Source organism: Corythoichthys intestinalis, chromosome 16, assembly GCF_030265065.1.
Source record: "Corythoichthys intestinalis isolate RoL2023-P3 chromosome 16, ASM3026506v1, whole genome shotgun sequence".
In the NCBI taxonomy this organism is placed as follows: Eukaryota; Metazoa; Chordata; class Actinopteri; order Syngnathiformes; family Syngnathidae; genus Corythoichthys; species Corythoichthys intestinalis.
Genome location: NC_080410.1, coordinates 18,074,697 through 18,623,329, shown reverse-complemented (window position 1 = coordinate 18,623,329; position 548,633 = coordinate 18,074,697). Strand labels below are relative to the sequence as shown.

The 548,633-nt window shown below is 38.6% G+C and overlaps 8 protein-coding genes and 1 long non-coding RNA gene across 35 annotated transcripts; 5 read left to right on the top strand and 4 right to left on the bottom strand.

The window, feature by feature from the left end:
• Window positions 1–7,424: 7,424 nt before the first annotated feature.
• epor (erythropoietin receptor) lies at window positions 7,425–20,183 on the top strand. The gene is made up of 8 exons (XM_057818032.1): window positions 7,425–7,628; window positions 7,771–7,900; window positions 8,660–8,826; window positions 9,126–9,277; window positions 9,338–9,494; window positions 13,531–13,618; window positions 13,707–13,794; window positions 16,232–20,183. Exons 1-8 carry the CDS (start codon window positions 7,526–7,528, stop codon window positions 16,646–16,648), a joined length of 1,302 nt encoding a protein of 433 aa, XP_057674015.1. The 5' UTR covers window positions 7,425–7,525; the 3' UTR covers window positions 16,649–20,183.
• A 3,732-nt stretch (window positions 20,184–23,915) lies between these two features.
• On the bottom strand, window positions 23,916–30,954 carry swsap1 (SWIM-type zinc finger 7 associated protein 1). 3 transcript variants are annotated; one of them, XM_057817206.1, is made up of 3 exons: window positions 30,614–30,954; window positions 26,051–26,192; window positions 23,916–25,960 (listed from the first exon to the last, which is right to left on the bottom strand). In XM_057817206.1, the coding sequence occupies exons 1-3, from the start codon at window positions 30,881–30,883 to the stop codon at window positions 25,635–25,637; spliced, it is 738 nt and encodes a 245-aa protein (XP_057673189.1). In that variant the 5' UTR covers window positions 30,884–30,954; the 3' UTR covers window positions 23,916–25,634. The 3 variants fall into 3 exon arrangements, with proteins under 3 accessions (XP_057673189.1, XP_057673188.1, XP_057673190.1); XM_057817207.1 differs by having other exon boundaries at window positions 25,739–25,946; XM_057817205.1 differs by having other exon boundaries at window positions 23,916–26,192.
• Window positions 30,955–31,224: 270 nt separating this feature from the next.
• znf653 (zinc finger protein 653) lies at window positions 31,225–117,059 on the top strand. Of its 4 annotated transcripts, none has more exons than XM_057817201.1 (10): window positions 31,225–31,537; window positions 34,950–34,999; window positions 38,763–38,987; window positions 39,165–39,664; window positions 42,882–43,059; window positions 43,396–43,480; window positions 43,574–43,685; window positions 43,762–43,876; window positions 111,478–111,577; window positions 113,527–117,059. In XM_057817201.1, exons 1-10 carry the CDS (start codon window positions 31,242–31,244, stop codon window positions 113,702–113,704), a joined length of 1,839 nt encoding a protein of 612 aa, XP_057673184.1. In that variant the 5' UTR covers window positions 31,225–31,241; the 3' UTR covers window positions 113,705–117,059. The 4 variants fall into 4 exon arrangements, with proteins under 4 accessions (XP_057673184.1, XP_057673183.1, XP_057673186.1 ...); XM_057817200.1 differs by having other exon boundaries at window positions 38,763–39,071; window positions 113,527–117,058; XM_057817203.1 differs by lacking the exon at window positions 111,478–111,577 and having other exon boundaries at window positions 38,763–39,071; window positions 113,527–113,707.
• A 3,125-nt stretch (window positions 117,060–120,184) lies between these two features.
• tspan34b (tetraspanin 34b) lies at window positions 120,185–132,016 on the top strand. The gene is made up of 8 exons (XM_057817208.1): window positions 120,185–120,702; window positions 122,182–122,262; window positions 123,998–124,213; window positions 128,332–128,406; window positions 128,499–128,606; window positions 128,682–128,816; window positions 128,904–128,996; window positions 131,576–132,016. The coding sequence occupies exons 2-8, from the start codon at window positions 122,206–122,208 to the stop codon at window positions 131,633–131,635; spliced, it is 744 nt and encodes a 247-aa protein (XP_057673191.1). The 5' UTR covers window positions 120,185–120,702; window positions 122,182–122,205; the 3' UTR covers window positions 131,636–132,016.
• A 4,582-nt stretch (window positions 132,017–136,598) lies between these two features.
• Window positions 136,599–161,874, top strand: zgc:158403 (tetratricopeptide repeat protein 39A). Its single transcript, XM_057817347.1, has 18 exons — window positions 136,599–136,902; window positions 144,778–144,885; window positions 150,429–150,560; window positions 151,083–151,138; window positions 151,394–151,461; window positions 151,567–151,631; window positions 154,029–154,128; window positions 154,210–154,275; window positions 154,362–154,470; window positions 154,574–154,641; window positions 156,895–156,954; window positions 157,450–157,611; window positions 157,698–157,789; window positions 159,733–159,853; window positions 159,930–160,041; window positions 160,131–160,245; window positions 160,488–160,604; window positions 161,395–161,874. Exons 1-18 carry the CDS (start codon window positions 136,868–136,870, stop codon window positions 161,501–161,503), a joined length of 1,695 nt encoding a protein of 564 aa, XP_057673330.1. The 5' UTR covers window positions 136,599–136,867; the 3' UTR covers window positions 161,504–161,874.
• Window positions 159,683–166,822, bottom strand: gadd45gip1 (growth arrest and DNA-damage-inducible, gamma interacting protein 1). Its single transcript, XM_057817348.1, has 2 exons — window positions 166,384–166,822; window positions 159,683–162,870 (listed from the first exon to the last, which is right to left on the bottom strand). The coding sequence occupies exons 1-2, from the start codon at window positions 166,782–166,784 to the stop codon at window positions 162,579–162,581; spliced, it is 693 nt and encodes a 230-aa protein (XP_057673331.1). The 5' UTR covers window positions 166,785–166,822; the 3' UTR covers window positions 159,683–162,578.
• An 84,138-nt stretch (window positions 166,823–250,960) lies between these two features.
• nfixb (nuclear factor I/Xb) lies at window positions 250,961–504,062 on the top strand. Of its 19 annotated transcripts, XM_057861280.1 has the most exons (15): window positions 250,961–251,727; window positions 266,608–266,691; window positions 279,618–279,653; window positions 322,521–323,052; window positions 447,458–447,523; window positions 451,413–451,487; window positions 454,470–454,590; window positions 459,587–459,622; window positions 460,033–460,163; window positions 462,733–462,807; window positions 470,455–470,583; window positions 475,489–475,664; window positions 477,199–477,346; window positions 482,788–482,879; window positions 495,071–504,062. In XM_057861280.1, exons 1-15 carry the CDS (start codon window positions 251,725–251,727, stop codon window positions 495,083–495,085), a joined length of 1,719 nt encoding a protein of 572 aa, XP_057717263.1. In that variant the 5' UTR covers window positions 250,961–251,724; the 3' UTR covers window positions 495,086–504,062. The 19 variants fall into 19 exon arrangements, with proteins under 19 accessions (XP_057717263.1, XP_057717273.1, XP_057717265.1 ...); XM_057861282.1 differs by lacking the exon at window positions 279,618–279,653 and having other exon boundaries at window positions 250,963–251,727; XM_057861283.1 differs by lacking the exons at window positions 250,961–251,727; window positions 266,608–266,691 and adding an exon at window positions 274,579–275,223.
• LOC130931985 (uncharacterized) lies at window positions 421,834–424,703 on the bottom strand. 3 transcript variants are annotated; one of them, XR_009067339.1, is made up of 8 exons: window positions 424,671–424,703; window positions 424,051–424,149; window positions 423,880–423,986; window positions 422,591–422,651; window positions 422,468–422,518; window positions 422,199–422,267; window positions 421,976–422,089; window positions 421,834–421,892 (listed from the first exon to the last, which is right to left on the bottom strand). It is a non-coding gene; the product is annotated as an uncharacterized LOC130931985 (long non-coding RNA). The 3 variants fall into 3 exon arrangements; XR_009067337.1 differs by lacking the exon at window positions 424,671–424,703 and adding an exon at window positions 424,223–424,364; XR_009067338.1 differs by lacking the exons at window positions 422,199–422,267; window positions 424,671–424,703 and adding an exon at window positions 424,223–424,364.
• A 9,694-nt stretch (window positions 504,063–513,756) lies between the features above and the next one.
• On the bottom strand, window positions 513,757–535,789 carry rad23aa (RAD23 homolog A, nucleotide excision repair protein a). Of its 2 annotated transcripts, XM_057861298.1 has the most exons (9): window positions 535,478–535,787; window positions 530,789–530,950; window positions 528,518–528,735; window positions 526,043–526,086; window positions 521,543–521,670; window positions 518,699–518,786; window positions 518,054–518,184; window positions 515,763–515,924; window positions 513,757–513,916 (listed from the first exon to the last, which is right to left on the bottom strand). In XM_057861298.1, the coding sequence occupies exons 1-9, from the start codon at window positions 535,541–535,543 to the stop codon at window positions 513,803–513,805; spliced, it is 1,113 nt and encodes a 370-aa protein (XP_057717281.1). In that variant the 5' UTR covers window positions 535,544–535,787; the 3' UTR covers window positions 513,757–513,802. The 2 variants fall into 2 exon arrangements, with proteins under 2 accessions (XP_057717281.1, XP_057717282.1); XM_057861299.1 differs by lacking the exon at window positions 530,789–530,950 and having other exon boundaries at window positions 535,478–535,789.
• Between the last annotated feature and the right edge of the window lie 12,844 nt (window positions 535,790–548,633).

The following is a 548,633-nucleotide window of genomic DNA, read 5'->3' as shown; positions in this document are numbered from 1 at the left end:
TCCATTCAATCTTTTATTCTGTGTGGTTCTGTTATTTTGTGTGGTTAGCAAGAACTGTAAATTATCTTTACCCTCAAAACATTACACATTTTCATGCTTTATCAAAAGAACCAGCAAACCACACTTGGCATTGTTCTTTGACAATACCGGCGTTTCACACATCTTCCTCTTCCTGCCACCATTTCCCTCCGCTTGCTTGCCAGTTTCAAACACAGCTTGAATTTCATGTCCATCAATTGCCAAGCAAGTAATAAGCATGTTTTCTTGCATCATCAATATAATGCATTGGTCCAAGACCTGGTGATGCAAAAAAGTGTGGGGTTGCACTTTAGGAGATGAGGATAGGTTGACAATTCCCCCTCAGCGACATATCAGAGTGAAGAACCAGCCATGTCTGCTGCTGTGATAAACGAAAACAAAACGGGTGCAGTATGACGATAAGAAAACGTTTATGTCTGCCACTGAAGGTAAACAGTGCACTGTTTCTTGAAAATTGTGAAAGCACATTTGTCTGCAGATCAATAACTCTAGGTGCATTATTATATGTAGAGGTATGTGTGTATTTTAAAGACTGTTCAACCCCAAATCCATTGACGTTTACCTTTATGGACCTCGCTTTGTGCATTGTCTCAGAAAAGAGCCTTCCTGCTAAGATACTAACATTTTATTTATTGAGCACTTTAAAAACCACAGCTTAAAAAACAGTCCTGTGCCTAAAGTTGAAAGCATCCACTTATTTTAACTCAGTAAGGGAAATTTCTAGAAATAAATTTGGGTGCATTATTTCACTTATTCTCAGAAATAAAAAGAAAGCAGTTAACACTTTGAAATATTTTTTGTACCACAAACAGATTATGAAATAATAATTTATTCTTGGTGCCTCAAATTATGTTGAGTGAAAGGTTTACAATTACAGTACACATTTTTAGTCCAAAGTGAAAGGAGAAGCATTCAGTGAGAATAAAAAAATGCAAAATAAATGTCGTTAAGTGTCACATTGAAGTAATTTCACCCCCTTTTTTTTTTTACACTGGGCCAACAAATTTCACCCATGCCTACTAAAACGGAGTTTATATTCACCAATGAATCTTTACTCTTTCTAGGGTGCTCATAGGACTCATTGGCTGCCATAGACAGCACTAGATATCCACCCCATTATTAATGTGAGTGGCGAATGAACAAATTTCCAATCCAAAACAAATGTTCATTCGCCCCTGGCAGTCAAAATGGATTGGACATGAAAAAAAAATGAGTACACCCCTCGCATTTCTGCATATATTTAAGTATATCTTTTCATGGGACAACACTGACAAAAAGACACTTTGACTTTGACAAAAGAAAGCCCGCAAACAGTTTGCTGAAGACATGTCAACAAAGCACATAGATTACTGGAACCATGTCTTATGGTCCGATGAAACGGGCGGGCTTTTTTGTGTACCGTCTTCAGAAGAGATTTCCTCCTGGGGTGACAGCCATGCACACCAATTTGATGTAGAATGTGGCGTATGTTCTGAGCACTAACAGGCTGACCCCCCCACCTCTTCAATCTCTGCAGCAATGCTGACAGCACTCCTGTAAATGACAAGCAGTGCTGAATTTGTACATTTAGGGATGTTTACTAATGGGTGTACTCACTTTTGTTGCCAGGGGTTTAGATATTTATGACTATACTTTAGGGGTGCACGATATCCATTTATGAAACCGATATCGATAACTTCCTGCTCCTCAAGGCTGATACTGATACGATGACCGATAATATATATATATAATTTTTCAATGTATATTCACCTGAGTTTTTAAACACCTGTAGGTCAAAAATACTAGTGGTTGATTCAGCATAGATTTACCTTTGACCGAACCAGAATTTTCATGATGACATGAACATTATTATAATGAACAAAAGAAAGACAGTAACAAAACTTTGCATATTGGAAAATCAGGAGTGGAAACAAACGCACACATCACAATCCGACACCATGCCAAAAATATTAATAGGGCCGATAATATATAATGTTATCGGATTTATTGGGATGACGTCTTAATTCCTATTATCGGACCGATAATTATCGGGACCGATAATTAGCGTGCACCTCTACTATACTTTGAGTTATTTTGAGGAGAAAATAAATGAACTCTTTTATATAAGCTACAAACAGACTACTTTTCATTGTGTCAAAATGTAATTTTGTCAGTGTTGTCCCATGAAACGATATACCTAATGATCTGCAGAAATGCGAGGGGTGTACTCACTTTTGTGATACACTGTATATACAGTAATGGGCAAAAGTATCTGCAATTCTGTTAGATAATGCTCGATTTCTTCCAGAAAATGATTGCAATTACAAATGCATTGGTAGTAATACCTTCATTTATTTTGCCTGTAATGAAAAAAACAAAAAAGAATGAAAAAAAAATCCTTATCATTTTCCACAAAACTCCAAAAATGGGCCGGACAAAAGTATTGGCACCCTCAGCCTAATACTAGGTAGCACAACCTTTAGACGAAATAACTGCGAACAACCACTTCCGGTAACCATCAATGGCTTTCTTACAATGCTCTGCTGGAATTTTAGTCCATTCTTCTTTGGCCAACTGCTCCAGGTCTCTGAGATTTGAAGGGTGCCTTCTCCAAACTGCCATTTTCAGATCTCTCCACAGGTGTTCTATGGGATTCAGGTCATGACAGGTTGGACGCCAGACGGGTGGAGCGGCCACAGCAGCTGGCAATGCCAATCAGCCATCTTTATAAGCCAGCGGACGCCACCACCTCGTCGCCCGATCAACTAGTCTGTTTACCACGTCAGTTGCATCTCGTGTGCTTGTTTAATTATCTGATCCCCAGCTCACGACGTTTATCTTCTCGGCTCAGGTCCTGATTTTGCGCGCCCCTGTCAGATTCCATGCCTGCCTTCCTTCCCCACGTCGGCTCAGCTACCCCGAGCAGAGCGACCTACACCCACCACCTTATTGCTTGTGCTCACCAATAAACTAATACTCGCCAAAACCCCTGTCTGCATTTGGATCCACTCTCGTCGCACACCCTAACATTTGGTAGTCTTCAGACTTCATAATGCCATGCACACGGTCAAGCAGTCCAGTGCCAGAGGCAGCAAAGCAACCCCAAAACATCAGAGAACCTCCGCCATGTTTGACTGTGGGGACCATGTTCTTTTCTTTGAAGGCCTTGGTTTTTTTTTTCCTTTTAAACTCTATGTTGATGCCTTTCCCCAAAAAGCTCTACTTTTGTCTCATCTGACCAGAGAACATTCTTCCAAAACGTTTTCTGCTTTCACGTGTGAGTTTTGGCAAACTCCAGCCCGGCTTTTTTATGTCTCTGGGTCAGATGTGGGGTCCTCCTGGGTATCCTACCATAGAGTCCCTATTCATTCAGACGCCGACGAAGAGTACGGGTTTACACTGTTGTAACATCAGACTGCAGGACAGCTTGAACTTGTTTGGATGTTAGCCGAGGTTCTTTATCCACCATCCGCACAATCTTTCGTTGAAATCTCTCGTCAATTTTTCTTTTCCGCCCACATCTAGGGAGGTTAGCCACAGTGCCATAGGCTTTAGACTTATGGATGACACTGCGTACGGTAGACACAAGAACATTCAGGTCTTTGGAGATGGACTTGAGATTGCCCATGCTTCCTCACAATTTTGCTTCTCAAGTCCTCAGACAGTTCTTGGTCTTCTTTCGTTTCTCCATGCTCAATGTGGTACACACAAGGACACAGGACAGAGGTTGAGTCAACTTTGATCCATTTTAACTGGCTCCAAGTCTGATTTAGTTATTGCCACCACCTGTTATATGCCACAGGTAAGTAACAGAGGCTGAGAAGCATCACAAGATTTTTCAAAGGGCGCCAATACTTTTGTCCGGCCCATTTTTTGAGTTTTGTGTAAAATGATAATGATTTTTTTTTTTTTCCATTCTCTTTTGTGTTTTTTCATTGCATGCAAAATCAATGAAGACATTACTACCAAAGCATTTGTAATTGCAATCATTTTCCGGGGGAAATTGTGTGTCTGACAGAAATGCAGGGGTCCCAATACTTTTGGCCAGCACTATATACAGTATAATATACAAACATACATACATACATATATATATATATATATATATATATATATATATATATATATAAATATATATATATATATATATATATATAAATATATATATATATATATAAAAGGGGGTCCAACTCATTACTAGCATGGCGTACCTAATAAAGTGGCCGATGAGTGTATATATAGTACATATATATATATATATATTAGGGCTGTCAAAATTATCGCGTTAACGGGGGGTAATTAATTTTTTTTATTAATCACGTTAAAATATTTGACGCAATTAACGCACATGTCCTGCTCAGACAGTATTCTGCCTTTTGGTAAGTTTTACAGCAAGGCTTTTTGTGCTGTCTAACAGCGAACTCTTGTGGTCGCTTTGCGACATGGTTTATTGTTTTCTTGCCAGTTCAATATGGCTGCACGACGTCTCTGGCTGACGCCTACGTTGTAATGTTGTGCTTATATGATGCTTGGACAAGATTTGTCCGTAAGTATGGTTGTTGTAAAGAATGCACATATTATGTTAGTAAGCGAAATGTTATATTTTTTGTATGAGAGGCTTTTTGTTTACGTTTAGTGAACCTGTATAGCGTGCTAAGCTAACGTTGCTGCTAATGCAATGCTTGTGTACTTTTTTTTGTAGTTTTACAACGGTCTAAAGAGGACAATGGTTTGTGGCCATTTTATTAATAAATCAGATGAAAAAGGAAGAAGTCAGATTATTAAGGCGTCGTTCACTAGCTGTCTAGCTTTGGAAAAAGTAGACGCTTCGGAGTGAGGACAGCATAGACAGATTTAAATGACAGTAGAGTGAAATGCCTACTACAGTCCTTGTGTACCGTATGTTGAATGTATATATCCATCTTGCGTCTTATCTTTCCATTCCAACTATTTATTTTACAGAATATATATGTAATTTACAGAAAAATATGGCATATTTTATAGATGGTTTGAATTGCGATTAATTACGATTAATTAATTTTTAAGCTGTAATTAACTCGATTAAAAATTTTAATCGTTTGACAGCCCTAATATATATATATATAATTGCGATTAATTACGATTAATGAATTTTTAAGCTGTAATTAACTCGATTAAATTAATTAATTAATCGCAATTAATCGCAATTCAAACCATCTATAAAATATGCCATATTTTTCTGTAAATTATTGTTGGAATGGAAAGATAAGACACAAGATGGATATATACATTCAACATACGGTACATAAGGACTATTTGTTTATTATAACAATAAATCAACAAGATGGCATTAACATTATTAACATTCTGTTAAAGCGATCCATGGATAGAAAGACTTGTAGTTCTTAATAGAAAAATGTTGTACAAGTTAGAGAAATTTTATATTAAAACCCCTCTTAATGTTTTCGTTTTAATAAAATTTGTAAAATTTTCAATCAAAAAATAAACTAGTAGCCCGCCATTGTTGATGTCAATAATTACTTACTCAATGCTCATGGATGCCTATATAATCAGTCACACCCAAGCGCCAGCAGAGGGCGGCAAAACTCCATAAAACACAACAAGTGAGCGTTTCAATGTGTACTGTCATTTAAAACTCTCTGAGCAGGGCATCTGCGTTAATTGCGTCAAATATTTTAACGTGATTAATTTAAAAAATTAATTAACGCCCGTTAACGCGATAATTTTGACAGCCCTAATATATATATATATATATATATATATATATATATATATATATATATATATATATATATATATATATATATATATATATATATATATATATATATATATATATATATATATATATATGTGTGTGTGTGTGTGTACTATATATACACTCATCGGCCACTTTATTAGGTACGCCATGCTAGTAATGAGTTGGACCCCCTTTTGCCTTCAGAACTGCCTCAATTCTTCGAGGCATAGATTCAACAAGGTGCTGAAAGCATTCCTCAGAGAGTTTGGTCCATATTGACATGCTGGCATTACACAGTTGGTGCAGATTTGTCGGCTGCACATCCATGATGCGAATCTCCCGTTCCACCATATCCCAAAGATGCTCTATTTGATTGAGATCTGGTGACTGTGGAGGCCATTTCAGTACAGTGAACTCATTGTCATGTTCAAGAAACCAGTTTGAGATGATTCCAGCTTTATGACATGGCACATTATCCTGCTGGAAGTAGCCATCAGAAGTTGGGTACATTGTGGTCATAAAGGGATGGACATGGTCAGCAACAATACTCAGGTAGGCTGTGGCGTTCCAGCGATGCTAAATTGGTACCAAGGGGCCCAAAGAGTGCCAAGAAAATATTCCCCACACCATTACACCACCACCACCAGCCTGAACCGTTGATACAAGGCAGGATGGAGCCATGCTTTCATGTTGTTGACGCCAAATTCTGACCCTACCATCCGAATGTCGCAGCAGAAATCGAGACTCATCAGACAGGCAACGTTTTTCCAATCTTCTATTGTCCAATTTCAATGAGCTTGTGCAAATTGTAGCCTCAGTTTCCTGTTCTAAGCTGAAAGGAGTGGCACCCGGCGTGGTCTTCTGCTGCTGTAGCCCATCTGCCTCAAAGTTCGACGTACTGTGCGTGCCGTTCAGAGATGCTCTTCTGCCTACCTTGGTTGTAATGGGTGGTTGTTTGAGTCACTGTTTCCTTTCTATCAGCTCGAACCAGTCCGGCCATTCTCCTCTGACCTCTGGCATCAACAAGGCATTTCCGCCCACAGAACTGCCACTCACTGGATATTTTTTCTTTTTCGGACCATTCTCTGTAAACCCTAGAGATGGTTGTGCGTGAAAATCCCAGTAGATCAGCAGTTTCTGAAATACTCAGACCAGCCCTTCTGGCACCAACAACCATGCCACGTTCAAAGTCACTCAAACCACCTTTTTTCCCCATATTGATGCTCGGTTTGAACTGCAGGAGATTGTCTTAAACCATGTCTACATGCCTAAATGCACTGAGTTTCCGCCATGTGATTGGCTGATTAGAAATTAAGTGTTAACGAGCAGTTGGACAGGGGTACCTAATAAAGTGGCCGGTGAGTGTATATATATATATATATCTTGAATACAACTAAATGTAAGCTGGATACTGTACATATCTCTCAAAGGTAAGTGCACAGACTCCTGTAGTCCAAAATAGAAACCGTCATGGGTCTGATCCCGCCTAATGAGAAGAGAGTAAATTCAAAAGAAAAAAAGTGGGTTGGACATGTTCAATTGTCCCTCCCACTTTCTGCTGATTTTATGAGAAAGTAAACAGCTCTCTACACATCTTATCAGTGAGAAGCAGCCTTTTAACCGTGTTGTGCTATCCATGGTATCTAAAGCCAAAACAGCACAAGCCCCCCTTGGGAGAGTAGTGCAGATGCGTGCGTGTGTGCTTCAGCTTGTTCTCATGTGCACAAGACAACACCAGCCCTTTTTGTTCATTGAGAAGAAAGGAGGATGACATGTAATCACCTGAGACGACTGTTGGTACTTTCCACCATAGCGTGCGCTATAAAAGGGACCTACAGCATCCCAGATGCACAAGATTTCCAAACGAAAGGTAGGCTGATTATCAAATAACCAAACTGAATATAAACGTCAATCAAAACTAGAAGCAGATGAATGACCGAACTGAGAGGAATAAAACACAAAACTTTTTTTCCTCCTCAATGCGGCTGCATCAAACCATTACCTTTACGCAGTCTCGATTATGCTGGAAGAGGAGCCAGATAACCCCAAATGCTTTATGGATAGCAAGAAGGAATTCACTTGCTTCTGGGAGGAAGATGAGGATGGCTCTGTGGATCAGTATACCTTCCTATACGCCTATCGGTAAGATCACACCATGTGGTGATCAGCATGGAAAACAGTTGTAACTAACTACTTGTTATGCTTTTAGCAATGGTGTAGGGGTTAGGAAAAGGTATTTGAATACTCTTGTAGTCACGACTCAATTCTCATAACACTTAAAGTAATGCATCCCAAAAGTTACATCATATCAGCAATTTTTTGACCTATTGCTGATTTACAGGATACACGTTTTTTGTACTTGTTCTTCAAACCTGTTTTTAAACACAGCAAGAGGTTCACAGCATTTTAGGTCAGTTCCAAAATTGTTCCACAAATTGACCCCCTTTGCCTAGCTTTGCTTTGTTTTTGTAGTACAGTACTTGTAGCCTTAGGTTATAGAAGCTCTCTAATTTTGAACAGCTTCTGAGTGTTGTGTCAGAGCCAGCTGTTTTGTACTTTGTACATTATTTGTGCTATTTTAACCATTATTTGTGTTTAATTTGATAAATAGTGAGATCTGTTGGTTTTGTATATAATGATCGATTAATAGTTTAAATGCTCTTTTTTATATTTTGAACACATGGTGAGTGTTTGTTTTGTTGGTCAGTTGTATGGTTTCCCTATATTTCCACACATTCAGGACATCATTGTTTTGTGAAGGATCCTTTTGATTTTTTATTTCTCTTCTTCTTTCTCCTCTTCTCTTCTCTTCTCTTTCTTTTTTTATTTATTTCTCCAATTGAAAACGCTTACCACAACTGTTTACTGAACTGTTTTGCTGGGTTTTTGTTTCCCTAAAAGAGACAAGAACAATAGTGAATGCCCACTGACAAACTACACGACACAGGAGGGAAAGAGGCTGTACATCTGTCACTTGGATTATGCTACAATGTTTGACCAAATGCACATTAAAATTCATCAAGAAGGAAGGCTGATCCACAACCGCAGCCTTTTGGTGGAGGATTTGTGTAAGTTTATTTTTTTAATAGTATAACATGAATCATTTCAAAGGGGTAAAAATTAATCAATTAGTTAATTGTAACACTATCACTCATTTAACTCATACGCTGCTATTGACGGTGCTACATGGTGATTTACACATGTAATGGTCTCCAACTCTCATGCAACTCGAATGTCAAGTGAGTAGGATTCACTAGAATCTGTGTATCGAAATCTGATACTTTTATTTCTAATAATGTGTCAGATGATTTGTAGTGAGAGATGCTATTATAATGATTGCCATCCCATTTGTGTGGTTATACAACAGTTTTGCTGGACCCTCCCACAAACGTCACTCTTAGTACTACAGGTCAACATGATGAGCTAAATGTCAGCTGGTTGCCTCCTCCTCCGAAACATATGGATGACAGCTTTATGTACGAGGTCTCCTATGCAATGGCCGGAAGCCATGTGCCGCAGGTATGGCTCAGAGTGTGAGGCTTTGGATATATATCAATGATCTGAAGGCTGGATTTACAGGTAGAGGTGGTACGAGCCAGCTCCAGGACGATCTTAAAAGACCTACAACCAAGCACTAAGCATGAGGTGCGGGTTCGGGTAAAACTGGATGACGTTAGTTATGATGGCTACTGGAGTGTGTGGAGTGACCCAGTGTTCTTGGAGACACCACCTGAAGGTCTGCATTTACTAACAAAATTTGTGTAATTCTTTCAACGATAGATGGTGATGAGCACAGGACTGGTTCATTTCACTTCTACAAAATAACATATTCAGATTGTTAGATAGCCTCCTATTGTTTCCGGCTTTGGGGATTCATCTCCTAAAGTATTTGTAACGCATAACTGTTAGCAGCTGGCTGTTTATTGGCTTTTATGCAAAGCTTCTCTCTGGCATGTTGATTTCTTTAATCAGATGGTTACGCGCTTTTCTTTACAAGGCCCGATCTCCACTTTGATAAGCGATTTCCTTGACCTCGCAAATTCGGCAAATTGTCTGTAGGCCTAAACAATGATGTTTTGTTGTTGAATGTGCAAAACGTCTTTGTCAGGACACACGTATGTATTTGAAAAAGCTAATGTAAGACGACACCATGTCAATATATTCAGTAAAGCTCGAAGCTGAATTTTCAAAGACAATAGTAGTCCAAACAGTCCTGTACTTTCAGGTTTACTGTTTTCAAAGCAGGCTGTGCATTTGCATTTGTGCTTCTACAGTGGGGCAAATAAGTATTTAGTCAACCACTATTTGTGCAAGTTCTCCCACTTGAAAAGATTAGAGAAGCCTGTAATTGTCAACATGGGTAAACCTCAACCATCAGAGACAGAATGTGGGAAAAAAAACAGAAAATCACATTGTTTAATTTTTAAATAATTTATTTGCAAATCATGGTGGAAAATAAGTATTTGGTCGATACCCAAAAGTTCATCTCAATACTTTGTTATGTGCCCTTTGTTGGCAATAACTGAAGCCAAACGTTTTCTGTAACTCGTAACACGATTTTCACACACTGTTGCTGGTATTTTTGCCCATTCCTCCATGCAGATCTCCTCTAGAGCAGTGATGTTTTGGGGCTGTCGTTGGGCAACACGGACTTTCAACTCCCTCCACATATTTTCTATGGGGTTGAGATCTAGAGACTGGCGAGGCCACTCCAGGACCTTGAAATGTTTCTTACGAAGCCACTTCTTTGTTGCCTTGGCTGTGTGTTTGGGATCATTGTCATGCTGAAAGACACAGCCATGTCTCATCTTCAATGCCTTGCTGACGGAAAGAGATTTTCACTCAAAATCACCCGATACATGGCCCCATTCATTCTTTCCTTTACACAGATCAGTCGTCCTGGTCCCTTTGCAGAAAAACAGCCCCAAAGCATGATGTTTCCACCACCATGCTTCACAGTGGGTGTGGTGTTCTTCTGATGCAATTAAGTATTCTTTCTCCTCCAAAAACGAGAACCTGTGTTTCTACCAAAAAGTTCTATTTTGGTTTCATCTGACCTTAACACATTCCTACAGTCCTCTCCTGGATCATCCAAATGCTCTCTAGCAAACTGCAGACGGGCCTGGATATGTACTTTCTTCAACAGGGGACAAGTCTGGCAGTGCAGGATTTGAGTCCCTGGTGGCGCATTGTGTTACTGATAGTAGCCTTTGTTTCCGTGGTCCCAGCTCTCTGTAGGTCATTCACTAGGTCCCCCCGTGTGGTTCTGGGATTTTTGCTTACCGTTCTTCTTATCATTTTGATGCCATGGGGTGAGATCTTGCGTTGAGCCCCAGATCGAGGGAGATTATCAGTGGTCTTGTATGTCTTCCATTTTCTAATAATTGTTCCCACAGTTGATTTCTTTACACCAAGCGTTTTACCTATTGCAGATTCAGTCTTCCCAGCCTGGTGCAGGTCTACAATTTTGTCTCTGCTTTCCTTCGACAGCTCATTGGTCTTGGTCATAGTGGAGTTTGGAGTGTGACTGACTGAGATTGTGGACAGGTGTCTTTTATACCAATAATGAGTTAAAACAGGTGCCATTAATACAGGTAATGAGTGGAGCCTCGTTAGACCTCGTTAGAAGAAGTTAGACCTCTTTGACAGCCAGAAATCTTGCTTGTTTGTAGGTGACCAAATACTTATTTTCCACTCTAATTTGGAAGTAAATTCTTTAAAAATCAAACAATGTGATTTTCTGTTTTTTTTCCCCACATTCTGTCTCTCATTGTTGAGGTTTACCCATGTTGACAATTACAGGCCTCTCTAATCTTTTCAAGTAGGAGAACTTGCACAATTGGTGGTTGACTAAATACTTATTTGCCCCACTGTATGTAGGTTTTAAGTGGATGAAACAGTATTCAGACAACTCCAAATAGGCACGGTCTAGGAGTGCGCTTCATTATTCCATGATTTTGGAGTAGCTGTAGGCAAGAATGTGGATTCCCCTGATAGGACAGATTATGTGCTTTCATTGACATGTCTAGAAGCAACAGAATTCTGTAAAACATTAAAACTGCTTTATATTTCTTATTGATTTAGATGAAATATAGCTGATTGAGTTAAATGCAGAGGTGGGTAGAGTAGCCAAAAATTGTACACAAGTAAGAGAAGTGTTACTTCAAAATAATTTTACTCAAATAAAAGTAAAAGTAATCATCCCAAAAATGTACTCAAAAAGTGTTTGGTAAAAAAAATAATACTCAAGTAATGAGTACTATTGTGAGTATCTGCTTACAAATTTTATTTTTTTTCCCTCAGCAAGTTATCTATATGAACTGTTGTTACAATGATACTGTAAAATAACCCATTACATAACATAATTAAGCCAAAGAAATAAAAACAACAACAACAAATGAATTTTAAAAAATCATTGAATTCCGGCAGGAGAAAAAAAAATGACAGAAAATAAGCATTAGTCGCCCAAAGAGCACGAGTGCCCTCTTGTAGAGAAAATAGTTCTTAGTTTGAATAGTGAATAGTTCCTTCATTGTTACTATTATGAAATTAAAAAGATCATATTTCCAGTTTTCCGTGGTCAATCTGTGCCAAATAAAAACTGGTAGAGAGGTTCAAATCTGCACTCTCGAGTCATGTTGAGGGCAGTGCTCTATGTCAAGTACTTTTTTTTTAATGGCGCTTTAAAGACAGCATGTGATTGAACAGGCTGGTGTGATCATAGAACGGCAAGCTTGCATCTGATTGGTATAATGAAGTCATGTGATTATTGTTGCGACGTCTCATTGGTGAAATTGGTAGGCCTACTCTTGGCATTGCTGGCAAAAAAAATTTAAAAAAAAAAAATATATATATGAGTAGCGTTTTTTTCTTCACAAATCTACTCAAGTAAAAGTAAAAGGTATGGCTTAGTAAAACTACTCTTAGAAGTACATTATACTCAAAAAGTTACTCAAGTAAATGCAACGGAGTACATGTAATGCACTACTACCCACCTCTGGTTAAATGTATACATATATCAAATCGATCAAAGCCGTTGAATCAAATCGTGGCAGACTTTGCAATATGGGCAAATACTGCATTGTTGTCCAAAGAATTGATACTTTAATTAAATTGACGATTTCCACCTCTAGTACAGATTTGTTTTTTACTACAGGCGCATTGTTTCATTTAAAAAAACAAAACATTATTGTGAGTGTAGTTTGCAGTGCTTTAGAACTGCACGACATAATACTGAGCTGTCTTATTTCTACTCTCTTACACATAAGATAACAGAAGTAAACAAACCAGTGTGTTTTGTGCAACGTGCACACAATGTAAAATTTTAGCAGTTTATTGAAAGCAGTGGTAGCCAACTCCGGTCCTCAAGGGTCCCTATCCAGCTTGTTTTCCATGTCTCCCTCCTTTAAAACACCTCAATCAAATGTCAGCTCATCAGTAAGCTCTGCAAGAGCCCGATAACAATTCAGATTATTTGAGTCAGGTGTGTTGGAGGAGGGAGACATGGAAAACAAGCTGGATAGGGGCCCTCGAGGACCGATGTTGGCTACCCCTGATTTAAAGAATATCTTTTGTGTCAATATTTCATTTTTGAGTCATACTGCTACTGTAAGATTTTTTTTTGTTTGTTGGTTATAGTTTTCACCTGCCAATTTTCTTGCACCGTATCTATTATTGTTCAATAACTGTATCATAGTAAAATATTAAAACAGATAAACATACTGCGATTTACTCTTTTTTCCAATAATTAGTTTTCCAATGACTCTTTACAGAATTTAACCCACTAATTCTGTGCCTAATCCTTATCATGGCTTTCATTCTGATGGCACTGTCTTTCACACTGCTCGTATCCAATCGCAGGTGAGAATTTTCCTACCACAAAAATAGGTACAAGCAGTGTCAATTGATGGTTAGGCCGATAACATTTTATCCCTTGTACTCTTAACAGGTTTCTGAGAAAGAAGATTTGGCCAACTATTCCAACTCCTGATGGCAAGTTTAAAGGTCTTTTTACTGATTACGGTGGAGACTTTCAGGTAAGAAATAGGAGGAGGCTGGGAAGATTTGAGGAATGTAAACAAACATGCACTAATTTTTTATTGTTATCTTGGTTTTATTTAGTAATATGTACAAAGTGCATTACCTTGGTTTACTTAGTTTGGTTTACTTGCAGTTATCAGTCAACCCCCAGACATTCACAATATGGTAATTGCAAATTCATCTTTACGCTGATTTTGAAAAAAAGAAGAAGAAGAAAAAAAAAAATAATAATAAAAATTCATTCATATAAACTTGTCATTTGAAAATCCCACCTACTCATGATTTTCTATGACTGAAAGTGAAAATGTCAGAAAATATGCTTCTCTAAAATGTTCCTGCGGTATCTACGAGGGCAAACAAAAATGATCCGCATATTGCTCTATAGCTTACTCTTGCTTCAGTTTTTTCACAATTTTTTAACACGTGTCGACTACTATGCCACGTGATCATGATCAATTGATCTAATTTTTCGATCAGTTTTAACACGTGTTATTTTCAGTTGATAAAAATGGATACTCCACTAGCACAATGCACCAGAGAAGGAGACAGTGCACTATTGAAAAGCAGAGTATATGAGGGGATTGAGAAGTTTATAAGTGGCCGGACAAGCGTGAAACATGCAGAAAGAGCAGGATGTCCATCAACCTCCACCAGTGAAGAGACGACTAAGCAAGCTGAACAAATGATATTGGCAATCCGGTGCAGTATCATTGATAAGTTGGCACAATCTTTGCTGATCAGTCACTGCTCTGCTCAATAAATCATTCATAAAATCCTTGGATACCTTCAAGTTTCTGCAAGGTGGGTGCCAAGACAGCTTCCAGAAGAGCACAAGCGTAGACATGTGGAGATCTGCTAAACGTTACTGAACCGCTATAACAATGAAGGTGAAGAATTTTTTTGTCGAATAGTCACTGGAGATGAATCATGGGTTCATGACTAGAGTCCTTAATCTAAAAGCCTAAGCTTGGAATTGAAACATCTGTACCCCCCAATAAAGAATAAATGCCAGAGTCAAATTTTTGCAGGAAATGTTATGCTTACCATTTTTTGGGATTCCAAAGGGCCTATTTATGAAGATTTCCTGGGAAAAGGGAGTACAATCAACAGTGCAAGGTATTGTGATTTGCTAGCCAACTGCCTGAAGCCTGCAATTTGCACCAAACACCGAAGATTACTGCCACAGAGGTTTTTACTGCAGCATGACATTGCACGCCCACATGTTGCCAAAGCAACCACTGAAACCATTAACAAACTGGGTTTTGAAGTGCTGGAGCATCCTGCATACAGGCTAGATCTTGCTCCTTCCGACTATCATCTCGTTGCTCCACTCAAAAGATGCATTACGGGGTTGTAAATTTTCTTCTGATAAAGCAGTGCAAAACGCGGTGCGTAAATGGTTGTGTGACCAGCCAAAGACTTTCTTCACATATGGCATTATAATGGGTGAAGATAATGAAGAAAAATGTTTTTTTTTTTTTTTTTTTTTACTTGTGTTTTCACAAATAAATAAAAACAATAAAAGTGGGGATAATTTTTTACTTGTCCTTGTACATTTGTAGAACACTTCTAAATTTACACTCGTTAAAATATATTGTTGCCTTGGGTGGTTTCGTGTTAGGTTGAGCCTAAAGACTGCTTGAACAAACTGCTATGTAAAATGCTAGACTAAAAAAACAATACCGTATTGGCCCGAATATAAGACGGCCCTGATTATAAGACGACCCCCTCTTTTTCAAGACTCAAGTTTGAAAAAAAGACTTTTTGAACTCCAAATTAATTTTTATACAGAAAATAATTACAGTACATCCGAAACAAATGATTATAACAATATATTTGAGAGAGAAAGCTTGGTGTTTTGCTTCATTCAAATATTAATATCTGAACATTTAAATATGTAAAGTGCAATCACATTCGTAAATGAATGGCTTCTGGTTTTTGAAATGTAAATAAACCGATCTATTGTGATAAAACAACAAAATTGCAATAACTGCATTAACCATCAAAGTGAAGTCTAACTGTAACTGTAGTCTTGAAACAAATCTGAATAAGGAAAAACATTGCAATGAAATAATGCAAACTGGTTAAACTTGAGAGTAGCTGAAATCTATCATGACAGAACATCGCTTCAATGATATCTGGCGCCATTTAGCGTCGTGAATGAGTATAATGTCTAGACCGCGAATATAAGACGACCCCGTCTTTTTCATTCTTATGTCTATGCAAAAAACACCGTCTTATATTCGGGCCAATACGGTATATAGCACTTCAGCAATTATCTGTTTGTCCATCAGTTTATATGATCTATATTCTGAATAAGATAGTGTACTGCCTATCAGTCTTGTTTCCACGACTCACCATTGCAATGCTATAAATACAGGGAATAGTGCTGAGTCAACAAATTTATCACTCCATTACTTTGTCTTTGCACAGGAGTGGTTGAAGCAGACGAATGAAGGTTTGTGGTTGACGCCAACTTTATTTTACAACGAGGAATACCCAAATTCTCTGGAGGTTCTCTCAGAGCTAAGCCTGAATCACCCGCAACCCCCTCCACCTCTACCACCAAAAATGTCCAGTGCTTTTACACTACAATGTACAGAGGATGTGCAGAAGAGTTTGGATTTAGCACTGAGAAAAATACCTCATAAATATTGGCTGATGGACAACCTAAGGGTGCAGAACCAGCACCCAGTTCCTTGCTCCCAGTCATCTCTACTGGAGTCTCAAGACACTTATGTAACCCTCACCGGGAACAACCACAACCAAGACAACATTCTTGGAGATTCTTTGCCAGTAGAGGTGCTATTGGCCTTGAAAAAGACTACTATATTGGCTGAAGCGCAATGATCTAGGTTTGTACCATAGCGCCAGGATCCAAAGAATGCCTGGAAACCCCAAAGACATCGGGTACAAACGTTAAGTTCTCTACGGAGTAGTCCCAGGAGCAGAGCAAATTTATGCTTGCTCAAGAATGATCGTTCCTGCCAACGTGGTCACTCGTCCGAGATGAATCCTGAGAAGATATAAACCAAGACAGATAGGCATGAGGCATGCAGTTTAGAAGGTTAAAGACCAAGAACTATCTCCATCAGTTCTTAGTTATCAAAGACTCCGGTGATAAGAGCATAGTACCTTGTAATGATAGTCTTTGTGTTGTTCTCACGAAACACTAGCATTAAGAAAACTAAGGGAATGACATCACAATTCAAATTCTTTTCAATGGGATTGTAGCTCAACATCAAGACAATTAGGGTGGCAAAATTAACTAATTGGCTGAGATTGACGGCAAATCCATTTGAACTGCGATGGCTGGCGGCAAATTAGCAAATGTTCATTGGCCGACAGCCCTCTCAGTTCAAATGGATTGGATGTCTACTACTACTAGTGACAAACTCATTGAAATTCACAGAAGGATGAAAAGAGCCATGTGATTGGATGTCCAGATCAGATCAGATTCAACTTTGTTGGTATTGCACACATACAGTACAAGTACAGTGCTACAAGATGCAGTTTGGATCTGACCAGAAGTGCAGAAAAGAGCAGCAAAAAGATACAACAGTGAATAAACAAATTAAAATTAAATTCATTGATAATCGTCTATGGCATTAAAAGAGTTAACTTTCCACAATTTGCTTTTAACGAGAAAATTGGCAGGAAACCGCTTAAGTTGTCATTGATGTTGGCACTTTGAGCAGATTTATTCATCATTTAATACAACTAAATAGTGAACTTCCTAATTACTTCAGGTTTGCTGTGATGTCTATGAAGTGTATTTGAATATACATAATAATTACCAAAAATATACTGTATTTGTAAATAATATATTTTAGTCTTTAGAACTGATATGTTTTGTTGGCATTTCCAAACACAGAAACTAGAAGACACTTCTACCAAGGGCGTAGGTTTGCATAGGGACGGTAGGGACAAAACACTACCAACTTTTCAGGATGCTTGGATTGTCCCTACCAACTTTTAAGCAACTTCATTTGCGTTATATAATGGCTTCAGTTATGTAGGTCATTTAGATTGTCTTTCCATATGTTTTAATTGTTGTAATTGACCCTACCATTATTAGGTGAATTATTTTCAGTATGTTCAGACATGCATGTACCTCTTTTCACTTGCTAAATGTGCCGGTCCAATTTTTTCTTCCTAAAAGCACATTTGATTGGCTTAAGACTTGCCCCCCCCCCCCCCCCACACACACACAGACATTAAATATTAGGGATATTAGACGTTTTCTTTCTTTTTTTTCCCCAGCCAGCAGCAGCCACTGTAAGAAATGTAAAAAGACGTCAATGTTGTGGAAGCGGGGAACACACCACTACTTTTGCCACTGAAAGTCCGACATGCATCAGAGTTAGCATAACATTAGACTGTGTGAACTTGCTTACCTGCAAAACTCGAGTAGTTAGATGCTTAGAGAGAAGTGTCCTCCTGTATGTGTTTTCTACTGTTAACGTTAATTAAACTGTGAGAAATGCAGAGAACTGAGTTTTACCTCCTTCATCCCAATTCTACTATTTATTTTATTTATGTGGTCTTAAAACAGCCCACTAGTGCTTTCATTTTTTTGTTGTTGTTGTTGTTGTTGTTGAGTTTGGCTGTGGTTGTGGACAAAAACAGTAGTATTTTTACCTAAAGGACAGCTCCATTTTTATTTATTTTTTTGTTATCCCCTGTCAAAGAACTTTTTTCAGTTATATTTAATTTCTTTATTTAGACAATGTGGAGTGGTCTTAAGACAAATGCTTACTTTTTGTATTCCTGGATAGTTAAAAGCTTATTAACAAGCTTGTATTTATTCATTGACGTTAGTTTATGTTCAATAATTGCAATTTAAATTTGCTTATAAAATCTGGACATTTTTCCTGGAAGTTTTCAAAATGTTTCTTTCGTAATTTTTTGAAAATAAAGGTTTGAATTAAACGGTGTAGGTTGAACCAATACACATAAAAGTTAGTATAAGTCAATACAGATTTATTTTGCATTGGTCATTAAGAATGTCCCCTCCCCAGCAAAAAGTGTACATGCAGTTTATGCCATATCGTCCCTACCAATGTTCAGACCAAACCTACGCCCTTGACTTCTACTGTAGTCGTTGCAGGAACTGTTGTTGTGGGTGGAGCCTTACAGTAATGTATAGAAGTTGTGTTTACTCACTGCTGCCATGCGTGGCGCAGAAAAGGTAAAGCTGATTATTCTTTTTTTGTTGTTGTATGTTTTTTTGTTTTTTTTACTGAATTTTACACTAATGATGTGTTAGCCTTTGTTTTTATATTTTCTCTCATAAAACTATATCCCACAGAAGCATATTGCTGTCACCACCCCCCAATAAGTCGATTATCGTGATTTTACATGATAATTATTACGTTTTTATGTTTTACATCATAGTATCTCTTAAAAATGTGAGAATCATCATGTAAAAACGTGGTAACTATCATGAAGAAACACGACAATTATAATGTAAATGTGATAATTATGTACAAACATAACCATAACGTAACAACATAATTATGATGTAAAAATGGTATACAATGTAAAAAAATATATACAGTATATATACAACCATGATGTAAAAATGTGATGAATCACCTTTTTACATGATAGTATCATGAAAAAACCTACTATGGTGTAAAAATATGATACTTTTTTTTTTTTGGTGTCGCAGCAATACGCTTCCATAATATCCTGAAAAAAATTGCACTAACATTATATCCATTATTTTTATTTGACTATTTCAACCAGTAACCACTCTGATATAATTTCAATATTAATTGATGTTTTAACTCTAAAACACTCATAGTGTGAAATAACTTTATTGCTATTAACATCAATTAAAATTTGAGAGGCAAAGAGATATTACTTTATTCCAAGAGGAGTGTAAAACATGGTAACAATTTGCATTTGTTGTCTGGGATTCAAAACTACAGTATATTTTCATAATGGCTTTGTATATTTTCCATTATCTGCAGCAGTCTAACACAGAACCCTCCACATGTCTTGGAACAATAAGTTCAATTTACTTACTTTTGCTGTCCAATAAAAACATTGGGTTCAAGCAATAAAATATGAAAATGTGACATGACATCAAATACAAGCTTTTATTTCCTCGTACTAAACTGTATTTGTATACGAATCAAAATCCACAACAGCAGCAAAACGCAATATCAAAGGTTCTCAGTGCGACATTTTGAGCGGTCATACAAAATAAAGAGGTGTGTTGTAAAGTTATTTAAAACTAGGCAATTTCATTTGCCATAATTTTCGCACTATAAGGCGCACCTGACTATAAGCCGCCACACAACAAATGTGACAAGAAAACGACATTTCTTCATAGATAAGCCACACTGGACTATAAACCCCAGCTGTCTGCACTGTATTATGGGGCTATATATATATATATATATATATATATATATATATATATATATATATATATATATATATATATATATATATATATATATATATATATATATATATATATACACACCAAAAGATATTAACCAGTAACACTTTATTAGACAGCAGCATCATATGACTGTCAGAAGACCAAATGAACCACCTTGAAGCTTTGAACTAATTGGCTGCAAGGCTTTATTGCTTCAAGAAGCTTCATTTGCCCATCACTGCTCCCGTCAGGGAGACAGTCAACCTCTTCTGCCTGAAATGCCTACTAGCATGCATTGCACTACTAATGTAAATAAAATTTAAATTCATGTCCTGTGCCAATTATTTCTTCAGTTACTGTTTCAGTTTCATTAATTGCTAGTTATGGTATTTGGTAACACTTTATTTGACAGTGGCGCCATAAGACTGTCATTACACAATCATAATTATGACATGACACTGTCACAAGCATTAATGAATGCTACAGATGTCATTTAGTGTTATCCGGCAAATAATCTCCCTTTTGAATGGATGTAAAAGCCGGACATAAATGGAGTTAGTAACGTAATTTGCCGGACTACACTTCAGTAATGCCCATGATAGTCTTATGTCATAATTATGACGGTCTTATGTAGGGCTGCAGCTATCGAATATTTTAGTAATCGAGTAATCGACTGAAAATTCTATCGATTAATCGAGTAATCGGATAAAACATATTTTTAGTTGAAGAGCAAATATTAATATACATAAGAAAACAAGACATTTTATCTAATATTGAACCATTTTAAGTCAATCAATGTCTTTATTTTCGATGTACATTGTTGATGTTGATTGTTGATGTACATTGAAAACAGCCAACAATTGCATCTCAGATGTAACTAGAAAAGAAAAAAAAAAGACTAATTCACTGCTTTCACTCAAAAAACTTTTAGATCCTATACAGGGTCCCCCCAGAATTTATAAATCTAAATTCAAGACTTTTAAGACCTTTTTTAATGCCATTTCAACTGAAAATTAATACTTTTCTTGCACCCATTATTTAGATCATATTGAATCATATTAAATTAATAAAGCACTGAACATAAAATTTAACCTCAATTACTATGTGTGTTTGACAAAAGAATGCACATATATTGAAGACACAATTTAAACACATTTAAAGTAACATTATAAAGTCTGCTAGAATTTTTTTAAACCCACACGCGCACACAATAATTATGGACAAAAAGAGGAGGAGGACAGGACTCAGACTAGCCATCTTCTGTAACAAGCTAGCCGCTAGTGCACCTGCCAAGACCCCAGTAAACATGGCTAACTCTTGAGTTAAAACGGCGAAATTCACATTCATTCGAAAGGCAAACCGAAATGTTTAAGCAGGTCCACTCCCTTCGCATGACCCATAAACTGCAACCTAAAGTATCTGGATGTACCTTGAGCCCCTATCACATACTCCAAAACAACGGGAATATCGCGGGACTTAACCGTGCAGCAGTTGTGTGTGAAAACAATTTCCCGTGTCGACTGACATGGGAAGCAGTGTGCGTGAAAGCAGGCGTTAAATTCCCGGGTCGCAGCAGATGGCTGATGACTTAAATATCATAGCGGCGGCCGATGTAACTTCCTCCCTCTTCGCAGTAAGAGGAAAAGCGGTAAACAAACATCGCAATTATAAACATAGCAAGCTGGAAACAGCTAAATTAAACTGAAAACATGACCAAAATTAAAATGTCAAATATTACGTCTGGCCGGGCCAGGGTTTTTTCTCGCTAACTTTTTGAAATAACTATATATCAACGATGTATGAATGATAAACTAAGGAATACTTGTTATAAAATAAATAATTTGGATAAAAAAAAGAAGGCGCTGTATGGTCATTGCAGAGCCAGAGCGTGCCAATACGCCCTTTTTAATCTTCCCCTCTGCGAGTCCGCAAAACCGCATCTGTTTATTTATTTTTAACAAACTTTTCCAGCGTTATTTCGTTGTGTAAATAAATTTATAACGATCATAAAAATATGTAGTCTATTTAAACATTAAGAAAATGTGCGTTTTTTTTCTGCTAACTGAGAATTCGTTACAAAAGACAGGGTTTTATGCAGACATCGTCACAAATGTTATCACACAAAACACGGGTCGGGCTTTAATACCCGCGGACCAGTTCGGGTCGGGCTTTTTTAGGCCCGATTTTACCTCTATCTTAAAGTCTTAATGAGCTTAAATTGGCTGCAGTTACGAAGTCGGGAATGCTCCCTCCGGAAAAAAAAAACACGATTTGACCAACATTATGTTTAACAAACTTTTCCAGCGTTATTTCATTCTGTAAAAGCATTTATAATGATATTAAAAATATGTAGACTATTTAAACATTAAGGAAATCTGCGTTTTTTTTTTCTACCAACTGAAAATTCGTTACAAACGACAGTTACGACATCGGGAACGCTCCCTCTGGAACAAAACGCAATATGACCAACATTGTGACAGCTGATGCCAACCAAAAATGACGTAATATCCAAAACAGATCACCAATGGACTCATTTGAAATATATGAATGGTGGTCTGTTTTGGTGTTCAGAATCCACAATACTTCTGCCTGCAGGGTTTTTGTTCCACCAACAAACGGACGCATTCCCGATCCAGAGGTGGGTGGATTCTCCGTTTTGCCTGTTGTGGTGGTTTGGCATGCACGCACGAGTTGCATTTCGATTTGTAGTGCAGTGCATCGTAAAAATTCTATGCGTCATCTTCGTTATGGATTAAAAAGAAAGAAAGAAAAAAAAACTTCGTCACGGATATAATTTAGGTTACACTGAGATGTTCTTGAAAATTAAGACCACGGTGAAAAAAATCCAGATTTACCACAGCTAATTTAATACTTTTAATACCTTTAATCATGGAAAACTAAATTCAATGCTTTTTAAAATACTTTTAATAACCCGCGGGGACCCTGCTATAAAAAAATATATACATATACAGTATATATATTTTAGGGCTGTCAAAATTATCGCGTTAACATGTGGTAATTAATTTTTTAAATTAATCACGTTAAAATATTTGACAATTAACGCACATGCCCCGCTCAAACATTAAAATGACAGCACAGTGAAATGTGCACTTGTTGTGTTTTTCGGAGTTTTGTCGCCTTCTGCTGGCACTTGTGTGCGACTGATTTTATAGGCTTCAGCACCCATGAGCATTGTGTAAGTAATTATTGGCATCAACAATGGCTGGCTACTAGTTTATTTTTTGATTGAAAATTTTACAAATTTTATTAAAACGAAAACAGACGGGTTTTAATATAAAATTTCTATAACTTGTAGTTCTTAAAAGATAAATGTTAGTACAAGTCTTTCTATCCATGGATCGCTTTGACAGAATGTTAATAATGGTAATGCCATCTTGTTGATTTATTGTTATAATAAACAAATACAGTACTTATGTACTGTATGTTGAATGTATGTATCCATTTTGTGTCTCATCTTTCCAGTCCAACAATAATTTACAGAAAAATATGGCATATTTTATAGATGGTTTGAATTGCGATTAATTGTGATTAATTACGATTAATTTTTAAGCTGTAATTAACTCGATTAAAAATTTTAATCGTTTGACACCCCTTATATATATATATATATATATATATATATATATATATATATGTATATATAAAATGCCATTACGCTTGATAACACACATCACTTAAAAGTTAGGATTTTTTCCCACGTGTTGCAATTAAATTTCAATTTGTGTCAAGCTATTTTTAAGTTCTAGTTAAGTTTTAAGTTAGTTTAAACTGTATGTCCTGATAGGATTTTGAGTTTTTGCAGTGTTCAAAATGAATGTATGATACAGGCTGTATTGGAGCACATTAGGGACCAGTGCTACTTGGTGTTTTATCCAGCAATGACTACTGAGCTAAAATTGATAGTTAGCATTATTAAGTTTTTATTTTACACCCTCATTACTCCACAGCGCTATGTTATGCTAAAGCCAGTATGTAATACACGTTAGCCACGCATCGGCAGTGGTCATAATTAATAGAAACCTAGCCCTCCGCAGGGCTAACGTTACGTGAGCGAGTAACAGTAACATTAATCTTATTTATTAGCGCTTAGAAGTTTACTGCTTTGAGATGGCGGCTGTTTACTAACGGCGCTGACTCTGTCATTTCCCATCTAGTTCAACATACATGTGATCTCTATGAGACGCATCAGATGCTACCTGCTACCACCTTAGCATCATGCGGGCTAGTTTTTGCAACGTTGGTGTCGTTTGTAGCGGCTGTCGGCTGCAGTAAGTTTTTTTTTGTTGTTTTTTTTAAATTGCTTCTTCCTCTATGCACGTGACATCAGCGCGTTGTCCTGCATTAAAAGTAGTCCGAGAAAAACGTGATGCTTAGAGCTGTCAAAATGAAACGATTACTCGAGGTGAATAAAATTACTCGGATCAGTTTTTAAACTCGAGTTACTCGGTTATTCGTTTCAGCTCTAGTCTTATGACAGTCTTATGACGCCACTGTATAATAAAGTGTTCCCAAATATCATAACTGGAACAGTAACTAAATAAATAATTAGCACAGAAAATGAATTTTGATTGTTAGTTACATCTGTAGCGCTGTAATGCATGCTAGGAGGTATGTGTTGCCTATTAACCCAAATAAATCAACAAATACGTCACACTGGACTATAAGCCGCAAGATTCAAAATAAAGGAAAAAAGTAGCAGCTTATAGTCCGAAAATTACAATAATTTTGTTTGGAAGCAGACCCTTTCGTCTATAAGTGTTCATTTCGATTATTACAGATTATTACCTAAATAGGAATGTTTTTAAAATTGTGTTGTAAAATTGTATTCTTTTATTTTAAAAAAGGTGTTATGGGTACTGTTTAAAGGGCAACTTCAGAGTTTTGATGGCGATAAAAGTCCCAATCATTTGAAGTGGGAGGACTGTCACCAAATAAACGAATGTTCATCCGCATACACTGCCATCCTCCAGGTTCAAGTGGATTGGACGTCTACTAACAAACTCGATAAATTCAGAGAAGGTTGAAAAGAGCCACATGATTGCTTGTATATGGCATTTTTTTTTGTCTGACTGTTAAAAGGAAGAAATGGTGTAATTAACCTAGAAATACTCAATAGTCAGAAAAGCAGAGAATTTATTAAGGTGTAGAGTTAAAAGTAAAACACTGTCTTCAGGCAGAAACCAACATCTATTAAGGTTTAAGTTTACATCAAAACAAAAAAAGTCCTGGTTTGATAAATTAATGACCTGGAAATAAATGTAACAAGTTTCTGAATTTCAGCAAAATACGATTTTGTGGAATCTGTGTAGTCACACACCTGTTTTGCCGAATTTAGTATGTGATCAATACACTTGGTGCTGAATACAAAATATAATACAAAAAGTGCCTTCAGAACATCCTTATTTGATGCAAATGTGCTCAAACTAAGCGAAACTCCATTAAACCATCAGGATACACGAACAACTCCCACTCTTGGGCTGAACTTGCCATTAACTGGGTCTCTTTGGTGCAGGGTTCAACGGAGATTCCAGTTCCAGAAAAATAAATGTGCCACACCTCCTTTAATCCATTTGCTGCAGCTTTGTTGCTTCTGTCTTGGTCCAGAGTACATCGTACCTGGAAATAGCGATCTAGCGTGTTAAGTACTTGATCTGGGACAGATGATTCTCTACTTTGAGGTTTTGGCTGATAAGAGGCGATGATGCGACAGCTTGTTGGGCTGGAGGTCACCTGCTCAAGGATGCCTGTGAGAAAAGTTGCTGTGTCGCACAACAATGCAGAGAGTTGTGCAACGCAGGATTGCTCCCCAGGTTGACGCCCCCTGTGGTTGTCACCTGCAGGTCCACAAAGAAAGTTCTGAAGTCTGTCGATGATGATCAGTGCTGGAGGAATGGGAAATGTGTTGGTAGACTCATGAAGGCCTGCCACTTGCTGGAGCAACTCTTCCAATGTCCTCGGATAGCAGAATTTGATTTTCTTGCAAAAATAAATGAAGAAATAATGAAAGCATGGAAATGGATTGTTGATTCTTTCCCATATAAATTGTTAGTGAGGCATAGTTCAAATTAAATGTTTAAATCAGTTCTGAACAATCAAAAACTTACAGTATACTGTAGTAGTATTAGAAGACTCAATAAGGTTTTATGAAGAGTGAATTTAATGTATAAATTGTTAAAGTTGGAAAATTGTTTTGGAATTTTACATTATTATTAAAGATGCATGATAATATCGGTTACTGATAATTATTCATTGTAATAATGAAAAAATAATTGTTCACATTTGATATTGAAAAAAAGAGCAATAAATTATATTTTTGCACAGTAATATTTTCTCTTGTGTAAACTTTAAATTTTTACATAAATCTTTTAATACAATTATCGGCTTGACATTATCGGTTATCGATTGGAACGAGGAGGAAATTATCGGTTGAAAAATGTATTATCGTGCATCACTCTTTATTATGTGCCTCATTCATCTACAGATTGTTTATTATTTAATCTACACACCCTGATCAAATGCCGTATTTTTCTGATAAAGAAAATATTTGAATTCTTGCTTTACTCAAAGCAGTAATGTGAAGTAATTTCATAACATGCGAAATAGGGTCACAATTAAAGTAATTAAACATTGTCCAACAAATAAAGCATGAAAAAATCTTTTATATGTTGTATATTTGACAAAATAACCGCGTTTCCAAAGTTCGAGCCTGAAAGGGGACGAACCCGGAAGTGATACGTCACACCGGGAACAGCGATGGCAGCGCCATACATACGGCCGCCATACAAAGCCCTTCAAACAATGATTCAAACAGCGATATATGCGATAGATCGAGCGCAAGGGAGGAGATCCAAGTTTTTGAAGAGTTAGAGGAAGAAGAGGAGCTTGGAATTTTATGTTGGACCTAACATGTATTAGCCAGACGCTAATTAGGATGCAAACAATGTGCCTAGACTACCTGACATGGAATGGAGACAAGGCCCATCGAGATTACAAGATTGGTAAAATATAGGCTGTTATTATTTTAATGATTTGAAGATGCAGGCATTTGCACATAATTTTATGTTTTTGTCTATCTGATGACATTGTTAAAAAAAAATAATAGTCAGACTTCATGTTCATTTTGGCAGATCCGGCAGCTCTCGTGCATATAAAATAATAATATAAAAACGTTGGGGGGAAAGAAGGAGATGAGTCGTTGATGGCTTTCTCCACTTAATTGTAGCAACAATAAGAAAACAAAATAATAGCGGACTGCCGCCACATTCGACCGCAAAGTTTTGCTTCTCGCTCATCTCCCCCTCGCCTCCTACTACTCACAGCTCTCCAGTCCCAGCGTCTCTTAAACGGATCGTGCAGTCTTGTTATGAGCTTTTTGTTTACAAATGTATCGAACACACGACGTGCCGACAACTTTGTTTCTTTTTAAACACATGGAGCTAATCAGTACAACACGGTTCGGGGCTCTCGGGAAGAAGTGGCGTCTAATGGCGTGAGGAAATGTAGTTTTTTCACACAAGCGAACAGATTACAAAGCACCACTTCAGTGTTGTCCCGAGACTACATTTCCCATGATTCACTGCGTGACCTGCGCGCTCGCTGATTCGCTGCCAGCAGACATTAAAAGCAACACTTGTCACCTGTCAGCGGCTCTCGCGAAGCGGCGAAACACAAACTAGAAGGCTATCAAGCGATCACCGTGAAAGAAACGGCGAACCGTACAAATGCAATGCAATGCTTGAAGCATGAATGTGGAAATACATAATACAAATAAATGTGCACGAACTCACCGGCGGTGTGTGTCTCTTACGGCAACGTGACCGTGAATTACCGCGACGCCGACCCGTTTATATGCACATCCACACCCGTTTCCCGATTGACAGTTGATTAACCCTTTTGGACAAGATCGTAGGTGACGCACAATTTAAACATGCTTAACCTAGCGAACGCAACAACAACTATGATCGGGGATAGCCACGAGTTAACTTTCGGCTAACGTCGATAGCTTATACTGTTCATTCCACAACAGTTGGCAGCTCTGCTTTGTCAAAGTCATCAGTCATCTATCCAAAAATCACACTTACTTTTTGGCAAATCCTTGATCATAAGCGGACCGGTTAAGGAAGCAGGCATCTTCGAAGGGTTTGCAGCAGAGAACACTACTTGATGATGGCGTGAAATTCATTCGCTTAGTGCGAACAAAAGATGTCCATTTACGTGCCCTGCTATCCTTTGGCCACTCATACAAACTTTTCGTTTGAGTGAGAACAAAACATCGCCACACACCGCCGTGGCATCTTACCGAGAAGCAATGCAACAAACAATACTGTTCTATGGCGCACTTCCTTCACTTCCCGGTGTGACGTAATTTTCGAAGAGTTCCACAGATTGCCGAAGAAAAGCATTTTTGTTGTCAAGGGCGTTGCTATGGGTTAAACAAAGAATCTGGAAGGGTTGCGTTAAAAAAAATAACGAAAATATGCTTATAACTGTTTAGCCATTGATATTATTCAAAAACATGGTTGGCCAACCTTACTTTTTAAGGACAACAGTTAAATCAGAAATTCATTCAACTTTTAAGTCTTTTTTTTCTTTCTTTTAACACAGGTGCGTGTGCTTCTTGAGAACAGTGTGAGAATCAGTGTGAGAATCCACTTGCTGGAGCAACTCTTCCAATGTCCTCGGATAGCAGAATTTGATTTTCTTGCAAAAATAAATGAAGAAATAATGAAAGAATGGAAATGGATTGTTGATTCTTTCCCATATAAATTGTTAGTAAGCCATAGTTCAAATTAAATGTTTAAATCAGTTCTGAATAATCAAAAACTTATACTGCAGTAGTATTGGGAGACTCAATAAGGTTTTATGAAGAGTGAATTTCATGCATAAATTGTTAAAGTTGGAAATTGTTTTGGAATTTTACATTATTATTAAAGATGCACGATAATATCGGTTACTGATAATTATCGGCCGATAATGGCATTTATGACGTGACACAGATAATCCAGATAAAAAAATTAATTCGACCAATAATGCAATCTGATTTGAATTATATACTTGATTTAGCCTCCAAATGTGCACAACCGAAGCAGTTTTGTCCGCTTCTTCACTGCCGCCTCCTCAACCCCTCTCTCTGAAGCCCCCGAGGGAGATGGGGTTGAGGAGTATGGCGTCATAGAGGAGGCGGCGTTACACAACAGTGTTGAGGCGATATCATAGCAGCTTTGTCACTAGCGTAGGTTGATTTTCCATGTGTGAAACAAACTACATCTGGACAAGTGATGTCAAGTATGTATGCTTATCATGACGGCACAGTGGTTAGATGATAATTTCAACATGCACCAAACCACACTCACAAAGCCAATCAGTAATGCATTCAGTACGCTATAAATTTATGACGTCTTAATAAAATCATTCTTCTTAAATCTAGTCAAATCATTTTGCCCATCTTGTTTTGAATGTTAAAGACTAGCTAACAGATGACTGCGCCATATTAGTCCACTTACTTGAAGTAAATATTGCCATTTGTTCTTATCAAGCCCAAACATCTAAAAAAAAAAAAAGGGTCATTTTTTACCTAAATCAAGAAAAAATTGCTTTCAAATAATGTTTTTAACCATACCTATTCTTGAATAAAGAACATTTCGTTTTTTAGGATTCAGTATAATAATGTATTGCTTAAAATAAGGCTGTTAAGCTTATTTTCAACTAGCTATTTTTCTTCAAGAAATCTGAGTGAAATATACTTGAAGCGCTGGCAGATAATTTCACTTATTTCCAATACATTTACACTGAAAACATGGGAATTTAATTAGTTTTAAGGAGGTGTGTTTTTGCAGTGTAGTGATGTTAAATGTTAAGAATGGCTTACTTTTGAAGGCATTTTTGTGCAACTTAGGTATTTACTCTGTAAGTAATTGTTGCCAAAAGTTTACCTTTACACAATGTCAGACAATCTGTCTTTATTTAGACGTTGGAATTTAATACCTGTTCACATTTGATATTGGAAAAAAAAGAGCAATAAATTATATTTTTGCACAATAATATTTTCTCTTGTGTATACTTTAAAATTTTACATAAATCTTTTAATACAGTTATCGGCTTGACATTGTCGGTTATCGATTGGAACGAGGAGGAAATTATCGGTTGAAAAATGTATTATCGTGCATCACTCTTTATTATGTGCCTCATTCATCTACGGATTGTTTATTATTTAATCTACACACCCTGATCAAATGCCGTATTTTTCTGATAAAGAAAATATTTGAATTCTTGTTTTACTTAAGGACAAAAGTTAAATCAGAAATTCATTCAACTTTTAAGTCTTTTTTTCTTTCTTTTAACACTGGTGCCTGTGCTTCTTGAGAACAGTGTGAGAATCTCCTAATTTTAGATCTTACCTTTAGACTTTCAGGACTCAAACCTGGAACACATTTCTGCAAACACAATGGCAGGTTTTGGATTTGAGTTTGGGTGAAGAACACTACCCTGATGCCCATCTGAGAGGCAGCTGTAATAGCCGCTAGAAGCAACACGGAGCGTCCCATATTGTGTTCTCCAACTAATAGGACACCACATTGTGTTGATGCTGGAGAGGTCACCCCGAGTTCCTTCTTTGAGTCCTTTTGTGACATTAAGTTTACAAATGTATGGGTTAAAACGTCCGTCATGCCTGCCTGCCTGGAAGTCTAACGTAGGATTCCTGCGTCTGTTTACAAGTTGCACGTTTAGTGCAAGTGTCACAGTGGTGTGGTCCGTATGGCAACCATTACTTTATAAGAGTTCCACTATTTTTGTCGTTATTTAAATTAATTATTTTTTAATTAATTTGAAATAGTATGTTGACGAAAAAATATCACAGTCCTTTTTTACTCATTTATATATTTTATAGTCGACAGTGACAGAACAATATATATCATGTAAATAAAGTTAAATGTCCTAATGGCACGTAACGGTTTTTTCCTTAAGTACTTCCGGTTATGCGCTGGATACAACTTCCGGATAACAACATCAGCTGTTGTTGCCAAAATGGCGCATAACCAGACAGAATCGGATGGTACCCAGGTAGTGGAACAAGGAGGGGATCGAGGAAAATGTCTATTAAGGCGATGCAGGGGCCGACCCAGGCTTACAGACTCAGACCGAGCACAGCGACGTCTTGAATCCCGAAAGAAGTACGACATCCGGAGGGTTTACCTTGGGGAGTCGCACAAACTCTGGAGTGATCTCCGAAGGCGCACAAGTCTGAGTGATGCTGGACTGGCAGCGTATTTAATCGTTCTTCATTCCACATTTGGAGAGAAATATCAACAGAAACTCTCAAGGTGAGCCTCCCTGCAGGTTGCAGTTTTGTTTTTTGAATACGTCATAAAGTCCCACTGACACATTTTTTTCCCAAACTAATTTTGTGATTGAATCTTGCCAATAGGTATTCAAAGTCAATTATAAAAACTCACACAAATCTATAACTATTTAAATTGTGTTAAACATTTTTGTGTCAGTTTACCTCGGCATGATTGACACAGGTGGCGTACCAAAAGAGAAAAATTATGAGTCGTCAGTCGATGAAAACATTAGGGGTGTGACAAAATATCAAAATGATGATATATCGTGATACTTTGTATCCCAAAAGGTTATCGATATGCTCCTGTCAAGAATCGATATATCGTTACTAGGGGTGTAACGGTACACAAAAATCTCGGTTCGGTACGTACCTCGGTTTTGAGCACACGGTTAGGTTCATTTTCGGTATAGTAAGAAAACAAAATGTAAAATATAAATGTGCTAGTTTTTTATTACACAGTTTTGTGATGTTTTGGGGCTGCCTTTGGGCAATACGGAAACATCACTGCTCTAGAAGAGATCTGCATGGAAGAATGGGCCAAAATACCAGCAACAGTGTGTGAAAAGCTTGTAAAGAGTTACAGAAAACGTTTGGCCTCCGTTATTGCCAACAAAGGGTACATAACAAAGTATTGAGATTAACTTTTGGTATTGACCAAATACTTATTTTCCACCATGATTTGCAAATAAATTATTTAAAAATCAAACAATGTGATTTTCTGTTTTTTTTTTCCACATTCTGTCTCTCATGGTTGAGGTTTAACCATGTTGACAATTACAGGCCTCTCTAATATTTTCAAGTGGGAGAACTTGCACAGTTAGTGGTTGACTAAATACTTATTTGCCCCACTGTATATCTATAAGAAAACAATGAATAGTACATAATAAGAAAATGCATTAGGGCTGTCAAACGATTAACATTTTTAATCGAGTTAATTAGAGCTTAAAAATTAATTAATCGCAATTAATCGCAATTCAAACCATCTATAAAATATGCCATATTTTTCTGTAAATTATTGTTGGAACGGAAAGATAAGACACAAGATGGATGTATACATTCAACATATGGTACATAGGGACTGTATTTGTTTATTATAACAATAAATCAACAAGATGGCATTAAAGTTATTAACATTCTGTTAAAGCGATCCATGGATCGAGGGACTTGTAGTTCTTAAAAGATAAATGGTAGTACAAGTTATAGAAATTTTATATTAAAACCCCTCTTAATGTTTTCTTTTTAATAAAATTTGTAAAAATTTCAATCAAAAAATAAACTAGTAGCCCGCCATTGTTGATGTCAATAATTACTTACACAATGCTCATGGGTGCTGAAGCCTATAAAATCAGTCTCACCCAAGCACCAGCAGAGGGCGGCAAAACTCCATAAAACACAATTAACATGTGGGCATTTCACTCTACTGTCATTTAAATCTGTCAGAGCGGGGCATGTGCGTTAATTGCGTCAAATATTTTAACTTGATTAATTTAAAAAAATCATTACCGCCCGTTAACGCGATAATTTTGACAGCCCTAATATATATATATATATATATATATATATATATATATATATATATATATATATATATATATATATATATTAGGGCTGTCAAACGATTAAAATTTTTAATCGAGTTAATTATAGCTTAAAAATTCATTAGTCGTAATTAATCGCAATTAATCGCAATTCAAACCATTCATAAAATATGCCATATTTTTCTGTAAATTATACAGTGGGGAGAACAAGTATTTGATACACTGTCAATGGGTTTGCCCATTGGCAAAAATTGTTGGAATGGAAAGATAAGACACAAAATGGAAATATACATTCAACATATGGTACATAAGGACTGTAGTGGGCATTTCACTCTACTGTCATTTAAATCTGTCTATGCTGTCCTCACTCCGAAGCGTCTTCTTTTTCCAAAGCTAGACAGCTAGTGAACGACGCCTTAATAATCAGACTTCTTCCTTTTTCATCTGATTTATTAATAAAATGGCCTCAAACCATTGTCTTCTTTAGACCGTCGTAAAACTACAAAAAAAAAGTACACAAGCATTGCATTAGCAACAACGTTAGCTTAGCACGCTATACAGGTTCACTAAACATAAACAAAAAGCGTCTCATACAAAAAATATAACATTTCGCTTACTAACATAATATGTACATTCTTTACAACAACCATACTTACGGACAAATCTTGTCCAAGGATCATTTAAGCACAACATCACAACGTAGGCGTCAGCCCGAGACATCGGCAGCCATATTGAACTGGCAAGAAAACAATAAACAATGTCGCACAGCGATCACAAGAGTTCGCTGTTAGACAGCACAAAAAGCCTTGCTGTAAAACTTACCAAAAGGCAGAATACTGTCTGAGCGGGACGTGTGCGTTAATTGCGTCAAATATTTTAACGTGATTAATTTAAAAAATTAATTACCGCCCGTCAACGCGATAATTTTGACAGCCCTAATATGCATGCACATATCTTAACTTTTTTTTTTAAATACTGTATTTATTTTTGTTTTTTTTTAATTGAAAAAATGGATTGAGGGCGCAAAGTTTGAAGCGCAAAGTAACAAGAGATCGCTGTATACAGGTTTGAACTAAAGGCAGAATCCCTATCACATGGCCTAAGTGACCAGTCCGACATGGAGGCATTAGCTTTAGATCAATTTCCATCAGAAATGTGGCACCTATACTGAATACTGAACCCTACATTAATGCCTCTAGATTTTACAAAACAGCAAGCATAACGATTGAAAAACAAATAATTTATCATCTGAAAATACGATGCCTTCTTGTTTCGGTTCCATTGTCAACATCCCTTAATTGGAAACACTTCATTTGTCACTTGGTCAAAACAGTCTTCAGTAAAATGTTTTAAACAAACAACAGAATCCTCCCCTGATCTACTCACCTTCATCCTAATCTGCTTGATCTGCGCAATCCATTCGGCTTTTACCGCTTGGAGCAATTTCCTACACAACACTTATTAAACATTGTTCCGATTAAAATGATTAAATTGTTGAGAAAACTGTCACAATAATGAAAAGACTCACTCCCTTATTTGACTTCTTCACTCTGGCATCACTGGCCAACGGCAGGAGATTTCAACTGGGAATAAAATAGTGTGTGGTCCTCTTTTGGTAAATTTTACAAAGAAAAGGAGTAGGTGTTGTGGTTTAGTGAAATCCAATCTATCTAATTCAGTGAACTACCCCCTGAGGTAACAGTGAGACTTTAACACTCTGTCCAGTGCACAAATTTCAATTATGTCCTGGCCAAAATGTTTAGATTTATCTTTCTTCCCTCTAAATTTAGCTCTGTGCTTTTTAAATCTCAAAATCCACTTGAGAAAAAGTAAATGTGGTATTCCATTTTACAGGAAAACTATTAACTCCGCGAGCCCAGAAGATATGGTGAATCAGAGAAAAGGTGAGTTACAATCATGTTAATATTTTCATAATAATATCCATTCAGGACAAATCCTAAAAAGGCTCATGATAACACACTAACCCCTACAAATAAAGACCAAGGGCAAAATCATATGGCATAAAAATGTTTTAATCAGGGGTCAAAGTACAAAGTACATAAAAAAAGGGGAAAAAAATGGCTTGCCGATTGCACACTTCTTGGTTCACTGACCACATATATAAGTACAGTATATAAATACAGTATTTACGTGTATATATGTAACTATATATTAAAGTACAGTATATAAATCAGGGATACATGAATCACCAAGCGTGGAAATACACAGAATCTTGGATATTTACTTTGCAAGTCGATTTGTATTGTGTGTTCCTGAAATTTTAGGTTAGGATTCCAGCTTAAAAAAAAATAGCCCTGCAGTGGAATGACCAGGTGATATAACCATTTTTGTTGTCAATGTTTCAAACTACTGGGATGTAACATGAAATGATATATGAAATATATATAATTTGGGGGTGATGTCAAAGTTCAGTGGTTTGGTACTAGTACAGTGCCTTGCAAAAGTATTCGGCCCCCTTGAACCTTGCAACCTTTCGCCACATTTCAGGCTTCAAACATAAAGATATAAAATTTTAATTTTTTGTCAAGAATCAACAACAAGTGGGACACAATCGTGAAGTGGAACAAAATTTATTGGATAATTTAAACTTTTTTTAACAAATAAAAAACTGAAAAGTGGGGCGTGCAATATTATTCGGCCCTCTTGCGTTAATACTTTGTAGCGCCACCTTTTGCTCCAATTACAGCTGCCAGTCGCTTGGGGTATGTTTCTATCAGTTTTGCACATCGAGAGACTGACATTCTTGCCCATTCTTCCTTGCAAAACAGCTCGAGCTCAGTGAGGTTGGATGGAGAGAGTTTATGAACGGCAGTCTTCAGCTCTTTCCACAGATTCTCGATTGGATTCAGGTCTGGACTTTGACTTGGCCATTCTAACACCTGGATACGTTTATTTTTGAACCATTCCATTGTAGATTTGGCTTTATGGTTTGGATCATTGTCCTGTTGGAAGATAAATCTCCGTCCCAGTCTCAGGTCGTGTGCAGATACCAACAGGTTTTCTTCCAGAATGTTCCTGTATTTGGCTGCATCCATCTTCCCGTCAATTTTAACCATCTTCCCTGTCCCTGCTGAAGAAAAGCAGGCCCAAACCATGATGCTGCCACCACCATGTTTGACAGTGGGGATGGTGTGTTCAGGGTGATGAGCTGTGTTGCTTTTACGCCAAACATATTGTTTTGCATTGTGGCCAAAAAGTTCAATTTTGGTTTCATCTGACCAGAGCACCTTCTTCCACATGTTTGGTGTGTCTCCCAGGTGGCTTGTGGCCAACTTTAAACGAGACTTTTTATGGATATCTTTGAGGAATGGCTTTCTTCTTGCCACTCTTCCATAAAGGCCAGATTTGTGCAGTGTACGACTGATTGTTGTCCTATGGACAGACTCTCCCACCTCAGCTGTAGATCTCTGCAGTTCATCCAGAGTGATCATGGGCCTCTTGGCTGCATCTCTGATCAGTTTTCTCCTTGTTTGAGAAGAAAGTTTGGAAGGATGGCCGGGTCTTGGTAGATTTGCAGTGGTCTGATGCTCCTTCCATTTCAATATGATGGCTTGCACAGTGCTCCTTGAGATGTTTAAAGCTTGGGAAATCTTTTTGTATCCAAATCCGGCTTTAAACTTCTCCACAACAGTATCTCGGACCTGCCTGGTGTGTTCCTTGGTTTTCATAATGCTCTCTGCACTTTAAACAGAACCCTGAGACTATCACAGAGCAGGTGCATTTATATGGAGACTTGATTACACACAGGTGGATTCTATTTATCATCATCGGTCATTTAGGACAACATTGGATCATTCAGAGATCCTCACTGAACTGTTGGAGTGAGTTTGCTGCACTGAAAGTAAAGGGGCCTAATAATATTACACGCCCCACTTTTCAGTTTTTTATTTGTTAAAAAAGTTTAAATTATCCAATAAATGTTGTTCCACTTCACGATTGTGTCCCACTTGTTGTTGATTCTTGACAAAAAAATTAAATTTCATATCTTAATGTTTGAAGCCTGAAATGTGGCGAAAGGTTGCAAGATTCAAGGGGGCCGAATACTTTCGCAAGGCACTGTACCTCCCAAGGGAAATATGTCGTCGAAAGCTTAAAAGGAGATGGGAATATGTCAAATAGTTGTGTCCCGCTTCGTTCAGCTCGGGTTTTAGATAAATGCGGTATTTCCGTGTTGCCATAATGTGTTTATCTGCCGACAGGCGGGTCACCTGCAACATTAGATCAATTGCAGTACTACTGCATGCACAGAGCCCATTGTGTGAGGAGAAATTGTTCTTGTTTCAGCTAAGTTGTATACTTACCATTCTGCATCAGTTGCTTCAAGGCATGATCAATAGCGTACCGCACGTAACACGTCCCCTTTGCACATTAATATTCATGATGTTAGCAACTGTTGCTAGGGGGGGGCTCAAACGTACGTTTGCCCCTAATGCTAGATGCATGTAAATGGTGTACGAACGAGATGTTTACTGAGCTAAACCTACCAATTCTGTCCGAAAATGATGTCGCTGGTGCTAAATTCACTGGTAAAGATGTGGAAGAATATACAAATGTTCAGTTAAAGAGATGGCTTGAGTGTCGAGGGCAGAAAAAGAGCTGACCTGCTCCAGAGGTAGCTTTATCGAAACCTTTTTCTTGTGTGCATTGCCTTACGACAGTGACGATGACATTCTCCTGTTTCAGCAAGCTATGCTTTACCACCATATGCCAATGTCTTTCTAATTTATTATATCCTCTGGTTGTCTTACGTCTCTGACCGTTCTTGGGAGTCATTTATATTGCTATTTTTGTGTCGGGAATTGCAAATGCACCTCAGTGACAGCCAACGAACACTTTTCATTTTTTCATTAATAACAAATCTTAATTTTATGCATGTATTTATTTACACTTCTCCCAACTAAGGTTTTTCTTTACAACAGAAAAGTTAAAGCTGTTAAATCTAGAGCCTACCTGTGGGCATGAACGGGCTTACTACAAAAAGACTAAGGGCTAATTTATTCAAATATCTATTTTTATAAAATTGGCCTACATGACTGTTGTGATATATAAATAAAATTTAAATTTTTTTCAGGTCATTCAATGTCAGAAAGAAGCAGCCACTCTAAAAAATAAGTAAAAATATAAAAATGGCTTACGTCTTCGGGGCAGGCAATGGATCAGGATTGTTGATCTGTAGCACAATGGCCCCCAACAAAATGTTTACTGCTTATGAAGGTGAATGGCTTCACCTTACTGGCATTAAACTGGTCTTTTGGACGTCCGCACGAGTTGATCCATTGTTCACATTTTTTCCCTCCCGAGTTTTTGGCTTCGGGAAACATGAAGAAATCATCCTTCATATATGAACAGTCGTAATGTCTAGAGTCGTTTCTACAAGCTCCATAGGAGCAGTGTTTACTCTGCATGTTCTTTTTAAAAAGATTCCTGGCAGAAAACAAGCAGTACTAGCATTGGTTGTATGTGAGCGCGCTTCTATGTTGACCCCCTTCTGGTTTACGATGGTGATGTCACGCAGCCTTGTGGTCTAAAATAGCATTCGTGCGGTGCGCTATTTCACACGGTGAACAGTTCAACAATTGTTTCATTAATTACCATGACATTGTTTGCAAAGTCCTTTTTTCATGTCTTTTGTATATGTTTTGCCAGTTAAGAGAGACCGTGAGTCAAGTCTTCATAGTTTGATGTGTTGGTACCAGGAGCATTTGCATTCCTGCCCCCATGAGCCCCAACTCCGAGCTCTGGAACCACGACCCAACTTCTCTACTGCTGCCATCTGGCAATGTGTATCCGACCATTCATTTGTGCAACATCTTTTCTCTCCACTGATGGAGGCAAGTGACTCTGAGGGGGAGGAGCGAGAAAATGGAGAAGGTGATGGTGAAAGTGCTGCAAAAACAGATTTATTGAAAAAAAGATTATCAAGCCGGAAGAAAAAAACAATAACTCTGTTAAAAGGTGCATATTGGAAATGTCTTTTTTTTAGTTAGTAAATTCCTGAATTTCTCAACAAATAACTTTTTTTCCCCCTCCCCAATCTGCTTTCTGTAGATTTAGGAGGAAAAGCGCTTGCTTCTGAGGTTCAGCAACCATCCACTAAAGAACTAGAACAGAGAGAAGTTCTAACACAACATGCGAATGTGGACACCTCCTCCAATGACGTCTCCCTGACAGTCCCGCCTGTGTGGGAGATGGAGATGGAACTGGAGCGGCCACAAGGCTCTCCTGAAACAATATTTCATGTCATTACCTCAGAGGAGGAGGTTGAGGATGTAGGAGAGGAAGCTGTAACCGAAAGACTTGTGGAAGAGCAAGAAGAGGGAATTGGACGTGGGTATGAATGTGGTACTGTGGGAGCATCTTTTTCTGATAAACTGGAGAACACTGATGAGGGCATAAGTTATTCGGTTCCACCCTCTCAGCCTGAACTGATGGCCCAATCTCCTGATCGGCCAGAAGAGAAAGGAGAACTTTTTGACCCACAAACTTTGCAGACAGTGGTGACTAGTTGTGAGATTCCTGACCATCAGACTGCTTTAGAAGGTTCACAGGTCAGTGCGTGTGTGTGTGTGTGTGTGTGTGCGTGCAATGATAGACATCCAATCATCTGGCTCTTACAAACTAAATGGAAACTCTTTATATAGGTTTGACACTAGTACACATCCAATTCTCTTGAACTGGGATTTCAAATTGATTGGACTTCTGTCGTCACCAATGCCAGACAATGAGTCGACTGTTTTTTTTTCTAAACACCGAAACTCTACAGTTATTATTTTGCTGTTACTTTGCCCTCATTAAGCCACCCAATAAAGTGAAAAGTTATTTTTGTTAATTTGTTTAAACATAACTTCAGCTACAGCAAGACCGACCGCAGCATAGGGCTGAATGTTATTTGGTAAAACTATCATTGCGATTTTAGGGGGGTTTGCGATATATTGCAGTATTATATTGCGATAGTAAAACTAGAAGTTTCACCAGATAGCTTGAAGAGCCCTATTTGGGCTAGGCCTGAATGATATTGGGAAATAAATACATTGCATTATAGTATATTTCCAAGTCTCCACACTTAGTTTTTGCATTAGGCGCACAAGCGTTTTTCATTGCATCACCTTTAACGCTATAGTTTTAATCACTCTCTATAAAATTCATATAATTCATTCATTCATTCATTCGACGTCCCCACGAGGGTCGCGGGGGGTTGGGAGCTGGAGCCTATGATGGCTAGCTTCAGGCAGAAGGTGGGGGACACCCTGAACTGGTTGCCAACCATTCGCAGGGCACATATAGACACATAACTATTCACGCACACACTCACACCTATGAACAATTTAAAGTGTTCAATCAGCAGAGAAACCCAGAGAAAACCCATGCAGGCACGGGAAGAACATGCAAACTCCACATTCATAACGTGAATTATTTTTAAACAAGAATAACTTAGAAAATATCTTTTTTTAATTAAATGCTTCATTGAGTGAGTCCACTCAAATCCACTCAAGCTGCTGAGAAAGCCTCACTTACACAATGAGTAGCCACAGCACACTACCGCTAGTGTTTAACTAACTCAACAAGCTCATACGTTCACTGCCTTTCAATGGTAGTGTCCCAAGCTTCTCTGGCAAGATCAAAGCTGTCACTCATCGTTAAATTTAACAAGCAGTCGCTTGGTGAGCAAGACAAGCAGGAGGAGGGAGATTTAGAGGCTGTGCGAGCATGATGCAGAGAAACAAATATATTTTTTAAATGAATAAACTAGGGCTGTCAAAATTAAAGCGTTAACGGGCGGTAATTAATTTTTTAAATTAAGCACGTCAAAATATTTAAAGCAATTAACGCATGCGCGGAACAACCCACTCAAGCATTCAAAATCAATCAAAATAGCTATGCAAAATAATACTCTATTCAAATATTAAGTTAAGCTCAACAAATACACTAGATGGCAATATTTAGTCACAATATACAAACTATCAAAATTACTATAACTTGTACTCACATTTATCTTTAAGAATTACAAGTCTTTCTATCCGTGGATCCCTTTCACAGAAAGAATGTTAATGTTAATGCCGTCTTGTAGATTTATTGTTGTAATAAACAAATACAGTACTTATTTACAGTATGTTGAATGTATATATCCGTCGTCTTATCTTTCCATTCCAACAATAATTTACACAAAAATATGGCATATTTTAGAGATGGTTTGAATTAAGATTAATTGCGATTAATTACGATTCATTAAGTTTTAAGCTGTGATTAACTCAATTAAAAATTTTAATCGTTTGACAGCCCTATAATAAACCAAACCTGATCCTTTTCACCCAATTCCGATCCTCTGAAAAATGGCGAGATCAGTCCGATTTCCAATCAGGTGATCGGATCTGGACATCTCTGGTTTGTAGCTTTGATCTAGCCCTAAATTGCTCGGTAGCTCTACGATTAAAGACCTCTCATTTATTGTGTAAGTGAGAGGCTGTTCTCAGCAGCGTGAGCGTGAAAATTTGAGTGAATTTGTGGCGCTGTATGAGCATGAAGCAGTAAAACGAGTTTGCGTATTCCAAAAAAAAAAAAAAATATTGCTCATCCTTGCAATGCGAGTATTGCGCATTCGCACATCGTGATGATGATGTTCAAACGATAGATCATTCAGGCCTACTGCAGCAGCATATCATCAGCAAGGAATGGTGGGAAATACAAGGCCATTGTATTTAAAGGCACAACAAAGAAATGCACTATAGTGTACACTGTCTCACAGGCTTGTGGGTGTGAGAGAAAAACACTTGGTGTAATAAAACAATTTTTCTTAAATTTTTATTTATATCCATGTTTTACAATACTGTGCTCTTTTGCTTTTAAAAACATAACGGCAGTGTTGTTTTCGTCAACGATGACTATAATGAAAACATTTCGTCGACGAACAATTTTTTCATGACGATGACGAGACGATAACGAGCTAAAACATGTCTTGGAAGACTAAAACATAATGACGCGAATGCCAGTTTTTGTCTGACGAGACGAAAACGAGACGAAAATGCACCATATTTTCTGTCACATGTTCGCAATGTGTGACATTTTATGTGTAGTTAGCCTGCATCGAAGCAGTGTCTGGCTGTGTCACTCATGTGACGTGCTGTGCCCCCCAACTAGCTTGATAGTCTCCTTTCCAGTCTCCTCATTGCTTGTTTTGAGACACACTTTAAGATTTGTCTTCTTATCTTGGCAAGAGAGCATAGCATTCGCGTTAGCATCAAGCATTCGCGTTCGCGTTAGCATCAGGATATTGCTAAAGGCAAGCATCCTCTTAAACTCTCAGACAACTTTTTATTACATAGAGCTCGAGGCGTCCAGGTGAGTATAATTTTTTTTTTTTTTTTTTTTTTTTTAAATCAAAACATAGACTAAACTACATGAAATTAGTCTTGAGTTTTCTTCAACAAAAACAAGATGAAGACGAATACATTTTGAGATGACTAAAATATGACTAAGACTAATAAGTGTTAGCGTACAAAGGACTAAGACTAAGACGAAAATGAAAAGGGCCGCTAAAAACAACACTGCGTAACAGAAAAAAATAGTGGTTCCTTGTTGGGCACATGAATGGCATTTCCACTCATTTAAATGAGAAGAGTTGATTTGACATAAAAGTTGCAAATGCAGTCAAGAAACAAATAAAACTCGTACATCAAAACACTTACTGTTATGCCCCTCTTAAGCGCAGATTACCCCCTTATATGAATGAGTCGGTGTCAAGTTGTCATCCTTCATTTCTGTTAACAGCTAATTATCATAACTGGACCAAGCTATGAGGGTTTCACACCAGGTAGCATTCACTTCAACGTAGGTGCTGGTAATGTGGAGGAAGACACATGCACCATCATCAAGGGTGTCACCTCCAACCAAGTTTGTGACCCTGAATCAAAAAGCAAAGCAATGGAGGATGAAGACTGCATTACAGGTGCGTTGCTGAAACGCAAATAAATGAAAAAAAAATGTTGAACAAAAGTAATGTGAATAAAATAAAAAAGATTTTTCTTAAATATATTTTCTCTCCCTCTATTTGTTCTGTCAGCCCCCAAATAGGATTGAACAATCTATTGAATAACTGGTTGCCTTTCTGGCAAAACTGAAAGAATTATTTTTTTCAATCATTCGCAATAAAAAAACTATTTAATTCAATTCAATTCAATTTTATTTGTATTGCCATGAAATTTATTTAGCGCCCAGGCTTAGTTGAAATGCTGGTACAGTATTTGGGTACACTTTGCAACTCAACGTGATTTTACGTGAACAGGGTTAGATGATAAGCAGCTACTACAGCCCACTGTTGACAATCTGGAGCTAAGTAACGACCGTGAATTGAAGAGAAGTCTGAGCAGGTATGTTGACCAGAAAAAAACAAATCCTAGATAATTTTAAAGTTTTGTTGGAAGAATATAAACAAAGTGTTTGTGTCATGTTTGTTATGCTAGGTCAAAGAGAAACAGGCGAGGCCCAGTTATTGAGGCTGATGGAATGCTCAAGATGTTCCACTGTCCTTACGAGGGCTGCAGTCAAGTGTATGTAGCCATTAGTAGTTTCCAGGTGAGAGAACCAATTTCTTTCATATTTAACATTTCAATTTTCATATCATGCGCTTTGTTCCTCTAAACACCTGCAGAATCATGTGAACCTGGTTCACAGGAAAGGCAGGACCAAGGTTTGCCCACATCCGGGCTGTGGAAAAAAATTCTACCTGTCTAATCACCTACATCGCCATATGATCATCCACTCAGGTAAGACTGATTTCAAAAGAGCATAGGTCTGGGCGGTATATCAGTTTTATAAATTAATTCGAGTTTTTGTTGCAATAAACATGGGCATCAAATTTTGGGTCATGTAGCGTTACTTCAAAATAATATACTCAAGTAAGAGAGAAAGTAGTCATCCACAAAATGTACTCAAGTAGCAGAACAGAACAAAACAATAGAGAAAAGAATTATAAATTAACAAGTAATAAACAATAATAGTAAAGTAAAGTAAAAGTAATAAACAAGTAAAAAAGTATTTGGTGAAAAGAATAAGTAATGAGTAACATTTTGAGTAACTGCTTATGATGTTTGATTTTATTATTTTTTTTAAACAATGGTATTTTTTTTTCTAAGCACAAAGTTATCTATATGAACTGTTATTATTGTACTAAACTATAGCCTATTACATAACCGCATTAAGCCAAAGAAATACCCAAAACATATGTATATATTGAATTCCAGCGAGAGAAAAAAAATCTGCAGAACTGAAGCATCATTCGTCCAAAGTGCATGAGTGCACTGAAGTGGAGAAAATAGTTCCTAGTTTGAATAGTGAATAGTTCCTTCATAGTTCCTATTATGAAATTAAAACGATCATATCTTTGTTTGTCCATGGTCAATCAGTGCCAAATAGAAACTGGGAGAGAGGTTAAAATCCGCGCTTTCAAGTCATGTTGAGGGCAGCGCTCTATGTCAAATATTATTTTTACGGTGCTTTAAAGATGTCACGTGATTGAACAGGCCGGCTTGATCATAAAACAGCTTGAGTCTGATATAATGAAGTTATGTGATTATTGTTGCGACGTCTCATTGGTGAAACTGGTGGAGCTACTGTTTGCAGCGTTGGGAAAAAAAGTAAACTTTAATATGTAGAATAAAGTGGAAAAATTTACTGACTAGTGTACTAGCTCAAAGTAGCGGAGTAAGAGTAGTGTTTCTTCTTCTTTACAAATCTACTCAAGTTAAAGTAAAAACTATGGCTTAATAAAACTACTCTTAGAAGTATGTACATTGTTCTCAAAAACTTACTCAAGTAAATGTAATTGAGTAAATGTAGCGCTTTACTACCCACCACTGATTATTAATATATGTATTTTTTATTATTAATAATTATCTATACATATATACTGTACATGTACCGAAATTTTCCGACTATAAGCCGCTACTTTTTTTCCATCATTTTGAATCCTGCGGTTTATAGTCCAGTGTGGCTTATTTGTTGATTTATTTGGGTTAATAGGTAACACTTTATTTGATAGCGGCGTCATTAGACTGCCTTAAGACCGTCATAATTATGACACAACACTATCATGGGCATTAATGAATACTTATGACAGATATCATTAAGTGTTATCCGGCAAATTATGTCACGAACTCCATTTATGTCCAGCTCGGATCTTTCATTACCTTGGTCTTTCCAAAGGAAAGAACAAGGTAATGATATTCTACAACTTTATTGTACTTATTATTACCTTGGTCTTTCCAAGGGAAAGAACAAGGTATTGTTATTGTGCAACTTTATTATTATTACCTTGGTCTTTCTGAAAGAAAGAACAAGGTATTGTTATTGTGCAACTTTATTGTACTTATTACCTTGGTCTTTCCAAGGGAAAGAACAAGGTTATGTTGTTGTACAACTTTATTGTACTTCTTTATTATTATTCTTTATTATTATTATTATTCAATAATTGTTGACGTTTTTTTCGGCGCGCCGCGCAGCCCGAACCGTAACACCGATCGGCACCGTTCAAGTATCGACACGACCGGAATTTTCGTGCGACGATGGGAATTTTTCAAACGACCCCGAAAATTTTTCCGTTCGGCCGTAAACGCCGATTTTCCAATTTTTAAAAAAAATTTCAAAACGCTACTTGTCCTACAATTTTTGAGCAAATCACATAATTTGGACATCAAAAATTCCGGGACGGTGGGGGGCATAAAGATTGTATACAGAATTTGGAAAAAATGTACGCTTCCCCGGATATTTACCAAAAACTATCCCATTCATTTCTAATGCGAAAATTTCCCATTCATTTCAATGGGATTTCCAATGGAATTTACATTGCATTGATGCCATTGACGGCCATGCATGTCGAATCTATTGATGCCAATGTACTTGGCTTCAATTGACTATATGGATGTCGATGCCACTGACGGCCATGGACGTCCAAAATTTTTCCCATTCATTTTCAATGGGGAAAAAACTAAATTTCCCCAAATCAACAGAAAATGACCAGATATCAATAGGACGTGTCCCCCAAACGTCCCCAACTCCATTGACGCTTATAGGGGGTGCTGCCATTGACGTCCATGGACGTCCAAAATTTTCCCCATTCATTTTCAATGGGGAAAAAACTAAATTTCCCCAAATCAACAGAAAATGACCAGATATTAATAGGACGTATACCCCAAACGTCCCCAACTCCATTGACGCTTATGGGGGGTGCTGCCATTGACGTCCATGGACGTCCAAAATTTTTCCCATTCATTTTCAATGGGAATTTTTTTTTTTTCCCCAAATCAACAGAAAATGACGAGATATCAATAGGACGTGTCCCTCAAATGTCCCCGATTGCATTGCCGCTTATGGAGGGTGATGCCATTGATGTCCACGGACGTCCAAACTTCCCATTAATTTCCAATGGCATTTCCATGGACGTCCAATTCTCCCAATCATTTCTAATGGCTTTTACTTTGTTTAGTGCCATTGATTTGCATTATGGTCCATTCTATTGATAGACCTGAGTGGGGCTAAGATCTGTATCTCCACAGAGGAAAGACCAAGGTGTAATTTCTCCCGAAATTGCAGTTTCTAGTTACCTTGGTCTTTCTGAAAGAAAGAACAAGGTATTGTTATTGTGCAACTTTATTATTATTATTATTATTATTCAATAATTCTCCGCGTTTTTTTGAGCCAACGCACAGCCCAAACCGTAGCACCGATCGGCACGGTTGAAGTATCGGCACGACCGGATTTTTCGCGTGACGATGGGAATTTTTCAAACCGCCACGAAAAATTTTCCGTTCGCCCGTAAACAGCAATTTTCCGAAAAATAAAAAAAGTTTCAAAATGTATCTAGTCCTACAATTTTTGACCAAATCACATAATTTGGGCATCAAAAATTCCGGGACGGTGAGGGGCATAAAAGTTGTATACAGAATTTGGCAAAAATATACGGTTCCCCGGAAATTTGCCAAAAACTTTCCTATTCATTTTGAATGGAAAAAAAACGCGCGCTTCACAGCCCGAACCGTTAGACCGATCGGCACCGTTCAAGTATCGGCACGACCGGAATTTTTGCGTGACACAGGAAACTTTACAAATGGCCCCGAAAATTTTTCCGTTCGTCCGTAAACGGCAATTTTCCGTGAAAAAAAAAAAAGTTTCAAAATGTATCTAGTCCTACAATTTTTGATCAAATCAAATAATTTGGGCATCAAAAATTCCGGGACGGTGAGGGGCATAAAAGTTGTATACAGAATTTGGAAAAAAATTACGCTTCCTCAGAAATTTGCCAAAAACTATCCCATTCATTTCGAATGGGAAAAGTCCCATTCACTTCCAATGGGATTTCCAATGGAATTTACATTGCATTGATGCCATTGACGGCCATGCATGTCGAATCTACTGATGCCAATGTACTTGGATTCAACTGACTATATAGATGTCGATGCCATTGACTGCCATGGACGTCCAAAATTTTTCCCATTCATTTTCAATGGGGAAAAAACAAAATTACCCCAAATCAACAGAAAATGACCAGATGTCAATAGGACGTGTCCCCCAAACTTCCCCAATTCCATTGACGCTTATGAAGGGTGCCGCCATTGACTTACATGGACGTCCAAAATTTTTCCCATTCATTTTCAATGGGGAAAAAACTAAATTTCTCCAAATCAACAGAAAATGACCAGATATCAATAGGACGTATATCCCAAACGTCCCCAATTCCATTGACGCTTATGGGGGGTGCTGCCATTGACGTCCATGGACGTCCAAAATTTTACCCATTCATTTTCAATGGGAAAATTTTTTTTTTCCCCAAATCAACAGAAAATGACTAGATATCAATAGGACCTGTCCCCCAAATGTCCCCGATTGCTTTGCTACTTATGGAGGGTGATGCCATTGACGTCCAGGGACGTCCAAACTTCCCATTCATTTCCAATGGCATTTCTTCATGTTTGTTCATTCTTTTGATGCCAATGTACTTGGATTCCATTGACGGTTATGTAAGTTGATACCATTGACGTCCATGGACGTCCAAAATTTTTCCCATTCATTTTCAATGGGAATTTTTTTTTTTTCCCCAAATCAACAGAAAATGACTAGATATCATTAGGACGTGTCCCCCAAATGTCCCCAATTGCATTACCGCTTATGGGGGGTGATGCCATTGACGTCCATGGACGTCCAAACTTCCCAATCATTTCCAAAGCCATTTCTTCATGTTTGTTCATTTTATTGATGCCAATGTACTTGGATTCCATTGACGCTTATGTAAGTTGATACCATTGACGTCCATGGACGTCCAAAATTTTTCCCATTCATTTTCAATGGGATTTTTTTTTTTTTTTCCCAAATCAACAGAAAATGACTAGATATCATTAGGACGTTTCCCCCAAATGTCCCCGATTGCATTGCCGCTTATGGAGGGTGATGCCATTGACGTTCATGGACGTCTAAACTTCCCATTCATTTCCAATGGCATTTCTTCATGTTTGTTCATTTTATTGATGCCAATGTACTTGGATTCCATTGACGCTTATGTAAGTTGATACCATTGACGTCCATGGACGTCCAAAATTTTTCCCATTCATTTTCAATGGGAAATTTTTTTTTTTCCCCAAATCAACAGAAAATGACTAGATATCAATAGGACCTGTCCCCCAAATGTCCCCGATTGCATTGCTACTTATGGAGGGTGATGCCATTGACGTCCAGGGACGTCCAAACTTCCCATTCATTTCCAATGGCATTTCTTCATGTTTGTTCATTCTTTTGATGCCAATGTACTTGGATTCCATTGACGGTTATGTAAGTTGATACCATTGACGTCCATGGACGTCCAAAATTTTTCCCATTCATTTTCAATGGGAATTTTTTTTTTTTCCCCAAATCAACAGAAAATGACTAGATATCATTAGGACGTGTCCCCCAAATGTCCCCGATTGCATTACCGCTTATGGGGGGTGATGCCATTGACGTCCATGGACGTCCAAACTTCCCATTCATTTCCAATGGCATTTCTTCATGTTTGTTCATTTTATTGATGCCAATGTACTTGGATTCCATTGACGCTTATGTAAGTTGATACCATTGACGTCCATGGACGTCCAAAATTTTTCCCATTCATTTTCAATGGGAATTTTTTTTTTTTTCCCAAATCAACAGAAAATGACTAGATATCATTAGGACGTGTCCCCCAAATGTCCCCGATTGCATTGCCGCTTATGGAGGGTGATGCCATTGACGTTCAAGGACGTCCAAACTTCCCATTCATTTCCAATGGCATTTCTTCATGTTTGTTCATTTTATTGATGCCAATGTACTTGGATTCCATTGACGCTTATGTAAGTTGATACCATTGACGTCCATGGACGTCCAAAATTTTTCCCATTCATTTTCAATGGGAATTTTTTTTTTTCCCCAAATCAACAGAAAATGACTAGATATCAATAGGACGTGTCCCCCAAACTTCCCCAATTCCATTAACAATTATGGAGGGTGCTGCCATTGACGGACATGGACGTCCAATTCTCCCAATCTTTTCGAATGCCTTTAACTTTGTTTAGTGCCAATGACTGGCATTATGGTCCATTCTATTGATAGACCTGAGTGGGGCTAAGATTTGTATCTCCACAGAGGAAAGACCAAGGTGTGTAATTTCTCCCGAAATTGCAGTTTCTAGTTATTATTATTATTCATCTTATTCTCCGCGTTTTTTTGAGCCAACGCACAGCCCAAACCGTAGCACCGATCGGCACCGTTCAAGTATCGGCACGACCGGATTTTTCGCGTGACGATGGGAATTTTTCAAACCGCCACGAAAAATTTTCCGTTCGCCCGTAAACGGCAATTTTCCGAAAAATAAAAAAAGTTTCAAAATGTATCTAGTCCTACAATTTTTGACCAAATCACATAATTTGGGCATCAAAAATTCCGGGACGGTGAGGGGCATAAAAGTTGTATACAGAATTTGGCAAAAATTTACGGTTCCCCGGAAATTTGCCAAAAACTTTCCTATTCATTTTGAATGGAAAAAAAACGCGCGCTTCACAGCCCGAACCGTTAGACCGATCGGCACCGTTCAAGTATCGGCACGACCGGAATTTTCGCGTGACACAGGAAACTTTACAAATGGCCCCGAAAATTTTTCCGTTCGTCCGTAAACGGCAATTTTCCGTGAAAAAATAAAAAGTTTCAAAATGTATCTAGTCCTACAATTTTTGACCAAATCACATAATTTGGGCATCAAAAATTCCGGGACGGTGAGGGGCATAAAAGTTGTATACAGAATTTGGAAAAAAATTACGCTTCCTCGGAAATTTGCCAAAAACTATCCCATTCATTTCGAATGGGAAAAGTCCCATTCACTTCCAATGGGATTTCCAATGGAATTTACATTGCATTGATGCCATTGACGGCCATGCATGTCGAATCTACTGATGCCAATGTACTTGGATTCAATTGATTATATGGATGTCGATGCCATTGACTGCCATGGACGTCCAAAATTTTTCCCATTCATTTTCAATGGGGAAAAAACAAAATTACCCCAAATCAACAGAAAATGACCAGATATCAATAGGACGTGTCCCCCAAACTTCCCCAATTCCATTGACGCTTATGAAGGGTACCGCCATTGACTTACATGGACGTCCAAAATTTTTCCCATTCATTTTCAATGGGGAAAAAACGAAATTTCTCCAAATCAACAGAAAATGACCAGATATCAATAGGACGTATATCCCAAACGTCCCCAATTCCATTGACGCTTATGGGGGGTGCTGCCATGGACGTCCATGGACGTCCAAAATTTTACCCATTCATTTTCAATGGGAAATTTTTTTTTTTCCCCAAATCAACAGAAAATGACTAGATATCAATAGGACCTGTCCCCCAAATGTCCCCGATTGCATTGCTGCTTATGGAGGGTGATGCCATTGACGTCCAGGGACGTCCAAACTTCCCATTCATTTCCAATGGCATTTCTTCATGTTTGTTCATTCTTTTGATGCCAATGTACTTGGATTCCATTGACGCTTATGTAAGTTGATACCATTGACGTCCATGGACGTCCAAAATTTTTCCCATTCATTTTCAATGGGAATTTTTTTTTTTTTCCCCAAATCAACAGAAAATGACTAGATATCAATAGGACGTTTCCCCCAAATGTGCCCGATTGCATTGCTGCTTATGGAGGGTGATGCCATTGACGTCCATGGACGTCCAAACTTCCCATTAATTTCCAATGGCATTTCTTCATGTTTGTTCATTCTATTGATGCCAATGTACTTGGATTCCATTGACGCTTATGTAAGTTGATACCATTGACGTCCATGGACGTCCAAAATTTTTCCCATTCATTTTCAATGGGAATTTTTTTTTTTTCCCCAAATCAACAGAAAATGACTAGATATCATTAGGACGTGTCCCCCAAATGTCCCCGATTGCATTGCCGCTTATGGGGGGTGATGCCATTGACGTTCATGGACGTCCAAACTTCCCATTCATTTCCAAAGGCATTTCTTCATGTTTGTTCATTCTATTGATGCCAATGTACTTGGATTCCATTGACGCTTATGTAAGTTGATACCATTGACGTCCATGGACGTCCAAAATTTTTCCCATTCATTTTCAATGGGAATTTTTTTTTTTCCCCAAATCAACAGAAAATGACTAGATATCATTAGGACGTGTCCCCCAAATGTCCCCGATTGCATTGCCGCTTATGGGGGGTGATGCCATTGACGTCCATGGACGTCCATGGACGTCCAAACTTCCCATTCATTTCCAATGGCATTTCTTCATGTTTGTTCATTCTATTGATGCCAATGTACTTGGATTCCATTGACGCTTATGTAAGTTGATACCATTGACGTCCATGGACGTCCAAAATTTTTCCCATTCATTTTCAATGGGATTTTTTTTTTTTTCCCCAAATCAACAGAAAATGACTAGATATCATTAGGACGTGTCCCCCAAATGTCCCCGATTGCATTGCCGCTTATGGAGGGTGATGCCATTGACGTTCATGGACGTCCAAACTTCCCATTCATTTCCAATGGCATTTTTTCATGTTTGTTCATTTTATTGATGCCAATGTACTTGGTATCCATTGACGCTTATGTAAGTTGATACCATTGACGTCCATGGACGTCCAAAATTTTTCCATTCATTTTCAATGGGAATTTTTTTTTTTTTTCCCAAATCAACAGAAAATGACTAGATATCATTAGGACGTGTCCCCCAAACTTCCCCGATTCCATTAACAATTATGAAAGGTGCCGCCATTGACGTCCATGGACGTCCAATTCTCCCATTCATTTCTAACGGCTTTTACTTTGTTTTTTGCCAATGACTGGCATTATGATCCATTCTATTGATAGACCTGAGTGGGGCTAAGATCTGTATCTCCACAGAGGAAAGACCAAGGTGTGTAATTTCTCCCGAAATTGCAGTTTCTAGTTACCTTGGTCTTTCTGAAAGAAAGAACAAGGTATTGTTATTGTGCAACTTTATTGTACTTATTATTTATTCATCTTATTCTCCGCGTTTTTTTGAGCCAACGCACAGCCCAAACCGTAGCACCGATCGGCACAGTTCAAGTATCGGCACGACCGGAATTTTCGCGTGACGATGGGAATTTTTCAAACCGCCACGAAAAATTTTCCGTTCGCCCGTAAACGGCAATTTTCCGAAAAATAAAAAAAGTTTCAAAATGTATCTAGTCCTACAATTTTTGACCAAATCACATAATTTGGGCATCAAAAATTCCGGGACGGTGAGGGGCATAAAAGTTGTATACAGAATTTGGCAAAAATTTACGGTTCCCCGGAAATTTGCCAAAAACTTTCCTATTCATTTTGAATGGAAAAAAAACGCGCGCTTCACAGCCCGAACCGTTAGACCGATCGGCACCGTTCAAGTATCGGCACGACCGGAATTTTCGCGTGACACAGGAAACTTTACAAATGGCCCCGAAAAATTTTCCGTTCGTCCGTAAACGGCAATTTTCCGTGAAAAAAAAAAAAGTTTCAAAATGTATCTAGTCCTACAATTTTTGACCAAATCACATAATTTGGGCATCAAAAATTCCGGGACGGTGAGGGGCATAAAAGTTGTATACAGAATTTGGAAAAAAATTACGCTTCCTCGGAAATTTGCCAAAAACTATCCCATTCATTTCGAATGGGAAAAGTTCCCATTCACTTAATGGGAAAAGTCCCATTCACTTCCAATGGGATTTCCCATGGAATTTACATTGCATTGATGCCATTGACGGACATGCATGTCGAATCTACTGATGCCAATGTACTTGGATTCAATTGACTATATTGATGTCAATGCCATTGACTGCCATGGACGTCCAAAATTTTTCCCATTCATTTTCAATGGGGAAAAAACAAAATTACCCCAAATCAACAGAAAATGACCAGATATCAATAGGACGTGTCCCCCAAACTTCCCCAATTCCATTGACGCTTATGAAGGGTGCCGCCATTGACTTACATGGACGTCCAAAATTTTTCCCATTCATTTTCAATGGGAAAAAACTAAATTTCTCCAAATCAACAGAAAATGACCAGATATCAATAGGACGTATACCCCAGACGTCCCCAACTCCATTGACGCTTATGGGGGGTGCTGCCATTGACGTCCATGGACGTCCAAAATTTTACCCATTCATTTTCAATGGGGAAAAAATACAATTTCCCCTAATCAACAGAAAATGACCAGATATCAATAGGACGTAAACCCCAAACTTCCCGAATTCCATTTACGCTTATGGAGGGTGATGCCATTGATGGCCATGGACGTCCAAATTTCCCATTCTTTTTTAATGGCGTTTTATCATGTTATGTCATTCTTTTGATGCCAATGTACTTGGATTCCATTGACGCCAATGTAGGTTGATACCATTGACGTCCATGAATGTCCACATTTTTTGATTGATTGATTGATGATGAAGTCGGCCCCGTCTGCTCGATGGACGTCAACGGAAACTTTTGACGTCGGCGCCGTTCGCACGTTGGACGTCGGCGACATTTGCTAGTTATTATTACCTTGGTCTTTCTGAAAGAAAGAACAAGGTATTGTTATTGTGCAACTTTATTACCTGGTCTTTCCTTTGGAAAGATCAGGTAGTGAGATTCTACGGCCTCCCCCCTATATGTTATTCTGTTTTTTTTTTTTGAATGGGAATCCTTCGTCCCGCCGTGCAGCCCAAACCGTAGCACCGCTCGGCACCGTTCAAGTATCGGCACGACCGGAATTCTCACGCGACGATGGGAATTTTTCAAACGGCCCCGAAAATTTTTCGGTTCGTCCGTAAACGGCAATTTTCCGGAAAAAACAAGCAATTTTCAAAATGTATCTAGTCCTACAATTTTTTACCAAATTACATAATTTAGGTATCAAAAATTCCGGGACGGTGAGGGGCATAAAAGTTGTATACAGAATTTGGAAAAAATTTACGGTTCCCCAGAAATTTGACAAAAACTTGCCCATTCATTTTTAATGAGAAAAAAAACGTTTCAAAATGTATCTAGTCCTACAATTTTTCACCAAATCACACAATTTGGGCATCAAAAATTCCAGGACGGGGAGGGGAATAAAGGTTTTTAACACAATTTGGAAAAAATATACGGTTCCCCGGAAATTTACCAAAAACCTGCCCATTCATTTTTAATGGGAAAAAAAGACAACTTTCAAACTGTTACTAGTCCGTCAATTTTTGACGAAAACACACAAGATGGGCGTCAAAAATTCCGGGATGGCGAGGGGCATAAAAATGACAGCGGTAAATTTTTTGATAAAATGCACGGTTTCCCGGCAAATTGCCAAAAACTGGCCCATTCATTTTTAATGGGAAACGAAGAAAAGTTTCAAAATGTATCTAGTCCTTCAATTTTTGACCAAATCACACAATTTGGGCATCAAAAAATCCGTGACGGTGAGGGGCATAAAAGTTGTATACAGCATTTGTAAAAAATTTACGGTTTCCCAGAAACTTGCCAAAAACTTTCCCATTCATTTCTAATGAGAACATTTCCCTTTCACTTACAATGGGATTTCCAATTGAATTTTTTTACATTGCAATGATGCCATTGACGGCCACGCATGTCGAATCTATTGATGCCAATGTACTTGGATTCAATTGACTTTTTGGATGTCGATGCCATTGACGGCCATGGACGTCCAAAATGTTTCCCATTCATTTTCAATGGGGAAAAAACTAAATTTCCCCAAATCAACAGATAATGACCAGATATCAATAGGACCTGTCCCCCAAACATCCCTGACTCCATTGACGCTTATAGGGGGTGCTGCCATTGACGTCCATGGACGTCCAAAATTTTTCCCATTCATTTTCAATGGGAATTTTTTTTCCCCCCCAAATCAACAGAAAATGACTAGATATCATTAGGACGTGTCCCCCAAATGTCCCCAACTGCATTGCTGCTTATGGAGGGTGATGCCATTGACGTTCATGGACGTCCAAACTTCCCATTCATTTCCAATGGCATTTCTTCATGTTTGTTCATTTTATTGATGCCAATGTACTTGGATTCCATTGACGCTTATGTAAGTTGATACCATTGACGTCCATGGACGTTCAAAACTTTTCCCATTCATTTTCAATGGGAATTCCCCCCCCCCAAATCAACAGAAAATGACTAGATATCAAAAGGACGTGTACCCCAAATGTCCCCGATTGCATTGCCGCTTATGGAGGGTGATGCCATTGACGTTCATGGACGTCCAAACTTCCCATTCATTTCCAATGGCATTTCTTCATGTTTGTTCATTCTATTGATGCCAATGTACTTGGATTCCATTGATGCTTATGTAAGTTGATACCATTGACATCCATGGACGTCCAAAAATGTTCCCATTCATTTTCAATGGGAAATTTTTTTTCCCCCCAAAATCAACAGAAAATGACTAGATATCAGTAGGACGTGTCTCCCAAATGTCCCCGATTGCATTGCCGCTTATGGAGGGTGATGCCATTGACGTCCATGGACTTCCAAACTTCCCATTCATTTCCAATGGCATTTCTTCATGTTTGTTCATTCTAGTGATGCCAATGTACTTGGATTCCATTGACGCTTATGTAAGTTGATACCATTGACGTCCATGGACGTCCAAAAATTTTCCCATTCATTTTCAATGGGAATTTTTTCCCCCCTAAATCAACAGGAAATGACCAGATATCAATCGGACGTGTACCCCAAATGTCCCCGATTGCATTGACGCTTATGGAGGGTGCTGCCATTGACGGCCATGGACGTCCATGGACGTCCAAATTTCCCATTAATTTCTAATGGCATTTAATTGTTTAATGCCATTGATAGGCATGTTTGTCCATTCTAGTGATAGCCTTGGGCGGGGCTACGATCTGTATAGCCACACAGGAAAGACCAGGTGTAATTTCTCCCGAAATTGCAGTTTCTAGTTGTACTTATTATTTATTCATCTTATTCTCCGCGTTTTTTTGAGCCAACGCACAGCCCAAACCGTAGCACCGATCGGCACCGTTCAAGTATCGGCACGACCGGATTTTTCGTGTGACGATGGGAATTTTTCAAACCGCCACGAAAAATTTTCCGTTCGCCCGTAAACGGCAATTTTCCGAAAAATTAAAAAAGTTTCAAAATGTATCTAGTCCTACAATTTTTGACCAAATCACATAATTTGGGCATCAAAAATTCCGGGACGGTGAGGGGCATAAAAGTTGTATACAGAATTTGGCAAAAATTTACGGTTCCCCGGAAATTTGCCAAAAACTTTCCTATTCATTTTGAATGGAAAAAAAACGCGCGCTTCACAGCCTGAACCGTTAGACCGATCGGCACCGTTCAAGTATCGGCACGACCGGAATTTTCGCGTGACACAGGAAACTTTACAAATGGCCCCGAAAATTTTTCCGTTCGTCCGTAAACGGCAATTTTCCGTGAAAAAAAAAAAAGTTTCAAAATGTATCTAGTCCTACAATTTTTGACCAAATCAAATAATTTGGGCATCAAAAATTCCGGGACGGTGAGGGGCATAAAAGTTGTATACAGAATTTGGAAAAAAATTACGCTTCCTCGGAAATTTGCCAAAAACTATCCCATTCATTTCGAATGGGAAAAGTCCCATTCACTTCCAATGGGATTTCCAATGGAATTTACATTGCATTGATGCCATTGACGGCCATGCATGTCGAATCTACTGATGCCAATGTACTTGGATTCAACTGACTATATAGATGTCGATGCCATTGACTGCCATGGACGTCCAAAAATTTTCCCATTCATTTTCAATGGGGAAAAAACAAAATTACCCCAAATCAACAGAAAATGACCAGATATCAATAGGACGTGTCCCCCAAACTTCCCCAATTCCATTGACGCTTATGAAGGGTGCCGCCATTGACTTACATGGACGTCCAAAATTTTTCCCATTCATTTTCAATGGGGAAAAAACAAAATTTCTCCAAATCAACAGAAAATGACCAGATATCAATAGGACGTATATCCCAAACGTCCCCAATTCCATTGACGCTTATGGGGGGTGCTGCCATTGACGTCCATGGACGTCCAAAATTTTACCCATTCATTTTCAATGGGAATTTTTTTTTTTCCCCAAATCAACAGAAAATGACTAGATATCAATAGGACCTGTCCCCCAAATGTCCCCGATTGCATTGCTGCTTATGGAGGGTGATGCCATTGACGTCCAGGGACGTCCAAACTTCCCATTCATTTCCAATGGCATTTCTTCATGTTTGTTCATTCTTTTGATGCCAATGTACTTGGATTCCATTGACGCTTATGTAAGTTGATACCATTGACGTCCATGGACGTCCAAAATTTTTCCCATTCATTTTCAATGGGAATTTTTTTTTTTTCCCCAAATCAACAGAAAATGACTAGATATCATTAGGACGTGTCCCCCAAATGTCCCCGATTGCATTGCCGCTTATGGGGGGTGATGCCATTGACGTCCATGGACGTCCAAACTTCCCATTCATTTCCAAAGGCATTTCTTCATGTTTGTTCATTCTATTGATGCCAATGTACTTGGATTCCATTGACGCTTATGTAAGTTGATACCATTGACGTCCATGGACGTCCAAAATTTTTCCCATTCATTTTCAATGGGATTTTTTTTTTTTTCCCAAATCAACAGAAAATGACTAGATATCATTAGGACGTGTCCCCCAAATGTCCCCGATTGCATTGCCGCTTATGGAGGGTGATGCCATTGACGTTCATGGACGTCCAAACTTCCCATTCATTTCCAATGGCATTTCTTCATGTTTGTTCATTTTATTGATGCCAATGTACTTGGATTCCATTGACGCTTATGTAAGTTGATACCATTGACGTCCATGGACGTCCAAAATTTTTCCCATTCATTTTCAATGGGAATTTTTTTTTTTTTCCCCAAATCAACAGAAAATGACTAGATATCAATAGGACGTGTCCCCCAAACTTCCCCGATTCCATTAACAATTATGGAGGGTGCTGCCATTGACGGACATGGACGTCCAATTCTCCCAATCTTTTCTAATGCCTTTAACTTTGTTTAGTGCCAATGACTGGCATTATGGTCCATTCTATTGATAGACCTGAGTGGGGCTAAGATTTGTATCTCCACAGAGGAAAGACCAAGGTGTGTAATTTCTCCCGAAATTGCAGTTTCTAGTTATTATTCATCTTATTCTCCGCGTTTTTTTGAGCCAACGCACAGCCCAAACCGTAGCACCGATCGGCACCGTTCAAGTATCGGCACGACCGGATTTTTCGTGTGACGATGGGAATTTTTCAAACCGCCACGAAAAATTTTCCGTTCGCCCGTAAACGGCAATTTTCCGAAAAATAAAAAAAGTTTAAAAATGTATCTAGTCCTACAATTTTTGACCAAATCACATAATTTGGGCATCAAAAATTCCGGGACGGTGAGGGGCATAAAAGTTGTATACAGAATTTGGCAAAAATTTACGGTTCCCCGGAAATTTGCCAAAAACTTTCCTATTCATTTTGAATGGAAAAAAAACGCGCGCTTCACAGCCCGAACCGTTAGACCGATCGGCACCGTTCAAGTATCGGCACGACCGGAATTTTCGCGTGACACAGGAAACTTTACAAATGGCCCCGAAAATTTTTCCGTTCGTCCGTAAACGGCAATTTTCCGTGAAAAAAAAAAAAGTTTCAAAATGTATCTAGTCCTACAATTTTTGACCAAATCACATAATTTGGGCATCAAAAATTCCGGGACGGTGAGGGGCATAAAAGTTGTATACAGAATTTGGAAAAAAATTACGCTTCCTCGGAAATTTGCCAAAAACTATCCCATTCATTTCGAATGGGAAAAGTCCCATTCACTTCCAATGGGATTTCCAATGGAATTTACATTGCATTGATGCCATTGACGGCCATGCATGTCGAATCTACTGATGCCAATGTACTTGGATTCAACTGACTATATAGATGTCGATGCCATTGACTGCCATGGACGTCCAAAATTTTTCCCATTCATTTTCAATGGGGAAAAAACAAAATTACCCCAAATCAACAGAAAATGACCAGATATCAATAGGACGTGTCCCCCAAACTTCCCCAATTCCATTGACGCTTATGAAGGGTGCCGCCATTGACTTACATGGACGTCCAAAATTTTTCCCATTCATTTTCAATGGGGAAAAAACTACATTTCTCCAAATCAACAGAAAATGACCAGATATCAATAGGACGTATATCCCAAACGTCCCCAATTCCATTGACGCTTATGGGGGGTGCTGCCATTGACGTCCATGGACGTCCAAAATTTTACCCATTCATTTTCAATGGGAAATTTTTTTTTTTCCCCAAATCAACAGAAAATGACTAGATATCAATAGGACCTGTCCCCCAAATGTCCCCGATTGCATTGCTACTTATGGAGGGTGATGCCATTGACGTCCAGGGACGTCCAAACTTCCCATTCATTTCCAATGGCATTTCTTCATGTTTGTTCATTCTTTTGATGCCAATGTACTTGGATTCCATTGACGGTTATGTAAGTTGATACCATTGACGTCCATGGACGTCCAAAATTTTTCCCATTCATTTTCAATGGGAATTTTTTTTTTTTCCCCAAATCAACAGAAAATGACTAGATATCATTAGGACGTGTCCCCCAAATGTCCCCGATTGCATTACCGCTTATGGGGGGTGATGCCATTGACGTCCATGGACGTCCAAACTTCCCAATCATTTCCAAAGCCATTTCTTCATGTTTGTTCATTTTATTGATGCCAATGTACTTGGATTCCATTGACGCTTATGTAAGTTGATACCATTGACGTCCATGGACGTCCAAAATTTTTCCCATTCATTTTCAATGGGATTTTTTTTTTTTTTTCCCAAATCAACAGAAAATGACTAGATATCATTAGGACGTTTCCCCCAAATGTCCCCGATTGCATTGCCGCTTATGGAGGGTGATGCCATTGACGTTCATGGACGTCTAAACTTCCCATTCATTTCCAATGGCATTTCTTCATGTTTGTTCATTTTATTGATGCCAATGTACTTGGATTCCATTGACGCTTATGTAAGTTGATACCATTGACGTCCATGGACGTCCAAAATTTTTCCCATTCATTTTCAATGGGAAATTTTTTTTTTTCCCCAAATCAACAGAAAATGACGAGATATCAATAGGACCTGTCCCCCAAATGTCCCCGATTGCATTGCTACTTATGGAGGGTGATGCCATTGACGTCCAGGGACGTCCAAACTTCCCATTCATTTCCAATGGCATTTCTTCATGTTTGTTCATTCTTTTGATGCCAATGTACTTGGATTCCATTGACGGTTATGTAAGTTGATACCATTGACGTCCATGGACGTCCAAAATTTTTCCCATTCATTTTCAATGGGAATTTTTTTTTTTTCCCCAAATCAACAGAAAATGACTAGATATCATTAGGACGTGTCCCCCAAATGTCCCCGATTGCATTACCGCTTATGGGGGGTGATGCCATTGACGTTCATGGACGTCTAAACTTCCCATTCATTTCCAATGGCATTTCTTCATGTTTGTTCATTTTATTGATGCCAATGTACTTGGATTCCATTGACGCTTATGTAAGTTGATACCATTGACGTCCATGGACGTCCAAAATTTTTCCCATTCATTTTCAATGGGAAATTTTTTTTTTTCCCCAAATCAACAGAAAATGACTAGATATCAATAGGACCTGTCCCCCAAATGTCCCCGATTGCATTGCTACTTATGGAGGGTGATGCCATTGACGTCCAGGGACGTCCAAACTTCCCATTCATTTCCAATGGCATTTCTTCATGTTTGTTCATTCTTTTGATGCCAATGTACTTGGATTCCATTGACGATTATGTAAGTTGATACCATTGACGTCCATGGACGTCCAAAATTTTTCCCATTCATTTTCAATGGGAATTTTTTTTTTTTCCCCAAATCAACAGAAAATGACTAGATATCATTAGGACGTGTCCCCCAAATGTCCCCGATTGCATTACCGCTTATGGGGGGTGATGCCATTGACGTCCATGGACGTCCAAACTTCCCAATCATTTCCAAAGCCATTTCTTCATGTTTGTTCATTTTATTGATGCCAATGTACTTGGATTCCATTGACGCTTATGTAAGTTGATACCATTGACGTCCATGGACGTCCAAAATTTTTCCCATTCATTTTCAATGGGATTTTTTTTTTTTTTCCCAAATCAACAGAAAATGACTAGATATCATTAGGACGTGTCCCCCAAATGTCCCCGATTGCATTACCGCTTATGGGGGGTGATGCCATTGACGTCCATGGACGTCCAAACTTCCCAATCATTTCCAAAGCCATTTCTTCATGTTTGTTCATTTTATTGATGCCAATGTACTTGGATTCCATTGACGCTTATGTAAGTTGATACCATTGACGTCCATGGACGTCCAAAATTTTTCCCATTCATTTTCAATGGGATTTTTTTTTTTTTTCCCAAATCAACAGAAAATGACTAGATATCATTAGGACGTTTCCCCCAAATGTCCCCGATTGCATTGCCGCTTATGGAGGGTGATGCCATTGACGTTCATGGACGTCTAAACTTCCCATTCATTTCCAATGGCATTTCTTCATGTTTGTTCATTTTATTGATGCCAATGTACTTGGATTCCATTGACGCTTATGTAAGTTGATACCATTGACGTCCATGGACGTCCAAAATTTTTCCCATTCATTTTCAATGGGAATTTTTTTTTTTTCCCCAAATCAACTGAAAATGACTAGATATCATTAGGACGTGTCCCCCAAACTTCCCCGATTCCATTAACAATTATGAAAGGTGCCGCCATTGACGTCCATGGACGTCCAATTCTCCCATTCATTTCTAACGGCTTTTACTTTGTTTTTTGCCAATGACTGGCATTATGATCCATTCTATTGATAGACCTGAGTGGGGCTAAGATCTGTGTCTCCACAGAGGAAAGACCAAGGTGTGTAATTTCTCCCGAAATTGCAGTTTCTAGTTATTATTATTATTATTCATCTTATTCTCCGCGTTTTTTTGAGCCAACGCACAGCCCAAACCGTAGCACCGATCGGCACCGTTCAAGTATCGGCACGACCGGATTTTTCGTGTGACGATGGGAATTTTTCAAACCGCCACGAAAAATTTTCCGTTCGCCCGTAAACGGCAATTTTCCGAAAAATAAAAAAAGTTTAAAAATGTATCTAGTCCTACAATTTTTGACCAAATCACATAATTTGGGCATCAAAAATTCCGGGACGGTGAGGGGCATAAAAGTTGTATACAGAATTTGGCAAAAATTTACGGTTCCCCGGAAATTTGCCAAAAACTTTCCTATTCATTTTGAGTGGAAAAAAAACGCGCGCTTCACAGCCCGAACCGTTAGACCGATCGGCACCGTTCAAGTATCGGCACGACCGGAATTTTCGCGTGACACAGGAAACTTTACAAATGGCCCCGAAAATTTTTCCGTTCGTCCGTAAACGGCAATTTTCCGTGAAAAAAAAAAAACTTTCAAAATGTATCTAGTCCTACAATTTTTGACCAAATCACATAATTTGGGCATCAAAAATTCCGGGACGGTGAGGGGCATAAAAGTTGTATACAGAATTTGGAAAAAAATTACGCTTCCTCGGAAATTTGCCAAAAACTATCCCATTCATTTCGAATGGGAAAAGTTCCCATTCACTTCCAATGGGATTTCCAATGGAATTTACATTGCATTGATGCCATTGACGGCCATGCATGTCGAATCTACTGATGCCAATGTACTTGGATTCAACTGACTATATAGATGTCGATGCCATTGACTGCCATGGACGTCCAAAATTTTTCCCATTCATTTTCAATGGGGAAAAAACAAAATTACCCCAAATCAACAGAAAATGACCAGATATCAATAGGACGTGTCCCCCAAACTTCCCCAATTCCATTGACGCATATGAAGGGTGCCGCCATTGACTTACATGGACGTCCAAAATTTTTCCCATTCATTTTCAATGGGGAAAAAACTAAATTTCTCCAAATCAACAGAAAATGACCAGATATCAATAGGACGTATATCCCAAAAGTCCCCAATTCCATTGACGCTTATGGGGGGTGCTGCCATTGACGTCCATGGACGTCCAAAATTTTACCCATTCATTTTCAATGGGAAATTTTTTTTTTTCCCCAAATCAACAGAAAATGACTAGATATCAATAGGACCTGTCCCCCAAATGTCCCCGATTGCATTGCAGCTTATGGAGGGTGATGCCATTGACGTCCAGGGACGTCCAAACTTCCCATTCATTTCCAATGGCATTTCTTCATGTTTGTTCATTCTTTTGATGCCAATGTACTTGGATTCCATTGACGGTTATGTAAGTTGATACCATTGACGTCCATGGACGTCCAAAATTTTTCCCATTCATTTTCAATGGGAATTTTTTTTTTTTCCCCAAATCAACAGAAAATGACTAGATATCATTAGGACGTGTCCCCCAAATGTCCCCGATTGCATTACCGCTTATGGGGGGTGATGCCATTGACGTCCATGGACGTCCAAACTTCCCAATCATTTCCAAAGCCATTTCTTCATGTTTGTTCATTTTATTGATGCCAATGTACTTGGATTCCATTGACGCTTATGTAAGTTGATACCATTGACGTCCATGGACGTCCAAAATTTTTCCCATTCATTTTCAATGGGATTTTTTTTTTTTTTTCCCAAATCAACAGAAAATGACTAGATATCATTAGGACGTTTCCCCCAAATGTCCCCGATTGCATTGCCGCTTATGGAGGGTGATGCCATTGACGTTCATGGACGTCTAAACTTCCCATTCATTTCCAATGGCATTTCTTCATGTTTGTTCATTTTATTGATGCCAATGTACTTGGATTCCATTGACGCTTATGTAAGTTGATACCATTGACGTCCATGGACGTCCAAAATTTTTCCCATTCATTTTCAATGGGAATTTTTTTTTTTTCCCCAAATCAACAGAAAATGACTAGATATCAATAGGACCTGTCCCCCAAATGTCCCCGATTGCATTGCTACTTATGGAGGGTGATGCCATTGACGTCCAGGGACGTCCAAACTTCCCATTCATTTCCAATGGCATTTCTTCATGTTTGTTCATTCTTTTGATGCCAATGTACTTGGATTCCATTGACGGTTATGTAAGTTGATACCATTGACGTCCATGGACGTCCAAAATTTTTCCCATTCATTTTCAATGGGAATTTTTTTTTTTTCCCCAAATCAACAGAAAATGACTAGATATCATTAGGACGTGTCCCCCAAATGTCCCCGATTGCATTACCGCTTATGGGGGGTGATGCCATTGACGTCCATGGACGTCCAAACTTCCCAATCATTTCCAAAGCCATTTCTTCATGTTTGTTCATTTTATTGATGCCAATGTACTTGGATTCCATTGACGCTTATGTAAGTTGATACCATTGACGTCCATGGACGTCCAAAATTTTTCCCATTCATTTTCAATGGGATTTTTTTTTTTTTTTCCCAAATCAACAGAAAATGACTAGATATCATTAGGACGTTTCCCCCAAATGTCCCCGATTGCATTGCCGCTTATGGAGGGTGATGCCATTGACGTTCATGGACGTCTAAACTTCCCATTCATTTCCAATGGCATTTCTTCATGTTTGTTCATTTTATTGATGCCAATGTACTTGGATTCCATTGACGCTTATGTAAGTTGATACCATTGACGTCCATGGACGTCCAAAATTTTTCCCATTCATTTTCAATGGGAAATTTTTTTTTTTCCCCAAATCAACAGAAAATGACTAGATATCAATAGGACCTGTCCCCCAAATGTCCCCGATTGCATTGCTACTTATGGAGGGTGATGCCATTGACGTCCAGGGACGTCCAAACTTCCCATTCATTTCCAATGGCATTTCTTCATGTTTGTTCATTCTTTTGATGCCAATGTACTTGGATTCCATTGACGGTTATGTAAGTTGATACCATTGACGTCCATGGACGTCCAAAATTTTTCCCATTCATTTTCAATGGGAATTTTTTTTTTTTCCCCAAATCAACAGAAAATGACTAGATATCATTAGGACGTGTCCCCCAAATGTCCCCGATTGCATTACCGCTTATGGGGGGTGATGCCATTGACGTCCATGGACGTCCAAACTTCCCAATCATTTCCAAAGCCATTTCTTCATGTTTGTTCATTTTATTGATGCCAATGTACTTGGATTCCATTGACGCTTATGTAAGTTGATACCATTGACGTCCATGGACGTCCAAAATTTTCCCATTCATTTTCAATGGGATTTTTTTTTTTTTTCCCCAAATCAACAGAAAATGACTAGATATCATTAGGACGTGTCCCCCAAATGTCCCCGATTGCATTACCGCTTATGGGGGGTGATGCCATTGACGTCCATGGACGTCCAAACTTCCCAATCATTTCCAAAGCCATTTCTTCATGTTTGTTCATTTTATTGATGCCAATGTACTTGGATTCCATTGACGCTTATGTAAGTTGATACCATTGACGTCCATGGACGTCCAAAATTTTTCCCATTCATTTTCAATGGGATTTTTTTTTTTTTTTCCCAAATCAACAGAAAATGACTAGATATCATTAGGACGTTTCCCCCAAATGTCCCCGATTGCATTGCCGCTTATGGAGGGTGATGCCATTGACGTTCATGGACGTCTAAACTTCCCATTCATTTCCAATGGCATTTCTTCATGTTTGTTCATTTTATTGATGCCAATGTACTTGGATTCCATTGACGCTTATGTAAGTTGATACCATTGACGTCCATGGACGTCCAAAATTTTTCCCATTCATTTTCAATGGGAATTTTTTTTTTTTCCCCAAATCAACAGAAAATGACTAGATATCATTAGGACGTGTCCCCCAAACTTCCCCGATTCCATTAACAATTATGAAAGGTGCCGCCATTGACGTCCATGGACGTCCAATTCTCCCATTCATTTCTAACGGCTTTTACTTTGTTTTTTGCCAATGACTGGCATTATGATACATTCTATTGATAGACCTGAGTGGGGCTAAGATCTGTGTCTCCACAGAGGAAAGACCAAGGTGTGTAATTTCTCCCGAAATTGCAGTTTCTAGTTATTATTATTATTATTCATCTTATTCTCCGCGTTTTTTTGAGCCAACGCACAGCCCAAACCGTAGCACCGATCGGCACCGTTCAAGTATCGGCACGACCGGATTTTTCGCGTGACGATGGGAATTTTTCAAACCGCCACGAAAAATTTTCCGTTCGCCCGTAAACGGCAATTTTCCGAAAAATAAAAAAAGTTTCAAAATGTATCTAGTCCTACAATTTTTGACCAAATCACATAATTTGGGCATCAAAAATTCCGGGACGGTGAGGGGCATAAAAGTTTTATACAGAATTTGGCAAAAATTTACGGTTCCCCGGAAATTTGCCAAAAACTTTCCTATTCATTTTGAATGGAAAAAAAACGCGCGCTTCACAGCCCGAACCGTTAGACCGATCGGCACCGTTCAAGTATCGGCACGACCGGAATTTTTGCGTGACACAGGAAACTTTACAAATGGCCCCGAAAATTTTTCCGTTCGTCCGTAAACGGCAATTTTCCGTGAAAAAAAAAAAAGTTTCAAAATGTATCTAGTCCTACAATTTTTGATCAAATCAAATAATTTGAGCATCAAAAATTCCGGGACGGTGAGGGGCATAAAAGTTGTATACAGAATTTGGAAAAAAATTACGCTTCCTCGGAAATTTGCCAAAAACTATCCCATTCATTTCGAATGGGAAAAGTCCCATTCACTTCCAATGGGATTTCCAATGGAATTTACATTGCATTGATGCCATTGACGGCCATGCATGTCGAATCTACTGATGCCAATGTACTTGGATTCAACTGACTATATAGATGTCGATGCCATTGACTGCCATGGACGTCCAAAATTTTTCCCATTCATTTTCAATGGGGAAAAAACAAAATTACCCCAAATCAACAGAAAATGACCAGATATCAATAGGACGTGTCCCCCAAACTTCCCCAATTCCATTGACGCTTATGAAGGGTGCCGCCATTGACTTACATGGACGTCCAAAATTTTTCCCATTCATTTTCAATGGGGAAAAAACTACATTTCTCCAAATCAACAGAAAATGACCAGATATCAATAGGACGTATATCCCAAACGTCCCCAATTCCATTGACGCTTATGGGGGGTGCTGCCATTGACGTCCATGGACGTCCAAAATTTTACCCATTCATTTTCAATGGGAATTTTTTTTTTCTCCCCCAAATCAACAGAAAATGACTAGATATCAATAGGACCTGTCCCCCAAATGTCCCCGATTGCATTGCTACTTATGGAGGGTGATGCCATTGACGTCCAGGGACGTCCAAACTTCCCATTCATTTCCAATGGCATTTCTTCATGTTTGTTCATTCTTTTGATGCCAATGTACTTGGATTCCATTGACGGTTATGTAAGTTGATACCATTGACGTCCAAGGACGTCCAAAATTTTTCCCATTCATTTTCAATGGGAATTTTTTTTTTCCCCCAAAATCAACAGAAAATGACTAGATATCATTAGGACGTGTCCCCCAAATGTCCCCGATTGCATTACCGCTTATGGGGGGTGATGCCATTGACGTCCATGGACGTCCAAACTTCCCAATCATTTCCAAAGCCATTTCTTCATGTTTGTTCATTCTATTGATGCCAATGTACTTGGATTCCATTGACGCTTATGTAAGTTGATACCATTGACGTCCATGGACGTCCAAAATTTTTCCCATTCATTTTCAATGGGATTTTTTTTTTTTTTTCCCAAATCAACAGAAAATGACTAGATATCATTAGGACGTTTCCCCCAAATGTCCCGGATTGCATTGCCGCTTATGGAGGGTGATGCCATTGACGTTCATGGACGTCCAAACTTCCCATTCATTTCCAATGGCATTTCTTCATGTTTGTTCATTTTATTGATGCCAATGTACTTGGATTCCATTGACGCTTATGTAAGTTGATACCATTGACGTCCAAAATTTTTCCCATTCATTTTCAATGGGAATTTTTTTTTTTTTCCCAAATCAACAGAAAATGACTAGATATCATTAGGACGTGTCCCCCAAACTTCCCCGATTCCATTAACAATTATGAAAGGTGCCGCCATTGACGTCCATGGACGTCCAATTCTCCCATTCATTTCTAACGGCTTTTACTTTGTTTTTTGCCAATGACTGGCATTATGATCCATTCTATTGATAGACCTGAGTGGGGCTAAGATCTGTATCTCCACAGAGGAAAGACCAAGGTGTGTAATTTCTCCCGAAATTGCAGTTTCTAGTTATTTATTCATCTTATTCTCCGCGTTTTTTTGAGCCAACGCACAGCCCAAACCGTAGCACCGATCGGCACAGTTCAAGTATCGGCACGACCGGAATTTTCGCGTGACGATGGGAATTTTTCAAACCGCCACGAAAAATTTTCCGTTCGCCCGTAAACGGCAATTTTCCGAAAAACAAAAAAAGTTTCAAAATGTATCTAGTCCTACAATTTTTGACCAAATCACATAATTTGGGCATCAAAAATTCCGGGACGGTGAGGGGCATAAAAGTTGTATACAGAATTTGGCAAAAATTTACGGTTCCCCGGAAATTTGCCAAAAACTTTCCTATTCATTTTGAATGGAAAAAAAACGCGCGCTTCACAGCCCGAACCGTTAGACCGATCGGCACCGTTCAAGTATCGGCACGACCGGAATTTTCGCGTGACACAGGAAACTTTACAAATGGCCCCGAAAATTTTTCCGTTCGTCCGTAAACGGCAATTTTCCGTGAAAAAAAAAAAAGTTTCAAAATGTATCTAGTCCTACAATTTTTGACCAAATCACATAATTTGGGCATCAAAAATTCCGGGACGGTGAGGGGCATAAAAGTTGTATACAGAATTTGGAAAAAAATTACGCTTCCTCGGAAATTTGCCAAAAACTATCCCATTCATTTCGAATGGGAAAAGTCCCATTCACTTCCAATGGGATTTCCAATGGAATTTACATTGCATTGATGCCATTGACGGCCATGCATGTCGAATCTACTGATGCCAATGTACTTGGATTCAATTGACTATATGAATGTCGATGCCATTGACTGCCACGGACGTCCAAAATTTTTCCCATTCATTTTCAATGGGGAAAAAACAAAATTTCCCCAAATAAACAGAAAATGACCAGATATCAATAGGACGTGTCCCCCAAACTTCCCCAATTCCATTGACGCTTATGAAGGGTGCCGCCATTGACTTCCATGGACGTCCAAAATTTTTCCCATTCATTTTCAATGGGGAAAAAACTACATTTCTCCAAATCAACAGAAAATGACCAGATATCAATAGGACGTATATCCCAAACGTCCCCAATTCCATTGACGCTTATGGGGGGTGCTGCCATTGACGTCCATGGACGTCCAAAATTTTACCCATTCATTTTCAATGGGAAATTTTTTTTTTTCCCCAAATCAACAGAAAATGACTAGATATCAATAGGACCTGTCCCCCAAATGTCCCCGATTGCATTGCTGCTTATGGAGGGTGATGCCATTGACGTCCAGGGACGTCCAAACTTCCCATTCATTTCCAATGGCATTTCTTCATGTTTGTTCATTCTATTGATGCCAATGTACTTGGATTCCATTGACGCTTATGTAAGTTGATACCATTGACGTCCATGGACGTCCAAAATTTTTCCCATTCATTTTCAATGGGAAATTTTTTTTTTTCCCCAAATCAACAGAAAATGACTAGATATCATTAGGACGTGTCCCCCAAATGTCCCCGATTGCATTGCCGCTTATGGGGGGTGATGCCATTGACGTCCATGGACGTCCAAACTTCCCATTCATTTCCAAAGGCATTTCTTCATGTTTGTTCATTCTATTGATGCCAATGTACTTGGATTCCATTGACGCTTATGTAAGTTGATACCATTGACGTCCATGGACGTCCAAAATTTTTCCCATTCATTTTCAATGGGATTTTTTTTTTTTTCCCAAATCAACAGAAAATGACTAGATATCATTAGGACGTGTCCCCCAAATGTCCCCGATTGCATTGCCGCTTATGGAGGGTGATGCCATTGACGTTCATGGACGTCCAAACTTCCCATTCATTTCCAATGGCATTTCTTCATGTTTGTTCATTTTATTGATGCCAATGTACTTGGATTCCATTGACGCTTATGTAAGTTGATACCATTGACGTCCATGGACGTCCAAAATTTTTCCCATTCATTTTCAATGGGAAATTTTTTTTTTTTTCCCAAATCAACAGAAAATGACTAGATATCAATAGAACGTGTCCCCCAAACTTCCCCGATTCCATTAACAATTATGGAGGGTGCTGCCATTGACGGACATGGACGTCCAATTCTCCCAATCTTTTCTCATGGCTTTTACTTTGTTTAGTGCCATTGACTGGCATTATGGTCCATTCTATTGATAGACCTGAGTGGGGCTAAGATCTGTATCTCCACAGAGGAAAGACCAAGGTGTGTAATTTCTCCCGAAATTGCAGTTTCTAGTAATAATTATTATTATTACCTTGGTCTTTCCAAAGGAAAGAACAAGGTAATGATATTCTACAACTTTATTGTACTTATTATTATTACCTTGGTCTTTCCAAGGGAAAGAACAAGGTTATGTTGTTGTACAACTTTATTGTACTTCTTTATTTTTTATTTATTACCTTGGTCTTTCTGAAAGAAAGAACAAGGTATTGTTATTGTGCAACTTTATTGTACTTATTATTTATTCATCTTATTCTCCGCGTTTTTTTGAGCCAACGCACAGCCCAAACCGTAGCACCGATCGGCACAGTTCAAGTATCGGCACGACCGGAATTTTCGCGTGACGATGGGAATTTTTCAAACCGCCACGAAAAATTTTCCGTTCGCCCGTAAACGGCAATTTTCCGAAAAACAAAAAAAGTTTCAAAATGTATCTAGTCCTACAATTTTTGACCAAATCACATAATTTGGGCATCAAAAATTCCGGGACGGTGAGGGGCATAAAAGTTGTATACAGAATTTGGCAAAAATTTACGGTTCCCCGGAAATTTGCCAAAAACTTTCCTATTCATTTTGAATGGAAAAAAAACGCGCGCTTCACAGCCCGAACCGTTAGACCGATCGGCACCGTTCAAGTATCGGCACGACCGGAATTTTCGCGTGACACAGGAAACTTTACAAATGGCCCCGAAAATTTTTCCGTTCGTCCGTAAACGGCAATTTTCCGTGAAAAAAAAAAAAGTTTCAAAATGTATCTAGTCCTACAATTTTTGACCAAATCACATAATTTGGGCATCAAAAATTCCGGGACGGTGAGGGGCATAAAAGTTGTATACAGAATTTGGAAAAAAATTACGCTTCCTCGGAAATTTGCCAAAAACTATCCCATTCATTTCGAATGGGAAAAGTCCCATTCACTTCCAATGGGATTTCCAATGGAATTTACATTGCATTGATGCCATTGACGGCCATGCATGTCGAATCTACTGATGCCAATGTACTTGGATTCAATTGACTATATGAATGTCGATGCCATTGACGGCCATGGACGTCCAAAATTTTTCCCATTCATTTTCAATGGGGAAAAAACAAAATTTCCCCAAATCAACAGAAAATGACCAGATATCAATAGGACGTGTCCCCCAAACTTCCCCAATTCCATTGACGCTTATGAAGGGTGCCGCCATTGACTTCCATGGACGTCCAAAATTTTTCCCATTCATTTTCAATGGGGAAAAAACTACATTTCTCCAAATCAACAGAAAATGACCAGATATCAATAGGACGTATATCCCAAACGTCCCCAATTCCATTGACGCTTATGGGGGGTGCTGCCATTGACGTCCATGGACGTCCAAAATTTTACCCATTCATTTTCAATGGGAAATTTTTTTTTTTCCCCAAATCAACAGAAAATGACTAGATATCAATAGGACCTGTCCCCCAAATGTCCCCGATTGCATTGCTGCTTATGGAGGGTGATGCCATTGACGTCCAGGGACGTCCAAACTTCCCATTCATTTCCAATGGCATTTCTTCATGTTTGTTCATTCTATTGATGCCAATGTACTTGGATTCCATTGACGCTTATGTAAGTTGATACCATTGACGTCCATGGACGTCCAAAATTTTTCCCATTCATTTTCAATGGGAAATTTTTTTTTTTCCCCAAATCAACAGAAAATGACTAGATATCATTAGGACGTGTCCCCCAAATGTCCCCGATTGCATTGCCGCTTATGGGGGGTGATGCCATTGACGTCCATGGACGTCCAAACTTCCCATTCATTTCCAAAGGCATTTCTTCATGTTTGTTCATTCTATTGATGCCAATGTACTTGGATTCCATTGACGCTTATGTAAGTTGATACCATTGACGTCCATGGACGTCCAAAATTTTTCCCATTCATTTTCAATGGGATTTTTTTTTTTTTCCCAAATCAACAGAAAATGACTAGATATCATTAGGACGTGTCCCCCAAATGTCCCCGATTGCATTGCCGCTTATGGAGGGTGATGCCATTGACGTTCATGGACGTCCAAACTTCCCATTCATTTCCAATGGCATTTCTTCATGTTTGTTCATTTTATTGATGCCAATGTACTTGGATTCCATTGACGCTTATGTAAGTTGATACCATTGACGTCCATGGACGTCCAAAATTTTTCCCATTCATTTTCAATGGGAAATTTTTTTTTTTTTCCCAAATCAACAGAAAATGACTAGATATCAATAGAACGTGTCCCCCAAACTTCCCCGATTCCATTAACAATTATGGAGGGTGCTGCCATTGACGGACATGGACGTCCAATTCTCCCAATCTTTTCTCATGGCTTTTACTTTGTTTAGTGCCATTGACTGGCATTATGGTCCATTCTATTGATAGACCTGAGTGGGGCTAAGATCTGTATCTCCACAGAGGAAAGACCAAGGTGTGTAATTTCTCCCGAAATTGCAGTTTCTAGTTATTATTATTATTCAATAATTGTTGACGTTTTTTTCGGCGCGCCGCGCAGCCCGAACCATACCTCCGATCGGTACCGTTCAAGTATCGGCACGACCGGAATTTTCGCGCGACAATGGGAATTTTTCAAACGGCCCCGAAAAATTTTCCGTTCGCCCGTAAACGGCAATTTTCCGAAAAATAAAAAAAGTTTAAAAATGTATCTAGTCCTACAATTTTTGACCAAATCACATAATTTGGGCATCAAAAATTCCGGGACGTTGAGGGGCATAAAAGTTGTATACAGAATTTGGCAAAAATTTACGGTTCCCCGGAAATTTGCCAAAAACTTTCCTATTCATTTTGAATGGAAAAAAACGCGCCCTTCACAGCCCGAACCGTTAGACCGATCGGCACCGTTCAAGTATCGGCACGACCGGAATTTTCGCGTGACACAGGAAACTTTACAAATGGCCCCGAAAATTTTTCCGTTCGTCCGTAAACGGCAATTTTCCATGAAAAAAAAAAAAGTTTCAAAATGTATCTAGTCCTACAATTTTTGACCAAATCACATAATTTGGGCATCAAAAATTCCGGGACGGTGAGGGGCATAAAAGTTGTATACAGAATTTGGAAAAAAATTACGCTTCCTCGGAAATTTGCCAAAAACTATCCCATTCATTTCGAATGGGAAAAGTCCCATTCACTTCCAATGGGATTTCCATAGAATTTACATTGCATTGATGCCATTGACGGCCATGCATGTCGAATCTACTGATGCCAATGTACTTGGATTCAATTGACTATATGGATGTCGATGCCATTGACTGCCACGGACGTCCAAAATTTTTCCCATTCATTTTCAATGGGGAAAAAACAAAATTTCCCCAAATAAACAGAAAATGGCCAGATATCAATAGGACGTGTCCCCCAAACTTCCCCAATTCCATTGACGCTTATGGGGGGTGCTGCCATTGACTTCCATGGACGTCCAAAATTTTCCCCATTCATTTTCAATGGGGAAAAAACTAAATTTCTCCAAATCGACAGAAAATGACCAGATATCAATAGGACGTATACCCCAAACGTCCCCAACTCCATTGACGCTTATGGGGGGTGCTGCCATTGACATCCATGGACGTCCAAAATTTTTCCCATTCATTTTCAATGGGGAAAAAACTAAATTTCTCCAAATCGACAGAAAATGACCAGATATCAATAGGACGTATACCCCAAACGTCCCCAACTCCATTGACGCTTATGGGGGGTGCTGCCATTGACATCCATGGACGTCCAAAAATTTTCCCATTCATTTTCAATGGGAATTTTTTTTTTTCCCCCAAATCAACAGAAAATGACTAGATATCAATAGGACGTGTCCCCCAAATGTCCCCGATTGCATTGCTGCTTATGGAGGGTGATGCCATTGACGTCCAGGGACGTCCAAACTTCCCATACATTTCCAATGGCATTTCTTCATGTTTGTTCATTCTATTGATGCCAATGTACTTGGATTCCATTGACGCTTATGTAAGTTGACACCATTGACGTCCATGGACGTCCAAAATTTTTCCCATTCATTTTCAATGGGAAATTTTTTTTCTTCTCCCAAATCAAAAGAAAATGACTAAATATCAATAGGACGTGTCCCCCAAATGTCCCCGATTGTATTGCTGCTTATGGAGGGTGATGCCATTGACGTCCATGGACGTCCAAACTTCCCATTAATTTCTAATGGCATTTCTTCATGTTTGTTCATTCTATTGATGCCAATGTACTTGGTATCCATTGACGCTTATGTAAGTTGATACCATTGACGTCCATGGACGTCCAAAATTTTTCCCATTCATTTTCAATGGGAATTTTTTTTTTTTCCCCAAATCAACAGAAAATGACTAGATATCAATAGGACGTGTCCCCCAAATGTCCCCGATTGTATTGCTGCTTATGGAGGGTGATGCCATTGACGTCCATGGACGTCCAAACTTCCCATTAATTTCTAATGGCATTTCTTCATGTTTGTTCATTCTATTGATGCCAATGTACTTGGTATCCATTGACGCTTATGTAAGTTGATACCATTGACGTCCATGGACGTCCAAAAACTATCCCATTCATTTCGAATGGGAAAAGTCCCATTCACTTCCAATGGGATTTCCAATGGAATTTACATTGCATTGATGCCATTGACGGCCATGCATGTCGAATCTACTGATGCCAATGTACTTGGATTCAATTGACTATATAGATGTCGATGCCATTGACTGCCATGGACGTCCAAAATTTTTCCCATTCATTTTCAATGGGGAAAAAACAAAATTACCCCAAATCAACAGAAAATGACCAGATATCAATAGGACGTGTCCCCCAAACTTCCCCAATTCCATTGACGCTTATGAAGGGTGCCGCCATTGACTTCCATGGACGTCCAAAATTTTTCCCATTCATTTTCAATGGGGAAAAAACTAAATTTCTCCAAATCAACAGAAAATGACCAGATATCAATAGGACGTATATCCCAAACGTCCCCAATTATATTGACGCTTATGGGGGGTGCTGCCATTGACGTCCATGGACGTCCAAAATTTTACCCATTCATTTTCAATGGGAATTTTTTTTTTTTCCCCAAATCAACAGAAAATGACTAGATATCAATAGGACGTGTCCCCCAAATGTCCCCGATTGCATTGCTGCTTATGGAGGGTGATGCCATTGACGTCCAGGGACGTCCAAACTTCCCATTCATTACCAATGGCATTTCTTCATGTTTGTTCATTCTTTTGATGCTAATGTACTTGGATTCCATTGACGCTTATGTAAGTTGATACCATTGACGTCCATGGACGTCCAAAATTTTACCCATTCATTTTCAATGGGATTTTTTTTTTTTTCCCCAAATCAACAGAAAATGACTAGATATCAATAGGACCTGTCCCCCAAATGACCCCGATTGCATTGCTGCTTATGGAGGGGGATGCCATTGACGTCCAGGGACGTCCAAACTTCCCATTCATTTCCAATGGCATTTCTTCATGTTTGTTCATTCTTTTGATGCCAATGTACTTGGATTCCATTGACGCTTATGTAAGTTGATACCATTGACGTCCATGGACGTCCAAAAATTTTCCCATTCATTTTCAATGGGAATTTTTTTTTTTTCCCAAATCAACAGAAAATGACTAGATATCATTAGGACGTGTCCCCCAAATGTCCCCGATTGCATTGCCGCTTATGGGGGGTGATGCCATTGACGTCCATGGACGTCCAAACTTCCCATTCATTTCCAAAGGCATTTCTTCATGTTTGTTCATTCTATTGATGCCAATGTACTTGGATTCCATTGACGCTTATGTAAGTTGATACCATTGACGTCCATGGACGTCCAAAAATTTTCCCATTCATTTTCAATGGGAATTTTTTTTTTTCCCCAAATCAACAGAAAATGACTAGATATCAATAGGACGTGTCCCCCAAATGTCCCCAATTGCATTGCTGCTTATGGAGGGTGATGCCATTGACGTCCAGGGACGTCCAAACTTCCCATTCATTTCCAATGGCATTTCTTCATGTTTGTTCATTCTATTGATGCCAATGTACTTGGATTCCATTGACGCTTATGTAAGTTGATACCAGTGACGTCCATGGACGTCCAAAATTTTTCCCATTCATTTTCAATGGGAAATTTTTTTTTTTCCCCAAATCAACAGAAAATGACTAGATATCAATAGGACGTTTCCCCCAAATGTGCCCGATTGCATTGCTGCTTATGGAGGGTGATGCCATTGACGTCCACGGACGTCCAAACTTCCCATTCATTTCCAATGGCATTTCTTAATGATTGTTCATTCTATTGATGCCAATATACTTGGATTCCATTGACGCTTATGTAAGTTGATACCATTGACGTCCATGGACGTCCAAAATTTTTCCCATTCATTTTCAATGGGAATTTTTTTTTTTTTCCCCGAATCAACAGAAAATGACTAGATATCAATAGGACGTTTCCCCCAAATGTGCCCCATTGCATTGCTGCTTATGGAGGGTGATGCCATTGACGTCCACGGACGTCCAAACTTCCCATTAATTCCAATGGCATTTCTTCATTTTTGTTCATTCTATTGATGCCAATGTACTTGGATTCCATTGACGCTTATGTAAGTTGATACCATTGACGTCCATGGACGTCCAAAATTTTTCCCATTCATTTTCAATGGGAATTTTTTTTTTTTCCCCAAATCAACAGAAAATGACTAGATATCATTAGGACGTGTCCCCCAAATGTCCCCGATTGGATTGCTGCATATGGAGGGTGATGCCATTGACGTCCATGGACGTCCAAACTTCCCATTTATTTCCAATGGCATTTCTTCATGTTTGTTCATTCTATTGATGCCAATGTACTTGGATTCCATTGACGCTTATGTAAGTTGATACCATTGACGTCCATGGACGTCCAATATTTTTCCCATTCATTTTCAATGGGAATTTTTTTTTTTCCCCAAATCAACAGAAAATGACTAGATATCATTAGGACGTGTCCCCCAAATGTCCCCGATTGCATTGCCGCTTATGGAGGGTGATGCCATTGACGTTCATGGACGTCCAAACTTCCCATTAAATCCCAATGGCATTTCTTCATGTTTGTTCATTCTATTGATGCCAATGTACTTGGATTCCATTGACGCTTATGTAAGTTGATACCAGTGACGTCCATGGACGTCCAAAATTTTTCCCATTCATTTTCAATGGGAAATTTTTTTTTTTCCCCAAATCAACAGAAAATGACTAGATATCAATAGGACGTTTCCCCCAAATGTGCCCGATTGCATTGCTGCTTATGGAGGGTGATGCCATTGACGTCCACTGACGTCCAAACTTCCCATTCATTTCCAATGGCATTTCTTAATGATTGTTCATTCTATTGATGCCAATATACTTGGATTCCATTGACGCTTATGTAAGTTGATACCATTGACGTCCATGGACGTCCAAAATTTTTCCCATTCATTTTCAATGGGAATTTTTTTTTTTTCCCCAAATCAACAGAAAATGACTAGATATCAATAGGACGTTTCCCCCAAATGTGCCCCATTGCATTGCTGCTTATGGAGGGTGATGCCATTGACGTCCACGGACGTCCAAACTTCCCATTAATTCCAATGGCATTTCTTCATGTTTGTTCATTCTATTGATGCCAATGTACTTGGATTCCATTGACGCTTATGTAAGTTGATACCATTGACGTCCATGGACGTCCAAAATTTTTCCCATTCATTTTCAATGGGAAATTTTTTTTTTTCCCCAAATCAACAGAAAATGACTAGATATCATTAGGACGTGTCCCCCAAATGTCCCCGATTGGATTGCTGCATATGGAGGGTGATGCCATTGACGTCCATGGACGTCCAAACTTCCCATTTATTTCCAATGGCATTTCTTCATGTTTGTTCATTCTATTGATGCCAATGTACTTGGATTCCATTGACGCTTATGTAAGTTGATACCATTGACGTCCATGGACGTCCAAAATTTTTCCCATTCATTTTCAATGGGAATTTTTTTTTTTTCCCCAAATCAACAGAAAATGACTAGATATCATTAGGACGTGTCCCCCAAATGTCCCCGATTGCATTGCCGCTTATGGAGGGTGATGCCATTGACGTTCATGGACGTCCAAACTTCCCATTAAATCCCAATGGCATTTCTTCATGTTTGTTCATTCTATTGATGCCAATGTACTTGGATTCCATTGACGCTTATGTAAGTTGATACCATTGACGTCCATGGACGTCCAAAAATTTTCCCATTCATTTTCAATGGGAATTTTTTTTTTTCCCCCAAATCAACAGAAAATGACTAGATATCAATAGGACGTGTCCCCCAAATGTCCCCGATTGCATTGCTGCTTATGGAGGGTGATGCCATTGACGTCCACGGACGTCCAAACTTCCCATTTATTTCCAATGGCATTTCTTCATGTTTGTTCATTCTATTGATGCCAATGTACTTGGATTCCATTGACGCTTATGTAAGTTGATACCATTGACGTCCATGGACGTCCAAAATTTTTCCCATTCATTTTCAATGGGAATTTTTTTTTTCTTCCCCAAATCAACAGAAAATGACTAGATATCATTAGGACGTGTCCCCCAAATGTCCCCGATTGCATTGCCGCTTATGGAGGGTGATGCCATTGACGTTCATGGACGTCCAAACTTCCCATTAAATCCCAATGGCATTTTTTCATGTTTGTTCATTCTATTGATGCCAATGTACTTGGATTCCATTGACGCTTATGTAAGTTGATACCATTGACGTCCATGGACGTCCAAATTTTTCCCATTCATTTTCAATGGCAAAAACAAAAAATGTCCCCAAATCAGTAGGAAATCACCAGATATCAATAGGACCTTTACCCCAAATGTCCCCGATAGCATTGATGCTTATGGAGGGTGATGCCATTGACGTCCATGGACGTCCAAATTTTTCCCATTCATTTTCAATGGGGAAAAAAAAAAAAATTCCCAAATCAACAGAAAATGACCAGATATCAATAGGACTTGTCCCCTAAACGTCTCCGACTCTATTGACGCTTATGGAGGGTGCTGCCATTGACGGACATGGACGTCCAATTCTCCCAATCTTTTCTAATGCCTTTAACTTTGTTTAGTGCTAATGACTGGCATTATGGTCCATTCTATTGATAGACCTGAGTGGGGCTAAGATTTGTATCTCCACAGAGGAAAGACCAAGGTGTGTAATTTCTCCTGAAATTGCAGTTTCTAGTTATTATTATTATTTATTCATCTTATTCTCCGCGTTTTTTTGAGCCAACGCACAGCCTAAACCGTAGCCCCGATCGGGACCGTTCAAGTATCGGCATGACCGGAATTTTCGCGTGACGATGGGAATTTTTCAAAACGCCACGAAAAATTTTCCGTTCGCCCGTAAACGGCAATTTTCCGAAAAAAAAAAAAAGTTTAAAAATGTATCTAGTCCTACAATTTTTGACCAAATCACATAATTTGGGTATCAAAAATTCCGGGACGGTGAGGGGCATAAAAGTTGTATACAGAATTTGGAAAAAACTTACGGTTCCCCAGAAATTTGCCAAAAACTCTCCCATTCATTTCTAATGGGAAAAGTTCCCATTCACTTTCAATGGAATTTACATTGCATTGATGCCATTGACGGCCATGCATGTCGAATCTACTGATGCCAATGTACTTGGATCCTATTGACTATATGGATGTCGATGCCATTGACGGCCATGGACGTCCAAAAATTTTCCCATTCATTTTCAATGGGGAAAAAACAAAATTTCACCAAATCAACAGAAAATGACCAGATATCAATAGGACATGTCCCCCAAACTTCCCTGCTTCCATTGACGCTTATGGGGGGTGCTGCCATTGACGTCTATGGACGTCCAAATTTTTTCCCATTCATTTTCAATGGGATTTTTTTTTTTTTCCCCAAAATCAAAAGAAAATGACTACATATCAATAGGACGTGTCCCCCAAACTTCCCCAATTACATTGACGCTTATGGAGGGTGCTGCCATTAACGGACATGGACGTCCAATTCTCCCAATCTTTTCTAATGGCTTTTACTTTGTTTAGTGCCATTGACTGGCATTATGGTCCATTCTATTGATAGACCTGAGTGGGGCTAAGATTTGTATCTCCACAGAGGAAAGACCAAGGTGTAATTACCTTGGTCTTTCTGAAAGAAAGAACAAGGTATTGTTATTGTGCAACTTTATTGTACTTATTATTTATTCATCTTATTCTCCGCGTTTTTTTGAGCCAACGCACAGCCCAAACCGTAGCACCGATCGGCACAGTTCAAGTATCGGCACGACCGGAATTTTCGCGTGACGATGGGAATTTTTCAAACCGCCACGAAAAATTTTCCGTTCGCCCGTAAACGGCAATTTTCCGAAAAACAAAAAAAGTTTCAAAATGTATCTAGTCCTACAATTTTTGACCAAATCACATAATTTGGGCATCAAAAATTCCGGGACGGTGAGGGGCATAAAAGTTGTATACAGAATTTGGCAAAAATTTACGGTTCCCCGGAAATTTGCCAAAAACTTTCCTATTCATTTTGAATGGAAAAAAAACGCGCGCTTCACAGCCCGAACCGTTAGACCGATCGGCACCGTTCAAGTATCGGCACGACCGGAATTTTCGCGTGACACAGGAAACTTTACAAATGGCCCCGAAAATTTTTCCGTTCGTCCGTAAACGGCAATTTTCCGTGAAAAAAAAAAAAGTTTCAAAATGTATCTAGTCCTACAATTTTTGACCAAATCACATAATTTGGGCATCAAAAATTCCGGGACGGTGAGGGGCATAAAAGTTGTATACAGAATTTGGAAAAAAATTACGCTTCCTCGGAAATTTGCCAAAAACTATCCCATTCATTTCGAATGGGAAAAGTCCCATTCACTTCCAATGGGATTTCCAATGGAATTTACATTGCATTGATGCCATTGACGGCCATGCATGTCGAATCTACTGATGCCAATGTACTTGGATTCAATTGACTATATGAATGTCGATGCCATTGACTGCCACGGACGTCCAAAATTTTTCCCATTCATTTTCAATGGGGAAAAAACAAAATTTCCCCAAATAAACAGAAAATGACCAGATATCAATAGGACGTGTCCCCCAAACTTCCCCAATTCCATTGACGCTTATGAAGGGTGCCGCCATTGACTTCCATGGACGTCCAAAATTTTTCCCATTCATTTTCAATGGGGAAAAAACTACATTTCTCCAAATCAACAGAAAATGACCAGATATCAATAGGACGTATATCCCAAACGTCCCCAATTCCATTGACGCTTATGGGGGGTGCTGCCATTGACGTCCATGGACGTCCAAAATTTTACCCATTCATTTTCAATGGGAAATTTTTTTTTTTCCCCAAATCAACAGAAAATGACTAGATATCAATAGGACCTGTCCCCCAAATGTCCCCGATTGCATTGCTGCTTATGGAGGGTGATGCCATTGACGTCCAGGGACGTCCAAACTTCCCATTCATTTCCAATGGCATTTCTTCATGTTTGTTCATTCTATTGATGCCAATGTACTTGGATTCCATTGACGCTTATGTAAGTTGATACCATTGACGTCCATGGACGTCCAAAATTTTTCCCATTCATTTTCAATGGGAAATTTTTTTTTTTCCCCAAATCAACAGAAAATGACTAGATATCATTAGGACGTGTCCCCCAAATGTCCCCGATTGCATTGCCGCTTATGGGGGGTGATGCCATTGACGTCCATGGACGTCCAAACTTCCCATTCATTTCCAAAGGCATTTCTTCATGTTTGTTCATTCTATTGATGCCAATGTACTTGGATTCCATTGACGCTTATGTAAGTTGATACCATTGACGTCCATGGACGTCCAAAATTTTTCCCATTCATTTTCAATGGGATTTTTTTTTTTTTCCCAAATCAACAGAAAATGACTAGATATCATTAGGACGTGTCCCCCAAATGTCCCCGATTGCATTGCCGCTTATGGAGGGTGATGCCATTGACGTTCATGGACGTCCAAACTTCCCATTCATTTCCAATGGCATTTCTTCATGTTTGTTCATTTTATTGATGCCAATGTACTTGGATTCCATTGACGCTTATGTAAGTTGATACCATTGACGTCCATGGACGTCCAAAATTTTTCCCATTCATTTTCAATGGGAAATTTTTTTTTTTTTCCCAAATCAACAGAAAATGACTAGATATCAATAGAACGTGTCCCCCAAACTTCCCCGATTCCATTAACAATTATGGAGGGTGCTGCCATTGACGGACATGGACGTCCAATTCTCCCAATCTTTTCTCATGGCTTTTACTTTGTTTAGTGCCATTGACTGGCATTATGGTCCATTCTATTGATAGACCTGAGTGGGGCTAAGATCTGTATCTCCACAGAGGAAAGACCAAGGTGTGTAATTTCTCCCGAAATTGCAGTTTCTAGTTATTATTATTATTCAATAATTGTTGACGTTTTTTTCGGCGCGCCGCGCAGCCCGAACCATACCTCCGATCGGTACCGTTCAAGTATCGGCACGACCGGAATTTTCGCGCGACAATGGGAATTTTTCAAACGGCCCCGAAAAATTTTCCGTTCGCCCGTAAACGGCAATTTTCCGAAAAATAAAAAAAGTTTAAAAATGTATCTAGTCCTACAATTTTTGACCAAATCACATAATTTGGGCATCAAAAATTCCGGGACGTTGAGGGGCATAAAAGTTGTATACAGAATTTGGCAAAAATTTACGGTTCCCCGGAAATTTGCCAAAAACTTTCCTATTCATTTTGAATGGAAAAAAACGCGCCCTTCACAGCCCGAACCGTTAGACCGATCGGCACCGTTCAAGTATCGGCACGACCGGAATTTTCGCGTGACACAGGAAACTTTACAAATGGCCCCGAAAATTTTTCCGTTCGTCCGTAAACGGCAATTTTCCATGAAAAAAAAAAAAGTTTCAAAATGTATCTAGTCCTACAATTTTTGACCAAATCACATAATTTGGGCATCAAAAATTCCGGGACGGTGAGGGGCATAAAAGTTGTATACAGAATTTGGAAAAAAATTACGCTTCCTCGGAAATTTGCCAAAAACTATCCCATTCATTTCGAATGGGAAAAGTCCCATTCACTTCCAATGGGATTTCCATAGAATTTACATTGCATTGATGCCATTGACGGCCATGCATGTCGAATCTACTGATGCCAATGTACTTGGATTCAATTGACTATATGGATGTCGATGCCATTGACTGCCACGGACGTCCAAAATTTTTCCCATTCATTTTCAATGGGGAAAAAACAAAATTTCCCCAAATAAACAGAAAATGGCCAGATATCAATAGGACGTGTCCCCCAAACTTCCCCAATTCCATTGACGCTTATGGGGGGTGCTGCCATTGACTTCCATGGACGTCCAAAATTTTCCCCATTCATTTTCAATGGGGAAAAAACTAAATTTCTCCAAATCGACAGAAAATGACCAGATATCAATAGGACGTATACCCCAAACGTCCCCAACTCCATTGACGCTTATGGGGGGTGCTGCCATTGACATCCATGGACGTCCAAAATTTTTCCCATTCATTTTCAATGGGGAAAAAACTAAATTTCTCCAAATCGACAGAAAATGACCAGATATCAATAGGACGTATACCCCAAACGTCCCCAACTCCATTGACGCTTATGGGGGGTGCTGCCATTGACATCCATGGACGTCCAAAAATTTTCCCATTCATTTTCAATGGGAATTTTTTTTTTTCCCCCAAATCAACAGAAAATGACTAGATATCAATAGGACGTGTCCCCCAAATGTCCCCGATTGCATTGCTGCTTATGGAGGGTGATGCCATTGACGTCCAGGGACGTCCAAACTTCCCATACATTTCCAATGGCATTTCTTCATGTTTGTTCATTCTATTGATGCCAATGTACTTGGATTCCATTGACGCTTATGTAAGTTGACACCATTGACGTCCATGGACGTCCAAAATTTTTCCCATTCATTTTCAATGGGAAATTTTTTTTCTTCTCCCAAATCAAAAGAAAATGACTAAATATCAATAGGACGTGTCCCCCAAATGTCCCCGATTGTATTGCTGCTTATGGAGGGTGATGCCATTGACGTCCATGGACGTCCAAACTTCCCATTAATTTCTAATGGCATTTCTTCATGTTTGTTCATTCTATTGATGCCAATGTACTTGGTATCCATTGACGCTTATGTAAGTTGATACCATTGACGTCCATGGACGTCCAAAATTTTTCCCATTCATTTTCAATGGGAATTTTTTTTTTTTCCCCAAATCAACAGAAAATGACTAGATATCAATAGGACGTGTCCCCCAAATGTCCCCGATTGTATTGCTGCTTATGGAGGGTGATGCCATTGACGTCCATGGACGTCCAAACTTCCCATTAATTTCTAATGGCATTTCTTCATGTTTGTTCATTCTATTGATGCCAATGTACTTGGTATCCATTGACGCTTATGTAAGTTGATACCATTGACGTCCATGGACGTCCAAAAACTATCCCATTCATTTCGAATGGGAAAAGTCCCATTCACTTCCAATGGGATTTCCAATGGAATTTACATTGCATTGATGCCATTGACGGCCATGCATGTCGAATCTACTGATGCCAATGTACTTGGATTCAATTGACTATATAGATGTCGATGCCATTGACTGCCATGGACGTCCAAAATTTTTCCCATTCATTTTCAATGGGGAAAAAACAAAATTACCCCAAATCAACAGAAAATGACCAGATATCAATAGGACGTGTCCCCCAAACTTCCCCAATTCCATTGACGCTTATGAAGGGTGCCGCCATTGACTTCCATGGACGTCCAAAATTTTTCCCATTCATTTTCAATGGGGAAAAAACTAAATTTCTCCAAATCAACAGAAAATGACCAGATATCAATAGGACGTATATCCCAAACGTCCCCAATTATATTGACGCTTATGGGGGGTGCTGCCATTGACGTCCATGGACGTCCAAAATTTTACCCATTCATTTTCAATGGGAATTTTTTTTTTTTCCCCAAATCAACAGAAAATGACTAGATATCAATAGGACGTGTCCCCCAAATGTCCCCGATTGCATTGCTGCTTATGGAGGGTGATGCCATTGACGTCCAGGGACGTCCAAACTTCCCATTCATTACCAATGGCATTTCTTCATGTTTGTTCATTCTTTTGATGCTAATGTACTTGGATTCCATTGACGCTTATGTAAGTTGATACCATTGACGTCCATGGACGTCCAAAATTTTACCCATTCATTTTCAATGGGATTTTTTTTTTTTTCCCCAAATCAACAGAAAATGACTAGATATCAATAGGACCTGTCCCCCAAATGACCCCGATTGCATTGCTGCTTATGGAGGGGGATGCCATTGACGTCCAGGGACGTCCAAACTTCCCATTCATTTCCAATGGCATTTCTTCATGTTTGTTCATTCTTTTGATGCCAATGTACTTGGATTCCATTGACGCTTATGTAAGTTGATACCATTGACGTCCATGGACGTCCAAAAATTTTCCCATTCATTTTCAATGGGAATTTTTTTTTTTTCCCAAATCAACAGAAAATGACTAGATATCATTAGGACGTGTCCCCCAAATGTCCCCGATTGCATTGCCGCTTATGGGGGGTGATGCCATTGACGTCCATGGACGTCCAAACTTCCCATTCATTTCCAAAGGCATTTCTTCATGTTTGTTCATTCTATTGATGCCAATGTACTTGGATTCCATTGACGCTTATGTAAGTTGATACCATTGACGTCCATGGACGTCCAAAAATTTTCCCATTCATTTTCAATGGGAATTTTTTTTTTTCCCCAAATCAACAGAAAATGACTAGATATCAATAGGACGTGTCCCCCAAATGTCCCCAATTGCATTGCTGCTTATGGAGGGTGATGCCATTGACGTCCAGGGACGTCCAAACTTCCCATTCATTTCCAATGGCATTTCTTCATGTTTGTTCATTCTATTGATGCCAATGTACTTGGATTCCATTGACGCTTATGTAAGTTGATACCAGTGACGTCCATGGACGTCCAAAATTTTTCCCATTCATTTTCAATGGGAAATTTTTTTTTTTCCCCAAATCAACAGAAAATGACTAGATATCAATAGGACGTTTCCCCCAAATGTGCCCGATTGCATTGCTGCTTATGGAGGGTGATGCCATTGACGTCCACGGACGTCCAAACTTCCCATTCATTTCCAATGGCATTTCTTAATGATTGTTCATTCTATTGATGCCAATATACTTGGATTCCATTGACGCTTATGTAAGTTGATACCATTGACGTCCATGGACGTCCAAAATTTTTCCCATTCATTTTCAATGGGAATTTTTTTTTTTTTCCCCGAATCAACAGAAAATGACTAGATATCAATAGGACGTTTCCCCCAAATGTGCCCCATTGCATTGCTGCTTATGGAGGGTGATGCCATTGACGTCCACGGACGTCCAAACTTCCCATTAATTCCAATGGCATTTCTTCATTTTTGTTCATTCTATTGATGCCAATGTACTTGGATTCCATTGACGCTTATGTAAGTTGATACCATTGACGTCCATGGACGTCCAAAATTTTTCCCATTCATTTTCAATGGGAATTTTTTTTTTTTCCCCAAATCAACAGAAAATGACTAGATATCATTAGGACGTGTCCCCCAAATGTCCCCGATTGGATTGCTGCATATGGAGGGTGATGCCATTGACGTCCATGGACGTCCAAACTTCCCATTTATTTCCAATGGCATTTCTTCATGTTTGTTCATTCTATTGATGCCAATGTACTTGGATTCCATTGACGCTTATGTAAGTTGATACCATTGACGTCCATGGACGTCCAATATTTTTCCCATTCATTTTCAATGGGAATTTTTTTTTTTCCCCAAATCAACAGAAAATGACTAGATATCATTAGGACGTGTCCCCCAAATGTCCCCGATTGCATTGCCGCTTATGGAGGGTGATGCCATTGACGTTCATGGACGTCCAAACTTCCCATTAAATCCCAATGGCATTTCTTCATGTTTGTTCATTCTATTGATGCCAATGTACTTGGATTCCATTGACGCTTATGTAAGTTGATACCAGTGACGTCCATGGACGTCCAAAATTTTTCCCATTCATTTTCAATGGGAAATTTTTTTTTTTCCCCAAATCAACAGAAAATGACTAGATATCAATAGGACGTTTCCCCCAAATGTGCCCGATTGCATTGCTGCTTATGGAGGGTGATGCCATTGACGTCCACTGACGTCCAAACTTCCCATTCATTTCCAATGGCATTTCTTAATGATTGTTCATTCTATTGATGCCAATATACTTGGATTCCATTGACGCTTATGTAAGTTGATACCATTGACGTCCATGGACGTCCAAAATTTTTCCCATTCATTTTCAATGGGAATTTTTTTTTTTTCCCCAAATCAACAGAAAATGACTAGATATCAATAGGACGTTTCCCCCAAATGTGCCCCATTGCATTGCTGCTTATGGAGGGTGATGCCATTGACGTCCACGGACGTCCAAACTTCCCATTAATTCCAATGGCATTTCTTCATGTTTGTTCATTCTATTGATGCCAATGTACTTGGATTCCATTGACGCTTATGTAAGTTGATACCATTGACGTCCATGGACGTCCAAAATTTTTCCCATTCATTTTCAATGGGAAATTTTTTTTTTTCCCCAAATCAACAGAAAATGACTAGATATCATTAGGACGTGTCCCCCAAATGTCCCCGATTGGATTGCTGCATATGGAGGGTGATGCCATTGACGTCCATGGACGTCCAAACTTCCCATTTATTTCCAATGGCATTTCTTCATGTTTGTTCATTCTATTGATGCCAATGTACTTGGATTCCATTGACGCTTATGTAAGTTGATACCATTGACGTCCATGGACGTCCAAAATTTTTCCCATTCATTTTCAATGGGAATTTTTTTTTTTTCCCCAAATCAACAGAAAATGACTAGATATCATTAGGACGTGTCCCCCAAATGTCCCCGATTGCATTGCCGCTTATGGAGGGTGATGCCATTGACGTTCATGGACGTCCAAACTTCCCATTAAATCCCAATGGCATTTCTTCATGTTTGTTCATTCTATTGATGCCAATGTACTTGGATTCCATTGACGCTTATGTAAGTTGATACCATTGACGTCCATGGACGTCCAAAAATTTTCCCATTCATTTTCAATGGGAATTTTTTTTTTTCCCCCAAATCAACAGAAAATGACTAGATATCAATAGGACGTGTCCCCCAAATGTCCCCGATTGCATTGCTGCTTATGGAGGGTGATGCCATTGACGTCCACGGACGTCCAAACTTCCCATTTATTTCCAATGGCATTTCTTCATGTTTGTTCATTCTATTGATGCCAATGTACTTGGATTCCATTGACGCTTATGTAAGTTGATACCATTGACGTCCATGGACGTCCAAAATTTTTCCCATTCATTTTCAATGGGAATTTTTTTTTTTTCCCCAAATCAACAGAAAATGACTAGATATCAATAGGACATGTCCCCCAAATGTCCCCGATTGCATTGCCGCTTATGGAGGGTGATGCCATTGACGTCCATGGACGTCCAAACTTCCCATTAATTCCCAATGGCATTTCTTCATGTTTGTTCATTCTATTGATGCCAATGTACTTGGATTCCATTGACGCTTATGTAAGTTGATACCATTGACGTCCATGGACGTCCAAAATTTTTCCCATTCATTTTCAATGGGAATTTTTTTTTTTTCCCCAAATCAACAGAAAATGACTAGATATCAATAGGACATGTCCCCCAAATGTCCCCGATTGCATTGCCGCTTATGGAGGGTGATGCCATTGACGTCCATGGACGTCCAAACTTCCCATTAATTTCCAATGGCATTTCTTCATGTTTGTTCATTCTATTGATGCCAGTGTACTTGGATTCCATTGACGCTTATGTAAGTTGATACCATTGACGTCCATGGACGTCCAAAATTTTTCCCATTCATTTTCAATGGGAATTTTTTTTTTTTTCCACAAATCAACAGAAAATGACTAGATATCAATAGGACGTGTCCCCCAAATGTCTCCGATTGCATTAACAATTATGAAGGGTGCCGCCATTGACGTCCATGGACGTCCAATTCTCCAGTTCATTTCTAATGGCTTTTTGTTTTGTGCCAATGACTGGCATTATCATCCATTCTATTGATAGACCTGAGTGGGGCTAAGATCTGTATCTCCACAGAGGAAAGACCAAGGTGTGTAATTTCTCCCGAAATTGCAGTTTCTAGTTATTATTATTATGCAATGGTTTCTCCGCGTTTTTTCGGCGCGCCGCGCAGCCCGAACCGTACCACCGATCGGCACCGTTCAAGTATCGACATGACCGGAATTTTCGCGCGACGATGGGAATTTTTCAAACGACCCCGAAAAATTTTTCGTTCGCCCGTAAACGGCAATTTTCCGATTTTTTACAACTTTTTCAAAACGCTACTTGTCCTACAATTTTTGAGCAAATCACATAATTTGGACATCAAAAATTCCGGGACGGTGGGGGGCATAAAGATTGTATACAGAATTTGGAAAAAATTTACGGTTCTCCGGATATTTGCCAAAAACTATCCCATTCATTTCCAATGGGAAAAGTTCCCATTCACTTTCAATAGTATTTCCAATGGACTTTACATTGCATTGATGCCATTGACGGCCATGCATGTCGAATCTATTGATGCCAATGTACTTGGATTCATTTGACTATATGGATGTCGATGCCATTGACGGCCATGGACGTCCAAAATTTTTCCCATTCATTTTCAATGGGGAAAAAACTAAATTTCCCCAAATCAACAGAAAATGACCAGATATTAATAGGACGTATACCCCAAACGTCCCCAACTCCATTGACGCTTATGGGGGGTGCTGCCATTGACGTCCATGGACGTCCAAAATTTTTCCCATTCATTTTCAATGGGGAAAAAACTAAATTTCCCCAAATCATCAGAAAATGACCAGTTATCAATAGTACGTCTCCCCCAAACGTTCCGAACTCCATTGACGCTTATAGGGGGTGCTGCCATTGACGTCCATGGACAACAAAATTTCCATTCATTTCCAATGGCATTTCTTCATGTTTGTTCATTCTATTGATGCCAATGTACTTGGATTCCATTGACGCTTATGTAAGTTGATACCATTGACGTCCATGGACGTCCAAAATTTTTCCCATTCATTTTCAATGGGAATTTTTTTTTTTTTCCCCAAATCAACAGAAAATGACTAGATATCAATAGGACGTTTCCCCCAAATGTGCCCGATTGCATTGCTGCTTATGGAGGGTGATGCCATTGACGTCCACGGACGTCCAAACTTCCCATTAATTTCCAATGGCATTTCTTCATGTTTGTTCATTCTATTGATGCCAATGTACTTGGATTCCATTGACGCTTATGTAAGTTGATACCATTGACGTCCATGGACGTCCAAAATTTTTCCCATTCATTTTCAATGGGAAATTTTTTTTTTTCCTCAAATCAACAGAAAATGACTAGATATCATTAGGACGTGTCCCCCAAATGTCCCCGATTGCATTGCCGCTTATGGGGGGTGATGCCATTGACGTCCATGGACGTCCAAACTTCCCATTCATTTCCAAAGGCATTTCTTCATGTTTGTTCATTCTATTGATGCCAATGTACTTGGATTCCATTGACGCTTATGTAAGTTGATACCATTGACGTCCATGGACGTCCAAAATTTTTCCCATTCATTTTCAATGGGATTTTTTTTTTTTTCCCAAATCAACAGAAAATGACTAGATATCATTAGGACGTGTCCCCCAAATGTCCCCGATTGCATTGCCGCTTATGGAGGGTGATGCCATTGACGTTCATGGACGTCCAAACTTCCCATTCATTTCCAATGGCATTTCTTCATGTTTGTTCATTTTATTGATGCCAATGTACTTGGATTCCATTGACGCTTATGTAAGTTGATACCATTGACGTCCATGGACGTCCAAAATTTTTCCCATTCATTTTCAATGGGAAATTTTTTTTTTTTCCCAAATCAACAGAAAATGACTACATATCAATAGGACGTGTCCCCCAAACTTCCCCGATTCCATTAACAATTATGGAGGGTGCTGCCATTGACGGACATGGACGTCCAATTCTCCCAATCTTTTCTAATGGCTTTAACTTTGTTTAGTGCCAATGACTGGCATTATGGTCCATTCTATTGATAGACCTGAGTGGGGCTAAGATTTGTATCTCCACAGAGGAAAGACCAAGGTGTGTAATTTCTCCCGAAATTGCAGTTTCTAGTTATTATTATTATTCAATAATTGTTGACGTTTTTTTCGGCGCGCCGCGCAGCCCGAACCATACCTCCGATCGGTACCGTTCAAGTATCGGCACGACCGGAATTTTCGCGCGACAATGGGAATTTTTCAAACGGCCCCGAAAAATTTTCCGTTCGCCCGTAAACGGCAATTTTCCGAAAAATAAAAAAAGTTTAAAAATGTATCTAGTCCTACAATTTTTGACCAAATCACATAATTTGGGCATCAAAAATTCCGGGACGTTGAGGGGCATAAAAGTTGTATACAGAATTTGGCAAAAATTTACGGTTCCCCGGAAATTTGCCAAAAACTTTCCTATTCATTTTGAATGGAAAAAAACGCGCCCTTCACAGCCCGAACCGTTAGACCGATCGGCACCGTTCAAGTATCGGCACGACCGGAATTTTCGCGTGACACAGGAAACTTTACAAATGGCCCCGAAAATTTTTCCGTTCGTCCGTAAACGGCAATTTTCCATGAAAAAAAAAAAAGTTTCAAAATGTATCTAGTCCTACAATTTTTGACCAAATCACATAATTTGGGCATCAAAAATTCCGGGACGGTGAGGGGCATAAAAGTTGTATACAGAATTTGGAAAAAAATTACGCTTCCTCGGAAATTTGCCAAAAACTATCCCATTCATTTCGAATGGGAAAAGTCCCATTCACTTCCAATGGGATTTCCATAGAATTTACATTGCATTGATGCCATTGACGGCCATGCATGTCGAATCTACTGATGCCAATGTACTTGGATTCAATTGACTATATGGATGTCGATGCCATTGACTGCCACGGACGTCCAAAATTTTTCCCATTCATTTTCAATGGGGAAAAAACAAAATTTCCCCAAATAAACAGAAAATGGCCAGATATCAATAGGACGTGTCCCCCAAACTTCCCCAATTCCATTGACGCTTATGGGGGGTGCTGCCATTGACTTCCATGGACGTCCAAAATTTTCCCCATTCATTTTCAATGGGGAAAAAACTAAATTTCTCCAAATCGACAGAAAATGACCAGATATCAATAGGACGTATACCCCAAACGTCCCCAACTCCATTGACGCTTATGGGGGGTGCTGCCATTGACATCCATGGACGTCCAAAATTTTTCCCATTCATTTTCAATGGGGAAAAAACTAAATTTCTCCAAATCGACAGAAAATGACCAGATATCAATAGGACGTATACCCCAAACGTCCCCAACTCCATTGACGCTTATGGGGGGTGCTGCCATTGACATCCATGGACGTCCAAAAATTTTCCCATTCATTTTCAATGGGAATTTTTTTTTTTCCCCCAAATCAACAGAAAATGACTAGATATCAATAGGACGTGTCCCCCAAATGTCCCCGATTGCATTGCTGCTTATGGAGGGTGATGCCATTGACGTCCAGGGACGTCCAAACTTCCCATACATTTCCAATGGCATTTCTTCATGTTTGTTCATTCTATTGATGCCAATGTACTTGGATTCCATTGACGCTTATGTAAGTTGACACCATTGACGTCCATGGACGTCCAAAATTTTTCCCATTCATTTTCAATGGGAAATTTTTTTTCTTCTCCCAAATCAAAAGAAAATGACTAAATATCAATAGGACGTGTCCCCCAAATGTCCCCGATTGTATTGCTGCTTATGGAGGGTGATGCCATTGACGTCCATGGACGTCCAAACTTCCCATTAATTTCTAATGGCATTTCTTCATGTTTGTTCATTCTATTGATGCCAATGTACTTGGTATCCATTGACGCTTATGTAAGTTGATACCATTGACGTCCATGGACGTCCAAAATTTTTCCCATTCATTTTCAATGGGAATTTTTTTTTTTTCCCCAAATCAACAGAAAATGACTAGATATCAATAGGACGTGTCCCCCAAATGTCCCCGATTGTATTGCTGCTTATGGAGGGTGATGCCATTGACGTCCATGGACGTCCAAACTTCCCATTAATTTCTAATGGCATTTCTTCATGTTTGTTCATTCTATTGATGCCAATGTACTTGGTATCCATTGACGCTTATGTAAGTTGATACCATTGACGTCCATGGACGTCCAAAAACTATCCCATTCATTTCGAATGGGAAAAGTCCCATTCACTTCCAATGGGATTTCCAATGGAATTTACATTGCATTGATGCCATTGACGGCCATGCATGTCGAATCTACTGATGCCAATGTACTTGGATTCAATTGACTATATAGATGTCGATGCCATTGACTGCCATGGACGTCCAAAATTTTTCCCATTCATTTTCAATGGGGAAAAAACAAAATTACCCCAAATCAACAGAAAATGACCAGATATCAATAGGACGTGTCCCCCAAACTTCCCCAATTCCATTGACGCTTATGAAGGGTGCCGCCATTGACTTCCATGGACGTCCAAAATTTTTCCCATTCATTTTCAATGGGGAAAAAACTAAATTTCTCCAAATCAACAGAAAATGACCAGATATCAATAGGACGTATATCCCAAACGTCCCCAATTATATTGACGCTTATGGGGGGTGCTGCCATTGACGTCCATGGACGTCCAAAATTTTACCCATTCATTTTCAATGGGAATTTTTTTTTTTTCCCCAAATCAACAGAAAATGACTAGATATCAATAGGACGTGTCCCCCAAATGTCCCCGATTGCATTGCTGCTTATGGAGGGTGATGCCATTGACGTCCAGGGACGTCCAAACTTCCCATTCATTACCAATGGCATTTCTTCATGTTTGTTCATTCTTTTGATGCTAATGTACTTGGATTCCATTGACGCTTATGTAAGTTGATACCATTGACGTCCATGGACGTCCAAAATTTTACCCATTCATTTTCAATGGGATTTTTTTTTTTTTCCCCAAATCAACAGAAAATGACTAGATATCAATAGGACCTGTCCCCCAAATGACCCCGATTGCATTGCTGCTTATGGAGGGGGATGCCATTGACGTCCAGGGACGTCCAAACTTCCCATTCATTTCCAATGGCATTTCTTCATGTTTGTTCATTCTTTTGATGCCAATGTACTTGGATTCCATTGACGCTTATGTAAGTTGATACCATTGACGTCCATGGACGTCCAAAAATTTTCCCATTCATTTTCAATGGGAATTTTTTTTTTTTCCCAAATCAACAGAAAATGACTAGATATCATTAGGACGTGTCCCCCAAATGTCCCCGATTGCATTGCCGCTTATGGGGGGTGATGCCATTGACGTCCATGGACGTCCAAACTTCCCATTCATTTCCAAAGGCATTTCTTCATGTTTGTTCATTCTATTGATGCCAATGTACTTGGATTCCATTGACGCTTATGTAAGTTGATACCATTGACGTCCATGGACGTCCAAAAATTTTCCCATTCATTTTCAATGGGAATTTTTTTTTTTCCCCAAATCAACAGAAAATGACTAGATATCAATAGGACGTGTCCCCCAAATGTCCCCAATTGCATTGCTGCTTATGGAGGGTGATGCCATTGACGTCCAGGGACGTCCAAACTTCCCATTCATTTCCAATGGCATTTCTTCATGTTTGTTCATTCTATTGATGCCAATGTACTTGGATTCCATTGACGCTTATGTAAGTTGATACCAGTGACGTCCATGGACGTCCAAAATTTTTCCCATTCATTTTCAATGGGAAATTTTTTTTTTTCCCCAAATCAACAGAAAATGACTAGATATCAATAGGACGTTTCCCCCAAATGTGCCCGATTGCATTGCTGCTTATGGAGGGTGATGCCATTGACGTCCACGGACGTCCAAACTTCCCATTCATTTCCAATGGCATTTCTTAATGATTGTTCATTCTATTGATGCCAATATACTTGGATTCCATTGACGCTTATGTAAGTTGATACCATTGACGTCCATGGACGTCCAAAATTTTTCCCATTCATTTTCAATGGGAATTTTTTTTTTTTTCCCCGAATCAACAGAAAATGACTAGATATCAATAGGACGTTTCCCCCAAATGTGCCCCATTGCATTGCTGCTTATGGAGGGTGATGCCATTGACGTCCACGGACGTCCAAACTTCCCATTAATTCCAATGGCATTTCTTCATTTTTGTTCATTCTATTGATGCCAATGTACTTGGATTCCATTGACGCTTATGTAAGTTGATACCATTGACGTCCATGGACGTCCAAAATTTTTCCCATTCATTTTCAATGGGAATTTTTTTTTTTTCCCCAAATCAACAGAAAATGACTAGATATCATTAGGACGTGTCCCCCAAATGTCCCCGATTGGATTGCTGCATATGGAGGGTGATGCCATTGACGTCCATGGACGTCCAAACTTCCCATTTATTTCCAATGGCATTTCTTCATGTTTGTTCATTCTATTGATGCCAATGTACTTGGATTCCATTGACGCTTATGTAAGTTGATACCATTGACGTCCATGGACGTCCAATATTTTTCCCATTCATTTTCAATGGGAATTTTTTTTTTTCCCCAAATCAACAGAAAATGACTAGATATCATTAGGACGTGTCCCCCAAATGTCCCCGATTGCATTGCCGCTTATGGAGGGTGATGCCATTGACGTTCATGGACGTCCAAACTTCCCATTAAATCCCAATGGCATTTCTTCATGTTTGTTCATTCTATTGATGCCAATGTACTTGGATTCCATTGACGCTTATGTAAGTTGATACCAGTGACGTCCATGGACGTCCAAAATTTTTCCCATTCATTTTCAATGGGAAATTTTTTTTTTTCCCCAAATCAACAGAAAATGACTAGATATCAATAGGACGTTTCCCCCAAATGTGCCCGATTGCATTGCTGCTTATGGAGGGTGATGCCATTGACGTCCACTGACGTCCAAACTTCCCATTCATTTCCAATGGCATTTCTTAATGATTGTTCATTCTATTGATGCCAATATACTTGGATTCCATTGACGCTTATGTAAGTTGATACCATTGACGTCCATGGACGTCCAAAATTTTTCCCATTCATTTTCAATGGGAATTTTTTTTTTTTCCCCAAATCAACAGAAAATGACTAGATATCAATAGGACGTTTCCCCCAAATGTGCCCCATTGCATTGCTGCTTATGGAGGGTGATGCCATTGACGTCCACGGACGTCCAAACTTCCCATTAATTCCAATGGCATTTCTTCATGTTTGTTCATTCTATTGATGCCAATGTACTTGGATTCCATTGACGCTTATGTAAGTTGATACCATTGACGTCCATGGACGTCCAAAATTTTTCCCATTCATTTTCAATGGGAAATTTTTTTTTTTCCCCAAATCAACAGAAAATGACTAGATATCATTAGGACGTGTCCCCCAAATGTCCCCGATTGGATTGCTGCATATGGAGGGTGATGCCATTGACGTCCATGGACGTCCAAACTTCCCATTTATTTCCAATGGCATTTCTTCATGTTTGTTCATTCTATTGATGCCAATGTACTTGGATTCCATTGACGCTTATGTAAGTTGATACCATTGACGTCCATGGACGTCCAAAATTTTTCCCATTCATTTTCAATGGGAATTTTTTTTTTTTCCCCAAATCAACAGAAAATGACTAGATATCATTAGGACGTGTCCCCCAAATGTCCCCGATTGCATTGCCGCTTATGGAGGGTGATGCCATTGACGTTCATGGACGTCCAAACTTCCCATTAAATCCCAATGGCATTTCTTCATGTTTGTTCATTCTATTGATGCCAATGTACTTGGATTCCATTGACGCTTATGTAAGTTGATACCATTGACGTCCATGGACGTCCAAAAATTTTCCCATTCATTTTCAATGGGAATTTTTTTTTTTCCCCCAAATCAACAGAAAATGACTAGATATCAATAGGACGTGTCCCCCAAATGTCCCCGATTGCATTGCTGCTTATGGAGGGTGATGCCATTGACGTCCACGGACGTCCAAACTTCCCATTTATTTCCAATGGCATTTCTTCATGTTTGTTCATTCTATTGATGCCAATGTACTTGGATTCCATTGACGCTTATGTAAGTTGATACCATTGACGTCCATGGACGTCCAAAATTTTTCCCATTCATTTTCAATGGGAATTTTTTTTTTCTTCCCCAAATCAACAGAAAATGACTAGATATCATTAGGACGTGTCCCCCAAATGTCCCCGATTGCATTGCCGCTTATGGAGGGTGATGCCATTGACGTTCATGGACGTCCAAACTTCCCATTAAATCCCAATGGCATTTTTTCATGTTTGTTCATTCTATTGATGCCAATGTACTTGGATTCCATTGACGCTTATGTAAGTTGATACCATTGACGTCCATGGACGTCCAAATTTTTCCCATTCATTTTCAATGGCAAAAACAAAAAATGTCCCCAAATCAGTAGGAAATCACCAGATATCAATAGGACCTTTACCCCAAATGTCCCCGATAGCATTGATGCTTATGGAGGGTGATGCCATTGACGTCCATGGACGTCCAAATTTTTCCCATTCATTTTCAATGGGGAAAAAAAAAAAAATTCCCAAATCAACAGAAAATGACCAGATATCAATAGGACTTGTCCCCTAAACGTCTCCGACTCTATTGACGCTTATGGAGGGTGCTGCCATTGACGGACATGGACGTCCAATTCTCCCAATCTTTTCTAATGCCTTTAACTTTGTTTAGTGCTAATGACTGGCATTATGGTCCATTCTATTGATAGACCTGAGTGGGGCTAAGATTTGTATCTCCACAGAGGAAAGACCAAGGTGTGTAATTTCTCCTGAAATTGCAGTTTCTAGTTTCTCCCGAAATTGCAGTTTCTAGTTATTATTATTATTATTCAATAATTCTCCGCGTTTTTTTGAGCCAACGCACAGCCCAAACCGTAGCACCGATCGGCACCGTTGAAGTATCGGCACGACCGGATTTTTCGCGTGACGATGGGAATTTTTCAAACCGCCACGAAAAATTTTCCGTTCGCCCGTAAACGGCAATTTTCCGAAAAATAAAAAAAGTTTCAAAATGTATCTAGTCCTACAATTTTTGACCAAATCACATAATTTGGGCATCAAAAATTCCGGGACGTTGAGGGGCATAAAAGTTGTATACAGAATTTGGCAAAAATTTACGGTTCCCCGGAAATTTGCCAAAAACTTTCCTATTCATTTTGAATGGAAAAAAAACGCGCGCTTCACAGCCCGAACCGTTAGACCGATCGGCACCGTTCAAGTATCGGCACGACCGGAATTTTCGCGTGACACAGGAAACTTTACAAATGGCCCCGAAAATTTTTCCGTTCGTCCGTAAACGGCAATTTTCCATGAAAAAAAAAAAAGTTTCAAAATGTATCTAGTCCTACAATTTTTGACCAAATCACATAATTTGGGCATCAAAAATTCCGGGACGGTGAGGGGCATAAAAGTTGTATACAGAATTTGGAAAAAAATTACGCTTCCTCGGAAATTTGCCAAAAACTATCCCATTCATTTCGAATGGGAAAAGTCCCATTCACTTCCAATGGGATTTCCATAGAATTTACATTGCATTGATGCCATTGACGGCCATGCATGTCGAATCTACTGATGCCAATGTACTTGGATTCAATTGACTATATGGATGTCGATGCCATTGACTGCCACGGACGTCCAAAATTTTTCCCATTCATTTTCAATGGGGAAAAAACAAAATTTCCCCAAATAAACAGAAAATGGCCAGATATCAATAGGACGTGTCCCCCAAACTTCCCCAATTCCATTGACGCTTATGGGGGGTGCTGCCATTGACTTCCATGGACGTCCAAAATTTTCCCCATTCATTTTCAATGGGGAAAAAACTAAATTTCTCCAAATCGACAGAAGATGACCAGATATCAATAGGACGTATACCCCAAACGTCCCCAACTCCATTGACGCTTATGGGGGGTGCTGCCATTGACATCCATGGACGTCCAAAATTTTTCCCATTCATTTTCAATGGGGAAAAAACTAAATTTCTCCAAATCGACAGAAAATGACCAGATATCAATAGGACGTATACCCCAAACGTCCCCAACTCCATTGACGCTTATGGGGGGTGCTGCCATTGACATCCATGGACGTCCAAAAATTTTCCCATTCATTTTCAATGGGAAATTTTTTTTTTCTCCCCCAAATCAACAGAAAATGACTAGATATCAATAGGACGTGTCCCCCAAATGTCCCCGATTGCATTGCTGCTTATGGAGGGTGATGCCATTGACGTCCAGGGACGTCCAAACTTCCCATACATTTCCAATGGCATTTCTTCATGTTTGTTCATTCTATTGATGCCAATGTACTTGGATTCCATTGACGCTTATGTAAGTTGACACCATTGACGTCCATGGACGTCCAAAATTTTTCCCATTCATTTTCAATGGGAAATTTTTTTTCTTCTCCCAAATCAAAAGAAAATGACTAAATATCAATAGGACGTGTCCCCCAAATGTCCCCGATTGTATTGCTGCTTATGGAGGGTGATGCCATTGACGTCCATGGACGTCCAAACTTCCCATTAATTTCTAATGGCATTTCTTCATGTTTGTTCATTCTATTGATGCCAATGTACTTGGTATCCATTGACGCTTATGTAAGTTGATACCATTGACGTCCATGGACGTCCAAAATTTTTCCCATTCATTTTCAATGGGAATTTTTTTTTTTCCCCAAATCAACAGAAAATGACTAGATATCAATAGGACGTGTCCCCCAAATGTCCCCGATTGTATTGCTGCTTATGGAGGGTGATGCCATTGACGTCCATGGACGTCCAAACTTCCCATTAATTTCTAATGGCATTTCTTCATGTTTGTTCATTCTATTGATGCCAATGTACTTGGTATCCATTGACGCTTATGTAAGTTGATACCATTGACGTCCATGGACGTCCAAAATTTTTCCCATTCATTTTCAATGGGAATTTTTTTTTTTTCCCCAAATCAACAAAAAATGACCAGATATCAATAGGACGTGTACCCCAAATGTCCCCGATTGTATTGCTGCTTATGGAGGGTGATGCCATTGACGTCCATGGACGTCCAAACTTCCCATTAATTTCTAATGGCATTTCTTCATGTTTGTTCATTCTATTGATGCCAATGTACTTGGTATCCATTGACGCTTATGTAAGTTGATACCATTGACGTCCATGGACGTCCAAAATTTTTCCCATTCATTTTCAATGGGAATTTTTTTTTTTTGCCCAAATCAACAAAAAATGACCATATATCAATAGGACGTGTACCCCAAATGTCCCCGATTGTATTGCTGCTTATGGAGGGTGATGCCATTGAGGTCTATGGACGTCCAAACTTCCCATTAATTTCTAATGGCATTTCTTCATGTTTGTTCATTCTATTGATGCCAATGTACTTGGTATCCATTGACGCTTATGTAAGTTGATACAATTGACGTCCATGGACGTCCAAAATTTTTCCCATTCATTTTCAATGGGAATTTTTTTTTTTTCCCCAAATCAACAAAAAATGACCAGATATCAATAGGACGTGTCCCCCAAATGTCCCCGATTGTATTGCTGCTTATGGAGGGTGATGCCATTGACGTCCATGGACGTCCAAACTTCCCATTAATTTCTAATGGCATTTCTTCATGTTTGTTCATTCTATTGATGCCAATGTACTTGGTATCCATTGACGCTTATGTAAGTTGATACCATTGACGTCCATGGACGTCCAAAATTTTTCCCATTCATTTTCAATGGGAATTTTTTTTTTTTGCCCAAATCAACAAAAAATGACCAGATATCAATAGGACATGTACCCCAAATGTCCCCAATTACAATGATGCTTATGGAGGGTGCTGCCATTGACGGCCATGGACGTCCAACTCTCCCAATCTTTTCTAATAGCTTTTACTTTGTTTAGTGCCATTGACTGGCATTATGGTCCATTCTATTGATAGACCTGAGTGGGGCTAAGATTTGTATCTCCACAGAGGAAAGACCAAGGTGTAATTTCTCCCGAAATTGCAGTTTCTAGTTATTATTACCTTGGTCTTTCTGAAAGAAAGAACAAGGTATTGTTATTGTGCAACTTTATTGTACTTATTATTTATTCATCTTATTCTCCGCGTTTTTTTGAGCCAACGCACAGCCCAAACCGTAGCACCGATCGGCACAGTTCAAGTATCGGCACGACCGGAATTTTCGCGTGACGATGGGAATTTTTCAAACCGCCACGAAAAATTTTCCGTTCGCCCGTAAACGGCAATTTTCCGAAAAATAAAAAAAGTTTCAAAATGTATCTAGTCCTACAATTTTTGACCAAATCACATAATTTGGGCATCAAAAATTCCGGGACGGTGAGGGGCATAAAAGTTGTATACAGAATTTGGCAAAAATTTACGGTTCCCCGGAAATTTGCCAAAAACTTTCCTATTCATTTTGAATGGAAAAAAAACGCGCGCTTCACAGCCCGAACCGTTAGACCGATCGGCACCGTTCAAGTATCGGCACGACCGGAATTTTCGCGTGACACAGGAAACTTTACAAATGGCCCCGAAAAATTTTCCGTTCGTCCGTAAACGGCAATTTTCCGTGAAAAAAAAAAAAGTTTCAAAATGTATCTAGTCCTACAATTTTTGACCAAATCAAATAATTTGGGCATCAAAAATTCCGGGACGGTGAGGGGCATAAAAGTTGTATACAGAATTTGGAAAAAAATTACGCTTCCTCGGAAATTTGCCAAAAACTATCCCATTCATTTCGAATGGGAAAAGTTCCCATTCACTTCCAATGGGATTTCCAACGGAATTTACATTGCATTGATGCCATTGACAGCCATGCATGTCGAATCTACTGATGCCAATGTACTTGGATTCAATTGACTATATAGATGTCGATGCCATTGACTGCCATGGACGTCCAAAATTTTTCCCATTCATTTTCAATGGGGAAAAAACAAAATTACCCCAAATCAACAGAAAATGACCAGATATCAATAGGACGTGTCCCCCAAACTTCCCCAATTCCATTGACGCTTATGAAGGGTGCCGCCATTGACTTACATGGACGTCCAAAATTTTTCCCATTCATTTTCAATGGGGAAAAAACTAAATTTCTCCAAATCAACAGAAAATGACCAGATATCAATAGGACGTATATCCCAAACGTCCCCAATTCCATTGACGCTTATGGGGGGTGCTGCCATTGACGTCCATGGACGTCCAAAATTTTACCCATTCATTTTCAATGGGAAATTTTTTTTTTTCCCCAAATCAACAGAAAATGACTAGATATCATTAGGACCTGTCCCCCAAATGTCCCCGATTGCATTACCGCTTATGGAGGGTGATGCCATTGACGTCCATGGACGTCCAAACTTCCCATTCTTTTCCAATGGCATTTCTTCATGTTTGTTCATTCTATTGATGCCAATGTACTTGGATTCCATTGACGGTTATGTAAGTTGATACCATTGACGTCCATGGACGTCCAAAATTTTTCCCATTCATTTTCAATGGGAATTTTTTTTTTTTTCCCCAAATCAACAGAAAATGACTAGATATCATTAGGACGTGTCCCCCAAATGTCCCCGATTGCATTGCCGCTTATGGAGGGTGATGCCATTGACTTTCATGGACGTCCAAACTTCCCATTAAATCCCAATGGCATTTCTTCATGTTTGTTCATTCTATTGATGCCAATGTACTTGGATTCCATTGACGCTTATGTAAGTTGATACCATTGACGTCCATGGACGTCCAAAAATTTTCCCATTCATTTTCAATGGGAATTTTTTTTTTGTCCCCAAATCAACAGAAAATGACTAGATATCATTAGGACGTGTCCCCCAAATGTCCCCGATTGCATTGCCGCTTATGGAGGGTGATGCCATTGACGTTCATGGACGTCCAAACTTCCCATTAAATCCCAATGGCATTTCTTCATGTTTGTTCATTCTATTGATGCCAATGTACTTGGATTCCATTGACGCTTATGTAAGTTGATACCATTGACGTCCATGGACGTCCAAAATTTTTCCCATTCATTTTCAATGGGAATTTTTTTTTTCCCCCCAAATCAACAGAAAATGACTAGATATCAATAGGACGTGTCCCCCAAATGTCCCCGATTGCATTGCCGCTTATGGGGGGTGATGCCATTGACGTCCATGGACGTCCAAACTTCCCATTCATTTCCAAAGGCATTTCTTCATGTTTGTTCATTCTATTGATGCCAATGTACTTGGATTCCATTGACGCTTATGTAAGTTGATACCATTGACGTCCATGGACGTCCAAAATTTTTCCCATTCATTTTCAATGGGATTTTTTTTTTTTTTCCCAAATCAACAGAAAATGACTAGATATCATTAGGAAGTGTCCCCCAAATGTCCCCGATTGCATTGCCGCTTATGGAGGGTGATGCCATTGACGTTCATGGACGTCCAAACTTCCCATTCATTTCCAATGGCATTTCTTCATGTTTGTTCATTTTATTGATGCCAATGTACTTGGATTCCATTGACGCTTATGTAAGTTGATACCATTGACGTCCATGGACGTCCAAAATTTTTCCCATTCATTTTCAATGGGAATTTTTTTTTTTTTTCCCAAATCAACAGAAAATGACTAGATATCAATAGGACGTGTCCCCCAAACTTCCCCGATTCCATTAACAATTATGGAGGGTGCTGCCATTGACGGACATGGACGTCCAATTCTCCCAATCTTTTCTTATGCCTTTAACTTTGTTTAGTGCTAATGACTGGCATTATGGTCCATTCTATTGATAGACCTGAGTGGGGCTAAGATTTGTATCTCCACAGAGGAAAGACCAAGGTGTGTAATTTCTCCCGAAATTGCAGTTTCTAGTTATTATTCATCTTATTCTCCGCGTTTTTTTGAGCCAACGCACAGCCCAAACCGTAGCACCGATCGGCACCGTTCAAGTATCGGCACGACCGGATTTTTCGTGTGACGATGGGAATTTTTCAAACCGCCACGAAAAATTTTCCGTTCGCCCGCAAACGGCAATTTTCCGAAAAATAAAAAAAGTTTCAAAATGTATCTAGTCCTACAATTTTTGACCAAATCACATAATTTGGGCATCAAAAATTCCGGGACGGTGAGGGGCATAAAAGTTGTATACAGAATTTGGCAAAAATTTACGGTTCCCCGGAAATTTGCCAAAAACTTTCCTATTCATTTTGAATGGAAAAAAAACGCGCGCTTCACAGCCCGAACCGTTAGACCGATCGGCACCGTTCAAGTATCGGCACGACCGGAATTTTCGCGTGACACAGGAAACTTTACAAATGGCCCCGAAAATTTTTCCGTTCGTCCGTAAACGGCAATTTTCCGTGAAAAAAAAAAAAGTTTCAAAATGTATCTAGTCCTACAATTTTTGACCAAATCACATAATTTGGGCATCAAAAATTCCGGGACGGTGAGGGGCATAAAAGTTGTATACAGAATTTGGAAAAAAATTACGCTTCCTCGGAAATTTGCCAAAAACTATCCCATTCATTTCGAATGGGAAAAGTCCCATTCACTTCCAATGGGATTTCCAATGGAATTTACATTGCATTGATGCCATTGACGGCCATGCATGTCGAATCTACTGATGCCAATGTACTTGGATTCAATTGACTATATGGATGTCGATGCCATTGTCTGCCATGGACGTCCAAAATTTTTCCCATTCATTTTCAATGGGGAAAAAACAAAATTACCCCAAATCAACAGAAAATGACCAGATATCAATAGGACGTGTCCCCCAAACTTCCCCAATTCCATTGACGCTTATGAAGGGTGCCGCCATTGACTTACATGGACGTCAAAAATTTTTCCCATTCATTTTCAATGGGGAAAAAACTAAATTTCTCCAAATCAACAGAAAATGACCAGATATCAATAGGACGTATATCCCAAACGTCCCCAATTCCATTGACGCTTATGGGGGGTGCTGCCATTGACGTCCATGGACGTCCAAAATTTTACCCATTCATTTTCAATGGGAAATTTTTTTTTTTCCCCAAATCAACAGAAAATTACTAGATATCAATAGGACCTGTCCCCCAAATGTCCCCGATTGCATTGCTGCTTATGGAGGGTGATGCCATTGACGTCCAGGGACGTCCAAACTTCCCATTCATTTCCAATGGCATTTCTTCATGTTTGTTCATTCTTTTGATGCCAATGTACTTGGATTCCATTGACGCTTATGTAAGTTTATACCATTGACGTCCATGGACGTCCAAAATTTTTCCCATTCATTTTCAATGGGAATTTTTTTTTTTTTCCCCAAATCAACAGAAAATGACTAGATATCAATAGGACGTTTCCCCCAAATGTGCCCGATTGCATTGCTGCTTATGGAGGGTGATGCCATTGACGTCCACGGACGTCCAAACTTCCCATTCATTTCCAATGGCATTTCTTCATGTTTGTTCATTCTATTGATGCCAATGTACTTGGATTCCATTGACGCTTATGTAAGTTGATACCATTGACGTCCATGGACGTCCAAAATTTTTCCCATTCATTTTCAATGGGAATTTTTTTTTTTTCCCCAAATCAACAGAAAATGACTAGATATCATTAGGACGTGTCCCCCAAATGTCCCCGATTGCATTGCCGCTTATGGGGGGTGATGCCATTGACGTCCATGGACGTCCAAACTTCCCATTAAATACCAATGGCATTTCTTCATGTTTGTTCATTCTTTTGATGCCAATGTACTTGGATTCCATTGACGCTTATGTAAGTTTATACCATTGACGTCCATGGACGTCCAAAATTTTTCCCATTCATTTTCAATGGGAATTTTTTTTTTTTCCCCAAATCAACAGAAAATGACTAGATATCAATAGGACGTTTCCCCCAAATGTGCCCGATTGCATTGCTGCTTATGGAGGGTGATGCCATTGACGTCCACGGACGTCCAAACTTCCCATTCATTTCCAATGGCATTTCTTCATGTTTGTTCATTCTATTGATGCCAATGTACTTGGATTCCATTGACGCTTATGTAAGTTGATACCATTGACGTCCATGGACGTCCAAAATTTTTCCCATTCATTTTCAATGGGAATTTTTTTTTTTTTCCCCAAATCAACAGAAAATGACTAGATATCATTAGGACGTGTCCCCCAAATGTCCCCGATTGCATTGCCGCTTATGGGGGGTGATGCCATTGACGTCCATGGACGTCCAAACTTCCCATTCATTTCCAAAGGCATTTCTTCATGTTTGTTCATTCTATTGATGCCAATGTACTTGGATTCCATTCACGCTTATGTAAGTTGATACCATTGACGTCCATGGACGTCCAAAATTTTTCCCATTCATTTTCAATGGGATTTTTTTTTTTTTCCCCAAATCAACAGAAAATGACTAGATATCATTAGGACGTGTCCCCCAAATGTCCCCGATTGCATTGCCGCTTATGGAGGGTGATGCCATTGACGTTCATGGACGTCCAAACTTCCCATTCATTTCCAATGGCATTTCTTCATGTTTGTTCATTTTATTGATGCCAATGTACTTGGATTCCATTGACGCTTATGTAAGTTGATACCATTGACGTCCATGGACGTCCAAAATTTTTCCCATTCATTTTCAATGGGAATTTTTTTTTTTTCCCAAATCAACAGAAAATGACTAGATATCAATAGGACGTGTCCCCCAAACTTTCCCGATTCCATTAACAATTATGGAGGGTGCTGCCATTGACGGACATGGACGTCCAATTCTCCCAATCTTTTCTAATGGCTTTAACTATGTTTAGTGCCAATGACTGGCATTATGATCCATTCTATTGATAGACCTGAGTGGGGCTAAGATCTGTATCTCCACAGAGGAAAGACCAAGGTGTGTAATTTCTCCCGAAATTGCAGTTTCTAGTTCTTATTATTATTTATTCATCTTATTCTCCGCGTTTTTTTGAGCCAACGCACAGCCCAAACCGTAGCCCCGATCGGCACCGTTCAAGTATCGGCATGACCGGAATTTTCGCGTGACGATGGGAATTTTTCAAAACGCCACGAAAAATTTTCCGTTCACCCGTAAACGGCAATTTTCCGAAAAAAAAAAAAAGTTTAAAAATGTATCTAGTCCTACAATTTTTGACCAAATCACATAATTTGGGTATCAAAAATTCCGGGACGGTGAGGGGCATAAAAGTTGTATACAGAATTTGGCAAAAATTTACGGTTCCCCGGAAATTTGCCAAAAACTTTCCTATTCATTTTGAATGGAAAAAAAACGCGCGCTTCACAGCCCGAACCGTTAGACCGATCGGCACCGTTCAAGTATCGGCACAACCGGAATTTTCGCGTGACACAGGAAACTTTACAAATGGCCCCGAAAATTTTTCCGTTCGTCCGTAAACGGCAATTTTCCGTGAAAAAAAAAAAAGTTTCAAAATGTATCTAGTCCTACAATTTTTGACCAAATCAAATAATTTGGGCATCAAAAATTCCGGGACGGTGAGGGGCATAAAAGTTGTATACAGAATTTGGAAAAAAATTACGCTTCCTCGGAAATTTGCCAAAAACTATCCCATTCATTTCGAATGGGAAAAGTCCCATTCACTTCCAATGGGATTTCCAATGGAATTTACATTGCATTGATGCCATTGACGGCCATGCATGTCGAATCTACTGATGCCAATGTACTTGGATTCAACTGACTATATAGATGTCGATGCCATTGACTGCCATGGACGTCCAAAATTTTTCCCATTCATTTTCAATGGGGAAAAAACAAAATTACCCCAAATCAACAGAAAATGACCAGATATCAATAGGACGTGTCCCCCAAACTTCCCCAATTCCATTGACGCTTATGAAGGGTGCCGCCATTGACTTACATGGACGTCCAAAATTTTTCCCATTCATTTTCAATGGGGAAAAAACTAAATTTCTCCAAATCAACAGAAAATGACCAGATATCAATAGGACGTATATCCCAAACGTCCCCAATTCCATTGACGCTTATGGGGGGTGCTGCCATTGACGTCCATGGACGTCCAAAATTTTACCCATTCATTTTCAATGGGAAATTTTTTTTTTTCCCCAAATCAACAGAAAATGACTAGATATCAATAGGACCTGTCCCCCAAATGTCCCCGATTGCATTGCTTCTTATGGAGGGTGATGCCATTGACGTCCAGGGACGTCCAAACTTCCCATTCATTTCCAATGGCATTTCTTCATGTTTGTTCATTCTTTTGATGCCAATGTACTTGGATTCCATTGACGGTTATGTAAGTTGATACCATTGACGTCCATGGACGTCCAAAATTTTTCCCATTCATTTTCAATGGGAATTTTTTTTTTTTTCCCAAATCAACAGAAAATGACTAGATATCATTAGGACGTGTCCCCCAAATGTCCCCGATTGCATTGCCGCTTATGGGGGGTGATGCCATTGACGTTCATGGACGTCCAAACTTCCCATTCATTTCCAATGGCATTTCTTCATGTTTGTTCATTTTATTGATGCCAATGTACTTGGATTCCATTGACGCTTATGTAAGTTGATACCATTGACGTCCATGGACGTCCAAAATTTTTCCCATTCATTTTCAATGGGAATTTTTTTTTTTTTCCCCAAATCAACAGAAAATGACTAGATATCATTAGGACGTGTCCCCCAAACTTCCCCGATTCCATTAACAATTATGAAAGGTGCCGCCATTGACGTCCATGGACGTCCAATTCTCCCAATCTTTTCTAATGGCTTTAACTTTGTTTAGTGCCAATGACTGGCATTATGGTCCATTCTATTGATAGACCTGAGTGGGGCTAAGATTTGTATCTCCACAGAGGAAAGACCAAGGTGTGTAATTTCTCCCGAAATTGCAGTTTCTAGTATTAATTCAAAAGTGAGATAATTTGACCGATGACACAAAATGACATCCATTATTTACTGTAGCGTAGCAGTGGATGCTAGGAGGCATGTTGGATGACAACAGTGTCGAGAGCATGTGGCACCAGAGGTTGACTGTCTCCCCCAAGGGAGCAGTGATGGCCAAATGAAGGTTCTTGAAGCGGTGGTTCATTTGGTGTTATGACAGTCTTATGATGCCGATGTCAAATAAAGTGTTACCGGTTAATATCTTTTGGTGTAAATATCCCATAATACAGTGTGGACAGCTGCAGCTTATAGTCCGGTGCGGCCTATCTATGAACAAATTCCATTTTCGTGTCAAATTTGGTGGGGGGCGGCTTATAGTCAGGTGCGCCTTATAGTCCGAAAATGACGGTGTATATATTTACCCTCAATAACACGGTCTAGTTGATAGTTGATTTTTCTTCCCATAGTATTTAACTCATTGCCTTTTATTGGCAAGGATAGATGTACAATTCATTTAAACTGAGAGGACTGTTTGTTAATGCAATTTTCAGTCTCATCGATGGCGCTCGATGTCCAATTCATTTTGATGGGAAAGTGCAAATTTCCCCTTCCCAGTCAAAATGGATTAGACCTGTAGTGCCATTAACAGCAGCCAATGAGTTCAATGAGTGCTTTAATTTGGAGCTTTCTCTGTCTTTTGTTCCATTATTTCCTTAAAAAAGTAGGAGGGAGGGAAATAAAAATAGTAAATACATTTTTTTTGGGGGGGGGGGGGCTAATTTATATGCCATTTTGCCCAGCCCTAGTAGAGTCACGCATGGCAGGGCAGGATGCGTGCATAAAAAGTAAAAAAAAAAGGGAGCAGACTTCCACTTATGCACTTTTATTACATAAAAATAAATACATCCAGCACGGCCAATCGTCACCCGGGAGTGCAACGGACCACTCACACGTGGTCACAATTGACTCCGACAAAAAGCGAGTAGCAACAAAAGAAAACCAAGGAACACAGAAATGATTGAGGCATAGTCCTCCCCCCCCCCCGACACCATCTTGGTCTAAAACATTAAATTGCCAAAATTTCAAACGGGAATCTTCTCTCTCTAGGGGTGCGAGATTTCATCTGTGAGACATGTGGCAAATCATTCAAGCGTAAGAATCACCTGGAAGTTCACAGACGGACTCACACTGGAGAAACACCTTTACAGTAAGACGTTGATGTATGATGTGTGCCATGAACATACGTGGACATCAAATTTTAGGCCACAATATTAACATTTGCTAAACAAGTGTGGCCTACATGACCTAAACATCTGCACTTCAATCTCAATTTAGATATTTTTTTTTATGAATGAATAAAAATATAATTTAATACAAATGTTAATTAAAAAATTTAAATGAATAAAAACAAGAATATTCTCAGTTCATGACCCACAATAACACTCTAAAGTTATTTTATGTGTGTGTTAAATTTAATAGTATTCAACTCATTCCCTGCCATTGATAAAAACAACTGGGCGAATTGGCTTTGAATGATCATGTTTCAGGGCCATTGACAACGCTAGTGCTGCTCCTCCCAGTCAAAATGAATGGCGTACCGCACGCATGCTATTTATAGACCGTGACGTTGCATCGTAAAACAGAAGTGGGACATTATAGACCCGCCCTCGCATAGAAACAATGTTAATTCTGCTACCTTTCTCCAGTAGTCTTTCAAAAACGAACATGCCGATCACACATTGCTTTTTTTGGAACTTGTAGAAACGACTCTAGACATTACGACATATGAAGAATGTTTTCTTCATACGTTTCCCGAAACCAAAAACCCGGGAGGAGAAAATGTGAAGATTGAATCAATTTGCGCAGACTTTTAATACCAGCTCGGTGAACCCATTCACATTTCATAAGCAGTAAACATTGTGTCGGGTTGGCATGGTCTTTCAGAGAACAAAGAAATAAGCCATTTTGATATTTTTAACTTATTTTTTAGCGTGACGTTGTGCCGTGCTGCTTCTGTCTGACAATGAATGACCTGAAAAGAATTAAAATGGTATCTGACTGCCACTGTTGCCTTTTCTGTTGTAAAAAACAACTTTATTAAGGGGGAACTGTAAATAAATAAATTATAGAATTAAGATTTGTTATCAATGAAAAAATTCGTTGGCTGTCACTGAGTAGCATTTGCGATCACTACACAAAATATAAATTACCCCCAAGAACGGTCACAGACGTAGGACAACCAGAGGATATAATATATAGGAAAGACAGGGCTGGTGGTAAAGGATAGCTTGTTGAAACAGGAGAATGTCATTGTCAGTCGCGTAAGAAAAAAGGTGTCGATAAAAAAGCTAAGGTCGGCTCGTTTTTTTCGTCTTTTTCAGCCCTTGACACTCAAGCCATCTCTTTAACTGAACATTTTTCCGTACTTCCACATCTTTGCAAGTGAATTTGGCACCAGGGACATCATTTTCGGAGAGAATTGGTAGGTTTAGCTTTGTAAACATCTCCTTCGTACACGATTCCATTAATTTCCTATTGGGGACAAACGGTGGCATGTCCTCCCTTAGCAACTGTAGCTAACGTCATGAATATTAATGAGTGGAAGTGACGTGTTGCTTGCGGTACGCCATTAGCTGTCTAGTGCCGTCAATGGCTGCCAATGTATTCAATGAGTGCACTAGAAAGGGTTTAACTTTTTATCATTATTATTTTCTTACCTCTCCTGTTCAGCTGCTTAGACACATAGAATGGGAGTTTTAAGTGTGTTTATTAGCAGAACAATTTTAATGTGCCACTTGGCAATTTGGTGTACTCCCATTGTGGTTGTTTATATTGTGTATTCAGAAATAGCAGCTGGACAGAAAAATGGTTTTGGAGGGACAGAAAGAAATGAAGAGCAGACAGAAGAAGAGGAGACCAACAACTAATAGATATGCTACCAAATACAAGTGGCGTTGTCTTATGTTTTTATTGTCTCCTGGAAAACATGGCTGAATTTTGTCTTTGCTGAGCATTGTTCTGCATCACAATTAAATACTAATTTAAAAACCAGCAAAAGCAACACTCCATAAATCTTTGTCCTGCTGAATAGATTATATTGTCCGTAATCTGCCTTTTTTCCACCCCTTCCATTTTTCTTCCAACATCATCTCTTAGATGTGAAATATGCGGCTATCAGTGTCGTCAGCGTGCGTCCCTAAACTGGCACATGAAGAAACACACTTCGGAGGCCCATTACAACTACACGTGCGAGTTCTGCAACAAGCGGTTTGAGAAGCTGGACAGTGTTAAATTCCACAAGTTGAAGAGCCACCCCGAGAAACTGACCACCTGAGATATTGACACTCTAGGTTTGCTTAGATGATAAAAATCTTTAAGAAAGATTTTTGTTGTCAAGACAGCAACAAAGTGACAGTCACAGCTCTTAAAACTGACCAAGCTTAATTAAAAAAAATAAAATATATATATATATATACAGTATATATTTTAGTTTAACTCATTGGCTGCCATTGACGGCGATAGATGTCCAATCCATTTGAACTGTGAGGCTTGGAAGAGAATTAAAATTTGTTCATTTGCAGCCAATCCTCTCAGTTCAAATGGATTGCATGTCTGTTAGTGATGAACAAAAATTTAAATTCACAGTGGAAGGCTGAATTAGAGCCACATGATTGGACTGCTATCATCATCAATGGCATTGAAAGAATTAAGGGGCTCCTCCTTTACTGCTACCCCTAGTCTGAAGTAAAATCTTTTTTTACTATTTGTTTGATTACTTATGAATTAAATATGTTTTAGAGCAAATAGCATTTGCATTTTCTGAGCAGAAAATATCAATTCATGTGACTGTCTTAGGTATAGGTTAGGTTTTAGCGCATATTTAAATAAGATTATTTTTCAGGCTTGTATCTTGCACATTGAGTTTGGGTAAGATCATGATGTGATTTTTCATCTCTTAAAAAGTATTCTGGGGGTATTTAGATAACATACAGTGAGGAGCAGAAGTATTTGCAGCCCTTGTGATTTTGCAAGTTCACCCACTTAGAAAATAGGTAGGTTTGAAATTTCATTTCTAGATGCTTTTCCACTCTTGAGACATAATCTTAAATAGAAATCCTGAAATCACATTGTATGATTTTAAAAAAATAATTTAATTGTAATTTACTGGTGTTCAAAAGTATTTGTACCCCTGAGAATCAGCAATAATTATAACACTCAAAGACTTGTCAGTCTACCTGAAAAAAAGTATTTTTACCCCATGAGTAACCACCCACCCACAACCCGTTTTAGCATTAACCATTATTTTCACCTGTGCACCCCACAGTCAGTCATAATCCAACTGCTACAATGGGCAAGACCAGAGAGCTTTCGAAAGACACCAGACAAAAAATTGTTGAACTCCAGAAAGCTGGAAAAGGCTATGGGACAATTAGAAAGGAGCTTGGAGAGAATAAATCGACAGTTGCAGCAATTGTTAGAAAATGGAAAAGGCTAAACATGACTGATAATCTACCTTGGATTGGGGCTCCATGTAAAGAAGGATGAGTACAATCCCAAGAACACCATTCCCACTGTGAAGTATGGGGGTGCAAACCTCATGCTTTGGGTCTGCTTTTCGGCAAAGGGGACAGGACGACTGTACTGTATAAAGCAGAGGATGAATGGTAAATGTATTGTCAGAGTTTGAACCACAACTTCCTTCCCTCAGAGACTTGAGTCGTGGCTGGATCTTCCAACATGACAATGATCCGAAGCACACAGCCAAGCTTACCAATGAGTGGCTGCGTAAAAAGCATATCAAGGTTCTGGAGTGGCCCAGCCAGTCTCTAGACCTCAATCCAATAGAAATTCTTTGGATTCTTTGGATGGGGCTGAAAATTTGTGTTTCTCAATGACAGCCCCAAAACCTGACAGATCTAGAGAAGATTTGAGTGGAGGAATGGCCCAAAATCCCTGTTTCCATATGTGAAAACCTAAATATTAGCACTGATTTCCTCAGGGGTACAAATACTTATGAACCCCAGTAAATTACAAATGAATTATTGAAAAATCATACAACATGAGTTCCGGATTTATTTTAGATGATGTCTCTATAAGTGGAACTGCATCTATGATTGAATTTTCAGACCTCTACCTACACTGCTGGTTAAAAGTATTGGCACCCCTGCAATTTTGTCAGATAATGCTCATTTCTCCCAGAAAATGATTGCAATTACAAATGCTTTGGTAGTAATGTCTTCATTGATTTTGCATGCAATGAAAAAACACAACAGAGAAGAGGGGGAAAAAATGATATCATTATCATTTTACACATAACTCCAAAAATGGGCCAGACAAAAGTATTGGCGCCCTTTGAAAAATCCCGGGATGCTTCTCTAATTTGTGTAATTAACAGTACCTGTTACTTACCTGTGGCACATAACAGGTGGTGGCAATACGTAAATCACACTTGCGGCCAGTAAAATTGATTAAAATTGACACAGCCTCTGTCCTGTGTCCTTGTGTGTACCACATTGAGCATGAAGAAAAGAAGAACAAAGAATTGTCTGAGGACTTGAGAAGCAAAACTGTGCGGAAACATGGGCAATCTTGAGGCTACAAGTCCATCTCCAAAGACCTGAATGTTCCTGTGTCTACCGTGCGCAGTGTCATCAATAAGTGTAAAGCCCATGGCACTGTGGCTAACCTCCTTATATGTGGACGGAAAAGAAAAATTGACGAGAGATTTCAACAAAAGATTGTGCGGATGGTGGATAAAGAACCTCGACTAACATCCAAACAAGTTCAAGCTGTCCTGCAGTCCGAGGGTCCAACAGTGTCAACTCGTACTATCCGTCAGCGTCTGAATGAAAAGGCACTCTATGGTAGGATACCCAGGAAGACCCCACTTGTGACCCAGAGACATTAAAAAGCCAGGCTGGAGTTTGTCAAAACTTACCTGAGAAAGCCAAAAACATTTTGGAAGAATGTTCTCTGGTCAGATGAGACAAATATAGAGCTTTTTGGGAAAATGCATCAACATAGAGTTTAAAGGGAAAAAAGCGAGGCCTTCAAAGAAAAGAACAAGGTCCCCAGAGTCAGGAGGTTCCCTGATGTTTTGGGGTTGCTTTGCCGGACTGGACTGCTTGACCGTGTGCATGGCATTATGAAGTCTGAAGACTACCAACAAATTTTGCAGCATAATGTAGGGCCCTGTGTGAGAAAGCTGGGTCTCCCTCAGAGGTCATGGGTCTTCCAGCAGGACAATGACCCAAAACACACTTCAAAAAGCACTACAAAATGGTTTGAGAGAAAGCACTGGACACTTCTAAAGTGACCAGCAATGAGTCCAGACCTGAATCCCATAGAACACCTGTGGAGAGATCTGAAAATAGCAGTTTGGAGAAAGCACCCTTCAAATCTCAGAGACCTGGAGCACTTGGTCAAAGAAGAAGGTCTAAAATTCCAGCAAAGCATTGTAAGAAACTCATTGAAGGATACTGGAATCGCAGTTATTTCGCCTAAAGGTTGTGCTACCAAGTATTAGGCTGAGGGTTCCAATACTTTTGTCCGGCCCATTTTTGGAGTTTTGTTTAACATGAGAATGATTTCATTTTTTTCTTCATTCTCTTTTGTGTTTATCATTGCAAGCAAAATAAATGAAGATATTATTACCAAAGCATTTTTAATTGCAATCATTTTCTGGGAGAAATTGAGCATTATTTGACAGAATTGCAGGGGTGCCAATACTTTTGACCAGCACTGTATTTTCTAAGTGGCTTAACTTGCAAAATCACAAGGTGGTGCAAACTTCTGCTTCTCACTGTAAATGCTCATTTTAAATACCACAATAGCAAAAGCCTGTGGTAATATTGAAGTACCGTATTGGCCCGAATATAAGACGGCCCTGATTATAAGACAACCTCCTCTTTTTCAAAACTGAAGTTTGAAAAAAGACTTTTTGAACACCAAATGAATTTTTATACAGAAAATAATTACAGTACATCCGAAACATGATTACAACAATATATTTGAGAGAAAAAGCATGTTATTTTGCCTCATTCAAATCTTTTAAAAACTGAACATTTAAATATGTAAACTAAAGTGCAATCACATTTGTAAATGAATGGCTTCTGGTTTTTGAAATGTAAATAAACCAATCTATTGTGATAAAACAACAACATTGCAATAACTGCATTAACCATCAAATTGAAGTCTAACTGTAATTGTAGTCTTGAAACAAATCTGAATAAGGAAAAACATTGCAACAAAATAATGCAAACTGGTTAAACTAAAAAGAGTAGCTGAGCTCTGTCATGACAGAACATCGCTTCAATGATATCTGGCGCCATCTAGCATCGTGAATGGGGAGAGTAGCTGAGATCTGTTATGACAGAACATCGCTTCATTGATATCTGGCGCCATCTAGCGTCGTGAATGGGTATAATGTCTAGACCACGAATATAAGACGACCCCTTTTTTCAGTGTTATTTCAATGCAAAAAACACCGTCTTATATTCTGGCCAATACGGTACTAATTTTGCGTTTAACACTGTGTGAGATAAAATTATTCTGTTATTGAATGGTGCTGTGTGTGCATGTGTGTGTGCAAGCTTGCAGACCTACAACCAGCAAACATTTCAGGGTGTACTAGGCCTGATGCCCTTCTTCAGCTGTTTTAGACCATCGCCTTTGTGAGAATATTTGGTACAGATAATGGATTTATTCACAAGTGAATATTGTATAACTCTCAGGAAAATGTTTTTGTGTGCAATTGTGTCATGTATTTTTGTAAAGTATGTTTTATTTTTTAAGCAAATGCACTTTTTCTTCCCTGTCAGTCCTCGCAACTGATGAATAAATAAATATTTGGCCTCCATTCTCATATAACCCGTTTCTAACCAAATAACATTTGGTTATTATTGTGCAGAATGCCTGTTACGCAAAGTGCTCCATCAAGTGTTCGTGATCAAGTGCGGGTGAGTCCACAAGACACAGCACATACTTATACAGTGACTGATACTGAACCTTTCCTTCGATATGACATTCAGCAGGTCATGATATACTGTACTTATGTTAACAAACATTGGGAAACTTTGCCCACACCATTTTTGATTTATGGTAAATACTCTAGAATGCCAGGATAACTAATGTTTTTCTCGCATAATCATTTGCAGGGAAGTTGGTTCCCATGTGTCATTCCTGTTCTTTTATCACAGTTGTGAACTGTGAAGGGTAAATCAAAGCATTTCTTAAGAGAAAATACGTTAGAGTGTATTATGAAGAAATTTCATTGTCGGAGACCCTGTTTGCATCGATCCTTTTATCTGCCATGTATATTTGAATCCATGACAATAGCTATGTTCAGCATTATTTCAACAAAAATGATGCTCTGTTTTGATTGAGACTAAAAGCTTATTTATTAATTTCATTAATTGTGTTCTTCACATCTAGCTCATTGTTCATACATTCCTAATGTCGTTGCCAAAATTTCTTAGATGCTTGTAAACCCCAAAGCATTTTTGTTTGAATAGTTCAAAATTTTTAAATAGATGCATGAAACAGATTTTCACAATTTTTGTTGCGGTATACTCAGGAAATTCTCTGTAATATACAAATTTAACCAATGAAAAATATTTGTCAAATATTGCATGACTCAATGACTTAAAACAAACCAGGTGATCATCTTTTTAACGTTGAAATACAGGTATGTAATTTGTTCTTTTGCTGCCTACCCTAACAGTTCAAATGGACTGGATGTCTATTGCCATCAATTTTTCCTGGGAGAGTCGAATGAATATTCTCCCAGTCATACTGAATTGGACGGCTATCGTGTTCTCAATGTCACCAAAACATGAGCATTCACACGCAGTCCTCCCACTTCAAACGAATTGGACATCTATTCTCGTCAATGGAAGACAATGAGTTAAATACTAAAAAAATTAACAAATAAAAACAAAAAACTTAATGGAGAGGTCAGCAGAGCCATATTGGACCAGAAAAAACAAATATGTCTGGAGCCGCAAAAAAATAAAAGCCTTATATAAGTTTTATAGGAAAGGCAACACATGAAATATGTATCTATATTAGCTTACTATCAAAATGATCAAGTTGGCTGCAAATACATAATGAGCCTTCATGATTAAATGATTATTTTCCCTGCAGTGCATCCTATAGAGAATCACGCACTATGTGACTACTACGATGCCGCTTCAAGTTTAACTTCATTACAATATTAATGACTTAGAATGTTTGTGTCATGCTTGTCCTCCCACAGAAACAATATTTAAAAATATATATTTCCCTTCCCCATCTTTTTCCGTTTTGAAACATTATTGAGAAATAATTAGGGGAGCACTAAAGAGCCGCATGGGACTCTAGAGCCACGGGTTGCTGACCCTCGACTTAGAGTGTTCCTGAAGGATAACTTCAGAGTGTTTTTTTTTTTTTTTTTCTATTAACGTTTTTATTAATTTCATATTTGTATTTATTCATTAGAATATATTTTAAAATATAGATTAATTTTATACTATGTATGTGTACATATGAGTGTTGGTGGGTGGGTGGTTTGGGTGCCTGTGTGGGTGGGGGTGTGTGAGCAAGTCTTTGGTTAAAAATGACCCCCCCCCCCCAAAAAAAAATAGTCACTTGCCCTACAAAAGGTTAAAAAAGTTCACTGTTTAACAAAAGGAACATAATAAAAGGTACTATACAGTACTTATAGTATGTCTTAAATATCTTTTACTTGCCCCTTATTTTTACAGTCAGCCATCAAATAGAAAGTAATAACTCCACAAAGAAACTAATCTTATGAATAACTTGTTGCTAATTTCCTTTATTGAAAAGCAAAAACTCAAATGAAGTAGGTTGCAATCATTCACAGTTAAAAAAAAATAAAAAACGTTGACCACTCAAACCTAATTCCTCATTTTACAGTATGTCTGCTTGAAAGTAGAAGATGTGCACTGACATAAAAATCTTTTGTCATCAAAATTACAAAAGTAAAGTACCCCCCTGGTGATCCTACAGCCACCTCCCACAGGTAACCAGCACCAGTCCAACTCCATGGTGATGTGTTTCTCAGCTGCTTTGGTCACGCCTCCCTCCCCCTCCCTCTCTAGAAGCCTGCTGTACTTACAAATAAACTGGGCTGCTGCTTTAAAATAGTTACTGAAAGCCATCTAAAGTTCTTACAGATGCAGGCTAGTTGCTGGAAGCACGTTAGAAGTCAATTTTTAAAAAGATAATTTTCATTTCAAAAGCTTCTTCCACGGTTTCCATCACAGGAGTCAAGGGAGAGACTACAGGTGACCCAATCTCAGAGGACTCCCTTGTTTTTTTTTTCTCTCAAAGGTAAGCATAATTCACTGCACATGAATCGAGTTAGTTGTTGTTTCATTATTTTCCTCACCGTCTTTAAAATAATCTTATCCTCAAGCATTTATTTCTCCAAGAAACCTCTTTCAAGACTGCTTATAGTAAAGATGGATGCAACTGAATGAGAGACTAGTTTGAGCTCTTTAGAACAGGAAATGTGATCACATTTGATCATTTGCATGTGTGTACAGCTTTTATTTGCATTGGATTACAAGTTTATGTTGCTAACAGCACGAAAATGAAATCAAAATGGAAAAGGGGGAGTCAAGGCAACAGAAGGCACATCCAGACCACTAACCTCTGACCCCGAAATGTATGATTAACTTAATGTGGAACAGCGGGTTAGGATAACACACTCTTCCTGTTTTTGTCCTATATTTTACTAGTGTGTTTAACAATTGCAATAAGGACCGTGATACACAAAAGAACAGAGGAAGGAATTGTAATAGGATCATACACAAAGAAAGTGGCTGTCTTCACTCATATTAAGCAGGGATGATGCTTCATGCGTTGTCTAACACCACACAAAAGCCCATCTGGGAGGTCACCACAAACTTGATGCCTTTAGAAAGGTCATCTTACAAGCACTTTTGTGATATTGACAAACTGGGATTTCAGGATAAAGGACACAAAGATCATTTCAAGGACATTTTTGTTTATTTATATTTGCCTTTAAAAAAATTAAAGTGACCAAGAAAAAACACACAAACAAGTCAACTCAAACCTAAAGCTGCTATGTAGTGTAAAGTTTATTCTTGAATATAATTATTGTCTGCTTCAGTTGTGAGATTTGAAGACTATTTCATGCAGTTTTACAAAACATTTGGCATTATATCATTGGCTGCCACTGACTTCGACTGACATCCAATTGATTCTATGTGAGGGTTTGCATCGAATGAACGTGCCCTTCCATTTCAGATTGGACATCTACTGGCGACATACTAAGTTAAATTCATAGCAGAAAGGTATATGAACTACAACTGAGCTACTTTGTATTTTTTATACTCTATTTTACATTAGCCAGGGTAGTAATTTCTCTAAAACACTCCCCAAAATTCAGCAGTTATACTTCCTCCTTGGTTTATTTTTAAACCAAACAAAACAAGCTGACAAATGTGTGTAAGATGATATCTGTTTGTTAGATGTCATATGAAAGAATTGAAAAGCATAATGTTTGAGTAGCAAAGGTTATTATGTACATAAAGGTTGGTGGGGAAAGAACAGCAGGTGTATTTTGTATCTTGAGCCACTCCCTTGTTCAACTCCCACTTGAAAGAGCAGTCTTTTAATGTCCCAAATGTGAAGGTGCAATATCAAAATGATTGATATTGAGCACATACCAGCACAATTCTTCTGCTGAAAGAAATAATTGTAGTGGCAACAAAAAACTGAAAGCAAAATACAGTTTATGATGTTTGTCCCACCCACCGTGTTTTATTCCTTTTCTTTCTGCAGGGTGGACACAACAGCAGTTGAAAAATGGGTTGCTTTGGATTCCTCAAGTTTATGATGTTTGCTTTCAATGGTATTATATTTGTAAGTTGATGTTAATGTTATATAATAAGGAATTAGAAATTTATTGTAATGACTGTACAGTATTTAATTCAAACCATATCTTGTGTGTGTAATTTGATTGATGTGTGCAACTGAGCAAATGAATAATTTGATAAATATGTCATATGGGCTATACAAAGAAACTTGAAAGAAAATTCTTAGCACAGTAACAAAGTATTTCTACTTGACACATTGGCTGCCATTAACAATGATAGATGAAATCACTTCAACTTGGAGGACTGGGAGTCGGCAATAAAACATACTGTAATTAAGGGTGTAACGGTAGATGTATTTGTATTGAACCATTTCGGTACGTGGTGCTCGGTTCGGAATGGAGGCGTACCATACGAGTTTCTGACGTAATGTAACCCTTACTTTTCGAGGCTGTGAGTCGATCGGGTTACAGTTTCTTTGTGTAGATTATATTTACTCCCTCTTTTCTGCTATAATGAAGACCAACACGGTAGGACAGTATAACTCAGAAACGTCAACGGTGCGACAACGTGGCCGCCGCGAGAATGCAGTTAAACGCGGGCGTTAAAGTCAATCAGCCAACGCACACCAGTTGCAGTGCAGCCGCGTGTTAGACGCGTCCCAGAAGCGGCTGAACACGACGCAAGTGAAAAGAACGGCAGAGTTTATTATTTGACGCGAGACGCGACCCTCAAGCATCAATACTACTACCGGTAGCTAGGATCGGGCAGACCAGAAGTCACTCGTGTAAAAATACGGTGGATCCGGTTGATATTCAAACTAATATGCAATCGTAACCCACTGTTTGAGTCCATCAGATCTCTTGAGTGGTAGATCGGAGCACAGTTGATTTGTCTTTGTTGATTTACTGCTGTCTTCTCTGCTATCATAATAACCAACACGGCCCCGTGTTCAATACAAAACCTCCTACCACAACAAAACAAGTAGGAACTAATATTCACATAGGAACTAAAGTTATACAACATAAAATATCCAATATGAATGAATACTACATCACATTTGTAAAATATAAAAACATAATAAAATAAATAATAGTCCATTTAAATTAAATAAATTGAAATGAGCTAAAACACTTGTAACTAAATAATAAGAATAATACAGAGATACTGCTTACACAATTAAATTTATTAATTTCTGTGTGGCGCTTTAACTTGAGAAAATCCACCAATAAAGCTTTTGAAAACCGTTCATAAGAAAAAAAAAAATCCATTGAGGCATTTCATTTGTAAAATACATGTTAAAATCTTTGTCATTGGGATTGCTTTTCTCTTTAGCACAGGACTTCTTTTTTCTTTTTGTTTTCAGAAAGAAAGCTGACCAATACGCGGGGTCTGAAAGGCAAATTGTTGTTGGATTATCTTTAAATACCCGCTACTTTTTGAGCAGAATTCTAGCTTTGTATAGGCTAATGTTCCTATTGTTGAAAGCACAAAGGTGTGTAATAAACAACTAGCACATTTATATTTTGCATTTTGTTTTCTTACTGTACCGAAAATGAACCGAACCGTGACCTCAAAACTGAGGTACGTAATGAACCGAGATTTTTGTGTACCGTTACACCCCTAAACATAATCATTCAATGCCAGCCTTCTCAGTTAAAATGTTCGTCTATTAGCATCAATGGCAGTCCATTAATCCATTTGTCACATCATTATGATTCAATTTTATGGTATTGCCGACCAAAAAGGGAAGCGCTAAACTTCTCCCTTTGACTGCCCCACAGTTGGCAGGTGCAGCCATCCTGGGTGTTGGCATCTGGGTGAAGGTGGACAGCGGCTCCATCCTGAGTTTCCTTGGCATGATTGACGATGCCCCCAAGGAGCTTTCCCAAGTGCTCGATGTAGGTTACCTGCTAATTGCAGTAGGAGCGCTGCTGGTCATCATTGGTTTTCTAGGCTGCTGTGGAGCCGTCAAAGAGAGCAAGTGCATGCTGCTGCTGGTAGGTGGTTGATACAGAGACATTGCTGGAGGTTGTTCTATTAGTTTCTAAAAGATGCTACAGGACCTATGTGATCATATACAGTGCTGGCCAAAAGTATTGACACCCCTGCAATTTTGTCAGATAATGCTCAGTTTCTCCCAGAAAATGATTGCTATTACAAATGATTTGGTACAATATCTTCAATTATTTTGTTTGCAATGATAAACACAAAAAATATTTTATTTTATTTTTTAATCTTTATCTTTTACACAAAACTATTGGCAAAAGTATTGGCACCCTCACCCTAATACTTGGTAGCACGACCTTTAGACAGAATAACTGCGAACAACCGCTTCTGGTATCCATCAATGAGTTTCTTACAATGCTCTGCTGGAATTTTAGACCATTCTTCTTTGGCCAACTGCTCCAGGTCTCTGAGATTTGAAGGGTGCCTTTTCCAACCTGACGTTTTCAGATCTCGTCACAGGTGTTCTATGGAATTCAGGTCTGGACTCATTGCTGGCCACTTTAGAAGTCTACGGTGCTTTCTCTCAAACCATTTTCTGGTGCTTTTTGAAGTGTGTTTTGGGTCATTGTCCTGCTGGAAGACCCATGACCTCTGAGGTAGACCCAGCTTTCTCACACTGGGCCCTACATTATGCTGCAAAATTTGTTGGTAGGTAGTCTTCAGACTTCATAATGCCGTGCACACGGTCAAGCAGTCCAGTGCCAGAGGCAGCAAAGTAACCTCAAAACATCAGGGAACCTCTGCCATGTTTGACTGTGGGGACCGTGTTATTTTCTTTGAAGGCCTCATTTTTCTCCTGTATGATGATGCCTTTTCCCAAAAGCTCTACTTTTGTCTCATCTGACCAGAGAACATTCTTTCAAACGTTTTGGCTTTCTCAGGCAAGCTTTGGCAAACTCCAGCCTGGGTTTTTAATGTCTCTGGGTCAGAAGTGAGGTCTTCCTGGGTATCCTACCATAGAGTCCCATTTCATTCAGATGCCGACAGATAGTACGGGTTGACACTGTTGTACCCTCGAACTACAGCACAGCTTAAACTTGTTTGGATGTTAGTCGAGGTTCTTTATCCACCATCCGAACAATCTTTCATTGAAATCTCTCGGCAATTTTTCTTTTCCGTCTACATCTAGGGAGGTTAGCCAAAGTACCATGGGCTTTATAATTATTGATGACACTGCGCACGGTAGAGACAAGAACATTCAGGTCTTTGGAGATGGACTTGTAGCCTTGCCCATGCTTCCTCACAATTTTGCTTCTGTAGTCCTCAGACAGTTCTTTGGTTTTCTGTCTTTTCTTCATGCTCAATGTGGTACACACAAGCACACAGGACAGAGGTTGAGTCAACTTTAATCCATTTTAACTGGCTGCAAGTGTGATTTAGTCATTGCAACCACCTGTTATGTGCCACAGGTAAGTAGCAGGTACTGTTAATTACACAAACGTACAGATTTTGAACGTACGGCGTAAATATTTTAAAAAATCAGTGCTCACTTGTACAAATTACACTGAAACCGTACAACTTGACAGGTATGTATGTGCCACAGGTAAGTAACAGGTGCTGTTAATTACACATATTAAAGAAGCATCACATGCTTTTTCAAAGGGTGCCTATAGACCCTACTCACCAACGTCACAGAATGACGTGTAGCTGTATCCGGCCGCCATATTGTCCATCTTTGTTTATCCGTATTCTCAATGGTTTCAATTTGTCGTGCAATTTATAGTGCAATTCATGGAAGCCCCGGTGCTTTCAGACGCTGTAAACTCATTGGATGCGTTGCATAAAAGGCATTATGTGGAAAAGCTTCAGTCTATCCATTCGCCAGATCCATATTTGATGCCAAAATTGATATTTTTCGACCCGCTGTCTTCGCCCTCTCTGCCTGACATCTGCTACCCTGATATCTAGAACTATCTTGTCCACACAAAATCAGCCTATTCTCACGAAAGTTTGAAAAACTTTAAGAGCAGCACTCTAAGCAACATTACCCCGTGTGACCCTTTACTTCCAATTTTCTAAAATGGCGACAATCAATAAAAAAAAAAGTTGACTGCGATGGCAGACGCTTCAAGGATAGGTGGATATTGGACTATTTCTTCGATAAAACACGCAACAACTGTGTCTACCTCATTTGCAAAGAGACAGTCGCTGTTTTCAAAGAGTTCGATGCGACGCGATAATGATATTACCGAACAGGACACGCTGACATGTACGACAACAGGGAAGATACGCAGCGAGAAATTATAGCAACTTGAAGCTAGTTTAATTTCACAGCAGCAGTATTTCGCAAGAGCCCGAGTGTCGAAAGAGAACGCCACAAAGACGAGACTGTTGAAATTATTAATTTAAAAAAAATAATAAAGCAAATTTGACACTCAGAAGGGCTTGCTAAAATTTGTTTAAATATATTGTTCTATGTAAATCAGCCAAGGTAGCCCCCCGCATTTTTACCACACCAAATCTGGCCCTCTTTGCAAAAGGTTTGGACACACCTGTTTAACTGATGATCCGTAGACGAGGCCAGCTTCTTTCACTTGGTACCAGCTAAATATTATTCAAAATGTAATGATGGTGGAAGAAATAAGCATCTTGAATTTGAAACTCTATGTTGTCAGCGATTAGCCTTGCAATGATCTTAATTGTGGTTGTCAGCCCAAAACCCTCTAAATATATATTAAATGCATCTTACCAGATATAAAATGACTACTACATAATCTGTGGTAATCGTTTGGAGCCCCGTTTTCTCATCGAATTGCAGCAGTCCATCTCGCTCTCCTCTCCGGGTCTCTCGGAATACGGTAGAACTTCAAGTCTCTCCGTCTATCTTCTCTGTTATTGCAACCAACCGCCACACACGCCTTCACCATTTTGATTATTAATGTTAACGAGCAGAAAAACATGCCATAACAGGAGGAATTTACGTAGCGGTAATGCGTCAACACGACGAGTAGACGGACAATATAGCGCGGAGGCGTGGTTGTGATGTCATGTGAGTAGGGTCTATACTTTTGTCCGGCCCATTTTTGGAGTTTTGTGTAAAATGATAATGATTCAATTTTTATTACCATTCTCTTTTGTGTTTTTTCATTGCAAGCATTTAAATGAAGATAATACTGCCGAAACGTTTGTAATTGCAATCATTTTCTGGGAATAAATTGAGCATTATCTGACATAATTAGGCTCGAGCGTTTACGTCACAGCAGCACGGGATCATGCGAGATTTGCGACAACGCAGCCATTTTGGAAGAAAAAGTAAGGAAAACTTGCCAGTTCGATATAGAGACAAACTTGTTACCACGGCGAAGGACAGATATGTGAGCAATTTTAAGGATGTGAACAATGTTGACCCTTACGAGCAAGCCAAACACAAATGGAATAAAGATGTCGACAAGCTTCCACCACTACGCGAAATGGACATCATGCTGTATTTAGTGTTTTGTGTAAGTTACTACACTCATCAGCAATTCCGAAACTACAAATCGCTACAAAGCTATGAACAATAATTTCCAACCATTTTTAAAGAGCGACCTGTGTTGAAATGCCTCACTGTTTATGTTGCCCGGGGTTCTGACACCGAACTTCCCGCTTCCAAAATGGCGATAGCGGCGGAAACCTCGCGAGTGCCACGTCATACGCTCGAGCCTAATTGCTGGGGTTCCAATACTTTTGGCCTGCACTGTATCTACCTGATTACATTTGAAAATGGCACTGATCCAATACATTAGCTATCTCAGCAAGCATTTTGGGGGAAATTTTTTATGTTACATTATTTCATCATGACTTGTTTACCTTGATAGAGCGTTTTTTCAGATTCGGTCATGATCTTTCCATCCAATCCATTCATGATTCATTCCAATCAGCAAAATAACATTGCCTTAACAGTACCATCAGAAGGCACATAATGGCGCCATCTAGTGGAACAGAAAAATTGGTTCTAAAGACTTCTAATTATTTGGTCATGATTATCCCCAAGGTCACGGGGTGCTGAAGCATATTTTATATGGTAATGATATTTTCCTATCGAAGTAAAATTTAAACATACTGTTGCTTTAACCCCATTACATTAAAATTCCAATAAGATCAATGACGTTTTAATATTTTATCCTAGTTCTTCATCATAATCCTGCTGGTTTTCATAGCTGAGGTCGCAGGAGCTGTGATAATCTTGGTATACAGACCTTTGGTAAGTCAACACTGGTACATTTCCACATTGACGCTTAGTTTTGAATGGCCACTGTATCTATATACAGAACTAACTAAATGTTTGTACAACAGGCTGAAAAATTATTTGATAAGTTTGGCACATCAGCAGTCGCGAGCATCAAAAAGGACTATGGGAAGAATTCAGACATCACTGGACTGTGGGATACTACAATGAGCACAGTGTGTAAAATTACTCAATTTGTTTGACATAATCTTTGTATAGCAAAGTACGTAAATGCTGTTTTGTTTCCTCAGTTAAAATGTTGTGGAATCTACAACTCCTCGAACTTCATGGACTCGCCATATTATGTGGAAAACAACAATCAGTACCCACCTCCGTGCTGTCCAGATAATAGGCCGTGCAATCAAACGGTCATTGACAATTTCACGGTATGAGCTCTAAAAGTGTTTTAAAAGCATAGCTAACAACTGCAGTCTGATTCAGTGGTTCTTTTACTTACTCTCTACTCTTCTCAGGCAATCCCAGGTTGCTTTGCAAAGATCACACAATTGATTGATAACAACATGGTGGCGATTATTGCTGTGGCTCTGGGAATTGCGGTACTTGAGGTAAGAACTCTAATCAAGTTCATTCTGTAGTACATTCAAGTGCAACCAACTATAATCTTACATTAAAAGATATCGCGGAAAACCCTAAGGTGACTTGAAGTTCCGCTCTGAGACCCCCAATTTGGCCAAATTTCAAATTTGTCCTATATGCATGTGTGATACATCATTGGAAAGCTTAAAATTTCAATTTTATGGAGGAAGAAAAATTTTGAACAGGAGGTCATTTAAAAAAATTAAAATTAAACAGCAAAACCCTAACTGCAGGTGAGAGCATGAGAGAGCATAATTAAAGACACCATGATTTTAACGAGATATTATCGCGTACTTCCGTCTTTTCGATCCAAAAACTTCAGGTAGCATGTATCACCGAGTGTCAAGACACAGCTGTGAATGGCCACAGCCGGATTTTGGGGGGATTTTATGGGTGAAACATGGTAATATAACAAGGGTCGCGATGCAGAAATCGCAGACATCAAGGATTGGTTGAGATTTTCTTTTTTTATACATTTATACTTGTAAACTTTTTTTTTTTGTTTTCTTTGTTTGGATTGATTATTTATCATCTAAAATATTGGGGAAAATGTGACTAACAAAAAAAAAAAAATACAACTATGCGATAGTTATGAGGTAGATATCAGTGACTTATTTACAGACACTGTTTTTCATTGTGATGTAATTTGTTTAAAAGTTTAAAATATGCTAGTGAATAATTATTTAAAGTCGTTTATAACTAAATAATAGAAATCAATTAATTATTCTAAGGCAAAGATGACAGACATTTCGAATAATAAATATAATTACTTGCCTTCTTTTTATGGCTTGGGTTGAAACAAAAGTAGTTGCGCGACGTCTGTAAACGGGGGTCTCCGGGGTAAAACAGACAAATAAAAAATAGTTTGGGGCTTAATGCACGATGAATCTGCTATGGCAGCATATAGACATATTGTTCCATCAAACACATCAGTTCTTTTGGCTTAAAATACAGCAGTTTATTTTAAAGAGGGGTGCAAGAGCAAGGTGTTTTCCGCCAAATACTGAAACTAAATAAACATAAACGGTACAAGCATATTTGAATTTTGTCAAATATATGTTTGTATTATGTACTAGTATATGAACTGTAAATACTACTGCTGTACAGTAAATAAATGCAAAATAAACAACAATAACACTTGGTTATTCAAAAAAATCATTTCCTATTCCAATAGTTTTTTTTGTTTTTTATTCCATTTGGATGGTTTCTTATGTAATAGTCTAAAATCTTAGGTGGTTAAAATCTGACAAGAAACCGTAGAGTTGAGTTTTTGTTTTAGAGTGTTCATCAACCTAATGCATGAACTGTGAGACAGACATGAATCACCGTGCTGCCTGTATTGAATTATTGTAATAAATTGAAGTCCTAAATTATTCAAAATATTTAGAGCCACCTTTATTTAAATGTGTTATACGTGTGGAAAAAAAATCTATTTGACGTAAAGAAACTCTTACAATTAACGTAATCGGAGTAAACATAAAATTTATCATATGAGTAAAAGATGTGTACCATTTGTGGTACAAATAATTATGTTTCTAAAAATGAAATGTATTGAATTTAAACTTATATCCTTCAAAAATGTACAATTATGCCAAAAGGGAGCCAAATATACTGGTCAGTATAGTTTGACACATACAGGTGAAACTTTTTAGTGTCTTTTTATGTTATTTATTGTACAGTGTATCACAAAAGTGAGTACACCCCTCGCATTTCTGCAGATATTTAAGTATATCTTTTCATGGGACAACACTGACAAAATGACACTTTGACACAATGTAAAGTAGTCTGTGTGCAGCTTATATACTAGTAAAAGAGTAAATTTATTTTCGCCTCAAAATAACTCAAAATATAGCCATTAATATCTAAACCGCTGGCAACAAAAGTGAGTACACCCCATAGTCCGCCAGTCTCATCAGACCGTAGGACATGGTTCCAGTAATCCATGTGCTTTGTTGACATGTCTTCAGCAAACTGTTTGCGGGCTTTCTTGTGTACCGTCTTCAGAAGAGGCTTCCTCCTGGGGTGATAGCCATGCACACCAATTTGATGTAGAGTGCGGCATATGGTCTGAGCACTAACAGGCTGACCCCCCCCCCCCCCCCCCCCTCAATCTCTGCAGTAATGCTGACAGCACTCCTGTAACAAGTCACATGATATTTTGGAGGGAAAATGACAAGCTGTATTCAATTTGGATATTTAGGGATGTACGCGTATAATTTCTAAGAGGTGTACTCACTTTTGTTGCCATGGGTTTCGATAATAATGGCTATATTTTGAGTTGAGGTGAAAATAAATTACTCTTTTATATAAGCTACACACAGACTACTTTTCATTGTGTCAAAGTGTCATTTTGTCATATATATACTTAAAAATCTGCAGAAATACGAGGGGTGTACTCACTGTTGTGATACACTGTATATATTTTTTCTTAATTACTGTATGTAGACATGTAGATTTGGCTAAGGGCCCCTAAAATGAGGCCACACTCAATTGTTTTTGCGATTATTTTTGTTCTTCTTACCAAATGTTGTTTGTTTATTCTCCCCAGTTATGTGCCATGACTGTATCCATGGTCCTTTACTGCAAGATAGATTCAAAGACAGCCTGACAACAAAAGTCAGCAACTCAAGGAGGCTCATTTTAATCATTTGATTAGTTCTACCAACAATACTGCCTGTTTGAAGACTGCTTATATTTGTATAGATATGTCTCATCTGTTCTATCAGAATTACAAGATAGGTGGCACGAAAAAAAACCCAATTTTAAACAGAATAGTGAAATGAGTGAACTTGAATATATTTTATTTATCAATCATACTGCAGATTCATGCCGCTGATGATGTGCCACCTTTATACCTTTGACACACATGACTGAAGATTTACAAAATTACTGTGATCATGGAATACAGTAGTGGTTGCAATGTTAGTTTTAGGTTGCTACTTTGTTAAAACACAAAATCATTATGTGTTGTATTCAACATGATGAAATAAAATAGACATGTATTTAACTAAATTGGTGCGTGTTTGAACTTCTTTTATCAAGTTGATCTATTCAAACTAGAGGAAATTTGTTTACAATTGGAAGGAGAAATGGTAAATGGAACAGAAGAAAACAATTTTAATTTCCATTCTTTAGACGAGAAAGTAGACATGATTGAATGTAAACGGTCGTATTATTAGGTTTTAGGTAATCACTGAATATTATTTACATTTTAATCATCATAATAAGGTGAAATGGATATATGTAATCTATAATAGGACGAGCAATAAGCCAGAGAATTAGATGTGGCTTCCTGTAAAGTTTACAAGAAGGAAAAGAAAGAGGAAAAGAAACTGCAGTTTGTCAACATGCAATTACCTTTGGAAGTGCAGTATGCAGTGGCAGTTGACGGAGGAGAGCTCCTCAGACAATAAGTCTGTACTCCTGTCTGACACCCCCTCCAAACTAAAACTATAAATTAATGTAATTATTAAAATTCCAAAACAGCACTGACGGCTTGGCATTCAGATGTTGTATTTTGTATAAAAGGTTATTTGTGTAAAGGTTTAGAAAGCAAGGTGTATTTTACAGTGCATGTGTATAATGCAGTATATCAAATATAGCAAATGTTTGTACAGTATCTTGGCCTATATGCAGAGGTGTGTAGAGTAGCCAAAAGTTTTACTCAAATAAAAATAGCGTAACTTCAGAATAAATATTACACAAGTAAAAGTAAAAGTAGTCGTCCAAAAAATGAACTCGAGTACAAGTAAAAATGTATTTGGTGAAAAGAATACTCAAGTAATGAATAACATTGTGAGTAACTGCTTATATTTTGTTGGATTTTTTTATTTTATTTTTTTTTTTTTTTTAGCACAAAGTTATCTCTATGGACTATTGTTATAATGATACTGTACAATAACCCATTACATAAACAAATTAAGCCAAAGAAATACAAAAAAAACAAAAAAAAAAATCATTGAATTCCGACAAGAGAGAAAAAAAAAATACATAAATGAAGCATTATTAGTCCAAAGAGCATGACTGCCCTCTGTTGGAGAAAACAGTTCCTAAATTGAATAGTGAAGAGTTCCTTCATAATTGCTATTTTGAAATTAAAAGGATCATATCTCTGGTTTTCTGTGGTCAATCGGTGCTAAACAAAAACTGGGAGAGATGTTAAAATCCGCGCTTTCGAGTCATGTTGAGGGCAGCGCTCTATATAAAATACTTCATTTTTTACGGTGCTTTAAAGACACCACATGATTGAACAGGTTGGCATGAAGATAGAACGGAAAGCTTGCATCTGATTAGTATAATGGAGACATGTGATTATTGTTGTGACGTCTCATTGGTGAAATTGGTAGAGCTACCCCGGTAATACACCAGGCACATCTCTACTCTGGGCATCGCTGGGAAAAACAAAATAAATCTACTGTACTATGTAGAATAAAGAGGAAAAATGTAACGACTCTTGTGTAGCCCAAAGTAGTGGAGTAAAAGTAGCGTTTTTTTTTTTTCTTCACAAATCTACTCAAGTGAAAGTGTAAAAGTATAGCTTAGTAAAACTATTCTTAGAAGTACATTTTTCTCAAAAAGTTACTCAAGTAAATGTAACTGAGTACATGTAACACGTTACTCCTACCCACCTCTGCCAGTATATCAAATTGTATTGCAAATGTTAATACAGTATCTTGGCCTATATGACCAAACATGTGATGTCTACTTTTGTGGACACCAGATCTTTATGAGGTCAAAAACAGTCACTTCCCCTATAGGCAAAAGGGTAAAAAAATGTTAAATGTTGAACAAAATTAATAAGTAAATATGTTTTTCTCTCACCCCATTTATGCTGTCAGCACCCAAATAGAAAGTTATACGTTAACTACACAAAAAATTAATCTCTCATGATTTCCTATTTTATTATTTTTAACCATTCGCAATAAATAAAATAAAATTAAAGAAAAAAACAACAACCTCAAATTAATTCATAAAATTGATTAATCAATTTTCATTCGAAATGGATTGGACATATACTTCAAAGGCATTGAATGAGTTAAATACACACACATTGACAGCCACTGAAACTAATGTGCATGGCTGGGGATTCAGATGTTGTATCTTGTATAAAAGGTTGTTTGTGTAAAAGTTTAGATAGCAAGGTGTATTTTGCAGTGCAAGTGTATAATCCAGTATATCAAATTGTGTAGCAAGTATTACCGTAATATAGTATCTTGGCCTATATAACCCAACATGTGAGGTCTACTTTAAATCACACAAAAGTACCCCGGACATTTCACACGGCGGCGGAGTTGTCGATTGTCCTCGCTGATTGGCAACCCCCCCGGCGGCGAGCAAGTTACAGCTCGTCGTTCCCCAGCTGCGGACAGAAGAGCTAGTTTGCCTGGGAAGCAGCTGGAGAATGACCGCCGGACAAACCGGCTGATGTCGGAGGCGCGCCTAGCTGCCACATGGTCAACACGAATATGGCGTAAATTAATGCTTAACTACATGGCGAAGACGTAAACAGTGAGAGAGCGGTGTGCAGTGATTGTGCAGCTTACATGGCAGGATGTGTCTGAGGAGAACTTTTCTACATGTCTGTCCATGATTAAACATAAGTAAATAGTCCTTTATTTAAAGAAAGTTTGAAATGTTTACTTTTGTAATCGCTGTATTTGCGGCCTATTCTTAACACAAAGTTGCAATTTCTGATGGGATGGAAAATTTGACATAACGCCGGGCACACGAAGAGGGCAATAAACCGAGTTTCGCGCTCTCCCAGCAGATGCGGCGGGTGGGGGGAGGTGCACAAGGTCTTCGGCCGAGTGGCATTCTCGGTGGACAAGGAGCATTGCCAGCCACAAAATGCAAGCCACCTCCGTATTAAAACGTGTGCCATGATCCCAGTATTTGACATAATACAAAATAAGATGTTTACTCACTTCCTCGTAAGTCCAATGGTCCCACAGTTGTCGGACTTGTTTTGGCCATTCTTTGAGGATAAATGGGAACTTTTTGAAACTCAAAAAGGCTCACACGCTCACACTCTGCCTGGTGCAGCAACAAATCCCTGCAGCACATTTGGCTGGCGTGATGCGAAAACTAAACAAATTAATCCGCAAAATCAGCTGAATCCACAATCATCTGCATGCTATAAAGCAATGTTCTATTGTGAGTAGGCATATGCCGGTAACCGGTTTCAAGGTTTTCCGTGGTATGAAAACGTCACGGAAACGTCAAAAACATTAAAATTTTCCGTCATACCGTAGTACAGTAATCGCTACTATACATTTCCGAAAAATGCAGCCAGAAGTGTCTTCGAGCGGCATCGCTCACCCCTCCCTCAGTGACGCTATTCTGCTATGCAGCCAGCGAACCAAAAAAGAAACACTTCAAACACAAGGCGTACTTTTCTTGAATTTATGGTAACTGAAATAAACTAAACAAATACATTTAAAGTGTTGTACAATAGTATTTTTACACATGTGAGTAGCTTCATTAGCACAAAGACAGCAGAATGTGAGGAAGTCATATCCATGAACACCATGAAAAAGTTTGCCAAAAACAAAACACACTTGAGGGCTTGAGGGGGGGCTTGCTCCGCATGCATATCAAAAGCTCCCGTGGCGCGGGACCGCGGCGATAACGTCAGCACTCGTACACGTCACATTGGGCGTACGCAGCGGTGCTACTAAACATTAAAAACTACAAATAAGGTGGAACGTCGGCTTTAATTTACTTTTTTTTTTAAATAATATTTTGAATTTAAATATGTTGAATATTTCCATTTTTGCCATTGCGTGGAGTGGGCGGGCATGTTGTGTTCCGGGCTGAGGAGGTCAAAGTGCATCATTCGCTGTCGCCTTGTAAATCTGCACTGCCCCCCTAGGGCCTGGCATGAATACTACATCGTTTTCATGCAGAATCGAGAAGTTGTTTGAATGGAGATGGAACCATTATAAATGCAAACATGAAATTTTTCGTCTTCTCGGAGAGTCACCATGTAAACGGCCCCTAATTGTGAGATGCTGTCCTGGTTGACGTCACATTCGCATTCGTCCTCCACCCGAGACTGGAGCCGGAACTCACTCATTTTCACGGCGCGGGATTCAAAAATTGAATAAATAAAACGATCGCTTCCACACACATCCAAGCGGTCTATTTCATTCAGGAGCATAAAATACCACGTGAAATATGAAATAAACATGCTTTTTGGTGTCATAGGCACTTGAACTAGACAAAAAAACAATCTCTCATGATTTCTTATTTTATTGTTTTTAACCATTCGCAATTGATGAAATAGAATAAATAAAAAAAACTCTAATTAATTCGTAAAATTGATTAATCAATTTTCATTCGAAATGAATTGGACATCTACTTCAAAGTGACGTTGAATGAGCTAAATGCACACACAATGAAAACTACTATTGGAAAAAATTGTTGAGACAGGAAAAGTTGCCCACCTCAGCACCCAAAGTTGTGCCCACTGCCCTTGTGAGAACTGACCAGCCGGTTGGACCGGACATCCCTGGATCGATGACGTTGTTGTACGAAGTCGACTCTACTAAATTCTTCTCCTCCCACTTGATTTGCCTTCCTCAAAGTGTGCGTGTCAATGGAAGCAGAGGAGGAGTTAAGTGCGCCACTTTAGTCCATTCCATTTTCACACACACTGCTGAATGCCTGTACTCACGAAACGAGGAAACAGAGGAAATGCTGTAAATGCCAACACGAGGAATACATTTGGACTCACTCTGGATCCTGGTCTTGAAGTGCCGAAAAAGCTGTCAATGCGCTTTGGTCGGCTGTAGTGTGAGAACTGCACTGGTCCTAGCAGGTGTAGCAGCTGAGAAAGAACATGTCCAATGGGAAAGACGCGAATGCTGCTCAGAAGTGAGTACGAATCAAAAGAAAACAAAGTTGATATCCGGCAGAACTCGACTTATTTTACTTTTGGGGAGCAGCTCTGGCATTTACACTTGTGCAACCTGCGCAACAAGTAAAAAAAAAACAAAGGTGTTCACAAATAGCCCTTAGCCACATCAGTCTGTTTCCTGCTTATTGTTTAAAGAGCATACGACACCAGAAAAAAAGTCTTAAATGGCATTATTATGTGAATTAGAATCATATTTTGAGACGATTCGACCATATACAACAATTTAGCAAAGCGCAGATGACGAGAAATTAGTCTTTTAATCTGCCGGTTAGCCACGCCTACCATTATAGGGCTTTAGCGTCCCCAACAGGTGGATGACGTCAGCGGTAGACTAGGCTCATCGGTTTTACTATTCAGCCCATTGAGGGGGAATTGTTCAGAACGAGGAAAACGAGACGAAGAGAGCTGCAAAATGTCATTGTTTCAGTCTCTCTACTCCCAATATTTTTACAGGATATTCTTTTTATCCAAGTATTTTCCCCAATAGCTATATAAATGGCTTGAGAAGGACCAGTCAGCCTGTCGAGGGGGAACTATTCACAATGAGGAAAACGTGACGAAGAGAGCGGCAAAATGTCATTGTTTCTGTCTCTTTACTTCAATATTTTTACAGGATATTCTTTTTATCCAAGTATTTTTCCCCAATAGCTATATAAATGGCTTGAGAAGGACCAGTCAGCCCGTCGAGGGGGAACTATTCACAATGAGGAAAACGCGACGAAGAGAGCGGCAAAATGTCATTGTTTCTGTCTCTTTACTTCAATATTTTTACAGGATATTCTTTTTACCCAAGTACTTTCCCCAATTGCTAAATAAATGGCATGGTCATGACAAATAACTTGTGCTAAATGGAATATAAAATAATAAAAATCCATTTATTCAAGACGACATGGCAAAATTACTCCATAATGGTCAAAACAGTCGACTTCACCTTTACTGTCACACCTGCCGAACGATATTTTATGACACCTAAATCGGACATATGTCATTTCCCTTCCCCGGCTTCGGAGAATGTAAACAGACCAGAAGGAGTGACAGCTAGCCGACATGCTAACCCGAACCGAGGGATGTTTCAAAGTCTTCGAAGTGGAAAATCACACATAACTAGCCTGGATTATTTGACATGACGACCCGGTTGTCGAGTTTCTTTGCGGATCGGCAAACCGCCCGGCGGAGAGCAATTTACAGTTCGTTCCCTGGAGGAGGGTGGCTGGAATTGTTGTGTAGCTAACGCGCTAACAGCTAACTGCTAATGAGCGTGAGGATAGCTTTTTACATGCCTATCAATGATCAAACGTAAGTAGTCCTTTATTTAAAGGAATTTTATAGTGTTTACTTTGTAATCACTGTATTCGTATTTGACATAATACAAAACAAGATGTTTACTCACTTCCTTGTAAGTCCAATGGTCCCACAGTAAATATCCACGGTGAATGGGAACCTTTTGAAACTCCAAAAAGGCGCATACGCCTCTCCCGCATACAGAATGATTTTTCTGCAGCCGTTTGGCTGGCGTGATGCAAAAAATAAAAGTATTAATCCGCAAAATCAGCTGAATCCTTCGTCCTCATACACAACAGTACACTGTAGCGTGAAGAGGACGTCTTCTACCGTACACGTCACAGCGCCCTCCTCCTCAATGCGAGACCGAAGCCGGAAGTCACTCATTTTCCTGGCGCGGGATTCAAAAAACTAAATAAATATAGCGATCGCTTCCACACACATCCAAGCGGTCCATATCATTCAGGAGCATAAAATACCGCGTGTATTATGAAATAAACATGCTTTTTCGTGTCACAAGCACTTTAAGTCTGATATGACACGCATGTCTCTTGACAGCTAGTATTCTACCGATAGGCACATTCAAACTATGTTTATGACTCGGGGATTCTGGTGCATTACCATCCGTCATGAAACGTATGATATAGTGACAAGACCCGACCTTATGGATTCTGCACTCTTTGATATTTAAATTAGCAACCTCCCAAACCATAATGGAATCCAATAAGCTACATCCTGTGGGTGGCTTGTGTCCGTAAATGAATTTGATCAATGCTTCTCTCTCACCAAAAATAAATAAATAAATAAATAAATAAAAATAAAAATAAAAATACAATGTTAGTAAAAAAGTCAGTGATGTTGTTAGAGGAAACTTCTCATGACTCTCAAACGCCCCGTCTATTTGCAATGTATAAGTTCCAGACCCGCCCTAATAGGTAAAATTGCACCATACAGGCATAGGGGGAGTTTGACTTTTGGGGTAGGGCGGGCACAACATGTTGATGACCCCGAAAGGCAGTGTCAGCAATAAAATTGACTTACAAGAATATTTAGAATAATAAGTTGACAATGAGCGTTTTTTGTTTACCATCATTCTTGAGGGGAATTCTAAATCAGGCTGCTTAAGCAATACTTTTCGCTAAGATCGTCATCCATTGAATATGGTACGCCCACCGGTGTCTTGCCAATGTAGTTACCCCAGTCAAAAATTGTATCCCCTGGGCGGAGCCATATGGAGGTAGATTTGTGTCTTTATTATTCAATTATATATATATATATATATATATATATATAAAGTTGGTTCAATAAAAAAAAAAGTTTCTTCAATCAAAATATATATTTTCAACCAAAAAAGTCTTCAATCAAAAAAAAAATGAATGCAAAAATAAAATTGAAACTCAAAAAACTACAAGAAAAAAAAAATGCACGTGAAAGCTATTTTTCTTGGATTTTTTAAAAATGTATCTATTTATTTATTTTCATTGAAGCAACTTTTTTGATTGAAGTAATGTTGATTTGTGTTTGGTCCACATTTTGGCTGGGACATTTTTGTCTTTATTATTCAATCAAAAAATAAGTTGCTTCAAAAAAATATAAATTTTCAAAAAGAAAAATCACTTTAATCAAGGAATGAAAAATTAATCAATCATTCATAGAAAAAGTTTTTGAATATGAAAAAATATTTGAGTTTGAAATATTTGCACGTGAACACTTTTCATTGAAAAAGTTGATTGAAGTTTGAAGAAATCCTTTTTGTGTTATAGACATGTACTCTATAACAAAATAAATAATAGCCCATTTAAATAAAATAAATTGAAATGAGCTAAAAAACCTGTAATTAAATAATAAGAATAACATACAGATCCTGCTTACACAATTAAATTTATTAATTTCTGTGTGGCGCTTAACTTGACAAAATCCACCAATAAAGTTTTTGAAAACCGTTCATAAGAAAAAAAAAAATCATTGAGGCATTTCATTTGTAAAATACATGTTACAATCTTTGTCATTGGGATTGCTTTTCTCTTTAGCACAGGACTTCTTTTTTCTTTTTGTTTTCAGAAAGAAAGCTGATCAATACGCGGGGTCTGAAAGGCAAATTGTTGTTGGATTATCTTTAAATACCCGCTACTTTTTGAGCAATATTCTAGCTTTGTATAGGCTACTGTTCCTATTGTTGAAAGCACAAAAGTGTGTAATAAACAACTAGCACATTTATATTTTGCATTTTGTTTTCTTACTGTACCGAAAATGAACCGAACCGTGACCTCAAAACCGAGGTACGTACCGAACCGAGATTTTTGTGTACCGTTACAACCCTTATATATACATATATATATATATATATATATTTTTTTTTTTTTTTTAAATTTTATTTTAACTTAACATTACGTATACTTATGTTCCAATTTGCTAATATCTTCTGAAAAATAAAAATCCTTTTCAATGGAATTTTTTTTTTTTTTTTTTAAACCCAGATATCTCAAAGTAACCCATTTTACAGCTGTAATTGCAATACCGTGATACCGTGAAACTGTGACGTTTTGGCTTAAGGTTATCATACCGTCAGAATATCATATCATATCATATCATATATCATATCACATATCATATCATATCATATCATATCATATCATATCACACATGCCTAGGGGACCACTCCAAATGACCTGTTCTTCTAATCCAGTCAGGAAAAGTGTCATGCCCTATGTACCCAGACACCCAGTTCTGTTTCTTTAAACACTTAAACATACTGTACATAAGCTTATCAAAACACACCTTTAAAGGTATTTATTTGTGCCACTTCCTACACTATCTGTACAATATCTATTTGAGAAAACAAAAATATGACCGTTGCTTGCACTTTTCTTCAAATAAGATGCAAAGCATGCTTGCCTTAAGCATTTGTCACTCCCAATTGAAGTTGACTGAAAAACTCACATGGAGACAATAGAATTCAACAATGTATATTTAAACACCAAAATGTTTAACTAACAATTATTGCACTATGTTTTCAAACAATAATCCTGTAACACAGGGGTCGGCAACCCAAATTGTTCAAAGAGCTATATTGGAAACAAAAAAAAAAAAAAATGTCGGGAGCAGCAAAAAATGAAAAGCCTTAAATAAGCCTAATAATGAAGGCAACACATGCTGTCTGTATCTGTATTAGCTGTATTAGCCTACTATCAAAATAACTAACTTAGCTAAAAATACATAATGAGCATTCATGATATAATGTTTATTCTCCCTGCAGTGCATCCAACGCACCACGTGACTACTGTGTTGTAGTTGCCACCTCAAATTTAACTTCATTACAATATTAATGAATTGTTACTTTGCCTTTATGAAATTAAAGAAATGCCATAAAGAAATCTGATTTTTGTTGTCATTTTTATTTTGAGGTTTCGAAAAACAACAAAATGGAACGTGCATAACATGCCCCTTATCTGGGCATGTCTTTGATTTTCTTTATTATCTCGGTTTTGTTTTTGAGGTCTGCAAATAGGTGTCCTGATGAATGTGTCCTTCATGTACCCACCATCTTTGAATGGTTTTCCACGCTTTATTATCTCCCGGGTTGCAACAAAACTTGCAGCAATAGTGGAGTTTGGAGGTGCAATCCACTTCTTTAATCTATTTTTGCACTCCTCTAGGTTCTTCAGTAGGAATGCAATCACACTTTTTCTCTCACTCCCAACTGGGCACTCTGCTTCAAATGTAGCATGCCTTCCCTGGAAATGACTTTCCACATTACTGTTTTTATTATTTGACAACTTCTCACCACAGAGTAAACATTCAGGCAATCCCAAATTAGTTATTTTAGTTATTTTTTTCTTTTTCCCTTTCGGATCCATGTCCCATCACACATCCCGACCTGCTGATAGAAACGTGTGTCGCAGGCTATGATGCAAATCTTCGTTGACAGAAATGTTGAAATTTTATATTTGTTCTACACATTTTTACAGCATTGGAAAACGTTAAGAATTCGATGTTTTTTTTTCCTCCTACAGAAACCATATAAAAAATATATATATATATTTCCGTCCCTCATCTTTTTCCATTTTCAAACATTTTTGAAAATGCTCCAGGGAGCCACTAGGGTGGTGCTAAAGAGCCGCATGCGGCTCTCAAAATACAGGTTGCCAACCCCCGCTCTACCATTATGCTAACACATAATATAAAACTGCATGCATAGGCTAACATAAATAAGCATTAGCATAACGGTAATTTCAAGCAACTGCTAATTTAACACACGTAGCAGGAACCAATACAAACAGTATGCAACAACACTCACAGACATAGTTTATGCACACATCTCTCTGCTTTGTGTGAATAATGACTTCTGGAGCGTAGTTGGGAGTAGACCTGACACAATTAAAAAAAAAAAAAAATTGGACGTTATATTTTCCCAGGAAGTATCAGGATAAAATATAGTATTGTTGTTGTTTTTTCATGCCAGCATAATACTGAAACAATGAATTAATTATCAAAGAAACCCTTGCAGGTCTCGAAAAATGACATTTTGCAATTCGATGAGACCTTAAAAATTCAATACTAGTATCTATTGACAAAATTGTCCCTTTGGTCTTTTGGACCAGATCGATGGTCTATGATAATGCAAACAGTATTTTGCCATTCTCCAACCCATCTGTGCGTAGGACACCCCTCCAGCAGAGAACTAGTTTGCTTACAGAGGTGGGGAGGGGGACAAGGCAGCACGAATGAATGTTGATGACAACAAGTAATTTATGGCACTCAGACAAACAAAATCATTGGTCATTTTATTTACTGGATGATCGTTCATTCTAGTAAAAACTATCATTGACTATCTTATATATATCAAGTGATCATTCCCAATCCCCAAAGCCACCTAAATTTGAGGTTAGATTCTGTTACAATTTAATGCATACTACCATCCATAATACAGGTAGTCATTGGGTTATGAACGAGTTCCATTCCTACGCTGGCAACTTAACCCAAATTTTCGTGTAAATCAGAATTAATCCTTTAAGTACCCCTAAATCTCAAAATACCTACCCAAAAACATGTATTATATGTCATTGTACTGTCCTCGCCAAGACACTGGAGCTAAGTGCTAGGTAGACAGCAAGCTAAGCTCCAAAATAACGATGTCAGACGTCCGTGGGAATTGCTGACTTTATTCAGCTGCTCCTGACATCAACACTTACTGAATGAAACTAAAATAAAAATGAAATTAAGGCAGTTTCACCTTTAATAACGGCAATTTAAAATTATAACTAGCTACTGATACAGCAATAACGATCCACACAAACCATTAGCATCTATCAGTTAGCGTCCGCACATAATCAAAAGCAATCACATCAACTTGCAAGTATTCGACCACAATTAAAAAACGCGCAATAAACAGTACAAAAGGTGTTATATACAGGTGTTTCCTCTGCAGATGCTTCACAACCATCAAATGTGAGCGCAGGCTTCTGTGAGAGAATTTTATTCATGCTTAAAATACAACCATTGTACATTTCATATTTTGTATGCATTTGTTATGCTTGCATGAGAACATTATAGCATAGAGTATCATTGTTATATTAATCTGTTGTAATCTTTCTGATTGTGCCTTCTCATGGCCTTGACGATCGTAGACGGTATCACCATATGCCCAAATATGGACTCTTATGTTCCGTTGTTTTCCAATGTGCCCTGAATGAATGCAAGGGAGTGATTTCTTATCTTCGTTTTAGCCGGGACCGGTGTTCAAAGTCTCAGCTCAAAGATGTTTTTGTATTGAAAAATACCCAGGTTTTTGAGATGATGAGTTTCGTTTCTTAATAAGTTTCGGTTTTGTTTCTATGATGTCAACCCATAAATAGAGGCATGCCCTGCATTTCTCTTTTGTCCACATGTGGAGAGGCGCTTCGTGCGTGGCTCCGCGTCTGTACCCGAGAGCTCTTGTACATAAAGCCTTCGAAGAAAAGCAATCCATGGTTGAGGTTGTATTCATTTCTCTAATTGAGCTATCGAGGTAACACTTGTCTTGGAGTTCAAAGTTGGATTTCCCTGACAGCTTCCACCTGTAATCTTTTTTCGTGTGTGCGGGTTCGCTCTTCCTCGTGTGTGCGCGCCTCTTCGTGTGCACAAATACGCTCTTCGTGTGTATATGCGCTCCTTTACTTGCATGCGGAAGTACTACTTGCTCTACACTTCCTGCGCCCAAATAAAAGCATGCATCACAAAACAAAAATCAACATTATTTAAAAACAAAAACAAAAAAAACCGACAACTGGAGACAAAATGGCGGACGAGGCTCCAGCGTCGTAAAGTCAAAATTACATAGTTCGGGTACATCGTACTACCTGTATACAACAGGCATTCGTACCTTACAAACGGTAACAATCAAAATTGAGCATGGTTTCAGATCTTGTATAGTATATCCTCAGATTTCGCCGGTGCACCTCATGCTGTAGCCAGTGAGTAAGCAAGACAAAATGTCTTTATCTTGTTGTGTGAACAGTTATAAGTTGAGTTCATTGTATTCATACTCATGTCATACTTTTTCTATATTTTAGCGACTCATCCCAGATGACCCTGGGAGAGAGCCTGGATGAGTGTATGGAGGCCATGGATCTGTTCCTAAACAACCACTTCAATGAAAGTCTGGAAAGGCTGCAGTCAAAGTAAAAGAAAAACTGATTCTGCTGCTTTGTTGTCTGCCCTTGCGTTAGGAATGCAATCCTGCGTTAGAAGGAGGTCCACAATTTTGGTCACGGGTGATGCTGAGAATACAACAGTGTTGTCACGGATTACTTTAAAAAGTAATTTAATTACTGATTACTGATTACACCTAAAAAAAGTAATTTAGATACTTTACTGATTACTTTATTATCAAAGTAATTAAGTTACTTTAAAAGTAACTTATCAGTTACTTTTTACCAATTTTTTTCCCTTTTGCTGCCTCAACATAAAAATAACTGAAAAATGTCATCGCGTGTAATTGAGTTTTTCACATAAGGCTTAATCTTTGAGTTAGCGAGGGGTTTAATTAGTCGACCAGCCATTGACTCGCTCTAGCTTAGCCATTCCGGAGCCCTAAAACTAACAAATAACTGACAAATTCCACAAAATTTGTTTAAATCAACTCCAACGACTAATTAAACCCTGCTAACTCCAAGATTAAGCCTAATGTAAAAAATTCTGAACTTCCCCTTTGAAATAAAGACCTAGCCGTTAAAATGTTGTCTCCAAAAGTTGTAAAGCAATAAAACAAACAATAAAAATTAATGAAATGAACAAAAATCCTACAACGTAAAGTTTTCATAATGGGTCAAAATCATTTTTCGAACAGATCGTGAGACTAGCACCTCGGAGACTATCCTTTGCTTTGCTAAGCCAAAACTACACCAGAGGAGGCAAGATGGATAATTTGAATTTCTTTAAACCTAAGCTTTCAAACGCTGCCAACAACAACTTGAACAGTTGATTGAACTCGAACAGTATCAAGATGTGTATATACATATATATACAGTATGATTCGAGTTTTTTTCGCGTTGTGCTGTAATTCCAAGTGCTTCCTTGTTGAATTGGATGTCGAGTTTTTAGCGGTCGACAGTCTTTCTGAGCCTGCGCAGAGTTTGCAACGCACGGAGATATTTTTGTCATCTTTACTAGACGGATATGTGAAGTAATGGCTGTATCTCCAGTGAGCAAATGCAGCCGTTTGTTGTATCTCTCCGGCTCCTTTACTGTTAGCATCCTGATAGGTAGCCACTAGCCAGGCTATGGTGTTGACCACCGTGGCAGACGGCGCGCGCACAGGCAGGATTGTAATACACGTGACCCGTTTTTTTTCCCCGATGAGAAAACGTGAGATGTGATGTCACTCCCAAACTCAAGCGCAGTATTTTCTTTTCAAATGCTCTTCGTACATGACTACAATATTCTTCATTCTACATATAGTATGGGGCAACAACAAAATAGTAACGCACAGGCACCGAGGAAACTAACTTTAATCAGATTACTGGCTTGGAAAAATGAACGCGTTAGATTGCTCGTTACTGAAAGAAAGTAATCAGATTACAGTAATGCGTTACTTAGTAATGCGTTACTGTCAACACTGGAATACAACACCATGAAGCAATGTGCCCCGTTACATGACTTACAAGTATAGCTCACTTAAGCCTTCATTTTCCAGGATACTACCTGTAAGTGTTTGCTGAAGCTGACGCCTGAGGTCTGACTGTTTCAACAGCCAAAGAATGGTAGCCCTGCTAAATAAATATTAGGCAGCAAGATGGTTGCAGTAGTGCAACACCTTCAAAGACAACTATGCCACTTTTAAAAAGTTTCAAATAAAGTTTCAGTAACCTTTACTTGCCAATCCAAAGTGTATACCACTTTTCCCCGTGAAACCATTTTAAATTGACTCTTGCTTACTGGCAGGCTTGAGCGAGAATTTCATGTTATGGATTAATTAATTTTTTGTTGTTTTTTTTAACCGTGGATAATTAATAAAACTAGATAATAATTTGTGTGTTGTTTTTTTGCCAAGGAAATCTAGCCACCAGTTATTCAATAGACCAGGGTTCACTAAATCCGGACCTCGGTGCCACTTTTCCTGTCGTGTTTTCCATGTCTCCCTCCTATAACACACCTGAATCAAAATAATCAGGATCATTATCAGCAGGGGCGGACTGGTAATCTGTGGGTTCTGGAGGATCACAGAACGGCCGGTGCCCTGGACGGCCGACGGCCGCCGTTCATTATACATCACTGCTTTTATCCCCCCTAGCCTCTAATTATCTACAGTCCGCATCCAATCCGACAGGTGGCAGCAATGCGCCTGGCTGTTCTTCGCCAGTCTGATAGAAGAACGAAGAAAGCACAAAGTAGCCTTCATTGGTTCCTTGTGGAAGCAAAATAGCGACGAGCGTTAATACACAATATGGATGGTGGTGGCAAAAAAATAAAAGGGTGGCGCGGAGAAGGTTAGGGAGAAAAAAATTAAACTGGAGAGCGAAGGACCCCTAGGGGGTCTGTGTTTCCCTTCGTACAGCGATTCTTGTTGGCTGGGCTGAGTCAAAGTCCAGCTTTTTAGTCCCAGTCCGCCCCTGATTATCAGACTTCTGGAGAGGTTGCTGATGACATAATCATTTGATTCAGGTGTGTTAGGGGAGAGAGACGTGGAAAACACGACAGGAAAAGTGGCACCGAGGTCCGGATTTAGTGAACCCTGCAATAGACTATTCCACAAGAATGAGTTTATTTGTGAAAGTACTACTTTGCATTTAGGGGCTAACAGCACAAATAGGGGAGAAACACTAAAGTATTTACCGTGCTGCTTTTGTCAGTCATATTACCAAAATATACAAAGAATCTACTTCTTTTGGCAAATTTAAATGCCTACACAAAAGAACAGTTGAGGCAGTTGCCTCATTACTTTCGGAGATGTGGGAGGAAAACAAAAGTTTTGATAAGTTTGGCCATAAACCATCCTGTCAGCCTGGAGCTACACTGCTGGCCAAAAGTATTGGCACCCATGCAATTCTGTCAGATAATGCTCAATTTCTCCCACAAAATTATTGCAATTACAAATGCTTTAGTCGTAATATCTGGATTTTGCTTGCAATAAAAAAAAAACAAAAGAAAATGGGGAAAAAATTGACTAATTATGATTTTACACCAGACTCCAAAAATGGACCAGACAAAAGTATTGGCACGCTTTGAAAATCATGCGATGCTTGTCTAATTTGTGTAATTAACAGCACCTGTTACTTACCTGTGGCACATAACAGGTGTTGGCAATAACTAAATCACACTTGCAGCCAGTTAAAATGGATGAAAGTTGACTCAACCTCTGCCCTGTGTCCTTGTGTGTACCACATTGAGCATGGAGAAAAGAAAGAAGACCAAAGAACTGTCTGAGGACTTGAGAAGCAAAATTGTGAGGAAGCATGGGCAATCTCAAGCCTACAAGTCCATCTCCATAGACCTGAATGTTCCTGTGTCTACCATAGGCAGTGTCATCAACAGTGTTGGGAGTAACGCCGTTATAAATAACGCCGTTACGTAACGGCGTTATTTTTTCAGTAACAGGGTAATCTAACTAATTACTTTTTCCGCCGTTACAACGCCGTTACCGTTACTGACGGTCAAAAGTGGTGCGTTACTTACTCTGAATAAATTGAAGAAACAACCAGCCGTGTCGAGTCGAGACTCTGCTCTGTTGATTTGTCATCCAAGACTTTGGGTGCGTTCAGGTTCGAGAATAGCGCACGTACTTCTGACTCCAAACGGTTTGTCCCTGCTCATTCAATTAGACAATGCTTTCCAAAGTTTGGTAACGTTTCTGTCTTTGCTACACCTGATGCTAGCCTCGTTCCCATCTCCTACTGTCAGCCAGCAATAATTCTGCTTCCATCTTGAGGACGGCAGACGCTTTGAAGGTGACGTGAATTGTCGGGAAACGGGCCTACCTGAATGCAGCCCCTCGAGAGATGAGATGGAAGTGATTGTGATTGGCTGAGGGTTAGAGTCATGGGTGTTGGTAAGCCAATCAGAGCTGGTGATTTCACAAGCAGCCCGGAACAGCGCATGCGGCAAACACACACACGCAAAACAGATGCACAGGGTCGGGATGGCAGAGCATTCAGAAGAAAAATTGTCCTTTAAGAGGTGGAGATATAGACACTATTTCAAGCTTGTCGAAATTAAAGGAAAGAACCTGCATGTAATGTGTAATTTATGTCCCGGGGCAAAGCTTTTGTCGACATCTGTGGTAAGCAATTCAAATCTGCTGAAGCACCTATCAAGTTAACTACCTGTCTGTTCTTCTCTATTCCACTGACTCGAATACTGCTCAGAAAATTTCAAATTCTTTGACATACAAGTTCTTTTTAAAGTAACGGAAATAGTTACTTTCCCTGGTAACTAGTTACTTTTACTATAGAGTAATTCAGTTACTAACTCAGTTACTTTTTGGAAGAAGTAGTGTGTAATGTAAATAATTACTTTTTTAAAGTAACGTGCCCAACACTGGTCATCAATAAGTGTAAAGCCCATGGCACTGTGGCTAACCTCCCTAGATGTGGACAGAAAAGAAAAATTGACGACAGATTTCAACGGAAGATTGTGCGGATGGTGGATAAAGAACATCGACTAACATCCAAACAAGTTCAATCTGTCCTGCAGTCCGAGGGTACAACAGTGTCAACCCGTACTATCAGTCGACGTCTGAATGAAAAGGGACTCTATGGTAGGATACCCAGGAAGACCCCACTTCTGACCCAGACACATGAAAAAGCCAGGCTGGAGTTTGCCAAAACTTACCTGAGAAAGCCAAAAACATTTTGGAAGAATGTTCTCTGGTCAGATGAGACAAAAGTAGAGCTTTTTGGGAAAAGGCATCAACATAGAGTTTACAGGAAAATAACGAGACCTTCAAAGAAAAGACCACGGTCTCCACGGTCAAACATGGTGGTGGTTCCCTGATGTTTTGGGGGTGCTTTGCTGCCTCTGGCTCTGGACTGCTTGACCGTGTGCATGGCATTACGAAGTCTGAAGACTACCAACCAATTTTGCAGCATAATGTAGGGCCCAGTATGAGAAAGCTGGGTCACTCTCAAAGGACATGGGTCTTCCAGCAGGACAATGACCCAAAACACACTTCAAAAAGCACTAGAAAATGGTTTGAGAGACAGCACTGGAGACTTCTAAAGTGGCCAGCAATGAGTCCAGAGCTGAATCCCATAGAACCTGTGAAGAGATCTGAAAATGGCAATTTGGAGAAGGCACCCTTCAAATCTCAGAGACTTGGAGCAGTTGGCCAAAGAAGAATGGTCTAACATTCCAGCAGAGCATTGTGAGAAACTCATTGATGGATACCGGAAACGGTTGTTCGCAGTTATTTTGTCTAAAGGTTGTGCTACCAAGTATTAGGTTGAGGGTGCCAATACTTTTATCCGGCCCATTTTTGGACTTTTGTGTAAAATTATAATGATTTATTTTTTTTCCCATTCTCTTTTGTAATTTTCATTGCAAGCAAAATAAATGAAGGTATTACTACCGAAGCATTTGTAATTGCAATAATTTTCTGGGAGAAACTGAGCATTATCTGACAGAATTGCAGGGGTGCTAATACTTTTGGCCAGTAGTGTATACCAAAAACACACAATTGAGTTCTACAAGTATGTATGATTTGCCTCTTTTTCTTTTTCCTATGTAGAGTAGGTGAGAGTATGTACCATGCTCTTTTCTACGCCACAGTCCTGGAAATGCAAGCCATGATGACTTTCCAGCATGATGACATTTGCAGTGCTGGAGCTACCATGAAGAATGCTCAGGATCTTTGTCAGAGGTTTGTTTTCCTCAAATTGTATCATTTTTTTTTTCTTGAGCACATTAAACACCTTGACTGCGTGAACACTGTGACAACAATTGTATTCCTTTCATTTTAATGGCTGTAAAAGCAAATTGCACAGTAACATTTATGGCTCCAAGCATGTCACTGCTTGCACAGCTATTTGAACTACTTGGACAGTTACGATCGCCATCTGCATTCTGTGTGAGAAAGGTTTCTTGTTATCAAACATCCTCACATTGGCAATTTGGGATGGTCAGATGCATCTTTTTGTGCATTATTTTTTTCAGTATATATTAGAATTATTTGCACTTTATATTTTCATGAGGTATTACCCTATTGAATACACTTATAAAAGGCTTTTCATTGTTTAATTTTTAAAAATGTAATTACAATGGACATTGATCACTGTTTTTTTAGTACTCGCTGTTCAGCGGGCTCCTAATTCCCTGGTGATTAATGGTGGTTTTTATATGCATTTACATTAAATTAATGTTGATTTTGGTAACATTGTTACAGGTTTCGCCGTAAAACTCCAAATTTAGCAAAGTCGACTGGGGAGCCACTCACTGAAGGTAAGCATTAATTTACATACAGTAATTTTAAAGGGAAACATGCATTTTTTTGTCAAAATAAAACGCATTACACTTTTCAATTAAAAACACTTTCCTCGCGGGTGCACCCCATGCTTAGATTGACCCAATAAAAAGCGACCCATTTCGGGTCCTGACCTTGACATTTCTAAGGGTTGAGTCTTACAATTTAATTACTTTGTTAATTATTATTATCATTATTCTATGACTATATTGTTTTTTTTCTTGCATGTGCAGTGCAACTCCATGCAGAAGTGTGTTTTGCAGAATGCCAGCTTCAAAGAGCTGCTCTCACTTTCCTACAGGTTCAGTGAAGTGATATACTATTATATCTACATTTTTCCTAATTGGCACAGCACAGAATTGGTCAACTTTAGAGTCAAATGACAGCACAAAATATTTCTTTGCAGGATGAGAATATGGTGAGTTTTATCAAAGGTGGGATCAAAGTACGAAACAGTTACCTCATTTACAAGTAAGTAACTCTAAATGCTGTATATACAGCAGGCCTGGGCGATAAATCAATTATAAGTTCGATTGTTTTGTTGTTGTTCGTCTATTGTTTCATGTGAAAGTTTGTCTCTTCGTGAAAGTTATTACTTCACATTTGGGGGCTTACAGGGGAGAGGAAAGGTTCAAAAGTTTGAGGTCTAAGCCACCCCAAACTTTTGAACGGTAGTGTATTTATATAAGTTTTGCGCTTTATTTACATTAATTTTGTTCAATATTTAACTTCTTTTTTTAAACCCATTATAAGTCAAGAAACCATTTCTGTTGATTAAAAAAACTTCATTTAGGCCACAAAATTACATTTGGAATACAAATTTATTGTTAATATTTATTCATGTACCGTATATACAGTGGAGCAAATAAGTATTTAGTCAACCACCAATTGTGCAAGTTCTCCTACTTGAAAAGATTAAGGAGATGCCTGTAATTGTCAACATGGGTAAACCTCAACCACAAGAGACAGAATGTGGAAAAAAAAAAAAAATCACATTGTTTGATTTTTAAAGAATTTATTTCCAAATTAGAGTGGAAAATAAGTATTTGGTCACCTACAAACAAGCAAGATTTCTGGCTGTCAAAAAGGTCTAACTTCTTCCAACGAGGTCTAACGAGGCTCCACTCGTTACCTGTATTAATAGCACCTGTTTTAACTCATTATCGGTGTAAAAGAAACCTGTCCACAACCTCAGTCAGTCACACTCCAAACTCCACTATGGCCAAGACCAAAGAGCTGTCGAAGGACACCAGAGACAAAATTGTAGACCTGCACCAGGCTGGGAAGACTGAATCTGCAGTAGGTAAAACGCTTGGTGTAAAGAAATCAACAGTGCGAGCAATTATTAGAAAATGGAAGACATATAAGACCACTGATAATCTCCCTCGATCTGCGGCTCCATGCAAGATCTCACCCCGTGACTTCAAAATGATAACAAGAACGGTGAGCAACAATCCCAGAACCACACGGGGGGACCTAGTGAATGACCTACAGAGAGCTGGGACCATAGTAACAAAGGCTACTATCAGTAACACAATGCACCGCCAGGGACTCAAATCCTGCAATGCCAGACGTGTCCCCCTGCTGAAGAAAGTACATGTCCAGACCCGTCTGCGGTTCGCAATATAGCATTTGGATGATCCAGAAGAAGACTGGGAGAATGTGTTATGATCAGATGAAACCAAAATAGAACTTTTTGGTAGAAACACAGGTTCTCGTGTTTGGAGGAGAAAGCATATTGAATTGCATCCGAAGAACACCACACCCACTGTGAAGCATGGGGGTGGAAACATCATGCTTTGGGGCTGTTTTTCTGCAAAAGGACCAGGACGACTGATCTGTGTAAAGGAAAGAATGAATGGGGCCATGTATCGAGAGATTTTGAGTGAAAATCTCCTTCCATCAGCAAGGGCATTGAAGATGAGACGTGGCTGGGTCTTTCAGCATGACAATGATCCCAAACACACTGCCAGGGCAACAAAGGAGTGGCATCGTAAGAAGCATTTTAAGGTCCTGGAATGGCCTAGCCAGTCTCCAGATCTCAACCCCATAGAAAATCTGTGGAGGGAGTTGAAAGTCCGTGTTGCCAAACGACAGCCCCAAAACATCACTGCTCTAGAGGAGATCTGCATGGAGGAATGGGCCAAAATACCAGCAACAGTGTGTGAAAAGCTTGTGAAGAGTTACAGAAAACGTTTGGCTTCAGTTATTGCCAACAAAGGGTACAGAACAAAGTATTGAGATGAACTTTTGATGTTGACCAAATACTTATTTTCCACCATGATTTGCAAATAAATTCTTTAAAAATCAAACAATGTGATTTTCTGTTTTTTTTTTCCACATTCTGTCCCTCATGGTTGAGGTTTACCCATGTTGACAATTACAGGCCTCTAATATTTTCAAGTGGGAGAACTTGCACAATTTAAAAAAAAAAAAAAAAAAACATACTCTGGTTATAGTCCCAATAATAACACTCTAGTTGTTGTTTGTTTTTAAACTATATTTTTGTATTGCCTGCCATGGTTTATAATAAATGTCCAATTCATTTAAACTAGGTGTAGCTGTGCTCATGCTTCAATGCCACTGACGGCCCAAGACATTCAATCCATTTTGATTGGGAGGGGTGAACGTATGCATGTTCACTTGCCCTTCCCAGCAAGATGAATCAAATCAAACCTTTGAATTGATTTCGAACTGTGTTCCAAGACTTATTTAGAAGATTTCTTTAATCACTGTTACTCTGTAATGTTACCGTAAATGATTTATTTAACAAACAAAAAAAAAAAAAAACGTGACGGAAAAGAGGTGATTTTTAAATTTTTTGTGTGTGTGTTTTTTTTTTTAAACATTGTGACCTTTTTCTTTCAGAGACTTGCATTCCTATGTAAATTCTCAAACCTGTTTTAAAGGACCAAACCACAATCAATTAGAGGGTGGGATTTCTTTTGGAATAGGAGCATTTAATCTGGTATGATGATTTTACATTAGATCTTGTGTATTATTCATTTTACAGCTCAACTCATATTGTTTTTCTGCATCGTTTTTTTAGTCACTCTCTTTATTCCCACCACGAATATTAAAAGTTTTAGAGTTTGCGGGTTTCTCGGGAGATAAGGTATGTAGCAGGTGTCTTTCTTCATTTGCACAATAATGTATAAACTGCAGATTGCACATTGATTTTAAACTACGTGCCCATTTAAGGATTACGGTTTATCGCTGCTGGATGAGGGGGCAACAGCATTGAATCTGCGCTCCATGCTATGTGCTCTGCTACTGCTTTGTTACTACACTTTTCTAACATTCATACTAGGTATGGCTTTTCCCAAGCACTTTCCATATATCTGTCAGAAAACTCGCTCCTGCTGGCTGATTTCTATGGTATTTCATTCCTCCTCCTCTCTTCTGTCTCACAGGAACAGGTGAGGGACATGTGGTGGAAGCTGAAAGATTGCTGAAAATATTCAGGCTTCGCTACCCCCGGGTGAGTAAATGGCTGGACCCAAAGCATATTGAAAGAGTATAGCTATGATAGCAATGACAGCAGTAAAAGTAACATTGTCTGACTGTTACTTGTAAGTTTGCAGAATTTCAATTTCAAGAATATGTAAAAACTGTTATTTGGGACACATCCATATGCAAAAATTCTGCATTCAAGTGTTACCTTGATTTAAGAGTTAATTTGCAGTGACTATGCTAAATACTATTATATTTCAAGGGACACATAACACATTTATCGTTTACAACCCAGCGAAAAGAATCGTGTTTAAATAAATGTAATTTTTCTGATGTGTAATAGTGGAGTAAAACATCATGAAAGACAGTATTTCCAGGAAGTGGCTGGCTGAAGCGGGGACAGTCATTAAATCAATGCTGGTACTATTTTAGCTAATGAAATGCAAGTATCCCTGTCCGTCCTTCCTCGTGATGTCAGCAATACGCATCTTCCTGTGTACCTGTTCAAGTCAATCATCATTTATGTGCATTGATATAACTGATGTCACAAATAGCTGCAATCAAAAGCAGTGTATTTTTTGTGTTTAAACCTTTTTCTCCTGTTATGAGATTTCTAAGAAATTTACGATTTGCATACTTACGCAATAATTTGAATAACTATGTTTTACATGAAGGTGATTTATAGTCTGTGATTTCTGTTATTTCAGTGCTTTTTTGGCGAAAATTGTTTTTCTTTCTTGTTCACAACTTGACTAATCGAGTTCATGATACTATTTTGTAAAATGGAATTAATGCTGGAATTCAGTCACGCCATGAACAATAAAAAAAAAAAAAAAAAAAAAAAAAAAATATATATATATATATATATATATATATATGTATCCCTATTATTTTTTGTCTTTACCGATTGCATTGTCTAATTCTTTCCCAATGTAGTTGTAGTCGCGATGTGTGTTCTCCCACTTCATAATAATAAAAAAAAAATCATTGTTTGTACATATCATATGTTTGTTTTGTGGTGATATGTAACACCTGTTTAATTGACTAAGAGGCTTTTAAGTGGCTTACTACAAAAAACAATCGCCTTTCGGCTCCATGGGGCATTAAGACCCAACTTCTGATGAACCAAAATGAAATGCTCTTTATTTTAGCTGCTGAGTGCCTAGACATTCATCCCATCATATTACAAGATTAATGAGCAGTTATGGATTAGATAGTGTGATCTTGAATTTGTAGTTCACAGTATCTGTGTCTGCTCCACCTACTGCATACATGCCTGACCATCCCGGAGAACAAACTTCTTACCACATTGTGTACAAACTCACAGGAATGCCATTAAGCACATGAAACAAACAACGGTAGAATAACTGCTAAAGGGTGTGACTACTTTCAGATAGGAATTACCGTAATTCTTGGGACTATAAAACACACCTGACTAAAAGCCGCCACCCACCAAATTTGACACATAAACGGCATTTATTCATAGGTAAGCCACGCTGGACTATACGCAGCAGCTATCCTCACTGTATTATTGGATATTTACACCAAAAGATACTAACTGGCAACACTTTATTTGACAGCAGCACCATAAGACTGTCATTAGACCAAATGTACCACCATGAATCATTGCTTCAAGAAGCTTCATTTGGCCAACACTGCTCACTAGAGGGAGACAGTCAACCTCTGCTGCCACCTGCTGTCAACACTGTTGTTGCCCAACATGCCTCCTAGCATGCATTGCAGCACTAGAGAATAACAATCAAAATTCTGTGCCAATTATTTCTTCACGTAATCTTCCAGTTGTTTCATTAATTGCTAGCTCTGGTATTCTATAACATAAAAAGGTCATAAGACCATCATAATTATGATATGACACTGTCATGAGCATCAATAAATGCTTATGACAGATCTCATTTTGTGTCATTTGGCAAATTATCTCACTTTGAAGGGATGTAAAAAATCCGAGCTGGACATAAATGGAGTTGGTAAAATAGTGTAATTTGCCGGATGACACTTAATTACATCTATCATATGCATTCATTTAATGCTCATGATGGTGTCATGTCATAATTATGAGGGTCTTATGGCAGTCTTATGACACCGCTGTCAAATAAAGTGTTATCTATTAACCCATTAAATCAACAAGTAAGCTGCACTGGACTTTAAGCCGCAGGATTAAAAATGAAGGGGGAAAAGTTACGGTTTATAGTCTGAAAATTTGTTTGTAGTTTGGAGACATGACTAGTAGCTTTAACAAATATGCATCTCTTTTTCTGCACAGGGTGCGATATTCCTTTTCTTTGCTGGCAGGGTAGAGGAGATGAAAGGAAACATCGATGAGGTATGTGCTTTTGTCATAAAAATCCTTTAGGAACAGTTCTTAACTCATTGCCGGTCATTGACAATGGTAGACATCCAATACATTCAAACTGGGAGGACTGGCTGTTAATGTTTATCTTTCAATGCTGTTGACGGCCTTAAGCGTCCGATTCCTTTTGACTGGGAGGGGCGAATGGGCAAATGTCAAAATGGATTGGACGTTTAGCAGCCAATGGGTTAAAAGAAACGTTCTTTACTTTTTGGCAAATAGACTCATTGTGCTTTCCAATTACCAGCGTCAACATTATGTGCGTAAAACCTAATGGTATGCTTTTAACAAAATGTCCAACTTTATAAATGATTATGCTTAGTTTTGATTGAACAATATGGACATCGTGGTGAGCTAGTGATTAGCAAGTCTTACTCACTGTTCTGGTTTAAAACTTTGGCTACTTGTGTTATATGTTCTAATTCGTATTAGGTCAATTTCAATATGGCCTTGTTGTTGTGTCACCAGGCAATTGCTTTATTTGAAGACGGCTGCAAAGCCCAGCAAGCATGGAAGCAGTTCCACCACATGTGCTACTGGGAGCTGATGTGGTGTTTCACCTATAAGCGGGCGTGGAAAATGGCCTATTTCTATGCAGACCTACTAAGCAAGGAAAGCCGCTGGTCCAAGGTACACTTTAGAAAAGCGGGGCAAATTGTTCGTTACAGTCGCGTCTAATTGGATGCATCCGTAAGTATGAATTTTTTTTCTCATAGGCAATGTACATATACATGAAAGCTGCTTATCTCAGCATGCTGCCAAAGGAAGAGGAGCGCCCCTTCGGCGAGAATGAGGTGGATCTCTTCAGGTCAGTGATTCTTTATTCTCGGTGTCTTGGCACTGTACGAAAGTTTATCAAAGGTGATTTAAGAAATCATATAATTTCTCTTACATTCTGCTTAGAATTATTTACTACCGGTAAATACAAATATATCGTTATCAGTCCATGTCAGCAACAGATAGTGACAGGCAGAACAATTAAAGGTCTTCCATTCGTTGGCAGAAGGTAAAATAAATCTGGATATCCACCTGTTGCCATTTATCCAACATAATAAGTCTTGACTTGCTAAAAGTATGTCAGCTTTGTGATCTATTAAACTGCAGGCCCATAATTCACAATTAGTGGATATATTTTTGCGAAATCAGATGGTGCTGTGAGAGGCTGACAATTTTGGGGGGACTCCAGAGAGTCCCATGCAACCTACAGGCTGCTAGTAAATTTCACTATTATTCTCAGGATTGGTAGTGAGAGTTAAGTCATACTCCCCAACACTTTATATTTGTTAGAAATCTGTAAAATCAACATACTCATGTGAGGACTGATCAGCATATCATTTTGGCAAACGAGAAAATGCCATTTCCGGAGAAACTGCATGAGGATGCTTGACTTTTTGGTCCATCAACTCCCATAGGAGCAATTACAAGCCACATTCTGTTACTATTTTTAATATTTCTCGCTATTATATGGAGGGGGGGCTATTTTATATGTGGAGCTCTTTGTTTTGCAAACAATCCCAACTATACCGTAATTTTTGGACTATAGGCCGCTACTTCTGGGAGACGCTATAGGTGTTTAAACGCAAGAACAAACAAACTGAGGAACAGTTTCTTTGCTAAAGCCAGCTCCACCCTGAACAGCCAAATGTAACACCACATCGCCCGATGTCCAATATTCATTTACAAGCAATTTATTATGTGCAATACTTATTACGTATATTATTCAATGCCTCACTGTCAACTGCTGCTACTATTCACACATATTCTATGTGTAATACTTATTTATGTGCAATATTAATGTGCAATATTTATTTACGTGCAATATTAATATGCAACATTCAATGCCTTCACTGTCAACTGTTGCTGCTTCACTTCAATTATTAGCACTGCCAAACATAGGACTACCTCATATACATATTATATTTATTTTGATTTTATATTTGCAAGTCACTTTTGAGATTTTTACTTGTCCTTCACTGTAAGGGAGATGCTCCACAATTTAATTGTACAACTGTATAATGACAATAAAGGGATATTCTATTCTATTCTCCATTTTTCCTCATTTTGAATCCTATGGTTTATAGTCCAGTGCGGTTTATTTGTTCATTTATTTGGATTAATAGGTAACACTTTATTTGACAGCAGTGTCATAAGACTGTCATAAGACCGTCATAATTATTATAATAATTGTCTCACTTTTGAAAGGTTGTAAAAGATCAGAGCTGGTCACAAATGTAGTTAGTGACAAAATTTGCCGGATGACACGTAATGGCATCTGTCATAAGCAATCATTGATGCCCATGACGGTGTCATGTCATAATTATTACTGTCTTATGACAGTCTTATGATGCTGCTGTCAAATAAAGTGTGACCGGTTAATCTCTTTTGGTGTAAATATCCCATAATAAAGTGAGGGCCGCTGTGGCTTCTGTCCGGTGCGGCTTATCTGTGAACAAATGCCGTTTTCATGTCAAATTTGGTGGGTGGCGGTTTATAGTCAGGTGCGCCTTATAGTCTGAAAATTATGGTAATAAGAACTTGCAAGGTTTACCTAATTGGCTGCTGTCGACAGCACAAAACGTCCAATCTATTTGGCGTCGGAAGGGCTAGTGGCAAATGAGCAAATGTTAATTCGCTGCCAGCCCTCACACTTTAAATGGACTGGTCGTCTACTAGTCACAATCTAATTAAAATTCACAGCATGTATGCCTTGGACCAGCTGTGCTTCAACCCATGGTTTCCTCTTTTGTTTAGACAAGTACCTGCCTTTAAGCAAAAGATAGCAGGGAAGTCTCCCCCCACTGAAAAATTTGCTATCCGCAAAGCTCGCCGCTACCAAACCCACTGCCCAGTCAGGCTAGTCGTGCCAGTGCTGGTAAGACTTCAAAAACATACATTCTGTACATAACCCTCCGCAAATACCTTTACATTTATCCAATGCATGCTTCCAGGAGATGATGTACATGTGGAATGGTTATAGTATGATCAAAAAACAACCAGAGCTGACTGAAGGAATGATGCAGACTCTAGTGGACGCTGAGCGCACCCTCTTGGAGTCTCCAGGTCTTCATATTTCCATTTAATCATAAATGTAACACGAACCACAAAATATAATATCTATGTATGCCATTTGTCTTCTCGCACCACCTCAGAGAATGAGTATTCACTAGACGACCGTTGTGTAATCCATCTGCTGAAGGGATTGTGTTTGAAAAATCAAGGACTCCTCCAGGGTGCTGAGGAATGCTTTCATAAAGTTTGTTCTAGGTGAGTGCTTTCTGCATTGCTTTCATATGCAGGTAATAAACATGTTTCAGTACCATTGACGGCACGAGACGTCCAATCCATTTTTGATAGGGAGGTGAGGGGAGTCATGAGCCATTTTGAATAATAGGTTGGGCTTTGAGACCTTTAAATCCATATTTGGCTGTTAGTTGCAGGTTATAATTGGGTTAAAAATTCAAATGAATGTTAAACACAGCTGCTTTTTTTTTTTTAAACTTGTTCAGTGAGAAGAAGCTCCGGTTCGACCACTACCTCATTCCTAACTCCATGGTGGAGCTTAGTCTCCTTTACATTGAACAAGGCCGAAAGGACGAGGCCATCAAACTGCTGCACAAGGCTAAGTAAGTTGCTTCTTTTTCATAGTATTATTAGTTGTGGTTGTACAGGTTGGCCACTGCCCCCCAACACTGTCTGTATAGTTCGGAAATTGAGATTTCATTGCACATTCTAAAATTAAAGGCGTAAAATTAAGTGAGATAGGGACTCTTTTATATATAATATACATACTTGGGAATGCTTCGGGTAAGGAATAAAAACTTCATTTCTAATTAAAACTTGGGCCTTCGACTCAACTATTTTTGTTGTCATAATGGTAGTGTACAAAGTAAATAGTTTAAGAACTATTAGCTCTTGAAAGAGCTTAGTATTTTACACCTAAATCATTATTGGATGATTTTGCTTCTGTTTAGGTCTTTGGAAATATTTGAATCTTTTTTAGTGATTATTCAATTGTCCGCTTTTTAGATTTTCAAGTTTATTTTCTTTTTCTTCATATTATTCACCAATGAGTTCAACCCCATGTATTTCCAGTAGGGAACAATAGAGGGCGGTGTTTGCCTGTTATATATTTAGTTGATTGAATTTTCTGTAGTTCCATTCCACCAGATTCTGATGTTAATCGTTTGCATTATTGCTTTGTCGGTACCTCAAACGCCTCCTGCTATTTAGACGCCTTAAAAAAATCTAAAGGAAAAAATATATTTGGTGCTTGATTTTAAAAAATTTAACTTTTTAATTGTGGTGTATTCTGATTTTATTAGAACTCATAAATGCCATGACCTCTTGCTTAATACTTTAAATAAACTGGTATTAACCTCTTTTTGGCACTCAAATCTTTCATTTGAATTCCAGACACAACTACAAAGAATACTCCATGGAATCACGTACGCAGTTCAGGATCCATGCCGCTCTGGCCAAGCTGAAGGCTGGCTCTGTCGATTTGGCGGAAACTCAACTATAAGGAGACAGTCTTCATCTTCGTGATTGGGATACTCTTTTTAAACAATATCCAGTTTTACATTTCTATCCATTTTCAAACACTAAATGCCTAATAGGTTTCTGTTCAGTTTATCCTTCTTTTGACATTTAATAAAGGTAAGTCCTGATTGGCATCAATCTGGACTATTGTACAACATGGTTTTGATTAGTACTTCTATTTTATATAAGATTACAAATTTGTGCGTAACGACATTTCAATGTATGAACGATGTTTACGTTTTGAGGTCCTATCCCACTGATTAAAACCCCTTTTGGTAACATTCACACATACTGCTTTATACTGATTACTTAATTGACCATCTTGGCATATTGTCATTAACTGAGGTTTTGGTGAGTTCAAAGTGTATCGCAAACAGTAAATACTAAGAAGTTGTGCTGACTATCACAGGGTTCTACTAATAAAATGACATTTGTTCTGATATTGACAGTGCCAGACTGACTCCAATCCATTTCAACTCAAACATCTCAAACGGATTGGGCATCCACTAGCGACAAACTAATTTAAATTCACAACAGAAGAATGAAAAGACACATACAAAGACCTCGACACAAAGATAGACACATGATTGGACATCTATCACTGTCAATGGCTGCCAATTAAAAAAATGAATTCCCCCATGAGGGACTTTAATAATTTAACTCGCTCCAGTTTTTGGTTGCATACCACACATGGTACCAAATCGCAGGCATGCAGGGAAATTTTTTCAAAAATTGAGAAGGGACACCGCTTGTGTGGGGTGGGTGAGGACATTGCCTTGCTCACTTATACCTTCTAAAATGTCTAGTGTCTACCCTTTTTTGTCTTGATTAATGCCACTTCGCAAAATTATCCACATTGCTTTAATAATGTACTAGACAGAAATCTTAATTACAATTACAGTCAAAGAAACAACATACTTTGAAAAGTAATTTTCTATTGGGAAATTTGAGGTTCTGTAATTCCAGATTGTATCAGAAAACAAAATAAGCACTTAACCAGGTTCATCTATACTAATAACATGTATTACTGTAGTTAATTGTCTTTTCTGAATCCAAGTTTATGACGAGGCAACGGGTGGAGTGACAGGAACGGCTGCTTGTTCTTCTCTCAGTCTACGTTTCATTAGTTTTCTCTTTTTCTTCTCTTCTTTTTCAATTTCGGCAACCATTTCCAAGAATTTGGGGCTGCGGGGGTCCAATGCATAGCCAAACCGCTCTCTTGCCTCAGCCAACAACTTCTCGCGACGTGCCTTTTCCTCTTTTAGCTTCTGTTTAGCTTCACGCTTTTCTTTGCGCCAGTCGGCAATCATCTTAGGCATTTTTGCCATGTTGGCTGCAATGAGCTTCTCTCTGCAATGGGAATAAAAACAATCATTACAACAGATGTTTATGAGCTCATCGTTTGATTGTCAGTCAACCAAAATTAGACATGTGCCGATTAATGATTTCAAGGTATATCGTGGTATGAAAACGTCACGGTTTCAAAACCGCAAAAAAAATTCCGTCATACAGGCCCTAGTGGTATTAGCTATTTTTCATGTCCCAAAACTGCAGTAAGAAATCCCTTGCTTGCAGCTGCAAGGCTCAACCCTCACCCACTGGTTGTTGCTCAGTGTAAATCAGTCAGCTGTGCTACATGATGGCTGGAGGAGGTGAAACTCCACCGAAGAAAATAAAATCGCTGGTATGGGAATACTTCGGCTAAAGAAAAGTTAGACGGCCGCGTCTTAGACGAGGAGGGCCAACCAACATGTCTGCGGTGGGTGGCTGCCGAGGAGGCAATACCTCCATTATGATTTCGTATTTACAAAATCAAAGGTTAGTATACACAGTCATGAACGTTTCCCACCAGCTACGAGCAGTATTGTCACAGATTACTTGAAAAAGTAATTACTGATTACGCCTTAAAAAAAGTAATCTGGTTAATTTACCGATTACTCCATTATCAAAGTAAGTTACTTTAAAAGTATCAGTTACTTTTTACCAATTTTTCGCTCTTTGCTGCCTGAACATAGGAATGACAACAGAAAAATGTACATACGTAATTGACTTTCCACGAATTGAATTTAAAAGACAATCAGAATTTTTCACATAAGGCCAAATCTTCGAGTTAGCGGGGGTTTAATTAGTCGATGGGGTTGAGTTCAACCATCATTGACTCGCGCTAGGTTAGCCACTCCGAGTCCTGAAACTAACAAATAACTGACAAACTGCACAGAATTTGTTCAAATCAACTCCTGCTAACTCGAAGATTAAGCCTAATGTAAGAAAATGTACTTCCCCTTTAAAATAACTACATAGCTGTTCAAATTTTGTCTATAAAAGTTTTAAAGCAATAAAACATTAAAAATGAATGGAATAAACAAGAATCCTACAGTAGTATTTCATAACGGGTCAAAATTATTTTTCGAACAGATCATGACATGTGACAAGCACCTTAGAGACTTTGGTTAGACAAAACTACAGCTAAGAATGGATATTTAGAATGTATTTAAACATAAGCTTTCAAAAGATTCAACAACAACTGAGCTTGAACCGAGAATTGAACAAGAACAGTGCCAATATATATATATATATATATATATATATATATATATATATATATATATACTGTATATATATATATACTGTATATATTAGGGCTGTCAAAGGATTAAAATTTTTAATCGAGTTAATCACAGCTTAAAAATTTATCGCAATTCAAACCTTCTCTAAAATATGCCATATTTTTCTGTACATTATTGTTGGAATGGAAAGATAAGACAAGACGGACATAAACATTCAACATACTGTACATAAGTACTGCATTTGTTATAACTATAAATCTACAAGATGGCATTAACATTATTAATATTCTTTCTGTTAAAGGGATCCGCGGATAGAAAGACTTGAAGTTCTTAAAAGATAAATTTGAGTACAAGTTATAGTAATTTTATATTAAAACCCCTCTTAATGTTTTCGTTTTAATAAAATTTGTAAAATTTTCAATCAAAAAATAAACTAATAGCTTGCCATTGTCGACGTCGCCGAGTTGGACGTCACATGGGCTCCCTGCCGTTCTTCCATAGTGTCTTGAACTATGTAAGGTAGTGATTGAAATACACCACAAGGTGTCCATGGAGAGTTTTAAATTAATTACAGATCTAGCCAAGGCAAAGTCTGAGTAAGTTTTATGTGTATTTTGCATAGCTAATTTGATTGGGAATGCCAGTTCTCTTTGCATTGAGCGCTTTTCTTTCTGTGAACATTATTTTTTTGAGAGATAGGAATATTATTTTTGTTGTGCTTTCACTAAATGATACTGTAGTGACTTAACTGTTCTGCACAAATGCATGATGGGAAGTTGGGCAACCATGACTCTCAGTGGTTGCTGCAAATGGTATACAGTATGTTCTGCGTTGTGTTCAATTAAGGGTGTCTAGAAAAAGATAGTCTCCTTTCAATCTTCCCCACGTCGTTCACCACAATACTTATATTTGTTATGAAATTGTGTCTTTTGCCAAAGCTTAAGCCAATAAAAGGCGCGGTCCAATGAACACTTGTGCCCACTCGCATTTCTCTGCCTTTTCGCTCTCAATGTGCTAAAACGGCGTCATTGTAAACTGTTTGAGGCAACGCATGAACGGGTCATTCCGTGCACGCGTTAATTGCGTCAAATATTTTAACGCGATTAATTAAAAAAATTAATTACTGCCCTTTAACGCGATAAATTTGACAGCCCTAATATACACAGTAACGGCCAAAAGTTTACTTATTAGTTACTCACATAGTAAAGCGTTACTGACAACACTGGCTACAAGTCAACTCAAGCGTGTTTATTGTTTCTAGCGGTGGTAAAACATGTTTTTTTTTTCTCTCTAGCAACTGTCTTGAGAAAAAGCATGTGTGTCTAATGTAAACATGACGCGAGTCATACACACGTGCTTTTTATAGAAAATAATTCTATTTTTGTTCTGATGGTAATAATGTTGAGCTGTAGGTTTAGGCTCACTAAAGGACTATGTTTTTTTTTTTTTTTTTTTTTTAATTTTAACATTATAGTTATATTCCAATTTGTCTTTGTTTTGACAATTAATCCTGTTCTATGGATTTTTTTAACCCAGATAATTCAAAGTAACACATTTTAGAGCTGTAATTGCAATACACCGTGAAACCGTGATATTTTGGCTTTCCAGCATATGCCTAACCACAATGCTCAGAATAGTATGTATTTCAGCTTGTGGATGGATATCTGATTGTAGTTGTATGAAGTATGGCATTACCATTTACAACACAGTGGCATAGCATTTTAAATTTGCTAAGGGTATGAACAAAGCTGAAAGATGAAACACATGTTACAAAGGTGATGAATCTTGCAGGTAGACAATTTCCAAAATATTTGTAAGGCAAGTTACATACAGATACCACTGTAAGGTACACCATTTGTCACCTCTTGTGAGTAAACCCATAATCCTTGTAAACAGGTTCAGCTTTTAAAAATAATAATAATAATAATATATGGGAAAAAATATTTTACTTATTTAAACTGTACTTACTTAACCTTTTGTGGTATATTTATGCATGCACCATTGAATAGAATGATTTGAACTTCGATATTCTTGAATGTAAGAATGTCTCAAGCATTTGTATAGTCACTGATCTTGACAAGAAAGTGCGGTACACGGGCTTCATCTCGTGGCACTTGAAATACTGACTAAATGGACTTATTTATTTTTTAAATCAACTACAGTGAATTTATTAAGTACAAATCAATCGCTGTCGAGGGCAGTGAAACATGATCACTCAATGCCAGCCATCCCGGTTGAAATGGATTTGATGTCTATGGCAGTGTAAGAGTTAATTAGCAACGTTAGCATCACTCACTTTGCGAGGCGTTTTTCTGTCTCTTCCTTTTGCTTGGCCGCGATATTGTTCAACATGACCTCTAACGGAGGATGCCACTCATTTTCCTCCGCGACGATCTTGTCCAGTTCTGCGTGGCTGGGCCATAATGACGCAGGGTCAATACCGGACGCCGAGCCATAGCGACCGTACAGTTTCCTATCGTATTTGCTTGTCTTCTGCCATTCCGGCGTCTCTTCGCTACTCTTGTCCGGAATATAAGGATCGCGGAGATTCAGTTTCAGAGGCCTGGGGTTATACGATGCCGTCTGTAGTAGAAGCCCATTCGGATAAGTCGCGGAATGTGGAGTTTTTGGTGTGTAAATCCGCTTAAATGTTCTACAAATCACCAGCGTCCTCCCACGAAGCAAGGAGGCGGCCATTTTGCCGTAAACTCACTAAAGACCCCTGGTAGGTGGCTTTGAATATGCCTGCTTCAGCAGGAGTTTGTCGTCACATATAAATATGAAACGGACTCTTAAAAATAATTTGTCCAAATAAAACAAAGTATTTTTTAAGTTATACCACTGCTCGCCGACATTATTAAACGCATTTCCAAAGTCTTCCGCTGCTTTATTCCAGGTCTAGTCAGTGGCAGCAGCTTTATCATCTTAATAAAGGCCGGGGAAACCGTGCTCTAAAGTTTTTATTTCATTACACAGAATTATCTATGAATAATTATTCTTATATGATTGCCGCTGACGTATTGTGCCTTTAATGGCAGTGAAACCTTAATGCCAACCAAGTTAAAAGAGGAGCCTTAAAAACTCACACAAATCTATAACTATTTAAATTAGGGTGACCAAACGTCTTCTTTTGCCCGAACAAGTCCTACTTTCACGCAGTGTCCTCGTTGTCCGGGCGGGTTTTATAAATTCATAAAAATGTCCGGTTTTTATGATTTTTTTTACGGGACCAACTTGAAGAGAATTCCTCCGGCCGCTAGGGTGCAGCGCTTTCCTGCGTTGACGTTGCTCCTTCTAGTAGGGGCGGGAGAAGGAGTAGATCTTCTTCTTCTTCTTCTTTATTGTTGGCAGTTCACCCTTTGTTTCATGGGGAATTACCACCGTCTACTGACGGTTTGGCGAGAGCTCAGACTACAGTAAGGAGTTCAATAAGAAGTTCTAAAAGACGTGGCTCCATACACCTTTCTGTAAGTTTCTCCTGTTAATGTCGATCACGTGTCTTCTGTTGTACATAGGGTGATATGTGTACAGAGAGATGCAGTATATTGTATGAGTCTTGTAATTGTTCTGCGTTAGTTTGTGGTTGAATGCTAGTATAGCTAAGTAGCTGTGTTGCTTATGAGTTTTTTTTTAACGATAAATACGTATATAATGGCAACTGTTGACTTCTGTCGGAGATTTGTACTGGTGTAATCTGTAAAATCCCGTTTGTTGTCGCATCTTTGCGCTGCCGATGGTAGTAAACTTTTATAGCAAAGTCTGATTTTGCCTCGGCTCCCGTATTCGCTAATAGACCCTACCCACCGACGTCACAAAATCACGTGCTCGCTGTATTGTTCCGCCCCCTTGTCCGTCATTTTGTGTCTGTATTATCAATGGTCTCCATTGATCGAGCAATTTATAATGCATTTCATGGAAGACCCGGTGCTTTCGGATGCCGTAAACTCACTTGATGCGTTGCATAAAAGGCGTTATGTGGAAAAGCTTCAGTTTATCCATTCGCCAGATCCATATTTGATGCCTAAATCGATGTTTTTTGACCCGCTGTCTCCGCCGTATTTGCCTGTCATCTGCTAGCTACCCTGATATGTACAACTATCTTGTCCACACAAAATCAGCCTATTCTCACGAAAGTTTGAAAAACTTTAAGAGCTTGGAGGCTTATAAATACTTCGTTGCTGGTTGGGTGAAACAGGTCCTCGTCCACGAAAATTCGGCAGGAATCTATCTTGTGCTTGGAAAGGTGAGTTACGAAATTTTCAATTCTAAATCTTTTGTTCTTGCTAACATCCACTGTCAAGTCTAATGTATTTCATGTCATTTGTCAATGGAGCTAGGGCTTTTAATGTTTATATGGTTTAGCGATAGCACTCTCACTACATACATACGTGTATGTTGTCGGCGGTTAGCCTAGCAATGATCTTAATTGTGGTTGTCAGCCCAAAACCCTCTAAATATATATTAAATGCATCTTACCAGATATAAAATGACTACTACATAATCTGTGGTAATCGTTCGGAGCCCAGTTTTCTCGTCGAATTGCAGCAGCCCATCTCGCTCTCTCCTCTCCGGGTCTCTCGGAATCCGGTTGAACTTCAAGTCTCTCCGTCTATCTTCTCTGTTATTGCAACCGACCGCCACACACGCCTTCACCATTTTGATTATTAATGTTAACGAGCAGAAAAACACGTCGTAAATAGGAGGAATGTACGTAGCCGTAACAGGTAAACACGATGTGTTGACGGACAATTGGGCGGCACCAGTCAGGAGAGCGGAGTTGTGACGTCACGTGGGTAGGGTCTATAGGGTAGCAATCAGTGAGCTCAGCTGCGCTAGGCATTATGGGCAATGTAGTTTTGAATTTGAACTGCTGCATTTGGAAACATGCTGGTTGAATTGCTTGTCAGTTTATTTCAGTTATTGTTTGCGTACAATTTAGAACATTGTATGAGAATAAAAATTGAGTGGGAATAACATTTTGTCAACGACAATTGTCATGATCGTAATTTTAAAAAATGTTGAGTTGGCACATAGCCAACTGTGTGTGTGTATTAACTGGACTACATTTCCATGAGTCTGCATTATATTATTTTTTTAATAGTTATTCTTTTTTTTCTTTTTTTTAATTGTTTGATTATTTTTTTTAGGAAGAATAAAGCCTGTTGAGTAAAAAAAAAGTGGGAGATATACGCATCTTTGAGTGATTTTCGAGTAAAATTCAAGTTTCTCAAGGCCGGGCCGAGTGTCTTCTTTTTTGGAAATCAAAATATGGTCACCCTAATTTAAATTGTGTTAAACATTTTTGTATGAGTTTGCCATGGCATGATTGACACAGGTGGCATACCAAAAGAGAAAGATTATGAGTCGTCTTAATCCTGAGCTCATCTCATTTAACACTCAAATTTTCCTAGAAGTCTCAGCCGGTTGAGTCGAACACAATGCTATCCCACATACATGAATGCAACAAAATTTTAATGGTATTTATTTTTACATGTCAACATAATAGTCACTTAAAAGGTTTGTTACAAAGTCATGAGTATAAAACAAGATGCTGGGGAAAAGTCTGATGTCTGATGAAAAAGTATCTGAACCTTTTGTAAGTTCTCATATTTCTTCATAAAATCATCATCAAATGTGATCTGATGTTTGTCAAAATCACACAGATGTAAAAACTGTCTGCTCATAGACTTCATAATGTATTGACGGGACACAAGGTGCGGGGCCGATAAATAGGGGGTCTGCATTTTTGACGAGGCCGTCAAAGCTGACCGAATGGAATCACAGACAAAGAGTTTTTTCGTTGAAAATTATTGTGAATAAATGCTTAAATCCCCAAATTTTTATAGATATAAATGTAAAACAATCTCGATTCTTGGTTAAAAACAAACAAAAACAAAAACAAAAAAAAACAAAAAAAACATGCAGTTAGCATTTATTTTATGTAAATATGTCGAAGTACAATGCTAGTCTGTTAGTGAAAATAGCTAGCGGCCGCCTTATGTAAACAGAGCTTTTCCGATGAAAATTCTTGTGAATAAATGCTTAAATCCCAGAATTCTTCATAGATATGGACGTAAAACAGTCTCGATTCTTGGTTAAAAGCAAAAAAGAAAACAAAAAAAAAAACCGTGCAGTTAGTATTTATTTTATGTAAATATATCAAAGTACGATGCTAGTCTGTTAGTGAATGTAGCTAGCGGCCGCCTTATGTAAACAGAGCTTTTCCGGTGAAAATGATTGTGAATAAATACTTAAAACAGTCTCGATTCATGGTTAAAAGCACACACACACACACAAAAAAACCCCGTGAAGTTAGCATTTATTTTACATATATATTGCGAACTATGATGCCAATGCAGTAGCAGCTAATTTTTCCCACTGATTTTTTTCACAACGTTCATAAATGCATGGATGGTACTAAAAATATAATAATTACCTTGAATCCTCAAACAAATCACTCCTGAGACAATTCTCCCTGTTCGTATACGGTACAGCTTTCATAGTTTTTCAACAGAAATCCGGCGTTAGATTGCTGCATGCGTGTGTTTGTGAATAGCTCCTCTTGATGTGGGCGGCCCCCTACTTGAATGCGAGGCGCAGTGTGTGACCGATCTGACCCGTCAATACCATTATAGAGTCTATGGTCTGCTTTAACTAAAACCATCCAAACATTTATAGGTTTTCATATTTTAATGAGGATAGCATGCAAACAGTGACAGAAGGGAAAACAATAAGTAAGTGAACCCACTGCCTATGGAGACTTAAAGAGCAATTGAAACTAATTTTTAACAAACAATTTAAGTCAGGTGTGTGCCCAATCACTGATGAGTGGTTTAAAGCTGCCCTGCCCACAATAAAACACGCACCTGGTAAGAATTGTCTTGATGAGAAGCATTGTCTGATGTGCATCATGGGTCTGTCATAAGAGCTGTCTGAAGACCTGTGATCAAGGATTGTTGATCTGTATGAAGCTGGGAAAGGATACAATTTCATCTCTAAAAGTCTGGATGTTCATCAGTCGACAGTCAGAGAAGTTGTCTAAAAATAGAGAGAGTTTGGCACTGATGCTTCTCCCCCAAGGAGTGGCCGTCCACCAAAGATGATGCCAAGAGTTGAGCGCAGAATACTTAGAGAGGTTAAAAAGAAACCTAGAGGTCGGCTAAAGACTTACAGAAATCACTGGCACAGTCCAATATCTCTGTGCACACATCAACTATATGTAAAACTATGGCCAAGAATGGTGTTCATTGGAGGACTCCATGGAGGAAGCCACTGCTGTCTAAAAAAAATTAAAAAAAAAAAAAAAAACATTGTTGCTCGTTTAATGTTGGCAAAAAGACACTTGGACACTCTACAGAAGTTTTCGCAAAACATTTTGTGGACTGATGAAACCAAAGTTGAATTGTTTGGCGGTAACACACAACGTCATGTGTGGAGGAAAAATGGAACAGCTCACCAAGTTCAGCACCTCATCCCTACTGTGAAGCCTGGTAGAGGGAGCATCATGATTTGGGGCTGTGTTGCTTCTTGCAATCATTAATGGAAGAATGAATTCAATAGTTTATCAGGATGTTTTGCAGGAAAATCTGAGGCTGTCTGTCAGACAGTTGGAGCTAAAAAGAGGATGGATGCTGCAACAAGACAGTGATCCAAAACACAGAAGTAAATCAACTTCATAATGGTTTCAGAAGAACGAAATACACGTTCTGGAGTATCCAAGTCAAATTCCAGACTTCAACCCCATTGAGATGCTGTGGCATTACCTAAAGGCTGTTATTCATGCCAGACATCCCAGGAATCTGACTGAACTACAGCAGTTTTGTTGAGAAGAATGGGCCAAGATTAGTCCTGATCAATAGGCCAGACTGATCTGCAGCTAAAGGAAGCGTCTGGCTGAAGTTATTGCAGCCAAAGGAGGGGGCCACAAAATGTTAAATATGATGGTTCACTTACTTATTTCCCCCCTTCTGTCATTGTTTGCATAATAACCTCATTAAAATATGAAAACCTATAAATGTTTGAGTGGTTTTAGTTAAAGCAGATAGATTTTTTTCATCTGTGTGATTTTGACAAAGATCAGTTCACATTTGGTCGCAGTTCCAGCGTGATGACTGTAATTGACACTATTGCCCCGATTAAGACAAAAACTTTGTCAAGAAAGAAGAGGTCACCCTGGAGAAATGCCACACTAGCTTTAAAACAAAAGCAAGATTGTAGACGAGCAGAACGCAGATGGCGAAAAAACAAACTCCTAGTTTTTAATGATATCTACAAAGAGAGTCATCGCAAATACAACCAGGAACTGAAAAATGCTAGACAGTCATATTTTTCAGAGATCATTAGTAGAAACACCAACAATACTCGCGCACTATTTTCTGTTGTTGACAAACTGACAAACCCACAAGCATCAATACCTCAAGAATTGGCATCTGAGGTGTCCTGTCATGATTTCGCAGCATTCCTTACATACAAAGTACTAAAGATTAGACAGACTGTGTGCAACTCCAGATTAACAATTGATACACTAAATGCCTCCCAAAACGTCCCCTACGTTAATCTTAGACAGTTTAGCCTCTTGGACTATGCCACTTTAAGAGAAATTGTGTCAAAATTCAAACTTTTTCAAAACTGTTTTTCATTGCATAGCCCCAGACATACTTCAGATTATAAATACTTCTCTCCAAACAGGAGAGTTTCCACAGACTTTAAAAACTGCAGTAATAAAACCTCTCCTAAAAAAAACCCTAATCTGGATGCCTCAACCATTAGTAACTACAGGCCAATATCAAATCTGACATTCCTGGGGAAAATTATCGAAAGGGTTGTGTTCGAACAGATCCAGACTTTTATGATGCAAAACAATCTTTTTAACTCATTTCAGTCTGGATTTCGGCCACAACACAGCACCGAGACCGTGCTTATCAAAGTCCTAAATGATATTCGTCGGTATACCGATGCAGGCAAATCATCTGTTCTGCTACTATTGGATCACAGCGCCGCATTCGACACGGTTGATCACAACATACTACTCAGCAGATTAGAACAGTGGGTAGGGCTTACTGACACTATTTTTCAGTGGTTCACATCCTATTTACGTGATAAGGATTTCTTTGTGTCAATCGGAAACCAGGAGGAGTCCCTCAAGGGTCAATTCTTGGACCACTCTTATTTAACATCTATATGCTTCCCTTAGCTCAGATTATGGAACAGTATGACATCTCCAATCACACCTATGCAGATGACACACAACTGTACATTTCTGTATCCCCACATGATTATAGTCCCTTAGTCTCCCTGAGTAAATGCATTCATCAAATCAATGAATGGATGTGCCAGAATTTTCTCCAGTTAAATGTGGAGAAGACAGAAGTGATCATTTTTGGGCCAAAAAAGGAAAGGTCAAAGATAAGCAGGCAACTTAGCACAATGTCACTTACAGCTACAAATCAAGTCAGAAACCTTGGCGTAATTATTGACTCAGACCTAAAATTTGATAGCCATCTAAAATCCGTCACTAAATCTGCTTATTATCACCTAAAAAATATAACCAGAATTAAGGGGCTTCTGACTCAACAAGACATTGAAAAACTTATGCATGCATTAATTTTCAGCAGATTGGACTATTGCAACGGTATATTTACGGGTCTTGATAAAAAAAATCGGTCAGGAAGCTACAGCTAGTACAGAATGTTGCTGCCAGAGTCCTTACATATACAAGGAAACTGGACCATATTACACCAGTTATAAAATTGTTACACTGGCTTCCAGTGAGTCAAAGGATAGACTACAAAATACTACTGCTTGTCTACAAGACACTTATTTGCCTTGGACCAAAATACATGCTAGATTTGTTTGACCCCAATGAAGCATTTAGACCCCTAAGGTCGTCTGGAACCTGTCTCCTGCATGTTCCAAGAACAAGAACCAAGCAGGGTGAGGCAGCATTTAGTTATTATGCTCCTCACCTCTGGAACAAGTTACCTGAACATCTGAAGTATGCTCAAACTGTTAGCTCCTTTAAATCAGGGCTAAAAACGCTTTTGTTTAGCACTGCATATCCATAACTGTCTATATATTTCAATCTACTTGCTTTCTATTCCTCTTGTGCTTATCTCCATTGCGGATTTCAATTATTATTAGTAGTAGTAGTTTTTGTTCTATTTTTATTTATTTATTTTTATTCTATTTGTGATTAAATGCGATTTTAAGGTATAATTTTATTTCCTATTTTGATTGTCTTGGGTTTTACGTTGTATTGATTTAAATGTGATTTTTATGATCTTCATGTGATGTAAAGCACTTTGAATTGGCTTGTGTTGAATTGTGCTATATAAATAAATTTGCCTTGCCTTGCCATTTGATGGTGATTTTATGTAGAAATGTGAGAAATTCCAAAAGGTTCAGGTAATTTTTCATACCACTGTATTTGGCATGGGAACAAAGATCTGTACGAATTTTTAAGTTTCCTGGCTAAATTAATCAGTGAGAGGCAGCTTTTACATTGCATTCATACAATGAATGGGAAGGGTTTGTATAATTATAAAGGTTAAGCGTTCTTCAATTTAGGGGGTTAAATGAATCAACCGCACTATCGATGTTTTAACTAATCAAATGTGTGAAGACCATGAGTCTCATCTGAATCATTTGCTCAATCAATTAATTATCAAATTGTTTTTTGAAACCTTAATTGTCTTTATAATATTTCTGATGTCATCCTGCTGGCTGCAGGACAGACAACAGTTTTGGTGCATGGGGTTGCGGAAGGCCAACCCCAAAACTGGTCTAAAATGTCCCTCACTTGATACAGACTCATACTGGTTGAAATTTCACGAAAAGTCAGAATACGGAATTAAGATCAAAAGTCTTTAATGAAAATAAAGGATCTCAATCCCCCCCTACCCCCCTCCTCCTTTGCTCTACTTTCTACATCCTTGACAAGCCACCACCCTAAAACTTTGATCTGCTCATAGCAATGCAAATGTCATCACTTATGTGTCCCGAGAGCAAAGAAATAAAATAATTTTTAAAACTCCATTAAAGATTTACAGTTCCCAGGGTCTTGGTATAGCAAGAAGCTAGAGGTGGGTGTGTGCATGACACAGGCTTAATTTGTCTTAGGAGCGATTTGGTGCCAAGTTTGGGTCTTAAGGGATCATATCAATGTCAGTCATAAGCAAAAGGCTCGTTAGGAGTTTGTTAGGAGAGGATAGTGGCAACATGACAGATCTATTTCTGGGTGCTTGAGTAAGATTGTATGTGTGTAAAAAAACAGTTTGGGAAGTTATACAGAACAAACTAATTCAGCCGTCCATCTATGAACTATTTTCTATACCACTTGTCCTCATTACGGTTTAAAATCCCAGCAGACTTTAGGGAGAGGTAGGGCTAAATCATACCAAGCGTTACGGCCGAATCCTAATAAACTATCATAAACTACAACATAAACGATAGTCTTCGGTGTCTAGTTAACATGAAATGCAGTTCTGCAACATTCCAAAAAACAAACAAACAAACAAACAAACAAAAACATAGCAACACTTATAGCTTTTTATTATAAATTTTCAAACCTTTCCATCTTTTTTTAATATTATTTTTGTACAAGAATAGACCGCCTCAATCCACACACAGATGGGGAGCCAAGTCAATGAAGAATTTTGCCAAGCCAGCGTTACACTTTGCTGACACAACGACGAAATGATAATAAATCTCGTCTAATTTTTAACTCTTCTTGGCCTGAATCGATGACAAGGTTTTACTCACAATTTGGCCGAGACGATATGATTTTTGACACCCAGTAAAGGGGGTGAAGAAAAATCCAAATAAAAGAGAGCTGAGGCCTAAAATATCACAATTTCCTGGTAATGACAGAACCCTGCCGTCCACACAGCGCTTCTGATGGATTACAGTTTTCTCATCTCACAGAAATCAATATTCCAAATAAATGTTGTCTTTGGCAACAGATACATCAGCTTAATTACCCCACGGACAATGCGAGTTTGTCTTCAAACTAGGGCTGTCAAAATTATCGCGTTAACGCGCGGTAATTAATTTTTTAAATTAATCACGTTAAAATATTTGACGCAATTAACGCACATGTCCCGCTCAGACAGTATTCTGCCTTTTGGTAAGTTTTACAGCAAGGCTTTTTGTGCTGCAGCACAACAGCAAACTCTTGTGGTCGCTTTGCGACATGGTTTATTTTTTTCTTGCCAGTTCAATATGGCTGCACGACGTCTCGGGCTGACGCCTACGTTGTAATGTTGTGCTTATATGATCCTTGGACAAGATTTGTCCGTAAGTATGGTTGTTGTAAAGAATGTACATATTATGTTAGTTAGCGAAATGTTCTATTTTTTGTATGAGACGCTTTTTGTTTATGTTTAGTGAACCTGTATAGCGTGCTAAGCTAACGTTGTTGCTGATGCAATGCTTGTGTACTTTTTTTTTTGTAGTTTTATGACGGTCTAAAGAGGACAATGGTTTGAGGCTATTTTATTAATAAATCAGATGAAAAAGGAAGAAGTCAGATTATTAAGGCGGCGTTCACTAGCTGTCTAGCTTTGGAAAAAGTAGACGCTTCGGAGTGAGGACAGCATAGACAGATTTAAATGACAGTAGAGTGAAATGCCCACTACAGTCCTTATGTACCGTATGTTGAATGTACAGTGGGGAGAACAAGTATTTGATACACTGCCAATGGATTTTCCCATTGGCAGTGTATCAAATACTTGTTCTCCCCACTGTATATATCTATCTTGTGTCTTATATTTCCATTCCAACAATTTATTTTACAGAATATATATAATTTACAGAAAAATATGACATATTTTATAGATGGTTTGAATTGCGATTAATTGCAATTAATTACGATGAATTAATTTTTAAACTGTAATTAACTCAATTAAAATTTTTAATCGTTTGACAGCCCTACTTCAAACATGTAAAAATAGAAGCTCTGTAATGGTTTGCTAAAGCTCCATTTGCCGTCTTCAAAAAAAAAAAAAAAAAAAAAAAACACACACACACACAACAAATCGCTCAGATTCTTTGTGTACGTTTGAGCAAGGGCGTAGGTTTGGTCTCAGCATTGGTAGAAACGATATGGCATAACCTGCATGAACACTTTTTGCTGGGGACGGGACATTCATGATGATCAATGCAATAATAAATCTGTATTGACTTATACTAAATTTAATGTGTATTGGTTCAACTTACATCGTTCAATTCAAACCTCTGTTTTCAAAAAATGCTAAAGAAACATTTTGAAAACTTCCAGAAAAAATGTCCGGATTTTATGAGCAAATTTAAATTGCATTATTTGATCATCATTTACATTATATTAACATACAAAATGAATACAAGCTTATTAATCATCTCTTAACTAATCAGGAATACAAAAAATAAATAAACATTTGTCATAAGACCTCTTAACATTGTCTAAATAAAGAAATATAACTGAAAAACCTCTTTTGTCTGGGAATGACAAAATCTTTTCTAAAAATGGAGCTGTCCTTCAGGTAAAACACTACAGCCTTTGTCAACGAGCACAGCCAAACTAAAAAAAAAAAGGGAAAAAAAAGGGCTGCGTTAAGACCACATAGATAAAATAAGAAATATATTGGGGAGAAGGTGTTGGTGTTGGTGTTATACTAATATAGCGGGTTAAACCTACGGTAGTTTCACTACATTTCTCACAGTTACTTTAACGTTTACAGTAGAAAACACATACAGGAGGACACTTCTCCAAGCAGCTTCCTACTCGAGTTTTGCAGGTCAGCAAGTTCACACAGTTTAATGTTATGCTAACTGATACAGGTCGGACTTTCAGTAGCAAAATTAGAGGTGTGTTCCCCACTTCCACAGCATTGATGTATTTTTACATTTCTTACAGTGGCTTCTGCTTGATGAAAAAAAAAACCCAAACATTCTAAATCCCTAATACCTCTAAAATCTAATGTGTGTGTGTTGGGGGGGAGTGTTGGGGTCAAGTCATCAGCCAATCAAATGTGCGTTTAGAAGTTACTTTTTTTTTTTTTTTTAATGGACCGGCACATTCAGCTAATGAAAAGAGGTGCATGTAAGTCTGAACAATAATGAAAATAATTCACTTAATAATGGTGGGGTCAATTACAACAACTAAAACATATAGGAAGACAATCTAAATACCTATATAACTGAAGTCATTATATAACGCAAATAAGGTTGATTAAAAGTTGGTGGGGACAATTTGAGCATCCCGAAAAGTTGGTAATGTTTAATTTTTTTTTTTTTTTTTAATGGACCGGCACATTCAACTAATGAAAAGAGGTGCATGTAAGTCTGAACAATAATGAAAATAATTCACTTAATAATGGTGGGGTCAATTACAACAACTAAAACATATAGGAAGACAATCTAAATACCTATATAACTGAAGTCATTATATAACGCAAATAAGGTTGATTAAAAGTTGGTGGGGACAATTTGAGCATCCCGAAAAGTTGGTAATGTTTAAATTTATTTATTTTTTTAATGGACCGGCACATTCAACTAATGAAAAGAGGTGCATGTAAGTCTGAACAATAATGAAAATAATTCACTTAATAATGGTGGGGTCAATTACAACAACTAAAACATATAGGAAGACAATCTAAATACCTATATAACTGAAGTCATTATATAACGCAAATAAGGTTGATTAAAAGTTGGTGGGGACAATTTGAGCATCCCGAAAAGTTGGTAATGTTTGTCCCTACTGTCCCTATGCAAATCTACGCCCTTGCGTTTGAGGCCCAAACGAATACCAGCTAATGTTAAATATGGATTTTGCCCAATTCAAAGATGTACAGATACGTGTGAAGGAGGCTGAGGTGAGGGAGAATGGATTTTGGGTGAACAGTATATTAATGGATGTAGTTCCCTGTAATTTGGCAAACGATCCCCCAAATTTGCTCTTTGAAGTGATGGCAATGTGAGTGGAGTTTAGGTACGTGCATGGTTGTGTTAGAGAGCTTTTATTTTGTTTCACTCTGGCAAATAGCGGGACTTTGCAGGTTCCCAAAGGCACCAGATAATAGCGGTACCATTTAAGCATAATTATCTAGCATCACAAATCTTTGTTAGTAAACACCATAAGTGGAAACATTATCATAAAATAGTAGTGTAGGGCTATGGCCTAAAAGTAAAATCACCATAAATTTGATGATGAATGATTTTTTTCAGATTTTTTCACTACTTTTTTAAGGAAATATGAACAAAAAATAAAAAGGTCACAAAAACTTTACCTCTTTCCAGAGCACTTATTTAACTAATTGGCTGACATTGATGGCGGTATACACCCAATTCCTTTTGACTGGGAGGGAGTGAATAAACATTGGTACCTCCTAGTCAAAATCAATTCTAGCACTGTCAATGGCAATGAAACATTATCATTCACAGCCTGTCATCCCAGTTGAAATGAATATGTAACACCAGGTTTTTTTATAGGGGCTGTTTGTTTTTAATTAAGACAAATAGTCACTTTCCCTATAAAGGGTTAAAAAATAATAAATAATGAAGAAAATAAAGTGCAAAACATCTGATTTATTATATTTTTCTTTCCCCCATGTGTGGTGTCAGTGCCCAAATACCAAATAATCACTTTACCCACAAAGACTTTTTCATTCAATAATCTATGTAGTTGGTAGTTTCCTTTTTCGACAAAAATCAAACAAAATAAACTCAAATAAATTCATAACATCAGTTTATTGTCCAATACATATACGTATATATGTGTATGGTGGAAAACACTGACAAGACTGAAAAAGCAGTTTCTGCTCTTGCACCCCTCTTTAAAATAAACTGCTGTATTTTAAGCCAAAAGAACTGTTGTGTTTGATAGAACAATATGTCTATATGCTGCCATAGCAGATTCATGGTGCATTAAGCCCCCGAACTATTTTCAATTTGTCCGTTTTACCCTGGAAAACCCCGTTTACAGACGTCGCGCAACCACTTTTGTTTCAACCCAGCCATAAAAAGAATGTAAGTAATTATATTAATTTTTTTAAATGTCATTTTTAACTTGGAATCATTGATCAATGTCTAATATTTAGTTAAAATATAAAAATAAAAAACTTTTTAAAAATGATTCACTTGCATATTTTAAACTGTTAAACAAAATACTTCACAATGAAAAAATTTGTGTCTGTAAATAAGTCACGGATATCTACCTCATAACAATCACTTAATTTTTTTTGTTACTGTCGCATTTTCTCTGATATGTTAGATGATAAATAGTTGATCCAAATAAAGAAAAATAAAAAATAAAAAGTTTAAAAGGGTAAATATATTAAAAAGAAAATCTCGACCACTCCTTGATGTCTGCGATTTCTGCATTGCGACCCTTGTTATATTACCATGTTTCACCCATAATCTCCCCCAAAAATCCGGCTGTGGCCATTCACAGCTGTGTCGTGACACTCGGTGATACAGTGGTGTTACCAGGATGCCAGGTGTGGTTGGGCATTAGTCTTACCGGGGGGGGGCAAAATATGAATAAATAAATAAAAAAAGCTACAATGCTCAAGTCGGTCGAAATCCAGCGTAGGGCTACTGCACCTTAAAACATGTTTTGTTTTGTCCTTGAGATAACTGTTGTTGTGATTTGGTCCAAACAAATAAAAGTTGATTTGATGTTGTTTGACTTAGAACACATCCATAACTAAACAATTAGGCTCGAGCGTTTACGTCACAGCAGCACGGGGTCGTGCGAGATTTGCGACAACGCAGCCATTGCGGAAGCACGTCTGCATCACGGGACATTTAAACTTAACGGCAAATATAATTGAACTACGAGTGCCAAAGATGGAAAAATGTAGGGAAAACTTGCCAGTTCGATACAGAGACAAACTTGTTACCACGGCGAAGGACAGATATGTGAGCAATTTTAAGGATGTGAACAATGTTGACCCTCACGAGCAAGCCAAACACAAATGGAATAAAGATGTCGACAAGCTTCCCCCACTACGCGAAATGGACATCATGCTGTATTTAGTGTTTGGTGTATGTTACTACACTCATCAGCAATTCCGAAACTACAAATCGCTACAAAGCTACGAACAGTTTTGCTGCGGATGGGTGCAGGATCTTCACATTATGACCATAGCAAACGGCAACACCATCTTTCTAGCAAAGTTAGGCAATGTGTGTTTATATTAGTCTGTAACCACGGATGTACAAATTTTTTGTTGCATAAAATGTAGCCTGTGTACAAATTCTTTGCCACTCTCTCACGTCAAAATATTACAGCTTTTTCATTTAGCAACGACAGGAATTATGTCTTATGAAGACAATGCACATGTATGCATGCTAGTTGTTTAGCTGTAGCTATAGCTAACAACAGGCCGACTTAGGGCGTAAAGTTACTGAAATTTGCGTAAACAAACGAAATTAACTTACCGGAGTGGAAGTGCATAGAGCAAACTCAGTGTGTAACTGGAGAATCAAACGTTATGCCCTTCCTTCTGATCGAGGCCACCCATGCCATTCTTCGACGTTTGGTAAGTTCAGATATGAGCTTTCCCTCGCCTTTTCTCCACGTAGGGATCCGGAAGAAACTCAATGGTGTTCCGTCGAGCTGTACATTCTCCTTTCTATTCGATCGGTTGTTGCAATTCTTTACCGCACGATAATTTCCAACCATTTTTAAAGAGTGACCTGTGTTGAAATGCCTCAGTTTATGTTTCTCGCTTCCACAATGGCGATAGCGGCGGAAACCTCGCGAGTGCCACGTCATACGCTCGAGCCTAATATGGACATGCAGGTGACAATGTTTTTTTTAGGTAACCTATTTTGGTCCCTCGGTATTATCATTATAGTTATTCTTTGTTCCGCAGCCCCTTTGAGCTCAATTTGACCTCCTTTGAATGCTTCAAAATGCACCAAAATCGGCAGGCAGGTCAAGACAGGTGCAATCTTTGATACCGTGTAAAGACAAATTCCAAATACACTATGTAGCGCCACCTAGCAGTCATTCTTTGTCCCGCCAATGCTTTGAGCCTAACTTTGACCCCCCCAGAATGCTTCAAAACTTACCAAACTCAACAGCCAGGTGAACACTGGTGATAACTTTGATAAAATGTAAAATAAAAAAAAATTAAAAATCTAAATATGCGTAAATGTGTGTCGTGCCCTCTAGGAACAAAACCAACATTTAATTTAATTTTTTTTTTTTAAGGTGAAAGAGGAGGTAACAACGCAAAGGTTAATAATTAGAACACATTAGTACTATATGAATGGGATACCATACGCGGTGCCCAGACTGCCGTTAGTACTACATCCAGTTTTGTTTGGGTGGGCAGAGCGGTAACGCCCCTGCGGTGATACATGCTACATGGATTTTTTGGATCGAAATGAGGTAGGTACGTGATAATATCTTGTTAAAATCATGGCGTCTTTAATTATGCTCTCTCATGATCTCACCTCCAGTTAGGCTTTTGCAGTTAAAAAAAACAATTTTTTAAAAAATGCCCTCCTGTTCAGAATTGTTCTTCCCCTAGAAAATTGAGATTTTAAGCTTTTCAATGATGTATCACACATGCATATTGGACAATTTTGAAATTTGGCCAAATTGGGAGAGTCAGAGAGGAACTTCAAGTCACCTGAGTGTTTTCAGCCATATGTATGTATATGTCAGTGGTTCTTAACCAGGGTTCGATCAACCCTAGAGGTTCGGTGAGTAAGTCTAAGGGGTTCGGCGAAGGTAAAGAAACGTAGAGCCCTATTTTTGTACTCTGATTAAATCTCGGCAAAGTGTTTTTTTAGACTAGGTTTTGGACTGATTTGCTCCCAATTTACAGGCTTAATCAATTGCTTTTAACTGCTAGTCCTTGATCTGATGGGAGGAGGAACCGGTTTGCACAGTGGAAGGTTGACTCACTCTTGGTATGAGGGAATACAACATGCTGTCAAAATGAGAAGAATTTTGAATGGGAATTTGCTAAATTATTAGCTTGCTAGCTTAGATACATCGCTTTTGAATTTGAAAAAAAAAAAAAAGTTTTATTACCTAATTCTGAAGTGTTCGGTGAATCCACATGTGAAACTTGTGGGGTTCGGTACCTTTAGCAAGGTAAAGAACCACTGGTATATGTATACGCATACTTTATATATATATATGTACTGTATGTATCCCTATAATGTTTATTATGGACCTAACAGCTTCCTTGGGAGTCCACAGACCCAGGCAGCCCAGTGTTGGGCCTAATGAGATGATGAATGAGAACAAGCAGAATGACGGTGTCGATGGATCCACTGGTGGCCGCAAATTCAAAGGGAAATTCATCAAAGTGGGCCCGTCCTCATATGCACCATCATCAAACAATGCTGGGGTCCAGTGAAGATAAATGGAGGTAATTATCATCTCTACCTGGTCATAACAATTCTCTTCTTCTTTCCAGTTTCGTGAGCATCCGGACTCAAAAGCACAGTCAGCACAAAAATGCAATTTTTTTTTTTTAAAAACTACTAGACCTGAATCATTGATTTAAAAAAAATTTTTTTTTTACCCAAACAAATTCAATACAATCATTTTTTTGTTTGACACAATATCAAATTTGTACGTTTGTTTGTTTAAAATGTATGACATTGATTAAAAACAATATATATATATATATATATATTTTATTTTTTTTTTTTTGTTACCAAAAAGGAGCTCTTACAACAATTTATTCAAAATATTATTCGATGAAAAAGACTTTGTTTCTTTGTGAAGTTATTATTTTTTTATTTGGCGACTCACAGCATTAATACTGTAGGTTAGAGAGAAAAATAAGGTTAATAGTTTTTGTTCAACATTTTGCAAATTTTAATCATTTATAAGGCAGGTGATATCTTTTTTTTTATCATTTAAACAACAATTAACCCTCTAAAGACATGGATTCCACATATGTTGGCATCATATTTTAGGTCACACTACTAACATTTGGTACGGAAATGTGGCCTACATGACCCTAAAATTATTCGTCCTTATTTAAATATATATTTCTATGAATAAATAAAATTACAAATTAATTCGAAAACATTGGTAAAATAAATTGAAATTAAAACAAATACGGAAATATAATTTTGTTATGGCCCCTAATAACTCCCCAAAGTTTTTTTTTTTTTTTTTTTTTTTTGCTGTTGTTGTTATTAAAATTCATAGTATTAAACTAATTGCCTGCTGTTGACAAGGATAGATGTTAGTTCATTTAAACTGGGCAGACTGGCTCTGAATGCTCATGTTTCAGAGTGCCTTTTGTTCTTGTCTCCTTTAAAAAGTATGTGGTGAAAATAAAATGATCAACCGACTCTATATCTTATTCATGTGTTTTTAGTTTTAGTTTTTAGTCACAATACACATACAGTGTATCACAAAAGTGAGTACACCCTTCGCATTTCTGCGGATATTTAAGTATATCTTTTCATGGGACAACTCTGACAAAATGACACTTTGACACAATGAAAAGTAGTCTGTGTGCAGCTTATATATTAGAGTTCATTTATTTTCTCCTCAAAATAACTAAAAAATATAGCCATTAATATTTAAACCCCTGGCAACAAAAGTGAGTACACCGCATGGGAACTACGTACATCCCTAAATGTCCAAATTGAGTACTGCTTGTCATTTTCCCTCCAAAATGTCATCTGAGTTGTTACAGGAGTGCTGTCAGCATTGCTGCACAAATTGGAGAGGTGTGGGGGGGGGCATTCCGACCACCATGCTTGACTGTAGGCATGACACACTTATCTTTGTACTCCTAACGTGATCGCCGCCACACATGCTTGAGACCATCGGAACCAAACAAATTAATCTTCGCCTCATCAGACCATAGGACATGGTTCCAGTAATCCATGTGCTTTGTTGACATGTCTTCAGCAAACTGTTTGCAGGCTTTCTTGCGTACCATCTTCAGAAGAGGCTTCCTCCTGGGGTGACAGCCATGCACACCAATTTGATGTAGAGTGTGGCGTATGGTCTGAGCACTAACAGGCTGACCCCCCACCTTTTCAATCTCTGTAGCAATGCTGACGGCACTCCTGTAACGAGTCACATGACAATTTAGAGGGAAAATGACAAGCAGTACTCAATTTGGACATTTAGGGATGTACGTTTTTTTCAAGGGGTGTACTCACTTTTGCTGCCAGGGGTTTAGATATTAATGGCTATATTTTGAGGGGAAAATAAATTAACTCTATTATATAACCTGCAGAAAGACTACTTTTCATTATGTCAGAGTGTCATTTGGTCAGTGTTGTCCCATGAAAAGATGTACTTAAATATCTGCAGAAATACGAGGGGTGTACTCACTTTTGTGATACACTGTATGTGTAGCGTACTGTTTATGCAGACGTTGTAACATTAGGTTATGTTAACTCATCAATAAAAATAAGTAACATTGCTTTTTTCATGTATCATTTGTTGCGTACATTATCTATGAAACCCATGTAAAATATTGTCACACACATATTCCCGTCATCTGCATAGAATGAGCTTCCTGTCACTGCTACATGATGGGATTTTCTTTTTATTTTTTTGAAAAGATGTCCAGACTTTCATGACCACCGGGTGCTGAGTCAAATGTGTTTACATCATACACATAAAGACATCACACAACCTTCCGTTTTGAGACTTTGTGTTGGGGGGACTGTTCAGTACAATGGGGGAAATAAAGAGGTAGGGGGTGCATGTGGCAACAGCCTGGCGCCACATCCTTCCGTTGCTCCCTTCACCATGCCACTACCATCTGTCATCTGTGTGAACATCTGCACACCCAAGGTGCCCTTGTCACCCAATGTTAGAGCAGTATGTTTGCCTTTTCTATTAAGGAAACCTGGAGTGATTCACCAGAACAAAACCAATTAGACGGATGGTGTTATGGTGAATCAGTAGTATTGCGTAGCCATATTAGATAGGGGCATCCTCCAGCAACATTGTAATCATGTCAAGATATAAATGAGTAATCATTTGCCCTCAGTCGGTCATTACTTGGCTTCTTTAGCTGTTTTGACAGTTGGTAGTCACAGTTGGAAAACAACAATCTTACACAAATCCTGACTTTTACCTCATATGTTGATGCCGTTGACGGTGCTAGATGTCCAATCCATTTGGACTAGGATGGGTGATTGAGCATTTGTTCATTCGCACCTCCCAGTTAAAATGAACTGAACATCAAGCGCTGTCAGAGGCACTGAAACATGAGCACTCACTGCCAGTCCTCCAAGTTTAAATAGATTGGATGTCTATCCTTATCAACGGCAGGAAATTAGTTAAATACTGTGAAGTTTAACCCCCCAAAAAATTACCTTGGCTTATAATGTTATTGTGGGTTCACAATAACCAGAATATATTTTGGTTTTTGTTCATTTTTAATTTAATTTGATTTTATTAACATGTGTCTTTTGTTATTTTTTTTTTTATATTTAGTCCTGAAAAAAGAATACATATAAAAATTATGGTTATTAACAATTGTATATTTATAATTGATATAAAATGTTACATATGGGGATATCACTTTTTGGATCATATAGACTAAAAACACTTGTATTCCAAATGTTAATGCTGTGGCCTTTATAAACCATAATGTTGATATCCACATATGTGGACTGCAGGTCTTTATAGGTGTGAGTTGTTTTACTTTTTTTGTTTTTGTTGTTTGTTTACCAAGAATAATCAATTGCTCTATAAAACATAAAAAAATAAAATTAAAAAATGTTGATTGTTGAACAATAATTTGTCCTTTTAGAACAGAAATAAATGACTTCATAAAGTAACAAATGTTTTCTCACAGAATAGTCTATTGATTAACTGTTTGCTGGATTACGTTTTTGGAAAAACAACAACAGATTGGAATTATTATCTTATTTAATAATTCGAAATGATAATAAGTATTTAGTCAGTATTTAGTCAACCGCTACTTGTGCAAGTTCTCCTATTTGAAAATGTTAGAGAGGCCTGTAATTGTCAACATGGGTAAACCTCAACCAAGAGAGACAGAATGTGGGGGAAAAAAACAGAAAATCACATTGTTTGCTTTTTAAAGAATTTATTTGCAAATTACGGTGGAAAATAAGTAAAATAATTTGGTCGATACCAAAAGTTCATCTCAATACTTTGTTATGTACCCTTTGTTGGCAATAACGGAGGCCAAACTTTTTCTGTAACTCTTCACAAGCTTTTCACACACTGTTGCTGGTATTTTGGCCAATTCATCCATGCAGATCTCCTCTAGAGCAGTGATGTTTTGGGGCTGTCATTGGGCAACACGGACCTTCAACTCCCTCCACAGATTTTCTATGGGGTTGAGATCTGGAGACTGGCTAGGCCACTCCAGGACCTTGAAATGCTTCTTCTGAAGCCACTGCTTTGTTGCCCTGGCTGTGTGTTTGGGATCATTGTCATGCTGAAAGACCCAGCCACGTCTCATCTTCAGTGCCCTTGCTGATGGAAGGAGATTTTCACTCAAAATCTCTCGATACATGGCCCCATTCATTCTTTCCTTTACACAGATCAGTCGTCCTGGTCCCTTTGCAGAAAAACAGCCCCAAAGCATGATGTTTCCACCCCCATACTTCATAGTTGGTATGGTGTTCTTCGGATGCAATTCAGTATTCTTTCTCCTCCAAACATGAGAACCTGTGTTTCTACCAAAAAGTTCTATTTTGGTTTCATCTGACCATAAGCCATTCTCCCAGTCCTCTTCTGGATCATCCAAATGCTCTCTAGCGAACCGCAGACAGTCCTGGACGTGTACTGGCTTTAGCAGGGGGACACGTCTGGCAGTGCAGGATTTGAGTCCCTGGCGGCGCATTGTGTTACTGATAGTAACCTTTGTTACTGTGGTCCCAGCTCTCTGTTGGTCATTCACTAGGTTCCCCCGTGTGGTTCTGGGATTTTTGCTCACCGTTCTTGTTATCATTTTGACGCCACAGGGTGAGATCTTGCATGGAGCCCCAGATCGAGGGAGATTATCAGCGGTCTTGTATGTCTTCCATTTTCTAATAATTGCTCCCACAGTTGATTTCTTTACACCAAGCGTTTTACCTATTGCAGATTCAGTCTTCCCAGCCTGGTGCAGGTCTACAATTTTGTCTCTGGTGTCCTTCGACAGCTCTTTGGTCTTGGCCATAGTGGAGTTTGGAGTGTGACTGACTGAAGTTGTGGACAGGTGTCTTTTATACCGATAATGAGTTAAAACAGGTGCCATTAATACAAGTAACGAGTGGAGCCTCGTTAGACCTCGTTAGAAGAAGTTAGACCTCTTTGACTGCCAGAAATCTTGCTTGTTTGTCGGTGACCAAATACTTATTTTCCACTCTAATTTGGAAATAAAATCTTTAAAAATCAAACAATGTGATTTTTTTGTTGGTTTTTTTCACATTCTGTCTCTCATGGTTGAGGTCTACCCATGTTGACAATTACAGGCCTCTCTAATCTTTTCAAATAGGAGAACTTGCACAATTGGTGGTTGACTAAATACTTATTTGCCCCACTGTAATTGATTTAATTCATCATGTTGATTTATCGCCCAAGCCTACATTTAGCCTCAATGCGTTTATAGCAAGTGAATTGTTGTTCATGGAAAAAATCGGTGTGTATTCACCATTATGGTTCTCTAGAGAATGTTGCTGTGTATTGCGTATGTTGCTGATCTGGATTACTGCAACAAAATCACAATAATATGCTCATTGTCCGTCAGTGCTGTGATATAATCTGAAGGATTATATGATGATGTAACTAACTGCTTCTTTTATGTTTTGTTTTGTTTTTCGTCACAAACTTTGCAACATTCTGATCTCTCACACAGCTACCCTCCAGTAAAGTAGACACACACTCAAACACAAAAACACAAGATCACTACCATCTGCTGTGGCGAATGAGTGAGGATCTTACTAGTTGTGTGTTTGAAACAACGGCTGAGAGGACACACTGTGCAATGACCACACACCACTGTTGCCTGGCACAACTCTTTGACATCCTGATGGATGTGCACACACATACACCGAAAGACTGTAAGCCAAAACAGAAGAAAAGATTTAAATGCTGCATCAGCATGAAAGAAAAATGACGGAGGCACTCATTTAGAGTGTTTGGAAAAGGCAAATAGGTATCAAGCAGCTACGGACAGAGTGCATGCAAAAAAAGAAGGCAAACAAACACCCTGAGAGCATTGAGTTTGGGCCAAGAAGTGCCTGGCAGAGCAGACCCTCCATTGAAAACAGCACCTGCATGCTATAAGAGTCTGAAACTCCAGTCTCAACAACTCTTTATAACCTTTACTGGCTGTCATTGTCAGGATAAAAACAAGTTTCAATAGGTAGACAAGACCCCCATCGCTAGCTATTTGTCGCTGACTTGTTTACCCTCCTTCCGCCCTGTTAAAATTCATCTTTGTCCTAATGGGCTCAAATGAAGTCGGCTCATTCCAGCACCAGCAGGTTAAAAGCCTATGTTTCTAAGGCGAGCAAATGCCACACTCTTTAACACATCTTCTGCCATTGACGGTGATAGAGGTCCAATCCATTTGAGTTCAAATGGATTGGACGTCTACTACTGATACTTTTTTTTCATGCACACTCAGCTCAGCCCTATTTTGTACAATATGCTGCAATTGTGCAGCATTTAGTACCTTATAATACTGTAAATGTTTTTCAGTCACCAGGTGAAAGACACAATCAAGCTTTTCTTAAAATGTCTTAAGTTCTTTTGTTGCAAAGTATTCTGTTAGATGTTAAAGTATAGTATTTCTATAGCTACTATGCAGGGCTCCAGACTGCCCCTTAATGGTGGCAATTCGTCCCTAAAATTATAAGGTGCAATAAGATTTTTCAGCTAATCGCACACACTTGTACGTACACTTATATACTAAACAGGGGTGTTACCAGGGGGGTTGGGGCAGGCAGTGCCCACCCACGGACACGCTCTGCCCACCCAAAGAAAACTGGATGTAGTACTAACGGCAGTTTGGGCACCGCGTATGGTATCCCATTCATGTAGCGCTGATGTGTTCTAAGTTTTAACCTTTGCGATTTTACCTCCTCTTTCACCAAAAAAGGGGGACGCTACACACATTTATGCATATTTTGATTTTTTTTTTTTTTTTTTTTTTTTACATTTTATCAAAGTTTTCACCAGTGTTTACCTGGCTGTTGAGTTTGGTGAGTTTTGAAGCATTCTGAGGGTGTCAGAGTAGGGCTCAAAGCGTCAGCGGGACAAAAAATGACTGCTAGGGGGCGCTACATGGTGTATTTGGAATTTGTCTTTACACGTTATCAAAAATTGCACCTGTCTTGACCTGCCTGCTGATTTTGGTGCATTTTGAAGCATTCTAAGGGGGTCAAATTGAGCGCAAAGGGGCTGCGGAACAAAGAATAACTATAATAATAATAATAATAATAATAATACTAAAACCGAGGAACCACAGTAGGTTACCTAAAAAAACATTGTCACCTGCATGTCCATACTGTTCATTTATGGATGTGTTCTAAGTAAAATAAAACAAAATAAAATCAACTTTTATTTGTTCAGACCAAATCACAACAACAGTAATCTCAAGGATAAAAACAAAACATGTTTTAAGGTGCAGTAGCCTCACGCTGGATTTCAACCTACTAGAGCATTGTAGCTTTTTTTTTTTTTTTTTTAAATTCTTTTTTTTTTTTATTTTGCTCCCCCAGGTAAGAATAATGCCCACCCACACCGGGATCCTGGTAACACCACTGATAATAAATGTTATTAATGTGGCCTACGTGGCGCAAAATGTGATCTAGAGATATGTGGACACCATGTTTGTTTTTATTGTTTTTTTTCGTGTGGAAAAACAGCACTTGAGATGAGTCACTTTCCCTATCAAGAGTTAATAGAAATTAATTTTTTTCACGGACATGGTTAAATACTTTAAAACTGTATCTTTTCTTTGATGATATACAGAGGTAGCTCTACTTACGAACAGTGTTGGGAGTAACACCGTTATAAATAACGCTGTTACGTAACGGCATTATTTTTTTCAGTAACGGGGTAATTTAACTAATTACTTTTTCCGCCGTTACAACGCCGGTACCGTTACTGACGGTCAAAAGCGGTGCGTTACTTACTCTGAATAAATTGAAGAAACTACCAGCTGTGTCGAGTCGATTCTCTGCTCTGTTGATTTGTCATCCAAGACTTGGGGTGCGTTCAGGTTCGAGAATAACGACGTACTTCTGACTCCAATCTGTTTGTCCCTGCTCATTCAATTAGACAATGCTTTCCAAAGTTTGGTAACGTTTCTGCCTTTGCTACACCTGATGCTAGCCTCGTTCCCATCTCCCACTGTCAGCCAGCAATAATTCTGCTTCCATCTTGAGGACGGCAGACGCTTTGAAGGTGACGTGAATTGTCGGGAAACAAGCCTACCTGAACGTGGCCCCTCGAGAGATGCGATGGAAGTGATTGTGATTGGCTGAGGGTTAGAGTCACGTGTCGTGGTAAGCCAATCAGAGCCGGTGATTTCACAAGCAAACCGGAACAGCGTGTGCGGCAAACACACACACGCAAAACAGATGCACAGGGTCGGGATGGCAGAGCGTTCAGAAGAATAATTGTCCTTTAAGAGGTGGAGATATAGTCACTATTTCAAGTTTGTCAAAATTAAAGGAAAGAACCTGGATGTAATGTGTAATTTATGTCCCGGGGCAAAGCTTTTGTCGACATCTGTGGTAAGCAATTTAACAAGTTAACTACCTGTCTGTTCTTCTCTATTCAACTGACTCGAATACTGCTCAGAAAATTTCAAATTCTTTGACATACAACAAGTTCTTTTTAAAGTAACGGAAATAGTTACTTTCCCTGGTAACTAGTTACTTTTACTATAGAGTAATTCAGTTACTCAGTTACTTTTTGGAAGAAGTAGTGAGTAATGTAACTAATTACTTTTTTAAAGTAACGTGCCCAACACTGCTTACGAACATCTCTACATACAGAATTTTCAGGTTAAGACACGCCTCAATGGGAAAATATAGCCCAGGGGTCGGAGCCATGAACACCACATTTTTTTAAATGTAATTCCGTCAGAGCCGTACTATATGTTTAAAACTAAAAATACAACTAATGTGTGCTTTTTATGTCATTTCAACACTTTTAAAGTGCAAGGGTTTGGGTTAGTCCCTGAATTCTTTTTAATGATATTGTTATGCTGTTGCTAATCAATGTTGAGTATTTCTTACCATTAATGCGACTTCTGGTGCTGCATGATTTTGCTGATGGCTTTGTAGTCTGGTTGATACTTGGTGGGGTTAAGCAGGCATCACGAAACTTAGGATACGTCTCTTTTAGGGATGTCAAACGATTAAAATTTTTAATCGAGTTAATTACAGCTTAAAAATTAATTAATCGTAATTAATCGCAATTAATCGCAATTCAAACTGTCTATAAAATATGCCATATTTTTCTGTAAATTATTGTTGGAATGGAAAGATAAGACACAAGATGGATATATACATTCAACATACGGTACATAAGTACTGTATTTCTTTATTATAACAATAAATCAACAAGATGGCATTACCATTATTAACATTCTGTTAAAGCGATCCATGGATAGAAAGACTTGTAGTTCTTAAAAGATAAATGTTAGTACAAGTTATAGAACTTTTATGTTAAAACCCCTCTTAATGTTTTCGTTTTAATAAAATTTGTAAAATTTTCAATCAAAAAATAAACTAGTAGCCCATTATTGTTGAGGTCAATAATTACTTACACAATGCTCATGGGTGCTGAGGCCTATAAAATCAGTCGCACCCAAGCACCAGCAGAGGGCGGCAAAACTCCGGAAAACACAACAAGTACACCTTTCACTGTGCTGTCATTTTAATCTGTTTGAGCGGGACATTTGTGCGTTAATTGCGTCAAATATTTTAACGTGATTAATTTAAAAAATTAATTACCGCCCGTTAACGCGATAATTTTGACAGCCCTAGTCTCTTTTAATGTTCACGAAGCGCCACGAATCCTGTTTTTACCCACCACACACGGAGCACCATCAGTGCACACCAAAACAAGTTTATACATTGGTAGATTTTTTTGTTTAGCGAACTCAGTGAAAGATTTGAATAAATCCTCCCCTCTTGTTGTCCCTTTCATAGTCAAAACCTTGCAATCACGCTCAGTTGGGATAAATTGCTTACGTCTGTTGACTCATCCAAAGCTAGAGATAAAACGGTGCCGCATTTATGTCCTTCACTTGCGTTGCCTCAATTTGATTTGACATCATGATGATAAGATCGTGAACAGTTTTTGCCAACAGAGGCTTGTCTTTTATCCGTTTAATTATCTTGTCTTTGAAAAGTCGTCAAAAACTTTCCACAAAGGCAAATTCCTCTGTCCATTCCTGCTGAAAATTACGAGACTCCTCGTCTTTTTCCTTTTTGCCATCTTCTCAAAAGCATTTCTAAAATTAGCTGACAAACTGTGAAATCAAAACTAAAAACAAAGGAAGTTTACTTCACGTACATGCCCACATCGACCGCTATTTTCGACAGCAAAATACGGCAACCCCACTTGAACAGTGTCTCTGCCTCATCTGCGTTGCCAATGCGATTGATAGAAAAATAAATAAATAGATAGACACAACGACATGTATGTTTGCCACTTTCCAACTCAAATTACTGCAAACCGGCTTTCTAGTCGCCGGTTGTAGTATAAGGACTACGTGTCCCTGATCATCCTGGGCTCACACAGCCAATGGCATGGGACTTGGGGGGATCTAACGTAGCACATCTAGGTTGCTATTTGATGATATCTAGTGCGAATTGCGCGAGTGTTGTCACCGCATTAAAAAAGTTAACATACACCGCAAAAGCCACATCTGCTCATTATTGTACAACACCAGTATATGACCGGTGACTGTCGCCGTTTCGCACAATGTGCAAAGGAGTATAACGAAACTTTTATTTATTTATTTTTTTATTATTTACGAGCCATAGTTTCCTGAACCCTGATATAGCCTATTGTCAAGAAAGAAATTTTGGGATACAAAAGGCATATATACAGCATGGCTGGTACTCACAGCTCCCAGAGTTTACCGAATGTAACATACTGATAGCTGATTTTTGTTTCCCCCCATAAAATGAAACTGTTACTCTCATACTCATCGTCTGAGTATACTGTACACCTACAGATACGGATTTGAAATGACTTTGTAGATGGTTGATAATGGAATGTAATCAAAGGCGACTGGTTGTGTGCGACTTTAATACTGCGCTAAATTATAGTATTGCAAATGTTCCTAAGGTATGTTATCGTATTGGCCCGAATATAAGACGGTGTTTTTTGCATTGAAATAAGACTAGGGCTGCAGCTATCGAATATTTTAGTAATCCTGTAATCAACTGAGAATTCTATCGATTAATCGAGTAATCGGATCAAACATTTTTTTTAGGTAAAGAGCAATTATAAATATACATGACAAAAAAGACATTTAATCCAATATTGAACCATTTTCAGTCAATCAATGTCTTTATTTTCGATGTACATCGTTAAAAACAGCCAACAATTGCATCTCAGATGTGACTAGAAAAAAAAATTCACTGCTTTCACTCAAAAAACTTTTAGATCTTATTAAAAAAAAAAACAACAACATATTTCTTACCTAAAAATGTAATTACGCTTGATAACACACATCACTTGAAAGCTACTGTATGTGGTTTTCCCACGTGTTTCAATTGAATTTCCATTTTTGTTAAGATATTTTTAAGTTCTGGTTAAGTTTTAAGTTAGTCTAAACTGTAAGTACTGATAGGATTTTGAGTTTTTGCAGTGTTCAGATTAAATGTATGATACCTGCTGTATTGGAGCACATTAGGATCCAGTGCTACTTGGTGTTTTATTCAGCAATGACAAATGAGCTAAAACTGACAGTTAGCTTTATTATGTTGTAATTTTACACCTCCATCACTCTACAGCGCTGTGTTTTTAAATAAAGCCTGTATGTAAGACACGTTAGCCACACATCGACAGTGGTCATAATCAATAGAAACCTAGCCCTCTGAAGGGCTAACCTTACGTGAGCAAGTGACAGTAACGTTATATTTATTAGCGCTTATCTTTAAATCTACAACTTAAAGATGGCGGCTGTTTACTAACACTGCCCAGACGCGGTCGAGTCTGTCATTTCGCATCTAGTTCTAAATGCATGCGAAATCTATGAGACGCAATCGGACACTACTTGCTACCACACTAGCATCATGGCGGGCGTAGTTTTTAGCAGCGTCGGCGTAGTTTGTAGCGGCTGTCGGCTGCAGTAAGGTTTTTTTTATTTTTTTTATTGCTTCTTCCTCTGCGTACGTGACGTCAGCGCGTTATCCCGCATTAAAAGTAGTCCAGGCAAAACGTGATGCTTAGAGCTGGCAAAATTAAACGATTCCTCGAGGTGAATAAAATTACTCGGATCACTTTTTAAACTCGAGTTACTCGAGTTGCTTGAGTATTCGTTTCAGCTCTAAATAAGACTGAAAAAGTGGGGTTTGTTTTATATTCGCGGTCTAGACATTATACCCATTCACGGCGCTAGATGGCGCCAGATATCATTGAAGCGATGTTCTGTCATGACAGATCTCAGCTACTCTCAAGTTTAACCAGTTTGCATTATTTTATTGCAATGTTTATCCTTATTCAGATTTGTTTCAAGACTACAGTTACAGTTAGACTTCAGTTTGATGGTTAATGCAGTTATTGCAATTTTATTGTTTAATCACAAAAGATTGGTTTATTTACATTTCAAAAACCAGAAGCCATTCATTTACGAATGTGATTGCACTTTAGTTTACATATTTAAACGTTCAGATATTAAGATTTGAATGAGGCAAAATAACATGCTTTTTCTCTCAAATTTATTGTTATCATCATGTTTCAGATGCACTGTAATTATTTTCTGTAGAATTTTGTGTTCAAAAAGTCTTTTTTCAAACTTGAGTCTTGAAAAAGAGGGGGTCGTCTTATAATCAGGGCCGTCTTACATTCGGGCCAATACGGTAATTAGCTTAGTGAAGTATTGTACTATGACCATATATATAATTTTTAAAATAAATTCATTTCTGTATGTGTCCTAAGCTAGGTTACTGTGGAAAAATATGCTCATAAAGGGCAGGAGGAGTTGATGAGGCCTGAGCAGAGCATGTTGGCAGCCCCTTCAAAGTCCCTCTCTGAAACTCCTTGACCCTTTTCCCTCCTGGGCCTGTACTTTTTTGGCCACTTCATCAATCCATCTGCCATCGTAGTTAATCCCGAATGCTCTATTAAGATGTCAATATCCTTCGTTTTTCTCTATCTAACACTTTTTTTCACTGATAGTTAAAAGGTGCGTGTCAGCAAATGATAGCGTCATACTGGTTTGATTGGTGGAAAGTGGGAAATAAGAGCAGAATAAATTGGTATCATACTAAGATTGGTTGTAAGCAGACAGAGAGGGAGGTAAAACTGAAAGCAGATGGCGGAGCTGGCACCTGTTTTACTTTCAAATCTGTTTGGAGCCATTTTCCACATGTCTTTAGAAAAAAAGCCTATGGTGCAGATGATGCCAAAATAAGACACTCTGGTTTTAACCTTTTGTGACCATTCCTTCTTTGAGCTTTTCAGACATAATAGGATGCGCCCCTCTGAACATGAGGGGATAAAAAAACAACCTATTTAAAATCGGTCCACTTTGACTCACCAGTGCCGTGTAAGCAAACAGAGAGGGCATTCACAACAGAAAAGAGTCTCATTTAAAGTGTTAATCTGTGTGCCACATGCTGTACAAGAGCCCAGAACCAAGGCATCATGTACACTCTCACAGCAGTCGAGCCAGGTCTGGCTAAACATGGCATATACAGTATTTGGCAAGTGAGGGATTCTCACCCAGCTAATGGCACCCGTACAGTAAGATGGTTGACTGGAAACCTTCTGTCTTTAATGTAATCATGCATTTGCTGCTTAGTATGACTACAATATGTGACATTATAGCATTACTATAGCCTACTGTGCAAAGATTTCCATGATTCTAGTTTTTTTCCCACCTACCTCCTTCTCTTTCAGTGAGTTATACAGAAATATCAGGCACAGTTGTCCTCAGATAACATTCTGTGAAGTTTTTTTGTTTCTGTAAGTCACTCTAGTGAATTGTTGACGCCAACTCACATAATTGCATTTTTGTAGTGATTTTTCATGTCAACCAACGGGGAGGTAAAGAGAGGGTCGTGGTATTGTTTACTGTTCAACAAGGCAAGTTATCCAACTGACGCATGCATTTAACTCACGTCCAATCCATTTAAAGTGGGGGGAGGCGGGCTGGCAGTGAATGAAAAAATGTTCATTCGCTGCCACCCTCCCAGTTCTAATGGATTGAAAGTTTTCAAGTGACAAACTCATTTAAAGAGTTTAAAGAAAAAGGGGGAAAAAAGAGTTCAAAAGAAAGAGACAAAGAGTAAAGAAAGAGTTCAATAAAATGTTTTTTTTTAATCAACCCTGGTCTGTTAAAATTATACCAGAGTTGATTTCTCCTAGAAATGCAGCAGAGTTAACAGGAAATGACACAAAAATGGCCCAAAATCTACAGGGAGTGAACAAAATAGTTTTACGACATTTCTTTTGAAAATTTATATATGTTGAATAGGCTGCTCTTTTGACTGCATTGGTTTACGACACAATTAGCAAAACAATTAGGATCACATCCTAAGTATGCAATCCATGTTTTTTTATTTTTATTTTTCTAATGATTATTATTTATTAGGGCTGTCAAAATTATCGCGTTAACGGGCGGTAATTAATTTTCTTAATTAATCACGTCAAAATATTTGACGCAATAAACACACATGCCCCGCTCAAACAGATTAAAATGACAGCACAGTGTCATGTCCACTTGTTACTTGTGTTTTTTGGTGTTTTGTCGCCCTCTTCTGGCGCCTGGGTTCGACTGATTTTATGTATTTAAGCACCATGAGCATTGTGTAATTAGTGACATCAACAATGGCGAGCTACTACATTTTTTGAAAATTGAAAAATTGATTGAAAATTTTACACATTTTATTAAAACGAAAACATTAAGTGGGGTTTTAATATAAAATTTCTATAACTTTTACTAACATTTATCTTTTAAGAACAAGTCTTTCTATTCATGGATCGCTTTAACAGAATGTTAACGTTAATGCCATCTTGTTGATTTATTGTTATAATAAACAACTAGAGTACTTATGTACAGTATGTTGAATGTATATATATATTCGTCTTGTGTCTCATCTTTCCATTCCAACAATAATTTACAGAAAAATATGGCATATTTTATAGATGGTTTGAATCGCGATTAATTACGATTAATTAATTTTTAAGCTGTGATTAACTCGATTAAAAATTTTAATCGTTTGACAGCCCTATTATTAATATTATTCTATACTGGTTGTAGTCATTAGAGCCATAGTTGAGCTGAAGTTTGGCCCAACTGAATTCAGGTGAGAAGCAGGCTACACACTGGGTACTCACAAAATTACAGTCCTACAAATATACTAGTACAGACATAGATATGAGATTTCTTCTGTTTTGTGGTCCCAAAGCTCCTTAAATAACTTATTTTGAAACCTGGTCAAGATCTGCTTACTTTTTCTGTGAACCTACAGTTAATTTTGTGAGAATATTAATGTATCATATAAATCTGCTTTAATTATCATTGATTGATTATTCATTACATGTAAACTAATCATACAGCCACAATGGCTCGATGTCTGTGTAATTAATTTCATGAAGCTCTCATGAATCATCAGAGGTCATTCATTAGTTATCCATCTGTTAAGGCTGTGTTTTGTTCTCTCGTGGCAAGATTAAATTGAGAGAGAAAAAAAAAAAAAAAAAAAATACGTGAGTTTTCTAAAACACACCAGCAGAGTGCACCAGCGCACCCAAATGTTTGGCCTTTGGATGCGCTCCGCAAGATTGCCCACATTAGAGCTAAAACGTCGACACAAAGGTTATGGCAGTCTGAGTGTACACTTGTTTTTTGTTGTCACCCACGCATTTTACCCTTTAGAAAAATATTCCCTGCTTTTTTCTTCTCTGTTTCCCACTAAAATAACCACAGATTGTATTTGCATGGTAGCCAACTTGGTCTTTTGGCCTACAGTATTTGGATTTGAAACAATTGCAAATAAACATGCATGACTCCCTTTCTCAGCTAATGGATTTGACAAGTTAAACAACAGAAAAAAACAAAAGGATTTGTCAGCTTCCCTCAGGTTGTTTTTGATTCTTTGGTGTCCATGTTTATTGCATAAAGGCCTGGAAGATTGATGTTATGAATAAATTCAAATGGTTTCATTGCAAATTTGTTGTTTTTGACGGCCCTTGTAATTTTCGTTTTAGTCTTAAGGCCAAATTACACCAGATGCGCGTGCAGATCCGCTCCACTCCTTGTTGACTGCGTGCTCCGCAGTACGTAAAAAACAGGACAAAACAACTGTGGTTCTGCAGCTCCGTCACCATCATGAGCTCTCAAGTGATTGTGCGCGATATTGTGGCGTTAAAAACGACAAACACACGGAGTCTGTACTCAACAGCAAGAGTGTAGATTTGCATAGGGACAGTAGGGGCTTGACACTAGCAACTTTTCAGGATGCTCAAATTGTCCCCACCAACTTTTAAGCAACCTTATTGACATTATATCATGAGGTCAGTTATATAGGTACAGTGTATCACAAAAGTGAGTACAGCCCTCGCATTTCTGCAGATATTTAAGTATATCTTTTCATGGGACAACACAGACAAAATGAAACTTTGGCACAATATAAAGTATTCTGTGTGCAGCTTATATAATAGAGTTTATTTATTTTCCCCTCAAAATAACTCAAAATATACCCATTAATATTTAAACCCCTGGTGAGTAAAAGTGAGTACACCGAATGGGAACTACGTACATCCCTAAATGTCTAAATTGGGTACTGCTTGTCATTTTCCCTCCAAAATGTCATGTGACTCGTTACAGGAGTGCTGTCAGCATTGCTGCAGAGATTGAAGAGGTGTGTGTGTGTGTGTGGGGGGGGTCATTCCGACCACCAAGCTTGACTGTAGGCATGACATATTTATCTTTGTTCTCCTCACCTGGTCGCCACCACATATGCTTGAGAACCAAACAAATTAATCTTCGTCTCATCGGACCATAGGACATGGTTCCAGTAATCTATGTGCTTTGTTGACATGTCTTCAGCAAACTGTTTGCGGGCTTTCTTTCGTACTGTCTTCAGAAGAGGCTTCCTCCTGGGGTGACAGCCATGCACACCAATTTGATGTAGAGTGTGGTGTATGGTCTGAGCACTAACAGGCTGACCCCCCCACCTCTTCAATATCTGCAGCAATGCTGACAGCACTCCTGTAACGAGTCACATGACATTTAGGAGGAAAAATGACAAGCAGTACTCAATTTGGACATTTAGGGATGTGCATTTTTTTATAGCGGTGTACTCACTTTTGTTGCCAGGGGTTTGGATATTAATGGCTGTGTTTTTAGTTATTTTGAGGGGAAAATAAATGACCTCTATTATATATGCAGCACACAGACTACTTTTCATTGTGTCAAAGTGTCATTTTGTCAGTGTTGTCCCATGAAATGATATACTTAAATATCTGCAGAAATACGTGGGGTGTACTCACTTTTGTGATACACTAGAATAAAGATTGTCTTTCCATATGTTGTATGGATAGAATTGACCCTACTAATATTAAGTGAATTACTTTCATTATGTTCAGGCTGACATTTACCCCTTTTCACTTGCTGAATGTGCCAGTCCATTTTTTCCACTCAAACACACTTTTGATTAGCTGATGACATGAACACACACACACACTCACAGCCCAGACAGAAATACAACATGTCGACAACATGGCATCTCCTCCGCCCCCTTCGAAGATGAAGGATATTAGAATTTTGTTTCGGCCAGCAGCAGCAGCAACCACTGTAATTAATATAAAAAGACGTCAGTGTTGTGGAGGTGGGGAACACACAACTAATTTTGCTACTGAAAGTCCAACCTGCATCAGAGTTAGCATAACATTAAACTGTATAAATTTGCTAACCTGCAAAACTCGAGTATTAAGCTGCTTAGAAAGAAATGTCCATCAGTATGTTTTCTGCTGTTAACCTTAGTTGTGAGAAATGTACTGAACCGAGGTTTAACACCATCTCCCCAATTTTCATTTTTGTTTTATTTATGTGCTCTTAAAGCAGCCGAAAGGAGCTTTCATTTTTTGTTGAGTTTGGTAGTGTTTGTGGACAAAAGCATTAGTGTTTTACCTGAAGAAAGGTCCCATTTTTATTTAATTTTGGTACTGCCTAACAAAGACTTTTTTTTTTCAGTTGTATTTAATTTCTTTATTTAGACAGACAATGTTGAGTGGTCTTTAGACAGTTGTTAATTTTTGCATTCCTGGATGGTTAAGAGATTATTGTGTATGTTAATATAATTTAAATTCTGTTCAAATACTGCAATTTAAATTTTCTAAACAAAAAAAAAAAATCCAGACACTTATTCTGGAAGTTTTCAAAATGTTTCTTTAGTAGTTTTGAAAACAAAGGTTTGAATTGAACAATGTATCACTTTAACTAATACATATGAAAGTTAGTATAACTCAATACAGATTTATTTTGCATTGATCATTTAGCCTATCAATTAATTGGGTTCATATTCGTGACAAATGTATCCCTGACGTATGTTGACTCAATCTCTTTGTTCTTATTAATGTTCCGTCCCCAGCAAAAAGTGTACATGCGGGTTATGCTGTTACTGTATATCTTCCCTACCAATGTTGAGACCAAACCTATGCCCTTGCTCATCAGAGAAGGAGAGCGGTGGACTTGATTTGATTGAATATTTTTTCCATTTTTTTTTTGGTTTTGTTTTTTTGCTAAACCATGGGTTTGTGACACCCAGACCACGTCAACAACCCTTTCTCTACTATTTAATTAGTTTTAAATTACATAACTTACTGTCCATCCTCATAGCTTCTGCTATGGTGTTCCATGCAGATTCCTTTTTAAAGTTGTCCTTATAAAAAGATCTGCTATGTCGTAAATCCCTTTGTGACTTTCCACCTCTGTAAAGAATCTTTCATTGTCCAAGTTTGCCGGCGTTTAACCGTGAATAAACACCTGGCCTGTTGACTCCAGGCCTGGCTCCCCCCATTTGGACAGATGCGTCGCCGACAAAAATAGAAAATACTCCAAACCATTCAGTGGGCTCCGGGACGGTGGAGCTTGTCCGCAGTCAATCCGCAGCACATATGCAGCCGGTATAATTTAGACAATATGATAGAATGGAAACGGACTTGCTCCACCGCTATATCTTGGCAGATCCGCACCGCACAGGCATCAAGTGTAATTTGGCTTTTAGTGTTTTGGACGATAATACTTACCGTAATTTTTGGACTATAAGCCGCTACTTAAAAGTTTTAAATCCTGCGGCTTATAGTCCAGTGCGGCTTATATGTTGATTTATTTGGGTTAATAGTTAACACTTTTTTTTGACAGCAACGTCATAAGACCGTCATAATTATAACATGACACTATCATGAATGCTTATGACAGATGTCATTAAGTGTCATCTGGCAAATTATGTCAGTAACTCCATTTGTGTCCATCTTGGATATTTTACATCCATTCAAAATGTGAGAATTTGCCGGATAACACTAAAAGACATCTACTATAAACATTCATTAATGCTCATGACAGTCTCATGTCATAATTATGATTGTCTAATGACAGTCTTATGGCGCCACTGTCAAATAACGAGTAACCAAATACCATATCTAGCAATTAATGAAACAACTGGAACAGCAACTGAAGAAATAATTAGAACAGTACATGAATTTTGACAGTTATTTATATCTGTAGCGCTGCAATGCATGCTAAGAGGCATGTTGGACGACAACAGTGTTGACAGCAGGTGGTAGCAGAGGTTGACTGTCTCCTCCAAGGGAACAGTGATGGCCAAATGAAGCTTCTTTTATTCATTGTTAATTAATTACGCTTTGCAGCCAAGTGATTCAAAGCTTCATGGTGGTACTGTCACGTTCTGCTCCTGGTCAGATTTTGTGTTGTTGCAGAGCCGGTTGTGGGGGCGTTCCCGACGTCGCACCTGCAGCTCATCAACAACAGTATAAAGACGCAGGCGATCCACTGGAAGGACGCCGAGATATTTATTCTTGCTGGTCGCCATTTGACATCCTTGCATTTCGAGTAACTTGCTATTTTGGTAATTTCGCACCCTCCGTGGGTTTTAGTCGCCAGTCACTTTAGTTTTGTATGCCTCTACCTTGTGCAGGTATGTGAGTGTATTTTAGTTGTTTTATTGGCTCTGCCTAGCACCTTGGTTTACCCTAGCGTTTGTATATTGATCCCCGTCGACCTCCTGTCACGGACCCGTTTTGTTATTTCCCCTTTTTGCCGCGATTGCCTGTTTTTTGTTTTGTATTTAATAAACCTTGTACGCTTCCTTCAGTCGTTTGTTGTCTGTTGTGAGGTCCAACCTTGTTTCCGCGTTCACGGACCCTAACAGGTACATTTGGTCTTAGACAGCCTTATGATCCTGCTGTCAAATAGAGTGTTACCGGTTAATATCTTTTTAAATATCCCATAATACAGTGAGGAAGGCTGCGGCTTATAGTACAGTGCGGCTTATCTATGAACAAATGTCGTTTTGTGTCAAATTTGGTGTGCTGCGTCTTATATTCAGGTGCGCCTTATAGTGCGAAAATTACGGTATTAGTTTTAGTCATATTTCAGTCATCTGAAAATGTATTTGTCTTCGTCTAGTTTTTGTTGACGAAGACTCGAGGCTATTTTCGTCTAGTTTTAGTCGAATTTTACTAAAAATGTTTTCGTCTGTAAAATAAAAATAAATAAATAAATGAATAAATAAATACAGTTTTCCAACTATTTTGAATGAACATTGACAGACGAGCAAATATTGTAGCGTCTACAAGGACAATGCCAACTTGGTGACAATACACACTCAGCGGGAAAACAATACATTCATTTCTATTAGTTATATCCATCTGGACGGCACGAACTGTATGCAAAAAAGGTTGTCCGAGAGTTTAAGAGGACAATGCTAATGCTAATGTTATGCTAACACTACGAGTTACATTTAGTGTGTGATGATCACTTAGCACAGACCTTTAAGGGCTAAAGCAACATTGCATATTCTCTATGGCCAAGATAACAAAACAAATTTTACCGTGTGTGCATGGAGAGTAGAGAGGACACTGCACTGGTGTGTGTGTGTGTGTGTGAGGGGGTGGGGGGTTGGGGGGGGCATGTGACAGAAACTACGGCGCATTTTCGTCTTGTTCTCGTCTCATCAGACGAAAGCTGGCAATAGGCTCGTTATGTTTTAGTCTCCCAAAACACAATTTTAGCTCGTTCTCGTCTGGTCATCGTCATGAAATATTTTCGTTATCGCCATCATTGACGATGATTTAAATTATGAAAACAATAATTAACTAGTTAACAGATAATCCTACGAGAAAGAGTAAGTAGTACTTTCTATTTATCACAGGAAGCCTCTTCTGAAGGCGGTACACAAGAAAGTCCGCAAAACAGTTTGCTGAAGACATGTCAACAAAGCACATGGATTACTGGAACCATGTCATATGGTCTGATGAGACGGGCGGGCTTTCTTGTGTACCGTTTTCAGAAGAGGCTTCCTCCTGGGGTGACAGCCATGCACACCAATTCGATGTAGAGTGTGGCATATGGTCTGAGCACTAACAGGCTGACCCCCCACCACTTTCATCTCTGCAGCAATGCTGACAGCCATCCTGTAACAAGTCACATGACATTTTGGAGGGAAAATGACAAGCAGTACCCAATTTGGACATTTAGGGATGTACGTAGTTCCCATTCGGTGTACTCACTTTTACTCACCAGGGGTTTAAATATTAATGGGTGTATTTTGAGTTATTTTGAGGGGAAAATAAATTAACTCAATTATATAAGCTGCACACAGACTACTTTTCATTGTGTCAAAGTGTCATTTTGTCAGTGTTGTCCCATGAAAAGATATACTTAAATATCTGCAGAAATGCAAGGGGTGTACTCACTTTTGTGATACACTGTATCTGGTCATTTGCTGAGCTATAGTAAAAAATCTCTATGCTTAAATAATTCACAGCATAGAGTCACACAAAGTCATTCCTCATTTGCTAACATCTGATTGTCTGTTTGTTTTGTGTTTCAGATGATATGTCATGATCTGAAAATAGAATGTTTGGGTGGACAGGTTATCCAAACAGAGAGAATCTCATGTGTTGTTGTCTGCTCTGCCCCATGCAGGATTTGGGCTTCTTGCTATTGGTGGTGATGCCCAGAAGTTGTTGCCATGCAACTCTATCTGGCACGCACGCATGCAGGAGAGCCAACAATGGTCTGCTTTATGAGGTGCCCACCGATGCCATGGTAACCTCCTCGTTCTGGGCAAGACAGAGCGAGCTGTGTGCCAACAAAATGCCATGGTGCCTTATTTTCCCTTTCTCCAACCACGTTGCCAAGAAACCTTTTGAAAGTTAATAAGTGAAACCAGTGGGCAGACAAATTACGGCGGGTGTGTGAGGATCACCAGAGAAGTAGGTAAACTTTGCACTTTGGAACCATCCTGCATGGATGAAGTCTTCTCTGGAAACAAGAGGCTGCGTGAGTAGAAATTCTAATGTAATCGAACACTGCAAGGCTGTGTATCAACCAGGGGTGGAAAAAGTACCCCCCAAAAATCTACTCAAGTACTGTTACAATGAGGAAAATTTTACTCAAGTAAAAGTACTAGTGTAAAAATCTACTAGAAGTAAAATTAAAAAGTAGATGATTTTAAATTTACTCAAAGTAAAATTTACTTACGTACTTTTTATGGGGGTAAAACACGTTTCTAGGAAAGGGAAAGCTATTTTTTTGTTTGTTTTGTTTTTGTTTTTTAACAGCTGTACAAAATAGGGAAGACAAACTAAATACTTAACAGACTACTAATAGTACTATATGAGCACAGCAGTAACAGTACCCATGCATTTTTATCATTTAAACTTTTTTTCACAGAAGACAAAAACATACAAACATGTAAGTATACATGTAGACACATTTCAATCAAGAAAACACTTAAAGTGCTCACATGATTATGAATAGATTACGAAATTTGAAGAAAAAATAAGAAAGGTTGAAAAGAACAAATAAACAATCTGGCAAATAACAACAAGAAAATGAGATCATCCACCTCTACCCAAGTTTGCAAGGTATCAGCGGCGCCGCCAGAAATTTTTCATAGGGGTGGGCAAATGGGACCATTTAAATCCACTTATCTTGGGATGCCACACCAAAACTAAAAGTCATAATTTCAGGTTTTATTATGTTGTTGTAGTAAACAGGCCAGTAGAAAACTGTCATAAAGACCTCAGCACATGCCTACTGATATTCTGTACGTTGGTTTATTGTGTTATATTTCAAGTTACTAATGATTTAATGTGCATAGTCCATAACAGTCCGGTGAACATTTTGAGTTCCACAGCTAATACAATCTGACATTATACTGGCGAGTGGAGTGGGCAAAAAAAAAAAAAAAAAAAAACCCGCTGGTGCCGCCATTGTTAGGTATGGGTGTCATTCTAATCTGAATCCAGTTCAATTACCAAGAAGTTTAAATGAAACCCACACATTTTTAGTAAGAGAGTGCTGCTCTCAATGTGATGTAACTAGCGTACCGCACGCAACACGTCACTTTTGCTCATTCATATTCATGAGGTTAGCAACTGTTGCTAGGGGGGTCAAGCTCGCGTTTGTCCCTCATGCTAGATGTATGTAAGTAGTGTACGAACGAGATGTTTATTGAGCTAAACTTACCAAGTCTGTCCGAAAATGATGTCCCTGGTGCAAAATTCACTGGTAAAGATGTGGAAGAACATACAAATGTTCAGTTAAAGAGATGGCTTGAGTGTCGAGGGGTGAAAAGGCGGGAAAAAGAGCCGACCTGATCAAGAGGTAGCTTTTTTATCGACACCTTTTTCTTGTGTGCATTGCACTGACAATGACATTCTCTTGTTTCAACGAGCTATCCTTTATCACCATATACCCTGTCTTTCTGGTATACCAGTATTATACACTCTGTTTGTCTTACGTCTCTGACCGGTCTTCGGGGTCATTTATAAGGCGTGCGAAATTTCCGATTCTTAGATTATTCGCGATTCGGCCGTGGAAGATTTGAGAACGATTCACAAATATCCAAATTCCGATTATTGAATTAAACCAGGTAAAGCGGAAGTACAACACAGTCAGCGCGGTCTTTGGGACGCAATGAGGAACGGACCGCGAGTAAATATCATGTTAAACTCATGCCGCTAGATAAAAAAACAATCATACCTGACTGCGGCTGACAGCCGCTACAAGCTGCTTCAGTTGCTAGTTGTTACAAACATACGGCTACAGTAGATATCATATATATGTAGAACTAGATGCAAATGATAGACGACGTCAGTGTTAGAACATGTATTATTGAACAGAGATACGAAATGACAGACTTTCTGGCGTAAGTAAACAGCCGCCATCTTGAAGCAGTAGACCTCTCTAGAAGGCTCTGTTGTAGCAAACCTAATTAACTTTTTATCTAAAATACTCCTAAATTGGCAGAATCTTGTCTTGAATCTATCTTTAAATGATGAAATAGTTTTAAAACTTTGACAAAAGTAGACACAAGGAAAATTATGGAATAACGGGAGCAATTTTAACAACTGGAACAGTTGATTCACGACATTAAATTAATTGAATGTAGTTTAAAGCTGCTTATACAGAATGGGGACTGGAGTTTTTTATTTACTGTTATTTTTGTATATTTGTTTACGGTTATATGTTAACTTGATACTGAAATACAGTGGGGAGAACAAGTATTTGATACACTGCCGATTTTGCTGGTTTTCCCACTTGCAAAGCATGTAGAGGTCTGTAATTTGTATCATAAGTTCTCTTCAACTGTGAGGGACGGAATCTAATACAAAAAAAACAGAAAAACACGTTGTATGATTTTTAAATAATAAATGTGCATTTAATTGCATGAAATAAGTATTTGATACATCACAAAAATAGAACTTAATATTTGGTACAGAAACCTTTGTTTGCTATTACAGATACCAAACGTTTCCTGTAGTCCTTGACAAGGTTTGCACACACTGCAGCAGGGATTTTGGCCCACTCCTCCATGCAGATCTTCTCCAGAGCCTTCAGGTTTCGGGGCTGCTGCCGGGCAACACGGACTTTCAGCTCCCTCCATAAATTTTCTATCGGGTTCAGATCTGGTGACTGGCTAGGCCACTCCAGGACCTTAAGATGCTTCTTACGGAGCCACTCTTTAGTTGCCTTGGCTGTGTGCTTTGGGTCGTTGTCATGCTGGAAGACACAGCCACGACCCATCTTCAGGGCTCTCACTGAAGGAAGGAGGTTGTCAGCCAAGATCTGGCGATACATAGCCCCATCCATCCTCACCTCAATACGGTGCAGTCGTCCTGTACCCTTGGCAGAGAAGCAGCCCCAAAAAATGATGTTTCCTCCTCCATGTTTCACGGTTGGGATGGTGTTCTTGGGGTTGTACTCATCCTTGTTTTTCCTCCAAACACGATGAGCTGAGTTTAGACCAAAAAGTTCAATTTTGGTCTCATCCGACCACATGACCTTCTCCCATTGCTCCTCTGGATCATCTAGATGGTCAGTGGCAAACTTCAGACGTGTCTGGACATGCACTGGCTTCAGCAGCGGGACCTTGCGTGCGCTGTAAGATTTTAATCCATGACGGCGTGATGTGTTTCCGATGGTTTTCTTCGAGACTGTGGTTCCAGCTCTCTTCAGGTCTTTGACCAGGTCCTGTCGTGTAGTTCTGGGCTGATCCCTCACCTTCCTCATGATCAGTGATGCCCCACGAGGTGAGATCTTGCACGGAGCCCCAGAACGAGGCAGATTGACCGTCAACTTGAACTTCTTCCATTTTCTAATAATTGCTCCAACAGTTGTTACCTTCTCACCAAGCTGCTTGCTTATTTTCCTGTAGCCCATCCCAGCCTTGTGCAGGCCTAAAATGTTATCCCTGATGTCCTTACACAGCTCTTTGGTCTTGGCCATTGTGGAGAGGTTGGAGTTTGTTTGTTTGAGCATGTGAACAGGTGTCTTTTATACAGGTAACAAGTTCAAACAGGTGCAGTTACTTCCCGTAATGAGTGGAGAACAGGAGGGGTTTTAAAAAAGAACTAAGAGCCCAAATATTTACTAGTTGGTAATGTATCAAATACTTATTTCATACAGTTAAATACAAATTTATTATTTAAAAATTATACAATGTGATTTTCTGGATTTTTGTATTAGATTCCGTCCCTCACAGTTGAAGAGAACTTATGATACAAATTACAGACCTCTACATTGCTTGCAAGTGGGAAAACCAGCAAAATTGGCAGTGTGTCAAATACTTGTTCTCCCCACTGAAGTAGTTTGGTTTAGCCTGAGAGGATTTTTGAACAATTTTGGAACTCATGTACAAAACATAAAAAAAAAAAAAAAAAAATTTAAAGGAGGGGGGGTGCATCAATAATCGTTTTATAATCGAATCGGAGCCTCTGAATCGTAATCGTTATCGAATCGTTAGGTGCCGAAAGATTCCCAGCTCTAGTCATTTATATTGTTATTTTTGTGTAGCGATCGCAAATGCTACTCAGTGGCAGTCAACGAACACTTTTAATTTTTTCACTAATAACACAAATCTCAATTCTATTAATTCATCACACTTCCCCTTTCTAAGGTTGTTTCTTTACAACAGAAAAGGTAAAGCTGTTAAATCTAGAGCAGGGGTCGGGAACTTATGGCTCGTGAGCCATATCTGGCTCTTTTGACGGCCGCATGTGGCTCGCAGACAAATCTAATTATACATTAAAAAGAAAAAAAAAGTCATAACAATGTTATTAAAAAGAATTCGGAGACTTATTGTACTTTAAAAATGTTGAAATGACATAAAATGCACACATTACTTGTATTTTTAGTTTTAAACATATTGTATGGCTCTCACGAAGTTACATTTTAAAAAATGTGGTGGCTATGGCTCTCTCAGCCAAAAAGGTTCCCGACCCCTGATCTAGAGCCTACCTGTAGGCATGAACAGGCTTACTATACAAAAAGACCAAAGCCAAACATGGCTAATTTATTTAAACATCCGTATTTTAGAAAAATAAGCCTACATGACTGTTGTGATGTATAAATAAAATTTAAAATATTACAGAAACGGTAACAGTGGCAGTTAGATACCATTGTAATTCTTTTCAGGTCATTAATTGTCAGACAGAAGCAACACAGCAAAATGCCACGCTAAAAAAAGAAGTAAAAATATCAAACTGGTTTACCTCTTCGAGGCAGGATTGTCGATCTGTAGGACCATGGCCCCGAACAAAATGTTTACTGCATATGAAAGTCAATGGCTTCACTTAGCTGGCGTTAAACTGGTCTTTTGGACATCTGCACAAGTTGATACATTGTTCACATTTTTTCCCTCTGAGTTTTTGGCATCAGGAAACGTACGAAGAAAACATCCTTCATATGTGGACGGTCGTAATGTTTGGAGTCGTTTCTACAAGTTCCATAGCAGCAGTGTTTAATCGGCATGTCCTTTTTTGAAAGATTACCGGCAGAAAACAAGCAGTAATAGCATTAGTTGTATGTCAGCGCTCATATATGTTGACCCCCTTCCAGTTTACGATCGTGACGTCACGTAGCCTTGCGGTCTAAAAATAGCATTTGTGCGGTACGCTATTACTGTATGTTAGCCATGCTAATTGGCAAAGTTATGCTGCAAGCTGGAGCATTTGTTTCAGCAACTCGTAGGTGGTTGCAATCACTATTTGAAGAAAGTGTTATATTCTTGTAAAGTACTTTGACTTTTTACGGTGTCTGCGACAGTGAGCCAAATGTGACGTGTTGCAACGGCATTTTTGACATTATCGATGTTCTACTATGTGTATCTCTCTCTATCTCTCATTGATTTAAAAAAAAAGGACAAATAATATTGCAAAGAATGAGATGCATCCTATGAATATAGTACACGGAAAAGGAAAGGGACTACAGTAATTGGGTAAGACATTCACAGAGATGGCAAATTACAAGTGATGAGAATGGGCATTAAAGAGTTACACAATAGTTGGTGATTGAGCTGAAAGAAAGAATGCAGAGCAGACCACATGCATTAAAAAAATATACAAAAAACCTAAAGCAAAAAGTTAAAACACTATTTGGCACCAATGTAAGATAATAGTGATGCACGATAATACATTTTTCAACTGATACTAATAACGGATAATTTCGTCCTCATTCCAACCGATAACCGATAATGTCAAGCCGATAATTATATTAAAAGATTGTTCGCCGGAGGTTCCACCGCCGGGGAACCGGGCTCAGCCCGCCTCGCCGCAACGGCCTGCCGGACCGGCCAGAGCGGCGGGCTCCGTCGGAAGACGGCTACTTGTCGACTATCGGTCTCGAGTCACGCTGGTGTTTAGCCTTGTATGAGAGTTTACCACCCGCCTTGGGCTGCATTTCCAAACAACCTGTAGTTTAGCTTAGTTTGTGTTTACAATAGCTTTAGCATTCCCACTAGCAGCAGCCTCGTATTCGTTCCAAAAATCTTTGTGATGCAGTTTTAAATGGCTGCTGGGTTAGTGGTGTTGAATGAGGACGCTTTCTTTCCACCTTGTGGAACTTCTGCGGTGCATGTTTCGCAGATGGCGAGAGCTCGTTTTTTTTAGTAACAGCCGCCATAATGTAAAACTGCTTCTTGTGGTGTAACTCCGCCTCCTCAGCCCCTCCTCCCTCAGGGGCTTCAGAGAGAGGAGGGGTTGATGAGGCGGCGTGCTGAATTCTTCTGCTCTCGAATTCTTCGGTTGCGCACATTTGGAGGCTAAATTAAGTATATAATTATCGGATTGCATTATCGGTTGAATTTTTTTATTATCTGGATTATCTGTGTGACGTCATAATTGCCATTATCGGCCGATAATTATCAGTGACCGATATTATCGTGTATCTTTAAAGATAACCATTGTGAAACTGGTTTGCCTGCAGAAAACAAAACACTATTTGGCACCAATGCAAGATAACCATTGTGAAACTGGTTTGTCTGCAGAAAATTGCTCTGATTGCAAATGAACTATGACTACGAATGAACTATACTTTGTGCTCATGTGATTTGGTTTGAGTAAGTGAGTCCGTGGGGGGAGTGAGTGGGGTTGCTCCCATCCATTTCCATATTACCGCAGGTCATCCGGGCACTGGGCCAATCCCGGTGCTTTTCGACCCCGCTGAGGCCAAGCAAGATTAAAAACAGCACTGAATCATGGCTGGAAGCTAGAGACTGATGGGAAGTGTGGAAGGAAAAGGCGGTGAAATGGGGTGGGTCACACAATAGTTCATCTAGCGCTTTTAAAAGGGGTAGTCCATGCCAAAAGTAGCACATTGAGCTGGCTATCGGGCCGTAACTGTCCGTTTTAATTGTCGCTCATCACACATTTCATCACCTCCAGTCAACCACCACGGATGTACTATAACACTGAGACGATTGCAACATGTACTCATCACTTGGGAATACATGCAATGATAATAGCCCTCTCTACACAAGCTGTTTGTTAATGAAGCCATACATAAACATACAGCTGTGCATTGAGATAGGCGAAAGGAAACACGCGACTAAATAGTGAAGACGGGGAGTGAGCCACAAACACGGGCAACGTGATCAAATAAATACAATGCATCAGATAAAATCTGCCGATCCACTGGGTTTAGCACATGAACACAAACAAAAGAGCCAACCAATTCAACGCTCAGACGTTTCTTTTTTATTTCCTTTAACAAGCATGACTAAATCAAATCCACAGTAATGGAGTCTGTTTCCCGCTGCCAACTGTTTTCGCCCATGAAGAAAATAACTTAATGTTTGTTTTTGTTATTTTATCAACAACAGATTTCAGAATACACACAAGCAAGACAAAGGAAACTGGATGCTCTCGGGCTGCGTTTCATCAATTTAGGTTGTAAATGTGATCAGTGTATCAATGAATGTCAGAATTTTATATCTAAATAATTGCAGGATAAAAAACAAACAGCCATGTTTAATCAATCAGTTCTTGTCGGTATGAATAATTTGTAATAAACGCTATGAGGATTGTTCGAGTAATGGATCATGATGGTAAAACCCCACCAAAGGAACATCTGGATTTATTTTAATTTAGCACATAAAAGCAAGTTCACAGTTTTTCACTAACATTATATGATGGGAAGGTTACTAAAGGGGATTTCTCTGTCAGCATTTTCCATGTTTTGTAGGATTGTCTTAATTTATTAAGAAACTGTTACTTTGACACAGATATGTGAAATCTAATCTCAGAGTTTTTACAAAAAATGTATTTCCAAATTTTTCAATTACTTCTTCTCCCATGACAATAAAACCAAAGCCATTACTGGGGTATTCACTCACCTATACCAGCTCAGCATCAGTCAGTGTAACAGTTAACTGCTGTTTGTGTGCTGCATTGGCGACATCTTTGGACAGCTTTTTTTTCATGGGGAAAAAGGCCACTTGCTGAGCCAGAAGAGGAGCCTACAGCCAAGTCCAATCTGCATAATATGTGGCTAAAAATTTGCAAACGAGGCAACAAAATCGAGTGCACTGAGAGCATCATACCTCGTGGAGAACCGTATTGCTAAAGCCAAGAAACCTTTCACGATTGGAGAAGATTTTATATTTACTGAAATTTTCTGCCACACATTGCCGGTCCGTGAAAAAAAAGTTTCACATCACACCGGCCCGTATTGCAACAAAAGTTGGGGACCACTAAACTAGGGCCATAGACTTCATAATGATATTGACGGGTCAGATTCGACCTGCACTGCGCCACGCCTTCGAATAGGGGGCCATCCCACAATCCGCTTCAGTTATTCGCAGTCAGTCGCAGCGACACATGCAGCAATCCAACGCCGGATTTATGTTGAAAAAGTGCGAAAGCTGTACCGCATACAAACAGGAAGGATTGTCTCTGGAATTATTTGTTTGAGGATTCAAGGTAATTATTATATTTTTCTTTTTTTCACAAGAATTTTCAACGTAAAAAAGATTTGTTGTAAGGCTGCCGCCATATTGACTGACAGACTAGCTTGACACTTCGACATATTTACGTAAAACAAATGCTAACCAAGAATCGAGACTGTCTTACGTCCATATCTATAAAGAATTCAGGGATTTAAGCATTTATTCACAAGAATTTTCATCGAGTCTTACGTCCATATCTATTAAGAAGTCAGGGATTTAAGCATTTATTCACAAGGTTTACATATGGCGGCTGCCACATTCACTGACAGACTAGCATTGTCCTTCGACATATTTACGTAAAATAAATGCTAACTGCACTTTTTTTTTTTTTTTTTTACTTTTAACCAAGAATGGAGACTGTTTTACTTCCATATCTATAAAGAATTCAGGGATTTAAGCATTTATTCACAATAATTTTCACCGGAAAAGCTCTGTTTACATATGGCGGCCGCCACATTGACTGACAGACTAGCTTTATACTTCAACATATTTACGTAAAATAAATGCTAACTGCACTTTTTTTTTTTTGCTTTTAACCAAGAATCGAGACTGTTTTACGTCCGTATCTATAAAGAATTCAGGGATTTAAGCATTTATTCACAAACATTTTCAATGAAAAAAGCTCTTTGTCTGTGATTCCACTCGGTCAGCTTTGACGGCCATGCCAACAATGCAGGCCCCTAATTAATCAGCCCCGCATCCGTGTCCCGTCAATATCATTATGAAGTCTATGCTAGAGCCCTCATTGAATGACCTCATCGACTACCAATGACAGCGCTCGATATCTAATCCATTTTGACTAGAAGACGCTTGGGTCAGGTATAGACCCCAATTACGTGACATCACAACTCCGCCCCCCTGACTGGTGCCGCCATGTTGTCCGTCAGCTCATCGTGTTTACATATTACCGCTACGTACATTCCTCCTATTACTGCGTATTTTTCTGCTTGTCTAAGGAATCACCGAACGAACAAACCCAAAAACCTTCCTGACAATCGTTTACATTGATTAATCAAAATGGTGAAGGCATGTGTGGCGGTTGGTTGCAGTAACAGAGAAGATAAACGGTCATTTTAGTAGTTGCTGTGTGCCCATTGTTAAAAGGGCAAATCTCAAAAGCAGCACGGTTTGTTATCTCGGTCCATGATGCGTTTGTGTCGACAGCCGTTAGACAGCGGCGAAAACATCAGTATGATGCCAACACGATCGCAGACATCATCAGATGGAGACTACGAAGCTCGTCGCCACGGTTGCGCTGCAAGAAGGTGAGCGCAACAACAGGTGTTGTGCCGAAAAATAGCCGCCCTGCGTGAAATGTCCCCCCTGACGGGAGCGCCCACAAGGAAACGACTTTCTTGTACCGTGAATATGTATTATTTTACTCAGCTTGAACTAATGTCATACCTGTGTGATTGTCATTGGGATATGGTCGTGAAAACCTGTAGACTAATACATTTCTGTTCAAAGATGGTAATGTGGCCCAGTCCACGATTTGTTACTAAAATACAGTACTAATATTTTGTGTAATTTAATTATTTAAAACTGATCTTACAGTCGTAAATCCATTACTATAATGCGTCCATGAAAACGATGTTTTCACGTCAATAAAGCGTTATAAATAAGCGCTCCCGTCAGGGGGGACATTTCATGCGGGGCAGCTATTTTTTTCGATCAAGTTTCATTTTACAATCGTGACAACGGTGACGCTCAGCTGACCAAATGTCGGTTTATATTCGGGCCGGTGCCGATTTTGGGTACCCGACTCCTCATCATGACATAAACTGGAATATGATTGGAAATTTTGTGGTCTCAGGACGAGCTCTGACACACGGGATGGGACCGGACGGGAGGAAACATCGGTTTGGGCATCAAATATGGATCTGGCGACTGGATCGACCGAAGCTTTTCCAAATAACGGCTTTTATGCAACTCATCCAATGAGTTTACAGCGTCTGAAAGCACTGGGGCTTCCATAATTTGCAAGTGAATCCACCTTTAGAAACTATGATCAATGACAATACGGACACACAATGGCAGACAATATGGCGGCACAATACAGCGATCACGGGATTGTGTGAAGTTGGTGATTGGGGTCTATAGGGATAAGGTTTTTTTTTAATGAATAAAAAAATTGTTACTTGCGCTATAAAATGTTAAAAATCATATTAAATGTTAAACAAAAATAAAGTGCAAAACTTCTGTCTTAAAAATCTGTTTTCCCCCTATTAGTGCCCTCAGCCCCCAAACTCAAAGTAATAAGTTTAAAAAGAAACAAACTGTTTCTCATGGAATAATCTATTGGAATACAGTGGTAGCTCTACTTACAAACGTCTTTACAAACGTTATTTTGAAGTTACGACACATCTAAACGGAAAGATATACTATATAGTACTGTAAAAGATACGTATGTACTTCCTGCTTTCTGCTTTTAATTGTCGCGCCACAAGATCCTGCTGCCCTATTGGTCATAATCTTTCCCATCCCATCCCATCCCCTTCAGTTTGTTTCTCTCCTATTGGCCTATTGCTGATGACATTTAAATTTGGGTGTCGCAGTATGATGACGTGCGCAGGCACGGAGGTGTTATTGTTACTATAGCGGGTCGACGACGGAGCCAAATGAGCACAAAGGTTCTCGTGTTTTTGTCACACTAAGTTTTTTTAAGCCCACAGATGGTTCATTACATTAGTAGCAAATTTGAGCATAGGTCTCTTTGCCTTATGTGTCATGAAGAGTGACAAAGTGACACATTAGGGCATTTACATGTAAAACACATCTCTACGAAATTTTCAGGTTTCGAAACTACTTCCAGAACCAATTCATGTCGTAAGTAGAGGTCACACTGCATTTAGTTGGTTGTTAGATTTCCTTGGGCAAGTTAGATTTCCTTTTTTTTTATTAGATTTTTAAAATGCATTTATTCATTTGCAATGATATGATTTGTGTATTTTATTTTATTTTTTTAAATAACCTGCTTGATAATGGAAACATGACTAAAAAGGCAACATTCAGTGAATGAAGGGTCTCCCCATTTTATTGGCGAGCTGACTAAATGACATAACGTAACATGACGTGATACCTGTCATGAACATAAATGAATCCTCATGACAGGTGACCTCAAGTGTCCAAGCCTAGCTTTGGATCAAAACTGGCACAATTCACTGACTTAAAATGATATCCGTGTTAACTTTTTAAGTTCCACTGACAATGCTCGACATTCTATCATGTGGGTCTTTTCATCGTTCTGGTGACAATTTAAATGACTTTATCACTAGTAGATGTCTGTTCTGTCTGTCACTGGCAGGCATTAATTAAGCATTCACTCTTTTTCATGACAGGTGTCTTGTTATGATGACAGTCTTATGACGACGTATTGATAAGCATTCAAATAAAGTGTAACCACTTCCTGGAATTACCGTATAAGCAAAAATAATCAATGGCTCAAAAGTAACTTCTTCCTGTTCATTATTTCCACAACAAGAATCCAGGGGAAGCAGTCTGGTTACCTGGCTATCAAGGGAGTTTAAAGTGCGTATGACACGAGAAAAAAAGTCTTAAATAGGATTATTATGTGAATTAGAATCATATTTTGAGACGATTCGACTATATACAACAATTTAGCAAAGCGCAGATGACGAGAAATTTGTCTTTTAATCCGCCGGTTACAGTTATAGGGCTCTAGCGTCCCCAACAGGTGGATGACGTCAGCGGAGTCCATCTGATTTAGTATGCAGCCCATTGAGTGGGAATTATTCACAACAACAAAAACACGACAAAGAGAGCCGCAAAATGTCATTGTTTCAGTCTCTGTACTCCAATATTTTTACAGGATATTCTTTTTATCCATGTATTTTTTCCCCAATAGCTATATAAATGTCTTGAGAAGGAGCAGTCAGCCCGTTGAGGGGGAATTATTCAGAACGAGGAAAACGTGACGAAGAGAGCCGCAAAATGTCATTGTTTCAGTCTCTCTACTCCAATATTTTTACAGGATGTTATTTTTTTATCCAAGTATTTTTCCCCAATAGCTAAATAAATTGCATGGTCATGACAAATAACAGTCTTGTGTTAAATGGAATATGAAATAATAAAAATGCATTTATTCAAGACAACATGGCAAAATTACACAATAATGGTTAAAACTGTCGACTTCACCTTTACTGTCGCACCTCCCGAATGATATTTTATGCCACCTAAATCGGGTTTATGTCACTTCCCTTCCCCGGCTTCGGAGAATGTAAACAAACCAAGAGGCGTGACAGCTAGCCGACACGCTAACCTGAACTGAGTGATGTTTCAAAGTCTTCGAAGCAGAAAATCACACATGACTAGCCCGGATTATTTCACATGACGACTGGGTTGTTGATTGTCTTTGCCGATGGGCAAACGTCCTGGCGGAGAGCAATTTACAGCTCGTATCCCTGCTAATACGGACAAGAGAGCTCGCCGAGGAAGCAGCTGGACAATGACCGCTAAACATTTACATGCCAATCCATGATCAAATGTAAGTAATCTTTTATTTAAAGAAAGTTTGTAGTGTTTCCTTTGTAATCGCTGTATTCGCGGTTATTTTTAACTCAAAGTTGCAATTTTTGATCGGTTGGAAAATTTGACAGAACACCGGGCACTTGAAGAGGGGAATAAGCCGAGTATACTAGTAGTGCTCTCCCAGCGGGGGATGTGCGACAAGCCGCCGGTCGTCAGCTGAGGGGACAAGGAGCATGTCACAAAATGCAAGCCACCTACATATCAAAATTATCCCAGTATTTGACATCATACAATACACGATGTTTACTCACTTCCTCGTAAGTCCCATGGTCCCACAGTAGTAGGGCTTGTTTTGGACAATATCCACCGTTGAATAGACCCCAATCACCAACGTCACACAATGACGTGTCACTGTATTGTGCCGCCATATTGTCCGTCATTGTGTGTCCGTATTCTCAATGGTCTCAATTTATCGTGCAATTTATAGTGCAATTCATGGAAGCCCCGGTGCATTCAGACGCTGTAAACTCATTGGATGTGTTGCATAAAAGGCGTTATGTGGAAAAGCTTCGGTCGATCCATTCGCCAGATATATATTTGATGCCTAAATTGATATTTTTCGACCCGCTGTCTTCGCCGTCTCTGCCTGACATCTGCTACCCTGATATCTACAACTATCTTGTCCACAGAAACTCAGCCTATTCTCACGAAAGTTTGAAAAACTTTAAGAGCAGCACTCTAAGCAACATTACCCCTTTACTTCCAATTTTCTAAAATGGCGACAATCAATAAAAAAAAAAAAAGTTGACTGCAATGGCCGACACTTCAAGGATAGGTAGATATTGGACTATTTCTTAAATAAAATACGCAACAACTGTGTCTGCCTCATTTGCAAAGACACAGTCGCTGTTTTCAAAGAGTTCCATGTGAGGCAATATTACCAAACAAGACAGGCTGACATGTACGACAAGATTACACGGAAAATACGCAGCGAGAAATGAAATTAACTTGAAGCTAGTTTAATTTCACAGCAGCAGTATTTCGCAAGAGCCCGAGGGTCGAAAGAGAATGCCACAAAGGTGAGATTGTTGAAATTATGAATTAAAAAATAAATAAATAAAGCAAATGTGACACACAGAAGGACTTGCTAAAATTTGTTTAAATATACTGTTCTACGTAAATTAGCCAAGGTAGCCCCCCACATTTTTACCACACCAAATCTGGCCCCCTTTTCAAAAAGTTTGGACACCCCTGTTTAACTGATGATCCGTAGACGAGGCCAGCTTCTTTCACTTGGTACCAGCTAAATATTATTCAAAAAATAATGATGGTGGAAGAAATAAACATCTTGAATTTGAAACTGTATGTTGTCGGCGATTAGCCTCGCAATGATCTTAATCGTTGTTTTCAGCCCAAAACCCTCTAAATATATATTAAATGCATCTTATAAAATGACTACTGCATAGTCTGTGGTGATCGTTTGGTGCCCAGTACTCTCGTCGAATTGCTGCAGTCCATCTCACTCTCCTCTTCGGGTCTCTCGGAATACGGTAGAACTTCAAGTCTCCGTCTTCAAGTCTCAATCTTCCCTGTTACTGCAACCAACCGCCACACACGCCTTCACCATTTTGATTATTAATGTTAACGAGCAGAAAAACACGCCGTAATAAGAGGAATGTACGTAGCGGTAATGTGTAAACACGACGAGCTGACGGACAATATGGCGGATCAAGTCAGGGGGGCGGAGTTGTGACGTCATGTGATTGGGGTCTATTTGAACCTTTTGAAACCCCAAAAAGGCGCACACGCCTCTCCCTCCTACAGCAAGATTTTTCTGCAGCCGTTTGACTGGCATGATGCGAAAAATAAACGTACTAATCTGCAAAATCAGCTGAATCCTTAGTCCTTCTCATACAACCGTACGGCTGTATAGTAAGGAGGACTCCTTCCCCCATACACGTCACAGCGCCCTCTTCTCAACTCGATACTGTTGCCGGAAGTCACTCATTTTCATGGTGCGGGATTAAAAAAACTAAATAAATATAGCGATTGCTTCCACACCATCTGCCTATCTTCACAAACTACACTCCACGCAACCACTGCGTAAATCCGACAAAGACAGTGTACAAAAGAATCAGAACTGATCAAAAAATTGAAAACATGAAAAAAGATCTCTAAACTCAAGACTGGAATGATGTTTACAATGCAAACAATGTGAATGCAGCTTATGGGTGCTTTATGAATACACTTCAGCTATGATAAGCACTGCCTGGTCAAGTTGACTCCCACGAGACAAAGAATGCAAAACAAACCTTGGATGACCAAGACGCTTATCAACGCTTGCAAAAAGAAAACAGCTCTGTATAAGTATTTTATCCCAAAGGACAGGGCCTGCTTAGGAGAAGTTTAAGAAATATAGAAATAAGCAAAACTCCCTACACCAACTTGGACATCAACTGATACAATGGACCCACTCAAATTGACAATATGTGAAATTTCATGGCAATCAATGACTTTTGAATGATATGTGAAAAAAACAAAAAAACAAAACTGATAATAACTGGACTGTAACACAAACATGCTTGACTGTGCGTCCCGGGCTGTTGGGGGACGGGTATCGATAAGCATTTGCTTTTTCCCGTCTTTCCTTTGTCTGTCATCGTCTTTCTTTCGGGCAAATTCCACACTCTGAAACTGTCAATGATTATGATGATGATGACAATGACAATAAAATGACAATAAACACATCCAAGCGGTCCATTTCATTCAGGAGTATAAAATACAACGTGTATTATGAAATAAACATGCTTTTTCCTGTCACAGGCACTTTAACGAGGGCCTCAAACTGTTTATGGTACATCAGCATACAGTGCGGTGAATTAAGAACTCCCACCATTCAGTTACATCATAGTATGTGTTGCTGGATGCATTCATGCATAGACCTCAGTATGTCGGTGCAGAGTTGGTGGCTCGGCGAGAGTGCACATGGCAGAAGGAGCATTTGGACCAGCAAAGCGAGACGCACAGCTGCTTGGAGAGGGCTCTGTGGCATTGCTGTGTCTGTGTCCCCTCTCCCTCTAAACACACATACACACGCACCAGAGGATACATACAGTATATACTCATACAAACACACACTCTCTACCACTCATGCTGTAGCAGCATCCGACTCACACATACAGTAGCTCCTGATCAGTGTTTACCCTCCTCAATGACTTGTTGACATATTCATATATTTATCAGCGGCCCCAGGAAGAGGATTCTGGTGTGGGAGGCAGCGTGGAATGGCGTGGGAAAGGTGGCAGCTGTGTTACGACTTCTCTGCCAGGTCATGGTGCATGGTAGGATGGATGCCTTCTGTCTCTCCTACATTCTGTAATGATGAATCAGTGTGTTTGTCTTTCCTTCATTCTTCTTGGAACCAACTGCAACCCATGTCATTTTATTTGGTGAAAATATGGCGTAATGTTTGATTTCCATGCTTTGCAAGTTGAATGTTTAGCACAAAATCTAAAAAAGGGAGTTGTTGAGTCATTTGCTTTGGGCGTGCGGTGGCTTAAGGCCACAGAAAAGGATGAAGGATGTGGAATATTGGAATATGACACAAACTGAAATAATGGTGGCGTTTTAATGTTTAAAAGTTCATGGGCTGTGAGAACTTTTGATGCTATTAACTTTTGCTTCAATTTCTAGTGACAACTTTGGGCGACACATAAATGATTGACTACATCAAACATAACTGGGTCTTATCCCAAAGGATGTGAGATTTTAATTAAAACCCACTGGAGGAAATTGATTTTAAGGCCACGATACACTCAAGATACATCAATCCATGTTTGGTGTCATCTTAAACATTTTATCACGAATAACCTTACTTGTTGGGACTTCAGATTGAGTGATGTTTCAATGTTATGAGCACATTTTGACTGAAGCATACTGTACAGTTAGGGCTGGGCGATATGGTCTCAAATCAAATCTCATATTTTTTTAACAAAAATTTTACTGCACCCCCCAGACCACAACCCCCCCCCCCCCCCCACACACACACACACACACACCACCACCACCACCACCACACACACACACACACACACACACACGCACACATACAAGTTTGACTCTTCATTGATGCCTTTTGGCATCCAATCCATTTTGACATTCGTTCATTCGCCCCCTCCCAGTAAAAACTGGATGTGACTTGAAAATGAGCATTCACAGCCAATCCTCCCTATTTAAATGAATTGGAAGTTGTCATTGTCAATGGCAGGCAATGAAATTTAAAGAATTTTTTTTTTATAATACTGTATATTTTTTTCAAAAATTACATTAATAATGGTTGATAATGAAAAAAAATGTTCTTTTTCTTTTTTTTAATTATTATTTTTGAGTCATGCATAGCAAATGTTAATATTGCGGCCTACGTGACCCAAAATGGTCATCATGGGGTTTAAAATGACCCCAAAAATTATCAATTGCATTATATAAAGTTGTATTTTGTATGTATACATATATATGAATATATATACAGTATATGTATATGTGTATATACACGTACAGTATATGGTGGAAAACACTCAGGTGACTTGAAGTTCTGCTCTGAGATCCCCAATTTGGCCAAATTTTAAAATTGTCCTATATGCATGTGTGCATTATTGGTAAGCATAAAATCTCAATTTCCTGCGAGAAGAAAAATTTTGAACAGGAGGGCATTTAAAACAAAAAAAAAACAAAAAAAAAATTTTAAACAGCAAAACCCAAACTGGAGGTAAGAGCAGTGTTGTTAATCTTACTTTAAAAAAGTAATTAATTACAGTTACAAGTTACTTCTCCCAAAAAGTAACTGAGTTACCTGAATGGAAGAGTAATTAGTTACCTGGCAAAGTAACTGGTGTTATGTTTCATGTCTTTTTTTTTTTTTTTTTAAACCCCCACCCCCCACTCCCCCCCAAAAAAACATAATAACCTTTGCTATGTTTGGAAGTCATTTAATGTTGTGAATCAACCGTTAAAGTTGTTTAAATTGCTCCCGTTATTGCATTATTTCCCATCTGTCTACTTTCGACATGTAAAAGTTTTAAAACTGTTTTATCATTTAAAGATAGATTCAAGTCAAGATTTTGCCGATTTAGGAGTATTTTAGATCAAAAGTTACTTAGGTCCGCTAGGAAGGTTCTCTACAACAGAGCCTTCGCGAGAAGTCTACAGCTTTTTTTTTAAAACCCCACCCCCCACTCCCCCCCCAAAAAACATAATAACCTTTGCTATGTTTGGAAGTCATTTAATGTTGTGAATCAACCGTTAAAGTTGTTTAAATTGCTCCCGTTATTGCATTATTTTCCTTCTGTCTACTTTCGACATGTAAAAGTTTTAAAACTGTTTCATCATTTAAAGATAGATTCAAGTCAAGATTTTGCCGATTGAGGAGTATTTTAGATCAAAAGTTACTTAGGTCCGCTAGGAAGGTTCTCTACAACAGAGCCTTCGCGAGAAGTCTACAGCTTTAAGATGGCGGGTATTTACTAACGCAGGTGAGTCTATCATTTCGCATCTAGCTCTCTATACATGTGCTAATGCAGCCGTGTCTGTCATTTTGCATCTAGTTCTATATACATGTGATATCTGCTGTAGCAGCATGTGGGCGTAGTTTGTAGGCTATCGGCTACAGTAAGGTATTGGAGCCACCTAGCATCGCGTTTTCAATGGCGTCAGACTCACAACTCCCTTCCCTCTTCCCCCACTCCCGCTCTACTTTCTCGTCTCCGTGAGTCCATGTCTCTGACTTTTCTTGCGTCATTCAGCCAACGTAGTAATGCACAGTAACGCACGCCTTTACATCCTCAGTAACGGTACCGGCGTTGCCAAGATGAGAAAAGTATTTAATTAGATTAGTGACGACTGAAAAAGATAATGCCGTTAGTAACGCCGTTATTAACAACAATGGGTGCGAGCATGAAAGAGCAAAGTTAAAGACACCATGATTTTAACGAGATATTCTCGCATACATACATTGTTTCGATCAAAAAACTCCATGTAGCAAGTATCACCGAATGTCAAGCCAAAGCTGTGAATGGCCAAAGCCGGATTTGGGGGGGATTTTATGGGTGAAACATGGTAATATAACAAGGGACGCGATGCAGAAATCGCAGACATCAGGCATGGTCAAGATTCTCTCTTTCATATATTTACCCTTTTAGACGTTTTTTTTTTCTTCAGTTTTTCTTTGGATCGATTATCATCTAAAATATCGGGGAAAATGCGACAGTAACAAAAAAAAAACACAATTAAGCGATAGTTATGAGATAGATATCAGTGACTCATTTACAGACACTATTTTTTTCATCGTGACATAATATGTTTAAAAGTTTAAAACATGCGAGTGATTAATTTTTTTTAATTCTTTTTTTTTAACTAAGTATTAGACATCAATTAATGATTCTAATCTAAAAATGACAGACATTTCGAACAATAAATATAATTACCTTCTTTTCAGGTCTGGTTTGAAACAATGGCGGTTGCGTGGTGTCTGTAAACGCGGGTCTCCAGGGTAAAACGGAAAAATTAAAAGTAGTTCAGGGGCTTACTGCACCATGAAACTGCTATGGCAGCATATAGACATATTGTTCTATCAAACACAACAGTTGTTTTGGCTTAAAATACAGCAGTTTATTTTAAAGAGGGGTGCAAGAGCAGAAACTGATTTTCAGCCTTTTTTTGTGTTTTTTCTGCCATGTACATATATATATATATATATATATATATATATATATATAATGAAAAAAAATATAAAAATATAACATAGCTATTTAAAAAAAGTTAAATGTTGAACAAAACTATTGTAAATAAAGTGTAAAACATCTGTCCTAAATCTTTTTCCCTCCCTTTATTTGAAATCGTGCTGTCAGCCCCCAAATATAAATATATAATATATAAAGATAAAACATAAAATTAAAAAAGAAACAAACACTTAATCATGAAATATTCTATTGAACAACTAGTTGCAAGATGTCCTTTTTGGCAAAACAGCAACAATAACAACAAAAATAATATTTTTAATCATTAATAAATAATAATAATGATAATAATAATAATACATTTCAAATTAATTCATGAAATCGATTTATCGCCCAGGCCTATGATATAGAGTTGTATTGATTGCACTGTGACTGTCTTCTCTAGGTATGTCGTTCAGGTAATTTATCCCAGATTAACAAATTGACAGCATCAATCATGCCCATCTCTTGGTATTTTTATTTTTTTCATCATTATTTCCTTTCATGAGACACATAGTGTTGATCACAGAGGTGTCTCGAGGCCTGACACAGTTTGAAAACCCGAGGGTTCCTCTCTGTGCCAGCCTGCTGCACTCGCCGCTATATAGGGCAGAAGTAGACCCTCTGCTTGGATGGTGGGAATGTTCAGGGGGGTAGAAAGAGAAATGGGGGGGGGGGGGGCAAAGAGTGGGGAGTCATGGAGGGATGGCAGCCAGAATTGGGGCCCCATGCAGGGATGCAGTAGATGACGAGCAGAGAGGAGGGGTGTAGGGGTTACAGGGTGCTAAGGGGCACAGAGAGGGGCACAGGCTGGGCACTGGCAGCCTGGCAAAAAGAGCAGCCCTCCATCTGTGCTACTCAATGTCACTGCTCCATGACATACACGTGCAAGTTTTGGGCACCTGCCAGTATGTACACTTTATTTTAGAAAGTTTGTGTTTTGGGATGTATGTTTTCTGAATTAGTTTTTTTCTGAGCGGGGGCTACCATTGATGTTGTCAAGGAAGACAGGAGGGCATTAAGACTTGGAGAGAAGGATGCAGAAGATGGAAAAGGGTGATACAGTATGTCGGTTGATGATTCACCTTTTGTTAGCTTTGCCAACCTGTATAATTGCAGCACTTATAGAGGCACTGAGGTCATTTTCCAATATTTTAAACTGTTTCATGCATAAGCTAAGGCAAAATGGATGCGTGCTCTGGTTAAACCGTGTTGTCTGCGTCGTATTTTTTTAAAAAATTTTTATTGCAATCGCATTTGCAAGTGAGACAGTTCTCCAAAAGGTAGGTTTTTGAAAAAGGTCACGGTATCACATCACACTTAACATATTCTGCAAGTACTTATGTAACCGGTGGTTTTTGTATCTGCATTGTGTATTTAAAATGATGACAGGAGTCCAGACTGCTGTGTGATGAGCTTTTATTTGCTCTGATAAAATTCACATAAATGCAATCCTTCATTCAAGGCTGGTAACAAGTAATGTGCCCCTCCCCATCGACAGTGACACAGAAAAAAGGCCCACGACTTACCTGATAAAAGTCACAAAAATACAACCCTCCCGTCAAAGATGGTAACAAATAATTTACCCTTATTCAAATTAAATAAAAAAGAAAGACAATGCAAGTTGCAGTTGTACATAAATACATGCCTGGAAATGAAATTTTAGGACAAAAGTCTCTGCAGGCACATGGCATTTATCTCCCCATCAGGGGTCGCGTTAACCGAATATTTTCCGTCGTTGACCGATTTTTTAAAACGGTGACGGAAAAACCTGAAGTCCATCCGTCATTTTGACCGGTTGCAATTCACACCCCAGACCACAGGGTGGCGAGTGAGCATATTAATTAGCTATTGTCTCCCTTGATGCATGACGTCGTTGGCCTTACTCGGAAAAATGTCAAGGCAACTGAGTGTCCGAAGTTTCTTCAAAAAGCCCCAAAACGACGTGTTGATAAAAGAGGTGAAAAAACAGGGACTGCACAACCGGGCACGCAATTCAAGTCCATGCGCACCAGGAGGAAAGTGTGAGACTACGTTCAGGCCACAGCAGGTGAACTGTTAATTTCATTGTTCCATATGCTACATATGGTAGGCTACCTACTTACTGGGGCCACCGTCAGCTGTTTTTGTCACTGCGGAGAAAAAGTTACATATTCATCTGCTTGATGTGTGATGGCACGGTGTGGATTCTCTGTTAAGCTTGTTCGGACAGAATATTAATTTAAAATGAATGAAAACTAAATACTATTGAATATGTTGAAGCGGTGTGCAATGAAAGAGTCTTGTTAGCTGTAGGCGCACTATCCTATTCCCCTCACTATCCACTCGCGGGGGCCTGCGCTTGTCAGTGACGTTCCTTATTCTCGCTATATGATTATATAACTTTAACATTTGTTAATAATACGCACTGTGTGTAGTATCATCCATCGCTTTTCCTTTTTAAATGGGCACTTATAAGCGAACGCAAGAAGTAACAACGGGAACATTTTTAAACAGGCATTTCACGGGAGAGCATTTCGACTCTTCGGCCAATCATATAGCGAGAGCGAGTGGATAGTGAGGGGACCGCGCGCGGCTCTTAAGTGTCTCTGTCACGTGACTGTCGTAGCCGGTAACGCACTCGGCCAAATGGACACACAAGTACGGAAGGTGAATTATGCCAAACAAAGGGTCACCACAATGTCATTATCATCATTTTAAAAATTTAAGTGACGGGTAAAAATAGATTATGACCGGATTTTTATGACCCTGTCAGTCAAAATGACAGACAACGAAAAAGTCTAGCGCAACCTCTGCTCCCCATCGACATTCGCACAGAAAAAGGGAAGAACTAATAAAGTGCACCCAACTTAAAGGATAAGGTGTGGCGTTAATTACTGACATAGGGTAAACAAACAACTTATAAACAAAATGTTCGTACTTTGAAAGAGAAAGACAGAGGAAACCCACGGTGTTTTGTGTAATTATAAAATTAAATTATAATTATAAATACAAACATACAATTTTTGCATAACGAAAGTACCCCTGGGGCGGCGCAGTGGCTGAGTGGTTAGCACGTCCGCCTCACAGTAGTGAGATCAAGGGTTCAATCGGCCCTTCAGCCTTCTTGTGTGGAGTTTGCATGTTCTCCCCGTGCCTGCGTGGGTTTCCTCCGGGAACTCTGGTTTCCTCCCACATCCCAAAAACATGCATGGTAGGCTGATTGAACACTCTAAATTGTCCGTAGGTATGAGTGTGTGCGTGAATGGTCGCATGTCTCCTTGTGCCCTGCGATTGGCTGGCAACCAGTTCAGGGTGTCCCCTGCCTACTGCCCGTAGTTAGCTGGGATAGGCTCCAGCACCTCCGCGACCCTCGTGAGGAAAAGCGGCATGGAAAATGAATGAATAAAGTACCCCTTTTACTCCTGCCCTCATCGTTCTTCCTTCACGCCCACTAATATCAAGGGGTATGCATGTGCCGATTACCGGTTTCAAGGTATACCGTGTTACAAAAACGTCACGGTTTCAAAACCCTAAACATTTTTTGTCATACCGTCACTAATTTATTACCTATTTTTTATGTACCATAAATGCAGGGAGAAATCCCTTGCTTGCAGCGGCAAGGCTCAACCCACACCCAATGGTTGTTGCTTAGTATCAGTGAGTCAACTGTGCTACACGATGGCTGGAGGAGGTGAAACTCCTGAACTTTCCACCTCCATTGAAGAAAACGAAATCACTGGTATGGGAATACTTTGGCCACAGAAAACTTACAGACGGCCGCGGCTTAGAGGAGGAGGGCCAAACGATATGTAAAACATGTTCGCGGAGGGTGGCTGCTGAGGAGGCAATACCTCCAATATGATTTCGCATTTATACAAAATTAACGGTTCGGAAAAACGATCATCAACATTTCCCACCAGCTATGAGAGTAAACGCTAGGGTGTTTAGTGTGTCTAGCGGAGGTAAAACTTGTTTTTTTTTCCTCTGGCAACTGTCTGTGTTGAGAAAAAAAGTGCGTGTATAAAGTAATCGATACGAGTCATAAGTGCTTTTCGTTGAAAATAATTCAATTATTTTTGTTCTCATGATAATAATGTTAAGCTGTGGCTGGGTGTTTATGCTCATCTAAAGGACTGCATTTATTTCAATTTCATTTGCAATATTTTTTAAAATTTTATTTTAACTTAACATTATACTTATGTTCCAATTTGCTAATATGTTTTGAAAAATAAAAATCCTGTTCAATGGCAAAAAGTTGTTTTTTTTAAACCCAGATATCTCAAAGTAAGACATTTCAGAGCTGTAATTGCAATACCGTTATACCGTGAAACCATAATATTTATGCTTAAGGTTATCATACCATCAGAATCTCATACCGGCACACGCCTAATCTGGAGCGCTGTGCAATAGGAAGAGCTGTTTGGTGTTTGCCACTTCCCCATTGTTAACTGAGCCACACCAAGCAAACAGTATAATAAATAATGTTGTATTTTAAATCTATACATGTAATTTTGATTTGATTTATTACCATGCTGTTTTGTTTTTTACTTTTGTCACATGACTTGTCACATGACCAATTCCTGTTTATGGCACTTTTTTCCCCCATGACCTCCAGTTTGCCGTCTAGCCAGCCGAAAGGCACTTAATTCATCTTGCTCACCGGTATATGTCGGCCTCTTCACCTGGTTCTCGGTCGACTTTTTCCATCTCTTGTGTGAAAAAAGGGAATGTTTAATTTAAATAAAAATAAGGAATATCTACACAATTTGGAAACAGGAATTCCTAGCTTCTCTACGCGCACGTAATCCTGCTGAAGTGGGAGTGTCCAATCAGAAAATATTTTATTTTTGTATTTTTTATGTATAATTTTGGAATAGCAAAGCTTGGTGTTGTTGATGAACGATTGAAGTCCACGTCTCAGGGGTGTGTCAAAGTCTGCACGCATTGCTAATGCCCATGAGCTTCCCACCGTTAACACCCACTCCAAAAACGGCCAATCAGAGCGAAAAGTTACAATTTAAATATTGAATGTTCAAATTGGATCCAGTCAGCTGCATACGCAACAGAATTGGGATGTTGCAGATCAGAAGAACCAACTAAAAGGCCTTTTACATAGTGACACTGCGACACCAAGACACAACGATTGTGTTGTGGAATGGCCTCGCCTTTACACAGTGTCAGCGAAAAAGGAAGTCGAAGATGCAAACTTTTGATTCCGGCTTCCAAAGCTGAAAAATTTGATTGCGGGCTTGCTCCACAATTATATGAATGGAAAGCTCTCGCTCATCAACACTCACACACGTCACTTTGGGCATGCGCAGTCGCAGCTAGTAAACATTCAAAACAGCAAACACGGCAAAAAGTCGGCTTTAAAGTTCTATGTTTATAATATTTTATAATATTTGTTTGAGTTTTTATGCCTTTAGAAGAAAAAACGCGTGAACGCCACTGCTTCGAGTGGGTGGGTATGTTGTCTTCCGGGCTGAGGAGTTTGTTGTCAAGGAAGTGCATCGTTGGCCGTCGCCTTGTAAAACTGCACTGCCCCCTTGGGCCTGGCATGAATATTACATCGTTTTCACGCGGAATTGCGACATCATTCATGGAGACGGTCCATGTACAGTGCCCTCCATAATTATTGGCACCCCTTGTTAAGATGTGTTTTTTAGCTTCTAATGTTTTTTTTAATTCAAATAATATGGGGCCTTAATGGAAAAAAAAGTGAAAAATCCAACCTTCAATACAAGTGCATTTATTCAGTGGAGAAAAAAATCCCACATAAAAAAAACATTATTTGACATCAAATAATGTGTGTCACAATTATTAGCACCCCTGGTGTTAATACTTTGTACAACCCCCTTTTGCCAACAAAACAGCACCCAATCTTCTCCTATAATGGTGAACCATTTCTGTGTAGATTTGGCCATATGTTTAGGGTCATTGTCTTGCTGAAAGATCCAGTGACGACCCATCTTCAGCTTTCGGGCAGAGGGCAACAGATTTTGATTTAAAATGTCCTGGTATTTTAAAGCATTCATGATGACATGCACCCTAACAAAGTTCCCAGGCCCTTTGGAAGTGAAACAGCCTCACAGCATCACTGACCCACCCCCATACTTCACAGTGGGTATGAGGTGCTTTTCAGCATGCACATCTTTCGTGGCACGCTAGACCCACTTAGAGTGTTTGTTGCCAAAAATCTCAATCTTGGTCTCATCTGACCAAAGGACACGGTCCCAGTTGAAGCCTGGGACCGTGGTTCACCAGACACAAAATCAAGCTCCTCCCATGGCCATCTCAGTCCCCAGACCTTGTTTTGTTGGCAAAAGGGGGTTGTACAAAGTATTAACACCAGGGGTGCTAATAATTGTGACACACGTTATTTGATGTCAAATTGTTTCTTTATGTGGGATTTTTTCCCCACTGAATAAATGCACTTGTATTGAAGGTTGGATTTTTCTCTTTTTTTTTTCCATTAAGGTCCCATATTATTTGAATTAAAAAATATATATATATTAGAAGCTAAAAAACACATCTTAACCAGGGGTGCCAATAATTATGGAGGGCACTGTAAATGCCAACATGAAATGTGTCGTATTCTCAGTGGCATGTAGACTGTCCCTAAAATGGCTCGAAAATTTACATTCTGGGCACTTTCAACGCAAATTGTCATGCAAACCTGGTAAAGTTTTATTTAAGGTTTAAAAAATAATGTAAAACAACAACAACAACAAATTTTGTGTCACTTTATAATACTGTTTTAAGGTTGGGTTTGTTGACTCACTATTTTCAACAGCCACGAAGGCTCAACTCAGCACCATTGAACCAGTTCCAAAAATCATGAATTTTTTTCATCTGTCATTTATCAACGTTAGCAATAGATGAGGAAATTTTATCGATCAAATCTTATCTAATTCACAACATGTATACAGGAAAGCTGTTGCAAACAAGTTCCAGCCAAATCTGATCCCAACTGCACATTTGGTAGCAATTTAATGGAAAATCCCATTTAACATGTTGAAGTGCATACTGTATAGCTCTGAATAATCTTATCAGATAAGCTTGTCATTTGTCATGCTATTAAACGAGATCTTATTACATGACACAAGACATTCTGCATCCTGAACAACATAAACCTCCTTTTAATTGCAATTAAATAAATATGGGGTTTTTTTTGTTGTTGTTTTTTTTTTTGGTGGTTAGTTGTTTCTTTCAGTTTTCAGTCTTCACACTTACTAAATTTTGTGACAGACCTTGCTGCGTTTCTATACTTAATGATCGGATGGCTTCTGTTTCACCTCTTTTCATCTCCATAGCTACCTCTATCCCCAGACAGACCCTCCCATCGGTGGCTGTTTTCCATCTGGCTCGCCCCCTTCCTTTCACACAGGTGACTTCACCGTCGCCTCTGTCTCATTCTTTCGGTCCAAATATAGTACATCCCAACCACTTTTCATCCTCAACACCTTATTTAAATAGAAAATGTGGTTTCTGCAGAAATTGTGTGGGGATGCTTTGCTTTCCCATTGCTTTGCTGTAAATTTCCGGACACTTCCTATTATTTTGTGGCATTCTCCGGTCACTTCCTTGTCAACTTATTGGCTGCCATGCTAGAAGTCCAATCTATTTTGACTAGGAGGAATGAACTTTGTCCATTTGTCCTTCCTTGTCAAAATGGATTGGACCGCAATCCATTTTAAAATTTTGTGTGTTGCATGTCGTTCCTGAACGCACTGTGTGACTTACGAAAGAATGAGAGAGGAGCGTTAGAGTGGGAAGTTTTTACTTTCGCTTTTCATGTTCAGTTGTTGTTAGAGTCAGCTACGGCAGACAGTAGTCATGTTGTGTTGCACAAGTTCTGAAATAAATGATTAAAAACCTGACAAACTGGCTACTTCCTTGCCGATGTTATAATAATAATAGTTGTCACCTTAACTTATAAAGACTGACGAACGGAGGTCAGAGGAGGACTGTTAGTTCACTGGTACGCACACCACGCTCATATTTTTTATATCATTTCCATCTTAATTTCATTGGTAAGCATCACCTTTTTTCCTTTTTTCACCACCTGCACTAACCTTCTCAGGACTCATGTTGATTTCTCTCTGAATAAAATCCGCCGTGCTGCCGTCTTGCGGGAAAGCACTGAAACTGCGACACTGTTGTATATTGTCGTATTTCGAGCATGTCGTCATGTGTACAGACAAATTACAAGTCAAATTTTACATCAGATGTTAAAAAGATCGGATGTCATTGCGTTCGTATGTCGAGGTAAATATATACAGTTGTGGTCAAAAGTTTACATGCACTTGTGAAGAACATGATGTCATGGCTGTCTTGAGTTTCCAGTTATTTCTACAACTCTGATATTTCTCTGATAGAGTGATTGGAACAGATACTTCTTTGTCACAAAAAACATTCATGAAGTTTGGTTCTCTTATGGCTTTATTATGGGTTAACAGAAAAAGTGATCAAATCTGCTGGGTCAAAAATATACATACATGGATCTGAAAAAGCGAATCATTAACTTGAACAAGTCAGGAAAGTCACTTGGAGCCATTTCAAAGCAGCTGCAGGTCCCAAGAGCAACAGTGCAAACAATTGTTTGTAAGTATAAAGTGCATGGCACTGTTTTGTCACTGCCACGATCAGGAAGAAAACGCAAGCTATCACCTGCTGCTGAGAGAAAATTGGTCAGGAGGGTGAAGATTCAATCGAGAATCACCAAAAAGCAGATCTGCCAAGAATTAGAAGCTGCTGGAACACAGGTGTCAGTGTCCACAGTCAAGCATGTTTTCCATCTCCATGGACTGAGAGGCTGCCGTGCAAAAAGGAAGCCCTCGCTCCAAAAGCGGCACCTTAAGGTTCGACCGAAGTTTGCTGCTGATCACATGGACAAAGATAAGACCTTCTGGAGGAAAGTTCTGTGGTCAGACAAAACAAAAATCGAGCTGTTTGGCCACAATGCGCAGCAATATGTTTGGAGGAGAAAAGGTGAGGCCTTTAACCCCAAGTACACCATGCCTACCGTCAAGCACGGTGGTGGTAGTATTATGCTGTGGGGCTGTTTTGCTGCCAACGGAACTGGTGCTTTACAGAGAATAAATGGGATAATGAAGAAGGAGGATTACCTTCAAATTCTTCAAGATAACCTAAAGTCATCAGCCCGAAGATTGGGTCTTGGGCGCAGTTGGGTGTTCCAACAGGACAATGACCCCAAACACACATCAAAAGTGGTAATGGAATGGCTAAATCAGGCTAGAATTAAGGTTTTCGAATGGCCTTCCCAAAGTCCTGACTTAAACGGCATTGAGAACTTGTGGACAATGCTGTAGAAACAAGTCCATGTCAGAAAGCCATCAAATTTTACTGAACTGCACCCATTCTGTCAAGAGGAGTGGTCAAAGATTCAACCAGAAGCTTGCCAGAAGCTTGTGGATGGCTACCAAAAGCGCTTAATTGAAGTGAAAATGGCCAAGGGACATGTTACCAAATATTAGCGCTGCTGTATGTATATTTTTGACCCAGCAGATTTGATCACTTTTTTCTGTTCACCCATAATAAAGTCATAAAAGAACCAAACTTTATGAATGTTTTTTGTGACAAAGAAGTATCTGTTCCAATCACTCTATCAGAGAAAAATCTGAGTTGTAGAATCGGTCAAAGTGCGTGGGCTTTACAGCGTGCCGAAAAAGTGGATGGATTTTTTTTCTTTTTTCTTTTTCTTTCATACATGTGGGGAGCTTTGATTTGCAAAGCATTCCCAACAAAGATACAAGTGTCTGGTTATCGCCTCCGCTCTTCTGACTTGGTCTTTGTTCCTAAAAACGCAGATCATTTGCTTTTATTTCCCCTTGATTCTCTTCTTTTCGTGCATTGCTACTGCACAGATGTCTGGCTTGGCCTGCAACACCTGTCTCGCCATGTGTTACTACCAAGTGTTGCCGTCAACTGCGTGTGTGCCAGTGTGTGTGTCTTTCTGTTTGTGTCTTTTTTGCGACAGGGGGAGCAGAAGCCACAGAGTGGATTAGTCATGAATATTCATGTTATCATGGATATACAGTGCCTTGCAAAAGTATCCGGCCCCCTTGAACCTTGCAACCTTTCGCCACATTTCAGGCTTCAAACATAAAGATATAAAATTTTAATTTTTTGTCAAGAATCAACAACAAGTGGGACACAATCGTGAAGTGGAACAAAATTTATTGGATAATTTAAACTTTATTAACAAATAAAAAACTGAAAAGTGGGGCGTGCAATATTATTCGGCCCCCTTGCGTTAATACTTTGTAGCGCCACGTTTGCTCCAATTACAGCTGCAAGTCGCTTGGGGTATGTTTCTATCAGTTTTGCACATCGAGAGACTGACATTCTTGCCCATTCTTCCTTGCAAAACAGCTCGAGCTCAGTGAGGTTGGATGGAGAGTGTTTGTGAACAGCAGTCTTCAGCTCTTTCCACAGATTCTCGATTGGATTCAGGTCTGGACTTTGACTTGGCCATTCTAACACCTGGATACGTTTATTTTTTAACCATTCCATTGTAGATTTGGCTTTATGTTTTGGATCATTGCCCTGTTGGAAGATAAATCTCCGTCCCAGTCTCAGGTCTTGTGCAGATACCAACAGGTTTTCTTCCAGAATGTTCCTGTATTTGGCTGCATCCATCTTCCCGTCAATTTTAACCATCTTCCCTGTCCCTGCTGAAGAAAAGCAGGCCCAAACCATGATGCTGCCACCACCATGTTTGACAGTGGGGATGGTGTGTTCAGGGTGATGAGCTGTGTTGCTTTTACGCCAAACATATCGTTTTGCATTGTGGCCAAAAAGTTCAATTTTGGTTTCATCTGACCAGAGCAACTTCTTCCACATGTTTGGTGTGTCTCCCAGGTGGCTTGTGGCAAACTTTAAACGAGACTTTTTATGGATATCTTTGAGAAATGGCTTTCTTCTTGCCACTCTTCCATAAAGGCCAGATTTGTGCAGTGTACGACTGATTGTTGTCCTATGGACAGACTCTCCCACCTCAGCTGTAAATCTCTGCAGTTCGTCCAGAGTGATCATGGGCCTCTTGGCTGCATCTCTGATCAGTTTTCTCCTTGTTTGAGAAGAAAGTTTGGAAGGACGGCCGGGTCTTGGTAGATTTGCAGTGGTCTGATGCTCCTTCCATTTCAATATGATGGCTTGCACAGTGCTCCTTGAGATGTTTAAAGCTTGGGAAATCTTTTTGTATCCAAATCCGGCTTTAAACTTCTCCACAACAGTATCTCGGACCTGCCTGGTGTGTTCCTTGGTTTTCATAATGCTCTCTGCACTTTAAACAGAACCCTGAGACTATCACAGAGCAGGTGCATTTATACGGAGACTTGATTACACACAGGTGGATTCTATTTATCATCATCGGTCATTTAGGACAACATTGGATCATTCAGAGATCCTCACTGAACTTCTGGAGTGAGTTTGCTGCACTGAAAGTAAAGGGGCCGAATAATATTGCACGCCCCACTTTTCAGTTTTTTATTTGTTAAAAAAGTTTAAATTATCCAATAAATGTTGTTCCACTTCACAATTGTGTCCCACTTGTTGTTGATTCTTGACAAAAAAATTAAATTTCATATCTTTATGTTTGAAGCCTGAAATGTGGCGAAAGGTTGCAAGATTCAAGGGGGCCGAATACTTTTGCAAGGCACTGTACCACCAAATAGAAAATTCTACCGCAGAGAAGACTTCACCCATTGGAAAATACATAGAGCAGAAAAGATTGTGTAAGGAAGTGGAGGCAGAGGAAGATGAAACAGCAGAGATTCTCCTAACCCAGGTGAAAGTGAGTGTGTAAAGGGAAAATGATAATGCAACTTCACTTGCACTGTTGTTCCTTGTTTATCGGTGGGGTTACTTTCATTTGTTGAAATCAGCGAAGTAGTGAGCTTTATTTTCACAGTTATATGTTTTAAAGGTTGTTTTTGTTAACACACATGACACATTTTTCTCTGAAACACATCTGCTCTTTCAGCCACTGGTACTTCTCCACCTTCTCGTGTTCCTTCCTGATGCTGGCGTCAGCTGGTATTGTCACATCTATCACCGTCGCTCTCTTCTTCTGCTTGTCCACCACCATGAAGTCCGGTTGGTTAGCCTGGAGCTGTTTTCCAGTCTGGAAGTTATAGTCCCACAGAACGTTGACCTTGGTGTTCTCAGCCACCCACTGTGGCATAGCCCATTGGGATCTCAGCATTTCTATGGACAAGTTTCCGAGTTACTTCCGCTTTATTCCCCTATGTCTGCCAACAACTTCCGTTTTAGAATTTCACCATTCAAAACAACAGCTGAGCCGGAGTAACATTACTCATCAAAATTCCTTAAAAAAGACCATTTGGAAATACCGCATCCATCTGCCATCATCGCAACAGGGGAGGACAACAATTTCATGAAGGCAGATGTGGAACAAATCTCGTGCCACCACAAAGACCGGGTGTTTTTGTAGCCATGTTACAGCTGGTGTTATGGAATGTGTGTTCTTCCTATCCCGCATTTTCATGTGTCCGGTGCTCAAAAAATACTAAAGCTAAAATCTTGCGTATGAAACGACTTGTTATTACGATAATGATTGTAATTATGATGGTCTTTAATATTATTTACTACAACTGTATCTGCTGATAGCCTGTTGCTAATCAGGACGTGTAGATGGCACAATTATGTCATCGCTAAATGCAAGTGTAAGTTTTTTGTTCGTTTTTTTACACCTGGAAAACGCTGTTTGGCAAGGGAAGACAACTTGACTTGTACGTTGATGGATATATATCGAGACTACGTGCGTTCTACTTTGATGATGGAAGGCTCGTTTCCAGGGACTTGGACAGACAGTGACTCGCCTCGCGGCGGACAGTCCGATCGATCCCGAGATCCAATTACAAGCTTTTTAACTGCAGCAACTTTAAGATACGCTATTAGAGCTTTAATTACCAAGGACAGCAGGAGAAAGCCCGTCAACATGCCGCTGAGGGTCTTGTAATGTCAGGTGAAAGTTTGTCTCCCTTAAGCTCTGCTGTCTGATAGCACATTCCTTGTATGCTCAGCCTTCATTAATATTTTTCTAATCATTTTATAAAATTTGTGATTTATTGACCAGTTTTGCACATGCACCAATCATTTTAAATAAAACATAAAATGGAAACATGTTGTCCAAATGTTTTATTGCGATCAATATCTGCAATAAAAAAGAATGACATACTATCTCATGTTTATATATACAATACATACTTGTAGTATTTCCTTGTAACAACAAAATCCGTGTCAGCCCTTCTGCATTCTGCGAATGTGATATAATTTGTAATTTCACCTCATTTTGGTCACTCAAGTGCCCGGCGTATCAATCTATACCTCACGTCAACACAGGCTGACAGGTTCTTACAATTTTGTTCATGAATGATCAACGAAGTGATAAGAACAATCATACAATCTCATCTATGTCTCATCAACATCGTGCTGAATCCATTTTTGGAGATTCCGTGAGTTCCTCTGCTTAAACTTAGCAGTTTTAACTTTGTCAACACACTGCTTGCTTCAACTGTAATTAATGTTGTTGTTTTTTTTAACCGGAAGTTCGGGGCAGACATTGTCCAAGATGGCGCCGTCCATATTTTGCTCAGGAAAGTTGTCTATTCCATACTGGTTACAGATGTTCCCAGCCACCTGGTAGTTCCTCTCATGTATGCTGATCCAGCTAGCATCTTTCACCCTGCTATGATGTGATGGACTGTCTCCAGAGCATCTTTGCACTGCCTTAACCTCAGGTCTGATCTGCTCTGGTAGATCTTGGCCTCTCTGTGTTATCTGTCCAGCGTACTCCAGCCACTGATAGGATTATATATATATATATATATATATATATATATATATATATATATATATATATATATATATATATATATATATATATATATATATATATATATATATATATATATATATATATATATATATAATATTATTTTATTTTATTTATTTTATTTTTTTTAATTGTAAATGTATATGGCGGAAAACACTCAGGTGAATTGAAGTTCCACTCTGAGACCCCCAATTTGACCAAATTTCAAAATTGTCCTATATGCATATGTGATACATCATTGGAAAGCTTAAAATCTCTATTTTCTGGGGGAAGAACATTTTGAACAGGAGGGAATTTTTGAAAAAAAAAAAAAAAAATTTTAAACAGCAAAACCCTAACTGGAGGCATAGTTAAAGACAACGTGATTTTAACAAAGATATTATCACGTACTTACCTTGTTTCGATCCAAAAACTCCGTGAAGCATCTATCACCGAGTGTCAAGACACAGAGTTGAATGGACACAGCTGGATTTTGGGGGGATTTTATGGCTGAAACATGGTAATATAACAAGGGTCATGACGCAGAAATCGCAGACATCAAGGAGTGGTCAAGATGTTCTTTTTCATATATTTACCCTTTTAAATGTTTTTTTTTCTTTGTTTGGATCATTTATTTATCATCTAACATATTGGGGAAAATGCGACCGTAACAAAAAAATACAATAAATCGATAGTTATGAGGTAGATATCTGTTAATTTTTTACAGACGCCATTTATTTCATGGTGACGTAATTTATTTAAAACTTTAAAATATGTGAGTTTTTTTTTTTTTTACGGAATATTAGACATCAATTAATGATTCTAAGATAAAAATGACAGACCTTTGGATTAATAAATATAATTACCTTCTTTTTATGGCTGGGTTGAAACAAAAGCGGTTGCGCGACGTCTGTAAACGGGGGTTTCCAGGGTAAAAGGGACCAATTAGAAACAGTTCAGGGGCTTAATGCACCAGGAATCTGCTACGGCAGCATATAGACATGTTGTTCTATCAAACACAACAGTTCTTTTGGCTTAAAATACAGCAGTTTATTTTAAAGTGCAGTGCAAGAGCAGAAACTGCTTTTTCAGTCTTGTCTGTGTTTTCTGCCATATGTAAATATTAACAAATCATTATTGCATTTTTTTATATTGTTTTATACCTTTCTTTGATTAAATTCAATTATGAATTAATACAAAATTAATTAAAAAAAACAATTAACTTAAAATGAATAAAATAAGAAATACAGTACACTCTCCCGTCATGGACAACACTAGACGTACTATCGTTGGATGTACCACGGATGTGCCGTTGACGGTATAAGACATCCAATTCATTTTGACTGAGAGGGGCAAAAATTGTCACTCGCCCCTCAGTTAAAATATACCAGACATCTTTTGTTGTCAGTGGATGGTATTGAGTTGGTTGTGGATCGCTTCCTTGTTAGTTTTAGGGTACTTAAAGGTCACTCCCTTTACACTTTGGGGTCACTTCCTGAACATTTTGGATTATTTCCTGTTGATCTTACTTGCTGTTGATTTTGGGTCACTTCTGGGGCACCTATGTGTCACCTTCTGTTGATTTTAATTTCTGATGAGGACATTTCCTGGTCACTTCGTGTACATTTTGGGTCACTTCCTAGCACTGTCAATGGCAGCCAATAAGTTAACTGACAGCCCTTTAAACGGTTAACATAAAACAAATGGCAATCATCACAAAACCTCTCACAATTGCACTTTTTTAAACAACATTGATTACCTCGTTGTAGCAGTAACAATGGAGAGGCTCATCTAGTAACCTAGAGATATATTAACATACTACAGTAAATGAAGAGAATGAATGAAAATAATGTTTGACACTAAGATTGAGAGAAGGATGAAGGGCATAAAATAGTGAGGAAATTCTCGGCAGGAAAAAGGACGGAAAGAGACGATAGTATGGAGACCGCTGGGGTGAGGGGCAGCACATCTAAGTGGACCAAGGCCCTTGTGGCTGTTCCTCTTGCTTTCATGAAGTGCCAAATACGCAGATTATACCAGCTTTGCTTTCTCCTATGGTGTTGGTGGGTGGGTGGATGATATCAGGAGGGTTAGGAGGCTTTTCCCTTCCCCACCTCCCATTCTCTAGTGCTTTTGGCTCGACCCAAAATCAGAGATGATCACATAACTTCATTTTATAAGGCAGAGATACATAACATTGCGAGAAAAAGAAGGGGAACTTTTTAGAATCACCTGGATTTCTGGGTGAACTGGCCTTTAATGTGATCTGATCTTCAGCTACGGTATATCGCAGCAACAGACCACAGATGGAAAAAAACACAACACCTCAGTAAAAGTATTATTACTTTGATGATATTTTACTCAAGCAAAAGAAGTGGTGTAAAAACCTACTCAAAGTAAAAGTGAAAAACATCTCGTTCAAAATGTACTCAAAGTAGAAGTTACTTACCATACATACTTGCGTAAAGGTCACAATTTTTCATCTGAAATTTTCACCCAAAAATGCGGGTGTGACCTTTATGCCTGATATGCTGACCATTGCCCAATTTAGACCGTCGTAAAACTAAAAAAGCATAGAACTATGCATTAGCTACGTACGCTAGCTATACAAACAAGTTACGCTCAAAATAATATAAACACGTCAAATATAAGAATATAACAACAACAAAAATATGCACTCTACTTTAGACAAAATCTTACTTCTTAACAAAACTTGCCTAAGCAAGAAATACAAACTAACATCACGGCCGCAGCTGCAACGGTGTACTGTACGTTGTGTAGCCATCTTGGCTATCACAACATGCAATGTCGCCAAGCAACCTTAGGAGTGTGCTCTTGGAATGCACAAAAAAAAATGCGGTAGTTACCGGAAGTTATTGTTAAATGATCGTGATTTTGAAGAGGAATTTGAGGCCTCAGTACATGATGATGACGAAGAGTTACCGAAAATTAAGACCGCTTAGAAACAAAAACTTGAAACATTTTATATTTACCACATTGACATTGTTTGTGTTGTGTACTTAGGTGTTACTATGTATGTAAGTTATTACTCAATACAAATACAGTCAATTAATAATAAAATGCACAAAGTTTTATTTGTTACATTTAAATTGGTATGTGTTGTTTGTTGTTATAATGACAGCTAACCAAAAAGAGCATATTTAACCACCTACTAACTACTCTTAGAGAAGCGCCTCGCTCTACAATCAATAAACAGACACCATTCAACAACCATGCATATTCACTATCGCAATTACACACTACTTCTCACTATCCTACCCAAAACAAGGCAATGAAACAGTGAGTTAATCAGACCTATAAAATCCTCCTTTGCCAGCCCAAGATAAAGCGGTTAGCTAGTGGTGTTGCCTTGCTTAGAGCAGCACATCTCTAGTGGGTCCTTGTGGCTGTCTGATAAGACATGAGTGTGTGGGATATCCTGAGAGATCCAAGCACGTATATACGCACACTTATGGAAGATCCCTTCAGTGTCAGTTAGCAAAATCCTCAACATAGCCAATCAGCTATCTGTGAGGCCCCAGGCTTAGCCAATCGTTCATCTGCATCAGGAGTTGTTAATTTCACCACATTGCCCTATAGGTGTGCTTGTGTGTTTATGCATATTCAGTCACCAGCAGCATATGTACAAGATAATAGGATTCAAAATAGGGACTATAAATTTGCTTTTCGTTCAGTTTTGATTGAAAATAGGGCTGGGCGATAATAGCCTGAAAAAAAAAATCTCCAGGTTTTTTTTGTTTTTGTTTTTTGTTTTTCAAAAAAAAAAGTTTTACGATTTTTTCAGATTTATTCCCTCTCTGCTACTAAAAAAAACCTTTCTAGGACACGCAATAAACTCATTGGCTGCCATTGACGGCACCAGACGTCCAATCCATTTTGACTGGGATGTTCATTCGCCCCTCCCAGTCAAAAAGAACTGGCCGTCTAGCCTCGTCAATGGCACTGAAAGATAAGCATTAACCCATCATCACCCAGCATCCATCTCAGTTTAAATGAATTGGACGTATATCCTTGTCAATGTCAGGCAATGAGTTCAGTATTGTTAAATGTAAATTTTTTTTTTTTTTTTTACTTTAGTTTATAGTGTTACCATTAACAGAGTATATTTCTGCTTTTATTCATATTAAGGTATTCTATTTTATTAACAATTTATGTATCTATAATTTTATTTATTAATTCAAAAATGTAAAGAAAATAAAAATGTACCTAAAAATAAAGATTAATCATTTAAAAAATGATATACGGTATCTATAATTGAGATCCAGTGTTATTTATGTAGGCCTCATGTACTTGTTTACCGGGTCTTTATAGGGTTAATGATTTCAAATAGTCACATGCCCTATGAAGCATTAAAAAATGTTAATGCTGAACAAACATAAAGTGCAAAACTTCTGTTTTAAATATCTCCCCTTATTTGTGCTGTTAGCGCCGTAGTAAACTTTTAAAACTTTTTCTCAAATCTATTGACTAATAGGTTGTTAGATTCACTTTTTGGCAAAAATAAAAAAACAAAAAACTCATTTTTTTTTTTTTTTAAATCTGCAATATATATATATATATATATACATACAGTATGTACATTGATTTATTGCCCAAGCCTATTATTGAAACTTTCAGAGATGCAATTGTGCATGCATTTCCCACATTGTCCTCATCTACGAGCAACCATCCGATCACTGATAGATTAGGCAAGAGTCCTGGCACACCCTGGACTCATTGCCAGTAAATTGCAAGGCAAATATTATAGACGACTTGTCACACTCACATGAGTCTTCAAATCTTTATTTTACTACAAAACCTCTATTTTAGTGATGCACAAAGAATACATGCAAACTCTTCAATAAGATTTGAACCAAGAAGTCCCGTTTGCAGCTAAACACTATTTCGCTACGATACCAGTAATGCTTAAACGACATGTTTAGTATTGTGATTACAGTGGTTATATCTGCACCACACAAAAGCATCATATAGAGGGGGGAAATATGATATACTTACATACAGTGTATCACAAAAGTGTGTACACTCCTCGCATTTCTGCAGATATTTAAGTATATCTTTTCATGGGACAACACTGACAAAAGGACACTTTGACACAATGAAAAGTAGTCTGTGTGCAGCTTATATAATAGTTAATTTATTTTCCCCTCAAAAAAAGTCAAAATATGGCCAATAATATCTAAACCCCTGGCAACAAAAGTGAGTACACCCCTTAGAAACTACATCCATAAATGTCCAAATTGAGTACTGCTTGTCATTTTCCCTCCAAAATGTCATGTGACTCGTTAGTGTTACTAGGCCCAGGTGTGCATAGGGAGCAGGTGTGTTCAAATGTGTAGTGCAGCTCTCACACTCTGTCATACTGGTCACTAAAAGTTCCAACATGGCACCACATGGCAAAGAACTCTCTGAGGATCTTAAAAGACGTAGTGTTGCGCTACATGAAGTGGCCAAGGCTACAAGAACATTGCCAACACCCTGAAATTGAGCTGCAGCACAGTGGCTAAGATCATCCAGCGTTTTAAAAGAGCAGGGTCCACTCAGAACAGGCCTCGGGTTGGTCGTCCAAAGAAGCTGAGCGTCACATCCAAATGCTTTATTAGAAAGATCGTCGCAGGACTGCTGTCAGCATTGCTGCAGAGATTGAAGAGATGGGGGCTCAGCCTGTTAGTGCTCAGAACATACGCCACATTCTACATCAAATTGGTGTGAATGGCTATCACCCCAGGAGGTAGCCTCTTCTGAAGACGGTACACAAGAAAGCCCACAAACAGTTTGCTGAAGACATGTCAACAAAGCACATGGATGACTGGAACCATGTCCTATGGTCTGATGAGATGGAGATTAATTTGGTTGGTTCCGATGGTCTCAAGCATGTGTGGCGGCGACCAGGTGAGGAGTACAAAGATAAGTGTGTCATGCTTACATCAAGCATGGTGGTGGGAATGTGGGGCTGCATGAGTGCTGCAGGTGTTGGAGTTTCATTCCATTGAGGGAAACATGAACTCCAACATGTACAGCGAAATACTGCACCAGAGCATGATCCCCTCCCTCCAGAAACTGGGTCGAAGGGCAGTGTTCCAGCATGACAATAACCCCAAACACACCTCCAAGATGACCACTGCTTTACTGAAGAGGCTGAGCGTAACGGTGATGGACTAGCCAAGCCTGTCTCCTGACTTGAACCCAATAGAACATCTTTAGGGGATCCTCAAGCGGAAGGTGGAGGTGCGCAAAGTCTCAAATATCCGGCAGCTCTGCAACGTCGTCATGGAGCAGTGGAAGAGCATTCCAGTGGCAACCTGTGAAGCTCTGGTCAACTCCATGCCCAGAAGAATAAAGGCAGTTCTGGATAACAGTGGTGGCCACACAAAATATTGACAGTTGTCATGTTGTATGTTAAAATTGACAACTTTCACTAAGGGGTGTACTCACTTTTGTTGCCAGGGGTTGAGATATTAATGGGTATAATTTGAGTTATTTTGAGGGGAAAATGAAGTAATTCTATTACATGAGCTGCACACTGACTACTTTTCATTGGGTCAAAGTGTTATTTTGTCAGTGTTGTCCCATGAAAAGATACACTTAAATATCTGCAGAAATGCGAGGGGTGTACTCACTTTTGTGATACACTGTAACAGTCACAGGGATATATTCCACCTACCCTTTGAAAAATGAGTTATACTGATGAAGCTCACTTCTTTGGGTACCTTCGACAAATTTACAGTACATACATGCTTTGTCTCGTCACCACAATGCAATGGCTATGGCGATGGCCAAAACGCACACAATAGCAGCTTGCATACTGCATGCATCCTAGGCATATGAAATTGGATTAATCAGTGTCTATAGGATTAATACAAAATTCAAAATAATTATATATTTATAAGGTGCAATGGAGGAAATACAGCTGTACATAAAAATTACTCTATCTGCTTTCATCTCTAATTCTGTTCAGGGTTAGAAAGTGCTGGAGCCTACCGCTGCTACCCGTGGGCACACATGCATAACACATTTTTTCAGCAAAATTGTAAGATACTTTAGTGGTGTAAAATATCAGTACTAGAGATACTCAAAACTAACTATACTATGTGTAGCCATTGCGGTTTATTGAAGTCTACTTATTAAACTGCTAAGTGTTCTGCGAACTGCAAGTTTTAGACACAAATACCGAAATATTACAAAATTATCATGGACATTATTGGAATAAAGAAACCCAAAATAAAACAGAATCTAGTGAACAAAAGTGGAAAATAATTTAATGTAACCATTATTTGCTTTATTTTTTTTTTCTCTTCTTTACATGCAAGTCAGGCTTTGCCTCTCCTGAATGACAGCACATCCTTGAAGCAATAGAAATATTAGAAACATCTCTCACTGTGACGACGTTCCACAGCATGACGTTGAGACACGTTTTAAATATATATAAACAAAAGTCAATATTATCTTAAGGCAGACTTATTTGTGTAATTGTACATGTCCATCAGGTCTGTGTGCATAATGTGAGGAAGATTTAGGATTATGTGGCTGGACAAAACCACAATGCATCCTACCGGACAGCAATCTGATTTATTCAGCTTATAATGACGCAGGGCGCACTCAAAAAAATGAAACATGGTATTTATGCAAGAACCTTATTTCAAGTGGTTTCACGCAACTGCTTTAAGTAACTATTAAGTTATGTAGTTAAATGAAAAATGCCTAAATGATTTAAATAAGTTAAGCAATTGCTATTCAAACGTTTTGCATGTTTTCTTACAATAGGAGTGTTGTTAATATTCTGGATGAGTGGGGGACCCAAGTGCAGATCATGGGCCTAACTGGCAATTGTACCCAACTGTTGCGCTCGCGAGAGGTAACAGAGGGACTTTGCATCCCTTAAGTAAGCACAGAAGTCAGGCTCACTATTATGTATTTTTTCAAACGAACACACTCCAGCTATTTACAGACAACGATACTTAGTCGTGGTTTTACTTCACCCACAAGTCTTTGCGCCTGCTTTGTTTTCTGACATGTGCACTTATACTGGGTGTGGCTGATTAACTCTACTAGTATATTTAATTCTGCCAGGGGTTTCTGTGTTCAACTCACTTAATTAACACTGCAACAAGAGCGATCTTAACACTACTAGTGTGAAAGCAACACTCAAGTCAACACCAATAATATAAGAAATAATTTACACTAAAAAATCAACTCCACAGATTTTGCTGAATGGCAACCTTATATAATCATACAATTTGTGCAATTACCTTTACATATATATTTAGCAATCCATTTTCATAAGTGTTTTAACTCCCTTACATCATAAATACAATTTTGGGTTCAGTGATTTGTAAAAACAGAAAGCTAATATGTATATACAGTAAAAAAAAAAAAAAAAAAAAAAAAATTTATTGTATTTTATTTTATTTAATCACGTTACATATATTTATAGCAATGATTTTTCATAACTGTTTTAATTGAATGTATTACAGAATTAATACAACAATGGATTCAGCAATGTGTAAAAATGCAAAGCTCATGCTTATATACAATGAAAAACACCTATTTAAAAGTTATTATAACGTTACATTAAGCAATACTTATGCATATGTCTTTTAATTGACTCTCTTACATGATAAATACAACAATGGATTTAGTCATGTGTAAAAACACAAAACTAATGTGTATATACAATGAAAAACAAGTATTTAAAAGTGGAAATAATGCATGGGCATTTTTTTGAGTGCGCTAAGGTTACCACGAGAGTTTGTAGTATGAAGAAAAAAGCTTCAAAACTAAAATAAGTACAAAACTTGACCAATGTACTATATGTCAAGATCTCGAGGACAGATTGAATGGATGAAAACATGCTAGTGAGTTTATCAAAAGATTAATACTCAAAATATAGACATACAGTAATCATGTACACACAAACAAAATCATGCTCTTAAATATTTTAATGTGCAAATGGGTCACTTAAGCACGATTTCCTATTCAAACATTTCCATAAAACACTCACACATATACAATCATTCTGTTTAAGCACATTATTATTATTATTATTTTATAAATAGTGTATAAGACAAACGAAATTGACTATAGGCAATTGCGCTATATGAGATAGTCAAGTATGGAGTTGAAGAAAATGTGTATTAAAAACTGTCACATTAGTCTTCAGTCCAACTGGATGTATCTTTTTTAACTTGTAATGAGTGAATGAATGTTTTTTTTTTTTTTTCATCTACTTCTTTTTTGTTTTTATTATTATTTTTATTTTAAACCGTTTGAATACATTTCTGTCACCAGCCTGCCTGCAGCATGCAAGCTGGCCTCCGACTATAATGGCTACTTTACACAAATCAAAAGCGTCCGCTCCTTTTTAAAGAAATGAGAGAATAGACGCAGTTCGGGCGGGTTCGAGTTGCCCTGCCAAGGTCAACATTCCTAAATGGAACGTTGCCCAGAGGATCTTTTGTCTTAAAAGTTGATCTTAAAACCTGCAGCCAAGACGTCACAAATGGGCCTTGCTCGTAACGCAGACTGAAGTTTGTGTGCGCATATAAATCTTTGCTCGTCCAATTCCTATAATGCAGGTACAAAGAAAAACTTCTCAAAATCAATTTAACATTTATATTTTTGATGGGTGGCGTTGCATTTGCTCTATTCCGTAAGTCGAGGGATAGGCCTGTTACATAACCGTGCCAAATGACTGCCCTTAAAACAACGAATGTTCACCTCTTTAGTGTGTAAGAACATAATAAATCCGTTAAAAAGCATTTCGTTGCTAAGCAGATTATTAAAGCGCCGTATTATGTTTTTAGGCCTTATGTTTATTAGAGCAGGAGATAGAGTGTTTTAAATGGGGAAACAGCATTTTAAGTCCAAAATCAGGCTAATTAAGACTTAAGCCTTAATTATTATATTAGTCTAATCAGATGTATTATGTTTTATTTGGCCTTTTTCGTTAATTCTTCATTGAACGTCAATTAGCAGACGTGTTTTTGCGAGTGTGTTAAATTAAAAATACATTATTTTCTTGGCTGGACGCGCAATCACTTAAAACGACATGCTGATATTAAGAACATAATTAATTTTTTAACAGTTACATTCTTCAAAGATATTTGTGGCCTTTAAAAAAATGGATACAACTTCACAGAAATTCGCATGTACAAAGAGACGCCATTTGGTATACACCCATCATTGTGTTATTATTTTAATTTACAAAATACATTAAAAATAAAAACTAACTAAATAAAAAAAAAAAGAAAGGAAATCTCACCTATTTTATCTTAATTTTGTTTGTTATTCATTTAAACCTTACCTCTCAATGGTGCATATAGGGAATCAAAGCAGCATGTTAAATTCAATCGAATCACACTGGCTTTGATAAAAAAAAAAAAATAATAATAATACAATTTAAAAAGCTGCATGCTCGTTGAATCATTTCTTTTATAATATATAATCTATATTATTATAATATATAATGTATAATATATATTTGTATATAAGAAACTAAATCCAGAACGGTCAAACAGTAGGGCAAAAAAAAAAAAAAAAAAAAAAAACAGCATGAAAAAACAACAAACTCTGGAATGCATACCCCTTTCCATAAATTAAGATTGAATGTTAAAAGAAACGGTAAAAACAAGTGCAATCTAAAGAACTAAAAACATACTGATTTTCTGCCTTTGAGATGTGACTCAACAGCCACGCTGTTAAAAACAACAGCTTCCAAAAATATTAATCGAAATTCCATTTACTGTATATCCATAATAGCCTCCTTTATTGCACCTGTGCAAATTTTTTTTGTTTTAAGCATGATGACCTAACCCACGGGGTTCACGTCAGTGTGGAATACATTATATTTTGGCACTCTATCCGTACAATGACAATGTGTTTTATTCTTTCATTCAATGGACACTCATTGAATGCCACTGACGACGCTAGACGTCAAATCCATTTTGACTGGGAGGAGCGAATGAACGAATTGTATACTGAAACATGCGCATTCACAGCCAGTCCTCCTGGTTTAATGAAGTAGACGTCCATAGTTGTCAATGGCTGGCAATGAGTTTTAGAGTGTTATTGGTGCCATAACCAAAGAGTATTTATGTTTTTATTCATTTTACATCTTAGTCATTTGTAATTGTATTTAATAACAAAAGGGCGATTAAAAACAATGTATATATATTTTTCAAATACAATATTTGTGAATATACTGTATGTGTGTGTGTGTGTGTGCGCGCACGCCAGGTCTTTATGAGGTTATGGTTAGGTTTTATAACTAACCAAAAAATATTGTCATTTGCCCTATTAGGGGTTAAGGAAAATCGTCTAAGCGTGTTTGACTTCGGTTTGCGAATTTATCATCGCAAAAACATTTTAGATATGATATGAAATTGTGAATGTAAGGTTTTATGTGAACTGCAGCCGCTTGAGTTTTTATGGCATCCTTGCAGATCACATGGGTTACCTCCTTAGGATTTGGTTATTTTCATCAGCTCCCTATCCTTCTTATATTGCATTAAGCCCCCCCATCCAAAAATAACGTGTTTTGACGAGCGGCATCGTGGCACCCGAACCGCTGCCCGCTCCCTCCCGTCCTCGTGAATGAGCGCGTCGGCCCCGAGCTTCCCCTATAGCTGCATGCGCTGTAGCCGGTGCAGGCTCGCTAATCCCCCTGCGTCCACGCTTTACTCTGAGCCGGTATTTAATTCCTGTAAACCCCCAGCTGCCGCCCTGCTTCCTCACTGAGCACGACAGACTGTGCACCGCTGCGGTTATTAATAATTCAGCCGCCCTCCGCTCGGCTTCCCTGGCCGCGGCCGCAGGAGGACACCGTGCGTCCTCGCCTGGTGCCGCTCGGCTGCGTGAGCGCGTACAGCGACAGCTTCTTTTTCTTCTTCTATTTCGCAATTTGGTTGTTCCTAAAGCAGTTCATCGAAGGGCGTCCGCTTTCGTCGGCTCAACGAGCACTGGAGATTTCATTCGTGGCTCTCGGCAACTTTCCCCGCACGTGGAGCGAGGAGAGGACCGTGGTTTAGTGAAAGCATGCAGCTGGGTCGAATCGCTGAGCGGTTCGGTTGACGAGACTTGCACAAGAGAGGGGGTGAAACCGCAGCCCAAACTCGGGCGAAATTCATGGAAATATGACGCACCTTGCGTGAAGAAATCAGGAAACAGACGACTTGGATTACAGCCTGAAGTTTACATTACAAAAAAAAAAAAAAAAAAGAACAACAACAATGTTTACCAGACCGTGTTTGCTTCCGGTATTATAAAACCGAGCTGAACGAGAAAACGAGCTTTCTTTTCTCCCACAAACTTTTTTTTTTGGAAGACAAACTTTTTTGGGGAGTGGAAAATGGGTCTCTGAGAGGGTCTTGGCATCTTTCCCTACACCACAATGGTACGTGCTGTGTAAACCAATAATTTGCTCATTTGTGCAGTCGGGTTTAAACGTTGCATTTAATAACATGCATTTAGCCAAGTTTGGGATTTATTGCTAATATGTCCAAGGTCCTACCACATCACGTTTACATCTCTTAACCCTTTATTGGGGAAGTGACTGTTCTTGATACTTAAAATAATAAAAGTTGATTTAACCACATGTTTACATTTAACGAATAAATACAAATAAAATAATGCTAACAAATTTAATAAGATTCAAATGAACAAAAACAAAAATGTATTTCAGTTTTGGCCCTCAATAACACTCATTTTTGTCCCATTGGATTTAACTAATTGTCAGCCATACTGTATATCCAATACATTTAAACTGTGAGAACTGACTGTGAATGCTCATCCTTCATTGCCACTGACTGTGCTAGACGTCCAATTCATTTTGACTGGGAGGGGCGACTGAATGAATGTTTATTCACCGCTTCCAGTCAAAAGGAATTGGACATTTAGCACTGTCAATGGCAGTCAATGTGTTTAATGAGTACCTTACAAAGGGTTGCAAAAAATATATAATAATATGAACAAAAAGCATTCTAAATTGTGTCGTTATGTGTCACTAAGAAGTATACTATTTATGTTTCTTGATCTCTGAGCTGTCATGATGAGTCAGGTCTTGATATGCCCCTGCTTTACTATTAATAGTTCCATATATGATATGCACTATCATATCATACGGTGTAAGCAGACAACGAAAAAGCACCCTACAAGTTGTGTAACGGTTGGTGACTTACAAAGTCAAAGTTATCTTTGGAAACTTGACTGAAAGTGCTTCTTAAAATAAGTGACTTTTTGGGTAACTTTGCAAAATGTGTCTTTTATGCAGTTGGCAAAATTCAGTGCTATCCTTAAACACAAAAAAGCAAAAGCTTATGAGATTCCTCCGGGATTTTTTGCTCAATTCATTTTACCAATTCCAGACACAATTCCTTGTTTTCCATTCCATTTACTCAAATTGGCAAATGATGCAAAACCTCGTCACGGACTTTCAGGTACTTTAACAAAAAATAGTGTGCCATTTACAGATGAACTGTTATATATAACTTGCACACCGTTGACCCTCAGATGAGTTCTATTTTCTCTCTTTTCCAGCATTGAATTTGAGCCAGTTGTTACGGGAACCTCCCACATACAACCTTGGCACTTCCAGCAAGCCATCTTATTTGCACATGAATATGGGAGATTATTAGTATGAATAATTATTTGTTTACATGAATCTGAGCTAACGTGGCAGCTGTTCAAAAAAAAAAGCTCCTCGGTAAAAAGGATACAGAATTCAGGACAAGTCTCGTGTGGGATTATCATGACTTGTGATTCTCCCACCCATCTTACTTTTTAAAATAACAAAGTTAACACGAAATAATTTTGCAGTTTGATGAATATATTAGGGTTGAATGATATGGCCTAAAAATAAAATCTTTTTTTTTTTTACAATGATTTTTTTTTCCCCTTCCAACTTCTTTTTTGAATTTATTTGTCCTTCCCAGTCAAAATGAATTGGACGTTTGGCAGCAGCAATGGCACTAAAACGTAAGCATTCACATCCAGTGCCCCCAGATTAAATGAAGTGGATATTTATCCTTGACAATGGCAGGTAATGACGTAAATACTATGCAATTTAACAAAAAACTCAAACAACAACTTTAGATTGCTATTGGGGGCAGAAAAAAACTATACTATGTTATTGTTTTTATGGCATCAGGAGCAGAGCTTAGGAAGGTTCTGGGGATGAGGCCGCACCCAGGTCCGGGCCTTTATGGTGCCCGATTTGCGTGGTTGGGCGAGGGGAGGGTCAAACAGGAAGATAAGATGATGTGTGGAACTGTAATATAGTGTCGAAAGGGCACTTTTACATTAGAACAAGAGGACCAGGGTCCGGTTGGAGAGCTACCTCGCAACAACACTTAGAAATAACTTTTTGAAAAGGTCCAGTATTTACACTGCGCACACTGAACTTTCCGTGTAGAATCACAACGACGCACTCATTGATTGGACACATTTTGAAAAGGAAATGTCTCCCTCCTGGGAGAGGAGTGAGCATGTAGCGTCACAACAGCTACACGTAATGTAGCATAAGCGCACCATGCTCCACTTACATTCACAAGCGAAGTAATGTGCGCTTAAAGCGGACTGAGACCCACGATCTTTGAGCGGACCAGAGTTCGTTTGTTTGGTCCGAACTAGAGTTCAGATGCACTTTCACATTTGCAAAACGAAGCGGACTGTCTGAGAAAAAGAACTCTTGTCTGTTTAAAAAGGACCATATAGTGCTAGTGTAGAAGCGCTTTTTTTTTTGCCTTGTAATTCTAACAATATTTTATTCCTGTCCGCACTGTTTAGGGCGCATTCATAAACTCTTTGCTCTTGCAAGGGACAAATGCATTTGTGCAGAACACGCCTGCACAAAAAGTAGCAGCCTTGTTTGCGACATCATGGTCCGCGTCGTCACCTCTGAACTGGAAGCTTATAATTTTTCGGCGTTGTTCGATGACATATTCAAGCGTAAAATTTACAAGCTCTTTCAGTTGTAAAAAGAGGAGCAGCAAAGCCGCCTATGTACCATTCACTTCCATTGTTTACAATGCCATAATGCGTAATGGCAATGGCATGCACCGTGACGTCACTTCCTTTTCATCCCATTATTATATGGACAGGCTGGCTATACTAGGCAGTTGATGCGCCGTTCAAGAAATTATGTGCTCCTCTAGCCCGTGTAATAGAATCTCAGGACAAGAAGTACATTAGTGTAGCCGACATGCCGCTTAGTCTAACTAATTACATGTTTAGGGCCACCATCCGTCCTAGTTTAGACGAAGCCTAAGTGTTGTCTAAAAGGGCAGACGAAAGTGTGCAGGGCCTCGCGAATAATTGTCCACTTGCACCCTCCCTCCTCCTCGGACGGTCCACTTCGTTTATATGCATCGCACCCGGGCCCTATTCACATTAGTTCCACCACTGTGTGGAGGTATGATTATTGCAGCACACTGTGTGTTTGTGCCACATCATTAAATACTGTATATTAAACACACTGGCAACTTCGCAGTGAAACCGAGAACAGTTAAACCGCAATGTCAAGTAGTAATACCTGAGGCCAAGTAGTTGTCCATTTTTGCCGTTTATTACTTTGACGCACCTTATTTTGCGGCCCAAAACACCCAATGCATTTTTATTCAGGGCTTAAACACTCAATACTCGTGGTAATGTGGCTGAATAAATAGCACACCCGGTTTACAGTTCTGAGATCAAGCGTTCAATCAAGGGTTCCGGCCTTCCTGTGTAAAGTTTGCATGTTCTCTCCGTGCCAGCGTGGGTTTTCTCCAGGTACTGGTTCCTTCCCACATCCCAAAAACACATACACTGTAGGCTTGATTGAACACACCAAATTGTCTTTAGGTATGAGTGTGTTTATGGTTGTTTGTCTGCTGTTGTCCTGCAACTGACTGGCAACCAATTCAGGGTGTAACCCACTTACTGCCTATAGTTAGCTGGCACCATGCGGGACGGAAGACGAATGAATGAACACTCAATACAGTTCCAGATTACTGTAATAACTGTAAAATAGTTACCTCCACCAGTAGGCGTAACCTACGGAAGGCGAATGTTAATTATTTAGTTCTGTAAGTCTTTTTGTATGTTTGTGTCCAAGATAACTCAAGAACAAATAAGGAGATTTTTAACTAACTTGCAGCAAACTTTTAACAAAGTGGACATTCAGTATTGGCGTATTGAGCTCAAACTCCCAGAACTGTCAGAAAAGGAATTTAGCGATAATTTGATAACGAATTAGCCTATTTAACTCACATTTTCTGGGTAGGTGATATGACGAGGAAAAAAAAGGGTCAAAGGTCACAGAGGTAGACAATATGGCGATACTCTGAATTTGGTGCCTAGGCGGAGGTATGCTCTCTCAGTGTGCTGCTCTAGTTGGAAAATCCTTTCACCTTTAATGGCCTAATGCTGCTGTTAAACTCTGATGATAGTGGGACTAAGCAGTATTTAGCCACAGACGAGGCAGACTCCAACTTCTAAGGAAGTTTCAATTTGTCACTGATACTGAGGTTAATATTCTTCATTTTCTGTCTTTCATTAAGTTTGGATGACAAAGTTTGGCATATTAAACATGAGCATTCACAGCCAGTCCGCCTAATTTTAATAAATTGTCTTCTTTCCTTGTCAATGGCAGGCAATGTGTTCAATACTGTGAAGAAAAACAATAACTTTGCAGTGTTATTAGGGGCCATACTCAGAGTATATTTCTGTTCATTCTTGTTCAAAACTATTATTAGTTTTTAATCGCAGAATATATACCGTTTATATATTATATGAGATCTGGCGTTAGATATGTGGGGATCACTTTTTGGGTCATGTAGGCTGCACTACCAAATGCTAATATTGTAGCTTACATAAGAATAAATGTGATGTCCACAGATGTGCCAGGTTTTTATATGGTTAATATTTTTTTATTACCAAAAATAGCCACTTGCCTTATAAAGGGTTAAACATTGTTAAATGTTGACCAAAATAAAGTGCAAAACTTCTGGCTTGAACTTCTGTCTCCCCCTGTTTGTGCTGTCAGCCCCCAAATACAAAGTGATAACTTAACAAAGAAACACAACTCTTCCTCGTGGAGTAGGCTATTGAAATAACAGGTCGCTACATTTCTTTTTTGGCAAAACAAAACAACAACAAAAACTCAAATTATTTTTTTTTAATCATCCACATTAAAAAAAACTCCAATTAATTCATAACATTGATTTATTTAAGTCTTACAATCTTAAGTAGTATTTTTGTTTTTTCACAGCAAGTCTTACAGATAGCACTGTTAACACTCTCACTGCTACCCGTGCTTCAATTACTTTGTCAAGACTTAACTCTTGTACTAATTGGTTTCACAGGACATCCAGGCGGCACACCAGCTGTGTACCAGAGTCATTTGAATCTACTTAATTTGGAAATGAGTTGCTATTACTGTGTCATTTTAATTTGAAATAAAATCACAGCAACAATACATGTATTTTTCCGTTCTCACTCCTCTTTAGGGCCTTAATGAGGAATTAGAGCCAATAGCATTATTCATTACACAGAGCTTGCCAGCTCTTTATCACTGCAACAATATTAGCATATTTGTTTGAATTTCCACCATTTTTTTAAGCATTCATAACCAGGTTTAGCATTTTTAATAATCTGGCATCAAATGTGTCTCACCAAACTGAATGCTGAAACAGAACCAATGGCAAGCCCCAGAAACATACTAAAAATCCTTTTAAACACACACTCTGCTCTAATTACTGCCTCCCTCCCTACGCCCTGCCTTGTATTCCTCACCCCTTAGATGCAGGTGTAAAATATCACATTTTCCCAGCATTTCTCCCTAAGGTGGCGCTGGCTTGGGCTCACACAACACCAATTTCCCCTTTCATTTTTTTCGACAAACAACGTCCTCCTCCCATCCCTCCCGTACTTTGATGTGGTTGCCACATCTGCACAGGTTTGTTAGCTGGTGAAGAATGAGGACACAATTAAGACGGAATGAAGTGGGACAAGGCAAGGTGCATGTTGGAAGGCGAGCCTCTGATGCTCTAGAAAGCGATGAGTTCATCGCCTCAAAACGGCGGCAAAGGGATCAGAAGGCTGTTCACTAATTGTGAGCGTACCTGCCTCTCATGATCGCTTCGAGACTGCTGAGACCCAGGTGGTTTATGAGCGGGTGTGTGAAGACTGAGAGATGGCGAAGGGTGGGCCATATGTATATGTGCTCTGATTAATCCAGCGCCATGAAACCTGGCCAACTTCACCATCCCTATTAAGAGCTGTCATGCTTTATGTGAGGTGGCGATAACTGAGAAGGCAGATGAGGTACTCCACAGAGAGAGATTAATACCACACACTTTACTGTACTTGCTTGACTTCAGTCAAATTGCTGTTTGACATCTCTGTACTGCATACCTAATTATGATTTATTTATTCTTTTGTGTGCGCGAGTCTACATACATACTTTTAAATTACACCACCTGCAATACCAAACTGCAGTGCAGTGAACCTTAGTAAATTTTACCCTTTATAAGGCAAGTGCAATAAATAAACTTAAACATTAGGGCTGAGACTAATGATTATTTTTATAATCGATTAATCAGAGGATTACTTAAACGATTAATCGGATAAATGTCACTATTTCAATTACCTTCACAATTTAACTTAAAGTTGTTTTAGGAATGTTGTATATGAAGACAAAATGGATGACTATTTCCTTCAACAATAATATTTTATTACAGCTTCCTGACTTATGTGTACTGTAGTCTACAACTGTACTGTTTTAAGTTGTTAAAGTGTTTAATGAAGGTTCTGAGTATAAAACATTAAAATAAGTTCTAAGTACACAAATCAGACAAAAGTCCTGTTCATTCAAATTAATAAAAAAGTACTGATGATTGACATTTTTTTCTTGCTACTATTTTCTTCAAACAAACTAAACAACAAAATAGAATGCAGAAGAGGGAGACTGTAATGAATCAGTTTTCTTTATCAAACAGGTGTTGTGATGGCTATCACTACAGTTGTTATAAATACAATCCAAATACAATTTCAAAGCACACTCTCTTGTATGGCAATTTACAGTTTGAGTTTGTGATGAAAGAAGATTCTAAGCTTTTATATGAATGGGTTCATGTGTATGGTTTCTTTATAAAAAGAAATAACACAACTTTACTATCTAGAAATAACTCAATTGCTAATATGCTTGTCCAAAACACAATACAAACGGACACTTAAGACACTGTTTAGCATAATAGCTAACTAGCTTACCGCTCTGTGCTAAGTACCATATTGGCCCGAATATAAGACGGCCCTGATTATAAGACGACCCCCTCTTTTTCAAGACTCAAGTTTGAAAAAAGACTTTTTGAACGCCAAATTAATTTTTATACAGAAAATAATTACAGTACATTTGAAACAAATGATTATAACAATACATTTGAGAGAAAAAGCATGCTATTTTGCCTCACTCAAATCTTAATATCTGAACATTTAAATATGTAAACTAAAGTGCAATCACATTCGTAAATGAATGGCTTCTGGTTTTTGAAATGTATATAAACCAGTCTATTGTGATAAAACAACAAAATTGCAATAACTGCATTAACCATCAAAGTGAGGTCTAACTGTAACTGTAGTCTTGAAACAAATCTGAATAAGGAAAAACATTGCAATAAAATAATGCAAACAGGTTAAACTTGAGAGTAGCTGAGATCTGTCATGACAGAACATTACCCCTCAAGTTCAGCATTCGCTTCAATGATATCTGGCGCCATCTAGCGTCGTGAATGGGTATAATGTCTAGACCACAAATATAAGACGACTCCCACTTTTTCAGTCTTATTTCAATGCAAAAAACACCGTCTTATATTCGGGCCAAAACGTTAGTAACGTCTCAACAAAGAATACAAACAATACAATTGGCTCCATTTACTCACCTCTGACAGAGGCACACAGGATCTAACAACAGACAATCTAACTATCGACACGTCGTAATATTATTGATTCAGCAACCTAGCAGCAGTTGCAGCAGTGAACTCTCTCTCTCTCTTGCTTTAATCACTGGCACGCGCGCAATTTCATATTACACCCAAACAAGGAGCCAAACGGGATTGCTCATAGCTGCTGGCAAAAATCGATTATCAAATTAGTTGGCAACTAATTTATGAATCGATTTTAATAACTCTAATCAATTAGTTGTTGCAGCCTTATCAAACATTTTGGACTATGTGGGGGCCACAACATTAACATTTGCCATACACTTGTGGCTCTTATAATTACCGGTATTGTTTTTAAAAAGTGTTATTATTAATCATTATTGGATTTTTTTTTTTTTACAAATATTGTTTTAATATACCATACATTTTTCAATGAATAAATTGAATTACAAAATGCAATTTCCAAGAAATTGCATGGGGATGCCTTGGTCTGCTGGTCAGTAGACTCCAATTCTTAACTTCCAATAGATTTTGGGTCAGTTCCTAAAAATTTCAGAGCTTTGTCAGGTTACCTCTTTTAGCCTTTTAAACTCAGATTAATTTAATTTCGTTTTTGTATACAAATTAGGGCTGTCAAACGATTAAAATTTTTAATCGAGTTAATTACAGCTTAAAAATTAATTAATCGTAATTAATCGCAATTCAAACCATCTATAAAATATGCCATATTTTTCTGTAAATTATTGTTGGAATGAAAAGATAAGACACAAGACTAATATATACATTCAACATACGGTACATAAGTACTGTATTTGTTTATTATAACAATAAATCAACAAGATGGCATTAACATTATTAACATTTTCTTAAAGCGATCCATGGATAGAAAGACTTCTAGTTCTTAAAAGATAAATGTTAGTACAAGTTATAGAAATTTTATATTAAAACCCCTCTTAATGTTTTTGTTTTATTAAAATTTGTAAAATTTTCAATCAAAAAATAAACTAATAGCTCGCCATTGTTGATGTCATTACACCATGCTCACTCCCCAAAACCATAAAATCATTTGGACCCAAGCGCCAGCAGAGGGCGCCAAACAACAAAAAACAAGTACCAAGCGGACATTACACTGCTGTCATTTTAATCTGAGCGGGGCATGTGCGTTAATTGTGTCAAATATTTTAACGTGATTAATTTAAAAAATTAATTACCGCTCGTTAACACGATAATTTTGACAGCCCTAATACAAATGTAATAAAAAGTGGCACAAGTCATCATAGTTGAATGGGCTGTGAACACATTTGTACAGAAAAAGTTGGGCCCCAAGGTCAAAAAGGTTGAGAACACCTTTCTAGGGCACACGCTCACTTGACACATAGCTTATGGGCTCGCTTGTGACATTTAAGTTCAGATTTGTCGAAAGCATTCTATTCTGTGCTCAAGCATAGTACACTTTGCCTGGCTTCAGCACAACTGGAAGAGTTGCGCGTGAGCATGGCATGACTTTTCATTCGAAGCCGGCCAAATTAGACACATTGTAACAATAACTGCTACATTTGAAAGTAGAAGTAACCAGAACAACTTGATATCCTTGAAACCTACAAAGTCACAGCGCAAGTATGCCTGATCATTCACCGGTCCGTAATGTTGATATTTCGTAAACTATAATTACCTCTATTGTACTTCTTGCCAGTTGTTAATGATTGCCACAACTTTGCTCAACTGAAGTAAACATAGACGAACGACTGTACTAATTCACTAATGTATTATGATGCTGGTGCTGAATCTTCCCGGTAAACAAATAAATCAATACACAAACAAATAAATAAATAAATGTGAATTTCAATAAGTTTGTCACTATTAGACATTCAATCCTTCCTAACATTTGTTTATTCATTGCCAGCCCTCTTGCTTCAAAATTCTAGTGCCGTCGATGGCAGCCAATGAGTTAAGCACTGCATCTACTGGCACTGCCATGGATAAACTGTGAGTCTTATTGTTTTTGAGGCTCCTCTTACAATACTTTTTATTCACTAGTGGGCGGTGCATTTCGAACCTAGACCTGCAGCGACAAGAGACGATCTGTAGAAAGTAGAGGTATAAAATTACTCCTGATGTATGTGCCAGACTAGTAGGCAACTACAAGAAACGTCATACTGCTTAGTTTGCTAAGGGGGCTTTTTCCACTTAGTATTTAGTCATATTTTGTTATGGAGTCAAATCATTATTTCCTTTGATGAGCTCCAATTTAATTTATATTTTTCATTTAACTAAGGAAAGTAAGTTAACATACTGTATAAACACTATCTTATAGCAAGGAATGAAATATAAAGTGTTGTTATTTGAACTGGCATGTCTGATAAACAAAGTTTTATGGCATCATTACAGACATTAAAAAAATTAAGCCTTTATGTATGCAGAAAAACACGCATATGCAAACTATGACACGGGATTGCACTTGAACAAATACATGAACAGACACATACATAAACACAAAACTATAATAAGCCTCAGACTTTGGCCAACCAAGTTGCGGTTTGAAAAAAAGAGACACAGGCTATTCATATCCTGCCGAATGAGAGGTTACAGCTTGAGCCATTTCCCTTTGACTCTTAACGCTAACTCAGGAAGCGCATCTACTTGTGAGATTTTAATCACATTGGTTGGTAGTAGGTCAGACAGGTGGCACGATTAGGGCAACATTGACATTAGGTTTTTGTTTTTGAAGCCAAGCTTCATCATTTCTAATGAGTTAAGCACAAGCCATATGAATTGTTAGCACAATAGGAATTTGAATCATCCAGGGACTAAGAAAACACTGCTCATGGCATTCGGCCTCAGCATCAATCCACTCTTGTCATCATCAATTGGTGGGATAACACCGGAGGAAAACCATTTGAAACCATTTGTCCCACTAAATGGTGCTCTTGTCAACTTCTCTTGGCTTTCTTTTAAGCTCTTAAACTGGCCGGTCCAGCAGAGGGATATATTTTACTCTGTTTATAATCACAGAGTAGCTCAAAAGAAGGCAGATTGGCAATTCTAAGTGCCTGTTTCTGTTAGGAGTTTTTGTGCTGCAAAATGACTTGTGAACAACAAATCAGGTTCAGTCATGCTAAAAAATAAGTACGTGGTAAATGAAAGCATCAGGGAATCATGATGATAGATTGTAAAAACCTTTATCGCCAGCTATCTATCCTTTTTCCTTCTGTTGTCATCTATTATGGAGGAAGCTTTCAATTGAATTCTTAACTTGACCAAGCATATTGGCTTCATTGGTTTTGTAGCAAGAAAAATAAAAGGAGCAGCAAAGTCGAAGTGGTTAACACTATGGTTAAGCCTGTACTACTGTATCCATACTAAATAGGTGCAGTATATTAGGGCTGTAACTGATGGTGTAGTGATACAGTGATGAAAATAAATATCTGAACGCCCTGCGATTTTGCAAGTTCTCCCACTTAGAATTGATGGGCAGATTTGAAATTTTCACGGTAGGTGCTTGTCCACTGTGAGAGACAATCTAAATAAAATAAAAAATCGCAGTGTATGATTTTTTTTTTTTTACTATTTTTTGTATTATAATGCTGCAAATAAGTATTTGAACACCTGAGAATATCAATGTTAATATTTGGTACAGAAGCCTTTTTTTTTTTTTTACAATTACAGAGATCAAACATTCCTGTAACTTTTCACCTGGTTTGCACAGACTGCAGCAGGGATTTTGCAACACTGCTCCACACAGATATCTTCTGGATCAATCAGGTTTCTGGGCTGTCAATGAGAAGCATGGAGTTTGAGCTTCCTCCAAAGATTTTCCATTGGGTTTGGGTCTGGAGACTGGCTAGGCCCCTCCAGAACCTTGATATGCTTTTTACAAGGCCACTGCTTGGTAATGCTGGCCGTCTGCTTCAGGCCATTGTCATGTTGGAAGACCCAGTCACGACCCATTTTCAATGCTCTAACTGAGGGAAGGTTATTCCCCAAAATCTCACAGTACATGGCCCTGGTCATCCTCTACTTAATACAGTGCAGTCGTCCAGTCCCATGTGCAGAAAAACACCCCCAAAGCATGATGCTACCACCCCCATGCTTTACAGTAGGGATGGTCTCTTGGGATGGTACTCATCATTGGTCTTCCACCAAACACTATGAATGGAATTAAGACCAAAAAGTTCCATTTTAATATCATATGAACACATGACTTTCTACCATGACTCCTCTGGATCATCCAAAAAGGTCATTGGTAAACTTAAAACAGGCCAGGACCTGTGCTGGTTTAAGCAGGGGAACCTTCCGTTCCATGCATAATTTTAAACCAATGACGCCTAAGTGTATTACCAACAGTAACCTTCGAAATGGCTGTCCCAACTCCTTTCAGGTCATTGACCAGCTCCTCCTGTGTAGTTCTTGGCTGATTCCTCACCATTCTTAGGATAATTGAGACCCTTTGAGGTACATCTTGCATGGAGCCCAAGTCCAAGGGACATTGTCAGTCATGTTTGGCTTCTTCCATTTTCTAATAAATGCTCCAACGGTGGATCTTATTTCACCAAGCTGCTTGGCAATTGCTCCGCAACCCTTTCCAGCATTTTATAGGTCTACAATTCTGTCTTTGGTGTCTTTGGACAGCTTTTTGGTCAGTAATTAGTGTCTTCCAGATTGCATGGGGTGGACAAGTGCTTATATGCAGCTAACTGCCTCAAACAGGTCAAAAAGTCAGACTCAAAAAGTCTACCTCCACATCACTTATTCATTAGACTTTTAATACAGTGCAGTCGTCCAGTCCTTGCCTGGCACGGCCAGACTGTTATCCCTGTATTTTCCAAACACTGTGAGAATAGTCTGGACCCAGCTCCTTAATGGCCCCTCGAGCCTGAACGAAATCATCCGTGCAATCAGATTCGTTGATGTGACGTGTTCTTAACGAGCAATGTCACTCTTGCGCAACAGAAGTCGTCTCCACAACAACACAGATGGGGAACAAGAGACCCGAGAATATGTTCCAATCCGCGGTAAATTCAGTTTTGAATTACCAAGAACACAGCGACACAAGTCATTGACAACAGTCTGTCTCGCGCTAGCCATGTTGAATAAACTTCTCCATTCTCCGCTCACGCTAGAGTTTCTTGTCGCTTTACCAACGTCACGTCCGCCCGTCGCTGATTGGTTCACTCCACTGTCTGTTTGCTGTGGCTTGCTCCGCCCTGGAAATTTGATCTGCGGGATGGTCGCCGGAGTCTATCGCTGGAACAGCAGTGAGTCTGGAGTTCCAGGCTTGTCCAGTCCCATGTGCAGAAAAACATCCCCAAAGCATGATGCTACCACCCCCATGCTTTACAGTAGGGATGGTGTTTCTGGGGTGGTACTCATCATTTGTCTTCACCAAACACTATGAATGGAATTAAGACCAAAAAGTTCCATTTTAATCTCATATGAACACATGACTTTCTCCCATGACTCCTCTGGATCATCCAAAATGGTCTTTGGCAAACTTAAAATGGGCCAGGACATGTGCTGGTTTAAGCAGGGGAATCTTCCGTTCCATGATTTTAAACCAATGACGCCTTAGTGTATTACCAACAACAACCTTGGATATGGTGGTCTCAAATCCTTTCGGGTCATTGACCAACTCCTCCTGTGTAGTTCTTGGCTGATTCCTCACCATTCTTAGGATAATTAAGACCCTTTGAGGTAGATCTTGCATGGAGCCCCAGTCCAAGGGACATTGTCAGTCATGTTTGGCTTCTTCCATTTTCTAATAATTGCTCCAACGGTGGATCTTATATCACCAAGCTGCTTGGCGATTGGTCTGCAACCCTTTCCAGCCTTTTATAGGTCTACAATTCTGTCTTTGGTGTCTTTGGACAGCGTTTTGGTCTTGACCATGTCAGTAATTAGTGTCTTCCAGATTGCATGGGGTGGACAGGTGCTTATATGCAGCTATGCCTCAAACAGGTCAAAAAGTCAGACTTAAAAATTCTACCCCCACTCCACTTATTCATTAGACTTTTTAAAGGTGACTAGCAGGTCTTAAAGGCTCACAATTCTAGCTAATAGACAGGTTTTCAAATACTTATTTGGAGCAGTATATTACAAATAAATTGTTTAAAAATTTTGATATGATATGATTTCTGGATTATTTTCTTCAGATTTTTTCTCGTAGTGGACAAGCACCTACCACGAAAATTTCCAACCAACCCATCAATTCTAAGTAGAACTCGCAAAATTGCAGGGTGTTCAAATACTTATTTTCCTCATTGTATATCAGTAATCATAATTACAAAAATTACATTATCATTTAGAGCTGGTGTCCATATACTGTATGAGGACAACACGTTAGGCCATGTAGGCCACAATTGTGCTATACCAAATGTTAGTATTGTGCTCTACAATGGACTACTTTTTTAAAAAGTGACTTTTCTTTTTTGTCGGAATAGTGGTTGTCAAATACTTTTGGCATTAAAATGTTGAAATGTGAGCAAATTATTTCTTTCAGTTGACATAAGTTAAACAAAACAAAACAAAAATAGCTCAAATACGTCTGTGTTTGTTTATATACCAGTCCCAAATACTTCTGTTGAATATTCTATTAAAGTGAATTTGGCAGAGACCCTGATGAAGGGCTTTGAGAGCGACCTGTGTCCGTGTAGATTTATGGGTTAGACTTTTGGCCCGTTCATGTGGCAGAAGTGCGTGTGTGCGTGTGTGTTTGTGTGTGTCAATGATTTTTGCTGAATCAGTGAGCAATGCAGGTGAAATGGCAGTGACAGGAAATGCCATTGTGTTGGAGTATTGTGTGCTGCCACCACAGCTAAACACTTTGCTCTCCATTCAAGTTGCAATGAGTGATGGGCTTCAAGCCTGCGCAGCACATGGGCTCAGGCAGGCGACACACATTATTCAGCAGCATACAGAGACACAGAGAGAGAGAGAGAGAGAGAGAGAGAGAGAGAGAGAGAGAGAGAGAGAGAGAGAGAGAGAGAGAGAGAGAGAATTTCAATTTGATTATAGGAATTAGATATGATTGGATGTGGTTGGACCTCTTACAGCATAATATTTGCCACAAAAACAGCTGTTGAACAGTTCTATGCAAAAATATTTGACTATCATTTCCTCAGTTGTCTTAGCAAAGCCATGATGAACTCAGAATTATTCATCATAATTTAAATTCAATCGGAAGTAGCACACCACAAAAAAGACTAGGTTTTGAAACATTTTTAGGTGACAAACATTATACATACCTATAGTGGTACAGTATCACATGCAGTAAAAAGTACCTCTGAACCTCTGTAAAATTAGAATAATATTTCATACCGCGGTTGTCAATTATTGAATAAGTAACTGTTGTGTTATTATTTCAGGCAACTGAAAACTTTCTGTTGAATGAAGAACCCTCCAGAGGTCCTGGGATGCCTGAATGCTTTGTTGTATCAGATTCATACAGGGTATGCATTATTATCATTACTATTGTTCTTGTTGTGAGTCATTTGAGTCATTACTCATTATTACTATGACGGACAGTTGGTGTTCAAACTCATGGTAATTGCCACAATTATAATGTCATTCATGGCACCATAACTCAGCTGCAACCCATTACAATCATTATTTCCACTCACAAATTCAACAAAAAGGGGCTCCGCCAACCCCCGAGGATTGAAAATGATGTACGAACATTTGAAAAGATCAGCAAAGACTTTAAGGAAGACAGCAGTTGCTTTTCTCTGAGTCAATGTGATTTAAAGCGTAAAAATAGAGTGAAGGGTTGACAAAAGAAAGGTGACTGGGAATGTGATTGCTAATGAGGTGAGAGCCCCAGGTTTTCTATTCTGCAAGCCTTCATTTTCCCTGAGTTAAGACTCATGCCAAGTCTTATAGAGAATCTGGTTTGCTACAGAGTATCATATGTCCTAGGGTGCAGAGATGAAGCATGATGGCTGTAATTGAGGTACACGGCTGGTAGGAGCGTTTTTTCAGGGGGTGGGAGAGGAGGAGCGTCAATGTGGTTGGATTGGATTCCAAGGGCAGTGAGTTCAAGAACATCCGCACGAGGGTGTCTACCTCCCACTCGTCATAAGGAGGTCAGGAACAGTCAAAAACGTCAGGGCTTCCCTCTTGTAGGCCCTACTCAAGTAAAGGAATGACTATTATGCTGGTAAATAGACTGTGAGAATTATATGGTATGACAATAAATAAAGGTAGCGAGATGTCATCGAAACATTATTGTCTTCCCTCACCATACACATTGCACCATTAAAATATTCAGCAATTAACACTTTGGACGTCATTAACAGCAAAAGACATCCAATCAATTTGAATTGCGAGGTCTTTCGATCGCTGCCAATCCCTTACCAGTCCAAATGGCTTGGACGTCTATTGCCAATAATATACATATATATAAATATATAAATATATATATATATATATATATATATATATATATATATATATATATATATATATATATATATATATATATATATATATATATATATATATATATATATATATATATATATAAAATATGGCAACTACCACATCATACCCTTTTCGAGCACTATACGTGTAGCTGGGTTGGCAGTGAATGACTTAATATTTTAGTGCTACAAAATTATTTGTGAGTGCTGGGAGATTAAACCAACAATCTTGCGCAACCAAAATGTTGATGCTCCCTCTAGTGACTGATTCTAAATTATATTATTAACGCACTTGGTAAATTGCATGGAAATGCTGCTGCCAGCTTATACAGTGTATCACAAAAGTGAGTGCACCCCTCGCATTTCTTCAGATATTTAAGAATATCTTTTCATGGGACAACACTAACAAAATGACACTTTGACACAATGAAAAGTAGTCTGTGTGCAGCTTATATAATACAGTTAATTTATTTTCCCCTCAAAATAACTAAAAATATAGTCATTAATATCTGAACCACTGGCAACAAAAGTGAATAACCCCTTAGAAAATACGCACATTCCTAAATGTCCAAATTGAGTACTGCTTGTCATTTTCCCTCCAAAATGTTGTGTGAATTGTTATGGGAGTGCTATGCTGCAGAGATTAAAGAGATGGGGGGGTCAGCCTGTTAGTGCTCAGACCATACGCCACACTCTACATCATATGCATGGCTGTCACCCCAGGAGGAAGCAGCTTCTGAAGACAGTACACAAGGAAGCCCGCCCGTCTCATCAGACCATAGGACATGGTTCCAGTAATCCATATGCTTTGTTGACATGTCTTCAGCAAACTGTTTGCGGGCTTTCATGGAAATTGAAATTCAGGGAAAAAAATGAACCCTCCCTCTTGATGTTGCAAACACCAATTGTATCATTTGCCAACAAACAATGTTATGAGTAAAGTAAAAATGTTAGGAATATTCAGCACGCTTTTGCTGAATAAAATTCATTGCAGTGTAAAGTGCATGTGATACCATAAACAAATCTTAAATAGCATAACTATTGGAATTCAAATCATATTTTGAGATGATTCGACTATACACAACAACTTGGCAAACCACAGATAACGAAAAATGAGTCTTTAAATCTGCCGTTTAGCTCGTCCTGTCATTATAACGCTCTGGCGCCTCATTCTGGGTGATCACATCAGTGAAGTGGCGATTTCAGCTGATTAAGAATTCAGCCCAATGGAGGAGGAAGATTCATAATGAGAAAACAGACAGAGAGCAGACTGCAAAATGTCATCATTGTTTTTATCTCTCTACTCCAATATTTTTACAGAATATTTTTTGTATCTAAGTATTTTCATCAATTGCTAAATGAATTGTAAGGTCATTACAAATAACAGTCTTGTGCTAAATGGAATATGAAATATTAAAAATGCGTTTATTCAATACGACAGGGCTAAATTACTGCATAATGGTCAAAACCGAAAACTTCTTTAACCTCTCGAACCGTGTTTTATGCCACTGGAGTTAATGCGGCTCATGTCATTTCCCTGCGGGGACTAAGAGCTAAGCTACATGCTAACCTGCACCGAGTGGCTCTTCCGTGTCTCTTCCTCGCCTTTTAAATCCAAAAAGTCACACAAAACTACCCCGACTCATGTCACACATGGCGGCGGGGGTGATTGTCTTCACCGATCGGCCAGCCCCCAGCGGCAAGCAAGTTTCGGCTGGTCGTTCCCCTGCTGCAGCCACAGCAGGCAGGCATTGGCATACACAGTAGGGAATTGAACGCCGAAAATGGTTCTCGGTGAACCGGCCAACGTCGGAATGCGTGGCTGCCCTAGTCCAAGCAGAGTATAGCACTCTCTTGGCCGGCACGTGAAGAGAGCCGAGGGGAGTGGGAGTCTCGACACAATCGGGAACCGGAGACGAGAGCTGGGGGCTCCTCGGACCCAAGCCGAGGATATCTCTCAATACGCGGGCACGCAAAGAGGGCTGAGAGAAGTGGAAGTCTCGACACAATCAAGAACCGCAGACAACAGTGCGTGGCTGTCCCAGCATGGACGCTCCAGCCTACATCGGCCGGCGACCATGGTGTGTGACAAGCCACCGGTCATCGGCCGAGGGAGACAGCCACTCCCGCCTACCTGGTGGACAGTGAGCATTGTCATCACCACCTCCTTATTAAAACGTGTGCCTTGAGCCCAGTATTTGACATAATATAAAACATGGATCTTAGTCACTTCCTTGTCTGTCCCTCAATTGTCGGACTTGTTTTGCCCATTGTTCGGAGTGAACAGGGTCTTTTGGAAATCCAAAAATGAAACCCAGAAAGGCTCACACCACTCTCCCTGGTGCAGCAACAAAAGCCTGCAGCACTTTGGGCTGGCGTGACGTGAAAAATAAACGAATTAATCCACAGTCCTTTTTCATACAATAGTATGGCTGTATAGTGAAGGGGATGTCTTTCATTAATGTCACATCCGCCTTCTTCCAAATCTGAGACCGTGGCCGGAAGTCTTTCATTTTCGTAGCGCGGGATTAAAAAAATTAAATAACTGTATCAATCACTTCTGCATACATCCAAGTGGTCCATTTCATTCAGGAGGAGCATAAAATACCACATGTAATATTAAATAAACATGTTTTTTTGTGTCACAGGCACTTTAATGCCTGTAAATAACGCTTTAATTTAATTGGCTACATACTGTCTGCTCCCTATGTTTTAATGACACATTAGACACACCGGTCTTTCCTCATCTCCAACCATACTCACAGTGAAGCCAAGAACTACACGTGGTTCATCATATTCCTCGTCTGAGCTTTCTTGTCTCGTTTTCTATGTCTCTACACTTCCCCATTGAGTATTTTATCATATTGCCTTTTAAGGGTTTATTAACTATACTTCAAATCTTCTGTTTGTGCTGTGTTAGTGTGCATTCTTTGTTTGTGAAAAACACACACAGAGTTAATACTACCTGCTCACACCCTGACAGTGAGAGCGCTACTGCCATCTACTGTAGTGGATGTCCAATTACATTTTATTCCAGTACTTCAAGAAAGATCAATCACTATAATTTCTTTTGTAAGTGCTGTAGAGTTGTGTCTAATACGTGATAACCATACCTTGGTTCCTTAACTTTTGAGTTTACCAAGCTCATAAATAAATTTACTCTTTTATCATATAAATTTTCCTGATAAAAATGAACTGAAATGCCTTAATTCAAAAGACAACAATACAAGGAGCCAGTTGGATGAGAATGGAGCTACCTCCACAACGGTGAAGTTCTCAGCCAGAAAGTGTCGAATACTCAAGGCACTGCGAACTCACATGTTGTCATGGTGAAGTAGCCACAGGTCCTGCCACAACTCTTCTTAACAACAAGAAGAAAGCGAACGCCACAGGATCTCTTTGTTGCCGTACTGGTTGATTGTCTGGCCCACATTAAAGTGGCAAATTCATAGTTTATAGTTTAGGTATAAAATACAAATGACTTTTGTCACGGTAGCCCTGGAAACTTTCTGATACAATTTGTGTATATATTTAGAGAAGTTGATTTGCGTCGGTTTTGGACATATTCTCTCTCTGATCCATCGAGAGTCTTAGGCAGGTCAAGGCTCCTATATTTGGAGCCACTTCGAGCAACGCCAGCTAGACCTCGAGCCAGCCACCAAAACCACACGTCGCTTTCTCCCCTCTACACCACAACGACAGCTGGGTGTGGTGTTATTAAAGCCTGTGATAGCAGGCAGTGTGCTCAGGCAAACTTTTTATTTCCATGCTTAACCAACCAGTTTCGACTCTTCTCATCAGACGCTATACTTTGTTTAAATACAATAGTTGAAAGCTTCAGTTCCGTTTGCTAAAATTCGAATCATCCTGTTCTGTAGCAGCCGTAAATATGTATGTTTAAATTGTTTGTAAAGGACTAGCAGTAGAAGACCCAGCAAGTGTAAGCATATGGTTCTAGCATGTGCTCCTTAATGAGAGATTTACTCACATCAACCACTAAATGCGTGGCTCATTTGAGGAGCACTTGCATGTGTTGCTTGCAAGCAGACTCATTTGAAGGATTACGATCTGTGTTCATTGACTGTTTGGAACAATGGTGCTTGTAATTACTTGCATGGAATTCATAAAACCTGAGAAAACTTTCAGATATGGATTGTTCTAAGGGTGATTTGGCAAGACCGAAGGGTTACCTAACCCATGACCACTCCACAAATTTTTTTCCCTTTGTGGTTTTTTTGGCTGTTGTTAGCAGTAATTGGCCACGCAGAGCCAAATCTCTTTGTTTGAACTGCACAGGCTTGCGATTTAAACGCATAACCAGTAGGCCTAATAAATCTGCGGGACTCCAGTATCGGGCCCCAAATTAGCTCCTCTTCTGTTATAATGACTAAACTCCCACCCAAAATTTCCACACTCATTTGGGATATCATCCAAGAATCTTCACTGTTTTTCTTCTTCTTTTTTTTTTTTTTTTTTTTTTTTTTAAACGTGATGAATCAGTGCCACTGTGCGCACGCATGACAAAATGATACACACACATATATTTTTTCTTAACTCTACGGTATTATGATACTGCTTGATTATATGTCTGTCTTCAGTGTTTGGCATTATTTTTCCTTTCAACTCCAGTGAATGCTGACTGTTTGTCTTGGCCTCACATGAAAAGTACAGATGTGGCCTCTGGACGGGGTGAAAAATGGTTCAGTGGATAAATAGTCTTCCCTTCATGAAATAATGCAACTATTCACAAGCCCTCTCCAATGAATGAAGGTGTTAAATCCAGAAAGAAATGGCGCTTGGATGAAATTATTGCATCAGCAGCTGCAACGGAACAGTTTTATAACAACATTTGGCATAATTGTTTAAAGCAAGATTGGACATTAACTCATTGGTCGCCATTGACGTTGATAGATGTCCAATCCGTTTTTACTGGGAGGGTTGGCAGTGAATATTAATAATCTTATTATTACCGTATTTTTCGGACTATAAGTCACAGTTTTTTTTCATAGTTTGGCTGGGGGTGCAACTTATACTCTGGAGCGACTTATGTGTGAAATTCATAACACATTATTATATCATTTCACATGTTATTTTGGAGTGACACTGATGGTTTGGTGAATTTGTTAGCATGTTCTTTTATGCTATAGTTATCTAAATAACTTTTAATAGCTATATTACGTTAACATACCGACCACGTTCGTATTTCGTAGTTCATGCGTCATGTAACATTATCATACTGTACACTTATTCAGCATGTTCTTCTCTATTGTATTTTAATTTTAAATTACCTTTCAAGATGACATATCTGTTCTATGTGTTGGATTTTATCAAGTAAATTTCCCTCAAAAATACGACTTAAACTCCGGTGCGACTTATATGTTTTTTTTCCTCTTCATTGTGCATTTTTGGGCTGGTGTGACTAATATTCAGGTGTGACTTATAGTCTGAAAAATTTGGTGTTTGGAATCATCCCTACATTAACACTGTAATGTAAATTTTATTTAATTTTTGTTGAATTTCATGTTATTTAAATCATTGCCTGCTATTGACAAGGATTGACATCCAATTTAAACTGGGAGGACTGGCTGTAAATTCATGTTTCCATGACATTGATGGCGTTAGACGTGTAATCCATTTTGACTGGGAGGAGCGAAAGAACTCCTCCCAGTTTTAATCAACTGGACGTCTATCGACGTCAATGGCAGCCAATGAGTTAATGTATCACTACTTTGAGTCCATGTTAAGTCTTACCCACCACACGAGCTGTGTTTTGGAGTGACACTGATGGTTTAGTAAACCTGTTAGCATGTTATTTTTGCTACAGTTATCTGAATAACTCTTAATAGAGCTACGTTACGTTAACATAATGACCACGTTCGCATTTCGTTGTTCATGCACCATGTAACATTATCATACTGTACAGTTATTCAGCATGTTGTTCTCTATTGTATTTTTATTTTAAATTACCTTTCAAGATGACATATGTGTTCTATGTGTTGGATTTTATCAAGTAAATTTCCCCCAAAAATGTGACTTAAACTCCGGTGCGACTTATATGTTTTTTTTCCCTCTTCATTGCACATTTTTGGGCTGGTGCGACTTATAGTCCGAAAAATAAGGTATTTGGAATTATTCCTATATTAACACTGTAATGTAATTTTTAGGGCTGTCAAAATTATCGCGTTAGCGGGCGGTAATTAATTTTTTAAATTAATCACGTTAAAATATTTGACGCAATTAACGCACATGCCCCGCTTAAACAGATTAAAATGACAGCACAGTGCAATGCCAACTTGTTACTTGTGTTTTTTGGAGTTTTGTCGCCCTCTGCTGGCACTTGGGTGCGACTGATTTTATGGGCTTAAGCACCCATGAGCATTGTGTAATTATTGACATCAACAATGGCGGGCTACTAGTTTATTTTTTGACTGAAAATTTTACAAATTTTATTAAAACAAAAACATTAAGAGGGGTTTAAATATGAAATTTCTATAACTTGTACTAACATTTATCTTTTAAGAACTAGAAGGCTTTCTACCCATGGATCGCTTTAACAGAATGTTAATAATGTTAATGCCATCTTGATGATTTATTGTTATAATAAACAAATACAGTACTTATGTACCGTATGTTGAATGTATATATTCATCTTGTGTCTTATCTTTCCATTCCAACAATAATTTACAGAAAAATATGGCATATTTTATAGATGGTTTGAATTGCGATTAATTACGATTAATTATGATTAATTAATTTTTAAGCTGTAATTAACTCGATTAAAAAATTTAATCGTTTGACAGCCCTAGTAATTTTTTGTTGTTGTTGTTGAATTTCATGTTATTTAAATCATTGCCTGCTATTGACAAAGATTGACATCCAATTTAAACTGGGAGGACTGGCTGTAAATTCATGTTTCCATGACATTGACGGCGTTAGACGCGCAATCCATTTTGACTGGGAGGAGCAAATGAACTCCTCCCAGCTTTAATTAATTGGACGTCTATCGACGTCAATGGCAGCCAATGAGTTAATGCATCACTACTTTGACTCCATGTTAAGTCTTACCCACAACACGAGCTGTAAACGTTTACTCCGAAAATACACCCAGCACCATTTGCCTTGCAGCTGTTGCATCTATTCATGCGAGTGTCAAATGTGACGATTTGATCATTATTACTTGCAAATCCGAAGGGTCAGTGAACGCAACCAGAGTGCATGTCACTGCCATGTAAGGAAGCAATGACGTAGTCGTAAAAATGAACGAAATTATAATTGTATAAATGTCATATTTCGCACTGATTCTGCGAGTCTGATACAAAATGTACAGCAGCGCGTTGGAAGTCCCGCAAATACGACAAGAGGGTGGGAGGCAAACTTTTTTCCCTGAAAGTTTGTGTAAGCGTTCTAGGCGGGGTTACTGTAAGCTTGCAGCATGGAGTGAGAGAAACAGGACGGCGAGCGATTGCAATGCTGCACCACGCCGAGCTTCCATCCAATTTAAATAAGCTGACCGCTTCTTCTCTGTGAAAAATCGCCATGTACTCCCCGTACTGCTTGACACAGGTAAACTGCCTCCTCTTCTTCCATTGTTTTACGTCGGTTTAGCTGTGGGACGCCGGCTTCGCTTGCGCTTGGCATGTAGGTTACATTTCGGCAAAATCTTTCCTTGTGCTTGAGTCGAACTCCAACAAACTTGCGCTGCAATACTTTTTTTTTTTTTGCCGCGACTACCGCGCCGTATTTCTGGAGAGAAAATGGCGCTTATTCCCAAATGTATTTCATCCCCAAAAAAGAAGGAGGGGATCCTACATCAGTAGGAGGAGAACATTCAGAGCGCATGGTTATACAGACTGCTTTTGGGAGTTTAATATTGGTATTTGTGGTAGTGAAGGCAGCGTGTGGGACTGTGAGCGGGAGAAAGTGCTTGTACAAGTGTGTGCGTACATCCTAAATAGCTTTACTGTCGGCTTGCATTCTCTTACATTGTTGTGTTGACTTTTCGGAGGGATGGGACACTGCTTTTGCCAATTTACATGTTTTGCACTTGAACGCAACACGTGATCTGGCGCGCAGAGAATCAAGTTCATGATTTCGTATCTGCCTCGAGTGCGTGTGTTTTTTCTGTGGTGCGCGCGCGTGTGTGTGTGTGTGTGTGCGTGTGCGCGCGCGCCGGCAGATATCTGTAGGAAGAGGGGCGGGGGGTTGCTCGTGAAAGACTTCATTCAAACTGTCATTTTGTTAACATCTGTGAGGAAGTTTTCACTCCTTGGTTTGCTTGTCAGCCTCCAAGATTACGCAGAAACCACCGAGTTTTATGAACCTTGAAGGAGTGAAGTAGCGTGAGCCGCCCCAAAAAAGTTGCTCGTGGCCGCTCACATCCTTGCATGGCCGTGGCCTCTTTAAATTTAAAATTGTATCAATTCGTGCTCTCATAAATATTGGATTTTTAAAAAAGCAAAACAAAAATAAAACCATCAACTCATGTATCAGAACCCTAATTATTCTGAGGTGCAGATAAACCTGTGTGTGTGGGTTCATACAAATTACTGTACTAAAATTACACAACCTATACTCTAGGCTTGGCCAATAAATTGATTTTATGAATTATGATGATTAAAAAAGTCATTCAAGCTTTTTGGGTTTTTGTTTTTGCCCCAAAAGTCTAGCAATTATTTAATAGATAATTCCATGAAAAAGATTTGATTTCTTTGTGTAGTTTATGACAGCACAAATAGGGGTAGAGAAAAATATATTTAAGGCAGATGTTTTGCACTTTATTTTTGTTCAACATTTAACATTTCATAACCCTACATAGAGAAAGCAACTGTGTTTGGTAATTAAAATAACAAACCCCATACAGACCTGGCATCCACGAGAGAGATCAGCCGATATGGGTTTTTCAGGACCGATAATGATTATTAGTTGTCAGGGTGGCTGATAACCGACTTTTGAAGCCGATATTAATTTAAAGTGTAAAAATAGGCGTAAAAATGGAATAATGCAAACACTGAACTTCATTGAAAGCATGTTTATTGAATCACATAAATAGAAAATAATAGCTCCAAAAGTGCCTGAGTTTGAGTTTTCTGTCCGGAGGTTCTCACACTAGTAAACTTTTCCTTTCACTCTCCAGTGTGTGTGAGGACAGCTCCTTCTTCGGAGGCTCTGCCACCCGGGGGGTGGTGTAGTACAGTGGTAGAGTTGTTGTTCCCCAACCCAGACATTCTTGGTTCAATCCTCACTGATGACCTTGTCTAATTATCCTTGAGCAAGATACTAAACCCCACGTTGCTCCTGGGGCTGCATCACCAGTAGATAGACGAGGAAATAGGGTGAAGCGCTTTGAGGGCCTTAAAAATGTGGAAAGGCACAATACAAGTGTAACTTGACTTACCATTACCATTTAACCAATCAGAGGACGGGTGAATACTGGTACAGGAGCGAGAGGGTGGCTGCATCCGAGCCGAAATAACCCAGTTAAAATGTTTTTTTTTTTATCGGCTGGTCCGATTAAAAAAATAGGCCGATAGTGATAGATGTCCCATTTCCAAATATCGGCGCCGATAATCTGCCCGGCAAATAATCGGTCTATCTCTAATAGATATCATATTTCGGTCATGTAGACCAGGGGTTCCCAACCTATTCCACTAAGGCACACTGTGGGTGCAGGATTTCATTCTTACCAAACAAGATGACAACACTTTTTCCCCAATCTGGTGTTTAACAAGTGCAATCAGTTGATTGCAGTCAGGTGTGGCTTGTTTTAGCAGAAGCCTCATTGGTTCAACTGTCTCTGCTGGATCGGCTGGAACAAAAACCAGGACCCACAGTGTGCCTTGAGGACTGGGTTGAAAACCCCTGATGTAGACCACAATATTAACATTTGGTATAGAAGTATGCAATAACAGTCTAAACTAGTGCTGCAACAATTAATCGATTAACTCGAATATTCGAACGGAAAAAAAATATTTGAATTAAATTTTGTTGCTTCGAGTATTCGTTTAATTAAAGTGACGTTGTAATGGTTTATTTTGAAAGTGTATACATTTTGTTTTATTGATTAGGGTGGATACACTACCCTCTGGTCTGCCTCATTTCAAATGGCTGAATCCAACTGCTCCCTGTTCAGACCAACGTAAGCTAAGTTTTTGTTTGAGCTCATGTTTTTTTTTTAAAGCATTCGTAATGTAGTTTATAGGTATATTTAGCCATTTTCTGTGGGAATATGTGTCTGAACCATTTGTTAAGAGCATTGTAAAAAAAAAAAAAAATTGTCAATTGTTCGGTTGTTGTACATAGATCCTTATTTATCTATTTTTTCATACAGTTTTTGGCTCAGCTCAGGTATTTTTATTTTTCATGTTCGTTATCCGATTACTTGATTACTCGAACTAACTAGTTCATCGATTAATCGACTACTAAAATAATCGATAGCTGCAGCCCTAGTCTAAACATATGATTTTTTTTGTGTTGAATTTCATAGCATTTAACTAATTTCCCTGCCATTGACAGAAATAAATGTCCAATTCATTTTAACTAGGTGGAGTGGGTGTTAATGCTCATGTTTCAGAGCCACTGACGGCGTTAGACGTCCAATTCATGTTGCACCATTCGTTCATTCCTCCCATTCAATGGCAGACGATCAGTTCAATAAGCGACTGAGAAAGAAAGCAAGCAAGCAAGAAAGAAATATTGTTTCAACCTTCTCTGCCTTTTGTTTTTATTGTATCCTGGGGCAGGAAAAAAACCTTGAAACAAATCAAATAAAATTTTTGGTGAAAAATTCGAAGAATTTATTTTTAGGCCATATCGCCCAGCTCTACTACAGTTTGTCAAAAACAGTGATTCTTATCATTGCAAATTAGGGAGAACAACATGACAAATGCAATTATATTTTTTTGCTTTTTTATGTATTGCTGTTCTGTTTCTATTTGTGAAACCTCCTTTTTCAGGTCAATATGGTCGTATGTTGCAAAGATTGCGTCCATTATTTTTTGCTGTAGTCTTTCTTAGATAAAGCAAACCTGTTTTACTTCATTAGCTTTGCCAATGATATGTAATGTATTCCTGATTTTACAGTGGTTTTATTTAACAAGTTAGTATTGACTGCTCTGTTAGAACATCTCTGTGCTGTCTTTTTTATGTCTGGTTTCCACTCAAGAATTTGCTTTAACAAGAACATTTTGTCCTTTTGGTAGGCCAGAAATTAGAAGTGGATTTGTATTTCATTATTATTTTTTTAACCACCTTTAAAATATGAATTTTACACAAGCAGATGAGCCAGGCTGCTAAATATGTGAGTCTCTTCAACCTTGTGATGGGAAGAAAAGATGACAGTAGCCATGCAGTTTTATAGATATTGCCTCTAAGCCTGTTATTATTATAACTTTTTCTGTCTGAAGTCCTTATTAAGTGAATGCATATTTGAGTATAAGGAGCACCTTTCCTCACTGAACTCTTTGCAGACAGACAGCACATTTTGTCTATTTAATATTTGTTAATAATTGAAGAAAAAAATAATGCTCAGACCTCGGCTATTGCAGCAGTCATCAATAAATGAATGATTAACAGTGAGGAATGATTGCCGGACAGTCGGGCACGTGCTGCGGTTACCCTGTGTGTGCGTGTATGTGTGTGTGATTTCTAGTCAAAATCTCCTGCTTTGAGTTCAAACTGCATTTGCATCTTGGACCACACAATGTCCTTGCCCCAAATAATAATAATAATAATAATAATAATAATAAAAGCTATTTATTTTACCTTCTGTCATTTTGGTGCCGCAGAATACTTCGACAATTTGAAATGTGTGTATAATTTGTTAAATATGTGATGTTGTCATGTCACACTGTTTTCACTGGTGCGACACTTTTAACTTATTCCTTCCCTCTGCCCCCTCTGCCCGCCTGGACGCTGACCCCCTGCTCTCCTCGCCTCTTAACACCCTCTCAACACTAAAGTATTATCCTACTCACCTTCTAAACAATGCCTTAGTGGTAAGTCTTGTCCCTATTTATTCAGCATTAGAGTCTTTCCTTATATTCTATCTTAACAAAATGCTTTTTTGTGTGTGTGATAATCTCTAGGGACATGCTGACCTGCAGCAGGAATGATAGGCTCATGCACAAAAGCACAAACGTCTATATTTGCTTTAGCCTGTCATTCGGCCAGTCAGCATTACTGTGTAAGATTTGACCACATTGCTATTTCTGCTTAGGAAAGAGCCAAAAAGAAAAAAAAAAAAAAATTTGACGGTACAGTATTAAATAGTTTTTTAAAGGAAAATATATGTTAGGGCTGCATGATCGCAATTTTGGTAGGGACAATTAAGATAACTGGCTTGGTAGAGATTGTAGTTGAAAACTTGACCCAATATAATCATTCTCAACATCACCTAACCACTAGGGGGCGAGCGCATAGTTAACACTTCATTAACTGCCTAAATAACAAGCGAGTGCGGTTGTTGAGTAATGGTGGAAGAAAAAAGCACCTCTTACGCAAAAATTGTCTTGCACATTTTTTGACTCCAACGGATCAACATTCCATTGTTTAGCTCAGTTTTGGATTCAGGACAAGTAACATTAAACAAGAAAATAGCATGTTATATTTTTTACTATTCAGTTGGCTACATATTTTTTTCAATCATCATGTGTTTGAAAATGACAATCATGGACAAAATGCATTTTCATACTAAAATGAAATACGTTGTATTTTTTTAAAGAATAAAAATACTGATGTTTTTCCAAACAATGAATAATAATAACAAATGACTGTGGTTACTAAATTGATTAGAACAATAATTAGGATTATAATTTTGTGCATATTCATGCATTCTTAATCCTGTATATTAACATTAATATTTAATACTCTAATAAACAATAGAACCTCAATAATCCAAATATTTTCTAATAACCACTTTGTCGATCTGCTAAAACTAAGCATCGTTACCTAAAACTTTGTCAATTGTTTTTTTTTTTAAATGTTTTTTATTTATTATTCCAAATTTTATGTTAAAATACGAGACATAATTCATGCAGATAACTTGAAACTTTTTACTTTGCAACTTTTCATCATACATTTAGAGTGCACTGTAGTGTACACACTCTATATACATACAGTACATATAGTCCGAGGTGGGTAGAGTAGACAAAAATTTTACTCAAGTAAGAGTAGTGTTACTTCTTAATAATATTACTCAAGTAAAATTATAGGTAGTCATCCAAAAAATGTACTCAAATACAAGTAAAAAAGTACTTTGTGAAAAGAATACTCAAGTAATGAGTAACATTGTGAGTAACTGCTTATTGTGTTTGATTTTTTAAACAATGTTTTTTTTTTAAATCTATATGAACTGTTATTATTATACTTTGAAGAAGAAGAAGACTATCACCTATTACATAACCACATTAAGCCAAAGGGGGAAAAAAATCATTGAATTCCGGCGAGAGAGAAAAAAAAAATACAGAAATGAAGCATAATTCATCCAAAGAGCGTGAGTGCCCTCTAGTAGAGACAACATATTTCCTATTGTAAAACTTAAAAGGCTCATATTTTCAGTTTTTGTGGTCAATCGGTGCCATATAAAAACTGGGAGGGAGGTTAAAATCTGTGCTTTTGAGTCATGTTGACGGCAGCGCTCTATGTCAAATACTTCAATTTTATGGTGCTCTAACGACACCACGTGATTGAACAGGCCGGCGTGATCATAGAACGGCAAGCTTGACTCTGATTGGTATAACGGAGTCGTGATTATTGTTGCGACGTCTCATTGGTGAAACTGGTAGCGCCACTGTTTGCGTCTGGAAAAAAAAATAGGTAAAATATAATACCGTATGTAGAATACAGAGGAAAAATCTAACAACTACTGTAGCCCAAGGTAGTGGAGTGACAGTAGCGTTTCTTCATAACAAATCTACTCAAGTAAAAGTAAAAAGTACAGCTTAGTAAAACTACTCTTAGAAGTACATTTTTCTCAAAAAGTTACTCAAGTAAATGTAACGGAGTAAATGTAACGAGAACTACCCACTTCTGCCTATTGTATATATACTGTAGATAAATGAATGGTGGTTTTGTGGTACCAGTCTAGTCCAAACACTCTTATGTTGCTCCAAGAGGATGTATTGTATTTTTGTTCCATCCCCACCAGACATTATCAAACGTTTTGAGAGCAGTGTTGTTAAAGAAAACAGCTAAACGTTATTCCGAGTGGCAAGCGTGAGAAAGCTTTAAAAAACATCATTTACTTTGATTTAAAGCAGTATAATGACCATGGTGACTCTACAAAATATGTTTTTATACAATATGTGTTGAGGTGACCTAAAATACTTAGTTAGACCTTGAAAATAAAATCATTAGAGGATTCAAAATCATAAATTTGAACCCACAAAGTGAAATAAATACTTTTTTAATTTTCTTAGATATTTGTTCATTAGCCCCAACATTGAACCCTTTGTAGGGCACTCATTAAAGTCATTGGCTTCCATTGACGATGCTAGTGCTAGTGCTATGCATATGTTCATTCGCCCTTCCCAGTCAATATTAATTGGGCGTCAAGTGCACTGAAAAATTAGATGAGATATATGTATATATGTACATGGCGGAAAACACTCAGGTGATTTGAAGTTCCGCTCTGAGTCCCCCAATTTGTCCAAATTTCAAAATTGTCCGATATGCATGTGTGATACATCATTGGAAAGCTTAAAATCTCCATTTTCTTGGGGAAGAAAAATTTTGAACAGGAGGGCATTTAAAAAAAAAAAAAAAAAAAAGGTTTTTAAACAACAAAACCCTATCTGGAGGCGAGAGCACGCGAGAACAGAATTACAGACGCCATGACTTTAACGAGATATTGTCGTGTACTTACCTTGTTTCGATCCAAAAACTCCATGTAGCATGTATCACTGAGTGTCAAGACAACAGTTGTGAATGCCCACAACTGGATTTTGGGGGGATTTTATGGGTGAAACATGGTAATATAACAAGGGTCGCGATGCAAAAATCGCAGACATCAGGGAGTGGTTGAGATTTTCTTTTTCATATATTTACCCCTTTAAACATTTTTTTTTCTCAATGTTTCTTTGTTTGGATTGATTATTTATCATCTAACATATCGGAGAAAATGTAGTAACAAAAAAAATACAATTAAGCGATAGTTATGAGGTAGATATCCATGACTTTTTTTCCATTGTGACGTAATTTGTTTAAAAGTTTAAAATATGCGAGTGAATAATTTTTTAAAGTCGTTTTCTTTTTTTAAACGAAATATTAGACATCAATTAATGATTCTAAGCTAAAAATGACAGACATTTTGACTAATAAATAAAGTTAATAACCTTAGTTTTATGCCTGGGTTAAAACAAAAGCGGTTGCGCGACATCTGTAAACGGGGGTTTCCAGGTTAAACGGACAAATTAAAAATAGTTCGGGGGCTTAATGCGCCATGAATCTGCTGTGGCAGCATATAGACATATTGTTCTATCAAACACAACAGTTATTTTGGCTTAAAATACAGCAGTTTATTTTAAAGAGGAGTGCAAGAGCAGAAACTGCTTTTTCAGTCTTGTCTGTATTTTCCGCCATATATACACACACACACGTTTTATACTGTATGTATATATATTTAGAGCTTGATGGAAGCCTTTTTTGAATTACCAAAATTTGTCACTTGCCTATAAAGAGTGAATGTTCTTGCTATAAACGCACAAGGTAGTTTTTGTGTAACATTAAATGTTTTAGAATAAAATAACCCAACACAGACTCCAGAAAATCATATTAAAAACACTCTTAACAACTTTGGCACCAGTTTCCACCCTCATGTAAAAATAGTCCTTACTGGCAGATATAATTGACTTTGATTAATTTTATTTTCAAAAGCATTATTGGCCCCTTGCTGCAGTGGTACCTCCATAGGCACACCAAATATTCTATGTAGACATTTTTGTGGTAGAGTGGTCCAATAGCTCTGAAACTGTTGACACCAAACAGACTCATGAACTCATTGTAATAATTTGGATTGTCATATAGGGCTGAAAGGGTCCCAAGTGCATGCATGGTAAGTTGATTCACCACTCTAAATCGTCCATAGGTGTGAATGTGGATGTTGTCTCCTTGTCCCTGCGACTGGTTGGCAACCAGCTCAGGGTGTAGCCCACCACCTGCCCATACGATAAGTTCCAGTACCCTCACTCATGAGGATGAGTTGTATAGAAGATGAATGTATGAATGAATGAGGAAACAGCTGATCAATTGTGCTCCTCTGTAGCAAAGTTGTGTAAGGCTGGATGGCTGGAATCAGACTCACTGATTGGTTGCGCTCTTCACTGATGTGTATGGTATACTGGTGTATGTTTTCCACCGATCATGGGATACCAGGAGGTCAAATTGCCAGACGGATGGGATGACAAGGTTCCATTTATTCATAAAATACCCTACACTCTGTTAAATGCAGACGTCACCACATTTAAAAGGCACTTTTCCATTGCGCGTCACCTGTATTTTTGGTGGGAGTTTAATATTTCTGCCAATTTAGAATAACCACTGGACAAACCTTTCAATGAAATCATTCACAAACTACTTCAAGCAACAAATGTAACACGTCTGTAGCTTGGAATGATCAAATCAAGCTGCCTGAAGTTCAACTTACCGATTGCACTCGTCTGGGCAGCTTTTACTTAACTGATTTACTGCCATTGACAGCGACATCAATTCATTTCTGCCATTGAGTGATCATGTTTCATTGCCATTGATGGTGATAGATGTCCATTGCAATTTGACTGGAGGGCTGGCCATGGTCGAATGCTTTTTTTGAGTTTTCTGTCTTTTTTTCTTATTGTCGTCTTAAAAATGTGGGTGTGGGGGAAAATATTGAAAAAAATAAAATCGAATATTTGGAGACAATTAATCTGAGATTTAAAATTTGGTCATATTGCCCAGTCCTTTGGTGAGGTGTTCCTGATTAGTCAGAATTTACTGCACTTGCTTGAAAAAAATTAATGTGAACTAGGTACCTTTTGCAGGAGGCAATTTAGATTTGAATTAGGAAGCGTGTAGTTTTTATCTTTAACTGCGCACAGAGTGAGGAAGAACTCACGACTTCTAATTCAATATAAGCACAGCTGTCCCAGCATCCGTGGAGAATGGATTCCTCCTGCTATTGCCACGGGAGTCTCCAGCCAAAATGAATGGGAGGATATCCAGAGTTGTGTGCTTGTGACTGAGCGGAGGTAGTCTCACGCTGGTGTGTGTGTGCAGGCGTGATTTTGCATGTGTGTCCCTTTCTCTTCGCTCCTGTCACCTCTGGCTTGGATTAGTCTTTGGCAAAATCCTGTCGTTGCCCACAGGCCCAGTGAGGTTCTGTGGTCGGCGATATGTTGGGTTGTCACTATGGCAACTGAACACACACACAAGTGCTAAATTACATAATTGAGCTAGCATATACAGGGCAAGACAAAATAGCATACACAATATGGGAACAGTGAAAACAGGGGGCGTCAGCTCACAAGCCGCCTCCAAAAAGCGGCCTAGTACCAGAAAATAGAAATTCTGTGGTGAATATTTGAGCGCTTGGTCATAACTGAGCTACAGCCGCCAGTACAGGATGTTCTTTCCTCAGATTTTGAATCATAAATCTAAATAACAGTGCAGCCATTATGTGCGTATTTGGAGCGCTGAGACGTCCAATCCTACAGGGCGGCTGAGGACAAGGTGCTGGTGGCGACACACACGTGCTGTTTATGAAAGATGGAATCATCCGTGGTTGTGTGAAAGCGGGAGGGGCAGCTTGGGTTTGTGACAAATACAGTTCACCACGAGGTTCACGCTCATATTTCAGTGCAGAACCCGCAACTGCCTGTTGTTGTTTTAGTTTTTTTTTTTTTTTTTTTTTTCTTTAGCTATTTTATCTGTAGGACTAGAGTGGAAGAAATTTGAAACTTTCTCTTGCTCAGTATGTCCAAAGTGAAAGTAAGAGTTTTGAGCAAATCTTACAGAAGAGTTGTGAGAGCTGTTAAAATTACCCTGGATGCAGGGAGACATTGACACCTACCAGAAGATTAGTTTGGGTAGTTTGGATGTTGAAGCAGTTTTATCTGATCAGAAAAGCAAAGATTCCTATTTATTTGCTTTATTCATGCTTGTTGCAATTATGAAAACGGATGTTCAAATTCAAAAGGAAACACTCAAGTTGAACAGAACTAAAGGATATTGGTCAATTCAATGAAAAACACACGTACTAAATTATTTATATAAGGTACATTGCTCGGAAGGATAGGTACAGGAAGCGACTGTCAATAAAATACCCCTTTTGAGATTTTTCATTTGGTGTGTGTTGAGATGAAATTTCAGAGACATGAAAATACGATATAGTACTGTATGATTTACATTTTAAGTTTTATTTCAAAGTATGTCAAAAACACACGCTACATACACATATGTCATCCAGCACAGCAAAATGAGTCACAATGACCCATTTTTCAAAACTGAGGTTTTGCAGTTATCACACATAGAATAGAATAGAATAGAATAGAATAGAATAGAATAGAATAGCATCAGTTGTCAATAGAATAGTCTCTATTGCCATTGTACAAATACAACAAAAGTTGTGTGGTTAGTGTATGTTGGATTTCCAAAATTAGGGGAAAGCAGACTCAGAAATCTATGTGTGACTTCTTACTCATTTTGCTATGCCAATTGACATTTGCAAATTGTAAATCTAAGGTAACTGAAAGACTGGGGATGGAGAAATTCTTGATCCTTTGTGTCTTGCCGATGTTAAATCTAAAGTAGAACCACCTTAAGCATATTATAGTATATACACACACACCATCTTCATCCACATCCTCACATTTATATACAGTATATGTAAAATCAAAGGAATGCATATGAATATGTTTCGACGAGGAAAATTCAAAATCATCTCTTTGTAGTCAGGTTATTGGAGTTTAAATAAAATATTGTCATGGGACCGGAGTCCCTTCTCTCTAATTCAAAGGCGCATGGAAATAATCAGCTTTGAAAAACAAAACAACACAAACCAAGTTATGTCCAAATCCCTAACTGGAAATTCTTCGAAACCATCTCCGTCCAAGAAATTACAGATTGTATCATTGCACATGTTTATATTCATATTTATTATAAATTCACTAGTATATTTTGTATTCTTTAAAAATTTTGCTTAATCATATGAATGCATTTTACCATGGGTTCTTTTGGGGTGTTTCTTTTTCTTCATGGCTAAAGCTGGATTTACATTACAGGTCCACATTCCCAATTTCATATTGGAATTTTACCCACATTTTGAAAATTGGATTTTAATCAAATTCTATGTCTTTTTCCCCCCTCTTCTCACGGTCCTGACCAATACCAAAATTGTTGCACTGGAGAGCACTGAATTATGTCACCTGAACCATGCAGAATGTATCCATCCTCAAATTCAATTTTATGAAATCATTGTGACATCAAAAAATAATATATTGTGTTTAGGACAGCCTGGAAAATGCTGGTGAGCGTGCTTTGTTCTCGCTGTGAGTAGTACATTTGAACAAAAGCCAGTATCAACAAATGGAACAAATGTTGACAGTAATTCACCCTCTGTGCTTTCTTTAATCAGTCACATTTCTGACAAACTGAATAGCATAATTGAATTTTAAAGATCTTTCTTTCCCACTCACAATGAAGACAAAGGTTCGACTGTGCATAACTGGGAGCGTGCTGTATTGGTCTGTCACAGGTCGACAGAAATAGATGGAGTTGTTGTTTCAAATCAATGGCCGCCCATCAAGGTCACTTCAGTGTGGGCATACGGGCCATGTTGTCTGGCCTGGTCTGCCTCTCTGTCTGACCTATATCTCCCTGCAACAGCTAAATATATACAGTAGACCCCCTCATTACAAAGCGTGCAGATTAATCTGGATGAAATCTGAGCTCGATTTGTTTCTGGGAGTCCAACTGCAACTGCCTTCCTGCATTTGCCTAGATCACTTTCGTTTTCCATTCACTCTTGTACACACAATTTAAACACAGAGAAATTGTATATATATTTTTAAATCCCAACCATTTTTAGCCATTGTCTTTTGCAGCACTTGCCTGTTTTTACTTTTTATTTTGTCGTCTTGTTGTAAAATAAACAAATAAAAAGTAGAGTTGTTCGATAATGACTTTTTAACTGATTACCGATATCCTGATATTGTCCTACTCCAAAAATCCGATAACAATATCAAACCAATAGCGATATACGACAGTCGTGGACTTAACATATTATGGTTAATTGTATTGTGATGCCCCACTGATTGCTTTAATAATGATAAATGTAACAACTTTAAGGTTTTCCAAATAAACATTCTGTGACAAATAAGAGAACAACTTCAACTGAAGTTATGGAAAACGTGCCTATATTGCGCCACTATATTTATTGTTGAAATCAAAATAGTGCAAACATCTGTTTTTTTTGTATCAAGGGCAAGTGCAAAGTACCAACAAGGCACTTATTCTGTCCTCAACGTGTGTGTGGGTACACAAATCGACAGATAGCAGACAACTCAGACTCTAAAGAGAAGTCAGACGCTGGAATAAAGTTGAATTGGCTTTACTGTGGTCATCTTTCTCTTGTCAAGAGCACTGATACTTTCTTTTTTTTTTTTTTTTTAACTAAAAACAACAAAACATTTTTTCAATAATGCGAAATAAAGTCACACGCATACACCAAGTGTCAATTTTTATAGCAACTGATTGTACAACTTGCAAGCAATGAAATAATATAACCACATTTTACCACAAATGCAACCAAAACGAAATACTAGTATACACATCTCCAATACACTACTCAACGCTCATGAATATAAAATCAAAGGAACAATATAACTTACTAGCCATGCTTGTATAAGGCACAAACAATGTGGTGAGATGTCAAGAACTGTTATGGTACATCGGCTGCTGACGTTAGCTTGTACATTTAGCTCTCCTATTCGCAATGAGCTTGTGTCGACATATGACGACATCAGCAGAAAGTGCTGAGATTTTTCAAAACTAATTACACCTAGCGCCAGCAGGGGGCGTCACAACATCAGAAACACGCAATAAGTGGACGTGACAGCACTGCCATATGCATATTGGCCCAAAACTGGTAATGAAAAACCGATGTCGATATTATCCGATATTATTTTCAAATGCTTTTATCATTAATAATATCAGACAACTCTAATAAAAAGTTTTTTTTGTTTTTTTTTTTGCAGACAAGAGCGCCGTTAATAGCACTGAAACATGAACATTTAAATTAGATTAGAATTTTTAATCGAGTTAATCACAGCTTAAAAATTAATTAATCATAATTAATCGCAATTCAAACCATCTTTAAAATATGCCATATTTTTCTGTAAATTATTGTTGGAATGGAAAGATAGGACACAAAACGGATATATACATTCAACATATTGTACATAAGTAAGTATTTGAATGTTGTAACAATAAATCAACAAGATGGCATTAACATTATTAACATTCTGTTAAAGGGATCCATGGATAGAAAGACTTGTAGTTCTTAAAAGATAAATATTTGTACAATTTATTGAAATTTTATAATAAAAGCACAATGCTCATGAATATATACAAAGAAAGAATGCAACTCACAAGCGATGCATGTATTAGACCAGGGGTGGGCAATTAATTCCACAAAGGGCCGCAGTGGGTGCGGGTTTTTGTTGCAACCCATTAAGAGGACACCTTTTCACCAATCTGCTGTTTTACAAGTGCAATCAGTCGATTGCAGTCAGGTGCTTCTCATTTCTGCTGAAACCGCATTGGTTAAACTATCTATGCTGGGTCAGTTGGAACAAAGACCAGGACCCACTGCGGCCCTCGAGGACCGGTTTGCCCACCCCTGTATTAGACACAAACACTGTGATGATGGTCTCATCTGACCAAAGCACACAGTCCCAGTTGAAGCCTGGGACGGTGTGTATTTTTGTGTGAGACGAAGATTGAGCTTTTTGGCAACAAACACTCTAAGTGGGTGTGGCGTGCCACGAAAGATGCGCATGCTGAAAAGCACCTCATACCCACTGTGAAGTATGGGGGTGGGTCAGTGATGCTGTGGGGCTGTTTCGCTTCCAAATGCCCTGGGAACCTTGTTAGGGTGCATGGCATCATGAATGCTTTGAAATACCAGGACATTTTAAATCAAAATCTGTTGCCCTCTGCCCGAAAGCTGAAGATGGGTCGTCACTGGGTTTTTCAGCAAGACAATGACCTAAACATATAACCAAATCTACACAGAAATGGTTCACCAGACACAAAATCAAACTCCTCCCATGGCCATCTCAGTCCCCAGACCTCGTTTTGTTGGCAAAAGGGGGTTGTACAAAGTATTAACACCAGGGGTGCTAATAATTGTGACACACATTATTTGATGTCAAATAATTTTTTCTTCATGTGGGATTTTTTTCCCCACTGAATGAATATACTTGTATTGAAGCTTGGATTTTTCTCTTTTTTTCCATTAAGGTCCCATATTATTTGAATATATATTTTTTTTAATTATTAGAAGCTAAAAAACACATCTTTTTCAGGAGTGCCAATAATTATGGAGGGCACTGTAATCACATCAGCAGAGCGTGCTGAAACCCATAAAATCTGTCGCACCCAAGCACCAGCAGAGGGCGACATAACACCAAAAACAAATGCAAGTAATGAGGACATGACACTGTGCTGTCATTAATCTGTTTGAGCGGGTCATTCCGCACATGTGTTAAATTTTAACGTGATTAATTCAAAAAATTAATTACCGCCCATTAACGCGATAATTTTGACAGCCCTAGTTTAAATGAATTTAAAGGCATGCCTGTGACGGTACGAACATGGGTGGATGGACATATTGTACTACAGCACAGCATATTCTGGAAGTGGGATAAAATCCCTCTAAATATACTATTCATTATTATTTAAACTGTTTCAGTGCCCATGACGATGATAGACAGCCCTTCCACTTCAAATGAATTGGGCATCTATTACTTTCAATGGCAGCCAATGAGTTGGTGGAATAAAATCCCCCCAAATATCCTATTCATCATTATTTTAACTGTTTCATTGCCATTGACGATGATAGACAGCCCTCCCACTTCAAATGAATTGGGCATCTATTACTTTCAATGGCAGCCAATGAGTTAAACGAACTGCTCTATAATCTCTCCAGCCCAGAAATTGAAGAGACAATCCCTCGGCCACAAATAGCTTGAGTTGGGATTCATAGAGCTATACATTCTATACTGAAAGACACATTTGTGGTCCTCTTTGGATCCATTGTGTTCCTACTTACTTGGTTGGGCATACACAGAATTTCAAAACTGTTTGATCCTAGTGTGGACTTTTCAGAATGAACTCATTGATTCTCACCTGTATGTAGCTGGGACTGGCTTCTTCACACCTAGTGAAACCTGCAAAGGCAGTTGCAATCATTTTGAGCCTTAGATTGTGAATCATTGCAGGATGACATAACCCTTAGAGGCCACCAATTAATGTCAAAACATTCATCACCACTTCTTTGGCTCAGAGTTGGAGTTGAGGTTGGAGAAAGAAGCATTGATTGGCTTGCTAAATTGCGTTTGAACTTTCCAGAAGTTTTCATCATCATCCTGCATTACCTCACGTGCCCGTTCCAAAACACAGTGTAAAGCCACATGTGCAGGGCTCTAAGTGTGCACTGCAGAAAAACACGTTGACTCGTTATCAGATGACAGTTAGAGCTTATATTTCATGAATCCTAAAGTATTTAGCTTTGTTTTTCTTTCACTGATTAAAGAGCATATGACACGAGAAAAAAAGTCTTAAATGGCATTATTATGTGAATTAGAATCATATTTTGAGACGATTCGACTATATACAACAATTTAGCAAAGCACAGATGACGAGAAATTAGTCTTTTAATCTGTCGGTTAGCCACGCCTACCATTATAGGGCTTTAGTGTCCCCAACAGGTGGATGACGTCAGCGGTAGACTGGGCTCATCGGTTTTACTATTCAGCCTATTGAGGGGGAATTATTCAGAACGAGGAAAACGCGACGAAGAGAGCCGCAAAATGTCATTGTTTCTGTCTCTCTACTCCAATATTTTTACAGGATATTCTTTTTATCCAAGTATTTTTCCCCAGTAGCTATATAAATGGCTTGAGAAGGACCAGTCAGCCCGTCGAGGGGGAACTATTCACAACGAGGAAAACGCGACGAGAGCGGCAAAATGTCATTGTTTCTGTCTCTTTACTTCAATATTTTTACAGGATATTCTTTTTATACAAGTATTTTCCCCAATAGCTATATAAATGGCTTGAGAAGGACCAGTCAGCCCGTCGAGGGGGAACTATTCACAACGAGGAAAACGCGACGAAGAGAACGGCAAAATGTCATTGTTTCTGTCTCTTTACTTCAATATTTTTACAGGATATTCTTTTTATCCAAGTATTTTCCCCAATTGCTAAATAAATGGCATGGTCATGACAAATAACAGTCTTGTGCTGAATGGAATATGAAATAATAAAAATACATTTATTCAGGACGACATGGCAAAATTACTCCATAATGGTCAAAACTGTCGACTTCACCTTTACTGTCGCACCTCCCGAACGATATTTATGACATCGGACATATGTCATTTCCCTTCCCCGGCTTCGGAGAATGTAAACAAACCAGAAGGCGTGACATGCTAACCCGAACTGAGTGATGTTTCAAAGTCTTCGAAGCGGAAAATCACACATAACTATCCTGGATTATTTGACATGACGACCCGGTTGTCGATTGTGTTTGTGGATCGGCAAACCGCCCGGCGGAGAGCAACTTATAGTTCGTTCCCCGGAGGAGGGTGGCTGGAGTTGTTGTGCAGCTAATGTGCTGCTGCTAATTAGCATTAGGAGAGCTTTTTACATGCCTATCAATGATCAAACGTAAGTAGTCCTTCATTTAAAGGAAGTTTGTAGTGTTTACTTTGTAATCGCTGTATTCGTATTTGACATAATACAAAACAAGATGTTTACTCACTTCCTCGTAAGTCCAATGGTCCCACAGTAAATATCCACGGTGAATGGGAACCTTTTGAAACTCCAAAAAGGCGCATACGCCTCTCCCTCATACAGAATGATTTTTCTGCAGCCGTTTGGCTGGCGTGATGCGAAAAATAAACGTATTAATCTGTAAAATCAGCTGAATCCTTCGTCCTCATACACAACAGTACACTGTAGCGTGAAGAGGACGTCTTCTACCGTACACGTCACAGCGCCCTCCTCCTCAATGCAAGACCGAAGCCGGAAGTCACTCATTTTCATGGCGCGGGATTCAAAAAACTAAATAAAAATAGCGATCGCTTCCACACACATCCAAGCGGCCCATATCATTCAGGGGCATAAAATACCGCGTGTATTATGAAATAAACATGCTTTTTTGTGTCACAGGCACTTTAAATATGAGTAAAACAAAGCAAATAATAAAAGGCATTTATTGGGTTAAAGTATGAAGGAAAATCTTTTCCTGTCTTGGGGGTGGGTGGAGGAACGTTGACGCTTGGAGGCTTATGAACCCGCAAGTCAAACAGTAATGAAAACAGTTGTGACCTGATTTTGAGAGCTGGGAAACAAGACGTAAAGTGGATGGGGAAGGGATGTTTTTTTTTGGTTTTTTTTTTTTTTAGGCAGAAGGGAGGACAAAAGAATGACATGCAACACCGTCGTAGCTAACATGCATGCCTTTTGTCTGTTTTTGCTTTCTTCGGCTTGGTTCTTTCCTATTTTCGCCACGTTACCTCCCTTCTCTGTCAGTGTATCTAACAGGGCCACCCCGTCCGGTGAAGACTAGCTGTCACCCCAGGGAACTAAGTGCGAGCGCTGGCTCTTTGGAGCAGGAAGCTGGCATTGGGCCAAGGGTGGAAAATCTATACACCGTTGCATAATATAACATATCTTTACCTCGGTTGAACTCTGGCAGCTTTGAAGAGACCTGGCAGCTTCAAACTGTTAGAGTTAAAACTGTTAAATAACTGTCTGTGGAAGTGTGTTTGTTGGGCATTTTAAGTGTTCGCTTTTATGGTTCATGTGACTTGCCAAATAGACCCTTGTTTTGTTTTTTTAAGGATCAGAGTGAGAGCTCTGTGAGGCAGGCCAAGGAGGGCTCAGGGTTATACTCAAACACAACTGTGGCTTCTCCCTTTGGCTGAGGCATTCAGTAACTACTATCCTCCTCCAGCAACAGCATACTCCGGGCCCGATTTCAGATATAAACTTTCTGCTCTGTTTAGGCCCAAAGAAATATCTTTCATATCTGTGTATAGCTGCATCTTTCAATGGAAATTTAAGTGCTGACTGAGAATTTGGCAGCATTGTTGAGATAACAAACAAAGATTGACCAGATTTATCTCCATCTAGAGAGTCTACGCTTCATACGTTAATAAATTTGCTCCAGTTCCTGCCGTCGGCTACCGACGCTCCTTATTTATATGAAGAGGAACTTCCAAAGTTAAATGCCATAAACGTGGTAGAAGTTCAGTTACATCCAAAATATGCCTCACACATCACTGTAGGTGGAAGAAACATATTTGTAAGTCACCTTATTCATTAGCAGGGTCTCAACTTAGAGAAACCTGCCAACAAATATCAATAGCTGCCAATGAGTTAAACAAACTGCTCGAAATCTCTTCAGACCAGAAAGTGAACAAACAACCCCTCGGCCACAAATAGCTTAGGTTGGGATTCATAGAGCTATACATTCTATACTGAAAGACACATTTGTAGTCCTCTTTGGATCAATTGTGTTCTTACTTAACGTATTGGCCGGAATATAAGATGGTGTTTTTTTGCATTGAAATAAGACTGAAAAAGTGGGGGTTGTCTTATATTCGCGGTCTAGACATTATACCCATTCACGACACTGGATGGCGCCAGATATCATTGAAGCGATGTTCTGTCATGAGCGATCTCAGCTTATTTTATAGCAATGTTTTTCCTTATTCAGATTTGTTTCAAGACTACAGTTACAGTTAGACTTCACTTTGATGGTTAATGCAGTTATTGCAATTTTGTTGTTTAATCACAAAAGATTGGTTTATTTACATTTCAAAAACCAGAAGCAATTCATTTACGAATGTGATTGTACTTTAGTTTACATATTTAAATGTTCAGATATTAAGATTTGAATGAGGCAAAATAACATGCTTTTTCTATGAAATATATTGTTCTAATCATTTGTTTCGGATGTACTGTAATTATTTTCTGTATAAAAATTAATTTGGTGTTCAAAAAGTCTTTTCAAACTTGAGTCTTGAAAAAGAGGGGGGTCGTCTTATAATCAGGGCCGTCATATATTAGGGCCAATACGGTATTTTTTTTTTTTTTTAATTATTACTTTTATTTTATGATGAACTATCTGCTAAGTATCAAACACATGTTCTCATGCAGATAGAAATACAAAGGTACCGTTTCAACATCTGCTAATTTAGAAGGTGGGTGTCTTATGATGGCAAATATTTAATTATGGGATAAACAAATGTATTCACTTAATGTTTTATGTTGTTTAACATTTCATATTTGAAATTACATGAAGTGGGAAGATCACCAGTTGAATTCTGTTGTGTTGTGCTGTTCTTTGGAGGACTCACAGTACATTTTCTCGGAATAATATTCCTGTTAGATGTGGAGATGGAGAAAACCGCGTGGTTGGCGGTTGAACAAACATGTCAAGACGCTGTCAGTCCCTCCGCCGCCACATCTTGAGATAAAATCCTAGTTAACCTCAAACTAGGCTCATTATGTTTATAATCTGGAATAAGTGCAGTCATCCTCCACCAACCACCTGTGGAAAGTGCTTGTACAGTTGTCTGTCACAGTTGCATGCATGGAACCCGCTTATGGCTTCAGGGTTTTGGCTTGTTTTTCTTTTTGAATGTGCACACCTGAATAAAACTATTTCAGAGGAAGGAAAAGTTAAAAGTCATATGGGGACCACAAATTGGTCGTATATTGCAGCCAGGCTGTGGAGATTTACGATGAAAGTGAATAGGGATGTGTGGGCGGGAATTCAAGGGTGCATGTTTTTTCTAATACTTGGAGGAGTTGAAGGCCTTGAGAATGGAGTGGAAATTTAAAAAAAAAAAAAAAAAAAAAAAAAAAAAGGAAAAGAAAGGCTATGTTATTTCTCTCCGTTTCAGCTCAGGAAAAAGACGTTTAAAAAAACGGGGGGATTTGGCCGGCGAGAACGAGGGAGTCTCTGTTTTATAATCACAATAAGACTGGGGTCCAATGCATCTTTTATTGTTTTCTTGCCGCCCAAATTAGTATCACTTTCAATCAATTGGTACATGACATTTAAACACCTATATTAGTATTTAAAACAGAAAATGTAGCTCTTTGCATTCTCCTTCCTTTGAAGTACAGCATAATTAAATTGATGATAGAGGCATATTGTATTTCCCAGGGAATTGGAAGGAATGCAAATGCATCATAACTATATTATACTAGTTTGAAGTTTAGTGTGTTGCCAAACCTCTGAAAATGAGAGAGACTTAAATTTCCGTAACATTTCCACAAAAGACACCTTCATCCTGCAAAGAGGAAGAATCCCACAACTGCAACAACACGAAAAGAGATCTGACACTCTTGGACTATATTTGACATTTTATAGTAAAAACAAATACCTGCTTAGTACTGCATACCTTCTCTCCTTCACAGAGGAAGCAAACATCGCCAGCAACAAAACATTTCTGCCTCTTTGTTATTAGTTTGGGCGATAAATTGGTGTTATGAATCGTTTTTTTTTAGGGCTGTCAAATGATTAAAATTTTTAATCGAGTTAATTACAGCTTAAAAATTAATTAATCGTAATTAATCGCAATTAATCGCAATTCAAACCATCTATAAAATATGCCATATTTTTCTGTAAATTATTGTTGGAATGGAAAGATAAGACAAGATGGATATATACATTCAACATACGGTACATAAGGACTGTATTTGTTTATTATAACAATAAATCAACAAGATGGCATTAACATTATTGACATTCTGTTAAAGTGATCCATGGATAGAAAGACTTGTAGTTCTTAAAAGATGAATATTAGTACAAGTTATAGAAATGTTATATTAAAACGCCTCTTAATGTTTTCGTTTTAATAAAATTTGTAAAATTTTCAATCAAAAAATAAACTAGTAGCCCTATTCTGTCCTCAATGTGTGTGAGTACACAAATTGACAGATAGCGAACATAAGTTCCAAAAAGAAATCAGACGGTGTGGCAAAGTTGCATGGGCTTTACTGAAGTCATCTCTTTTTGACAGGAGCACGTTTCTTGTATTTTTGTAAAACTGAAAATAACAAGGCAATGTGTCAATAACTTGCATGAATCACAAAATAACATAAAATGTACACACACGTGTCCATTTGAGCAGTAGCACTAGCCAATTAGCTCACAAGCATCTAACAATGTAACTGCATTTCACCATATACGTGAACAAATTCAAATACACATCATCAATAACTATCTAATGCTCATGAATATAAACAAAGGAGGAATATAACTCACAAGCGATGCATGTATTAGACACAAACAGTGTGATGGGGCTATGAGAACTGCCACTGAATACTGGACGCGGACGTTAGCTGGTCTGAATAGCACTGTCTATTAGTGTGAGTTCGCGTCGACAACATATAATCACGTCAGAAAAGCGCGCCGAAACCCAAATAATCAGCTGCACTGAATCGCCAGCAGAGGGCGACATTACGCCACATCACATATGCAAGTCACACCCAAGCGCCAGCAGAGGGCGGAAAAACTCCATAAAACACAATTAACAAGTTGGCCTTTCACTGTACTGACATTTAAATCTGTCTGAGCGGGCCTAGTGCGTTAATTGCGTCAAATATTTTAACGTAATTAATTTAAAAAATTAATTAACGCCCGTTAACGCGATAATTTTGACAGCCCTAGTTTTTTTTGTTTTTTTGTTTTCCCAGTATTTTCCGCACTATAAGGCGCACTTAACAGCCTTCAATTTTCTCAAAAGCCGTCAGTGTGCCTTATAGTCCAATGCTCTTTATATATGGCTCAATATTGGGAAATCATGGCATGAAATTCCCTTTAGTGCAGCGCCATCTAGTGGATGCATAATGCAACCCCAACCCCTACTACTACTTGTACTGCACCTTATAATGGAATGTGCCCTAGACATACGATCACTTCGACACACAATCTTTTTGACATCCGACGTAAAATTTGACTCGCCATTTGTTTCTACATTTGACAACATGCTTGAAATGCGGACGCACGGCAGATTTTCTTGTGAGAGTAATCAACACAGGTTCCCAGAAGGTTTTTGCAGTTGGTGAAACAAGGAAAAATGTGACGCTTACCATTGAAATGAAGATGTAAATGATAGAAAAATATGAGCGTGGGACATCCGTGCACATCCGTGAAGAGGCTCAACAATACGGCCATAGAACGTCGACGATCTCCACGGTCCTCCTCGGACCTCCGTTCCCCAGTCTTTATAAGTAAAGTTGACAATTAGTATTGGGTTAACATCGACAAAGAAATCGCCAGCTTGGTCAGCTTCGTTTTTTAATCATTTATTCCATCAAATTGTGCAACAAAACACGCCTACTGTCCGCTGCAGTTAACGCCAGCAAAAAAAAACATTAAAAGAGAAAGTAAAATAGAACCGCACTCTCTAATTCATCGTCACGTCAGTCACGCGGTGCATTCAGGTACAGCAAAAAATGTCCGCCACATTACAACCCGATTCATTACATTATTACAGGAATTATTATTGTTATTATTTAATTTTTGCGATTTTTGTTAATAATTTATTTGTTTTTGCTATGTGTAATTGCCATTTGTTAGAGTACCAACATTATTTGTTAAGGATTTAGTGTAGGTTTTCGGGCTGTGGAAGGAGGTAATGGATTTATAATGTATTCTTATGGAGAAAGCCTGCTCAACATACGACCATTTCGAATTATAAACAAGGTCCTTGAACGAATTAACTTCGTATGTAGAGGTACCACTGCATATGAAAAGCGTTTTAAAATAGGCCATTCATTCAGGGTGCACCTTACTCTCCGATGTGCCTCAGAGTGCGTAAAATTATGTTATTTATTTATTTATTCATTTATTTATTTTATTTTTATTGCAGATATTTTAAAAAAGAAAAATAATTCAAGTGTGTTGTTGTTGTCGTTTTGATAAAAAGGAAATCTAACAACCAGTTATTCAATAGATAATTTCATGGAAAAAAAAAGGTTTGTTTCTTTGTGAAGTTATCACTTTGTATTTAGGGGCTGACAACACAAATGGAGGAGAGAAAGACATATGTAAGACAGATTTTTTGCACTTTATTTTATTCAATCATTTATAGGGCAAGTGAATATTTTTTGATAATTTAACAAATAACTTAACCCTATAGACCTGGCGTCCATATACATGGACATCATATTTTGGAACATGTAGGACTCAATATTAACATTTGGTATACAAGTGAAGTGTACATGACCCAAAAAGCTATGTATCGCGAGATCTCAGTAATAATGAAATGTTTTAATTTATTTACTCTTTATTTTATATTGATTAATTTTATTATAAGGATTATTCTTTTTTTATGATTAAATAAAAATAATAATAATACTAAAAGAAAAGTAAAATGAATATAAGCAGAAATTTCATAGAATTTTACTCATTGCCTGACATTGACAAAGATAGATGTCCAATTCATTTAAACTGGACAGACTGTCTGTGGATTCACATATTTCAGTGCCAATGACATCGTGAGATGTACAATTCATTTTGACTGAAACTCAGTCAAAATGAATTGGATGTCACCCCCAATCAATGGCAGCCAATGAGTTCAATGAGTGCTCTAGAAAGGGTTAAACTTTTTGACTTTCAGTGTCTTTTGTTGTCAATGTCTCCTTAAAAAAATAGCGCACAGAAAGAAAATTGGGGGAAAAAATTGTGGTTTTTATTTGTAGGACATATCGCCCATCCCATCTCTTTGTTAGTATAATGTGGATTTTTATCCGAGCTCTGCAGAACCCGTTCGGCATTTTTGTTGTGAAGGACGTATGTTGCTGGTGGGACTTTGGCCCGCACAATCCCTCCTCTGTTAAAACAATGCGGCAGTTGTCCTCTCTAACCTAATTACTCCCTCCAGGAGGAGAAAGGCAACAGCACCAAATCCCATCGTTAGGAGCTCTGATGTGGGCACACATTTGATATTTTTCACATATATGTGTAATTTAAACGATATGCTAAATATGCTCTTAAGGGTATTACTGATTGCATACAATTTTTGGGTAACATGGTTAAAGTTGTAGCAAGTCGAGTACTATGAACACTTAATGTATACTGTGAGAAGTTTCCATATTCCAATGTCTTTTTCTTATTATCATTATCAAACAATGCTTATTTTGCTCCCCAGTTCTGCTTACTAGCATACCTCTAATCTTTCTTTGCTACATGTTGTCACTTGTTGGCACAAGCATTGCAATTTCAAAATGTTGATACTGTCAAATCCATCAAGGAAGCCCACATTGGAAGGTGACAAGTGGGTGCGCTTATGTGTGTTTGTGTGTTGGTAAACGCACACTAATTTTATTCTTTTCCCGAAAGAAAGGTTTTTAAAGCTACCGGTATATTACAGTTTGTGAAATTAGATTTTTCTTCCAGTTACCTCTTTTTTAGACATTTAAGGTTAAATTAATTGACATGATTTCTCCAAAGCTGTTCCTATTGGAGATGTTTCATTGATTGATTGACTGATTTTATTCGGCGACAGCACAGAAAAGAGCACATCAGCAAAATAACATCACAGAGGATAAAAACACACTAATGCCGGATGTCTTGTTTCCATTGTGCTCCTCAAAACATAAAAACAACATAGAGACATGAAACACGACATACACATTCAACATTAAGACAGTGAAATGTCATCAGAACAATATAATTCAAACAATGAAGCAATGCTAGATTACAATGTTCATTTGAAATAACATACAAATTAAGTAAGAATGTCAGTCATCCACAATACAGCGCATTGCGAAAAAAATGATACTTCGGCATGTTTGATAACATTATTTTCTATTTTTGAATGAATATTTTCTATGGAATACCATACTGAAAAATATTTCCATATATTTAGACAGTTGAATGCAAATAAGGTTTGTCAATGTGCAAACACAAAATTATTATATTTATGACAAATAATTTAATATTTACCGGTTATCTTGAGAAACAACAACATGAGACCCAGTAGAAACCGTGTTCAAAATCTGCAAAATGATGGCAGCTTTTGCTAGAGAGTTATCAGTTTTACCTTGTTTTTTATCATAAAGTTGGTAGCTTTATATTTTTCTAGTTTCTAAATATTTTGTACTATATTATGTAATTAAAAAAAAAATCTCAAAATAGATCCCTCTGTGCCACGTAGGCGTATACAAAGAATCCTATGAGTATAGGTAGACATGATTGCTAGTAATGGAGTGTGTGAGGTGTTAGAATGTTAGGTAGCGATTAGGGGTGCAATGGAAGGCTAATATTTTTTTTTTTACATGTGTTGGATTTTGGTGTCATAATTAAACATTAAACACATTTGTTAATTTATCACCAAACAGAAACAAAATTTCAATATATTTGTAAAGCCCATAAAATGAACATTGATATTAAATATTGTAATTATATCTGTCGGATCTGCCAAATGAATTGCAATTTGTATAGTGAAATGTTTTTTTAATTATCCTCAATTTCCGATATGAAATTAAAAAATTCTGAAGCTGTCAGTACCAGTGTTTCCACTGATTTTACCAATGTTAGGTTTTTGCCATTGTATTGTTTTAGTATTACAGTATTGATATCGATATATTTAATGCAGGTCCATTTACTCCTTATTTGCTCTGATTAATCAATGAAAAATTCAACACATGTGACTAGGGGTGTAACGGTACATAAAAATCTCGGTTCGGTACGTACCTCGGTTTTGAGGTCACGGTTCGGTTCATTTTCGGTACAGTAAGAAAAAAAAATGCAAAATATAAATGTGCTAGTTGTTTATTACACACCTTTCAACAATAGGAACATTAGCCTGTACAAGGCTAGAATTCTGCTCAAAAAGTAGCAGGTATTTAAAGATAATCCAACAACAATTTGCCTTTCAGACGCTGCGTATTGGTCAGCTTTCTGAAAGAAAGAAGAAAAAAGAAGTCATGTGCTAAAGAGAAAAGCAATCCCAATGACAACAATTTTAACATGTATTTTACAAATGAAATGCGTTCTTATGAACGGTTTTCAAAAGCTTAATTGGTGGATTTTCTCAAGTTAAAGAGCCACACAGAAATTAATAAATTTAATTGTGTAAGCAGAATCTGTGTATTATTCTTATTATTTAATTACATTTGTTTTAGCTCATTTCAATTTATTTTATTTGAATGGGTTGTTATTTATTTTATTATGTGTTTATATTTTACAATTGTGATGTATTATTCATTTATATTGTATATTTGATGTTCTATAACTTTAGTTCCTATGTGAATATTAGTTCCTACTTGTTTTGTTGTAGTAGGAGGGTTTTGTATTGAACACGGGGCCGTTTTGGTTATTATTATAGCAGAGAAGACAGCAGTAAATCAGCAAAGACAAGTCATCTGTCTCTGCCTCGATCTACCACTCAAGAGATCTGATGGACTCAAAAAGTGGGTTACGATTGCATATTAGTTTGAAAATCGACCGGATCCACCGTATTTTTACACGAGTGACCTCCGGTCTGCCCGATCCTAGCTACCGGTAGTAGTATTGACGCAGGAGGGTCGCGTCTCGCGTCAAATAATAAACTCTGCCGTTCTTTTCGCATGCGTCGTGTTGAGCCGCTTCTGGGACGCGTCTAACACGGGGCCGCACTGCGACTAGTGTGCATTCGCTGATTGACTTTAACGCCCGCGTTTCACTGTGTTCTCATGGCGGCCACGTTGTCGCGCCGTTGATGTATCTGGGTTATACTGTTCTACCGTGTTGGTCCTCATTATAGTAGAGAAGACGGAGTAAATATTATCTACACAAAGAAACTGTAACCCGATCGACTCACAGCCTCGAAAAGTAAGGGTTACATTACGTCAGAACCTCGTTCGGTACGCCTCCGTTCCGAACCGAGGACCACATACCGAAACGGTTCAAGACAAATACATGTACCGTTACACCCTTACAAGTGACAGAATCCTGAATGATAATTACAAAGCACATCTCTCGTCAGTTTCAAAGTGCTAAGTTGAAATACTTTTGGAGCTAGTACTTTTCCACACATAGTTTTCATTAACATTGACTTCACGATGGTGCAGGAGTCCATCCCAGCATCCAATTTTCAGTGTTATGCTTTATTCTGACAGTGTTTTGGCTGTAAGATTCCTTTTAATTTGACTCTTTCATTGCCATTGACAATAATAGACGTCCAATTATGTGGCTTGTTTCATTTTATTGTGAGTTAAAATCAGTTTGTCACTAGTAGATGTCCAATCCATTTTAGCTGGGAGTGTGGCAGCGAATGAACCTTTATTCATCGCCGCCAATGCCAACCAGTGAGATAATCAATAAAACTGAAGTGAATAGTCATCACAAATTAAAATGAATGAATGCAAATCTATCACAATGAGTAATGGCAGTCTTCTTTTCGATTTCCTTTGCCTCTTTATTTCGTTTTATTTCCCTCTGGCCTTTATCAGGGCTCGTACAGACACATACAACCACACCTCTGTTAAATATTTGCCCCCAGTTGCTGTTTTGTATACCCATGGCGGAAAGGCAGACAAGGTTAAGGCCTACAGGCTTCACATTTAGCTTCCTGCTTTACTCCTACAGGCAAGACCTGAAATACTTACCACGTTTAATTAACAACCACCCAATGATTGAAACCTACCTCAGATAGGAAGGCTATATAATACAGGAGGCCGCGCGACGGCAGTGAGTTGCACAGACGTGAAGGGTTGCAAGTTAGAGAATCATTTGCATAAAGGGGCAGGGCAACATGCCCGATGGTGGAAGAGGTTGGCATCATGCCTTTCAGACTGGCAAAGAGGAAAGACTGGAGAGACAGACAGAAAGAGAGGGGGTGTAGTCTATAGTGCATCCCTTGTTCAGAGAGAGGAGGTCCTTCGTTGTTGGCAGGAGCGCAGGCTAAATCTCTGGTTTGATTGTGTGGTAGATTGTCCCTTTATTTGTCTGATTGCAAAGCGTTCAACGCTGCATTAGTAGTGGGCTTTATTTTCCTGCAGCTTTTATTCAGACGGGAGATTTTCTATCTCTCAGCTTGTTTTGCGATTGTTGCTTTGCATATGTCTCTGCGTTTATGGTCAATCAGCACACCAGGCATTTTTGAGAGAATCTCCTCGAGTCTGCCAGATCCAGTCTGCTCTCAAGCATCCCAATAAGGTTGAGAAAACAATATGATTTCTCTATATTCAAATCTGTTTTGGATCATTTTCAATTTGCATGGGGACAGATAAATACAGGCCTCACGACAACCACAAAGAGGCTGCCGAGTCATGATCAGTCTGTGCGTGTTTGCACGTGTAAGTGTGTGCTGCAGTCTGCTTTTACAAATGTATGGATTGCGCAGATGTTGTGATGGTGGTGGAGAGAAAGGGTCCAGACTACCTCAAATTTTTGCTGATTCTTAATCTTGAAAAATTTGATTTCTGACAAATGTCTGTTTGACACTTAAGCCCGGTTGGCGGCGATCATGCACAAATGAGATGTTAAAGTGTTTATCAGTAAAAGTGAAAATGAGTGGAATTGTTAATATTTACTTTGAGCCTCTTAGTTTTCAACTTTCTTATAAAAATAAGTTTGTCTGGAGTGTTATATTTAGTGTAAGACTCTTTGACTTGAGATTTTCCCAAAGCTTCGTTAGAAATGCTTATTCTGTGCAGATTTGCAATCATGTCGATCCCTCAGTTAGGGATGGGCTATGTGGCGTAACACCAAAATGAATTATTTCACCAAAAATTTGATTTACAATTTTTTCTAGGGTTGTTCCGATCATGTTTTTTTGCTCCCGATCCGATCCCGATCGCTTTAGTTTGAGTATCTGCCGATCCCGATATTTCCCGATCCGATTGCTTTTTTTTGCTTCCGATTCAATTCCAATCATTCCCGATAATTTTTCCCGATCATATTTATTTTGGCAATGCATTAAGAAAAAAATGAATAAAACTCGGACGAATATATACATCCAACATACAGTACATAAATACTGTATTTGTTTATTATGACAGCAAATCCTCAAGATGGCATTTACATTATTAACATTCTTTCTGTGAGAGGGATCCAAGGATAGAAAGACTTGTGACTTTGTATATTATGACTAAATATTGCTATCTAGTGTATTTGTTGAGCTTTCAGTAAATGATACTGTAGCCATGGCCAAATGCATGATGGGAAGTGGAACCATGACTGTGCGCAGTGCTACCAATTGATATATCTTCTCTGTGTTGGGAAATAACATAAGGTGTTAAGTAAAAGATCAATTGCTACCTTGCTTCCCCACATTGCTTCCCATGATATTTCTAATCATAGGGAGAGGGATTGTAAGGCTTTAGCCATTTAAAAAAAGGCTCCAAAGGCTGCCAAAATTCACTCTACTCATTATATGCTGCCTTTTATCTCTCTATATAGGTAAAACGGCGCCATTACAGATTGAGCACGAGAATGCGTGAGTGGGTCATGCAGCGCATGCATTAATTGCGTTAAATATTTTAACGTGATACATTTTTTAAAAAATTAATTACTGCCGTTATCGGGATAAATTTGATAACCCTACCTTAAGCCTAAACTAAAGACTCTGGATGAGTGTAACATATTATGTTTGTAACGTTAAATACAATTAGAAAACGATGTAATTAAAATATATATATATTAAAAAAAGGCATGGCTGATATTTTTTTGCCGATTCCGATACTTTGAAAATGACGTGATCGGACCCGATCGATCGGCATCTCTAATTTTTTCCAATTTTATTTTCTCCCACCTAATCTTTTAAGGACACATTAAGTTGAAAAGATAAAGAAGCTGAAAAAAAATAATTCTCTCTAGCTCACTCATTGAACTCATTGGATGCCATTGACGGCGCTAGATGTACAATCCATTTTGATGGATTAGATGTCTAGTGCCATCAATGGCATAGAAACATAACCATTCCTGCCAGTTTAAATAAATTGTATGTCTATCCTTGTCAATGGCAGGCAACGATTTAAATACTGACATTTAATTAAAAAACCAAACAAAAACAAAACAGTGTTATTGGGGGCCATAACTAGAGCATAGAGCAAAACTTGTGTCTTTAAATACTCCCACCTAGGCATGTGCCGGTTACCGGTTTCAAGGTTGGTATGAAAATGTCACGGTTTCAAAACCACTAAAATTTTCTGTCATACCGTAGTACGGTTTTCACTATTATTCATTTCCCAAAAATGCAGCCAGAAGTGTCTTGGAGCAGCAGCGCTCAGCCCTCCCTCTCCAATTGTTGCTGTGTGTGTCAGTGACGCTATTCTGCTATACAGCTAGCGAACGAAAAAAGAATCACTCCAAACACAAGGCGTACTTTTCTTTAATTTATGGACGTCTCAAATCATGGTAACTGGAATAAAACAAATATATCTAAAACGTTGTACAATAGTATTTTTACACGTGTGAGTAGCTTCATTAGCACAAACACAGCAGAATATGAGGAGGTCATATCCATATCCATATCTATATCCATTTTCCTTTCAAATTCAAAATATAAACTAACTAAAAACTTACAAAGACCAATGTTAGCCTAGTCTTAGCTGCAAGAGCAACTTCGTTGAGGTTATAAATCTAACCACCACTGAGAAACAAGCTTGAACAAAGGAAAAGGGATAACATCAAAGATCGCTAATTGAGACATGATCTTACTCTAAGCACAAATGCACATTCGCTGGACAAGGAGAGGTCTCACTCCCAATGTTTTTTACATGAAACCTTTAGACAACAATATTTACATTTTAACTAACTTATACATTTTTAACTTAATAACTTATGAATTCTGTGTCTTTTTAACACAAAGGCATGAAATCTAGACTAGAGTTGACACAGGGGCTGAAAATAGCGAAACTTCACTTGCGCTTTTTGCCACCTTAAAAAAAAACCTCGTTCTGTAGATATATTTTAATTTCATTAAGAAGTGTTTTTACTTTTTTTATAGAAATTATTTTTGTCCTTGCTCTAATTTTGAGCAACCTGAGCTGTGGCTGTGAGTAGTCTATAAGTTCTATTTATTTTAGTTTTATTTATTTATTTTTTGTTTATTTATTTTAACATTATATTCATCTTCCAATTTGCAAATATATTCAAAAAAAATAAACGGAATTTATTATTTTTTTTAACCCATACATCTCAAAATAACACATTTTGGAGCTATAATTACAAAACCGTGATACCGTGAAACGGCGGTATTTTTTCTCAAGGTTATCATACCATCATAATCTCATACCGGCACATGCCGACTCCCACCATTTGTGCTGTTAGCCCCCAAATACGAAAAAACTCAAAATAATACCTTATATCGATTTATCACCCAAACCTACCCTGAGTGCCAGCAGCGTCAAGAGCTCCTGGCCACAAACACGTGCAACTCCGAATTATAGTTCTGTGGGTGCCTCATTGCAGTAATAAGCAAATTCTTCAAATTACTATATTTAATAAATGCCTTCAAAGTGGCCCAAAATGGTTTGCAATGATTTATGTGGGAGCTCAAAAACAGGATGCAGCAATCATGGGTTTAAGTCCCATTTAGTTTAATATTTCAGATGATCGGCATGCAACAGTAAAAGGCCAGGATAAGAAAAATGCAGAATGCACAGTTACAAACTTTAATGAGGAAAAGCATTTTCCTGTGTCAAAGCTCTACTTAAGAGGGGTGGGGGAGCCCAATAACAACAGCAAGCCCCTTAAGTATCCATCAATGTGATGGGGAAAAAAAGGTGTAATGTCTTTTAGTAGCGCTAACAGGGTGTTAATGCTTGCTCATAAATCAGTCAAACACTGCGCACCTTGAGAGTGGGGAAAAGTACAGACAACGCCATATTACTCATTAAAAAAAAATGCTCAAGTATGCATTTTCCACACATCGCACGATTTCAGAGATTCCGGGAGATGCTTCAGCTGTCATTTAGTGGCAACACTTAGTTTTAGTGGTGCACTTTCCTTTTAAAATGGTGAAGGTGACTGGCATTTTTAAAGGGATCGACAGATAGAAAGGCTTGTGGTTCTTAAAAGATAAAGATATTAAGAGTTAAAATAATTTGATATTAAAACCCCTCTTGATGTTTTCGTTTTTATACTATTTGTAAAATTAGTTTAGCTAGTAGGTCGCCATTGTCGATGACGTCGCAGGGCGGTGACGTCACTTGGTTACGCTTGCCTGAAGCTTACCTACAAAGCCATCAGCAAAACCATGCAGCACCAGAAGTCTCATTAATGGTAAGAAATACTCATCAGTGATTAGCAACAGCTTACATTTGTTACTTTAAAAGTGTTGAAATTACACAAATGCACACATTACTGGTATTTTTAGTTTTAAACATATTGTATGGCTCTCACAGAATTACATTTAAAAATATGTGGTGTTTATGGCTCTCTCAGTCAAAAAGGTTCCCGACCCCTGGTCTAGTGAGTGACAAACTATCTCATCACCTCGAGCGTCCATTGCCCGCATAAAACACGTTGCCCAACGGAAGTCAAAACGTACTAAATATCATAGATTTTTGATTCAATGGCAATATTTTATGTGTTTCTAATAACATATTTTAGTCAAAAAGAACAATTGTGGCTTTTTAGAGCCTTGAAAACGCGCCGCGAGTTTCCCTCAACTCCAAGTTAGTACTTGATTAGCTCTATTAACTTGAAAAATTCAGATTGAACAAAAAACAAGAGGGGTCATGTGAAAACACTTTCTTCCTTTGGGACTGTTGACTAACCAGTATTTCTGTGTAAAGTTAACATCAACCGTGCACTAGTTTGTGATAAATATCAGATTACGTCTTGTACTGTATTTAAAGAGCATACGACACCAGAAAAAAAAGTCTTAAATGGCATTATTATGTGAATTAGAATCATATTTTGAGACGATTCGACCATATACAACAATTTAGCAAAGCGCAGATGACGAGAAATTAGTCTTTTAATCTGCCGGTTAGCCACGCCTACAATTATAGGGCTTTAGCGTCCCCAACAGGTGGATGACGTCAGCGGTAGACTAGGCTCATCGGTTTTACTATTCAGCCCATTGAGGGGGAATTGTTCAGAACGAGGAAAACGAGACGAAGAGAGCTGCAAAATGTCATTGTTTCAGTCTCTCTACTCCCAATATTTTTACAGGATATTCTTTTTATCCAAGTATTTTCCCCAATAGCTATATAAATGGCTTGAGAAGGACCAGTCAGCCCGTCGAGGGGGAACTATTCACAATGAGGAAAACGCGACGAAGAGAGCGGCAAAATGTCATTGTTTCTGTCTCTTTACTTCAATATTTTTACAGGATATTCTTTTTATCCAAGTATTTTTCCCCAATAGCTATATAAATGGCTTGAGAAGGACCAGTCAGCCCGTCGAGGGGGAACTATTCACAATGAGGAAAACGCGACGAAGAGAGCGGCAAAATGTCATTGTTTCTGTCTCTTTACTTCAATATTTTTACAGGATATTCTTTTTACCCAAGTACTTTCCCCAATTGCTAAATAAATGGCATGGTCATGACAAATAACTTGTGCTAAATGGAATATAAAATAATAAAAATCCATTTATTCAAGACGACATGGCAAAATTACTCCATAATGGTCAAAACAGTCGACTTTACCTTTACTGTCACACCTGCCGAACGATATTTTATGACACCTAAATCGGACATATGTCATTTCCCTTCCCCGGCTTCGGAGAATGTAAACAGACCAGAAGGAGTGACAGCTAGCCGACATGCTAACCCGAACCGAGGGATGTTTCAAAGTCTTCGAAGTGGAAAATCACACATAACTAGCCTGGATTATTTGACATGACGACCGGTTGTCGAGTTTCTTTGCGGATCGACAAACCGCCCGGCGGAGAGCAATTTACAGTTCGTTCCCTGGAGGAGGGTGGCTGGAATTGTTGTGTAGCTAACGTGCTAACAGCTAACTGCTAATGAGCGTGAGGATAGCTTTTTACATGCCTATCAATGATCAAACGTAAGTAGTCCTTTATTTAAAGGAATTTTATAGTGTTTACTTTGTAATCACTGTATTCGTATTTGACATAATACAAAACAAGATGTTTACTCACTTCCTTGTAAGTCCAATGGTCCCACAGTAAATATCCACGGTGAATGGGAACCTTTTGAAACTCCAAAAAGGCGCATACGCCTCTCCCGCATACAGAATGATTTTTCTGCAGCCGTTTGGCTGGCGTGATGCAAAAAATAAAAGTATTAATCCGCAAAATCAGCTGAATCCTTCGTCCTCATACACAACAGTACACTGTAGCGTGAAGAGGACGTCTTCTACCGTACACGTCACAGCGCCCTCCTCCTCAATGCGAGACCGAAGCCGGAAGTCACTCATTTTCCTGGCGCGGGATTCAAAAAACTAAATAAATATAGCGATCGCTTCCACACACATCCAAGCGGTCCATATCATTCAGGAGCATAAAATACCGCGTGTATTATGAAATAAACATGCTTTTTCGTGTCACAAGCACTTTAAGCAAGAGTCTCCAAACCGGTCCTCACAGGCCAGCTGTGTGTCCTGATTTTTGTTCCAACCGATCCAGCACAGACTATTTTGAACCAATGAGGTTTCTGCTAAAACAAGCAGGACCTGACTACAATCAATTGATTACACTTGTAAAACACCAGATTGGTGAAAAGGTGTCATCTTGTTTGGTTGGAATGAAATAATGCACCCACAGCTGGCCTTAGTGGAATACGTTGGTGTCCCCTGTATTAACGGATACTACTAAACATAGAGTAGACACAATCTGCTGACCAGGAGAGCTATGGAAGGGCAGTGTTTGCATAATACATGTTAAAACTGTATCACCTTCGACCAGGTCAGAAGTGGACAGTAGAATAAATACTAGAATTTAATAAATGCATTTCTTTGTTGCAGGTCAGCCGCAATGTGTTTACAGATTGCACAGCTGGTTTTCAGCAGAGTAGAAAATGAACGCCTACTGACAGCCAAATGCTACTAAAAGCTGGCTGCGGTTGTACAAGTTTGTCACATCTACCAGCCACTTTGGCAGGATTAGTGTTTGGATCTCTTCTTTCACAGCCAGTAGTATTTTTTTCCCAATTCACCACCGTTATATTTAAATCTAAAATGTTAGCACAACAAATCACATTCCTGACTAGTCGGTATTGGCGGCCGAGAGAGCGTCAGTCAGTTGGCTGGCACAGTGAGAAAACAGTCATGGATATCGTGGTGCTGACTCGGCCTTGCGTGGACAGTGGCACACACTGAAATCATAATGTAAAGGGTGATTCAATTGCGCTAATTTTATTAACTCGTTAAATCTTTTGTATTTAATTAATGATAACTAATGTGTTTAAGTCCCAGCCCTAATTTTTCATTCCATTACAAGAACCTCAGTTTTGATCACTACTATCAAAGAAGCATTTAATTTTGGTTGGCAGTGTTGGAGAGCTAAACTATCATTATCTTTAATTGTAATGTTTTGTCCAATGGTTTTTGTTTGACTGTTGTTTCCAATTCGGTGTGCTCAATGAATGTCTCATGGAGCTATGGGAATACAAAAATACAGTCCTGACAACAACCGGTGTTCGGCCATTCCTTACTACGCGGCGAAACGTCCTACACAATGCTCAGGGCGCTTGCGCATGCATCCACACGCATGCGCACATCGGTTAGAAGCGGCGAGTACTCACTATTTTTGTTTTTATTTAGTTATTTAGAACCTTTTCACTGCCTCAAAGATACTTTTTGCATGTATTACCATCTCATACTTTTAACCATTGTTTTTTTTTGTGTTAGCTTTGAAGCAGTTGACCACATTAGTCACCTAGCGTATTTAAACCGTCCTTATTTGATATAACTACATTTAAGTATTTTCTGCAGGCATTTTTTTTAGTACGTTATTCCTGTATGCATCTAAACAAAACAAGTTTAGAGCACACGGTAGTACTTTAGGTGTCAAATTCGACTAATGTAGGACGTTTCGCCGATGTAGGATATTTTGGCAGAACACCGGCTACCGAATGAATAACCATATTAGTTCACATCATAGGTGTGTGTTCAGTATTTCAGTATGAGTTCACCACCACTACAGAATACCCTTGCAAACCAACTAGTACATTAATACTGCTCTTCTTGTGCATTTAATGGCTGTAAGTCTATACATGCATAAAACTTTCTTAACATAAAAAGAAGTTTAACCCTTTCGAAGGCACTCAATGAACTTATCGGCAGCCATTGATGGCGTTAGACATCCAATACATTTTGACAGGGAAGGGCTAATGAATTTGACGTCTAGCGCAGTCATTGGCACTGAAACATGAGCATTCACAGCCCGTCACCCCCAGTAATTACCATAGTTTTCTTCATAGTTTGGCTGGAGGTCCGACTTATACTCTGGAGTGACTTATGTGTGAAATTATTAACACATTATTATATCATTTCACATGTTATTTTGGTGTTTTGGAGCGACACTGATGGTTTGGTAAATTTGTTTGAATGTTCTTTATGCTATAGTTATCTGACTAACTTAATTGCTATGTTACGTTAACATACCAGCCACGTTCGCATTTTGTTGCTCATGCATCATGTAACATTATCATACTGTACACGTATTCAGCATGTTGTTCTCTATTGTATTTATTTTTATTTTTAGTCTAAATTACCTTTCAAGATGACATATCTGTTCTATGTGTTGGATTTTATCAAGTAAATTTCCTCCAAAAAATGCGACTTATACTCCAGTGGGACTTATATGTTTTTTTCCTCTTCGTTGGGCATTTTATGGCTGGTGCGACTTATAGTCCAAAAAATACGGTAGATGTTTCTCGTTATCAATTGTAGGAAATGGGGTTAAATGAAATTTAACCCAAAAAATTAACTTTGATTTGTTATTGTAGGTCATAACCGGAGTGTTTTTTGTTTGTCGTAATTTTAATTTTCTTTTCTTGTATTAGCATGTTTATTATTTCATTAAATTATTTTATTCTTAATAAATATTAAATAATAATTATTAGTAGTACTATATATTAGTTATAAGTGAGACCTGGTGTTTCATACACGTCACTTTTTTGGGCCATGTAGGCCACACCTGTATACCAAATTTCAATAATGTGGTCTACATGACAAAAAATGTTTTGTCAACATACATATATGTGAACGCCCGGTCTTTATAGGGTTACGTTTTTTCCCTCAAATACAAAATACACACTTGTTGTCTGTAGTGTTAATAAAAACAAGTACAACATTTCTATCTTAAATATCTTTTTCTCTCCCCCTATTGTACTTTCAGCCCCAAAATACAAAGTAATGACTCCATGAAGAAACACTATTTCTAATGATATAATCTATTGGAACGCAAAACACCAGACAACACATCACAACATCGATTTATCGCCCAAGCCTACTAATCACTATTTGAACATACTGTATAGCAATAGTCGTTTTCTATGCAGCACAGTTTTTCAACAGTGAAAATGTATCCTTATCACTTAATTCGCCTGTTGCAGAATGTTAATATTCGAGTTGATTGAGATGTGAATAAGAAGTAGAAATTTTAGATGCTGAGGTTTCAGTGAGGCATCGTTCAGAGCCTCTTTTTCAGTCTGGAATGTACTGTGCGTGCCTCTTCCCCACTTGGTCCAACCGTGGACCACCCTGGGCTAAGTTAGTGGGCAGTCACCGCAAATTGCTTGCAGATTTTTCACACATTGCAAGGTGCGGGTTTTCCGAACTCCGATGAGTACAAGCCATTCAGGATGTTAATGCATAACTTGCTTACCACCGCAACAAAGCGTGTGGGTTGTTCTGGCCTACTTTTTTCTCTCTAATTTAAAATGTACTCATGTGATGACTAACCAAGGTAGTAACTGTGGGTGATACCACTGGCAGGCCTGCGGTCTGAATATGCAAGACTTGACGATCAGGAAACCAGTAAACACACTTCAACCTGTTTCCCCTCAAAAATGCAATTGATTGTTGAAACATGCACCATCAGAGACAGATGAGGACAGGAAACTGCACTAATGAAGAGTCAGGCATTTGGTGGGCCCCCCTCTCATATAGACTGTGTTTTAATTGCTCCAATAAGATGCAGTGCCACCTCAGTGACACATCAGGGCTTAGAGGCAATGTGGCCGGATGAGTTTTTCTTCAGTTTTTAGCAATTGCTAGAAAAAAATTAACCTATGGATGAATGTGAACCAAAAAATTGATTTTTTTTTTCTTTTTGCAGTAAAATGTCAATGCCAGAATAGAAACAGGCACTATCTAAAGGGAACACTTTCTTTAACACATGATTTTAGGCACATTTTAGTATTGCCTTATAATATTTCTAAAAATATTTTATTTTAGGATGACATGCTTTCATTTTTTTTGAGGGGGGGGTCAGTTAACCCTTTATAGGACACTCAGTGAACTCTTTGGCTGCCATTGACAGCACTAGACGTCCAATCCATTTGGACTGGGTTGGGCAAATGAACAAATGTTCCTTTGCCTCCTCCTAATCAATGGCACTGAAACATTCAATCCTTCTAGTTTTAAATTAATTGGACGTCGATTGTTGTCAATGCAGGCAATGAGTTAAACACTTTAAAGTGTTATTCGTGTCTTAACCAGCGTGTATTTCGGTTTTATTAATTTTATTAATTTTTGTTTGTATGAATAATGTATTATTTCATTGTTTTCATTATTCATACTTTAAAAAAAATGTAAAAATAACATTGATGAAACATTATTTTAAAAAATATGAGACCTTTTTAAGACACATTTTTAAGCAACGTATGTGGACACCTTTATTATATTTTTTTAGATACCCAAAAATGTCACTTTATATAGGGATAAGAACACAAAACGCATATATATATATATACACACAAACATGAAAACATACCTAAATATGAATTAGGCGTTAACTAATAAATGATAATTGTTACCTGGAAGATGATTAGAGGTAGAAAATGCATACAGCTAAATATCACAACAATATTTTTATTTATTATTATTAAAATATGATGTGTGAAATATTCGAACTATGCCATTAAACAGACATATACTGCAAGGAGATATACAAGCTCCCTTGGACGGAATCAAGGTCCCACTTGCAGATTTCCCCTCCTCAATAGTGAAAGAGTTAATCTCACTTTGGCACCCGTGCGTGCCGTCTCGGTCAGACGTGCAGCGAATTAAAAAAAAAGGAAAGAAAGAAAGAAAAGAACCCACCTCGTGTTAATCGCATATCTTCACAGATGCTCTCAATACAGCAAATCTGCATTTCCCGACGAATGTAAAAAAATGTGTTTTTGACGTAAAGGACATCACATCAATCAGTGCGCAGTGATGTTTAATTTATATAGGCACAGTGTCATTAGATATTTGGGTTTCTGGTAGGTTGAAGCAAAAGCACCACGGAGCGTACAGCACGCACTGTGACATCCGAGGAAGATGAGACAGACGCGCAATTCAATTTCTCGACACACACGAAACACATCTGCACGTGTGTGCCACGTAAATTGACGGACGCTTGGACGCAGTTGGACAAATGGATCACTGGCAAAAGGACAGGATTTAATTTTTATTTAATTTAATATTTACTAAACGTTATTTCTGGCGTCTAATCAATAGATGACGCGTAGATGGAAGATAGATGGAGAATCTATCATTATTTTATTTATTTATTTATTTTTTTTAATTATCTGAAGTTCAGATTAACTAGAGACTCACGTCCACAGGTGTGATGACTCTTTCAAATATCACTACATTGATTACATGATTTATATTAGGTGTGTGACGATATTGATACGGTGATAATCCACGATACTTTGTAATCAATAGGAAATTGATATGCTTCCGATAAGAATTCATATATTGTTTAAAAAGTGTCACTGTTTAATCAAAGAACTAAAAGGTTGTCAGCATAATTTTTCCACGAGAAAACTATTCATGTTAAGACACTCATTTGTTTACAAGAATGTTGCAATAATATAGTGTTGCTGTATTTACTTACAGAAATGTTGCACGGAAATATTTTCAGTCTGTGAAGACAATATTTTTTGGCAGATTTTATGCCAAAGTGCTAAAAAATAAACATTATTTTTAAATTTAGAAAAAGCTTGTTTTTCTCTTGAACTCGTTAGCCACCTTTGACGGCAATAAATGTCCAATTCATTTGCTCTGAGAAGGGTGGTAGTGAATGAACAAATATTAATTCGCTGCCAACCCTTCTAGTTCGAATGGATTGGACATTTCGGAAGGATGAAAACAGCCACATGATTGGACGTCTATCATCGTCAATGGCACTGAAAGAGTCAATGTTTTTTCTCGCACCCAATCAATAGATGATGTGCTTTTTCAAAAAGTAAACAAGCATTACGTGTCCTCCTGTTGCGATGATTAATCGACTTTTTTTTTTTTTTTTTTTTATTCCTTGAATGATGTGCCCAGGTTAACTATAGATTCACGCCTAGGCAATGTAGACATCACATTTCATGTTGGCCACAATATTAATATTTGGATTGGCCAACATGGCCCACAATTTGATATCAGCATATGGCGGAAAACACAGACAAGACTGAAAAAGCAGTTTTTGCTCTTGCACTCCTCTTTAAAAGAAACTGTTGTATTTTAAGCTAAAACAACTGTTGTGTTTGATAGAACAATATGTCTATATGCTGCCATAGCAGATTCATGGCACATTAAGTCCCCGAACTATTTTTAATTTGTCCGTTTTACTGTGAAAGCCCTCGTTTACAGACGTCACGCAACATCTTTTGTATCAACCCACCCATAAAACAAAGGTAATTAATTATGTTTAAAATGTCTGTCGTTTTTAGCTTAGAATCATTCATTGATGTCTCATATTTTGTTTTAAAAAAAGACTTTAAAATATCATTTACTCACATATTTTAAACTTTTGTACAAATTATGTCACAATGAAAAAAATGGCGTCTGTAAAAAAGTCACGGATATCTACCTCATAACTATCGCTTAATTGTATTTTTTTTTTTGTTACTGTCACATTTTCTCCGATATGTTAGATGATAAATAATTGATCCAAACAAAAAAAAGTTGAAAAAAAAAAAAAACGTTTAAAAGAGTAAATACAGTGGTACCTCTACATACGATCGCTTCGACACACGAACTTTTCGACATCCGACGTAAAATTTGACTCGCCATTTGTTTCTACATCCAACGACATGCTCGAAATACGACGACAATGGCAGCACCGCAGACGAATGCACGGCGGATTTTCTTGTGTGACAAATCAACACTGGTTTCAGAAAAGGTTGGTACAGGTGGTGAAACAAGGAAAAAGTTGACGCTTACCTTCTAAATGAAGATGCAAATGACAGAAAAATATGAGCGTAGGGTGGGCATCCGTGAAATGGCTCAACAATACATCTCCACGGTCCTCCTCCGACTATCGTTCGCCAGTCTTTATAAGTTAAGCTGACAATTCTTATTGTGGTAACATCTCCAGAGAAATCGCCAACTTCGCCACGTTTTTATCATTTATTTCACAACTTATTCAAAACAAAAACACCTTCTGTCTGCCGCAATTGACGGTGTTCTCAAGAAAACATTCAAAGTGAAAGTGAAAGTCAAGCTCACCGTCTCTCTGGCAGTCAGCCCCGCGGTGCGTTCAGGGTCAGCAAAAAACGTCCGCCACATTAGAACCCGATTCGTTACATTAATACAGGAATTATTATTATTATTATTATTATTATTCCGATTTTGATTTATAATTTATTTGTTTTGCTATGTGTAATTGCCATTTGTAATAGTACCAGCAGTATTTTTTAAGGATTTAGTGAAGGTTTTTGGGCTGTGGAACGAATTAATGGAATTATAATGTATTCCTATGGGAAAATCCTGCTCGACATACGACCATTTCGACTTACAAACAAGGTCCTGGAACGGATTAACTTCGTATGTAGAGGTACCACTGTATATGAAAAAGAAAATCTCGACCACTCCTTGATGTCTGCTATTTCTGCATCGCGACCCTTGTTATATTACCATGTTTCACCCATAAAATCCCCCAAAAATCCAGCTGTGGCCATTCACAGCTGTGTCCTGACACTCAGTGATACATGCTACATGGAGTTTTTGGATCGAAACAAAGTAGATACACGATAATATCTTGTTAAAGTCATGGCGTCTGTAATTCTGTTCTCGCGTGCTCTCACCTCCAGATAGGGTTTTGCTGTTTAAAAAATATTTTTTTTCTAAAAAATGCCCTCCTGCTCAAATTTTTTCTTCCCCCAGAAATTTGAGATTTTAAGCTTTCCAATGATGTATCACACATGCATATCGGACAATTATGAAAGTTGGCTAAATTGGGGGTCTCAGAGCGGAACTTCAAGTCACCTGAGTGTTTTCCGCCATATGTTGATGCCAGGTCTCAATTATTATTTCTTTTGAATAAATACAATATGATGAAAACAGAAATACACTCTGGTTATGGTGCCTAATAACTATAAAGTTCCAATCCCACCCCAGCTCCTATGACTAGTATTAACTATTTAGCTAATTGGCTACATTGAGAGCTGACCAATTCATTTAAACAGGGGTGACTGGCAATGAATGCTCATCTTTCAGTACCACTGACGGCATTAGCCCATCCCAGTCAAAATGAATTGGACGTCGAGCGGCATTGATGTGAGACAATATGTTCAATGATTGCCCTATAAAGTGTTAAAAGAATGTGACAAAAATCTGGAAGTCTGTCATGCTTGAGGTTAAATTTGTCATGTTTTTTTTTTTTTTTTGGCATAAATTATAATAGCAGGAAATCAGAGGCTGTTTCGAAGTGGTGTTAAATCCAAATTAAATCCAAGTGCATTTGGCCTAATTTAATTCCCAGGTAAAGGGATTAACCTAAAGTCACCTTCCATGTGTTGTTTATATTGGCTCCAGGACCCCATTGAGTGGATGTATCAATTCAAGCAATGTAGTAGTGGGCCTGCATGTAAAGCAGACAAGGCAGGCAGATCTTTTCCACAATGGTTCCGCAAGATTTGGCAATATAAAGGCTGTAAGAGTTATTCCTAGAATTGGACTTACATGGTGTTTCAGGCAAATGGTATGACTAAGGAGAATGACTGGAACACCCTTGAAGTCAAATTTTTGTGACATTTGAATGGTGGTATATTTGCATTTTGGCAGGGTTTCCCTGTAAGCCGTCGTTTAGTTTGAAAGGCAGATGAAGGAATCGCATTGGAACTGCCAGTTTATCTCTTGCCGTTTAGTTTCCGGATTTTTGTAATGCAGGTGGTGGCCGCAAAAAAAAAGGAAAAAAAGGAGACATAAATATATATTTAACCACGAAGCCACGTTTACTCCACACACGTAGACAGAAACAAGTACAATGAGACTTGTGAATCCCTTTTCCTTTATTGGCTTCTATTGTAGCTTTATCTAATTTGGCATCAGTTATCAGTGAGGATGAATGTGGAGGTGTGAGGAGCGAGAGTCTCCGTCGGGCCCGTGTTGCCTCCGTGGCCTTGTGATGAAGCTCAATTAAGTGTTCTGCCATTTGGAATTGGAAGACGCAAGGTTTTATCAGGAAGACAATGCCGGCTGTGTTTCACATGTGCGTGTTATGAGTGCCTGTATTTGCTTTGGGAAAATTTGCATTGCTTGAATAAGAATGTTAAGATCGATGCAAATCACATATGTGATCTCACTGTTCTTTTATTTTATTTTTTTTCCTTTTGACTTTTTCAAAAGTCAGCAAATTATAATGAAAATGAAACACAGGGGTTTTAAATACTTTCGCTGCACTAGGAAACCATTTGTAATAATGTGAGGCGATATGACCTAAAAATAATAATAGTCCACCAAAAATTTGATTTGTATTTGTAAGAGGGCCTCCTACATTTTGAAGGAGACAGAAAGAGAAAGATTAAAAAAAGGTGTGAGCCTTTCTTGGGAACCGTTTTTAGAACCCTCAATGAACTCATTGGCTGCCTTTGACATCACGTTTCTCCCCCTATTTGTGCTGTCAGCCCCAAATACAAAAACTTCACACTTTTTCATGGAATAATCTGTTTAATGACAGGTTTCTTGGATTCTTTTTTGGCAAGTAAAGAAACACAAAACACAATTATTATTATTATTATATATTGATTTATTGCCCATTTAGTTTTATACATAATTATTGGCTCTTGATTTTTTTTGGGGGGGGGTTTCTTTGCAGTGGACAGGATAGCGTGCCAGCTCTTGAATGATGAAGCGTATTTGTTGTTTTTTGTCATCCAAGATTCGGATTGAACAGTGCACCTCCAGACTAGCTGTTTGCAGTGCAGGTGCAACCCTGAATGACTTGCCTGGTGATGAGGCAACATGGCAGCCGGCATTGCTTGTAGACCGGTTTCCCAAAATTGTCATGGGAGTTTAGGAGAATGTGTGCAATTTTAGGATTCATAGGCGGCACCTCACACTCTGCTGAGCATTTATCTTGTGTTGAAACAGCTGAGGCAATTTCATTTTTCCCTCCCTTGTTGCCTTTCTCTCAAAAATCTGTATCCATATCTGCATTTTCGCGTGTCCCCCCGACTGTATCGGTGCCTAGAAATCATCTCACCATTCATGCATATGTGCCTGGTGTGTGCACAGTCAGAGCCTGGGCTGGCCGGGTTTGTTTCCCCCTCTTTGTTTGCTGTGGTAAACCCACGAGCAGCTGCGGGTGGTGCTGGTCTGGAGGGATTCTGAAGCTGTGCGTCCGTCTCTGTGCCATCCTCTGCCAAGGTGGCATTATGCAAGCAGAGCGCCAGGCAGGGGCGGGGGGACACGATGGCAGCCATACTAAAGATGGAGGCAGGCTGAGGGCGGCGGGGGATTGGTGCAGGGGAAGACTTACTCCCCTGAACTTTGTCTCTGTGTCAGAGTGGAACTTGTCGATTTGGCAAATTGTGCCGCGTTGGACAAGGCTGCACACTCTCTGGCAGCCCCCCCACCTGCACCCTTTCTCCTTCCCCCTCTTATTGCCACCCTCCCTCCTCCTCTCCCACCACCACACTCTCCCTCTGTCTCTCTTCCCTCCCTTTCAGCTCTTGAAGCTAACGCATTGGCTGAGCTACAGGCGTCGTGTTGCCAAATAGGTGGGCCTTACTCACGCTGGCACAGGCTCAAGCAATGGTTGGGGAAAGAGCGCGGCGAGGACGAGAGACAGCGAGCGGGAAAACAGAAAGAGAAAGAGAGAGAGTTGGATAGAAAAGGGGAAAAAAGAAGCGGCACTCGGCTTTGCCAGCGGTCGTATGCGCTCGTCCAACATTGATTCGACTCTCCTTCCCCCCCCATTCTGTGCTCTGCTCTCCCTGCCCCCCCTCGCCTGTGTGTGTGAGGGTGTGTTTGTGTGAGTGTGTGTGAGCCTTGCACCGGGCCCAGGGATCAGAACAGACACCACTACCAATTACCCCTTGCCAAGGATTTTTTTTTTTCAAGGTTCACTTTTTTTTTTTTGGAGGGGGGTGTGGAGGATGCACAACGGACCATTTAATTTTTAAGTGCATCATCTCTGTTGTTCTTTTTTTTTTTTTTTTTTTTTTAACCCCCACAGTCTAATACTGTTAAGAATTCTCTTTTTACTGGACAATTTTTTCCTCTGCATTTTTGCCAAATGACCTGCTGGCCAAGTTCATATTGCAATTAAGCCTGAACTTTTTTCCTTCCTTTTTTTTTTTTTTTTTGTTTGTTTTTGATTTTCAAACCCAAAAAAAAAATCTAATTTAGTGTTTTGAATACGCATCTTCTTCTGCTAATTATTTTTGACATCCCCTATTTTTTCTTTTCTGTTAATTCTCCACTCTTTGCCAAATCAGCACTTGCTGTACATTGGGGAGCGTGAGGAAAAAAACACTGTTGCAAGAATTTTTTTTTTTTTTTTTTCACTTTAAACGCTGTGCCAAATTTATGATGAGAGTGCAAAATGGTAACTACCAGGCCGTCTGTCTTCTTCTAGCTGTGTGGTATTCTGTGACGATTTCTGTCTGCTTTCAGTTTGTTGTGGAAATGTGAGTCTGCTTGGAGCTCTTTTGCATGATAGGAGAGACAGGGAGTGGTATGGCTGATCTTTTAGCAGCACATTTCAACAGTGGTCTTGTGGCAGCAAAACTTGGCGATGCTGAGCGACCGGTGTGTGGCAACCCTGGCACAGGAACGCTATGGCGAGATCTGGGCTTTGTTGCCCAGAGATATGTAGTGAAGGTATTATGGTACAGCAGAATAACTTCTCTTTTACTGCAGAAACTGGCGAGTGTGTGCCGGCTCAGCTTTTCCAGATTTTGAAGTGACTCATTTTGTATATGCATCCTGATTGTATATTTGTATAACAAGTGGCAAGTGATACAGATTTGGTTTGACTTCAAATATAAATTGCGAGTTTTGTTTATTTTTGTTTACATTATATTAGAATATTAATTTGATTTTGAAATAGTCATTTTGAGAATACGCTAACAAAAACTATCTAATTAGCTGCTTTGTGAAATAATAGTCATTTAATTTGAATACACTTATTTTTTAAATTGTATTTAAATTGTGGACATGTTGCTGGTTTATATTAGATAAGCATGCTCTTGTTCAAAAGAAACGCATGTTTGAAATACTGTTGTCTCTCTTTTTCACCAGGATGAATTTCATCCCTTCATTGAGGCCCTCCTACCCCATGTCCGTGCCTTCTCGTACACCTGGTTCAACCTGCAGGCCCGTAAGCGCAAGTACTTTAAGAAGCATGAAAAAAGAATGACCAAGGATGAAGAGCGCGCGGTGAAAGACGAGCTGCTGGGAGAGAAGCCCGAGATCAAGCAGAAATGGGCTTCACGCCTGCTCGCCAAGCTTCGCAAGGACATCCGTCCCGAGTTCCGCGAGGACTTTGTGCTCACCATCACGGGGAAAAAACCGCCCTGCTGTGTGCTGTCCAACCCCGACCAGAAAGGAAAGATTCGCCGCATCGACTGCCTCCGTCAGGCCGACAAGGTTTGGAGACTGGACCTGGTGATGGTCATCCTGTTCAAAGGCAGCCCGCTGGAGAGCACGGACGGTGAGCGGCTGGTCAAGTCGCCCCAGTGCTCCAACCACGGCCTTTGTGTCCAGCCGCACCACATTGGAGTGACGGTCAAAGAGCTGGACCTCTACCTGGCCTACTTTGTCCATACACCAGGTATGTGCTGCTTACAGTGCAAACACATGCTAAAGTATTTTCCCCTTGACCTTCCTATTCCAGTTCAAAGTCACATAATCACATGTCAGCTCAATCACAACATTACTCGTAACCATATCATTACACAAGACAATCTGAGCTGTGTAATCTTAAATGTGTCTGTAAAATTGATATGTATTTCTGGTTTTAAGAGATTCAGAGAATTTGACAGTAAGGATTAAAACCTGTGTTTACCTAGGAGCATGTTTGCATCAGTACATTTGTTCAAGTATTTGCACACATATTTGTCTAAATCCAAATGTGCACGTTTCCCAGCACCATCTGTAAACATAAGCATCTGCAGACCTGTTTATCTGCGTGTGCATGCATGCGCTTGTGTGTATGGCTGAGTTTTTTGTGTGCCTGTGTGCCCGCGTGCAGCAGTATGTCATGTGTCTATAATCCATGTGAATGTTTTTATGAGATTGGTGTGTATCAGTAGCAGTGTGCTGTGCGTGGCTTTCTTTTTTTATTTATCCACGCGTGTGTGCGCGGTGGTTGTGTGGCAGTCGAGAGAACACTGTGACAGCTGGCCTGATCCCAGGTAGTTTAGAAGACAGGGAGAGTCCGCCTGTCTGCATCCTCAGCCTGAATGAATCCAGCTCAGCTTTCTTTCCACTAATATCCAGAACATGCACGTACGCACAGAAACACACGCTTTGTGCACTTCTCTCCTTAAGAACGCCTCCATCATCGATCATTTCATTACGGTCAATCAAGCAAGCTGAGGCTTCATTGTATTGATGCGTTTTCTATGGTACTCAATTGAAAAAAAAAAGTATAAAGTTCTTGGAATTCTACTGCTTAACTAATAATTAATGATTTGGAAATCGAATAAATGTGTTCATGGATTTTGCAGTTTACCTATTACTCATACAGATAAATACCTTAACAAATTTAAAATGAATTATTATTGTTTACCATTATTATTATTTTTTTTTTAATAGCAATTTGTGAAAATATGATGCTCACGTGTAAGATCAAAACAAAACACAACAAAAAAGGCAATATTGTTGACAAATGGTATTCATTGCACTGGTTGTGAGAGACAATTTTTTATTGCTGAATATTTTTTGTCAAACCAAATGGAAACTACCAATGACATAATTAAACTGATTTGAATACCAATGTTTTCATAAGAGACCTATTTGCTAGAATAAATGCAGGAATCTAAATAATGCATGTGCATTAATCAATTTACTCTCATTGTGCCACACACATTTAAATTTGTGACATTTTTAAATAGCTTCATTCTATTTGAAGGTCCACTTATGTGGTAACGGTGATGACACACTCAAGACTACAAACACACACACACTCGCACACAACCTAGCCTTTTATCAATTTTCCAATAGGGGTGGGTGATATGGCCAAAAAACACGACTACAAACACACACACACACACTCGCACACGCACACACCCTAGCCTTTTATCAACATTCCAATAGGGGTGGGTGATATGGCCAAAAAAATAAAATTTTTTGATTTAGGTTTAGATTTTTTCCCCCCTCCCTCCTACATTTTTAAAGAGACAATCCGAACACAAAGACAGCAAAAGCACGAAATAAATGTAACTCTTTATGCATTGAACCCATTGGCTGCCATCGATGGCAGTAGACCTACAATCTATTTTGTTTGGGGGTGGGGGGCGGCAGGTAGTCGCAAATGAACGAATGTTCCCGGTCAAAATTTATAGGATGTACATCACGATCTATGGCATTGAAACATTAGCATTGTCAATGGCGGGCTATGAGTTATATTAAGAAATTAAAAACAAAAGTTGATTTTGTCTTAATGAGGGCCATAACCTGAGTATGTTTCTGTTTGTTTTTCATTTTAATTTGATTATTTTATATAAACATTTTATTAATAAATAATTTTATTTAGGTAAAAAACATTTTGATGTTGAACAAGAGTAGTAAAGTAAACAAAGTGCAACATTTCTGTCCTAAATATCCTATTCTCTCCCCCTATTTGTGCTGTCAGCCCCCAAATAGAAAATGATATATACATTTTTTTGTTTTTGCAAAAAAACGGCATCATAAAAAAACAACTCTAATTAATCATTTCTTTTTTAATTAGCCGCAGTAAAAATAAACAAACAAATACAGTAATGAATCTTTAGATTCATTCATAAAATCGATTTATCGACCAGGCCTATATTCCAGTTTCCTTTACCACAGATTGGCCTACAGTTAGTTACTGGGGCCTTAATTCGTCTATACTTGGCAGGGAGGTGCAGCCTTACTCTGTGACAGAGAACCCCATGCCAGGCTCTTTTCAGCCCAGTGTGTAACACTGCTTGAGTTTGCCGGGCCTCCATGAGCGTCTCTTCCTGTTCCACAATGCGCCGTGGCGAACTGAGGCTCAGATTAGCTCCCAGCGCAGCCTGGTGCCCCTCGGAGTAAAGCCTTTATTTACCCTGTGCCAGAATCCAGCAGCCAGTCGGCCGCTCACTTGCGCTGTAACAGACTTCATCTTTTCTGCTATGTGCTCGAGCGTACCTTGAATTTATTTCACATGCAGTATTCGAGCATTGTTGCTTAAGTCACTTGATTGTATACTTTTGTCTTATTTTTAAGGGCAGTATTTTGGTCTGCCCTTGTTTGAACCAGCTAATACATGTGGGCTTCCTCTCCTGACCTTTGCCACAAACATTTGTTCTGTTGCACCTTGCACCAGCGACATGAAATCATCCTGTACTGTTTTTTCTTGGGGTTAACTAGAGTTTATAGAAGACAAACAAAACGTGTTTCCATGCTACCCTTTGGTGTGGCACTTTTACACTTTTATTCTTAGCCTCTCGTTCCAGGGTGTCCGTGTCTTTGCGGAAGCTATCAGTTGCCAAGCCTGATGATTGGACTGTAGCCTTTTCACCCCCCCCCCCCCCCCCCGCCCCATCCCCCTAGCCCATGCCGCAAGTGTTTTTGCACTCTTGTCCCGCTGATGTCACTGTCGCCAGCTGCAGGGGAGGCTCTGCTTTCAAGTGCTATGATTGACAGAACAGCAGATCCTCCCTCAGTTTTCTGGCTGCTTCTTTGCTGGACACTTTGTGTCTCTGCCTTTTTGCAAATTTGAAAATTTGGCCCTCCAGGCTAGGATATTACACCCTGCGTGACTGGACACATTAAAGTAGCTTCAGCCGCTCAAAACATCATTTGGATCAGCACTTCTGCTGCGCAGCTGCAACCTTACACTAGCGAAAAGGCAACCCCTCCCGCTCACGATGAATACATATATTGTCGAGCACTAATGATTTATTTCCCCCTCATTTATTTCACATCTGAAGACGATAAAAATTAGTTCTGGAAAGTGTGTGAAGTATAGGACATGAGGAGGGAGGGGAAGCTGAGATTTCGCTTTGAACACGTTTATGGAAACCAACGTTTGGCTCACCATTCGGGCTCCGTTTTGGCCCCTCTTGCACCCCAAGACTCAGATCAGGTCATGTTCTCTTAGCGAAGTGTTCCGTATTTGTCATTCTTACTCATCCGCAGAGTTCCAGCATTAGTCATGTTTAGAGTCCGAGCTGTTTCATACGACTTTCATTACTTGTGCCGTTATGATAAAAAGATGTTGCAGGGAGTGTGGTCTGCCTCCAAAGAAAACCAAAGAGGTGCTGACTCTAGATGCCAAAACCCACAGAAAGCGTGTGTATGCGCAATTGTTAGTGTGTGTGTTGACCACAAACCCAACATGCTTCTCTGGTGCTTCTGCAAGCTATCTGTTTCCTCATTAATGTGTCAGGAGGTATTCTCACAACATTACAAATGGTTGTAGTTTAACCCTTTCTAAGGCACTTATTGGCTGACAATGACATCACTAGCCGTCCAATTCATTTGGACTGGGGGAGGCGAATAAACGAATATAAGCTAGGTCATTTTTTTTAAAAATTACTAGTCACTTGCCCTATAAAGGGTTAAAAACACTAAAAGTTCAACAAAAATAAAGTGCAAAATTTTGTCTTACCGTATTTTTCGGGCTACAATTCGCACCTGAGTATAAGTCGCACCAGCCATAAAATGCCCAACGAAGAGAAAAAAAAACATATATAAAGTCGCACCGGAGTATAAGTTGCATTTTTGGGGGAAATTTACTTGATAAAATCCAACACATAGAACAGATATGTCATCTTGAAAGGCAATTTAATATAAAAATTAGGGGTGTAACGGTACACAAAAATCTCGGTTCGGTTCATTTTCGGTACAGTAAGAAAACAAAATGCAAAATATAAATGTGCTAGTTGTTTATTACACACCTTTGTGCTTTCAACAATAGGAACATTAGCCTATACAAAGCTAGAATTCTGTTCAAAAAGTAGCGGGTATTTAAAGGTAATCCAACAACAATTTGCCTTTCAGACCCCGCGTATTGGTCAGCGTTCTTTCTGAAAGAAAGCAGAAAAAAGAAGTCCTGTGCTAAAGAGAAAAGCAATCCCAATGACAAAGATTTTAACATGTATTTTACAAATGAAATGCCTCAATGAATCTTTTTTTTTTTCTTATCAACGGTTTTCAAAAGCTTTATTGGTGGATTTTCTCAAGTTGGAGCGCCACACAGAAATTAATAAATTTAATTGTGTAAGCAGGAGCTGTGTATTATTCTTATTATTTAATTAATAAATTTAATTGTGTAAGCAGGATCTCTGTATTATTCTTATTATTTAATTACAGTTTTTTTTTATAGCTCATTTCAATTTATTTTATTTAAATGGGCTATTATTTATTTTATTATGTGTTTATATTTTACAAATGCGATGTAGTATTCAATTATATTGTATATTTTATGTTGTATAACTTTAGTTCCCATGTGAATATTAGTTCCTACTTGTTTTGTTGTGGTAGGAGGGTTTTGTATTGAACACGGGGCCGTGTTGGTTATTATTATAGCAGAGAAGACAGATTTAAATCAACAAAGACAAGTCAACTGTACCCCGATCTAGCACTCAAGAGATCTGATGGACTCAAAAAGTGGGTTACGATTGCATATTAGTTTGAAAATCAACCGGATCTACCGTATTTTTACACGAGTGACTTCCGGTCTGCCCGATCCTAGCTACCGGTAGTATTATTGACGCCGGAGGGTCGCGTCCTGCGTCAAACAATAAACTCTGCCGTTCTTTTCACGTGCATCGCGCTGAGCTGCTTCTGGGACGCGTTTAACACGCGGCCGCACTGCGACTGGTGTGCATTAGCTGATTGACTTTAACGCCCGCGTTTCATTGTGTTCTCGCGGCGGCCACGTTGTCGCGCCATTGACGTTTCTGGGTTATACTGTCCTACGGTGTTGGTCCTCATTATAGTAGAGAAGACGGAGTAAATATAATCTACACAAAGAAACTGTAACCTGATCGACTCACAGCCTCGAAAAGTAATTTAAAGGGTTACATTACGTCAGAAACTCGTTCGGTACGCCTCCGTTCCGAACCGAGCACCACGTACCGAAACGGTTAAATACTATTACATGTACCGCTACACCTTTAAAAAATAAAATAGAGAACAACATGCTGAATAAGTGCACAGTGTACAGTGCATGAACTACGAAATGCGAATATACTTTCCTCACCAGGACGCTATGGCTCGGTCCTGGCTATACAGCGAGCTGAACTCCCAAATGACGATGCTGGATTTCCGTATAATTTGCTGAATAAATTTTGTCCTCCATACCAAACAGGTTTACATCAACGTAAATAAATGATAATTAGGTGCTGTTACAACAATGACACAAACGGTTAGCATGCGTTCGCTAGCATTAGCACATCGTTCAAACAACCACACAACTGTCCGATCGCGGGTGGAAAACACACAACAACAACAGAAAAGATGATACACACTGGCGTTGCCTCTGTAGAGGTATTTTACAAGCATAAACAATGAACGTAGGTTCGCCGCTGTGTTTCTCTCTCGCTAACTCGCCCACTCACTCCGAGCTGCGTAGCTGTCCGTCTTCTTCTGGTGTGTGAGCGCTCTTCTTCACGTAAACAAGTGCGAGTGCGCCCCCACGTGGGCGTGAAAGCGCCACAAACTAAAAGCATGCATTTCAATATAAAAAAGTCAATAATACAATTGAACACACATTGCCAAAGGCAGAACGTGAACATGGCCATTAAGAGTTATTCAGATAAGTATAGCATATAGAACATGCTGACAAGTTTACCAAATCACCAGTGTCACTCCAAATTTACAAAACACCAAAATAACATGTGAAATTATATCATAATGTGTTAAAAATTTCACACATAAGTCACTCTTGAGTATAGGTCGCACCCCCAGCCAAACTATGAAAAAAACTGCGACTTACAGTCCAAAAAATATGGTAAATATATTTTTCTCTCCCCATATTTGTGCTGTCAGACCCCAAATACAAAGCAATACCTTTACAAAGAAACAAACTCTTCATCATTCTATTGAAAGCTGGTGGCTAGATTTCCTTTTTTTGTTAAAAAATGACAACAACAAACAACTGGAATTATCGTAATTATTTGTTAATCATCTGCACTAAAAAACTCAGATGAATCACACTAATATCGATTGATTGCCTAAGCCTGCATGAAGGGCAGAGGCATGACTAGAGTGAGAGACAAACTTCCACCTCAGCTTGAGCAATCACTTAAAAGTAGATAAGGTTTAGGGCTGCAGCTATCGAATATTTTAGTAATCGAGTAATCGCCTGAAAATTCTATCAATTAATCGAGTAATCGGTTAAAACATTTTTTTAGGTAAAGAGCAATTATAAATATACATGAGAAAAACAGACATATAATCCAATATTGAACCATTTTCAGTCAATCAATGTCTTTATTTTCGATGTACATTGTTGAAAACAGCCAACAATTGCAAAAAACAAAAAAAAACAAAAAAAAAAAACATTTTTCTTACCTAAAAATGTAATTACGCTTGATAACACACATCACTTGAAAGCTATGTGTTTTTCCCACGTGTTTCATTTTAATTTCCATTTGTGTCAAGCTATTTCTAAGTTTTAGTTAAGTTTTAAGTTAGTCTAAACTGTAAGTACTGGTAGGATTTTGAGTTTTTGCAGTTTTCAAAATAAATGTATGATACCTGCTGTATTGGAGCACATTAGGGACCAGTGCTACTTGGTGTTTTATTCAGCAATGACTACTGAGCTAAATCTGACAGTTAGCTTTATTATGTTTTAATTTTACACCCTCATCACTCGACAGCGCTGTGTTTTTACAGATTAAATAAAGCCTGTATGTAAGACACGTTAGCCACGCATCGACAGTGGTCATAATCAATAGAAACCTAGCCCTCCGAAGGGCTAACGTTACGTGAGCGAGTGACAGTAACGTTATATTTGAGATGAGAAGTCTACTGCTTAAAGATGGCGGCTGTTTACTAACGCTGCCCAGACGCGGCCGAGTCTTTCATTTTGCATCTAGTCCTAAATGCATGCGATATCCATGAGACGCTTCGGACACTACCTGCTACCACACTAGCATCATGCGGGCGTAGTTTTTAGCAACGTCGGCGTAGTCTGTAGCGGCTGTCGGCTGCAGTAAGTTATTTTATTATTTTTTTTATTGCTTCTTTCTCTACGCACATGACGTCAGCGCGTTGTCCCGCATTAAAAGTAGTCCGGGCAAAACGTGATACTTAGAGCTGGCAAAATTAAACGATTCCTCGAGGTGAATAAAATTACTCAGATCAGTTTTTAAACTCGAGTTACTCGAGTATTCATTTCATCTCTAATAAGGTTATCCGATACTGATCAAATACACAGTCAGTTGCGGATTTCTCGGGAATGAGGAGAAAGAAAAACAATTCTTTGTTGGATTTTTTTTGTTGTGCGCCAGTATTCTGGCGTGGTAACTGTAGCCAGGGCACATAGAGGGATGTGGAGTGCTGGCACTGTGGGAGCCAACATTCAACTGGTATGGCAAACACTGCTTGTCAGACACTTCTAACGGAAACTTTCTTACAATGTTGTCATTTTGAGTAATGGGACCAATAGAGACTGAGCGTCGGCGACCTCCTCGCATGGCAGGAGAGTGACAGCGACACTTTTAGCCTTTCAGAAGAACTGTGGCATAGGGCCCCTCAAATTTGGCACTTTTTCAGAGCAGTGTGTGTGTGTGTCCATGTAATAGACACACAAGAGTGTATTGTGCAGCGTAAAAGAAGCGCTGGTAAGGACATTTTTAATTATAATAGTCTCCAAAATTATAATTTGTCTGTGTGTTCAAACTGATCTTCACAACATTCCATTACAGTATACGGCAGATCTTACTATTGAACAGCTCAACACACAGTTGTCAGTCCAACCCGCTTCACACGCACAGTAATTATCCAGTTTAATGAATAAAAGAAGACACGATACACATAAAGCCGTGTGTATGATTAAATTAAATTACTTTTAGAAACAAAGGTCAAGTTTTAGTTTTACGAACAGAAAAAAACCCACTGTAGCAGAAAGTGATTATTGGATTACCTTTATTTGCTAATTTCACTGTACAGTAGTTTCTAATTGTTTGTATAATTAAGGTTAATGAATAAATGCTTTGCTCTGCACATCTTATGCTAAGAAGCATTGTTTTTCCATATTCATTTATTAAATGGTAGCTAATGTGTTTTAAAGCAATCTATTTATTACATTCATTAGTATGGTTAACACATTAAATATAAAAAATAGGCTAACCGTATTTTATATTTCTGCTTTATATGACCATGATTTATTTTTCAAGAAAATAAAACAACAAAACAGTGGCAAAAGGGTTTCTTTGTGTGATGTCGCCGCGTTTTAATTTGCATGACTCTGTCCAAGCGCCAGGCCTAAAATCTGTCCGTCCTCTGAAAACATACGTAGACCCGTGCAGGAGGGGCAGTTTGGCTTGTCCACTTCCTGATCTGAGGGGCAGCTAGGAGGCCGCGAGAAGACATGAGGTGCGGACGCTCGATGAGTAGAAAGCAAAGAGGAACGTCTTTTCTGGGCCGTTTCCCAGCAGCCCCGTTATAATCAGGCTCCCTCTCTCCTTGTTCTCGCGGTCCAGTGGAGCAGAGCGTGACGAGACAGCCTGGTATTGTGGAATGAATATTTGCATCCAGTAAACAGAACTGTAACATTAAATAGTGCAGCTCCCACAGCAGTTATAGTAATATTTACTCATTTAGTTTTAAAATAATAAATTCTGGATCATTCTAAAGTTTAATATAGGAAAATAATATATTGAAAAATATACTCATTCAATTAAGCATTATTCATAGGTATTTCTTTTTCATTTCACCATCTTTACGACAATAAAAGTCCGTCACTGGATTTAGGACGATGCCGAGTGGTGATTTAAGGTAAAAAGAAATGCTGAGAGTAAAGCTGATGCAAAATGCCACAGTGAAAACAAAGGGAGAGGGAGGGCAGATATTCAGGCTTGTGGCGCTGCTTGGCAGCATTTGGCACCCGAAGCTGCCGCTCCGTTTAGAAGATGCCAGCTTTTCAAACCGACACACAGTCTCTGCCAACTTTTCTCCTTCTGATCCTTTCTCTCTTTCTCTCGCTCGCTTTCCCTCTCATTTCAACACTTCTCCCTGCCACTGCCTTGTTTACGTTTCACACCTTTCCCCCTCTGCACATCCCACGTGCCCCTTACGAGCTCTCCTATTGATGCTTTGCCACCTCGGGGTTGCAAGAAATTTGAGCAAATGGATCAAATATTTCACTCTATTTCTGTGTGAGGAGAATATGCGGTAATAAAAAAAACAAAACAAACATAAATTGAAGTAACCAGACATATTTCAGTTTCCCTTAGCTTTGTGATTCTTTATCAATCACACGGTCGTGGTGCTCCAATACGTTCAGGTTCAAAACAAAATGATCGAGCTGGGATTAAGCGTTGATACTGTATATGCAACCCTCCAACAAAAAAGTATATGTATACAGTACTTCAAATACAGTATATAAAGATACATATATACCGTATATGAATTCTTCCTAGTATGAAACAAGACAGATGCCTGATGGATTTCCAGGAATTGAGGTATGTTCTTTATTATTGTAGTGCCAATCATTTGAGACCGGAGACTTTGGATCCTTGCAGGATGTGAACAAGGTGCCCGTGAGTGACAGGGGAAAGCAGTAAATGCTGGGTTTGGGGGAGGATGGAATTACTCAATAATGATCATAAAATTAGAGCCATTATTGAGGGAGAGTAAACAGGCCTCTCTAAGTGTGAAAGGCCCCCATTCAGCCAGACCAGGAGCAGTACTCCTTTCTTCTTTTCATGGATCCACCCATGGCCTCAAGAGCCCAGCTTTTGTTTGCTGAAATAACAGAGTGAATATATGGGCTTGCATGGGTGGGGGTTCTTTTCCCAGTGTGAATCACAGTATGGAATAAACCCTCAGTCTGTAAAGTACACCCAATATATATATAAATGTCCCTGTTTGTGTTCTCTTCACAAAGCACTCCGTGGATGCCCTCATCATAAATGTAATCAGACTTGTCTACTTATTTTTTGTGATGCATTTAATGAGTCCCAAAGATATTCTAAGCACATGACCCACTTAGTTTTACATGGTAGAAGGCAATGATGGGCTAAAACCAGACACTTATGGTTCGACTTCAGTCCGCCAGTGTGAATATACAAGTTATTGTAATTGGACATAAAAGCGTTACATTTCTGAGCAACGGAACAGCAAATGTGTCACTCAGGCATTAACAAAAAAATCTGTTCAAAGATTTGAATCTTTTCTTTTGAGCAATATTGCCATAGGCTAATGCTTAACTGTATATTCTGTCCTATCCAGTAGAATGAAAACAATCCAACTACAACATTTGTTTTTTTCCGCCTCTTCCTGTCAAAATGGATTTGATATCTAGCGCCCTCGATGGCACTGAAACATGAACATTCAAAGCAAGTCCTCCCAGTTTAAAGTGATTGGACCGCTATCATTGTGAGTGGCAGACAATGGGTTGGCATGAATAATCAAGCAAAAAATTATCAACTGTCAGATTCACTCTCTGCTCTTGGTTTCATAAGGTGGGCAGTGCTGGGCACGTTACTTTAAAAAAGTAATTAGTTACATTACTTACTACTTCTTCCAAAAAGTAACTGAGTTAGTAACTGAATTACTCTATAGTAAAAGTAACTAGTTACCAGGGAAAGTAACTATTTCCGTTACTTTAAAAAGAACCTGTTGTATGTGAAAGAATTTGAAATTTTCTGAGCAGTATTCGAGTCAGTGGAATAGAGAAGAACAGACAGGTAGTTAACTTGTTAGGTGCTTCAGCAGATTTGAATTGCTTACCACAGATGTCGACAAAAGCTTTGCCCCGGGACATAAATTACACATTACATGCAGGTTCTTTCCTTTAATTTCGACAAACTTGAAATAGTGTCTATATCTCCACCTCTTAAAGGACAATTTTTCTTCTGAATGCTCTGCCATCCCGACCCCGTGCATCTGTTTTGCGTGTGTGTGTTTCCCGCACCCGCTGTTCCGGTTTGCTTGTGAAATCACCCGCTCTGATTGGCTTATCACGACACATGACTCTAACCCTCAGCCAATCACAATCACTTCCATCGCATCTCTCGAGGGGCTGCATTCAGGTAGGCTCGTTTCCCGACAATTCACGTCACCTTCAAAGCGTCTGCCGTCCTCAAGATGGAAGTAGAATTATTGCTGGCTGACAGTGGGAGATGGGAACGTGGCTAGCATCAGGTGTAGCAAACACAGAAACGTTACCAAACTTTGGAAAGCATTGTCTAATTGAATGAGCAGGGACAAACAGCTTGGAGTCAGAAGTACGTGCGCTGTTCTCGAACCTGAACGCACCCCAAGTCTTGGATGACAAATCAACAGAGCAGAGAGTCGACTCGACACGGCTGGTAGTTTCTTCAATTTATTCAGAATAAGTAACGCACCGCTTTTGACCGTTAGTAACGGTAACGGCATTGTAACGGCGGAAAAAGTAATTAGTTAGATTACCCCGTTACTGAAAAAAATAACGCCGTTACGTAACGGCTTTATTTATAACGGCGTTACTCCCAACACTGAAGGTGGGCCAGCTCCATTTCATTGTCGCAATTTTGGAGGGCAGTGTGCTTAATATGCCATAAACCATCGGCGCATCAATCTCATCTTTTATTTCACTCATTTATTAGAAAGCTTATTGGCAGGTTCTTTGCATACATTTTATGAAATATAGAAGACAACATTCAATTTTCTCTCCTTCTAAAATAAATGAAGGACATTAAAAGGAAATAAGTTGATGAATTGTTTTGTTTTACAATCCATTTCATCAATTGTTTTACGTGGCAATTATGTAAAAACCAATAGATGTCCCAGTAAATTTCTGGAAGTTTGATAATGAACGGAACTACATTAGCCACCAGAGCTATTTTTTGCACAGTGGTTTACACTTTCTAGGATTGTCAGCTATCGGCCTGATTGGACTGTTTCCTTGACGCGGTCTAGAGTGTGAGCACTGAACTCAAGACAACAACACAGACCCTTTTTACTCTATAAAAAGCTTCCTCTATTCCCTTGTAAATATTAGAGTTGAATAAAAATATCTGGACACTCAGAATACTGTAGATTCAGTTTAGCTGCTAAATATTACACTTTCAAATAATTATGCATATTTGAAAGATCAATAATGTATGTATATTTCAAAATAAAAATAATGGATTACAGATAAACCATGTATTCATACCAAGTGTCAATCGGTAACTTATTAGCTGCCGTTGACATGATAGACGAGCCAGAGTTGCGCTGAAAATTAGCTGTTTTTACATTGACCACAAATTAACTTCGGCATGTGGTAATTTACAACAATGAAATTAAGGAAACGAATCAACAACGTAATAAATGACAGTAACAGATAGGGGTGTAACGGTACACAAAAATCTCGGTTCGGTACGTACCTCGGTTTTGAGGTCACGGTTCGGTTCATTTTCGGCACAGTAAGAAAACAAAATGCGAAATATAAATGTTCTAGTTGTTTATTACACACCTTTGTGCTTTCAACAATAGGAACATTAGCCTGTACAAAGGTAGAATTCTGCTCAAAAAGTAGCGGGTATTTAAAGATAATCGAACAACAATTTGCCTTTCAGACCACGCATATTGGTCAGCTTTCTTTCTGAAAGAAAGGAGAAAAAAGAGAAAAAAGAAGTCCTGTGCTAAAGAGAAAAGCAATCCCAATGAAAAAGATTTTAACATGTATTTTACAAATGAAATGCCTCAATGAATCTATTTTTTTTTTCTTATGAACGGTTTTCAAAAGCTTTATTGGTGGATTCTCTCAAGGTAAAGCGCCACACAGAAATGAATAAATTGTGTAAGCAGGATCTGTGTATTATGCTTATTATTTAATTACAGGTGTTTTATCTCAATTCAATTTATTTTATCTAAATGTGCTATTATTTATTTTATTATGCGTTTATATTTTACAAATATGATGTAGTATTCATTTATATTGTCTATTTTATGTTGTATAACTTTAGTTCCTATGTGAATATTAGTTCCTACTTGTTTTGTTGTGGTAGGAGGGTTTTGTATTGAACACGGGGCCGTGTTGGTTATTGTTATAGCAGAGAAGACAGCAGTAAATCAACAAAGACAAGTCAACTGTGCCCCGATCTACCACTCAAGTGATCTGATGGACTCAAAAAGTGGGTTACGATTGCATATTAGTTTGAAAATCGACCGGATCCACCGTATTTTTACACGAGTGGTCTGCCCGATCCTAGCTACTGGTAGTAGTATTGACGCAGAAGGGTCGCGTCTCGTGTCAAATAATAAACTCTGCCGTTCTTTTCGCGTGAGTCGTGTTGAGCCGCTTCTGGGATGCGTCTAACACGCGGCCGCACTGCGACTGGTGTGCATTGGCTGATTGACTTTAACGCCCACGTTTCATTGCCTTCTGGCGGCGGCCACGTTGTCGCGCCGTTGACGTTTCTGGGTTATATACTGTCCTACCGTGTTGGTCTTCATTATAGTAGAGAAGACGGAGTAAATATAATCTACACAAAGAAACTGTAACCCGATCGACTCACAGCCTCGAAAGGTAAGGGTTACATTACGTCAGAAAGTCGTTCAGTATGCCTCGGTTCCGAACCGAGCACCACATACCGAAAGGTTCAATACAAATACATGTACCGTTACACCCTTAGTAACAGACCTGTGCAGCTATGTGAAAAACCTCTCAGAGTTCTACCTCATTTGGTAGAGATTAAGATAAAATGATTTTGGCATCTTGTGGCACTCATGGTCACGCTTGGATTTTGTAGTATTAAATTTGACAGGAAAGTTTTCCACCATTATCTCATAGGCTGGCACTGACTGTGATAGACGTCCAGTCCATTTGGACTGGGAGAGGCTGGCAGTGATTATTCAATCCCAGTCCAAATGGATTGGACGTCTATCGGCGTCAATGGCACTGAAATATGATCATTCAGTGATAGTCATCCCACTTAAAAACGGATTTGATGTCTTTCACTTTCAATGACAGTAAACTAATAAACTAAACTAATAAAAAGTGCAATTACTAGAAAATCTTGTAGCAAAAAATGTACAATATTGTAATCTTTACGATAATCTTTACGATAATGATATCCCCCACCCCAACCTTCTGGAAGACTGACAATGTCAGACACACAATACATAAATAATTATATGCAATAATATTTAAAGAATAGTATCTGATCAGATTATTAAGAAGAACGTTAAAAATGTGTTGTAATATGACAAACTGATTGATATGTGTGTATAACTATATGTACAGTATGTCTTTGAAAATTCTTGCACCCCGGCTTTGGGTGCGTTTATTTATCTAAACCTGTAACAACGAAAATGTATCATCCATCGTTGGTCATATTTTTAGTTTTTAAAGAAGCATTGCCAAAGTTTCACTCAGATAGCCACATTAATGGGTCGGACCACCCAAAACCAAAGCCTCTGGTTATGAATCATAAAAGGCAGTCTCAGAGAGCCCAAAGATATTAAAACAATAGTAACATGAAGAGCACTACAGTGCTCAAGGCTCCATATCTGTCCTTAAGCCAAAGTAAAGTTTTTGTTATGTTAAGCAGATTCCGCACAGACATATATACAAGGCCTTCATTGGCGCACAAACTATACCCCCTCTCCAATATGTTTGTCGGTAATTGCATAATAAGTTGGCATGGACAATAGTTTGGGGATAGGTTTATTGGCATGGGAGATAATGACAAAATTACTCAACCTCAAAAACAAATTTATGTCCTATTTTTATCAAGGTTTGTAATTTGGTGATTCATACAGTATCAAAAAAATAATGGAAATGCGCGCTTTTTTGGCCCAGGAGGGGCTGGGGGGCCCCTCCCAGTCAAAATTGATTGGACATCTAGAATTGGCAATGGTACTGAAGCATGAGCATTCACAGCTAATCCTCCAGGTTCGGGTTAACAGGACATCTATACTTGGCAGTGACAGGCAAGGATTTCAGTGTTACGATTTTAAACAAAGAACAAAAAAACTTTTTAAAATTTATCCATAACCAGTGTGAGATGGTGGGGGGGTGGCTTGGAGGACCCAAATTCAGGGAAAGCAACAGGGAAAAATGCAGAGGCAATGCAGGGAGTCGGGGAACTCAAAATACTTTAATAATCAATGACTGAAAAACAAAGTACGAACAAAAGCAGCGGGGATCAAACAAAAAACCAGGAATCAAAAACTTACTTGAGCGAGAATAAACACGAGGGCGCCGACACTGATATTGGCAATGATGCAACAAAGACTGACAATACATGGGGCACTTAAATACAAACATGGTGTAACGAGACAATGAGGCACAGGTGAGTGAGACAAGAGGCAGCGGATTGGTCAACACACAAGGAGCAGGTCACAACAGGTGAAATCAATTGGTAATCACATGACAAGACACACTAGGACAAAGAAGCAAACACAAACCATGACAAACCAGAGTATATTTCTGTTTTTATTCATTTTTAGTTCATTAGATTTTGTATTAATTTTATCATTTTATATATTCAGAAAAAATACATACATAAAAGTAATGATTTCTAATGTTAAAAAATGTATTCATGATTGAATCTGTCGTTATATGTGTGGACATCACTTTTTGATAATATTGTGGTCTACATGACCCAAAATGTGTTGTCCATGTACATGGACATCAGTATTTATAGGATTGTTTTCAAAATTATCCACATATTGTCTTGCCACATAAAGGTTTGAATAAAATATTTACAGTTGAACAAAAATAACATGCAAAACTGTTTTAGGTATATTTTTCACGCCCCCTATTTGTGCTGTGAACCCCCAATTACAAAGTAATAACTTCACAAAGAAGAAAGCTCTTTCATCATATTCCGTTCAATATTTGGTTGTTACGTTTCCTTTTCGGAAACTAAAACAACAACAACTTTGAATGACATTTTTTTAAATTATCCATAACATAAAATTCATATTAAATCATAATATCAATTTATCGTAGTCTCTCCCTTGATATAGAGATAGGAATGATCATTCCCAAACCACTCTATTTTAAGTCGTAAAGAGCTTTTTTCTGTGTGGAGAGCTGAGGTCAGAGCTTTAACACTCGATATTAACTACAGTATTAATACTCAATTGACATATTAATCCAGCCATTGCATGTAAGTTGTAACTGAATTAGCATTCATAGGCATGGGTTTGCATCCCCTCTGCTTTCATTTCTTAAACGCAATCTGCTTTTCCTCTTAAAAGATTAAGCCCAACTCCCCAGTGGCTCTCTGTAAGTCCTCTGGAGTCCAGTGTGTGAAGTATGTTTTTTAGGTGTCGCGCATGTCGGAGAGTCTGTGTGTGTGCGCGCCTCCATGCATAAACTCACGTGTGCTATAGAAGCTGGCCGAGCAACAACAAACACTTTGCATTAAAGCGTGTGATGGTTCTCTCCGGACCGCCCCTCACTCACCCGGCACCTGAACCCACTTTGCACCTGATGCCTGCAGACATGGCCCGTGTGTATACATGAAGAGAAAATACTACATTTGCAAGCAAACATCTACTTACACTCGTATAACCCATCTGGAACTTCACAGGAAATGAATGGAGTATGAATTAGAGCCTCATTAGAAACATGAAAATAATAATTCAAGATAATGAAAATCCTTTTTAGAAATTATCTGTTCAGTGTTTGTAATTGACGAGAAGGTAAATGGCTTTGTTTTTCTGCTCTTGTACCTTTTCGCTCTTCTTAATTCCGCACATCAGCAGCAATAGCACTGATGTACAGCTATTTGCCCTTGAAGTGCGACCATCTGATTGAGTTATTATGAGCATCCTTGAGATTCTATTATTCCGCTTGTCCTTTCTACGACACACTTCTCGAGAAAATATTTACAAACCTAACACGCATTGATGTGCCTCGGTGTTTATTTTTGAAGATGCAGTGAGCTCAAGTATGCCATTAAAAGCAGCGGAAACAATTTAAGTGCAGCCTTTGCAGGTGTTATGGGTGAAAAGAAAGAAAAAAGAGCTTGAAAACCAAGGTAAGGTTTGGAGGGGCTGCCCACAAAAACTGTTTGCAAGGAAGCACTGGCACTTGATTTGGTCAATGGCTGGGGTGGCACACGTGTAACTGACAAGTTAGTAGAGGGCAGATTTCCAATGAGGTTCTATTGTTACAAAATTGCAATGTAAATGAATAAAATGGTGTTACATACAGTGGGGAGAACAAGTATTTGATACACTGCCAGTGTATCAAATACTTGTTCTCCCCACTGTAGCTCACAATTTTCCACCTCTCCAGAAATGTTGGTAATCGGTTTTATAGATTTAGGGCCATCAGACAAAATAATGTAAAACAATGTTTCAATGTCAAGCCATTGTTGATGTAGCATAGTAAGTGATATGCCTTTCAAGCGGCTTCCTCATCAGTGACCCTACTCCAAAACAATTTAAATAGCAGATTATAACTACAGCATAGCAACATGTGTAGATTTGTGGAAAGGGGATATGTGCCCCTCTTCGACCATGTGGATGAAAAAAACACACAAAAAAACTTGTGATCATAATGAATTACAGCAACCTGGCCACCATTGTGGGGGAAGATTTTTATCAGTGGTTTTGGCTCACAAAGCAGTAAGATCCCTAAATGTTTTCTCCAGACTTCGCTTTTTGTTTTTGTTTCTGTCGTTACTCTTTATTTGGTTCTGACTGTAAAGCAAATCCAAACAAGATCATATTCACAGCAAACGCATCAGGAATGGAGTACTTTCCCTCTGTGCCTATGTCTTAAGTGTTTTTCCTCTTGCATGACCTAAACAAACTTGCTAATGTGATTACTATGAAGCCAAGGTTTCTGTTTTGGATACATGCTTAAAAAATCCCTCCATCTTCTGATACACTAAGATTGTTTTAGGCCGTATATTCAAACTACACAATCCTGGCGGTTGTGCAGGGAAATCCCTCTGCTAAAAACCACGTTTATCCCAGAGAACTAAACATGGATTAGTCTAAGAGCTGCTGTTGCAGTCTTTCAGGCAGACACAATCATGAATAACGATATATATTTTATTAATTAATTCCTCGTTCGAATCTTCGCGAGGGTAGTGGAGGTCTGAAGTCTCTCCCCTTTAAAAATGCGAAGTAGGCCTTCAGAGCAGTGGTGTTACCAGGATGCCAGGTGTGGGTGGGCATTAGTCTTACCTGCGGGAGGGGGGTGGGGGAAAAAAAGCTACAATGCTCAAGTAGGTCAAAATCCAGCGTAGGGCTACTGCACCTTAAAACATGTTTTGTTTTCTCCTTGAGATAACTGCTGTTGTAAATTGGTCTAAACAAATAAAAGTTGATTTGATTTTATTTGACTTAGAACACATCTATAACTGAACAGTATGGACATGCAGGTGACAATTTTGTTTTTTAGGTAACCTGTTGTAGTCCCTCGGTTTTATTATTATTATTTTAGTTATTCTTTGTTCTGCAGCCCCTTTGAGCTCAATTTAACCCCCTTAGAATGCTTCAAAATGCACTAATATCGGCAGGCAGGTCAAGACAGGTGCAATCTTTGATACTGTGTAAAGACAAATTCCAAATACACTATGTAGCGCCCCCTAGCAGTCATTCTTTGTCCCGCCGACGCTTTGAGCCCGACTTTGACCCCCTCAGAAATTCTCAGAATGCTTCAAACCTCACCAAACTCAACAGCCAGATGGACACTGGTGAAATCTTTGTAGGGCTGTCAAAATTATCGCGTTAACGGGCGTTAATTAATTTTTTTAATTAATCACGTTAAAATATTTGACGCAATTAACGCAGATGCCCCGCTCAGGGAGTTTTAAATGACAGTACACATTGAAACGCTCACTTGTTGTGTTTTATGGAGTTTTGCCGCCCTCTGCTGGCGCTTGGGTGCAACTGATTTTATAGGCATCCATGAGCATTGAGTAAGTAATTATTTACATCAACAATGGCAGGCTACTAGTTTATTTTTTGATTGAAAATTTTACAAATTTTATTAAAACGAAAACATTAAGAGGGATTTTAATATAAACTTTCTCTAACTTGTACTAACATTTTTCTATTAAGAACTACAAGTCTGTCTATCCATGGATCGCTTTAACAGAATGTTAATAATGTTAATGCCATCTTGTTGATTTATTGTTATAATAAACAAATAGTCCTTATGTACCTTATGTTGAATGTATATATCCATCTTGTGTATTATCTTTCCATTCCAACAATAATTTACAGAAAAATATGGCATATTTTATAGATGGTTTGAATTGCGATTAATTGCGATTAATTACGATTAATTAATTTTCAAGCTGTAATTAACTCGATTAAAAATTTTAATCATTTGACAGCCCTAAATCTTTGATAAAATGTAAAAAAAAAAAAAAAAAAAAAAATGCATAAATGTGTGTTGCCCCCTAGGAACAAAACCAACATTTCATTATTATTATTTATTTATTTATTTTTTTGTAAGGTGAAAGAGGAGGTAACAACGCAAAGGTTAAAACTTAGAACACATTAGTACTATATGAATGGGATACCATACACGGTGCCCAGAGTGCCGTTAGTATTACATCTAGTTTTCTCTGGGTGGGCAGAGCGTGTCGGTAGGTGGGCACTGCCCACCCCTGCTCTCCCCGGTAACACCCCTGATTCAGAGTCAGTTTTAGTACAATGTAACTAAGCTAGGTACGTAAAAATTGAAACCCTTTCCAACCAAACACGGACCAAAGATCCCCTTCACTCTTCTTTAATATTTTTCATACCACCTTGATGTTTTATTGGCCAAAAAAACAATAAAGTTAAGGTTAGGGTGTCAAGATGTGATGCAGTTCCAGATCAGTTTTATATTTGATTGCCTATTCGACCACTTTCGACAATGAAAAAGAGAAATAATCCCCAAAAATGACATACCAAATTAAAACGAGCCAACCGTACTTACATACCGCATACATTCATTGCCTGTTGAGTGTTGCTTTGTCGCATGGAAAATGGACCTAACATGTCTGTACAGATCATAATAGTCCTTGGTTAATTTGGCCAGTAAAAGCTCTTGACAGGACAGCACAAATGCTCACATATGCCACCATTCAGGCCAGCATGTGCTCTGTAAGCTTGTTATTAAGAGGAAGCCTTGATGTGGTCATTGGGTGGCACAGAGTTGTTTAACCATCATTAACTTTCACTCCGTAGGACTACAATGGTCCTCCTTCTTTTTTCTTCATGGAAACTCTTCTCTGATACTCTCTTTTCCGTGTATTTTAATATTTTGCCACGTACCCTACATGTCTTCTTTTTCATAGGCATTGTGGTTTTCCCATGCTTGTCATATGTGCCCAAAATGTGCATTTATTGGGATAAGGTCTGGACATTAGTTTTCTTCACTCCCCTACCTGTGAACCTGCCAAGCTACTATTTTCCATTGAGGATTACAGAATCATAATACGCACAGTTGGTTGTAATTCATTACTCTTTCGGAGTACACGAGGTCGACTGAATAATACTGTATGTATTAAATTAAAACGGTAATTTTAATTTGTGGACGTCAATTTTAGGGCTGCATTGTTAACCCAAGTTTAGAAAGTGTGCAGAACTAGATAAAATACTGCAACAGTAATTAAGAAGGTCTTTGGGTTCCTTGGCCTTGCGGCACTGTTGGATAAATGAGGGAAGAGAGTCAACTCCTGGCAGCAACAGGTAAATCCTGTTTAGATCAGGCCCTAGGCTATACGCGCTTTTTTTGTGTGTGTGTATGAGCACCTCTTCCTTTCTCGTCTTACTTAAATCAACTCTCCATCTCTTCCTAATCTTGTGCAAGCACCCACCACATGCTTATGTCTTGCGGTACCTTGCCAGATTTCCTCTATATTTTGGAACTTACTGCGCACATAAACTATACTGCTTTGCTTTTTTCCCCTTGGTTATCTTGCAGTGCAGCATGCAAGGTCAATTAAGTTGACGAATGTGACGCAGAAGGGCACGGTGACACTGACACTGTTATGCCAACATAAAGTGACACACGTTGCCCTTATAGTCAATGAACTATTTTTCAGCACTCGCTAGAGTGTCATATTTTGTGTGTGTACTGAGTCCTCTGCTTTTCACCCTCTACACCTATTACTGCTCACCGACCCATCTCTCCAATAAAATCGTTAAGTTTGCCAACAACACCACCTTGGTCGGCCTTATCTCTTGAGAGGATGAGGTGGCGTACAAAGAGGAGGTTGAGAAACTGGCAGTATGGTGTTCAGAGAACAACCTCATTCTGAACACAACAAAAACCAAAGAAGTCATACCTGACTTCAGGAAGAAAAGCACAGATCCAGCACCACTCACCATCAATGGGGACTGTGTAGAGAGAGTCAATTCTGATGACCTCTCCTGGTCTGTATGGTTTTGGGGGACTCTTGTCGAATTCCTTTAATTTTCCTCCGGTCATTGACAGCAATTGCAATTGAGATGGAACGTGTGCATTTGCAGCTGGAGCTAATCAATAATAAATAACAAATGTTGTCAGTACAAATGTTGAAGCGTTGGCGACACAGAAGTCGTTTGCGAATGTTTGAAAATGGTGTTGTTTTTGTGCTGAACCGGAAACAACGTTCTGAGCGGACCAATCACAGTCTTTCGACGTTCACGTCACGTGCGTTGACATGATGTGTAGTCAGGACTTTTTGGTGGTGCACGTCAGGCTATGGCGTAGGGTCGTAATCGGGTGTGTGTTAACGGCGTAGGTCCGCCGTCACCGCTACGCAAAAGCATAAATCAGCCTTCAGGGAGATAGAATACTACAATTAGTGGAGAAGGGCCAGTTTAGATCAGAGTGGGGATACAACAAGAAACATATAACATATGATCATAGTGGAATAGAATGGAGGCGATGTCAAATAATATGATAATATAGCCTATAGGCCAACAAAACATCCAGTCTGGTGTTTGGGTCAATGTGATTGTGTTGTAGTCTGAGGTTCAACTCCCATACATCATCCGCTACAGCTAACGCTAATGCATTTAGCTAACATTTGTAAGATCAAAATTTAAAACTACTAACATAATCAAAACATGAACATAATAAATTTATTACATAAATAATAATATAAATAGAGAAATAATTAAAAATACATTTTATCGTATTATAACTCCACTGTTGGATACATATGAGACACTCGGATTTTGCCTTTTTAACCGCTCACCGGCAAACACCTTTTATTTATTTCCCCAAAACATTCACTCAGCAGCGTCTTTTGCAAAGCAATAGAAAACTGCCCTCTACTGGCACTCCAGACAAATAAACATTAATATTATATATAGCTATCCATCCAGCAATCCTCTGAACTTTAGTTTAATATAAAATATTTTAGGTAATATGAGTAAGACTTAATTAACGTACCGTTTATAAATTGATACACATAAATCCCAATATAAGTTAAAGAACAAGCACTGAAGAGCAGCATATGTCATCTAAAGTCATCCTCTGAAGAGTCGCCAACATCCAAAATATTGGTAATTAGGTCCTCCAGGATTTGATGGCAAATTATTTGCGGTGTGTAGTTATTTTAATTTAAATTGGCAAAAAACATAGTCTATATAGCCACAATATAAAAGATGTCAGATTTCTGACCATGCTCTAATTTTCCAGTCAAAACTCAGTTTCCAAAAAATACGGTAGTGTCATGTAATTGAAATATTAACATACTGTTTACAGCATTTGTCTTGTTTCTTTAATGTTGGTAACCCATAATGAATTGCTAACTACTAACAATGCATTGCTAACTACAGTAATAAACTGTTTAACTCAAAAACGGTATTTTAGTCTTCAAAATTGGCTGTAAATTTACAGCAATTTTTTACAGTGTACACTAAATAAACCCAAAAAACCATGAACTCCCCATAAACGCTCTTTAACTTGTGTATGTAACCCGTACTAAACCGTGAACCTGCACATTACTCGGACCACTTTTCTATTTATAGAAAATATTTATTCATATTTTATTCTTGTTGTTGCACAAATGGCGCTGCTAACTGAGGACCGCATTGCACTATATCTGTGTTACACATATTTCAGTCTAAGCAAGATATAATTACTCACTTATAGCCCTAGAGTTTATATTTACCTATTTTTTTTTATTTTATTTTGTTCTATATTAATAAATACATATGGTTATACTGAATTGCCGCGTCAAATTTCCTTGTTCACAATGTTCATTTCGTTGCTGACCAGTGTTGTTAATAGCGGCTTTATTTTTTTCAGTAGTGAGTAGTCAAATTCATTACTTTTCTCATCTTTGCAACGCCGTTACTGTTACTGGGGGGTGCGTTAGTGCGTTACTGCAATTTGGTTGAATATTGCAAACGCGATGCTAGGTGGCAGGGTTTTTTTCGGGGGGGGGGGGGGGGGGGCAGTTCAATTCAATCCGATAATATAAACATATTTCATGTGAAAGACATTAATGAATCGATCATGTAATAATGTGTAAAACATGAAAAGTAAGACCAATTACTTTGCCAAATAACTAATTACTCTTAAATTGAGGTAGCTGCGTTACTAACTCAATTACTTTTTGGGAGAAGTAATATGTAACTGTAATTGATTACTTTTTAAAAGTAAGATTAACAACACTGTAGCTGACAATGACAATAAAGACCTATTCTTCTATTCTATTCTATATTTTGCTAAGGTACTCAAATACAAAATAACAATACAGACAGAACTAGGTTTAGTTCACAAATACTTTAGCAGTTTTTTATTACTTTTTTTGCACATATGCTGTATTATCTGTGCTATTTGTTGTTTACTATTTAGATTTCTTAAATAATATTTTTTATGATACAAGTTACGAAGCTTTTATGTTACCTCCTTCATGATGGTGACAGTTTGACAACTTATTTTAAATGAAAAACCTAAATTAAAAACTACATTTGAAATTACAACAATATGCAAGCTTACTTGCGTCAACTTTCATCTTTCAAGATTCTACTGTTCTTGGTAAAAATATCAAAGGATTATTGTATTACCCTCTACCGTATATCAAACTGACCAATGTTTACAATGTTCCAGCTGCAGTACGTCTTTGTTCTTTTTAATATACAGTATCTTTTTCCCCCAATACATGCATTTGGAGACCAGAAGACAAATAAGATTCCAGTGTCCTCTCTTCCATCTGTTCTCCTGGTGTGAGTATAACTTACAGTAGCGTGGAGGGTCTCCTGAGGTCAGAGAACAAAAATCACAAGGACATGTGGAATGCTGAATATTGGCCAGTACAAACAGCCAGGCCTCGCTCTCCATCCATGCTGAGCTCAGTAACCACCAGCTAGCCCACCGCCAACCAATAGTACATATATATTATTTTTCTTAGTTTATATGCAACTTTTATCCCCAAAGATTCAATGCATAATAAAACCCTAACAATGGGAAAAGCAACCATTCCGCTCATACGGGATTTACAAACATAATGTGATTTGATGAATCTACTCAAGTCATTTTCAAGCCCAGTTCAGTTCTTCTAAAAGTTGTCATTATTTATATTGTGCCAGCTAGTGTTTGCAGGGTTACAGCCGGCAGCATACAAGGATTTGCTGCTTGTGCGGCCTAGTGTGACCTCATGATTGCTTTAGACATGCGAGTGTAACTAATTTATTTGTCATGCTTTGTATGATGAGTTGCTTGAGAATATGACAAATAGCAATGCCCCATTTTTGGTTTCAGTTTACGTCTTAGTGCTCCTATTGTGTATAATCAAACTATTATCAGGCTTACCAACTGAGGGGCAATTTATGAGGCTTGGTTTCTGTCTTTGGCACAAATCCATAACAATGGAAAGCATTTGGGTCCAGCAGGGCTCCAAATCCACACAAAATGAAAGGAGCAGTTATGGTTTCACTTACGTGTTGCCGAGGAGAAAAAAGGGGGAATGTGAGGGCAAAAAGAGAAAACAAACACAGTGGGATTGTTGAATTATGGGTAAAGACAGCTGAAGCTGACCAGGTTTGGGTTCCATAGTGCAGTGGGGGGCTTATTGAAAAACAAGAGGTCCATGACTCAGTCTTGAGGCTGTCAGCTTCCTTAGCCCAGAAATTCTACAAAAAGACACGCAGTTAGATATAAAGTAGAACACCTTTAAAAACATTGAACTCTAGGGTTCAATATGGTCATGCAAATGTTCCACGTATCCGCACTGTTATTGCCAAAAATGGAGGAGGCGGAGAACTGTGGTAAGACTGAAGGGAGCGAAGAGTGAACGAAAGGAGAGATCTCTCCTCACATTTGCTATCAATTTAGGGCACTGAAAATAAGCACCAGGTTTCACTGGAACCGTGTGGAACACCAGGAATGTTTTTCTGTATAAAATTTTAAGGGGGAGGTGTGGAGGGAAGAGGGTTTGGAGGAAAGCGAGAGAAAAGAGTGGGGAAAATAATGTCAAAAATTGAGACAAGGCAAAGTTTAAAAAAAAAAAAAAAACCTTGGGTCCAGATGTGAAGATGTCAGAGCAGCAAGGTTTAAAGTGAGGCAGTTTTTTTGAGATATGGGGACCCATGTGACTTTGTAGAGTTGGCGTGAATGCTTGTGTGATGATCATTAGTTTTTGGAAATGATAAGAAAATTAGCGTTCAAATGACACGTATTCAAGTTAAACGCACATCAATCATGCACTTCGTTTGGCTGTGCAAATACAGCTCCATTTGTGTATGTGATGGTGTCAGTTAGGCCTGGTGGTGCGACTGGAGACTCCCTCAGGGCTCTCCGAGGCGCAGCGGATGAGGAAGGTTCTCTTTTGAGAGAGGAATCAATACTTGAGCAGTGACATTCCAAATTTCGCCTGCATTTAACCTTTTATAGGGTACTCGTTTAACTCAGTGGCTCCCATTAACGGCGCTAGGCGTCCAATTCATTTTGACCGGGAGGGGCAAATGAATATTCGTATATATGAACATTCACAGTTTAAATAAATCAAAATTCTTTCGTTGTCAGGGGCAGTCAATAAATTAATAGTAAGTATTGTCTTATTTATTCATTATTCAAATTTTTAAGCTTGAATTGTTAACATTTTTTAAATTGAAAAACAAAAAGGAAATGCATATTTTAATTCATTTTATTAGTTTTTTTTTTTAAATAAATAAAAAAGATTGCAATTAATCTCTTTATTTATTGAAAAATATCATTAATTTATTATTTTTTAAATGAAAACAATTTATTGAAAAATATCATTAATTTATTATTTTTCAAATGAAAACAAAAATATCTAATTAAAAAAATATTATTTGCTATTTATGCTATTGTATTTATTATTGGTCAACTTTAGAGTATAGATGACCATGAAATATGTATTTCAGGTTTTATTCATTTAAAAGTTTTCATTAACATTTTATTCATTGATACTTTTATGTATTCATGATGTATTTATTCATTATATATACTGTATGTATATTAGGTCTGTCAAACGATTAAAAATTTTAATCGAGTTAATCACAGCTTAAGAATTAATTAATCGTAATTAATTGCAATTCAAACCATTTCTAAAATATACCATATTTTTCTGTAAGTTATTGTTGGAATGGAAAGATATGACACGAGACGGATATATAGATTCAACATTCTGTACATAAGTACTGTATTTGTTTATTATAACAATAAATCCACAAGATGGCATTAACATTATTAACATTCTTACTGTTAAAGGGAACCACAGATAGAAAGACCTGTAGTTCTTAAAAGATAAATGTCAGTACAAATTATAGTAATTTTATATTAAAACCCCTCTTAATGTTTTCTTTTTGATAAAATTTGTTAAATTTTAAATTAAAAAAATGAACTAGTAGCTCGCCATTGTTGACGTCGCCGAGCGGTGACGTCACATAGGCTCCCTGCCGTTCTTCCACAGTGTCTTTAACTACGTAAGTTAGTGATTGAAATACACCACAAGGTGTCAAAGGCGAGTTTAGATTACTTAGAAATCAAGCCAATGAGTGTTTTGTCCCTCGACTGACACCGTAGTTCCCTTTTTACCAGTACTTCATGGTCATTTGAGTGCTGGCTTCACAACGTACGAGACCTCTGATAGTTTGTATATTGTTACTAAATATTGCCATCCAGTGTATTTGTTAAGCTAAACGAAATGTTTGACTAGAGTTTGACCAAAGTCTGAGTAAGTTTTATGTGTATTTTGCATAGCAGTTTCTTTTTGTGAACATTATTTTTTTTTGAGAGATAGGAATATTATTTTTGTTGTGCTTTCACTAAAATGATACTTATGTTTGTTGTGAAGGAGTTGCCGAAACTTATGCCAATGAACGCCTGTGTCCACTCGCCATTCTTTGCCTCTTAGATCTCAATGTGCAAAAAATGGCGTCATTGTAATCTGTTTGAGGCAATGCATGAGCGGGTTATTCCGCGCATCCGTTAAATGCGTCAAATATTTTAACGTGATTAATTATAAAAATTAATTACCACCCGTTAACGCGATAAATTTGACAGCACTAATGTATATATCTATAAATTTATATGGGCTGTCAAACGATTAAAATTTTTAATCGAGTTAATTACAGCTTAAAAATTAATTAATCGTAATTAATCGCAATTCAAGCCATCTATAAAATATGCCATATTTTTCTGTAAATTATTGTTGGAATGGAAAGATAAGACACAAGACGGATATATACATTCAACATGCGGTACATAAGTACTGTATTTGTTTATTATAACAATAAATCAACAAGATGGCGTTAACATTACTAAAATTCTGTTAAAGCGATCCATGGATAGAAAGACTTGTAGTTCTTAAAAGATAAATGTTAGTACAAGTTATAGAAATTTTATATTAAAACCCCTCTTAATGTTTCCGTTTTAATAAAATTTGTAAAATTTTCAATCAAAAAATAAACTAGTAGCTCGCCATTGTTGATGTCAATAATTACACAATGCTCACTCATGGTGCTGAAACCCATAAAATCAGTAAGACCCAAACGCCAGCAGAGGGCGACAAAACGCCAAAAAACACAAGTAACAAGTGGACATTACATTGTGCTGCCATTTGAATCTGTTTGAGCGGGGCATGTGCATTAAATGCGTCAAATATTTTAACGTGATTAATTAAAAAATAAATAAATAAATTACCGCCCGTTAACGTGATAATTTTGACAGCCGTAATATTTATATATGTACACACACACAAAAAAAAAAACAGCCTAATGAAGGCCTGGCATCCACATCCTTGGACACCACATTTTGGGTCACTTAAATCACGGCACACGTACTATCAAATCTTAATATTGTGGCCTAAATGACCTAAAATGTGATGTATTTGGATTCCAGGTTTTATTGAGTAGTCATAACTGTAAATTACCAAAATAGTCACTTGCCCTATAAAGGGTTAAAACTGCTTGGGATATGTGGTGACGCATTACTGCGTCACCACACTAAAGCGCTAGAAAACTGTCATCCACCAGTGTTGAATAAACAAATGGTTTTAGAGGCAGATAAATATACAGTTAGTGAGCAGTTTGTATACATGAGGTTGAGGGATGCAGTAGAGTTGGACTCCGGCAAAAGACTCAAATTGAGCGGTTGACCCTCTAGCAAATGCGCTTCACCCAACTCGTCCCACCAACAAAGTGTTCTTCTTATGCTGATAGAAGCAGTCAAAAAGGAGTAGAAACAAGGAGAGAGTTTAAAGAGCTAGCAGGCGAGAGCGGAGAAGGGGGGCAGGAGACAGACCAGATGTGTCTTTTGTTTAGATTTGAACGGAGCGGAAAGGAGGAGTTAGGAGTTTTTTGAGTGGGGGGGGGGGGGGGGTACTGTAATGAAACCAAGCATTCATAGCTCAGCGCATAAATGTGGGGAGAGGGGCTTTGCCATGCAGTGTGTTATTACCTACTAGTGAAACCACATTCATTATACTAATTGCTACAATGGTCCCGGCGGCTGGGCGCTCGAGGAGGGAGAGGCTGAATTTTGAACAATTGTTTGGCTCATTGACTCCAGAATTCATTACATCTGTCATTATAGGTCACTGGGATGAGCGCCATTCTTTTATTTAAAAAGACACTGATCAGCTAAAGGCCTAGTTTGACCTCGAAATCACCAGCAGGTCAACATCGGCAGGCATCATCCATGCATAACACAGCATAACCTTTACAATTTCATGTTGAGGCCACTTTATATATATAGTGGGTTTGGCGATAAAATCAATGTTATGAACTAAATCGAGTTTATTTTTTATTTATTTTTTCAATTTATTTTTTTAATCATTCAAAGATTTTTTTGTTGTTGCAGTTTTTTTTCTTCTTTTTTTTTGCAAAGAAGGAACCAGATGTTATTCCAAGAATTTTTTTTTTTTTTTTTATGTTTGTGAAGTTGGAACTGACAGCACAAATAGTGGGAGAGAAAAATATATTTAAGACATATTTAAGTTTTGCGCTTTAACATTTTTCTAACCCTTTATTGGGCACGTAACTATTTTTGGTGTTCAAAATTCATCTCATTAAAAAAACGTAAGACGGTGGGAAGGATAAAATCGGGAAAGAATTATGAGTCAAATTTGGGTGAAAAGTCAAGATTTTACCTTACCGCCCAGCCCTAGTATATAATTAGGCATGTGCCGGTATGACATTCTGACAGTATGATGACCTTAAGCCAAAATATCACGGTTTCACGGTATCACGGTATTGTAATTACAGCTCCAAAATGTATTATTTTGAGATATCTGGGTTTAAAAAACAACAACTTTTTTTCCATTTAACAGGATTTTTATTTTTCAAAACATGTTAGCAAATTGGAACATAAGTACAATGTTAAGTTGAAAAAAAAAAAAAAAAAATATATATATATATATATATATATATATAATATATATATATATATTTTTTCAACTTAACATATATATATATATATAATATTTTTTTTTTTCAACTTAACATATATATATATATATATATATATAATATATATATATATATATATATTTTTTTTTTTTTCAACTTAACATTGTACTTATGTTCCAATTTGCTAAGATGTTTTGAAAAATAAAAATCCTGTTAAATGGAAAAAAAGTTGTTGTTTTTTAAACCCAGATATCGCAAAGTAATACATTTTGGAGCTGTAATTACAATACCGTGAGATATATATATATATATATATATATATATATATATCTTCCACATAAAAATAAAATGAATACAGTCCTTTAAGTGAGCCTAAACCAGTGCTTCTCAATAACTTTATGTCCTCCCCCCGGAAGACATAACTGTTTCGCGCCCCCCCAACTCTGCCGCCACTGTAAATAGTATCATTTTTCTATAGAAATATAAGTACACCTCTGCCTAACATTGTGTCCTTTTTTTCTATTAAAAAAAAAAAAAGTAACATAGTAACAAAAGCGCATCAATTTGCCTGAATTAAAATAAATAAATAAATGAATAAAAAGAAAAGTCGCATTCCAAACTGTAAAAATACACTTAAGGTACTTTTTGTGACCATTTCATAAAATAAAATGTAATAATAAATAATAATATATTCAAATTGATAAGCAACATTAACTCATGGGGACAATATGCCAAACAATTTGACCTAAAAAAACAAAAATGAATAGAACAAAAACAAAACAGAGTCATTGGACGGAGGGAGTTTTTATTTTTGCTGCAGGCAGTATGCATTCTAAACAGTGCACGCTGGTTTACTGATGTAACACTGACAAAGCGGGACGATTGTTGCCATTATTCAGCACGTTTTCGCTGAAAAAAAATAAATAGGCTTTTCATTGAGATTGGCGTCTAATGTTTTTTAAGCGACGTTTTAATCGATTTGTCTTCCCCCTGTCCGCTACAAACAATTTTAGACACAGTAAACAAAGTGGTCTTTCCTCGCCTCCCACTGTAATAAAAGTCAAAGCCAAACGGCCCGAAAACGGCGCATTCTCAGCTGCCGGGGGAGAACCGGAGGTGAGGGTGGTCATCGTGATGCTCCTAAGCCGAAAACGGTACTTCTTGGGTGGATATGTGAGAACCACTATGTGAGCCCGGCCCGAAAATGGCGCACAGCTCTTCATATCTCTTTTGCAGTGTGCTCTTGTTAGGTTAAAAAAATACTACACACACTCTGAAAATTCGCGCACCACTGCCACCCACTGAGTGGATGTGCAATTACACTTTATTCTAGTATGGCAAAAAAGTGATGCAAACCTGTTTGTTATTGGGGACGAAATTAATTTGTTTCATTTCTATTTTTAGTTTCACTCTTCAAGTGATGGTTGAATAAAGTCAGCAAATTATACCAACGTCTTCTGTATCGTCATTTAGCTAGCTATATAGCTGTCTCGGTGAGGACAGTGCAGTCTATTCCCTCCCGATGCAGTTATCTCCACCTACCCTCCCGATGCAGTTATCTCCACCTTGCAATGATTGCTAGTCGTTTTGTTGTAATTTTTCCTCGTGAAGTGAAGACACAATTTCGAGCGTTTGAACCTATGTGCTGTCAGTGTTATGTTTACGGCTGCAATGCTCGTGCTTCGTGCTAAACCATCGTAACCTTTCATTTTCACCCTCTTTCCTGGTGAAGTGTAGCCAAACTTTGGAGCGGGTGGTTCTTGGCGCCACGCTAGTTTGATGCGTTTGGACAACAAGAAAGTCACGACGCAATATGCGTCTTCAGGACTCGTTAAAGGGATCGTTAAGGCTTTTTCATTGTGATGTCGAGGCCTCGAAACACTAGGAACCGGTTCCGAAATTGGAATCGGATTTCAATTCCCATCCCTATTCATGACAGTGTTTTTCTGACCTTTAATTTTGTATAAATGCGAAATCATATTGGAGATATTGCCTCCTCGGCAGCCACCTTTCCACAAACATGCTTTACATGTCGGTTGGCCCTCCTCCAAGCCACGGCCCTCTGTAACGTTTCTGTAGCCAAAGTATTCCCCTAAGAGTGATTTTGTTTTCTTCGATAGAGAAAAAAGTTCAGGAGTTTCACCTCCTCCAGCCATCGTGTAGCACAGCCGACTCATTGACACTGAGCAACAACCGGTGGGGGAGGGTTGAGCCCTGCAGCTGCAAGCGAGGGATTTCTCCCTGCATTTTTGGGACATAAAAAATAGCTAATACAGTGATACCTCAGCTCACGAACATAATTGGTTCCCAGAAAGTGTGTGTAAGGCGAAAAGTTCGTCTTCCGAACATTTATTTCCCATAAGAAACCATTAAAATGAGAATAATCCGTTCCCAGGTCCCCATAAAACATAATTTTCTACTAAATAAGCCTTAAAACTACACAAAAATATACCTTATTTTATGTATAATAAACGTGCTATTGTATTATAATTAAAGAAATAAACTGTACTGTATAATAAAGTCGTTTTATTTACCTTTGTGATGGTAGTTGATGGCTTGATGGAATGGAGTGGGAGGAGGAGGGAGGGATGGAGTTACTGTTTGGAAGGAGAGTGTTACTGGCAAAGTGCGCAGTTAGCGTAGACTCCACTGCTGTGCCCCCCACATGCTTTTGGTTGTTAATAAAAGTGCCCACAAAAAGCCATCCGACGCCTCTGGGTGTTTGTATGCACGCCGCCACCTTTCTGGAGAGGAAATCGGGCGAACCGAAGACAACCGACGACAACGAGCCAACGTGACTCGCCGGTCCACTTCTCACTACGGTGGGAAGCTGAAAGCACCGCCAATTACCAGTCGAGGGCGAATTGGTAACACGAGTCACCTTCCATAAGGACTGTAGGTAACTCTTTTTCGGTCCCATAATAGCAAAAGAACACTCAATATGGTCCAAAATGTCTATCAAACACAAACCACGTCCGCACTCAACGAAAGTGAGGGGACGAACTGGGACGCCGTGAGCGTGCGTCAGCTTCTCGTGGCGCTTTTCGACCGCATGAATTGGTTCGTCCGCCGAAAACTAGTTCGTCAGCAGAGACTATATGCTCGCGAATTTAATGTTCTTGAGGCGAAAAGTTCGTGAGCTTAAGCGTTCGTGAGCTGAGGTATCACTGTACGGTAAAGACGGTATGACGGAAAAGTTTTGTGGTTTTGAAACCATGATGCCTTCATACCATGGTATACCTTGTAATCGGCACATGTCTATATATAATGATTAAAATGGTACGTATTTCCTGCATCTAAGCAGCTTGTGTCAATATTTCACTGCGTATGCACGTGTCCAATGTATGCATAGTTCTCTGAGCAGATGAATGCGAAAACAGTTGGAACATGTGCGATGGTGAACACACACACGGACACTATCACAGCTCAATCTGCTGAGTGCGGCAACCACATCAAATTATTCCCCCAAAATTGGGGAATATTGCCAATTGTGATCAGCAATATGGCAAGCTGTTGTTGGTAAAACATTTGCGCCACGTCGCTGAATGCTTAAATATTCTTTCTCAGGACGTGAAGGACTGAATGACTTAAGGTCTTCAATACTGCTTCTGACCACACAGTTATACCTCTTGCACCATTCTGTTCTCGTACTGATCTGTTAAAATTTGCACTATATTTTCTGAAGTGGAATAATTCTGAAGTGGAATAAACAATATGTGTTATTAACTCTAAAAAAAAATCGCATAAAAGGACAAATCATTTTATTAACTTGAATAACACTATATTTAAAAAATGCCACCATCAAAATGTTTTTTTCCACCTCAGATAAAATTATCTGATTTTAATTATTTTTCTGTTTTGTCGAAATACAAACTGTTTTGAACAAGACTAGCAGACAGAAAAATGTCAATCATTGTTAATTTGAACTGAATTTCTTGTGTGATTTATAGTTACACATCTGCTATGTTCGTGGTTGCAGCCTTTTTGTGGGCAAAGCACAGGTCACTGTTTTATTTGGAACATTTATTCATAGTCTGCTCCGCCTATCTTCATGAGGGTCACGGGGGTGCTGGAGCATATTTTAGCTGACTACGAGCAAGGTTGGGGTACACTCCGAACCAGCCAATCACAGGAAAATAAAGAGACAAACAACCAGTCACACTCACAATCACACCTACGGACAATGTGGAATGTTCACTCACCTATCCTGCACGTCTTTGGTATGTGTGAAGTAGGGCTGCAACTATCGAATATTTTAGTAATCGAGTAATCGACTGAAAATTCTATCGATTAATCGAGTAATCGGATAAAACAAATATATTTTTAGGTGAAGAGCAATTATAAATATACATGAGAAAACAAGACATTTCATCTCATCTTGAACCATTTTCAGTCAATCAATGTCTTTATTTTCGATGTATATTGTTGAAAACAGCCAACAATTGCATCTCAGATGTAACTAGAATTAAAAACAAAGACTAATTCACTGCTTTCACTAAAAAAAAAACCTTTAGATCTTATTTAAAAAAAAAAAATATATATATATATATATATATATATATATATATATATATATATACACATAAATGCCGTTATGCTTGATAACACACATCACTTAAAAGATTTTTTCCCCCATGTGTTTCAATTGAATTTCTATTTGTGTCAAGCTATTTTTAAGTTCTAGTTAAGTTTTAAGTTAGTCTAAACTGTAAGTCCTGATAGGATTTTGAGTTTTTGGAGTGTTCAAAATAAATGTATGATACAGGCTGTATTGGAGCGCATTAGGGTGCTACTTGGTGTTTTATCCAGCAATGACTACTGAGCTAAAATTGATAGTTAGCATTATTGAGTTTTTATTTTACACCTTCATCACTCCACAACGCTATGTTATGTTAAACCCTGTATGTAAGACACGTTAGCCACGCATCGACAGTGGTCATAATTAATATAAACCTAGCCCTCCGCAGGGCTAACGTTACGTGAGCTTGTGACAGTAACGTTAATCTTTATCTATTAGCGTTTAGCGCTCTTTATTAGCGCTTAGTGCTCTACTGCTTTAAGATGGCGGCTGTTTACTAACGCTGCCCAGAGCGGCCGAGTCTGTCATTTCGCATCTAGTTCAACATACATGTGATCTCTATGAGACTCATTAGACGCTACCTGCAACCAACGTAGCATTGTGCGGGCTAGTATTTAGCAACGTCGGCGTCGTTTGTAGCGCTGTCGGTTGCAGTAAGTTGTTTTTTTTTTGCTTCTTCCTTGACGCACGTGACATCAGCGCGTTGTCCCGCATTAAAAGTAGTCCAAGTAAAACGTGATGCTTAGAGCTGTCAAAATAAACGATTACTCGAGGTGAATAAAATTACTCGGATCAGTTTTTAAACTCGAGTTACTCGAGTTGCTCGAGTATTCGTTTCAGCTCTAGTGTGAAGAAACTGGAGAACCCCAAGAAAACCCAAGCAGCCATGGGAAGAACATGTAAACTACAATATTTATTTTGTTTGCTCTTAAAATACCTTACATCTCATCCCAAAGTGGTTCGTGTTCTGTTTTTTGAAGTTGTGAAATTTTACCAAGTTAACAGTTATCAGGTTCATTTTACTGAGTGTGGACTTGCAAAACACTATTATTTGATACACCTCAGAAATTATCATCTTTCCCCCGGAATTATTAAAATGATAGTGGGATCCCAATAGAGTAATGCAATATTCCTCTTTTGCACATTTGCCACCTTGTTTCTGTTGCACCGGCCAGAAGAAACCTAGGAAGACTCTGGTCTGGCTATGTTACCCTGCTTAGACAGCCAAAATAAATGTGAAACCCTCCTTCAACCTCAGTCTTGGAAGTGTACGCAAGTGTGGTGGCAGACTAATGTTTGAAGGGAATTCCTGTATGTGGACTGGAGCACTCATGCAACACTTACTGTGCATTATGTTAAACTGTATGTTTACACTGAGTGAATGGGTGCTTCATCATGATGATTGATCACAGATTCCCGTCAACTGTCAGGTAGATTTTATGTTGGTTAGTAATAACGGTGCTGCAGTCATAAGAAGGGGAGTAAAATCAAGTGCTTTGAGATGATGTTGGCCTGGCTACAGCACTCTGACTCTGCTTTGTCACTGAAAGTTGACAGCTCACGAATGATATCGAGTTTCCTCTTGCTGGCGTGCTCCCCACATTTCCACCCCCCTAGCTCGCCACCCGCTCAGCAGCCCATGCTGTCTAGCCTACACCTAGACTTGGGTGATAAGTCATTGTTATGAATTAATTTTTATTGCAGATGATTAAAAATAATAATAATGTGTTTTTTGTTTTTCTTTTTTTGCCAAAAAGGAAATTATTAAACAGTTATTCAATTGATTATTTTATCAGAAAATGTATTTCTTCGGGAAGTTTTTACCTTATTTGGGGGGGCTGACAGCACTAACAAAAGGAGCAAAAAAAGAATATTTAAGACAGAGGTTTTGCACTTTATATTTCAACATTTGCTGTATTTATTTATTTTTTTATTGGACTAGCGACTATTTTTAAAAACAACTTAAACCTATTAAGACCAGGCGTCAACATACATAGACATCACATTTTGGGTCATGTAGGCCATGATATTAACATTTAGTATACAAGTGTGGCTTACACAAAAATTCAACAGAACCTGCCTGGATTTGTTGTCTTTTGGTACTGGTTTTGCTGGTACAGAAATAAGCATATGCTGAATTTCTTAGGAGGGTAATCAGACCACGTGCACCAAGGCATATGTCACTGGTGTAGAGAGACATGGGATTCTGCTATCTGTCATCCGTCTCTCTGGGGGGCAGAAACAAGAAGAGAGGAGCATGCTTGATTGTGCGTCAGCGTGTTTCTGTACTATGTGAAACATTTGTATGTGAATGTGTGGAACTAGTTGACCCACTGTGGTGTGACTCCATCCACGTACAGGAGAGGCAAAACAAAAAAATAATTTTGCCTATTGAAGTAGCAAAAGTACTTGTTGGAAATTAACACACACAATCCTAATAAAGTGCCAGTTTATGTATTAATCATACAAAAGTTATAGAGCTAATGAAAATGTAAGCCAGCCTACCAATTTTAGTCTAATACTTTTGGTGTGAAATTTTTTAAATTTAATACAATAAGCAGAGCCAACATTTCCTTGATGTATGAGTAACTTTTTAGTGTAATGCTGTTTCCTTTCCTCGGTCTTGCTGTGGCACAAGGGAGCTCCCATGCAGGGTGCATTTGAAGTGGCTTTAGGGAGTCCCTGGAGCGTGCCAAAAGGTCAAGGGTTACAACAACCGGGCCTCCCTGGACCCCCGCCCCCCAGGCACACATCCACACACACGTGCTTCATCCCACTCGCCCCCTCTTGTCAGGATCACAGATCACTTCCAGATCTCGCTGACACATTTGACAGCAATAAATGAAACCACTTGCTGTTTTTGGCCTGCACTCAATGCCACCCAATTTCACAATTGCAATGAACATTTTCTGTATATGGTACGCTGACCCTGATACATCTTGCCTTTCTTCTGTAACTTGTCACTGTACACATAAACACTCTCCAGCCACTGCATTTGACCACATACACTGTCTGATGAGATCCATTACAAGAGCACCATCATATTATTTAGGGCCTTAATCATCATTACTCATCTGCAATAAACACCTTAATTTAATTCATAACATTGATTTATCGCCCAAGCCTACTATACACTAAATCTAACAATCTATCAATATCCCCCTACGACCTCACAAGAGGTATGGGAAGTGTTTCAACAATGCTTTTAAACCAATCACCAATGCTCTCTCTCAGATTTGCTCTCTGTAATTCATTGTTCATTGAGTATAAAACCGACTGTGTGGGCCTTCACTGGAGAGCTGCCACACAAGTGCCGACAACTATCAAATAAAGGGTGCAAATGAATAAAAATCTTTATCACTGTCGCTCATGATGTCAGAGGTACATTGTTTTCAATTAAATATACCCACCTGGACGCCACGAAGGCTCGCCACGGTAAATGCTAATGATAATTAGAACGCGAATGCTATGCTAATGCTCTGAGCCATCTAGCCAATCATCATCGCATTTGCAATGGTGTCACCACCAGTGTTGTTAATTTTACTTTAAAAAAGTAATTAATTACAGTTACAAATTACTTCTCCCAAAAAGTAATTGTGTTAGTAACTCAGTTACCTGAATGTAAGAGTAATTAGTTACTTGGCAAAGTAATTAGTGATAATTTTCTTTTCTTTTTTTCTCTCAAAAACAAACAAACAAACAAACAAAAAAACAGGTCACGCAATGTGAAGTTTAAAGGGTTTGGGGGACAATTGGCCCTAGCCCAATTCTTTACCCTCTACTTAACTAGACACAAGGGTATTGCGATAACTAGATAGTAACCTTTGCTATGTGTGGAAGTCATTTAAAGTTGTGAATCAACCATTAAAGTTGTTAAAATTGCTCCCGTTACTGCATTAGTTCCCTTCTGTCTACTTTAAACATGTGTACGTTTTAAAACTGTTTCATCATTTAAATATAGATTTAAGTTAAGATTTTGCTGATTTAGGAGCATTTTAGATTTAAAAAAAAAAAAAAGAAAAAAGAAAAAAAAAAGTTACTTAGGTTCGCTTGGAAGGATCTCTACATCAGAGCCTTCCTGAGAGGTCTACTGCTTTAAGATGGCGGCTGTTTACTAACGCATGTACTGTAGTCCTTAAAACATGTTGCCAAAGCAGCTGTGTCTGTTATTTGCATCTAGTTCTATAATATGATATTTACCTTGTCATGTGGGCGTAGTTTGTCGGCTATGGCTACAGTCAGGTATTATTGGAGGCACCTAGCAACGGCGTCTTAGACACTCCTGCTCTGCTCTCTCGTCTCCGTGAGTACATTTCTCTCAGACTTTTTGTATTCAACCAACTTGGTAACGCATAGTAACACACGCCTTTCCCGCCTCAGTAACGGTAACGGCGTTGCCAAGATGAGAAAAGTAATTAATTAGATTACTCATTACTGAAAAAAATAACGCCGTTAGTAACGCCGTTATATTCTAACGCCGTTATTAGCAAACCTGGTCACCACACCCTTCCTTCCTCCTCCCAGCAGCTGTGACAAAATCAGACAACTCGTGCCTCATTCAACCAAGTTATAGTAACGCCCCCCTTCACATCCTCAGTAACGGTAACGGCATTGCAAAGATGGGAAAATGAATTAATTAGATTACTCATTACTGAAAAAAAAAAAAAACGTTATCTCTAACGCCGTTATTAACAACACTGGTGGTGGCATGCCCCGTTAGGCAATACAGGAGCTGATGAGACCAGACGAAAGGTCATTGACCTCCCGTCCTACTCTAATTGGTCCTGTGATAAACAGTCTACCTCTCTTGGGACTGCAGTATACTGAAGTTTAGTGTAACAAGGAGTGGAGTAACGGGAGTCTAACGAGTCCTCCTTTCACGCGAACATTTGGTAATACGCTAATTAATTTTAAGAGTCCGACATTCCCCTACTGGTCCTTAGTGAAAACAGATGTTAAGATGAAAGGGAGGGGCAAGGGGCAGCAGTGACGTGGGTGCTTGATTCTTCCAAGTGAAACAGACACACATCTTTTAGTGAAGTAGAAAAAAAAGAACGATAAGCAAGGATCAGAGTCATTTTTATGCCTATTTCTCTGTCGGGTGAAATTAATGCCTGTAATTTCACAGATTGTTGCATAGCTGACAAATTTTCTAGGGCTAATGACAATTTTCACAAAACATTTTCTATGAAATCTATGCATAATCGAATAATGAGTGCTGCAAACGTGGACTGCACTGACTATGTAGCCGATTAATGAGATACAAGATCATAGATGAAATGTTGACTTTGTAATTATTATTTTTATTTTTATTTTTTTGCTTATCAAACATTTCTATACTATAAGGTTTTTGTGATGAAATACAATTGATTAGAATGTGATTAATCCTCATTAGCCTGTGCATCATTGAGTGTTCCTTCAATCTAATAACATCAGATAAAAGAAAAATTTTACTTTTTTGATTTGACTGATTCATCACATTTCTAGAATAGTTGTATATAGACTCCACCATCAGATGACAAGACAGCTCCCATAGACATTGCGCCATGCCTTCCCGTAGGGGGCCGACCCAGGCAGAACGTTGAGTTGGTTTCACTGTGATAAACTCAAACACGCTGCGTTCTTAGGTGGAAAATAGGACGAAGGTTTTACTGCATACAAGCAGGCAAGAGTGTCTAATGAGTGATTTGGTCGAGGATTCAAGGTAATTATTATATTAAATAGCACCATGCATGTACTTTGAAACGTTGTGAAAATAATCAATGGATAAAATTAGTTTAACTTTTGTTTGAAATATTTACGTAAAATGAATGATAACTCAGTTTTTTGCTTTTAACCAAGAATCTAGACTGTTTTACGTTCATCTCTATAGAAATACCGCAATTTAAGCATTTATTTACAAGCATTTTCAACTTAAAAAGCTCTTTGGTTTTTTTAACGGCCGCCATGTTAGATTACACAATACCGTAACTTTGGCTTTAAATATTTACATAAAATGAACGATAACTACCTGTTTTTTTTTTTCTTTTAACCAAGAATCTAGACTGTTTTACGTTCATATCTATAGAAATTCTGCAATTTAAGCATTTATTTACAAGAATTTTCAAATTTAAAAGCTTTCTGTTTTATGACGGCCGCCATGTTGGATTTTGTATCGCTACACAATAGCGGAATTCAACCTAAAAAAGTTGTGATTGTATACAGAAAAATGCAATTTTGCTTTTGTTGAGTAAAATCAAGATTATTCTGCATGCTTTTCTCAAGTATTAATTTTGAGATGTGAGAATTAAGTGATTTTTTTTAGCTGCTAATTTTGTGTAAAAACTTATATGATGTTAAATATTGCTGTTGAGCCTGAAAATATAGGTGATTATCTCTGCATTTGGCGATTTTTGTGCATCTAGCGTAAAATTTGAGAATTTTATAACCAGTTAAAGTTTTGTTTTACTTAGGAAAACAAATTTTTGATGTTGCTGCTCATGGAGACTCATATATGCCAAAGGGATGTACCTGTTTTGGTTTTATGTTGGTTTTGAAAATATTTACATTTTAAGTTTTTGAAAATAGGCCCCTATGGATCGGCCCCTGTGTCCCGTCATCTGATAGTGAAGTCTATGAGTTGTTGGCTTTTGCGATAAGTCAATTATGAGTTTTCTTATTTCAGATGATTGAAAAAAAATAATTCAAGTGTTTTGTTGTTGTTCATTTTCTCCCAAAAAGGAACTTTAGCAACCACTTATTCAATAAATTATACCATGAGAAAAGGTTTGTTTATTTCTGAAGTTATTACATTGTATTTGGGAGATGCCAGCAAAAGGTTTTGCACTTTTTTTTTGTTAGACTTTTCACATTTTTTAACCCTTTATAGGAAAAGTGACATTTTTGATAATATTAATAATAATGACCCTATAAAATCCTGGCTTCCACATATGTAGACAGCATACTTTGGGTCATGTAAGCCACAATACCGCTGTTCAGAAAATGTATGCTAATTGAAGCTTTATTTTTTTTCTTTTTCCATGTTTGTACTCCTGACTACGCTGCGGTTGCTCCCAACAGGTAAGAGACAGTACCACAAACTTGACTTTTCTGAACACATTCCTCATCCCTCCCCCTATCCTGAAACACAGCTTTAAAACATTACTACCGCCTTCAATTAAGAGTGTTTTTAATAGCATGTTGGAATAAAGCCCTGCTATTGTATTGTAGGCTCCAATAATGCATGCAGACAAATGTTTAAAGCGCCCACTCCTCCTCTCCTTCTGTCAAGTCTCGATTACAATGCCTTAATTTGTTCACAGACAACATTTGCCACCCTCAGCACCAGCAGTCTTCACCGCCCCATTATCCGTCCCACCTCCTCCTACTCACCCTCCACCGTTCCCTTGTCTTGCTATCTAAACTCTTGCTTTTTCTTCCCCCTACTAGGGGCAAATCTCCTACTCCTCCTCCTTCACTTTTAGCCTAGCCCACCTCATCTCCTTGCTCAACATCCCTGCTTCTTTTCTCCTCCCTCAACAGCCTCCTTTTCCACCCTCCTTTGCTCTCAGCCCAGTTCTGTTTGTGTCTGTTTACCTCCATCGTTTCACCAGATGGTTTGTGTTAAGACTCTACATTTGACAGCTCGGCTGTTATTTTTTCTCCTTTTAATATTTTTTTGACCACCACATGGATTGCTCAGGCCTGCAGACACACACAAGAAAAGCAAGCAAGGGGTACAAGGAAATTATAATGTGAGAAATGCTGCAGTATTAATAATTTTCTCTGCAATTATTCTGTCAACTGAAGGGCAATAGCCATTGCTTGATGCTTAGTACCCCCGTACTTTTTTGGAAGAAGAAAATTACTATATACAGAATAGTTTGATATTGAGTACCGTATTTTTCAGGCGACTTATATATGTTTTTTTTCCCTCTTCGTTGGGCATTTAATGGCTGGTGCGACTTATACTCAGGTGCGACTTATAGTCAAGAAAATGCGGTAGGCCTAAGCGGTAAATCAATGTTATGGGTCATAAAATAATGAATTCCAGTTATTTATTTATTTTATGTTATTTTTTTACATGAAAGAAATGTAGCAGCAAGCCATTCAATTGATTATTCCATGAGAGTTTGTTTCTTTGTGGAGTCATTACATTATTTTGGGGCTGACAGCACAGAGAGGGGGAGAAAAAAAGTTATTTAAGACAGGGTTTTGCACTTCATTTATGTTGTTTTTGTTCAACACTTAACATTTTTTTTCACCCATTATAGGGCAAGTGATTATTTTGGGCAATTAATAAAAAGCCCTACAAAGACCTGGTGGACACACTTCAATACAAGGCAATTCAAAGTGCTTAACATCACATGAAGATCCACAAGCAGAGATAAAATGATTCATAAAAATCACATTAAATCAAAAGACAGTTAAAACAAAGACAATTGAAACAGGAAATAAAATTATACATAAAATGAATAAAAAGCAAATAGCTTGAAATTTGAAATATACAGTGTTACCTCGACTAGGGTTGTTCCGATCATGTTTTTTTGCTGCCGATCCGATCGTTTTAGTTTGAGTATCTGCCGATCCCGATATTTCCCGATCCGATTGCTTTTTTTTGCTCCCCATTCAATTCCAATCATTCCCGATAATTTTTCCCGATCATATACATTTTGGCAATGCATTAAGAAAAAAATGAATAAAACTCGGACGAATATATACATTCAACACACAGTACATAAGTACTGTATTTGTTTATTATGACAATAAATCCTCAAGATGGCATTTACATTATTAACATTCTTTCTGTGAGAGGGATCCACGGATAGAAAGACTTGTGACTTTGTATATTGAGACTAAATATTGCCATCTAGTGTATTTGTTGAGCTTTCAGTAAATGATACTGTAGCCATTGCCAAATGTATGATGGGAAGTGGAACCATGACTGTGCGTAGTGCTACCAATTGATATATCTTCTCTGCGTTGGGAAATAAATTAAGGTGTTAAGAAAAAGATCAATTGCTACCTTGCTTCCCCACATTGCTTCCCATGATATTTCTAGTCTTAGAGAGAGGGATTTTAAGGCTTTAGCCAATTATTAAAAGGCTCCAAAGGTTTCTAAAATTCACTGTACCTCATTTTACGCTGCCTTTTATCTCTCTATATAGGTAAAACGGCGCCATTACAGATTGAGCGCGACAATGCGTGAGTGGGTCGTGCAGCACAAGTATTAATTGCGTTAAATATTTTAACGTGATACATATTTGAAATGATTAATTACCGCAGTTATCGGGATAAATTTGATAACCCTACCTTAAGCCTAAACTAAAGACTCTGGATGAGTGTAACATATTATGTCTGTAATGTTTAATACAATTAGAAAACGTTTTAATTGAAAAAAAAAAAAAAAAAATTTAAAAAAGGCATGGCCGATGTTTTTTTGCCGATTCTGATACTTTGAAAATGACGTGATCGGACCCGATTGATCGGGATGCCGATCAATCGGGACATCCCTAACCTCGACATACGATCACTTCGACAAACGATCCTTTCGACTTCCGATGTAAAAATTTACTAGCAATTTGTTTCTACATCCGACGACTGGACGACATGCTCGAAATACAACGATTTATGACAGCGACGCAGTTTCTTTGTTTTCCCGCAAGACAGAGGCACGGCGGATTTTCTTGTGAGAGAAATCAACATGGGTTCCAAGAATGTTAGACCAGGTGTTGAACAAAGGAAAAAGGTGAGGCTTACCATTGAAATGATAGAAAAATATGACCGTGGTGCGTGCGTCTGTGAACTGGCTCGATGGTCCTCCTCCTACCTCCGTTCGCCAGTCTTTATAAGTTCAGATGACAATTATTATTGTGGTAACATCGCCAAAAAATCGCCACCTTCTTCAGGTTTTTAATCATTAATTTCAGAACTTGTGCAACACAACATGTCTATTGTACGTCGCAGCTGAGCAAAGTGAAACTAAAGAGTCCCTCTGTCAAGTCAGCCACGCAGTGCATTCAGGTACACCACGAAAAATCCGCCATCTTAGAACCCGATTCGTTACATTATTACAGGTTTTATTTTTATTATTATTATTATTACAATTATTATATTATTATTCCCAATTTGTATTAATAATGTATTTGTTTTGCTGTGCGTAACTGCCGTTTGCAATAGTACTAGCAGTATTTATTAAGGATTTAGTGTAGGTTTTTGGGCTGTGGAACAAATTAATGGAATTATAATGTATTCTAATGGGAAAATCCTGCTCGACATACGATCATTTCGACTTACAAACAAGGTCCTGGAACGAATTAACTTTGTATGTAGAGGTACCACTGTATAGACAGTTATGGATATGCTGTGACAAACTAAAGGGTTTTTAGCCCTGATTTAAAGGAGCTAACACTTTGAGCACACTTCAGACCTTATGGGAACTTGTTCAAGGTTTGAGAAGCATAATAACTAAATGCTGCCTCACCCTGCTTGTTTCTTGTTCTTGGAACATACAGGAGACCATTTCCAGATGACTTTAGGGATCCAACAAATCAACCATGTATTTTGGTCCAAGGCCATTAAGTGTTTTGTAAACGAGCAGTAGTATTTTATAGTCTATCTTTTGACTTACTGGAAGCCAGTGTAACTATTTCAAAACCGGTGTAATGTGGTCCAGTTTCGTTGTTTTTGTAAGGACTCTGGCAGCAGCATTCTGTACTAACTGCAGCTTCCTGACTGATTTTTTAATCAAGACCTGTAAATATCAGTGCAATAGTCCAATGTCCTGAAAATTAATGCATGCATAAGTTTTTCCATGACTTGTTTTGTCAGAAGCCCCTTAATTCTGACTATATTTTTTAGGTGGTAATAAGTAGATTTAGTGACGGACTTTTAGATGGCTATCAATTTTTAGGTCTGAGTCAATAATTACACCGAGATTTCTGACTTGATTTGTAGCTGTAAGTGACATTGTGCCAAGGTGCATGGTTATCTATGACCTTTCCTTTTTACCTGTTATCCACAAATAGGCCATAATATTAACATTAGCTGCCCTACATGACCTACACAGCCAATGATTTCAATGAGTGCCCTAAAAAAAAAGAGTTAAACATCTTAGAGCGTTCTTTGTCTTTTGTTCTTATTGTCTGCTTGAAAATGTAGGTGAAAGGGAAAATGTTTAGGCCATACCACATCGACCTAATATTCACTTATTCAATTCTGTGAGGAAGATTTAATGGAAGTGGTGTACCTTCTAGTTTCCATGTCTTTTAGAAGGAAGAAGTGACCACAGTTGCCAAAAAGCAAACCTTTTTATTGGTATTCAAAACTGTCAGAGACCGAAAAGGAAAATGAGTAAATACAGGAGAAATACGGCCCAAACTACATCCTTTGATTTCTATACCACTTATCCTGCTCAGTGCTGCAAGTCACTGATTGCTATTCCACATGTCTTTTGGCAAAAAGGAAAGCACATAGAGAGATAGACAACCATTCAAATCTGACATTTCCCACTGTCACTGAGAAAGAACTGAACTCACACTCAAATTTGTATAGTGTTTCCCGAGTATGTCCTCTGGTAGTTAGTAAACACAGTTGCATATCACAAATTGCCATGTGAAGTACAACAATTAAGAAATAATCACACTTTTCAGTAGTAATAAGAGTTCATCAATGCTCTCAGGAGTAAGAATGCTACGCTCTGCTTTCCTTTTTTCCCTCATCACTTTTTAAAGTAATGGCACAACTTGATTGGTCAAATGTCAACAAGCTGATATGGTTTAACTCATTTCCAACTTCATATCTTTAAACCCATTGTTTTCGACTTCATTGTAGGTTATTAGTTTATTTGTTAATGATTGTTAGTAGTTTGCTGCATTACTGTACAGTCTTTAGTTTGCTGTTAACTCTGACCATTTGACAAATATTTTTGCTGTGGTGTTTGTTGTGTTCAAATGCTCCTTAGGATAACAATCAAGTGCGCCCACACTGCTTTCAGTGACGGAACTGGTCGCATCTCTTCTTGCTGTCTATCGCAACTTTCAGACTGTACGAACATGAGTACGTAGTTACTATAACTATAGGCCTCTCCATTAGTTATTAAAACCATCCTTCGCTAGGCAGTCGTGTTGACACATGGGTACTGCGCATGTGACGTTGTAGTTTGTGCCAGTTATGCCTTATTTACTTGCCACATCCACCTCTAGCAAAGTAAAACCGCGAAAACTGAATGGACGAACGACGAAATGGAGACCGTCGAGGACACAGTGTCGGTTCTAGCATGTTTGAAGATTATAGTTTCCATCAGCTAGCAAATCCAGCGTCTACTCAGAGTAGGAACTAAAATGGTCCTCAGAACTCGAGTTCCCGGTCCCTAGTTCCTACATGTGCGAACATGCAAAATGGCATCATCATCCCCCAAAAGGTTCTAGGAACTGCAGATTGTTCCTACTGTGCTACAAGCACCCACTCAGACACTAGAGCTAACTTGTGGAAGCCGTAGTATTGCTTAGTTCTCAAAATATATTGAGTATGTTTAAAAATATTGATTTTTGAGGACTGAGAATCTATTTTAAATCGACAAAGCTTGTGAGTCAATATTTTCCTTTACCCTTACAGTTTAATATATAAGAGTAGCGTCAGTTCTTAAAACAATAGGATAAATCCAAGCCAGTTCCATGATGGCTGATTTTGGCACAAGAATAACATGTTGGTACTCAAAAAACATGATTTGTTTAACGCTCCCGAACAATACTTAGCATAGCAATGCAGGAGTTGAATCATCCAAATGTTTGCTCACTCATATGGCCCTTCTTGGAGTCGGCCACATTAGCTGCAACAGATGCAGTCTAATTCCTTTGGTTCCCCTTTTCTAGTAAACTACTGTATTGTTGGTCAAAGACTAGACCATTGTTGTGGCTGTAATTACTCCATTGCATTGTAGGTTATATGCTGTCATATTCATGTTTGCATTCTGCATTGGAGAAACTCTGAATGTGCTTGTTTCTTCTCACAGTATGTGGACTTTATTCGGAGAACAATGCCTCACGTACGTAGTTGTCCCATATACAGTTGCCTATCTTGCCATACTAGCATCATGTCATTCTCCTTTTTGCAAACTGGTTGAGGAAGTCCTTGTTGTAAGACGTAAAATGCACGAAAGATGGGAGAGTGGAAAATAAATCAGATTTTTAAAAACTCAATTTGAAAAACAAGAGACACTAATACCGTATTTTCCCGAACCAGCGATGCATAATAATTAGGGCTGTCAAATTTATCTCGTTAACAGGCGGTAATTAATTTTTTCAATTAATCACGTTAAAATATTTGACGCAATTAACGCATACACGGAATGACCCGTTCATGCGTTGCCTCTAACAGTTTAAAATGACGCCGTTTTAGCACATTGGGAGCGAAAAGACAGAGAAATTCGAGTGGATACAGGCGTTCATTGACAATCAGACTATCTTTTTCTTAACATGCTTAATTGAATACAACGCAAAACATATTGTATACCATTTGCAGCCACTACTGACAGGCATGGTTGCACAACTTCCCAGCATGCATTTGGACAGAGAGGGAGCTGATCTTTTTTTTTTTTTTTTTTTTTTTTTTTAACACGCTTAATTGAACATAACGCAGAACATACTGTATACCATTTGCAGCCACCACTGACATTCATGGTTGCCCAACTTCCCATCATGCAGTTGGGCGGAAAAGTTAAGTCGCTACAGTATCATTTAGTGAAAGCACAACAAAAATAACATTCCTATCTCTCAAAAAAATAATGTTCACAAAAAGAAAAGCGCTCAATGCAAAGAGAACTGGCATTCCCAATCAAAATTGCTAAGCAAAATAAACATCAAACTTACTCAGACTTTGCCTTGGCTAGATCTCTAATTAATTATAAACTCGCCATTGACACCTTGTGGTGTATTTTCAATCACTACTTTACTTATCTTTCCATTCCAACAATAATTTACAGAAAAATATGGCATATTTTAGAGATGGTTTGTCTTACGATTAATTACGATTAATTCATTTTTAAGCTTTGATTAACTCGATTAAAAATTTTAATCGTTTGATAGCCCTAATAGTAATCAATCAATATCAGTTGAAAACACATTGACGACAATAGACGTCCAATCCATTTGAACTGGAAAGACCAGCAGCAAATGAACGAATGTATTAAACTAATTTAAATTCACAGGAGAAAAATGAAAAGAGCCACATGATTGACGTCTTTCAGCTTGGATACAATTGAAAGAGTTAAAGCTATTGAAAGAGTTAAAGAAGCACTGAATGTGCTATAAAATTAGTGTTTTTTTTTTCCTCCTTAAATATCATTAGCTCAGGAAATTTTATGAAATGCAGCAGGAAGCGGTCGAGGTGGGTGCATTTTCAAATTATGAACAGGATCAGGATAACCCTCTGCTTCAAGCTAAGCTAATCACCTCTTGGCTCTCGCTTCACTCTTAATGGGCAGCCTCTCTGCAATCACGCCAAAAAGCACATTCCCTCTGAAAAAGTCTGTAAAAGTTGCCAAGAAAATTGCCAGCCATCTGGCTAGTTTGTAGTTTGGAAATCCCTCTCGTAGTGAAGTGTACACACTAATTGTGCGTGTTTCCTCTGTAGTTGATGAATAGCCCATCTTTGTGTGGGTGCTTAATTTCTGTGCCCTGTATGAATTTCATGCCTTTTCCTTAGCAGGACAAAATATTTTCACCTACTTCCCAGAACAGATTGAACATTTTGACATGAATTATGTGACAGCACCCTTAGTATTATTTCTATTTAACATGAAGCCAAAAAAAGAAGATACATGTAAAATTCGCTATCCCGGCTTGTCGAACAACATCCATAGCGATTAAAAAGCTGGGATCTGATAGCCACTCTTCGTTCTCAGAGTAATATGGGTGGACGTTTAAAACTCATTCACTGCCATTGGCAGCTATGGAAGTAACATATCCATGTTAACTGGGAAGAACAAAACAAACAATCAAAAAACAAGAATTGGGTGTAAAATTGTTATTTTATTCAGCTGTACTACAGTTAAGTAAAAAGTACATAACCCCAACTAATTTTGATTCATTTGTCCCTTATCCATAGCAACTTTATAACCATCAACAAGCTTGAGGTCATTTTAACTAGCTATTATACCAATTCGCAGAATTTGTTTGCTGGCAAGTACCCAAATTTTAAATGTTAAGCTTTTGTTTTACTATAGGGTTGAGGTCAGAGCTTTGGGAATGTCCTTCCAGAAGTGTCGCCATTAGGTACAGTGATGTCGCCATTAGGCACAGTGATCTAAAGCCCTTTCACACATGCCGAAACACCGGGAAAATCCTGGAATTTTAACGGGCAGCCCTTGTATGTGAACGCAGTTTTCCAGGTCGACTGACAAGAAAATTACGCGGACATTTCACGGGTCGCGTCTTAGTATAATTCCCGGGAATGTCCTGGAACTAGGCTTACGTGAAAGCAAGTATGAAATTCCCGGGTCACAGCACGATGGCTGATGACGTAAATATCATGGCGGGCCAATCATCAGTTCCTCTTTCTTTGCAGTAAGACGAAAAGTGGTAAACAAACATCACATTTATCAACATAGCCAGCTGAAAATAGCTTCATTTAACTGAAAACATAACAAAATGAAATTGCTCCTGGATCATAGAGCCGAAGAATACCCCTTTCCCACTGGCCAAAAAACCCATGTCAACCCACTAACAATCGACTTTTGGTGGCAGTGAGAAAGGTGCAGCGACCCACCTCGACCCGTGTCAATCAACCCACCAAGCGACCCGAGTTAAAATCACCTCGGCTCTGATCGTCATGCAGTGTGAAAGCAAAACCCCGGGTCAACAGTCTAATCTACGTGGTGACCTAAGCTCTTACGTGATGCGCCATAACAACGTGCCAGTCGCCTCCCATTTAACACGCCCCACAACCGTAGTTACGTCGATGCATATACGTCGATCAAACCATAATTCATGTCGCCTACGTTGCCTCAGAACAAGCAGAGTGTTGATCCTTTGCTGCATTTCGACCATTTTGAGGGCAGTAAAAAACATGAAAACAGAGAACACAAACGGAAAGGAGGCTTCCATGGTGCTCTGCATTGTTTACTTCCTTGAACTGAATGAATTCGGTCGCACTTTTCGAAGCGCATCTTAGCGTGGTGACGTCACGTAACCTTACGCACGGCTGAGGCGGGGTGGGGGGGGGGGGTGGACGGGTGAAAAAAAAAAAAAAAGACACGGCTTTTTTTTTGTCAATGGGAAAGGTGCCAAATGCCAATTGCTAGTGGGTTGCATCGGCTTGGAAAAAACGCACGTTGACCCACTAGTTTCAGTGGGAAAGGCGCAGAAGAGGGTCCATCGTCCATCTTTGGAAATTTTGCCGATGTTCGGGTCCACTACTGCAGAAACAAGGTTGTTCCTCAAAGCAGAAAACAGCGGAGGTATGTATTCAAGGGTTTATTAAATACAAACAATAATACAAGCGATCGCAGAAAAGGGGGAATAACAGAATGGGTCTGTGACAGTAGGTCGATGGGGATCAATAATACGAACCTAAGCGGTAGGCAGAGAGCCGATAAGACAACAAAACAAATACACTCAAATACCACCACAACTGATTTCAACTAGATTTCAAAACAAGGGCAGCAGAGGTGTTGAATGGCACCCAGCAAGTTCTTATCTCGGCACCCTTGTGTTGGATCGCCTGGGCTTAAATACAGTCTTGATGAGCTTGAATTGGCTGCAGTTACGACATCTGGAACGCTCCCAACAAATGGCTCTGTGAAAAAAACACGATTTGACCAACGTTGTGACAGCCGATGCCGACCAAAAACGACATAATGTCCGGGTTTTAAAATCGCGCCAGCAGCCCTCCCCGCACAGAGAGCGCCAGTGGGCAACACGGGACAAGTCTGTGAAAGTGTCCACACCGCCTCATTCCGGGGCATGCTTGAAAGCAATGACGCGAGTTAATCCCACGTCACTTTACACGGGAAATTACCAGGATATGTGTTTGAAAGGGGTTGAACTTCTTAAATGTACCTCTTGTTTTTATTTTTTATCTTGCCTGGCCAGTCAAGAAGGCATTCAGTTTGTCCTTGTCGGTGCTTTTCACTTTAACAACAGAGTTTATTAGGAAGCGTTACATAAGTGATAACACATGTGCGTTATTCACACAGGCCTATGCCTCATTATTAACCCCTACAATAGCTCCAGTGGAAGAACTTGTAAATAGTTTCAGTTCCGGTGTGATGACTGTAATGGACACTATTGCCCCGATTAAGACAAAAACTTTGTCAAGAAAGAAGAGGTCACCCTGGAGAAATGCCATACTAGCTATAAAGCAAAAGCAAGTTTGTAGACGAGCAGAACGCAGATGGCGAAAAAACAAACTCCTAGTTTTTTATGATATCTACAAAGAGAGTCTTCGCAAATACAACCAGGAACTGAAAAATGCTAGACAATCATATTTTTCAGAGATCATTAGTAGAAACACCAACAATACTCGCACACTATTTTCTGTTGTTGACAAACTGACAAACCCACAAGCATCAATACCTCAGGAATTGGCATCTGAGGTGTCCTGTAATAATTTCGCAGCATTTTTTACACACAAAGTACTAATGATTAGACAGACTGTGTGCAACTCCGGATTAACAAATGTTACACTAAATGCCTCCCAACATGTCCCCCACGTCAATCTTAGACAGTTTAGCCTCTTGGACTATGCCACTTTAACAGAAATTGTGTCGAAACTAAAGCCCACAACATGCTGCCTTGACATCCTTCCTTCAAACTTTTTCAAAACTGTTTTTCATTGCATAGCCCCAGACATACTTCAGATTATAAATACTTCCCTCCAAACAGGAGAGTTTCCTCAGACTTTAAAAACTTCAGTAATAAAACCTCTCCTAAAAAAACCTAATCTGGATGCCTCAACCATTAGTAATTACAGGCCAATATCAAATCTGACATTCCTGGGGAAAATTATCGAAAGGGTTGTGTTTGAACAGATCCAGACTTTTATGATCCAAAACAATCTTTTTGACTCATTTCAGTCTGGATTTCGGCCACAACACAGCACCGAGACCGTGCTTATCAAAGTCCTAAATGATATTCGTCAGAATACCGATGCAGGCAAATCATCTGTTCTGCTACTATTGGATCTCAGCGCCGCATTTGACACGGTTGATCACAACATACTACTCAGCAGATTGGAACAGTGGGTAGGGCTTACTGACACTATTCTTCAGTGGTTCACATCCTATTTACATGATAGGGATTTCTTTGTGCCAATCGGAAATTATCAGTCAGAACGAACCAAATTCACGTGTGGAGTCCCTCAAGGGTCAATTCTTGGACCACTCTTATTTAACATCTATATGCTTCCGTTAGCTCAGATAATGGAACAGTATGACATCTCCTATCACGCCTATGCAGATGACACACAACTGTACATTTCTGTGTCCCCACATGATTATAGTCCCTTAGTCTCCCTGAGTAAATGCATTCATCAAATCAATGAATGGATGTGCCAGAATTTTTCTCCAGTTAAATGTGGAGAAAACAGAGGTGATCATTTTTGGGCCAAAAAAGGAAAGGTCAAAGATAAGCAGCCAACTTAGCACAATGTCACTTACAGCTACAAATCAAGTCAGAAACCTTGGCGTAATTATTGACTCAGACCTAAAATTTGATAGCCATCTAAAGTCCGTCACTAAATCCGCTTATTACCACCTAAAAAATATAACCAGAATTAAGGGGCTTCTGACTCAACAAGACATGGAAAAACTTATGCATGCATTCGTTTTCAGCAGATTGGACTACTGCAACGGTATATTTACAGGTCTTGATAAAAAATCAGTCAGGAAGCTGCAGCTAGTACAGAATGCTGCAGCCAGAGTCCTCACAAATACAAGGAAGCTGGACCACATTACACCGGTTTTGAAATCGCTACACTGGCTTCCAGTGAGTCAAAGGATAGACTATAAAATACTACTGCTCGTCTACAAAACACTTAATGGCCTTGGACCAAAATACATGCTTGACTTGTTAGATTCCTATGAGACATCTAGACCCCTAAGGTCGTCTGGAACGGGTCTTCTGCATGTTCCAAGAACCAGAACCAAGCAGGGTGAGGCAGCATTTAGTTATTATGCTCCTCACCTCTGGAACAAGTTACCCGAACGTCTGAAGTATGCTCAAACCGTTAGCTCCTTTAAATCAGGGCTAAAAACGCTTTTGTTTAGCACTGCATATCCATAACTGTCTATATATTTCAATCTACCTGCCTTCTATTCCTCTTGTGTATATCTCCATTGCTGATTTCAATGATTATTATTAGTAGTAGTTTTGGCTTTATTTCTATTTTTGTTTTATTTTCATTTATTTATTTTTATTCTGTGATTAAATGCGATCTTTTGTCTTGGTTTTTACGTTGTGTTGATTTAAATGTGATTTTTATGGTTTTCATGTGATGTAAAGCACTTTGAATTGCCTTGTGTTGAATTGTGCTATATAAATAAATTTGCCTTGCCTTGCCTTGCCTTGCCTTTAATATAGATAGATACTTATTATTCATCAAAATCTTAGTTTTTTGGGGATAATTCCAATCTGCAGATGCACACTAAGCGTAGCTGCCCTCCATTCTGTCCTCCTCCTCTTCTACTCCATTACCTCCTTTCTCCCCCTTCGCCCTCCCTGAAGAACCACAAACAATAAACCTTCTGTTACATCTAACCCCCTCACGTGTTTCCCTTTCTCTCCCCTCTCATTGCATGATAGATGTTTGGTTTCTGTCCTTACTTGCTCACTCATCCCCCTTGACTTGTTTAGGGTTTAGTGTGTAGACCCGACCATACAGTGGGTCAAAGACAACAGAGGCACAGACTTTCGCTGGCCTTTGCTTACTCTCTCACTGTAAGCCAATGACAGCAGAGATTAGCATCTCGTAGCAGCTCGGCTTGTGTGAAAAGTGGTTGTGCGCTTGTTCATTGTACAATACCCTAGTAGTGGCATTACCACTCATCACAGCTACACAGCAGCAGCAGCAGTGGCATTGGGACAGCAAACAGATGTTGGCCTAATCTTCCCCTAATGAGATTGGTCCCTCATTGCTACGTCTTTATGGGAGCAGCAAGCTGGCAGGCAAGCAGACTGACACTCTCTATGGGAGAATGGACACAAGCACCAAGCGCCAGTAGCCGGTCAATGAGACAAGTGGAGTTGAGTCTGTAGGAAAAAGGCTGTGACTTAAAATGTTCGCTAGTTGTGACTGCAGGCAAGTAAGAAGGTGGGCAGACAGTATGTTCAAACTCATACAATCTAATCTGTCAAGCAGCAATCCTTCATTTGGAATTTGATTAATCCAACATAGTGGCTAAATTTACATGCAGCCAATTGGAATATGGCAGAAAACACTGAGGTGACTTGAAGTTCCGCTCTGAGACCCCCAATTTGGCCAAATTTCAAAATTGTCTGATATGCATGAGTGATATATCATTGGAAAGCTTAAAATCGCAATTTTCTGGGGGAAGAAAAATTTTGAGCTGGAGGGCATTTTTTTTTTTTTTTTAATGGTTTTTAAACAGCAAAACCCTATCTGGAGGCGAGAGAACGCGAGAACAGAATTACAGACGCCATGACTTTAACGAGATATTATCACGTACTTACCTTGTTTCGATCCAAAAACTCCATGTAGCATGTATTACCGAGTGTCAAGACACAGTTGTGAATGCCCACAGCTGGATTTTTGGGGGGGATTTTATGGGTGAAACATGGCAATATAACAAGAGTTGCGATGCAGAAATCGCAGACATCAAGGAATGGTCGAGATTTTCTTTTTAATATATTTACCTCTTTAAACGTTTTTTTTGTTTGTTTGTTTTTTTTTTTTTTTTTTTTTTTTCTTTGTATTTGTATTATGTATCATCTAACATATCAGAGAAAATGCGACAGTAACAAGAAAAATACAATTAAACGATAGTTATGAGCTAGATATCCATGACTTGTTTACAGACACCATTTTTTTCATTGTGACGTCATGTGTTTAAAAGTTTGAAATATGCGAGTGAATAATTTTTTTTAAGTCGTTTTTTTTTTTTTTTTTAAACAAAATATCAGACATCAATGAATGATTCTAAGCTAAAAATGACAGACATTTTGAATAATAAATATCATTAATTACCTTAGTTTTATGGCTGGGTTAAAACAAAAGTGGTTGCTCGACATCTGTAAACATGGGTTTTCAGTGTAAAAGGGACAAATTAAAAATAGTTCGGGGGCTTAACGCGCCATAAATCTGCTATGGCAGCATATAGACATATTGTTCTAGCAAACACAAGAGTTGCTTTGGCTTAAAATACAGCAGTTTCTTTTAAAGAGGAGTGCAAGAGCAGAAACTGCTTTTTCAGTCTTGTCTGAGTTTTCCGCCATATACATTTAGAATGGCAGCATCATCACAGACAGAAAATGATGATGCAAATTGCATCATTTTTGCAATCCACAGAACCCTGCAAACTTGAACTTTCATGCTCCTTCTTGTAAATCTCTCTTACTACCAAAAATGTTGTATTCCTTGCATGTAAGTCAAGGCACGCACTTTACATTGAGAAATTCCATGGTGCACAACCAAACAAAAATATTGATATGCTTTCTTATTCAGCACACAACCTGAGGCTCTTGAGCTGAAAACAAAGCTATCATTCTGTTTTATAAATGGTAGCAGATGGATACACGGGTTAATTAACCTCTGGTGAAAATGTTTTAATTGATCTGTCATCGTACATTGCTGGCATAGAAGGAGGAACAAAAATTCATGTTGCATTACAACAATAATAATTTTTGCAACAATTAAATGGAAGAAAGTTCCATTTGATAATTTCCCAGGGCTTATCTGATGAGCTCTCACTGCAAATAAAGGTTCTAACATTACACCAATTTTATCTTGAATCATGCATACATATGGTATGGGAATATAGTACAGTCAGCATTTTGAGCATAGCACTGGGCTCATAATCACCTCACAAGAATAAATAGGTTGGTGTTTAATTTTATTACCATTCGCTCGTGTATTTTAACATCTAGTAGTTTATCTCTGAGTGTCGTATTTCTGCTGCCTTTTATGAGACACATTTTCTATATTTAAATAAGGCAGTCAAAAGCAGTTAGTTTTTTCTCTCCTTTAAATTAATGTAATTGTACAGAGAACACACATACGCATAACCATGACTCAATATACTATCTCGCGATGCGTTGCAATGCATAACTTTGAAAACTTCATTCAAGTTTAGATTTTCCATCTATTGGGCTAAACCTTTTTAATGTGCACAACTCTGAGATTTTGTTGCTTTTGGCTCTTAAAATACAGTGTATTTGGCCTGTACAATACATCGCTTGAACATCACCATCGCAATGTGCTCATGAGCGATAGTCACATCGCAGAATGTGCAATTGTTTTATGTTTTTTTAAATGTAAACTTTTGTTTTACTTCAAAAAAGCAGCAAGTGTGCAGATTCTTGATCTCTTTTATATAGAGCAAGCCTGGATTAAACGGCATTATATAAATTAGGAATGTCCCCGATCCGATCAAGTGATTGGACATCAGGCCGATCAGGCTATTTTTCAGAGGATCGAAATAAGGTGAAAAGGATCGAGTTTGTCATTTAAAAAATATGCAGGTACAGTCCCCGGGTTATGACGTACTCGACTTACGCGAGTTCAACTTCACGACGCTGGAGTCTCGTCCACCTTTTGTCTCCAGTGGTTTTTTTGTTGTTGTTGCATAAACAGTACCTTATTGTACCTCACAGTATCTTATTTTTTACTTTACTTTATAAAGTGTTCTGTTCTCACTAAAAGTGAAGTTGTTCAGCTTTACAGACATCAAATAAGGCAATTGTGCTTCTTGAAGCTTTTTACTTCCTCCACTTTTGACAATTTGTAAAGCTGTAACACATTTTAGTACACTTATGTTCAAAACGACACACATTTTAAAAATAAATGCTTGACACAAAACAATTGGTGTTCAAACATCCATCTAGTCGGCTCAATATGTAAATTTAGTATTTATTTAATTATTTTATTCTTTAACAGCAAAACCCTAACTGGAGGCGAGAGCACGCGAGAGCAGAATTAAAGACGCCATGAGATATTATCGTGTACTTACTTGTTTCGATCCAAAAACTCCATGTAGGAGTACATCATCGAGTGCATCATCGAGTGTCAAGACACAGATGTGAATGGCCACAGCCGGATTTTTGGGGGAAATATTATGGGTGAAACATGGGAATATATCAAAGGTTGTGATTCAGAAATCGCAGACATCAAGGAGTGGTTGAGATTTTCTTTTTCATATTTTACCCTTTTAAATGTTTTTTTTTTTTTTTTTTTTTTTTTTTTTTTCTTTTTTTGGATCAATTATTTATCATCTAACATATTGGGGAAAATGCAACAGTAACAAAAAAAAAAATACAATTAATCGATAGTTATGAGGTAGATATTTATGACTATTTTACAGATGCCATTTTTTTCATTGTGATGTGATTTGTTTTAAAAGTTTAAAATATGCGAGTGAATAATTTTTTTAAAATTGTTTTTTTTTTAAACGAAATATTAGACACCAATTAATGATTCTAAGCTAAAAATGACGAACATTTTGAATAATAAATAGTATTACTTAACTTCTTTTTATGGCTGGGTTGAAACAAAAGCGGTTGCGCGATGTCTGTAAACGGAGGTTTTTAGGGTAAAATGGACAAATTAAAAATAGTTCGGGGGGGTAATGCGCCATGAATCTGCTATGGCAGCATATAAACATATTGTTGTATCAAACATAACAGTTGCTTTTAAAGAGGAGTGCAAGAGCAGAAACTGCTTTTTCAGTCATGTCTGTGTTTTCCGCCATATATATTGAAGAGGTGGGGGGTGTCATTCCCACCACCATGCTTGACTGTAGGCATGACACACTTATCTTTGTACTCCTCACCTGGTCGCCGCCACACATGCTCGAGACCATCGGAACCAAACAAATTAATGTTCGTCTCATCAGACCATGGGACATGGTTCCATTAATCCATGTGCTTTGATGACATATCTTCAGCAAACTGTTTGCGAGCTTTCTAGTGTACAGTCTTCAGAAGAGGCTTCCTCCTGGGGTGTCAGCCATGCACACTAATTTGATGTAGAGTACGGCATATGGTCTGAACACTAACAGGCTGACGCCCCACCTCTTCAATCTCTGCAGCAATGCTGACAGCACTCCTGTTATGAGTCACATGACATTTAGGAGGGAAAATGACAAGCAGTACTGAATTTTGACATTTAGGGATGTAGGTTTTTTCATAGGGGTGTACTCACTTTTGTTGCCAGGGGTTTAGATATTAAAGGCTATATTTTGAGTTATTTTGAGGGGGAAATAAATGAACTCTATTATATAAGCTGCACACAGAGTACTTTTCATTGTGTCAAAGTGTCATTTTGTCATTGTTGCCCCATGAAAAGATATACTTAAATATCTGTAGAAATGCAAGGGGTGTACTCGCTTTTGTGATACACTGTACATATATACGTATAATGTAAAAAATGTATATATAATGTAACAAAATGTTACGCACTCTCTGTATCAGCAAAGCTGTACTTTTACACAAACAGTGATTATGTTAGGAATAAAGCTCTGTGACAACCAATGCGCATTGGCCTGTGCCTAGACCACAGAATGAAAAGTCCCATGCTGTGGGTTAACATTATGTGCGTGGACACATGCACGAAGATGTGTGCATTTACAGTATGTGGCAGATACAGGATATGTATGCACACACACATGCAAAAACCACACTGTTCGGGGTTACTGGGTACATTCTCCTAAAAGAATGACCTCATTTGAGCTGTTAGGAAGCTACAGGCAGAATTGAAAGCAGGCAGAGAAGGGGAGAGGGGTAGGTAAAGGGTGAAAGTGTCACATGAGAAAGTTTATGTCACGCATATTAATTTTCCTGGAAGCTGATAGGTCAGATAGCGATTGGGTTTCTTCGTGTGTTTGCTTGTGTGTGTATACGAGCTAACACACTTAATACACATTGTTAACAAGTTTACACAAGTTCAACGTTGGTGCTTTAATGTGTGCATTTTTGCAAAGCAGTGAGACCTAGCCAGAACATGTGCAGGTCTCGCCATTGGAATTTTATTATTAGCTAACAGGTTAGTGTTATAAGAAGAGGCTACACAGTGTAACTTACTCCCAGGCCTCAGTTTGAAGCAATGTTTAGGCTAGACACAGCACATGAACACGTTTTTGAGTGCATCGTCAGCTATTACTGTAAGCATACAGCACATTCCGCTTGCCCCTCCTTAACCAGATTTATCATCAAACAGTACCAAGTTGACTGCAAAAGACGCCTGCATGCCCGTCTTGTAAGAGTTCTTCTGGGACACCTTATCCGGTATAGTGTCTGCCGTAAAAATACCCCTCTATTATCCTTCAGGGATACACCGAACCCCACTGTGGGTTAAATTAGCTCAAGATAATCATCTCCTTCTGGACTATGGCACACTAGAACTGTTTTACACCCCATTTGCTAGGACGAGGGGAAACGGCTTGCCTCAGTGACCCCTTTGCTTTAAATGTATACAGCCTTCAGCGAGAACATGAGTTTCTTCTGCTATTTATCAAATTAACACCTAAAATTAAGCATATGTGAATAATCGTGTGACCATAAGTACGTGAAAGGGAGAGGATGCAGCTGGAGCTGGCTGGGAATGTCGATTAACAGCAGGATTGCTCCAAGCATAGGACTGTAAGAAGAAACATAGCTGCAATTCTTGTGAAGTGTCTCCCAAGGATGATAGATCACAAAAGACCTTTGTGACCTTTTAATGCAACGTCACCATGACTCTCTGGGCTGTTATGCAAAATGAATGAATGAAACAAGGAAACATGACGCTAGTTATCCTGTAAAAATCCACAAATTAGCCACACCGTTATTAAAGCTGCATGGTTCAAAGGAATAGAAAAAAAGTAATGGCTTATATAAATATGGTAAAACCTTGGAATTTTTTCAAATAGAAGATTAGCATGTGTGTGTGTGTGTGTGTTTCCAAATTGACATGCTCAGAGACAAATTGTAAGTCCAGATTTTCTACATGCACACACAACTCGCAGCAGTGTCCTGAGCCTGTGTGGCCCAGTGCTGGGATGTGGAGTGAAGCAGGAAATGTGTGAGCCATGAAGGCATGTGTTTATGCTGGCTGCAGTCGCCCATCACCAGCCAGAGGGAAAACAGACACCAGCCCCGCTCAGTTTGCCGCCGGACTCCTTACTCCTTCTCCTCCAAGACCTTTAGGCTTCCCAGTATGTCTTGCCTCATGCTAGCGTCTCCTTAATTATTTTCTCTGATTTAATTAGCTTTTTAGCAAATGAACTACAACTCCCAAATATTAGGCATTATGTATATAAGCAGAGACAACAGACCCACGTACTGTTCTTAGAGTTACAGAAAGCCAAATGAGCCTACAGCAGAAGCAGACTTCTGAGTCTCTAATGGATAATAAATATAGAACTCATTCACCAATGTTATATGTAAGATAATAGGTAAAGCTGTATACAATTACCCTTCAAAAAAACCTTCCTTCCTGAAAATGATAGTTTATTTAACTCATTGGCTGCCATTGATGGCGCTAGACGAATATTTATTCACTGCCAGGCCTCCCTCTTCAAATGGATTGGATGTCTACTAGTGAAAATCTCATTTCAGTACACAGCAGAGAATGAAGAAAGCCATATGATTGGTCTATCATTGTCAATGGCACTCAATGAGTTAATAAGGGGTGGCGAACAATTTTTTTTTTTTTTTTTGGATCAATTAGAGGCTATGGAAGTACATTAATCTCACAGCAACATTTGACATTTTAATCGCCTGAAAAGGTGTTGTCTTTTTGTAGGTTGCAGTTCATGGAAAAGGTGTTCCTAATATTTTGCACATTTTCTGTATTTATATATTCAGATATTGGGGGAAAAAATAGTAAAATACTAGGCCTGTTGCTAAAACCCAAAACGTAATAAACCTAGTAATAATATGAAAATAAATCAAAGGCCGACTTTCAAATCCTGGCTCTGCCATTCAATTTGGTTGGCGTGGGACCTGAATCAACAATTCAGTCAAGGTTTTCCTTCAGCATTGGACATTAAGGCATTTGGAAAAGAGAAGGTTCCGTCACACAATTGAATGGATTTCAGAATTTTTGTGTTTGTTAGACGGCTACATGAGCTTAATCATTGCCTGATGTTTCCTGTAGTCTGTGTGTGTGTGCAGTGCATTTACTGTATCTAGAGGCTATGTCAGAAAATGCAATCAACTTTCTGAAAAGGTGGTAGAGCAGGATGGAGTATTGTGGTTGTCGCATGTAAGCCCCCTGTGTATGAATCAAACACCGCTATTGATTTAATATTGGTGATGTGGTCCGATAAAAAAAAATAATAATAATGGTGGAAATTTTTCCCAACATAAGCTTTTACATACCGTATTTTTCGGACTACACGTCACACCTGATTATAAGTCGCACCAACTATAAAATGCCCAACAAAGAGAAACAAAACATGTACAAGTCGCACCGTAATATAAGTCGCATTTTTGGGGGAAATTTATTGATAAAATCACACACACATAGAACAGACATGTCATCTTGAAAGGCAATTTAGTATAAAAATACAATAGAGAACAACATGCTGAATCTACGTTCATACTACAGGTCTTAATGCACGAATCCGATTTTTTCGTGCTTTTACCGACTCGAGTGAGGCATTAACTTGATGGTCTGAACGTGGCAAGTCGCATAGAACTGGACCATTTCAAATCCGATCTGCGTCACTTTCGTATGTGGTTCAAATCCAATCTGGGCCACATTTTTCCAGACTGTCACGGCGTCTGTACTGTCCAGTCTCTCAAATCGGAATTCATGCAGCAATTACGTCATCAAAAAGCGAGAGAGACGCAACGGTAACGGTGCAGCTGTGCGTTATTAGCGCCTAGCTTGCCTTGAACACGGCTTTTTAGGAAGGTCGGACTTGAAAACAGTCATAAAAAAAAATAAAAATGGGTTGAGGATAATCCTGAGAATGATCGTTTTTTTGTCTGCTCCATATAAGCAATATTTCAACATTGCTTACACGGCCGAGAGTCGGGGCAAACTGCCAGTATGTGTGTGTGACATGCACGGACAGTGCGCGCATGCTATCGATCCATATACTTTGACTAAACTGGGATTATTTATGTCTGTTATTTTTGTCCTCTTTTTAAAAAGCAAAATATGATATCCCTGGAATGACGGATGACAGCCAGCATGTGTGGTCATTTGTTTTGATACTTGTGAACATGTCTTGCTCAGCGCGTGCCAGCCTGTGAATTAGTGCGCATGCGTAATACTAGAATGGTATCAATGGACAAAGGCAGTCTGAACGGGCACGCCAAAAAAACAGATATGACAAAAAATCGGATTTGTGCATTAAGACCTGTAGTATGAACCTAGTCTAAGTGTACAGTGTACACACGAAATGCGAATATACTGTCCCCACCAGGACGCTATGGCTCGGTCCTGGCTATTCAGCGGGCTATACTCACAAATGACGATGCTGGACATCCGTATAATTTGCTGAATCACTTTCGTCCTCGATACCAAACAGGTTCGCATTGATGTAAATAAATGATAATTAGGTGCTTTTACAGCAATGACATGACACAAACGGTTAGCATGCGTTCGCTAGCATTAGCGCATCGTTCAAACAACCACACAACTGGCTCTAAGTGTCCGATTGTGGGTGGAAAGCACACAACAACAATAGAAAAGATGATACACACAGGCGTTGCCTCTGCAGAGATATTTTACAAGCATAAACAATGAACGTAGGTTCGCAGCCGTGTTTCTCTCTCGCTATCTCGCCCACTCACTCAGCTACGTAGCTGTCGGTCTTCTTCTGGCATGTGAGCGCTCTTCTTCATGTAAACAAGTGCAAGTGCGCCCCCACGCCACAAACTAAAAGCATGCATTTCAATATAAAAAAGTCAATAATACAATTGAACACACATTGCCAAAGGCAGAACGCGAACGTGGCCATAGCCATTAAGTTATTCAGATAATAATAGCATAAAGAACATGCTAACAAGTTTACCAAACCATCAGTGTCACTCCAAAACACCAAACTAACATGTGAAATGATATCATAATGTGTTAATAATTTCACACATACAGTGGGGAGAACAAGTATTAGATACACTGCCAATGGGAAAACTCATTGGCAGTGTTCTCCCCACTGTAAGCCGCTCCTGAGTATAAGTCGCACCCCCAGCCAAACTATGAAAAAAAAACTGCGATTTATAGTCCGAAAAATACGGTATTAATACCCACGTATGTGGATGCTAGGTCTTTATAGTCATAATAGTTTTTTTTTTCATCACGTGCCCTATAAAGGGTCACAAAAAAAGTGCAAAATGTCTTTATTCTCTCTCCCTGTTTTTGTGTCGTCAGCCCGCAAATAGAAAGTAATAACTTTACAAAGAAACAACTCCTTCTCATGGTAACTAACTGGTTGCTAAATTTCCTGTATAGTAAAAAACAACACAACAAATTTGAATTACATTTATCTCAAATTCATTTATAACATTGATTCATCATCCAAAGACTAACCTACCTGCTACGTCGCTGTCCCACCACCCTCCCGTACCCACCTAATATCATCATTCATTGCAAGCGGCTGATAGGGATAGAATATTGGTCAATGCAGATAGGGATACAGGATCATTAACGGCTTGAGAGGTCAGTTCTAGAGCAAATAGATTTAGCGCTCCTACCACGGTCAATGTCATTGGGATCTGTGAGGCTAAGTCCTTGTGAGCGGGTAGATCCCGGTGATTGAGTGATTGAGTGCTTAGTGTTTGAGCCTGCGGACAGCCCAAACAAGTTAATCCCTACGACTGCTAACGCGCCTCCCTCACGATCCCTTCCCTAACTCTATGGGATGGGAGCAAATTGAAAGCACAGGGTTTTAGTTGGACTCGTCAAAAAATCTCCTTAATGATTTAATCAGTGGAGATATTCATTTGCTGTAATGCAAGGGTGCCCTGTTACACTCTGTACAGAACTTTGAGGGTCAGCCCCGATGTGGACAGAGGAGCATTCGTGATTATGGAGCTGGATTAAAAGCCTAGGTTGTGCTTTTTGATTGGGGGCACAGTCTGAGCCAGAGGTCATGATGGGTTGTTGGGAATTGGATGATCCTTTATGGAACGACAAGACTTTGCTTAGACGAATGCAACATAACTTTATTAATCTTGCTTGTAGGGTGATTAGTTTGAGGCCTGGGCTCTGTATTTTGCAGTGGTTCCCAACCTTTTTTGCACCACGGACCGGTGTGATATGGCCCTTTTTTTCCACTGACAGGCAATGTGTGGCCGAAAATTAATGTAAATACAGGTAGTCCCCGGGTTATGACGGATCAGACTTACGCGATTTCGACTTTACGTTGCCTCAGTCTTGTTGTTGTTGTTTTTTTTTTTAAATGTTGATTTTTGTTTTGTGATGCATGCTGTTATTTTGGCGCAGGAATCATAAATCAGGAAGCGAGCGCATATACATACACACCCACCCCACACACGCACACACAGAGCAGCCGAGTGACAGAAGTGACAGCCTGCGTGCACATTTGTTGCTTGTGAAGCATCCAGAGGCGACGGCTGTATATAACCTCTTTTGTACTGCTTATGGTGCGTTTTCAGTTGTGATCAAATACATGGGGCGAGTTTATGTGATTACTTTCGATGATTTGCGGACGTTAACTGATACATGCTATCGTTTGTTATTGCTGTATGGGCAGCTACTAGTAAACGCAAATATGAATTTCTGTTGTTGAAGATGAGACTGAATTTATTTTATTTTAGTTTAGTTTAGTTTCATTCTGCAAGTGTTGATGTCATGAGCAATTGAATAAAGTCAGCAAACTACACGGACATCTGACATCGTCATTTCGGAGCTTAGCTCACAGTCTAGCTGAGACTTAGCTCCAACGTCTTGGCCAGGACAGTACAATGATGTATAATATGACTTTTTTTTTTTTTTTAAAGAGGGTGTTTGAAGGTATTCAAAGGGTTAATTCCGATTTACGCGGAAATCAGGGTTACATCGCCAGCGCTGGAACAGAACTCGTTCCTAAACCGGGGACTACCTGTATAAAATAATTAGGGCTGAGCTATCGAATATTTTAGTAAGGAAGTAATCGATTGAAAACATATAAAACATGAAACATATATATTTTTTAGGTGAAGAGCAATTATAAATATACATGAGAAAACAAGACATTTCATCTAATATTGAAGCATTTTCAGTCAATCAGTGTCTACATTTTCGATGTACATTGTTGAAAACAGCCAACAATTGCATCTCAGATGTAACTAGATTAAAAAAAAGACATTCACTGATTTCACTCAAAAACTTAGATCTTATAAAAAAAAATATATATATATATATATTTCTCACCTAAAAATGCCATTACGCTTGATAACACACATCACTTAAAAGTTAGGTGTTTTTCCCACGTTTTTCAATTGAATTTCTATTTGTGTCAAGCTATTTTTAAGTTCTAGTTAAGTTTTAAGTTAGTCTAAACTGTAAGTCCTGATAGGACTTTGAGTTTTTGCAGTGTTCAAGATAAATGTATGATACCTGCTGTATTGGAGCACATAAGGGACCAGAGCTACTTGGTGTTTTATCCAGCAATGACTACTGAGCTAAAATTGAGAGTTATCATTATTAAGTTTTTATTTTACACCCTCATCACTCTACAACGCTATGTTTTCACAGATTAAATAAAGCCTGTATGTAACACACGTTAGCCACGCATCGACAGTGGTCATAATTAATAGAAACCTAGCCCTTCGCAGGGCTAACGTTACGTGAGCGAGTGACAGTAACGTTAATCTTATTTATCAGCGCTTATAAGTCTACTGCTTTAAGATGGCGGCTGTTTACTAACGCCGCTGACTCTGTCATTTCGCATCTAGTTCAACATACATGTGATCTCTATGCGACGCATCAGACGCTACTTGCTACCATCATGCGGGCTAGTTTTTAGCAACGTCGGCGTCGTTTGTAGCGGCTGTCGGCTGCAGTAAGTTTTTTTTTTAACTGGTTCTTCCTCTACGCACGTGACATCAGCGCGTTGTCCCGCATTAAAAGTAGTCCGGGCAGAACGTGATACTTAGAGCTGTCAAAATTAAACGATTACTCGAGGTGAATAAAATTACTCAGGTCAGTTTTTAAACTCGAGTTACTCGAGTTGCTTGAGTATTCGTTTCAGCTCTAAAGATAATACGACGGGCTAAAAAAGAACATTAAGTACAGCGAATATGTGACTCACCATACGCTGAATCAACCTTTTTTTACAGCTGCCTCCCCTAAAACTTGACTGCAAATATCCTTGGTCACGGGCATAATGAGTTCTTCTCCAATCGTGAAAAGTTTCATGGCTTTAGCAATAGCCACGAGGTAGGATGCTCTCAGTACATTCGCTTATTTTGCCTTGTTTGCTAGCTTTTGGCCACATATTAGGGAGAATGGACTTGGTTGTTGGCTCCTCTTCTGGTCCAGCAGGTGGCCTTGTCTCCTTAAAAAAGCTGTCCAAAGACGTCGCCGCCTGCGGCACACAACCAACCACCAACAGCAGCTAACGTTACTGTTTACATTGACTGACGCTTGGCTGCTATAGGTGTGCAAGCACCCCAGTAATGACAGCCAACCACTAAAGAGAGACAGACACAAATCTCTACTTGGATGAGTCAAGAGGCACAGGCCAGATTGCGGTCGTTAACAAATTATTTATTATTTCTCTGCGGCCTGGTTGCAAATGCGGCATGGACCGGTACCGATCCCCGGCCCGGTGTTTGGGGATCACTTCTGTGCAGTACTGTCAGTCCATGATTCCAAACTGTTCAGTTTCCCTTTGACTACCCTCAGACATCATCTTACAATGACCCAAATTGGATCTTTTTGACTTTAATTGACTCAAGTGAGGCTCTAGTAAGATCCCTTGATGATGGTCTGACCAAGTCACATGGAATCTGATATTTTTCAAATCTGATCTAGGCTGCTTTCGTACATTGTTTTCAATCTGACATGAGTTTAGATTTGTTTTCATGTGACTGTGTCCTGAACAGTCAATGTGAAATACAGTAGAGGGCATAGACAAAGGGGAGGACATTGAAATATTGCAACAAATAAGTATTAGGGGAAATGAAACAATACAAAGGCAACTTGAAAGATCTTACCATAACTGCGCAGTTTTTGAAAGTATTTGAGATGGACGAGAGGGTATGCCGAAGAAGATGATTTCAATGACAGAGAAACATAAAGAGCCTGTGTTGTATTCTTTCACAGCACACTATCACAGCTGACTCTTGAGTGGCGAGCAAATCACCTAACGACAGTTTGGAGTCTTCACTGCAAAAAACATTTATGATTCTAGAATTTCAAAGGAAAGGTACATGGAGAAAACAAAGAAATGAGCCAACGAAAATGGCAAACCACCATGTAGAAAAGTCAAACCTCTGACCTCAGCACTGAGAGGCAAATTTTCTAACCAACTGTTCATTGTATTGCCACGCTTTAAACACTTTTGCTCCATATAAGCATATATGGTATTGTTTTTGTACAAAAAATGATATCTAGAGCAAAAATGTATTGGTTGGTTCCTCTGTGGAGGAAGTGGTTGCAATAAGGTAAAAAGGTGGCAGGCCTACAACACTAAAATCTAGTTTTAGCCGGTGTGTCTGGGAATAACGTCATCGAAGACCGTAATTATAAGAAAATACCAGAACACTAGTCCAAACACCAGCACAGAGGCAGACAGGTCCAGTTACATTTGAGAGAGGATCCACCGGAGGCGAGTACCAATCAAGACGTCTCCTGTCACTGGGTCACGAAAAGCATATTCTACCCATACTATGGTCTTTGTAGGTGCACACTAGAGCCCACATGCCAAACAAATGAAATATCATGTGATTAAGCTTGTGAAAGGGATAATCAGGGCACAGGCTTCTCAAATTCACTGTCAAGATTTCAGGTTTTTTTCTCTACTGAATGAAGGAGACATATTTGGGGGGGGGGGGGGGGGGGTCATTCCATGCACCAAGTTCCAAGATGAAGTAAATTAGAGTAGAAAGAGCAAGTAAGGCATCAGAAGAAAGAGCAGTGTTGGAAACAATTCTCAGATTGCACCAATGACAACAACACTGGGGCCAGTTTCTACAGAGAGCTTTAGCAGCCGTTTCCTAGATTCTTCCCCTCGTGTACTGCATCCTTCACTTGCAGCAAATCCCCACACACCCCTACCCCAAACCCTTTTTTCCATTTTATCTTACGATCCCTGCGAGCTTAGTGTTAGTGAGCTACTTCCTGCATTAAAATTTCCTTCAGTGTGTAAGTACTCACTGAAATCACCTGGGGAGCGATCAATCAGCATTGGACAATTTTCTGAAAAGCTCAGCATAGCACTTTTCGTGTGCGTGTTTTTTTTGTGTGTGTTTTTTTGTGGGTTTTTTTTTGTCCCGAACCAACTAGGCATGGAGGATAAGCCAAAGTTATTAAGTAATTCAAGTTTTTGATTGTGGGGATTAGAAAAGTAGAAATTCAAGTTTTTTATTTTGTTGTTGTTTTTTGCCCGAAAAATGAAATCTTGCGACTACTTATTTAATAGATTATTCCATGAGTGTTTGCTGTTTGTAAACTTTGTATGCTCTGTTGATCATCCCCTGTAATACTCTAAAGTAATTTTTGTTAAATTTAATAGTTTCTAACCTATTGCCTGCCATTGACAAGGACAGATGCCTACTAATTAATTTAAACTGGGAAAACTAGCTGTGAATGCACATATTTCAATGCTACTGACGCCGCTAAACGTCCAATTCATGACTTGGAGAGGCAAATGTTCCTTCACAGTCAAAATGGATAGGACATATACAGTAGCGCCTCAATAGCAGACACTGTCACTGAACCACTTTACTGTTACTGACATTGATTTACAGCATGAGAACATTTTGTCCTAGAATGCTGACATAAGATTTCATTGTTGAGGGAGTAACTTTAAATATTCAAAATACAACCAGAAACATCCTATAAGCAGTACATTCTCATCTAAAATTTGTTGAAATAACCAAGATATTTTCTTTTGCTTGTCTGTTTCTTCTTTCATGGAATCGTAAAAGGTAAAATCTTCCTTCCAGTTAAGAAATCCTTTCAATTCAATTGAAGTGGAAAAACACTCTTGGTTGAAGGACGGTGTGTGCTCTTTCACGTGAAATTCCATCTCCAGAATAAATGGTATTGCTCTCGTTTTCCAAATCCCACATCACAGCCGGTCATTCTGCCGATTTATTCAAAGGTTCTTGCGATATTTTGACCCCTGACTGAGGAGATGATGTCTGATACAGATGTGGGACTCATAAATGCAGTAAAAGGATGAGCTGGAGGGGAAACAAGATGACAGAGAAATGACAGAGCACAGTGGAACTCTATGGATCGCTTACACAATAACAGCAGACTCTCTTTGGGAGCAATAGAATGCAATCAAGGTTGTGGTTTGGGCTGAGATGACTGATATAAATGTCTATACTTTGCTAGCTCAGCATTAGGCTTGGGCGATAAATCCATTTTATGAATTAATTTGACTTTTTTATTGCAGATGATTAAAATAAAAATAATTTAAGTTTTTTGTTGTTTTTTTTTTGCCCAAAAAGCAACCACTTACTGAATTGATTATAACATTTGAAAATGTTTGTTTCATTGTGAAGTTTTTAACATTTTATTTTGGGCATGAGAGAAAATTAGGGAGCAAAAAAACTTTTTTTTTTTTTTTTTTTGCAATATCTAACATTTTAACCTTTTATATGGCAAGTGGCTATTTTTGGTTATTAAAAAACAAAACAAAACTTCTAAAGAGCTGGAGTTCACATATGTGGACATCAGTAGTTTGGTCATGTAGGCAACACTTTTAAACCAAATGTTAATACTGTGACGTACATGACCCAACTAATGATGTCCACATATGCAATGCCAAACCTAAATTATAATTATGCATTTTTATTTATTTATTTTTCATTCATTTTCCGAGCCGCTTATCCTCACAAGGGTCACGGGAGTGCTGGAGGCGGGGCACACCCTGAATTGCTTGCCAGCCAATCAATCGCAGGGCGAAAGGAGAAGAACAACCATTCGCACACACACTTATACGTAGGGACAATGGCGTACCGCAAGCAACACATCACTTTTGCGCATTAATATTTATGACGTTGGCAATTGTGGATAGGCGAGTCAACCTCCTGTTTTTCCCTAATAGTTAATGAATGGAAATAGTGCATGAATTAGGTGTTTACTGAGCTAAACCTACCAATTATGTCCAAAGGTGATGTCGCTGGTGCCAAATTCACTGGTAAAGCTGTGGAAGAACATACAAATGTTCAGTTAAAGAGATGGCTTGAGTGTCGAGGGCTGAAAAAGACGAGCCGACCTGAACAAGAGTTTTTTATTGACACCTTTTTCTTGTGTGCATTGCCTTACGCCACTGACAATGAGATTCTCCTGTTTCAACAGTCTATCCTTTACCACCATAGGCCCTGTCTTTCTTATATATTATATCCTCTGGTTTTCTTACGTCTTTGACCGTTCTTGGGGGCAATTTACATTGGTATTTATTAAGGGTGTAACGGTACATGTAATAGTATTGAACTGTTTCGCTACGTGGTGATCGGTTCGGAACGGACGCGTACCGAACGAGTTTCTGACGTAATATAACCCTTACTTTTCGAGGCTGTGAGTCGATCGGGTTACAGTTTCATTGCGTAGATAATATTTACTCCGTCTTCTCTAGTATAATGAGGACCAACACAGTAGGACAGTATAACCCAGAAACGTCAACGGCGCGACAACGTGGCCGCCGCAAGAAAGCAGTGAAATGAAGGCGTTAGAGTCAATCAGCCAATGCACACCAGTCGCAGTTCGGCCACGTTTTAGATGCGTCCCAGAAGCGGCTCAACGCGACACACGCGAAAAGAACAGCAGAGTTTATTATTTGACGCAAGACGCGGCCCTCCTGTGTCAATACTATTACCGGTAGCTAGGATCGGGCAAACCGGAAGTCACTCGTGTAAAAATACGGTGAATCCTGTCGATTTTCAAACTAATATGCAATCGTAACCTACATTTTGAGTCCATCAGATCTCCTGAGTGGTAGATCGGGGCACAGTTGACTTGTCTTTGTTGATTTATTGCTGTCTTCTCTGCTATAATAATAACCAACACGGCCCCGTGTTCAATAGAAAACCCTCCTACCACAACAAAACAAGTAGGAACTAATATTCATATAGGAACTAAAGTTATACAACATAAAATATACAATATAAATGAATACTACATCACATTTGTAAAATATAAACACATAATAAAATAAATAATAGCCCATTTAAATAAAATAAATGGAAATGAGCTAAAACACCTGTAATTAAATAATAAGAATAATACACAGATCCTGCTTACACAATTAAATTTATTAATTTCTGTGTGGTGCTTTAACTTGAGAAAATCCACCAATAAAGCTTTTGAAAATGGTTCATAAGAAAAAAAAATGTTTCATTGAGGCATTTCATTTGTAAAATACATGTTAAAATCTTTGTCATTGGGATTGCTTTTCTCTTACACACAGGACTTCTTTTTTCGTCTTTCAGAAAGAAAGCTGACCAATACGCGGGGTCTGAAAGGGAAATTGTTGTAGGATTATTTTTAAATACCAGCTACTTTTTGAGCAGAATTCTAGCTTTGTATAGGCTAATGCTCCTATTGTTGAAGGCACAAAAGTGTGTCATAAACAACTAGCACATTTATATTTTGCATTTTGTTTTCTTACTGTACCGAAAATGAACCGAACAGTGACCTCAAAACCGAGGTACGTTCTGAACAGAGATTTTTGTGTACCGTTACACCCCTAGTATTTATGTGTAGCGATCGCAAATGCTAATCAGTGATAGCCAACGAACACTTTTAATTTTTTCATTAATAACAAATCTTAATTCTGGATTTTTTTTTTTTTTCACTTCCCACTTACCGTATTCTTCAGACTATAAGTCGCACCTGAGTATAAGTCGCACCAGCCATAAAATGCCCAATGAAGAGGAAAAAAAACATTTATAAGTCACACCGGAATATAAGTCGCATTTTTGAGGGAAATTTACTTGATCAAATCGAACACATAGAACAGATATGTCATCTTGAAGGGCAATTTAAAATAAAAATACAATAGAGAACAACATGCCGAATAAGTTTACAGTATGATAATGTTATATGATGCATGAACAACAAAATGCGAACATAGCCGGTATGTTAACGTAACATAGCTATTAAGAGTTTTCCAGATAACTATAGCGTAAAGAACATGCTAACAAGTTTACCAAACCATCAGTGTCACTCCAAAACACCAAAATAACATGTGAAATTATATAATAATGTGTTAATAATTTCACACGTAAGTCGGTCCCAAGTATAAGTCGCACCCCCAGCCAAACTATGAAAAAAACTGCGAGTTATAGTCCGAAAAATGCAGTACTAAAGTTGTTTTTTTACAACAGAAAAGGTAACAGTGGCAGTCAGATACCATTTTAAGTTTTTTCTGGTCATTCATTGTCAGACAGATGCAGCACGGCAAAACGCCACTCTAAAAAATAAGTAAAATTCAAATTTTTTGCTCTGAGGTTTTGTTTCGGGAAACATATGAAGAAAATATCCTTCATATTCCGTCTTATGTTCGATCAGCCTACCATGCATGCTTTTGGGATGTGGGTGGAAACTGGAGTACCCGGGGAAAACCCACATAGGCACAAGGAGAACATGTAAACTCCATACAGGAAAGCCGGCCGGGATTGAACCCTTGATCTCAGAACTGTGAGGCAGACGTGCTTACCACTCTGCCGCCATATACTGGCATTTTTTGGATTAATTATTAGGTTTTTTAAATATATTTCTTTATAAAAAATAAAGATAATAATTTACGGTAACACAAATATTAATTGAAGAATATATAACTGAAATAAATAACAACATAAATATATTCTGGTTATGGCCCCCAATAAAAAAAAAAAAAAAAAAAAAAAAATTGTTAGTTTTTTTTGTGTTTGTTTTTTGTTTTTTAAACGTCAGACTGTCGAGTGTCCTAGAAAGTGCTGAACTTTTTTTAAATACATTTTTATTCAAACCTTTTCACATATGGGCACACAATTTGTGTACATTTTTAAATCTATCAAATTCGGTACAGTCCAGTGTTTGTTTAATTCATGTGCAGAGCTAAATACCCATGGACTTTTCATCCGGAGCAACAGTGAGGACACGTGGTCTGTTTTATTTCACTCTTATTTCACTGGGAGAACATGGAGCGAAACCAGACATTTCGGGGTGATGCACACATAATGATGAAAGGAGCAGATAAAGTCCTTTGTGTAAAAAAGACCACCAAAGTGACACTTTACAGTATATTAGACTTGTGATAATGATAACAGAAAACTGTTAAAATTTGAATGTTTGTTTTGAATCAAATACTGTTTTTCCCCAACAGAAAACATACACTAGTATTTTTTATGTTGAGTGATGTTTGATGGATAAATTTGATTGCTGCGTTTTCAGCATTTTTTTTTTTAATCTTTATTGATAAATTTGTACACAACTTCAAAACTGTGATAGCCCGAGAGCAAAGGTGGGTATTATTGCGTACATTTAATCCGTTCCATTTACTTGAGTATTTCTCTGAGAAAAATGTAATTTGAGAGTAGTTTTACCACGGCATACTTTATACTTTACTTTGACTTGAGTGTATTTGTAAAGAAGAAACGCTACTCTTCCTACACCCCTTTGGGCTACATTAGAGTTGTTACATTTTTCCTCTCTATTCTTCATATTAGATTGTACTTCATTTTTGCCAGAGATACCCATATTGGGTCTACCAATTTCACCAATGAGAAGTCACAACAATAATAACAAGACTCTATTATCCCAGTCGGACGTAACAATAGTCACATTACCACACACAAGCTTGCAGTCGGAAGTCCTATTATCACGCCGGCATGTTCAATTACGCGGCGTCTTTAAAGCACCGTAAAATATAAACAATTTCACAGAGAGCACTGCGTTACTGCATCAATAATACGTGAAATCACAGATTTCAACCTTCCTCCCAGTTTATATTTGGCACCGATAGACCACGGAAAAATAGAGATATACTCAAATTAATGGTAGGAAATATGTTTTCTCCACTAGAGGGCACTCATGCTCTTTGGGCGGGCACAGTTTCATTTCTGTAGATTTTTTTTAGTTGGAATTTGATTATTTTTTTTGTAGTTCTTTGCCTAATGTGGGCATGTAAAAGGTTTTAGTACAATATGATAATAACAGTTCATATAGATGACATTGTGCTGAGGAAAGAAGATTCAATTGTTTTGAAAATAATCAGACATTATAAGCAGCTACTCACAATGTTACACATTATTTGAGTATTCTTTTCACCGAAACTTTTTGACTTGAACTTGAGTATTTTTTGGGGTGACTACTTTTACTTGAGTAATATTATTTTGAAGTACCACTACTCTTAGTTGAGTAAAATCTTTGGCTACTCTACCCACCTTTGCCCTAGACCCCCTAGTTTAACATATCATAAATTAGTCAGAAACCACTCACTTTTTGATGCTGTGCTGTGTTCCCCCTGTTTTATGTCAGTAGAGTAGTCAGAAAGCAAAAAAACAGATTATAAATTGAACAGCATGTCTTTGAAATTCCATGCGTATAAATTTGGTTTAAAGAGCCTGCAAACCTTCATAACTTGATTCTGTCTTTTGTTAGTCTACTCCCATTTGTACCATGCCTGTCTTCTGACACAGTGCTACATTGATCCCCTGACTTCTCCTGACGCCCCAGCAACATATACCAACAGCTCATTTTACCTGATATTACACAGCAAGCACAGCACAGAAAAGCCGCTCTCCTTTTCACAGTCCCTTTGTTGACTGGCCTCCTCTTGGGTGGCAGCCAATGACATGGACAATGTGAGTGATCTACACCATTTAGCCACCCCTCCTTGAACCTAAGCTTCTTCGCTGTGTCCCTCTATCCTTCCTGCCGACAGCACTGTAATCCACAGTGAGATATAATTCAATCTTTGGTGCCTGTGGGAATACAGGCTTGGTTTTATTGTGATGTTTAATGGGCATAGCAACAGAATGGTTTACATGGCTGCAAGGCCATGTGGGTGCCGTTTTGGGGATGGCTCAGTGGGGAATTCGTAGTCTTAAACAATCATGCTTTTCTTTCCTATTCTGTTGTTATTTTATTTTGCATTATCTTTATTTTCTGTTCATTTTATTTTGCTCAATGTAGGCTTGCATGATAAATCAATGTCATTTAGTAATATGAATATTTATTGTGGATGATTGAAAAAAAAAGTGAGTTTTTATTTGTATGGAGCAACCATTTATTCAACAGATAGTTCCTTGAGAAATAGTTTGTTTCTTTGTGAAGTTTTTACTTTGTATTTGGGAGCTGCCAGCACAAATAGTGGGGAAAAAAGTGTGTTTAAGAATGAAGATTTGCACTTTGGCACTGGGAGCACATCCATTGATTCGCCCCATCCCAGTCAAAATGGATTGGATTTCAAGCACTCGTAATGACAACCAATGAGTTGAGTGGGTGGGAGAAAGAAAAAAAAATTGAAATAAAATTGTGAAATTCAAATTTTTGTTTTACAAATCGGGGATTTTATTTTTAGGCCATATCACCCAGCCCTAGTTTAATGTGAAACAATGGTATTTACAGTATTTAACTTACCATGCAAAATGTTAAATACAGTGTTACCTCTATTTAGGAAATTAATTGGTTCTGGAAATAGTTTTGTAATTTGAAATTTCTGTAAGTACACACGCATTTCCCATGTAGATGCCCTGATCCGTTCCAAGCCCCACTAAAATTCAGACATAAATCTTTTATAATGCATAAAAATGCATCAAAACATGTTACAATTAGATTATTCCCCAATAAACATAAAAGTGGTGCACAATGTAAAAAACCAAGAATAGAGTAAAGAATAATAGTTAGTACATGCATGTAAAGCTATCGAAACACAAGGGGCAAATGAAGAGGACGCTGGGATACACACATACACATACAGTAGAGGTCCGTCTTAGTCAATTGGATGCCAGGAATGCCTATGTTACATTCAATAAACTGCAAGTACCAGCCATTCTGTATTTTTTCCTTTCTTATCCGAAATTTGTTTCGTAACGAGGCAATATTTTCCTGTTGAGGCGTGTCATAACCTGAAAATTCGGTATGTAGAGACGTTCGTAAGTAAGGGTAGCAATGTACATGCAAATTTGCCAACAGCCTAAACTTTTTTTTTTCGGTTATTGTCACAATCAGGTGTCTCAGAAACACTTTAGGCATCGTAAGCTGTTTAAAGGCTGCCTTTACAAAAAAAAAAAGGAAAAATGCAAAGCCTGTTTGTATCGTTAGACATGGCCTTGCATCATGCAATGTGATCACAACACACCTTATCCGCCTGCACACACATTTCGGATTCATACATGCAGTCTATGCAGATGAGCTCAGTAAACACGCACGCTCTAAAAAAGGACGTGTACTGACGGGAAAAACAGTGATGAGCTTGTGGTTACGGTTCTCAAGGGGTATGATTTGTATTAACATACGATATGTGGGCCTGTTTCTTTCTTGCTCAGGAAGTTCAGGTTGACAAAGGGTGAATTCGGTGAGCTTTGTACTGTATTTCCACTTAGATCATGTTTTTGGCTAGAGCAAAAACATCCTGCCGTTACCATCCCTATGTTGAAGGAAAGACCATCATGAAGCAGCAGCGGAGAGAGAGAGTGCCTCGAACAGAAATGTAGTGTTGAAGTAGACCTCGTTTCATTCGTTCCCTTCCTTTTTCCACAACTCCATCCATCCGCTCACACCTCCTTCTTTTCATTTCCTCTTCATTCCTCCTTTCACTAGCCCCCAAAGTCAATTTTCTTCAAATGTCTTCACTCCCACCAGTGCCTGTATTTTTTTGTTTTTTTTCCCCCATTTGCAATTACAGTAATATGTAACATCAGGCTTGGTGAGATTTAGGACTTTACCTTACATAACCTCAGGATTTAGCTGCAGGGTTTTAAGGCCTCTCTGAGCCGCTGAGCTGGGGGCAATCGGGCCTCTTAAAAATATTTACAAATGGCCCAATCCCCAAAGGGCCTATGAGCACGTAGGGCTAGGCAGGCTTTGAAGGCCTTGATACAGCGAAAGCATCATTATTTTTGTATTAGTATGGAGCTTGATCCATTTAAAATAGAGCCTTCTCTCGGTTCAGTTGCAGTGTTGTGCGTTATTTGAGGTCAGTCAATACACGTATGCTTGACTGACAGATTGTGCGTATCGCCATATGAGGTTTTTTGTTGCTTTGGTTTCTTGTCAGGTCTACAGCCAGACAAGTTCATATCATTTTAATTATTTATTTCTTTATTCATCTGACGATATATAAATTGGAGTGTCAGACACAAAAAGAAACAGTTCATTAAGATATGCTAAATGGACTTATTTCTCAGAAGGTGAAAAGCTAATTTGTTTGTAGTTTGTACATGTACAGTAAATGTACATTAGGCCTGCACATTACGGCCTAAAAACAAAAATCCCCCCACCTACTTTTTAAGGTGACAATAAGAACAAAAGAGAGAGGAAGCTGAAAAGAGAAGTTTAACCCTTTCTAGGCCACTCATTGAGCTCAGTGGCTGCTATTGACAGCGCTAGAATTTTCCATTTTTACTTGGAGTGGCGAATGAACTGTAATGAACGGCAAGCCGTTTATGTGGATCTCAATCACAGACTAGGAGACCAGGAATAGCGAATAGGCAGGGGTGAAAGTGGGCCGGAACGGTCAGGAACGCAGTTCCGGTGTAAGATTCAGGGCCAGAACGCAGTTCCAGTATAAGATTCAGGGCCGGAATGCTGTTCCGGTGTTCGGCCATTCCTTACTACGCGGCGAAATGTCCTACACAATGCTCAGCGCGCTTGCGCAAGCATCCACACGTATGCACACATCGGTTAAAAGCGGCGAGTACTCACTATTTTTGTTTTTATTTAGTTATTTAGAACCTTTTCACTGCCTCAAAGATACTTTTTGCATGTATTACCCTCTCATACTTTTAACCATTGTGTTTTTTTGTGTTAAGCTTTGAAGCAGTTGACCACATTAGTCACGTAGCGTATTTGAACTGTCCTTATTTGATATAACTACATTTAAGTATTTTCTGCAGGCATTTTTTTAGTGCGTTATTCCTATATGCATCCAAACAAAACAAGTTTAGAGCGCACGGTAGTACTTTGGGTGTCGAATTCGACCAATGTAGGACGTTTCGCCGACATAGGAGATTTTGGCAGGAGATTTTTGATTCTGATTATGACGGCAACTGTCAAAACGCTATATAAAAAAAATAATAATAATAATGCTAAGCTGCCACACAATGCATTTCATTTCCAAGAAGAAAACAATCTACCAAAATCAGATTTACATACACAAGTGTTAAGAACAAGCATAATAAAGTGCTTCTGTAGCGTAATCCGTTTCCACCAATATTTATTATTTATTTTATTCCACGGACGGCATGGAGGTTTCCGCAGCTGCTGCAGTTATCTGAGGCTGACGATGATGAGTCACGTCAATGTGCAAAAGCACGCAGCGAAGCAAAACTCCTGGACTCATTTATCCGTTCAATTGGCTGTCATACTGACATGTGATCAGCAGAGATAGTTAGCTCTGATTGGTTCAAATGTGCATGTTTTGTGGAACAGCAAAAAAAAAAAAAAAAGGTTGTTGAATTGATGCAACAAAAAAAAGCCAATGCAAGATAAAAAGGATCAAATCTTTAAGCGCAACGAAAGACTTGAGGAGGCTTATTTATCATATTTAGTTTTATTTGCTCTGATGGGGAGGTTCAGAACATCTTAGCTGTCAATGTGCACTTTGGACTTATATTTGTTCATTTATGTTAGGCTACTTGTTCATTTCCTTATGATTTAAAAAAAGTCATTGTTTGCGTAATCTTCAAAATATATTCCATTTCACTCTGCATAATATAAGTCATTTGTACTTTTTTTCTGAATGTATGTTACTTATATCTTTATTATTATTAAAAAAAAAAAAAAAATTTTTTTTTAAGTAAATGTTTACATTAACTTCAATTTTGATATACATCCTATGTTCTTAAGTAGATGAAATTAAGATTTGGCATTTAGTATGTGAGGAAATGAGGGAAAATAAAAATTAGGAGATAGAGGTTGGGGTTATTGCTGTTTTTGTTAACTTTTATTTTGCAAATCATTGAAAAAATACAATTTTGAATGAAAATCATTTTTTGTATGTGTTATAGAAATAACTGTGCTAAAACAGTTTTATTTGCAATTCAGTAGTTTAAGAAGTTTGCCCCCCCCCCCACCCTCCCAAAATGAAAATGAATAAATAAATAAATAAATAAATAAAATTTCTGTCTCCGTGGCGACCATCACATCTGGGAGTTCCGGCAAGAAATTCTAGCCACTTTCACCCCTGCGAATAGGTACCAAGAGAGTACGCCAAAAATTATGCGAATATAACAAAGCACAACTAAGGGTGCAGGCCAGAAAACGTGACGACAACAAAGTACAATTAAGTGATCACAAAGTCGAACAGAAAATAGAGCACAAAACAATAGTGCTGCAACGATTACTCGATTAACTCGAGTATTCGATTAGAAAAAAAGATTTGAATAACATTTTTCTGCTTCGAGTATTCGTTTAATTAAAGAGGCAATGTATTGGTTTGTTTTGAAAGTGTTTGCATTTAGTTTTATTGATTTGGGTGGATACACTGCCCTCTAGTCTGCCTCATTTCACGTGGCTGAATCCAGCTGCTCCCTGTTAAGACCAACATAAGCTAAGTTTTTGTTTGGGCTAATGTTTTTTTAATGCATTCATGAAGTAGTTCCTAGGTATATTTAGCAGTTGTTTGTGGGAATATGTGTCTGAACCATTTGTTAAGAGCATTGTTTAAAAAAAAAAAAAAGTTAGTGTTTTATAGCATTTAAGCTAGCGGACTTTTGCGATGTAAGTTAGCAAAAGTTGTTCTTTTGTTGTATACAGAGGTTGCGCTAGACTTTTTCATTGTCTGTCATTTTGACTGACAGTGTCATAAAAATCCGGTCATAATCTATTTTTACCCGTCACTTACATTTTTAAAATGATAATAATGACATATTCAATAGTATTTAGTTTTCATTCATTTTTAATTAATATTCTGTCCGAACAAGCTTAACAAGAGGCAAACAGACAGCAGAGTGCACCAATCAGCAACGGGCAGACGTGCCGTTAGCAAAGCGACGAGGGCAGGATGAGGGACTTGCGCGCGGATGTAAACATACGAGGAGAGCAGAGTTTATTCAACATGGCTAGCGCGAGACAGACTGTTGTCAATGACTCGTGTCGATGTGTTTTAGCTCATTTAAAACTGAATTTACCGCGGATTGGAACATATTCTCGGCTCTCCCGTTCGCCATCCGTGTTGTTGTAGAGACGACTTTCGGCGCGCAAGAGTGACGTTGCTCGTGAAGAACACGTCAAGCAAATAAACAAATCTGATTTGTCGATTAATTTTGTACCTACTCGAGAGGCCGTTAATGGGCTGGGTCCCAGACTTTTCTCTCAGTGTTTGAAAATACAGGGAGAACAGTCTAGCCGTGCCAGGCAAACACTCAGTTGCCTTGACATTTTTCCGAGTAAGGCCAACGACGTCATGCATCAAGAGAGACAATAGCTAATTAATGTGCTCACTCGCCACCCTGTGGTCTGGGGTGTGAATTGCAACCTGTCAAAATGACAGATGGACGTCAATTTTTTCCGTCACCGTTTTAAAAAACCGGTCAACGACGGAAAATATTCGGTTAACTCGACCCCTGGTTGTACATACATCCTCATTTTTTTTTTTTTTTTTTTTTAATACCGTTTCAGGCTCAGTTCAGGTATTTTAATTTTATATGTTCCTTATCCGATTACTCGATTATTCGAACTGACTAGTTCTTCGATTAATCGACTACTAAAATAATCGATAGCTGCGGCCTTACAAAAAAATCAAAACGATCAAACTAGGATACAACCGTAAGAATGTCTGAGCATCACAGTACGCTCCTAATGCGCCACAGGTGCGTAGCATGACCCTGCCCATCCTGCTCAATCAGATGCTGGAATGTAAAAGGAACAACTGAGAACACAAACATGAGCTGAAGCATGAGCATTCACAGCCAGTCCTCCCAAATTAAATGAGTTGGACATCTATCCTTGTCAATGGCAGGATATGACTTAATTACAAGTAGTCCCCGGGTTACAACTGATTTCGACTTTACGATGAGTGTCTCGTCCACTGTTTTTTCTCCAGTGGTTTTTTGTTAGTGTTTTCTTTTTTCAAGTCGCTTAACAGTGTCTCGTCCGCCATCTCTCAGCATTGGTGGTAAGTACAGTATATTATTTGTCATTTAATAGGTCTAATTAATCATATCTAGTATTTCATTATACTACAGTGTATGTGTGGTCTGCTTTCCTTTGTTGTACTCGGACTTGTTTGACGTCACGCCAGCGCTATTTTCTGTTAGTTTCAAGGGTTGATTTCATGTTGGGGAGCGGGGGTGAATGCCAGTTAACATTACAAGAAGGCAGCGAAAGGGTTAATGGCACAGACTCGGCGATGCCCCCCGTTAGCTCGCTATTAGCCAGCTAACTTATTGAGCAACGCTGGACCTTATTTCCCTCGGTTTATTTTGCAGCCATTGAGGTATGTTTTTGTAAGCAAATATGTCTCGATTAATTTACTTTGTGCCTTATTGAACGCTCTTTGTCATTATTGTATTCTATTTTGTAATACTGTTTTCATAATTTGACGGTGAACGAATTATGATGTGATGGGTGTTACCAGAGGGATGTAATATCGATCGATATCTGTCTGTCTATCTATCTTATTTCTTACTTCATTTTATTAATATGACATACAATAAATGTTTTTGGATATTTGGATATTTAGGAGTACGTAAAGGGTTAATTCTGACTTACACGGAAATTCGGGTTACGTCGCCAGTGTAGGAACGAACTCGTTCGTAACCTGGGGACTACTCGTACTATGAAATTTATTAAAAATAAAAATTTACTGTAGAGCAGGGGTCTGATCTATGTCTCGCGAGCCATATATGGCTCTTTTGATGAGCGCATATGGCTCTCTGCCAACACATCATCTTAAATGCGGAACTCGCTGGCTCGCTTGACATGAACCAGCTATGATGAGCTGATGGCGCATTTGCACTTGGACACTTCAAATGTGCGTCGTAATAATATGCTTCAAGTCAAGTCACGCGGAGATGGGCGAGATTGCCTCGTGCGTAAAGTCACCACTCGGCAAGCGGCGGGGTCGGCCCCTTCCGACTTGATGCCGAGCGAACTGGAGTATATAAAAAATATCGTGTTGGCCCGAATATAAGACGGCCCTGATTATAAGACGACCGCCTCTTTTTCAAGACTCAAGTTTGAAAAAAGACTTTTTGAACACCAAATTAATTTTTATACAGAAAATAATTACAGTTCATCCAAAACAAATGATTATAGCAATATAGTTGAGAGAAAAGAATGTTATTTTGCCTCATTCAAATCTTAATATCTGAACATTTAAATATGTAAACTACAGTGTAATCACATTCGTAAATGAATGGCTTCTGGTTTTTGAAATGCAAATAAACCAATCTATTGTGATAAAACAACAAAATTGCAATATCTACATTAACCATCAAAATGAAGTCTAACTGTAACTGTAGTCTTGAAACAAATCTGAATAAGGAAAAACATTGCAATAAAATAATGCAAACTGGTTAAACTAAAACGAGTAGCTGAGATCTGTCACGACAGAACATCGCTTCAATGATATCTGGCGCCATCTAGCGTCGTGAATGGGGAGAATAGCTGAGATCTGTTATGACAGAACATCGCTTCAATGATATCTGGCGCCATGAAGCGTCGTGAATGGGTGTAATGTCTAGACCGCGAATATAAGACGACCCCCTCTTTTTCAGTGTTATTTCAATGCAAAAAAACACTGTCTTATTTTCAGGCCAATACGGTACATAGGGGGAAATTAAACCACCGCGTGGTACCTCAAGTCACTCAGGCGCTTCACTTTCGTGACTTTTTGGACTGTCAAATTGTCGCCACTTCCAGGAGAGCGAAACTCACGAAACGACCGCCCCGAAAGGCTCCGCCTTTGTCGGCCACTGTTACGCACATCCCCCTGGTCGTCCCCGATTGCGGTTTCCTATTCCAGGAAATATACGCGGCACCACACCATGTTTCTATTTGTTGTTTTCCTTGTGGTGAGTGCACAACTGCGCAACAATTGTAACAACCCAAGTAATGATGTTAGACTATCTTTGGCGTTTTCTCAAGATTTATTTCAATCGCAACTTGGCGACCGCTAGTAAAAGCAGAGCCTGACCAATCTCTGCCTCCCGTGTAATGCATGCAAATGTGTTCATGAAAGAAACAGTGCTTACAAAATGGACTCGGACAAGCTGGCAAAAGAACATACAGTGTGTGTTTATATACTGTACATACATACACACACTCACACTGTATGGCCTTTGAGGAATCACATTTTAAAATATTGTTCGGTTTTTCTCTGTCTAAAAGGTTCCCGACTCCTGCTGTAGAGTGTTATTTGGGGCCCATAACCATAACACCTGTCATTTTATGATCTGCAATGAAAATCTCAAATAAATCCATAGCATCAATTTATCGCCCAAGCCTGATGTGCAGTACATACTACACTTATACAGTGGGGCAAATAAGTATTTAGTCAACCACTAATTGTGCATGTGCTCCCACTTAAAAATATTAGAGAGGCCTGTGATTGTCAACATGTGTAAACCTCAACCATGAGAGACAGAATGTGGAAAGAAAGTATTGAGATGAACGTTTGGTATACTTATTTTCCACCATGATTTGCAAATAAATTCTTTAAAAATCAAACAATGTGATTTTCTGTGTTTTTTTCCACATTCTGTCTCTCATGGTTGAGGTTTACCCATGTTGACAATCACAGGCCTCTCTAATATTTTCAAGTGGGAGAACTTGCACAATTAGTGGTTGACTCAATACTTATTTGCCCCACTGTACATCGTACATACTGCACTTGTGTTGATGGTTCTTTGTTTCCTAGCAGACTTCGAATAGCCTTTTTTACTATTTCACTTTTTCACATTAAACCTGAATATGACTTAAAATTAAACTGCAAAAAAGTTGTTGGTGTAATTTGGGTTTGGCCCAAAATTGCATCGCAACCAAAGCACAATATTTTATTTCTCCTTGAGGCAAGCCAAAAAGCACTGAAGTACCTGGCCTAACTTGGTGATTTGATCCAGTGAGGAAAGTGAATTGCTGTGAAGAATTTTAGTCCCACCCAACAGCGTGAACCATAACTTCAAGAGAAATCATTGGAGAAAAAACAGATGGAGGTAACTTTTTTGTTTGACTTTCATACAAGAATGTTAAATGGGTGGAAGCAAACAAGCATTTCTGGGTGGAGTCGATGTTGGCTGTGATGCACTCACAGTTATAGACTGCACCGTGTTAGGAGGGTTAATGTTAGTTTCCAAAGCCGACTTCTTCAGCGTCTTAGGGCACATTTTTAATTTCTCTTTGGGTCTTGTCCTCAGCTAGCGGGGGGAAAGTTTTAAGATGTAAAGCCGCAGGGATTAGGCCTGCATGAGGAGACGACACGGGAGGAGAGGATGGGATGAGCCCCTACGGGGTCGGAGAAACTGCTGCTGACCGGTTTGCTTGTCAATTTCAGACGGTCAACAAGGGGCTTTGCACTTGCCCGGCAATGTCTGTTCTTGCTGCGCACGCAATGGAGGGATGAGTAAGGGATGAGGACAAGATGAAGGGCTGATTAAAATGAGGGATGACTGAAAAAGTGTTGCTGGCAAAGTTTAAGAATAAGAACAAAAGACAGAGAAAGCTCAAAACAAGTTTAACCGCTTATAAGGCACTCATTGAACTCATTATCTGCCATTGAACGGTGCTAGACGTCCAATTCCTTTGACGGGGAGGGGCAAATGTACAAATTTGACAGTCCCTGTCAAAATGGATTGAACATCTAGAGCCGTCAACGGCAATGAAACATCAGCCAGTTCTTCCAGTTTAAAGTGAATTGGACGTCTATCTTTGTCTATGGCAGGCAGTGAGTTAAATACTATCGTGAAAAAAATCTACTTTTGAGTGCTATTGGGGAGTCTTAACTAGAGTAACAAGAGTACAACAGTAACGTAAATTAAGTGCAACATTCTAAAATATTTTTCGCTCCTATCTATAACTGGTTTTCAAGATTTTCTTTTTTGCAAAAAACAACAATTTGAATGATTAAATGAATTATTTTCCAAATCATCTGCATAAAAAAAAAAAAAATCATCCATTTATTGCGCGTGCCTACTTACAGTAATTCAATTGCTTGTAATCTGTAATGTATGCTGCGATTGTACAATGTCACATTACATTGGTCTACAGGCAAAATGCTTACTGGATAAAAGTAGTGAGACTTAAATAAATTTGGGTCTCTAAAAAAGAAAAATGAGGTGAAAAGTGTTAGTTGGCTATAGTTTATGGGATACAGTATCTGTCCGAAATGTTAAAATCGAAGCAATTTAGGCGAAATATATTGAATAAATCCTGCTTTTTTGGAAGTTCACAAAATGCATAAATATAGACACATTTCATAAGCGGTGGCACACACTAATATATCCATCTCATGTCAAATGTAGCATCTTGTAAAACTGACATTAAATATATTGAATACTTGAGCCAACCAGCATTAAAAGTTTTTATTTTCCAATTCATGTCACCAAAGCAAGTACAATTTTGCCATTTTTATCTCTTAAGCAGATATTTTCCAAAATTTTGTAGACCAGTGTTATAACATGGCACACTATCCTACCAGTTTAATATTGTATGTACTGTGACAACCTGACCTGATCTGTATCGCTTCAAATTTCATCTAGCTTTTCACTATGCACTAAATAGTCACACTCTGCCTCAGTCTACCTCTAGTTTCTATTCTTCCAGGACACTTGATTGGCCATCCTATGTTTTAAGACCTTTTTGAGGCAGCTGCAAATAAGAGTATAGAAAAGAAAAAGGGTAGTTAAAAAGTGTGGGTAGTTGAAGTTGTGGGAACTGAATCATGAAATGAGGATCACTGTGCTAAAATCCAATGAGGGTATTTCTCTCTGTTGCCGTGACCTGTGCCCTTGGACTGCTCTGAGCAGCTGTTGGACAGTAGTTATCTGTTTGTTTGTCTCTGTCTCCCCCCACCACCCACCCTGACTCTCTCATTCTGCGTTGAGCTCATGTAAACTTTGCAGTTCGTCATGCTTTTTCCACTGCAAGCATGTTCTGCTTTTGATTATAGAATCTTAGCATATCCCAGTTTCTTCCTATTCTGACAGTGAAAACATTTGATTACCCGTATTTTTCTTTTGGTGTTTTTTTTTTTTTTTTTTGAGTGTGTTCAAGCCACGTGGGTCAGCAGAAGCATGCAATGTTTTTTAGGCTTTCCAACAATAGCTTCTTGAAACGTTAAGATTTCAGCTTTCCAACTACTGTAAATTGCCATTTGATGACTTAAAGTACCAATTGGGAAATACAGGTCAATGAAACAAAAAATAATTACTGTATTGATTTTCCTGATAGCATTTTTCTCATTTAGAGAGGGAGACAGGTTGATTGAAAATTAAATATCAGTGGATGGTTGTGTGGTGAATGGTTCACATTGTAGATTAGTACAATTCAATTTGAAGGTTGGAAATTTGAGTCTCATATTCCAGCTGCTGTATGTTGCACTAACAGAGGTGAAAGTGGGCCAGAACGGTCAGGAACGCAGTTCCGGTATGAGATTCAGGGCCAGAACGCAGTTCCGGTATAAGATTCAGGGCCAGTATGCTGTTCCGGTGCACGGTGCTTTGATTCCAAAAATATGACGGCTACTGTCAAAACGCTATGTAAAGTTAAAAAAAAAAGGCATGGAGGTTTCAGATGTCTGAGTCTGACGATGATGAGTCATGTCAATGTATGAATGCACGCAGCAAAGCAAAACGCCTGGACTCATTTATCCGTTCAATTGGCTGACATATTGACATGTGATCAGCAGAGCTAGTTAGCTCTGATTGATTCAAATGTGCATGTTTTCTGGAACAGCAAAAAAAAAAAAAAGTTGAATTGATGCGACGAAAAAGGGCAATGCAACATAAAATGGATCAAATCTTTAAGAGCAACGAAAGACTTGAGGAGGCTTATTTATCATATTTAGTTTATTTGCTCTGATGGGGAGGTTCAGAACATCTTAGGTATCAATGTGCACTTTGGACTTATATTTGTTCATTTATGTTAGGCTACGTATTTATTTCCTTATGATTTAAAAAAAGTCAATGTTTGTCATTCGTACTAATTTTTCTGAATGTATGTTACTTACAGTATATCTTTGATATAAAAAAAAGTAAATGTTTACATTAACTTCAATTTTAATATACATCCTATCTTGTAAAGTAGTTCAAATTGAGATTGGGCATTTAGTATGTGAGGAAATAAGGGAAAATAAAAAGTAGGAGATGGAGATTGGTGTTCTTGCTGTTTTTGTTAACTTTTATTTTGCAAATCATTGAAAAAAATGCAATTTTGAATGAAAATCAGTTTTTGTATGTGCGATAGAAATAACTGCTAAAACAGTTTTCTTTGCATTTCAGTAGTTTATGAGGTTTGACCGCCTCCCTCCCCAAATGGAAAAAAAAAAATAAATAAATAAATGAATAAATAAAATTTCTGGCTCCGTGGCGACCTTCAGGTCGGCGAGTTCCGGCAAGAAATTCTCCCCACTTTCACCCCTGTGCACTAAGTATGACTGACGAAAATAATGAAGCCCCAGTTACCCCAACACTGATGTCTCCATTGTGTGAATGATTAGTTAGCTTACATTGATTGATTGATTGATTGATTGATTGAACTACTGGCTGTGCAGTTGATTTGACATTGCCAGCGACATTTTCAATGAATAGACCACTCAAAAGATAATTCTTTGATTCCTCCAATTCATTACCTTCACATCCATTATCATCACAGAAGTATCTGCACCAGTTCAGTCCACAGTCATGCATTTCCAGCAACACCCTAATAAAATTGCAAGCCGACAGCTGGTTATGACTTTCAGCAACTTCTGTCTTCTTCCAAAGAGCCATTCAATCTTAATCAATTGTTTTTTAATTTTAACCTTGAGAATCCATACAAATTCAGTGTTTGTGGAAATGAGTTGCAATGCATGTTTTCCAACCATAGACTCAATATCCCACGATACACTATGCGCAAATAATTGGCCAATCAGAGGCCATTGTACTTGGCAGTGCAACTCTCAACTAAGAGCTGGTATCTTGGCTATACTAAAATTATTCATCCATTCATGTTCTGAACCACTCATCCTCACGGGGTTCATGGGGGTGATGGAGCCTACCCCAGCTAACAACGGGCAGGAGGCAGGGTACACCCTGAACCTGTTGCCAGCCACATAAAGACAAACAATCATTCATATACACACTCTCGTGGACAATTTGGAGTCATTAATCAGCCTGCCATGCATGTTTTGGGGATGTGGGAGGAAACCAGACTACCCGGAAAAAAAGACATGCAGGCACAGGGAAAACATTGAAACGCCACACAGGGAGAGCAGATCCGTGATTGATCAAACAATCTCAAAACTTTGAGGCGCATCTGCTTACCACTCTTGCACGGTGCCACCTGCTAGATTTTATGAGTGTTAAAATCAGTACAAAATCAGCAAAAAGCAATAAAGGTTCTGGCATATTTTATATAGTATATATGTATACGGCGGAAAACACTCAGGTGACTTGAAGTTCCGCTGTGAGACCCCCAATTTGGCCAAATTTCAAAATTGTCCTATATGCATGTGTGATACATCATTGGAAAGCTTAAAATCTCAATTTTCTGGGGGAAGAAAATTTTTGAACAGCAGGGCATTTAAAAAAACAATTATTCTTTTTTAAACAGCAAAACCCTAACTGGAGGTGAGAGCACGCGAGAGCATAATTAAAGACGCCATGATTTTAACGACATATAATCGTGTACTTACCTCTTTTCAATCCAAAAACTCCATTAAGCATGTATCACTGAGTGTCAGGACACAGCTATGAATGGCCGCAGCCGGATTTTGTGGGGATTTTATGGGTAAAACATGGTAATATAACAAGGGTCGCGATGCAGAAATCGCAGACATCAAGGAGTGGTCGAGATTTTCATTTTCATATATTTACCCTTTTAAAAGTTTTTTTTTTCATTTTTCTTTGTTGGGAGCGATTATTTTTCATCTAAAATATTGGGGAAAATGTGACAGTAACAAAAAAAAAAAAAATACAATTAAGCGATAGTTATGAGGTAGATATCCGTGACTTATTTACAGACGCTAATTTTTTTCATTGTGACGTAATTTGTGTAGAAGTTTAAAATATGCGAGTGAATAATTTTTTAAAGTCGTTTGTTTTTTTAAACTAAATCTTAGACATCAATTAATGATTCAAAGTTAAAAATAACAGACATTTCGAATAATAAATACGATTACTTAACTTCCTTTTATGGCTAGGTTGAAACAAAAGCGGTTGCGCAATGTCTGTAAAAGGGGGTTTCCAGAGTAAAACGGACAAATTAAAAATAGTTCGGGGGCTTAATGAGCTATGAATCTCCTATGGCAGCATATAGACATATTGTTTTATCAAACACAACAGTTGTTTTGGCTTAAAATACAGCAGTTTATTTTAAAGCGGGGTGCAAGAGCAGAAACTGCTTTTTCAGCCTTGTCTGTGTTTTCCGCCATATATATATTTAATTTATATATAAATTCTGACGACAATAGTTTGTAAATATATAATTTTTGAATACCTGATGTTGCAATGATCATGGAACTTTGGAATGATAAAAGAGATGTTTAATGAGGAAATTTAAAAAATGTTCACTTAGTGAAGTGCTTCTCAATTATTTTTTTGTTACGCCCCCCTCAAGAAGAAGTAAATGCTTCGCGCACCCCCGCCACCCCCCCAACTCTCTGCCACCAATGTAAACAGTATCATTTGTTTTTAAAATTATTATTATAAGTACACCTCTGCCCAACATTGTGTTCTTTATTTCAACTAAAGAAAAAAAGTAACATAGATCAACTTGCAATAAAGTATAACTTTGTTAACATTGCTTCGTTTGTAACAGAAAACACTTTAGAGCGGGTCAGTTTGCCTAAATAAAAAAAAGTCACATCCAAACTGTAAAAATACACTCAAAGTACATTTTTTGACTGTTTGATACTGAAAAATAAAATTTCATAAAACCAATAAAAAATAATAAATTCAAATTGATTAGCAATACTAACTCATGAAGATAATACGCCGAACAATTTGACCGAAAAACAAAAATGAATAGAACAAAAACAACAGTGTTATGGGACAGAGGGGCAGTTTTTATTTTTGCTGCTCGCAGTATCAGCTCCTTTGCAATGGTATGGGGTTATTTAGCACTGAGCATGCTAACCAGTGTTCTCTGGTTTACTTATATAACACTGACAAAGCGGGACGATTGTTGGCAATATTCGGCACGATTATGCTGAAAAACAATTGAGTGGCTTATCAATGAGATTAAGATCTAATTCTTTAAGTGACGTTATAATTGAAACGGCTTCCCGCTGTCCGCTACAAACATTTTTAAGACACAGTAAACGGGGTAGTCTTTCCTCGTCTCCCACTGTATTAAAAGTAGAAGCTAAAAGCCAAACGGCCCGAAAACAAAAAATTCTCGGCGGCCGGGGGAGCTTCTTGGGCGGACACGTGACAACCAGAAAAGACAGTGGTGCTGCGTGAGCCTGGCCCGAAAACGGCGGACAGCTCTTTATATCTGTTTGCGGTGTGCTGCTACTGTGCTCTTTTTTGGTTGAAAAACTCTGAAAATGAGAGTGCCACTGCCACCCACTGAGTGGTTGTGCAAGTACACTTTATTCCAGTAAGGCAAAAAACTATGTTCCCTGAGGTAGGGCTGGGCGATATGGCCTTAAGTACGTATCACGATAAATTGAGCAGATTTACCTCGATAACGATAAATGACGATAAATTCGCCCAAGCAAACTGTTATATAATTTGACATTTTGAATCAATGCATGGAATACAAATTAAGAGTTTCTCGTTAAATTTATTTACCAGCTTTCAATTTAACAATTGCACATGCAGTCTAAACATTAAGTATTAAAAAAATCTTGTAAACAATAAGAATTCTTGTGTGAACATTTATAACAGCTTGTATGACTTGAAAAATATCATCACTTGAATTTCATTAAATTCATTCCGCATTGTTATACACTAGATAGTGGCATACGTTTAGATATTTAGAATATATACAAATACGACACATCCCACAGAAATTATACTTAATTTAAAAATAAAATGTTTCACAAACCTTTCCTTTATTTTATTCGGCTCAATTATTTACATCTTATGATTTTGGAAATCCTTACAGTATGCAATAAATAATATTCCTGTTCCCAAGCACTGTGCTTACTGTACTGTAATTTTTACAAAAAAATAAACAATACATAGTTACTCCCCGTCATCTAGGACGAGCCACTTACAAGACTAGCACTGTCGTGTATTACAAATACTGCTTTGAACACATCTTCACAGACAAAAGCAATGACACAGGCTTAAAGAGGTCAACTTTAATTGTGTAAATCACACTTAATGACGACACGATGTCCTGGTTGAAATAGACGACACCCACTTAATTCTATTGAAGATATGTAATGCTGAGGCAATTTGTCAACTTTTCTTTTAAAAAGAAACGTGCACTGTTTATCCAGTAGATGGGGCTCTTGCAGTGTGTCAAACAGTGATTCAATTTAGGGCAAATGTCTTAAAAGTGGTTCATTGTTTCAGAAAGCCTCGGTTTTTCCATCCCTATCTGGAACCCGTCAAGAGTTTACTTAATGTCGGGTGAAAGTTTGGTGAAGCTAACTTAAGCCCGACTTCATCCCGTTTACTTGTAGCGTTAGCCGCTAGCGTTAGCTGCTAGCGTTAGCCTACCGGGCTTCTGTTTGATTGGCTTCCTGAAAACCATGTGACTCCAAACGTAAGCACACTGTCTGCTTTCTTAAAGGGGAATGAACATAGCCGAACAACACAGAGTCAAAGCGGGATGAAAAGACTATATTTTCTTCTTTTATTAAATTACCGAATTTACCGACATGGTCAAAATTATGTCGGTCATCGTGAAGAATTTCGGTAACGGTAAATTTTCGGTTTACCGCCCTGCTCTACCCTGAGGTCACATGTGCCACCCCCGGCATCGCCCCACTATTTGAGAAGTACTGACTTCGTGTAACATTTGTCACTTTTATTTCGGAATTTCTCTTTGCGACACCTGATTCATTTTGCTATGCCAGGTCACATAATAGCAATTGCATATTTTTGCTTACAGTCGTCATTGCACCTCTATTGCCTTGAATGTTCATTCCTTGATGTAACTTCAAAGTAGACAGAAAATGCTTCCATGCCACCTTGAAATGTGTCAGGGGATTGAGACCCAATAAGATCATTGAAGAGGCCATTAGATATGTTGAATGACTTCTTTTTAGTGATGAGATAAAAGCATATTTATAAAACAATGATTTATGGCTGCATGTAGTGGGAGCAGAGTACAGAAATGAAAAAATGTGGTTGAACCTGCCTCATTTCATACCAGATGGGTAGGGATTATACATTCGCTTTGGGTCAGAAGGGTTGACAGACACAAACGCTTTCTTTTTATCGGGCTCAAAGTATTTTGATCTTCTCTGTATTCTGGATTTACACAACAACTAAATGTTGTCGATGTATGCCACTTTAGTGGCATACCGTACATATAAAAGTCTATCATATGGGTGTGCAACAATTAGATCCCCCATCCTAATGACTATGGAATGTGCGTGTGAATAAATGTGCAATATTTTTTTAATGGTTCAGAATTTAATACAAGTAGTAATGATTTTGACCACACTTTATAACCATCCATTGTCATAGGCCGCCAGAGTATCCCACAGAATGTCTTCGAGATGCCGTCATTGATTCCAAAATGCAATTCGGTAAATGCACAACGTGTGTTAAATTGTGGTTTAGTTGTTCTATTGAAGGATACACTATTTCTAGTACAGGGCTACATACAGTTTGCACAAAATGTGAACATCTTCTCAAAAAACTGATGAGTATTCGGGCTAGGCGATATAGTCTAAGAATGAATTTGATTTATGATACTTTGCCAAGTTTTTTCTTCCTCCTACAGTACTTTCTTTAAGAAGAAAATAAGAACAAAAAACGGGGGAAAAAAAACCCAACTTTTTAGTGAACTCATTGAACTCTGCTGCCATTAATAGCGCTAGACGAACGTTTGTGCATAGACTTGTGCGCCCCTTTCACTCAAAATAAATTCCTCATCTAAAGCCGTCAGAGGGACTGAAACATGAGCATTCACAGCCAGCCTATCCTTGTAAATGGCAAGCACTGAGTTAAATTCTATGAAATATAACAAAAAAAAAAAAAAACAAACAGATTTATATTACTGTATAGTTCTGTTTTTCTTCATTTAACTTTATTTCCTTTTATTAAGTTTTTATGAATTCATAATTTTACTTATTAATCATAAATAAATAAAAATGATTCATAATTTAGAAATATATATATATTATATGTATATATATGTATATATATATGTATATGTATGTGTATATATATATGTATATATATATACATATATATGTATATATATATATATATATATATATATATATATATATATATATATATATATATATATATATATATATATATATATATATATATATATATATATATATGGCGGAAAACACTCAGGTGACTTGAAGTTCTGCTCTGAGACCCCCAATTTAGCCAATTTTCAAAACTGTCCAATATGCATGTGTGATACATCATTGGAAAGCTTAAAATCTCAATTTTCTAGGGGAAGAAAAGTTTTGAGCAGGAGAGCATTTTTTTTTTTTTTTTTTTTTTTTTTTTAAACAGCAAAACCCTATCTGGAGGCGAGAGCACGCGAGAGCAGAATTACAGAAGCCATGACTTTAACGAGATATTATCGCGTACTTACCTTGTTTCGATCCAAAAACTCCATGCAGCATGTATCACCGAGTGTCAAGACAAAGAATACCCACAGCTGGATTTTGGGGGGGATTTTTTGGGTGAAACATGGTAATATAACAAGGGTCGCGATGCAGAAATCGCAGACATCAAGGAGTGGTCGAGATTTTCTTTTTCATATATTTACCCTTTTAAACGTTTTTTTCAACTTTTTTTTGTTTGGATCAATTATTTATCATCTACATATCGGAGAAAATGCGACAGTAACAAAAAAATACAATTAAGCGATAGTTATGAGGTAGATATCCATAACTTTTTTTACAGACGCCATTTTTTTCATTGTGACATAATTTGATTAAAAGTTAAAAATATGTGAGTGAAAATTTTTTTAAAGTCTTTTTTTGTTTGTTTTTTTGTTTTTTTACGAAATGTAAGACATCAATGAATGATTCTAAGCTAAAAATGACAGACATTTTGAATAATAAATATAATTACTTACCTTCTTTTTATGACTGGGTTGAAACAAAAGCGGTTGCGCGATGTCTGTAAATGGGAGTTTCCAGGGTATAGCGGACAAATTAAAAATAGAACACAACAGTTCTTTTGGCTTATAATACAACAGTTTATTTTAAAGAAGGGTGCAAGAGCAGAAACTGCTTTTTCAGTCTTGTCTGTGTTTTCCTACATATATTTATAAAAGATATATATAGTATGTTAAGCAGGTCTGTAGTTAAAGTAAAATTGCCATCTGAGGAGGTTTAACGCATTTATTGAGAACAACAATAACTGCTTGTTTTTGTTGTTCTCATTTATGTTATGTTATATTCATGTATGATATACTGCATACTGTAAACAATTAGACTAGCATACTTAATGTATTTTTTTTTTCAGTAGTGTGTTTGTGTGTGTCCTTTAAATTTGAGGAATCACCTGTTCTTCACCTGAATTTCCTTACGGATCCAAACAGGGCCTCCCAGGCTCCTCGGGGGTCTCAGGAGAACCCAGCACACACACGCACACATGCAAATGAACACTAAAGGCCAAATGGAAAAAGACCACATCATCATCTAGAGCAGTTTCCTTTTTCGTTTTAGACGTTAAACCTCCTCCTTCTCTGCTATCTCTATTTTCTGTCCTCTCATGTCATGTAGCTCATTCTTCTCGTTTCACTGCCGCTCCATCATTTCTTTCCCGCTCATTCCTGCTTCCTCTGTTTTTCATAAACTTCTGGCTGAGAAGGCCCTGTGATCCCAGAGGCACGGTATGAAATGCTAGACATCGCTGAGCGAATGCCAAACAGATGCAGACTCCTCTGGTTTGTCCCTCAATTTGAGCATCTTCTCTGTATTACTGTAGATTACCATTGGGCCACAGGCAATCATGCTGTAAATTCCTAAGCTCCATGTTCAAGTTTGAAGTTTGTAGCATGTTGGAAGTCATGCAACTGTATTAGACATTGGCTGGACGCACACAGGGTGACTGAAAAGTGACCCTGTATTTTTAAGTACTCGTAATTTACTTATAAACTATAATTCTCGAGTAAAGGTAACACGATCTCAAAGTGTATCGTGTGGAGTTTTATTTAGAAATGGTTATGGGTGCCAGCATTCTCCACAAGCTTTTCAGACTGCCTGGGCATCACATCATTTTATTTCACTAAGAACTCATATTCAGTTTGCCCTTATATTTGCTGCTATGAAAGCTTCATCTCCGGTTTTAGGCCAGCGGCTCTGTGTTCTTTCAAATTCGACCCAAAAATCGCATGAATGCACTGACAGCTTCTTCAAATTGCAGTGGAGTAAAAGCATTATTGAAAAAAATTGAGGTTAGTAAGGTTTAAGGCAGAATAACGCGTGGCAAAAACATTATGATGATTAAAATTTTGCCAAAAATAAGCTTTTTTTTTGTTTTGTCTTGGCATTTTTTTAAAGAGAAAAAATGATTGCCTTGAAACGTGAATAGTACATTTTTAACTAATCTAAACCTCACCTTTTTTCTAACAGCGGGGAAAATGACATCAGAGCGTTGTGATGATGATGCTTGTAAAAATGGCTTGCGGGCAGATTCCCATTAAGGCCTCATGCTAATAACCGCCCGTTGTTTCCGAGCTGCATCATCAGGTTTAGATTTCAAATAGAGTGGAGCCAGTTTGAGTATACCTGTCTCTTTTTTAGATGGCTGAAAAACACCTAAGGTACATCAGAGGTTTTCAAGAGAGTTTGGCTGCAGCCCGCCTCTCTCAGTACCCTGCGCCGCTCGTCTCAGTACCCATCCCGCAGACAGGAAGTGACGCAATATCGCAGCTCTCAGACCGGAAATGACAACATGAAACAGCGCTCGAGCTCCGAGCTTCCGGTTTTATCGTAATAGTTAGCGTCCATTCGAACGTAAATACTAGTTTACGTTTCTTTTCGCACGTCTTTTATTTTCGGTTTCAGCATCACTCATTATTATTTAAATAATAATGTATTTCCATGCTCCTTAAATTGATTTGGTGAAATCGGGAGATTAACTCTTTAAGTGCGGTCAGTTTGTTAAAGCCTGCTGATTTTACCAAAATGAAAAACACGGTTACAGTACATCAAAATTAAAATACACACTACTGCAATAAAGGTTTAATTGGTGACTGAAAGATCGCATGTGACCTATCACAGTGTGTACTTTAGTTTGTCAATTGTAAAATATACTCCAATTGAGAATTATTAGAAATTGCTGTCATCCTTACATTTTTATGAACGGACACATTAATATAGCTTCATTACAATTTAATGTATCAAAAACGTAATATTCTCTCAATGTTGCAACCAAACCAATTTTGTCTTTCATTTTGCTACTTAAATTCATTCATGTGGGTGAAGATCCTAATTAACTAATTCAGAAACTATATTAAACTTTCTGCTCCAGGAAAGGCACCTTTATTTCAAACAGAAATGACAAAATAGTTGTCATGTGTTAGTTGTTTTTTGTCTTTTATCCCAGACAATAGATGTAGCTGACATTTTTCGGCAAGCACTCCCGCCTTCATCACAGGTCATTAAAACTACCTACAACTAACATCTGGGATAAAAGAAAAAAAAAAACTAATTTATAAGTGTAGAAAAATGAACTCAATACAACCAGTTCTAATGTGGTAAACTTTATTTTTTTAGTTTTATTATTTTTTTATGATTATTGAGAGAATACCAGATATTTTCTTTGGTCAACAATCTCCTCAAAAAAGGTAAATCCATCTTCCAGATGGTTGAAACAGAACTTGAATGGCTCCAAGACATTGTAGTTCGTGCTCATCCTCTTCCATCTGTAGGATGCTTGGGAACTCCTACTGCATTGATCCCCCCCCACCCCCACCCCCAGCCCTGTCCGAGGCTTTTGTGCAGTCTTGCACAATCCTTTTACCAAAACTGTTCATTGGAAAAGAGAAAGAAAAGAGCTATTTGAATATTACATAAGTAAAATAAAAATGATGCTTTGTTAATTTTATACTTGATTTGTCTTTTCAGGCATTGCATTAAACTAGGTATATAAACAATCTTACCATTTTTTCCCGCCATCTTTTTGGAGTGGGCGACCACTAACTTGAAGGAGCTGTGGTTGCACCTCTTCCTAAAAATAAATCAGTGAATAAAGGGGGACATGTTCAAAAGTGTGTCAGAGTAATGGACACTAAAAAGTCTTTAAAAGCTGACCTCAGCAATTATATTCAAATTTCACTTCTGTAGCTGATAGACTGGTGGCACTTCACCCTGCAGTAATGCTTTTGCCTTATCTGTCCAATGGGCAAACTCTTTCCTGTGGCTCACCTAAGTTGAAAAAATACAAAAATAAGTATTCCACATTTTCCAACAAAGAATTAAGGTGCTGTGCACCTACTTTCCTATGAATGCCATATCAACAGTTTCAAAGACTTACCATGCACCCAAGTTTGAAATTGTCCGCTAGCAATATACACCACCACTTCCTCAGAATTGGCATATCAGTCTAACAAAAATTAAGAACAAGTGTAAATAAAGAATAACGACAAGGATATTTTGTAGCCCAATTTGAATGATTCGGTGAACTTCATTTTACAATGGTTAAACTCAAAGAGAGCATCCAGAACAGTGCAAAGAGCATACTACAAATGGATAAATGAATACAAATATAACAGAGGACAAAATTGGACAGTTAAACTCACCTACCATCAACATGAAGATGCCACAGTCCTTCCCCTATGGCTGTCCCGAAAAACCCTAACGTAAGAATTTAACCGAGTCACTTCCTTCAAGTTTTGAATCAATGAATATACACACTTTTACAAATACCTCTATTTCACTTCCAATCCTCTCTTTCCATGTCCCGCTGTTGATTGACTGTCAACGTTTTCTGCAATTGAAAATTTAGGTTTATATTAAATACAGTAGTTAAACAATTACAAACGTGTTTCCATGCATACGAACACCAACCAGTCAGGTTTAAATGATTCATGCAAACAAAACAAGGGCGTAGGTTTGCATAGGGACGGTAGGGACATAACACGACCAACTTTTCAGGATGCTAAAGTTGTCCCCACCAACTTTTGAGCAACTTTATTTGCATTATATTCGTCCCTACCAATGTTGAGACCGGGCCAACGCCCTTGAAACAAAACATTCGCAATTTTAGAGTGGCATTTTAGAATTTTGCTTCAAATGATTGGATGAATCATCTGGAGTGCAATTCTGCTTTAATTGAAGGGGCAACATAAAAGGATCGACTGGAACATACCTTCAAAACCAAACAAGGCTATTCTGGATCATCATGGAAACGCCATGCCAATATGAATGGTTACTGAATTTCATTAGAGATAACAATAGTTCTCTGATCTCAAGATTGGATCTGTTTTTCTTCCCACAAATAATTGGAATTTGGATCATTTAATTTGTTATGATTTGACTGTTCTTTGAAAATGAACCAATGCTCCAAGTTGTAGTTGTTACTAGTCAGCCTTACAGGCAAATGCATGTGTGGGTCACATCCTGTAGGCTTTCACCATGTTGCAACAACACAGGGGTCAGCCACAAATAAGGTCCTTCCCTGAAAAATACATAATCTATACACACGGTCATATGTTATATAAATACAAACGTACGCAGACACCTACATGAGCCCGTACAAGCATTCTGTAGGCTACATAGTTAAAATAATACCCTACACACGCCAAAAAATACTTTTTTATACCTTTGAATGAGCTACTTGTTAGACAAGTTATAAATATGCATTTCATATCTGCAAAAAAACAAACACAAAAAGTTACATTTTACTTAATTGTCCAAGTGACATTATGTTCTTTAGAGAAACTAAATCCTCAAAATTCACAGTTGATTCCATTTCATTGTTCAGGCCAACGTTCCAAAAGTCAGCACGTGTCAATCAAACTTTCTTTTTTTAGACAATCAACACCATTTCTGGCCTCTTTATATTCAAGATTTGCATAAGCTAATGAGAATGTTGATTGGTTAAATAAACAAAGAGTAAATAATCAATTATGTCCAATTGTTAACTAATATAAGGAATAATAAGCCTATCCAGATTTCCACTGAGCACAACATTTGTCTCAGACATAAAAACATACCAGCCATTCCTGGGCAGGATGAGTTTGAACCGTCCATGAAACTCGGCATGGTCTTATATTGTCACCATTGGTCCTGTCTGCACAGTGGGTTTTACAGTGTTCGATGTCTATCAAAAAAAAGTGTTCAGCACAGTCCAAAATCTAAAGTACATTACTATTTATGCAACTTACTTCCATTTGGATCTGTGTGACATCCCTGTATCTGCATGGGAAGACTACCATTTGGGGGTCGTGATTTAGTTTCTTCCCAATGGGGTGGTGATCTTGCAGCTGGTAAAAAAAAACAAAATAATGAAAAAATATATAGCTAAGCAGAGTAACAATATCAAGAAAAAATTACAACCTTGTCCTATTTGGATCATGTGACAACATTCAAACTACAAAGGACCAGACAAAACAAATGAAGGCAAAACAACAATACCATACAACAACAAAAACAGCGAGCTGCGAATTGCAGGCATGTACATAATGAAAAATAAGAGTGCAATATAATGAAAACTCCACAAAGAAGACTGTTCATTGTGAAAAAAAAAATGTAAAAAGCATTAGCAGCATTAGCCAATTCGCTGCTGAATTCATCAGTACGTATTAAACAATATAAGTAGAGCAAAGTCACATGCAGTTAGTAAAGGAAGACATTATTTAAATTACATTAAGAATACTAGATATAAGTACGGTCTTTTCAACTCAGAATAAACACTTCATATTTTCACCGCAAGTGTTGTTTAACTATTTAACATTTTTAAACATGCATACGCTTTTAAAAACTTTTTTTCAGTGCGGCCACTTACCGTGTTTTTTTCTATAGTTGAGAGGAGTCTGTGGTTTTTTTCGCGAGAGGTGAAATAACGTAACTTGTTTTCGTCGAAAGGGTTGACGACATTTCCGGTCTGAGGGGACTGAGAGCTGCGGTGTTGCGTCATTTCCTGTCTGCGGGATGGGTACTGAGAAGAGCGGCGCAGGGTACTGAGAGAGGCGGGCTGCAGCCAGACTCCTCTCGAGGTTTTCCCCAGATGTGACCTCACCTCTGCACGAGGCCACTTTACACACAAGTATTTACTGGACTGTCTCAGAAAATTAGAATACACAATATTCTAATTTTTTGAGACAGTCCTGTGTATATATACAGGACTGTCTCAGGAAATTAGAATACAAATATTGTGTATTCTAATTTTCTGAGACAGTCCAGTATATTAGGGGACTATATGGATCTCAAATTAACATATTCATCATTGTTACATACATATAGTTTTCTCCAACTTGCCTTGGATTTCGTTATCTGACGTTGACATGCACTCCTTGGTTTTCATTTTAATGGTTGCCTGTTCTCAGATAACAAGGCAGTTTAGGATGCCTTATAATCAATATGTTTATCCGCATTAGGTCCTGTAACTGGTAAGTGGATTGGCAATGTTTTAATGTTGCTTGGATTCCAATGAGTGGGAGGAAAGGTTTTATGGTGGTTAATAAGTTAATAGATGGATTGATAGATGTAAGAATAAATCTCCAATCAGCTTGACCGAGAGTGAAGCCTTAAGCTGTCCAAACTAGGCCAATCCTCAATGTGCAGCATGTATAACAAGCCTTTTGATTCACTTGCAATGTCTGATTACGTCAGCTTGTGAACTCTTTGCAGAAGCGTCCATATTTGTGTCATTTAAGAATAGAAATTTAAAAGACAGTTTTTTATGAAATACTGTTTACATTTTAGGCCTGAGCTGTTAGGTGCAGAGCTAGAGCCAGGGACTTGCTTGACTCTTTCGTCCCTGTGGCCTGGACCTGACACTGGGAACATGTGGTGAGGGCAGGAGGCTGCTAGCATGAACAGCTTGCAGGCTGGCTAGCATGCCAGAGACAGGATGCCTAGGGGCAGCTGTTTACTTACCTTATCTTCCTGAGAGATAAAGCCAGCTTTGACACACATAGCAGACAGCTCCAAGCCTCCCACACAAAAATACAGCGACACTCGTAACACGGCAGTACGCAGCCACACGCAAGGAAAACCGCACAAACACTGGCCTGTGCTGGGAGCCACTGATACTTGGAATGGGTTCATGTGGGGATACAGACTGACAAATGCGGCGGGGCGGTGACTCCCAGACAGCTGCCGGTCAAAGGTTGCCTTTCTATCTGTGCCCTCATTTTGGCTGCTTGTTTTTATTCTCAGACCTCATCGTCTCTCCTGCATTACTTTCCTATCTACAGTATCCCTTTCATTCTTAATCACTCCCTCTCCTATTGCTATCAGTTGGTGATGTAATATGTAGATCTGGCTGTTCCCCTTTCACAGAATCACTGTTTTTGGACAATTTTCCATTTTTCTAAGGGAAGTCATTACCATTTTTTGAGGATGTATGCTGCTGGTTATTTGCCATCTTTACTTATTGGCTGCCATTGACGGAGGTAGATGACCAATCTATTTGAAGTGGGAGGGAGAATCTTCAGCTGCCACCCTCTCAGTTCAAATACAGTACATTGGCCGTCTACTACTACAAACTCTTTTTAAACAGGGTTCCTGTTGTGTCTTAAAAAGTCTTAAAATCGTTGAATTTATGAATTTGGAAATAACACCTTAAAAAGTCTGAAAAAGTATTGAATTTTCATATCTGGGTCTAAAAATGTATGATGTATGTTACTTCTCCGTGTCTCATTTCTTCTCAAAGTGCCATTTGTCATTTTGATTAAATGACGTAGTCTAAATAAAATAAACAGGGTGGAGGAGCCAATCATTGACAACGCAATGCAGCACCGGGTCAAAATCCCGTCCCGCGGGATTTCAGCGTAAATCCCGTGACACGACACAGGTCCCAACAGAATATCATGCTCAACATTACACAGATTTTTTTTTTTTTTTTTACACCTAGCCATAAATTTCAAATTAGAGAGATGGGGAGATGTAAATTCAACGAAGCGTGGTTTAGCTAAACAATCCTTTCGCCGTTGGCTCAAACCAGTGGATAGTGTGTTCGAGGCTTTTTGAATCGTATGCAAAAAAAAGATTCAGCTGGGTACAATAGGCATGAAGGTGCTGGAGTCCCATCCTAAATCGTCCAAGCACATAACCTCCACGAGAGGAAAGAAACAACCCCCCCCCCCCCCCCCCCCATTGCTGGCGTTTTTCAATCTGCCTGTATAAGACAGCCTGCTGCTCACGAGCCTGAAGAGACAGAAGCTAAAGCCAGCCAGCAAGCTGCTAATGTAAGCGAACCGACAGCAGCTAACAGCTAAGCAGCCCCCTTGCATCCCAGCCCATCTACGATCGATAGTGGATTTGCGAAAGTGAATCTACGCATATCGTCTGGGTCTACAGCAACCATGAAAGTAGAGGTGCGGTGGTTGCCCGAGAGTTTAAGATGACGCTCGCTAGGCTAAATGTTAATGCTAACGAGAGCGCCTTTACTTGGCCTGTGGTCTGTGTCTGCCATGTGGTGGTGTCGCGTGAGTAGTGTATTCAATACGCTGCATTCTTACATCCTGCACACATACCACATTTCCACTTTCGAGAAATAAATGAATACAAATTCACACATTTTGTTTTTCTTTGTCGATATGGCTGTGAAATAGGTATTAAGTTTTTTTTAAATGGTCTTAATTAGGTCCTAATAAGTCTGAAATTTAACTTGAGGAAACCTGTAGGAACCCTGTTTAAAATCACAGCAAAAGGATGAAAAGAGCCACATGATTGGGGTCTGTATTTCTGTTAATGGCACTGAAAGAGTTAACTTGTAGACAGCCAGATGACCTGTAGTACATCCACTGTGTTCCCTGACAGTACAGTTGATATGACTCTCACGCACACGTGAACGCAGAAACCAAAATTGTGTGGACTTACCTACAAATAATGCATATCAGACCTTTTGCCTCTACCTTAATTGTGACGTGTCGCATTTCATTGCTCCCCCAATTCATTAGTCCAAATGAGCATTTATGCAGCGCCCACATTATTTTTACAGGCCTACTTTATGTGTTTCTGTGGAGTTTTACAGCCCTCATTAAAGATGTCCTCCAAGCTCCAGATAGAGTTGGGAGTGTTTATTTGCTCAGTTCACAAACCCAAAATAAATTGTTAGTGTTTTCTGGTTCAGATTGGATTAAACTGATAGAAAAAAAGCTGATTTCAAAGGAAGTTCTACCTTTGTTGATATTTTGCTTATACAGTATGTGTGAGATGACCTTGTTGCAGCCATTTCTTATTTGAATATTCGTTTCTATACAAAGTATTCCGAAAAAGGTTCTCATGAATTGAGTTTTGGGTGACTGCACAAGCAATATCTCCTGAAGATAGTTCTAGATTTTCAAATTGCAGGGCATATGACTTAAAGTTTATGTCAAGAAAGTTTTGGTCAGACTGAAAAATATTAGATTTTTAAAAGACTGTGATAAAGTAGCGTTGTGGTTAGCATGTCCGCCTCAATGTTTTGTGGGTTGGGGTTCGGCTTATCTCCAAAATCCTCAAAACAGGAATGTTAGATAAATTAAAGGCTGTAAATTTAAATCAAATTGTCCGTATATACAAGTAGTTGCTTGCTCATTTGCGACTGCATGGCGACTTGTCCCGGGTGTACCTTGCATCTCGATGTCTTAGTATTGCGGTGTGGGCTCAACTGACCCCCAAATTGCAAATGTGGAGAATTTGTTTAATCACTTGTTCTGAGTTAGGCCTGGCGATATGGCCAAACGCTAGTATAGCGAAAGTTAACATTGCGGCCTACATGATCCAAAGTTTGATGTGATGTTAATGTTGGTCTTTATAGGGTTACATTTTCAAATACAAAAAAATAGTCACTTACACTATAAAGTACCGTATTGGCCCGAATATAAGACAGCCCTGATTATAAGACGACCCCATTTTTTTTAAGACTCAAGTTTGAAAAAAGACTTTTTGAACACCAAATTAATTTTTATACAAAAAATAATTACAGTACATCTGAAACAAATGATTATAATATATTTGAGAGAAAAAGCATGTTATTTTGCCTCATCCAAATCTTAATATCTGAACATTTAAATATGTAAACTCAAGTGCAATCACATTCGTAAATGAATGGCTTCTGGTTTTTGAAATGTAAATAAACCAATCTATTGTGATAATTTAAAAAAATGCAATAACTGCATTAACCATCAAAGGGAAGTCTAACTGTAACTGTAGTCTTGAAACAAATCTGGATAAGGAAAAACATTGCAATAAAATAATGCAAACTGGTTAAACTTGAGAGTAGCTGAGCTCTGTCATGACAGAACATTGCTTCAATTATATCTGGCGCTATCTAGCGTCGTGAATGGGTATAACATCTAGACCACGAATATAAGACGACCCCCTCTTTTTCAGTCTTATTTCAATGCAAAAAACACCGTCTTATATTCGGGCCAATATGGTATTAAACAAAAATGTTCAATTTTGAACAAAAATAAAATGAAATTTTTTTTTTCTTGAATATTTTTTCTCTCTCCTTATTTATGCCCCCAAATACAAAGTACTAACATCACAAAGAAACAAACACTTTATCATAGAATCATCTATTGAATAACCAGTTGCTAGATTTCCTTTTGAGCAAAAATAACAATGTGAAAAGACTGGAATTATTTATTTTTGGACTGTTTCTTTGTGTGTGTGTCAAGTTGAGCGCAATCAAAACTATCGTTCTAAATTAGTTCTATATCTTTCTATAGCTTGAGCCATGTTTTCCAATAAACACTGAAAAGGAGGTGCAATGGGTTTCAAAGGTTTGCGTTACTGAATTCTAAATGATCAATTAATCTATTATTATGACGTTGTCGGACGATACTTAAAAAATGTAGTGTTATTTATTTTATGTCTGGATTAATTTGATATAATAATTATGTTTGTTTGCTCATCTCCCTTAATGTTTTGCTGCTGGTCTGATGTCTACCTACTAACTGGTGCCCACTGTATCCTGCTTCAACCCCCCCTATCCTCCACCCCCTGCTCTCCTCCACTGCTCTGCCAACAAGTCTCTTTCTTTCTCATTCCTTCTTTTATCCCCTCTCATTCTCCCTTCGTCTCTCTTGGCGGGGAAAAATGTTCCCACAGCTCTCACAATACCCCCCACCCTCTTTTCTTCCTCTCTCATTCACTCCTCTTTCTGTCTTTTTCTTGTCTCTACTTCTCTATACTGTCTGTCTCTACTCCCTCTTTTTCTGCCGCCATTTTTCCCTGTCTCCTTCCCCCTTCATTCTCAGCCTCTCTCCCCACATTCCCTGGCAAAGGCTGGCATCACATGATCTCCTTTTCCACTTCTGCCCAAACACACATGCATATATCATCTTGGAACATTTGTGCTATACAGTTTTTACGCGGAACACAATGAACCATTAATGTATTTTTATGGTATATCCAGGCCACTTCTGGATATAATCAGAAACACAACAATCATAAAATAGGAATATTTTTTTCTGTTTTGTTGCTTTATTTATTTATTTATTTAAAAAACAAAAATAAAGATAGAGACAAACCTATATGCCAAATTTGAAAAACTTTTATTATTGTGTGATTCTGATTTTTGGGGTGACAAACATTTACTTGGACGAAAGTGAAATAGTGCTCCTCCACAAAAAAAAAAAAAAAAAAAAAAAAAACCTCCAGCACCCTCCTGAAATCTCTCCACAATTACTCTTGCGGAGGTTGATTTATTTAGCATGTGTGTCTGCAATTTGTCCCATTGCTAACATGGGACACCTGGTGGCTAAATGACAAAATTACACCCTCATCTCGTCCAATAGGGAAGCTTCGAAGCAACAATACAGGGAAAAAGTGAAATAATTCTAAAAAAAAAATTACTTGAAAACTGGCATCTTATTAACTAATTGCCTGCCATTGACAGCGATAGACGCCCAATCTATTTGAACTGGAAGGTGCACGCTCCCAGTTCAAATGGGTTGGACGTCTATTAGTGATAAAGTCATATAAATTCACAGCAGAAAGATGAAAATAGGCAAGTTATTGGACGTCTATCATCACCAATGGTAGATTATATCCTTCAATGCTGTACAGAAAGCTATGAGTACAAACAGACATCTCTCCCCCTTCCTTCCCCCTGTCCAGCTTCCCCTGTACATCACAGCTCATCAGCATAGGCGCAGATAAAAGATAAAAGAAGCAGGGTAAGGGGTGTGGTTTGGGGGGTATGCATGGGCAGCCAGCCAGCCACCCCCTCTAGTCTCACGCACCCAGTCTTCCATCTTTCCATCCCTTGCCCTCGTCTCTCTCCCATGGTTGATTCCCTTTAGGCCCTTCTCACTCCCCCACCCCCGCCTCCCCACTCTGTGGCATTGGCACTGGGAGGGCGCAGGCGGCACACAGACGGCCACGCAGATGGGCAATGGGCAATGCAAGGGCTGCCTCCCCACACCTGCTTCTTGCTGGCACAGGGCTCGGGCTCTGCCGTGCACGTGCACATACTCATACATGCATAGGAAGAAGGGCAAAAACAGAGATGTTCATCCAATATGGAGTGCACACGCAGGCTAGCTAGTAAGGCCCATACACACACTAACCACATGTGTGTGTTAAACAGAAAAAAAATGTTTCCCTCCCACACACCAGTGCTCAAGCCCTCAGTCACAGATGTTTTACATGCTTATCTTCAACTAGGCTTGGGCGGTCAGTCGATGTTATGAATTAATTGATGTTCATATCAATGCAGATGACTGAAAATTTAATTTGTTTTTTTGTTGTTGTTGATGTTGACTGCCAAAAAGGAAATCGAGACAGCAGTTGTTCAATAAATTATTTTAGAAATATATTTTATATTACTATAGAAAGAGCTTGTTTGTTTGTGAAGTTATTGTTTTGTATTTGGGGGCTGACTACAAATCAGGGGACAGAAAAAGGTATTCAACCTTTTTAAAAAAAAAAAAAAAAAAAAAAAAAAAAAACTTTTTGGGGGAAGTAACATCCACAAACGTGGGCATCACATTTTGGGTCATGTAGGCCACAATATTAACATTTGCTATACAAATGTGGCCTACATGACCTAAAAAGTGATGTGCACATTCGTAATGCCAGTTCAATTTAAAATATATTATTAGCCCGCAAATAGTTTGCTGATGACATGTCAACAAAGCACATGGATTACTGGAACCATGTCCTATGGGTCTGATGAGATGGGTGGGCTTTCTTGAGTACCGTCTTCAGAAGAGGCTTCCTCCTGGGGTAACAGCCATGCACACCAATTTGATGTAGAGTGCGGCGTATGATATGAGCACTAACAAGCTGACACCCCCACCTCTTCAATCTCTGCAGCAATGCTGACAGCACTCCTGTAACGAGTCACATGACATTTTGGAGGGAAAATGACAAGCAGTACTCAATTTGGACATTTAGGGATGTACTCACTTTTGTTGCCAGGGGTTTAGATATTAATGGCTATATTTTGAGTTATTTTGACGGGAAAATAAATGAACTCTATTATATAAGCAGCACACAGACTACTTTACATTGTGTCAAAGTGTTATTTTGTCAGTGTTGTCCCATGAAAAGATAGACTTAAATATCTGCAGAAATGTGAGGGGTGTACTCACTTTTGTGATACACTGTATATATATAAAAACAAACTAGAAAAACATAAATAACATTCTCAAGTTTTTTTTTTTTTGTTTTTTTTTGTTTAATTGTATAGTGTTTAACTCAATGCCGTTTTGACTAGAAGGGGCAAAGAAACTAAATGGATTGGACATCTAGTGCCATCCTTAAAAATTAAACTGAGATAAATAAAAAAAGAAAAAATAAGGAAAAGTTGTCAATCAAACTTTTTGGTGAAAAATAATTTTTGTTTTATTTTTTAGGCCATATCGCACAGTCTTGTCGCACAGTCTTATCTCCAACTGTGACTCAACATGTGCTCACCAGACTTTTTTTCTCTTCTACATATTCGCTATCGTTAGAAACATGCAGTATAAGACAATAACACATTCATGTAAATCAAGCTCCATATTTTTAGACTCACACCCCCACGTAGTCACACTTGAGCAAAGCACTGAAACACGTTTCCCAATTAATCGCCCCGTGTTATGCTGTCACATATTATGACATACCAGCCATTCAGGGTACTTCATAAAGATGTACTCCTGTTGATTCTACAGCAATAAAATGATTGCGCAGTCTTGGATTGGTGTTTTAAGACATCGTAATTGCCACTTTGTTTTCTTTTAAATGGAGGATGTGAAGCTGCTGGTTTAATAGTTAGGGAGTGGTTGCCAAAATAACTTTCAAGGAAAAGAACCAAAAATAGTACAAAGGGGAAATCCAGCCTAAAGCAGAAAATCCCGGTGTTAGTTCCACAATTTTGGAAGGCCAGATCTTCATTTGTGATATTAAATAAGCCATCGGTCCAGACGTCAGTTCTTTAATGGTCTCATATTAGTAGTTTGCCAGTGGTCCAGCTTCAGCATCCTTAGTGTCTTCCTCCAGATTCATGACAGAATGTTATAAAATGTCAAAAACTGAGCAATTTTTTCTCTAAAAAATGTTATATGTGATTTTTTTGTTTTTCCCCCCTCATCTTTTTCAAGTGGACAGTACGAAGAAAAAAGGACAAGAAACCTTTAAAAAAAAAACTTTCTATGGCTTTCATTGATCTCTTTGACTGCCATTGACAGTGCTGGACGTCCAATTTAAATGATTTGGATGTCTAGCATCTTTAGAGTCACTGAAAGATGAGCGTTCACTGTGAATCCTCCCTATTTTCCCTATTTAAATGAATTAGACATCTATCATTGTCAATGGCAGACAATAAGTTAAACACTATGAAAACAATAACTTAGTGTTATTGGGGGCCATAACCAGATTATATTTCTGTTTTTATTCATTTTAATATTATTTCTGTAATGGCCCTAGGGGCCCTGTATCACATTTACTGGCACTAAACAACTTCGAGGAGGACGGTGGGAACCCTGCCGCACAACAAACTTCAAATGTGCTACCTGCTTAACGGCATACCGCTTTCTCCATTAGTTAGATTGTCATATGATAATTTTTCACCACAATTAGACTCATTACCTAAATGCTATTCATCCTAAGCACACCCACAGGAAACTGCAAATGTTGTTCAGTCAGACTGCAGACAACCAGGAGATCAGGGCTTTACGACACTTGCGCAGGGCCCCATGGGTAATGCACTGGTCCTCATTAGAAAACGTGGTCCACTGTTAGGCAAAACACTACCTCTTTTGTCCACTGGCATTGTCAAAATCAACAAAGACTGAAATTTATTAAATGTTGCTTCAATTGAGCCTTGTGTTAACTAGAGGTGGGAATCTTTGGGCACCTAACGATTCGATTACAATTACGATTCAGAGACAACGATTCGATTATAAATCGATTATTGATGACACCCACAAACCCCCCAAGTTATTAGCTGCTTTCAATGTTTCTTACATTAGTTACAAAAATTGTACAAAAAGCCTCTCAGGCTTAAATAAACGACTATTTCAGTATCAAATTAACAGTTCAAATCAGTAAATAAAATATTCAAGTCCCCATTCTGTATCAGCAGCTTTAAACTACATTTAATTAATGTTGTGAATCAAAGGTTAAAGTTGTTTAAATTGCTCCCATTATTCCATAATTTCCCTTCTGTCTACTTTAGACATCTGAAAGTTTTAAAACTGTTTTAAAGATAGTTTCAAGTTAAGATTTTGCCGATTTAGGAGTATTTTAGATAAAAAGTTAATTAAATTCGCTACAACAGAGCCTTCTAGAGAAGTCTCCTGCTTTAAGATGGCGGCTGTTTACCAACGCCGGCAAGTCTGTTGTTTCGCATCTAGTTTCAATACATGTGCTGCTAACGCCATTGAGTCTGTCATTTTGTTTCTAGTTCTGTATACATATGATATCTATTATCTACCGTAACATGATATGGACGTAGCTTGTAGCGGCTGTCGGCAGCAGTTAGGTATTCCTTTTTTTATCTAGCGGCAGGAGTTGAGCCAGAGCCGTGAGTTGAGCATTGTCATTAGCCGGGTAATGACAAGCATGATGTTTACTCTCGGGACGCAATGCGGTCCGTTCCTCATTGCGTCCATAAGATCGCGCTGACTGTGTTTTAGTTCCGCTTTACTTGACATATTTCAATAATCGGAATTTGGATGTTTGTGAATCGTTCTCGAATCTTGCACGGCCGAATCGCGAATAATCAAAGAATCGGAAATTTCGCACACCTCTAGTGTTAACATATGTGAATTTTTAGACCAAAGAAGGACCCAAATGCAGGGAAACGGGGAGGCAAGGCGAAAAAATGTTTTAATATTCGTGTCAAACAAAAACGCCAAGTACAAACAAAAAGACTGGGAATCAAAAAGGTAAGGGTCAAACAGAAATCAGGAGTATTAACAAAAACTGTGGATCAAAACAGAGGAACGAGGGCTTGGACAAAGACCTAGACACTGGGTGGATACTTGGATAGACACATGGATTGACAAATACAGACGTGGTGTAACGAGACAATGAGACACAGGTGGTTGATACAAGAGCCAGCAGATTCATCAAGACAAAAAGAGCAGGCGACAACAGGTGAAATCTATGGGTAATCAGGATGACCAGACACACTAGGGCAAAATCTTAACAAAACTCAGTACATGGCATGACACCAAATTTTATTATTATTTTTACCAAAATAGTCACTTGCCCGAGAAAGCATTTAAAGAATGTTGAACAAAAATAAAATGCAAAATCTCTGTATTACATATATTTTTCTTTCCCCCTATTTGTGCTGTCAGCACCCAAATACAATGTAACTTCACAAAATAACAAACTAACAATCTTAAAAGACCCTGGATTCTCGATTTCCTTAATCGCAAAAAAAAAAAAAAAAAAAAAACATCAATAACAAAAAAAAAAACTCAAATTTTATTTTTAATCACCAGCAATTTAAAAAATCAAATACATTGATAACATAGATTTATCGCCCAAGCCTAATATATTGATAAAAAAATATTTGCCCTAAACTTTCCAAAACTAGAATTATCATGTAGAACCGGAGGAGTGACGAGGTAGAATATGAGGATGTGGAGTGGGTGAAGGAGGAGGTGGATGAGGAGAAGGGAAAAAAGATGTTGAAATGAAGTCCAATAAAAGAGCCGAGTGAACATCTGTGTGGGATAGCCGTGGGGATTAGGAGGGTTTGGAACATTTTAAGCGCATTAAAGATTTAAAAAAAGGGTCAGAATGTTTAGCAACATACTGATAAACCTCTTAAGCGAAACCCAATTGGAAAGGCTGGTTGGGTTTCTTTATCCAGAGGCTAGTAGATGGGAGGGGGTTCAAGAGGCTGAGAAAATTGAAACACATACAAATGTGATGCTATTTACTTATTAGCCACTACATGAAGTACACCTGCATATCAAGTGAAATACAATGCTGTGTCAAACCTTTGACTTATCATGGAAAATGTTATGTTTGGTTGGACTGTCTTTTTTTCTTCAGCGCAATTGACTATGATCGATATCCAATTACAATAGTCTCATGCTCATAAAAGTTTGATTGATTGAGTGGTCGGTCGATCGATTGACTGATTGATTGATTTCAAGCAGTAATAAAGAAATACAACAAGAGGGGAAAAAACAATAACACTAATCATGATTGTAACAAAATAATAACAAAGACATACATATGTACAGGCCCGTTCCTGACCAGTTCGGTGCTCAAGGCAATATATTTGCTGGTGCCCCCCTGAAGCAATAGCTATTTTCAACACAAATATTTACGCACTCACACTCACACTGTACTTCCTTTTCCACTAGCAGTTTGTGTGGGAAGGTATTGGACTTGGTGCGGATGTGGACAAGGTAGCTGTAAAAGGGATATACGGTGGTGGAAAGAAAAATTTTTGAAAGAGTATATACAAAGAGAAGGAAGTGGGATGTTACATTATCTTAGTCAAATAGCTGTTGATTGTGAAACCAGCATGACATAACCATAATAGCGCCTAACGTGGCACCTTACTGTACCTGGCTCAATCAAGTGTTCGGATCCGGCCACCAATATTGACGGGCGAGGTTGAAAAATAAAATAAATTCATGAAACACTGCAACTAACTACACATGACCATCTAATAGTAATGAATAGCACAATTTAGCATAAGGTAAAAGTGCTTCACATCACATGAAAATCAGCAAGACACAATTTTAGTCCCCCATACACTTCATCCAACTTTCTCTAAAATGGGAGAGGGAGTAAATTTAACTGAACCTCATCCACAGCTGGCTGAAAATTGAAAATATTTCTAAAACAATAGGCCTGGCTAATGATTCAGTATAATTTAGCTTTAGCAGTATGTAGGGATGGGAATTGATAGGATTTTTACGATTCCGATTCCATTATCGATATTGCTTAACGATTCGATTCTTTATCGATTCTCTTATCGATTCTAATTTGGGGAAAAAGAAGAACAAACGTTTTGATTGGCATCGAGTTTGTTTAATCAGAAGTCACAACCTTACAAACTCACAATGAGATCAAAGAGGCCCAAAGCCTCAATGTTAACTGTGGCAATAAGTGGCAAATACACAAGAATGTGTAACATTTTACTGAAACATTTATCTAATAGAAATAAAAAATATTGGTATATATTGGCAGATAGGTTGTTGTTCTGCCTTTGGCAATATGTGTTAAAGCAGGGGTCCCCAAACTATTTCCTGTGAGGGCCACATAACTTTTCCCTTCTCTGATGAGGGGCCGGGGTCAGTTTGTAACAGAAAAAGTGTGACGATTGCAGAAGTGCATAAATGTAAAAAATTATTGTTTTTCAGAAAGCCACAATCAAATAACCCTTTCTGGATTCTTTATAATAATACTAATTAATAATAAAAACACTATTAATTAAATAGATAATAACCAAATAACCCTCTCTGAATTCTTCAAGGAAAAGGCCAGGAAATAAATAACACGATTGAGAAAAAAAAAAAAATTCAAAATGGCCGGACCAAATGTGGAGGCGGGCCGTATTTGGGCCGCGGGCCGCAGTTTGGGGACTGCTGAGTTAACGTGTATTATTTTACCATTACATTGAATTGCATGCCTTTTAGTTTTTGTGGCGCTTACACGCTCAAGTGGGGGCGCCCTTGCGCTTCCTCACGCGAAGAACAACGCGCTCACGTGAAGAAGAGCGTGCTTACACCCAAAGAAGAAATGCCGCATCCAAGTGAGTGAGAGTGTTAGTGAGAGAGGGAAACACTTCTACGAGCCTACGTTTTTTGTTAATGTTAATATCTACAGAGGCAACGCCTGTATGTATCATCTTTTGTGTTGTTGTTGTTGTGTTTTCACTCGCGATCGGACACTTAAATCCAGTTGTGTAGTGGTTTGAACGATGTGCTAATGCTAGCGAACGAATGCTAACCATTTGTTATTACTGTTATTAGCAGCTAATCATCTCTGATTTACGTTGATGCAAACCTGTTTGTTATTGGGGACAAAATTGATTTGTTTCATTTCTATTCTTAGTTTCACTCTTCAAGTGATGGTTGAATAAAGTCAGCAAATTATACCAACGTCTTCTGCATCGTCATTTGGGAGTTTAGCTAGCTGTATAGCCAGGACTGAGCCTTAGCCTCTCTGTGAGGACAGCGCAGTCGTATTCCCTCCTGATGCAGTTATCTCCACCTTGCAATGACTGCAAGTCGCTTTGTTGTAATTTTTCCTCGTGAAGTGAAGACACACTTTCGAGTGTTTTAACCTACGTGCTGTCATTGTTATGTTTATGGCTGCAATGCTCGTGCTTACCCGTCGTAACCTTTCATTTTCACACTCTTTCCTGGTGAAGTGTAGTCAAACTTTGGAGCGAGTGGTTCTTGGCGCCATGCTAGTTTGATGCGTCTGGACAACAACACACGTCACGACGCAATACGCGTCTTTAAGAATCGTTAAAGGGATCGTTAAGGCTTTTTCATCGTGATGTCGAGGCCTCGAAACACTCGGAACCGGTTCCGAATTGGAATCGGATTTCGATTCCCATCCCTAGCAGTATGTCATCAAAAGTCTTTGTAAATAACTGCTAGCTTGCAATTGCGCTAAGTATATGTGTTGATGCAATTAAAAAAAGTTTTTTTCATCACAACAAACCTCTTTTTCACGTAGATGGTCCTCTTCTTTCTTCATCTTTCTAAAATGCATCCCGGAGGGCATTTGTCTTTTCATGACGTCATCAGCGTTACGTAGCTTAATTGCGGAGGCTAAAAATAGAGATAGATTAGAGACTGTGGTGAAATTACCGCATCAAAGGAAACAGTGAAAGAGGCAGAAGGCGCATTAGAAAAATGATTTCGTTATTAAAGACTGATTACAATATGTATTGTTGTTCTTTGGTTTTATTTTCTTGTATAATTTTTTAGAATACTACTATCATCTAATATTATTTGAACAGTTTTCTTGACGTCCTTTTGGAGGCTGCGACGCCCTAGCATTTGCCTAGCCCGTCTTATGCACCGCACGGGTCTGCATACTGTATGTAGCTCAAAAAGGAGTAAGAAGAATCCGAGCTTACATAAAGTTCATGAAACATCATGCTCAAAATATGAAGTAGTTAATCATTCATTCATTCATTCATCTTGTTCGGGTAGACCACTGCCTGCTTAAGTTTGGATGATTTTTTATTTTTTTTAAAGTTAATTTTGAAAATGCTGAATTTTCCATACAGATCTTGCATGCGAGCTCTGTGCACTTGTCCTGCATGCTAAATCCCACACATGCAAAATTCCCCTTTGTGCTTCAATGTTTCCATCACAACTGGCCGTAGATGTGTGTACACAACACCACAACTGGATTCCCACATTTACCCAGAGTCTGATACTGAGCTGTTGCCGGTACCCACACACTGTAGCTGGAATGACAGGGTTTGGACCAGCACTGCTAGATGCCATAACTCATCCAGACAGATGAATAGGCAGCTAAAGAGAGTGGCAGAGGAAAGACAGATGAAGTGGGTGAGAACAGTGGTGGACTTGTCCGCAGAGCTTTCAAGCCGTCGGAGTACGAGGCCCCTATCATTTGACTGTGAAGTGAACCATGTCTGCATCTGCGCAGCTAGCCCTAAATGACACTGTACACAGAGAGCAGAGGCACAGTGACAAAACCAAAAGTTGACAGTCACAGCAGAGCTGTTGCCTGTTTCCATGTTTGCATTTGAATATTAAAGGCTTCTGAAATCAAACTTGCTTTACGTTAATCTATGTGTCTATGCAGTACTTACACCAAGTCTGACAACAGGAACAGTTGGAAGAATACACTGCTCTGTTGCAGTGTTACTGTGCTCCAATGCACAAAACAATGTCTATAAGCTCATGTTTGAATGAGTTGACACTAAATATACTACCGGATACCTTGTATTTTTCTATGGAATAAGGAAGCTGAATTTCCATATGCCAGGCAGGAGGTCTAGACTAGAAGACGAGCAAAGAGGAGGTTTTTGGATGTAGTTAAAGAGGATATGAAGGTAGATGGTGTAAGAGCAGAGGATGCAGAGGACAGGGTTAGATGGAGACAACTGATACACTGCGGTGACCCCTAAAGGGAAAAGCCAAAAGGAAAAGAAGAAGACTGCGAGAAAGAAAAAGCTTGTTTAATAGATTATAAAAAATGATATACCGTATTGGCCCGAATATAAGATGATGTTTTTTGCATTGAAATAAGATTGAAAAAGAGGGGGTCGTTTTATATTCGTGGTCTAGACATTATAACCATTCACGACGCTAGATGACGCCAGATATCATTGAAGCAATGTTCTGTTATGACAGATCTCAGCTACTCTCCCCATTCACGACGCTAGATGGCGCCAGATATCATTGAAGCGATGTTCTGTCATGACAGATCTCAGCCACTAGTATAACCAGTTTGCATTATTTTATTACTATTACTATTTTATTACTACAGTTACAGTTATATTTCACTTTGATGGTTAATGCAGTTATTGTAATTTTGTTGTTTTATCACAATAGATTGGTTTATTTACATTTCAAAAACCAGAAGCCATTCCATACGAATGTGAGTGCACTTTAGTTTACATATTTAAATGTTCAGATATTAAGATTTGAATGAGGCAAAATAACATGCTTTTTCTCTCAAATATATTGTTATAATCATTTGTTTATGATGTACTGTAATTAATTTCTGTATAAAAATTAATTTGGTGTTCAAAAAGTCTTTTTTCAAACTTGAGTCTTGAAAAAGAGGGGGTGGTCTTATAATCAGGGCCGTCTTATTTTCGGGCCAATACGGTAAAAAAAAAAAAAAAAAATTCATTTTTGACATGTAATAATACTTCAAAAAGAGCCTGTATTTTCAGTAAGTAGCCACCCTTACTACTTTTGCTAATCAAATGTGAGTATGACGGATTGTCCGTCATTCCTTGTGACGTCATTATCACCGTACTCATAATTACATGCATCTGCGCTCGAGACTCATCAGAGTGTATACAGTATGTTAATATAACTGATGTTACAAAATGGCTGTGCTCATAACCGGTGTCATTTGATGTGCTTAAACATTTTTTACTCCATTATTGGAGGTCTAAAAAAAATTTAATTTGCATCCTGAAATACTTTAAGCAACCGTCTTTCACACAAGGGTCATTTATACTGGACTGGACTCTCTCCCTTAAAGTTTATCAAGAAGCTAGTAGTGGATGTGCTACTCTTAGCAAAACTGGAAACAGTTTCAACACAAACATTGAAATTCATAGACTTTAAATACTCAAAAGCTATAATCTGATTTTCTGACTTAATATTAGAATAACTGATAACTACATGAAGAATATAATATTCTTTTCTCTTTTATTTGATAATATTATTAGGGCTGTCAAACGATTAAAATTTTTAATCGAGTTAATTACAGCTTAAAAATTAATCGTAATTAATCACAATTCAAACCATCTATAAAATATGCCATATTTTTCTGTAAATTATTGTTAGAATGGAAAGATAATACACAAGACGGATATATACATTCAACATACTGTACATAAGTACTGTATTTGTTTATTATAACAATAAAATCAACAAGATGGCGTTAACATTAACATTCTGTTAAAGCGATCCATGGATAGAAAGACTTGTAGTTCTTAAAAGATAAACGTTAGTACAAGTTGTTGAAATTTTACATTAAAACCCCTCTTAATGTTTTCGTTTTGATAAAATTTGTAAAAATTTCAATCAAAAAATAAACTAGTAGCTCGCCATTGTTGATGTCAATAATTACACATTGCTCATGTCATGGTGCTTAAACCCATAAAATCAGTCGCACCCAAGCGCCAGCAGAGGGTGACAAAACTCCAAAAAACACAAGTAACAAGTGGCGGGCGGGGCATGTGCGTTAATTACGTCAAATATTTTAACGTGATTAATTTAGAAAATTAATTACTGCCCGTTAACGCGATAATTTTGACAGCCCTAAATATTATGTTTGATAATATTATTTCTCTTTTATTTGATCACTCTTTTCTTATCTTTTATATACGGGGAAATAAACTAAGCACATTAGTTTCACAGAAGGTTTCTTTACGTGTAAGAGTTTGTAATGCTCAAATACTCAAGAAAACCTTCATTGGAAAAAAACAGAAAGGCCATTTCTGCCGCCTGCACTCGTCGTATGTGTATGTATGAATGCGTACACTTTAAATGCCTCCATTAAAGCTGACAATGGCTCCCCGTGAGTGATTGCGTGTTTGTTTTTAACAAGTTCAAGTGCCTCTTAATGATTTACCCCCATCACTTTTGTGTCATTGAGCGATGAAGTGTGATTTTGAGTATGTATACATTTACCTGGGTGCGAGTTTTAGACATGCAACATGAAAAATGAATAGCTTGTATCAACCTTTGTGTACATGTGTGAGGAGTACATCAGTAGGAGTACACCGTATTGACCAGGCAGCATAATGTGTGTGGTAAGGGTGATAACATGGTGTATTTTGTGGCCTCCGTGTATTTGTGTATTATCTTTGGAGGGGCATTACCAGGGGGCCTTGGGGTGACTGTGTGCACTAGATAAGGGTGATTCATCTGTGTTTCAATGTGTGCGCGTGTGTGTGTAATAGCTTTTTTGTAAGGAACTGAATCTATGTTGTGTATATGCGGGTGAGAATTTGAATGTGTGTTAATAGACGCTCTTGGGGCTGGCTCCAAGCACCACAGTGATGTGTGAGGAGCAAATGTGCGCGCGCACGCGTGTGTGTAATAGGTGATCTTTACGAATGTGCACACAGAGCCGGCAGATATAAGACGCTTGTTGGCATTACTTTTTCCCTGCTGGTGGTCTACAGAGCATCAGGAGGAGCAAGAGGCTCATCACAATACATAGGCTTCCTATTGTTGAAGAGACAGAGTAGAGTGTCTCTAACCCCCAACTCTATTAATGAGCCCTTCTGACTTCCCTTGTACCTCATCCAAGGTTTAGACACAATAAAATGTGCACTGGATCATAAATGGTGTTTCTAATGTTTTGGATACGTGTACCTTAGCAACACAAAAAGTGGGCAAAACATTAAAAAAAAATTCTTCTGACTGATACAGGCCACATTTTGTGTCTCATTTAATGTATTTTATATCTTTGAAATGCTTGTCTTTGACCGCATGGACCAATTATTGTATAGGAGAATTTCAATTGGATTTAGGCCATGGGTCAGGTTAGCCGCTCCTGTCCTCAATATGGATGTTTCAAACATTATATTACAATTAGACCTAGGGCTTAGTAGTGTGACCTACAAATAAAATCAGCAAAAATTTGGGATACAATTATTTCCGTTTTTTTTTTTTCTCTCTCAAAGGAGACGATTAGAATAAATGAAAGAGACAGCTAAAAAAAGAAACTTTCCAGTAGGGGTGTGACAAAATATCAAAATGGTGATATATCGTGATACTTTGTATCTCAAAGGTTATCATATGCTCCTGCCAAGAATCGAGATAACGTTTTAAAAAGGTGTCAATGTCGGAATCAAAAAAAGAACCAACAAGTTGTTACTAAAATCTTCCACATAAATAGTGTCTCACTTAACTCTAAGGCTGCATTAAAGGTGCACGACGCCCAATCGATTTAGACTGGGAACGTTCGTTCATTCCAAACCAGAGCATTCGCAGTCATTCTGTCTGATTTTCAGGGTATTTACAGGTCACTTGCGGTTCATTTTAGGGCATTCACAGGTCATTTGCTGTTTAGTTTGAGTCACTGCCTATTCATTTGGGTGATTCCCAGGTCACTTCCTGTTCTGTAACTCAAAATAAACAGGAAGTGACCCATAAAATACCCCCAAATCAACAGGAAGTAACTGAACATCAACAGGTAAATGACCTTAAATGGCCCAAAATTACCTCATTGCCTGGCAATGGCTGCCACTGACAGCCATAGACGTTCAATCCGTTTGAAGTGGGAGGGATGGCAGCGAATGAACGAGTGTTCATTCGCTGCCACCCTCCCAGTTCAAATGGATTGGACGTCTACTAGTGATGTACTCATTCCAATTCACAGCAGAAGCTTGGTTTTCTAATTATTACCAAATTGGCCCGAATATAAGACGGTGTTTTTAGCATTGAAATACACTGAAAAAGAAGGGGTCGTCTTATATACGCGGTCTTTATACATTATACCCTTTCACAATGCGAGATGGCGCCAGATAGCATTGAAGCGATGTTCTGTCATGACAGATCTCAGCTACTCTCCCCATTCATGACGCTAGATGGCGCCAGATATCATTGAAGCGATGTTCTGTCATGACAGATCTCAGCTACTCTCAAGTTTAACCAGTTTGCATTATTTTTTTGCAATGTTTTTCCTTATCCAGATTTGTTTTAAGACTACAGTTACAGTTAGACTTCCCTTTGATGGTTAATGCAGTTATTGCAATTTTGTTGTTTTATCACAATAGATTGGTTTATTTACATTTCAAAAACCAGAAGCCATTCATTTACAAATGTGATTGCACTTTAGTTTACACATTTAAATGTTCAGATATTAAGATTTGAATGAGGCAAAATAACAATGCTTTTTCTTTCAAATAGATTGCTATAATCATTTGTTTCGAAGTAATGTAATTATTTGCTGTATAAAAATTAATTTGGTGTTCAAAAAGTCTTTTTTCAAACTTGAGTCTTGAAAAAGAGGGGGTCGTCTTATAATCAGGGCCGTCTTATATTCGGGCCAATACGGTAGCTGTTTGTAGAATATCCTAGAAAGTATAGTGCAGGGGTCCCCAAACTACGGCCCGGGGGCCGGACCCGGCCCGCCTCCACATTTGGTCCGGCCCCCTGAACAATACCAGAGAGAATTTTGATTTTTTTGTTTTTTTTTTTTCTCAATAGTGTTATTTATTTCCTGGCCTTTTTCTGTGAAGAACTCAGAGAGGGTTATTTGGTTATTCATTTAATTAATAGTGTTATTCTTATTTATTATTATTATTATTATTATTATATTTTATTATATTATTATTTTTATTTTATTTACTTTTGTTCCGTGAAGAATCCAGAAAGGGTTATTTGATTGTGGCTTTCTGAAAAACAATAATTTTTTACATTTAGGCACTCCTGCAATCGTTACACTTTTTCTGTTACAAACTGCCCCCAGCCCCTCATCAGAGAAGGGAAAAGTTATGTGGCCCTCACAGGAAAACGTTTGAGGACCCCTGGTATAGTGTATCGATAATCGTTGTATCGCCATATCGTCAGATCATCGTTATCGTGAGCTTTGTATCGCAAATCGTATCGTATCGTGAGGTACCAAGAGGTTCCCACTCCTACTTTCCAGGGCACTCATTGTCTGCCATTGACCACGCTAGACATCCAATTCATTTTGACTGGGAGGGGCAAATGAACAAACATTCATTTCATTAATACATTTTTTTTGAACAAATATTTGCCCCTGTATTTCGTTAAATTCATTTTGACTGGGAGGGCCGAATTGTTCATTCGGCCCTCCCAGTCAAAATTAATTGGACGTTTAGTGTCGTCAGTGGCAGCCAATGAGTTCAATGAGTGCCTTAGAAAGGGTTAAACGTTTTTTTTTTAGCTTTCTATTTCTGTATTTATAATTGTCTCATTCAAAAGTTGGTGTATTTTTTTCTATCAGTAAAAAATCATAAATAATTTGTGGGGGAAAAAAACTGAAATTCTATCTAGACCAGCCCTAGGAAAAGCTTAGGTTTTTTAGATTTGTCGTCTGTCTCAGTCAATGGCAGCCAACGAATTAAACGATATGAGTATGCTGGTCATACTAAGTTTCAGATAACTTTTACAGCAACATTGCCCTCACGGGACTGAATTCAAGCATCTCGCTGCACTCCATTAACACTACATAGATGTTGTCGTTTTTATCTTTAGGACCATTGGGTCTATGTAAAACAAAAACGACACTTTCGCAAGCATGTGTGTGTGTGTTGATTTGTGGGTGCCGTCAGCTAGCAGGAATGCATGGGTACCGCCAAACCTAAGATGGCTGCCAAGCGCTAAAATGGCTGCCAGGACACTGGAGAATGACATTATAGATAAAGAAATACAGAGGACAATGGCGGGTGATTGTAATGAGGACTGAAGGAGGGTGGTCAAAATATTGAAAATGTTGGTTATCTTCATGGGTTTCTCATCTTTTCTCTCTTAACCCAGAAGGATGAGGTGATTATGTTTGTCTCTTTTTGTTGTGTTGATGGGCAGCCGCAGTGAATGGTGCTGCAGTGGGCTGGCAAGTAAGCATTAATGCCACCCAAGCAAGATCAAGGCACTGATTTGGGCTTTGAGGACTTTGAGATTCTGGGGCAGAGTACTGGCTACAAGGGGACGTATTCTGGACTGGGCCAAATTTTCCTCTCTTGGCCCTCAAAGGCCTCAATGCCACTGTTCTGTGTGTTAATGGGCTTGAATGGTACAGACCATAAAGCGCCACAAGGCTGCTTTAAGTAGACCAAACAAGCGGAGCTGAAACAGGCACCCCTCTGCCCACCTTTCCTGATGCGATTTCACATAAATATAAAGCAAAATACTACAGACAAAATCTCTCAAGACAAAAAAAAAAAAAATGAATGTACATTTTTACTATTAACCTTCACCATACGTTCCACTTTTGGGGACGTAATATGAATTTAACCCTGATTAAGTTGAAACCTGATTAACTCTTTCATTGTTATTGACCATGATATCCTGTCATCCTTCTGCTGTTAATTTAAATGAGAAGATGATTTGAACTGGGAGAGCTGGCGTTCATTTGCTGCTAACCCTTCCAGTTCAAATGATTGGACGTCCTGCATCATCAATGTATCAGACTTTCAGTGTTTTTCAGGCTCATTTACTTCGTAACATAATACGTAATATTTAGTGAGTGCCTGAAAATAACTGAAAGCAACTACAATTTGAAAAGAACATAACACAACACATTGATTTCTCGAGTATACTTGTAAAAGTGTAACGAGTATCTAATAAACAACATAAATGGTTGTTAGAGCCCTGAATCAAGAAAAAAAATGTCAGTTTCTGCTTCATGAAGACACCTGTAAATATTTGTAGACTTCTTTGTGACTGCTCAAGCATTGGATTGGTTTTAGATTTGTATCCACCTGAAAAACCTTGCTTCCTTTTTTTTTTTTTGTTTCAGAACAATCAGGACAATCAGACAACTCAAACCAGCAAGGAGAGACAGATGTCAAGCCCCCGCCAAATGGTAAGTATGCATTTATGCACTGATCTCAGAATGTAGTGAGTTACACATGCTTGCATAAATGGTTTCAAATTACTGTCAGCATAAGCCTGTATAGATACACACATGTGCATGTACTACACCTACTGGACATAGAGGCCTCACGAAGTGCAAGCGTGTCCCAACGGAGTGGGGTCGGTTTATTATGGTAAGGAGAGCTGATGGTACTGTTGTGTGGGGATTGTGGTGGGCCACTCATAAATCACACTGACGTTATTAGAAGATGGGAACCACATGGCCGCTGTAGAGCTTAGGACTGACCTCATATGCTGTCGCCTCTGTGGTTAACCCTGACAGTGCTTGACTGAATGGAGAGCGAGGAGGGAAATGAGGAAGGGGCTTGTAGTGAGGAGATAAACAATGTAAAGAGCAGAGAAGTGATAGGCTGATGGATGACAGGATGAAATGAAATGAGGCACATTACATAGGAGCTACAACATTTGGTACATAAGGACAATCTAATGAGATATAATCTTCTCAGTATGAAGTGCATTTGTAGACTAACTAACCACAATTTACATGGTACCCTGTAGAGTGCAAAGGTGGAAATGTTAACTGAAGTTGTACAGTAACTAGGGGGGAAAAAAGCAACATTGGTAAGTAAAATGAGAAATTAAATCCCGTCGTGGTTTTTTTTTTTTTTTCGTAGAAGTGCACGATCACAATTTAACTGTTAATCACTGACTTTTGAAAAGCATGACCCTCCGATTTTGATTTTTGCTGATCCCGCACAAAACATGCACCTTTACCATTCCAATCAATCTTGTTTTAACCTGTTTTTTTTAACTGCAAATGCAGTATTTCTTTCCAAACTACTAAATTCAAATTTTCTTTACCTAATATTAAAATGCAGCAGTATTTTGATTTACAAAAAGAAAATCGCAAGCTTTAAGGAAATCGATGAATTCATCAGGTCTTGTTGTTACAGTTTGAATGTAAGCCATATGTGAGTCTTTACTAAATAGGTATTATTTGACTGAATCGTAAACATTATGTTGGCGTTGTGAAAATGTAAAAATGGCCGACAAGTGCACTTATATGTATGTATCCCACAAATGTCCACAGCCAAATGCTAGGGGGCTAATGTGGCTATCTGACGCTTGACACAATCAGCAAACTAAATGGTATATTTGGTGATCGACCGATCTACCGATCCGGCGCGAACAATTGCATTTGACTTTTTATGGAGAAAAACAAATCATGAAGTGCTGTGCGATATTGTTTAATTTGGATTAGTTTGTCATCAGTTATTTGAATTGGGAGGGCTGGCATTGAATGTCAGCTCTGTCAGCCCTCCCAGTTCAAATGGATTGGACATCTATTGCTGTCAATGGTAGCCAATGACTTAACAAGTTCACACGGTGGTTATATAAGTGTTACTGAGGCCTGTACTGTGCTTTTACAAACCTTACCGCACACTAAAGACCTACAATCAGACAATGTTTATTTCAAGATGTGATTTTTGTTTTAGCGCTGACAAATCTTGATTGTGTTTACTGTTTAGCATGTGTATTTAATGGCTTGGCTTTTTCATCTGACCATGTTCTGGCCAGTACTCACTTTTATATATTTGTCCTCACCGCAGTGTCTTTAAAGTTAATTACACCTCCTGTCCGTTGGCATGACAAGAGACATAATAATAGTATTGTTCTTTTCTGCTACTTAAGTTCTTAAATCTACTATCTATCTATACTGGAATTACTTACCTTATACTATACAGTGGGGCAAATAAGTATTTAGTCAACCACTATTTGTGCAAGTTCTCTCACTTGAAAATATTAGAGGCCTGTAATTGTCAACATGGGTAAACCTCAACCATGACAGGCAGAATGTGGAAAAAAAAAACAGAAAATCACATTGTTTGATTTTTAAAGAATTTATTTGCAAATCATGGTGGAAAATAAGTATTTAGTCAATACCTAAAGTTCATCTCAATACTTTGTTATGTACCCTTTGTTGGCAATAACGGAGGCCATATGTTTTCTGTAACTCTTCACAAGCTTTTCACACACTGTTGCTGGTATTTTGGCCCATTCCTCCATGCAGATCTCCTCTAGAACAGTGATGTTTTGGGGCTGTCGTTGGGCTACACGGACTTTGAAATCCCTCCACAGATTTTCTATGGGGTTGAGATCTGGAGACTGGCCAGGCCACTCCAGGATCTTGAAATGCTTCTTACGAAGCCACTCCTTTGTTGCCCTGGCTGTGTGTTTAGGATCATTGAAACGCTGAAAGACCCATACTTATGGAAGGAGATTTTCACTCAAAATCTCTCGATACATGGCCCCATTCATTCTTTTCTTTACACAGATAAGTCGTCCTGGTCCCTTTGCAGAAAAACAGCCCCAAAGAAAGATTTTTCCACCCCCCTGCTTCACAGTGGGTATGGTGTTCTTCGGATGCAATTCAGTATTCCTGCTCCTCCAAACACGAGAACCTGTGTTTCTACCAAAAAGTTCTATTTTGGTTTCATCTGACCATAACACATTCTCCCAGTCCTCTTCTGGATCATCCAAATGCTCTCTAGCGAACCGCAGACGGGCCTGGACGTGTATTGGCCTCAGCAGGGGGACACGTCCGGCAGTGCAGCATTTGAGTCCCTGGCGGCGCATTGTGTTACTGATAGTAGCCTTTGTTACTGTGGTCTCAGCTCTCTGTAGGTCATTCACTAGGTCCCCCCGTGTGGTTCTGGGATTTTTGCTCACCGTTCTTGTTATCATTTTGACGCCACGGGTTGAGATCTTGCATGGAGCCCCAGATGGAGGGAGATTATCAGTGGTCTTGCATGTCTTCCATTTTCTAATAATTGCTCCCACAGTTGATTTCTGTACACCAAGCGTTTTACCTATTGCAGATTCAATCTTCCCAGCCTGGTGCAGGTCTACAATTTCGTCTCTGGTGTCCTTTGACAGCTCTTTGGTCTTGGCCATAGTGGAGTTTGGAGTGTGACTGACTGAGATTGTGGACAGGTGTCTTTTATACCGATAATGAGTTAAAACAGGTGCCATTAATACAGGTAACGAGTGGAGCCTCGTTAGACCTCATTAGAAGAAGTTAGACCTCTTTGACAGCCAGAAATCTTGCTTGTTTGTTGGTGACCAAATACTTATTTTCCACTCTAATTTAGAAATAAATTCTTTAAAAATCAAACAATGTGACATTCTGTCTCTCATGGTTGAGGTTTACCCATGTTGACAATTACAGGCCTCTGTAATCTTTTCAAGTAGGAGAACTTACACAATTGGTGGTTGACTAAATACTGTACTTATTTGCCCCACTGTACTTGCTACTGAAGTCTATGATACCATTTGAACACATTGTGGTCAGTTTAGAGTTTGATAAATAGCTATACACGAAAAATAAAAAACATTTCCATGCTGCCATTATTTGGACCTCAATCATAGCATAAACTCCTTACGATAACAAGCATAGCTCTTATTGCTGTTATGCTAATACAGTTATCTGTGCAAATGATCGGACTGATTATTCAAATTTTATTTTGTGTTTATGCACCAACAATAGTTCATTTTAAAGTCAAGATCCCTTCTCTGTTTCTTGGACTTCATGGACGTCCATTAGAGGGTTTTTCATGTGGGGATTGTACCCTCTAGTTTAGCTTAATTGGTTGTGTGCAACTGTCAAAACAGAAAAGAATAACATGTCAAATTCGGAACCAAAAGATAGAAAACACATGTTCACACTGTATGACACCAGCCGTGCGGGAACCCTTTTGCACTTTCTCTCAGCAGGTTCATGTGTTGTAACGTACAGTATACGTGTGTGTATGTCCACATACACATCTTCAACATATGCCACGCAGCCCTCTCCCTCACTCATTCTGGTTTCTACACAGGCCACTTGAGTTTCCAGGACTGCTTTGTGACTTCAGGGGTGTGGAACGTAGCCGAGTTGGTCCGCGTGTCACAGAGTGAGTCACAACTATAAATTATCCTGTCAATCTCTCCATAAAGGCACACTGCTCCTATCATTTGTCGCATACTGCACTGCATCCACTGCTGAAACCGAGTTAGGCACAGCAGCTCTTTTTACAACAACTGGTAAAAATTTGGAGGGGGCGGCGGGGAGTGGGGGTAAATACACATTTATGACATAAATTACAATTTTCAGTTGACCTCACTAACTTGTTTCATATGTTCAGCTAAAACCTTATATAACTTGTTCCATTCCTTTACTCTCGTGGCCTTCCACACTGTTGAACTGTGTTATACAAGGAAAGCCAATCAGTTCTCAATACTAGAACATTGAAACGTCAAAACTATTGCAAACAAATGGTTTTCGGACCAATGATTTGTGCACAAGAAAACTGGTTTTTAGATTTAACTCTCAAAAAACATGCTGTCATATGACCTTTCAACTTTTTGCTCTGATTAAGAAAAATCTGTACATGGAAGTTTTAGGATCTCATGTAATAATATAACTGACTGGACAGCTAAAGAACAAGGAACAATACGTCAGCATGCCTCAGGTAGTGCTTGTTTCAACCTGTAAACTCAGAAAGTAGTGCATTCAATCTTGGGCCCTTTTGACCATGCCATAATGTCCTTGAGCTGGATAGTTAATGCCCAGTTCTCCCTGACACAATTCAATGAGGACACCATAGGCTTGGACGATAAATCCATGTTATGACTTAATGAGTTTTTTGTTTTGTTTTGTTTTGTTTTGGTTTGGTTTGGTTTGGTTTGGTTTGGTTTGGGTTTTTTTTGCTTTGCTTTGCTTTGCTTTGCTCTGCTTTGCTTTGCTTTGCTTTGCTTTGCTTTGCTTTGCTTTGCTTTGCTCTGCTTTGCTCTGCTTTGCTTTGCTTTGCTTTATTTATTTAAATTATTGCAATTTAATTCAAACATTTTCTGTTGTTTTTGCCAAAAAGGGAATCTAGCAGCCATCTATTCAATAGATTTTCCACGAGAAAGAGTCTGTTTTTGTGAAGTTATTACTTTGTATTTGGGGGTTGACAACAAAAAAAAAAGGGGGGGGATATACAGTGGTATGAAAAAGTATCTGAACCTTTTGGAATTTCTCACATTTCTGCATAAAATCACCATTAAATCTGAAAATTAATTAAGGGGGAAAATTAATTAAGTGAACCCTCTGCCTAAGGAGACTTGAGCTATCGAAACCATTTTTTACTAAGCAATTTAAGTCAGGTGTGTGCCCAATTCACTGATGAGTGGTTTAAAGTGCATACGACAGGAGGAAAAAAAAGTCTTAAATAGCATTATTATGTGAATTAGAATCATATTTTGAGACAATTCGACTATATACAACAATTAGGCAAAACGCAGATGACGAGAATTTAGTCTTTTAATCCGCCGTTTAGCCACGCCTACCATTATAGGGCTCTAGCATCCCCAACCGGAGGATGACGTCGGCAGGGTCGTGGTTTCATCTGATTTAGAATTCAACCCATTGAGGGGGAATTATTCAGAACGAGAAAAATGCGACGAAGAGAGTCACAAAATGGTATTGTTTCAGTCTCTCTACTCTAATATTTTTACACGATATTCTTTTTATCGAAGTATTTTCCATCAATTGCTAAATAAATGGTATGGTCATGACAAATAAAAGTCTTGTGCTAAATGGAATATGAAATAATAAAAATGCATTTATTCAGTACGACATGGCAAAATTCCTCCATAATGGTCAAAACTGTCGACTTCACCTTTACTGTCGCAACTCCCGAACAATATCTTATGCCACCGTAGCTAGTCAGGCTTTTGTCATTTCCCTGCCCCGGCTTCAGAGAATTTAAACAAACCAAGAGGCGTGACAGCTAGCCGACATGCTAACCCGAACCGAGTGACATTTCAAAATCTTATCTTTGCTTTTCAAAGCGAAAAATCACACAAAACTAGCCCGGCTCATATCACACGGCGCCGGGGTTGTCGATAGTCTTCGCCGATCGGCAACCCGCCAGTTGAAGCTAAAAATAGGATGGATGTTGCAACAAGATAATGATCCAAAACACAGAGGTAAATCCACTTCAGAATGGTTTTAGAAGAACAAAATACACGTTCTGGAGTGGCCAAGTCAAATTCCAGACTTGAACCCCATTGAGATGGTGCAGCATGACTTAAAGACAGCGATTCATGCCAGACATCCCAGAAATCTGATTGAACTATAGCAGTTTTGTAGAGAAGAATGGGCCAAGATTCGTCTTGATCGATGTGACAGACTGATCTGCAGCTACAGGAAGCATCCGGTTAAAGTTATGGCTGCCAAAGGAGGGCCACAAAATATTAAATGTGATGGTTCACTTACTTTTTTTTTTTCCCTTTCTGTCATTGTTTGCAACTATCCTCATTAAAATATAAAAACCTATAAATATTTGGGTGGTTTTAGTTAAAGCAGACATTTTTTTTTCATCTGTGTGATCTATGAGATCACATTTGATGGTGATTTCATGCAGAAAATGTGAGAAATTCCAAAAGGTTCAGATACTTTTTCATACCACTGTATTTAGAACAATATGTCATGTTTCAGTCCAAATGATGGCACTAGATGTTATAGCGTTTGAGTTCAATGAGTGTCTTAGGGTTAAACTTGTTTTGAGTTTTCTCTGTATTTTGTTCTTATTGTCCACCTAAAAAAGTATTTGGGAGGAGATAAAAATCATGATTCAAATTTTGGGTGAAAAGAACCTGAAATTTTATTTTTAGGTAGTATTGTCCACCCCTAAAAGCACTGTACAAATGAAAACCTATGCACACTTCAAATCTGTTCTTATTTTATAATCTGACTCTTCACAACATGTAAACATGTAAGTTATTAATTTTCCTTTTGTCACCTTTAACAATAAGTTTTGCATAACAAATTGGAAAGACTATATTCAGTTGTAAACTCAGTACTGAACGCTTTTAATGGACTGTCTGGACTATGTTCTTGCATTCTGCAGCTCCGGTAGCTACAGCGACTGGCCCCAGCTTTTCCCTGGCTGATCTCGACAGCCCAGGATACTACAACATCAACCAGGTCACCCTAGGACGGCGCTCAATCACCTCCACTCCTTCCACCAGGTACCCAATGTGTGATTTAACGCACAGATATTGGAAAATTATTAGCCACAACAGTCCTGGCACAATCTAATGAAAGTTAATAATAAATCCATGCTGAAAATACATTGCTCAGTTTTGATTCATGGCATTCTCACTGGTGTCGAACTGCATTGATTCCTACTGCCATAGAACAAGAATTCTGACCAAAAACTGTTAAAGATAATACTTTAATTACAATCCAAAGTGAGTTCATGCCTTTTTTGTTACCAACATATCCAAACGTGAAAGTGAAAAGGAAACGTGAGACCATTTTCTTTCATTTCGCTTTAGACTGAAAACATTTTGGATTGACTTCAAAAGATAAATATGGGATTAATCCCTTTTTTTCAAGTATTTCTATTTATATTGTCATTGCTATTTGATTATCTGGAATGAAACACCACATTTTAAAATTTGTATTGGAACAAGTGACTTGCAGGTGTGTTTTTGCTTGATTGTTTCCTATTCCTATTTCCTATTATATTGGTTAATCAAACAAAAACAGCTGATCGTCTATCCCCAGTTTTAGATTTCAGTTTTTCATGTTCATTCGAGGGAAAGGTGAAACTGATATGAAAACTGGAAAGCATTCTGTTGGTAAAAAACAAGCAATTGTCAAGCTCAGAAGTGATGCAACTTGAATGAGAGCCACTGCAAAAACATTGACAAAGGTTTGGGCAATAAATTTTTTTTCCGGTTGATTTGAATAATTAAAAAAAAAAACATATATACATACATATATATAGATATATATAGATATATACTGTATATATATATACTGTATTCAGTAGATATAGGCATGTCGCGATATGCAATAAATCCAATTACCGCACGGTAAATAAAAATGAGAGCGGTAATTTTCCCAGCTGCGATTTATCGAAAGTGTGCTCCATGCACTCGACACACAACCGTGTTGATTGCATATGAGACTCCAGTAGCTTTCACAGATGTTTATTGGCCATCAACACGCCATAGAATTAAAAGTTCAGACATAAAAAAATAATGAAACACATCTTTATTAAACATTATAAAACGTTAGCATTACTACATTGAGGCTAATGGAAAAAAGACAATGTACTAACCACTTTTGCCTGCTATAAAACATTGGCAGTCTTCTCCACAATGCAAAATTGCGGTTAAAAGGTGAAACTTCAAACATGAAAACTCGCTGGATTACAGCATTTGCAAACGATGCGAGCAAAAGAAAAAAATCTATTACTGACTGAGTGTAAAGCTTACAGTTAGTGGCTTAGCAAACGTACTTCTGGTGAACATTTCAAAAATAAATGCACATCATGTTCAGAGGACTGGCTGTGAATGCGTATATTTCAGTTCCTTTGCCAGACTTCCAATTCATTTTGTCTGGGGGATGGGGGCAAATGAACATTCGTTCAATGGATGCCATCCTGTACTTGTGCCTCCAGCATAGCTCAAATGATTGATTGAGTGGTTATTTCCCAACCCAAATGTCGTAGATTAATTCCTGAGCCTTTGCAATCATGTTGTAGTGTCCTTGATTAAGATACTGCACTCCCACCTGCTCTTGATGCTGCGTCATCAGTAAGTGAATTAGGAGTTAATGTGGAACTTCTTTGAGTATGTTGAAGGTAGAAAAGTGCTATTCAGGTAAAAAGCCCATTTATCATTAACCATCATTCAGCTTTTATGGATCTGACACAATGGCAGTAGAAAAATACCTAAGAAGTTCAAAGAAGCATTTTATTTACTAATTCAAAGAAAGATGAGAGCAAACTGATTGATGTGCCATGCAACAAGATAATTTGCTAAAACACAGTTCTAGAACAATTAAGGAAGGCCATAAGTAGAATAAGAAGAAAGTTTTGAGTAGTTTAAGCCATGTACAGTACAGTAGAGCAGGGTTCTCAAACTTAAACACCATAATAATTAATGACATTGAAATGCAGTAGTCTAGTAGGCCTACAGTACATAGCGTACATCAAAACACAGCAGATGTTTCATTCCTTAAAAAAATACATGTAATATTAGTTTTAAGCTACTGTATAATGCATCGTTTGAGCATTAACACTGCCATTGAAGATGCAAAACATTTTTATATCCAGTATCTTGTAATGCTACAAAAAAGACCTTAGAGCCAGTTATTTTTATGCTGTACAGTCTTTCCATTGTTGGAATGGATTTCTTTATTATAGCATTCTATATTTATGTTATGTATTTGATTGATTATTTAATTTGTAGGTTTGTAATTTTGGGTCTTTGACTGTGAGAATTTTTGAGGTGTAATATTTATTACTGCTAATTTCACAATAACCTATCCGCTGCCAGCCCAGGTCACATCATAGTATGTGATGAAATAATTTATAAAAGAAGGAAATATTAAAAACACCCAATAACAGCAACAGATGACCAATCCATTTGGACTAAGAGGGGCTGGCAGTAATCGTTCAATCGCTTATGTCATAGGTGAATATAAGGTTCATCTCTCTAGTTTAGTATTTTTTTCATGCAGATTATTTAACACTGCCAGTTAAAAAAATAATGGGGGAAAAACTATTTGAAAAAAATAAGTTTAAAAAAGGTTTTTTTTTTATTTTTATTTATAGGCATGTGACAAAATATCGAAATAGTTATATATCGTGATACTTTGTATCCCAAAAGGTTATCGATATGCTCCTGCCAAGAATTGAGATATCGTTTTAAAAAGGTGTTAAAAAAAAAAAAAAAAAGGAACCAACAAGTTGCTACCAAAATCTTCCACCATAATAGTGTCTCAGTTCACTCTAAGGCTACCATTGACGGTGCTCGATGCCCAATCCATTTTAGAGTGGAAACGTTCGTTCATTCAAAACCAGAGCATTCACAGTCATCCGGTCCGATTTTAGGGGCATTTGCAGGTCACTTACTGTTAATTTTAGGGCATTTACAGGTCATTTCCTGTTGAGTTTGAGTCATTGCCTATACATTTAGGTGATTCCCAGGTCACTTCCAGGAAGTGACCCATAAAATACCCTAAAATCTACAAGAAGTAACTGAAAATCTACAGGTAAATGATCTTAAATGGCCCCAAATTACCTCATTGCCTGGCTGCCACTGACGGCCATAGACGTTCAATCCGTTTGAAGTGGGAGGGATGGCAGCGAATGTCATTCATTCATTCGCTGCCACCCTCCCAGTTCAAATGGATTGAACATCTACTAGTGATAAACTCATTCCAATTCACAGCAGAAGCTTGTTTTTCTGTTTATTAGTTGTTTGTAGAATATCCTAGAATGATTTCCATACCAATGTATCGATAATCGTTGTATCCACATATCGTCAGATCATCGTAATCGTGAGCTTTGTATCGCAAATCGTATCGTATTGTGAAGTACAAAGAGGTTCCCACTCCTATTTATTTATTTAATCTTTTTTTTTTTTTTTTGCCAGATCGCCCAGCATTTGTAACAATGGAATTGGAAATGCATTCCTCATGCTCTCTGCTACACTCTTAACCACTTTTTTAGGGAATATAATGGCACACTTACGCCAACAAAGTGCATTTGTGTGGCAGATTGAATTTTCGATCGTGCCCAATATTTCCAAGATGTTTTGAAAAAAAATTTTTTTTTCTTTAAAAACTAGTGACATGCTATACTGCAGGGGTCCTCTTAAAAACTAGCGACATGCTATACTGCAGGGGTCGTCAACCTTTTTTTCACCACGGACCGGTGCTATTTGGGTCTTTTTTTCACGGATCGGTGTTCTGACAAATTTTGCAACCCATCAAAAATTGCAACGATGCGGTTCTGCGCATGCCCGTAACGTTAAACATGGCCATAATGTAGCGCTTCCAAAGCAAACACTACAAACTTTCTTTAAAGAAAGGAATATTAACTTACGTTTGCTCATGGAAGGACATGTAGAAAAGTTCTCCTCAGATACATCCTGCCATGTTAGCTGCACACAACAACTCCACACCGCTCTCTCACCATTAACGACTTCGCCTTGTCGTTAAGCATTAATTAAGAAGCCCACTTCACAATGATACGATGGTGGAAATTGTAGCAAGGTTTTTAATGCTCTCGTAGCGATGTCAGGATATTCCGTAATGACTTTAATCCAGAACCTCGGTTGAGTTGTTGTTTCAAATCTACATTTAAGGTCGCTGTCATTTGCGCTCTCTACAAGCTGATCCTCCTGTTGCACAGACATGCTCGAATCACTCGGTTTATTCACAAGCGGGTCGCGAATCCACTCCTTCGCAGTTTGTGGGTCTTCGAGGATGTAGGCTCATCTTCTGGCTCGTCAGGTGCCCTTTTCGCCGTAAAAGTATCTCCAAAGACGTCTGTTTTCCAGTCATCTTCGCTCGTGTGGGGGCTAATTCTTTCCGTGAACAAATGTGCTATGTTATTATCGAGGAGAAGCGCCCATAGATATATTATATACACAAAACAAGATGTACTGCTAGCAGTCCAATCAATGGATTTCTATGAAGACATTCTAATCTATCCTGTAGTATTATATCTGGAGTAGACAGGGATATTGTTGTGTTAAACGGGCACAGGGTTAATTCGGCTAAAATGTGGTCATTAATAAATTATTATTTCTGTAGCAAATGCACCACGGACCGGTGCCGGTCCGCGGCCCGACAGATGGTGACCCCGGCTATACTATAGCAATGGTTTCTTCTGGTCTATTTTCGATATTCTTGCATTACATTGTGCACGTGTACCTAATGTCGTGATCAGTATGCACACATACAGCACGCACAAAAACAACCTCAACTGTGGACCTACTCTATGTATTAATACTCACCATTTCCTAATTCTTTAACATCTATATTCTACTGTGTTCTTGTGCTTGTTCTGCTTTTTGATTGTGGTTTCTCCTCACCCTTTTTTCTTCTCCATCACTAATCCTTCTCATTTCCTTTCATTTCACCAACCAATCCATCCGTCATTCTGTCTGATGTTTGGGTGTCTGTTTTTCCTTGTCCTCTCCCGCTCATCTTACGCTGCAGGACTGAAATGGAGCTTTATGCAAGTCTCCCACGGAGGTACACTCATCACGGCAATTCTCCCTTGATACTAATGTAACACAGATCCCTTCATCACACGCGCACAAACGCCAAGCAAGCTGTCTCACACACAATTTGAAGCGCTTGTACGCTTTCTGCCCCTTGTATTTTATTGCTCACAGATGTGTGAGTCTATAAGAATGTGCAAACACATACAGAAAGTATCCCAGCATCCCAAAACATTGTGTGTTTGGTTTCTTGTGGTCCGATGAAAAGTGATACAGCATGTTAAGTGAAAATTGTGTCTTATGTTACTTATAGTCCTTCATGGCATGAAACATAATACAAAATTGAACTTGAATGTACGTCATTCATACTTAACCATTGCAAGGCAAGTATCCCTTAAACAGACTCAAGAGTCAAACAAACTCCTCCCTACCTCTTTTCAGCTCAAACAAGCGCAAGTCCATTGATGACAGTGAGATGGAGAGCCCGGTGGATGACGTCTTCTACTCGGGCCGTTCGCCGGCAGCTGGCAGCAGCTCACAGTCCAGTGGTTGGCCCAATGATGTAGATGCAGGTAACCCAACCCTTAAGATTGACTCATATCTATTTTGTGCACCTTTGAAATGCCTGTCCTAAGGTTCACTTCAGGTCAGGCAACAGTCACAATAATTCAAATTGTTTCGTGACAACATTAAAAGACTTTGCTATAATGAATAATTACCACGCATCAATTCTAATTCTGTTATGTCTTTACTTACTTCTGCATACTTGTGCGTAAATGAGAGAGACATGTAAAAATGGGAGCCAAAAAGTTGTCTTCATACTATGAAAAGATTTCCAACTTATTTATTGTTGTAAAAACACTATGGACTAAAATACTGTAGTTTGACAAGACTCATTAATGCTGTCTTGCTTTAATGTACATCTTAGAGATGTTACTGAAAATTCAGCGCTAAAAACGTTCGGCCAAAAATAGCTAAAATTGCATTTTCGGTTAAAAGGTCAGCTTTGTTAGCTAATGAGTACAATAAGCGTCCGAATAAGGGTTCAACTTTTCTCTCACTCTGTTCTCTTTTATCATCTCCTTGAAAAAGTGAGTGAGAGTAAAACAATTGTGGGAAAAATCATAAATCAAATTTTGTAGAAAAAAATCAAAGATTTTATTTTTAAGTCAGTCTGAGGTGCTGTCCAAGAAAAATGTACCATTAAAGCATTTGCAATGACTGTGAAACTCTAGTTTTGTACTTCTTGTGACAGCAATGATTGGGCTTTACAAAGAGGGAATATTGAATACTTAAGTTCTACTGTATTGATTTATAAAAAAAAAAATTTAAAAAAAGAGTGAGTACATTAGTTCTAAAATGTCCTATTCAGATATACTGTACATCAATCTAAATTTCCATAATTTTATATAAGGCTGCTCTGAAATAGAAAATATGCTTCTACAAAGTAACAGTTTAAAGCTGTGCTCTAAATTTTAAAAATGAACTGACTTGAAGTGGTCCTAAGACTGTTCATCCCTTCCACCATCCACTCCTTTAGCTCAATTTTATGCATTGTTAATATTTGTACTTTGTTATCTCGGGGCCCTTACTTTATTTCATTATCTTTAGGTCACATGCTGACAAAGATCCCAGCCCTGTGTCTGCCATTATGCCATAGCACATAGCATAATAACACGTAGAAACATTTTTAGGAGCAGCAGACACGTGTTCCATTCTTCCTCTGTTTACTCCTGTTTTCAACATAGTATACAGTAATGGTACTTTTTTTTTTTGTATGATTGGTTTTCAACTTTTAGACTGCAGGTTTTTTTGTTTGTTTGTTTTTTCAAGTGAACACTTAAATCTAGGGTGAATGTACACATTTTTCAATGAAAATGTTCTCATAATCTAAGTTATAAAAAAAAATACATAAATGTTCTCATAATCTAAGTTATAAAAAAAATACATAAATGTTTGAAAACAAACTATTATAAAAGAATAAATACAAGGACGCTTTAAGACTGGAAAAACTTTGATTCAATTATGCTTCATGTACACACTTCAAGAAGAACAATTGTCGGGAGTTGGCTGCTTTATCAACTATCCAGTTGCAGTACAAGTATCTCCTAATTAACAAACAGCTAAACGACTGGGCATTCATATACAATTGGCCTATTTTCAGCGTAACCATTGAAACTAAAAAGTTAAACATATGAACACTATTACAGCGTTCAATAATTGTGTCGACTACAAGATTTACTGTATACATTTTCGACAGAAAATTCCATAATGCATGTGAAGAGTCATAAAAACAGTATACCGAATATCCCAGCAGAGGAAAATAAGTACCGTATTTTTCGAACTATAAGTCGCACCTGAGTATAAGTCGCACCAGCCCAAAAATGCACAATGAAGATTGACCAAAAAAAAAAAAAAAACATAAGTCGCATTTTTGGGGGAAATTTACTTGATAAAATCCAACACATAGAACAGATATGTCATCTTGGAAGGCAATTCAAAATAAAAATACAATAGAGAACAACATGCTGAATAAGTGTACAGTATGATAATGTTACATGATGCCTGAACAACGAAATGGGAACGTGGCTGGTATGTTAACGTAAAATAGCTATTAAGAGTTATTCGATAACTATAGCATAAAGAACATGCTAACAATTTGTCACTCAAAAACACCAAAATAACATGTGAAATGATATAATAATGTGTTAATAATTTCACACATAAGTCGCTCCAGAGTATAAGTCGCACCCCCAGCCAAACTATGAAAAAAATGCAACTTATAGTCCGAAAAATACGGTAGTATATATTTTTGATTTGTATTTAAACTAATTCAATATATACTGTAGTTAAAAGATATATTGTTTTACCATGTATTTTTCAAATGATTTCTTTTTTTTCATCCCACTCTCACGCTTACTCATGCTGTCATTTAATCGCGCTGCAGTAGTGATGGAACCTTTTTATAGACACAGACACTTGCTGCACCCTATAAAGTGAAACCCCTATTGTCCATTATTTAACCACCACCTTTCTTTCTCCCCCTTTTATTTTTTTTTCCATCTATTTCCTTCTCTGTCCACTTCTCTCCTCCCCTCTTCCATTGATAACTCTTCCCTTCTCCCCTGTTTGGCCTTTCAGTGCAGCACCATTTGGCCAGTGTGCAGGAGAGGAAGATTAAGCATGAGAGCGATGGAGTGCAGTTTCCTTACCATGGTTAGATCAACATTAAACATTATACTATGTACATGTGCTCTATATACATGCTTTACTTTGGCTCGCACCAACATCACCTTGCATCTTTGTCTCTTTTCTTTTATGAAGTACATATAGTATGTGCTTTTTCTGTGATTTCTTATCTTCATTAATCGTGCGTCTTGTTTTCTGGCTATGCTGCCGCTGGGTGGGGTAATGTTTCTGCCAGATGTCTGCTGTTGTCCTCCATGGATTTACCAAAGCCCTTTGGTTGCCCAGTATCTCTATAGTATTCACCGCCTGCACATCTGACTGGCATCTTGGGGATAAGGAAAACCCCGGTGCTTTACAGCCGTTCAAATTTACTGACCAATAAAATAAGAACAAACATGGTAGTGTTGAATTTCAGTTCAGTCCCATGCAGAAATCTTTGACCATCACTAGCTCAGTTGCATTAACTAATTGGCCGCCTCTGACAGCGATCAATACAAGCAATGATCCAATCAAAACGCAAAGCGAATCAACATCGTCCTCTTTAAGATATTCCGATTTGTTTGAAAAGAATTTTTTTTGTTTATATATCTAAAATGTTTCAGTAACAAAATGTCAAAAACATCAAGATGACAATGTGTTTCTTATTGCATTAGATGAAATATAACTATGCTAAATATGTACATAATATCGCATATACTGTAATTTTCGCACAATCAGGTGCACCTGACTATAAGCCACTACCCAACATATTTGGCACAAAAACGGCATTTATTCATAGATAAGCCGCACTGGACTATAAGCCGCAGCTGTCCTCACTGTGTTATGGGGTATTTACACCAAAAGATATTAACCGGTAACAATTTATTTCACAGCGGCATCGTGACATTGTCATAAAATCAAATGAACCACCATGAAATTTTGCAGCCAATTGGTTCATAGCTTCATTACTTCTAAGAAGCTTCATTTGGCCATCACTGCTCCCTTTGGGGAGACAGTCAACCTCTGCTGCCACCTGGTATCAACTCTGTTGTTGTCCAACATGCCTCATAGCATGCATTGCAGCACTACAGATGTAAAAAGCAATAAAAACTCATGTTCTGTGCTAATTATTTCTCCAGTTACTGTTCCAGTTGTTTCATTAATTGCTAGTTATGGTATTTGGTAACACTTTATTTGACAGTGGCGCCATATGACTCACATTAGACAATCATAATTATGACATAACACTTCCATGAGCATTTATGAATGATTATAATAGATGTCATTTGGTGTTATCTAGCAAATTATCTCACTTTCGACTTGATGTAAAAAAAAAAAAAAAAAACTTAGATGGACATACACTACCGTTCACAAACTTTTGAACGGTACTGTAAATTGAGTTAGTGACATAATTTGCCGGATTACAATGTCATAAGCATTCAGTAATGCCTTTGAAGGGTCATGTCATAATTATGACAGCCTTATGACAGTGTTTTGACGCCGCCGTTAAATAAAGTGTTACCTTTTAACCCACATAAAACAACAAATAGGACGCACTGGACTATAAGACGCAGGATTAAAAATGAAGGAAAAAAGTAGCGGTTTATAGTCAGAAAATTACGGTAATTGATTAAAGACCCCTGAATACAATCCAAATTGAATCTTGCCAGACTTTGTAATATTGTCAAATATCGTATCATTCTCCACAGAATCAATATCATCACCTGTTCATAGGGTTGAGTGTGATGGCCTGAAAATAAAAATCTGTTTAAAAAAATATTTTTACACCAAAAATGTGATTTACAATTTAATTCCATTTTTTTTTTCTCCCAACTTCTTTTTAAAGAAACAATAGGGGAAAAAAACAGAGAAAGCTAAAATAATAAGTAGCCCTTTGTAGGGTGGTCATTTAACTCATTGGCTGCCATTGACGGCACTAGATGTCCAATTCATGTTGACTTGGAAGCCTCCCAGAATAGCCACACTAGTACTGTATACCCAATGATAATATTGTAGCCAGGTCTAGTTGATTTTGATTTAATTTTACTTACCAAAGATAAACACTTCACCTATACAGGGTTTAAAAAAAAGTTACATATTGAACAAAACTAAAGTGCAAAACCTCTGTCTATAATATCTTTATCTCTCTCTATTAAGCTTTAAACCTCAAATACAAAATAATAACCTCACAAAGAACCAAACTTTTTCTCATGGAATAATCTTTTGAAAAACTGGTTGCTAAATTTGCTTTCTGGCAGAAAAACAACAACAACAACAAAACTCTATTATTTTTTTCAAATGAATTCACAACATTGATTTATCGCACAAGCCTACATGTTTATAATCCTCCATGAAACAAGAATTACTGGTAAATTGCCAACTATCAAAGAACAACTAATTCAACATTATTTTTTCGCTTTGAACCATTGGCTGTGTTCTATAAAAGATAAAACAAACAATAAACATTGGTGGCCAAGGATTTAAGCACAGGATATTTATTGTATGGCATCCAAAACTCCTACAGTTCTTGCATGATTGAATAAAGTTTTCCCAAGATAAAGTTGTCAACGAGATATAGCTCGGTGATTTGGGTGTTGTAAAAAATGGTACGTGAGCAACTGTTGAGTTATGGCATCTGGGAATCTCCTGCTCTGATTGTCTAAACAGAACTGTTGAAGGACATCCCACTTGTCGCAGACCTGCCTCCGAACGATGGCACATGACCCAAACAAATATGACTAAAGGCACCCCGGTGTATCATCAATGCACAAAATGCCTTCTGTCGGCGAGACACGCTCTTTCACTGACGTTTCCAAAAAGGCACATGAACGCACGTGCAAGACCATGATTTTTAGCGCACTCTCTTTCTGTGACATACATTCACACATACACACTGCCCAATCTGGAAAGGAGCTATGTTCCAGTCCAGATGGTGCCTCCATGTGTCTGCAGTGAAGGGAGCTACTGGGTTACAGCAGACATCTGCTCTGGTGGTGGTGGTGATGGTGTTGAGAGTGGTCGAGGGGTGGAGGATGGGAGATGAAGCCTCCGCCTGCTCTCGAGGTAACGCTCAACCTGAATGAAAAGCCCTGAAGCTTGGCAGGGTGATCGTGTGATTTACCAGGACTTTTACTGTGTGCTGCCCTGCTCTCTCTTTTGTTCTCTCTCTCTTATTCTGCCTGCTGAAGAGTGATGGGAAAAATTCTTAAATGCAACTCAACCGTTTGAGGGGATTTCCCAAGTGGACATTTGACAATTGTGGTATGATGGATGGATGCATGGATGTTGTCAGGGTGTCCTTGTGTTGCCTTGAGTGCAATCCCTTGTTTGCCAATTGTGTGTGCGTGTGTGAGATAATTATCTAATCAAGAACTTTCTGTTCAGGCATGTTTTTTTTTTCTTGGAAATCGGAGGTAGTGTATTGGTAGCACCTTTCTGCTGTGTGTGGACATATTTATATCCTTGTGTTAGTGTATGTGTTAGGAACTTTGATTGTGACAGGTGAAGGTTTGTGTTAGGGCTGGGCGATAAAGTCTAAAATGAAATCTTTTCACCAATAATTTGATTTATGATTTCAGGTGATTTCGTTTTTCACACGCCAACAGTACTTCTTTATAAGAAGACAATATAAACAAAAGACAGAGAAAATGCACGACAAGAATAACCCTTCTTAGGGAACTTATTGGCTTTCATTGATGGCGCCAATTCATTTTGATTGGGAGCAGGGAATGAACAAATGGTGATTGGCACCCTCCCACTCTAAATGGATTGGACGTCTAGTTTTTGAATGTAAACTTTTGTTTTTCTTCATAAAAGCAGCAATTGTGCAGAGACATGGCTTCCTGGATCCCTTTCATATACACCATTATTATCATCATCATTCACAGATAGACCCCCCTAGCCTGGATTAAACAGTATTATATGAATACTAGGGATGTCCTGATCGCATTTTTTTTTTTTTTTTTTTTTTTTGTAAACTTTGTTTATCGAACCAATATAGCACAAGCAAATGACAACATGAGCATTCTTCTTTTTTTTTTCATTTCATTTTCATTTTGAAACTTAAAAAAAAAAAAAAAAAAAACTCACCCACCCAATACCCACGGCACATATCCTCAAAAAGCAATGTATTATTAATATAGTTGTTTCCCTTTAAAGGGGAAAAGAGCGCAGACCAAGAAACGGAAAAAACACACACACATATACATGTATATATATATATATATATATATGTATATATATTAGGGTTGTCAAACGATTAAAATTTTTAATCGAGTTAATTACAGCTTAAAAATTAATTAATCGTAATTAATCGCAATTAATCGCAATTCAAACCATCTCTAAAATATGCCATATTTTTCTGTAAATTATTGTTGGAATGGAAAGATAAGACACACGACGGATATATACATACAACACACTGTACATAAGTACTGTATTTGTTTATTGTAACAATAAATCCACAAATAGCATTAACATTCTTTCTTGTTAAAGTGATCCATGGATAGAAAGACTTGTAGTTCTTAAACGATAAATGTTATAGTTACAAGTTATAGTAATTTTATATTAAAACCCCTCTTCATGTTTTCGTTTTAATAAAATTTGTAAAATTTTCAATCAAAAGTAGAGTTAATATAATAATAAGAAGAATAAAAATAACAATAATAAAAATAGAGTGACCAAAGTCTTAGTTTTACATGTATTTTGCATAGCTATTTTGATATGGAATGCCAGTTCATTTTGCATTGTTGTTAAACTATGTCAGAATAGGGCCTCATTACTATAGACTGAAGTGCTTTTCTTTTTGTGAACATTATTTTTTTGGGGAGAGATAGGAATATTATTTTTGTTGTGCTTTCACTAAACGATACTTACAGTGGGGAGAACAAGTATTTGATACACTGCCAATGGGTTTTCCGGCGTGGTCCAAAGAACGCCTGTGTCCACTCGCCTTTACTGTATAACATATATCTATACATATCTTACCCAAAATACAACAAGAGACACATAATTGCCACTAAAAGAAAGAAAACTTACCGAAATATGTGTGGAGCACAAATAGCAATCTGCATTGCATTGTGAATACAGCATAAACGTCTCACAACTACTAATTCTCCCACGTTTAGAAGAAATAACATGAGTATGGAACGGCGCTGCCCCTCAAGCGGCCGGTGGCATTCTCTTCACTCTTAATGTCCATAAACGGCCTCATTGTAATCTGTTTGAGGCAATATGCGAGATGGTAATTCACCCAAGTGCCAACAGAGGGCGGCAAAACTCCATAACAACAAGTAAGCGTTTCACTGTACTGTCATTTAAATCTGTCTGAGCGGGACATCTGCGTTAATTGCGTCAAATATTTTAACGTGATTAATTTAAAAAATTAATTAACGCCCGTTAACGCGATAATTTGGTCAGCCCTAATATATATGTATATACACCTTTATATTGTATAGTTTTTCAGGCATAGTTCAAGAATCCACACAGGGATGGCACTGATCGCATATTTTTACACCCGAGTCCAAGTCACCCGATTTTGAGAATCTGCCAACACAGAGTCCCGATCCGATACCAAAAAATAAATAAAAAATAGTTGTTTTTTGCTTTGACGCTCACGCTGCCAAGAACAGCCTCTCACTTACACGATAAATAAGTTGCCATAGCACAGTTCAAACTGTGTACCAAGCTTAACGATGATTATCACATGATTAACACTGATCAAAGCTACAAAGCTGCCAATCACTGTTAACTTTAAGTACCCAACGCCAGCTGCACTGGTGACTAAGGAAAACAGTTTGGTCTCACTGCTTTTCAAGAGGGAGCGTGATGGGCTGTACGAGCATGAAGCAGAAAAACAAACATATTTTCTTAATCAAATATCCACTCTTTTTCACCCAATTTAGATCTGAAAAATGGCGCGATCGGCCCGATTTCTGATCATGTGATCGGATCAGAACATCTCTAATGAAATCAATACGGTCATTGTGAGTCAACCAAAGTCTGGTGAAAATTCTTCTACTTTTAATATCGCAATATATATCGCCAACCCCTCCCAAAATTGCTATGTCAGTTTTATCCAAAATTGTTCAGCCCTAATGTCTAGGACTGTCAATAGCACCGAAATACGAAAAAACTATGTAACGTAATAAAAAATGTGGTTGTCATTGAGGACGATAGACGTCCAATCCCCTTAAACTAGGAGAGCAGTGAATGAACAAATTTGAATAATAAACTCATTCAAATTCACTTCAGAAGGATTAAAACAGCCACATGATTGGACATCTATCATCCTAAATAGCACTGAAAGAGTGAATCACATATCACAAGCCACTGCAATACATAACCTCAGAACAGTTTTCTGCTGGAAAAAACACCATGTTGTCCTTGTGTCCACAGCAGTGTGCTTTTCTATACTTTTGCTTCTGTATTGCTTTCTGGCTTTGTGGATTGTTGTATATAGAGCTTTATTTCAGCATGAAGTCAACACTGCGGTACTGTGCAGAGGTCAAATGCGCCCTTTGGATCTGGCTCTCAAACCTTCAAATTCTAAATTGCACCTTTTGGATTACCATATATCAAAATAAATTCCCTCAGTACCGGCCACATGAGGCCCAGATCACAGCAGCAAGCCTCTTTTATCTGTGGCTCTCACACGTTTGGCCATGTTTCTTGTCCACTGGTGTGGTGTGCCTATAATTAGCATGCTCATTTTTACCAAAATGAGCTATGTTTTGTCCAGGTCCTCCACCTCAGACGACATTTATAGACAACCGGTGGGGGAGAGCAGGGAAACGCGAATATATTTGTAGTTCTGTTTTGGCCATTCCGTCACAACTAGTCTCCCAATTAACTCCTTCCATCCATCTGCAGCCTTCTTCCAGCCTACGATGGCACCTAGCCAGGCGCTCACCACCCTGTCTCAACAGCCTGTACGTGTGCGTGTGAACGTGTGTTTGTATAAAAGAGTTCATTTTAACGTGATCCATGATGTCATTATAAATTCCTGATATATTTATAAGTGTCTGCTGTTGCATCGCTCAAGCTGGCGTACTCAGTCCAACCTGCCAACCCAAATCTCACTCATTAAAGGTTGTCGCTATTTGTATTGAGTGTGTTCTCGTGTTTGCATCGGATGGACCTATGCGAGGAGGTTCTGAAGAGTTTTGGGATGAGTCATCGCATTGGCTTCGGATGTGATATTTCCAATTTTCCGTTTCAGTCGGCTTATCATTGTGTCAAAGGACACCACTGGTAGACACACTCCAGCAGAGATCCTAATTGAATCGCCACTATATTTCCCAGCTCTCCTGATTCTCTGCGCCCAGTCACCTCCTTGCCCTCCCCGTCACTTCCCTTTTTACTCTGAAAGCCTGTTGCTTCAAGCATAGTCTCTCACCAGAACCTGCCCGTACATCCCCACGCCCAATTTGAGAGATAGCTTACAGCTCGTAAACTGTAAACGAATAGAAAGTAATGGATCATCGGTGTAGTCAACCCATCTGTCAGTTAAGCCACTCTACTAAATCAATGATTTAAATGAGCTAACATTGATTCCAGTTGATCATAATCATTAGATTCTTGTAATAAAATTCAAGAACACTTTTTTTTTTAATAGAGTCAAAGTAAGCAACGCAGCTATGTTTCATTAAAACCTCGTCTCTGTTCTGCCATTTTGTTGATCCCCTTTTTTACCAGGACTGTCATCGCCTGGTTCTCTTAAGAAGCCGGGGAAATTCGATTTCAGCGCCCTGTCCTCCCAGACGAGGTCCCCCCGTATGGCGTTCACCCACCACCCACTGCCAATGCTGGCGGGAGTGAGACCAGGTGAGACCAACCCAGCTCCAGACCCTAATCGCTCCCTCCTCCTCCCCCATCAACCTCCCCCTTATCCTCCTACCCACTCCCACCACTTGAGCCTCAACCCAAAAGCAAAAGCAGTGTTTCGGCAAATAAGAGTGGCTGGGAATTTCAAATCTGGCAGGTAGCTCCTCTGTGCTCGTCTCTGCCTCCTCGTCTTTTGTCTTCTAACCATGTAGGGTTTTGGTCAAACTGGTCACAGCTTTAGGGATTCTGGGCATGTGCTTTTCTGTTGGTACATGGTGAGGGTGGCAAATGATTTGCCTTTTTGCCTACTTACAGTAAGTGCTTGAGCTCCCTGTTGCAAGTGCACCTGATTGTTATGCATCTGAATCTACGTTAAATGATGTCTTGACATATTGCTTGAATGCAGCATCGGATTCTGTCCCACACATTTGTACTGAAAGTTTATTTTGTTACAAGTGACGTTCCTTGCAGAAATGCTGATGTTTAAGACCTAGTCATGTATAAGGTAAATTAGAGACGCAAATTCGGTGAGTTGAAAATTTTGGGGCCAAAATGTGAGTGAAAATGTCGTTTACGTTTTGGTCCAAAACGCTTTTTTCACCGAAATTACATTACTGAAAACAAATAGGTTTTTTCTCCCCATATTTGTGCTGTCAGCCCCCAAATACAAAGTAATAACCTCACAAAGAAACATACTGTTTCTCATGGAATCTATTGAATAGTTGGCTACATTTTCCTACTCAAATACTACTCAATCAACTATTACTCAGATTCTTGTTATTATTATTTTTAATAATAAAAAAACACTCAAATTAATACATCATACTGATTTATTTCATAGGCCTACATACTTCATAAATAGAAGTCATTCACAGCTAACTGCACATCAGTGTTTATATCTACAAGCTAGTTGTTAATGAGTTCCAACAAGGCTGATGTTGTCATGGATAACATGCCACGCTTTCAGGTTTGTCTAATTGCTTTTTCATCTCATTTTTCTCCAGCCATTTTTATGAATTTGCCTTTAATCACAGAAGTGCTGATTGATCCAGTGATCCAATGATCACATCTGTTTTATTCAGACATGCGAGAGCAAAAGATTAGCACTTGGAGTGAAATGCTTTGTTAGCCAGCTGGTCCTCCACCATGCTGAAGCAAGAATCTCAGATAACAGCAGATATCAAACAAAGCCAAACGAGTCCAGACAATAAATCACAGCTCTCCTAATTTTATCGCCACTGCACAGATAAAGGGGAAAGCTTCTCCTGTTTGGAAAGGCTACATGTGTGAATCAAGCCAAATAAGAAGCTCTCTGCAGATCATTTTCCATGAGCTTTTTGTGTAGTTTGGCTACATTAAAAGCTTATCAAACCATCAATCCAGTATGAGGAGATGAGGCTGCTCATTTACTGTTGATTGGCTGCAGCTCCAGTAAACTCATCCAAATAGTATGTACACATTGTCACACGTAGACAACCATGTGTATGATTGTTTCTTTGTCTCCAAAGCGTTGTTAGTAGTTTACATTTTGGTGCCGTTCTCATGACGGCGTCACACTTCAACCACATCATCCCTTTAGTTTTTTTTTCATCGAAGACGTGCTGTACAAGGGATCTCAGGAGATGTTGAAGTGACTATAAGAAGCACATTAATGAGCTGCTTCTGCAAGGTGGTGCTTTTACTGATGTTAGTCCCTTTATTCCCATTCAGCTGCGTAGAAGGGGCATACGAGCCAAAGTCTACCACCCCTACCACCATAAACCTTTTCCCATCCCACCCCCTATGCTCCTAGATAGTTTGGCTTTTAACCAGTCTTTAATGGGATTAACAGCGGGACTATAGGAACAGGGAGGCAGCACCAGTGGGGTGAAGGCAGCCTGGCATGGGTGCAAGGTGTTGCCGGGCTTAGAGACTTAGGCCCCTTTCTTGGGGGTGATGCAGAGGGGTTGGCACTCTCATGAAGTACACTCGCGCGCACAATGTATAAGACGTAAGTACCGAAGAGTATTGGCAGCCTTTCATGGGCAGCTGGGGGCTTGGATGGGATGGGTGTAAGACTGGCACAGTTAAGGGAAGAATGGGCCCCTAATATAAATCAAGTAGATTTAGTAATGGATATAGGTCTGACAGAGGGGGCTTTGTGTAATGGTGCAACTTCCCCTCAACCACATTTCCCACCAATACTCTGATAACTCTCTTTAGGACAGAGCTTCTTTAATGGTGGGTCGCGACCCCTGGGGTGCCTGTGACCCTTAGGACCATGCATTTTTTTTGTCAGCTGTACTAAAAATAAATGTAATTGCACATCTACTACAGTAGGTGGCAGTGGTGCTCTTGTTTTATGGCGTAGTGTTTTTTTCAACCAAGCAAACGATATAAAGCAGGGGTGGGCAAACCGGTCCCAGAGGGCCGCAGTGGGTCCTGGTCTTTGTTCCAACTGATCCAGCACAGAGCTTTTAACCAATGAGGTTTCAATGGAAATAAGCACCTGACTGCAATCAACTGATTGCACTTATAACACGCCATATTAGTGAAAAGGTGTCGTCTTGATGGGTTGCGGCAAAAACCCGCACCCACAGCGGCCCTTTGTGGAATAGTTACCCACCTCTGATATAAAGAGAAGTGGGATTGGTTAAAAAAGAATTTTTTTAGAGATGGTTTTTTTCTCCAGAAATTATATTTACAAATTCTTTTCTGACTTTTTTATTGCCCTTTCCTACCGTAATTTTCGGACTATAAGCCGCCACCCACCAAACCAACAAGAAAACAGCGTTTGTTCATAGATAAACCACACTGGACTATAAGCCACACCTGTCCTCACTGTATTATGGGATATTTAAACCACAAAATATTAACCGGTAACACGTTATTTGACAGCGACATCATAAGACAAAATGAACCACCATTGAGCTTTGAACCAATTGGCTGCAAAGCTTCATTGCTTCAACAATCTTAATTTGCCATCACTGCTCCCTTAGAGGGGTCAGTCAACCTCTGCTGCCTCTAGCTGTCAACATTGTTGTTGTTCAACATGCCTCCTAGCATGCATTGCAGCGCTAGAGGTAAATAACAATCCAAATCCATGTTCTGTGCTTATTACATCTTTAATTACTGTTCCAGTCTTTTCATTAATTGATGGTTATGGTATTTGGAAACACTTTATGCGCCATAAGACTGTCATAATAACATCATAATTATGACTTAACACTGCCATGAGCTTTAGTGAATGCTTATGACAGATGTCATTTTGTGTCATCCGGCAAATTATCTCACTTTTGAATGGATGTAAAAGATCCGAGCTGGAGATAAATGGAGTTAGTGACATAATTTGCCGGATGACACTTAATGACATCTGCATAAGCATTCATTATTGCCCATGATAGTGTCATGTAATAATTATGACGGTCTTATGACGTCGCTGTTAAATAAAGTGTTACCTATTAACTCAAATAAATCAACAAATAAGCCACACTGCACTATTAGCCGCAGGATTCAAAACGAGAGACAAAAGTAGCGGTTTATAGTCCAAAAATTACGGTAAATTTTTTAAAGGAGACAATCAGAACAAAAGTCAAAGAACGCGCTTAAAAAAAAAAAAAAAAAACGTTTAAGGCACAACTTGAACTAATTGGCTGCCATTGACGATGTTAGACATCCATTTGGGGGTTAATTATTAACACTTGTTTCTTTGGGGGGGTTGTAAAGTGTTTTCTTCTTTGTGTGTGTGTAGGGGTGGAGGTGAAAATAATTGATAAGCACTGCTTAACCCCTTCAGACCCGCATTTTTTTTGCTGGGCAAGAAAAAAAAATCTGTGCTGATTTTTACTGTACTCAAACATTAGAACAAAGTGCAATTTTTTGGTCGGGGGTATTTCATGCTTTTATTGTTTATTTTTAATGTCAAATTTGTTTTTGATGAGGAATGAGCACTGTACGTTATCTTTTTTGAAGTTGCGTTTGGTCAGCCATTTTTAAAGAGCTGAAAATAGCAAAGAGGGCGTGCCAAACCTTTTGATTTTGATGGGTAAAGTTTCATCCAATCATCCCAGAAGTGGCAATAGCAACTAAATTCAGTGTATTTATTCGTTTAGAGACGCGAATGCGTCATGTCCTTCAGCAACATGCTTGGTTCTGAAGGGGTTAAGACAATGATGATGGATATTGAAATGCATACCATACATGTATCCATATGTGTTACCAAAGACCAGAGAAAGTAAAACAGTAAAACCCATATTTAGAAGAGTGTGTGAAAAATTACTTGTCATAAAAAAAAATAATAATAAGTGAGTCAGATATAGCTTTGGGCTCTCAATGCCAAGTTGCGCCGATGCCAATGAATCACACCCTCAAAACAGCTCATAAGCGTGCAGGCATTAAAAACGGCTAATTTAAGACCGTACTCAATGATCTCTTTGTGCTATTTCCTTTTTACAACCTTTGCTGGTCTGATTTTGAATGTGCAAACGTTCAGGTTCAGTGGTGGAGTGAACCATGTATGACTTTGAATGTTGCTGACTAAAAAGATTTTTTTTTTCGTCTCGTTGGAAAGCAGTGTGTGTGCGTGTGCGTGTGTGTGAGAGAGAGAGGGAGAATTTGAGAGAGAAAGCACAGGAGAGAGAGAGAGAATGTTCTCAGAAAAGCTTTATAAATTCACTGGAGTGATCATAAAAGTTTACGAGCATTGACCACAGCTATTAACCTAAAACAGCTTTTCATGAGAAAACAACATTTGCATTTTGGATTCACACTTAAATTTTAACGATTCCTGTTGTGAAGTGATCATCTTGCAGGCATTATTCACATCATTCACTTCTCAAATCTTAAGAAATGAGCTCAGTTGTTACTTGTTCGACTTTCTCTCCTCTCATAGACGTACTCATTTAACACAAAAATTTCTGTCCACAGGGAGTCCTCGTGCTTCTGCCTCAGCCCTGCACTTCCCATCTCCCTCCATCATACAGCAGTCGAGCCCCTACTTCACCCATCCGACCATCCGCTACCACCACCACCCCGGACAGGATCCCTTGAAGGAGTTTGTGCAGTTTGTCTGTGCTGATGGCCCAGGGCAGGCCGGCGGACAGGTAAGGTTCACCGCTTGTAACCTTTTATTTATTTGGTCAATTTGCCATTTATAAAGAAGAAGTTAGTCAGTCCCCCCAGGAATCCGCGATTTGGCGATCGCGGAATGTATCGTAGATGTCAGTGTGTTCCTTAGAAATCAGTGCAGGGCGAGATGCAGATTATGCTTTACCTGTAGTGTTCATCACAGACGCTAGATGTCGCTGTTAAATAGCACCAGCCACGCGCAGAAAAGAAACAATTGCCTGACTGGATGTTTACATTTTCTAGTAGTCACTCAGCAGTAATGTTATAAAACGAGTGGACAAGTTATATTTAGTTTTTAGTTTTAATTGTTTTGTTCAACACAATGTTCTGCACGGCTTTTTTCCTGATACATTCAGTAGGCTTATGTTTATAATATTTTTTATTGTTGTAATATAATATTTAATAGGTTTTTTTACATCATTATTGCAATAATTTGCTTTATAATTTTTTTATTTTATTTTATTTATTTATTTATTTATTTATTTTTGCACACCGACGCTTTTTTGCCACTGATTCCTGGGAGGACTTGTTAACGCCACATGTGCCCCTTTTTCTAAAATTACCTGAACTTGAAGTTACTAGCAGGAAAGGGGGGGAGTCTTGTGGCTAATTTACATGTCTTTAAAAATAGTGTTTTAATTTGGAAATTAAAATGCTAAACTCCAATTTTATTGTAGAAAATTTTGTTAACAAATTGGCAGCAGTAGCCATCCAATCCATTTGAGCTGGGAGGGCTAGCTCATTCTCTGCCAGCCCTCCCAGTTCAAATAAAGTTGATGTCTACATGTAGTAAACTCTTTTAAAATTACAGCAGATAATTGGACATCAATCATGCCTTGTTTATGAGGACATGCCTCAAATTGTTGTTATATTTATCTCGCTTTTTGGTGATATCAACAAAGGCATTCTATCCTGCTGGATTTGATTTTTTAAATTTATTTTGCTCCACCCACTCACGCAGAATTTGCACCCATCAGCACACTGGTAGTGTCACTCACAATACATATCAGTCTTGTTTTATATTTTTGTTCCCATCACTTGCTGTGGTTACCCTTTTAGTTGGACTTTGGTTCTTTGGTACTGGTATCGTTGATGGTGCTGTGCTTGTGTAGAAGAGTATTCTCTCATGGTTTTGATTTCTTGCCATCTTCTGGGTGAACGCTGTCAATAATTTGCTCACTTACCTCCTACACACCTCCTCCACCCACCATGGACCACCCCTGTGGAACCTCACACGTCCAATTCCAGCTCCCACTCCTATCAAACCCTGTGGTGACTATTATTTTTCACACCTCCATAAAAGATGCCGTCCACATACGTCATTCCTTTGGTTGTTGTTATCCACCACCTTCCTTTCCCTTTCACCATCGCCCCCCCCGTCCTCCCACTTCCGTCATGGATAATTTTTGGGGACCTGGCCTCCCGAGCTGTGTCCTTTCTTTTTTTTTCCATCCCGTGTTTGCGGATTGTCGCATGTCGCCCTCCTGACCCTGTTTGTGTTGTCTGCAGCCAAACGGGAGCGGCCAGAGCAAAATGCCAGGCTCCTTCTTGCTGCCTCCACCTCCCCCAGTGGCCCGCCCAGTGCCCCTCCCTATGCCCGACTCTAAACCCAACAGCACGCCCCCTGACGGCGGACTCTCATCGCCCGCATCTCCGTGTAAGTGACCCCACAAAGACCACTTTGAAAACCAAATCAAGGACAAAACAATCTTAAAAAATGTTGAAACAGCCCTCTTAAGGGAAGAATCCCTCCCCCAGCCCGTTGTTCTTCCTCCTACTTTGTGCCAACGTTGTTCTTGTCTAACCAACGACTCACATCCCTTAACATTTGGAAGTGGGGCCTACACAGATAAATTAAACTTGGAGATGTTAAAAGTAGATCAGAGTCGCTGCAGAAGTTGAAGAAGAAGCTGAGAAATGTCCCAGCGAACTTTGTGGCGTGCATCTGGGTTCTGTACCTGATCCCTTTAGTTTGAGTGGCTCAATATGTTTAGCCTCATGCCCTGATGTGAATTGTTCCCTGCTTCTCTCATGAGCAACAAGTAAAAAAGTGCAGATGCAAAATAGTTTTTATAATGCATCCCATTTGTTGGTAATGGAATCATTTCATTAGTTGTGTTAGGCTGAACCTGAATGGAGATCTGTGTGAAGGTGTGTGCTTAGGTTTTAAGAAGATATGCCAGTTGGCAAGTGTGACTACACTCACAATTTACCTGTGATTGGAGGGGCACTGGATGGAGCAAGTTTTTCAATTTTGTAGTTTTTGGAATGTAGTATTTTTGTTTACCACAATCAGTGTCTGAGAGTCCTTTATGTCTGTTGTATGTTATCCCAATTTACAGTAAATGGATGTGTCCATGACATTTAATTATTCTTAACGTCAGACTTCTCCCTCTGTCCCTCTCTTTCTTGCATTCGTTTACTTTTTCAGTTTAGTCTTTGAACTGAATTCTTCACACTGAGTTGTGATTTCTCAACATCTGGAGCCCCAAGGGTACCTGAACAGCCCTATATTCACACTCTGATGCCACTGGTCTATAAATGTCCCTGAATGGTCCTCAGTGTGAGTGTCTGGAGTGCTGAAGTACTTTCAGCGCTGGGTTTATCAACAAGGCTTTAAACAGTTCAAGTTACAATCTGGGGCACTTTAACCCTTTATAGCCCATTCTACTGAATTTGTGCAAATTGCTATAAAACAATCAAAATATATAATTTAACAAATCAATTAAGAATTCAAAGACTGTAAATAGATAGTAATTAAGCTAGATATATATATATATATATATATATATATATATATATATATATATATATATATATATATATATATATATATATATATACTGTTTTTTTTTTTTTTTTTTAAATCATCATTTATGCTACCTTCCACAGTTTCTATTGTTACATTTGTGATATTTTAGCTTATTCCTATCTTAACTCAAACATGCTAACAGGTAAATGGCTAGCAATAGATGTTTGAACAGTTGTATACACAACAAAACATTTGAGCCCCAAAAAGAGTACTTACTTACAGATAATATGTAGGGCTGCAGCTATCGATTATTGTAGTAGTCGATGAATCGATGAACTAGTTAGTTCGAATAATTGAGTAATCGGATAAGGAACATGAAAAATTAAATTACCTGAGCTGAGCCTCAAACGGTATGAAAAATTAATGAGGCTCTATGTACAACAAAAGAACAATTGGCTTACTTACATAGCAAAAGTCCGCGAGCTTAAATGCTATAAAATGCTATGTTTTTGTTGTTTTTTTTTACTCTTAACAAATCGTTAAGACACATATTCCAACAAAAAATGGCTAAGTATCCTTAAAAATGAAATTCTGAATGCATTAAAAAACATTAGCTCAAACAACAACTTATCTTGTGTTGGTCTTAACAGGGAGGAGGTGGATTCAACCATGTGAAATGAGGCACACCAGAGGGCAGTGCATACACCCAAATCAATAAAGCAAACACTTTCAAAATAAACCATTACATTCACACTTTAATTAAATGGATACTCAAAGCAGCAAAATTTTATTCAAATCCTTTTTTTTCCTTATCAAACTTGAGTTAATTGATTAATCGTTGCAGCACTAATAATATGCATACACTCGTGACAATTATCACTATAACATGGTGATTTTCAGAATTTGGAGCACACTTGCTAAAAAATGATGATATGTAAACACCCATCATGCAGCCATGAGGGACAGGGATGCAGTTTCACTTCCTGGTCAGAAATTCAGGTGTTGGGCTAAAACCAGGCTCTCCCTTTGTGATAAAATGACTCGTGATTCAGATGTGCCATGAAAGTGTGGGACAGCATTTTTTTTAAAGCATACTTTGTATTTAAAAAAAAAAAAAAAAAGTTCCTAACTTCCAAAGGAATCTAAAAGTTTTACATTCTGGATAAAATAAACCAAACATACACCTATTTTGAACATATGTTCATTCACCCCTCCCAGTCAAAATGAATTGAATGTGTAGCACCGTCAATGAGAACCAATGAGTTAAATGAGTGTCCTTACAGGGTTTAATGTCGATGTAGTACTACTATACAGACAACAAAACCTTTAACTTTGTGTTTGCCCAAATTATGAGTCATAAGTGAGCCTTTATTTGCACAGCTAGGTTTTTAAAGATAGCTGACCAAACCTGCAAAGTGCTTCATGCTAAAAAAAAAAAAAAAAAAAAATTATTTTAGCATAAGGTAATAGATGATCTTTTGTTATGTCAGTGGTTACATTTCTCTCATTGCATCATGTTAGCATTTGGCAAGAACCACTGTATTTTGCATGTAATTCGATTGTTTTTGCACAATTCAGAGGAGGCTCTAGCGAAGTAAACTGTTCACTCTTACTGTGTGGTCGACTGGGAACCCGATGAAAATTTTCTTCGATTTCCCACCAAAATGACCGCAAAAAAATCTAAAGGAATTGCTGGGGCTGTTCCGTCAGATTGCCATAACTGTACGATTATATAGTGCTTTTCCACACACTAAATGTTGCTCAAAGCGTACACTGAAATGCTTTTTATGAAGTAGTGTTCCGGAATTAAAATGCATATACATTTACGGTATTTTTTGTTGTTGTTGTTTTTTTTTTTTTTAATAACCATTTGATTACTTTCGTTATAGTTGTTATACATCATATTTTATACAATGACATAAATGTCATCATCTGCAAATCTGCATTTTAACACAGAAATAGGTGGCGGCAACATACAGTGCATCACAAAAGTGAGTACACCCCTCTCATTTCTGCAGATATTTAAGTATATCTTTTCATGGGACAACACTGACAAAATGACACTTTGACACAATGAAAAGTAGTCTGTGTGCAGCTTAACAAAAGTGAATACACCCCATAGAAACTACGTACATTCCTCAATGTCCAAATTGAGTACTGCTTGTCATTTTCCCAGCATTGCTGCAGAGATTGAAGAGGTGGGGTGTCAGCCTTTTGAGGCTCAGACCACTCTACATCAAATCGGTGTGCATGGCTGTCACCCCAGGAGGAAGCCTCTTCTGAAGACGGTACACAAGAAAGCCCTCAAACAGTTTCCTGAAGACATGTCAACAAAGCACATGGATTACTGGAACCATGTCCTATGGTTTGATGGGACGGGCGGGCTTGTGTACCGTCTTCAGAAGAGGCTTCCTCCTGGGGTGACAGCCATGCACACCAATTTGATGTAGAGTGCAGCATATGGTCTAAGCACGAACAGCCTGACAGTCTAACTCTTCAATCTCTGCAAAGCAACGCTGACAGCACTCCTGTAACAAGTCACATGACATTTTGGAGGGAAAATTAAAAGCAGTACTCAATTTGGACATTTAGGGATGTACGTATTTACTAAAGGGTGTACACACTTTTGTTGCCAGGGGTTTAGATATCAATGGCTATATTTTGAGTTATTTTAGGGGACAATAAATTAACTCTATTATAGTGCTGCAACGATTAATCGAATAACTCGAGTATTCGATAAGAAAAAAATATTCGAATTAAATTTTGTTGCTTCGAGTATTCGTTTAATTAAAGTGGCATTGTAATGGTTTATTTTGAAAGTGTTTGCATTTAGTTTTATAGATTAGGGTGGGAACACTGCCCTCTGGTCTGCCTCATTTTACATGGCTGAATCCAACTGCTCCCTGTTAAGACCAACATAAGCTAAGTTTTTGTTTGGGCTAATGTTTTGTAATACATTAATAATTTAGTTTATAGGTATATTTAGTCGTTTTTTGTGGGAATATGAGTCTGAACCATCAGTTAGGAGCATTGTTTAAAAAAAAAAAAAAAAACCGTTAGTATTTTATAGCATTTAAGATAGGGGACTTTTGCTATGTAAGTTAGCCAATTGTTCTTTTGTTGTAAATAGATCCTAAATTATTTATTTTTTTAAATACCGTTTGAGGCTTATCCCAGGTATTTTCATTTTTCATGTTCCTTATCCGATTACTCGATTATTCGAACTAACTAGTTCATCGATTAATCGACTACTAAAATAATCGATAGCTGCAGCCCTACTCTATTATATAAGCTGCACATAGACGACTTTTCATTGTGTCAAAGTGTCATTTTGTCAGTGTTGTCCCATGAAAAGAAATAGTTAAATATCTGCAGAAATGCAAGGGGTGTACTCACTTTTGTGATACACTGTAACTTTATCAAATGCAGTCCAGTGTGTGCCACACAGTGTTGGTGCACAATTACATCTTGATCTTATGTAATTTTGCACTTGCCCCGTGCAATTATTATAAAGCGTTTTGAGCAAGACTTAATGTGTGGTAAAGCGCTACATTAGCATTTATGCTACTCTCACAAAGAATGCTTATCTTACAGGGTTTGTGGGGCACACTTTGTTCTTAATAAATCGCAGTGGCTATTTATTTGTTATTTAGAGATGGAAAAAAATGTTTAGTTTACAATCTACTTGCAGCACAATCAGTTTTGTGCCTCTCAGAAAAAAAAAAATCCTTGAAACAAATTAATCATAGCACTTTGATATATTCAAATTTTGTCGCTAATGTATATTTTAAGATTCTTTCTAAACCTATAGGGTTTATATATCAGATTTTTCTCACGCTAACTGTTCGTGGAGTTTTCACTCATGTTTGTGACTACATGCCACCCAACCAACTGCACATGTACCAAAAACATGTCAGCAAAAATTCTCCTCTAGCAATGTTCTTCCTAAGGTCGCCACTGGAAACCATTCAAAACATCTGTCAACAGTACTAATAATTCTGTAAAAGAAAAAAAACAAAACATCCCTTCCAAATCTCCCATGAATCATGGTCGAATACATTCCTAGAGTCATGAGTCTGAGTGCTAAAATAATAAGATTTTTGTATGCAGCATACAAGTTAAAGTTAAAAGTAAGAACTATATTTTTGCATATAAACATTTAAAAAATTAATTAATTTCCACTTAAGCCTTTGTTGTCACATGATATTTAGGAGTAATTTTTCAAACTAATATTTTTAAGTGACGCAAATGGATGACATACGTAACGTGAGGTTTGATTCTGTGTCATTGTCCAACAGCTGTCTTTATGTCCACTCATGTCCTTTTCTTCTCTTGTTTTTCGATAGCATACTCCGCGCCAGGCCCCACAGCTCCCAACAGGTTTGTCGGCATCGGATCACGGGACAACAACTTTCTGAACATCCCGCAGCAGACACAGGTGGGACTTATATTGTATTACAAAGCAAATTTGAGGAGAAACTGTCTACTTGCCCAAATCTGGTTGCTATGCCTTGTCTCTCGCACTATTCCACGTTACACATCTAGGTCTACACTGTACGTACAGTAGGGTCTATAATATATTTGACACAAATGGATTCCTTGAGCATTCGGGCTACAGACATTCCACTGCTGCATATTTTATTCCCTCATATCATAAATATTTGTTACCTAGCCATATGCACACCCAGCACCAAATTTCATTTTTCTGGATGTTTTTCTTCTCTTCTGCCATTTACATTGTCCCTCTGTCGCCTTTTTTAGGCTGTAACAAGTCATAAACTTCCCCCATTACCAGCAGTACTTTTCTCATTAGTATATATATATATATAACCACACCCGCCTGGAGCTTGCTCAACTACGCTCCCCAACACATGGAAACGATCTGAATCGTCTGTGCTGATCCCTCCCTTGTTTCTCTGCCCTCCATACTTTCACTCATCTTTACTTTCACCAACCTTGTTTTTTTCTGCCCAGTCATTCGTACTCTTTTATTGCCTTTGCTTCTTTTCTGTTTCAGCATTCCATTATCTGATTTATTTCTCTCCCTAAAAGACATATGCTACCTGTTTTTAATTCTCTACACTCATTGAGTGCATTTTTTTAGCCTGACCTAAGCTGGCTGTGAAAACCAGACATATGACAAATATGCCAGGATGGACTGCAAAAGATAAATCCTAAATTGTTGTATAAGCGTTTATTATATGTAAGTGTGGTAAATGCAATCTAAAGGGCATGGCATATACTGGATTTTAAAAAAAAAAAATAATAATAAATCAGATCCTGTATATAGTGATCACTGGGTTCCAGATGCCCTCTAGTGGCAGGTTCAATATGTGACCCAAAAAAGGGAATACGTTTCCACAAAATTAAATGAATCAATACAACCCATTTAAAAAGCAGTAAAACATTATTATTTTCCACAGTAAAAATGCATCTTTTAATTTTTTGTCAGAAAACACATTCCTGAACACTGTGTAGGATAATACATACAAGCAGGGTAAGCATAGGCGGAGTATGACTTTTGGGGCAGGCGGGGCACAACATGTTGATGACCCCGAAACACAGTGTCAACAATAAAATTAACTTACAAAAATATATACACTTGTGGTCAAAAGTTAACATACACTTGTGAAGAATATAATGTCATGGCTCCCTTGAGTTTCCAGTTATTTCTACAACTCTGATTTTTCTCTGATAGAGTGATTGGAACAGATACTTCTTTGTCACAAAAAACATTCATGAAGTTTGATTCTTTTATGACTTTATTATGGGTGAACAGAAAAAAGTGATCAAATCTGCTGGGTCAAAAATATACATACAGCAGCGCTAATATTTGGTAACATGTCCCTTGGCCATTTTCACTTCAATTAGGCGCTTTTGGTAGCCATCCACAAGCTTCTGGCAAGCTTCTGGTTGAATCTTTGACCAGTCCTCTTGACAGAATTGGTGCAGTTCAGTTAAAATTGATGGCTTTCTGATATGGACTTGTTTCTTCAGCATTGTCCACAAGTTCTCAATGGGGTTTAAGTCAGGACTTTGGGAAGGCCATTCGAAAACCTTCATTCTAGCCTGATTTAGCCATTCCATTAGCACTTTAGATGTGTGTTTGGGGTCATTGTCCTGTTGGAACACCCAACTGCGCCCAAGACCCAATCTTCTGGCTGATGACGTTAGGTTATCTTGAAGAATTTGAAGGTAATCCTCCTTCTTCATTATCCCATTTACTCTCTGTAAAGCACCAGTTCCATTGGTAGCAAAACAGCCCCACAGCATAATACTACCACCACCGTGCTTGATGGTAGGCATGGTGTACTTGGGGTTAAAGGCCTCACATTTTCCCTTCCAAAGATATTGCTGGGCATTTTGGCCAAACAGCTCGATTTTTGTTTCATCTGACCACAGAACTTTCCTCCAGAAGGTCTTATCTTTGTCCATGTGATCAGCAGCAAACTTCAGTCGAGCCTTAAGGTGCCGCTTTTGGAGCAAGGGCTTCCTTCTTGCACGGCAGCCTCTCAGTCCATGGAGATGCAAAACACGCTTGACTGTGGACACTGACACCTGTGTTCCAGCAGCTTCTAATTCTTGGCAGATCTGCTTTTTGGTGATTCTCGGTTGAATCTTCACCCTCCTGACCAATTTTCTCTCAGAATCAGATGATAGCTTGCGTTCTCTTCCTGATCGTGTCTGTGACAAAACAGTGCCATACATTTTATACTTACAAACAATTGTTTGCACTGTTGCTCTTGGGACCTGCAGCTGCTTTGAAATGGCTCCAAGTGACTTTCCTGACTTGTTCAAGTCAATGATTCGCTTTTTCAGATCCATGTATGTATATTTTTGACCCAGCAGATTTGATCACTTTTTCTGTTAACCCATAATAGTCATAAAAGAACCAAACTTCATGAATGTTTTTTGTAACAAAGAAGTATCTGTTCCAATCACTCTATCGGAGAAGAATCAGAGTTGTAGAAGTAATTGGAACTCAAGAGAGCCATGACATTATGTTCTTCACAAGTGTATGTTAACGTTTGACCACAATTGTATAATAATAAGTTGAAAATTAGTGTTTTTTATTTTTCCCAATTCCCATTATTTTTGAGGGGAATTCAAAATCAGGCTGCTTAAGACATCTATACTTTTCGCCAAGATCGTCATCCATTGAATATGGTACGCCCGCCGGTGTCTTGCCAATGTAGTTACCCCTGTCAAAAATTGTATCCCCTGGGCAGAGCCACTGCGCTGTACTAATTTGCATGATTTTCCGTGTTTTGGTGATGAAATTATGTACGAAGTTTTAAAACATGGCCCATACATAAAAAAATAAATAATAATAATCTTTCGTATTTTTATCTGTCATATAATGTAACATACTTACTGAATGTGGAAAAGGCGATGATTTAGTGTTTTACAAGTAGGATGACTTATAACTATTATTACTCTAATTCAAGTCCTGTATGGAGTTTCTCCAGTTTAATAAACGTCGATGTCCAAAATATATAACTGTGGTTCTTTTCTGGCTTCAATCAATTGTTTAAGTCGACATAACTCATAACTAATGTGTGTATGTGCGCTCCCGCACAATTTTTATACAATACAATTTTTGACGGGGGGTAACTAAATTGGCAAGACACCGGTGGTGGCTCTGTTGTACATTTAGCGTCTTTAGTAGGGCAAATTGGAACTCCGCTCACCATTTTGGCAGTGCTCTCTGGATTTTCTTGGTCCACATTTTCAATGCTTGGTTCATGCTCAGTCATTGTTGTCACTTTTGAAAGCTTATTGAAAAAAATTACGTATATCCATCTTGCCTCTTCTGTCCTCAGTTGGTTTTGGCTAAGCAAAGCAAATGACTATCTAAGGTGCTAGTCACATGATGTGTTCCAAAAATAATTTAGACCCATTAAGTAAATATATATATATATATATATTAGGGCTGTCAAAATTATCGCGTTAACGGGCGTTAATTAATTTTTTTAATTAATCCCGTTAAAATATTTGACGCAATTAACGCACTAGGCCCGCTCAGACAGATTTAAATGTCAGTACAGTGAAAGGCCAACTTGTTAATTGTGTTTTATGGAGTTTTCCGCCCTCTGCTGGCGCTTGGGTGTGGCTTGCATATGTTATGTGGCGTAATGTCGCCCTCTACTGGCAATTCAGTGCAGCTGATTATTTGGGCTTTGGCGCGCTTTTCTGACGTGATTATACGTCGACGCGAACTCACACTAATAGACAGTGCTATTCAGACCAGCTAACGTCCGCATCCAGTATTTAGTGGCAGTTCTCATAGCCCCATCACACTTTTTGTGTCTAATACATGCATCGCTTGTGAGTTATATTCCTCCTTTGTTTATATTCATGAGCATTAAATAGTTATTGATGATGTGTATTTGAATTTGTTCACATATATGGTGAAATGCAGTTACATTATTAGATGCTTGTGAGCTAATTGGCTAGTGCTACTGCTCAAATGGACACGTGTGTGTACATTTTATGTTATTTTGTGATTTATGCAAGTTATTGACACATTGCCTTGTTATTTTCAGTTTTACAAAAATACAAGAAACGTGCTCTTGTCAAAAAGAGATGACTTCAGTAAAGCCCATGCAACTTTGCCACACCGTCTGATTTCTTTTTGGAACTTATGTTCGCTATCTGTCAATTTGTGTACTCACACACATTGAGGACAGAATAGGGCTACTAGTTTATTTTTTGATTGAAAATTTTACAAATTTTATTAAAACGAAAACATTAAGAGGCGTTTTAATATAACATTTCTATAACTTGTACTAATATTCATCTTTTAAGAACTACAAGTCTTTCTATCCATGGATCACTTTAACAGAATGTTAATAATGTTAATGCCATCTTGTTGATTTATTGTTATAATAAACAAATACAGTCCTTATGTACCGTATGTTGAATGTATATATCCATCTTGTCTTATCTTTCCATTCCAACAATAATTTACAGAAAAATATGGCATATTTTATAGATGGTTTGAATTGCGATTAATTACGATTAATTAATTTTTAAGCTGTAATTAACTCGATTAAAAATTTTAATCGTTTGACAGCCCTAGTATATATATATATATATATATATATATATATATATATATATATATATATATATATATTTGTTCATTTCATTCATTTTGTTGTTTTATTGCTTTAAAACCTTTATAGACAACATTTTACCGGAAAACTTAATTTTAAAATCAAATATAGGAAAGTCAATTACATGCAATGACACTTTTCGGCCACCGGGGGGCTGGCCCCCTCAGCCCCTCCTAAAACTCCGCGTATGAGGGTAAGGTTGAGGGTTACAGATCCATTCCATTATCCCGTGTTAGGTTTAATAGATCAAGAAGTTTTCCCTGGAAAGTCAAAGTTTAAAGAGCATAGCAGGCACATCTCAGCAGGCCAGATTCAACCTTAACAGTACACTTGGTCTTAAGGAAACTATGCAAAGGGAGTCAGCCTCAGGGACTAAAATTAGAACTGGAGTATTTAGCCTCTCAAAGCAATTCTTTGCATTCTACTTTTAGTGATTCAATCATAAACGTGTTTGAAGTCTGATGCGATAGTGCCCATGGGAGTGGATAAAACTGGGGGGGGGTAGTCATTTAGGGCTGGTCAGTATGGCCTAAAAGTAAAATCTCAGATGTTTTCATCCAGAATTTGATTTACTGTTATTAACGATATTTTTTCCTCCCACCTTCTTTTATGAGACAATAAGAACAAAAGACAGCGAAAGCTGCCATTGACTGAGCTGGATGTCCAATCTGTTTTGACTAGGAGGTGCAAATGAACATTTGTTTTTAAATTCTCTGCAGTAAAACAGATGAATAAATCCACAACATCAATTTCTCGGCCAAGCCTTGGGAAAAGCTAGTTAACATGTGCTTTAAGTGTTTTGGTTTGTCTCAAGATAAACACTGAGAGATTTAAGACCCCCCTCCTCACCCCAGAGGGCAGTTGAGATTATTTGTGTTCAGTTTGGGTGAGCTGTGAAACTTTGTACAGATGTTAATGATTCGCAGCGGATGACTCTTCAGATTTATTTCTGACAATGCCCCCATTAAGCATTATTTTGTTTCTTTTTAAATGGCTTCATGACATATGGAATATTGTCACCTTTACTGAAGGCATGGAACATTTATTTTTATGAAATCAATCAATTGTTTACGTTGGAATGTTTTGTTTGCATTATTTGGGGGACTAGTTGTGTTAAGGTGTTAACCACTGCTCTATAATACAGTACTAAGCAGATCTACACCACCCAACCACAATAAACAGTTAATGTCAATGTTAATTTCATACTGATTATCATAGTTCTTATATCCCCAGCCATAGACTCCACCATCAGTTGACAAGACAGCTCCCACAGATATTGCGCTACGCCTTCCCGTAGGGGGCCGACCCAGGCAGAACGTTGAGTTGGCTTTCACTGTGATAAACTCAAACACACGCTGCGTTCTAACGCCGGATTTAGGTGGAAATAGGACGAAGGTTTTACTGCATACAAGCAGGCAGGAGTGTCTCGCATGCTGTTAGGTCCTCTTCCCCTTCCTTTTGAGACATGCCCACCTCCAGCAGGTGTGCATGTTTTTACTTGATTACAGGTCAGACGAGTGGAGCGGCCACACCTGAGGGCAATTAACATCAGCCAGCTTTAAAAGCCAAGCAGACGCTCCACCTCGTCGCCCGATCAACTCGTCTGGTTCCACCGTCAGTTGTTTCTCGCATTGCTTTGATACGTACTCCTGATCACCGGCTCACGACTTGTTTTTTCTCTCGCCCCAGGACCTGTTCTCTGCGCGCCCCTTGTCGGATTCCACGCCTGCCTCCCTCCGAGCTCCTTCGCCTCACGCCAGCTCAACTACCCCGAGCCAAGTCACCAGCCCTCGCCACATTCTTGTGATCATCAATAAAAGATTACTCATCTCACCCCTGTGTGTCTGCTCTGGGATCCCCTCTTGCTCACGCAACCCTAACAGCTTGATCGGGCCATAACATGGATCCCGCAGACAACCTCGCCAGCTCGCCTACGTCACTCCTTAATCATCACCAGGCCATAGAAGCGCTCTTCCATAAGGTAACTGACATCTCTCGGACAATCCAGGCCATCCAGGCACGGCTTACATCGCCTTCTCATTCACATACGCCCCCGTTATCTCCAAGCCACCCCGCCGCCGTTCCGAGCCACGCGCCCACTGCTAACCCGGCGTTATCGGCTTCGCGCCAAGAGCCCCACGTTCCCGCACCGGCTCCGTACGACGGCGACCTCGGTGCGTGTCGGGCCTTTCTAGTTCAATGCAGCCTAGTTTTTGAGCAGCAACCCTCCGCATACCAGGGGGATAGAGCAAAGATTGCCTACCTCATCGCTTCCTTGCGGGGGGCGGCTTTGGATTGGGCTTCGGCCGTGTGGGAGCAGGGATCCGCTGTGTGTCTCTCGTACGCCCGCTTCACCGAGGAAATGCGCAAAATCTTTGACCATCCTGTCCGCGGCAAAGAGGCAGCCAAACGGCTCATGTCGGCTCGCCAAGGGACTCGAAACGTCGCCGAATTCTCAGTGGAGTTCCGGTGTTTGGCGGCTGAAAGCCGCTTTAATGACGCAGCGCTACAAGAAATCTTCATCTGCGCACTAGATGAGACTATCAAAGATGAATTGGCCACACGGGACGAATCGGATTCGCTGGACGATCTTGTCCGCCAAGCCATAAATATTGACAATCGACTGCTTGAACGCCGGAGACAACGAAGAGAACAGCCGGCCGCTCGGCACACCCGCCTCTCGGTCATTCCGCGGCCATCACTGTTTCCTGTCCAAGCCTCTGATGGTGCGCAGGCGGCGCCGCCCCCCGCTGGAAGGACCGAGCCACTGCAGTGGGGCCGCACTAGGCTGACACACGAGGAGCGCAACCGCAGGTATAGTGCACAATTATGTATATACTGCGGTCAAAGTGGGCATTTCATCCGCAGCTGCCCAGTGCGTCTGGTCTCCCCAAGCAAAGACTTACTGGTGAGTCATATGTCTTACAATTCCTCACGAAGGCTCCAGCTCCCCGCCACACTCACCTGGAAGGATCAGTCCCATACAGTGACTGCCCTTGTTGATTGTGGCTCTGATGAGAATTTTATAGATCGTGGCCTCGTGGACCAGTTGGGGCTGGCTACGCACCCGCTTCCTGCCCCATTAAGAACCACTGCGCTGGACGGTCGTCTCCTGTTTAGCGTGAGCAATAAAACAGAAGCCTTAGACGTCCTCCTGTCAGGCAACCACAGAGAGGTGAGCCAGTTTTTAGTTTTCCATAGCCCCTGCACACCGCTGGTCCTTGGTCTGCCTTGGTTGAAGACTCATAACCCCTCCATAGACTGGACACACCCCAGGATTACGGCTTGGAGCGATTTCTGCCATACTAACTGCTTAAAATCTGCTCTAGTGCCTGCTTGTCCTGTCCCGAGCCTGGAACAACCAGACCTGTCAGCCGTGCCAAAATGCTACCACGACCTGGGGCAGGTATTCAATAAAGACCGCGCAGCGTCGCTCCCTCCACACCGACCTTATGATTGTGCCATCGACCTCCTTCCTGGTGCGGCTCTTCCAAAGGGTCGCCTCTATAACATCTCTCTTCCAGAAAGGGAGGCGATGAAAAAGTACATTACCGAGTCATTAGCAACTGGTGCCATTCGCCCGTCGTCTTCCCCAGTAGGTGCGGGTTTCTTTTTCACGGGAAAAAAAGACGGCGGCCTGAGACCCTGCATAGACTTTCGAGGCTTGAACGAGATAACGATAAAAAATAAGTACCCTCTTCCTCTTCTTGAGTCTGCGTTCACCCCCCTCCATGGCGCCACTATTTTCACAAAACTCGACCTGCGCAGTGCCTACCACCTGGTCCGTATTAGGGAGGGTGACGAGTGGAAGACCGCTTTTAATACACCCCTAGGCCATTTTGAATATTTGGTAATGCCGTTTGGGCTCACAAACGCCCCTGCAGTTTTCCAGAACCTTGTTAATGATGTCCTGGGAGACATGATTAACAGGTTTGTGGTTGTGTACCTAGACGATATCTTGGTGTTCTCGCGCACACCACCGGAGCACGAGGACCACGTCCGACAAGTGCTCCAGCGGCTCCTCGAGAACAGACTGTACGTCAAAGCTGAGAAGTGCGAGTTCCATGTTCCTGAAACCACATTCCTAGGCTACGTCGTGGGAAAGGGGGAGCTACGCATGGACCCATCAAAAGTTACAGCGGTTCTGCACTGGCCTCGTCCATCTGACCGTAAGCAGCTACAGCGATTTCTCGGGTTCGCTAATTTCTACCGCAGATTTATTCGCAATTATAGCCGGCTAGCGGCTCCGCTCACCGCCCTCACCTCCACCGCCAAGCCATTCCTCTGGTCTGATGCTGCAGACTCCGCCTTCGGCGACCTCAAGAGCCGGTTCACCACGGCCCCGGTGCTGGTCCATCCTAGCCCCTCACTGCAGTACATCGTGGAGGTCGATGCCTCGGAGATTGGCGTGGGCGCGGTGCTATCCCAACGCCGTCCGGCTGACAGCAAGATCCACCCATGTGCTTTTTTCTCTCGTAGGCTCTCCCCCGCTGAACGAAATTATAGCATCGGGGACAGGGAACTCTTGGCGGTAAAACTGGCATTGGAAGAATGGCGCCACCTACTGGAAGGGACACCCCAGCCCTTCGTCGTGCTCACAGACCATAAAAACCTGGAATACCTCAAGTCCGCCAGGAGATTGAATCCCCGACAAGCCAGGTGGGCCCTGTTTTTCAGCCGCTTCAATTTCACCCTGTCCTATATTCCAGGTAGCAAAAACACCAAGCCCGACGCCCTGTCACGCCAATTCCAAACAGGCGAACCCAAGGAAGAACCAGCCCCCATTCTTCCACCTACTTGCTTCATTGCCTCGATGGAGTGGGAGATCGAGCGAAAGGTGAAAGACTCCCATGGGGAACATCCAGACCCTCGAGCAGGCCCACAACCTAACCTGTTTGTACCCCAGGATCTCCGTTCCCAGGTGCTGGAGTGGGCTCACGCTTCTCGGCTGTTCTGCCACCCCGGCATCCGTAGGACGCTGGCTGTGCTGCGCCAGCGGTTCTGGTGGCCCACCATGCCTGAGGACACCAGATCCTATGTTCTGGCATGTACTGTTTGTGCTCGCAGTAAAACTACCACCAAGCCCAGCTCTGGACTCCTTCGCCCGTTACCCATTCCTAGCCGCCCTTGGTCCCACATAGCCCTGGACTTCGTCACCGGCCTGCCTCCTTCCAAAGGCAACACAGTTATACTCACCGTAGTGGATAGGTTCTCCAAAGCTGCCCATTTCATCCCCCTGCCCAAGCTACCAACAGCAACGGAAACCACGACCCTGCTCACAACCCATGTGTTCCGTTTACATGGCATCCCGGCAGATATAGTCTCTGACAGGGGACCCCAGTTCACCTCCCAGGTTTGGAAGGCCTTCTGTGCGGCCCTGGGTGTTGGCATAAGCCTCTCCTCCGGTTACCACCCGCAGACCAATGGCCAGTGCGAGCGAACAAACCAACAGCTCGAAGCAGCCATCCGTTGTACCACACAAGCTCACCCCAACACCTGGAGCGATCAACTGCCCTGGATCGAATACGCGCACAACACCCTGCCGAATGCCTCATCAGGTATGTCTCCCTACCTGTGCTCCTTGGGTTACCAACCCCCATTGTTCCCTTCACAGGAACGCGACATTGCCGTCCCGTCTGTCCAAGCCCACATTGATCGTTGCTCCAAGGTCTGGGAGAAAGCGCGCTCCGCACTCCTCCGTGCGTCCGAGAAATCCCGTACTCAGGCTGACCGCCGCCGCAGGCCTGCACCCGTCTACACCGTTGGTCAGAAGGTGTGGCTCTCTTCAAAGACCCTCCCGCTCAAGACTGAGTCGGTCAAGCTTTCCCCCCGGTTCGTTGGTCCCTTTGAAATCACCAAGATAGTGAATCCTAACGCCGTGCGCCTCAAGCTCCCTGCCCATTTCAGAGTCCACCCTACCTTCCACGTCTCCCAAGTCAAGCCTGTTTCCACGTGCCCTTTGGCTCCCCCTGTTCAGCCTCCTCCGCCGCCCCTGTCTATCGATGGGGGTCCTGCCTACCATGTGGAGCGGCTTCTCGATGTCCGCCGCCGTGGCCGTGGGCTCCAATACCTGGTGGACTGGGAGGGTTACGGCCCAGAAGAACGGTCCTGGATCCCTGCTCGGTGGGTGTTGTCCCGTGAGCTCATCCGGGATTTCCACCGTGCCCATCCCGGGGCTCTTCGTCGTGCGCCAGGTGGCGCCCGTAAGGGGGGGGGTCCTGTTAGGTCCTCTTCCCCTTCCTTTTGAGACATGCCCACCTCCAGCAGGTGTGCATGTTTTTACTTGATTACAGGTCAGACGAGTGGAGCGGCCACACCTGAGGGCAATTAACATCAGCCAGCTTTAAAAGCCAAGCAGACGCTCCACCTCGTCGCCCGATCAACTCGTCTGGTTCCACCGTCAGTTGTTTCTCGCATTGCTTTGATACGTACTCCTGATCACCGGCTCACGACTTGTTTTTTCTCTCGCCCCAGGACCTGTTCTCTGCGCGCCCCTTGTCGGATTCCACGCCTGCCTCCCTCCGAGCTCCTTCGCCTCACGCCAGCTCAACTACCCCGAGCCAAGTCACCAGCCCTCGCCACATTCTTGTGATCATCAATAAAAGATTACTCATCTCACCCCTGTGTGTCTGCTCTGGGATCCCCTCTTGCTCACGCAACCCTAACACATGCATACACTTTGAAACGTTGTGAAAAAAAAATCAATGGATAAAATTAGTAGTGTAACTTGAAGCTTGAAATATTTACGTAAAATGAATGACAACTGCCCGTTTTTTGCTTTTAACCAAGAATCTAGACTGTTTCACGTTCATATCTATAGAAATTCTGCGATTTAAGAATTTTTTTACAAGAATTTTCAACTTGAAAAGCTCTTTGTTTTGTGACGGCCGCCATGTAGGATTTTGTATCTCTACACAATAGCAGAAATCAACCTAAATAAGTTGTTATTGTATATAGAAAAATGCAAATTTTCCTTTTGTTGAGTAAAAATTAAGATGATTCTGCATGCTTTCCGCAAGTATTAAGTTTCTGATGTGAAAATTGAGTGATTTATTAACTGTTAAAAACATGCACTAATTTAAAAAAAAAAAAAAAAAAGTTGCTATTTTGGGCAAAAAACTTATTTGATATGTTATTCCTATTGATCATGAAAATATAGGTGATTATTTCTGCATTTTGGTGATTTTTGTTCATTTAGCGTACAATTTGAGAATTTTTAAAAAGTTTTATTATACTTGTATTAAAAAAAAAAAAAATCGGGATTTTATTAGGGATAACTTTGAACTTTTTATGTCACTGCTCATGGAGACTCATATATGCCTAAGGGAAGTGCCTATTTTGATTTTAGGTCGCTATCGGCTTTGGTTTTGAAAATAGGCCCCCTACGGATCGGAACCGAGCCCCCTGTCCCTTCAACTGATAGTAAAGTCTATGCCCCAGCTTTACTATTTGTACGAATTTTGTAGCTTTAAGTCTAACTGAATATTTCTTTTTTGTTTCTCATTTCCAGTCTTGGTTCCTCTGACAAGATCTGTGTGAAAACCAGCAACTAGAATTCTTTCTTTACGATCCGAAATCCATAATTGTCCTACAATCAACACAGCGACTGACCATTTCATTGTATCCACAAACGCAAAACCCCACGAAGCACCACAGGAAAATTCAGCAGCATTTAGAGGAACTCTGAGTTTGTTGTATTCAGACAGAGGAAGGAGCCATACGGCACAAAGATGGCTAGAGGGAAAGATGATCAGATGAACAAGAGGACGACAGGACAGTGGATGGTAAGGCGGCAAGCGGGCATGTCTCCAGAAAAGAAGGGAAGCAGCACAGGTTTGCAGTGATGCAGGAGGATCCTGAGGACCAGAACGGCTTCAACTTCTTGCAAGAATGCAGTGGCCTCAAAAATCAATCAACATTCAAGCTAAATCCCACCGCCAAATACTCAATTATGTTTATGGTGAATGCCCAATTTGGTCAAATTGACCAAGGTGTCTCTCTAAGAATGACTCTACAAAAGCCCCTTGAATTCCCCCTACTAACTAAAGAGACACTATGCCAAAACACAGCTTGAAGGCTTTGCAGCTACCGGCTGAATCAATTAACTCATTGGCTGCCATTGACCGCAGTAGATGTCCAATCCATTTGAACTGGGAGGGTTGACATATCCCTCGCAGTTCACATAGATTGGGCGTCTACTAGGGACAACCTAATTCAAATTCACAGCAGAATGAATACAGCCACATCATTGGCCGTCTGTCATCGTCAATGGCGCTAAAAGAGTTAACATGAATCCTATCGATGTGCACTATTTACCTACCAGGCACGAAGGTCCAACTTGATTGGCCTGTTCCAGAAAAAAAAAAAAATCATGGCACAAGAAGCCAACACATTATCACTGTTTGTCACATCTGCCCACACGTCGTAAACAGGAAGACCAATTCAAAAAAATGTGTGCCATGGACACAGTATTTGTATACACTTAAAACAAATCATGTAGTATTTCTAGGAGGTGTGATGTGTAGTTGCAAAGCGAGCCCAGTGAACTTTCACTACCTAATCAATTAGCAATCCAAACCAACACTGAAAATGCAGTGTGCACCAATATACATTAGATAGCAGCTATTGGTTCCCCTTCTATCGCCCTCTTGTAATGTAGGTCATTGCTTTTGGTATTTCGTGCATGTTCTTTTTATTTGGATTTGTACTTTTTTGTAATTGTTTTTTGTATTTGAATGACAGCACCTTATAATGAAACACAGTAGGATGTCAAAGCACGGTGGTTGAAACCTAGCCCATGGTCATGTTTTGAAAACACAGAAGAAAACAATTTAAACATTTCGGGAGACTTGCTTACTTCCCAAGAGTTGTAAATAACATTGATGCCGTGTCAGTACGGTCAACATGAAGCTAAAGCCCAATTAGCGCAGCAGAATTTGGGAGCAAAGAGAACTGTTAGCCTGGCCCGGAGCCTACTAGTACCTGTTTAGCATTAAGCTAATCCCATTTGTGGAATCCATTCAAACATGAATTGAGAAGACGGCAAATTTACTGGCAGAGGAATCAAAAACATAAAACAGCTAATTGTTTTTGGTGTCAGATGTACAGACATGGATTTTGTCACCATCCGAATGAGCCAGGCTAGTTGTTGTAGACTGAACATGCAACTATTTTCTAAATTTAAAAACCCTTTTTTAATAAGGTTATTCTTTTCAGTGCCAGACAAATAGACAGGGTTCATACAAAGACACAAACAATTCATTTTGAATTCGGACTATGCGATATGGCTTTAAAAAGTGAAATCCTCTGATTTTATTTTTACCACAAATTTGATGTTTTTTTTTTCCTCTATTTTGTTTTCCTACCACCTACTTTTTTAAGGAGATAATAAGAACATAAGACTGAGAAAGATCAAAAAAAGTTTAACCCTTTCTAGGGCACTCATTGAACTCACTGGCTTCCATTGACGGGAGGGGCGAATGACGTCGAGTGCATTCAAATGCATGTAAAGATGGCCGCTCCCAGCTTAATTGAATTTGGTAAATATTCTTGTCAATGGTAGGTAATGAGTTAAATACTCTGAAATTTGAAAGATTAAAAAAATCGACTTGTAGTATTGGGGGACATAACCAACGTATATACAGGTAGTCCCCGGGTTACGAACGAGTTACGTTCTTAAGCGGGCGACGAAATCCAAATTTCTGTGTAAGCCTTAAATACCCCCTAAATCCCAAAATATCTATCCAAAAACATGTATTATACGTCATTGTATTGTCCTCACCAGGACGTTGGACCTAAGTCCTAGCTAGACAGCAAGCTAAAGTGTAATCTTTCCTCTCTCTCTCTCTTACTCGTGACTTCTTCGTGGGAGCAAATGCACTTTTTCGTGTGCAAAATATGTTCTTCTTCATGTGTACATGCACTCTAATTCACATGCGGAAGTACTACCAGCTAAATATAATCATGAAAGCATGCATCACAAAACAAAAGACAGCATTTTAATCAAATACACATTTTGCCAAAGGGCAGAAGAGTCAAATTAATAAAAGCAGTGTTGTTTTCGTCAACAATGACTATAACAAAAATATTTCGTCTAACAATTTTTTCACGACGATGACGAGATGATAACGAGCTAAAGCGTGTCTGGGGAGACGAAAACATAACAACAGGAATGCTTGTTTTCGTCTGGCGAGACGAGAACGAGACGAAAATGCGCCGTAGTTTCAGTCACATGTTCAGAATGTGTGACATTTGATGTGTGGTTAGCCTGCATCGTAGCAGTGTCTGACAACTCGCAGCGTTGGCATAGCATTCAAGTTCGCGTTAGCATTAGGCTATTGTTAATATCGAGCATCCAACTTTTTTTTCACATACAGTTCGTGGCGTTCAGGTGGGTATGATTGAAAATAACTTACTGTTTTCCTGCTGAGGGTATATTATCACATGATTAGTAAATGAAACAACATGTGTTCGTCTGTCAATGTTCATTGGAATTTTTTATTTTTGTAGTGAAACTTTCTAAATTTACAGACGAAAATATTGAGTAAGCATCGACGAAAGCTAGATGAAATTAGTCTTAGTCTAGTTTTCGTCAACAAAAACTAGACGAAGACGAACACATTTTGAAATGACTAAAACATGGCCAAGACTAAAAGGTATTATCGTCCAAAAGACTAAGACGAAAATTAAAGAACTGCTGCTAAAAACAACACTGAATAAAAGTTTTTTAGTAAGATATTGTAAGGTACTGTTTACGCAACTTAAAAAAAAAAAAACGACCGGAGACAAAATGGCAGACGAGACTCCGGCATCGTAAAGTCGAAATCACTTAAGTCGGGTATGTCGTAACCTGGGGACTATCTGTATCTGTTTTTGTTCATTTTAAATTGTATTTTCTTTTATTAACATTTGTATTAATTCTATTCATTCATAAAACATTATTTTAAAATAATAATTAATCTTTTAAAAATAGTAATAATTTACTGTATTTAAAATTGAAATGTGGCGTTACATATTTGGACATCACTTTTTGGGTCATATCGGCCACACTTGTATAGCAAATGTTAATTTTTTGGCCTACATGACCCAAAATGGGATGTCCAAGTATGTATTTTTTAAAGTGCCAAAAAGTAGTCATGTCCCCCATAAAGGATTGAACAAAAAAATGTGCAAAACTTCTGTCTAAAATATATTTTCTCTCTTTCTCATGAAATAATCGATTGAATAACTGGTGGCTGGATTTCCTTTTTTTTTTTTTTTTTTCAAATGACTCACAGTGAAAAAAAACCTCAAATTAATTCATACCACAGATTTATTGCCCAAGAATAGTCCTTGATTTGGATCTTTAAAAATTGTATGAACCCTGCAAAAGTGATGGTGGCAATTCTAGGAGTACTATGTACACTGTGGTGACAATCAAAAAGAAGGCATATTTTCCGGGAACGTCTTTGCTATGTTTAACTAATATGGCACCAAAGCCTCTGCTTCTTCTATTTGGACCATGTTTGGCTGGTAGTGGTGGTGACACTCAATGACAAGTGTTAGAGTAACAGTAAAAGAAGGGACAGGTTGCTGAGGAGGGGAAAGTTGCTCTTTTTCTGTCTCCCTAAAACGTTTACCCTGTTGTTTACACTCCCAGACGGGCCACTGCTCCAAGAGCAGATGGCACCACACTGCGGAGCAAAATGAATATGTGACATATCGTTCTGTTTTCAGTCACCATGTGCACACTTTTTTTTAAACTGAGAAAAAAAAATGGGATGCACAGGATTAGCATTTAGTTTAAGGATGGTGGCTCTGGTAATGTCAGCCCCTGTATATTGTGAATTGAAGAGCCCTTATTGATCAAAAATGCACTAAAGCAATCACGCCAGCCAAACTTTTCTATAACTAATTAAAAATCAGTGTTCACACGCGTCTTAAATGCTAACAAACACACACCTGCCCAAGTGAACTCTAAGGGAAGTCTTAAATGTCGACAATCTGACGAGGCCTTTTTGCTTGTTATCCTTTTATATGAACGTCATGATAGTCCCAACGGTTCATTTAGTCTCTGACGGACATCCGAAAGGTTCCGTTGAAAGCACCCACCCGACCTCACAAAATAACTGGACTGCCTGGCCATGTTCCTCACTGCAGGGAAGTTAGATAGTTGGCCAACCATCTCATAGAGAGCAAGTTCTGCTGACTTCACGGTGGCTTCTCTGATTTCTTTTCTAATCTAAAGGAAGTGCCTCTGTATTCCCATTATGCAATTTGTCAAACATGAATTCAGGTTCTTTTTTCATATATAAGCTATGTGAATGGTAGGAGAAAAAATCTATGTCAGGAGAGTGGGAGAGATCAATTCACTAGATGATCGCAAGCATCTTTATATATAATACACATATATTTATAGATATATAATTTTGGGTTGTTGTTTTTTTTTTTTTTTTTTTTTTTTTGCAATATAAGCTCAGTGGCAGTCTAGTTATTTTTTGAAGCATGGCAGTCATAGGTTGCATCTCAGAAATGGCTTATTGGAGCCATGTAGCAGCCTCTCAATTGCACAAAACGGCAGAATAGACCATAAAAATCAATGGCAAATAATAGGGAAAAAACAATCAGATGATGTAGATGAGTAAAAAAATCAGTTTAGTTGTTTTCTTTCTTGTTTTGATAGGAAGCATTGTTGTTGAAACTCAATGATGTGTGTTGATTGAGCCATGTGCAATGCCTTGGTAGAGGATTTGTGTTTGTTTGCGATTGTTTGAGGGTGTTGCAAGAAAAGAGGGAGAAATCTCTTCGTTTTTCTTTTTTCAGTTGTTGTTATTTGTGTTTTAAGTCCATGTGCTCTGGGACTCTAAATATCAGAGTGGAGAAAAAAAAAATCCAACTCTATGTAAGTAAGAGGGGAATTGTTTTTATAAGTCTCTTTTTGAAAATGTTCCTTTTTAATCATTTCTTTTTAATGTTTGGGGGCTGAAGGAACAATTTTGCAGCTCAGAAAATATTATTGCAAGGAAAACTGGTGCTTTCTCATGATAAAGGGTATTATAGCCATACTGTAAAGAAAACATAACACGGCAAAAGGTTATGTTAACAAACCAAAATACATATCTAAAAAAAGAATCAGTTTTACCAGAATAGATTTATTGTGTTATGAGAAGATACAATTTTAATAGACAAAATTTTAAAAGCATGAGTGTGACCTAGGGCTGGGCATACTGGCCTAAAAATAAAATCTGAATTTTTTCACCCAAATTTCGATTTAAAATGAATTACGAAAGTCAAATTATTATTATTAGTTTTTTAATAATCTGCAATGAATATATATATATCTGGCAGAAAATATTCAGGTGACTTGAAGTTCAGCTCTGAGACCCCCAATTTGGTCAAATTTCAAATTTGTCCTATATGCATGTGGAGGGCTTAAAATCTCAATTTTCTGTGGGAAGAAACATTTTGAACAGGAGAGCATTTAAAAAATAAAATAAAATAAAAAATTTTGAACCTGTAAACCGTAACACGAGGTGAGAGCATGAGAGAGCATAATTGAAGACACCATGATTTTAACGAGATATTATCGCGTACTTACTTTGTCTCGATCCAAAACTCCGTGTAGCATGTCTCACCGAATGTCAAGAGACAGCTGTGAATCTCCGGACTATTGGGGGATTTTATGGGTGAAACACGATAATATAAAAAGGGTCGCAATGCAGAAACAGCAGACATCAAGGAGTGGTCAAGATTTTCTTTTTCAAATATTTACCCTTTTAAACGTTTTTTTTTTCCTTTGTTTGGATCGATTATCATCAAAAATGTCGGAGAAAATGCAACAGTAATATAAGAAATACAATTTAGCGATAGTTATGAGGTACATATTTACAGACACTATTTTTTTCATTGTGACGTAATTTGTTTAACAGTTTAAAATATGCGAGTGAATTTTATAAAGTGTTTATAGTGTAAATATTAGACATCAATTAATGATTCTAAGCTTAAAATGATAGACATTTGGAATACTTACTTACCTTCTTTTTATGGCTGGGTTGAAACAAAAGCTGTTGTATGGTGTCTGTAAACGGGGGTCTCCAGGGTAAAACAGAAAAAAAATAGTTTGGGGGCTTAATGCGCCATGAAACTGCTTGGGCAGCATATAGACATATTTTTCTATAATACACAACAGTTCTTTTGGCTTAAAATACAGAAGTTTATTCTAAAGAGGGGTGCGAGAGCAGAAACTGATTTTTCAGCCCTATGTTTTCACCATATTTATCTTTTTTTTTTTTTTTTTTTTTAAATTAAAATAATTCTTTTTTTTTTTTTTTATCGAATTAATTCATGAAACAGATTTATCGCCCTGGCCTAGCATGACTGGATCTTCTCACGTATGACAAAGAAGGGACAACTGAATTTTTTGACATATCAGAGTGAGCCTGTGATTATGAAAACTATTGTGTGATTGTGTTCAACACATATTGATACCGATATTGATATACAGCAGTTATAGTCAAACTTGCGAGAGTAAGACAGGGGCAGGTAGTCTCGGGCAGCAACATTTTATTTACACTAGAATCTGAACTCCAAATTTTCCGTCTTTTTTTTTTTTCTCTTGCGTTACAAATTTAGTCAATTTTTTAAAACTTTAATCAGATAAAAATGCTGTTATTTTTGTTTCTTTTCAGTATGGCCCTAATACTCTTTTGTGCTTTCTAGACTGAAGTACCATCACTCTACTACAGGCCTACATAAATAATACTACACAGGATTACAAAATTTATCTTTCATTTTTAGGAAAACATGCATTATTCTATTTGTCCTTTTGTATTTACTGAGGGAGGGAGGAGTGCTATTGTTTGAGGGGGTGGAAAGGTTTTTGTAACAAAAGGCATTTTTTCCCCCCCTCATTACATTTTGACACCATTCGGATTGTATCATCTCATATCCAGTATACTAATATGGGACTAAGACAAAAGCTTCTCCACTTGGGAGATACACAAAAAGACCATGAATGATGTTTTCTTGTCTGGCAAGAGTTCAGTTTTTCTGGTGTAAAAATTCAGTTAGAAATTTGTATTTGCTCCGAGTGGCACTGTCACCTATTCAAATGAGCCCTGCCCCCTTCTCTCCCGATCACCCACTTGTAAATGACTATACAGTAAATATTTGTTTGGTGAAGTAGTATTTTAGACTCAGAGCATCTTAAAGGTTGTCCCTAAAAAGTGCCTTTTGTTCACAGATTCCATCTTGTATACTCCTGAGAACACATTTCAAAAGGAAAAAAAAATGTCCCCTCCTTCATCCTTCTATATCCACTTGTTTCTCCTTTTTAAAGCAGTATACATTGTACTAAAGGCAATTGGTGTGATTTAGTTCTTGTTTTTATTGTTGAATAATGAAAAAAAGCAGAAAAAAAGTATATATAAAAAAAAAACAAGCTTCTTTCCTCTGTATCTTGTCTTCTGTCTATCTTGGACACTGGAGTAGTCTGTAGCTGCCCCTCATCCTTTTTTCCCCTTTTTCTCTGAATGGTGGGGTTTAAAAAAAATGAAAAAAAAAATACACAAGATTTATTTTTATTTTTTTTGTCTGAGCAGAATGCAGTTAGCTCACATGTTATTCTTGTCTGTATGCTTCACATTGTATTACCATACCCATTTTCTTCAGCTTTTCCATTCAACCGCTAATGTAAGTGAACAAGTTACACCAGCGGGCTCTGGGCTGTGTTGAGGATGGAAAGGGGCTGTTGTGGTTTAGAGAGGGAGCAGCCAATCCTTTTTGGGTTCAAATGAGGGAGACGTGCTGTAGAACTGCTCGTAAAGGCAGAGTAGTTTGTAATCATTGTTTGTGTCTATTTATTTTTTTTATAATCACATTTGGACTTTTTTTTTTTTTTTTTTTTTTATTGCAACCGCATATACGTGGCAGTACTAATATGCCACGCTCAGTTTTGCACCTTTCAAGTGGTTGAATAAGACCTACTTTAAAACAAAAAAATAAAAAAATATAACGTTTTTTATTTGTTCAAAAGCACCTTATTAGCAGGCCCGTTCTATGGTGTTGAGACTAAAAGGCTCATTTTAAGCACAATCAAAAGAGGGAGAAGAAAAAAAAAATCGTGCCACACTTCCTCACCATATGGAGTCTCTAAATTAGCATTGTGTCGTAGACATAGAGACCAAAGTGGTGTGTACAGACTTCAGCAAGCGTAAGAAAAAGCACCTTGAAAACATAGCAGCAGCGACAGTATTATCAAGCACCACATTTGAGAAGCCATATTGGAGAAGGACAGATTGCACGGGTCAGTGAGGTTGAGGAAGGGGGCGGCTATGGATATCCACCACCTTAACTGCCAAGAGTAGTGCTTCTCCTCCACCCATCAAAGCAGTATCCCATCCTCAGACACACTTCCAAGAGCCCCTGGTGAAATGCATGTGTTAAAGTTTCTTTTCCATAATAATAATAAAAAACAGTTTGAAAAGAGCAACACTTGATTGAATAAAAGGATGTTCTTAACTGTACCTTGTGTTTGTCTTTGATTTTTACACACAATTGAAAGTCGGTTGGGTTAGAAAGGAGTCAGACTTTTGGATTCTAGTTAACAGGTTTTGGTGCTGTACTCTCGTAGCAAGGAAGGTCAAGTCAAAATAATACCCTTGTCAAGCGAGAGCAAATATCAGCCAAGTAAAACGAGCAAGGGCGTAGGTTTGCAAGGGACGGTAGGGACATAACACTACCAACTTTTACGCAACCTTATTTGCATAATATAATGACTTCAGTCACATAGGTCATTTAGATTGTCTTATGTCATATGTTGTAAGGATAGAATAGACCCTACCCATTATTAAGTGAATAATTTTTAATATTTTCAGATGTACAGTTGTGGTCAAAAGTTTACATACACTTGTGAAGAACATAATGTCATGGCTCTCTTTGAGTTTCCAGTTATTTCTACAACTCTGATTTTTCTCCGATAGTGATTGGAACAGATACTTCTTTGTCACAAAAAACATTCATGAAGTTTGGTTCTTTTATGACTTTATTATGGGTTAACAGAAAAAAATGATCAAATCTGCTGGGTCAAAAATATTCATACATGGATCTGAAAAAGCGAATCATTGACTTGAACAAGTCAGGAAAGTCACTTGGAGCCATTTCAAAGCAGCTGCAGGTCCCAAGAGCAACAGTGCAAACAATTGTTTGTAAGTATAACGTGCATGGCACTGTTTTGTCACTGCCAGGATCAGGAAGAAAACGCAAGCTATCACCTGTTGCTGAGAGAAAATTGGTCAGGAGGGTGGAGATTCAACCAAGAATCACCAAAAAGCAGATCTGCCAAGAATTAGAAGCTGCTGGAACACAGGTGTCAGTGTCCACAGTCAAGCGTGTTTTGCATCTCCATGGACTTAGAGGCTGCCGTGCAAGAAGGAAGCCCTTGCTCCAAAAGCGGCACCTTAAGGCTCGACTGAAGTTTGCTGCTGATCACATGGACAAAGATAAGACCTTCTGGAGGAAAGTTCTGTGGTCAGACGAAACAAAAATCGAGCTGTTTAGCCGTTTGGAAGAGAAAAGGTGAGGCATTTAACCCCAAGTACACCATGCCTACCGTCAAGCACGGTGGTGGTAGTATTATGCTGTGGGACTGTTTTGCTGCCAATGGAACTGGTGCTTTACAGAGAGTAAATGGGATAATGAAGAAGGAGGATTACCTTCAAATTCTTCAAGATAACCTAATGTCATCAGCCCGAAGATTGGGTCTTGGGCGCAGTTGGGTGTTCCAACAGGACAATGACCCCAAACACACATCTAAAGTGGTAATGGAATGGCTAAATCAGGCTAGAATTAAGGTTTTCGAATGGCCTTCCCAAAGTCCTGACTTAAACGGCATTGAGAACTTGTGGACAATGCTGAAGAAACAAGTCCATATCAGAAAGCCATCAAATTTAACTGAACTGCACCAATTCTGTCAAGAGGAGTGGTCAAAGATTCAACCAGAAGCTTGCCAGAAGCTTGTGGATGGCTACCAAAAGCGCCTAATTGAAGTGAAAATGGCCAAGGGACATGTTACCAAATATTAGCGCTGCTGTATGTATATTTTTGACCCAGCAGATTTGATCACTTTTTTCTGTTCACCCATAATAAAGTCATAAAAGAACCAAACTTCATGAATGTTTTTTGTGACAAAGAAGTATCTGTTCCAATCACTCTATCAGAGAAAAATCAGAGTTGAAGAAATAACTGGAAATTCAAGAGAGCCATGACATTATGTTCTTCACAAGTGTATGCAAACTTTTGACCTCAACTGTATATTGACACCTTTATACTTGCTGAATGTGCCAGTCCATTTTTCCCCTCAAACGCACGTTTGATTGGCTGATGACTTGACCCACCACCCCAAAATAATATGCCGCCTCCTCAGCCCCCTTCGAAGACGAGGGATACAGTGCCACACAAAAATACACACGGTCCCAGGCTTCAACTGGGGCCGTGTGCTTTGGTCAGATGAGACCAAGATTGAGCTTTTTGGCAACAAACACTCTAAGTGGATCTGGCGTGCCACGAAAGATGCGCAGGCTGAAAAGCACCTCATACCCACTGTGAAGTGTGGGGGTGGGTCAGTGATGCTGTGAGGCTGTTTCGCTTCCAAAGGCCCTGGGAACCTTGTTAGGGTGCATGGCATCATGAATGCTTTGAAATACCAGGACATTTTAAATCAAAATCTGTTGCCCTCTGCCCGAAAGCTGAAGATGGGTCATCACTGGGTCTTTCAGCAAGACAATGACCCTAAACATATGGCCAAATCTACACAGAAATGGTTCTCCATACACAAAATCAAGCTCCTCCCATGGCCATCTCAGTCCCCAGACCTTGTTTTGTTGGCAAAAGGGGGTGTACAAAGTATTAACACCAGGAGTGCTAATAATTGTGACACACATTATTTGATGTCAAATAATTTTTTCTTTATGTGGGATTTTTTCCCCACTGAATGAATGCACTTGTATTGAAGGTTGGATTTTTCTCTGTTTTCCATTAAAGTCCCATATTATTTGAATTAAAAAAATATATATATTAGAAGCTAAAAAACACATTTTTTTCAGGGGTGCCAATAATTATGGAGGGCACTGTATTAGAAGTTTATTTACGCCAGCAGCAGCCACTGTAAGTAATGTAAAAAGACAACGTCAATGCTGTGGCGGTGGGGAACACACCACTGATTTTGCTACTGAAATCCGACTTGCATCAGAGTTAGCATAACATTAGTCTGTGTGAATTTCTCGAACTCGAGGAGTATGCTGCTATTAGAGAAATAGATATTTGTGATATTTAATGTATTTAAACAGACAATTCTGAGTGGTCTTTAGGCATTTTTTTTCATTTCTGGATAGTTAAGAGATGATTAACAAGTTTGTATTTCTTGTGTATGTTAATATAATTTGTGTTCAAATATTGCAATTTAAATGTGCTACTAAAATCCACATACGTCAGTTATTTTGTATAAATCATTTAGCCTATCAATTAATTAGGTTCCAATTGGTGAGAAATGTAGCCCCGACCAACGTTCATCCAATCTGTTTGGTCTTATCAATGTCCCGTCCCCAGCAAAAAGTGTACGTGGAGGTTATGCTGTTATATCGTCCCTACCAATATTGAGATCAAACCTACGCCCTTGAAAACGAGAGTTTGCTATATGGAAGACATTGTGGTTCCTAGGAACCACAATTAACTCTTTGTAGTGTAAGTGACTTTTTTTGTTCATTCATTCATTCATCTCCTGTACCGCTTATCCTCACGAAGGTTGCTGGGGTTCTGCTGGGTATCTCAGATACAGTCATGTGAAAAAATTAGGACACCCCATTAAATATTCAGTTCTTTATTAAGAAATGTTACATATGTCATATATCAATGTCTGATCTTGTTTTTCTTTCTAGAAAGAAAAGTGATTTAATAGCAGGTAAACAACAAAAATTAACATTGTTTTACTCATTCAACCAATTATTATTATTATTTTTTTTTAAATGCATATTCTAACTGAGGAAAAAGTTAGGACACCCTACCACCTATTAGCTAGTGTTACCCCCTTTGGCTGAAATGACTTCAGTGCGATGCTTTTTGTAGCCATCTACCAGTCTTTTTTTACATCGGTCTGAAGAAAGTTTGCCCCACTCATCAACGCAGAATACTGTCAACAGTGACTGACTGTTAAAGTGAGTGAAAATGCCATGGTGAGATCAAAGGAGCTGTCTGAGGCCTTCAGAAAGAAGATTGTAGATGCTTATGAGGCTGCTAAGGGATTTTAAAAGATCTCAAAAGCATATGAAATCAGCCATTCCACTGTCCGGAAAATAGTCTACAAGTGCAGGACATTCAAAACAGCCAACTGCCAACATGCCCAGGTCTGTCCGTCCAAGCAAGTTCACCCCGAAAGCAGACCGCAAGATGCTAAAAGAAGTCTCCAAAAACCCTCAAATGTCATCACGGGACCTACAGCAGGCTCTTGCTAATGTTGATGTGAAAGCGCATGCCTCTACAATCAGAAAGAGACTTCACAAGTTTAACCTTCATTGGAGGTGTACAAGGAGGAAACCTTTGCTCTCCAAGAATAACATGAAAGCCAGACTGAAGTTTGCCAGAGTGAATGTCGACAAAGACCAGGACTTCTGGAATAATGCTCTTTGGACAGATCAATCTAAAACTGGATTATTTGGACACCAGAACAGAGGAAACAGAGGCGTAAACCCAAATACTGCATTCCAGGTAAAGAACCTCATTCCAACTGTGAAGCATGGAGGTGAAGTGTCATGGTTTGGGGATGCTTTCCTGCAGCAGGACCTGGCCAGCTCATCATCATAGAATCCACCATGAATTTTATCGTGTATCAGAGGGTGCTTGACAAACGTGAGATCATCTATGAAAAAATTAAAGCAGAGGCAAAACTGGACCCTGCAACATGACAATGACCCAAAACATACCAGTAAATCCACCAAGGGCTGGCTGAAAAGGAAGAACGGAGTCCTGGAATGCCCGAGTCAAAGCCCAGATCTTAATCCCATTGAGATGCTGTGGGATGACTTGAAACAGGCTGTTCATGCAAGAAACCCCACAAACATCTACTGTCGAAAGTATTCTGCATTGAGGAGTGGGGCAAACTTTCTTCAGACCAATGTCATAGACTGGTATACGGCTACAAAAAGCGTCTCACTGAAGTTATTTCAGCCAAAGGGGGTATCACTACCTATTAGATTAGGTAGGGTGTCCTAACTTTTTTCTTCAGTTAGAATATGCATTTTTGTTGCTAAATTTGGATTAATGAGTAAAACAATGTTAATTTTTGGTTTTTTATCTGCTTTTAAAACCACTCTCTTTTCCAGAGATAAAGAAAAACAAGATCAGACATTGATATGTAAATATTTTTTAATAAAGAACTGAATATTTTATAGGGGTGCCCTAATTTTTTCACATGACTAACTATTGCAGGAGGTGCGGCACACCCTAATCTGGTTGCCGGTCAATCACAGGGCACAATGAGACAAAGAACCATTCAAGCGCACACTCATACCTAGGGACAATTTGAAGTGGTCAATCAGACTACCATGCATGTTTTTGGGATGCAAGAATAAACCAGAGTATCTAGAGAAAACCTACTCGGGCACGGGAGCAAATGCAATCTCCACACATGAAGGCTGGGATTCTCAGAACTGTGAGGCAGATGTGCTAACCACCCTTCCCCCGTGCTACCACTGTTTTTTGTAGTTAAAAACAAACAAACAAACAAGACCTTAACTATAAAAACCTGGCATCCACATACAGTGGGGCAAATAAGTATTTAGTAAACCACAAATTGTGCAAGTTGTCCCACTTGAAAATATTAGAGACACTGTAACTGTCAACATGGGTAAACCTCAACCATGAGAGACAGAATGTGGGGAAAAAAAAACAAAATCACATTGTTTAATTTTAAAGAATTTATTTGCAAATCATGGTGGAAAATAAGTGTTTGATAAATACCAAAAGTTAATCTCAATACTTTGTTATGTACCCTTTGTTGGCAATAACAGAGGCCAAACGTTTTCTTTAACTCTTCACAAGCTTTTCACACACTGTTGCTGGTATTTTCTCATTCCTCCATGCAGATCTCCTCTAGAGCAGAGATGTTTTGGGGCTGTAGTTTGGCAACACGGACTTTCAACTAACTGACTGACTGACTAGGCCACCCCAGGACCTTGAAATGCTTCTTATGAAGCCACTCCTTTGTTGCCCTGGATGTGTGCTTGGGATCATTGTCATGCTGAAAGACCCAGCCACGTCTCATCTTCAATGCCCCTGCTGATGGAAGGAGATTTTCTCTCAAAATTTCTCGATACGTGGCCCCGTTCACTCTTTCCTCTACACAGATCAGTCGTCCTGGTCCCTTTGCAGAAAAACAAGCCCCAAAGCATGATGTTTCTACCCCCATGCTTCACAGTGGGTATGGTGTTCTTCGGATGCAATTCAGTATTCTTCCTCCTCCAAACACGAGAACCTGTTTCTCTACCAAAAAGTTCTATTTTGGTTTCATTTGACCATAACACATTCTCCCAGTCCTCTTGTGGATCATCCAAACGCTCTCTAGCGAACCACAGACAGGCCTGGACGTGTACTTTCTTCAGCTGGGGGACACGTCTGGCAGTGCAGGATTTGAGTCCCTGGCGGCGCATTGTGTTACTAATAGTGTTGAGAGTAACGCCGTTATAAATAACGCCGTTACGTAACGGCGTTATTTTTTCAGTAACGGGGTAATCTAACTATCTACTTTTTTCCGCCGTTACGCCGTTACCGTTACTGACGGTCAAAAGCGGTGCGTTACTTACTCTGAATAAATTGAAGAAACTACCAGCCTTGTCGACTCTCTGCTCTGTTGATTTGTCATCCAAGACTTGGGGTGCGTTCAGGTTCGAGAATAGCGCACGTACTTCTGACTTCAAGCTGTTTGCTTTTGCTCAACGTTCATATCATTTTGACGCCACAGGGTGAGATCTTGCATGGAGCCCCAGTTCGAGGGAGATTATCAGTGGTCTTGTATGTCTTCCATTTTCTAATAATTGCTCCCACAATTGATTTCTTTACACCAAGCGTTTTACCTATTGCAGATTCAGTCTTCCCAGCCTGGTGCAATTTTGTCTCTGGTGTCCTTCGACAGCTCTTAGGTCTTGGCCATAGTGGAGTTTGGAGTGGAGACAGGTGTCTTTTATACCAATACTGAGTTAAAACAGGAGCCATTAATACAGGCAACGAGTGGAGCTTTGTTAGACCTCGTTAGAAGTTAAACCTATTTGACAGCCAGAAATCTTGCTTGTTTGTAGGTGACCAAATACTTATTTTCCACTCCAATTTGGAAATAAATTCTTTAAAAATCAAACAATGTGATTTTCTGTTTTTCACATTCTGTCTCTCATGGTTGAGGTTTACCCATGTTGACAATTAGAAGATTCTTTAATCTTTTCAAGTAGGACAACTTGCACAATCTGTGGTTGACTAAATACTTATTTTCCCCACTGTACATGGACATCACATTTTGGGCCACACAGAACACAATGTTTATCGGCGATCACTCGTAATCGAGTATGCTATCTCCCAATTTAAACATACGTGAAATTGTGACGACCTTTGATGTAATACAACGTTTTAATCAATTGATTCAGACAGACGCAAATGACTAAAAGACTGCTGATATTTATTGTAGCACAGCATAGTCCAAGATCATGTTGATGCTGCAAAGACAGTCAAGCACAAACTGCCCTCACACAAACAGAATCACACAGTGAACATTTGCTCTTCTTGTTACAATTTATCCAACATTAACTCTTTCTGTGCCATTGACAATGATAAACGTCCAACTATGTGGCTCTGAAAAGCTAAATCAAAACAAACTTAGTTTGTCACTGGTAGACGTCTAATCCATGTGAACTGAGAGGGCTGGAAGCGAGTGAACGAACACCTCTCATAGTTCAAATAGACTGGATGTCCATCGCTATCAATGGCAACCACTGAGTTATGAAACAAATGAAACTTGCAGGCATTCCTCATAACACAACCTGGCCATGAGGCACATTGTTTAAGAGATATCTTAACTGGACGGGACTGTGTGCGTGACAAAAATGTAGCGGATCCTTTTCTAAGTATTTAATCCTTAAAGTGAACTTTGAAAATTCAGCAATTCCAAGTTTGACACCACTTAACTACAGATTTTTCTGAGAAAGGAACTTCCACATTAATACAGAAAGTAAGATAAAGTGAAATTACTCAAAATTTTGGAAATATTTCAAATTTTGTCTCATGAGCATTAACTCACAAGGGCCAAATTAAAACTTTTAAGGTTGCAATCTCTGAAACTGGTTTAAAGGGACAGACAAGTGTCAATGAAAATGTGAAAAATGGTTGGAAATAAGCAAATCACAAGTTTCTTATGGTAATGGCAAAAACTTTTAAACTTGCGCAGCCATTGAGTGACAAACATGACATCAGTCATGCCATGCACGTACAGCACAAAAGCTGTAACAGGTAAAAAGTAGCTAAGAAAATGGGCACACAATCTTTATAGTTTCTGTACCTGTTCAAAATGTCATTGTGTTTCTCAGTCTGAGACTCAAAGGCTGTTTCACTTCCTGGTTTACCAAAGCCAATTTTCTCAAATAGCCATGCATACTGCAGTTGTTAACTAATGTGTGACGAGTAGGTGGGATAATCGAAGATACTTGTATTTAATTGGCTAAAATTATACTGGGATTTAAAAATGTCCTACAACTGCTATTTTGCCTTCTTCTGAGAACTCTACTATGGTACAACGGAAAAAAGAATTTGTGTCTTTTCTGTTATTACAAAAGATTCCTTCACATGGGATGCACTTGATTAAAACCTTGTCTGTCCTTTTAACATTTAACAATTACACACTCCTGACAATCGAAAGCAATTTCTTCAATGAAATGGTTTCTCATGTCAACTGCATGTTTCCAAGCTTCTATTAATCATATGAATGCACTGTATTTTATGGACAATAAATCACACTTTTCTTGGCAGGGACAATGTATAATTAGGTCGATAGCTGTAAGGCATCCTCTACTTCCAGAATCGGTGTTGTTGTTCAAAGGCAACACTAAAGATTAAGACTTTAATGTATTTAGCAGTGTTTGGAGTGACATTGAGAATTTGTTAAAAAAGTTGTTTTGTTTAGGATAGTTGTCTAAATAATTTATGCTATAATATTTTAGATTAATAGAAACCTATCTGTTGTTCCACATTTCAATGTTATTACTATAATAGGTTATTACTAAGATGAAATAACATTCTCCCTAAAAATAACTTACTCCACTGAGACTTACAGTGGCTTTTCCTCTTCATTGTGCATTTTTGGCTGTGGTGATTTGCACGCCGGTGTGACTTGTAGTCCGAAAAATACTGTACAATAAATTTGTAGTGTAAATCAAAAAGAATGTTTGGTGTTTTAGATTTTGCAATGTTGCAAACAAAAAGGGAACAAATTTGATTGCTAAGTTGCAGAGTAGATATTTCTGTATGATAGTTTGAGTTCATTTGACACAGAATCGAGTAAGGATGGAGGATGCAAGGATTAGAATCAGCTGCTGGCATCAGAGACTAACAACATGAGAACCTACATTGGAAGACCAAATATTGTCCGTTGATTCCGTGTCTCTAAAATCACAGAAAGACCAGATTGTGTTTAAATGTTGGACACAACTTGGTGCTAACATCGTTTTACCGAAGGGAAGAATGTGCTCAGCTACAGCATTAACAAACTTAGGCAATGCAAACCGATTACTTCTGCGTATTTGTACCACATCTGCACAGGTACGCAGACGTGTATACACGCACGCACACGCACGCACGCCGACAAGCACACCCACAAACTTAGCGCAGCAACTTCAGCCCCCACCCCCCTTTAATGTTCACAAAGCGCATCTAAAATCAAATTGTGGATGTCCTCTAAACAAAGCCCACACATTCCATTGGAATTCACGTGGATTCGTCCACTCTCTTTCACACGACCTTCCATGAGCTAACATATCAAAGTTTGACCTTCCTGCACATCCATTTTTTGTCGTCATAACAGTTCCCCATCCCATCCCACCCCACTCCCTTCTGGCTCTCCCTTTCCCCCTGCTGTTGAGTGGAGCTGAGGTTGGTGGCTGTACAGTAAATTGGGGGTGCAGTCTTTGAAGAGGGGAGGGTGGGAGGGGAGGAACAGGAAGGCGGTCGTTTCGGCTCTTCAGTCGTCTTCCAGGCCCTGGTTGAGAAGAAAGTTGGCAGCCAGGTTCTCGTTCTTCTCGCAGGCAAAGTAGGCCTGAATGACGAGTGCCTCAGGGAAGCCCAGCGCTTTTAGCTGCCAGATGTCAAGAAAGATACATTTAGGAAAATATAGGCTTGGGCGAAATCAATAAATTAATCGAGTTTTTTTTTTTTTTTTTTTAAATAAAAAAAATCAATCAATCAATCAATGTGAAAGTGTTTTTTTCTTTGTAAAATTATTACTTAGTATTTGTCAGATAACAGCATAAATCAAGGGTAAAGTGGTACCTCTACAAACGACGTTCCAGGACCTTGTTTCTAAGTCGAACTGGTCGTATGTCGAGCAGGATTTTCCCATAAGAATACATTATAATTCTTTTATTATTATAAAACCTACACTAAATCCTCTATAATTACGGCCGGTGCTATTGCAAATCGCAATTAAACAGAGCAAAACAAATACATTATGAATAAAAAGAGGAACAATAGCAATAATAATAATAACACCTCTAATAATGTAACAAATCGGGTTCTAATGTGGTGAATGTGTTTTGCGTGATGTACCTGAACACACCGTAAGGCTGACAGTGAGGACTTTTAACAGTCACTTTTTGTGTTCAGCTGAGGCGGAGTGTAGGCATGCTGTGTTGCACAAGTTCTGAAATGATGAATGATTAAAAACCTGACAGAGCAGGCCATTATTTTTGGCGATGTTACAATCATAATAATTTTCACCTTAACTTATAAAGACTGGCAAACGGAGATCAGAGGAAGGCCGTTGAGATTGTAGACATTCAACGGCCGTATTGTTGAGCCAGTTCATGGATGAGCACACCACGCTCTTATTTTTCTATCATTTCCATCTTCACTCCAATGCTAAGCCTCGCCTTTTTCCATTTTTTCACCACCTCCACTGACAATCTTGGAATCCATGTTCATTTCTCGCACAAGAAAATCCGCCGTGCGTCCGTCTGTCTCGCGGGAAAACAGACTGCGGCGCTGATGTAAATCGTCGTATTTCGAGCATGTCGTCGGATGTAGAAACAAATGGCAAGTCAAATTTTACGTCGGATTTTGAAAAGATCGCGTTTCGAAGCTATCGTATGTCGAGGTATCACTGTATTTAAGATAGAGGGACAGATGTTATGCACATTATTTTTGTTCAACATTTTCTTTTTTTGCAATTTTTTGAAAATTTAAAAAAAAAAAAAAAAACAACAACAACAACAAAAAAACCTCAATAAAGACCATTTTTGGTCATGTAGGCCACAATATTAAAATTTGGTATTTGGTAAGTTTGGCCCCAAAACCCAAAACTGATGTCCATTAACACTGAAAAAGTAATGTCGATATATAATGCCAGATCTCAATTATAAATGATGTATTTCTTAATTTTTATAATTAATCAATATTTTAATACATTTTATGAATGAAATTTCTTTGTAAATGGATAAAAATGATTAAAAAATAATATATATACTCGGGTTATGCCCCTACAACTCTCAAGTATTATTTTCTGTTAAATGTCACAGTATTTAGCTCAAGGCCTGCCATTGGCAAAGACAGGTGTCCAACATATTTAAACTGTGACATTTGGTTGTGAATGCTCATTATTTCATGCCAATAACGGCAGTAGACACCCAATCCATTTTGACTGGGAGGGATAATGAAGTTAATGAACATTGTACAATGGATTGGGCATCTAGTTCCATCAATGACAACAAATGAGTTCAATGCGTGCTCTAAAAGGAGTTTTTTTTTTAAAGCTTTCTCTTTCTTTTGTTCTTATTGTATCCTTTTAAAAAGTAAATGGAACAAAAACAAATCAGGAAAAAGTCATAATTCAATTTTTTGGTAAAAAGATTCCATTTTAAGAGATTTCAATTCTAGCCCATAACATCCAGCCATTAAATATCTCAACACTACAGACAGACACTTACCCTTTCAATGGCTTCCTTCTCCTGAGGTGTAACTTGAATATAGTTAACTGGCGCACCTTCCTCGCCTGCTGCCCCTATCTCGCCCACCTCTGGCACTTCTCCGCCCTCGCCCACCGGCTCATTTAGCATTTGGATGAACAGCTCCTGGTGCTGAGTGATTTGCTGCAGCAGGGAAAAAAACGACAGGTAAATAAAAGGTCAGCTGCACAAATATGCAGCGGCAAACCGCATGACACAAGTTCAAAATGAACTATGACCGCCCAGCTCCCTCTACTGGCTAACTCAGAACCAAAAGACAATAATAAGTTTGCAATGAATTAATGAAATTACTGCAATGTTTGGACCGCAAGCCGCTACCTTATTCCTCCTCATTTTGAATCCCGCGGCTTACAGTCCAGTGCGGCTTAATTGTTGACTGATTTGGGTTGATAGGTAACACTTTATATGACAGCGGCATCATAAGACTGTCATAAGACCGTCAAAATTATGACTTGACACTGTCATGGGCATTAATGAATGCTTATGACAGACGCCATTAAGTGTCATCCGGCAAATTTGTCACCAACTCCATTCATGTCCAGCTTGGGCCTTTTACATCCATTGAAAAGTGAGATAATTTGCCGAATGACAACAAACGACAACTGAAAATACGTAATATATGAAATACGACACAAAATAATTTACGACTACACATTGTGGTATTTGTGTATAGACATGTGAAAGCTCTTAACTTTAAAAACTCAAAAGGTTTGGGCACTCATAATACAAGTCGAGTATTTAAGGTTTTTAATTAGTGATTTGTGATAAATAGGGGTGTGACAATATATCGAAATGGTGATATATCGTGATACTTTGTATCCTAAAAGGTTATCGATATGCTCCTGCCAAGAATCGAGATATCGTTTTAAAAAGGTGTCAGTGTCTAAAGAAATTAATAACAAGGAAACTAGTTGCTACCAAAATCTTCCACCATAATAGTGTCTCAGGTAACTCTAAGGCTGCCATTGACGGTGCTTGACGCCCAATCCATTTAGACAGGGAACGTTCTTTCATTTGAAATATGGCTGCAGCTATCGATTATTTTAGTAGTTGAATAATCATTGAACTATTTAGTTTGAATGATCGAGTAATCGGATAAGGAACATAAAAAATGAAAATATCTGCGCTGAGCCTCACACGGTATATATAAAAAAAGAGGATCTATGTACAACAAAAAAACAAATGGCTAACTTACATAGCAAAAGTCCGCTAGCTTAAATGCTATAAAATGCTAACGCTTTTTTACAATGCTCTTAACAAATGGCTCGGACACATATTCCCACAAAATATGGCTAAATATACTTTTAAACTAAATTAAGAATGCATTCAAAAAAATCATGAGCTCAAACAAAAACTTAGCTTATGTTGTTTTTAACAGGGAGCAGATGGATTCAGCCATGTGAAATGAGGCAGACTAGAGGGCCGTGTATCCACCCAAATCAATAAAAATAAATGCAAACACTTTCATAACAAACTATTACAACACCGCTTTAATTAAACGAATACTCAAAGCAGCAAAATGTAATTTGGATCTTTTTTTCTAATCGAATACTCGAGTTAATCAATTAATCGTTGCAGCACTAATTCGAAACCAGAGCATTCGCAGTCATTCTGCCCGATTTTCGGGGAATTTACAGATCACTTGCAGTTCATTTACAGTTCATTTCCTGTTGAGTTTGAGTCACTGCCTAATCATTTGGGTGATTCCCAGGTCACTTCCTGTTCTGTAACGCAAAATAAACAGGAAGTGACACATAAAATACCCCAAAATCAACAGAGAGTAACTGAAAATCAACAGGTAAATTACCTTAAATGGCCCAAAATTACCTCATTGCCTGGCATTGGCTGCCAGTGACAGTCATAGACGTTCAATCCATTTGAAGGTGGCCAGTTCAATTGGATTGGACGTCTACTAGAGATAAACTCATTCTAATTTCACAGCAAAAGCTTGTTTTTCTGTTTATTAGTTGTTTGTAGAATATCCTAGAATGATTTCCTGACCAATGTATCGATAATCGTTGTATTGCCATATCGTCAGATCATCCTTATCCTGAGCTTTGTATCGCAAATCGTATCGTATCGTGAGGTTCCCACTCCTAGTGATAAAAGTGACTAAGATTTATGATGACATTTGTGAGATGTTGAATGAAAGCAGAGGTAATGTTTTACATTTGAAATATTTTGGTATGACCTGAGTTTGATAACTGTCCAATAATTTGCGATGTAGAGAATAATACGTGCATGTGAATTACCTGCAAGAGTTGGGGGTTCTCCCTGCCAAGCTGTTGCAGGAGAGCTGGAAGCATTGCAGGGTTCTGCTGGATTGCCTGCCTCATGTCAAGAAACTGGGGCTGAGTCCGCAGGAATGCAAGGGGGTTGTCTCCTGGTTGTGTAATAACAAAAAAAGGTTAGCATTCTAACATGGAAAATTAACTTTGAACTGAGTAATGATCATTCGCCCCTCACAATCAAAATGAATTGTACGTCTAGAGCCATCAATGCCAGCCACTGAGTTACGTCTGAACCCCATAAAGGGTCTTTTGTTCTTACCGTCTCCTTCAAAAAAAAGTAGTATGGATAAGGGGGTAAAATGGAAATAACTAGTAAATCAAAATTTGGTGAACAAAATCGGATATGAGAGAATCATTTAGTTTATTAAATAATTAAATTAATTACATTGTTTGCCCGTGTCATACTGCTGGTACCAAAAGCCAAAATTTCAAACCATTGTGACAAATGGCCGTCACCTTTGTGAAACCATGGACCTATGGCGTGTTGCCAAATCACTATTTTCACTAGCACAGCGGATGTATCAGACAAATACAAAAAAATACAATTTTAAGTTAGTAGATGAGAATCTCTCCAGCTATCATGATGAGAATATTCATATGCCTCACCTTCTGCTAGAGATGGCGCTTCTGTGGGTCCAGAAGCTGGTGTGTGCGCCGGGGGATTCGTGTCCTGGATTGGGCTGCTCGGGAGACCCTGGAAATACACACACAACCTTACTCAATTCAGATTTAGAAATTTAAAAAAAAATGATGAGAGGCCAACCAAACCATTTTGAGAACTTTAAAGGATTGAGAAGGAAAACCATTTGGGCAATTCTTCATTTCAAATTAGATTGCTGCAAAAAGTACGGTAAACTGGTTATCAAGTTGGTTGGGTTGTGATTACATTGCCACTGGCGGGCAATTAGTTAAATACAGTGTATCACAAAAGTGAGTACACCCCTCGCATTTCTGCAAATATTTAAGTATATCTTTTCATGGGACATTTTGCCACAATGAAAAGTAGTATGTGTGCCCCATTTATTATAGAGTTAATGTATTTTCACTTCAAAATAACTCAAAATATAGCCATTATTATCTAAACCCCTGGCAACAAAAGTGAGTACATCCCTTAGAAACTACATCCCTAAATGTCCAAATTGAGTACTGCTTGTCATTTTCCCTCCAAAATATCATGTGACTCGTTAGTGTTACTAGGTCCAGGTCTGCATAGGGAGCAGGTGTGTTCAAATTTGTAGTGCAGCTCTCACACTCTCTCATACTGGTCACTGAAAGTTCCAACATGGCACCACATTGCAAAGAACTCTCTGAGGTTCTTAAAAGACGTATTGTTGCGCTACATGAAGATGGCCAAGGCTACAAGAAAATTGCCAACACCCTGAAACTGAGCTGCAGCACAGTGGCTAAGATCATCCAGCATTTTAAAAGAGCAGGGACCACTCAGTACAGGCCTCGGGTTGGTCGTCCAAAGAAGCTGAGCGCACGTGCTAAGCATCATATCCAAATGCTTCCTTTGAAAGATTGTCGCAGGAGTGCTGTCAGCATTGCTGCAGAGATTGAAGAGGTGGGGGGGGTCAGCCTGTTAGTGCTCAGACCATACGCCGCACTCTACATCAAATTGGTGTGCATGGCTGTCACCCCAGGAGGAAGCCTCTTCTGAAGGCGGTACACAAGAAAGCCCGCAAACAGTTTGCTGAGGACATGTCAACAAAGCACATGGATTACTGGAACCATGTTCTATGGTCTGATGAGACAAAGAATAATTTGTTTGGTTCCGATGGTCTCAAGCATGTGTGGCGGCGACCAGGTGAGAAGTACAAAGATAAGTGTGTCATGCCTACAGTCAAGCATGGTGGTGGGAATGTCATGGTCTGGGGCTGCATGAGTGCTACAGGTGTTGGAGAGTTACATTCCATTGTGGGAAACGTGAACTCCAACATGTACTGTGAAATACTGCAGCAGAGCATGATCCCCTCCCTCCAGAAACTGGGTCGCAGGACAGTGTTCCAGCATGACAATGACCTCAAACACACCTCCAAGATGACCACTGCTTTACTGAAGAGGCTGAGGGTAAAGGTGATGGACTGGCCGAGCATGTTTCCAGACTTGAACCCAATAGAACATCTTTGGGGATCTTCAAGCGGAAGGTAGAGGTGCGCAAAGTCTCAAATATCCGGCAGTTCCGCAACGTCGTCACGAAGGAGTGGAAGAGCATTCCAGTGGCAACCTGTGAAGCTCAGGTCAACTCCATGCCCAGGAGAGTAAAGGCAATTCTGGATAATAGTGGTGGCCACACAAAATATTGACAGTTGACATGTTGTATGTTAATATTGACAACTTTCACAAAGGGGTGTACTCTCTTTTGTTGCCAGGGGTTTCGATATTAATGGCTATATTTTGAGTTATTTTGAGGGGAAAATATAATAACTCAATTATATAAGCTGCACACAGACAGACTACTTTTCATTTGGCTGGCACGGCCAGACTGTTCTCCCTGTATTTTTCAAACACTGTGAGAATAGTCTGGGACCCAGCCCATTAACGGCCTCTCGAGCAAGGACAAAATCAACCGTCCAATCATATTCGTTTATTTGCGTAACGTGTTCTTAACAAGCAACGTCACTCTTCCGTGTCGGAAGTCGTCTCCACAACAACACAGATGGCGAACCGGAGAGCCGAGAATATGTTCCAATCCACGGTAAAATTAGTTTTAAATTACCAAAAACACATCGACACGAGTCATTGACAACAGTCTGTCTCGCGCTAGCCATGTTGAATAAACTCTGCTCTCCCCGTATGTTTACATCCGCGCGCAAGTCCCTCGTCCTGCCCTCGTCGCTTTACTAACGTCACGTCCGCCCGTCGCTGATTGGTCCACTCCGCTGTCTGTTTGCTGTGGCTTGCTCCGCCCTGGAAATTGTATCTGCTGAATGGTGGCCAGACTCAATAGCTGGAACAGCGGTGAGTCTGGTGTACCAGGCTAACTTTTCATTGTGTCAAAGTATCATTTTGTCAGTGTTGTCCCATGAAAAGGTATACTTAAATATATGCAGAAATACAAGGGGTGTAGTCACTTTTGTGATACACTTTACATGTAAATTTATGAAACTTCACTCTTAAATATCTTTTTCTCTCCCAATAGTTGCACCGTCAGCCCCCAAAATACTACACAAAGAAATAGAATCATGGAATAACCTATTGAATAACTGCGCTGTGACACAACCTGCTTTAATTAAAAATGAAACAGACGTGTTAAAGAGAGTTCCTGAGTTAGAAATTAGATCTGCATTTGCTGAATCTGATGAGAAGGTTGAAACATACACTCTATACACTCCCTTCTTTTACATCAAACTTTAAATTTCCAAATTTCCAGTTCAAATCGTTTTTGTTACACTGCTACCAATACAATTTCATAAGTACACTGGAAGTAAGTGAGTAAGCAAGTCTTACAGTAAGAAGGTACTCCACAGCTCTGTGAGGATTGTTGAAGCTGGCTCGTAGTGCTGCCACCACTCGTTCCCTCTCATAGCCCATAGACATGATCTCTTTCAGCATTGCTTCATACTCTGCCCCAGTCACTGAAAATATAGCACATAAAAACTGCTGGTTATTGCTTTTGATATTGGAAAACATTAAACTATACTGTGAATTGAATGCGTTTCCAATAAATGCATTCACATTTGATAATTTTTCCAAAACTAAATGTCACTAAATAACAAACATAAACTAGCCTTGCAAGTAAACAGCATGTGTACATAATACTGTGCGTGGCCTCAACAGGAATTCCGGTTCCTTACTAGGACCTTAGAATAGAGGCAGCTATTGTTACTGTTTAAATATAGGAATGATACTATATGTATTGCTCTGCAGTTTGTAATGTCCCTGACAAATAAGAGCAGCGACTGGTATACTATATATAAAGTACAGTAACTACAGTACAGTAAGGACTGATTTTAGAAATGGATTCTGGTACATAGTAAGCCTGAACGATATATCGTTTAAACATCGCCATCGCGATGTGCGCATGCGCGATAGTCCCATCGCAAGGACGTGCGATAGTTTTTTTGTTTTTTTTTCATATCCACAAACCTTTGTTCTGCTTCATTTTTTTTTCATATCCACAAACCTTTGTTCTGCTTCATTCGCGCGCACAGCCTCCCTCACCCCTCCCCCAGCTTTCAGTCACTGCGGCACTTGCTTATTAAAGTTAACGATGGCTTTGATCTGGCCAAAGAAGCTGACATGACACGGGCAGCAATCTGTCAATCATCGTTTAACTTGTTAAACAGTTTCTGCAAGGAAGCGCGGGCTGGAATGAATGTGTGTGTCTGTGGAGACGTTCGAGACATAAAATAAACGCTAGAAGTGAGTATGAGGAGTTTGTAATTTCGACATGTCACTCCAAGAGTCACAGCCATGTTAGGTAAATAGAAGCATTTAATAAAACCAAGCATTTTTCTACTACAGTACTTTATTCTTGTTTAAAAATGATTCGGTGGGACAGTTATGTTTAAAACCGATCATAATCATTACATTTGAAGTACTTAAAAAGTACTAATTAAAATATATATATATATTCACACATTTTTTTTAAATCATACTTTGGGGGAAAAAAGTGAGAAAAAACATGTCTTATATGTATCTCTTTCCAGTGCTAGATCTGAATAAATACATTGAGCGCACACACACACACACACACACACACACACACACACACAAATGGGGGGGTATGCGCTACTTCGCGGTTTTTCACTTATCACGGCGGGTTCTGGTCCCTATTAACCGCGAAAAACGATGGAATACTGTACACTGTGGTCATGATGAGTCATCCAAAGTCTTTCCAAACAGCTATTCAAGTCATCTAGTAAAAATTTCTTTAAAAAAAAAAAATATATATATATATATATATATATATATATATATATATATATATATATATATATATTTTTTTTTTTAATATTGCAATATAATATCGCAATATATCGCAACCCCCCCCCAAAAAATCGCAGCAATAGTTTTCTCCAATATCGTTCAGGCCTAATATATATATATATATATTTAAAAATCATACTTTGGGAGAAAAAAGGGAGAAAAAACATGTCTTATATGTATCTCTTTCCAGTGCTAGATCTGAATAAATACATTGAGCACACACACACACACACAAAAAAATAGAGGTATATGCGCTACTTCGCGGTTTTTCACTTATCGCGGCAGGTTGTGGTCCCGATTAACTGCGAAAAACGATGGAATACTGTACACTGTGGTCATGATGAGTCATCCAAAGTCCTTCCAAACAGCTATTCAAGTCATCTAGTAAAAATTTCCTTTAAAAAAAAAAATATATATATATATATTTTTTTTTTTTTATATATCGCAATATAATATCGCAATATCACAAACCCCCAAAAAATACCAGCAATAGTTTTTCCCAATATCATTCAGGCCTAGTACATAGTATATTTTAAATCCAAAGCATTTACCAAAAACTGACAATACAAATTATAGTAGACATTGAGGATAACATAAATCTTAACAAATAGATCAAGTATTATCATAGCCCCTTTTTGAGTGAACAGCAATCAAGATTACAAAGTTGTGCTGTTTAAAGTCTCAGCTCAAGTCAACAAAATACAAAAAGCATAATTGCTACTGAATCTGAGCAAGTCAAATGTCCAATCCTCATGATGTGCATAAATAATTTATCCTGTTACTAAGTCTAACACAGTCCTTTTTTTAAATTATATTTTTCCAGAAACTGGCGAAAAGCGATAGTATTGGGGGAGGTTCCAACTTCATTGCCACCCTCCCCATTGAAATGGTTTAGACCTCTACTGGTGACAAACTTAAATTCAGAGTAGAATGATGAAAAGAGCCACATGATTGGACGTCTAAAAACTATTGTTGAACCAGTTCAATGACGTGCACATCACGCTCATATATTTTTTATTTTTTCCTTCTTAATGTCAATGGGAAGCATTACCTCTTTCCTTTTTTCACCACCTGCACTAAACTTCTTGGGACACGTTTTCTTTCACAAGAAAATCTGCTGTGCTGCAGTCTTGCGAGAAACCAATGACATTGCGATGCTGACGTAAATCGTCGTATTTCAAGTATGTCGTCATATGTCGTGACAAATGACAAGTCAAATTTTACGTGGGCTGTCGAAAGGATCGTCTGTCGATGCGTCCGTATATTGAGGTACCACTGTATAAGGCGCGTTGTCTGCTCTTGAGAAAATTGAAGGCTTTTAGGTTGGCCTTATAATGACGAAAACACAGTATTGTGTTATTGTTTTGTAATTATTGGGGGTAAAGTGCGCAATGAGATGAGGTCATAAGGGACGGTCAAAAATAATTGGAGAGCATTGAAAGAAGACCATTACATCATTTGGAAAGTAGCTGTTCAGCATTTCACTCTCAAACTCAAGCTGTAGCATTTCCATATGTTGCGGGCCGCACAGTATAATCACTCTGCATCTTACATCCTCACCTGCCGCCATTTCTTTGTCGCTCTTGCATAAACGTGAACCAACACCCAGCGCAATAACAGTTTATCCGAAAACCTGTTTTCATAAATAAGTCGCACTTTCCTTTAACCGATTGGTAGGCTTGGGTTATACATTGATGTAGCGCTGCAACAATTAATCGATTAACTCGAGTATTCGATTAAAAAAAAAGATTCGGATTAAATTTAGCTGCTTCGAGTATTCGTTTAGCTAAAATGGCGTTGTTATGGTTTGTTTTGAAAGTGTGAAAGTGAAAGCATTTAGCTTTATTGATTTGGGTGGATACACTGCCCTCTAGGCTGCCTCATTTCACTTGGCTGAATCCAGCTGCTCCCTGTTAAGACCAACTTAAGCTAAGTTTCTGTTTGCGCTTAAGTTTTTTTTAATACATTCGTATTTCAGTTTTTAGGTACATTTAGCCGTTTTTTGTGGGAATATGTGTCTGAAACATTTGTTAAGAGGACTGTAAAAAGAAAAAAAAAGGTAGCATTTTATAGCATTTAAGCTAGCGGACTTTTGCTATGTAAGTTAGCCAATTGTTCTTTTGTTGTACATTGAGCCTTATTTATTTATTATTTATACCAATTGAGGCTCAGCTCAGGTATTTTAATTTTTTATGTTCCTTATCCGATTACTCGATTATTCGAACTAAATAGTTCATTGATTAATCGACTACTAAAATAATCGATAGCTGCAGCCCTAGACTGATGTTTTGAATGAATTTGTCTTTTTTTTTTTTTTTTAATTGGAGATTTTTAAAAAAGTTTTTTTGTTGCTGTTGTTTTTTTAGTAAAAAAGAAATCTAGCAACCTGTTATTCAATAGATTATTCCATTTGAAAGTTTATTTCTCTGTGAAATTATTACTTTGTATTTGGGGGCTGACGGCACAAATAAGGGGAGAGCACTCCGTGAGCATCCAGCTTTTTTGCCATTCTTTTTGAGACGTTTTGTCATTATGAGGGTTGTTTTCTCCATGACTGCCAAGTCAGTAATCTGATTCTGAAGCCTACTAAAACAGACTGAGACTATTTAAGGAATGAAAAATGCTTCTGAAGGTCTTTAATTCGCTGACAAGGTTGGGAGACAGAGAACCTACAATGTTGAACTTTGTCATGAATATTCTAATTTTATTAAAGTTCTGCTTCAAATAGGTCTTCAAATGTACCTTTGTATGAAGAAAGCTTGGCCTCTAATCATTCTCTTAGTCGATTTTGTGTTTTTATAGCTTTATAACATAATTTTCAGCGGGATTTGAAATTTCAGTCAAATGAGTCTGTTCTGAACCTTGTCTTGTGAATAAATAGCTGAGATTAAATGAGTTAATAACACATGTGTGGAGGCATGATTTGATTCACAAAAAGTAAGCAATAATACAATCTTCAGTTATTCTGCAATTTCCATGCTAACTACTATAAGTGACAATGAATGAGTCTTAACATACCAAGTGCGGAAGAGGCATCCAAACCCTGGCTCCCTCCACTGGAACTACAAAAAAAAAAAAAAAAAATCATGCATCACAGCTTTGGTTCCACTTCCATTAAAACCCAACATATGTGCATGCGATGCACAAACACGATGATGGCGATGGCACTGCGATTTAACCCACATTTGAAATGCCAAATAGAATCACAGTACTGTAGTGCAAAATAAAATCAATGAGATAAGTCAAAGAAATCTTTGTAATAATTTTTCATTGTACTGACAGAATAATAGAAAAAGAATGAAAAGTGTTACAGAAAGTTTCTGCTAAATTTGCTAAAGACATTCATCAACCTGTACGTAGAGCAGTGTTTTTCAACCGGTGTGCCCCGGCACACTAGTGTGCCGTGAGAGATCGTCAGGTGTGCCGCGAGAAATTATCTATTGTCGCATTTATATTAGGGGTGTCAAACGATTAAAATTTTTAATCGAGTTAATCACAGCTTAAAAATTAATTAATTGTAATTAATCGCAATTCAAACCATCTATAAAATATGCCATATTTTTCTGTAAATTATTGTTGGAATGGAAAGATAAGACACAAGACTGACATATACATTCAACATACTGTACATAAGTACTGTGTTTATTATAACAATAAATCAACAAGATGGCATTAACATTACCATTCTGTTAAAGTGATCCATGGATAGAAAGACTTGTAGTTCTTAAAAGATAAATGTTAGTACAAGTTATAGAAATTTTATATTAAAACCCCTCTTGATGTTTTCCTTCACAGAAAATGTGTAAAATTTTCAATCAAGAAATAAGCTAGTAGCTCGCCATTGTTGATGTCAATAATTACACAATGCTGCGGGGCATATGCGTTAATTGCGTCAAATATTTTAACGTGATTAATTTAAAAAATTAATTAACGCCCGTCAACGCGATAATTTTGACGGCCCTAATTTATATATATATAAATATTGTAATGTCCGTAACTGTGCGAGCCCTTGAAGGGGCCATCAGACAAAGTGGTGAAGTGGCGGGAAGCAAGCAAGGAGGGAGGGAGAACGGCATGAGAGCGTAGTTAGCGGTCGCATGCTGCGGATGCCGCTGTTAATTTGTCTATTATTTTCTATTGTTGCCACAATAAAGTGAGAAAGTCATCACTGACTCCTCTCCTTTCTATTTCCCCATTCGGGGCAATTACAATTTTTTTTACGTCGTGGGGTGGAGTTGCAGTCAGAAGGTAGGAAGGAGTAGGTAGAAACTTATCGGTTGTGTGCAGATTAGCGCAAGATTGCTCGTGTCGCGTTCAAAAACTGCTCGGATTTCTAGCCATCAACGACCTTGTTGTCCGCGACAATGTGGACGCCAGCACGTCTACTGCATATTATTTGGTTGGACTCGTCATGTGTCGATATACTCGAAAGTTTCCTTTCTATATGTGACGACCATCAACCCTGTGTTTTATTCCAACACATTGTCAAGGACAGCAAAATGGCTGACGGCTAGAAGTTCTTGAACGCGACACGAGCAGCTCTCCTAAAATTTATCTCCAAACGAAACACCCGTCACTTCAAAACTACTCGATGGACTTTTTTGTTCGCCTTTGTGAAAACACAGAGAAACAGGCAACTTTTTGGATAAAAACTACGAAGGTAAATGAGAAAGCCCTCAAAGCCAGTTACCTTGTTGCTAAATCTAAAAAGTCCCACACCGTGACAGAGACATTAATACTACCTGCCTGCAAAACCATTGTCTGTGAGATGCCCGGCCCTGATTTGGTTAAAAACATTGCTCAAGTCCCCCGTCTGATAATTGTGAGCTTTTTCAAGCCTAACTGCTATAAACAAAATATTAATAATAAAAAATAATAACTGAGAAAGACTGAGAGCTGTTGAAGAATAAGGATATCGACTTTGTGTTCATCTAAACAGGCTCAAGTTTCACATTGAGTACGTATACATACTGAGAAATTATTTTATAATTAAATATACTATACAGAAAATAATTTTGGAACATTTTTGGTTTGTGGTGTGCCGCGAGATTTTTTCCAATGTAAAAACGTGCCATGAGTCAAAAACGGTTGAAAAACACTGACGTAGAGAACCCAAAGAAGTGGAATATTTCTGCCTGTCTTGCATTTACCCAGGTTCTCACAAACATAACTAAATGATTAGAGATATGGGCAAGTGTCTGAAGTGATGTATCCAATAACTGTCGGACAGCAACGATTCTTTTCAATACAACAGGAAGTGGAAGTGAGTCTCTGCCCTCGGGTGTAAAACCTAACACCCTGATCCTTTCTTTCCACTATACTTTTACACAGCAATCCCACCATCTTAAAATCAACATAGCAGGGATATTCATGGGAAGAATTTGCAACGCCCAATTTCACATCAGTGCTCTTTACACGGAAGAGTGGCAATATTGTCAGGAAAATGTCAGCGTGAGAGGAGAAACTGACTAATATTGTAATGGCATGCTGTACCTGGCTGGTTGTGGGTTTTCTGTTGCTGTAACACTTGGTTCTTCCTTGACCTCATCAGCCGGTGTGAGGACAGCTGCAGGAGTGGAGGTTGGGGCTGGAGTTGGAATTGGAGCTGAGGTTGAAGTGGGGACAGATGTTGACGTGGAACCAGAATCCTGGGCAGAAGGTTTGGGTGCTTCTGAAGCTGGAGGTGCTGCGGCAGCAGCTGGGGTCTTAGCCTTTGTTAATGTTAAAAAGTTCACAATGAGATGGACGTACATGAAAGCATACATCTTAATTTCGTTTTTAAAATGGAAATTCCAAACGCTTTGCAAAACATAGAATGCCAATAGCTTCAACAAAAACACAAAATTACCAGAACAAAATAGACTTACAACAAAAGTAGACACACACATTACAATGCTAATTACACTCAGGTAGATATAACTTTGTGACCATCTCTACCTTAGGCTATTGAGATTTAGTCATCCAGTAGAGATTTTTGTATGAGATTAACCGTTAATGTTATCATTCAGTAGATATAGTTGTATTACGTTAGCAGCAAATGTTAGCCAGTCTGAAAAGCCTCAGGCCAAGATGGTCCCAAAGTGATATCTACCAAAGTGTATCTACCGGGTAAGACTACTTCCATTGTAAGTCCACTTCTGTTGTAGTATTTAGCGTTTGTGTTGCGGGTTTTGGAATGTTTTTTCTTCTATTTTACCATTATTCACTGCAACACAAAAAAATCTTGTTGCACAGTATAATTTTTTTTTTTTAAATCAGCCATACATTAAATGTTATATCAAAAAATCACTAATTCATTTTACCAAGCAAATGTTTTAGATCCTCTGCTATATTACCCTACTACTGTATTTTTTGGGCTATAAATCACACCTGAGTCGCACCAGCCTAAAAATGCGCAATGAAAAGGAAAAAAAACATTTAAGTCACACCGGAGTATAAGTCACATTTTTGGAGGAAGTTTATTTGATAGAACCCAGCACCAAGAACAGACATGTCATCTTGAAAGGCAATTTAAACTACAATAGAGAACAACAAGCTGAATAGGTGTATGGTATGCCAACATTACATGACGCTAGAAGTTAGATCAGCCCTAAAATATCGAGCCCGACCAGACTGGCCCGCAGGTGTTAAAGCCCAAACCGGCCCACCGATCAATTAAGTTGATTTGCAGGCCTGAGCACGAAAAAGCCCCTGAAATTTTATATTTTATTTGTAGGCACGAGCCCGAAAAAAAAAAGAAAAAACGAAATTCTATGTTTTATTTGTGAGGACTCAGGAGAAGGAGGAAATGCGGGGATGCAATGCATGGTTGCGTTTTGTGTGATCACATTTGTGACGATGCCTGTGCATATATGCATAATGATAACAAATTAAAGCCTGCCTTTTGTAACTAATTCTCCCAGTTAAACAAGACTAAGATGGATATTCAATAAACATCTATATCTTTTATATTTGTCTGTCTGTTCTAACAAGCGGATAGTGGATTTGACATTTAATCTCTTCGAGTTCGTAGAAAAAAACGCTTTCTAAAAGTTTTTTCAATGTTTAAATAGTCTACATATTTTTATGATCATTATAAATGCATTTACACAACTAAATAACACTGGAAAAGTTCTATTTCTCGAATTATACCAAAGCGCCACATTCGTTTACATTCAGCGAAGCTGACACACGTTTCTGTATAGCATCCTCAACAATTTGAATCCTTTCCATACCCCACTCCTACCGCAGTTGTTTGCTTTTCAATTCCCTGGTCTTTAGTTTGTTTTTCACTCCTAGCTGCCGCATATCGAAAAGGAAATACCACGATGTGGACTCGCAGAGGGTGCCAGGGCGGGAAGGGAAGATTGAAAAGAGAGCGGGGCAACGGCGTTCACGTGCACAGGCATCCACAGCGCCTTCTCTTTTTTATCCAAATTATTTATTTTATTTAATTCATATATAAATATATGAATATATACTTTTTTTTTTTTTTTTAAGTTAGCGAGAGAGAAGTCCGTCCCGACCCGACCGTAAATAATCACACATAAGTTGCTCGAGACTATAAAACGCACCCTTTGCTAAAGTAAACTGAAATAAAACTGCGACTTATAGTCCGAAAAATACGGTATATATATTCTGCATATTCTATTATACAGAGGGACACTTATTAACTGGAGGTAGGATGAAAACATTTTTATACCACACTAGATTTGGATCTCATTAAGATATTATACCTAAATTAAATTTACAAAGCATATATACAAAGATGTTAAATGATCTCACCTTTGACACCATGACTACAACAAAATTTTTCTCATCTATTTTATAGTCCTTTATTTGTGTGTCATCTTGTAGAATTTTTCCAGCATATATCAGCTTCTGTCCAGATACAGGAAAATTGTCTTTTCCTCGCTCTGCTTCTATCTTCTCTTTTAAAGCCTTCACCTAAAAAAAAAAAAAAAAAAAAAAAAAAAAAAAAAAAAAAGGCAACAACAGTAAATGACCAAAGACATTATTTCTAGAATATTCGTTATATAAAATAAAATACAACTGTTTGTGAAATTTGGGCTAAATTATATCAGGAAAAAAACTTACCACTAAATACTGAATAGGTCAAACATTTGTCCTAGTTATTAAACACGACTTCAAAATTTCTCGAAAAACAAAACACACGCGTTGTCATTCTCGGACAGCATTTCCTAAATTTATTGCGAGCACACGTCTAGTGCTGCAACGATTAATCGATTAACTCGAGTATTCAATTAGAAAAAAAATAGAATTAAATTTTATTGCTTCGAGTATTTGTTTAATCAAAGTGGCGTTGTAATGGCTTATTTTGAAAGTGTTTACATTTGGTTTATTGATTAGGGTGGATACATTGCACTCTGGTCTGCCTCATTTCACATGGCTGGATCCAACTGCTTCCTGTTAAGACCAACGTAAGCTAAGTTTTTGTTTGGGCTAATGTTTTTCAATGCATTCGTAATTTAGTTTATATGTATATTTAGCCTTTTTTTGTGGGAATATGAGTCTGAACCATTTGTTCGGAGCATTGGAAATAAAACCGTTAGCATTTTATAGCATTTAAGCTAGCAGACTTTTGCTATGTAAGTTAGCCAATTGTTCTTTTCTTTATACATAGGTCCTCATTAATTTATTTTTAATACTGTTTGAGCCTCAGCGCAGGTATTTTAATTTTTCATGTTCCTTATCCGATTACTCGATTATTCGAACTACCTAGTTCATCGATTAATCGACTACTAAAATAATCGATAGCTGCAGCCCTACACGCGTCCTTCAAAAAAAAAAAAAAAATCCATGGACATATTTATTCAATCTGTCTATTTTGTATGCTCAAATTTGTTGTAAATTAGTTCATCCACGCACACGTTTTCTGGACTCTTGTTTAGCCAGGACCATTGTGATGCCAATTTTTTTTCTATCAAATAACTTGAATTTCATTCCAAATGCTTCTATTTCCACTCCCACAACATTCAGCAGTCTAAAATTATCACAAGTCCAAAAATATTGGGACTATGAGTGTGGTAAATGGTAAATGGTGTTGTATTTGTATAGCACTTTTTTACCTCTCAAGGTACTCAAAGCGCTTTACACTACATATTGTTAAACTCCGCATGAGTGGATATACAGTATGTCCTTGATTGCTGTTTAAGGACATTAAGCCAAGTTAATGGCTTACAAAAGCAGATATCACACAACCACATACAGTGGGGAAAATAAGTATTTAGTCAACCACTAATTGTGCAAGTTCTTCCTCTTGAAAATATTAGAGAGGCCTGTAATTGTCAACATGGTTAAAACCTCAACCATGAGAGACAGAATGTGGAAAAAAAACAGAAAATCACATTGTTTAATTTTTGAATAATTTATTTGCAAATCGTGGTGGAGAATAAGTATTGGGTCAGTACCAAAAGTTCATCTCAATACTTTGTTTTGTAACCTTTGTTGGCAATAACGGAGGCCAAGAATTTTCTGTAACTCTTCACAAGCTATTCACACACTGTTGCTGGTATTTTGGCCCATTCCTCCATGCAGATCTCCTCTGGAGTAGTAATGTTTTAGGGCTGTCGTTTGGCAACACGGACTTTCAACTCCCTCCGCAGATTTTCTATGGGGTTGAGACCTGGACACTGGCTAGGCCACTCCAGGACCTTGAAATGCTTCTTACGAAGCCACTCCTTTGTTGCCATGGCTGTGTGTTTGGGATCATTGTCATGCTGAAAGACCCAGTCACGTCTCATCTTCAATGCCCTTGCTGATGGAAGGAGATTTTCACTCAAAATCTCTCGATACATGGCCCCGTTCATTCTTTCCTTTACACAGATCAGTCGTCCTGGTCCTTTTGCAGAAAAACAGCCCCAAAGCATGTGGTTTCCACCCCCATGCTTCACAGTGGGTATGGTATATCAGTATTCCTTTTCCTCCAAACAAGAGAACCTGTGTTTCTAGTAAAAAGTTATATTTTGGTTTCATCTGACCATAAACCATTCTCCCAGTCCTCTTCTGGATCATCCAAATGCTCTCTAGCGAACCGCAGACGGGGCTTGACGTGTACTTTCTCCAGCAGGGGGGACACGTCTGGCAGTGCAGGATTTGAGTCCCCAGCAGCGCATTGTGTTACTGATAGTACCCTTTGTTACTGTGGTCCCAGCTCTCTGCAGGTCAGTCACTAGGTCCCCCCGTGTGGTTCTGGGATTTTTGCTCCCCGTTCTTATTATCATTTTGACGCCACGGGGTGAGGAGAGAATTGAAAGTCCGTGTTCCCCAACGACAGCCCAAAACATCACTGCTCTAGAGGAGATCTGCATTGAGGAGTGGGCCAAAATACCAGCAACAGTGTGTGAAAAGTAGTGATGGGACGAAATGAGCCGAGGTTCCGAAGCTTGTGTCGAGTAATGGGAGGGGGGTTTCCACGAAGCTTGTAGCGAGGCGCGCTTCATTTCGGCAAAACCCAGAAATGATGACGTGGGAAGCCTCGCCGGCGGCCGGCTGAATCTCGTGAGTGCTTCGGAAGTGATCCAACGTTTGGCGCACATTGCAAAAACAGGACAGACTATGGTATAAATTGGTTGCAAAACGCAATGGCGATCGCCTGTTATCTCACATTTTGTGGATTTCGGGCTCCTGTACTTGTTACATCTGTGCGCAACAGTGCAACCAGTGCAATCTTTTTTCGAGCCTTGTCCTTTGCTTGCGATGGAACCTGCGCGAAAAGAGCGATCATCCCCTGTATGGGAACATTTTGATTTGATTGCTTTCAATAAGGTAAGGGAGAAAAACTACTTTAATATAAATGTGAGTGTGTGTGTGTACCTATCTGAACCAAACATCAACAGAATGAACAATCCATTAGTGTACTGGGAGGCACAAAAGAATACCTACCCAAATTTATATAAACTGGCACTCACATTTCTCTGCACCCCAGCTTCATCTGTGCCTTGTGAAAGAATGCTTTCTAAAGCTGGTGAAATATTTTCCCCAAAAAAAGAAACTGTTTAAAGCCAGCCACTGTGGGAAAGCTATTATTTCTAAATAAAAATGAATAACAAATTACCCTTAGCACTTGTTGCATTTTGTTCACATACTAAATTACTAACACAAGCACATTCATATCTTTGTCTTAAGCAAATAGCCATTGAATTCTTAACAATGTTGACCTCTTGGGCTTCTAGACCACTTGATGGCGCCATAGGGTAAATGAAGCACCATGAAGCTTTGCTACATGTGCAAACCAACTGGCTGCAAAGCTTCATTGCTTCATGAGGCTTCATTTGGCCATCACTAGTGAAAAGATTGTGAAGAGTTATAGAAAACGTTTGGCCTCCGTTATTGCCAACAAAGGGTACATAACATAGTATTGAGATGAACTTTTGGTATAGACCAAATACTTATTTTCCACCATGATTTGCAAATAAATTCTTTTAAAAAAAAATCAAACAATGTGATTTTCTGTTTTTTTTCCACATTCTGTCTCTCATGGTTGAGGTTTACCCATGTTGACAATTACAGGCCTCTCTAATATTTTCAAGTGGGAGAACTTGCACAATTAGTGGTTGACTAAATACTTATTTGCCCCACTGTACACGCACACACACCCACACAACATACTGATTCATGGTGAATAACCACAATGTTACAAGTATTAAATACAATATAATTAAAGTCCCACTATTTCATAAATCCTAGCTCTGACTAAACACATGGGTACTGAATAATGATGCCTTAAAATTATCCACAACCCCCATTTCGTTATGAATTGTTTAACGAAAATGAATTGATAAAATCTTCAGCACATAAAGACATGCTTTCACACTGTCACAATTAGGAACAATTTAGAGTGTTTGATCAACCCAACACGTATGATTTTGTTAAATGAAAGGAAACGGGAGTACCCCAGAATGATCATTCCAGGCCCCTCCCAGTTCAAATGGATTGGACGTGTACCGCCGTCAATAGCAGCCAAAGAGTAAATAGAAAGCAGTGTGTTGGTAAAGTACCTCCCCATGTTGTTGGCGTTGGCCTGTCAGACTCCATAGTGGGGCTGTGACCATGCTAACAAATTTAGCCTGCTCATTTATGCTGTTGCGATACCCGAACAGACAACAGCAATCAGAGATGTGATTACATGACATACACAAACAAACTCAGAACCGAAGAAAAAAATGCGCATCTTTGACAGCACGTGCACAAAACGCCATGCCTGACGTTGAGCAGACTTTATTGACTATGCTAGCGAAGTGGCTAAAGCTAACAAGTGAGGTTTTACGTTGTTACAAACCCGCACGTCATGTGGGCTAACAAATCCTAAACACACAAAATCTGGGAATTCCCGTCAATGACAACTTTCGACACGTGACCATAAATTCAAACAGGCGCACGGGGGTTCGCACGAGGTGCTTCGGTAGCGATTAGTGTAGCTAAAGTTAGCAAGTTAGCTACATAGCTACTCACCGTTTGTTCGGGGTCTATCTCAATTTGAATGGTCTGCTGTTGCAGAGTTTTTAGGGTGATTTGCATGGTGGCGGTGGCCAACGTAGTTCCCGATGTTCTTCCAAGGGTTAAGGATCAGTTCGTCGAGCGGTTAATTAGGTTTTGCGGTTGATGTCTCTGGTAGGATAAAGACTAGACACAAAATGTGTGTATCCATGAGCACTCAGCAAATCGCCATCTTTGGTGACAAGTTGGTGGTGCGGACAGAAGAGGAGCCCCACTCCATCGTGCGAGATCTCGTTCAATGCTGCGCGACTTGGGAAGCAGTGCAGCACTATTCACATCTCTCTGGTGCGGCGTTTGGGACGAGGTGGCAAAAGTACTAAGCATGGCTCGTCGATATTTTCACTAAAAATTTGATTTACTATTTCCCCCCCCAATTTTTTCCCTACATCCTACTAAAGAGACTTTAAGAACAAAAGACATAGAAGGCCCGAAACAAATTTAACCCTTTGTAAAGCAATAAAACTACAACAAAATGAATGAAATGAACAAAAAAATATATCTTTATAATGGGTCAAAATTATTTTTCGAACCGATTATGTGACTAGAAACTTAGATGGTAATTTTCTTTGCATATAATTTGCCCCAAAAAAAAAAAAAAAAAAAAAAAAAACAATTAGGGGAGGGCAATTTTATTTTTCAAATGATTGTTTTCTTTGAATATATGTATATATAAATATATATATATATAAATATATGTATATATATATATTTTTTTTTTTGTTTTGTTTTTTTTTTTTTGTTTTTTTTTTTGATTGAAGCAACTTCTTTGGGGATTGAATGATTTAGACACAAATGTCCTACCCATAATATGGCCCCAAGGCAAGGCAAGGTTCAAATGCCAATTTTTCAATCTCAAATACTTTTTCGCATTCAAAAACGTTTTCTATGATTGAAATATTTATTTTTTTGATTGAAGTGATTTCTATTTTCCAAAATATATATTTTTAAACAACTTCATTTTTGATTGAATACTAAAGACAAAAATGTCCTAGCCAAAATGTAGCCCAAACACACATCATCATTACTTCAATCAAAAAAGTTGCTTCTATCAAAAAAAAACTTGACTCCAATCAAAAAACAATCAAAGAAAGAAAAATTGCTTTCACATGCATTTTTTTTTTAGTTTCAAATTTATTTTTGCATTCAAACACTTTTTTTTTTTTTAAATTGAAGCGAGTTTTTTTTTTTTATTGAAAATATATATTTTGATTGAAGCAACTTTTTATTTTTATTGAAGCAACTTTTTTTGTTTCTATAATAAAGACACAAATCTACCTCCATATGGCTCTGCCATGGGATACAATTTTTGACTGGGGCAACTACATTGGCACAACACCGGTGGCCATACCATATTCAATGGATGACGATCTTGGCGAAAGGTATTGCCTAAGCAGCCTAATTTAGAATTGCCCTCAAGAATGATGGGAAACAAAAAAACGCTCATTGTCAACTTATTATTATAAATATTCTTGTAAGTTAATTTTGTTGCTGACACTGCATTTCAGGGTCATCAACATGTTGTACCCCCCTGCACCAAAAGTCATACTCCGCCTAAGCTGTAACCTTTGCATTTAAATGCTGTAGATTTCAGTCTCCTTTTACTTAAGTATGGGATTCAAATGATAACTTCTACATTTCCGTGGTCTTTTTATCTTTAACACAACCCTACCTATAAGATATCAGCCACATAAGACATCTGATTGTCTGTGACTGACTGCGTAGTTACATTTTGAAAGTGACAAGATCAATCTATTGCAAGTGTTCTTTCAAGAAATAAATGCGTGCTAATGATGTCACCATCTTAATGATATAGTCCTTCTCATATAATTAGCATATTGTGATAAAGTTCATTATTTTCTGTAATATACTGATAAACATTAGACTTTCATATATTTTAGATTCATTACACACAACTGAAGTAGTTCAAGCCCTGATATGACCAGGCCACGCCCCCCAAATGTCCCCAAATAAACAGGAAGTGACCTGATATTGTCCCCGAAATGTCACCAAACCAACCTGGGCGGGGCTAAGATCTGTAACTCCACAGAGCAAAGACCCACAGTAATTTCTCCAGAAACTGCAGTTTCTAGTTGTTTTAATATTGGTGATTTTGGCAAAAAAGTCAAGAAAAACCAAGAATCCCAATCCCAAAAAATTTGCATATCATGAAAGGGTACTCTAAAGAAACTACTAACCTAATCATCTGAATCAACGAATTAACTCAAAACAACTGCGAAAGATTCCTGAGGCTTTTAAAAACTCCCAGCCTTGTTCATTACTCAAACCCGCAATCATGGGCAAGACTACTGACCTGACTGCTGTCCAGAAGGCCACCATTGACACCCTCAAGCAAGAGGCTAAGGCACAGAAAGAAATTTCTGAGCGAATAGGTTGTTCCCAGAGTGCTGTATCAAGGCACCTCAGTGGAAAATCTGTGGGAAGGAAAAAGTGTGACAGGAAACGCTGCACAACCAGAAGAGGTGACCGCACCCTAAGAAAGATCGTGGAGAAGGGCCGATTCCAGACCTTGGGGGACCTGCAGAAACAGTGGACTGAGTCTGGAGTTGAAGCATCCACAGCCACCGTGCACAGGCGTGTGCTGGAAATGGATTACAGGTGCCGCATTCCCAAGGTCAAGCCATTTTTGAACCTGAAACAGCGGCAGAAGCGCCTGACCTGGACTACAGAGAAGCAGCACTGGACTGTTGCTCAGTGGTCCAAAGTACTTTTTTCAGATGACAGCAAATTTTGCATGTCATTTGGAAATCAAGGTGCCAGAGTTTGGAGGAAGACTGGGGAGAAGGAAATGCCTGAAGTCCAATGTCAAGTACCCACAGTCAGTGATGGTCTGTGGTGCCATGTCAGCTGCTGGTGTTGGTCTACTGTGTTTTATCAGGGGCAGGGTCAATGCAGCTAGCTAACAGGAGATTTTGGAGCACTTCATGCTTCCATCTGCTGAAAAGCTTTATGGAGATGAAGATTTCATTTTTCAGCACGACCTGGCTCACAGTGCCAAAACCACTGGTAAATGGTTTACTGACCATGCCATTACTGTGCTCAATTAGCCTGCCAACTCTCCTGACCTGAACCCCATAAAGAATCGTGGGATATTGTGAAGAGGAAGTTGAGAGACACCAGACCCAACACTGTGGATGAGTTTAAGGCCGCTATCGAAGAATCCATGGCCTCCATAACACCTCAGCAGTGCCACAGGCTGATTGCCTCCATGCATTGAAGCAAGCAGTCATTTCTGCAAAAGGATTCCCGACCAAGTATTGAGTGCATGGCTGATATAGGTAATTGAAAGTTGACTTTTTTGTATTGATAATGTAACACTTTTTTGTATTGGTCGGAAGAAATATGCTAATTTTTTTAGATAGGGATTTTTGGTTTTTCTTGACTTTTTTGCCAAAATCATCAATATTAAAACAATAAAAGGCTTCAACTACTTCAGTTGTGTGTAATGAATCTAACATATATGAAAGTCTAATGTTTATCAGTACATTACAGAAAATAATGAACTTTATCACAATATGCATTTTTTTTTAGAAGGACTAGTACAGTGCCCAATGTATTATTGTACTGTATGGATTTATTTTGGCAATTTTTAGATTGTACCGCTAGGAAGCGCCAAAGCGCAAGTTTTTAAATGAATGGCGTTTGTGGATTATTTGGACAATATTCAGCATTGCAGTATCCTAGATGGCCAGTAGACGTCAGACGTAAACAACTTTCTGATCATACTGCACCTTGGAGGGAGGAATTGTCAGGAAAAACAAGCAAACATGTCAACACTGCTCGTTCGGCTTTTTCACCATATGGTCATTTAAAAGGTTCGCTCTACTCACATGAAATTTGTTTCCCCAACCGATTTATGGCTGCTTTTTGTTTATGTACAGAAACTTGTCTCTACAAATGGGCAGATTTGGAATGGGAGACGATGTAGCTGATGTGGGATCATCAGCCTATTATTCAAACACATGCCTGTCACATGTTCTCTTCTTCATGCTTACAAAACACCCACTCACAGGAGAGCTGATTGAGTCGTGATGTGGATCATTTAGGGGGTGTTCAGAATCTTTGACTTTAAAGTGTTCCATTTTCCATCAACACTGAGTTCCAAAGTGCATTATCAAACGCACTTTGTCTCAGGATGGCCTCTTCAAGTCTATGTTTGTGAAAAAGTGAGTCATTTACAGGTCATGCCGAATTGTTGTATTTTGAATAGAAGAAGTTAGCAACAAATTGCGAACAATAACTTTCTAGAGCAGTGGTTCTTTACCTTGCTAAAGGTACCGAACCCCTGGCGTTTCACAGGTGCGTTCACCGAAACCTTTGGAATTTAATAATAAAGCAATTTTTTTTACGAATTCAAAACCTAAAAAGCTAACACCTAGGTGAATTCCTGTTCAAATTTCTTCAAGATTTCAAATTTAGGAATAATAATTTTGCTTTTCGTTGTTGATTTTCACATTGCTAAATTAAATTAAATTAGGTTTATTATTATTTATTATTATTATTATTATTATTATTATAATTATCGCGTTAACGTGTGTTAATTATTTTTTTAAATTAATCACGTTAAAATATTTGACACATTTAAAGTACATGCCCCGCTCAGATTAAAATGACAGCACAGTGTCATGTCCACTTGTTACTTGTGTTTTTTGGTGTTTTGTCGCCCTCTGCTGGCGCTTGGGTGCGACTGATTTTATGGGTTTCAGCACCATGACCATTGTGTAATTATTGACATCAACAATGGCGAGCTACTAGTTTATTTTTTGATTGAAAATTTTACAAATTTTATTAAAACGAAAACACTGAGGGGTTGTAATATAAAATTTCTATAACTTGTACTAACATTTATCTTTTAAGAACTACAAGTCTTTCTATCCATGGATCGCTTTAACAGAATGTTAATGATGTTAATGCCATCTTGTTGATTTATTGTTATAATAAACAGATACAGTACTTATGTACCGTATGTTGAATGTATATATCCGTCTTGTGTCTTATCTTTCCATTCCAACAATAATTTCCAGAAAAATATGGCATATTTTATACATGGTTTGAATTGCGATTAATTACGATTAATTATTTTTTAAGCTGAGATTAACTCGATTAAAAATTTTAATTGTTTGACAGCCCTAAATTAAATACATTTCACACTGTTCCTCTTTTTTTGTCATGTCTACATTCTCATTTTACTGTTGCATCCTTGCATCACATACTATTTTCATGTCGTAAAATAACGTAATTTTTTTTTTTTTTTTTAATTATCTACACCGTTTACGTTGCCTGTAGGTCTGTTATTGCAAGTGCCATTCAGCCTTCCACTGAGCAAACCGATTTCTCCTCCCATCTGATAGAGCGCTAGCATTTGAAAGAAATGGAATAAGGCTTGTAAATTGAGGGCAAAGCAGTCCAAAACCCGGTCTAAAAAGCCACTTTGCCCAGATTTATTCAGTGTACAAAATAGGGCTCTGCGTTTCTTAACCTTCACCGAACCCCTGAAGCTTACTCGGGGTCGAACCCCAGTTAAGAACCACTGATCTAAGAGTCATTAAATTGAGTTTTTAAACAAACAATCTTCATAAATTTAAATTTGTATTAGTCAGTAGTGCATAACTATACTTACATACAGCGTCCATTGAGTTGGCAAAACTTTTGGAAAATCTAACTCATGAATGTTTCAACTTGTGCAATGATCCGTTGCTAAATGCCAGCTTTGGTGGGGCCTCCGAACCATGTTCATCATTGCCATGCGCACTCTCCTACATATTCAATAACCAGATCTGGCTGCATTTTCAGTCGCTTTTATTTATCCATCTGCTAATATAACATCTTCATGAACTATCCTGATTTTTAAGAATGGGATGATACAAAAAGAGATAAATGTGATTAAATAGACAGATAAAAACAATCACTGAAGAAGAAGAAGACAAAGAGATTCTGCATCGTGCCCTGAATGTGTGTTCATCTGGGTTAATTCTAAAGGACAGAACTATTAAAGATTAACACAGAAACATCATGTTTTATTGAGACATACTGCATTCTGGCATATGGCTCCAAACAGACCTAGTTAAAATGGTTGATGTGTGTCCTGCTTCCTTGTGGCTTTTGTCCACACAAAGAGACTGCCTTGTCAGAAAAGCATGTACAGTAGACACTCCTTTAATGTCAAGACAGCAACGTGTAACCAAATCTTAATAAGATAAGCCTGACTTAAAACGTGGACTACTACACTAAATAGATACCAATTATATTGTTATTAAAGAATATATGATTTGCAGCCACTCATTAACATGTGTAGCCAAATCAAAACACTTGTGTTTATTTATCAGTTGGAGCCAATCAATTAGTAGATGCTTACCGTACAACATAAATATTTCAACAGATGTAATGAAAGCAAATATTATGTGTTAAAGCTCTATTTTAATGTTGTGTTTAATGAGCATGCGTATAAACCTCTGGCAGTATTGCAATTTTCACAGGAGTGCTAAATGATATTATTTAACTAAACATTTTACCCTCAGACGCCTCAAGCAATACAATTCTAAATTCTATTCCTGTCTATCTTTTACATAAGTCTCTTTTGGATGAGTTTGCTTGTTTCAGCACTGCAACTCTGCTAAACTGAGTGATGCTCTTACTGAGGAAAAAATAGATTTTTATAATGTGTAGGTGTAACACACTCTGCAAGCCGGGGAAGCGCCTGCATATCTGACTGACATTACCTGTCCCCCTTCAACAGCTTACCTAAAAAGCTCCTAATATTCTAAAAAAAAAAAGTGATCAGTTGGCACTAAATGCATGACACATATCCACTAAACCCCTCTTCAACCTAAGACAAAGATAAAATCTCAGATTTTTTCAACAAAAATAATAATTTTGGACTTTTTTTTTTTTTTTTTTTTTTTTTACCTTCTACTTTTTAAAAGCAACAATAAGACAAAGAAAGCGTAAAACAAGTTAACCCTTCATTGTGCACTCATTGAACGCATTGGAGGCTGCATTGAAACATGGGAATTCAAGGCCAGCCCCAACAGTTTAAAGGGCAACTGAAGAGCTTTCCGGATTTTGGTGTAATTTTACGAACATAAACTTTGGACGAGTTCGTCAAAACAACCATGACATTATCAACACGTAATTGCAAGGATAATTTGCGGGGTTTTTTTAGATGCCCATCCTTGTCAATGGCAGGAAATGAGTAAAATACAATGAAATTTACAAAAAGAAAAAAAAAGAGTACTGAAGGGGCCATAATGAGTGAGGTTTTTTTATTCATTTGAAATTAGTTTTATTGACATTTTACTAATTTATGATTTTAATTATTCATAAAGAGTATAACAAATAATGATGATTCATAATAAACAAGAAAAATAACATAATTGTATGCCAAATTTTAATATTGTGGCTTACACCTCCCAAAATGTGATCTCCAAGTAAGCAAGGCATAGGTTTTCATAGGGACGGTAGGGACATATCACTACCAACTTTTCAGGATGCTCAAATTGTCCCCACCAACCTTTAAGCGACCTTACATGCATTATATAATAAGTTCAGTTATACAGGTAATTTAGATTGTCTTCCCATATGTTGTAAGGATAGAATTGACCCTACCATTATTAAGTGAATTATTTTCATTATGTTCAGACTTACATTTACCCCTTTTCACTTGCTGAATGCGCCGGTCGATTTTTTTCCCCTCTAAAAACGCACGTTGGATTGGCTGATAACTTGACCCAGCCCTGACACACACATGCACGCTCACACTCACACAGCCCCGACAGAAATACATGTCGACAACATACTGCCTCCTCCGCCCCCTGCGAAGAGGAGGGATATAAGAAGTTTTTTTTCAGCCAGCAGCAGCCACTGTAAGTAATTTAAAAAGACACCAATGTTGTGGAGGTGAGAAACACACCAACAATTTTGCTACTGAAAGTTCAAACTGTATCACAGTTAACATAACATTAAACTGTGTGAACTTGCTAACCTGCAAAACTCGAGGAGGAAGCTGCTTAGAGAGAAGTGTCCTACTGTTTGTGTTTTCTACTGTTAAGGTTATTTAAACTGTGAAAAATGTCGTGAACTCTTCTGGAAACTATAGAGCCAGAAAAACATTAGCAAGAAGCTGCTTTCAGACGGACGGGTGCTGCATAACTTCATATGTTGCTCAGACAACACAACATACACACATATAATCATAATTAACTAAGTCCATTTTTTTAAAAAACGTAGCGTTGCGATCGACTGGTCGATCGTGATCGATGTAATGAGCACCCCTGATTTAGCATATCAATTAATTAGGTTTATATTCGCGAGAAATGTAGCCCTGCCCCCCGTTTACCCAATCTGTTTGGTCTTATTAATGTTCCATCCCGAGCTAAAAGTGTACATGATGGTTATTCTGTTATATCGTCCCTACTATTGTTGAGACCAAACTTACTCCCTTGCAAGTAAGTGGATGCCAGATCTTTATGAGGTTACATTTCTTAAATGAACAAAAATAGTCAGGAAATAAAGAGAAGCATTAAGCATTTATATAACGTAGTGCTCGGCATGGTTGGTGACATCGGGAGCTGCAGTCAGTCAGCCTGGCGTGGCCATTCATCTTGTGGTTAGTTTAGTGTTAGCATACTCTCCATGATTCTTCCACATGCTCTTTCTTTTCTGTGTGTGTCGTTGACTATTTGTACTGTTCAATAAATGTAGGGTTACCAAACGTACTCTTTTGCCCGGACAAGTCCTCTTATTACGTGCCCTCCGGAGCGTCTGTCCGGGTTTCATAAATTCATGAAAATGTCTGGTTTTTATGATTTTTCACGGGACCAATTTGAAGAGAATCCCTCCGGCCGCTAGGGGGCAGCGCCTGCCTGCGTTGACGTGGCTCCTACTAGTAGGGGCGGGAGAAGGAGTAGATCTTCTACCTTTTTGTTGGCAGTTTACCCTTTGTTTCATGGGGAATTACCACCATCTACTGACGGTTTGGCGAGAGATCAGACTACAGTAAGGAGTTCAATAAGGAGTTCTAAAAGACGTGGCTCCATACACCTTTCTGTAAGTTTATCTCCTGTTAATGTTGATCACGTGTCTTCTGTTGTATATAGGGTTATATGTGTACACAGAGATGCAGTATATTGTATGAGTCTTGTAATTGTTCTACGTTAGTTAGTGATTGAATGCTAGTATAGCTAAATAGCTGTGTTTCTTATGTGTTTTTTTTTTTTTTACAATAAATACGTATATAATGGCAACTGTTGACTTCTGTGGGAAAATTTGCACTGGTTTAATCTGTAAAATCCCGTTTGTTGTCGCATCTTTGCGCTGCCGATGATAGTAAACTTTTATAGCAAAGTCTGATTTTGCCTCGCTTCCCGTAGTCGCTAATAGGGTAGCAATCAGTGAGCTCCGCTGCGCTAGGCATTATGGGCAATGTAGTTTTGAACTGCTGCGTCTGGAAACATCCTGGTTGAATAGCTTGTCAGTTTATTTCGGTTATTGTTTGCATACAATCTACCAGGGGTCCCCATACTACGGCCCGCCTCCACATTTTGTCCGGCCCCCTGAACAATACCAGAGAGCATTTTGATTTCCCCCCCCCCCCTAATAGTGTTTTGTTTTTTTCCTGGCTTTTTTTTTGTGAAGAACCCAGAGAGGGTTATTTGGTTATTATCTATATAATTAATAGTGTTATTGTAGGAAAGCCCAATTGCATGTTTGTGCTTTGGTTTAATTGTTACTACGCTGGCCCTTTAAGAAAAGCGACGCGCGCAGAGTCACTTTCTCTCCTCCCTTCATTGGCACGCATGAGTTACTGTCTCTCCTCCCTTCACTTCGCTCGCTCTCGCTATAGACCCTACTCACATGACGTCACAACCACGCCTCCGCGCCATATTGTCCGTCAACTCGTCGTGTTGACGCATTACCGCTACGTAAATTCCTCCTATTATGGTGTGTTTTTCTGCTCGTTAACATTAATAATCAAAATGGTGAAGGCGTGTGTGGCGGTTGGTTGCAATAACAGAGAAGATAGACGGAGAGACTTGAAGTTCTACCGTATTCCGAGAGACCCGGAGAGGAGAGCGAGATGGACTGCTGCAATTCGACGAGAAAACTGGGCTCCAAACGATTACCACAGATTATGTAGTAGTTATTTTATATCTGGTAAGATGCATTTAATATATATTTAGAGGGTTTTGGGCTGACAACCACAATTAAGATCATTGCGAGGCTAATCGCCGACAACATACAGTTTCAAATTCAAGATGCTTATTTCTTCCACCATCATTACATTTTGAATAATATTTAGCTGGTGCCAAGTGAAAGAAGCTGGCCTCGTCTACGGATCATCAGTTAAACAGGTGTGTCCAAACCTTTTGCAAAGGGGGCCAGATTTGGTGTGGTAAAAATGCGGGGGGCTACCTTGGCTGATTTACATAGAACAATATATTTAACAAATTTTAGCAAGCCCTTCTGTGTGTCACATTTGCTTTATTATTTTTTTTTATTCATAATTTCAACAGTCTCGTCTTTGTGGCGTTCTCTTTCGACACTCGGGCTCTTGCGAAATACTACTGCTGTGAAATTAAACTAGCTTCAAGTTGCTATAATTTCTCGCTGCGTATCTTTCCTGTAATGTTGTCGTACATGTCAGCGTGTCTTGTTCGGTAATATCATTATCGCGTCACATCGAACTCTTTGAAAACAGCGACTGTCTCTTTGCAAATGAGGCAGACACAGTTGTTGCGTGTTTTATTGAAGAAATAGTCCAATATCCACCTATCCTTGAAGCGTCAGCCATCGCAGTCAACTTTTTTTTTATTGATTGTCGCCATTTTAGAAAATTGGAAGTAAAGGGTCACACGGGGTAATGTTGCTTAGAGTGCTGCTCTTAAAGTTTTTCAAACTTTCGTGAGAATAGGCTGATTTTGTGTGGACAAGATAGTTGTAGATATCAGGGTAGCAGATGTCAGGCAGAGAGGGCGAAGACAGCGGGTCGAAAAATATCGATTTAGGCATCAAATATGGATCTGGCGAATGGATAGACTGAAGCTTTTCCACATAACGCCTTATATGCAACGCATCCAATGAGTTTACAGCGTCTGAAAGCACTGGGGCTTCCATGAATTGCACTATAAATTGCACGACAAATTGAAACCATTGAGAATACGGATAAACAATGACGGACAATATGGCGGCCGGATACAGCGACACGTCATTCTGTGACGTTGGTGAGTAGGGTCTATATGATTGGCCGAAGAGTCGAAATGCTCTCCCGTGAAATGCCTGTGTAAAAATGTTCCCGTTGTTACTTCTTGCGTTTGCTTAAAAGTGCCCATTTAAAAAGGAAAAGCGATGGATGATACTACACACAAAGCGTATTATTAACAAATGTTAAAGTTGTATAATCATATAGCGAGAGTAAGGAACGTCACTGACAAGCGCAGGCCCCTGCGAGTGGAAAGTGAGGGGAATAGGATAGTGCGCCTACACCAGTGTACACGAGTCACTTTTTCCTCCTTTCACTGCCTGCGGTTCGTTCCTCAAGCTACCGTCCTGTTTCGTGGCAATCCAAGTGTTTTGTGTGAATTAGAGAGGTGGGTGGGTATATTGCAGAAGTGTGCCTTGGCAGTGCATAAACACGCTTGGCAGATGAGTTACCTGTTTAGGGTCCCTTGTATTCGTTAGCCGCCACGAGCTAACCGCTAGCCGCCGTGTGCTAACCGTTAGCCGCTAGCGCTAATCGCTAATGCTAATCGTTGGCCCCTTTGGCTACATGGTGGAGGCTGAATTTTGTTTGTTGCCAATTCACTTATCTAAATTTTTTGTTATTTTCTTGCTTAATGTGTATGCTCATTATTGCGAATGATTAGCATTGTATACATTATGTAAGCAGTGTATTTCATTTATATTATAGTTAATGTTGTTCCTGTTAATTTAGATATGTTTATACAGTATATGTTTACATGTTATATGGTTATCTTGTATTCACAAAACCACAATACAACAAAATAAATCTCATACTCCTTTCATCATCATTAAAGAAAACAAATAAATCCTGAACGTCCCCTGTTGATTCTCTGATCGGAGTCACAACTCCATAGCGTCGCCGGCTTTATACCACACACCTACAGAGGGATCCCCAGTCAAATTAACCCTCTTTTTCAGTTATTATTATTATTATTATTATATATTATTATTTTATTTACTTTTGTTCCGTGAAGAATCCAAAAAGGGTTATTTGATTGTTGCTTTCTGAAAAACAATACATTTTTACATTGAGGCACTCCTGCAATCATCACACTTTTTCTGTTACAAACTGACTCATCAGAGAAGGGAAAAGTTATGTGGCCCCCACAGGAAAAAGTTTGGGGACCACTGATCTAGAACATTGAATGAGAATAAAAATTGAGTGGGAATAACAATTTGTCAACGACAATTGTCGTGATAGTAATTTAAAAAAAAATGTTGAGTCGGCACATATCCTACTGTGTGTGTGTATTGATTGGACTACATTTCCATGGGTCTGCATTATATTATTATTTTTGTCATCATTATTCGTTTTTTGTTTTTTTTTTCCCAATTTTTTTTTTTTTTAATTGTTTGATTAAATTTTTAGGAAGAATAAAGCCTGTTGAGTAACCAGTCGAGTAAAAAAAAGTTGGTGATATAGGCATCTGAGTGATTTTCGAGTAAAGTATCTCGAGGCTGGGCCGAGTGTCCTCTTTTTTGGAAATCAAAATATGGTCACCCTAAATAAATGGCTGTTGTGGCACTTCTGACAAGTTTTCATTGTTTACATCATAGAAGAATTAAAAGTTTGTGCACCGTCAATTTGATTTGTATGATAAGCGGATGGCTTATTGCGTCTGTTGGTTGCTATGACAATGAAGAACCCATGACTCGTGCAGTAATAGCTCAGAGGCCATGCTGGGTAAACACGGACTCCCCCGAGAGGATGACAGAAGGTAATGACACCACGGAGGAAAAGAGAATACTGAAACAACGGAAGACATGCACACACACACACTTAGAACTCTCATGTGTCTGTAGTGCTTTAGTGGTTAACAACCCCAGCGTTGACATCCCTAACTCCCTCTGCTCT

Bases quoted from the DNA above. Each gene is read 5' to 3' on its own strand.
- znf653 (XM_057817200.1), top strand. From the start codon at position 31,242: ATGGCGCATAACCAGACAGAATCGGATGGTACCCAGGTAGTGGAACAA. The intron at 39,072-39,164 runs GTGCATATTGGA...TGCTTTCTGTAG, and splicing joins AACAATAACTCTGTTAAAAG to ATTTAGGAGGAAAAGCGCTT. The intron at 39,665-42,881 runs GTCAGTGCGTGT...TTCTGTTAACAG, and splicing joins CTGCTTTAGAAGGTTCACAG to CTAATTATCATAACTGGACC.
- nfixb (XM_057861278.1), top strand. From the start codon at position 321,933: ATGATAGGAGAGACAGGGAGTGGTATGGCTGATCTTTTAGCAGCACAT. The intron at 460,164-462,732 runs GTAACCCAACCC...TTGGCCTTTCAG, and splicing joins GCCCAATGATGTAGATGCAG to TGCAGCACCATTTGGCCAGT. The intron at 462,808-470,454 runs GTTAGATCAACA...CTTTTTTACCAG, and splicing joins AGTGCAGTTTCCTTACCATG to GACTGTCATCGCCTGGTTCT.
- swsap1 (XM_057817205.1), bottom strand. From the start codon at position 30,883: ATGACGGACGTTTTAACCCATACATTTGTAAACTTAATGTCACAAAAG. The intron at 26,193-30,613 runs GTAAGATCTAAA...TATTTTTGCAAG, and splicing joins TGAGTCCTGAAAGTCTAAAG to AAAATCAAATTCTGCTATCC.
- zgc:158403 (XM_057817347.1), top strand. From the start codon at position 136,868: ATGTCCAATGGGAAAGACGCGAATGCTGCTCAGAA. The intron at 157,612-157,697 runs GTACACTTTAGA...TTTTTCTCATAG, and splicing joins AGGAAAGCCGCTGGTCCAAG to GCAATGTACATATACATGAA. The intron at 159,854-159,929 runs GTAAGACTTCAA...GCATGCTTCCAG, and splicing joins GGCTAGTCGTGCCAGTGCTG to GAGATGATGTACATGTGGAA.
- epor (XM_057818032.1), top strand. From the start codon at position 7,526: ATGACATGTAATCACCTGAGACGACTGTTGGTACTTTCCACCATAGCG. The intron at 7,629-7,770 runs GTAGGCTGATTA...ACCTTTACGCAG, and splicing joins ACAAGATTTCCAAACGAAAG to TCTCGATTATGCTGGAAGAG. The intron at 13,795-16,231 runs GTAAGAAATAGG...GTCTTTGCACAG, and splicing joins ATTACGGTGGAGACTTTCAG to GAGTGGTTGAAGCAGACGAA.
- tspan34b (XM_057817208.1), top strand. From the start codon at position 122,206: ATGGGTTGCTTTGGATTCCTCAAGTTTATGATGTTTGCTTTCAATGGT. The intron at 122,263-123,997 runs GTAAGTTGATGT...ACTGCCCCACAG, and splicing joins CTTTCAATGGTATTATATTT to TTGGCAGGTGCAGCCATCCT. The intron at 124,214-128,331 runs GTAGGTGGTTGA...ATTTTATCCTAG, and splicing joins GCAAGTGCATGCTGCTGCTG to TTCTTCATCATAATCCTGCT.
- rad23aa (XM_057861298.1), bottom strand. From the start codon at position 535,543: ATGCAAATCACCCTAAAAACTCTGCAACAGCAGACCATTCAAATTGAG. The intron at 528,736-530,788 runs GTGAGATCATTT...ACATTAACAAAG, and splicing joins TTGTAGTCATGGTGTCAAAG to GCTAAGACCCCAGCTGCTGC. The intron at 521,671-526,042 runs GTATGTTAAGAC...CTATATTTTCAG, and splicing joins GGATGCCTCTTCCGCACTTG to TGACTGGGGCAGAGTATGAA.
- gadd45gip1 (XM_057817348.1), bottom strand. From the start codon at position 166,784: ATGGCCGCCTCCTTGCTTCGTGGGAGGACGCTGGTGATTTGTAGAACA. The intron at 162,871-166,383 runs GTGAGTGATGCT...TTCCCATTGCAG, and splicing joins ACAGAAAAACGCCTCGCAAA to AGAGAAGCTCATTGCAGCCA.